The sequence below is a fragment of the Lynx rufus genome, unplaced genomic scaffold (assembly GCF_022079265.1).
Source record: "Lynx rufus isolate CCGP_SWC_20201006 ecotype Redwood Valley unplaced genomic scaffold, mLynRuf1.p SCAF_2, whole genome shotgun sequence".
Taxonomy (NCBI): domain Eukaryota; kingdom Metazoa; phylum Chordata; class Mammalia; order Carnivora; family Felidae; genus Lynx; species Lynx rufus.
In genome coordinates, this window is record NW_025814834.1 from 166945826 (window position 1) to 167398370 (window position 452545).

Genomic DNA, 452545 nt, shown 5'->3' on the forward strand with positions numbered 1-452545 from the left:
CACCAAGCCAAACCACAGCTTCATTTAGAAGATGAAGGTTTTCTAGATTGAAGCAAAATTAGATGGCATTTGCAACAACAAATAATGAATAAGTACATTCTATGCATTATCTCTACTTGACTATTTCAGGTAGAATTTAGTGATATTTCCTTAAGCCAAAGTTCCTACCAACTAGGAGAATGCCCAGTCTTTCAGAATTTAGCTGTTTTTTTTTTTTATTAGTAAGCTATTTAATTAATGTTTTGTAAGGTGAATACTCCTGTTTGTTCATTTTCTTCAATACATCACACAATGTATCTGGCCTAGATTATCAGCCAGAGAGCTATCTAATTAGTGTAGTGGCGAGAAATATTTCCTCCTGAAGAAATGAAAGATCTTGTTTGCACACTGAGGTGTTGTTAACTCTGCCCCATGCATCTCTTTGAAATAAAAGTTTTGGTCAAAAGTAAAAAAGGTGGTTGAAAAAACTGTCATGTTGAAATGATCTGAAGAATAAAAGAAAACTGCACAGTCGAAAAGAAAAATGCTTATGTTACCTTTTGTTATTGCCTTCTCATCAATGACACAGTGGCAGTTTAGAGAGAAGCAACAATAATGGTGATAATATAGTAGAATTATGGAAGAGCCTCAGAAAACACATAGAGGTCTGAGAGTTCTTGGATGCCTTCACATCGTTTTGATTTCCTTCTCATGTGAAGCAGATGAAATTAATAGATTGGGCTTTTGTTTATTATTCATTCTTTCTTCTAACAAACATTTGTTGAGGACCTACTATGTGGCAGGCACTGTTCTAAACATTACAGATTTATGGGGAAAGGGGAGCTTCAGTGGATCAGTTCGTTGAGTGTTCCACTCTTGATTTCAGCTCAAGTCATGATCCCAGAGTCATGGGATTGAGCCCCACATCAGGCTCCATGGTAAGCATGGAGGCTGCTTAAGATTTTCTATCTTTCTGTCTGTCTCTCTCTCTCTACCCACCCACCCCCCCCGCCCTTCTCCCCTGCTCAAACTCACGCTCAAACTCACGCTCTCTCTCTAAAACAAACAAACAAACAAACAAACAACACACCACAAGATTTATGGGGAAAGAAAACAGATAAAATTCCTGCCCTCCTGGATCTTACATTGTAGGAAGTGACAGTGAAGAGATTAATGTATGAAATATGTGGCATACTTGATTTTAGATGGTGGTGAGTGCTATAATGAAGGAAAAGTAGATGAGGAGAGTACGAATTATGAGGGAGGAGAGAGGGGTTGCCATTTTAGATGGAGTGACCAGGGAAGGCTTAAAGGTAGTGTGTTAGTAAGCAATGCAGTAGCCTTGGGGAAAAGCATTCCAGGAAGAAGGAATAGCAACAGCAAAGGCCCTGAAGTACTTACTAGGTGGTCAGTGGGACAGAGATAAACCAGATAGGGCCTCATAGGTCACCATAGTGACTTAGACTCCTGTTGTTTGTGGGATGGGAAGCTGTTGGCAGGTTTTGAACAGACGAGTGTTGTTTTAGCAGGAACATCTAGTTACATAAAGTTGTGCTTTCGAAGATGGGCCTTAGGAGACTTTTATAATAACCCAGGCAAGGGATAATGGTGGTTTGAACTAGGGTGATCAAGTTGAGTTGGTAAGAAGTGATTTAATTTCTGGATACATTTTGAAGGTAGGGTGAATAGGATTTCCTGATTAAGTGCACATGAAGTGTGAGAACAAAAACAAAGTCAAGAATAACACCTAGACTTGTGAGCATTGGAAAAATGGCAATGCTATTTACTGAGATGGGGATGTCTGTGAGAACAGAAGACTTAGGAGGTCATCTCTTATGGGAATTACAGGCCATGAGGACGTGCAAATGGATGTATCAGGTAGACATTTGAATGAGTCTGGAGTTTCATGTTTTCATGGAGTTTCATGGAGTCCGTGTTTTCATGACCTGTAGATAGTAATTAAAGCTGCAAGAATTGATGAGATCACGAAAGGAGAAACTAAGGCCTGAGCTGTCCAACATTTATGTGACAGAGACATTAGGGGATACCAGGAGAGGAGGCTGACAGTGAATGGTCAGAGAAAGAGGCCGTGGGCTTGTGGTGTTCTTGGAGGAAAGAAAGTGTTGCAGGAAGCAGAGAGGGTCAACTCATCAAGTCTTTTTTAGCAAGGTACACCAAGGTCAGTATCTCTGTCCTAGAAAATAGGAGGGGCGACAACACCTAAAACTCCAGTGATTGCCCAAGGTCACACAGTTGGCACGTGATAGATTTGAAATTCAAAAACCCTGATTGTTTGACCTTAACCTGAGTTTTTTTTTTTTTGAGTTTTTTTTTTTTTAACGTTTATTTATTTTCGAGATAGAGAGAGACAGAGCATGAATGGGGGAGGGTCAGAGAGAAGGAGACACAGAATCCGAAACAGGCTCCAGGCTCTGAGCTGTCAGCACAAGCCCGACGCGGGGCTCGAACTCACGGACAGCGAGATCATGACCTGAGCCGAAGTCGGCTGCCCAACCGACTGAGCCACCCAGGCGCCCCAACCCGAGTTCTTAAAGGGAAGATAAGAGAGTTCAGTCCACCTATTTGCAACAGCAGTTATATTTGTTGTACTCTGTGCTTTTTTTGCAATTTTTTTTGCTAAATGAGGATTTCCACTACTTAGTAAAACAAAACAAAACAAACAAAAACCAGCATGGAAAAAAAACCCGCAAGAGTTTTAAAGAGGGCTTTAAAAAATGAACATTTCATTGAAGTGATGAAGATAGGTTGAATCTATTATATATTGTGTTTCCAAAGCACTTCTTGGTTTGTCTTTTTTTTTTTTTTTTTGGATTACAATTGCTTCTGTGCATTGCTGTGGGCTTTAGCAAGCTCCCTCCTGTCCCTCATAGGGTTTTGCATAGGCTGCCTCTATTCAATCAAATGCAATCTCCAAAGTAGCACATTGAATGGAATGTGCAATGAATAATAAAATAGGAAAAATGAACCTGCAAATACATGGCAGCTGGCAGCTTCTTAAAATCCTAATCTCCTCATTTAATGAAATACAAGTGATTTTCAGTTTCGGCAACCAAGACAAAATAAACCTTCTTCATTGAATACCAAAGTAAAATGAGTGCCGAACTTCATTTAAGAAGACGTTTAGGATAAATATCACATCATTCAGTATCCAGTGAATATCGAATTTTGCATGTTTACTAGGAAGTCCTGAACATTGAAACAAAAGCAGAAGCAGGATAGGAATTCAGGGTCAGTGCTGCTTGCTAGGTGGACAAGACTGGTCCTGTACTACCTAGCAATGCACGCTTTGCAGCTTCTCTAGTGCTGTTTCCTTACCACCTTGTTACTCCACACACCTACCGACATTCCCCGCTCTTTCTCCTCTGGTGTATCTCAAATTCCCATTCTTGCTGCGTCCATTTAGGTGTCTGTATATCTATCCCTCCCCACAAATTCTCATGTGTGTGTAAAGATCTACACAAAAAGATTTATTACATGAATGGGTTTAATGGTAAAACAAAACAAAACAAAAAACTGGAAACAATATAAATCTCCATTAGCAGAATAGGAAAATATATTAAAACACACTTATTCTATGGAATACTATTCAACTGCTGAAAAGAATAAGATAAAGCTATATATAACACCCCATGAAGATTTCCAACATATATTACTGAGTGAAAATAGCAAGTCACAGAGCAATACCATATGTTAACCATTTAGGTTAAAAAAAATGGGAAAGAAAAACATTAACTTATTGAGTTACTACTTTAGATGAAGGGGTTGGGTCATGGGAAGCAGGGGTGTGAAGAGATACTGTCACTTTTCATTCCATTTACATTGGTATTAGATTTTTTAACGTGTTTTTTCATGAGTTACTGTGTAGCTTAAACATTAACTTTAAAAATGTCACTGTTGTATTCTTTCTCTCTCACTTGTAATAATGTTCTCAAGCAGGATATGAACAGAAAGAAAACAGTCAGGTTCATTGACTTCCGTATCTCACACTTGGGCTCCAGTGTTTGACTATGATTTCCTTCCTGTCCTCTGACAGAGTCACTAATTTTAGGTATGCCTTTATGGTTAGAAACAGCATTTTATTTTGCTTGAATTTTTAACCAATGATCACAGGAAAGAACTATGTTTCTAATATTTGTGTAGTATAGTTTTTTTTTTCTTTTCATGAAGCTAGGCTAGAATCCTTTTATCACCCCAAACAAAAATAGACCACTTAAGAATAAGTTCTTAATTTGTTGCTAAATGCTACTTATGAGAATTTGATAATAAGTTGTTTTCCTGCACATAAGCATAAGGGAAATGTGTCTTTACAAAATTGATGGAAATTCTGGATATAATGTAGAGAATTTATCCTAAATTAAGTTGAAAAGTGAAATTAGCAAAATGCCTAAGGAGTTTTAACATGAAACATTAATTGGGATTTAGTGGTGCTAATTTTAGCAGTGGGAAAGAGACATAATAACATTCTACCAAACCTTTGTTGGAGTTTCTTGTAATATTGCCTTATCTGTAGCTTCTAAGAACGTGGTACACAATCAGAATCCAATTATTTTATATTGGTTTCATGCTTTTACCCAAGAGAAATTCATAAATTGTTTTTAATCACTTCTTTTATTTTAAATCAATAGTGTCTACCAAGTGGATAACATTACGCATTAAAACATCACCTCCTGTCGTTGGTATAATTACTTTGTAAAGAGTAACACAATGTGACAATCTTTGGGTTTATAAAATCTCATTATGTCACAACACAATATTTTATTCTTAGTGATCACAAAAAAAGCATACACTTGAACAAAACCCAAACATTTATGATGAAGTAATTGGAAAGAACCAAGTTAATATTACATATGGTACTGCCTCTATTAGAATCTCTGAGAGAGAGCTCCTTTTTACTGCAGCTGTTGAGGAAGTAGGGAGGTTTGAGGGAGTTCTGGTTCCCTTCACCAGGGTTGGCAGTCATGTGGCCGGAGTTGGAGGATTTGGCACAACCCCAAGATACAAGCTTCTCAAGGAGGGCCAGGACCCGGTCGCCAGGTCTGGAAGAGACAATGTCGCCTCAGATTTTCATCCCACATGCATAGGCTGCTGCAGAGGAGATTCGGGGGCAGGGGGTGCAGGAATGATCTTCATCTTCTGTTTTAGCAGATTTGCTTTCACCTATTTTATATTTTGGGCTTCTGCAACAGATTTCATCTGGAGAAAGGGGATCAGTTGCTAAAGTGTATTTTTGAAAACCTCTGCTCTATGCCAAAGTCATGTGCTGCCTCTGTGTCAAAGGGAGGATGGCTTGAAATATAAGAAAAGAAAAAAAGGTGGGAAAACCCTCTGATGGAACCAGGAGGGCAAACAGCAACCCACACTATATGAGAACCACATGCTAAAACTCATAAGCCTTTTTATATCATCAATTTTATATCTAACTCTGGTAAAGACAAATTCCTAATTTAAAAAAAATGATAAAACACACATACACACATAAACCAAGAAAACACCCCCAAACTGTACTTCATCTGTAACCCCCCCTTTATTGTTTCTGTATAAGAAAAGGGAGGTAGGTAGGACACCTGTGTGGTTCAATCAGTTAAGTGTCCAGTTTCACCTCAAGTCATGCTCTTACAGCTCGTGGATTTGAGCCCCGAGTTGGGCTCTGTGCTGACAGCTCGGAGCCTGGAGCCTGCTTTAGATTCAGTGTCTCCCTCTCTCTCTCTGCCTCTCCCCTGGTCATTCTCTGTCTCTCTGTCTCTCTGTCTCTGTCTCTCTCTCTCTCTCAAATATAAATAAATATCAAAAGAAATAGAAAAGAAAAGGGAGGTAGGGTGTGAGGAGGATACGAGAACAGGGGAAATTGGATGTCCCTTAATCAGCTTTAGTATTGTCTGGAACTGGTGTTCCATCTTGCTTCAGCATCACTGAGGATTAATCTGCTTTATTTTGTATTTCTCTCCCCTTCTTCCCTTCCAATGGTATCTTGAGGGACTTTTTCTGCCTCTTTCTCTCTTCTTCCTCCTCCTTAACCCATACTAATAAGCATGGCATCTCCATTTAGGAAGCAACAACTTAACATTGTAGACTCAGAGAAAGAAAGTTGATAATAAGCCCAAGGGCTAGATGGAAAGATAAAAAGGTACACTTGCCCCCAAAAATCTACAGAAGATTCTGGCTAAGAAAGGGGAGGTGGTGGGGCTTTGGGTTAGGGGCAACTTGTACAAGAGACCAAAACTCCAGCCCTACTGTCATCCTCTTCCCCAAAAATGTAAGATCCTCAAAGGGCATATATTGTCTGCTTTTTTTCCCCCTAGAATATAAGCCCCAAGGATGCAGGGACTTGGCTTGTTTTGTTAACGTCTGTATTGGTCAAAGTGCCCTGCACGTTGTAGGGGCATTCGATACTTTAGTAAATACTTGTTGAATAAAAGCACCATTGGAAGAAAACCCTTGCTCACTTACCAAGGTTGCATTATGATAAAACCATTAAAATTTTCCTTGAGTTGGGGCAGTGGCAGGCACATTGCCTCCATCATAGGTATAGCCTCAGTTTTTAGTCTATTGGGACCAACAATGACTAAAGGCAAAGATGGAACTAGAAGTATCTTCTCTGTGCTGAATAGTGATGTGGGTGTGGAAAAGACACCCTGGAAAGAGAAAACAGCCTCCTTCACACTCCAGGGGACAAGAATTTCTAAAGGAGACACTCACTGAAATGGAAGCATACACAGATCAAATAATGCTGCAATCCTTTCAGCTTGACAAAAGCTTTTTTGGTGTGTGACCAATTACGATTATACTGAAATACACTATGAAAATACTCATCATATGTTAACAGATGTCTTTATCATATTGATAAACATCAGGGATTTGTCTCAGTCTTTTGTTATCTCTATCCCAAATACTACCTGCCTTTTTTCTTCATTATATTCTCCCTTCAAAGAAGAATAAAGGAAAGGCATATGGTCAGTTACAAGTCAAGAAATTTAATATTAGCATTTCATTAGTGGTTTAAAACATGCTCCTTTCAGAATATGTAAAGTACAACAAATATATACATATTTTAGGATAAACAGAAAATAAATTCATAGCAAGGGATAGGTTTTTTACAGTGTGAATAGTAATGTTCCATTTTGGAGCAAAATGGCTTTAATAAATGATACTAAATAGAATAAGAAAGATTGTCAATGCAAAAAAAGAAGTGAATTGTGACAAATTGCTTATATACTGGATATTAAATAGTTTTCATAGATAGAATGGCCATATGATTTATCATCCAAATGGGATGCTTCTAAGAGTGAAAGGGTACACTGGTCATAATTAGCACTGGGGCAACAGACCATGAATCAGAATAAACCAGGGTATGTGGTCATCTTCCTCATGGGGGCGCATAACCACAATAAAACTGCTTTTAGGTTTGTTTGTTTTTTTATTTTGAAAAGAAAAAAAGCTAAAAGAAAATGAAATAGGTTGTCCATGTGCTAAACACACAGTAGGTCCTTTTTTGATTAACTGTTCAAATTTGTTGTAATAAACTAATCTGAATAATAAAATATTACTGTTGAAACTGATTAGAAAAGAGAAATTCAGTGGGTAATCTACCCTATTTTCAAAGTATTCTGCTCATTAGAAAATTTTTTCCCTGGACCATAAAAATTAATCAGAATAGAGAAGTCTGCTGAGTACCATCTCTCAGCTGAAAATACACATCTCATATTTTAAGATCACCTATCTTTCAGTATTGACCTGGTTGTCAGATAAAGGTCATCTCTTGTCCCATACCTTATTGAGTGTAGCCATCAGAAGCACTGTATTGAGAGGATTCTGAGGTCACCTTAGGGCTTAGCAGAAAGGTGTGTGGTGCTCAGTTAGGATGTCTGCAGGAGATACAGATATGGGACGATGGCATGTTTGGCAAATATTGCCATCCCAGATTTGGTCAAATATCTGTTTTAACAATATTTTTCTGACATATATCTAATTATGTGGGGAACAAAGGCAAAAGAAAATAGTTAAATTTTCTTATAACACAGCCCATTGACAAGTCCTTGAGATAGGCAGAGTGACCTTCCTCTAGGAACTCAACAGCCTAGATGTTAATATTTTGCTAAGGGCAAAAGGCAATCTTAGCTTAACGTTATCCCGACTTCCAGGATCCTATGAGTTTACTTCAAACATACAGAAATTCCTTTGGAAACTTCCTTTATCTCCACCCCCCCCCCCCAGATATACATTAGCAGTCATCCTCCAGGCATATGGCCCACTAATATACATCTGAAGGGTCTCATGACCGAGATTTTACTAGACAGTAATAAATGACATTTTCCCAACAAGAGCTAGCTCCCTCAAGGTCTGGAAACCTTGCTTCCAAAATTCCTTAGAGACTTACCCTATCCCTAACCCCCTCCCAACTTGAAGGTATACAATCAGTCACCCGTCACAACTGCAGTGCAGCTCTTTCTGCCCACGGGTCCTGTCCCTGTGCTTTAATAAAACCACCTTTTTGCACCAAAGATGTCTCAGAATTCTTTCTTGACCGTTTGCTCTGAATCCCCAAATTTCAACATCATCTAATGCATAGTTGATCAGAAAAGAAATAATTACACCTTGCTGATATTACATCTGCTACTTCAGTTGTATCAGAGTGTAATTAATATACCAACTACACCACAGGACAATAATGCATCACTCTTAACTTGAATGAAGACAGCAGTTTCATGATGTCCTCACTTCATTGTTTTATAACCTGATTAGTCCAAAATCAAAATAAGGAAAGATCAAATCCCTACTACCTGAATGGAAAGTAGTAGAAACAATACAACAAACATGCTAATTAATTTCTTCTCTGTTTCTATTCTTGTTTCTGTCTTGTTGTTGGGGACTATGTTTTTATCTACTCAAGAAAATTTTAAGCCATAAAATGAAAATTAAACTTTCTTCTCCCTTGCAAACAAACATTAACATCTCAATTTTTAAGAAGTATTTTCAACATTTATTTCACTGCCACATATCTTCTATTATTTAACCTTCTTGTAATGGAGAGATCCGTTCTGTACCTTGCAATGAGGAAAATAAAAAGGATTTAGTTGATACTTTTTGAAGGTGTACCTAATATTGGTGCTTCTTTTGTGAGTATGAAGTATGTTCCATCTTTGGATCTTAATTCTCTAATTTTGAAAAATAGGGCAGAATTAAATTTATGTTGAGGAGATCCAACTTTAGATTGCAAGACAGCTTTCCCATATTAGCTTTGACTATGCAGCTCTACTTTTCCAAGAATGAAATGGTATTGAAGTGGTTTTCCAAAATATTTTGTGGAAAATAAGAATTAATGGATGGCAACTCCTCATTCATGATCCCCAAACAGGAGATGAATTCATCAGGCAACAGAGTCTGTTCTGGAATAGTTTCATTGGGTGAAACATTTTCCAAAAGCATGGTAGTTTCTCCCTCTACTGAGTTTTGCATGTCCAGAGGACTGCATTCTCCTTGATTCAGAATGAGGCTTAAGTCTTCAAGAAATAGTGTGTTGCTTAGCGAATTCATACTTGAGACAGGGAAAGCAAAATTAGGATATTTTTTAAACATGGCATTTTTCCCCAGGTCTACAGAATCAGCTGGTGGTTTGAGAGTTGAGGAAGCTGTTTCATCATTTTTGCTGAGATGGTTTGCCCCAGTGAGAAAAGTTGAAATCTGGGGTTTATACCCAGGGCTGAGGCCAGGAATATATACAACTGTAGTGTTGGTGAGTAGTGACTTTTGCAGGCCGTCTCTGGTCTCCAGGGATTCTGTATTCTTTTCCATCTTATAGTCTGTTGGTTTGTGTTCTTCTGGGAGAAAGATTTCTATCTCTGTAACCACTGGATCAACATATAGGACCTGTTCGCTGGAATTATTATCTGTAAATTCACTTTTTTCCTAGGAAGAAAGATTTTTTTGTTTAATTTTACAAAAGACATTTAAAGGGGCTAACTGGGTAATTAAATAAGAACTGGAATTCTCCTTTCCCTTGGCTTTGCTTTTCCCTTCCCCCTTCTGATATTGTTTCTCTTCCCATACAATTTCCTCCTTTTGTTATCCTCCTCAATTCCAGATCTTTATTAAATTCTCCCATGAGGAGACTGAAGGAAAGGAATAATAGAGATAATTGCTGTTTTAAGCTCATGTCTTGGCTTAAAATTTTTAAAGAGAATGATGTGTCTTGCATATTATTTCAGTGCCTTTTAAAGTTTGGAAGCTTAATGTGTTGGAATATTTCTTAATATCATGGAGCCTTACTACAAGAAAATATCTCATTGCTTAAATAAAAGAAAGGAAGGTAGAAGAATCCTGTTTTGTTTCTGATTTTTGAATAAAGTAGTAATAAATATTTTGTGCTGGGGTTATAAAGGGGTATAATTGTATAAAGCTATACAATTCAGACATGAACAGGTGGATTAGTGAAGAAGGTTTTTATTGATATAAAAGCCTGATGACTCTTCTGGGTAAGAAAATGACTTGAGGCCTTGCAGCTGATGGCTGACTTCCCAAGGCAAAAAACTCCCATCCAAAAAATATAGCCAGTTATAAAATTATAAAATTATAGCCAGTTGCTATGGACTGAAATGTTTGTGTCCCTCCAAAATTCATATGTTGAAGCCCTAATCTCCAGTGTGATGATATTAAGAGGTGAGACCTTTGGCAGGTAATTAGGTCATGAGGGTGGAACTCTCGTGAATATAATTAGTGCCCTTATAAGAAGATACATGAGACTGTGATCTCTCCTTCTGCCATGAGAGGATACAGCAAGATGCTGGCCATCTGTAAGGGAGCTCTCACCAGGAACTCAACCTACTAGTATCCTAATCTTGGACTTAACCAGCCTCCAGGACTGCAAGAAATAAATGTCTGTTGTTTAAGCCACCCAGTCTATGTTATTCTGTTATAGTAGTCTGAGCTGACCAAAATACCACCTTTTAGTCTTTCGGCAGAAAACAAAACTTCATCTGAAGGTTTGCTTCTAATACCAGGAGCCCAGAATGGGCAGGAAGTTTGGCAAAAAGGAAGACCTTGAACAAAGCAGCATGAAGTGTCATTCAAATTTTCTTCAGGCTCAACCTCCTTAGGGAGCTTACCAGGTTTGGGTTGGAAAGGGCAAATATGTAGTCAAAAGTCAGATGAAGTCAAAGAAACTAGACATGCTATAAGAAATGAAGAATACAAGGTAGCTGTGTTCCAAAGAAGGAGGCATTTTCTGCACTTCAGGCTAGCAACTGAGTGAAATGGGTGGGAGTCAGACCACAGTGAAGGACACAGAGGAGCAACAGTGTGGAAGACCATTCCAGAGTGAGGACGATAAAGGAAGAAGAGGATCTGACCACAACAAGGTCAAGGACAGTTCTCTGAGTCACAGAAAATCCCTAATTCCCTAGGGTAATAATTAGTGGGGGAACAAGATAGAACTACCAGGTGGAAAGAATATTAAGATTATAGTATTTATTGTCTGTAGTTTGGTGGATATATGCTTGTCCTTCAGTGACTTGTACTATGTACTTCATTATATGTGTGGGTTTAGTTGTTCTAAATCACCCCTTCACTATTAGTAGGTAACACTATAGCCTTCAAACTCAGCCACATGCAAACCCTTTCTCTCCTTCAAGTATACAGACACAGGAATCTCTCCTTCAGCCCAAAGTGAACCTTTTCACCTCATCCCTTTAGAACATCCCCTCCCCTCTTCTTTATAGTCTTGTTGGATCAATATTCCCTCTTTCTCTGTAGTAGTCCCTCTTAAGCCTAACTAATTTAGTATAAACACACTTCTGACTCATGTCCCTCTGAAGCTACTGTTGTTCATTCATTGTACGAGATGTGAGAGCTGACCATATGTCAGCATAGCCCCTTTCTCTACTTCCCTTTAGAAGAATGTCTTCATCTCAGCCTTCACTTCCTCACTTACTAATCACTTCTCAACTCACCAGTGACCTCCCTCTTGTCAAATTCCATGGACTCATTTCACTTTTTGTTATATATCCTCTAAAAAGTAGTCAGACCCATGGTTCCTTGCTTCTTGACACTTTGCTCACACCACATGATGCTCATTCTCTGACCCTCCTCCTCTGCCTCTCTCCTAGGACCTTGTCTATTCCAGTGGAAAAGCTCTTAGTGACTCCTCATTGTCTTTAGCAGTAGTTTTCAGTCCCTAACAGTGTTCTCAACCTCAGATGCATAGTGGAATCACTGTGGAAGCTTTTGACAATACTGATGCCTGGGTCTCCCCATGCCCTCCCTCCCCAGGAGATCTTGGAATGTGGCCCAGACATCAGGATTCCAATATGCCACCAAGGCTGAGAACTACTATCTTAAGGACATCTCTGGGGTTGGGTAAGGAGTTGATTAATGGGCTCATCAGAGCTCCAAACAAAGCCACTTTTATTTGTTTTATAAATTCTTGTTTTCCTCACATCTTTTGAACAAAAGGTTTCTAAGCTAAAATTAAATTTTTTAAACAAGTTTGAGCATCCTTGTCAACAGAATGAAGTCTGAGTTCTATGATCTGATCCTACTCACCATTCCTGCAGTACACCACCCACTCCTCACATCAAGCCTTTCAATAAAGCAACACTTCATTGAAACATGTGTTTCTCACCTCTGTGCTTTTGCTCATGCTGCCCTCTCTATTTTGAATGTTTTCTGTTTCTCCTAAGTGACTCCTTCTCATCTTTCGTATGCTTCCTCTATACCCCCATCATGTTTCGTTTCATTTCTGTCATTGTACTTATATCACTGCAAGGCCGTGCTTGGATGATGTGTCTGTCCCATTTACTGGGTTTGGAGCCCCTTAATGGTGAAACCGGGATGCCAAAAAATAGAAGGAGCACATATAGCAGAACCTTTCCCCTTCTCCAGAATCAGCAGCTCCTCCATAATTAGCATAGTCCCCTATTACCTCAGGGTCTTCCCAGCACACCCTTCTATTCTTTTTGAGATGGAAACTTGGCCTTGCCCCTGGGAGACCATCATATTTATTTTCCTCTCACATTTATTTTCTCAAATCCATTGAGCTTCAGCAGTAAAGCAGATCTCACCTGCTTCTCCAGGCTCATGTAAAACAGAAGCCCCTTTGTGTCTTTAAGCCTCATTTTGTTGAGTTTTTCTGCACTCCTCCTGTTGCTGAAGTCAGCCATCAGCTTTTGGCCATCACGTGACTGACACTTGGCCCACAAGCTTCCTCTTTACTTTTCTCTTTTGAATAGCATTGTTTCTTTCTTCCTTCTCTCTTTCCTTCCCTTAACTTTATTCCCTTATCTCTCTTAAGTATAATTTGAAATATGTATAATTCTGTTTTGACATGTGTTTATACAATTATGCTAAAATGTACACACATTTATTTATTTGAACAGAAATTCTACTCTAATTGTTGGATTACTCTTTTGGTCTTAGCCGCCACTTAGTTTTTATTTGATGGTGTTTGGTTACCTGTAGCATTTTTACGATACTACTGTTTTCTATATTAGGAATATCTTCATGAAGCCACTTTGGTATTAGCAATAAGATTCTTCTTTTAATTCTAGGAAACAAATATCACACATTAGAAGAAGCATTTTACTTTGGGATTGGTTCAGGCAATCACATAGGAGATGAGGAAATCAACTGGAATGGGAGGGGAATGCATAATAAAGATTAAACTTCCTGATGCAGATTTCCATCTCTTACTTTAGAAAGTTAAGTGGGAAGTTGCTTCAATGTCTTTTCAGATTTTCCTCCCCTCTCTATTGCTCTGCTTTTCTCTAATGAGGCAGAACATTTTGAAACACTCACACCAGATTCAAGGTAAGTGGGAGAGCCACCCTGAAGTAAAACTGTACGCACGTTAAATATGGCAAAGCAGTGGTGCCTAGGTGGCTCAGCCAGTTGAGTGTCTGACTCTTGGTTAAGTCTCAGGTCATGGTCTCACGGTGTCTGGGATTGAACCCTGTGTTGGGCTCTGCACTGGCAGGGCAGGGCCTGCTGGGGACTCTCTCTCTCTCCCTCTCTCTCTTCTCCTCCCCCACTCATGCTCTCCCTCTCTCTCTCTCTCCCTCTCTCTCTTTCTCTCAAAATAAACATTTGAAAAAAAAAAAAGGAAGAAAGAAAAAAAGAATCCAGGCACTGTAGATAAACTTGAGGGCACTGTGAGCAGGCTGTGTAGTGAAGGAGAAAACATGACTTGTGATATCAGCCGGTTCTGGGCTCCTGGGTTAGTGCTCAGTGACCTTGGGCTGACCACGTAACCTCTGGAAGCTTAAAGGAAATGATCTGTAAAATAGACCTTCGGGTTTCCAGCAGGGTCATTGTGAGGATTAAATCAATGACATGTGTAAAGAGTTTGGCATGGGTCGGTAATCATTAAACACTGCTCATTTTATTTTTGTCTTTCTCTGATTAAAAATGTTGATGGGTTTTCCTAGTAAATAACTTAATTGACTAGGTTTGGTATAAATTAGAAAACAGAAATTCTACGAAAACATACCCAGTTCGGAGAGATCTGTTAAATATCCCAATCAAAGAAAGAATCGACAACATGACAGCAAAGAAGATCATTCCCAATAAAAATCCAATGTCTTGTTGCCTGTTGTCTGAAAGGAGAGAAAAATAATTTTAGCTAAGCATTAGTGTCCGTGGGATGTCTGAATCATTGTTCTCTCTGTGCCAAGCAAAAGTCATTGATCTCAAAGGAAAAAAAGGAAGGGGAGAACAAAATTAACCTTTCCCTTAGGCTGTGTGTACAGTGACAGCCCTTCCAAACTGCACAATATCTTTTATTTGAGAAAATTGGGCTGCATGTATCTGGTACCAATGGGTTTCTAGAAGTGCATCTCTGGCAATTGTGGTCAGCATTAGACATTTTTCTGAGCTTGTGCATGCATATTTTATATAAAAGGGTTTAATGATGAATCTCATTTGTTTTGTCTGACACAAGTAAGAATTCCCAGTTGCTGGTAACAGAGTCTAAAGGTAGCCACAATCACAGCTGAGGTTTTTTGGGTTTTCTTTTTAAAATTTTGAGCAAGAAAGAAGTTAATGTGCAACTTGTCACCATTCTTCAAAATTTATTGTTCATGAGTTTTTTTTCTGCTGAGAAACAGAAACAACCTAAAACAATATATAAGAAATGCAAATTGATATATATCTTGCACTCATATTTTATTTTAAAAGCAATGCTTTCCTTACATTTTGAAGCTTAATTAATCACCCAAAATCCTTAAATAATTAATATGATATATTCAACACATGTTACCTACTAGGCTCATCACATTTTCTCCCTAGTACATGAAAAAAAATCCTATTTTCAATTTTCAAATACAGACTATAATTGAGACTTGTCTGCCACAGTGGAGTTTGTTCTGAGTGATGATGGGTTTTTGGCCTCCTTTCCACTCTCCTTCCCCACTTCCTCACTCCACTTGGCAAATATTTATCAGATACTTACCATGTGGCAGACACTTCACTGGCCCTGCCCTCGTTATTTTCCAGCTGCACCTGCCATACGCTTAGGGGTCTCCAGGCTATCTGGCCCCTGTCCTTAAACCAACTGGTGTTCAGGGGTTGGGCCAGTGTAGTTTAGCTTGCTCCAGAGCTAGGGGGATATGGTATTAATGTTTTCCTAGGACTAGAATTCTATTGCTGAAGATTTCACACAACTAATGGGAGGTAGTGGGTGCCACATACCCTTGGGGGTTAGTGCCTGGGAAAGACTAGAGAATCCCCTAATAACATGGGGCCAGGCAGCCAGGCATAGGGGTCTAAGGATAGAGCAGAGTGATCAAGAGACAACTGGAGATACCTGGGTTCAAATTGGACTCTGTCCTTACCAGCCCTGTAACCTCAGGGCATAATTATGAGCCTGCTGAAACTCAAATTTCTTCTTCTGGAAAATAGAGACTATAACACCTATCTTAATAGGGCCGCCATGAGCTCCTGACCTCCCCAGTTCCCACAGAACTATCAAGGGGCAGGCCTGGGGAGGCATCTGTAATTAAGGATATGTACTGAGCCAAAACACTTGGCTCATTGATTTGCATGTTTAAATTCAGAGTGGCCTCACCTTGCTTCATGTTTCTTTATAAGACTTAACTGCCACCTGACTCTTTTCTTCTTGTTGTTTTCCTCTTTGTTTTTCTCCTCAACTATCTAAAATGGAAGCTCCATGAAGACAGGGGCTTTGTTCATTTTTTTTCACTGCTGATTTCCCATCCAGTACAGTGCCTGGCACACAGTAGTTACTTAATGAATATTTGTGAAACAAATGAATGGAAGTCCAAAGACTGTCAATGTAACCTGCAAAAATTCTGGTACTATACCTGCCAGATTTCTTTTTTTTTTAATTTTTAAAAAATATTTATTCATTTGTTGAGAGACAGAGTGAGCAGGGGAGGGGCAGAGAGGGAGGGAGACACAGAGTCCAAAACAGGCTCCAGGCTCTGAGCTGTCAGCACAGAGTCCGACACGGGACTCAAACCCACCAACTGTGAGATCATGACCTGAGCCAAAGTCAGAGGCTTAACTGACTGAGCCACCCAGGTGCCCTTATTCCTGCCAGATTTCTATGCAGGGAGATAAGTGGTCTACCAGTGGTCAGTGGTGAAATAGTTATGCCTAAAGTTTTTTAATTTGAAATTTCTATTTAGAGTTATATTTGTCCATTACACATACCTGATGGCATAATTTTTTAATGCCTAAAACATTTAGGTAAGCTCATCAATGGAAAATATTGAATCACACTAACAAAACAGGAGCTAGTTTGTACAAAAGAAAGAGTACAGGCTTCAGGATTTGAAAAACAGGATTTGAATTTTGATCTGTCACTTATAGTGAACCTGGACAAGTTCCTCAGCCTCTCTGAGCTCCAGTTTTCTCATCTATAAAATAGATACATAACACTTACCTTACCTGGTTGTTTTGAAAACTGAACAAATGTATACAACTAACTACCACATGGTAGGCACTCAAATTACGTTGTTGTTGTTGGTTTTTTTTAGGAGTTTTGGGGTCTTGAGCCCCAGCACCTATTGAAATGAAAATGTATCCAACCCATAGCAGAAGCTGGCAGAGTCCACCTAAACCGTTGCTTAAATTCAGTTTTACCTGGATCTTTATTGATAATTTCCATACAGAAAGCTCATGGCATATCTTATTCTCAAGAAATTTATGCCTGGCACATGATTTTTCAGTTGAAGGGTTCAAATGAATGATTGGTAAAGACTACTCAAAAAACCTAAGTAGTATTTTCTTACCAGCAGTAACGTGTCCTTTAAAGATGGAAGCAATTAGAAGCCCAGAATTCTGAGGATCATGTTGGAATGATTTCAGTGTGACCTGGGGGACTTAAACAAAAAGAAAACAGAGTGAACTTCTTACATTTGCATTCAGGTTATTCAGTTTCTGAATTACCCATTTTCACTTGTTTGGAGATGATTAAAGTAAACTTTAATAGGCTTGTAAGTGGAATAAAAACAAAGGCTTTTCAGTATGTGTGTCTTTTTCCCTCCTTTTAATTTAATTGGTCAAATCCTAAACACTGAAAGGACAATGAAAACTAACTTGAGTTTATAAAACCTCAAGGTATATCCTCTAATTTCATGAGGCTTCTAGGCAAAAAATACCAAGGAGCTTTATTTAATTCACTGACAAAAACAAAAAACAAAAAACACAATAACTGGTCTCTCCTTGATTCCTTCCAAAGATGATGCAATAAATTTTAAGTTTCCTTAAGAGCCTCCAAGATGTGTCACTTTTGCCTTTGCACAATCTTTGAGATGCTGTTGGTGAACACTATCTTGGCTCCATATAAAAAGCTCATTTTTGATTAGCAGACACTTTGAGGTTATAACACAGGGGTGGAATGCTATTAATGACTTCCCTCTGCTCCTTTCCCACTGGCAAAGATCCTGGCCAGCCCTGTCTAGTCATAAAGACTGTCAGGTCACGGCTAATGAGAGCTTCTGACCAGGGTGTGGTGAACAGCCTTGGCAGCTAACCTGCTTTCAGTCTGGACTCAAAGGAGTCCTGGAGCTTTCTTACCCGGCTCCTTTCTCCTGACAATTAAAAGCTGCCAGAGGTGACTTCAAGGACACTATTCTGCTAACTGACAGAAGACATTCCTGAAAATGGTTCTAAGCCCTGGATTCCCAAGGGTGCCTCAAGCCCTATGTATTCAATTATTCTGATTTCAGTGTTCAAATTCTTCCTTTTGAGGAATTACTTGTGGGGCCTGGGAGAAATCACAACTTGAGGCAGGCTTAACTGCCACCGTGATATCACAGGCTTGTATAACAAGCTATGTGGCCCAGACAACTCTCTTTGAGAAAAAATATCATGGAGTTTCAATAAAAAGGTTCCTATGGTCTTTGGAAATTTTTGAAAAAGGTCAATCTGGGTGCAGGTACAGGCTCAGTAGTTTTCTAAGAACAATGGGTAGTGAATTCTAGAAGGTGAAAACATCAGAAGAGCCAAAAGTACTTTTCTGTGTTTTTATTCTGTCTTCTCTATAGCAAGAGGAAAATGTTGCAACAGTGAATTGTAACAAATCAGAAATTCTTTCTGGTTTCTCAGTGCTTCACTAAGTCTCTTTTGTTCCCAAGTATGTGGTTCCATCAGACTCCGAGGGAGAAAGGTTATGCCCCAGTGGTCACCAGCCAGGTTTATTTATCGAAACTAGTATTTTGTAGGCTATGTTCATTCCCAGGGAGCCCAAGCAGGACTCTGCATCTACATTATTTTGAAATTTTAAGACTAAAAATATTACTTTAAAATGTAACACAATTTTCAATTTGGCAAGATCACGGGTTTGTAGCATATGTTGCTAGATTATTTTTGTTTTCACTTACATTATTTTAAAAGTAGCATTTTTATTTAAAAGTAATATGTGGTGCTGTTGGCTTTTAATGCAGGTTAATTTAATTCTGCTGTATAAACTACAGGTAGTTATTTAGCAATGAAACTTCAGTTATTAATTTGTATCACATAAAAATAATGTTTATATCTAACTAGGGCTTTATTAGCCCTAATAGAATAAACACAATCACCCTTTAGGGCCTTTTTGTTATCAGAGTTGCGAATCAACCAGATGCATTCATTTAAATTAGATTAAAGTCATTTAAAATGACATTTAAAATAATTATCAGAGGGTAATTTCACAAGGAATCAAATATCTGAAGTGAGACGATTTATAAATAAGATTGTCAGAGAAGAAATCAAGCCAATGACAAAATGTTTAACCACAGGACTGAAATGAATGAAGCCATCCATACTAGACTATATTCTTCATGGTATACTGACACCAAGTGGCTGGGTCATTTCTTTTTAAATTGTACTTAATATTAATCAGTATGAGAGCAGTAACCTTAATAGAGAAAAAAAAGAGGAAGAATAAAAGAGAGAGAAAAATAACCATCCCTAATCCTATCCCCTTGATCCTTTTGCCAGTAGTATTTCAAGTATTTCAAATAATTTCCAGGCATTTAACACAGAAAAGGGTTCACAAACACAGAATGACGTACACACACACAGAACCTTTATAACTGAAAAACATTGTTTCTATCAGCTCTAATCATCAGCGTATTACCAAATGTGCTAGAAAAATCTCATGATATTTTCATTATTAATTTAATATCTGTGGTGCTAGGTCCATAATGAGACAATTCTGTCTCTGCTTGCTTTTCTCACCACACATACCTGGGTATACTCAGAAACTCACTTTATCTCTAATTTGGTAAGAGTTTTTATATAGCTTATACACACTGGTATTGGACTTTAGAATTAGTCTTGCTGAAGACTGTGTTTAAATGAAAATTAGAGGGAGTTTAGAGGAGTTTTAAGCAAAAAAATGTAGTTTCCTATTCTTGGAAAAGAACTTGAAGCACATAACTACATTCTGTGGCCCATCAGATGCTAGACTATTTGCATCAAATCTCAAAAGTTCTTGGTTTTAGTAATAATGTATTTTATCTGTTTCTGAGGGATGATGCGAAATCTGGGTCCTCAGTCTTTTCCCTCTATGTCTGCCTAGTGTGTTTAACTATTCTTTTTAAGTGATCACTCATTGAGTACTGATTATGCTCAAGGTAATGTACTAGACTTTACATGTTTTCTGTCATTTAATCCTTACAACAACCAAATCAGTTAGAAAATACTGTTGTCCTCGTTTTATGGATGAGGACACAGAGGCGTAGTAAAAAGGATAGATGACTTGCGCAAAGTCACCTAGGTAGAGGTCAAAGAGTGAAAATTCCCGTCCAGTCCTGACATGTGGTCTGTGCTGGTCACTGGCTCCGTTAATTAAGAACCTCACTTCTGCAGCAGGATGGCTCTGGGTGGGGCAGGTGAGTTGGTCCTGCAAATAGCTGCTCCTATGCTGAGACCTAGCCACTGCTCCTCCAGGGGCTGGCCACAGTGTATGAGAACTGCCTGGCCTTGTAGGACTCCATCCCATACCACAATGGGCTGTGGTTGGGCTGACCCACTTAGTACTGACCCTAGAATCTTCCATCCTACAGTAACTTCCATCTGAAAGCCAGCTATTTTCTTTGATTATACAAGCAAGGCATGCTAATTGTAGGGTGCTTGAAAAGTATAAAAGAGTATGGAGAAGAAAGTGCAATTTTATACTTGTTCACAAACTAGAAGCAATCACTTTTTTAATGTATTTGTTAACAGTCTTTTGTGTATATCTGTACTCTAGTGGAGATCATTCTCTTTATGATCTAAATATCGTGTCTTGTTTTTTCTTTTCTTTCAATATTGTGTCATGAATATTTCCTCATTTTATTAAAAACTGTTTAAAACTGTCATAGCAATTTAATATTTCATCATGTTTGTACGGTATTCAATCGTCCCCCTATTGAGAAACTGTATAGCTTGGTGGTTTCAAACACTGTCTTTGGATTCAGACAAAACTCAATTCAAATCCTGGCTCCAGGAGTTGCATGGCTCTGGGTAAGTTGCTGAACCCCTCTCTGACCAGTTTCTTCATTTGTAAAACTGGATAATAACATAGTACTTCACCCCTGAGGACTAATGGGATAGTTCATATCAAGTACTTGGTACTATGCTTTACACTAATTAAAACCTTAATAAGCATTAGCTATTGCTATTATTGGGCTTTGAGATTGTTTCAAAATTCTTACTATTATAATTAGTTTTTGGATAAATATCATTATACATAAATCTTTTTTCTATATCTCTGCTTATTTACTAAGTCTAGATTTCTATTAGTGGAATTACTAATAGATTAATAGTAATCGATGAATAAGTATGGACATTTATAAGTCTTCTTTATTTACTTTTGCCTTTGCCAATCATGGTGTCAAAGCCACACTACCCAACGCCTACATCTTAAAGGTTTTGACCAGAGCTGACACAGGGACGTTTATAGACTTTTTTTTTTTTTTTTCAGTAGGCTCTAGATACAAGAGGAGACCTATTAAAAGAGACCAAGGGTATGTTTTTCAAATGGTTTTTCTTAACATAAACATCTCCTTTTGTGTTCTCTCTTTCTAATCTCCTTCTTCTAACAATCTTAGATGTTCCATGGTGTTTATGTGCTGTCTTCCCAGGCCAGTTTAGTTCTAGGGTTGGAATTCAACATTATTGGGCTAAAGGTAAAGATTTGACAGTATTCCCAGTCAGTCGTCAAAGCAGAAGATGATGGCCAGACCTATTGAATAGGCACCAGAAGCCCAGGGCAGGGAAAGTGATATGTCAGAACAAACTCATTACCACATCTGGAAAAACAAGTCAAATGATGAATCATTTTATGAGTTACAATGTCATCCTTGTGTAGTAAGAATAGGAAGGTGTGCCTAGACGTATCCACAGGATTATCTTCATGCTTATATTCCTAAACTCTAAGTACTTGGTATGTAGAGGGAGGAGAAAGTGAGAAATATATGTATGGTGATCATATGGTTAAAGAAAAAGATGAAGAAGAGGAAAAAGTGAAAAGCAGCAGCCAACTCAGGGAATTTTCCTAAGTCACATAGAATACACAGAGCCGTGGATCTGATGTCAAAGTGTAACAAAACCTTATATGCAGGAATGGGCAGCTTCTGAGTCTTACTCAGTAGTTTAAGATTTTTCAAAAGTACCACTTTGCTCCCAAGCATAGCATGTGCCTATTCCTGAGTCTAAATAGTCTAGTAGACATTTACCACTTTTTATTTGCTCAGCACCAGGACATATTTCCTTGTGGGCATCCTAGAACAGGTAAGAAGCAGGAAAGGCTTCCCACTGTGGAAGCCTCAATGGAACAAAGATTCCCTCTCCCCATTGCCAGCAAGTAGCTATAAGCAGATGACCTAAACCTACCTGAACAGATGCTTTCCTCTCTCCACTGGCACACTACTCAGTTCCAGGAAATTATTTATAGCAGCAGCTGTATGCAAGGTCTGGTAACAGTAGCACCACGGGGAGTCCAGGCAGGGCAAAAGACAGGCAGTGTTAGTGACCACAGTGCCAGCTATGGGGTCCTCACCAGAGTCTTCCGGACTACAATTTTGGCTGTGGTTCTGGCTTCTGCTCTCCTTTGTATCCTACTTGTGACTGTTTGCCTACTGATTTCTAGCTATCTTTCTAATATTTCTGCTTGAGAGAATTTATTTGATAGCTTTTGCTGGCACCAAATCACAATGACTAGTAAAAATTGCAATAATAGGTGGTGGGGTAGCTAGGTGAGGAAATGTGGTAGGACAAATAGTGACCTCCCTACCCCCAAAAGTGTACATGTCCCAATCCCTGGAAACTTTGAATAGATTAATTTATATAGCAAAAGGGATTTGAGATGGGGAAATTATCCTACATTATAGCGATGGGTACAATGAAATCACAGGAGTCCTTGCAAGAAGGCAGTAGGGTCTGAAAAAGAGAAAGAGAAAGAGATTGGAAGATGCTATGCTTCTGGCTTTGAAGATGAAAGGTGGGGCCACAAGCCAACAAACGTAGGTGGCCTCTAAAGTCTGGAAAAGGCAATGAAACTAATTCTCTCCTAGAGCCTCCAGAAAGAACATAGCCTTGCTGATATCTTGACATTAGCCCCAGTGATACTGATTTTGGATTTTTCACCTCCAGAATTAAAAAATAATAAATGTGTATTGTTTTAAGCCACATAGTATTTGGCTAAAGTTTGTAATAACTTGTTTATTTTTAAAATTTTTTTTTCAACGTTTATTTATTTTTGGGACAGAGAGAGACAGAGCATGAACAGGGGAGGGGCAGAGAGAGAGGGAGACACAGAATCAGAAACAGGCTCCAGGCTCTGAGCCATCAGCCCAGAGCCCGACGCGGGGCTCGAACTCACGGACCGCGAGATCGTGACCTGGCTGAAGTTGGACGCTTGACCGACTGTGCCACCCAGGCGCCCCAATAATAACTTGTTTAAAGAGCAATAGGAAACTAATACTGAAGGTTATTACTTCCTCATAGAAAAGCATAATCTGTATTCTTTATTAGTGGATATTGTGAACCTCAGAGATTATAAAGCTCTTATACATTTTTTTTTTATTCTACAGAACTCTGGTTCTTTATTAGGGATAGGACATGAAGAAGATTAAATAAATCCATATTAAGAATCTAAACTGATTAGTATTTCAGGGAACACTGTCTGTTTAAACCCGTTTAGTAACCATGAATGTACACATTTATAATCCATCTCAGTATGAATGAATCAGAAACCCCTAAATACAAATAATGGAATTTTTGAAAAGTACAATTCTGTGTAGTAGCTTCTAATCTGTGTTCTATTTAATATCACTTATATTTAGTTCCATTGATGTAACATTTGTTTTCTTTTTTTCTCTTGTAGTCCCTAAAAATTCTGAAAAGTTAACGAGAATTTTTAAGGAGTCATTGGTAATGGAACAACCAATGCTGTTTTGTGAGAACAAAACACAATGTGATTTAATATCTTGCTCATACTTGCCTTCCTCTGGAGAATTGTCAAAAAAAAAAGAATATGATTTCTCTGGGAAACCTTCCTACTTCAGGTAGCAATTCAAGCAAGTTAATTAATCGTTATGAAATGTGACTGCCCTTCCCTCAGGCCTCTGACTTGTCATTAAAGGGATTATAGAGCCTATGCCTTTCCTTCATTGCAAAGAGATTGGTTTGCAGCAGAGTGGAACAACACTCTGGCTTAGCAGTCATCTTTTCACCTTTTTGTATATCAGTAGTATGGAATTTAGGGAACTGACTTTCACATTTTTAGTGTTGGTTTTCTACACTCACAAATTATCTTTTCTCCTTTGGGGCTCTTTCTGTACTGCTTAAAAACCCCAGGAATTTTTACAGTGACTTTGCAGGTTGGTGGTCTAGAAGCTTCAACTTCAGCAGCCCTCAGTGGTTCTCAGAGCCTCAGCTGAAGCCTCATATCCAGAGGCAGGGCAGGGGCTAGGCAGAGGCACAAGGATTCTACATCCTGTGCTTCTGGGGATCCTAGGCTGCCAAGGTGGGGCTAGGGTGCTAAGCAACTCATGAAGCGAAGCGGTGGTCAGGAAGAAGAAGCAGGGATGTCCAGATAGTACTGTAGATAATGTCCTGAAATTCTCATGTACCCACCCTTTTCTGACTCCCTCAAACCCCTATTACTAAGGCAATGGCTTGGGCAATTTGGTCTCCCCCTTCCTGTCCACATTTCCTGCCCACACCCTATGCCATTTTTCATGACACTTCTCCCTCTTAAAGGGTGTGTCTAACCTCTAGAGCAGTGGTTCTTACACTTTACTGCAGAAGTTTCACTTGGCTAGAGGCTCAGCAATTTGCATTATAAACTAGTACCCAAGCATTTCTAATGCAGATGGTCCACAGACTCCACTCAAGAAGCACTGTTTTCCAGACACTTTACTGGACCAGGCAGGACCAGCTGGAAAAACACATTATGAACTGCCCTGTAGTGGTCCTGTCTTTAACAGAGACACCTTTTCACCTATACTTTGTCTTCATCTCAGACTGCCCCATCCTATTCTTTATTCTCTTGGTTCCTGGAGTCCTATAGTTATATTTTCATTACCATAACCCAAACCTGCTTCCACATCTTGTATTCAGGCCAATATACAATTAGCTGATAGCATCAGTGGGTCCCTCCTTTCTCATGTATTTGCATTTTCATAACAAACATTACATTAAAAGTGAACTTTTGCTGGCATCCTTTTATTATTAGCTAATGTGTAGAGGAGGATTTGGTTAGGTGGCTGAGGGGAGGCTGACACAAGGCCCTCTTAGGTGTCTTAGGAAGGAAACTGGTAGAGTTACAGTGCTAGAAACTTACAGTATGTGTTCTGCCCTGGCTTTACTGTTCCCAGCTTCATAACATTTAACAAAACTGCTTAATCTCCCTGGGCCTCATTTCCTTCTTCTGTACGATTGGAATAATAATTTTATAGGGCTTTAGTGATAAGTAAAGGACAATTCATGTGTAAAATGCATACCACATACCCAACACATCCAATAAATGTTAGCTATTATTTATTTATATTATTTATATTTATATATTTTGTATATAATTTATGTATTATGTATAACATATATTTTATAATATATAATATAAATTATACTATATTATATATAATTTATATATTATATATTAGTATTTCATATTATTTGTATACATTATGTATACCAGGTAGAAAAATAAGAGTTTCTAATCTAGAGAAACTTCTCCTGTGTGTTTGGTAAAGTCTAATATTATATTCTGAGGTTGATTTTTTTTTTTTTTTTTTAGTATAAGACTTTTTTTCTATTAAAGTCCAAATACTCTAAGGAAGGAAAAGAGAATAAATCTAATAAATAATTTAACTCTTACATTAAATGGGTTTGTTTGGGGTTTTTTGGACTAGGTTTTTAAAGACCAAGAAAAGTGATACAGGAGGATGCTGGGGTCTGAAGGATAAGCCATATCCACTGCATGATCTGCAGTACTATCTAGGCATAATTTTGGAAACACATTGCTTTGAGATAAATCAATTCAGTGATATACACATGAGGAATTTAGAGAGTAAAACAGCAAATTTCTGCATGGAGGGATCATTATTGGCTGGGCTGTCTTTCTTCATAAATAAGTAAACCTTTAATTACTGGGAAAAATTGGCTGGCCAAAAAGCCTCATTATCAAACAAGTTGGTTAACTAAAGTATTATAGAAACTGTATCTTTTAATATTTTCGATTGTGAAGCAATTCAAACTTCAGTTGTGAGGTTTGATTCTTACAAGCAGATAAGATATTTATAGTGCTATGTAATTTATATTTTTATCATTGTTTTTATTGACTGTCTTTTCTAAAATTCAGAGATCTTTGTCTCCTTTCTTTACTGAGATTCTGCTAGTACATAGCAAGTGCCTGGTGCACAGTAGAGGCTAATTGAATATTTCATGAATCACTAAATGAATGTCCTTTCTTAGATATCTTTTTAAAAAACAATTAATATTAAAGATTTATTAAAAAGCAATTTGGCAACTTGCATCACGCATCTTAAAATGTGCTTAAGCTTAGATCCAATAAAATCTAAATACATAAGGAGAGTTTATATAAAAAGCTGTTCTAAGAAGTTTATTGACAATGGAAAAAATAAATAACCTAGAGATTGTTGCAATAGGGAAATGATTAAATGTATTATAGTGCATCCATACATTGTGTGGCTATTAAATAATTTCTTTTAACTCAACAAGGTAAACTAAGAAAATCACGATATGAAACAATATACCACAACACCAATTATTAAGAAAAATGACATAGAAGGACAGATATCATATGATTTCACTTATATAGAATATAAAAAAGAAAACAAATAAACAAACAAACAAAGCCTCTTAAATACAAAGAACTGGTGGTTGCCAGAGGGGAGGTGGGTGGGTGAAAGAGATAAAGGAATTAAGAGGTACAAACTTCCAGTTATAAAATAAATAAGTCATGGAGATGAAAAGTATAGCATAGGGAATATAGTATATAATATTGTAATAACATTGTGTGATGACAGATGGTGACTATACTTATTGTGGTGAACACTGAATCCTGTACAGAATTATTGAATCAGTGCTGCACTCCTAAAACTAATATATCATTGTATGTTAATTATACTTCAGTAATAAAACATATGTGCATAAGAAAAAACTGGTGTTAAATTCATTAAAATATAAACAGCAGTTATTCCTAGGTTGTATATTGCAATAAATTTGCATTGCTTTTGCAAACAAAAAAAAAAAAGAAATTTTCCAAAACATTTAATATTAGCACTTTCCTAACTCATATTCACTGTTTGTCATTTAATGTCTTGGAAGAAATTTGTACCAGAAGAAAAATTTATGGTTCCTCTGCTAACATATTAAATTGGATAGATGCAAGTTTTCAAGGATATTTAATTCTAAAAAGTAGTTTTGCCTTTTAAGTGCTCCCCCCCCCCCCCACTGCCCACTTAGGAAACCAAGACTTTACATCTATACTTATTGTAGGGTTGCTGTGGTTTCTGTTTTCTTCCATCTGATGTTTAAGACCTTTGCCTTTGAAGGAGAACATTTGTGGTTCTATACTTGTAGAATACTTTAGTAAGCTGCTCCTCCACTTTGATATAACTGGTTAAAGGAAGAAATTGATGAACTTCTGTTCTAGTTTAGGTGCTATCAGCCACTAGCAATGTGCTATTTAGCAAGTCATGCCTCAGTTTTCTCATTTGTAAAATGGTGCCAGTAGACTACTAAATATGGCTGGTGTAAAGATCAAACAAGCTTATACATAGTAGTACTTTGCAAATGGTAAGTAAATGTTAGTTATCAGTTTGAATAATCTTGCTAGACATTTCTAAATTTCATTAAAAAAATTGAGCTATCAACTAAATTCTGACTATTATAAGATGCCACCTAAAGTACTAAGAACTTTTAACAATATAAACGTAAGAAAGAAAATATTAAATTAATAACCAACTTTTTAAAAAGAATGGATACTCAAATTATCCCCTTGCATTGCAAATTATTCCCTTGGTAATGCATTTCTAAGATTTGGGCATTAGGGGGTGCCAAAAGAACTGTTTAGTCTGCCATTTCTCTCCCTCTGCTTATTTGGCAGCAATCAACATTTATAATGTCTGCCAAAGTGCTTTGAAAACATAAAACTCAGTTCCAACTCCTCTATTATAATAAAGATGGTATTAACAATCCTGTGATTATAATTAAGTGCTCTGAAAAGAAAAAATTCAGTCTGGGTATAAGCTACCTACAATAGGGAGACATCTTGAGGTTAATGGTGGTCATTATGGAGTATTAAGATAATTGTAATAGATTCACTTTGCTTACTATTGAAGCCTATTTGGCCAAGATTTTATTGAATGACATGTAATGGATAGAAAATTAAACTAATAATATTAAGAGCAGGAATATATCTAAAGATAAACAATAGGTCAGCTAGATCATGCTGAGAATTAAATAATCCCATGTTTAAGTATTTTAACTTTATGATTGCTTTGCATACAGTAGGTAATCAATATTTATTGATATGATTTGATTTGTGTCTCTCTTAAAATATATTTCATCAGAGTGGCCTAAAGAGTTTAATGTAACTCTTTTTTTTTTTTTTTTTTAAGTGTAGTTACCTTTTTTTTTCTCTAAATGTTTATTTATTTTGGAGACAGAGCAAGAGACAGAGTGCAAGCCGGGGAGGGGCACACAGAGGGTGACAGAATCTAAAGCAGGCTCCGGGCTCCGAGCTGTCAGCACAGAGCAAGACCTGGGGCTGGAACCCACGAACCGTGAGATCACGACCTGAGCCCAAGTTGGACACGTAACCGACTGAGCCACTCAGGTGCCCCAAGTGCAGTTGCCTTTTTAATTGGAAGTTTGTATCTCTTAATTTCCTTTACATATTTCACCGGCCCCTCTGGCAACCACCGATTTGCTTTTTGTATTTATGAGTATGTCTCTTTTTTTGTTGTTGATTTATTAGGTTCCACATATAGGTAAAATCATATGGTATTTCTTTTTCTCTGACTTACTTAATACTCCCTAAGTACATTCATGTTGTAGTGAGTGGTAAGATTTTGTGCTTTTTTATAGCTAATATTCTATTTTTCCTGAATAGGCAGATCCAAAAAAATATAGTGAAAGCTGATGTCCAAGAGCTTTCTGCCAAAGTTTTCTTTTAGGACTTTAATGGTTTCCTGTCTTACATTTAGGTCTTTAATCCATTTTTTCTTTTCAAATTTTTATTTAAATTCTAGTTAGTTAAAATATAGTGTAATATTTGTTTCAAGAGTAGAATTTAGTGACTCATCACTTACATATAATACCTAATGCTCCTTATAACAATTGTCCTCCTTAATATCGATCACCCATTTAGCCTATCCCCCACCCACCTCCCTCTGTCCACCCTTGGTTTGTCCTCTATTGTTAAGAGTCTCTTATAGTTTTTTTCCTTGTCTCTCCATTTTTTCCCCTTCCCGTACGTTCATCTGTTTTGTTTCTTAAATTCCACATATGACTGAAATCATATAGTATTTGTCTTTCTCTGACTTATTTCACTTAGCATAATACACTCTAGCTCCATTCATTTTGTTGCAAATGGCAAGATTTCATTCTTTTTGATGGCTGAGTAATATCTCACTGTGTGTATATGTATGTGGTGTGTGTATACACCAGATCTTTTTTTTTAATTTACTTGTTTATTTTTTAATTTACATCCAAGTTAGTTAGCATATAGTGCTATAACAATTTCAGAAGTAGATTCCAGTGATTCATCCCCTACGTATAATACCCAGTGCTCATCCCAACAAGTGTCCTCCCTAATGCCCTTACCCATTTAGCCCATCCCCCCTCCACAACCCCTCCAGCAACCCTCAGTTTGTTTTCTGTATTTAAGAGTCTCCTATGTTTTGTCTCCCTCCTTGTTTTTATATTATTTTTGCTTCCCTTCCCTTGTGTTTATCTGTTTTGTATCTTAAATTCCTCATATGGGTAAAGTCATATGATATTTGTCTTTCTCTGATTGGCTGATTTTGCTTAGCATAATACCCTCTAGACCCATCCATGTTGTTGCACATGGAAGACTTCATTCTTTCTGATCACTGAGTAATACTCCATTGTATATATATAACACATCTTCTTTATCCATTTATCCCTCAATGGACATTTGGGCTCTTTCCATACTTGGGCTATCGTTGATAGTGCTGCTATAAACATGGGGGTGCATGTGTCCCTTCGAAACAGCACACCTGTATCCTTGGATAAATACCTAGTAGTGCAATTGCTGGGCCATAGGGTAGTTCTATTTTTAACTTTTTGAGGAACTTCCATACCGTTTTCCAAAGTGGTTGCACCAGTTTGCATTCCCACCAACAGCGTAAGAAGTTTGTTTTTGTTGTTGTTGTTGTTTGAGTTTAACATAATTATTAATAATGTGTTTCAAAAAATGATCTTAGATCATTATATGCCTCAGGATGTCCCAGGCTGCTTATAAGAAATGCTGACTCTTGAGCACCCCCCCACCCCACACAGAGCCTCTGGGAGCAGGGACAGTGAACATGCATACTAGGTGGTTTTAATTGGCTTTTATGTCCAAGAATGTTTGAGAACCATTACCTAAATTACAGTCAGCTTTAACAAAATCAAAGCAAAATGACAATTTCAATGTCACCACCTGCCATACAATAGTTTTGTCAATTTGATACAAGTCAAGAAGAAAAAGTATAAATATATTTAAAAGAGACAGAGGTCAAAAGAAAAGCCTAAGAGATTAAATATATAAACACACTCACCTGTTTCAGTTGTTTTATGAAAAAAGGGTGAACTCCAGGACTGCCAGTACCTTTTACCTGTTTCTTGGCATCTCACTTGAAATATATACTTAGTGTTTGGTTCCAAGTAGAATTCTGACTGTTGCTCATATGTAAAATTGGTGTCAAATTCTTTAACCTAAAATGAATGAATAACAACAATGAAACAATACAGTGTGCTTTTAAAACAAATAATTATTCCATTTAGGCAGACATGTATGGAACACCTATTATGTTCCAGGCACGCTTCTAGGCCCTGGGAAAACAAAGAAGAATAGGGCACTTTATATAAAACATGACCATAAATAATCAAAGACATGAGGTCTAAACTTACAAATCATTTTCTGGGGCACTATGACCGCTATAAAACATAATGAAAAATGACCCCCCCTAACAACCTGGTTCAGCTGGGAGAGAGAAACCAAGGCATTTACATACCTTCAGTATGTTCTGATAAGTGGATTGACTGGAAAAAGTGAAGCATGATTGAAACGTAACCATAAAATGTGTCTACAAATGCATTTAGGCAATAACTAGGAGGAGAGTTACCAAACACTCATGAAAAAGGAAGTTGAAAATGTCAAGGTTTAAAAAAGAAAGAAAGAAAGAGAGAAAGAAAGCGAGCAAGCTACCAACCTTCCTAAGAGATTCTTCTATGAAAACCCAATCTTAACATAAATCTTTAAAACCTTTAATGTACTGAAAATGTAAAATTCATGAAAATATCTGCTTGGGATCTGTCATGCTTCATATAAAGTATCATTCAGAGTTTCTATAAGCTGTGTCTCTACTCTTGGCCCTTGGAATTTACTGCTGTGTAAATACGATTGGCGGAACATTTGGGGGTCTCCTGGGATCCAGGTAAGATTTTACTTGTAGCAAAAGTTTGACTTTCAAATGCACTCTGCTTCTATTTGTTTCTTGTGGAAGGGAGTTGTTATTCTCTAGTATGTCTCTTGCCATTACGTTTATAGATAAGTCCCTGTAAAGTAGAGAAATACACTAAAGCACAGCCAGAATTCTAAAATGGAAGAATTTTACAGAACTGTTAAGAGACTTGTTTCTGCCATGAGGCAGAGGCAAGCCAGGTGACTGCTTCGAGTCTTGTGAGCACAAGATGATGCCTCAAGATATTTTCATAGGCTAAAACAAACACTGAGAGAGGTAGACCTGAGTGCCTATGTAGAGGGTTTGATCTCAAGTGCAAGAAATAGGACTTTATTTCTTATAGCAGTTCATTTCTATTTAGGCCCTCAATTCTGAAAGTGGGGGGCATGCAAACTTGACCTCTATCAATGTAAGGTACCTCTTAGGGTTACATTAAATTTCTGGGAGCATTATTGGGTGGAGGGAAGGAGAGTCTCCAACCTATTCAGTTCTCTAATCCCCACTCCCTCCAACTCCCTACCTGGGACAAGGCCGTGGGTGAAGGGGCCCTTTTTGGTGACCGACCACTGTCTAAACTCTTTTGGTTCCTCTTCCTAATTCCCTCCTCCCTCCAACTTCCTTGTTTTGCTGCCCAGTTAATCTTTACCTAGTGTTTGGTGGGAGAGGGAGTGGGGTGATGATTGAGAAACTTAGTTCTGACTAATCACATGTTCTTCTAAGTCTTCTGCCTTATAGCGGCATTTACACTTTTTTTTTTAGAAATTGTTTGTTTAGTGCATACGCTGGCACACATTAGTGCATGTGAGCAAGGGAGGGGCAGAGAGAGAGGAAGAGAGAATCCCAGGCAGGCTACACACTGTCAGTGCAGAGTTCGATACAGGGCTCGAACTCACAACTGTGAGATCATGACCGGAGCTGAAATCAAAAGAGTCCCACACTCAACCCACTGAGCCATCCAGGTGCCCCACATTTACACTTTTGAAATTCAAGGTCAAGGGTTTGACCCTTTGCTATCTGTCTACTGTTCTATTAGCCTTCCCTGGAAAAGAATGAATGCTTGGTTTTAAGGGCTCCATGAGCTAAGAATGGTTTTTACATTTTTAAATGGTTATAAGAAAATCCAAAGAATATTTTGTTATGCATGGAAATTACATGAAATTCAAATTTCAGTGTCCAAAATTAAAGTTTTATCATGCCCATTCATTTGTATATTGTCTATGGCTGCTTTCACACTACAAATGCAAAGCTGAGTAGTTGGGTCAGAGACCTTATGGCCTGCAAAGCCTGAAATGTTTACTGTCTGGCCCTTGAATAAAAGTTTGCCACTTTCCATGCTGATAGTGCTCTTAAAAACATGGTGAATGTTTCTGACACCCACTGAATTTTTTGTAAGAAGCTTAGCAAGCACCAACCCCACAAAGTGGCACAGTACAAGAAGGGCAAGAATTCTCTGATGCCCAGGGGAAGCAGTGTTATGACAGGAAGTAAAGTGGCTATGCTCTGGTGGGCAGATAGAGCCGATTTTGGGGGAAAAGGCTAAAAACTACAAAGAAGGTTGTGCTGAGACTTGAATGTGTTGATCCCAACAGCAGATCTAAGACAATTCTGGCTATCAAGAGATGCAAGCATTTTGAACGAGGAGGGGATAATAAGAGAAAGGGACAAGTAATCCCGTCCTGTGTTTCACATTTTGTCTTATTATGAAGACAGTAAAATCTTGAGGTTATGTTAAAAAAATAACAATACCCTAGTCTAGCTTAATTAGAGAAATGAGTCACTATTAATCCATTTACTTGAACTTATAGCAAAGACCTCCCTGCCTTACTGTCACTATTGTTGGGCACCTACTAAAGGCAAACAATATTAATAGCTAATGTTTCAAAATGTTATCTACATGAATTACACATTGTAAAAATCAATGGAGGTACAAGAAATTATTATGGAACATCCTGCCTTCCAGGGGCTTGTAGTTAAAGGACAGGGAAATAGAGGTGTAAACAGGTAAATAGATATACAACATGGTAATGCTCCTGAGATAGAGTACACAAAAGTGGGCAAGGATTGCTGACGAAGGTTGTGAGCTCAATTTATAACACAAGTTTGAGGTGCCAAAGAGATAGTCCATGAAGATAACCAATAAATAGATAAATATTCTCTACATGGTGTTAGCCTTGTAGGATCACCTGAAGGATTGGCTAGTTCCCTTTGATACTTCATAGTCTAAATAACTTAGCTAAAAGGGGATGAAAAGCAACCTCAGTTCTCTAATTTTGATTTTTCAGGGGGTCTTCTTTTGCTCTACCAAACTTGTTGCATGGTTTTCCTGGAAGTTAAGATGAAAAGTAGCAACAGCCAGCATTTACTGAACTTGAACTCTATTCCAGGATCTAGGCTAGCTTCTTACACTGATCATCCCCACAACCATATGAGGTAGGGGCTTGTCTTATTCCTACTTTAGGTATGGGAATAATGAGGCACAGAGAAGATAAGGAACTTGCCCAAGGTTGCATAACTAGAGAGTGGCAGAACCAGGCTTTGAATTCTAGAGCCTGTGCTCTTAGTCACATGGCTTTCCTGCATAGCTGCCTGTCACTTTGAAATAAAGAACCTCCTGGGGCACCTGGGTGGCTCAGTTGGTTGAGTGTCCGACTTCAGCTCAGGTCATGATCTCACAGTCCATGAGTTTGAGCCCTTGCTCAAACTGACTGTGCTCAAACTGTGCTGACAGCTCAGACCCTGGAGCCTGCTTTGGATTCTGTGTCTCCCTCTCTCTCTGCCCCTCCCCTGCTCATGCTCTGTCTCTCTCTGTCTCAAAAATAAATAAAAACATTAAAAAAATTTTTTTAAAGAAATAAAGAACCTCCTTCAAGTAATATCTCCTGGAGGCAGAGGTGAGGTGGAAGATCAAATCTGTAGTCCTTTGTATCTCCTCCTCTTCTTGCCTCTGACTTCCTATCTCCCTACAAAGAGGCAAAGACACACTTTATGCATGATCCAGATAAATTGATGATGTAGCAAAAGTTGAGAATAAAAGCCTTATTCTGGCTCTTTCTGACTGGACTTGGGTCATCTGGATAGAAATGGTAATTCATCTTTTTCTGTGTGAGTGGTTATATTCAGAGGGAGCATGATAGAAGGGATAGGATACAGGCTTTGGATAGAAAGCTGTTCTTTCATTTTTCACATATTTTTTGGGTGCCCAAAGTGATATAGAGTCTGAAAGAGTCCTAGCAGTGTAAGTTTGAAAAACCTGGCTTGACGTCTTTCGAGTTCTACATCCTTATTTCTATAATGGAGCAGATATTTACCTAACCCAAAGGATGGTTATGAAGGTTATATGAGATAACAAATATTCTTTCAGCTCCTTCATTTCCGCCTGCTTCTGAGTTACCAAGTCTCACAATGGTAGAGTAGCACCAGCAGGGGGAGCAGAGAACAAGAATTTCAACCAGGAAACACTTGGTTTCTGAAAATCTATTCAGAGATATTGATGGTAGAATTACTTTCTATTTTCTAAACCTTCTTCTAGCCTATAATCTCTCCTAATTATGCCAAATAAAGGAGTTTTGTATTATCAGTATCATCCTATGACCAGGACACTAAACAAAGGACACCAGGTGTCCTATTGGAATAAAATCCTATTGACTCAAAATCTAAGACTAGTCTAAGGATTTCATTTGGGTTTTCAAATTTACCTAAATTCCACATTTGCAAAAGGATTGACTGTGGAGTTGTGTTTTGTTTGTATCCTGCTTGTCCCAGGCTTTAAGCATAGGGTTGCTATGTACACAAATGTCACAGTTATTTAGTCAACAAGTCCAGCAGGATCTTCACTTGGTAATTGACCAAACGATGCACAGATTCACATGTAAGTGTAATCTAAACAATTGTAAAGTTCAGATCACATTTCTGACTTAAATGAACAGGGGTAAATAAACAAGTTGGTGTCATGAATTTATTTTAGAGAACAGTCTTTAAAGCATGTCATAAAATCAGTATAGTTTTACCCTCATCTTCTTGACACTCTTTAAACACATTGCTCTACAGCAAAGCTGATGTTCAGGATAATGAAACAATAGGAGGCTTTGGAGTCATGCTAATCACCAAATACATATCATTTACTCCCTGACAGCAGATAAATTCATGCATGATACATAACTCTTAATTATGCAAAGCCAGAGACTCTATGCCTTAATTATTTTGACTAAATGAAGTTTGTTGTACTTGAAAATATGAAATGGCATTTCTTTTCAAATACACCAAAATTGGAACTTTTCCCTCAGTCATATTAGTGTTCTCCCATTGTTCAAATTACTGAGTTTTTATTATAATGTTCACAGGTGCTGTCATGTCATGTGATTTCATTAACGAACCTTGTACCTATGCCTCTCCTAAGTCAGTTGGTAACTTACCATTGGTATTTAAGGATGGTTAGTTTGTTTAGATATTCACTTTTTACCTTAGGCTCGCATAAGACTGAGGCCTATTGTAGTAACAAATCTTCCATTTAGAGTTGCATTTTTTCATTTAAAAGGAGACACCCATAAATCTGAAGTTTCTTTTTCAACAGTTGTTACCCTAGATGCTTATTAAATTTCAGCATGGAAACCTTACATTTTATATTCATCATCACTGATGTAAATTTTACTCTAGGAGGCACTGAATTACAAGGAGCCAAACAGATGCATCTCTCTTAGTTGGACATTTGTCTATTTAGCAACTTATAAAAGGTAAGAGGACATTTTCAGGAAACATGTCTCCATTCTGAAAGCATATGGTAACAAATATTAAAACTAGAGTGGTTTGAGGGTGCCAGTGGGTAGAACACATGACTCTTAATCTTGGGGCCATGAGTTCAAGCCCATATTGGGCATAGGGATTACTTTTAAAAAACCCAACAAACTATAGTGGTTTGAATATCAAACAGATAAAAACATGTAAAGTAGATCATCATAAGTCCATTGTGGGTTAGCTTTTCTTTCATTTACTTACATGCTAAAGCACAGTGAAAGTTAGCTTACCTTCCAAGTTTGGTTTGTTTTAGACTTGTATCTCATTTCACAGGAAACCTTTTCTATTGTTGTTTGACTATTCCAGTGAATCACGGTCTTGGGTACTGTCGTATTTATGTCCTCAGCCCTGGAAATGATGGATGCAGAAGGTATCACTAGAAAAAATAATAATAAATAAAAACCCAGCAGTTTAAAACTTGCCTAGGGAGAAACCATAATCTTTATATCCATATATAGACATGTTAAAACTCAAAGTACTAAAAAAACAATGTCATGATCTAATTAATAAGTAATGATATTTTTCTTTTTTAACCTATTATGTAAGAGAAAACTGCTGCTGTTAAATGAAATTCTATTTAACCTATTTCCCATTTCTTTTAAATGGCACTTTTGTAGTCCACCTTTCCTCCACCCCCTATTCCCTTATAATCCTAAACTAATGAAATTCCAAAGCCTGGCCTTATTAACAAAAAGAGTAAAAAAGAGATAAAGAAGGTATCTCTTTCTTCCTGCATCTATTTAGGGGAAAATGAAGTTTTGCATTCTAAATTTAGATAGGGGAATCTGATTTGATAAGACATTAAATTGATACCTTTCACAATAATATTTTTATTATCTTAATTAAATCTATTGCTAATTTATTTTGTTCTCTATTAAAATAAATCCATACTTGAAACTATGATTTGAACAAAGCAAGTCTCACAAGACTCTAAGACTTTACCAATTATTGTCATGTTCTGTGATAATAAATTCCAAAAGGAAACTGACATTCTGATGGATTATCTTACTTGTTGTTTTGTTGTACTAAGAGTAGTGGTGTAACTGGAAACTCTGTATTTCTAAACTGTATTAATTCTTATATGCTTGCTGTGTCTGAACAGAATAAAATCATTGATACTTCTCATTTCTCCTATATGCACAACAGAACAATGAAAACCTATGACTTTGTTAGACGAATTATTTAACAAAGAACTGAATAGCCTTGTATGTGTGTTTTTAAGGACCATTATTGTAGCTTAGTGCTCTCTATGATTAGTTTCCTTTTCATTTATCCTAGGCATATAAATTATTCTTTGGGAATATCACTGTTTTATTATTAATGACTTATTATCTAAAATTATATACCCAGATGTATGATTTATAGAGAAATATAAAAATTAAATATTTGATGTTTAGTAGGACAGTCTTATAATCCTTGGGCTAAAGCTAGCATAGGAAAGAAGTAGTAGCAAAAGGAGTCTAATTAAAGATTTTATCATCTGAATTTCACAGTTGATTTCCTTTTGCTAGTGTAAACTTCTTGTAATAAGTATCATTATTCACAGGTTCTGTAGTCAGGGAAATGATTCCCAGGGCTCTGAGACCACTTGGGACCATTTAAAGCACTCTCAGGCTAAATTACCCGCCCACTCTTATCTCCCATCTCTGAGTCTGGCCTGTCATTAGTTTAGTAGCACAAGCATTCGGAGACCCTTCTGCAGAAAGAAATACTCTGGGGAGGAAGAAAAAGTCTTTAGTCCTGTGAGAAATGTACATAGAACAGCAAGTCAGATTTAAGATAGTCTTAGTGATGCGGGGGCATAAGGCAAGCTGAGGGCAAAGCACAAGCTAACAACAACCCTCCCCCTCCCCCCAAGGTGGGATATGTATGATATTCCTCAGGCACTCTTGGCTGCCTAAGAACAAAGGAAAGGACAGCAAACAAGTGGTTAAATTGGTAGTCTCCATCAGTTTACAAATATCTTAGTAAATTACAAAAAGGCAATCTTATCACTAGCCTAATCTCCAGGAACTCCCTACCATTTTAATGATAATGCTTTGGTAGAGGGAAAAATAACCCTAGCTTGACAGTAGCTAGGCCTCCAGTCATCTGAGTCCTTAGCACATGGAAATCCCTTTTAGAAACTTCCTCATGACTTTATCTCACCCAACTCCACAGTATATAAGCAGTCACTCTTTACAACCCCAGTGCAGCTCTTTGTGTCCACAGGTCTCATCCCCGTGCTTTAATAAAGATCAACTTTTTGCAGCAAAGACGTCTTCAAGAATTTTTTCTTGGCCATCAGCTCCGAATCTCCACACTCCAAAACCCCATCATTAGCACAGGGCAGGTCAGTGTGATAGAGGGCTAAACCTTTAGGTTTGAATGATCTCATATTTTTTCAAATAAACCTGTTATATAATAAGTACTTGAATATGTACTTTGGTACACCACTCAAAGTTGAATGTGTGCTCTCATTGCTTAGGTTTCAAACATTCCCATCAGATCTTACATTTTTAAAAACTGTCAAATCCATCTACATGCCATGTGTTTAGTTTCAACTTATATTGAAATAACCAGATTTGTAGTTGTTTAGTATCTTTCCAACAACATATATTTACCTATACAAGAATTAATTTTCAGAATGGTTATTTTATTTTCGAAAAGGTAAAAAATTTACCTATGTGAGAATTAATGTTAAAATGGCAGCCAGGGAGTGCCTGGGTGGCTCAGTTGGTTAAGTGTCCAACTCTTGATTTCGGGGATCAAGCCCTGTGTCGGTCTCTGTGCTCACAGTGCAGAACCTGCTTGGGATTCTCTCTCCACCCCCCCTCTGCCCCTCCCCTGCTCATACACATTCTCTAAAAATAAATAAATAAATTTTAAAAAATGGCAGCCAGAAGGCACTGCACTTTCTGTACTGGCATTTATTTCTCTACAGGAGAAGCTGAAGTATCCCTCTCACATGTCACTTTGGCACAGTGTTACTGCACTATTAACTCTGCCTTTCAGCACAGCCTCCCTAACTTAATTAAAGCCCAACCCCATAGGTGTTATGTGAAAATTGTTCTCAGGAGAGCCCTCTGTCCTCAGTTTCATAGAAAGTTTCATTTATCTAACTTGCAGTGCCTCATTCTTAAAGTGTCACAAGTGAGTATAGCTCATCCATTAATTATCTGGTGGCTTTCTTGGGTGGAGCCTCCTACACATTCAACATGTATTTTCTACCTGATTTTTAAGAGTCTGTTTTGAGATTTCTTTTTTAAAGGGGGCAGAATAACAATCCCAAACAAGAGACTCCCTGGTTCACGGTGTGGGAATTCGATTTGGAGGTGGCTGCCAGATGCGATTTTCCCTTTATGGGAGGTGAGGCAGTGATTAACTACCGCAAGTCAGCGAGATGATATCTGGCTCTCCTCCTTACTAGTTATGTGAACTTGAGCAAATTGTTTTATCTCTTTCTTCATCTGTAAAATGGGCACAGTAGTACCATGTATGATTGTTTCCAGAATTAAGTGTGATTTGCATGTTAATTGTCTGGAACATTGTAGGCATTTAATAAATGGATGTGAAGATAGTAAGATCATCAGCTCACAGTGATAATAATAACTGTAATGCTACTGATAATAATTTAGTTCTAAAAAATGATATTGCCAAAATGATACAATACATGATAGCCTTTAAACATCATTAATCCACTGAGGGGAACCTGTTTTAAGAAAAGAGCATATTACAAAAAAAAGGGGGGGCATATTATGGCAGCCTATCTTAAACTATAAATTTACAAAAACGTGTACATCATGGTCAAGAGAACTATAACTCCACGAATATATAATACAGTGGAATACATCACCATCATCAGCAGTGTTTGTTTTCAAATCCAATATTCAGAGCATTAAGGACAGACTTTCAGACCAATCCTGTTAGTTGGGATAGTTAAGTTTAGTTGAGACAGGAGTTGAGAAGTTGATATATTAGTTCCAGTAAAAGACCCCCGTGATCCCCAAAGAATATCCATGTTGTACCCCAAGAGAAGATGTCACATCCCCCAGATCATTAATCAGCAGGAAAGTTGTCTGACACATAACAATGTGCATTTAAATGAAGACTGAAGATAGAAGTTGAGGATATTGGAATTAGAGCTCCCTAGCTCCATAGTCTCAAATTTTGATGCCGCCTAGCGTTGGTTCCCTCAAATAGAAACCATAATCTCTTCTACAAAATAGGGTTGTTATGAGGGTTAAATAAGGTAATTTATGTAAAAGTAGTTAGCACTGAAAAAAAGTGCTCCATAGATGTTAGCTTACTGAAAGCATCCTTAATAAAAACAGAAATAACTGGCATTAGGATGTCCAAATAGAGGGTGATTCACTTGGTGCTCTTTGGCTAAATTTTGACTTCAGGACTGGGATGTAGCTGTAAAAAGCTCAGGGTCAATTACTTTTTGGACTTTATCTTAAGGAAAATACAAAAAGCTACTTTGAAAATATTTATCCAAAAGGTTGTTCATGGCAGTAAAGTTTATAATGGTGAAAATTTGAAAACAACCTAAATCTCCAACAATAAGGGACTAAAGACATACATTAAAAATAATATCATAGATTAAATCAAGAGAATGTTTATTTTATATTATAAGTTTTAAAAAGCAAGGCCTAAAATATCTGAAGCAAAAAATGCTAACATTGTAAAATCTGGCTGGTAAATATAGAGATGTTTACATAATTCACCATTTTTTATGGTTTTTTTAAACTTAAAAAACCTATAACTTCCAAATAGTGTATACAGCAGAATTCTTTAGTATGTTGTACTCACAACATAAGACTCATCACAGTTTATTATAATCCTTGTTTCTTTCCATCTTCTTTGGTAGATTGTAAGATACATAAGGCAGTGGATACCTTGCTTATCTTATTCTCCCTAGCTCTTAAAACAATGCTTGAATATAAGAAGTTTTCAATAAATATGTGTAAAACCACATGCACCAATGTAGAAATAAGACTGGAAGGATATACAACAAAATGGTAGCAGTACTTATCTTTGTGTTGTGTTGGGTTGGTTCATTATGAGTAATTCTTGTTTTCCATATCATGATCTGCAGGAACTTCAGGGGAACACCTTTCACATCTCGACTTCATTTGACTAGGTCAACACAAATTAGCTGTTTATTCATAAAGACATACTACCTCTCATTCTTTACCTATATCATCCAGATTAATTTGCAGTTGTTTTGACTTCTCTGTGCCCAATGCATTTGCAGCTTGGACCCAAACCAAATATTTCTTGCCACCTTGCAATGAATCAGTGGAGATGTTAATATAACTTGACGAAAGATATTGTTGCTCTTCTTCTGTCTCTAAACTTAAAAAAAAAAGATTATGATAACTGGTTATGTTGGTTTGAATTAGTTACTCCTCAATTTTTTGATGCTACTTTTTTAGCCTGCTTTCAGAATACATTTACTTAAAAATCAATTAAAATTGATTTCATTTTGAAAAATTTTTAAAAATAGATTCAAGGCTACCCAGGGCCACACTGTGACTCTCATGGATATTAAGCCCTTTTGCCTTCATGGACCCATTCTTCCATCAAGAAAAAAAAAAGCATATATATGTGTGGATATGTGTATCTTTATAGAGATACATATATATGTTCATGTAGATTATGGTTTACAACTGTCAATATAAAAGCAAATATATTAACGTTACATATTAAAACATTTTCTTTGACCTAAGGTTTATTTTTTTTCTTCTGATATTAAATGAAATTAAACATTTTCATGGACTCCTGAAAGTATCATGAGCCCTGGGCACTGTGCCTACTGTGCCTTCTGCACAAGTCGACTCTGGACAGAGCTTGAAATAAATGAACACCCTCTAGGAGGGAGCATTGCATAGGAGATCAGTAATGGGGCTTTGAGTCAGACATTTCTACCAGATCTAGAGTAAGGGGTAAGAATGGCATGAAGGGTCAAGATAGGATTAAGATCTGGATGGGGTAGGGAAAGACCAGACTTCCAAGCAGAAAAAACCCCACCATGTTCCAAAACAAATAAATTAAATGGAAGACTTCCTGTGGATTTTGAAAACAGAACTGACTGGATCTGGTGGCCCATCACTTAACTATAAAGGAGGTCATTTGCTGCTAAAAGGGATGGAGAAGATAGAGGGTAGAACTGAATTTGGAGAGATAGAGGTTTTTTTGTTTTTTGTTTTTTTCAATTTTTATATGAGAGAAAGAGAGCAAGTGCAAGCAGGGGAGAGGGCAGAGGAGGGGAGAGAGAGAATCTTAAGCAGGCTCTACGCTCAGCATGGAGCCCAATGTGGGACTTAACCCCACAACCCTGGAATCATGACCTGAGCCCAAAATCAAGAGTTGGACGCTTAACCAAACTGAGCCACTCAGGTGCCCCAAGAGATAGGGCTACTGAATCATCACTTCAAATTATGTTTATCTAAGTTTTTATAATTGGATGTGTGACAATCTCTAATCAGCCAATTTAATAAAAAGTTAAATTTCACTAAGGTGAAATTTCAAATATTATTTGTTAAGGCTAAAATTCTAAATTTTATTAATCTTCACTGGCTTCTGTCAGCACGTTTGAGCCTCTTTTTTATATCTGTTAAAACTTTCCAGGGCTCCTAGCTGGTGCAGGTGGTAGAGCATGCCACTCTTAATCTGGGGGTCATGAGTTGGAGCTCCGTGTTGGGCAGACAGATTACTTAATCAGTTAAAAATTTCTACTCCACTATATTTTTAGGGGGTAAGTGGTGGCGGGAATACTGAGAAATGTTTATTCCTTTCTTTTCTTGTTTCTGTGAGGAGAGACTGTCCTTAAACCTCCCTGGTTCTATCTCATCCCTCCCTTGCTCACTCATCCCTCTTGAAGGTGAGCATGATTCTACTCATGAAGAACTGGCCACATGCATCTCAGTCCCTTCCTCTCTCTTGTTTTCCCTTGGGAGTCAGAAGACCACAGAAATGACCTTTATTGGTCTTCTCTGATAAGCTGTAAGATTTAGAGGAGTTGGTCTCCAAGTGGGGATGTGCAGCTGTCTAATACCAGCTGTGATTGAGGGCAAGAGCAGTAAGTCTGGGAAGACCAATGTTAGAAAGTTTACTATTGCTACATACCAAAACCATGCTCTCCATTAACAAGCTTCATTTGTAATAAATATTATAAAATATTTTAAACATTTAAAGTTATTTCAATATTTAAATATATATTTTAAAATATTTAAACACAACTATTATTATATTTCTATTTTCACCTGCTGGCTTTTTGGTTTCTCTCGGTTTAGAACTCATGAGGAAAATCTGCAGAGATAAACATTGAGCCACCTCAGACACTTACACACCATTATCTATAGCTGGATCTATTCATAACATGAAAGTGTTTTCACTAGACTTCACTAAGTTTACATTTATTGAACCCTGAACTACCAACTCCTTTTATGTCCTTTTCTTAAGCTTCTCAGTCATATTTTCTACATCTCTGGCAGCTACATCCAAGTTACCATTTCCACTTGTTCTTTAAGCCTTTTCTTGTGTCTTATGCCTTCAGTTTTCCCATGAAACTTTTCTTCTTTTTTTTTCTTTTTTCTTTTTTAGAGAAAGAGAGTGCAAGTGGGAGAGGGGTAGAGAGAGAGGGAGAAAGAATCCCAAGCAGGCTCCATGCCCAGCGCAGAGCCCATCCTGGGGCTCAATCTTACTACCATTAGATCATAACCTAAGCCAAAATCAAGAGTTGGAGGCTCAACTGACTGATCCACCCAGGCACCCTGAAACTACTCTTCTAAAATGGCATCCTTTCCAAGGTGAAGTCCTGGATCCTCTTTGTAGCCTCTGTCCCTCTTGATTACTTGTAATTCTTAACTTCCCTTGGCTACCTGGACTCTGTCTTCTGGGTGAGAGAGCCTACCTACATCTTTTTTCTTACACCTGCTTAGTGCCATCTCTTCTCCTCCAACCCTCCACTTGGATTGCTCTCCATACTCCTCTAACCCCACCACAGGGAGGGTCAACTCTTGACCCTCTTGGTGCTTGCCTTTTCCCTCAGCTCACTCACCTTGGTTTCTATTACTATTTCATGTGTACAGCTACTGAATATCTGCAGTCTCACTGGGAGATGCATTTGGATATCTGCCTAAGACAGAACTATAGCATATGTATAACTGAATTATCTTTCCATGCACATCAGCACTTTTTGCTGGTATCTTCATTGTTGTCAACAGCAGGTTGCCTTTCTGATGTCCTCAGTTTGCCATTTTTAACAACTTTTTCTCTGTTACCCTTCAACCAAAGAAGGTGAAGCATTTATTTAACTATTCCTTTCTTATTTAAAATGTTTATTTATTTTTGAGGGAGAAAGAGTGCACAAGCAGGAGAGGGGCGGTGGGGTGGGGTGGGGGGCTGACAGAGGATCCAAAGCAGACTCCTCGCTGACAGCAGAGAGCCCGATGTGGGGATCGAACTTACAAACTGAGAGATCATGAATTGAGGTGAAATCGGATGCTTAACCTACTGAGCCACCCAAGTGACCCAATTTTCTTATTTTATCTTTTGTTCCTGTTTTGATAGCTGTGGCCATGGTTTAGGCTTTATCTCTATTATCTGTTTGGTATTACTTGTAGATTCCTACATTAATTTTATTGCATTGTGGAACCTAACTTAATATAGATCTACTACTTTGGAGGGAAATAACCTTGGAATTTGAACACAGGTGAAAAGACAAGTATCCTATATTCTTAGATTTAACAAATAGAAATGCTTCACAAATTTGTCATCCTTGATTAGGGGTCATGTTCATCTTCTGTGCACTATTCCAGTTATAGTATTTGTGTTGCTGAGGCAAGCACTGCTTGGTTTCTTTAATACCATCAACTTTTTTCTGTCCTGGGAGGCTGACTTGATAGGATTTGTGGGGAAGGAAGAGTTTAAAACTCACAATCATTTCATCCCTACAGGCTGCACTTAATGTCCTATTACCATTGTGTGTCTATTCAACATCTCCCGAATTTCTCCCAGCCAAGATTATAACTTGCCAGCCACTATGATCTGTTAGAATCCAGAGTGGCATGCTTGCTGAGACACAGAACTCCAGGGAGGAAAAGAGGAACCAGCCTCACACTACCAAGCAATAAATACATTTATGAATCAAAATAATACAAAAATTATAGAATATCTATATTTTAAACCTATCACTACCAGAGCAGGATAATCTCAGCAGGCAGTCAAAGAATCTCTCTAAGGCTGACAGGGAAACATGGGTAGGGGTGACCGGTCTCCATAGCATGCAGGTGGCACCAACTACCCTAGTTCAGCCCAGGTTTTTAACCCTCAGTGCATGTTTTCCGGTGCTGCCTCTTTCCTCTCAGCAGCAGGGAAATCACTATGAATGCCACGAGAGGACAAGGACATGTCATAGTGATGAAAAGCAGAGGGCTTGGGTTTAAAAAAAAAAAATCTATAGGTTCAAATCCTGGCTCTGCCCCTTGATAAAATGTGGGAATCGAGCCAGTTACTTAACCTCTATGTACTTCAGTTTACTCATCTGTGCAATAGGAAGAATAACATCGTTATCATGAGTAAAATCAGATAAGTGAGTTGGTGAGATAAGGAAGCATGGAGCAGGTGGTTTCATGCATAATAAAGGGTTTATGAAACAGATAATTATTAATCAAAAGGTATTTGTGGCATGACTTACACATTCTAAAGAATACAAATGAAACCTTAAAAGTTGTTATATTTCAACAAGTGAAATTTCTTTTATATTACTTATAGCTGAAATCAAATCATTCCATTAAATTCAGAGGTGTTTACATAGTTCCCTTATATTTCTTCTGAAATAAGGCAGAATATAAATAAATTACAGAGAATTGCTTTTAAGGTATGCCAACCTCATGCTCAGTAAGAATTCAAATGTAAAAATAAGAAAATGGCAACTAAGGGTAAGTAGCAAGTAGGGCATCTTTGAATATTTTCCAGTCAGAGAAAACCACATGCATGTCCTTAATTGGTTTGCGGCTAATTCTTTTACCACAAAAATTGAGACCACAGTCAAAATGCAAATACATTCTTAAACCAACATGAACCATAGTTATTAGGTAATTTAATTCTGCTTAAAGTCTACCTTCCTATTAGCACCTAGACCATGAACACCATTTTAGATGAGGAATCTAGTAATAATGAGTGACTGACTATACTTTGGGACTATTTTTACATAAAACTTATATTACAAAGTTTCTTTTTAATTTCTTATTTCTATTTCTGTTTTTGGTGTGTTTTTATTACATAACAGATTCTTTGTTGAAGGGAGTCAGCATGATTTATGTTTCTCTGAAGTTTACTATGCACCTAGCCCTAGTTGTATTTCATAGATTTTCAATAAAAAACATTGCGAATTTATGGTGATAATGGTTAATAGCGTTTTCCATTTAGTTAACCACTCATTCAACAAATATTTAATTAATATCCACTATGTTCCAAGTATTACCTTGGACATTGGGACTACAACAATGAACAAAACAGATAAAGTCCTGACCTTCATGGAGCACACATTCTGGGGGAAATAAATGAATATATAATATGTCCTATGGTGATAAATGTTCAGAAGAAAAATAAAGCAAAAAAGGGTTAGGAAGTGCTAGATGCAGGAGTGGGGATTTTTTATTTTAAAAGAAGATGCGGAAGGCCTGTCTGAGAAGGTGATTTTCCTCCTCTCTGGAGGAAGAACTTTCTAGGGAAATACAAAGGCCGTAAGGCAGGATCATACTTGTCCAGTTCAAAAACAGCAAGGAGGTCAGTGAGGCTTGGTGTACGTAAAGGAGATAGAAAGGGATTAAAGATGAGATCCGAGAGTTCTGGAGGAGGGAGAGATATAGAAGGTACTGTAAGGTCACAAAGAGCCTCTGGAGGACTCTGGCTTTGAAATGGGAGGTTTTGAGCAGAGGAGTGACATGATCTGAGGTGCATGTGAAAAGGCTACTTGTGAATGACTCTAGGAGGGCAAAGGTGGAGGCTAGGGCACCAGTTAGGAAGTTCTTGTACTAAGTCAGATGAGGGATGATATGGCTTGGCCTGGGGTTGCAAACTGGGTAGTGAGAAGAAGTCAAATCCTATAGGTTTGGCTGATTAATTTTGTTAAGAGCATGGTAGGGAGTAATCTAGGACAACTCCAGTGATTTGGGCCCAAATAGAATGAAGAGGGAGTTGCCATTTACTGAGAAGGGGAATGCAAGTACGGAGAAAGGAAACTGGGAGTGTTTGGGTTTTGAAAATATTAGCTTTGAGATACCTTTTGGATGTCTAAGAGGAAGTGCTGAATAAGATATTAGATATATGGTAACTGCAGACAGGGGAGATATCTGGACTCAAACTAGATAAATTAGGGAGTTTTACACTATAAATTTGTGTTATATCTTTTAGGTAATGAGTGTAGATACAAATAATAGGAGATGCTAGGAATAAAACTCTGGGGGCTTGTTACTTCACTGGAAATGAAGACACATCAGCAAGAGACTGAGAGAAAGCATCCAGGAAGGTAGGAGTAAAATCAAAAGGGAGTAGTATCCTCCAAGCTAAAAGAAGGAGGCGAAAAGCTATTAAATGCTCCTCATAAGGAAGATAAGGACTGAGAATAAACCATTTGATTTGGCAATGGGGAAGTCACTAGTGACACTGTTAAGACCTGTCTCAGTGGAAAGTGAAAACTTGACTAAACTAGCTTAAAGAAAGTATGAGAGAGAAAGAGATAGAAAGTGCATACAACTCTTGGGGTGCCTGGGTGGCTCAGTTGGTTAAGCGGTCAACTCTTGGTTTTTGCTCAGGTCATGATCTTGTCATTCCATAGGTTCAAGCCTCGCATCAGGCTCTGTGCTGACAGTGGGGAACCTGCTTTGGATTCTCTCTCTGCCCCTCCTGCACTTTCTGTCTCAAAATAATAAATAAATAAACTTAAAAAAGAGTACAGACAACTCTTGAGAAGTTTGGCCATAAAGAGGAGCAGAAAAATAGAGTAGTGGAGGGGAAAGACCAAGGGAAAGTTATATTTTTCAAGAGGGCAGACGCTGCAAGCCGATGGAATGATCCAGTAAAGATAGAAAAGGTAAGATGCAGAAGAAAGAGAGGAACATTGTGGGAGCAGGAGGCAGGAGGGGTAAGATCTAGCCCAAGAGGTGGAGAGTTGGCCTCAGGGAAACAGTAGTTCATGCACAGTAGTAAAAAGGAAGACCAAGTATATGGATAGGGAGGTCAATGCGTCAGTAGATGGGGGAACTTATCATATTTCTCATTGCTTCTATTTTCTCAATGAAGTAGAAAGCAGGTCATTGACAGAGCACAAGGAGAGAGAAAACATTTTGGAGGCCAGAAATGAGACAAAAAGTAATGAAATAATTATCTGGCTTAGTGGAGCAGTGACTGGGCCAGTGAAATGTGGTAGGATACTGGGTAGCTGTCAGGGCCCAGTTGAGATTAGTGGTCATGAATATATAGTCATATCAGTCAGTAAGTTTGCATTTGTCCCCAGCCACAATTAGCTTTGCTAGTACAGATACAGAATTGGTGAGGAAATGGATTTAAAAATATGACTGCTTATTGAGTCCTAAAAGAATGACAGAAATGTAATATCACAGCCTTAAAAATATTTGGAATCGTACTTAAGACCTCTTTCTGGTTATTAAGAATATGCATATGGAGAAGAAGAGGTGGCAAAAACAGGCAGGCCTTATGAATTGACAGAATAAGCAATTGATCTTAGGGGGTCTACAATGATATCTTATCAAAAAATAATTGCCCTACTGGTCTTTCATAGTGCCTGAAAATTCCATCATTTGTGTTATTCTAGTGAGATCATGAGCTTGTCATGCACAGAGATGGTGCCTATCTACAAAAACTCTCTAGAGTTTAACATAGTAACAAGAAGAAGCAAAATGCTAAATAAATCTTTGCTAGATTGACTTGAGTGGAATAAAATGAGGGGCCATGATGAATTCTTTTTCATTCAACAAGTATTTATTGAGTAGAAGACATTGCAAGGACACTGCAAGAGTTTCCAAGATAAAGAAAGAACATATTTACATGAAGCTGTTGAGGGTAATAGACAATAGTAGGTAGACGTTTATTACCAGAGTTTCTTCTTTTTTGGTTTTTCCTACCACCACTTATTGATAAACAGCAAACCACAGCAGAGGAGGGTATATGAATGGAAGCCCGATGGCCCCTAGGCTGCCATACAGGGAATGTCACCTTTCTGCCACTAGTGGAACAAGTCCATGGGCTGAGGTGAAATGCCTCTTCTGTAAATGTTTTACTGGAATACAGAACCACATGAGTTGGAAGTGAAACCTTGCAAATGCTGATCTCTACCTACCCGCCAAAATGGAAAATACCCTAAAAACCCAGGATCTAGTATAACCTTTTTAAACTACCTCAACCACAAACTGATTATAAGTCAACTTTTTCCTGGGGGTGAGGGGGAAGGCAGTTTTGATAGAAAAATTAACTTTCTCTTCTGTATTTTTTTTTCAACTCATTGGTGTGTTTTTAATTGTGTTTTCCTGTTTGTGCTTATAGGAGCTCATTCTTTGATTTTGCTAGAGGAGAACATTCATTTTTATGCTAATCCTTCACATTTTTATGTTCTTTTTAAACTATGAAACAATTCTATTAATCTAGACTCAGCCAATTCAGAATTTGGGTTAGGTTTGTCTGTGTTTGGCTGTAATTTATTGTTGGTTTCAGAAAAGGCGAAAAAAGTTTTTCTAAAATGTAAGACTTTGTATTAGTATTATTTAACTTGACTGTGATGGGAGAATGCAGGAAATGTCGATGTCTACGTATCAGAATAACCACTCAGTGACTATCAACTGAGCAGTTACAATGTGCCAGGCCCCATTCTAGACTCAAGTGATGTAGCAGTGAACAAAATAAGCAAAAATTCTTGCCCATTTTGAGATTACATTTCCAGTTTGAATGAATGAGTGAGTTTCCTACTGACACATGCACAACAGCTAAAAAATTAGTCTTTCAGAGCACATTTAACAGCTTTTTTCTAGATATTCATCTGTCTAAAATGACTGTTATCTGAAAATGAGTAAAATTATTGTTTATAATACCTTGTAAATGATCATTTTTTAAGTTTATTTATTTATTTTGAGAGAGAGAGAGAGAAAGCCCATGAGTGTGTGCAAGTGCAAGTAGGGTAGAGGCAGAGAGGGAGAAAGAGAGAATCCCAAGCAGGCTCCACATTGTCAGCACAGAGCCCGGCTCAGTCTCACAAACCATGAAATCAGGACCTGAGCTGGAATCAAGTCAGACACTTAACTGACTGAGACACCCAGGCACCCCAATGATATTTTTTTTTAAGTTTATTTATTTACTTTGAGAGAAAGAGAGAGCAAGCAGGGGAGGGGCAGAGAGAGAATCTCAAGCAGACTCCATGTTGACAGCATGGAGCCTAATGTGGGGCTCAAACTCACAAACCGTGAGATCATGACCTGAGACAGATGCTTAACTGACTGAGCCAACCAGTGCCCAGCCCCTACCCCACCAATGACCATTTCTTAATGGACTTATGTTAATTAGTCTCCTCACCCAAATAAGTCAGGTTTTAATTTTAAAACAAATCAAGACTAGTATGTCAGCCTTGAGTGTCACCTTAATACTCTGCCTTTTTGTTGTTTCTAAGTGCTTCCTTTTTGCAAGTCTTTTTTTATAGTTTGTGTTCTTATAAATTTTGTAACACCCAGTACAGTATTGCTTATCCTCATTTCACAGGAAAGTAAGGCTCAGCCAAGCTAAATAACTTTTCTAAGATCACACAGCTAGCAATTATGGCAGACATTGTTAGATGACAGTACTAAATTCTATCAACAATGTCCTTCTCCTAGGTTCCCATCCAGATAGAGTAGACATGTAACTCAGTCGTGGCCAATGAGATCCAAGTGGAAGTCTATAGGTGGAGATGTTCTTTTTCCTTCACCTTCTTTTTCCTGCCTGGGATTTGGATGTGAAGCCTAGGGGTGCAGCTTCTGAGAGTAAAGCCTACACATTAAAACTTATAGAGGAAAAAGTTGGAAAAAGCCTTTGGGATATCATTGAAGTAATCATGCCAGCTCTGTCATACCTACCACTATGTCTTGATATAAATAAAGCCCCATATGTTTAAGTCACTGCAGTTAGATTTTCTGATATTTGCATCATAAAAGACACCTAACTGATAAATCTTAGAACTGGAAATCAAAAGTAAAACTCGAAAGCCCCTGTTCTTTCCAGTGGATAGCTCTAAAAGCATGATCTTTAATAAATCTATTTTTAGTATTTTCATGGCGACTTGAGTATTGAGAACAATCTCAATACTCATAATTACTAGGTATTTCTCACTTTGTAAGGTAGATGTGTTTCTCAGAAAAAGCCATGTGTAAATAATTTAAATATATATCACTGAATGCATTAATAGATTTTAAAAGAAATCTATAATAATCAAAATATTTGGAGAACATTTTTATGAGACTAACTAGGAAATTAGGTGGTGGTTGGCAAGTTTTTGTTCAACAAATATATCTTCTCAAATTGTGGTATGCGTGTTCCAATATAGTGCAATTTTATTCTCAAGAACCTGAGAGGGCAAGTAAGTGGGACTTAAATGAATTAAGCCATATCCACTAGGTTGGCAATAAGCAATACAAAAATAATAAGTGTTGACAAGAATGTGGAGAAATTGGAACCCTCATACACTCCCAGAATGAATGTAAAATAGTGCAGTTGTTTTAGAAAATAGTATGCAGTTCCTCAAAAGGTTAAACAGAGTTAACATATGACCTCTCAATTCTATTCCTAAGTGTATGCTCAAGAGAAATGAAAACTTAAGTCTACACACAATCTTGTACATGAATATCATGGAAGCATTACTCATAATAACCAAAAAGCAGGAATAACCCAAATGTCCATCAACCAATGAATAGATAAAGTCAATGTGATATATTCATATATGGAACATTATTTGGTCATAAAAAGGAATGAAGTACTTATACATGCTACACCACGGATGAATGTTGAAAGGCTTATGATAAGTGGAAGAGCCAGTCATGGAAAGACCACATATTGTATGACTCCTTTTATATGAAGTGTCCAAAGCAGGCAAATCCCCAGAGGATCCCTCGGGATGGGAAAGTTGAGGGAAATAGAGTGACTGCTAATGGATACGCGGTTTCCTTTTGGCATAAGAAAGTGTTCTGAAATTGGGGTGATGGTCACATAACTCTGTGAATATACTAAAATCATAGAATGCTTATGCTTTAAATAAGGTGACTCAGTGTTTCCATCATCCTTTTGATACATTGCCTCTGTCTAACCCCTGCTCAGAATGACAGGTGTGAGTGAGCGTCTTGCCTATGGCATGGAGCCCATTACTCCAGACTTAGCAATGTATTCGTAAAATCTGCCTGGTTTTTACATAGAATTTCTTGAATGAAGAAGTGCTGCTTTTTATGTTTTACTTAATTAAAATTATTCTGAGTATGTTACACGTGGAGAGAGAGAAGATTGGAAGATTATTCTGTTCTATTGTGATGAGACCTGGTTATCATCTCTCAAATATGCCCTGTGATCTGGTTCCGACACCACTTCAGCAGTGGTAGTCAGGCCAGCCCAAGTTCAAATCCCACCTCTCCCTCTCTGGAGCTGTGTGGCTCTGGACGCATTGCCTAACCCCACTGAGGCTCAGTTACTTTGTCTACAAAAACTGGAAAAATAATCATATTTACCTCACAAGGTTGTGTAAGATACTAAATGAAGTAGCACATATAAAGTTTTGACCCAGTATTTAGCAAATAGTAAAGGTCCCATAAATGCTTTTTATTTTATTTTTAAAAAAAATTTTTAATGTTTGTTCTTGAGAGAGAGAGAGAGAGAAAGAGAGAGAGAGAGCACAAGCAGGGGAGGGGCAGAGAGAGAGGGAGACACAGAATCTGAAGAAGGCTCTAGGCTCTGAGTTGTCAGCACAGAGCCTGATGCGGGGCTCAAACTTGTGAACCATGAGATCATGACCTGAGCTGAAGTTGGACGCTTAACTGACTGAGCCACCCAGGCGCTCCCCCAATAAATGCTTTTTAAAAAATAAGTAGTTTTTTTGAGAGTTACAAACAGACAAAAAAAGTTTACTTCAAATACACCACTGAAGGCATTCTTTAAAAAAAAGAATAAAATGGGAAACATGATGGGTGACTAACTTAACCCTGTTTGCCCATAACTTTTTAAAAATTAATTTCATTTTCATCTTTAACAATCGCAGAGGATTCAAAAACAGACTAGCATACATGGATATAGTTTAAATGTAACAAAGAAAGATTTCAGCTGTGTACATTGGGGAGGGGAAAGGGATTTTTTCATATCAACCTTTTCCTATTTTGCAATTTCTGAATAAGCATTCAAATTTAATTTAGTACGAAGTAGTACAACTTTTATGATCAACAATTTATCTTTAAGCATAAAAACTTAAGAGGTTTGGCTGCATAGTCACCTTGGCTCCCGAAATCTGGCTATTGGTAAGCATGTAACAGCTATTGTTAAGCATGTAACAGCTATTGTTAAGCATGTAACAAGAGCATTTCCTCAAAGCCCTCCTGGACTGCAGATAGAAAATTAGCACTTTCACTCAGTTATTACTTCAGTTTTAAAATTCAGAGTCCTGTGTTCTGGAGACTCCCTTAGTCTCCGGCAAACCAGAAAAGAGGGTTGGCCTGTACAGGCACCAAATTTAAGATTTGGGGATCATTATTAATAACTAGTAGCGTCCATGAATTTAGTGCTAATGGTGGACCTGGCTCTGTGCTGCACGCTTTAAAAGCCAAATTCCACTTAAATAATTAGAATAAACCTGTGCATTAGGCTCTGTTTTTTAGATCCATTTTAAAGATAAAGAAAGGCAATTTGGAGAGGTTGAGCAAGTTGCCTAAACCCTAGAATGAGGATAGAGCTGGGGTTGAAGCAAAGATCCTTTTAAAACTATTCTGTGCTATATCAGCATCAGGTCCCTGACCCCAGTTACGTACCAATGAATTAAAGGGCAGAAAGATTATAGAACGCATTGTCCCACAGAGTGAAAATATTAATGGCCCAAAAAGGGTTCAGGTAGCTTCACTGATGATAATTAGGGAATTGGGGATAATCAGCATACATTTAATGCTTAAGGCTCATTTTTTGGATCCCTGCTGGAGGCAGAACATTGGAATGGAATGGAATTGCTCATGTTAAACTGTTGAAGGAACCTACCTCTTCACATACACCACATACATTGTGTCTATGTAGGTGGGCTTCCCAGAATTCCAGGTACAAGTCATGTTGCCTGAATATTCATAAATGACACAGGTTACCTTGTCAGGAACATCTGGTGGATCTGCAACAAAATGTATCACTTAGGAGCCACCATACAAGCGTAAAGTTCTTTATAAAGTAGCTAGCTGATAAACTTCCCATTTTATTTAGGAAACCAGCCCAACTGGCATTCAATACTTCCCTCATTCCATCCCTACCACCTCACCTAACATCCTACTTTGCCATCAAACATTGCTACTCTCCTTTGTATACTATATTCTCCACTCTTCTGGGGATACTAATATGATCAAGTTTCTCCTATCAAAAAAAAATAATAATAATAACTCCTCAAGTTCTCTCTCCTCAGCTACCACTATCTCCTTTTTTTAACAGCTAAACTAAGGGTCCTATATTATACTGGTCTTTTACTTCATCTCCCATTTGCTCTCGAACCCCAGACAATCAAGATTCAGACCCACAATTCCACCAAAACCACTGTTGTGAAGGTCGTTAATGACTTTCTAATTAACAAATTCCGAAATATCTGTGCAATCACCATTGAACTTGACTTCAGCATTTGCTGTTTTGGTCCCTTTCCCCTTGAAACCTTTGCCTTTGGCTCTTGTGAAAGGATCCCAAAAAAGTGTTTTTTCTTTCACCCCATCAGACTGTTTCCTCTTCTGGCACCTATTCCACTACTCACTTTAAAAGTTTAGTGTTTATACATACAATGGACTATTACTCAGCCTCAAAAAGGAAGAGAACTCTGATACATGCTACAACATGGATGGAAGTAGATGGTTGCCAGGGTGGGGGATGGGAAAATGAGAGTTGCTTAATGGGCACAGAGTTTCAGTTTTGCAAGATGAAAATAGTTCTGGAAATGAATGGTAGTGATGGAAAATGATGGTGATTGCAGAACAGTGTGAATGTACTTCATGCCTCAGAACTATACACTTAAGAATAGTTAAAAAAGGGGCGCCTGGGTGGCGCAGTCGGTTAAGCGTCCGACTTCAGCCAGGTCACGATCTCCAGGTCCGTGAGTTCGAGCCCCGCGTCAGGCTCTGGGCTGATGGCTCAGAGCCTGGAGCCTGTTTCCGATTCTGTGTCTCCCTCTCTCTCTGCCCCTCCCCCGTTCATGCTCTATCTCTCTCTGTCCCAAAAATAAATAAACGTTGAAAAAAAAATTAAAAAAAAAAAGAATAGTTAAAAAATATATTTCATATTATGCATATTTTACCACAATAAAAAATGGTAAAATTTTTTATTGGGGGGCTCCTGGGTGGCTCAGTCTGTTGAGTGTCTGTCTATTGATTTCGGTTGAGGTCATGATCCCAGGGTTGTGGAATCAAGTACTATGTCAGGCTCTGTGCTGAGTGCTGAATCTGGAGGCTGCTTAAGTTTCTGTCTCTCTCCTGGAATGCCTGGGTGGCTCAGTGGGTTAAGCATCTGACTTTGGCTCAGGTCATGATCTTGCGGTTCATGTGTTTAAGACCCATATCAGGCTCTGTGCTGACAGTTCAGAGCCTGGAGCCTGCTTCCAAATCTGTGTCTCCCTCTCTCTCTGCCCCTCCCCCACTCACACTGTATCTCTCTCTATCAAAAATAAACACTTAAAAAAAAAAGATTCTGTCTCCCTCTGCCCATCTCACCCACTCATGTGCTCTTTCTCTAAAATAATTAAAATTTTTTTGGTATTCACAGAATTCTATTTCAACATTCTCTTTCTCCCTCCCTGCATCCCCTTTAGCTCTTTTTCTAAGTGACCATAATATTGAGAACATTGTTTAGTTTTTATCTGTTAGCTTCTTTACCTTTTGAGAACTGAAATCTTGCTCACTCCCAACCTCATCCCCACTCCACTCCTGCCTCAAGGGCTGTTACCTAGGCTTTACCTACAAGTGTATCCTTGACCTAGGCTGACTAAAGAGTATTTCCCTTTGGAATGAACACATGATTTAAGATGAACCAATCAGCATTCTCCAAGGGGCTTTTTGGAGAGCCATTGTAAGAAGTATTTTCTTACCCCTAGAAATTGCTGTCTCTGAGTAACATGTGAGCTATGAGCTGCTGGTGGCCATCTTGGATTTAAGAATGAAGACAACATAGGGGTGTCTGGGAGGCTCAGTCAGTTAAGTGACAGGCTCTTGATCTCACAGTTTGTGAATTCAAACCCGTGCATCAGGCTCTGCACTGACAGCACAGGGCCTGCTTAGGATTCTCTCTCTCTCCCTCTCTCTCTCTCTCCTTCCCTCCCTCCCTCCCTCTCAAAAATAAATAAAAATTAGGAGAAAAACAATCTTAAAAAAAAAAAAGAATTAAGACAACACGGGGGAAAAAACCCCATGAAGAGATAGGAAAAGATGAGAATTCCAATGACATTATTGGAGCCCTAATGGTCTCTGAAGTCTATGAAACCCCAACAACTATAGAATGACATCTGCAATTTTCAGTTACATCATCCAACAATAAATGACCAAGGTCAAGATCAAAAAAAGAAGTATGGAAATATGGAGTGTTTATCATATAGTCACTTTTCAGGTGTGGCTCTCTCGGCTTGTCCCTACACTCACAATACTGCTTGCAAAACTTGACTACTCAGCAAATGACAAGAAAAATGGAAGAATGGGGGCTCAGGAAGAATAAAAATATGGACATCTATGCACCTGAGGTTATAGCCAAATATTTATCTTACGTACAAATATATACTTACACTTCACCTGCACATCATCTACTAAGAATATTACTTGTAAAATCAAAAAATAAATATATGAAAAAGTTTTCCTCATTACAAATTGAAACAATAATAGATATCATTTAGACCTATAAAATTGGCAAGGATTTTGAAAAAATGGTAATCCACAGTGTTGGAATGGACTTCAGGGAAATCCTCTAACACTCCTGTTGGTGGGAGTACAAACTGGTACAATCTTTATGGAGAGCACTTTACATATTACTATCTTTAAAATCAAGAGCAATATCTTGCAACCCAGCAATTTTACATCTAGGAATGCATCCTTAATGAAATGTTCAAAGATACACAAAAATATTTGGCCAAGAGTGTGTCCCTCTTAAAGTATTGTCTATAATAATGAATAAGTTGGAGACAACCTAATACCCCAAAATAGGGTTAAATAAACTATAATAAACTCCTAAAATACATCCAAAAACAAAGTTGTAGAAGATAGTTTAAATATCTGGCCTCCGGAAAGCACTAGGAATATGTTTAATTAAGTAAATTCTGGCCATATGATAAAGTGAAAAATGCAGGCTGTGAAACACTGTAGTGAGAGAGACAGAAAGACATAGACAGAGAGAGAGGGGTTGGGAGAGGGAGACAGAGGAGGAGAGAGAGGGGGAGAGATGACAGAGAGACTGAAGCTTGAAAGATCTATTTCAAATTATTAAAGAGGGATTGCTAGTAGTGAAATTATGGAATTATAGAGATGATGGGTATTTCCTTTGTGCTGGTCTACATTTTTAAAAACTTTCTACATTGTATGCAATTTGATTTTACAATTAAAAAACTATTTCAAGCAGTAAGAACATACTAAAGTTCTTTAGAACATTTTGGTGAGTTGTAGCATTGAATTACAATGGGAACAAACTGGACTCCAAGTAGGGGAAAAGAAATTTTTTTATTTGAGTCATAAAGGGGGTAAATTTAAGTCATTTTGGACATGGATTGAGTTGTGGTCCTGCACTGATTACAGTGATTTGTGCTGAAGTTATTTTTCCCCCTGAGACATGAGCCAGAGAGTATCATTGATTTGGCCATCATAAAAAACAACGGTCAGTCTTTTGGGTTGTTATTCCACAGCATTCTATATGAAGTGAGTGCTCAGGTTTGTAAATGTCTAGTGGTTAATTAACTTTGCAAAATATCAAATAGTTTATATACACATATGCAAATAAACAGAATATTTGTTCATATGAAGCTATGTAAAGATGGGAGTATGATTATGGTTATGAGAATAAGATGGGGTTATTATTAATCTCATTGCCCCTTTATCCAATGTCAAGGGTAAAAACCCCCTCATTTAAGTATGAGGCTTATGTTTTTGCTTTTTCCTAGCAATCCCATCCCTCCCCTATTATTGGAGCACTTATTAATCACAGGCCGGATTTCTCGTGAATTCAGAGTCTAGCCAACGATCATTTTCTACTGAGAGTTTCTTAAAGGCAGAGTCCCTTTTCTTTGAATTTCTACCATTTAACATATTTTTGGCGCAGAGCAACCACTCAGTAAAGCTATCTCATAATTTGACTGGCTTGATTAATAAAATGATAATGAGAAGAATTTACAGTGAACAGAGGCACAATGCTTCTGGCAAAGATCACTCTGTAATTCCTTACCCAAGGAGAGCACAGGTCAGCCTAATTGTGCCTGTAATAATGGTACTAGATAGCAACGCTAAAGACAAATATTCAGGGACTTTTGTTGGATAAGAACTCTGCTTTCATCCCAATAAATAGAGATCAAAGATGGTTAAAATTTGGGGCACTCTTGATTTTGGCTCAGGTCATGACCTTATGGTTTGTGAGATCAAACCCCGAGTCAGGCTCCACTCTGACAGGGCTCTGTGCTGACAGCACGGAGCTTGCTTGGGATTCTCTCTATCCCTCTCTCTCTCTCTTCCTATCTACCCCTTCCCTGTTTGTTCTCTCTCTCAATATATAAATAATCTAAAAAAAAAAATGGTTAAAATTGAAGGAAGTCAAAGACATTTAAACTTTTAAATAAATGATTAAGTGGAAACAGACTGTTCCATGTATGTTTTTTTAATGTGGTATGTTTAAATGAATAAAGACATCTTACAGTATTTTATCTCATGATTGCTGTGAATCTGATAAACTTCCCGTAATATGTGTGCATTTAATCATAGATGAATTCTAGAAAGTGTTTAAAATTATGGCTAAAAATAGAAATTGTGATAATGTTTATATTTCACAAATTACATATTAAAGTACAGAAGCTTTTAAATATATTTGGATTTCTTTTCAGGAAAAGCACTGACTCATTTATTTTCTCTCTCTTTTATGACTTGTTTCTAGTCTAAAAAAATACATGTAATCATTTTGTTCAAAACAGTGATGGTAAGTTAACATAGTAAAGCTCACAGGACAAATACTCTGTGATCAAAGTAACCCAGTGAAAGCAATGTAATTTCTAGAGTACCACAAAAACCCTCAGAAACCTTTTTTGACCTACTTAAATAGGAAGTTTTGTTTGCTAAGAATGCAGAGCTCAAGAACCCAGGGGTTCTTGGGTCTAAGAGAGTAAATTCTTACCTGGCAGTTAAATTTCACACTCATAACCAGAGGTCTGTGTAAGAAGTTACAACTCACAAAGTAAATAAATGGAAAGAGTGATGTTCTTTTTAAGCAGCCAGCAGCAGAGAATCTAAATTCTTCTATGATGTTGTCCTAGAAGGGGGCACAGGCCATTCCCTGGCCCTAAACGTGGCCTGGTGGTTGTGTTTGGGGGCAGAGCTGTTGGGGGCAATATGTCACCCAAACTGGAGCCCACGGAAGGAAGCCACACTTCTTTTGTCTCCTTTCTTCCTCTGGCTCAAATTAAAAGCTAACCTTTCCCCATCACTGTGAAAATTGCTTATTTGCCCTCCAAAGAAATTGTATCTTCTCTCAACACCCCACCAACACCCCCAAACGATAAATAGTAAAATATTTAAGCATTAAGTGTTGTTTATGTTTCCTGAGGATGTGGACAAGCTAAGGTGCCCTCATATATCAGATAAGATGTCTGCCTGTGGCTTCAATTCCCATAATTTAGGGCATGTTTAGTGTGTTATCAATTTAAGGTGTGAGTTTGCTAGCTTTATTGTTTGACCCCAAAACTTAGTATTTTCCTTCCTCAGTTCACCTCTACTACCTTCCATAGCTCTTCTTTCTTTTGAAAATCGTGCAAGATCAGGTGCCCAGAGTTAAGTAGGACAATGGCCTTATTCAGAACAAGGAAGCCTCTTGTATCCTAGCTGTCCACTCTAGGTGCAAGTCGTGAACACCAGGTGGTCTTGCTCTTGCAAGTTAAAATCTGGAGATGAGGAAAAATAAAAACTCAGATTTGATTCTCAAAAGTGTGGGGAAGGGAGCATGACAAAGACTCCACACTGCACAATGGTGTTGCACTTTAAAATGTATAACATGCTTTTAAGTAGTTTCTTAAAATTTGCTGCTTACCACAGCCAGAATAATTAGCCTTATTTTACAGACATGGAATCAAGGCTCAGACTGGTTAACTTGCCCAAAGTCACACAGCTGGTAAGTATAGCAGGCACACAAAGCTAGTTTTGCAACTGCTTTTGTTTTGTAAATCTTAGTCTCAGAATTTTTTTATGGAATCTGCTTCAAGGTTGATGCTATTATTTTGGAAAGCAAATAACAAAAAACATAAGTGTAAAGCAGATGAAAAGAGCAATACTTAAAAATCTGAGGATGCTGCCCCTCATGTATGCTGTGTTTGGACAGGCTGGTGTTGAAAATTTGTTTTTTGAATACATCAGCAACATTGAAAGTTGCTGTAGAGTGTAGAAGTGTAGAGTAGAAGTGTAGAAGTGCTGTAGAAGTGTAGAGTTCAGACTGAAGATTCACATGTCTGTCTTCCCTTAAAGAGTCAAAGATTCAGGGGCACCTGGGTGGTTCAGTCGGGTAAGGGTCCTATTTCAGCTCAGGTCATGATCTCGCCATTCGTGAGTTCGAGCCCCACATCAGGCTCTGTGCTGACAGTTCAGAGCCTGGAGCCTGCCTCAAATTCTGTGTCTCCCTCTCTCTCTGCCCCTTCCCTGATCATGGTCTGTCTTTCTCTCTCAAAAATAAATAGACATTAAAAAAAAAAAGATTTAGGAAAACCAGATCCTTATAAATGATGGAGCTGGGCAGTGGCTATTTGCCAGTAGACCTCTATGTGCTTTTCTCTCTGCACGGATCCCACCAGCCTCCTTAACTCCTTTATTTCACTAACCTGGCCCCCGGAAACATTTCAGTTTGCAATTCTTATATTAAACTAGTACAAGAAGTAAACTATATTAATTAGCCTCTATTTTTAGATAAGATTTTAGACTAGTTAATTGTTAGATTAGCTTTCATTTGAATTTTGAATGCACCCCAACACTTACATCCAGAAGAAATGTCTTTTCCACATATCAATGTCTCTTGAAAATATCCAGGACATTCAGCAGTGCAGTACATAGAGGCATGTGGCTCCAGAAAGTTGTTATACCAAAGCCGAGCTGTTGTTTTATTAATTCTTGTGATTCGAAATCTTTCTTTGATGCCATTTTTATAAAAATAAAGTTTCTTTGGTTGGCAGTTCTTAATTTCTGCTTGGCAATATATAGAGACATTCATACCCATCTTAAAAACTGTGGCTGGTTCTACCCACATGTGGCCAGAGCAGTTTATATTTGTAATTCCTGGAAACAAATAGATAAAATAAAAAATTCCATGTAAAACATTAAAGCAAGAGAGTCAGATGAATATGCTGTTGCATTTAAATTTTATTCTTTTCCTATTAATTAAATGATTTCCATTGGAAAAAAGTTTAGGACCAACTGTATCTTTCCATTGATTAGTTTATTATAATGTACTTTTAGCAGGCTTCTGTGGACGCTCAGTAACAGGATACAAAACTGGAGTCTGCCTTTAAGCTACTCTGTCTAAAGAGCAAATATAATTAGCTCTCCTTATTTAAAGTAGAGAACTGACACATTATGAGGCTATGCCATTTTTCAAAGGTAAGATTAGAAATAACACCTGGCATTGCAGAATCCAAACCCCATTCTCTAGGCACTCCATCAATCTGTCATTCTTCTGTAGATAATGGCTACTTTTATCACAAAATTTTGAGTTTAATGAGTAAAACCATACTCTTATAATGACAAAAATCTATTGCTTGATAACCGCTTAAAATTCATCATTAATTTAATATATAGGAATAATATAGTAAAATGTCCAGGATGTATTTTGGTAAAAAGTAACTTGCAAAACAACACACTTAATAATAGGTTTAGTACCAGAAGTAAATAGAGTGAATGAGGAGAAATACACTAAGATTTTAACAATGATAATCTGTGTGTGTTAGTCTACTTTTTTCATTTTTACTTGCATATTTCTGTGTTTTAAAAATTATATAGTGAATGTATTACTTTTATAACCCCAAGCAATAATTAAAAGTCATTTTCATAAACTCAAATGACAGTGCAATGCAGTATCAGTTAAATTAAACTCACATCAAAGAAAATTTATTATTGTCTTTTTGTGGAAATACTTGCATTAAAACATCCTAGAATCTTACCAATCTTATCAAGGTAATTATTTGATTTTAAAAGGTCCTTAGCTATGGACTACAATGCTTAAAGAATTAACTTGCATAATATAAATGTAATTGAATATTTCCATTTACATAACGAACATTTAGGTATAAATTGGAAGTATTTAAATGTTAAAAATAGTGATAAAAATAATTCCATCACTATTAATGGGAAATTGAAGCCAAAGATAAGAAAAGGAAGTTTTAAGGAAACATCTGACTACTTTAAATAAGGTCAACAATTCAGGTTTAGACAAACTACATCTCCAGCACCTTAAAAAAATATGTGAATACTATCATGAAATTGCTGTGAGTAGTGTTTGAGAATACACAGAAAATGTAAAAAATATCAGAAGACTTCAGATTTGGACAAATGTTGGTTTTCAAAAACAGAATAAAGAATAGCCCCAGAAACTTTGGACCACCGAGCTTTGCTACATTCAGGAATGAATTAGTAAGTCCATGATTTTTCAGTACCTGAAAAAAAAAGTCTGTAATCAGTGAGAGTCAACATAGATTATGTAAGAATAAGTTATATGTTAATTTCTCTTTTTAATGGGGTTAGTAGATTGGTCAGAGGAATGTTAAACTTTATTATTATTATTTCAGCAGAGCTATTGAAAAGGGGAACATACCATGTTAATAGAAAATTTGGAAAAAATGTAGTCTGGATGATATTAAAACTATTCATAGATTGAACAAAATATATAAAATAATATCTAATGGACAGCTCTAGGGTCTCTAATGCCATGTCAGAGGAGCCTGACTTATTTCTCTACACTCTATTAATTACTTGAATGTATCAACAGAAGTCCTACTTATCGTCTGCATATTTCAATCTCCTAAATCTTGGATAGTGGTTGGCCTGATTCTGGCAGTGTCTGATATCCTACTGGAGGGGTTCTAGTTCTGATGACAAGGCTACCTCTATATCAATATATAGAGGTATATATCAATATATTCGTATAACTACCAATATAGTTGTGTTCCAGCCTACAGAAGACATTGTTGCTTTTGTCACTATTCTGAGTAATTTGCATGGTTTGCAAAGCTTCCTTCCAGGTCTAGAACCCTACCTTAGTGTTGCTTGTCTCCCACTAAATGAATTTCTACCCCCTGCCCAGGACACCAAGTCCCCAGTAAAAACTCTCAGATGTCAAGGCTATTATGCCTGAATTTCTGACAATCCCCTTCCTGGATTCTTCAAAGCTGCTTATGCTTGTATCTGTAATAATGCCAGATGTTTGTGTGAATTATAAGATAGGAATAATAATAGCCAATACCATTGCATGAAGTTGTGAGAAATAAAAGGCTTAGTTAGCCCAGTGCCTGACACATAGTGCCTGTCAACAAATAAATTGTGGAGTTGAATTAAATTCAAATGTTTGATGGATTATCGTATAACAATTGTAACAGTTCAAAGATAGAACACGCCAACTCAGAATAATATGCTTATTCATAGAAATGTGCACATATGAGTTAGAGGTTTGTTTATTAGGGAAAGGAATTCTGCCATTGGGGGGCGGTTGGACTCTTTTATTTCATTCCATATAATATTTATGTGCATATAGTTTTTCCCAATCTAATTTTTGGTTCTTCAGAGACCCTAGAATAGTGCCTTGAAAACAATAACCACTCAACATATTTTTAAATAAAAGAAAGCAATAGGTAGTAAAAATACTATACCTCCATGACACCAGTTGAAGAATATGTAAATAGCTATTACCACATCCCATTGAATTGTGACCTGATTCATGCCTGAAAGCAGGAAATAGCTCTTTGTTGCCCTCTAGAAAAAATATGAAAAAGTTTTAAATTATAATATTTTAATAAAATAACCATAATAAAGGTGTTACATTTTTCCCTAACAGTTATTATTGCCTTTGATGAGAACATTTCAATAGGAAGAAAAGAAAGGAGGAGGGAAGGAAAGAAGAAAAGAAGGGAAGGGAGAAAGGAAGGGAGGAGGGAAACAGGGCAAAGAAAAGTCAGTGGTATGTAAGGAGGTATGATACAGATGGAAAAGTAAAGTAAAAGAATGGTCTTTTATACCCTTCAAAAGTCACTATGATTTACCTTACTAGGATATTTTGACCCTTAATAAAATACACTTTCTTCTAATCTAGTCTCTCTCATCAGAAATCTCTGCTCTCACTCCTGGCCAGATTTCTATGCCTTAGAAGTTCCAGAAATATCAGTCTTTGATGAGTTAAACTTAGGAAAAGCCAAAAAGTTCAGAAGTTCCAGAAAAAGGCATTCAAAATGAAGAAAGATGAAGTGAGACAAAGGTATATGTGCTATCACCAATTAAATTTATATAAAATTCCTTTCCTCTGTATACAGCTCAAAAGACACACATTATATAAATTCCAAACAATATTGCCATTAGTTTATGACTAGTTGCATTATTTACTCAGTTACTTACATTTTTATTTAAATGTTGCTTTACATTATTATTTAATAACCAACATTATTCAGTTATATATATATATAATAAAACCTGAGCCTTTCATATAAGACAGCAAAACAAAATCATGACTCATCATATAGCATAAAATATCTGATAACATTCTTAAAACCTGGGGTCCCCATGACCCCCATGAATATAGGAACACCTTTCATAATTTGCTAGCAATATGAAGTCTTCTCTTTATAAATAATAAGCAAAACAAAATCTAAAATGTTCCTGGTTAGAAGTTAACTACTCACCCCAATAGAATATATACAACAATAATTGTTTAAAGTGATATAGTATCAGACAACATTTGAGTATAAACTTTCATCTGTAACCACTCTATAAAATATCGCAAGAACTTACAAGAAAAAACAACCGGAGCCCCTGGGTGGCTCAATCAGTTAAGTATCTGACTCTTGCTTTCAGCTCAAGTCATGATCTAGGATTGAGCCCCACATCGGTTCTTTGCTGACAGCAAGGAGCCTGCTTGGGGATTCTCTTTCTCCCTCTCTTTCTGCTTCTCCCCCATTCGTGTTCTCGTGTGTGCTCTCTTTCTCTCAAAAATAAGTAAACATTAAAAAAGAAAGAAAGAGGGTCACCTAAGTGGCTCAGTTGATTAGCGTCCGACTTCAGCTCAGTTCATGATCTCTCAGTTCGTGGGTTGGAGCCCCACGTAGGGCTCTGGTGCTGATAGCTCAGAATCTGGAGTCTGCTTCAGATTCTATGTCTCCCTTTCTCTCTGCCCCTCTCCAGCTCGTTCTCTCTCTCTCTCTCTTTCTCTCTCTCTCTCTCTCAAAAATAAATAAACATTAAAAATTTTTTTAAAGGAAAGAAAGAGAAAAACAACCTGTGCCATGTATTTCCATAGAAAATATAGCTGTTTTTAAGCATTTGGATGATCATGGTTTGTTTACCTTTCAACTTGTTTGAAGCACATAATTCCACTTCAGAGCCAGGCTGCTACCTTGTTGCCTGCATCATGTCCTCTTTCCCCACTGTCTGTCAATAATCACTTGAGATTTTTAGCAATGAGGCAAATGGAAATGTCAGCAAAGCCCTGACCTACATTTCAGACTCTTGAACTCAAACTGTCCAATTCAAAATGACTGGCTCTAATGTCACTATTTGGGAAAACCCAGATTACTGAAAGTGAACTGCTTTGTCAGTACTTTTTTTTCTCAGCTTAATTTAAAATGATCTGTCTCATCCAAGAAGTAGAACCCCTATACAGGTTCTATCTGTCAGAATCTTTGGCACCAAAAATACGATGCTTAGCTTTAATTTGCAATTAACATTGATATTTATTATAAACCAGTTTCTTAAGAAAGTTTAAATGCTACCATTGACCATTCATTTATTTAACAAACATTTTTGGGTATCTAATATGTGTCAGCCATTGTTCTGGGTATTAAGGATATGATGGTGATTAATTACTGAACAGCTCTTTTGTTGTATTGTTTAAAGTGATTAAATGGTAGACCAGTTGTTTTGAACTATCACAGGATTCTACAGGCAAATAAAAAATTACCAAATATTTGGTACATTTATAGAAGTCCTCACCAAGGGCTTTTCTTGGCGTGCTTTTTCGTTCCATGTCCTTGGTTGCTTCTACTTGAGTATCTTTTCACTCTGTGTATTCCTTTTTATTGTAAATGACAGTTAAGTTACTTGTTTCAATGAACTTCTTGAAGCCAGAAACTCCATCCTGCCTTTTAAATTTTTATATCTTTGGTACCTAGCATAATATAATACTCTGGGGAAACATTCAAAACATTTCTATGCTCAGATTTATTTTAGACAGTGAAGATTAGAATGTTTGTGGGTGAAGGCTGGGCATCAATATTTTTACACCTCCCTGCCATGTGATTAGTGATTATAATGAGCAGTCAGGGTTGAGAATTATTGGAATATAAGAATGAGTATCTTTGAAGGCCACACAAAAGAAAGGACTGTCAACTGGATGTCAATGATTAGGAACAATTTGCCAAGCTGTGAAGGAAAGGGTGTGGGAAAACATTTCACATACGAGAACAGAATGTGCAAGTAATAGAGATGTTTTGGGACAAGCTAGTTGAAGGGAATAGGATTTGAGCTAGAAAATTAAGGCCAGTGGCAGAATGTGATTACTGGGTTTTGTATTCCTGCTAAGTGGTTTAACCTTTGTCTTGAAGTCAGTCAGAGATAGCAAAGATTGGTAAGCAGAGAAATAACATAATCAGATTGGATTTTAAAAAGATAATTCTAGGGGCGCCTGGGTGGCTCAGTAGGTTAAGTGTCCCACTGCGGCTCAGGTATTAATCTTGTGGTTTGTGAGTTGGAGCCCCGTGACAGGCTCTCTGCTGACAGCTCAGAGCCTGGAGCCTTCTTCAGATTCTGTGACTCCCTGTCTCTCTGCCCCTCCCAGCTCGTGCTCCGTCTCTGTCTCTCAAAAAATAAACATTAAAAAAAATGTAAAAAAAAGGTAATTCTAATTATTGTGTGGAGCATTGAATGAAGATAAAGAGCCCATTTAAGTTATTGAAAATCAGAAGCTGGTGAGGGCACAAAGCAAAGCAATGGCAGCAAGAACTCAGAGGAAGAAACAGCATTGGGAGCTATGTGGAGGCAGATTGGACAAAATGGCAACCCCTGCAGTTGTGCAGTAAACAACACTTGTTGGGAGCTAAGAAATCAGGAGCATGAAGAATGACTCTCGTGGTGATTTTTGCTGACCCAGTAGATAAGGCCATTAACTGAGCACACAAAAGGAGTGATAGGGAAGTGATGAGTTTGATTCTGGTCATGATGATTTGGAGGAGCTTACAACATATTCAGAGAAAACTGTCTAGAGGCCATCGTAGACACTGGTAAACTTGGGAGGGAAGTTTGAGCTGAAGATCTAAATTTGGAAGATTTCAGCATGTCAGCAGTTTTAAAACTGAGATTAGAATAAGAAAACTTAGCACATCTAGAATCGTAAGGGAAGGGAGCAGGTGGACAGAACCAAGAAATCTTGACCAAAGGACAAGAAGAAGAGATACAAGGAGTGTGTGGCCAGTGTCCAATGGTCAGAGATTAAATATGATAAGAACTAAAAGGAAATGTTGGATTTGACAATAGTCAGTCTTCCCTGAGAAGAGTTTTAGAGAAGAAATGGAGGTAGAAAGGAGACTAAAATGAGTTAGAATAAAAAATAAAAAAGAGGATATTGGCTAATCTTTCAGGAATTTGGACAGTGAAGATGCTACTGATGGGGAGCTCTGTGCAAATGAAGATTTATTTATTGTTTTAAATGGGGATTGGTGGTGGTGCCTCTTCTTTGGTGAACAGTCCAGTCACATCTTTTATCCATTTCATTAGTTTGTTGTTTTTCTTATTATTGAGTTTTGAGAGTTCTTTATATGTTTGGAAACCAGTCCTTTATCACATATACATTGTACAAATATTTTGTCCTGGTCTGTCTCTTACCTTTTCATTTTCTTACCAATGTCATTTGAGAACAGAAACTTTTAATTTTGATTAAGTCTGATTCATTAATTATTTTATTTTCTTTTTTAAAAATATTTTTCTTTTTCTTTATTTCAGAGAGTGAGAGAGAGAATAAGTTGGGGGGGGTGAGAGAGAGAGAGAGAGAGAGAGAGAGAGAGAGAGAGAGAAGAATCTCAAGCAGGCTACACGCTTAGCAGGAAGCCCAACGTGGTGCTCAATCCCATGACCCTGGGGTCATGACCTGAGCTGAAATCAAGAGTTGGACCCTCAACTGACTGAGCCACCTGGGTGCTCCCCAATTAATTATTTTAATGTTCCATTTGTTTTTCCCTGCTTACATTTTCATCAACAGATTAATACATAATCTTATTGTATGTGTGTTTCCGTTTAAAGACACCTTACTTAATCTATATTGCTGATTCATTAACACTGAACTCAGGGCCAATAACATCATAACTCATGCCTGAACAAAGCTCACCAACACATGGAGTTTCTTTGTAATATACATTGCAACCTTCTTGTGCTCAGAAACACCAGACAGTGTTTAAAATTGGGAGCCATTTTAAACAGTGAAATCACAAATGGAAAGTACAAAATGGGAAAAAATGTGGCACTAAACAGATCTCCAAAAGGACACTTGTTTATAGTATGAGATTTGAAACAAGTTTCTTAGCTAGGGACTTGTACATTGGGTGACTCAAATTTTTCACCACTCTGCACATGTCTGCAAATTACTGACAAATGCTGCAAGTATTGATTTGGGGGTTACAAGTAAATTTTAGCTGGCAAATGAATTCCCAAATTTGGAATCAGGGAACGATGAAGATCAACTATATAAAATCCCATATGTAAGTGGTTTGACTTCATTTGCTAATCAGAAAGCATGAAGACCATTGTCTTGGCTTTTTCTCTACAGGCAGGGTTGCCATTTGGGGATACCAGGACACTTATAATTTACACTAATTTACACTTGTCCCAGGGTAATTATATATAACATTCCATTTTATTTTCAAAATTATTCCATTTTGGAAGATATATTATCACTCTCTTATAGGTATATAAGTAATAAACTTGGTTTGTTTCCTAAAAGTCACACTATTTTAAGTTTTCTCTGGTATTTGGTAAAAGTTTGGAACGTTTGTTGGCTGAGGGGAATGAAAAGAGTGATTGAGTATAAAATGCATATCCTGAAAACATACCATATTAAATTAGTAAGTATATTGTGAGTTAGCACATCATCAAGGCAAATACATCATAATGCAGCATTTTAGATTTTTTTCCAACTTAAAAAAAAATTCTCCCTAGGGAACTTAAAGGTAGAACAGAAGGAAACGGTTAGAACTATAGTGCTTACATAATTGTGCCTTTCTGTAAATTTACCTGCCTGTTGTGGATTGAAAATATCTCCATTTTCCCTGTCCATAGGCAACACACATTGTCATAAACTAACTGGCTACTAGAAGGAACTCCTCGAAGTAGATTAGTTAGGATCTCCCAGTTTAAGATGCATAGCTGGGTCAAGACCGGGAATTGCTATTGCCTACAACACTGGTCTACCCATTGGGGAGCAGGCTAGAGGGCTCTATCTTGCCTCAGGACCCAGATGCCATATGTGGGTGGGAATGAGCAGAACAAGGATTAAACTGTTGACCCCTGAAATGGGAACCTAGTGACTCTTGACTCTGAATAGAGATGGAAAACCTACCGCCTGTATATGGGGAAGTGATATAGCAGCCCCAGCGATTTGAATAGGCCTGGTTTAGGGCTGGTAATCTGGTTAGAGAAAGGGAGTAGGAAACTTGTCCTGAGTTTGTGCTTGCATAGAGGGTACACTGTTTTTCCTTAGATGACTGCATTTCTTTGTGGTAGCTTTAGTAGGGGTGAGTGACTGAATATTACAGTGTGTAAAGCTCCTGAGACATTCCCTTGGAGGTATGACTAAATATGCAAATCCCATTAGGTAGACTTGATTTGGGAGGCTTAAGATGTTGTATGGTGATCTCGCACTTCTGTACTAAAGGAATAAATCAATATTATGGAAGGGTGTGGAAAATGGTGGGTGGTTGGATGAGATGGTTTTTGAAGCAGCCCATAAGAGCCAGAGCATGTCCCCTGATATATGAGTATGCTCAGGGGAAGATGCTTTGTACATATCTACCCAATTCTTGATATGTAGGATGCAGTGGTACAGCCCAGTCCTCTCTACACCTGGGTGTAAAATAGGTGCCCCCATTTGAGAGGGCTTACTGTACTACAATAGGTAAAGGGTGAAAAGGATCCCTTCTCACTCCCCGACTGGGACAAGACACATATCCACCCTCCTTCCTGGGTAGGCACAAATGGAACCAAAATGACAGAAGACGGCCTTTAGAAAAACAACACAAAAAGGGGCAAGAGAGGATGGCTTTTTTTGTTTTTCCTAAAGCAAACCACAGCTTTGAAATAACTCCCCAATTCTTTGTAGAATAAAAGTCTAATTGTTTAACAGATGTTTGACTAGGGAAGTGGCTTCCTCCTCCCAATTTCTTCTTTAAAGAACCAAGAGAGAGGCAGCTGCATGGATGGGTGCCCGGAAATTGAGGATGAGAGCAGAAAAGCCCACTGTGATTGCAGATGGTCATATGCAGTGAGCCACCCTTCATGGCCTGAAGGTATTTCTGTATATACCATATTAAGGAGCTTGATCCCAGGATAAAGAACTCTTCTGTACTTTCCAGTATACTGTAGACTATATGAAGTGAAGACTTATTTTGCTAATTTATTGTGACATCCTGTCTTTCTGTTGTTATAGGCCCAATGAAGAGGCTGCATATTCTTGGGTGTCTTCTAGGTACCAGCATACACTGTACTTGAGGCTATGGCTACAGAGAAGACGTTAATAGCTTTCGAGGATCCTTAAGTGGGAAAGAGGACAGAATTTAAAAATTAAAATGCAAAAGAATAAATTTTTGCAAGCTTCAGGCCTGAACGCCAGCTCCTGTAGGATAAAGTTTACCTGATGTGAGTCAAGGACTCGGGCTCAATTTCTTGCCTGGTCCCTCAAGTTTGATCTCGCACCTTTGCCTCTGAACTTGATTTTATGGTATCAGCATAACTCTTTCAACTGCCTTTCCTGCCACCCCATCATCCTCCAATGGAAGTGTACCATACCACATCCACTTTGCTTCACCAGTGGGGTCCACCTCACTGTCTCAGCCTGCCCTACTTTTCAACACTCACAAGTCTGAGTAATTATGAAAAGTACAATTTTAGTTCTACAGTCTTTAAGAAGGTAACAGAAAATGTTATTCATTTCAGAAAGCTTGTAATAAAAAATATCGAACTTATTTTTCTAACTTCAAGGCCTTGAAGTTATGTTTTAATTATCTTGAGGGTAGTCTTACCTGGAAGAGCTCATTATTCACATATGCCAGATAAATGAGGTGTCATTTTATTAATTTTCTCAACCACTGAATTAATAACCCCATTATTCATAAAGAGATATGTAGACTCTTTGAAGAGAAATGAATACCATAAATCTTATGACTCATCCAGAGGATGGTACCTACCTGCAGCTGCCTGATTCTTCTCAGCATCAAGCACCTGATAGCACATTGAGCTGTGTTGGAGGAATGGGTGCTACAGGCTGAATCATTGCTATTTCCTGTGAGGTGTGCATTAAAGGTCATCTTTACCTTACTTCCTTATGAGTGTGTTAGAGACTTAAGAATGCTAAGAAGTGGAGATGATTTTAAAACTTTCAGTGCACATCTCAAGCTTTTAGATTGCATATATACTTTTAAGGGGGTCAATTTCCAGAGTCTCAATTTCCATTACGTACCCTTTCCTAAATTTGATTCCTCTGAGAATGAGCCTGGGTTCACAGTAGTCATCCTCTCATTTCATAAAGAACGGTATCCCTCCATGCCAAATCTCAGCATGCTGAATTACCCTGGGTATAAATAGCTGCAGTGAACCAAACAGATAAATGTAAATACTGGTTTCAGGGAGACCTCTATGGATAATTAGTCATGGGCTTTAAATACTTAAGGCTTCTCTAGCCTTTGCCTGTGAAGCTTACCAAAATACTTGTATTTCAGCTCATGTTGAGATACTCTGAATTTTAGCCAATTTGGGGATATTTGGATCTCTTTTGGAATAGTCTGACTACCAGGCATCAGAAGCAATATGGAGGACTTATGGTTATTTTCTTGAATGTAAATGAAATTTTTGATGGACTGTCATATTTTTTCTAGACACATTGGATAAAACTCATGGTTAAAGTTTTACTTGATTTTGTTCAGACTTAAGTACTTTATTCCATAAGGTAGTTCATGGCATATTTGTTCCTATTACAGCTTAGTTGAACTTACTTCACCATCTAAAATGTTTAATAATTTCTATTGTTTATTTAAAAAGAAATAAACTTACTTAGACTTATGTTTAACATTTTAGATGTTAATTAAAAATATACAAGTGGGTACATAATTTTAAAAGCTTCTTTTAAGAGTATTTAAGGAAAATATTTGGAAGACCACTGCACTAGAGCTCAACTATACAAGCCAATCAAAACCATGGTGGAAAAAATACATCAAAATCTCAATAGTGGTTTTTTTGATTATCAAATTATCAAGTTTTTTTTTCTTCCTTTTGCTTTTCTGTAACTCCCTGTTTTTAGGGTGAGTATATTATATATGATAATTTTAAAACATTGAAAAAATACTAAACACAATAAGGACAAGGAAAAGTTTAAATGAAGGGATATAAAGGGGAGTTTCCTTCCTAGTCAACTCTGAAATATGAGACAGTTGGAGGGAATTATTGATATGTCTGCTGATGTACATATTTAATTTATGCAAATTTAACTATAAGGGGCAGGAATGAGGATGGTTTTTCTTCCCGTAGAGGAAAAATCAATTCTTCTATACCTTAAGACTTGGACCTTAAGCCCTTAATGATTCAAGGAAAAGAAGACCAATGAAAAATGCAATAATAATAATAATAATTTTTTAAATTGAAGTAAAATTGACAAAATTATATATATTTCAGGTGTATAACATGATGATTTGTGTATATATATATATATATATATATATATATATATATGTGTGTGTGTGTGTATGTATTAAATGATTACCCAAATCAAGTTAACACATCCATAACCTCACATAGTTACTTTTTTTTTTTTTTTGGTGAGAACACTTCAGATCTACCCTCTTAGCAAATTTCAAGTGTATAGTACATTATTATTAACTTGAATCACCATGCTGTACATTAAATCCTCAGAACTTGTTTATCTTATAACTAAAAGTTTGCACCCTTTAACTAATATCTCCCCATTTCCTCCACCCCACGGTCCTTGGCAACTACCATTTTACTCTCTGTTTCTATGAGTTTGACTACTTTTTGGATTCCCCACATAAATGATACAATACAGTATTAGTCTTTCTTTTTCTGGCTTATTTCATTTAGCATAATGTTCTCTAGATTCATCCACGTGGCAAAGGACAGAATTTCCTTCTTTCTCATTGCTGAATAATATTCCAGTGTGTGTGTGGGTGCACACGTATGCATCATATCTTCTTTATTCACCTTGTCAGACACTTAGCTTGTTTCCATATCTTACCTATTGTATATAATGCTGCAATAAACATGGATGTGTAAGTATCTTTCCAAGATAGTGATTTCCTCTGGATATATACCCAGGAGTAGGATTGCTGGATTATGTTGTAGTTCAATTTTTAATTTTTGAGGATACTTCATAATGTTTTCCATAATGATTGCCCTATTTTACATTCCCACTAATGGTATATAAGGGATCCCTTTTCTCCAGATCCTTGCCAACATTTGTTATCTGTTGTCTTTTTATAAAAGCCTTTCTAATAGGTGTGAGGTGATATCTCATTTTGGGTTTGAGTTGCATTTCCTTGATGATTAGTGATGTTGAGTGCCTTTTCATGTACCTGCTGCCCATTTGTATATCTTTTCTGGAAGAATATCTATTCAGTTCCTCCAATTTTTAATCAGACTATTTGTTTTTCTGCTATTGAGTTGTAGGAGTTCCTTATATATTTTAGATACTAAGTCTTATCAAGTATATGGTTTGCAAATATTTTCTCCCATTCTATAGGTTGCCTTTCCATTTGTTGATTGTTTTCTTTGCTGTGCAGAAGCTTTTCTGCACAGTCTGATATAGCCCCACTTGCTTACTTTTGCTTTTGTTGCTTGCACTTTGGTATTATATCCAAAAAATCTTTGCCAAAATCAAGGTCAGGGAGCTGTTTCCCTGTTTTCTTTCAGGAATTTTAGAGTTTGGGGTCTTAAATTTAAGTCTTTAATTCATTTCAAGTTAGTTTTTGTGAATGTGCAAGATAGGGGTCCAATTTCATTCTTTTGCATGTAGATATCCAGTTTCCCCAGCACCATTTATTAGAGACTATTCTTTTCCCATTGTGTGTTCTTGGCACCTTTGTCAAAGATTAATATGTGCGTGAGTTTATTTCTGGGCTCTTTATTCTGTTCCATTGATCTGTATATCTGTTTTTATGCATGTACCATATAGTTTTGATTACTATAACTTTATAATATAGTTTGAAATCAGGAAGTGTGATGACCTCAGCTTTGTTCTTTCTCAAGATTGTTTTGCCTATGTGGTCCTCTGTGGTCCCATAAAAAGTTTATGATTGTTTTTTCTATTTCTGTGAAAAATGCCATTGGAAGTTTGATAGGGATTGCACTGATTCTGTAAATTGCTTCAGGCGGTATGGACATTTTCACAATATTAATTCTTCTAAGCCAAGAACACAGGATATCTTTCCATTTAGTTGAAACTTCTTCAATTTCTTTTATCAGTGTCTTCTAGTTTTTAGTGTACAGATCTTTCACCTTCTTGGTTAAATTCATTCCTAAGTATTTTATTTTCTTTGATGTTATTATAAATGGAATTATCTTTCTTAATTTCTCTTTTAGATACTTTACTACATAAAATGCAACTGATTTTTATATATTGATTTTGTACCCTAAAAGTGTACTGAATTTGTTAGTTCTAATTATTTTTTGGTGGCACTTTTAAGGTTTTCTATATATAATATCATGTCATCTGCAGAGACAACTTTACTTCTTCTTTTCCACTGTGGATACCTTTGATTTCTTTTTCTTGCCTAATTGATCTGACTTGTTGAATAGAAGTGACAAGAATGGGCATCCTTGTCTTGTTCCCGATCTTAGAGGAAAAGCTTTTCATTGTTGAAAATGATATTACCTGTGGGATTATTACATGTGGATAATATTATGTTGAGATACATTTATTCTGTACCTAATTTGTTGAGAGTTTTTATCATGAAAGAATGTTGAATTTTGTCAAATGCTTTTTCTACATATATTGAGATGATTATATGATTTTTATTCTTCATTCTGTATCACATTTATTAATTTGTGTGTGTTGAGAACCATTTTTGCATTCCAAGGACAAGCCCCACTTGATTATGGTGTATGGTTTTTTAATGTACAGTTTAATTCAGTTTGCTAGCTTTTTGTTGAGGATTTGTACATCTCTGTTCATTAGGGATATTGGCCTGTAATTTTCTCTTCTTGTGTCCTTGTCTGGCTTTGTTATCATGATAATGCTGCCTTCATAAAATGAATTTTTTCCACTTTTTTGGAAGAGTTTGAGAAAGATCAGCATTAATTCTTTAGAGGTTTGGTAGAATTCACAAGTGAAGCCATCTTGTTCTGGACTTCCCTTGGTTAGAAGATTTTAGATTACTGATTCAACCTCCTTGTTACTTATAGGTCGTTCATATTTTCTATTTCTTCATGATTTAGCCCTGGTAGGTTGTATGTTTCTAGGAACTTATCTGTTTTTTCTAGATTATTTAATTTGTTGGCATATAACTGTTCATAGTAGAATTTCATGATCCTTTGTATTTCTGCAGTATCAGTTAAAATGTTTCCTCTTTCATTTCTGATTTCATTTATTTGCATTTCTTTTTTATTTGTCTAGATAAAGGTTTGCCATTTTTGTTTATCTTTTTAAAAATCAGATCTTTGTTTCACTTTTGATCTTTTATATTGTTTTTCTGGTCTCTGCTTCATTTACTTCTGCTTTGATCTTTGTTATTTCTTTCCTTCTGCTAACTTTGTGTTTAGTTTGTGCTTCTCTTTATAGTTTCTTGAAATGTAAAGTTAGGTTGTTTACTTGTGATCTATTCTTTTTCTTAATATAGGTGCTTGTTGCTATAATAATAATTATTAACAATGAAACTTACTATCATTAATTATTATTATTATTAATGTTGGCTTTGATGGAAAATTTATATCATTTTAAAAAACATTAGAAGAAAAAAAGTTTTCCTTATCTGTTCACCACTGTCCATTGGTGGGAAAAATATTTATGAATTCTTTCATGATGTTCAAGATATTTTTAGAGAATTTTTCAGATAGAGAACAATGGAACTGAGTATGATCAAGGCACACATTCATCACTCTGTTTTGCAGAAGCACACCCCTCCTTCACTTGGCCTTTGCATATAATTCTTTTTTTTTTTTTTAACGTTTATGCATCTTTGAGAGACAGAGGGAGACAGAGTATGAGTGGGGAAGGGGCAGAGAAAGGGAGACACAGAATCAGAAGCAGGCTCCAGGCTCTAAGCTGTCAGCACAGAGCCTGACGCGGGGCTCAAACTCATGAACTGTGAGATCAAGACCTGAGCCGAAGTCGGACGTTCAACCGACTGAGCCACTCAGGTGCCCCAGCCTTTCCATATATTTCTAATGGAGGCTTGCATTGTAAGGATGACTTTAGGCTATTCAAATTAGCAAAGATATTGATAAGATATTTTAATGTTCAAATCCATTCATGAAAACAGTTTTGAAATTTAAAGTTTCCTCCAGTAAGATTTAGAGTCCTGTCAACTCAAATGAAAGAGTGAGGACCCAGCTACATGAAATCTAAGGATTTTCAGTGGTTTCATTGCCTCTGTTCATCTCCCTGAAAGGATAAATCTGACACTTAAGAGGACTTTGGATGATACAGTTAACATTTGAAAAGCATCATTTAAATACTTATCTTCAGTTTGCAAGTAGGTGCTCAAGGTTTTTTGTGTTTGTTTGCTTTGCTGGTGCATCCAAACAGTAACTAGATTATGCTTTCAGGGCAACCACTTTAATGCTCCAGTTATCAGCTTCTCAAAGTGACATTTCATTTTTTTTTTCTTTTTCAAGTTTTTATTTAAATTCTAGTTAGTTAAAATATATTGTAATATTGGTTTCAGGTGTAGAATTTAGTGATTCATCACTTACATATAATACTCAGTGCTCATCAAAATAAGTGCTCTCCTTAATACCCATCACTCATCTAGCCCATCCCCCACTCTCTTCCCTCCACCAACCCTCAATTTGTTCTCTATAGTTAAGAGTCCCTTAGGGTTTGTTTCCTTCCCATATGTTCATCTGTTTTGTTTTTTAAATTCCACACATAGAACTACCTAACAACCCAGCAATTGCACTACTAGGTATTTACCCAAAGCATACAAAAATACTGATTTGAAGGGGCACATGCACCCAATGTTTGTAGCATCATTATCAATAATAGCAAAATTATGGGAAGATCCCAAATGTCCATCAACTAATGAATGGATAAAGATGTGTGTGTGTATAAACACACACACACACACACACACACACACACACAATGGAATATTACTCAGCAACCAAAAAGAATGAAATCTTGTCATTCACAATGACATGGATGGATTAAAGTAACATTTCAATTTAGTGCTAAGAAGAATTCAAGAATGGGCTTGAAAATTCAGTATGTAATAAAACATACTAGTGAACAACATCATTGAGGTTATACATTCCATGAACAGTTCCAGGAGAAAATTCAGTCATGGAGATTCACAGCAATCATGGGCAGACCTGAAGCCCCCTTCTGTGATTCATGTAGTATTCAGATTACCACACTTCTACTTGCTTTAGCCTTATCCAAAAAAGTAATGTCCAGAAAAATCACAGTTCTGATATTCTGGTTTTATTTTTTCTAATACATATTAAAATAAACACATTGATATTAAGTGTAAATGGTTATCTGTGTACACTCTAAAATTACTCATTTATCACCAGAAATATACACACTGCATTAAAGAAACTTGTTATGTGTATCCCCTATAGCAAACTGAATTTTTTTAGAGAACCAAAAAACCTTTTTTTAAAACTGCTATACTTTGGCTAGCATATTTTCTCTGCCATTCTACCCATAGATATACTTTAAAATAACTGAATGAGAGTGTTTTTTATTAAACAATGTAAAATATACTGTGGAATCATTCTTGCCTTCTATATACATTGATAGGTATAATTCAAGGGAAAGAAAAATGATTCTTTATCATTTTGTTCTACACATATTTGTTCTGACTTTATATTCATTTGTTGAAGAGATATTTATTTTTTCATATGTTCCAGTAACTATTCTACTGAAAATAAAGCGGTAAACAAACAGAAAAGAAAATCTAGTCCTCATGGAGCTTACTTATATTCAAGTGTAAGGAGACAGGTAACAAGTAAAATAAATAAGAAAAGTATAGTTTTAGATGATGATAATGTTTGGTGAATTTAAGTAGGAAAGGCAGACAGAGGTCAATGTGCTCAAAGATCTTGCTGGAATGTATCATTTGAGCAAAGATCTAGTAGAAATGAGGGAGTTGCTGCAGAGGTAATTTGAAGAAGTGTGATTCAGGCAGAAAGAACAGTTGGGGACAGGGGAGGGGGGAGAAAAAAGAAGCTCTGGGGTGCTTTTGAGGGCCAGGAAGCAGGCCAGTGTGGGAGGAGCAAGGTAAGCAAGAGGGACAACAGTGAGAGATGAAAACAGAAGGAAATGAAGTCAGAGAAATAACTGCAGTGAGGGGGGATGGGCCATAGCATAAGGCTCCACAGGGCTCTGGGCTCTTCTGATGATTGAGATGAGAAGTCATTGGAGGGTTTTATGTAGCAGAATGATGATGATTTGACTCCAAGAAACAAGAAACAAGAAAAGAAAGCAAGAACAGAAGACCCAACCACAGGAAGGGAAATAGACATTGTATGTTTATGGGTTCTCATTATGAAGGTGCAGCTTGTAGGAAATGTGTATGGGTGTGTTTTTAAGTTATGTATGTTACAAAAAACAGGAAACAAATATTAAAATAAACAGTGCTGTAAGTATGGGAGAAAAAAGCAACTAGAAAGGTTGGGTAAAGCAGCCACTAATTGATATGAGGTAAAACTTGAAGAGGAAAATATTTTGCAGAGGAATGGGGAAGGGAATTAGGCATTTGTTTTGGGACATTACCAGTTTAGAGTCCCCATTTTGCATCCAGACAGAGATGGTCAGTGGGCAGTTGGTCACACCAGTCTAAAATTCAGAGAGAGAGACAGTTAAGATATAAGATTTTGAGTGTCATCTGCACATAGATGGAAGTTAAAGCCACTAACATGACGGAGATTACCAAGAAAGTAGATATAAACTAGAGATTGAAAAGGACTGTGCCCAGAATATTCCTATGCAAAGATATCAAGAAAAATAAACCAAGGCAAATTTTCTACCAAGTATCTGTAAGATGGTTACCAGAAAATTCATTTAGTTATGATTGGGAAAATAATTACCTGCCTATATCACAAAGAAAGCTAAAGAATCTTGAAGCTAAAATAGACCTTAACCTTAATAGGGATGATAACATTCAACATGTTGGCCTTTTGGCAACAACTATTTTGACCTTTAAAAAACCAGGTGATTGAGTCATTCATTAAATTCTAACTTAGGGTTTTAATTTCAGTCAAATGATGGGTAATGATTGACATGTGAACTTCCAGTATAAAGTAGGTAGATTAGAATAAATATGGGTTTACTCGTACAAAAAAAGGGATCTAGTTTTTAACTCCAGGGTTTGGGTGGGGAACCACTCAATTTCACAAATATTTATTCAGTGCCTATTATCACTTGAAAGGATAATTTGGAAAATATAGATAATGTAAATGAGTTGCTCTTTTCCTTCAGAAAGATTTAAACAGAATAATGGAGAATGAGATAAGTAAAATGTGATAAGAGACATAGTGAGGCAGAAACACCTTATGAAGGTTTGTGCTAAAGAAAGTGATTCTTCATTGGCTGCATTTTAGAAGTACCATAGAGGACACAGCATTTAAGATAGCCCCTAAAGTATGGGTAGAATTGGATATTGACAGGTAGAAGATACAGTATGAGCAAAGGCCTTCGGGTGGGAAAGCTCAGGAGTATGTTTCACTGGTGGGTGGTCATGTCCCCAGACTACTGTTATTGTCATCCTATTTCTTTAATTTTTTTCCTTCCAAAGTAGGTAAGCAGAGATTGCACAAATAATTATTAGCTTGACTCCATTAAGAAAATAAGTGTATATTTGCATACCTATGTTCATCGCAGCATTATTCACAATAGCCAATAGGTAGAATCAATCTAAGTGTCCATCAATGGATCAATGAATAAGAAAAATGTGGTATATACATGTAATGGGGGCATTTTTCAGCCTAAAAAGAAGGAAATTCTGTAAGGTGTTACAACTTGATTGAACTTTGAGGACATTATTCTAAATCAAATAAGCTGGTCCCAAAAAGACATACTGAATGATTCCACTTATATGCGATATCTAAGGTAGTTAAGCTTATAGAAACCAAAAGTAGAATGGTAGTGGCAGGGATAGAGAGGAGATGGAAAAGAGGAATCATTGTTCCATGTATGTAGCATTTCAGTTTCACAAGACAAAAATGTTCTAGAGATCTAGAACAATGTGCACATCCTTAACACTACTGCACTCTAATTTGTTAGGTACTACACTTAAAAATGGTTAAGATGGTAAATTTTATGTTATATGTTTTTTACCACAATAAAGAAAAACAAAAATGTTTATGTGCCGATACTCATTTGATTGTAATTAAACCCAACCAAATTAGCTTAGTGAAACAAAGGAGAATTTATTGGTTCAGAGAACCTAAGAAAGGGTAAGGAAGCAGCAGAGCCTTAACAAGAACTGCAACCAGAGACTCTAAACAGCCTCTAGGTGTCGCTCTCTGCCTCCTGACTCATTTCCTTTCTCATTACAAGTATGCTTTCTCTACCGGCTGATAACTCCCAAGGTTTACATCTTAGACTTTCTGCCACAGAAAGTGTGCCTGATGTTCTCCCTCCGAATTCAAAGCATTGAGAAGAACTCTAAGTAGCCCAGTCAGCCTCTGGACCAACTGTTGATAGGATATTGTAAGAAGATATTACAAGGAGTCAGATCTTATAATAACTTGGTAAGTCCTGTGGGAACCATATGATGGGGAGTGAATGGAGTAGGGTGACAGGTATATCAGCTAGCTATTATCACTTTAATGCTGTATAACAAACATCCCAAACTAGTGGTTTAAAACAACTGTCAATTATTTCTATGATGTGCAGATTGGCTGGTGCAGCTCTACTTCGGTCTGTGGTGACCATGGTATTCCACACATTGGTCAACCTCCCCGGGTACAGTAAGCTAGCCAGGGCTTGTGGAAGTCCTCTGAAGTTTAGACTCAGAACCATCTTAACACTTCTACCCCCACCCACAAGCCATCAGTCAATGTATATATCCCATGGCTAGACAATAAGGGCCGGGAAACACTTTCTGGCCAAAGTGAAGCTATAGTCAGAGTGGGATGCAGCAGATAGGGAAGGATGAGGCTGAATAATTCAATCCTCCATAGGGGGTAAATGTGAGAAACAGCTCTCAGAGAAAGATGGGATGTTGGGCAAACAATAGGTATCCAATATGGTGTTATTACATAGGTACAAATGTAGTAAAACCAAGTAGTAAATATTGTCAATCCCCAAATATTACAGAGCAATTGGAAGAGAAGTAGTCTCATAATGTAACAAGTACTGTACTAAGAATCTAACAGATAGAATCTCAAAGGAGAAACAATAAAAGCTGTATTTAACTGAGACAATGTCATTTTGTCAATAAACTCTCTTAGTTAAGCTCCAAAGAAAGTGTCCTTGAGGATTCCAAATTAGTATCTCTTTTTCCAATTGCTGCTTTTTTAGGAGTAGGTCATGCCCTCATTTAATCTCTTTGTCTATAAGAGAAAGACACTAACTAGCATGCTGCCTCCTTTTCTTTCCAGTATTGGGAAATCAAAGAGTTCACACTTATAAACACATTTAAAAAGGCAACTTATAGTACAAATTTTTACTTTCTCATTTAACAAAGTAAATCTTGGCTAATGAATTTAAGTAATTTGCCTTCTTTAGACACCTTTATACTTTACACATTTCATAATGGCCTTATTTATAAGAACCTTTATATTTTGCTGAGATATCTTTCTTCAGTTAATACTGATCAGTTGTTAAAAAAAAAGAATGATCCAATTTGCTAGAGTTAAATCTTTGTTCATGTTTTACTCTAAAATCAATAGAAAACTTTATTAAATCCAGAGCATAGTACTGTTCAGTAGTAAAGAATTTTCAAAGAGTTTCATTACTTCATCTCGTATTTTCTGGTTAGCAAAATTATAGAGACATTCTTTTTTTTTAAAACAAAAATTTCAAATTGGAGTTGCAAGAGAAAATAGTAAAGCTGAGTAAGTTTTAAAACTGTCATTTTATTCCAACAAAGCATATATTTTCCATAAAGTTTTCCCATTACAAAAAACTCCGAAAATCTAATTTCCTTTTATTGAACACTTGTTAACCATATTGGATCATCGCAACCACAAGTTACACAAGCACATTGATTTCTAATTATATAACTCTAAATATGTGCAACTTTAGCTCTTTTTACTTTAAGTCATTTTCTCCATTTTCCCATTATGAATGTAAGATCATTTAAAACAAAAAAAAAGATATTTTTACCATTTTGGCATGCTTGTATTTTCAATAGTCAGAATTTTTTTTACTATGCCTGATAGAAATCCAACCCAAATTACCTACATAAAAAAATGAGAATTAATGGCAAAATAATGGGGCATATTATAGAATTAATGGAATTTTTGTGAGGAGCAGGTCACTTCAGGTATCTCAAGGAGAGAAACTTCCAGCTTGACATGATCAGGACTCATTCTTTTTTATACCATTCATCTCTCATCTGCTTAATTCTTCTAGACTTTGTTCTTTCCAAGTATTGTCCACAGAGAGGCTCAGATTACAACCTTATTCTATACCTCAAGAATGAAGGAGTGTCTTCCTGAAACAAATCTCAAAGAAGGATTCTGATTGCCCTATCATTGGGTCATTACTCATCCTTTAGAATAATCCCTTTTCCTAGAGAAATGAAGTATCATTGACCAGAACATGTTTGTGTTCCTATCCCTGTGGGCTAGTATCCCTCTACTATAATTGAAAGTCCAACCACAGCTAATCAGAAAGAAGGAAGGGCAGTTTCTCTAAGCAGAAGGGTAGCTGTTAGTAAATGAAGTTGAGGTGAAGAGAGGTACTCTGCACTGATTAAATAAATAAACAAAAAACATTAAATGTCTTCAGTCTTAATTCCCTAGAATCTGGGCATGCTGAACCTCTTGGTTTCAGCCTTCTCTGGACATCTCTGGTGTCTGGTGACGCTCGTATCCTTGGATCTGTTTACATGATGGACCTTGGTGCCTCTTTGGAAATACTTCAATCCCAGGGAATGGCATTTCACGGCACAGAACTATGGCTTAAGGACAATGGCCAAGGTAAAGGAGGATAAATGATTATGAATGCAGCACAATTTCTGTCTATCAGTCAGATTGGTTTTTGGCCAAGCCCCCATAGATTCAAGCCTGAGTCCTAGGATGAAAGGGGTACACTTAAAATGTGAGTCAATCAGAAGAGCCGTTGTACAGTGATCTTTGTGGGACACTGAAGTACAAGAAGTCAGCAGCATTCATGACAGAACTTCTCTAGTGACCTGAGGCCACACCCCAGTGTAGACATCTACACTCTCAACATCAAGTACCAGCAGCATTAGCAAAGACATTGGCAGGCACTGATAACCAGTCTGGTGAGGCAAAGACTTGGAAGGCAGCAGAATTGTCACTTTTGTCATCATGTGCATAGAAGACATGATCACATTAAGCTAGAATAGGAGCAAAGCTGTTGACTGGGCTGAGAGGTTCTTCTGTCCCACATGATGTTGACGGGACATGTCGTCATCTTGGCTCAATGGGTCTGGAATATGAAAATGGGTCATGCATGGGGCTCATAGCTTGCACTGGCTAGCATTTGGGAAATCAGCTGGGACTGTTGACCAGAGTGCCTCAGTTTTCCTTCTTGTGTCTTCTCCATGGCTTGGGCTGCTGAAAGCATGTTTACTGGTTTCCAAAGGGGAGTCTCCAAAGCAAAGAAATTAGCAACTGTAGATATTTTAAGCCCATTCTTATAAATTGCACAGTGCTACTTTTTCCACATTCTGTTGACTAAGAGTGACCACAGGGCCAGTCCACTCAATATGGGAATGGTTTGCCTAAGATATGAGTACTGGGAGGCATGGTTCACTGGGGGCTGTTTCAGCAAACTGGCTACCTCAGCCAGAGAATGTAGTTTTGTGCCTTTTTAAATGATCCTGCTTTCCCTACAAGTTATGTGGCAAATATAATAGCTACAAATATTATTCACTCGTTTGTGTATTCATTAATTCATTCAACAGATATTCAGTTATCTAATATGTGCCAGTCCCTGTGCATGGTAATGAAGATATTAACATGAGTCTGACAGTGAAATGAATTCTGACATGGGAATAAAGAGCTACATGCAGTGCGTAAGGTCTAGAAAAGAGTGGGTCCTGGGAACACAGAAAAGAGGAGATGGAACAAAGTGTCAGGGAGGATTTCTTCCTAAAAGGCAACAACTAAGTTGAATTTCTAAAGATGCATAGGAGAGACATTACCAGGAGGAGCAGCATATTAGAAAAGCAGAATAAGGTACCTTTGAGAACCTGAATGGGATGAATATGAGCCTGAGGGGAGTGGCTAGTGAGGTAAGTGTTAATCAGGTTTTTCAAGCATCCTAGAGCCCATGCTGTGGAATTAGGATATTATCTGCTGGGGAATGGGAAACTATTTAAAAATTTCAAGTGAGAACAGGGAATTAATATAATATTATTTTAGAAGGGTCACTCTGGCTGCACAGTGGAATATGCATGGGAGATGGCTAAGGATGGGTGCAAGAAGATCGGTTACTTAGAGGCTGTCCCAGCTAGAGAGACAATGAGGACTTAGTCTCTGGCAGTGTGGAAAGAACAGAGAGGAAGAAGAATTAGGGAGGCCTGAGATTTGCTGATTGGTTGGATATGGAGTGTAAAGGAGAGGGAGGAATTTATTGGCATATTGCCTGTATCAGTCAGGACAGGCTAGGATACACTGTGCTCATAACAAATCCAGAAATTTCCAGAGCTTACCACAGAAGTTTTATCCTTAGTCATATGGAATCTCTTCCATCATGTAGCTATGCCATCTGGAATTCATGGCCTCTAAGGTTGCCATAGCTGAGGAACAGAGATCAAGAGGAACACCATTTTTTAAGTGCCATGGCCTGGAAGAAACATACATTACTTGCATTCACATTTCATTGGCCAGAACTAGATAGATGGCCCCAACCTAATTGCAAGGCAGGTGGGAAAATTGTTAGATACATATGGATATTTGGTGCTATTATCACTAACAGTGTGGATTAGTAATATGGGCTCTGAAAACATACTGCCTGAGTTTAAATCCCACTTCCTCTACTTACTAGCCATGTAGCTATGGACAAGTCTCTGTTCTTCATTTGTAAAATGATCTGAACAATAGCACTTACTTGTTTTGAGTATTAAAAAGGTGACACACATAAAAGACTCAGTGCCTGGGACAAGGTAGGAACTCAATTAGTAATATTATTATTCACATTAAAATGATTTTAATATGTCACTCTCAATGATGGGACCTCCAGTGGAGATGTTTAATAGGTAATCACAAAAATAAAACTAGAGCTTCAGAGAGAGTTGGGGCTGGGAATATAAGTCTAGGAATTGTCACTAAGTGGGAGGAGGTGAAACACTTTAGATATGGGTGAGATTGCTTAGGGGCGGTGACTAGGTTGAAGGAATATAGAAGTTTGAGGATAAAACCCTGGATAATACCAACATTTAAAAAATGAGGAGACAGTGGTGTGCCTAGGTGGCTCAGTTGGTTAAGTGTCTGACTTCGGCTAAGGTCATGATCTCACAGTTCGTGGGTTTGAGCCCTACATCAGGCTCTGTGTTGACAGCTCAGAGCCTGGAGCCTACTTTGGATTCTGTGTCTCCCTCTCTCTCTGCCCCTCAGCTGCTTGTATCATGTCTCTCTTTCTCTGTCAAAAATAAATAAACATTAAAATAATTTTTTTTTCAGTGAGGAGAGAAAGAAGAGCCCACAGTAGAAACAATCTAATCAATAGGAGGAAACCAAAAGGAAGTAGAAAAGGGTGTTTGAGAGCATATCAATCCTTTTATTTTTTTATTTTTTTGAGAGCTTATCAATCCTCTTAGCATTAATAATAATTTATCAATGTTTAATTTTACATTTAGTTCAAAGATAATGATGTTATTTTATACAAGCTTTTTAAAAAATGTTTATTTATTTTGAGAGAGAGAAAGAGAAGCAGAGGGAGCCAGATTCTGGGCTTGATCTCACAAACTTGTGAGATCATGATCTGAGCAGAAAACAAGAGTCAGATGCTTAACCGACTGAGCCAACCAGGTGCTCCTTATACAAGCTTATGATTAAGTGTACTTAATTTTTTTTTTCAACCTTTATTTATTTTTGGGACAGAGAGAGACAGAGCATGAACGGGGGAGGGGCAGAGAGAGAGGGAGACACAGATTCGGAAACAGGCTCCAGGCTCCGAGCCATCAGCCCAGAGCCTGACGTGGGGCTCAAACTCACGGACCGCGAGATTGTGACCTGGCTGAAGTCGGACGCTTAACTGACTGCGCCACCCAGGCGCCCCTGATTAAGTGTACTTAATAGAGTTTTTAATTTATCATTGTTAGGTAGTGTAAGAAGAAATATGAATATAACACAAGAAATGGATACAGAAAAATGGTTATCATTATCAGCATTTATAATAATTTTTGATCAGCATTTTGGTTAGGAAAACAGCTCCTCGCTTACTGAAAAGAAAGATATTTTTGTTTCTATAAAAAATGCCAATATAAAGAGAGACAAATCAGGCCTTAAGTAGCAGTAAAGAGTAAAGAGATATACAAAGTAAGAAAGTGGTTTAAGTATTAATTCAACAGTTTCACTGCACTGTAATAGTAATTTCATGACTATAATAGGTATAAAAATGGTCAGGGCTAGGGGGAGAAGGGAAGCACTCTTACAATATAGTAACAGTAGCTTAATCTCCAACTGGAAAAGGGCATCTTCTGGGGAAGTTGTTTTGGGGCCATTATTATGAGATATTCAGTGTCATTTCAAGACTTTGTTTCCCTTCCTTCCTCCCTTCCTCCCTTCCTCCCTTCCTCCCTTCCTCCCTTCCTTCCTTCCATCTAAACTTTGGTAAACTGCCACCAAGAGGTAGGAAGATGTATATAAGTAAGAGAATATAATTTTTCTCTTCATTTTATTCTATTGAATCTACTTATCTTCTGAAACTGTGTTTTATTTATAGAAGCTACACACATGCACAGACACACATGATATTATTTATTGGCCCCCATGGTCAATTCTGTTGATGTCCTGCCTATATATTCCTTCAGTCTACTCCTAAAGGTCACCTGCAGCTTCATGGAGAATTCCTTTATATTCCAAAGACATCTTATTTCAGTCATCTGTGGTCTCAAAAGTGAGCTCAGCCCATTTGTGGGCAGGGTGGAAGTGCCAGGGACATAATGACACAGAATAACCATCATTCAATGAGGGATGAGTGTTATAGATAAATACCCTAGCTTCCTCACCCATAGAAGGGACAATTCTGTTGTGTTCTACATCAATTCCAATAGCTCTCAGAGCTACCCAGGGGAACTGAGCCCCAGTTGCCAGCAGCAGTGACCTACTCATTAACATATTAAATTTTCTTCTTCCCTTGCTTTACTACCTCACCACACTTCCTGGGATTACTTGCTAAGTAAACTCCTTGTACTGAAATCTTTGTCTTTGCTTGGTCTGCTTTTGGGACAATGCAAATAAGATCGTAGAACCCTTTGTTTATTTATTTATTTTTTTTAATGTTTATGGTTTTTGAGAGACAGAGCGTGAGTGGGAGAGGAGCAGAGAGAGAGGGAGACACAGAATCTGAAGCAGACTCCAGGCTCTGAACTGTCAGCACAGAGCCTGATGCGGGGCTCGAGCCCACAAACTGTGAGATCATGACCTGAACTGAAGTTGGATGCTTAACCGGCTGAGCCACCCAGGCACCAACAGTAGAACACTTTGTAATGATCTTTATATTTTCATGATCTATTCACCTTTAATTTTACTTTTGAAGGAAAAATTCTTCCCAGCACTATATCCTAAGTTATGCTACTCATTTCAAACAATCTAAAGATTGCCTCTCTCTCAGCAGACTGTCAAATTTGTCTTGAGTCACAGACAGGATATTACACTACTTATTTACATGAAGCACATGTATAGCTTTTGATTTTGTTATGCTGGGGGGGGGGGTGGGGGAGAGGAGAAAGATCCTGGCTTTGAAAGGAAAATAAAAACATCCTCTCACTACCTAAGTAACTTTGTCAAATTACTTCATCTATCTCAGTGTCAGTTTTTTTGTCTATGAAATGGGGATAGTAATACCTTTTTCTTAAGCTTGTGGGGATAATTGAGCACAGTTCAATCAACAGTGATTTATTTCTGGGGAGCCTGGGTGGCTCAGTTAGTTAAGCCTCCAACTCTTGATTTCCGCTCAGGTCACCATCTCATGGTTCGTGGGTTTGAACCCCGCATGGGGATCCATGCTGACAGTGAGGAGCCTGCTTGTGATTCTCACTCTCTCCTCTCTCTCTGCCCCTCCCCTATTTGCATGTGCTCTCTCTCTCAAAATAAATATTAAACTTTTTTAAAAAGTGGTTACTTTTTAAATGTAATAACAGAAACAAAACATCTAGCAAAATACCTCACACATGTGTCTTTGCTCTTTCTCCCTGCCCTCTTTCTCTTAAAGTTTCACCTTCTTTCTCTAAATAGTACCAAAAAGAAAATAACAAAAGAGCTATCCAGGACATATTCTTATATGTACCATAAAACCTTCCATGATTATTAAAGAATTTATTTGCTCTTTAATCCCCTCCCCCACCTGTTCAATTCATTCTAACTTCTTTCTCCTTCTTCCCTTCCTCCTGCCTTCTCTATCAACACTCCCTTATCCACCTTTGCCTGGTTTGTCACTGGTCTATGAGGACTATAATAATATTTTTCTAATTTAGTTTTAGAGTATTTTTAAAAATATTTTAAAATAATAAGACAGATTTCTGAGAACTTTTTAAAAAAGTAACAGAATCCCTTGCAAAATTTCAAATAAAACATATAAATATTTCAAACTCACATTAAACTCTTTTCTGTCACTGTTCTAGAAGAGTTGAAAAGCTGATTTTGGAATTATAATAAGATTCCGAACACTAACTTAATCTAAGCAGGAATTTTATGTTCAATTCAGCATTAGAGACTCTATTTCAATTTAATTGGATGTATCCTCACTAGTTTTGAGCAATAAAAATATTTACATTTGATTTTGAGTCATAGGAATAACTAATCTATTATTTCCACTGTAGGATACAATCAAAACTTAGTAGTTTTGAAGTCAGAGCTAAAATGTCTTGCTCATTTCAGATTTTCCCTGCATTACGAACAAAACAGATTGCCTTATTGTATTTGTAAACTATCTTGGAGAGCAGGCCAATTGGAGAGGCTCCAGCTCTTATTCGCACAAAAGCATCTTGGCTCCTCCCTCAGGAAAAAGTGCCACAGCCTGGAACAGAGAACAGAAGCATTTTAAAGGTGATTGCTTGGAAATTATCAATTATCTTTCTTTTGTCTACTTTCAACTTTTCTATTTTCTATTGGTTTATCCTTTACTTTTAAAATCATTAAGTTATTATTGTTTTAATCTTTAGCTTCATGTACTTTTGTAAAAACTTTTTTGGGGGTGTTAAATGGAAAGACATTTTAAACTTTTTATTTTAAAAGGCTTTTGACTTTCCAAACCTCACAAGAAGGAAAGAAAACTTAAGGCCATACTGAAGCTTTTAAATAACTTTTTGGCTGCAAAAATAATACATATTTATATGTATTCTCTAGGTGTTAGTCTTTGTGCATTTAGGAAAAACAAGAGTAACAGCAGTAAAAAATTTCTAAGATACAATTTTACCGCCCCAAGGTAACCATCTTTTAGGATGTTTTATCACAGTTCTTTTTCTGTGAACAGAGACCCATATTTTATTTTGTCAAAAAGAAAATAATTCTATGTCTAAAGTCTTACAATATGTTTTTTTCAACTAACAATATCATAAATATTTCCCTAGATCATTAATATTCCTTTATATCACTTTTAATATGTGCATCATATGTAACATCAAATGGCTAGATAAGAATTTAGATGAGAAAATCTAAAAATAGGGGCGCCTGGGTGGCTCAGTCAGTTGAACATCCAACTTCCGCTCAGGTCATGATCTCACGGTTTGTGGGTTTGAGCCCCATGTAATGTAATGTTTGTGTTAACAGCATGGAGCCTGCTTTGGACACTGTCTCCCTCCCTCTCTGCCCCGCCTCTGCTTGCTCTCTGTCTTCCTCTCTTTCAAAAATAATAAAATAAAATGAAAGAAAGAAAGAAAGAAAGAAAGAAAGAAAGAAAGAAAGAGAAAGAAAGAAAAAGAAAGACAATTGAGAGGGAGTTAAGATGGTGGAGAAGTAGGGAGACCCGGATTTTCCTCGTCCCTCAGACACAGCTGTATTGAGGTCAGATCACTTGGAACATCCAGGAAATCAGTCTGCCGAGTACAGAAGGATAGTTGGAAGGAGACAGCTTGGCAGGATCGAGGTGTGTGTATGTGAATTGCGGGAGATAAAACGGCATAGGCACAAAGGGGAGGGAAACTTTTCTGTGGAGAAACAAAAGGGAGAGAGAGAGAGAGGTGTGAAAGTGCAGCATTGAATTAGGACAAGAGAAAACCTCTCTGGACCATGGACTGGGGAATGAGAAATATGGAGAGTGACAGTTTCTTTTTTGCAAACAGCCTTAGGGGCTGAAACTTGAGGTTCAGAAGTGTGTGACTTTCTCCAGAGCAAAACCGGGAGCCTTGGCTCATGCTCCTGGGAGGTGGGAGTCGGCCCCAGAGTGCATAGCTCAGTGTAGCAATCTCAGGGGTTCACTGGGAGAGAACAGTTCCCTTCCTCAAGTATTTTGGGAAGAGGCTTTATTGCCCTTCCAAGGACAAAAGACCCTGCAGGTGCCAACCAAAGGCCTTTTATCAGCAGGCCAGAGTGGCTCTATTCTGGAACAGGGGAGAGGAACCACACTCAGCTGGGTCCTTTAAGGTTTTGCATTTGACTCCCAGCTGAGTGCCTACAAAGATTGGGAGACTGTGGAGTAGAGCAAGCCGACTGCTCTCACTATTCTGTAAGGGCTGCCTGAACAGCATGGGTAGAGATACCCGGTCAGGGGGAAGAGATGTTCATTTTACCTTCAACACCAATGTGGTGGGACATCAGAGAGCAGCACAGTGGCCTCCAGTGGAGGCGGGACATGCTTACACAAAACCCTGCCACTCTGGACCTGGCAACTGCTTATCTACTGGAGAAAAACTGACACTAAGTGAACCAGATGGCCTCTCCTCCAAACCAGCACAGTCACCAGTCCCAGGCATCTACAGACAACTGTTTTTTTGTTTTGTATTTTATTTTAATTTATTTTATTTTTATTTTTACCCTTTTATTATTTCTCTTTTGGAATCAGGCTTATAGTGTCTGATTTGTTTTTGGTCAGTTCTTATTGTTCTTATTATATGTGTGTATATATATATATATATATATATATATATACATACACACACATTAAACAATCATATATATATATATATATATATATATAAAATAATTATGCATCTCGGGGCGCCTGGGTGGCTCAGTCAGTTGAGTGTCTGACTTCGGCTCAGGTCATCATCTCGCAGTCTGTGAGTTCGAGCCCCATGTTGGGCTCTGTGCTGACAGCTCAGAGCCTGGAGCCTGCTTCAGATTCTGTGTCTCCCTCTCTCTCTGCCCCTCCCCCGCTCATGCTCTGTCTCTCTCTCTCTCTGTCAAAAATAAATAAACATTAAAAAAAATTTTAAATAATTATATATCTAAATGTTTTATCAAGCATTTTTATTCTATTCTTTTTCCTCCTTTTCTCTTTCTTCTTTCTTTTCCTTTCTCTTTCTCTGGATTTAGACTTTACTTTTTTGATTCTCTGTTTCATCTTCTTTTTGCCCCCTTCATTTTTCTCTTTTTCTGGGATCAGGCTCCTGCCCCCCTCCCCCACTTTTCCTTTCCCCACCCCACACCGCCAGATTTACTTGAACAAACAAATCAAAGCATTCCTGGTAAAAGGTCCAAACACTCCACCACTACAAGCAAGGAGGAGCTTTGCAGAGGACTGACCAGTGGGACAGAGCAGCCAAAATGCAACAGCAGAGTGCATGCAACATACACTAAAAACACTTTCTGAAGTGACAGGACCTGGACAGTGTATGATCCCTTCTTAATATGAAAGTACTGGTAGGCTCAGGACACACAACAAGAATTTAAAACACCCAGGGGTGCCTGGGTGGCTCAGTTGATTGGGCATCCGGCCTTAGCTCAGGTCATGATCTCATGGTTCATGGGTTCAAGCCCTGCATCAGGATCTGTACTGACAGCCCAGAGCCTAGAGCCTGCTTCAGATCCTGTGTCTCCCTCTCTCTCTGCCCCTCCCCAACATGCACTCTGTCTCTTTTTTTAAAAAAATTAAAATATTCAAAAGACAGAAACTTAGACAAAATGACAAAACAGAGGAATTCTCCCCAAAAGAAAGTTCAAGAAGAAATCACAGCCAGAAAATTGTTCAAAACAGATACAAACAATATATGTTGAAAAAGAATTTAGGATAAGTCATAAGACTAATAGCTGAGCTTGAAAGAAGCATAAAAGACACCAGAGAAACTTTTGCTGCAGAGATCAAAGACCTCAAAACTAGTCACGATGAATTAAAAAATGCTATAACTGAGATGCAAAATAAACTAGATACAGTGACAGTGAGGATGGAATAAGCAGAGGAGAGAATAGGTGAAATAGAAGATAACATGGAAAATAATGAAGCTGAAAATAAGAGGGAAAGGAAATTACTAGGTCACAAGGGGAGAATTAGAGAACTGAGTGATCCCATGGAATGAAACAATATCCATATCATATGAATTCCAAAAGAGTGGGAGAAAGAGGCTGTAGATTTATTTGAGCAAATTATAGCTGAGAACTTCCCTCATCTGGGGAAGGAAACAGGCATCCAAGTCCAAGAGGCACAGAGAACTCCCTTCAAAATCAACAAACATAGGTCAAAACCATGACATATCATAGTGAAACTGGCAAAATACAAAGATAAACAGAGAATTCTGAAAGCAGCTAGGGACAAATGGGCCTTAACCTACAAGGGTAGACACATAAGGGTAGTAGCAGACCTGTCCACTGAAATGTAGCAGGCCAGAAGGGAGTGGCAGGAAATATTCAATGTGCTGAATGGGAAAAATATGCAACCAAGACTCCTTTATCCAGCAAGGCTGTCATTCAGAATAGAGAGACAAACGCTTTCCCAGACAAACAAAAACTAAAGGAGTTTGTGACCACTAAACCAGCCCTACAAGAGATCCTAAGGGGGACTCTGTGGGTGGAAAACAGCAAAGGCTGTGAAGAACCAGAGACATCACAACAAACATGAAATCTACAGTTAACACAATGGCACTGAATTCATATCTTTCAAGAATCACTCTGATGTAAATGGACTAAATGCCCCAATCAAAAGGTATAGAGTATCAGAATGGATAAGAAAATAAGACCTGGGGTGCCTGGGTGGCTCAGTCGGTTAAGCGTCCGACTTCAGCTCAGGTCATGATCTCACAGTCTGTGAGTTCAAGCCCCGCGTCAGGCTCTGTGCTGACAGCTCAGAGCCTGGAGCCTGCTTCAGATTCTGTGTCTCCCTCTCTCTCTGCCCCTCCCCTGCTCATGCTCTGTCTCTCTCTGTCTCAAAAATAAATAGAAAAACATCAAAAATTAAAACAAACAAACAAACAAACAAGACCCATCAATATGCTGCCTAAAAGAGACTAATTTTAAACTCAAGGACAACTGCAGATTGAAAGTGAGGGGATGGAGGACAATCTATCACATTAATGGACATCAAAAAAAGAAAGAAAAAAAGCTGGTGTAGTCATACTTATATCAACAAGCTAGATTTTATTTTATTTTTTTTACCTTACTCCCCCTGTTTTATTTATTTATTTTTTTTTTAATATATGAAATTTATTGTCTAATTGGTTTCCATACAACACCCAGTGCTCATCCCAAAAGGTGCCCTCCTCAATACCCATCACCCACCCTCCCCTCCCTCCCACCCCCCATCAACCCTCAGTTCGTTCTCAGTTTTTAAGAGTCTCTTATGAACAAGCTAGATTTTAAACCAAAGACTGTAACAAGGGATGAAGAAAGGCACTATATCATAATTAAGGGGTTTATCCATCAAGAAGAGCTAATATTTTTAAGTGTTTATGCCCCAATGTGTAAGCAACCAAATATGTAAGTCAATTAATCACAATCATAAATAAATGTATAGGTAACAATACCATGGTTATAGGGGACTTTAATACTCTACTTATAGCAATGGACAGATCATCTAGGCAGAAAATCAATAAGGAAACAATGGCTCTGAGTGACACATTGGACTGGATGGACTTAACAGATATATTCAGAACATTTCATCCTAAAGCAGCAAAACATACATTTTTCTTGAATGCACACAGAACATTCTCCAAAATAGATCACATCCTGAGTCATGAAACAGCTCTCAACAGGTAAGGAAAGATAGAGATCATACCATGCATATTTTTATATCACAAAGCTATGAAACTTGAAATCAACCACAAGAAAAAATCTGGAAAGCCCCCAAATGCATGGAGGTTAAAGAACATCCTACTAAAGAATGAATGGGTTAAAAAGGAAGTGAAAGAAAAATTTAAAAATACATGGAAGTAAATGAAAATGAAACATGACAGTCCAAATCCTTTAGGATGCAGCAAAGGCAATCCTAAGTGGAAAATACATTGCAATTCAGGCCTATCTCCAGAAACAAAAACAGGTCCCAAATACATAATCTAACCTTACACTTGAAGGACCTAGAAAAGGAGCAGTAAATAACACCCAAAGCCAGTAGAAAAAGGGATATGATAAAGATTAGAGCAGAAATAAACACGATAGAATCCAAAAAAAGATCAATGAACACATCAATGAAACTGAGAGCTGGTTTTTTGAAAGAATAAACAAAATTGATAACCCACTAGCCAGACTTCTCAAAAAGAAAAGAGAGAGGACCTAAATGGATAAAATCACAAATGAAAGAGGAATGATCACAGCTAACACCATGAAATACAAACAATTATAAGAGAATACTATGAAAAATTATATGCCAACAAATGGGACAATCCGGAAGAAATGGACAAATTCCTAGACATTCACACACTACCAAAACTCAAATGGGAAGAAATAGAAAATTTGAATAGACCCATAACCAGTAAAGAAATTGAATCAATTATCAAAATCTCCCAACAAATAAGAGTCCTGGGCCAGATGGCTCCCCAGGGGGATTCTACCAGACATTTAAAACAGAGTTAATACCCCTTGTTCTCAAACTATTCCAAAAAATTGAAATGGAAGGAAAGTCTCCAAACTCATTCTATGAAGCCAGCATTACCTTGATTCCAAAACCAGACAAAGACCCCACTAAGAAGAATTACAGGCCAACATCCCTGATGAACCTGGGTGCAAAAATTTTCAACAAGATACTAGCAAATTGAATTCAACTCTACATTTAAAGAATTACTCACCATGATCAAGTGGGCTTTACTCCTGGGCTGCAGGGCTGGTTTAAAATTCACAAATCAATCAATGTGATACACCATTTTAATGGAAGAAAGGATGAGAATGATATGATCCTGTCAATAGATGCAGAAAAAGCATTTGACAAAATACAGCATCCTTTCTTGATAAAAACCCTCAAGAAAGTTGGGATAGAAAGAACATACCTTAACATAATAAAATCCATATATGAAAGGCCCACAGCTAATATCATCCTCAATGGGGAAAAACTGAGAGCTTTCCCCCTGAGATCAGGAACAAGACAGGGATGTCCATTCTCACCATTCTTGTTCAACATAGTGTTGGAAGTCCTAGCCTCAGCAATCAGACAACAAAATGAAATAAAAGCATCCAAATTGGCCAATAAGAATCAAACTTTCACTTTTCTCAGATAACATAATACTCTACATGGAAAACCCAAGACTCCACCAAAAAACTAGTAGAGCTGATACAGGAATTCAGCAAAGTTGCAGCATATAAAATCAATGTACAGAAATTGGTTGCATTTCTATACACCAATAATGAAGCAGCAGAAAGAGATAAAAGGAATTGATCCCATTTATAATTGCACCAAGAACCGTAAAATACCTAGGAATAAACTTAACCAAAGAGGTAAAAGATCTGTATGCTGAAAACTATAGAAAGCTCATGAAAGAAATTGAAGAAGACACAAAGAAATGGAAAAACATTCCATGCTCATGGATTGGAAGAACAAATTCTGTTAAAGTGTCGATACTACCCAAAGCAATCTACACATTCAATGCAATCCTTTTCAAAATATCACCAGCATTCTTCACAGAGCTAGAACAAACAATCCTAAAATTTGCATAGAACCACAAAAGACCCCCAAATAGCTGAAGTAATGTTGAAAAAGAAAACCAAAGCTGGAAGCATCACAATCCCAGACTTCAAGCTGTATTACAAAGCTGTAATCATCAAGACAGTATGGTAGTGACACAAAAACAGACACAGAGATCAATGGAAGAGAATAGAGAACCCAGAAATGGACCCACAAATATATGGCCAATGAATCTTTGACAAAGCAGGAAAGAGAAACCAATGGAAAAAAGACAGTTTCTTAGCAAATGGTGCTGGGAGAACTGTACAGCAATATGCAGAAGAGTGCAAGTGGACCACTTTCTTACACCATACACAAAAATATATTCAAAATGGATGAAAGACCTAAATGTGTGACAGGAAACCCTTAAAATCCTACAGGATAAAAGAGGCAGCAACCTCTTTGACCTAGGCTGCAGCAACTTCCTGTTTGACATGTCTCTGAAGACAAGGGAAATAAAAGCAAACATGAACTGTTGGGACCTTCTGCACAGCAAAGGAAACAATCAACAAAACTAAAAGGCAACCAGTGGAATGGGAGAAGATATTTGCAAATGATATATCTGACAAACGGTTAATATCCAAAATCTATAAAGAACTTACCAAACTCAATACCCAGAAAAACAAATAACCCAGTAAAGAAACGGGCAGAAAACATGAACAGACATCTTTCGAAAGAAGACATCCAGATGGCTAACAAACACATGAAAAGATGCTCCACATCACTCATCATCAGGGAAATACAAATCAAAACCACAATGAAATACCACATTACACCAGTCAGAATGCCTAAAATGAACAACTCAGGAAACAACAGATATTGGCAAGGATGTGGATAAAGGGGAACCCTTCTGCACTGTTGGTGAGAATGCAAACTAGTGCAGCCACTCTGGAAAATAGTATGGAGGTTCCTCAAAAAGTTAAAAATAGAACTACCCTATGACCCAGAAATTGCACTACTAGGAATTTATTCAAAGGATACAAAAATGCTGATTTGAAGGGTCACATGCACCCCGATGTTTATAGCAGCACTATCAACAATAACCAAATTACGGAAAGAACCCAAATGTCCATCAACTGATGAATGGATTAAGATGTGGTATATAGGGGCGCCTGGGTGGCTCAGTTGGTTGAGCGTCCAACTTCAGCTCAGGTCATGACCTCACACTCCATGAGTTCGAGCCCCAAGTCAGGCTCTGTGCTGACAGCTCAGAGCCTGGAGCCCGCTTCAGATTCTGTGTCTCCCCCTCTCTCTGCCCCTCCCCTGCTCATGCTCTGTCTCTCTCTGCCTCAAAAATAAATAAAAACATTAAAAAAATTTTTAAAAAGATGTGGTATATATACACAGTGAAATACTACTTGGTGATGCAAAAGAATGAAATCTTGCCATTTGCAACAATGTGGATGTAACTGGAGGGTTTTATGCTAAATGAAATAAGTCAGTCAGAGAGATATATCATATGATTTCACTCATATGTGGAATTTGAGAAACTCAACATATGAACATAGGGGAAGGGAAGGAAAAATAAGATAAAAACAGAGAGGGAGGCAAACCATAAGAGACTCTTAACTACAAAGAACAAACTGAGGGTTGCTGGAGGGGGTGGTGGGTTAAATGCGTGACAGGCATTAAGGAGGGCACTTTTCAGGATGAGCACTGGGTGTCATACATAAAAGATGAATCACTGGGTTCTACTCCTGAAGCCAAGACTACGCTGTATGTTAACTAACTTGAAAGTAAATAAATAAATAAATAATCTAAAAATAGTAGTAAAGATCATAGATTTTGGAAATAAATACAACTGGGTTTGAATTCTGAATCTGCCACTTAATAGCTTTATGATTTTTTTTCCCTCCCCACCCCTACCCAGTAGGTTTATTATTTTGATCAAGAGGTTTAACATCTCTGAATCAAATTTTTAAATCTATAAAATAAAAACTGAATGAGACAATGTATGTGAAATTCAGTAGACCATTTGATAGACAATAAAGTTAAATGGGAATTCAGTAATTAAATAATAGATGCTAGTAATCTACTTTCAATTTTTCACACTTATAAAGTATATTGTTACATTTACATCATTATTTCTAATTCTTTGTGGATTTCTATGATTAATTCCCAAATATAAATTCTTGGAAGTGGAATTGTGGTTATATATTTTTTGAGGTAAATTGTAAAGTTACCATCCTGACAATTTACATTTGCACCAGCAGAGCCTAGGTATACATGTGTCTCTGTTCCTTTCTCCAACTTGCCAATACAAGGGAGAGAGTTATATTTTGTTGGTTTAATGAATACGCCTTTGATAAGTTTGTTGATATTAAAAATATAATTAATGGTTATTTGTAGGTATTATTTTGCAAATGAACAGTTTATATGCAACACGTATTTTTTCTCCCAGTATGGCGTTTGTCTTTTTTTCAAGATTTGTAAGATTTTTAAGATACTCTGTGTTTACACATGTTGGGCAGTTTTCCAAGTGCAATATATTTTAAATTTTTGTTATGATGTTTTTGACATGCAGAAGTTTTAAATATGAAGTCAGATCTGACAATCTTTTACTCTAAATATTATGTTTTTGCATGCATAGCAGGCAAAACATTTTAAGATGCTATACTAAGGGATGTGTTTAAAATTGTGGTCTTTAATAGGAGGAAAGGATTTACAGAGAAAAAGTCTAGGATTTAATAATTGAAATGCTTGAGAGTATGTATTTTCATATTACTATAAAATCTGGTGCAGGTAGCCATTTTCAATTATGTTGTGTGGACTTTGTGCGGATAGTGAGAAGGCTAAGGGGCACAGAAACCTAAAGGAAGTTTTGGGTTATCTGCCTTTTGCTAGGCACTATGCTTGGCACTTCAGATTGTTAAATCATTTAATTCTCAGATTGGCCCATGAGATCATTAATCTCCTAATTTTACCATTTCCATTTATTTGACAAATATTTGTTGAGCACAGTATCAGTTTTTAGACTTCCTCTTCTAGAAAGTGAAAAATAAATCCAAACTAATTTATGCACAAAGAGAATTTATTTAATCATGTAAGCTGACAAGGTCTAGCAATGGCTCGAGCGTCAGTGGTAGATTCACCCTGGGCTCAGCTGATACCACCAATATCCAATCTTTCAGTTTGTTTCCTTTGGATTGACTCCATTCTCAGGCTATTTGTGGTGGCCCCCAAAGCCCACAACAGATAGGAGAAGAGAAAGAATCTGCTTTCCTGGAGGTTCGATATCTCAGAATTGAACTTTCTGGGTCCCAATTGACTTCACCTGAGTCATATGTCCCTTCCTGAGCCAGTCACTGTGGTTAGAGAGTTGTGGCCAGTGGTCTCATTGGTGTTGCATAGATAAAGTGCTCCTCCCTTGGGACCACAGGGTTGAATAAGTTCTTCTAAAGTGCCTGTGCAGAGGGAGCAGCATAAACAAAGACACAGAGATAAGAAAAACCTGGAACATCTGAAAAACTTACATTAACTGATAAGGTTGTTACTTTGTGTACCACAGGTTGACTGAGACAAAGCTGGAAAGGAAATCAGAACTCAGTTCAACATAGACAAGACTCAGATGATATAAGGTTTCATATTCTATGTTGTATAATTTTGACTGTATTCTGAGGGCATTGTCAAGCCCAGGAAAGGAATGAAGGGAGGAAAAGAAAAACAGGAAAGAATTCTAGGGTACAATAATATTTGAGGAGTGAGCAGAGGAATAGAGGAAAGTAATAAGGAAATCAGCAGTAAGGCAGGAGAAGTAGGAGAGAGTGGGATCATTGAAGCCAAGGGATGAGAATGTTTCAAAAAACCAGAATTAGAAGTGTCAAATTCAGAACAAAGATCAAATAACAGGGTCTGAAAGATGTCTGTTGGGTTTGCAAATGAAAAAGATGGGATTAAGGGGTGATTAAGGGACCAAAGAGCTTACTATCTGGAAGGAAGAGACTAATGGACTAAAGGGATAAGAGATTGTGTGATCAGAGATCAGAGCTCAAGATTAAAGAGTTACAGTTTTAGAGGATAAAGAAGTAAAGATAGCTTTAATTTGGTAGGTTAATGAGTTTAGAGGCAAAACTTTTGCATTCATGGATTTAATATGGAAAGGAAGACTGACATTCCTAAATTGGTAGAAGTGGGAAATGACTGGAAATTTGTTAGTAAGTAGGTGTGGAGAGATGGTTGGCATGAATCTCATAAGAGGAGGCCTCTCCTAAGAAAGAGGAATAATAAAGATATAAAAGGGACAATAGGGAGGCTGAAGAATAGTGACATGTCTCTCAGACCTCATGGTTTTTGTGGGGCAAGAAAGGAAATGCTCCCTTCTCTAGAGAGGACAGAAGATGGGGATGGGGAATTTCAGGCTTTTCACCATTTCAAAATGGGTAAATAAAAATTTGGGTGCTTTCAAAACCAAATAGAGTGGGTGTGTAGGAAAGAATTTATAATAAAGAATCTTTTGCTCAAAGAAAATTCTGACCTTTGCCCTGGCTTCTAGGGGGTAATCTTTGAGTCCTAGGGGTGTTGTGCCTGATAGAATTTCTTTGTTTGCTTAGGGGCCTTGGGTCATACTGAATAGTCTAACAGTGTGATTTAGTGTGGAGGCCTGGCCACACCCATTTAGTCTTAAGGTGGGGGCTGGCCACTGCAGAAAGGTCAACAATGTGACTTAAGGTGGGTGCTTTGGGTCAAATGGAAACTGAGATTAACCATGCAGGGCAAGCAATCAGTCAAACATCCCTATATGATGAAGCCCCACTAAAAACTCTGGACACGAAGCTTAGGTAAGCTTCCCTGGTTGACAATACTTCATATGTATTGTCATATATCCATACTGGAAGAGTAACCTGTCCTGACTCCATAGGAGGAGACAACAGAAGCTCTGTATTTAGTCCTTCTCCTGAACTCTGTCCTATGCACTTTTTCCCTTGGCTGACTCTAATCTGTATAGTTTCCCTGTGTCCTGAATATAATAGCTTTCATGATCTCATTCAGTTGAATGAATTGAAAGAATCCATTTCAATTGTTTGATGTACATCTTACCAAATGTTTTCTATTAAAGAGAAAATATTTTGCATTATATTAATAGTTACTAATTGTATGATGCAGACATAATGTAAATTCTTTGAGTTTTATCATTTCTAAAACTGAAGATAATACCTTTCCCATAGATAGTAATTAAAGATTACAGATTAATAAGACAAAGAATGAAATGAGATATGTTATTAAAAATTTCTAGTGTAGTATCTCAAACATAGCATGCATCCCATAAATGTTAACTGAAATAATGGTAATGTTCTAAGAATTTTATATAAGATTCATGCTTTATAAATTTTATTGATCATAAACTGGTGAGTAGTTAACATTTCTGAATTCAATTCTTTATTTAAGAAGCTAATGTCACCTTTGTGCAAATTTGTGAGGTGAAAGCATTATAATAATCTTAGACAAATCTCCACAATCAACTAGATTCTAGTTACTGATTCCCTACAAATCATTATACTTGAATGTATAGGGTTTTATAATATGATAGAATTAAACCACTTTGTACTTTTTATTATTGTATTTGTCATATTTTAAATATGTGAAATAAGTTTATTCCGGTGTTTTCATGCATTGACTATAAAGAAAAATTTCTAGCCAAATTTTGATCACTATATAGCAACAAGCACATTTTTTTGCAAAATTTCTCCCATTGCCACTAGTATGGACTTGTGTTGTGATGTTAATGCTGTTTTTAAAAACTTTTTCTGTTTTGCTTTGCATGATAAAGTAAATTCCTTAAATGCTTACTAACATAACTCTTGACTGTTTAATTAATGTAGAAATGTTCCACCATTATTGATCAAATCAAGAATATTTTAAAGTTAGTCATTTTTTTTCCCCAAAACCAGACAAAGTACCCACTGAAAAGGAGAATTACAGGTCAGTATCCCTGATGAACATGGATGCAAAAATTCTCAACAAGTTACTAGCAAATCAAATTCAACAGTACATTAAAAGAATTAATCAAGTGGGATTTTTTCCTGGGCTGTAGGGTTGGTTCAATATTCACAAATCAAATCAATCAATGTGATATATCACATTTATAAAAGAAAGGGTAAGAACCATATGATACTGTCAATAGATGCAGGAAAAGCATTTGACAAAATATAACATCTTTCTTGATAAAAATCCTCAACTAAGTGGGGATAGATGGAACATACCTCAACATCATAAAGGCCATTTATGAAAGTCCCACAGCTAATATCATCCTCAATGGGGAAAAATTGAGAACCTTTCCCTTACAGTCAGAAACAAGTTAAGGGTGACCAGTTTTACCATCACTGTTTAATACAGTATTGTAAGTGTTAGTATCAGCAATCAGACAACAAAAAGAAATAAAAAGCATCCAAATGGGCAAGGAAGAAGTCAAACTTTCACTATCTGCAGACAACATGGTACTCTGTAGAAAACCCAAAAGACTCCACCAGAAAATTGCTAGAACTAATACATGAATTCAGCAATGTTGCAGGATATAAAACCAATGTGCAGAAATATGTTGCATTCTATATACCAATAATGAAGCGGCAGAAAAATAAATCAAGGAATTAATCCCATTTGTAATTGCACCAAAAACAATAAGATACCTAGGAATAAACCTAACTAAAGAGGTAAAAGATCTATTCTCTAAACATATAGACCACTTAATGAAAGATATTGAAGAGGATACAAAGAAATGGAAAAATACTCCATGCTCATGGATTGGAAGAACAAGCATTGTTAAACTATCTATACTACCCAAAGCAATCTACACACTAAATACAACCCCTATCAAAAAACCACCAGCATTTTTCATAGAGCTATGAAAAACAATCCTAAAATTTGTATGGAATCACAAAAGACCCCAAATAGCCAAAGCAATCCTGAAAAAGAAAAACAAAACTGGAGGCATTCCGATTCCAGATTTCAAGCTATATTACAAAGCTGTAGTCATCAAGACAGTATGGTACTAGCATAAAAATAGACACATAGATCAGTGGAACAGGATAGAAAATGCAGAAGTGGGCCCACATCTATATGTCAACTTATCTTTGACAAAGCAGGAAAGAATATCCAATGGAAAAAAGACCATCTCTTCAATTAACGGTGTTGGAAAAACAGGACAGCAACATGCAAAAGAATGAACCTGGACCACTTTCTTACACCATCCACAAAAATATATTCAAAATGGCTGAAAGACCTACATGTGAGACAGAAAACCATCAAAATCCTAGAGGAGAACATAGGCAGCAACCTCTTTGACCTAGGCCGCAGCAACTTCTTACTAGAGAGATCACTGAAGGTAGGGAAAACAAAAACAAACATGAACTGTTGGGACCTCATCAAGATAAAAAGCTTCTGTACAGCAAAGGAAATAATCAGCAAGACTAAAAGACAGCCTACAGAATGGGAGAAGATATTTTCAAGTGACATATCTGAAAAAGGGTTAGTATCCAAAAATCTATAAAATAATTATCAAACTTGACACCCCCCAAAAAATAACCCAGTTAAGAAATGGACAGAAGACATAAATAGACACTTTTCAAAGAAGTCATCCAGGTGGCTAATAGACACATGAGAAGATACTCAATATCACTCATCATCAGGGAAATCCAAGTCAAAACTATGATGAAATACCACTTCACACCTGTCAGAATGGCCAAAATTAACAACACAAGAAACAACAGGTGTTGGTGAGGATGCGGAGAAAGGGGAACCCTCTTGCACTGTTGGTGGGAATGCAAACTAGTGCAGCCACTCTGAAGAACAGTATGGAAACCAAAGTAAAAATAGAAAGTATAACTAGAACTACCCTATGATCTAGCAATTGCACTATTAAGTATTTACCCAAAGGATATAAAAATATAGATTCGATGGAGTACCATGTACCCCAATATTTATAGCAGCATTATCAACAATAGCCATACTACGGAGAGAGAGAGCCCAAATGTCCATTGAATGGATAAAGAAGATATGGTATATATATATGTATATGCATATATATATATATATATATATGTGTGTGTATATATATGTGTATATATATATACACACACACACACACACACACACACACACACACACACACATAATGGAATATTACTCACCCATCAAAAAGAAAGAAATCTTGCCATTTGCAATGCCATGGATGGAGCTAGGATGTATTATGCTAAGCGAACTAAGTCAATCAGAGAAAGACAAATACCATATGATTTCACTCATGTGTGGATTTTAAGAAACAAAACAGATGAACATATGAGAAGGGGGAGAAAAAAAGAGAAGAGAGGGAAAACAAACCACAAGGGAGTCTTAAAGATAGAGAACAAACTGAGAGTTGATGGAGGAGAGGTGAGTGGGGAATGGACTAAATGGGTGATGGACATTAAGGAGGGCACTTGTTGTGATGAGCACTGGGTGTTTATGTAAGTGATGATTCACTGAATTTTACTCCTGAAACCAATATTGCACCATATATTAACTAAAATTTAAATGAAAAAAAGGGGGAAAAAATAAAGTCATTTGTTTTAAAGTTATGATTCTATGGTATGTGTGTGTGAATGGTGTATGTATGGGGGTGGAGTGGTGGGGTGTCCAAACCTGCTATCCAACTTATAAAATACAAGGGTGAAGTGTGATCTTACTAATCACATGGGTAGTTTCTTGATTTTAGGAATAAGAATGTTTTGTTTTGTTTTTTAATGCCATAAGTAATGATAGCAGCCTTTCACAAATGTTCAAATACAGGCTGTTGACTTCACTCAGACCTGCAAGCTGTATGGAAGAAGTTTTAAGCTTCTTTTCAGAATTCTGTGTTTCCAGGAAAGTAAAAAAAGAAGAAACAAAAAAAGAAAAGAAAAGCCACTACTCCCAATCCTTTTATACTTGATCTTTTCTGTAACTTCTTTCTCCTTCTGATCTTTCAGCATAATTGTTTCTATCTCCGTGATATTTGGTGAGTCACTTTCACTTTTAGTGATGTAAGTATGTGGGTGAAACCTCTCTCTGGAGAGAGAAAGCTGACCTTTTCAAGGTATGGAGAGTTCTGGAAACTTTCCATGGACACAGGATGTTTTGTAATAGGGCTGGAGGTGACTGGGTGGGGAGAAAATGACTATCAGAACCAGAAGAGAAAGAAAGAAGAACAGGCAGAGGTATTGACAGACTGGAAATTAAAATTTGTGTAGTGATGGGAAATGAAATAGGAAAGACATAGTTTTATTAAATCTTAGGCTCTTTTTGTCCTCCCAGTTGGTGGAACTATCTCCAGCCGCGTCTGGTTGGGGAGAGAGATTGAGCAAATGTGCAAAGGGGCATGTATAAAGCAGGGCTGGTGGGTTGCTCCCACCAGGGTTTCTCAGGTGAGTCTGGGATGGAGGTGGGAGGCCAGTATGGGGCTCTTCCAGGTTTCTTGAAAACAACCTCTGTCTCTTCTATGCTTACTTTTAAGGATCTTCCTCTTCCCACCCCCCCCCTAGTTTTGACTTCCCTTTAGAAGAAAAGCATAGAGCCTTTGAGTTGGTGTGCTTATTTTCTAGCTGCCCACCCCCCCCCTCCACCAGAGCAGGCCAAGGGAGTAGAGTTGCCACCTGGAAGGTGACCCTGGGGAGGGGGTGAGAGGGAGTGGGATGGGGTGGGCGCAAGGTGTGAGCTGGCTTGAGGGGGCCTAATTGGTGCATTTCAAACTGGCCAGACAGAACCAACCTGGAATGGGCTGGTAGGAGTTGATCACTCTTGCAATAATTGTGGAATTTGGAGATTCCTCCAATTGTTATCTGATCGGTTGCTCACAATACTCCCCAGAGTCTATACATCATACTTTTAAAACTTCCTTGGTGTATTTCCTTTGAAGCTTCCTATCCATCCTCAAGTTGGTGACAGGCAAATTTTAGTAAAGTTTCAAAATGAAGAGTAAATTCTCTCTCCCTCTCTCATAACAAAAAGGAGACAAGAATAAACAATAAACATTAAATTTTTTGAAAAAACAAAAAGGAGACAAGAAAATGTGTGGTAATTAGATCTAAGCACATGGGCCAGGTTTAATAGTTAAATCTTCTGATAGTGAATTTTAAACTTAGTACTCATAATTTGTGGGCTGTATTAGTTTACCAGGGCTGCCATAACAAAATGCCACAGGGGTGCCTGGGTGGCTCAGTCATTAAGTGTCTGACTTTGGCTCAGGTCATAATCTTGCAGTTCCTGAGTTTGAGCCCTGCATCGGGCTCTGTGCTCAGAGCCTGGACCCTGCTTTGGATTCTGTATCTTCTCTCTCTGTCCCTCCCCCACTTGTGCATATGCGCTCTCTCTCTCTCTCTCTCTCTCTCTCTCTCTCTCAAAAATAAATAACCATTTAAAAAGTTTTTAAAATGTCACAGACTGGGAGGCTTAACCAACAGAAATTTATTTCTCATAGCTCTGGAGGCTGGAAGGTCAAGATCAAGGTGCCTACAGGGTTCGTTTCTTCTTGGGCCTCTTTCTTTGGCTTGGGAATGGCTGCCTTGATGTGTCCTCACATGGACTTTCCTCTGTACATGATGTCTGTGTCCTTATCTCTTCTTCTTACATGACACAAGTCAAATGGATTAAGTCCCAGTCTAATGACCCCATTTTTGCTTAGTTACCTCTTAAAATAAAGGCCCTGTTTCCAAAAACAGCCACATTCTGAGGTACTGGGAGATAGTGCTTCCACCTAGGAATTTTGGTGAGACATAATTCAGCCCATAATGTGGGCTATTTATTGATATTTTAGACTTAAAGAAAAGGATTTCCTGGTGTCCATACTTGGAATATGAGGTGGAGAAATTCAGACTGTTATTTCATTATTAAGTAAAATGTAATATTGAACAGTGAGTGCTTACTATGTGCTCAATACAGTGTTTAGTGAATGTGTAAGATAAAAGTGTAAGACAGAGGCCTTGTTTTCAAGGAGTAAATGTTTGAACTGATGAAACCAGATAATGGAAGTAAATTTTAATTTAAGCCTCCATTTTCTAAATAATTACTCAGTCCTGTCTTTGGTTGATGAGTTGGAGCCTCTTTTGGTTTTCTTGAGCTCTTCCTTTAATAGGAGACATTTGGAACTTGATGATGAAGACTGCTTAGCAGAGCCTATTATGTTGGTAGTTATTAAATTGGGGGTTTTTGTGTGTTTTCTTTTTGAATTTTTTTTAGTCCCAAAGGTGCTGTTAAAAATGAAGTAGTGCTCTTCAAAGTAACTTTTTAGTTTGATGTCATTATTCTTAGTGTGACTCAGCCTCTGATGTGCTTATAACATTGGCCCTACAACCTTGAAATTGTTCATTATGCAGCCAAGTCTTCACAGTGAGATCCGTGGGAGATTTACTGCAGGAGTGACTGGGAATTTCGTTCTGCCCTAGTTGGCAAGTTCTCTGTTTCATTGTGTTCTTTTGCAAAAACTGTCATTATTGAGCCAGTAATTAAGAACATAAATCCAAGTTTCCTTTGAAAATAATTTTACTGAATTTAGATTTGACAAGAGCCACATTTTATAACCATTTGCTCAACTTTGTGTTTCATCCTGCAGTAAATCATCCCGAATCAACATCATCTATTACAGGTAAACTGGGATTACTCCCCATAAAATGATATTGTCAGAGACATCTCCAAATTAAATTGGAGTTTTCAGATCTCAGGTGTAAAATTCTTTGCCTGGTGCTGAGATTCAGAAGTGGGTAAGCATTGTTTTAGATGAGTTTCAATACGTTGCGGAAGTGATCTGTCAAAGAGTGAATTTCTGTAGCGCAGTGTACCAAATTCTGTGGTGAAAGACAAAGTACTTATAGGAGCACATGTGAGGAAGAGACTATCACCAAGACAAGGCATGTGAGGATATCAAGGAAAGTTTCACCAAAGAGGTAGCTTTCATACTAGCATCTGATAAAGAATAGTCTTTTGACTGGAAGACATGAGGAGAGAACATTGCCAGGGAAAGGAAATGCATGAGGAAGAAACACGCTTGGGGAAAAGGCAGGATGTGTCCAGGGAATAGGAGTTGTAGAGTTTGGCAGAAGATCGGATGTGGTGGGAGATTAATTCCAAAGGTTGCTTGAGCCAAAGCCTGGACTGCCTTTTTTTGAAACATCTCATATGTCATCTAAAAAGAGCTTGCATGCTATTCTGCAGGTAATGGGGAGCTAGTTAAGGTTTGTGGAGCTGGACTTGGTCAACAATTCAGTATCATCAAAAATACAGTTCTTATGGAACTGTGAAAAATCAGTATTTGAGGGATGAAGAGGAAGATTGGGGCAGAAAAATTAGGGGCTGTATAGTGCAGTAATCACCTGGAAGGAAGAGTGAAATCTGAAGGCCTGGGAAAGACAATGACAGTGAAATAAAAGCAAGAATCAGAAAAGTCTTGTCCAGTTGGGATCAATGTTGCCTCATGGTTCATAAAATCTTGTGAGAGACTACTGACCTGTTCTACCCCCAAGATTCTGTGAGTTAGGCTTCTGTGACCACATAAGATCCCTACATTCCAGAAGAGAGCATTTCCTCACAAGTGTAAGTACATATGAGAACACTTCAGATGTCTCTGTATATATTTAAGAAGTGAGATCATCTCTCCCAACCCAGTTAATGTGTTGGTTGAAAGGGGGATGATTAGATCTATTTCCTTGAGTACAAACTAATTTTGCATTTTTGATGAGTCTCTAGTATGGAGACATAGTAATGTTTATCAGGGTTTTTCCCTAAATACTTACCATATTTTTAAGGCTTACACTTGTGCTTTACAGGAAAGTGAGCTTTAGTTTCTTCTCACTGAACTCAGAATAAGAATTTAATAGAAAATTGAGAACAAAACTATGAAAAAACTAGAGAAAGAAAGGAAACAAGATAAGCATATGATACAATACAGAAGATACTGAATTGCTGGATTGAAACAGAAGGTACAGAATTGCCAGATTAAAATTGAAGATACTGAATTGTTGAATAAAGTCTTGTTGTTTACCAAGACCCAAGGGGTTAGTGTAGGTAAAATTAAAGAAGTATACTGTGGAAGAAGCAAGCAGGCAATTAGACATATGGAGACCATTGGTGATTGCATGATGGCAGGTATGGCAGAAAAAAAATGAAATGGTATGGAGATGGAGAATATGGATTTTGCAGGATTTATAAGTATCTCACACATCTTATCCCTAATAGGTAAGTGCCTCATTACTTGTATCTACTTATTTTATTTACCAAACACTTATATGTCACTTATATTCATTCAATTGGACCTTGTAACAGTCCCATGAAGTAGGTATTTGCATTACTTCCATTTTACCAATTGGGCGACACAGAGAAGTTAAGCAATTAACCTACAGTCACACAGCTTATAAGTAGCAGAGCCAAGGATTCAAACCCAGGCAGTCTGACTCCAGAGTTTATGTTCTTAACCAAAATACTATGCTGCGTTTCTAAGCTTGAAGGTGGGAGAAAAAGTAATATTTTTTAATGCTATGGCTTGATCTAGAAGAACCTCAACAAGATTTGGACAATTATTTATGCAAACTCATAAATGTAAATGCTAGCTAAAACTGTCATAACATTTATAGTTGTCCATTTCCATTATGGCTGATGGCTAATTCATTCAGATTTTTAGGCAATAGGGATACAAAGATGAATTAGACATGGTTCCTGCTTTCAAGAAACACATAGCCTAAAGGAGGAATAAAATAAGGATATCAAATGGTTTAATAGAGAGTGATAAGTACTTGGATAGCAGTATATATAGGATATGATGTGAGCACAGACATTGGACATTTAAATCAGTGTACCAGAGAAGGCTTCCCTGCAGAGGTGTTATTTGTTTGGGTCTTGAAGGATGAATAGAACTTAGAAATATAGGAAATGGAAGAACAACATGGTAGATAGAGGAAACAGCAAGAGCCAAGCAACAAGTAAAAGAGGATACAACACATTGGAGGCATTGTTCATTAGGTGCCACAGTCCATTAGGACTGGGGTATCAAGTATACATTTGGAAGGAGCAGATGGGGTTAAAGACTTAGAGGCCAAACTATGATTCGCACATGATATATCAAGGAGCTTGACCCTTTGTCCTGAAAGCAGTAGGGATAGATTGAAGCTTTCATCAAGGAGGGGTGTGTGTGTGTGTGTGCGCGCGTGTGTGTGTGTTTGTGTGTGTGTGTGTTTTCTTGAGAAAATAAGTCAGACAAATGTGAAGGATAGAATGGAGGATAGGATGGATCAAATGTATAGACATATTTTGAAAACTATGGCAATAATCCAGGCATCAAATGATGGAACCCTAAACCGAGGCAGTAGCAATGTGAATGGATAAGAGAAGAAAAACTGAGAGGATATGTAGGATGTAGCATATACAAGATAAAGTGATTGTGTATGTTTAGGGAGGGGATAAGAAGTTTTCCAGAAGAGTGGTGACCAAATCCTGTTTTGGGGAATAGCTGCATTAGAATGGCTTTAAAAAACAGATTCTGCACCTTCAGCTCCATAAATTCTGACTTAGCAGGACTGGGGTGACAACTGGAAATCTGGATTCCTTGGAAGTTTCTGAATTCATTTGTCATTGAGAAGGATTGAGAACCATTACAATGCCTAAGTTTATGGGCTGGGTGCCTAAGAGATAACTAATGTGATAATAAAGGTTGGAAGAGACTTTTGACTGAAGAAGAGGAAAGGTGTGGACAAGTTTGCTTTTAGATTAATTTGGGTTACCTCTAGGAAATCTGGGTTGAGCTAGGAACATAGGTTTGGAACTCGAAAGAGAGATTTTTGTGTGAAAATAGATGGTGGTAGATGAAGCCAGGAGTTTGGGTGGTCATCCTGAAGAAAATATGGAATAATGAAAAAGATGGCCTGAGCCCTTAGAAACATTAGTATTTAAGGAGTGATCTGAGGAAGAAGGAATCTTCAGAGAGAGTAAGAAGATGTGACTGTTGTCATAGAAACCAAGGGAGGGCAGAATTTCCATAGAAAGGAGTGGCTAACATTAACAAGAGTTGTAGACATTCAAATAAGGTAAATAGGAGCAGAAAAGTGCCCACTTATTTATAAGATGGTGACCCTGGTGACCAGAGCAGATATAGTATAGAAGGAAGCCAAATGATAGTAAATTAAGAAGGAAAAGAGATGTAAGTATAGATGAGCATTTTAAGAAATTTGTCACTAAGGGAAGGTGAGAGAGAATAACAGCTAGTAGGATTAGGAGAAGAATTTTTTTTTTTTTTTAAACCAGAAGAGGTGTGAGCATGCTAAGGAGAAGCAACTGGTAAAGAAAAGGGAATGACAGATACTAGAGAGAGGCTACACCAATGGAAATAATTCTTTTAGGACAGAGGTAATAGAGTCTAGAGTACACTGGGAGGGGTTAACTTTGAAAAGGAGAGACAACAATTCCATTAAAATTAAAATACAAGTGAGATGGGAATGGACGCAGATAAGATTTTGGCATGAGAGAGAGAAGTTGAAGTTCTAACTTGATGGTCTCTGTTTTCTTAGTGATACAGGAGAGCCCATCTGCCTTGCCCAGGAAGGTAATATCTATCAGGTCCAACTTCCTCAGTAAATTTGATGGAGTACCTAGCACCATATCTCTCTTGTAATACAGTTAGGTAGCCAAATGAAGAAATGAACAAATAAATGTATGCCATTAAATGATAATATATACTCACAGAAATAGAATTCTTGAAGTAGAATATGTGCCCATAGAAAAAGAAGTATGAAGTGTGAAGCCAATATTCTGGAAATGAAATGAAAGTGCAAATGATTGAATCAAGAAAGGACTGAAACTCAGAAGGTCATATCGAGGAACATATGATGCAGAATTTAGCATTAAAGGATTAGTTTTTAGTTTATGCAAAGCAGTTGGGATACACTGTCATATTAGACCTGCCTGATACAGCTAAGCCCTTGGTACCCTTGGTATAATGATGAAAGTAAGCAAGTTAGTCTAAAGTGTTTCCTCACCTCCACTTTATCCCAGGGCGATTTAGCCATTAGAAACCCCTGGCACACTGCAAACTGAAAAAAAAGTATAGGCTTCAAAATATGAAAATAAAACTACAAAACTGAAATTAATAACATTCTTTCAACTTCATTAACTTCAAATTTAGTATTCATAAAACTGTCATTGACCCTTAAAAATAATTTGTTAATTAGATTTTCTCACTTCAAAACAAAAAAACTCATAGTTGGCTAAGCGTCCAACTTCGGCGCAGGTCATGATCTCACGGTTTGTCAGTTCAAGCCCCGCATTGGGCTCTGTGCTGACAGCTCAGAGCCTGGAGCCCGCTTCAGATTCTGTGTCTCCCTCTCTCTCTGCCCCTCCCCTACTCATGCTCTTTCTCTCTCTCTCTCTCAAAAATAATTAAACATTAAAAATACCTCATGATATGCACAGTGATTTGCCAGGAATCATATCATAGCTAAATAATTGACTAGCAAAATAATTTTAAATAAACAACATAATTCCTTCAAATTACAGCTGTGTGTGTGTGTATGTGTGTGTGTGTGTAAAATGTGATGATATGGTGCATCCTAAAATGTCTGTTGTGATGTTGAAGATGTGTGGAAAATGAGAGGTGTAGGACATCTTACTCTTTAAAAATACCTGCTTTCTGTTCCCTCTCACAAGGAAGCCGTGTGTCTCAGTTGTCCCTTGTGTCATTTATACCTTCCCCAAATTGGGAAACCCATTCACTTCAATATGCTGGTTCCTACAGTTAGGAAAGCCTTTCTTTCCCTGATTGAGAAATAGAAATCTTTTGTCTCCAATAAAAGAAATTTTGGAGAGAAATATGGGAGCCTTCTCCACCCCTTGAACTCATATTATGCGTAAGAAAAACACAGAAACTAAAATTCCTTTAGTTGCTTTTAGGATATATGAGAGGATTGGTTCCTGGATCACAAAAGACAACACATAGCATCCAGATAATCTAAAATGTCTGCCAAAATCTGTCCCTTACTCTTCAATAGGAGACCCAGAAAGTCCGAGGTACTCATAATTGTGCTAACACCCTTGCCTGCACATCCCGTCTCCAACTTGCAACTTCAAGTTATGATGTTTGTAACAAGGCAAACAATCTGCCTTGCAGCCCCATGGCTCAGAAGAGTCCAAGAGTAGAAAAGATAGTTAAGAGAAATCAAGTACTAAATAATGTGAGCTTTTGGCATAGAATCCTTAATCCTTGGCTTTTCATGTATTATTGTCTTTGTGTCTTTGTGAGATATTGATTGAATAATATGCAATATGGGAGAAATAGCGTAGACATTTTTGAGCCAGAAAGAACCTTAGTGTTGACATTGATGTGCCTTAGAAATATTGATGAATTCAGTACTTCCTATGAACCATACAACTTCTACATTTAAATGCCACTGGAACCCATTCAATTCACTGAGCAAAAATATAGTGGGAGCTTTGGGTTAATACTCTGATTCTTGCCTCTACTCAGCTCCTCCTAGTTATTTGTGTTGCATTGGAAAGGTATTTTGTGTCCTGATGTCTAACATTCAGGTCCCCAAGCCTAATATGGACTGCCTGACCCCAGATGTAATTTTCAGCAATATTAATTGACTAGAGAATATTTATTATTATGCCAGTAGGACCCAACCAGCTTGACAGCTGCTCCTTCTGTGTGACTGATCGCCTTCTAAGTGCTGTATTAACAGTCTTGGATCATTGACCAATTTAATTTGAATGCAATTAATTATACAAATGTGAGCTCTTCACATTTACTTTCATTAGAATTATATCACAACAAAAAGAAAATAGATATAAATCAAGCCACATGCCCTTGCTTCAAGTATGAGTCAATTCTGGTTCAACTTCCCTTTATCATACATTTAAAAATTCCTAAGGTTCACACACATCTGGGAGTTCTGATCATGTGACCTTTTTGTCTAAAAAACTTGGGTACCCCTACAGTTCCATGACCTATTCCATGATCTCTACAGTTCTATTTTGTACCCCAAACAGAAATGTAAATGTGGATCTCTTATGCCTAAATACTCAATTATATTGTTTTGGAGATTTTTTCTTTTTTCTCCTTTTTAAATAGGAATTTACTGACTGAAAATGGCAGAAAAAATCTTAGAGAAGTTAGATATTCTGGATGAGCAGGCAAAGATGCTCTTGGCCGGAAGAGCAAAGGTTTGTAAATAAAAGCTAAAATAAAATTTAATCATTAAAATGTTATTTCAAATGTGAATGATTATCTTTATTTTTTAGTTAATGATGCAGTAGTATGGAGTTGTAAACTAATTTGTAAAAAGCAAATCATTATATTCAAAAAGTCATCTAGGTAAGTGTATACTATAAGGAATTAATTAGATATACAAGGTAACTTCTGGATAGCTGCCACATTATATTAGGATATAATGTATCTAAGGTGATTAAGATAAAAAATCAAATAAGCAGTCAAATAGTAAATGTGACTACTCCTATAGTTCTCATTAATATGTTAAACATATAAAAAGTTATTTAATTGGTTTATTAAAAGGAAGAAAATATTTGGTATAGTTACCAAATTAAAAGTAAAGGTCATAAAAAATTAAATAACATGAGACTTTTATAAAATTCAATATAAAATGTTAATAAAGAATATAATTTTCAAAAACTAGATTTTTAGCACATATGAAGAATTTAATTTGGTTACACAAAGACTTGCAAAATAATTTAACAATGTGGATAAATGAGGCATGAAGAGCATAGAGTCTCAGAAATCAAGGAAGACAGCACAAAGAGGAACTCTGAAGTGACTGAACGTATTTGTGAACCTGAAAATGAAAACGTTAATGCTTGAATAATAACCTTTCTCTTTTTTTCATAACTGTCTCCTTTTATTAAAAAAAAAGAGAAATATTGGGAAAACCAATAAATTCTTTCTGTTATTGCTACCCAAATTTTGAAATAGCAAACCAGGAGTGACTTACTAATGCAACCATATTAGACTTAAGCACCCCAAAGTTCACTCCTTTTTAATTTTCTTGTTTAAAATGAAATGTATTTTAAAAAATATAATCAGAGATGAATCTTTGTAGTTTGTCCTGAAATTTCCTTTTATATGAATTTTAAGTTATGATTAGTAATAATAATTCTTACCTTTTTTACTAGGGTCTTCTTTTGTGTAAACCATTTCCATAAATATTCTCATTTTGTGTTACTATGCTAGTTCATGTGTTACTAATAGAGGATTTTCTGGAAATTCTTTTTAAGTATATACAATCAAATTTAAATTTTTTCTTATTTTTAATGTTATTTATTTATTATTTTTATTTTAGAGAGAGAGAGCATGAGCGGGGGTGGGGGCAGAGGGAGAGAGAGAGAGAGAGAGAGAGAGAGAATCTTAGGCAGGCTCCTTGCTGAGCATGGAGCCTAATGTGGGCTCAATCCCATGACCCTAGGAGCAGTTTTACATATATACATATTTATATATATAAATTATGCTTAAAGGAAATTACATAAAGAAAAATTGTCTTTGGCCTCCTCAACTGCTTCCTTGAGGCAAACAAAATTTAGCAATTTGGGTTTATCCGTCCACATCTTCTTTTGTGCTGTTACAAAGATATACAAATATTATCTATGTATGCATAAACCCATTTATCTTTACATATACTCACAATATAAATATACAGGTACACATACACATACATACACCTACATACATTTACGAAGGTGAATTGTCTCTATTTTCTTTTTTAACGACCAAAAAATGAGATGAAAATATATAAATCACTTTGGTAATTGCTTCTTTATTTTTTTAATTTTTATATTTTGAAATTAATATCAAGTCATAGGAAGTTGCAGAGGTACTACAGAGTCCCATGTCCCTTTCACCCAGTTGTCCCCAGTAGTGACATCTTATATGGGTAGTGTACAATATCAGAACCAGTATGAATCCCAACCCATATTAACATTGGCATATTACCATTAACCAGACTACAGATTTCATTTAGTTTTCACCATTTTTAAACCTGCCTTCATTTGTGTGTATAGGTTTATCAATTTTATCCCATAAGAGATTTGTGTAATCACTACCACAATCAAGATACAGCACGTACCCATCACCATGAAAGAACTCCCTCATGTTATTTTTCTGTATTTGTATCCATATCCGCACTTCATTCCCCATCTATCCCTGGCAATGGCTAATCTGTTCTCCAATCTTTAAAATTCAGTAATTTTGAGAATGTTATATAAATGGAACCATTCAGTGTGTGAAATTTTGAGATTGACTTTTCACTAAGCATAAAGCCCTTGAGGCCCTTTTAAGATTTTGCATGAATCAACAGCCTTATTATTATAAATAATATATAAATTTTGTTGCTGAGTAGTATGCCATTATATGAATACACAGAGTTTCAACCACTCACCCATTGAAGGACATTTGGGATTTTTTCAGTATTTTGCTTTTAAAAATAAAGCTGCTTTAAAAAAAAGATTAAAGAGAGCTGCTGTGAATATTTGTGTACAGGTTTTTGTGTGAGCGTAAGTTTCCATTTCTCTGGGGTAAATGCCCAAGAATGTAATTGTTGGTGCAATTTCCATCTCTTAAACACAACAAGGTCAAGGCCACGAGGTTTGATGTGAGTTCCCCCTCACTGCTTCTCAGCCAGGAAACTACCTTCAATAAGCAAGCTGAGCCATTGTGGGATTTACCTCATTTGTTTCCCTTTTCTCAGGGATTATGGTTCCCCCTCTGCCTGTTCTCTAATGCCTGATTACAGTTGTTTTCGTATGTTTTGTCTGGGTTTCTAGTTGTTTACAGCAGGAGGGCAATTCCTGTAGCGCTTAATCCTTTCCTGGCAGAAGCAGAAGTTCCTATCCTTTGACTTGCTGTCAAATTTTTCATCACTTTATTCCTCTGGGCAATGGTGAGAGAATTTTTTAGAAAAGATTTCTGGCTCCTTAACTAACTTGTTAGCTATATCCTTTTCCCTCTTCAGTCCATCTATATACATATTTGAACAAAGTCTTTTAATTGCTTTCTTCACTTCATTTCTGGCTTATGCAACTAGACAAATGTTGGAGTGATTCACCACGTGCATGGGGACAGCAAGAGCAGCAGGTTAGAGATCAACTTGCTCTCCTTCCAAAAACTCTATGTATCAGTGTTTTCTTTGTGTAATATATAGGTCACTCTTAAATTCTGAATTTTAGAATTAGGAGGGAGCCTTCATGATCATCTAGTCCAACATCCTATCATTTCATCAATAGAAAAAGAGTAGCTCAGGTCACACAGCAATGATATAAAAAATGTTGGTACACAGGCCCCCCAGCTTTTAATCTGTAATATTTTGCTATTAGTGACTGGCACATAAATTCTGTGTGAGTGCATAAAGTGAGACTAATTTCATCCTTTCCATACAGGATTTTTCCTATATGAAAAGTGCTCATTTTTTTTTTCAGTGTTGTACTTTGGATTTATTGCAGAAAAACAGACTTCAGAGTCAAGTAAAGAAAAAGACTTTGGTTACACCACTGACATTTGATTTTCAGGTTGAATTTGAAGAGGCTATTGCTCCATCCACATCTAAGAATGTATCCAGGAGCACAGAAGACAAGTCATTTGGTATTAAAAAACCAAAAAGGTAACCATCCTAATTACCTCAAACTTTCAGTTGGACGTTTTTTGTGTTTTTTTTTAATTTTTTTTTAACGCTTATTTATTTTTGAGACAGAGAGAGACAGAGCATGAACAGGGGAGGGGCAGAGAGAGAGGGAGACACAATCGGAAACAGGCTCCAGGCTCTGAGCCATCAGCCCAGAGCCCGATGAGGGGCTCGAACTCACGGACCGTGAGATCGTGACCTGAGCTGAAGTCGGAGGCTTAACCGACTGAGCCACCCAGGCGCCCCTCAGTTGGACGTTTTAAAGCATTACTGTAGATTTGTTTTAGATTATGTAATCTGTATTAAATGTAAGCTTTGTCAAACATAGGCATGTTTCATAGTGCTTATGAGTTACACCATACTCATTCAGCATTCTGAATAAATTAGTTTATAAAATATTTATTGTAGTTTATTATTATAGGTGTTATTAGATAGTAATTACAATTCTGGATTTTTAAAGAAAGACTTGTCTTGAATTCTATTACATTGCCCCAGATTAATGTCAGGATTTATTTCAAATTTTAGACCAATAGACTGCCAAAAGAAGTCCACCTAGAAAACCAAGTAAGGCAGTTTCTCTATGTACTTATAAGAGATAGCCTGAATATGTCATAGTTGGTCTTTCACTGGCATTGTGGACATGCATAATGCTATATAATTTTTCTAGGCATCAGAAATGTAGAGGAGAGCCCAGACAAAAGAAATAATAAGATGTAGAATCAATAGAACTTCTATCGTACCTTGATGGTAGTGTGGACACTGTTCTTACCTCATTTATTCTGTGTAAACACTCAGTGTGTTCAGTGCAGTTTTATAGATGAGAAGCCCATCTCGGTGGGGTTAGATAACTTGCCCAAGGTCACACAAGTAAGTGGCTCAAACTGGATTTAAACTCTAGCGGTTCGATTTCAGACTTGTGCTCTTTATCACTCATGCAACTGGATGAATGTTGGATGGCAAATTTATCACTACCCCATTCTGAATGTAGAATGGCTTGCAGCTTTCGGGCTTGGTTACTAACTGCATTATGACATTTTGTACTTAGGTAGAGAATATATGATGAAACACAGATTGGGGTAGAGAAGAGGATTACAGTGATAAGGTCTGAGTTTCATTTTGGATATATTAAGTTTTAGATGTTTGTGGGGCATTGAGGAGGGGGCATTCTTCTTCTAGGAAGCAACCCATTCTTGGCAGGAAGTCCTTTTTAGCTGTAACAGAATGATTGCTTAAGTAACAGAGCATAAGGCAGAACGTTTCTGTCCTGATATCAACAATGATATCCTGGTTATATGGGTTATATTGGATAAACTCAGTTCCTCTGTATCTGAAGATACAGTTCCTGGTCTTGTAAGTTTTGTTAATTATAATTCAGGAGGCCAGTCTCCACCAGTGCTCTTAAACCTCACTCCTACACTGAGTTGTGATGGCAGATACACTTCACACAGCTGATTCCTGTGAACACTAATGACAGAGATGCACTGCTCTAGCCCAGTGGGTCTCAAACATGGAGGGGCTCCTTAAAACACGGAGTGCTGGACTGCACCTGCAGAGTTTTTGATTTAATATTTTTGATTCAGTAGGTCTGGGTGGGGCCTGACAATTTGTACATCTAATAAGTTTCCAGGTAATGCTGGTGCTGCTGGTCCAGGGACCATCCTTTGAGTCTCTGCTCTAGCTTATGTCCTGCTGATCTAGCTGCCCAACACCAACATCTGTTCATTCCAGTTTTCTTCCATAGTTTGCTGAATATCATAGTGCCTCTCAGCCCGGTGCTGTGATCACCTAATTGATGTAAACCTTCCCAGGTTTATTTGTAGCTGTGCTTTGCCTTCAGACTAGTAGTTTTCAACCCACATGCACATTAGTATTACTTGGGGAGCTTTAAAATAATTGGATTCTACTTTAATTAGTTTGGAGTAGACCCCAGGCATTACTATTTTTAAGATTCCCCAAAAGATTCTTACATAAAACTAAGAATGAGAACTATTCAAATTCTTAGGGCTTTTTTTCTCAGTTACTCCCAGAGACATGTTTCCCATGTAACTATCAGTTCAGGATTTCAGCATTTTTCTGGGATAAATGGGAACCGATAAAATATTAAAGATATCTTTCAGCTAATCTGTGTATAGTCTCTAAGATTTCTCATTAAACACCAAATATACTCTTCTCTGCAACTTTTCATAAATGGACCTTTTACAAAAGAGTCATATTCATTTTAGCAAAATTCCCTTTTAAAAATTACCTGGAATAAAGATAAAGTGGGGCACCTGGGTGGCTCAGTTGTTTGTGTGCAACTCTTGGTGTCAGCTCAGGTTATGATCCTGAGATTCATGGGATCAAGCACCCAGTGCTGACAGTGCAAGACCTCTGTGCTGACAGTGCAAGACCGCCTTTGGATTCTCTCTCTCCCTCTCTCTCTGCCCCTCCCCCAGTGGTGAGTGAGCACTCTCTCTCTTTCTCTCTCTCCTTTAAAAAAAATAAAGGAAAGACAAAGTGATTTCTCTATTACTTAAGCATTTAGTGCTGCATTATCAGTTGAAAATGGCAATTTTACTACTTATAAAGTGGTAAGAAATAGAAAACAAGTTAGGAATAAGGAGGTTGATTAAGGGTATTTAAATTGTCACTGAAAGTTAGCTCAGTAAATAATTCAAAGCTACTGAAGTTACAAAAAATAATGTTTTTCTTTTTTTTAACGTTTATTTATTTATTTATTTTGAGAGAGAGAGCAAAAGCAGGGGAGGGGCAGAGAGAGAGGGAGAAAGAGAATCCCAAGCAGGATTCTCTCAGTGTGGAAGCTGATACAGGGTTCAAACTCAAAAATGGTGAGATCATGACCTGAGCCAAAATCAAGAGTTAGACAGTTAACTGACAGAGCCATTTAGGCTCCCCAAAAATATTTCCCTTTAGATTAATAGATTAATAGGGGCTATTCATTAGAAGAATTATTGTCCTAAAAATAAATCTATAATGAGACCTGTCAAAAGAATATTCCTTTTAGAAATAGTTTTATGACAATAGGATAAACTTGCATACAGAAAAGATAGTTAAATATTAATGAAGGATTCTCTTGCAGCCTATAGTGAAATTTAATTGGCCACATTCCTTCTTCCTTTAGTTCAATATGCATGTCTTATACTCTGTGTGACATTAGACTGGCACAGAGATTAAGAGGATGAGGTTTATAGGCCAGTTGCCAGGTTTGTATCTTAGCTTTACTTACTACTAATTGTGACCTTGGACAAGTTACATAACCTTTTGTGTCTCAATATCCTCATATTTACAGTGTGGATAATAATAGTATGTATTCCATAGGGTTGTTTTGCAAATTAAATGTATTGACATGTGTGAAGAGTTTAAAATTCCCCAACATACAATAGTCACTCAGAAAAAAAACAAAACAAAAACAAAACCCAGCAATAAAAATATAAACTGTATTAAACATAAGGGAAGGGAAGGAAAAATAAGATAAAAACAGAGAGGCAAGAGAACAAACCAAGGATTTCTGGAGGGGTATTGGGTGGGGGATGGGCAATTGTGATGAGCATTGGATGTTATATATTAATGATGAATCACTGGGTTCTACTCCCAAAACCAATACTGAAATAAATAAATAAACAAACAAACAAACAAATAAATAAATAAATAAATAAGCAAGCTGTATTTTTGAAATATGCAATCATATATTCTAATCATTAAAAATAAGATAGTAAATGAGATACACAAGCCATGTTTACATATGGCAATAATTTCTAAAATCTTAGGTAAAGTACGACTTATGGGTAAGTAGGGTAGGGTGGCCTGGGAACAGGAAGGATAGAGAAGAAAGAGGCTTTTATGTGAGTAGACGCAGAGATTCATGCCTCATTCCTGCTGCCCACACCATTTCTCAGTTATGTAAGCACAGGCTCCTTCAAGGCCCCAGGAGGATTCTGGGAAGGTAACAACGTCAACTCCAGCTCTCTATGGGGAGAGGTTCACTACTAGGCTGAACACTGCCTCTTCTCTGTACCTGGAAGAGGACTCCTTATTGTTGCTCATACCTAGAGGAGCCTGACATTCTAGAGCAGGGCCTCTTTACAGTAACTGCCCACTTGAGAGTTTTTGGAAAATATGCTGAGCCCTGCCTAGAGATCATGATTTAACTATGGGCAGGGGGGCGGGGGGGGGATGTCTGGACATTGGTGTTTTTTCAGAGCACCCTAGATGATTCTAGTATACATCTAAAAATTTAAGAAACATTTCTAGAGGCCTCTTCATTTGTCACTCCTTTAATCAAGAGACCCTCTTATGACAGCTTGTTTGCCACTGATACTCTGCAAAAGAATCTTATCTGTCACTGACTGATATTACCTGAGTCTCAAATAGCCTCACCTTTATATGTGCTGAGGGAACTCACACTCATTGAAATGAGAGGTTGAAGAGAAATCCCTCATTTAAGGGGACTCATATGAAGGAGGGAGATAAAGACAATCAAAACAAGTGACTCATTATGAGGTAGATAATGGAAGAAACAGAAGAAAACTTAGGAGAATATATATCTTAAGGACAGAAATAATCAGGGAAAAGGGATTTAAAAATATTTCTGGATCAAAAATTGAGTAGGAAAATAAAAATAGAATACAGTTAAAAACAGTATTGACAGTCTAGAAGGTCAAATAGAAGCAATATCTTATGAAAATACAAAAGAAAAAAGAAAATCAGATTGAAAAGAGATATATACTAAGATTTCAAGATATTCAACCTGGAAATATATACCTAATACATAAATCAGGAAAGTAAGAAACATAGTAAGGAAATAAATAAATATTAGGGAAAAATGACCTTTTTTTGAAGACAGACTTGAATTTTCAGATCAAAAGGGTTACCAACTGCTAGACTTACAGTAAAATTGTTTAAGTCCAAAGGCAGAAAAATAATGGTTAATTACAAAGGAAAGGAAGTCAAATGAGTTTTATATGTCTCATCTGCATCTCTGAGGCTAGAAAACAATAAACAATTTTAAACTTTTGAACAGAATGGCAATCCAGGAATCCTCTATTTAGATGAATCATCATTTATATACGAGAACAAAAGAGAAATTTTTGGATATGAAAAACTAGAAGGTAATCCACCTATATATTCTTTCTGAGACATTTACCTGGAGAAATATTTTATGCAAGTTAAAATCAAATATAATTAAAATAAAGATCCAAACCGGATGTCTTTATGACAAAAAATGTATTTAGAATTCTCCCATGGTACCAGAACAAAAGCTCTGGACCTTCGTTTCACAGTGGCTGTTCTGTAAAGACATAAAACATTCCAAAGCAGGGAAGTTATCCATAACAGATTCCTATTTGGGAAGAGGCAGCTTTTGAAGCAATCCCCATACTTCCATCTGAGCTGTGTCCTGCTCTTGGGTTTCTTCCCTTTATGCACCAGTGCCATTTCATATCCATTCCATGGATGTGCAGTAACCTTCCTTTAACTCCAGCCCATGCAGCACAAAATCAAGGCCTTTACCTATATTCCTTTAACTCAACTGCAACAGGGTATAATTTTACAGGGGATTTTTCTAAATATAAGACCCTAAAAGAGGGAATGAAGGTGGATGAATTAAAAAAATTACAAGCAGCTCAAAACCAATAGAACTTATAAAGAGAAGATTTATGATTTTATGCTAGTGAATTAAACCATCAAATTTATAATCCAAGTTTAATTCTTTATATTACATAAGAATCTAGTGCTAGGAACTCAATTTTTATTCTTAGGCTCTTAGCCTCCCATTTGTTCTTCCTGCTGCTGGGAAAAAAAATCTCCATGGATCTCTTATATTTCTGTACATCTTATGAGAAGAGGCACTGGTTACCTTGTTCCTAGCTTCTCAAGGATTTTTGTATAACAAATAGCCTTGAAAGAGGTAGTGCTTTTCTTTTAGCAAGAGCAGGTATGTTACTATTCATTATAAAAAATTTGGGTTCTGTAAGCTCAGGGTTCCACTCTTGTAACAACGCACTACGTGTGCAGAAGTCATCTGGCCCTCTGCTCGTTGCCCTGTGGAATAGAGGCTCAGAGAACTGATACAGAAAATGCTATTCCTATCATGGTGAGTAATAAACAGGCCTTTGTCTCTGACTCAGGAGTCTACTTCTTTGCGAGCATAGATCAAACTGTGGCAGCCTAACTCGTTAGCTTGTAAGTAATGTCAAATCTCAGACCTTTCACACCTACTTTTAGGGAAGAAGCTAGAATGACAGAAACTGTGACCACCCTCCTCCCCTTCCTTTGCAAAATGAGTGGTAAAATACATTAGGCTCATTATTCAATGAGTAGGAGAACACCCTTATCCAGGTCCCTGTGAGCTTAAAAGAACTCTATTTCTATACCCCATTTATCTATCCCATAAGTCTATCTGCTTCTGGGCATCAGGATTTATATTTTAGTTATTAGTCAACTAAATCCTTAAAATTAATCCATATAATAAAGTTTTTAAGAAATAAAACAATATGACAAGAGGCTATATAAACTAGAAAGGAAAGTCAAGGTCAGTTGTGGACAGAGTTTGTGTATAATCAATCTTATAAACCAACCCAGCGAAGGATAAAACAAATGAACTGAAATTTCACCTCTTCTTATGTCCCAAACATTTTGCTAAGCAACTTCTGAACTTTATTTTACGTATTTCTTATACTAACCCTATAAGATAGTTTTACTGCATTTGGCCTGTGAAAGACAAATTCAGAGGAAATCAGTATTCTGCAGAACTTCACGTAGAGTCAAGATGCAAAGTAAGGTCCAACTCCAAAGTCCACACTCTCTAGTTCACCATAAGGAAATCCATATCCAAACATCTCTATATAGTCTCTGTAGATGTATTTGAAAAATACTTTAGTAAGGTAAGGATAAAAAAAATTACTCCTTAACAAGACTATATAGCCAACTTCATCCTTAGGATGGAAGCCTTGACGCATTTCCATTTAAATTAGAACCAGAAGGATGCCCATTCTCACCAATAAACTGTACTATTCTAGAAGTGCTTGCCAGTGATATTAAACAAGAACATAATACAAAAATATAAATGTTTTGAAAGGAATAGATAAAATGTTTTATGAAGGTTAAATGAATGTTTACTGAAAAATCCAAAGAGAATACACTAAAATCTCATTGGAAATTATAAGATTATAAGAAAGTCTAGTCAAAATTTACCAGGAAAATTTGTACACTCAGCAGATGTTTATTACATATGTACTATGTATCAGTCCCTATTCTAGGTGCTAGGAATACGAGTGAACAAAATCCTCACTCAGTTTATGTTTTAGGATAAGGTGGGGAGACAGATAATAAACTAAATGAACAAATGAATATTTAATGTCAATCCATTAGTGATAAATACTATGAAGAAAATGATAGTAAATTAAAGGAATTAAGACTGATGGGGTTACTATTTTAAATAGAGAAAGGGGCAGGAAAAAACCTTTGTGGAGAGATGGAAATTGAGCAGAGTCTTACAAAATGCTCTCTTATAACTTAAGGGAGTAACCCTTGGTAATTACTGGGAAATATTACAGGCAGAAGGATGAGCAAGTACCAAGGTCCTCAAGTGGGAGCTTAAATTCCTTTCCTCAAACCAAACAGTTGGAAAATTCACTCTGCTTCCATGTAGAGGTGGGGCTTGGGGAGGTGCACAGAGAGGCCTGAAAGGACATTCAATCAAAGTTCCTCTACTTAGAAACATGAGAACTGGGGACAGTTTCTGTCTTAGAGTGAGGATTTTGAACTTTATTTGAGTCCAGTAGGAAACATTTGGAGGGAAATGGCAATCACATTTATATTTTACAGATGCCACCATGGTTGCATTAGGAATAGACTGTAGGGGATGAGTGATAGCAGAGAGAGCAGATAGAAGGTGAGAGACACATAGAAGTAGCTCAGATGGGAGATGAAGGTGTCTTGGACTAGGGTAGAAGTAACAAGAAATAAAGTAGTTTGATTTGGGACGTATTTCAAAGAAATATCCAGTGGGGTTTGCCAACAGATGGGAATGAGGAGTGAGAGAAAGAAATCAAAGATATTGTCAAGTTTTTGGCTTAAGCCTTTGGTTGAATGGAGATGGGGAAGCCTCAATGATTGGGAAGAAAGCAGAAGCAAAGATTTGGTTTTGAATGTGTTAAGTTTGAGATCCCTATGATATACCTAACTGCAGAAGTCATGTAGCAGTTGGATATATAAATCTGGAGCTCAGGGAAGAGTTTGAGGGCCTGGATTTATAAATCTTAGGGACATGAGCATATAGATAATACGTGAAGATGTGAGATTAGATATCAACTGAGGGTGAGTGTTGGAGGTCAGAAGACTGAGTCATGGATTACCCCAGCATTTAGAGGTCAGAAATATCATGAATTATGTAATACTATTAACTTTATTACATACTATCAGTAGTCAAAGAATTTAGTGGAGAAAATTTCCTGTATGGTAAATAAATGCTGTGATCCTATCTAGTATATTATTTTGGTATCTGAAGTGACCCTAACTCTGGGTCCCACCACTTTGACTCAGGTCTGACAATGTCTCCAATATCTCATTTAATGAATTTCCAGCATATTTTTTAAAGGGTTAATCAGCTTGTGAACTATAGTTTCCTAGAGTGCCCTCAATCCTATGACAACAGTAGCTTACTATCTGTCTCTACTTCAAGTGATTATCACGAATACTTTCATCTCTGGCTTAGTACCAACGTTTTACACTTTGTACTATAATAGTACTAATACAACAACATTCAATCTGCATTTCACCACATTTCTCAAAATTTATTTTTTAGATTAGTTTTGTAGATTTTTCTGATTACTTTAACTTAGATTAATTTTATTTTTTCTAGATATGTCTCCTTTAAAAATGAGCCTGAACCTACAAAGAGTGATTTTGAAACATTAAATTTAAGACCACACTTTGTACCAACAAATATAAAAAATCAAGAAAGCAAGTCAATAGGTAATGCTCTGCATACCATATTTACTTCTCCTTTAACTTATTAATGAGTGGTTTTGCTTGTATTATATACTTTATTATTTATTAATGTATATCTTAAAAGCTCTTGACCACTGGATGTCTCTGTGGAAAGAATTTTCTTGAAAGTATATGGTGTATAACTGCAGTGTGAAAGATTTCAGTGAACTATAAAGAATTTCCTAAGCAGTAGAGACGTTAAATATCAGAATGGACAATTTATGCAGTTCACAAATTAAGAATATATTTTTATGTTTATTTATTTTTCTTGAAAGGAAGCTTCTGAGTTTCCTTTCAGCTCTACCCTAAGAGTTTCCTTATTAAAAAAAAAAATCAATCAAGTATGGACATCTTGCTTAATAAAAACTTATTTACAGAAAGTGTAAAGGAACTTACTTTCTTAGAACATTAAGGAATCTGTAAGCTAGGAACAAGCACTTATAATATTGTAAGAAAGTTTAATAAAAATTTACCAGGAAAATTTGTGCACCCAACAGATATTTATTACACACATACTATGTGTCAGTCTCTACTCTAGGTGCTGGGAATACAAGAGTGAAAAAAATCTGCCCTCAATTTATGTTTTAGGATAAGGTGGGGAGACAGATAGTAAACTAAATGAACAAATGAATATTTAATGTAAACCCATTAAATTCTCCACATCTTCAGAGAATTTGAGTGTTTTGTGTTGCCTTTTTTTTTTCTTTCTCTGGAATTATCAAAAAACATTCGATTGCATCATTCTCATCGATCCCTTTGGGTAAGGCTCCTTGACTCCACATTGCCCCATACTGCCTCATTACTCTGATACTCTTCATCTGTCTCTACTTCCTCTTTTGTTCAAACTTCAGACAACTACAGTCTGGATTCCGCCTCCACCATCCTACTGAAGCTGCACTGATCAAGAATACCAATGATCTCCATTGCTAAATCCAAATAATATTTTCTGTTTTTATTTTCTTCCACATTTTAATAACAAGTATAGTTGGTCAATCATTCCTTCCTTCTTAAAATTTTCCTCTTAGGGGTTTGGGAACCCATATCTCTTGTTTTCCTGCTATTTTACTCCTCAGTCGCTCTTCTTAATTTATTTTCTCCATCATTAAAATACTGTACACCTTTTGGGATGAGCACTGGGTGTTGTATGGAAACTAATTTATTTGACAATAAATTTCATATAATAAAAAATAATAATAAAATAAAATACTGTACACCTGATCCTTAAACAACAGGGTGGTTAGGGGCACTGACTCTAGTGCACAGTCAAAAATCCACATATAACTTGTGATTCCCCTAAACTTAACAGCTATTAGCCTATTGTTGACCAGAAACCATTACAATAACATAAACACATATTTTGTATTTATATGTATTATATACTATATTATTATAATAAAGTAAGCTAAAGAAAAATGTTATTAAGAGAAAGAAAAGGATGAGAAAATACATTTACAGTATTTTACTATCAAAAGAATCCATATGTAAGTGGATTCATGCAGTTCAAACCTATGTTATTCAGGGATCAACCGTATATCACAACTTATCTGTTCTACTGTTGAAATTTTAAGCAGTGTCAAATTTTGCTTTATAGATTTTTAATATAGTTTAGGCCATGTTATCAGTTACATAAATATTTCGAATTATGTTTCTAGTGAATTGAACCCTTTTTCATTATAAAGTAATTGTCTTACTATTTAATATTGCTGTAGTTGCCCAGCTTTCTTTTGGCTACCATTGCATGGTATATCTTTTTCCATCATTTTATTACCTTCTTGTAACATTGTAATCTATATTTATCTCTCATAAACATCATACTATTAAATTAAAAATCTACTATCATACTCTTTGTCTTTGAAATGGAGCATTTAGTCCATTTATACTTAATGCAATTACTAATATCTTTGGATTTAATTTTGCCATTTTATTTTTTTGTTCTTTCATTTGCCCTGTTGATTTTATACTTCTTTTTCTGTCCTCTCATGTTTTCTTTAGAATTGAGTTTTTTAAGTTTCACTTTTCCCCTTTATCAATTTGAAAGTTACGTACTCTATTTCTATTCTTTAAATGATAACTCTAGAAATTACAACATGTAACTTTTCAAAATCTATTATTATCCTCATTCTGGACAATAAAAGAATTTTGGAACACTTAAATTATTTTACTGATGTCTGACTTTTATGTTATTGTTAAAATCCAAAGTCTTATTTAAATAGTATCTAAATCAGATATAGGTGAGACTCAAGGAATGATTCAGCCTGATGCAAATTTCCTCTCTACCTGTGAACCTCTAGAACCAAACAGTATATGTGCTTGCAAAATGCAAAGGTCAGACAGGCACAGGATAGGCATTCTTATTCCAAAATGGAGAAATAAAAGGAAACAAGGGGTGATAGGTCCTGAGCAAGTCTAAAATTTAGCAAGGTAAACTTCCTAAGATTTTAAGACTCAAGAATAATTCTCTCTGGCTGCATATTCTTCTGGAACCACTGGGGCAGAGGTCCTGCCTCTATAGCATGCCAGGTAGGGGTCATGACTCCAAGACTCTGGGATGCCCTACCCCAAAGGTGTTGAGTGGAGGCTCTTTGGCCTGTTGAAACTGAGACATTAGTAACCCCATTTGAAACTGAGGAGGCAGCTCTGATGATTTTTGAATTGCCTTCAGGGTCATTCTTTCCCTGTCTTGAAGAATAGCACATATTTGCAGTGAATAGCTCTGTGGTCCTATCCTGTAAAACCCAAGAAGTCCAACAGATTTCATTCATTTTTGTCTCATCTCCATCCCCTTCAGTTCAAACTGGCAGTGTCACTGTTGGGATATCTATTTAGGTGTGTGATTCACACCCATACCAATCTCCTTATCAAATAGTCATTCTACCACACCCTTAGTGTTCTTTTTCAAACATGGACATGCTGAAAATTTTCTTATTTTTTGAAAAATTTCCAAATCCTTAAGTTCTGATTTATTTTTGCTTAACAGTTCAGTCTTCCAATTCGTTTTTCTTTTTGAATTTTACTACAAGCAGTCAGGAGGAACCAAGCCACTCCTTCAATGCTTGCTTAGAAATTTGAGCTAAATATCCAGTTTCATTGCTCACAAGTTCTACCTTTCCCAAAACAGTAGAACACAAACACAGTTCAGCCAAGTTCCTTGTCACTTGATAACAAGGATAACCTTTTCTTCATTGTTCAATAATATGTGCCTAATTTCTATGAGACCTCATTGAGAATTGCTTTTACCATCCATAGATCTACCAACATTTCTGTACTTGATTATGTATTCTTTTTAAAAAAATTTTTAATGTTTATTTATTTTTGAGAGAGAGAGAAAGCAGAGTGTGAGCAGGGGCAGGGAGGGGCAGAGAGAGAGAAGGAGCCATAGAACTCAAAGCAGGCTCCAGGCTCTGAGCTGTCAGCACAGAGCCCGACACAGGGCTCAAACTCACAAACCGTGAGATCATGACCTGAGCTGAATTCAGACGCTCAACCGACTGAGCCACCCAGGTGCCCCTTTATGTATTCTTAAAGAAGGTAAAAGAATCTTAGGGAACTCGCACCAGAATCTCCTTTAAATTCCCTTCATGGAAATACTGGGTTTTTCTCCTATGCATCTCAAAGCTCTTCTAGCCTCTGGCCATTTCCCAGTTCCAAAGCCACTTCCCCATTTTTAGTTATTTGTTATAGCAGCACCTCACTTCTCAGTGCCAATTTCTCTATTAGTGAGTTCAGGCTGCTATAATAAACTACTATAGGTTGAGTGGTTTAAACAACAAATATTTATTTATCACAGTTCTGGAGGCTGGAAGTCTGAGATCAGGGTGCTAGTATGGTCAGGTTCTGGTTAGAGCCCTCTTCCTGGTTTGCAGACAGCTGTCCTCTTGCCTGATTCCTTACATGGTGGAGAGAGAGATTCTCTGTCATGTTTTTTCTTATAAGGACATTAATCCCATCATAGGGGTCTTCACTTTCATTACCTCATATAAACTTAAGTACGTCCCAAAGGCCTCACCTCCAGATATCATCACATTGAGGATTAGTGCTTCAACATATAAATTTTGGGGGGAACAGATTCACTCCATAGCAATGAACCTATCTAAAATATACCTCACTCTGTTGTTCTCTCTCACCAAAATCTATTTCTGTCACAGCATGTATCTTAATTTATAATTATTCACTTCTTTGTCTCTCTTGTTTATTATATTACCCACTAAAATGTATGTATCACTGGGCACAGGAATCACAATTACAGTGTCTAACACCAGTGCTGGCATGTAGTAGGTGATCAGTAAGTAACTGTTCGGGTGCCTGAGTGGCTTAGTTGGTTAAGTGTCCAACTTCAGCTCAGGTCATGATCTCACAGTTTGTGAGTTTGAGCCCCGTGTCGGGCTCTGTGCTGACAGCTTCGAGCTTTGGATTCTGTCTCCCTCTCTCTGCTCCTCCCCCACTCACACTCTCTCTCTGTCACTCAAAAATGAATAAACATTAAAAAAATTAAAAATAAATAAATAACTGTTGACTGAATGAATACCAGATACTATTAAATTCGTTACATCTATTATTTCATTTCCTCCTCACAGCATTCCTCTAAGATAGTACTATTATTTCCCCTTAACAGATCAGAAAACTAAGGCTCATGGAAGTTAAATAACTTATGTAAGGGTATATGACTTACAGACAAAAAAGTAGGCTTTGGTCCCAGGCTATCTAAATCCAAAGTCTGTATGCTTGACCTAACACCATACCTACCTTAAGAAAATCCATTAAAGGATAACCCAGGTTAATAAATAATTAGAGCTGAGATGGGGTTCAGGTTGAGGGGAATATTTCTCTTTTCAAAGGAATTAATGAAAAGATTCCTTTAATTATGATTCCATTTTGTTTAGAAATCCATTTTTTTCCAAGAACATACCACTTTGTTGTGTGTTCTGAGGTCATAGTTCTGACCTCCATAGTTTCTGATAAGTAGTCAGGAGTTAATAATCAAAAGTTATAAATTCTGTTAATGGAATTGGCTTTTTTTAAAATTTTTTATTACATTTCTTTATTTTTGAGAGGCAGAGAATGAGTGGGGGAGGGGCAGAGAAAGAGGGAGACACAGAATCCGAAGCAGGCTCTAGGCTCTGAGCTGTCGGCACAGAGCCTGACGTGGGGCTCAAACTCATGAACTGTGAGATCATGACCTGAGCCGAAGTTGGATGCTTAACTGACTGAGCCACCCAGGCACCCCTAATAGAATTGGCTTTTAAAGCAAATTACTCTAGAATATATTTAACTCTGAAAATGTAATGCATATGTAAGCACCTAAGTTTATCAAATTACATTTCTAAAGTTGACTAGAAGTAGAAAAAATATTTTATTGATAGTTAAATTAGAAGTAGCCTAATAGTATAGAAATATCATTTATGTTTCAATTTGTTTCTTTAGAGCCAATGAAAGAAAATCTGAATTCAAGATCTTTTAGACCTTTTCTTTATCTTAAGGATACAGCTGAGGTAGGTTTAGTTTGTGTACCTAACAATTACTTTGTAGAAATTCAGATTGGCACTAACAATTTTGTATATACTTCTATGAATCCCAAATTCACATTTATTTTAGGATTCAAAGTGTAAAATTTTAAAGTGATTTCATCTTTGATATTATGTAAAACTTTATGTGAAAGGATAATACAGAAAATAATATATTATTTGCTTGACAGTCCATATAGCAGAAATTACTTGAATATGATAAGGACTAACAGTTATCATAAAGTTAGTTAAAACAGGACATCATAAAAAAATACATGCATGACTTAAATATTTTATTTTAATTTAAAATACGAAAATATGCATCCATTTGTAATCTTTTGAGGTATAGCCAAGACCATTTCTTTTTAGCATACTATAGTTATTTATATAATTACAGTCACAATTACTATAAACAAGCTTGGGACCAGCAGTATTAATTCTTTTTTTAAATTGCAGCATAATTGTAGTATTGAAGTATAACACACATGTTACATTAGTTTTAGGTGTACAACATAGTGATTTGACAACAACATTGACTCTTGATAACCTTTTGAGCAGAGAGGTTCATGGGCATCCAGAAAAGTAGTTGACTAGCCATGAACACTGAGCATGCCTTGGCTATTGTTCATTAGGTTTTATCTAGGAAACTAGGGAGAGAAGTTAACCAGAGAATCAGCAAAGGAAAGTCATTTAAGAGAGTCTCTTAGATATTAATTTATTATTAACCCTGATTACTGCTAATATGGAAAATGAAGCATGAAGAAACACATACTTTGGACCATAATTAATGACATTATAATTTTTGTTGCATATTCCCCTTTTATAATTTTTAAGAAAATTTACAGGATCCACTGTCCAGAATATTAGTATTATCCTCAACTACATCTTTTATTTAGGTTCATGTTAAATAAATACCTTTCAAGAAATACATATTGTAGCAAGTTTACTCATAATAATAAATTTACTCGTATCTTATATAAAATATGCAACATTTTAATTTTTAAAAAATAAGTTAAAATATACATATGAATTTTTAAAAAATTAAATAATTCAGAAAGTCTAATAAGGATACAAAGCACTTCCATCCCATTCTTCTTGTTCTAATTTCCTCTTTTCAAAGGGAACCATATTTAACTTTTGGGGGGGGGTTTAATTCCCTTTATGATTAACTCCGTAATTTTAAAGAATGAGCTTCTACTACTACTTTTTTGCTTTTCAACTTTAAATATTATATAGTCAGTAAAATATATTTGAATTAGCTTATTTATATTGCTGTACATTTCATCTCTCCCCCTGTTTTTTTTCTTCTGGATCTTTTATAGTTACTTTTTTATTTCCTCAGTTGTTAACTTTTGTACCTATAAATAACATATCTAAATATGTTTTCTTTTATATTAACTTTAAGCACTACCTCCTGATTCCTCTGTTTGTAAAATGAAGAACTTAGCAGCCCTATCCTTTTCTCCCATTCTCCTTCACACCTTCTTCCCCAAGTCAGGTATATCTTTACTTTTGCATTGTTGACGTCAATGATTATATTCAGTCTTGCAACTCTGATTAAGCCCTCATGTTTGGTCTATAGGTTAATTCTAAAACTCAAGGCTATAAATAGTATCTATGTTATGATCACACTAAATATTCATTGTAATGAATGTGCAACAAAGTAATGTTGTAGGATTACAATTCTTCTCAATGGGTAAAATGTACAAGCAAAAGGCTTTCTTTTCTTATTCCCCACCAGTTACTCAAAAATAATGCCATGTGTTAGTTTGCCTCATATTGAAACCTTTACTGTCATGTATACACTTTTGTGTTTTTTTCTGAAGATTCAGTTTGCCTTTTTTTTTCTTGTGGGAGGATGATAATAATAGCAAACATCTATATAGTACTTACAGTACTTTTGTAGTATAAATATACATTATGTATATTTGTATATATGTATATATATATAAATTTACATCCCTAACAACCCAAGGAAGTACTATTTTTATTCCTATTTTATAGATAAGAAAAAAGAGGTACAAAGAAGATATAAGTAATTTGGCTGAGATCAAATTATAAATGGCAGAGCTAGGAAGAACCTAACAGTCTGATACATGCTCTATGCCTGTAAGATATGCAGTCTCTAAAAAAGAAATATACAGTTTTATCGTTATATGTGAATATAGTCAAGCTTTCTTACTCATTATCTCTATTGAGTAGAATCCATTCTAATCTTCTTGGAGGAATTGTTCAAGGATCCCAGTGACTTTTTGTTCTAAATTTGACCTGTTTTAAGCCTGTTCTGCAGTTGTCACTGGGTCATTCCATTCCTGGTTTAGTTGCCAGATTTTAGTACTCCATGTTTTGTTATTTCTTCTGGGATTTCATCTTTATTTTCCTATAATATGTCTTCAAGGAACATCCCTAGAAGTGGTTCATAGATGTCTGGGTGTATATTTATTTTTCCCATTATATGATTGATAATTTAGCTGAGTACAATTATATCTTAATTTCATTTTTTTTCCCTAAACTTTGATGACATTGCTAGACTGTCTTATGCCATTCAGTATTGTTAATGAAAGGTTCTCAGTCTTTTGTAAGTTGATTTTATTTAATTTTTCCCCTTGGAACTTTTAGGATCTTCTCTTTATCAATATTGTTTTCACATGTCTTGAGGATATGCCCAAGGGTGGTAATTTTCTTCAATTCATTCTGTTCAGTGTTCTGTGGACCCCACCCTAAAGCAAATGTCTTTCTTTAGATCTTAAAAAATATCTGTTATTTCTTTTCCAATTTCTTTCCACTATTTTCTGTGTTCTTTAATGGTCAGATATTAGATTTCTTGGGTTGATTCTCTATATTGCTATTCTCTACTTTTTGTTTCTGAAAATTTACCTTTTATTCTAGTCCTTTGATTGCATTTTGGTTCAGTAATGTTATTTTAAGTTTCTTTCTTGTCCTTAGTTGTTGTTGTTTTTCTTTTTGCAGACTCCTGTTACATGTGTTCTCAACATTTTCTGAGGATGTTAGAGTTCATTTCTTTTAATTTATTTTCTGTTTCTTGAATTATCTCTTTTTTTTTCTGGTGTCAGTATTCCTTTTGTTTAACATGATAGATATTTTTGAAGTTACTGATTTTTATCATACCTAATAAATCTTCATTTGTTCATATTTAAGAGTAAAGATATAAGTTAATTTTTCTATGAAACTGTCATTAATTTTATAAATAAGTATCTCTCCAGAGTGGAGAGTCAGCTGTTCCGTGTATACATCAGAGTTCTCAACCAGCTAGCTTTACTTTAGCATAAGAGGGCAGAGAGAAGGTAATTTGACTGGTAGCCTTTCTTCCAAATGCTAGCATGAAGAGAGTTTCACTCCAGAGAACCAAACATTAGCAGTAAGTTTATTAAGAGAAGGGCACTTATTTTAGCCTGAGATTAATTAAATACAATTTTCTATAACTGTATGTGGGAGAGGGTAACTGGGAAATGGAAGAGGTGGCAGTTGGTTCAGAAAGTCCAAAGAATTGCAGTTAACCTGTCTCTTTACAACTTTTGTTTTCATCCTCACCCTAAACATCTGCCAGCTCTATGCCTGGAGTTTCATCAGAAAAATGTAGTTATTTTAATACCTGCAAGATTTTACATATAATTGATAAATTCAACAGCCATCATTGATAAAACTACAAAAAATACTTGCTGTATGATAAAGAATATCAACATAATTTTGTTTTTAAAAAATTTAAAGTTTATTTACTTGTTTTGAGAGAGAGAGAGAGCAAGGTGGGCAAGGGGCAGAGAGGGGGAAAGAGAATCCCAAGCAGGCTCTGCACTGGCAGCTTGGAGCCTGATGCAGGGCTCGAACTCATGAACTGTGAGATCATGACCCAAGCCCAAACCAAGAGTTGGATGCTTAACTGACTGAGCCACCCAGGCACCCCCAGCATAATTTTAAAAATTATACCTTAAAATAGCCAACTTCATAATTAATGACAATACACTAGTCTATGGCATGGCAAGAGTGACCCTTATTGCCACTATTATTTATAGATGTTTAGGAAGTATTGAACAATGCAATAGGAAAAGACAATAGAGGTAGTAAAAACTCTGGAGAAATCTGATTTAGTATGGCTGAGTAAACCCTATTACACCCACTCTGTCTCAGACAATAAATGTAAACTCTAGACAAGATACTCAGAAAACACACACACACACACACACACACACACACACATGCGCGCGCGCACGCACACACACACATATTATCTGAAGACCCTAGAGAGTAAGTAACCAGAAGCATGTGACAACAAAAAGCATAGAAACTTGGAATAACTTACTTACACAGGGCTATTTTTATGACTTTTAGCTTGAAGGGTAGATGAAGCTGGCACTGCATGGGGCATCGAAACCTCCGATAGGAAACATGTTTTTCCTGGCCAGGAGAACTAGAGAGCAATGTTCAGGGCAGCCCAAGCTTCTGGAAAGTGAGTGGAGAGTAATAGAAAGAAGAAAGTCAAAGATGGCAGCCCCATCTTCCATGTATAAACCCTATCCAAGTATCTCATTGCCCCCTGAACCATGCATGTTTAGGGAGACTGCAAGCAGCCCAGCTAAGGATAAAACAAGTGGACTGAAATGTGAGCTGCTGCTCCAGAGACAGTTTGTATTTTGAACCCGACTAAGTTAATTGCTAAAATAAAAGCATCAATAATCTTTCTAGTGACATAATGGATTCACCAAAGTCTCTCTCCACATTAGAGCCAATCTGAGACCCTAACCTGGGAAAAGTTGGATCTTTTTTCCAGTTCTCTTATTGTACTCAGAGGTATTTTGCTATATCTACTCAATGAATGAGTCAAGTTTCTTTTTAAACTAAGAGGGCTTTTCCCCCCCTCAGTATTTGAATTTTAGATTTTCCCTGCATTTGGAGAAATAAATTTTATATGAGTATAATAGCTAAGCTTTAGAGGCAAAGAAAATAGAATTTAGTAAAAAGTGTGAACATAGTCCAAGTTTTAAATTTCTGTAGATTTGTTTCTTCCTCATAAAGTGGTACTAACATCCATCTTATAGGGTTTTGTTTTTGAGGATTAAATAAATACTATATTTGGAAGTATTTAAAGAACTAGATGGGGGTGGGGGGGGTGCCTGAGTGGCTCAGTAGGTTAAGCATCTGACTTTGGCTCAGGTCATGATCTTGTGGTCCATGAGTTCAAGCCCTGTGTTGGGCTCTTTGCTGCCAACTGGAGCCTGGAGTCTGCTTCAGATTCTGTGTCTCCCTCTCTTTGCCCCTCCCTCATGCGGACTCTGTCTGTCTCTCTCTCAAATATAAATTGACATTTAAAATAATTTAAAGAACTATACACCTGTTAGTTATTATAATTATATATTCCAAGTGTGAATAATCAGATTTAAATTATTTATCAATATACATAGAGAGAAATAATTTCTGAGATAGTTTTCCAGTTTTCCTAATGTTCAGGTAAAAAAAAAAATTCTAAGCCTTTGCATGATCTTATTCACAGAATAAACAAGAGCATAGAAGAACATTGGGTTCTACAACCATTTCTCCTATACCCACGATTCAATCTAAGGCTTATAAGAAGGAAAAAGACTCTGCTTTATTTGCAGGTATACACATTGTGTGTTTATATTGAAATTGCTGAAAATTAACTGTATCTAACTTTTAAAAGCATTAAGATGGAGCCTGTTTCCGGTTCTGTGTCTCCCTCTCTCTCTGCCCCTCCCCCGTTCATGCTCTGTCTCTCTCTGTCCCAAAAATAAATAAACGTTGAAAAAAAAAAAATAAAAGCATTAAGAAAATCTTTAAAGAATATCGTATCTGATCTTATCACCACATTATTTCCCTACTTAATAACTGAATAATATCTGTTACAAAAATGGTAAAATTTAGATTGCTTATTATGGTATAAAACATTTTTCTAGCCTCCTATTTTGTCTCTTTCTCCTTACTGATTCTAGTCACTGTGAACAGTCTGTTCCAAATACAGTGTAATACGATTCATTCTGGCCTCTATAACTCAGAACTGACTTTTCCACCTGATAGATCCTTACTCATCTTTAATATTTAGGAGACATACAGCTTTAATTAAAATAAAATCTGACTATATATTGTTTAAACAATAAAGATGTTTATATCTCAAATAAGAAGTCTATCAGTAAGGCAGTTCCAGGCATGGTTAATTCAGAGTCTTGATGAGATATACTTGGTCCCTCCATCTTTTCTCAAGTTTCTTAGTAAGTAGCCTGTCCTCCTAGTTTTGCTGTACAATATGGTGACTGCTATTCAAGATAACTTGTATAGCTAACAACATCCACTGAAAAAGAGAAAAGCTCTTTGGTTCCTTTGTAAAAATGAGGAAAATGCTCCTCAAAGCCCTCCAGCAGACCTTCCCTGGTGTCTCCTTACTAGAATAGCTTAATGCACCCATATTTTAACCAACAAATCATTATCAGCTTAGGTAAGTTTTTCCAGCTTTAAACATGGTGTATACATATATATTATATATAAACTATTTCACATATATTATATGATATATAGAGTGAGCAGAAGATTTAGCTTCATGGTGTCCTAATTGTCTTTTTCTCTGTTAGTTGAATTTGATTGCAGTATTTTAGTGTTTTGTACAGCTGTTACTAAGGACACAAGTAATACACTGTATGCTGTTCTATTTTGTTTTTTAAAATGTTGGTCAAAGTATGCTAAATTAAGTTAGTGTCTAAATTGATGGGTTATAGCTCACATTTTTAAAAGCACAGGCTTAGATCTTTTAAAGATTCACTCCCTTGGGTGAGGAAGGAGCCCAGCCTCCTGTGGAAGACATGGTTGTTTGGAGAAAGATAAATAAAATCAGAGCTCTGTCAGCATAAAAGGGAGAAAGGGGACTATTAAGTAGGCAATTCTCTGTTTACCACATAAGTCGCCTCTGAAGTGTTTCCTAACAGCAGGGCAGACTGTTCTACTCTTTCAGCAAAGCAAATTTCCCTTTATAAAATTTCTTGAGTCTCTCTACAGAAGAAAAATTACAGTTCTTTTATCAAAGTCCCAAATTAAGACTTCTGGGAAAGTTGGCAACATAAATACAAATTTATCCTGGCCAAAATGAATAACAAAAAGAAGAAAAATAGACAAGAAAAATTCATTAAATTGAAACTAAGACATTTTATCTCAAACTGAAAGGAAATCTGCTACATATTACAACATGAAGTAGTTTGAAAGAAGATTCCAGAAGTTGATTCACAATTCCATTTCCTAAGAGAAAGAAGAGTATTTAAAAAGCCAGTAGAAGATATTCTGAAAATTCTTCTTTTAATACCACTCCCTAGCCCCACCACCCAAATACTCAAAGAAAAGGGGTTTGTTACTAATGATGGGTCACAGAAAGATGGAAATTCCTCCCTTTTGGGATCCCTTTCCTCACTGCAAGTCAATAGCAGTCCAAGTCTGTGTTAGCAGTGTTTTTAGAGAAATGTGATGACCATACTTAGCCCTTTCTTTCTTTGGCTTCCTAGTATTGCTTCATATGGACTCAGGGGGAAAAACCTCCTAACTTGGAGGAGCAAGGTCTTGAAAGGGGAGTTGACAACAGAAGAGACAAGATGCAGTTTCCTAGGAACCATCTTTGCAAGTGTGAATAATAGCCACAAAGACAATTGTGTAAAGAAAAAAATATATGATCCCATAAAACACTCTAAGAACTTTGAGGCCTTTCTTTGACTAAATGTCTCCTCAACCTGAATTGCTTACCCCAAGAGAGAGGTAAAGGACTCTAACCCAAGTGGCACTTCACCAGATCACCCATCACCATCACCACCTCATTAGAGTCATGAAGAGGTTTCACAAAACATACAGTGCACAGGAACAAATTTCCCCATAATGTTTCAGGGCTCCGGCTCCCTCACCAGGCAGCTCAGGCAGCTGAATGCCTGAATTTACAAGGTAACAACATGTGGATTTGCCTGTCAATTTCTAAGGGGAGAATTTAACAGTATCCAGATAAGCAGGGAGAGTAGCCAAAGAAATTTACTTCTTTTATATTTGGACTAGGATCAAACCTGGATTTAAGTGTCCGGATTCAAAGGTGAGTAGGAAAAACAAGAACGTGGGGCTTATTAAATATCACATAGCAAATAAAGGAGATAATTTAAAGATAGCTATGGTCACGTTCTGACAGAAATTGTACCCCATGAAACAGGAGAAATTTAGAAAATAATATTTTTAGATGTTTAAGAGATTAAAGAACATAAGGGATTCTGTGAAATAAGATTTGAAGATATAAAAGATACATGTCAAAAATGAAATGATGCTGTGAGAGCTAAAAATATTTTTTAAGTTTATTTATTTATTTTGAGAGACAGAGAGAGAGAGAGAGAGAGAGAGAGAGGGAGAGTGGAGGAGGAACAGGGAGAGACAGAGAGTCCCAAGCAGGCTCTGAGCTGTCAGTGCACATACCTTGAGATTATGACCTGAGCCAAAATCAGTTTTGAGTCAGGCACATAACCGAATGGGCCACCCAGGCGCCTCAGAGATAAAAATATTTTTAAGGTAATGAGTAATGATAATGCAGAACCTAAAATTATATTAAAAGTTGTGAAGAGTAGAATAAACATTGGAGTAAACCAAATCAAAGATCTGAAGAGCAAGTTTAGGAAAATCACATAGAATGCAACATGAAGGGACAGAAGTATGACTGGATCAGACAAGATAGTATATTGAGGTATCCAACACCGAGATAAACAATGTGTTTGAAAAAGAGAACAGAACAAATTGAATGAACTTGCTGCAAAAGGGCATAGGAAAACTATCTTTAAATAATAGAAATAGTCAAAGTCTCAATTTTGTTGATGCTTACATAAGTGTGTATATATATTTATATATATATATTTATCAGAATTCATCAAACTATACATGTAAAATGCATGCATTTAATTGTATGCAAATCATACTTCAATAAAGTTAAGTTAAAAAGAAAGCAAAAGATTAACACTGCAAAAGTCAAAAACTCCAAAATAATCTATTATATCTGAAGTGATCTGAAAGAAAATTATTTAATAATAATCTAGAATAATCTGAGGAGGAAGATGGCAGAGAAGTAGGGGGACCAGGATTTCCCTTGTCCCTCAAACTTAGCTGTATTAAGGTCAGAACACTTGGAACACCCAGGAAATCTGTCTTCGGAGTGACAGAAAAATCTCCAGAGGTGGAGGGTGACAGCTTGGCGGGACAGAGGTACCTGTATGCGAATTGGGGGAGATAAAACAGAGTGGGCATGGAGGGCAGGGATCCCCTTCTGTGGCGAGACAAAAGGGAGAGAGAGAGAGAGAAACTGTGGATTGCGGTATTGTGTTGGAACAAGAGAAAAATCTCTCGGGACTGCGGACTGGGGAACGAGAAATATAATCGGTGCCAGTCTCTACTTTGCAAACAGCCTTAGGAGCTGAAAATGAGTTTTCAAAAGTGCGTGACTTTCTCCAGACTGAAGCTGCTGTAGTGGTGTGAGCATGCCTTGGGAGGAGAGAGGAGAGCTAGCCCCAGGGCACGGGAGCGACCTCAGGGGTGCACAGGGAGAGGACAGTGCCCTCCCTTGAGTACTGGGGGAAGAGTGTATATTGCCCCCCAAGGACAAAAGACCCTTCAGGCACCTGCCACATCTGTAGGGTAGATTGGTGCTACCCCAGAACCGGGTCTATGTAGTGTGGGATCCTTTAAAACATGGGGTTTTGAATCCCAGCTGAGTGACTAGGAGGCACGGGAGACTGTGGAGCAGGGCAATCCGCCTGGTTGAGGAGGAGAGATTGGGGTGCCGCTATTTTTCTCCCCATCACCAACAGGGTGGGGCTTCAGGGAGCAGTACAGCAGCCCCAGTGGAGGCGGGACCCACTTACACCAAACTCCACCCCTCTGAGCCTGGCAACTGTTTATCTAGTCGAGTGAGACTGACAAAGACAGAACCAGACGGCCTCTCCTCCAGACCAGCACAACCACCAGTCCCAGGCACCAACAGATAACTGTCCTGTGGTTTTGTGTTAGACTGTTGCTCCTTTTCTTTCTTTTTTCTTTCCTTCTCTTCTTTTTTTCTCTTCTTTTTCTTTACCCTTTTCTTTATTCCCCCTTTGGAATCAGGCTCAAAGTTTCTGATTTGATTTTTGGTCAATTCTTATTTTATATATAAAATATATATTCTTTCTGTGCTTTGTCTCTGTAATCAGGCATTTTTACTCTATTCTTTTCACACCTTTTCTATATTTCCTTTATTTTCCTTTCTCTCTCTCTCTCTGGATTAAGCCTTATAGTTTCTTTGATTCTCTCTGCTTGGTCTCTTTTTCACCCCTTTCATTTTTCTCTTTGTATGGGATCAGGTCCCTGGCCCTTTCCTTTCTTCCAGGGTTACTTCAATGAACAAATCAAAGCACGTCTGGTGGAAGGTCTAAACAATCTGCCACTATAAGTAAGAAGCAGCTTTGTAGAAGACTGACCAGTGGGATAGAGCAGCCAACAGAGTGCACGCAATATGCTACAAAAACACTTCCTGAAGTGCCAGGCCCTGGGCAGTGTATGACCCCATTATAATACAGTAGTTCTCACAGGTGCAGGACACATAACAAGCATTTAACACACGTAAAAGACAGAAACCTAGCCAAAATGACAGAACGGAAGAATTCTCCTCAAAAGAAATTCCAGGGAGAAATGACATCCAGAGAATTGCTCAAAACAGATATAAAAAATATATATGAAAAGGATAATAGTCATAAAACTAATAGCCAGGCTTGAAAAAAGTGTAGAAGACAGCAGAGAATCTAGTGCTTCATAGATCAAAAACCTAAGAACTAGTCACGATGAATTAAAACATGCTATAACTGAGATGCAAAATAAAGTAGATGCAGTGACAGAAAGGACGGAAGAGCAGAAGAGAGAATCAGAAGATAAAATTATGGAAAGTGATGAGGCTGAAAAAAAAGAGGGAAAGGAAATTATTAGACCATGAGGGGAGAATTAGAGACCCAAGGGAGTCAATGAAATGAATAGTATCCTTATCATAGGAGTTCCAGAAGAAAAAGAGGGAGAGAAAGGGGCAGGAGGTTTATTTGAACAAATTATAGCTGAGGAAACAGGCATCCAAGTCCAAGAGGCACAAAGAACTCCCTCCAAAGTCAACAAAAACAGGTCAACACCATGACATACCATAGTGAAACTGGCAAAATACAAAGAGAATTCTGAAAGCAGTTAGGGACAAACAGGCCTTAACCTACAAGGGTAGATACATAAGGGTAGTAGCAGACCTATCCACTGAAATTTGGCAGGCCAGAAGGGAGTGGCAGGAAATATTCAATGTGATGAATGGGAAAAATATACAGCCAAGAGTTCTTTATCCATCAAGGCTGTTGTTCAGAATAGAAGGAGAGATAAAGGTTTTCCCAGACAAAAATTAAAGGAGTTCATGACCACTAAACCAGCCCTGCAGGAGATTCTAAGGGGGACCCTGTAAGTGGAAAGCAGCAAAGACTACAAAGGACCAGAGACATCACCACAAGCAAGAAATCTACATATAACACAATGACACTAAATCCATATCTTTCAATAATCACTTTGATGTAAATGGACTAAATGCCCCAATCAAAAGATAGAGTATCAGAATGGATAAAAAAAAGCAAGAGCCATCTTTATGCTGCCTACAAGAGACTCATTTTAGACTGGATGACAACTGTGGATTGAAAGTGAGGGGATTGAGAACCATAGATCAGGCTAATGAACATCAAAAGAAAGGTGGAGTAGCTATACTTGTATCAGACAACCTAGATTTTAAACCAAAGATCGTAACAAGGGATGAAGAAAGGCACTATATCATAATTAAGGGGTCTATCCATCAAGAAGAGCTAACAATTTTAAATGTTTATGCTCCCAATGTGAGAGAACCCAAATATATAAATCAATTAATCACAAACATAAATAAATTTATAGATAACAATACCATGGTTGTAGGGGACTTTAATAGTCCACTTTTACAACAATGGACAGATCATGTAGGCAGAAAATCAATAAGGAAATAACGTCTTTGAATGACCCTTTGGACCAGATGGACTTACAGATATATTCAGAAATTTTCATCCTAAAGAAGCAGAATACACATATTTCTTAAGTGTACATGGAACAGTCTTTAAATAGATCACATACTGGGTCACAAAACAGCTTTCAACAGTTACAGAAAGATTGAGATTATGCTATGCATATTTTCAGATCACAAAGCTATGAAACTTGAAATCAACCATAAGAAGAAATTTGGAAAGCCCCAAAAACATGGAGGTTAAAGAACATCCTACTAAAGAATGAATGGGCCAACCAGGAAATTAAAGAAGAAATTTAAAAATACATGGAAGCAAATGAAAATGAAAACATGGCATTAAACCCTTTAGGATGCAGCAAAGGCAGTCCTAAGAAGAAAATACATTGTATTTTCCAGAAGCAAGAAAGGTCCCAAATACATAACCAAATCTCACACCTAAAGGAACTAGAAAGGCAGAAACAAAGAAACCCCAAACCCAGCAGAAGAGAAATAATAAAGATTAGAGCAGAAATAAAAAATATAGAATCCAAAAAAAAAAAAACCCAGTAGAACAGATCAATGAATCTAAGAGTTGATTTTTTAAAAAGACTAAACAAAATGATAAACCCCTAGCCAGACTTCTCAAAAATAAAAGAAAAAGGACCCAAATAGATAAAATCAGAAATGAAAGAGGAGAGATCACAACCACCGCCACAGGAATTCATATAATTATAAGAGAATACTGTGAAAAATTATATGCCAACAAACTGGACAATCTGTAAGAAATGGACAAACTCCTAGACACACACACTCTACCCAAACTCAAATGGGAAGAAATAGAAAATTTGAACAGACATAATCAGTGAAGAAATTGAATCGGTTACCAAAAATCTCCCAACAAACAAGAGTCCTGGGCCAGATGGCTTCCCAGGGGAATTCGACCAGACATTTAAAGAAGGGTAAATATGTCTTCTGTTCAAGCTGTTCCAAAAAAGTAGAAACGGAAGAAAAACTTCCAGACTCATTCTGTGAAGCCAGCAGAGCTCAGAGCAGAGCACAGAGAGTGATCTTCCTGAAGCATAAATCGAACTACTTTCTTATTCTGCTTAATACCTTCTAAATCACCTCTATTATAACCAGAATACTGTCTTAAGTTTTTGGTATGGCTTATGTAGCTCTCTATAATTTGGCTCCTGCTACCTGTCTCATCTTACTCCACTCTCCCCTTCATTCGCTACAATCCAACAACATTGGCCTTCAGCTCCTTTACCATTCCAAGCTGATTTCACACTGAGACCTTTACACTTGCTGTTTCCTCTGTCTAGTAGTCTGTTTGCCCAGCTCTTCACCTGGCTGCCTCTTCTTTCTCAGACTTCAACTCAAATATGCCCTCCTGAGAGAAGCCTCTATAGCCACCATAGGTGAAGTACCATGGGTATATGTTTTTATAATACTTACAAGTGGTTGAAATTGTTTTATGTATTTTTGTGTTTGTTTATTTGCTTGTTTGTTGACTATTTCCTTTCTCTAGAATAGAGCTTCTGTGGTAACCTGTTATGCTGAAATACTAATCCTTCAGCCTTCAAGAATGCAAGGGTTGGCCTTATGTCAGTCTGGCTACAAGTATACTCAAGTGTTTGTCCTCAGTGTACTGTATAAAAGAATATTAATTAGATACTAGGAAGATGGCGGCGTAGGAGGACGCTGGGCTCACCGCGCGTCCTGCTGATCACTTAGATTCCACCTACACCTGCCTAAATAACCCAGAAAACCGCCAGAGGATTAGCAGAACAGAGTCACCGGACCCAAGTGCAGACGAGAGGCCCACGGAAGAGGGTAGGAAGGGCGGCGAGGCGGTGCGCGCTCCACGGACTGGCGGGAGGGAGCCGGGGCGGAGGGGCGGCTCGCCAGCCAAGCAGAGCCCCCGAGTCCGGCTTGCAAAAGCGGAGGGGCCTGACGGACTGTGTTCCGACAGCAAGCGCGACTTAGCGTCTGGGAGGTCATAAGTTAACAGCTCTGCTCAGAAAGCGGGAAGGCTGGAGGACAAAGGGAGGGTGGGCTGCGGAGCCCCCGGACGACAGAGCTCAGTTTGGCGGGGAACAAAGGCGCTCTCCAGCGCCATCTCCCCCGCCCATCCCCCAGCCAAAATCCCAAAGGGAACCGGCTCCGGCCAGGGAAATTGCTCGCTCCGCGCGAACACCCAACTCTGTGCTTCTGCGGAGCCAAACCTCCGGCAGCGATCTGACTCCCTCCGGCTGCACAGGGCCCCTCCTGAAGTGGATCACCTAAGGAGAAGCGAGCTAAGCCTGCCCCCCCTGCCGCCGTGCACCTTGCCTTCCCACCCCAGCTAATACGCCAGATCCCCAGCATCACAAGCCTGGCAGTGTGCAAGTAGCCCAGACGGGCCACGCCACCCCACAGTGAATCCCGCCCCTAGGAGAGGGGAAGAGAAGGCACACACCAGTCTGACTGTGGCCCCAGCGGTGGGCTGGGGGCAGACATCAGGTCGGACTGCGGCCCCGCCCACCAACTTCAGTTATACACCACAGCACAGGGGAAGTGCCCTGCAGGCCCTCACCACACCAGGGACTATCCAAAATGACCAAGCGGAAGAATTCCCCCCAGAAGAATCTCCAGGAAATAACAACAGCTAATGAGCTGATCAAAAAGGATTTAAATAATATAACAGAAAGTGAATTTAGAATAATAGTCATAAAATTAATCGCTGGGCTGGAAAACAGCATACAGGACAGCAGAGAATCTCTTGCTACAGACATCAGGGGACTAATGAACAGTCACGAGGAGCTGAAAAACGCTTTAAAGGAAATGGAAAACAAAATGCAAACCGCCACAGCTCGGATGGAAGAGGCAGAGGAGAGAATAGGTGAACTAGAAGATAAAGTTATGGAAAAAGAGGAAGCTGAGAAAAAGAGAGATAAAAAAATCCAGGAGTATGAGGGGAAAATTAGAGAACTAAGTGATACACTAAAAAGAAATAATTTACGCATAATTGGTATCCCAGAGGAGGAAGAGAGAGGGAAAGGTGCTGAAGGGGTACTTGAAGAAATCATAGCTGAGAACTTCCCTGAACTGGGGAAGGAAAAAGGCATTGAAATCCAAGAGGCACAGAGAACTCCCTTCAGACGTAACTTGAATCGATCTTCTGCACGACATATCATAGTGAAACTGGCAAAATACAAGGATAAAGAGAAAATTCTGAAAGCAGCAAGGGGTAAACGTGCCCTCACATATAAAGGGAGACCTATAAGACTCGTGACTGATCTCTCTTTTGAAACTTGGCAGGCCAGAAAGAATTGGCACGAGATTTTCAGGGTGCTAGACAGCAAAAATATGCAGCCAAGAATCCTTTATCCAGCAAGTCTGTCATTTAGAATAGAAGGAGAGATAAAGGTCTTCCCAAACAAACAAAAACTGAAGGAATTTGTCACCACTAAACCAGCCCTACAAGAGATCCTAAGGGGGACCCTGTGAGACAAAGTACCAGAGACATCACTACAAGCATAAAACATACAGACATCACAATGACTCTAAACCCGTATCTTTCTATAATAACACTGAATGTAAATGGATTAAATGCGCCAACCAAAAGACATAGGGTATCAGAATGGATAAAAAAACAAGACCCATCTATTTGCTGTCTACAAGAGACTCATTTTAGACCTGAGGACACCTTTAGATTCAGAGTGAGGGGATGGAGAACTATTTATCATGCTACTGGAAGCCAGAAGAAAGCTGGAGTAGCCATACTTATATCAGACAAACTAGACTTTAAATTAAAGGCTGTAACAAGAGATGAAGAAGGACATTATATAATAGTTACAGGGTCTATCCATCAGGAAGAGCTAACAATTATAAATGTCTATGCGCCGAATACCGGAGCCCCCAAATATATAAAACAATTACTCATAAACATAAGCAACCTTATTGATAAGAATGTGGTAATTGCTGGGGACTTTAACACCCCACTTACAGAAATGGATAGATCATCTAGACACACGGTCAATAAAGAAATAAGGGCCCTGAATGAGACACTGGATCAGATGGACTTGACAGATATATTTAGAACTCTGCATCCCAAAGCAACAGAATATACTTTCTTCTCGAGTGCACATGGAACATTCTCCAAGATAGATCATATACTGGGTCACAAATCAGCCCTTCATAAGTTTACAAGAATTGAAATTATACCATGCATACTTTCAGACCACAATGCTATGAAGCTTGAAGTCAACCACAGGAAAAAGTCTGGAAAACCTCCAAAAGCATGGAGGTTAAAGAACACCCTACTCACGAATGAGTGGGTCAACCAGGCAATTAGAGAAGAAATCAAAAAATATATGGAAACAAACGAAAATGAAAATACAACAATCCAAACGCTTTGGGACGCAGCGAAGGCAGTCCTGAGAGGAAAATACATCGCAATCCAGGCCTATCTCAAGAAACAAGAAAAATCCCAAATACAAAATCTAACAGCACACCTAAAGGAAATAGAAGCAGAACAGCAAAGGCAGCCTAAACCCAGCAGAAGAAGAGAAATAATAAAGATCAGAGCAGAAATAAACAATATAGAATCTAAAAAAACTGTAGAGCAGATCAACGAAACCAAGAGTTGGTTTTTTGAAAAAATAAACAAAATTGACAAACCTCTAGCCAGGCTTCTCAAAAAGAAAAGGGAGATGACCCAAATAGATAAAATCATGAATGAAAATGGAATTATTACAACCAATCCCTCAGAGATACAAACAATTATCAGGGAATACTATGAAAAATTATATGCCAACAAATTGGACAACCTGGAAGAAATGGACAAATTCCTGAACACCCACACTCTTCCAAAACTCAATCAGGAGGAAATAGAAAGCTTGAACAGACCCATAACCAGCGAAGAAATTGAATCGGTTATCAAAAATCTCCCAACAAATAAGAGTCCAGGACCAGATGGCTTCCCAGGGGAGTTCTACCAGACGTTTAAAGCAGAGATAATACCTATCCTTCTCAAGCTATTCCAAGAAATAGAAAGGGAAGGAAAACTTCCAGACTCATTCTATGAAGCCAGTATTACTTTGATTCCTAAACCAGACAGAGACCCAGTAAAAAAAGAGAACTACAGGCCAATATCCCTGATGAATATGGATGCAAACATTCTCAATAAGATACTAGCAAATCGAATTCAACAGCATATAAAAAGAATTATTCACCATGATCAAGTGGGATTCATTCCTGGGATGCAGGGCTGGTTCAACATTCGCAAATCAATCAACGTGATACATCACATTAACAAAAAAAAAGAGAAGAACCATATGATCCTGTCAATCGATGCAGAAAAGGCCTTTGATAAAATCCAGCACCCTTTCTTAATAAAAACCCTTGAGAAAGTCGGGATAGAAGGAACATACTTAAAGATCATAAAAGCCATTTATGAAAAGCCCACAGCTAACATCATCCTCAACGGGGAAAAACTGAGAGCTTTTTCCCTGAGATCAGGAACACGACAGGGATGCCCACTCTCACCGTTGTTATTTAACATAGTGCTGGAAGTTCTAGCATCAGCAATCAGACAACAAAAGGAAATCAAAGGCATCAAAATTGGCAAAGATGAAGTCAAGCTTTCGCTTTTTGCAGATGACATGATATTATACATGGAAAATCCGATAGACTCCACCAAAAGTCTGCTAGAACTGATACATGAATTCAGCAAAGTTGCAGGATACAAAATCAATGTACAGAAATCAGTTGCATTCTTATACACTAACAATGAAGCAACAGAAAGACAAATAAAGAAACTGATCCCATTCACAATTGCACCAAAAAGCATAAAATACCTAGGAATAAATCTAACCAAAGATGTAAAGGATCTGTATGCTGAAAATTATAGAAAGCTTATGAAGGTAATTGAAGAAGATTTAAAGAAATGGAAAGACATTCCCTGCTCATGGATTGGAAAAATAAATATTGTCAAAATGTCAATACTACCCAAAGCTATCTACACATTCAATGCAATCCCAATCAAAATTGCACCAGCATTCTTCTCGAAACTAGAACAAGCAATCCTAAAATTCATATGGAACCACAAAAGGCCCCGAATAGCCAAAGGAATTTTGAAGAAGAAGACCAAAGCAGGAGGCATCACAATCCCAGACTTCAGCCTCTACTACAAAGCTGTCATCATCAAGACAGCATGGTATTGGCACAAAAACAGACACACAGACCAATGGAATAGAATAGAAACCCCAGAACTAGACCCACAAACATATGGCCAACTCATCTTTGACAAAGCAGGAAAGAACATCCAATGGAAAAAAGACAGCCTCTTTAACAAATGGTGCTGGGAGAACTGGACAGCAACATGCAGAAGGTTGAAACTAGACCACTTTCTCACACCATTTACAAAAATAAACTCAAAATGGATAAAGGACCTAAATGTGAGACAGGAAACCATCAGAACCTTAGAGGAGAAAGCAGGAAAAGACCTCTCTGACCTCAGCCGTAGCAATCTCTTACTCGACACATCCCCAAAGGCAAGGGAATTAAAAGCAAAAGTGAATTACTGGGACCTTATGAAGATAAAAAGCTTCTGCACAGCAAAGGAAACAACCAACAAAACTAAAAGACAACCAACGGAATGGGAAAAGATATTTGCAAATGACATATCGGACAAAGGGCTAGTATCTAAAATCTATAAAGAGCTCACCAAACTCCACACCCGAAAAACAAATAACCCAGTGAAGAAATGGGCAGAAAACATGAATAGACACTTCTCTAAAGAAGACATCCAGATGGCCAACAGGCACATGAAAAGATGTTCAGCGTCGCTCCTTATCAGGGAAATACAAATCAAAACCACACTCAGGTATCACCTCACGCCAGTCAGAGTGGCCAAAATGAACAAATCAGGAGACTATAGATGCTGGAGAGGATGTGGAGAAACGGGAACCCTCTTGCACTGTTGGTGGGAATGCAAATTGGTGCAGCCGCTCTGGAAAACAGTGTGGAGGTTCCTCAGAAAATTAAAAATAGACCTACCCTATGACCCAGCAATAGCACTGCTAGGAATCTACCCAAGGGATACAGGAGTACTGATGCATAGGGGCACTTGTACCCCAATGTTCATAGCAGCACTCTCAACAATAGCCAAATTATGGAAAGAGCCTAAATGTCCATCAACTGATGAATGGATAAAGAAATTGTGGTTTATATACACAATGGAATACTACGTGGCAATGAGAAAAAATGAAATATGGCCTTTTGTAGCAACGTGGATGGAACTGGAGAGTGTGATGCTAAGTGAAATAAGCCATACAGAGAAAGACAGATACCATATGGTTTCACTCTTATGTGGAACCTGAGAAACTCAACAGGAACCCATGGGGGAGGGGAAGGGAGAAAAAAAAAAGACGTTAGAGTGGGAGAGAGCCAAAGCATAAGAGACTGTTAAAAACTGAGAACAAACTGAGGGTTGATGGGGGGTGGGAGGGAGGGGCGGGTGGGTGATGGGTATTGAGGAGGGCACCTTTTGGGATGAGCACTGGGTGTTGTATGGAAACCAATTTGTCAATAAACTTCATAAAAAAAAAAAAAAAAAAAAAAGAATATTAATTAGTATGTTTGCCATGATGTGGAAAATGTTGGGAAGCACTGCACTAGAATACAAACTACTTCAGGACAAGAGAAAAGTTGAATTTACTGCTCACATCATATGTGTCTGGGAGCACTTCAAAGAAAGTAGGGAAATATTGAAGTGTCCACCAGGCATATTTGGAAGAGTTCAACCCTAGACACTTCCTTCCTGCTAGGTGGCAAGATCTGTTTGACCTGTGCTAACCAACTTCCCCATTTACCAACAGTGTTTAACCATCTGAGGCTTCCTACTGGCTAATAATGACTTACGTGTTAGAGAGATTTGAAAATTTGAGAATGTCTTTCTTCCACAAAAATCTCCAAGGCCAGGTTTATGTTTGATTTGCCTGAGCCAAATATTAGATCTTTGGCCGCAGTTGTTTCCAGTTCTATCTTGTTCACTTAAGAAATTCTTACTTGAGTAGCTAGTACAGATCAAGCACTATACTGGAAGCTTTCTATTGTTATTTTACACTGTAAAATATTTTATAGAAGGTATTTTCTAAATGCCATGATATATAAAAATCTTTTATAATTTCAGCTCAAACTGGAAAAAAACCTAGGGAATCATCTGATTTGGCTGGTCACTTAGAAGATGCTGTCAATAAAAGGTAATTTATTTTAACATTTTTCATATTTTATTGTGTTCAATGTTTTTAATAGGAAGAGTTATTTGTTTTATTTTTTACTGGACCGGAATGAATTTATTCTGGCTTATTATTACTTATAGTATGGGCCTATTTAGGCCCATACTATAATCCAGTGACTGGTCTAAGAGTGTGCTACTATTATACATTCATACCTTGAGCACATGCTCTATCTGCTTCAAGTTGACAGGCAAATGGAAAGAAGGACATTGGAAAATGAATGGAGACAATACATTGTGTTTTTGTTGTATAGACAAGATTAATTTTACTACAATATGGATTTAAGAAAAATAGCTTTGTAGTTTTGTATAAAGTTCTGATCTTTCCCAGATCCTCAGACTCTGAGTAAAATCATATTAATCCAGCATGTTTTAAACTTTGGAGCAATAATGTATAGCCTCTTTAAGTTTATCCCAGTCCTTCTCTTTCTTTCTTAAGATGGTTATCTGAGTATGTGAATGAGATGCTCACTGGACTTTGTGACATTGAGGAAAAGGTACTTGAGCAAGTATTTTGGTCAATGTCCTTGTACTGCTGGTCTCATTTCTAGGTGTTCTGTGGCTGCTGACATCTGTGGTTCATGAATATATGGTCTATTCTCTCTGAACTTGAATAGGCTCCACTCTCAACTCTCATTACTATGGTAGAACCCTCTGAGCCTCCATCATGACTTTCATCTGTCCTTAGACTGTCCATGCCTCACTTGTGCCAGGCCTTTGATGTGGGTTACCTCACCCCTGACACAGCAACCACTTTGGTAAGCCAAACTCAATGTCCTATGTCACATGTGAACCATAGGAAATATGGAATGAAAACTATATCCTCTTTCTGACTATAACCATACCATGCCATTGCATTCTGTTAGCAAAGTTGGGGCCACCCTATGTTGTCAGGAAGCTGCCTTGCAAAACACTTGTTTCCCAGAATCTCAACAAAGGATGTGGCAAATACCTCTTTATCTTTGGTATTCTTCTCAATCTACGTAAGATACATCTTCCCCACTCAAAAGCCAAAGAGGCATTTTGAGTGGGGTATATATATATATATATATATATATATATATATATATATATACTCTCCCCCCACTTTTGCTATTTCCCCCAAAAAGGCAGGAAGGAATACTCTTGCCAGATTGAAAGTGTGTGGCTGAGAGTTTGGGGAAGATGTTGTCAGTGACTTTCGGGGATCAGGGAGACAAGCAAGAACTGACAAACTAGAATCAACCCTAAAATCAATCATTATTTATGCTGAACTTGTGCTCATTTTCAGAAGAAAATCTCCCCCACAGATGGATGATTTTAGCACAAAAGAAAACAAAACCATCATAAATGACCAATTAAGTGAATATTGTTCAACAAGAAAGAAAAGCTTGCTCCCCTTGTGCTTTGAGGATGAATTAAAAAAGCCAAATGCCAAGATAATCAACATTAGTCCAGCAAAGACAGTAACTTCTCACATGGTAATAATACCTACTATTGTTCAAGAAATATGTGCATAAGTTCTACTTGCAGGAATCTTATATTCTAGTGACTAGAATCTTTGATAAATTATTTTTACTTCTCGGTTTTGCATTACAAAGTGACAACCACCCTTAGATTCTTAGTGCTCTTTTTAGAACTGCCAACCCAAAACTGGGGATGCCTTTGCATCAACTGAAAATTTTGTGTTTTTCTTTATGAAAAAGGCTTTGTCAAACTTTCTTGATTATAAAAGAAATATAAAACAGATTTTGTATTTTTTAAATAACTGCATTGCTTTTCACTTTTCTAACAATCTATTTTAGCTAACTGAATGAGAAAATACATACATTAAGGCTATTTGGTAGCTCACAGAGACTGTAGGAAGGCTGGAGAGACAATCTGGCCTGAGAGCTATCCAGTCAGGAGTCACCCATTTGTAACCCTAGACTGCTCCACCCAGACCCATGCTTTTGTTACACAGTTTATGACTCTGATGCTGGGCAGGAGATGCTATTTCTAAGACCCTTGCTATTGCTGCCTTTCAAAGCAGATACATGTGCTACATTCTCACTAGAGTCATTTTCAAATAGCCCACCTTTAGTGCTTGCTTTCTCTGAACTGAAGACTTATCTGAGGTGTATCTGATTGGCAGAGCCTGGGTCACATGCCTGTGCCCTAACCTCAAGGAAGGCTAATAAAGTTAGTTTCTGCCTCTATGTAAGAGTACAGGGATTTGTAAGGTGGAGAATTCCCAGAGGCATTGGACAGGACAAAAATAGAACAAATCCTCACTACTGTGGCTAAACAGGTATCACTGACATCCCAATGGATTGCAAAACCAGATCTTTCATTATCTTTTTAGTAATTATAAGCAATAATATACCTTTTCACTAAGTATACTGATGTACAATTAGATGATCTTGGTTTCTTATGTCTTGAGTAGTCTTTATAAAAGAAAGGTAGCAATCACTGACTTAAAGTTTGCAAAGTAAAAACTGATAATATGTATATTTGACCTGTTTCTTTGGAGTTAATCTTTTTGCCCTATAATGGAAATATGGGAAAGAGTTTAATAAGTAGCTCATTCATACAAATTTTGCTATTACTGTAACAAACATAGTCTATTTTTAAGTCAATCTATTACTTTGGCTATATTATTACACAAATATATATTGAGTGCTTTTTATATGCTAAGTATTGTGGTAAGGGTTGGAGTATCAGAATAAATATAATATTATAAAGATACTTTTAGATGCTTGGAATTATTTATAACGGTATGCAGACTTTAATTTTGGCTTAAATTTGGCTTATCACCTTTGACTCAATTCATTTTTTGGTATGCCTTTTATTTCTGGACATGGAAACCTAAGAAATGCCAGAGCAATGTCCCATCCCACCAACGATCCTATTTTTCCAATGACAACATCTCAGACATTTAAGGAATGTATTTATTTTGTCATATCTCACTTTATTTCAGAAAGGATTTTCATAGGCCAAAAGTTTAGATTTTACCCCTAACATCTTGACAGAATATTAAGAGAAGGAAGCGTACCACATATAAGCACATCGTTTTTGTGTGTTTCACTACCATTATTGTTCATATTAAAAATGTCTCTGTAGTCATTTTTAGTATACTTTACCATTTCATTTTCACGTTTAAAAACATATGTAGCCTTCTTGTCTCACTAGACTGATGACTAAGTACTCTTTTCTTTAATCCACAGGAACAAAATGACACAAATCCCATAATTTTCCATGAAACTGGATATGTGCAAATGTTACTTTTGACAAAAAATCGGCTTCCTCCCCATCGAATGGAAGATGAAAACATTTACCCACATATAAGAGCAGATTTTGTCTTAGAAAGAAATTGTGAAACCCTCAAATCTTTAATTAGGGATCAATTTATTATTCCTTCCAAACCTAAAAGGATAATGGCTACAGCATGGAAAAGAAATATACAAGCAATATCTGTTGATGTGGGCCATAGAGTTGTAGAGAGTAAGCTAAGGAAGAAAACTAGTAAGAAGACATTTGAAGACGTATCCTGGAGTAAATTCTATAATTTCTCACAGACTTTTTCCAGCCTAACAAAAAATTTTATGGGCTTCCTTGATAAAACTGTTACTCAAAAAATGAGTGCTAGACATGGCAACTTTGAAAGAATGTTTTCTACAGTAAAACCAATTAGCAAATTCAGTACCTTACCTGTCAAATATTGTTTAAAGCCTTTAAAAAATATACTCAAAGTCCATAAATTAAATAATGTAACACCCTTGGATGATTTGTTAAACTAGTCAAGTGAAAATTAGGCCCCTCAAAAAATATTGTTTTACAGCAATATTTATGTAACAAAAAGAAAATAATGAAGCTCCAAGATCATAGAAGAAATTGTTACCTATATAATATTCTTGTGGATGGTATAAAAAAGCAAAACATAGAAATTGCAATTATAAATCAACAGTCATCTGTTCAAGAAAAGCCAACATTTTTAGTAAACAAAAGGACAAAATTAGGAAATAATTATCCACAAGAGGGACTAATACATGAATTTTTATGAACTCAATTAGATTCCTCAATCATCAGCATTTCTACAGTAAAGTGTGATTTGGGACCAAGAATGGCATTCACTGTCTCTGGAAATTTGCTGTTGGAAGCCAAACAGCACCAATAACCTTGCTCAATAATTGAATATCAAATAAGACAAATGCACTATTAACTTGATGCATGTGGAATTAATCATATATCAACATTTTGGATAATCATTGGAAAATAGGATTACATTAGCAATTCATGCAATTAAAAAGACTTTGTCAAATTTAAAATAGCTTTTTGTTAGTAGACATTGAACTCATTGCTATACAATACCTTTTCAAGTATACTTTTGACTTTTTTTGGAATTGTTAAATAATTTAAAAGAATAACTTATTCACAATAAGCTAAAAATTTTTTGAAACCATGTCCTACTGTTTTCAAGAAGTTGTATTTCAAAATTTCATTTTTAATCCATTTGTTTAAACTTTTTTTTTTAAATCTGAACTGTTAGTACATGAGGAGAAGTAAGTTTAATTAGAAACATTTCCTTTAGAGGAAGGCTTTGGGGGTCTCTGGAAACTTTTAAAGGCAAGGACGTAAATATGTTCAAGGTTCCTGTTTCCACTTCAGACTGGAGGTTTTATTTACTGTGCTCCATCAATGTTCCTCTTGGGCACCTCTTCCCAAGTAGAGTCAGGTTTTGGCTCTAAAACAGAATGGCAAGGAGAGAAAATGGAGGTGGGGGAGGGGATGGGGAAGTACAAATGGAAACTCTGTAAATGAGGGAAGAGCAAGAGTGATGGATAAGGTGATGGGCTTTTATCTAAGGCAAGAGCTTTAAGATAGGGTGATGGGCTCAGGTATATAGGAGGTAGAGGAGATGCATACATGCATCCTGGCTCTTTACCTTTCTTCTGGTTACTAGAGGAGTAGCAACAGCAGCAGGTCAAAGTTTTGAAGTCATGTGTCTCTTTTCCAACAAATAAGGATTGATCCTCTTGTTCTCTTGGCTTGCTGTCATCCATTCTCTTCACTCCCCACTCCCGCCCCATCCTCGTTTTCCCTCCTCCCAGGCTCACTGCAAAGCAAAACAGTATCCCTAACTACCCTGCTGGCTCAGAAGATAAAACACAAACTTTTAAATCACTAACAATAAAAACAATAAGAAATAGAACACATACCTAGTAATAGCACAAGTAATGATGGTCGTTTTTTGTGATAGTCACTATAAGGTAATGAAATGTGGGCAGATATGACTAAACTTGAGCAAACAATGTAAACTGTCTGAGCCTTGAGTTACTGTATCCTTGCCTTGAGATGGGGGACAGTACCTTATTATAGTATTATTATTTTCAGTGTTAAAAAATTAATGTGGTGTGCCTTGAGCATAGTAAGCATTCATTAAAAATTCCCTTTCTATCTTCACCCTTTCCCCTGCTCTTAATATAACATCTCAAAAGATGTTCCCAAAAGTCTCTCACTCCAATCTTTTCTAAATTAAATGCTGGACCTAACTACAGTGTTTGAACTTGAGCCCAAAGTAGATGCAGATTAGAACTGAAGATTTTTATTTTAGTTGTTTTTGGAAGTTTCTGCTGGAACTTGTGAGCTTTATCTTTTAGGAAGAACTAAATCAACTTAACAATTCCATTTGGCTGAGAATTCTCCATTAAAACAACTGGACAGCTGGGAGCAGTGGATTCTGGGAAGGTAGTGACCTAAGCTCAGTACCTTTCTCTTCTACTCTCAGCTTCCATCTGTCATCTTCTAAGCCAGACAGCTGCTGAGATCGTCAAGCAGCGGGGTGCAAGGTTAGACATGGTTTCTATTCTGATGCTGAGATCTGACTATGGCCCTGGAGACCAGATTCTGAGTCACAAGGCAATGACGGAGGTTGTGCTGTGTCCTGAGACCAGCTGGCTGTTGGGATCTGTGGATTACCAGAGGGAAAGATTGCCTTTGGTCTAATAAAAGTGTTTCTGGTCTCACTGGTCCCAAGAGGCCAGGAAGGAAACACCAAGCCTGTGAGAACACTGGGAAGTCAGAGATCAGTGAATTTTCCCTCAGATGCTTCACCGGGGGATTGTGGTCTGCTTGCTTCTAAAGCACCATTCCATAATGGGTTAGACTTTACCTTCCACCACTCAACAGTACTGTAGTTACTAGACATGGCAATAAACAGACCTGCACTTCCCTGAGCCAACTAAGAAAAGTAGTAACTCATCTAAAGGGGCCCAGCAGCAGACAGTGGCCAGCCACGCAGGACTGTAACAGAAAAAGGGCAAAATTATGAAAATTGACAGAAATCTCATTTCAGGGATGAGGAGGAATAGGTAAACACAATAATTTTGTAGGATTAGCAATGAGAAAAATCATTAGAAAAAATAAAGTTGCTTCCTGTTTGCTAACCCTGCTAAGTCCAACTCTTTCAGTAACCAGCGATTAAATAAACAGAACACATAGAGCTGTTAGAGGAGACAAGGAACAATTTGATAAGAAAAATAATACAAACACTTAAGGAGATTCAAGTATAGCACACTATATGCACACACACACACACACACACACACACTTGCACACTCACTATACTATTTTCCTTAAGATATGGGTTGGATTTGTTATTACTTTCAAGCATAATCTTAATAGAAGAGTTAATGATTAATTGAATAGAATGTATAAGATTTCCAAATAAAAAGGGGAATGGGATTACTATGAAAAAACAAGGAAAAATTTAAAAAGAACCAATATACAATAAATCATAAAAATATTGAAATCAAGTCTCTGTCCTGATACTATATTTGAATAGGTTGAAATTTCCCATTAAAAGACAGGGACTCTCAGGCTGAGTTAAAAAAATAACACTTAAGTATATACTGTTTATAAGAAATATAGTTAAAGCAATAAAGAAATCTTGAAAATAAAGTAGTGAGGAAAGAGATACCAAGCCAATGAAACAAAAAGAAGTTGGAATGGAATTATTAATATCAGATAAACTAAAATTTAAGGTTAGAAACAATAACTAAGGACCTTATATGTTATGTAATAATGAAAATACAATATATTAAAACAGCATCTTTGGTGTACTTTGTATATGCCAAAGAAGAAAGTGGCTAGTTATATAAAGTAAAAACTACTGGAATTCCCAGGAGAATGTAATAAAAATAAAATTATAGTGGAAGACCTCAGTTCATCTGTTTCAGAGTTAAACAAGTAAAATAAAACAAAACAAAACCCCAAAAATATGGATGCAGAGTAATTATACAATCTAATTAATAAAGTTGATGTAATGGATATGGACCTCAGTTTCTCTGCAACAGAGAAAATAAATTTTGGGTTTTGTTCTTAGAAAATTGATTGTATTGTGGACTATGCAGAAATACCCAATATTTTTTAAAACTTTTTAAATGTTTATTTATTTTTGAGAAGGAGCGAGAGAGAGAGAGAGAGAGAGAGAGAGAGAGAGTGAGCATGAGTGGGGGAGGGGCAATGAGAGAGAGAAAAAGACACAGAATCTGAAATAGGCTCTGGGCTCCGAGCTGTCAGCACAGAGCCCGACATGGGGCTTAAACTCAGGAACCTCAAGATCATGACCTGAGCTGAAGTCAGACGCTTAACCAACTGAGCCACCCAGGCACCCCAAGAAATACCCAATGTTGTTAAAAATAAATATAGGGATTTAAAAAATCCAATAAAATTAAGAATAAACATAAGGAAAATTCTAAATTTATTTACTATTTGAAAATAAGGGATGAAGAAGCCAAAACTCAAATTATAAGGTAGAAAATGAAAAGGAAACCATTTCATTCCAAAGCCCGTGACATAACAACAAAAACTAGTTCAAAAGAAAATGTAAAGTTTTCATTTTTCTCCCTCTTCCACCCGCTCCTAGTTCTCTTTCTTCCTGGAAAGGATTTAGTAAAAAGGATCCCAAGGTTCTCATCTCAGGAAAATAGAAAAAGCATAAAATAATACATAAGAAATTATGAATAGGAAATTAACACAGAGAAACACTACAAATATTTAAGTAGAAATAAAAATGTAGTATAAAAGGATAAATAAAAGCAATAGTTGTTTTGTGTGTTTGTTTTTAAAATATACATGAAAGCTGGGGATTAAGATGCAGAGAATGGGTGGAGAATATGGAGCGGAGAATAGGTGTGTAGTACCACCTGGAACGTCTATTCACTAGCCTGATTTCCCCTGTATAAATTACCCTGAATAAAACTCTGTGTAAATGGAATGGAGTGCCTCACTTTGTTTTTTGGTATTAAAGGACTTAAGGGAAAGGAGAAAAAAGGAATATGAATGATAAAAGAAACAACCATAGATATAGAAAAGAGGAAAAGAATCATAATATTACATGCAAGCCAACAGATTTGAAAAATCCAGGAAAAAGTGGATGATCTCCTCTATCAAAAAGGACTTGATCAAAACTGACCCCAAGGAATGGATATTTGGAATAGACCAGTTTCCCAGAAAACAGTGACATTCACCAAAACCAGATTGAATTCGCAAGTCATTTTCCTTTATTATTGAAGCCAGTGTGGTAGGCAGAATTCCAAAGTTGTCTTCCCAAGATTCAGACCTCTCATTATTCAATCAAACACTAGTTTAGATGATGCTGTGAAAGGACTTTACATAAGGATTTAAGGTTACTAACCAGCTGACCTTAAAATATGGAGAATATTTTGAATTATCAGTGGGCCCAATGTAATCACATGATCCCTTAAAAGCAGAAGAATGCAGAAATCAGAAAGATGTGGCAGAAGAGAAGGTAAGAAGGATGGATTAGAAGTTGAGGTTGGAGACTTCATAAAGGCAAAAGTTTTGAACACTATTATTTACAACACTTTCGATTTGTTCACAGTTACTCACTTCCTCCATGACTTTGCTATGCTTCTGCATAATTGGAGTGTATTTCCCCACTCCATTGACTTGGGCTTGGTCATGTTACTTACTGTAACAAATAAAATGTGAGTACAGATGACTAGCATGATTTAACTTTGCTCCTGTCTTCCACCATCACAACAGCATGCCTCAGATAGTGGCCATTCTTTGAGCCTGGATGCCCATATAAGAAAAAATTTAGAGCTCAGACCAGCTGAGCAAAGCCCAGAAGAGCATCGGCCCACCCATGACTTTCATGTAACATGATCAAGAAATAATATTTTGATGTTGTAAGTCACTAAAATAATGGGGTTATTTCCACAACAAGAACAGACTAACGCAATGTAGGAATCTGACAATATTGACTTCATCTTTGGCCCTCCATCTTGTTCTCCCCTCTGGCACACAGAGGGCACCACTTTAGATAACTACCCTATGACCTCACCACCATGTTCCTTGCTCCATAAAAGCTAGGGGTTAAGATGTGGAGAGCAGGAAGCGAATATGGAGTGGAGAATAGCTGTGTAGTACCACTTGGATCATCTGTTCACTAACCTGATTGCCCCTGTCAATAAATTATCCTGAACAAAACTCTATATAAATGGTATGGAGTGGTTTGCTTTGTTTTTTGGTATTAAAGTGACTTTTTTTTTTAATTTTTTTTTTCAACGTTTATTTATTTTTGGGACAGAGAGAGACAGAGCACGAATGGGGGAGGGGCAGAGAGAGAGGGAGACACAGAATCGGAAACAGGCTCCAGGCTCTGAGCCATCAGCCCAGAGCCCGACGCGGGGCTCGAACTCACGGACCGCGAGATCGTGACCTGGCTGAAGTCGGACGCTTAACCGACTGCGCCACCCAGGCGCCCCTAAAGTGACTTTTTAAAAAAATGTTTTTAAAGTTTATTTTGAGAGAGAAAGAGCAAGAAGGGGAGGGGCAGAGAGAGAGAGAGAGAGAGAGAGAGAGAGAGAGAGAAAATCCCCAGAAGTCTCTGGCACTTACAAAACAGAGCCTGTCATGGGGCTCAATCGCATGAACCATGAGATCATGACCTAAGCCAAAATCGAGAGTCAGTTGCCTAACTGACTGAGCCACCCAGGCTCCCCAAATTCATTTTACCAGTTTTGGTGGGGGGGGGGGGGTTGTTTTTGTTTTTAAGTAGGCTTCATGCCCAGTGCAGAGCCCAACATGAGGCTTGAACTCAAGTCCCTGAGATCAAGACCCAAGCTGAGATCCAGAGTCAGATGTTTAACCAGCTCAGCCACAGAGACATCTGGTATTAAAGTGACATCTAAGTCTGCAGAGTACACAGGACTGACCCTCTTCTACCTTCTGACACACTGTTATTTTGGACTTTAATCTTTGAATTTATGACAAGAAATTTTATAGTGGGAGGGGGTTTAAATTCAGAATTGGGCATCTCTGTGTTGTTAGCATTTTATTAATGGAGTATGTTAATCTCATAACAGAACCTCTGATGAATCATGCTGGGCAATGGCCTGGCCATGATGTGAGAATGGAAATAAAACAGGAAATGAAATTTTTATTTTGATACATCATGGGCTTGGAGTTAATTAATATAATGATTGATGGGGGACACCTGGGTGACTCAGTCGGTTGAGTGTCCAACTTCGGCTCAGGTCATGATCTCGCGGTCTGTGAGTTCGAGCCCCGTGTCGGGCTCTGTGCTGACAGCCCAGAGCCTGGAGCCTGTTTCAGATTCTGTGTCTCCCTCTCTCTCTGCCCCTCCCCCGCTCATGCTCTGTCTCTCTCTCTCTGTCAAAAATAAATAAACATTTAAAAAACATATGTATATAATGACTGATGTATATTTTAGAGTCTTCTGGATGCAAAATTCACATAGTTGACCAGCATTCCTAGGAGAATTCAAAAAGATGCCATCTCATAAAGGTAAGAAGTAGAATTTCCATGATAACTGCAAATCTCCTCTCCACAGATCTGACTGACCATAAACTGAATGACTAAGTTCAACAGGTAAGGTAAAGTTAGAGAAGAATACTTATTTCCCTGCTCCTCATGTTTCCCTGTGGAGGTAGGAACTTCTCTATGGTAATACCTATGGTCTTCTGCCCCATCCATTACTCACTTTTCCCTGTTGAGAAGCGACATGCCTCATTAGGGGCGGCAGCAATTAGCCCATGTTTCTTGACTGGGTAAGACTAATCTATTAAAAGATGATAAGCACTAAGGAATTCTTTTCTTCCCTCTTTGCCCCAATTCAGAGGACACAGCAATAAATGCAGTGTGTCTGTTCTGCAGACTAAAATGTTCCATTGGGTAGGCAATCCCACACTTGGAAGCAGGGAGGGAGAAAACAGTCCTAAACAAGTCCACTTAGCACTCAAACCTAAGCAATTTTCTCCAAATAGCTCAAATTGTGTTATGACTGCTATCAATCTACCTGCTGCATTTATCTCTCTGTTGCTTTCAAATTCAAACTCCAGTGAGGAAGATGGGAGTTATTTTTTAGTCCCCTCCAATTCCAACATATATTTTCTGGTGTACTTTCCTGAAAGTTCTGTTGTCAAGGATATTGATTCCATCACATAACTTTGAGTGTGGATGTAGATGGAGTGGCAAGGAGAGAACTGGCAGGGCAATTGAAACTGTTTTCAAGCCATCAATATCCCCTTTCTTCCTGGCCACAATTTCCTGGAACTCAGAGTATAATACCCTGGGGCTCATGTATTTCCATGTCAACCACAGCTTCTGAAATACCAGTCTGGACTGAACTGAGGCTCCTGCTTGTTCCAGCATGGTGACTGGAAATGTAGCATTGGGCTATCTACCAACAAGAAATGCCTTCTTGGAGAATATATATTGTGCTTTAAATCTGAGATGGCATTGTCCCATCTTGGCCATACTGTAAGCACCACATTTGGAAACTTTCCCTTCTGTTACATAGAGTAACAGAGACTTAGCTTGCCCAATTTAAATCTCTACCTGATAACACAAGATATATATACTCTTACCAGGAGTCCATAGCCAGGTACTCACATCTTAAAAGAGCAGACCTAAAATTCTGCTAATTTTGACAGTACAAAATCTCTCCCTTAACTCCACTATTCTGTTACTAACCACGATGTTCCTTCCAGGTATCACCAACAAATCTCCCTTGACTACATATTTGTTAGTAAGGCAATAAACTTCTCCTGTTTTACTTTCTCTTTTCTGTCCCTATCCCCATGACTCCTACAAACACCACACACACACACACACACACACACACACACACACACACACACTATAGGTTTTGTATGCGTGAGAGAGAGACTGTGCAGTCTCCCTATTTAGAAAACCAGAGTCACATAATTATGCCTTCCTCCAGAGCAGAGAACTCCTTCATGGCTTTGGTGTTCACTGACTAGCATTGGCTTGAACACCTCTAGCAGACAATAAAGCCATTCCTCTCAAAATAGCCCATGACATTTTCAGGTCTTGCTAATTGTGTATCACCCAGGGACTTGACAGGAATCTCATGGTCAAAATTATCCACAAACTGGATAATTTGAGGAGAACTTAATAAGGTGCTGCTTACCAAGGTATCAGCTCAGTGTAAGGAAACTACAAGGGATAATGCAGAGCTCCAGAGCTAGTAACCACCCTAGGTCTACAGGCTGAAAGGAAGGGGTGAGGGGATAGAGGAAAGCAGACAGAGAGAGAAGCATGTGATACTAGCCCATGGTAACATCCCAGGGAGGAAGCCAGGGTAATAATAAATACCCTGGGACCTCACTTTCCTTTTGCCCTCTTGTGCCTATACCCCTTCCCATTGTCTAAAGTCAATCAAAAGTCTGCCATTAAGACAGGGCTGAGACTGGAGTGGAGTGACTAGAGCCAAGGTGTCTAGTGCTCAACATACAAGGAGACAAGGCCCTGTCAAGGCCATGCAAATGCAGCATCAGCACTGAGAGTGAGTGCCTCCTTAAATGTGGTGCCCTAGGTGCCTCTCTTGCCTCATCTAGTCTCAACCCTGGGTGAAGAGAGCCCACTGATGAAATCCATGGAAATCAACCTCCCAGGGCACAGAGCTGGGTTATGAGTCAACTTGAGAATCATTTGGAAGATATTGAGCACACACTGTTAGCAAGGTATTCATTATGGTAAGTTAAAAATCTGTGGCTTCCACTGAACCCACTTGATCCAGGATTACTTGACTAAGTTAGATTTCTTTTAGGTATAATTTCAAAAAGTTAAAAGGCATGACTCTCATAGAAATATAAAATCAACATATGCCAAGGATTTTATTCAACCCATTCATTAATGAGTAAAGAATAAGATGTTAAAACCAGTTCAAAGGAAAATGTGAAGACAGATTTACGTAGTCAAGTTAGCCGAAAGAATGTTAAAGTGAATATGCTAATAAATGCAAAACTGGTTAATATCTTACAGGGCAATAAATTTAAAGCTTTAGGGTTATCTTTTCTACTGGAGGGAAATCAATTACAGCTCAACATTTAAAATTTATCTGTGCTATACACAAGAATCATTTGCTTCGCAATTGATTTTCCACAAGACAGCTTTTCTATTAGAAAGCCAATCTAGGGTGCATACCCTTTTAAGAATTAATTAATACATTGAGAATCCATCTGACAATTCCCAGTATTCCACTAAAAGAATATCCAATAATCACCTTTCTTATTTCTAATATTGGATACTTTTGAAAAGCATTTCTCCTTCTGCCTGGAAGCCATTTGGATATCTAAAGATACAGACACATCTCATTTTACTCCAGGAGTCAGGTGCCCAGGATTAGACACAGGTGCAGTGTGAGCAGGAAAGTGTTTTGTTTCAGTTCCCCAAGGGAGAATCAAAACCAATCATTTTTAAAGCTGAGGGGATATTGTTAAATGTAAATCCCATTTACTGCCTCCTTCACTCTAAAGAAAAGCTTCATTATGTATGTTCTCTGCCCAGAAAAGAGGTAGGGCACTGCCTTTATAGCCATAGCTGTGGGAGGACAACAAGAAAGAGACAAAGAACTAGTCAGACAAGTAGCCACAATGTAGATTCCCAAGTGGCATTTAGTTTGTCAACATACTTAGTTAAAATTTAGTCAATAGTTAATTTGATCCCAACACTATACTTTCGTGTGAACTGCAATCAAAATATGGGCTCTCGGTGTCAGGTATGAATTATCCATCTTTAGTGGCAATGACTTATAACTGATGCCCCTAAAGACCATTGTATTCATTCTTTTGGTGTTTTGTTTTTCCCATCATCATCCTTACTATCTTGCTCTGTTCCAATTTGCTTGAGACCTCAGAGATAAAAAGGATCTTGAAAATCTTCTGGATGAGAGCTGTCCAGTACAATGTTCTATACTGATGGAAATATTCTATATTTGTGCTGTTCAATATAGTAACTGCTAGCCACCTGTGGCCATTATACACTTAAAATGTTTCCAGGGCAGGATTTCTCAAACTCAGAACTATTGACATTTGGGCTGGATAATTCTTAATTGCTGCCAAGATTGGTAAGAAAATTCAACCACCTTGCTGAGTTGGTCCACACACAGTCATCCTAATGAATGTCAACCTCATTCTCTCAGCTCTCAGAAATCTTTTAAACTCCTGTTGACTTCTCTTCACAAATTCATGGTGGCTGTTCCAAACTCTCCCACTCTGCTCAAAATCATGACTTCACTCTGCCCACCAGTTCCAAGAATAGGAGGAAAGCAGAATCAGCTGCAGCTGTAGTATGAGATTACTTCCTCATGTAATTCTGGAGTTTACTTAAATCTTCCAGTTCCCATGTGGGTGGCAGTACTGATCAGGTCTGAATTTCTCCATGCTATGAGAAATCCAAAGTGGGAATACCTGATTCCTTGGATATAAGAGAGACAGCTCAGTGTAGTGAAAACAGCATTGGATGGAGATACAAGAGGCCAGGTCTCTACAATCCGTTCTGTTATTAACTCATGGTTATTTGGGCAAGACCTTCAATCTGTCAAGTCTCAGATTACCCACCTTGAATACCAGGGAAAACCTTCAGTGATTTTTTCCCCAAGATTTTAGATAATCTTTTTAGATCTAGACCTTTTAGATTCTACTTTCTTTTTTACTCTTCATCTTCTAATAATAATAAAAAAAAAAGTTTATTGAGTACTTACTATGTACCGTCACTGTACTAGTTGCTGGAAATCTAACAGTGACTAGAATAGACTTGACTTATGCCCTGATGTAGTTTTATGGGGAAACTGGCTACATGTTCAATGCCCCACCCTGGGAAAACTCAACTCTAGGGAGAACAATCAATCCAAGCAATAAGGTTGTGTTGCTCTATTCTTATCTAACCCACAAGGCACTGGGAGGGCAAGACTATGCCTCCTCCAAAGTCATGATTTCTCCCATGCAGCGTGTTGATTGTTTAGTAGAACCAGGGATTTTATGCAAAATATTTAATAATGAGCTCAGTATAGGCATTGGCCAATGAAACTTATGGCTGAAGCAGGATGTCACTCCTAGACTTACTCCTTTGGTTGCTGATTTGTGGGGAGGTCTGGGGGATTCCAGAGGAGGGACTAGGGTGACCATGGCAGTAGGTCAAGTCCCAGAGAAACTAGGGAAGTTACTTTTTACCAGCATTTATAGAAATATATCTATATTCAAACTACATAGTGGCCATGCTGGTCAGACTGGTCAGAGGCTACTATGCAGTTAATATTCATTAACCCTAAGTAGAATTGAGGAGGCAACGTGGACACACAGCTATGTGACTTATCAACAGCATTGGCTTTTCCAGAGTCGTCAAGAGAAGACTGCAGTACCCCAACATTTTTTTAGAGATGCCTGCTTGGATGGACATATGTATGTAAACCTAAAAAGTTAACTTCAGCTTCCTCTTTTGACTCTACCCAAGTTTCCATCCAGAACCTTTCTGTCCTGGGCCATCTCATAGTTCTACCCATTCCTGAGTCCAGATATTTCTGAGTCTGGATAACCTCCTTGTATTGACATGTCATCTTAAATGTGGAGTTTAGGATTCTAGACTACCTTGTTTGTCCCAATGCATTTTCCTTCCAACAGAAATAATTCTAATGAGTTATTTTCTGCCAAGTATGGGGAAACCACATTATGTTTCTGTAATGAAATTATGCAATGAACTACTCCACTTCTGCTTTCTCCTTTTCCCCTCCCTCCCCTCCTTCCTTTCATTCCTGTCCCTCCCTTCCTCCCTTTCTTTTTTCTTTCCTTCCACTCTTTTAACATATGTTTATTGTATGCCTACAATATGGCTTTGATTCTAGTTACTGAGAATACAGCTCTGAACAAAAACAAAATCCTCCACTCTTATAGACCTGGGTTATGAAGTTCATGAAACTTAAGCTTCATGCCCCTCAATTGTATAAACTTTTTCTAAGGCTCCAAGAGAGGCCCTAGAAATATGTTTCTTTGCTTTATATATTTTATAAATTTTATAAAATTTGTAGAAGAGGGGCACCTGGTGGCTCAGTTGCTTGAGTATCTGACTCTTGGTTTAGGCTCAGGTCATGTCTCGCAGTTCTTGCGTTCCAGCCCCACATCAGGCTCTGCACTCTCAGTGCAGAGCTTGCTTCAGATCCTCTGTCTCTCTCTCTCTCTCTCTCTCTCTCTGCCCCTCCCTCACTGGTGAACTCTCTCTCTCTCTCTCTCTCTCTCTTAAAAATAAAAAACAAGCCCCAAAAATAAAATTTGTAGAAGATGTTTTAGCTGTAATTGGTGAAGAATGTTGTCTCTTTCCACCTCAATTTTTCCATCATCATGCTTCCCCTTGTATCAGATGACATTTGAATGGCAGAAAATACTTCGAGAATTCTTGTATGGAGAAATTGAGTGAGAAATATATGGTCTGGGTTTGGTAGGATATATATATAGGTGGTATGCATTCACTTTTGTATAAAGTTATTTAGCTGTTTTAATGTAGGAATGGGCTTCTAGAATACTTCTCCTGTCTACTATAGTACTTTATCTACCATGTGACACAAAGTTACATGTCCAGAGGACGTATCATGAAATAAAATGTGTCCTACAATGGCCAGTTCCAAAAGTTTGTGACTGAATGAGGAGAACCAAGATCTGAAACATACAGAGTTGGAAACTATCAATGAAACCTTTCTCTAATCATCAGACAAATAAAATTATTAGTAGGGAATTTGAGTCTCCTCAATACTTAGTCAAAACAAAAGTTCTCTCTTGTTGGCAAAAACTCAATAATGTGTATACTGTTAAAAAGGAGCTGTATATTTTTTCTGTTTAGGTGGAAATCATGCAAAATAGAACTTATCAGAATTTCTGGGTTTATAGGGTACATATTTGTAGCAGCACTACAATGAGTTTGGTGTTTTATTAATCAATAATAAAAACAAACTAGTTGGGGCTTCTAGGTGGCTCAGTTGGTTGAGAGTCCAGCTCTTGGTTTCAGCTCAGGTCATGATCTCATGGTTTGTGAGTTCGAGCCCCACATTCACCTCCATACTGACCGTGTGGAACGTGCTCGGGATTCTTTCTCCTCTCTCTGCCCCTCCCCCACTAGCGTGAGTGCATGCACACACTCTTTCAAAATAAATAAACATTTTTTTTAAATGGGCAAAGGAATTGAACAGACATTCTCCAAAGAAGACATACAAATGGCCAACATGCGAAAAGATGCTCAACATCAGGGAAATGCAGGTCAGAATCACAATGAGATATCACTTCACCTGTTGGGATGGTTATTATAAAAAACAAAACAAAAATAAAATAATGTGAGGATATGGAGAAATTGGGACCTGGTGCACTGTTGAAGCAAATGTAAAATGGTGCAGCCATTATAGAAAATAGTGTAGAGGTGCCTCAAAAAGTTAAAAATAGAACTACCATATGATCCAGCAATCCCACTTTTGAGTATTTATGCAAAATATTTTTTTCCAATTTTTTTCTACTTCCTTACGTGTAAAATTAGGTTATTGATTTGATTTTCAAAAATTTTTAAAGTGTTTATTTAGATTCCAGTTAGTTAACATACAGTGTAATATGAGTTTCAGGTATAAAATTTAGTGATTCAACACTTCCACACAGCACCCAGCGCTCATCATGACAAGTGCACTGCTTAATCCCCATCATCTATTTCACCCCTCCCCCTACCCACTGCCCTTCTGATAACCATTGGTTGTTGTCTATAGTTAAGAGCCTGTTTCCTGGCTTTCCTCTCTCTCTTCTTCCCCTTATGATCGTTTGTTTTGTTTCTTAAGTTCTACATATAAGTGAAATCATATGGTATTTGTCTTTCTCTGACTTATTTCACTTAGCATAATACTGTCTAGTTGCAACAACATGAGTTTATATAGAGAAGAATTAAAACAGAATTTCAAAGTGATATTTGCACTCTCATGTTCACTGCAACATTATTCACAATAGCCAATATATGGAATCAATCTAAATGTTCTTCAGTGGATGAATGGATAAAGAAAATGTGGTATATATCTACAATGGAATATTATTACATTACATTAATTACAGGAATTACATTAATCCTGTAGATAAATTTGGAGAGAATTAACATCTCAACAATATTGAATTTTCCAATCTATGAACACAGAATAGATCTTTATTTATTTAGCTCTTCTTTCATTTCCTTCTTCAGTGATGAGAAGACTACTTTGATAAGATGGCATTTAAGACCTGAATTAAGTGATATCATAAGCCATGAGGCTATCTGGAGGAACAGTATTCCAGGCAGAGTACAATGAGTACAAAGGTCCTTAGGTATAGTGTGCTTTGAATGTGCTAAGCAAGGAGGCCACTGTGACTGACTGAAGTGAGGTGGAGTGAGGGGGCAGAGAATGAAGTCACAAAGGTAACAAGAGGCCAGATCATGTAAGGCCATGTAGGTCATTGTAAGGTTTTGAACTTTATTTAGAGTAAGATGGGAAGTTGATTAAATAATTTTGAGCAGAGGTGTGACATTTGATTTATTTTTTTAGGTCACTTTGGGTGGTTTGGGGAGAAAAGACTAATAGGGAAAGGTGAGTCCAAGATAGAAGCAGAAAAACCATTACAGAAAAAAATTACAATATTTTAGCAAGCACATATGGTGACTTGGACTAGAATGCCAGTAGAAGTAATAAATGTTGGAATATGGATATATTTTAAAGATAGAGTTGATGGGATTTGCTAAGAGCTAGATGTGGGCAGCTAAAGAAAGAGAGGAGTCAAAGATGGCTGTGAGCTTTTGGGCCTAAACAATTGGAAGAATAGATTTTTCATCAGTTCAGTTGGGGAAGACTATACAAGGACATGTTTTGGAAGGGGTTTATCTGGCTTAAAAGGAGTAAGAAGGGGAAAAAGATTTTTTTCTAAAATCGTTATGCACCATTGAGTTTTAAGCACAGAATCTGAGAATTTGCAGCCTATGTTCTGAGTACATTTCAATAGCAACCACCTGCAGTAAACAACAGCCTATGCATTAAGGTCTGAACATTTATGGTAAGGAGAAGGCAATAGGTAGAAAGTAGGAAAAGAATATTTCAATTAGTAACTGAAGCGATTATGTCTCTTAAGAGGCATGCAGGAATGGGTGTTAATGAGTCTCTGGGTAGAAAAGACCTCACGGAAGATTCTCTATTTTATTTGAGACTTGAAGAAGTTAGCCAGCAGAGGGGAATGGGGTTTGTGGGGGATGGAAGATTAACCTATAATAAGTCAAATCATGAGCAGGTGCAAGGATCCAGAAATGAGAGGATATGTTTGAGGAATTAGAGAAAGTCAATCATAAGTATAGAGCAAGGAGAGCCAAAAGAAGAATAAGGCAGGAGATGGGTTTAATCCTAACAATTAGATCTGCAATTTTGTAAAATCACTGTGGCTGCTGGGTGACTCCTGTGTAGAGAGTGAATTGCAGGAGCACAGATGTTAGTTATCGAGCCTGAAGACTAAATAGGCTTGTATTCTAACTTGTAGTCTTGGTGAGGGATGATGATGACGGCAGCGGGTTTAAACTTCAGAGATATTTAAGAGCTTATCGATGGCCAAAGAGAAGAGAGAAGCCTTAAGAATGACTCATTACTGGGTTTCTAGGGTGAGCAGCTTGGTGGATGATGGTTCCTTTTACTAAGATGGGAGTGCCAGTTATTAAATTTTTGTCTCTCAGCTCCAAACCTTAGAGTAGGTCTGGACTATCTTTCTCTATTCCACTTTGTGAAGCTGGTGCTTGTGTCTTGCAAACCACATTCCTGTTTCGCCAGCTGGCTCTCCATCAGGCTCTGCCATTGGTGGTGCTAGGGAGACTGCAAAGCTGGAGGAGAAATGCCCCTTAGTGTCTGCTTCCTCTTAGCATTTCTGCAGCAATGATTCTTCCCCCCAGAAACAGCCAGCCCTTCCCATAGCAGCAGCTGAATGCAGTTGGCAGTTTTCCTGTCACTCGCAGAGCCGGTCTCAACATGCTCCCCACAGCCTACAGAGCCTCTGGATCCCAGGCTTATGGGGAGCCTCCTCTGAACTCAAAGATTCAGGTATCAAAGATTCCAGTTAAGCAGCATCTTTTCCTCAGAGGTCTGAGTTTAGCTATTGGTGTGTATGTGGGGGGAACCCTCTAATTTTCTAGGTCTTAATAATTCTAGTCTCTTCCCTTTATTCCCTCTGCCTTTCCTGCAGTAGCTATCTCCATGATACCTTAGAGGATTTTTTAAAAACCTTTTATTTTCATAGTTAGTATTTCTTTACATTAAATTCTCTTTAAGCAAATAACCAGCGTGGTTTCTGTCTCCTAACTGGACTCTGATTGGCACAGAAATTGTTGCTAGGAGTACTCCCAGGAAACAGACCCTAAACAGTGGGATTTGGCCATCATCTTGGTTTTGTGCTCGGCTTGAATGTAGTGCTGAGCTCCTTGCTAATAGGAAATGAATATTGGTAACCCATGTCATGCAGAAGTATCATTATTAATTAAGTCATCACCTGTAGTTGATTGGGATAAAGTGCCTAATGAAACAAGTCTATCTGCCGTGTTTGACTGTTAGAACAGTAACAATGACTATGGCAACTGGTGATAAATAGGTTCTTCTGAATACACTAAAGCACTTAGAGAAAGTACCAACCTTGAGTCCTCATACTCTCTGCTCAAGTCTCATCAAAGAGGTGGAGGGATTCCATGACAGCCTTAAAAGAATCTCTCATTTCCACAGGGCACTTGGTGGCTCAATCAGTTAAGCATCTGATTTCGGCTCAGGTCATGATCTCATGGTTCATGGGTTTGGGCCCTGCATCGGGCTCAGTGCTGACAGCTCAGAGTCTGGAGCCTGCTTCGGATTCTGTGTCTTCCTCTCTCTCTGTCCCTCCCCCACTTCTCTCTCTCAACAATAAATAAACTTTTAAAAAACAGAAAAAAAAGAATCTCTCATTTCTTATAGCTACAGGGCTGGCTGCTACTGCTAAAAATGAACAGATATTTAATTGTCCAGTTTACAGAATTTACAACATCAGTTGAATCTATACCCTTGCCAGGTCTCTGGTGTAGAAGTTAGGAAAGTGATAGGGAAGGAGAGGGACCCCAAAACGTGGATTGGGGATACATCTGGATGGACATAGGCCAAGGTGAGAATTTTGAAATCTCAAGTCACTTTGAACCTCTTCTGTCAGTGGAAGCAGCTTGTCCTCCTGTGTCTGAGGATATCAGCCTTTCTTTGCTTGAGAACTATCCACTATTCCCGTAACTAGGGTCAGATATCCGCATGCTCCAGGGGAACAAGTACAAAGTCCGACCCAGGAGGAAGCAGCTAATAAACCAAAAAAGCTGATTGCCAGATTTTCCTAACTTACATCAATATAAACCTGAGGAATATGTATAGAAATGGATTTTAAGGAAGATGGGATATAAAACTGGATTAAAATAAACTTAAAAGAAATACATGTTTAGACATAACAGATATACATGGCAACTGGTAAAATCCTTACATTGGCAATTTGACCCATGAAACAAGGACTATAATGGTAGAAAGGAAGCCTCTGGAACCTTTCCATCCTACTAGGACAGTAAACAAAACGAATAGCATATCTTCAAGGGAATTGCAGAGGTTAGCACCCATTACCAAAGACTTAGAAAGATGTATGAGTGGTGATACCTATCACATTCCCACATAAGTCACCTGTTTGTCCAATGCAGAAGGCAGATCTTGACAAATATCTGAGGATGGTCATAAACTTAATCAGGAGGTGACTTTTGTTGTAGTTAATATTCTACATATAGTATTTTTACTAAAGCAGATTAACACCATAGCTCCTTGCACCTAGTATTCAGCTAATTAATTGATATGGCAAATGCTTTTTTCTCTACATCTGTTCATAAGGACCAACTAGAAATAGTTTACTACTTATATAGCAGGGCCAGTAGTACATGATTACAGTTTTATCTCAGGGTTACATCAAATCTCCTACTTTGTGCCATAATATTGTCTATAGATATCTTGATCATCTAAATGTACAAAATCAACTGATTCAATATAGTGATTGAATTATGCTGATTGGACCTGATAAACAGGTAGTAGTGAATATATGGGATGGCTAAGTAAATAGCTGGATAGCAGCCAGTCGGGATTCATTACCTGATATAATAGGGGACAATGGAGGAGAAGCAGTTTGAGGGGGTTGAGGGGACAATGATCGGTTTAGTTTTATACATGTCAAGGGGCCTCAGAGTCATTCAAGTGAAGATGTTCAGGAGACGGTTGTATATACTAATCTGGAGTTCAAGAGAACCCATGTGATATAAATTTGGGAAGTGTTGGCAAAATGATAAATGGTAAGTGAATCCATTAAGTGGGATGAAATTATTAGTAAGAATGTATAGAATGAAAAGACCCAAGACGAAGCCCCGAGGAATGTGAAACTCTACTTAAAAAATCTAGATGAGGAAGAGCCAGTAAAGCAGAAAGAATGAGAAGGAATATCTAGAAAACTAGGAGGTGTTCCAGATGGTGTGGCATCAGAGAAGTAAAGGGAAGTGTGTGTGGTTAAAGGAGAGGAGAGGATCAGTAGTGCAAATGCTATAGAGTGGAGGAACAAGAGAAGGACTGCGTGTCTGCAGGGTTTACTTCCATGGAAGTCATTGATGACTTAGGGATGGACAGCTTCAGTGTGGTGGAGGCTGTAAAACTAGTTTCAGGTGGGTTGAAGAGTGATGGGGGAATGGTTATAAGAGGGTAGAGCCATGGTCAATCGGTGGATAGTGAGGCCAAGTTCACTGAGATAGGAGGATCAAAACAACTGATTTACAGTTGATTTGTATGAAGTTCAGTTGTAAACACCTTGAGTTCTAAATGCCTTTGTATTTTTAATGCCTACTTTGATGACTAGTATGGTATTTGTGAATGGGTCATGATTGACTATGACTAATAAATTGTCATTTCTTAATCCTAGTTATTCTTCATATGGTTGATAAATACTAAACTTGGTAATTGAAGGAGGAAATGGTATCGCCACACTTCTTATAAAAGCAAGTATGTTCATCTACCCCACTTGGGGCAGGACTATGTAGTGTAGGAGCACACTGCTAAATACACTGGGCCAAATCTGCACAGTCACTTAGAGCTGTAGGACTCAGGACATTCCTAAGACTCCTTCTTGGCCTTTGTTTTCCTATTTATAAGTTGTTTTGCCATACCTACTTCCTAGAGTAGCAAGGATGAAATAAAATAATAAATCACAATGATAGCACATGGCCAGGCTCATCATCAGTAATCAATAATTTCATATCTTCGACCCCAACATAGAGAAGTATGAGGCACTGCAGAGAAGCTCCGTTCCCCTTCCAAGCTTTTTAGTTCACAGAATTTTAAAGGCATTGTTTGAATAGGAAACACATATGACCCTTGCTTCCGGGCTAGAAAATAATCAGTGGTACAACACAGTAGGTCACTAGGATGATCTAAGCAGGCAGTGAAATAAGAAACTGGTGAATAGATGTGGGCACCAAAATATCCCACATAAATTCCAGTATAAGAAAAGCAAGTGAGCTTAGGGAAAGGGAGAAGTACAGGGAAAAGAAATAACGTGAGTTATGTTAACAAATAGTATACAGAATCAATTTTTCCTGGTGGAGAAACATGATTGGTAAAGCAATGTTTTGATAAAAAGACATGTTTTAATTATAAAGAAGATTTTTCTGCCAGTAGTTCCACCTAGCAAAATATAAAACATATCAAGGTACAATGTTGACATTTCCAAATATAGTAGACTTGTATATCAATGAAAATATTTAAATCAAGTCTTCCCAATCTTATACAATTTTAGATACTTCCACCGTTATTCAATTTTATAAATAATATATAAATCTCCCATATATAATTCTGTGATTAATATTACTGAGGTTAGAAAATAGGTCTAAGTAACTGAAATACCTAAAAGTACCAAAAAGTCTAAATACCTATAATAAAAACCCAGCTGGATTGTGCACATCTATCTTTATGGCCACCTGATACAAATGCTTGACTCCATTTGACTTCACAGCACTTTACTGAGGGTCTACAAAGCATTCCTGGTGTTGAGAAAATCCAGTATAGTTCTTGGCCTATCTATGGTAGGTCTTAAATATTTATTAATAAATAAATAACATAATCATGCTGAGAAAAACAATAGTAGTTTTTTGGATTAATACTTTTATGAGATTTACTTTCATTCATTGCAATTTTCATCAATTGCAATTGATTGATTGAAGAAATTTGTACCTGGCATTTCATCCCTCCACCAGGAAGCACTCAAACCATCTGGCCTTTTTCAGTGGTCTCTATCGCTGCCATCTGACTTTATAAGAGAGGGGTGCATTTTCATACAGTGCTAGCAGGAATATAAAATTGGTACAATCTCTTTGGAGATCCATTTGTTAATGCTGTTAAGAAACATAGCCTTTAATTAAACAATTCAACATCTAGAAACTTATACCTCTACAAAGTTGAATGGACAAGGATAATTAAGACTGCAGTGTTAATAACCAAAAAGCTGGCAACAACCTCAATGCCCATAGGAAAGGTTACATGAATGAATTATGATGCATCTATAATGGAATTTTCAGCAGCTGTTAAAAAGAATGAGGTAGAATTTATTTTTTTCTTTTTTAATATATGAAATTTATTGTCAAATTAGTTTCCATGCAACACCCAGTGCTCATCCAAAAAGATGCCCTCTTCAATATCCATCACCCACCCTGCCCTCCCTCCCATCCCCCATCAACCCTCAGTTTGTTCTCAGTTTTTAAGAGTCTCTTATGTTTTGGCTCTCTCCCACTCTAACCTCTTTTTTTTTTTCCTTCCCCTCCCCCATGGGTTTCTGTTAAGTTTCTCAGGATCCACCTAAGAGTGAACACATATGGTATCTGTCTTTCTCTGTATGGCTTATTTCACTTAACATAACACTCTCCACTTCCATCCACGTTGCTACAAAAGGCCATATTTCATTCTTTCTCATTGCCACGTAGTACTCCATTGTGTATATAAACCACAATTTTTTTATCCATTCATCAGTTGATGGACATTTAGGCTCTTTCCATAATTTGGCTATTGTTGAAAGTGCTGCTATAAACATTGGGGTACAAGTGCCCCTATACATCAGCACTCCTGTAGCCCTTGGGTCAATTCCTAGCAGTGCTACTGCTGGGTCATAGGGTAGGCCTACTTTTAATTTTTTGAGGAACCTCCACACTGTTTTCCAGAGTGGCTGCACCAATTTGCATTCCCACCAACAGTGCAAGAGGGTTCCCATTTCTCCACATCCTCTCCAGCATCTATAGTCTCCTGATTTGTTCATTTTGGCCACTCTCATGAGGTGATATCTCAGTGTGGTTTTGATTTGTATTTCCCTGATGAGGAGCGACATTGAGCATCTTTTCATGTGTCTGTTGGCCATCCGGACGTCTTCTTTAGAGAAGTGTCTATTCATGTTTTCTGCCCATTTCTTCACTGGATTATTTGTTTTTCGGGTGTGGAGTTTGGTGAGCTCTTTATAGATTTTGGATACTAGCCCTTTGTCTGATATGTCATTTGCAAATATCTTCCCATTCCGTCGGTTGCCTTTTAGTTTTGTTGGTTGTTTCCTTCGTTGTGCAGAAGCTTTTTATCTTCATGAGGTCCCAATAGTTCATTTTTGCTTTTAATTCCCTTGCCTTTGGGGATGTGTCAAGTAAGAAATTGTTACGGCTGAGGTCAGAGAGGTCTTTTCCTGCTTTCTCCTCTAGGGTTTTGATGGTTTTCTGTCTCACATTCAGGTCCTTTATCCATTTTGAGTTTATTTTTGTGAACGGTGTGAGAAAGTGGTCTAGTTTCAACCTTCTGCATGTTGTTGTCCAGTTCTCCCAGCACCATTTGTTAAAAAGACCGTCTTTTTTCCATTGGATATTCTTTCCTGCTTTGTCAAAGATTAGTTGGCCATACTTTTGTGGGTCTAGTTCTGGGGTTTCTATTCTATTCCATTGGTCTATGGGTCTGTTTTTGTGCCAATACCATGCTGTCTTGATGATTACAGCTTTGTAGTAGAGGCTAAAGTCTGGGATTGTGATGCCTCCTGCTTTGGTCTTCTTCAAAATTGCTTTGGCTATTCGGGGTAGAATTTCTTTACTAACACAGAAAGATCCTTAAAAATACTAAGTGAAAACAGAGTTTGCATAATAATAGTATTAATGATAATAATAGTAATTATTATTATAAACACTTGTGAAGTATGTACTATATTCTAAGTATTTTACCTTCGTTACACATTTCTCACCAAAACCCCATGAGGTGGGTGCTAAGTGAAATCCTCATTTTATGAATAAGGAAACTGAGCACAGTATTGTCAAGTAATTTGCCCAAGGTCACAAAATTAGTGTCAGAGACAGTGTCTGGCTTGAGGATCAGTGCTCTTACCTGGTTCTGTTCTATGTATGTTAAAAAATGTATTAAATATGCGTGTGTAAATATACACCTGTGTGTATGGATATGGGTGTGTATACATACATCCGTGTACATGTATGTATTCATATGTGAACAGAACATGGCACTTAATACAACCTCTAAACTGTTAGCAGTTGCTTTCTTTAAAGAGTGGGTAGGGGAGGAAGAGGGGAAGATACTTTTTATGTAATACAAGTCTATTTTGCTTGTTTGCTTTTGTTATGAGGAATATTATTTTTTAGTATTTCTTTCACAGAAGATAGTTCCCAAAATAAAACTTTCTAGTTATTTTTCTTCTGCTGCTAGCAATTAAGGAAGAAATCTGGCCATTTTTCCTTATTGTTAAAAAGTTATTCATTTAGCAAAAACATTTAAACGGTGCTAGGTATCCCATCTGTCCTTGTCCTTAGGGAGTTCACTGTCTACTGGAACAGACTGACATATAAACATGTAATTCCAGAGCCTCTATAATGGGGATGTACAAAGACGGGGTGCGAGGGGCACAAAAGGAGAGATATCAATTCTATGGAGGTAGTGGAGGGACAGTGTGAAGGAAGGTACCCAAAGAGGCAGTAATGTTTTGGCTAAATACTAAAGGAAAAGTAAGAGTTCCTCAGGAGACTGGGGAGAGGAGAGAGAGAGAAAGCAACCCAGATGGAAAGAATAATGGGAGCAAAGACACAGAAACAGGAACCCACATTTTTCTTCACGGAACTGGCCATAATTTAATTTAGTTGCAGCTTAGGGAGGGAAATGTGAGGAGTGCCTCTGGAGATGTGGGCAGAAACCACATCCCCTAAGTCCTTGTGGGCCATGTTAAGAACTTCATTCTGGGCACCAGTGTTTCAGAATATTCAAAAAACAAAGGAGTTCATAGAATAACTCAAAAGATATGGATCAAAAGATATACACAAAATGGAATATTATCCAGCATTTAAAAGGAAGGAAATTCTGACACATGCTACAAGTAGATAAACCTTGAAAGCATTATGCTAAGAGAAATATCAGACACAAAAGGACAAATACTGTATAATTCCACTTACAGGAGGTACTTAGAAGAGTCAGATTCATAAAGACAGAAAGAATAGTGGTCACTAGAGGTTGAGGTGAGGAGGAATGGGAAAGACTGTTTAGTGGTTACATAATTTCAGTTAGCGATGATGAAGAAGTTCTGGAGATGGGTAGTGGTGAGAGTTGCACAATAATGTGAATGTACTTAGTGCCACTGAATTGTACACCCAGTGGTAAAATGAATTTTATACTAAGCATATTTTACCATAACAATAAAACAGGTTGAGATGGTAAATTTTATGTGTATTTCATCACAATTTAAAAGTAAGGGTTAAAAGAAATAAAAAAGATAGATGAAATATATAGAAAAATAATTCAAAGTTCTTTTTCTGACATTAATATTAGATATGTCATTTCTTTGTTGAAGCTGATAATAATGATTTGTTTCAGTTATGTAATAATTGACTGCCACTTACTGAAAACTAGCTCTGCACTAGCTTAACATCCATAGAGATAGGGAGATGCCGGCCCAAAGAGGTCAACTAATTGGCACACAGCTAGTGACAGGGCATTTGTAGGAATCCCAGAATTGGAACGCACCTCCCAAACCCTTACTCTTGTCATCAACGCATAAGCTGATTGATTATCTTACTACTTTTTTGGATATGTCTACATTTTTCTTAAACAAATTTTCCTTTGATCTGCAAAGAAAGTATTGTTTGGTGTTTCTGAGTTCAGAAAATGTAAGAAGCCCGAGGGAATGCAGAATGAAACGCTTGGTGTTTACTTTTATCCACGTGTGATACTTTTGAAGGGCTTTGACCTTCTGCAGGAGAGACCAAAAGAACAAGGTCTAGACGCGCACACCTTGAGAATAAGTCAGCCAGCCACCTGTTACCGAGGGGAGGATGGTCCGTACTTTTGTTGCGGCTGTTATCTGGAGAATACGGCTTCCAGTCCCCCTGCCTCCAGCCTCCCCAGCTGTTAGGTACGCGGCCGCTGATAGACCCAGCGCAGGCTCGCGCGCAGGCGCCGGGCGGCCGCGGCGTTCGGTGAATTTGCTTTGCCGCCTGGCGCTCAGGTGTCCCCGAGTGGTTTCTCTTTGGCTTCCTTTCCTTCTTTGCCCGGGACTGAGGGTCGCCGCCGCCCCTTCTCCAGGCCCTCTCCAACCCCTACCCAGACCAATCCTGGCGCGGCCCCTACCCTCTGACCCCGCGTTGCACAATGCCCGAGCCCAGTCCCCAAGGGTGTGAAACCCAGCGTTCCTGCCCCTGGGCGGGGACGGGCGGCTACCGTGCGGGGAGCCGAGGCGGCGAGCGCGCAGCCGACACAGCCCGCAGACCAGGGCCCCGCGAGTCCCCCGGGAACTACAGCCACAGGCCCCCCGCGCCGCTCGGCCCTGCCGCCGGGCCCGCCCGCCGCTCCTCTCACAGGCCGCCGCCGCCGCAGCCATGGCGGAAGTTCATAGACGTCAGCATGCCCGGGTTAAAGGAGAAGCCCCCGCGAAATCCTCCACACACAGACATGAGGAGGAGTTGGGGATGGCGTCGGCCGAAACGCTGACGGTGTTCCTGAAGCTGCTGGCCGCCGGCTTTTACGGCGTGAGCTCCTTCCTGATCGTGGTGGTCAACAAAAGCGTGCTTACCAATTACAGGTAGGGCCGAGGCGGCGGCGGCGGCCGAGGCCGTGGGGAGGAGCGCGCGGCTGCGGCGGGGCGCCGGCTCCTTGGACTTAACGCTGCCAAAGTTGAAGCTGAACAAAGTTGGGCGGGCGCGCGGCCCGGGCGGCGGGGCCGGCTTGGCGCATGGGCCGGGGTGCGGGTCCCGCTCTGGGCGCGGGGCCCCGGACGGCCCGGCGCGCGTACCCGCCGCGGTGGGAAAGCGCCCGCCGTGCCTACTGTGCAGCGCCCAGGAGACCTTGCCCTGCGGAGTAACGGAGCGGAGTTGCTTCGTGACTTTTGGCTCCCGTTGCATGCCAGGCTGGGAGCAGAGTGAGGGATGCCTTCCCTTCCCGGCATCCTGGGCCGGGGTCCGGGGCTTCAGGGTTCCTCGAGTTTGCTGACAGCCTCTGGGGACGTGCGCATCCTCAAGCTCTTTTAAGATTCTGACGCTGTCACTGGGACCCTGAGGCAGAAGCAGCATTTTTGTTTTAAAGATGTGAAACCGTTGAAGACACCTATGTCTGTCTTCTTCACCGCTTGAAAAATCTGTTGGAGGCAGCTGACTGAAATTGTGGAATCGGACAAGATGAGACAAGTGGCCGCCCGAGGCTACAGAATCAGGGGTGTTGCCTGACAACCAGCAGGGATTTTTCTCAGATTTTCATTTGGATAAAAGGCAGATGTTGGTGTTTGTATCAAAATGCATTTAAATTGAATCGACAGAGCTACGTTTGGGTTTTCCTGACCCCGTATTTTTCTCTCTCTACCTTTTTTGTAGATTTCCCTCCTCACTATGTGTTGGACTTGGCCAGGTTAGTTGGAATCTTCAGCATTACGTGGTTTATGTCGTTCGAACTTCTGTGTGTGTCTTTATATGTAGAACAGTGAATCTGTGTTCTCTGTTTACAGATGGTGGCCACAGTGGCAGTTCTCTGGGTGGGAAAGGCGCTCAGAGTAGTCAAGTTTCCTGACCTTGACAGAAATGTACCTCGAAAGGTAAAATAGTAATAATAGCAATAATAATGATAATGATAATAATACTAGTGCTTTTTGCTGAAAAGAAGTCCCTATATATTTTTGTCAGTGCTCCGCCTATTTAAAAATTGCCCAGAGTGGGTATAGTGAAGGTAAGAATAAATTTAGTAATATGTGTTTTAAAAAGGCCTACACACTCTGTAAAATTAAGGGAAAAAAGCCCCCTGAGATCTTGTGTTGTTTTAATCGATGAACACTTATTGGGAGGACAGCTGTTTTGCATTTTCTACATCCATCTAATCCAGCCAGTGTATCCTGCATTCGTTGTTGTTTGGGTTTGTTTTCTTATTTTTCTGTCTGCCTATGCTTAACTCCATGTGAAGATGAAATGCCTTTCCTTTTTCTGCCATGGGCTAATCCATTATATTTTAAAGCAGGTGATGTTACTGTCTCCTATGCTTTGATCATATTCATATTTCTGTTTTCTTTTTCCTTCTCCATTCTTCCCTCTCTCTGCCACAATAGTGCTGTTTATCCAGGAATAATGTTTTTTGGGTGCTTCACGGGGGCCAAAAATGTGTGTGAGTTCTAATCTTATGTTTTAAGTGGAAAGATTTTGATCATATAAACAAAACTGTTTCTGTTTGAAAGGACCTTGTTTTAGCTATCTTTATTATTGAGTTTTGTTATCCCTTTTTAAATTTTCTAGACGTTTCCACTACCTCTACTATATTTTGGGAACCAAATCACGGGACTGTTCAGCACAAAGAAACTGAAGTATGGATAACTTTATTTTACTAGTGAGGTTAATATAATGTATTCTTAAAACTGTACTTGAATGTCAAATATTTAACACATTGTTTTTGATTTTGGAAGAAAATGAAAGGACCGGAAAGCTTCTGTTAGTAAATAATGAAGATTACACCAAAAAGATTTTAGTTTAAATTCTTTAAGTTTGAATAGAAAGAGTTTTATTTGCTTTGGGGTTTTTTTCCCTCCTCACTTTGCTAATAGAAGTCTTAAAATGTTATAAAATGCTGTGATAGGAGATTGTCATTATTTTTCCAGACCTATATAGTAGTGGAGAGTATATGATAGGCTTCTGGGGTTTCAATTCTTTAATACAATTTATAAATATCATATTTTAAGCAAATTCTGCAAGCAAAATCAGAGGGTGGTATGAGAACTTTTGTAGTGTTTCTTTTAACATGAAGTAGTTAAAATAACATCAGATGGAACTCTGATACAAATATTGTACCCATGGCCATATCACTGTAGAAGCAGCGTATTCACTTCTAGAAAAAAGCAGTAGTTCGCTGCTCTACAACAAAACTGTTTAATTATCCTCTAACCTCCCAATTCTTGGCTTCTCCACTTGAGGAGTATAGTATGTATTGGGTGTATGTGATACTAAAATTATACACATAGGGAAGCTGTTTAACAGAAATCCATGGTTTCAGTACTTCCACTTAAGGTAAACCTTTGGCATAGTAGATGATTGTAAAACAATGGGGAGATCTCTGAGGATGAGAGACAAAGCGTTTTTCATTTCTTCTTTCTCCAGACCCAAGAAACCTGACAGAATAACCATGATGATATCTCTGGGAGAGGGTTCATGGAAGTTAGATTTCTCATGGGTGGGGCATCCTTTTCCATCTCATTATCCACTTGGAAAGAAATGCAGACATGCTACAAAGTGCTGCTTCTATAGAATTTGCTCTTCTTCATCCATTGTCATCCATCTATCCATCTTCAGCCTATTTTTTATTGCCAGCTAAGTATAAGGCACTTTGGAGTGAGATGAGATATATTCAGAAATAATTATATCACAAGAGGATATGTGTTTGACTAGTGCAAGCAAAATGCTGTGGTAATTTAGAGGAAGACCAAAGTATTTCACAAAAGGACAATCAAGGAGTGTTTCATGTGGGTAGATTATCATAGATGCTTTTTGGAGGGTTGGACGTGTTCAGGGGGAGTGGAGTGGGTGGGAAGTAAGGTCAGTCTAGTAAAAAAGGAAGACTAACATGGTTACTTTTAAGGGTATTTGTATAAAAGTAGAGTGAGATAAAGTGGCTGTTATTAGTCTTTGATAATAGATACATGATCTCTACCATTTTTTATAGTTAGCTTGGTATTTCTCACTTCTAGTAGTTTTATGAAAGCAATTCTTTCAGCTTTCAAATAAGAATCCTAGAAAGAAATAAAGGTTTAATCACAGATTAATCAATATGGAATGGAATTAACCGGCATAATGGAAGGAAGAGATTAACATTATTTTAAGATATTTGGGGAGTCTTAGTTAAAAAAGTAAATTGTTAAACTTTATTTTACCTAATCATATTTTTTTCCTTTTTTTTTTTTTTTTTTTTTTTTTTTGCAGCTTGCCAATGTTTACAGTTCTGAGAAGGTTCTCCATCCTGTTTACAATGTTTGCTGAAGGAGTTTTACTCAAGTGAGCTAATTTCTAATATATGTAGTCTTTAACAAACTTTTAATTATCTTGAAAAGGGGCCCAGCATATGTGAAATAGTAAAATTATTTGTCTTGTTTCAACTTTATCTTTTGAGAAGTTTAAGCAACTTTCTTCCTTTGCTATAGGAATTGATAGTTTATGGGAGCAGTAGTTGGGAAGATTATGAATTGTAGTAGTTGGAATCTGTCTGAACATGAGATATACTTCTAAGAATTCCTGTACTTACTGTTGCCACTGGGTGAAGCTGGGTCAGAAACATCAGTATAGGTTTTAAATAGTGTTCATGTCTTGGCTACTTTTACCACAAGTGCGTGTGACCTTTTTCTACTTAAAGAAATTCTGATTTACAAAAATGCAAACTCAATAATGGTAAATATAAGAATCAAAATATGAATACACTTTTTTGTATAACTTTTTGCTTCATGTAAAGGGGTTCTTTGAAATATCCAATTTCTTGGAAGCATTTAAAATATGATTGTTTATAGCTTTTTTTAAAGAAAACACACACACACACACACACACACATATATATATATTTTTTTTTTTGCCTGTGTTGCAGATTGAGTCTTTGTGAATAACTAAAGGCACATGTATGTGTTTTTTAATTGTTTTATTTTGTAGGAAGACTTTTTCTTGGGGTATTAAGATGACCGTATTTGCAATGATTATTGGAGCCTTTGTAGCTGCCAGGTAAGAATGTATTAAGAACATATTGGAAATTATCAATAATTATTAATAATAATCAATTACCAGTAAAGAGATTTTTTTATAGGCTAAGTAAGAATCATGTCTTTGAAAACATCCAAAAGACTCTTCAGAGAGTTCAATCTTTTTGGCTGTATTAAGGTCAAGGCTGGCAAAATCTGATTCTTCTACTTATTGAGCACATACCATATGCCATGTTTGGCATTTTACACATATTACTTATGCATTCTTTACAACAACTCTGAAAGCTATGGGTATAATTTTCCTATTTTTAGTTGAAGAAACTGAAACCTGAGTTCAGTAACTTGGTCAAGGTTACACAGCTAGTAAATGGCAGAGCCGGAATTTGAATTTGTGCCTGACTCCAGAGCCTGTGTGCTTTTATAAATCATGTGGTATTCGTTTACTTTGCATAGTGCTAAAGAAAATAGTGTCTTAGAAAAGGCAGATGATAATGAATTATTTGCCTTGTGGAATAATAAAGAATAGAATTTCTTTATTTGTCCTCACTTAAGATATATCACAAATGCCATAACTTAGACATTCTGTTAAATTACTGAAGCTTTTTCCATTGTTCTTAAGTTTAAGTTTTAAAATGCAGGAAGAGGAGCACCTGGGTCACTCAGTCATTTCAGGTCATGATCTCATAGTTCTCTGCTCCTACCCTGTGTGCACATATGCTCTCTCTCTTTCTCAAAAATAAATTAATTTATTAATTAACTAATTAATATTTAAAATGTAGGGTGAAAATGTATGCCCAAAGACTCAGAAAATTAAAGTTATAGCTAGAGGCCTTCTACATTTTACTTAGCCCAAGGCATACGTACGTGGGGTTGCTAATGACACAAATTCTGCCCGGCATACATTTTCCATCTGGGAATTCAGTGCGCTTCTTGGATTAGCTCATTTACCTTCATCATCCCTGTGGTATAGGCAGGAGGAAATATTAAAGTCAGATTCTATTCTACCCTAAATTTCCAAGTGAAATTGCATTCCTTTTTTTTTTTTTTTTAAAGATAGAATAGTTACTAGAATTTTATTATATAGCTAACTATTTTTCCCTTTAGGTGATATTGCCTCCTTGAAGAAAAATTGTATATGAGCCTTTAACCTTTCTTTTTAGTGATGCCCTGCTAGTCTTTGAAGCATTTCCTTGAAGCTGGTGGGGCCCCAAACAGAGTCAAACAACAGGAGTTCCTCGGGGCCAACCCTGGCCTGCAGATTTGGACCAGCCTTATCTAATCAGAACCTTTTACTTGGGAAACAGATTGGGTGGAAGGGAGTCTGAAGTTAAAAGGCTGTCAGGCTGTTTGGAAAAGGGACTGTACATGGGCTAGTTCTGCCTAAAATAGCAGTGGCATAGAGCTCCTTAGAAGTCTCATTCCATGTACTAGTTAGCTATAAATATATACTAGTTTTGCACAATCACAGAATGTGGAATGTGGGGCCGCTATTTTAGCTAGGGTGCTAACATTTAATGAAGACATACTCTTCTTAGATTTTCAGTATTCTGTTCAGTTTACTAAGTTCTTATCTTGTGCCTGGTAGTCAACTAAATAATAGAAAATTTTAATTTCCCTAATCCAGCTAGTTATACCTGGTAGGCTTTTAAAGCAGTCATTTAAGTATTTGAGTTCCTACTATGTGCTTAGACACTATTGTAGCTTGATCTCAGAACTAGCTATAATCTATACCTCAGATATTCCACCCAGTGACCCAACCACTTGTACAGCCTGCCTTTTGTGTGAATGAATCCTTGGAAAAGTGACATGTTAACAGCTTCATCTTTTTGATTTCCTTGTCTTTGAAATTGAGTTCCAGTGTCTTCTTCCTGCTTCAGATGTATCATAATGGTGAATTTGGTTACTTGGTCTTGTCTGACTTTGATTTCAGAGCAGTGTTATATTAACTGATGTGATTGATTAATTACTAATGACTATGTTTAGGTGTTAGTATGTCTCATTTCTGAAGACTTCCCTATTGAGTATGAAATTGCAAACTATAACCAGGAATCAAGAAATACTAATAGCTGGTAAAATGCCTAATGTTCACTTACCTAGATAAGAATATGTTCTTCCATATATTGTACTTCAGACCTACTTAAAATTACATGCATGTTCTTTAAATGTAAGTTATTAAAGTGTTGCTTGTGTTTTACAGCTCTGACTTGGCATTTGACCTGGAAGGATATGTTTTCATTCTGATAAATGATGTCCTGACAGCAGCAAATGGCGCATATGTAAAACAGAAATTAGATTCAAAAGTAGGTAGCAATCTACATCTTTAAGAGATGTTTACTGTTGTTAGGAGTGGTAATGTCAATTTGTCAGGAAAAAAGCAGAAAATAAAGAAATACTTAGGAGAGAGGGGAAAGACCTAGGGATCTCTGAAGGTAAAATATCTGTATGTTGCTGCTCACGTAAAAAACTTTATTTTTCAGTTATTACAATTAGATTTTATTCTTATTCCTTTTCTGGAAAGGATTGGGTGAATATTGACTTTGGGAGAGGGAAATAATTAAGGGTGTTCATTGGAGAAAAGTGTCATAAATGTTCATGGCTGTGAACTGGACAAGAAGGAAATATCTGGAAGACCTTAAGCAGATTTGAGGAGTGAGTGTTGAAAGGAGCTGCAGAACAAGAATGGACTTTGCATATTTGTCCCACAAATAATGGGAAAGCATTTAGGGAGCATTAGTATCATTCTCTCTCAAGAGCAATGCTGGATTCCTTGGCCTAGATCTCGTACACATGAATGTTACATACCCAGCTCTTTTAACTTGCAGTATGCTTTAAAGATATTTTTTGTTGGTCTGTTACACACTTTGAATATATATATACTAAATTTTATTTTTAGGTCAAGCCATAAAGCAGAGAATTTGAGTCACATTGCTTTTACTACATTATGGTATAAGTTCACATTATTGTAAGAAGAAGCTATGTGGAACTCAGCTGTATACATCATAGGGTTGTTATTGAAGGAATTGCCCTTTTTATCATGATGTATCCCCTATAAGGACCCACATGAGATACTGTCACCATAGTTTTTTCTAAACAGTGGTACATTTTTTATCTCATATTTAAATCGTGTATTTCCCTACCCATGTTTTCTCTTCTAAGTCAGATGACCTTATCTGCTTAGTTTTTAGTCTTCCCTATTATATGTACAATATTTCTGAAACTCCTTCAGACCATTTTTTGGTGTTCAGATTGTAAGTACAAATGCCCTACCTAGTCAGTAGTAGTATTAGTGTCAGGTTTGTATTGTCTTGGCAGGGGGCTTTGCCTTCTTCAGAAAGAGCCATGGAATGAATATCCTAGTAGTTTTCATTATTCTCAGAGATTGTTTATTTTGAAGGTCTTTGAAGAATAGGGACAATGTGGATTGTTTCCAACAATTTTTTCTTAAGTATACCTTTTATGTCTTATTGTTCATTTATTTGTCTTGATGACTTTGTATGATGATTGTATTTTAGTGGAAGCTACTACTATTAAATAATTTTTATCTTTTTGAAATAAAGAAAAGGGAACAGTTAGAGATTTAGTTTTACTCTGTTTTTTTCTCAGCCCATTTGCTGCTTTGGAAAATATGTACCAGTAATAACATTCCATTTGTCCATCAGCCTCAGCTGTCTAAAACCGTACTGACTAATAGAATTTTCTGTGTTGATAGAAATATTCTCTATCTCTACTGTCCATTTTCTGTAGCTACCAGCCACATGTGGCTGTTGAGGTACAACTGAGGAACTGAATTAGTAGTTTAAATATAATTAAATTGAAATAGCTGCATATGGCTAGTAACTACTGTATTGGACAGCACAATCTAGAGTATATTCTAGAACCTGGACAAAAGCAAAGAGAGTTTCTGCTATTTCATTCCCATAAGAGTCCTTCATTTCCTCTCTTAAAAATGACTTAGGACTCATTTGTATTAGAACTTTTAAGCATATTGATCTGCTTTTCGTACCTCATAGATTGGGAGCAACATACTAGAAGATGGAATTCTAGTTAGAGGCAGAGAGGCAGTGGTATAAAAGGTCAGCTAACAACAAAAGAAAGAAACAGGAAAACTATAAAAGATAGAAGTACTCAAAAACAGGGTGATTAAACAGCATTAAGGAAATCACAACATCATATAAGGACCTAATACAGTAATGCATGTTTATGATGATGCCCTCAATTGAATTTTAGTCAATATACTATGTTTAAGAAGGCAGGGAAGAAGATATTCAAGACAATTAAAAAGAATTTGGTATTTGTCCGTTATCTGGATAGGGTGTGCGTGTGTGTGTGTGTGGCATCCTTACTTACCAGGTCACACTCATGTCTCTGGCTGACTGGGTATCTGTTGTTAAAGGTTGTTTGTTCTATGGCTTTTTTTTTTTTTTTCTGCCTTAGAAATGAGGCACATCTTTTCATTGATGCTTTTGGTGGCCATAGAAATCAGTTATATGGTTTATCTGAGAGGCAGTATGGCCACACTGAGATGCTGTTAATAAATCAGAAGTTTTATTACCTGTAATTTCAGGAATGCTTAAATCATGGTCCTTTGAGCATGAGTCACGTGACATTAAGATTTAGTGCTGCATTTCAGACCTGAATGCAACTATTGAGTTTAAAACATTTCTAACTTTAAAGAAATCACAAATAATACATATTAGAAATAGTAGAAAGTATAATAGAAGTAGTAGAAAATGTAGATAAGCAAGAGGAAGAAAAGATAAATCTCTCTTAATTCTACCATCAAGTGAGAAGCGCAGTTTTGGAGGATAAGAGTATGTGAGCATTTGCATGTGTATGTACATGTTTAACTGTGCAAAATTTTAAAACAGCAATAATATATAATGTTTTCTAGTCTGTTTTTCACTTAGTGCAGTTTCATGAACATGTTTACTTATCAGTATTATTTAACATTTTTAGTGGTCACATAATATTTCATTGTTTGGTTGTATCTAATCAACTGGTTTTCTGTTGTTGAGTATTTGTTTCCAGTTTTCCAAAGCTCCTTTTGAGAAGGTAGTTTGACTTTTTACATTGTTCAGTGATCTTTCATCACAGAAGTTAGGCAGATATCATGCCTCCATCCTCACTACTTCATCCCCATCTTGCCTTTACCCTCCTCCCCCCGCCCCAAACTCTGGCCTGCTTCTTCAGGTGACTGCTTCCAGCTGAATGTCTTAGAAGTGTGTGAATGAAAAGTGGACCCAGAGTTCTCATAGGCTCCCTGTGTTTGAAGGTGTATTGGCCCAGTAGCTGAGGGCACAGCAAATCATACTTTTGGGAGTTGTAGATAGAATAATCTTAATCTTCATTGTACTTCACACATCCATTTTCAGAAATACTTCACTGTCAAGTTATGTCTGTCTGTGTTGGTCTAGGTGTGAGTATGTGTGTCGGTATCTGCCCCCCTGTCTCTCTTAAATGGCATTTTGCTGTGGTTCTAAAAGCTCAAGACTGACTTGATGACTTTTGATTCAGGACTGTGTTTATATAGAGAGAGGTGTGTATATTCAAAATAAACTTTCCCCTGCTTGCTGTTTTGTGGTAGCCAGTTGAAGTTATTTTTATTTCCCTGGTTTTAAGCACTCAAAGGATTTATTTCAAATAAATTAAAAATGTTGTAGGTTTGATTTTTTTTCTTTTTTTCTTGCTTTTGAAAGCTTAGGTTATTTAACGTTTGCAAAACTTAATGACTTGGCTGATTTGCTGTCTATATTGTGGGGGAGGGTGTGTGTGTGTGTGATGGTAGTGGAATTCTATATAGAGTTTTGTATATCTGTCTTCTAGAACCAAATGAAACACCTAATTATTTACTATTCTAGGAGCTGGGAAAATATGGTCTGCTCTATTACAATGCACTGTTCATGATTCTGCCCACTCTGGCCATTGCATATTTTACAGGAGATGCGCAAAAGGTAGGAATTTCTAATTATGATTTAATGGCTTATGTTCTTGAATTTTATTATTATTTGTGGCCACAAGATACACTGTGGGGTTGTTAAAAAGTAATGTGCTTATTGAATGACCAAAAACAGAGTTTATTTTTTAGCTTGCTAATGTCATGCTAACCTTTTTTCTTGGCATGAGTATTGGATGGTACTAAAATGGCTCAAAATAGCTTTGACTGTTAACATAAAAATAGTGAATGCCAACTAGTGTCCTTCTTATGTGTCAGAAGGATAGAGGAAGGGAATTTTCACATTTCTACTAAACTACAAAATAAGAATAGAGGCAGACTATCCTTGAGAAACAAAAAATCCTAAACTAGTAGAATTCTTCAAATCTAAACAAAATATTTGGCATTTCTAAGAAGCTCTCTGTTTTGTTGTACAGTTGTCATGCTGGTTTAAATCCCACGCTGGGTTTTTTCCTTAGGAGATATTTAGCATTATGTGGTAACAGCTACCCACAGTAGAGTAGCAAAATAAATCCACACAAGAATATTTCTTTAAAACAAACCCCCTATTCATAGGAAAAAAATTGATACCATTTTGTTACAATTTACAAAATTTTGCAGACTAAATGGAAACCTAGAATTTTGCCAAGATTTCTATAACAAGATTTCTTTTAATGATTCCCCTGGCTAGTAGTTTCTTCAGAATAAATGTATTGGTTATTTACTCTAATGACGGTGACAAGTCTCACAAATCAGTGGGAGCCAAAATAAAGAAAAGGTTTTGAAAGTAGTTAGACTATTAAAAAATTGTTCTTCAGTCAAAGGTAGAAGACCTTATAAAGCTTATAAAGGCCCTTTGTTTTATTCATCAAGAATGCTTTTTAAAAAACAGCATAGATCATCTTGAACATGTATAAATGTTTTAATGAACTGTGACCTGGCTGCTAGCAGGCCTAAAAATGACTCCAAAGTAGGAAATGGAGCTGGTGATCTGACTAATAAAGAGTGCTGAAGAAGTATTTTGTGGCTATGGAAAAAGTGGGAAGAGAAACTAACATTTATTGAGTCCCTATTATGTGTTAGTTACTTTACATATGTAATACAATGCAGTCCCCAGAACAGTTCTAGAAAGTTTGAATTATCTCTGTTGTACCAATGTGGAAATAAGGGCTCAGAGAGACTAAGTAACTTGCCCAATGTTACACTGTTGGTGGATAGAGTTAGGGTTTAAACCCAGGCCTGAACTCCAAAGGCCATGGTCTTTCCGCAGTATTCTCTTTCCCTCTAGGAGACTTTGACAGAAATACCTCTTACACTTTAGCTTTGGGGCAAGAATGTAAGGTAAAGTAACCAGGCATGACAGCACAGATGGTTCCAAATCTTGAGGTCAGTCTGTACATGAGAAAGTTGGAAGAATTAATGTGGTTAGGTATTCTATAGACTTGGCAAAATGGAATTCTCATTAATTTGAGACTTTGACTAGTAGCTTGCAGTTACTTGAAAAAATTGACCAAAGGAGATATTTATTCATTCCAGAGTGATGATCATTTAAATAGAAGTTATTGGCCAGGTTGTAACATAATTCATGCATATTTGAAAGTTCATGCATATTTGAACAGTCAACTTGCAATGTTTCTTTTTAAAAATTTTTTTTTTTTTCAACGTTTATTTATTTTTGGGACAGAGAGAGACAGAGCATGAACGGGGGAGGGGCAGAGAGAGAAGGAGACACAGAATCGGAAACAGGCTCCAGGCTCTGAGCCATCAGCCCAGAGCCTGACGCGGGGCTCGAACTCACAGACCGCGAGATCGTGACCTGGCTGAAGTCGGACGCTTAACCGACTGCGCCACCCAGGCGCCCCACAACTTGCAATGTTTCTATATGATTGAGAATGTTTACTCATAGTGAAAAAAGTTGCTTTGCTAACTATATTAGAATGAAATTTAGAATTTCATCTTACTGTTTTTTTCTTTTTTATGCAAAGGAGTAGAATTTGAGTAATCTTTTTGTTATTTCCAACAAAAGTGCCAGGCAAAGGTCAAGAAAGGTTTATTTTGGAAGAAATGTTTTTTTAAGAATGACAGAGTTCACCTGAATACTTTCAAGTTAGGGTGATAAACTAATGGAAGCTGAATTTTATTGCTCTGTAATCACACCCTATCAGCGTTTTGTGTTTCACATAAATGTTTGTTTGTTCTCACTCTTACTATTAATTAATATTATTCTTTAAAAACATTTTTTTTAATGTTTGTTTATTTTTGAGAGAGAGAGAAAGAGTGTGAGTGGGAGAGGGGCAGAAAGAGAGAGAGACACACACAGAATCTGAAGCAGGCTCCAGGCTCTGAGCTGTCAGCACAGAGCCCAACGCGGGGCTTGAACCCCAAGCCATGAGATCATGACCTGAGCCGAAGTCGGATGTTTAACCAAATGAACCACCAAGGCGCCCCAATATTATTCTTATAATATGCTTACTGGGGTGTAGATGGACACACTGGCTGGCAGTCTTAGAATCTCCTGCTCTTTTTCTTAACATTCTCTCCTTCACATGTTCTCCATTTAACATTCTCAAATAGTTAAGTGTTACTGTGTGTCTCATGGTGTTAGGCTCAGGTGATAAGGAAAAAAGATGAATTAGGTGTTTTTCTTGCTTTTGAGGACCATACGGTTGTCTTGGGGAGTAGACCTGCCAACATCAGAGCAATAAACTGTTCTAGGTTCTGTGGGAGAAGTGTTTTGGGGGCATCTTGGGATGTAAAATGGAAATGGGTCAATTCTGTCTCCTTGTTGGGGACAAAGTGCCTCATGGAGCTTTGCCTACAAACAAAGTAAAAATATAAGTGACATGAGTAGTGAGTGTTCTTTTAGTAGGTTATGAATTACATTTGAAACTTAGGAAGTAAGAATTCTGTTTGACTCTATGCCTAAATTACTTGTATGCTTATGAGACAAGTCACTGCAATTTCATTTTAAGTTCAATTCAGATGAGTATGTCTGAGCATCTTCATTGGGAATATGTGAGAAATATGCCTTAGTCCTTGCTACACAAAGAAGACACTGGCATGCTACAGAGATGGAATAAGATCTGGCACTGAAGTGTGTGCTTCTCAGTCATACCATAAATATTTAGGTTAGGAAGAAATTGGTGTGGATTGAATATCAGGATTGGCTTTTTAGAAGACATGGGGCTTGGTTTTTTTACCCACTAAATGCAACAAATAAGGCTAACCTGTTCTGGGAGTTGCTGTTAGAGATATAACTTGGAGAGGTGGTTGAGGGGTTTGCTTTTATTCACCAGCGCAGAAACAATGTCCAGAAGCCACCCACAGACAACCTGACGCATCCAGGAGGCCCATAGTGTTCTGTAAGAGGTTGCAGTTTTATTTGCTCCATTGGAAGATTCAGTTTTATAGTAGTCAGTAGGCTGTACATCTGAAGTCCTGGCAAAAAGGTTTCATATTTCAGAGGGCATATGTAGCATGATTTCAGATAAGAGTTTTCTAGTAAGTTGGGTTCATTTTCAGTATGTATCTTTAGACTTGTGCTTTTCCTTCACGGTATACATAGACATTCATTTATGTGCGTGTTTTTTTTTTTTTTTTAAGAGTGGACACTTTTTTGTGGGCCAGCTTATTTTTTTTCTAAGTTTATTTATTTTGAGGGAAAGAGAGAGAGCAGGACAGAGAGAGAGAGAGAGAGAGAGAGAGAATGAATATCCCAAAAAGGCTCCGTGCCATCAGCACAGAACCCGATGCAGGGCTTGAACTCACTAAGTGTGAGATCATGACCTGAGATGAAATCAAAAGTCAGATGCTTAACCAGCTGAGCCACCCAGGTGCCTTGGAACAGTTTATCTTTATTTTTTTTTTATTTATTTTTTTTTAAATTTTTTTTCAACGTTTTTTATTTATTTTTGGGACAGAGAGAGACAGAGTATGAACGGGGGAGGGGCAGAGAGAGAGGGAGACACAGAATCGGAAACAGGCTCCAGGCTCCGAGCCATCAGCCCAGAGCCCGACACGGGGCTCGAACCCACGGACCGCGAGATCGTGACCTGGCTGAAGTCGGACGCTTAACCGACTGCGCCACCCAGGCGCCCCAAGGAACAGTTTATCTTTAAATAAAGCTGTTCCCATATTAACAATTTGAGGCTACTTCTGGCCTTTAGGAAGATTTTGCCTATAATGTATGATGCCTTGTACCTGACAGGATGCGTCCATGTAAATAATTTTCCTCAATTCTCATTATATACTTGTGAGGTAGGTTGTTACTTGATTTATAGAGGTTAAGAACATAATTAAGGTTCCACAGTGGCAGAGTTCAGAACTAGAATCTGTCTGACTCCAGAAAGATCTCTTACTGTTTGTCTGGCTACATCTCTCAGAGCCATTTCTGCCTCTCTGACTTATAGGTTTACCCCTGTTTGGGACTTCCATGCAGGGCTTTCTCACAGAACAAGCTATTGAATGTGAGAAATGCCTTCAGAGTAATATTGGAAGTGAAGTTTCTGAAGCTTGGCCTTATCATTACTTAATCTTTTACAAGCAATCATATTTCTTTCATTCAACAAATAGTTACTGAGTGTTTACTCAGGTGCTGTTCTAAATTAAAAAAAAAAAAAAAAAAAAAAAAAAAGGACCTGTCCCTGCTTAAAGGAGCTTGCAATGCAATGGGTGAGATCAACTAAACATAAATTGTATAATAAGAACTACAAGGAGAAATAGAACAAGGAGGAGAGTGATTGGGGAAGTGCTGCTTGGGATAAGGTGGTTAGAGAAAGCATCTTTCTCAGTTTCATTTGAGCAGGGATTGAACTGAATGGACTGAGGCCAGTTTGCGTGGCACTTTCGAAGGAGTCCTCTAGTTGGAGGTAAGAGCAGGTTCTACGTGCTGAGGTGGAAGTAGGAGGGCCTATAGCTTCTTTACAAGAAGCATTTTCTGAGTAAATGACTACCAGGAGAATCAAGGTGGGTCTTGAAAGATGTGGAGGAAGAGAAACAGAAGGTACATTCTGGGTGGAACAAACATCATGAGCACAGGCATAGCTGCAGGGACCAGCCTCTTCAGTATGCTCAGGCTTTGGCAGTCAAAGACATTGGAGGCCTTCGAAGAGACCTTAGAGAGCATCCAGTTCAAGCCTCTTCTTTCACTGTTGAGGAAGCTGGGGCCCAAAGAGGGCCTAGGACTAGAATCCTGATTTCCTGACTATTACTAGTACTCTCGCTTTTCCCCACCACGTCACACCCTTCCAAGTTGGGACAAGTGCTACATACAAGAATTTGAAATTTACTCTGCAGATATGACAAGTCCCTAAAAGTTTATGACATAAGGGATAGAATGGAGAGAATTTAGGGCAGAATGCAGAAGCAACATCCAGTTCTGTCCTTGACCACTGTCTGATTTTGGACAGGGCCCTTCTGCTCCCCTACCCTGCTTTGTGAAGTGTAAACTGAGTAGGTTGTATCAACTGAGTTGGTTAGTTCTCTAGGTAGGGCCCTTTCCTGGGCTGAGACAGAATTTCTGAGGAGCAGAAGGTATGCCAGTGTGGAGACTAGGCTGCTGTTCTGATGGTTGGCATGAGCCCAGCTGCTCCCTGACTCCTGAATACCAATGCTTATAAACTTGCTCTCATCCGTTGGACTCCTGGCTTTCTTGACCCAGAGCCATTTTGCATGGAAGCTTTGTATGTATTCTATGAAAAGACCAACAAGATAAATTGTTAAAACACAGTATAAAACTGAATATGGTATGCTACATTTTGAATAAGAAAAAGGGAAAATAGTATATATGCATTGTATTCACTTATTTAAGTAATGAAACTCTGGAAGAATATACATAAGACTAATAAAGTAACCACCAATTCGTGTGTGAGTGTGTGTGTGAGAACAGAATAAATATAGAACAGGAATGGGAGGGAGACTTCTCACTATTTATCTTTTTATATGTTTTTGATTGTAGAGCCATGTGAATGTATCTTAAATTACATTTTATAAAAGGAACAGCAAGAAAAGGATAAAGTTTTTCTATAAATAATGACTATCCTATGATGAATCCTAAAGTTTAAAATAACTGGGGGTGGTGGGACAAATTAATTTGTTCTCATTATTCAGGGTTGCAGACTGTTGACCCCAGCATGCAAATTAAAACAAGATCAGATCCAAATTATTTTTTTTTCAAAATCTCACTGTTAACTTTAGAAGGCAAAGGAAAGAAAAGTTCCCTGTGTTAGGACAGGAATCCAGTAAGAGGGCTCTGAAAGGTCAGCTCCCCAGGGAGGCAGGAGTTCTACAGAGCAGTTGATAGGGCTGACACAGTCTTTAAGCAAGAATTGAAGGCCAAGGAAGAAAAAACCTAAATTACCATAAAAATTGAAAGGCAGGATCCAATTGAACAACGTAACCTAGTGAGCACATAATGCAAATACTTGGAGGCTTTCTGAGAAACCAAACGTGTGTGTGAATGTGTTTGTGTGTGTGTGTAATTTTTTAAAAAAATTTATTCAGGTTCTCAAAGTCCTGGCTGTACCAGAAACCAAGGAACCAATATAGTCAACGTTTGGTTTTTTAAAACATGGCTTCGAATTTTAAAACATTCTCTTTCTTAAAAAACGATGTTTACAAAAGCCAGCTCACTGTTAATAAAAGATATCTAGTTAACATAGATAAAGGTAGATAAAGTATCAGTTGAATAATTGCTTTCCAAAGTGTCAGTTAGGATAGACTGTGTTTAAACTTGTTAGTTGTTGCCCCCAGAAGGGAATGTCTGCAGCACAAAGCCAGTGATTCACAGTCACAGGAGCTGGAGCCTGGCTTTCTGACAGCACACCCTGCTAGGTGTTCTCATGTAGGGAAGGAGGAACAGACCCCTTGCTGTAGATCTCACAAGGCTGGTACTGTAGGCACTGGTACATTGTATAATGTCTTCATTATACCACTGGTTAAAATTACATGGCTCAGATGAGTTTTACAGGAAAAGTGGAGGTGTCTCTTTTTGCTGACTAAATAATGAAGAATTTTAGGCTGTTGGTTTAGTCCAGAGTTATTAATCTTTTCTGGGTCACTCTAGACCATACAGGCTGATTTCTCAAACCCTGAATTATTCTTTCCACATACACATGTCCTTTCTGCTTTCTGGGCATTGGCATCCTCATACCAAACAAGTGGGTTGATCAGTTATTCTTCAGTTACGAATGACTAGATCTTTCTCTTTGCCATATATGTTGTTTGACTAACAAAGTAATGTTATTAACCATTGTTACCTTCGAGGATATGCCTTTTTTCAAATAAGAGTAAATGACCCTGTTAATAAGCTGGAATGTGTGGTTTTGCAGTTGTATGTAGATTTTATGTAGGTGGTAGAGCCTTGTGAGCAAAGGTAGTGAAGATATCTGGGTCCCAATTCCTTGTCTGAGCCAGGAGGAGGTGGAATAGAAGTGGTGGCAAGTAGTTACAGTAGTGCGGAGGATAGGGTGGGTAACCCAGGACCACTGGCTCCATGAACTTGTCTGGCTTTCCCAAGGTAGGGAGGGAACCTTGGAGATCATTTGCACTACTGATGTTATCTTCCACCTTAGTCAGTTCCCTAACAGTTTACTTTCTAGGATCACATGTTTCAGTTGTTTTCTCAGTAGATTTTTGGGGAAAGAAGTTTCAAAATACAATGGTGTCATTCATCAACTTTTCCTTATTTACCATGAAGCCTAAAACTGAGCAATTTGTTTATTTTTAGACCTTATAATAAAGGAGTATCAAAGCTTATAAGGTTTCAAAACATGTAAGAAAATATGTCATTTGTGCTTTGGATTTTATTTCAAATAAAGTTGGTGACTCTGCTTAGCAAATTTTCCTTGGAGTGAGAATGGTTATATCTAAGACTCAAGTGAACACTGAAATTATTACATGTTTCTTATTAGGGTAGGGGTGATGAATTGGTGCTTATGTTATCCTGTGTTCATTGTAGACATTGTCAAGTAGTCTTGACGATGCTTCCTTGCTAAAGCCCAGGAATAGCTCTGACTGTTCACCAAGGTAGTGGTTCAGACAGCCAGAATCAGTTGATTAGAGCTGGGAAAGAAGACAAAAACATCTGATTGTATCCCTAGACTTGGTTTTACTGATTATGTGATGTTAGTGCCTAATCTTACTCCTATACTCCCTTTCTTAATTTCCTTAACCTAAACAACTAGAGAACACATTTTTTTTATTAAACTTTTTTTTCAAATATTTTTATTTAACCGAAAGTCTCATCCAAACCAAATGCCTAATTTTCAGAAATGGTAGGTCCATATAACCCATTTGCCCATTGATTTATGCCACGTACTTTTTATGCCTGTGGTGTGTATTGGCTTGTGGTATTACATTGTACCACCAGCACCTGTAGAACCAGAGACTTCATTCAAAACAGAAGGAAAGCTAAGCATCTTTGTATGTGCAGTCTGTAATCACAGCCATTTGAAGATTGCAGGACTTGTGGAAGGGAGCCCATCGAGCTCTGTGTCACACAGTGACCAAGCAGGTCATTTTGTTCACAGTGGCTCTTTATTAGCTATCTTTGGAGACAGACATTTTATTTGGTTTTAAATGTCCCTCCCCCCATCCTTGATTAACAAAATATGTGTTCACTGTGCCTTCTGTATTTCCTGTCTTAGGGAGAAGACAAATATGCATGCAAATCTATCACTGAGAGATAACAGTGGTGATGGAAGTATGTGAATTTTGTGTAAAGTGTCTGCATTTAATTCTCTGAATTGATTTCTCACAAGAGGCAGATGGAGCAGACTGTTGTCTATATTTGTAATATAGGTAGAGGCTTAGGTTAAATGACTTTATGATGGACTCACAGAAAATTAATGGCAGATTTAGAATTTAAATGCCCACTTTTTGGCTCAGTGATCAATAACGATAACTATGTGAAGCTATCTAGAAGAAAAAACTCAGAACATGTTAGCTTGCCTTTGGTTTTTCTTGGTACTTAACTAACAGAACAGGCACTTAGTAGCTGGATGGTTTGGGGAAAGTTACTTAACATTTCTGGACCCGGAAGTATAATAAGCTCTTAATAAGCAGTAGCTTCAATTGTTTTTTTATGCTATCTTTATGATAGGGAGTAGACTCCATTCTACTATGGTAGTGTTTGGGTCATATTTATCCTACAGCTATACTTTCAAATGGCTGCTGCTTGTTCTGTTGTAGCCAAAGATCCATTCCTGTGGCAAAGCAGAGGAATGCAATAGGCTGCTTCTGCTGTAGAGTGGCTTTCTCCAGAGACAGGCCTAGTATTTAGGGAGGGAAAACAATCCTGTGAGAATTGTTTTTCAATTTTTGAATTCTATGTAAATTGAATCATGTTCATGGGATTTATTTTAATATTCTATAGATACAGTTATTAAGTTCCCAGAGGGGACTGTACAGTATGTATTTGGGGCATTTTTCCAAATAAAATGTAATGCTCAGTGTAGAAAAATTTGGGCTTGAGTGTATAGACTCGACCCTACCATGTATTAGCTATGTTACCTAAAGTAAGTTACTCCTCATCTTCTGGGGATAAGAAGGCTTGGCCTTTCTACCTCACAGGGTTACTTGGGGATCAAATGACATGAGGTATGCAGAAGCATTTTGTAAACTATAAAGCACTCCACAAATATAAGGTAGTACTTGTTTATTGTCACAATTTGTTCCTTCATTTATTAGCAAACCTGAACTAAATTGTCTTCAGCACAGTACCCGCAGGCCAACTGTGGGACCTGGCACATGACGGGGACTTAGTAGATTTAAAAATACAAAATGAAACCAGAAGAAATGTTTAGAGCTAAAGGAGGGAGGGAGCTCAGGTATATAGAGAGTTTTATTTGAAGCCTTTGCCAAATAACTGATTTCTTTCCACTCCTAGGTCACTGACAAAAAAAATTAAGGTGCACCTGCGTGGCTCAGTCGGTTAAGCATCCGACTTAGGCTCAGGCCATGATCTCACAGGCTGTGAGTTCGAGCCCCGCATCGGGCTCAGAGCCTGGAGCCTGCTTTGGATTCATGTATCTCCCGCTCTCTCTGCCCCACCCCTGCTCATGTTCTGTCTCTCTCTCCTTCAAAAATAAGCATTAAATTTTTTTTAATTAAAAAAAAATAGAAATGATGTTTACATATGAAAACTGACATCATTTATTGAATGAGATGGACCTCCTTCATATCATTGTATCCATAATTATCTTTAATTCTGATAACAACTCTACAAGATAGCCTTGTAGAGTTATTTCTCTTGTTATATGTGCAGAAACTAAGGTTCAGAGAATCCTCATGGTCCATCACACCAGCTTATTCTCTTAGTGACTTTGGAGTAAAAGAGTAGCTTATCTAGGAAAGGAGGATAATTTAGAGTTGAGGAAAGTTCTTAGGCCTGAGATTTCTTTCTTCTTTTCTTTTCCTTTCTTTTCTTTTCTTTTTTTTTTTTTCTTTTCAGAGAGAGAGAGGATACGTATGAGTGGGCAAGAGGGGCAAAGGGAGAGAGAGAGAAAATCAGAGAGAGAGAACTTCTGTGCTGACTGTGGAGCCTGATGCAGGGCTCACTTCCTCAACCCTGGGATCTTGACCTGAGCTGAAATCAAGAGTTGGACGCTCAACTGACTGAGCCAACCAGGTGCCCCAGACCTGATATTTCTTTTATGTGTTTCAGTTTGAAGTAAAGTCTCTCCTTATGAAGCTGATCTAACACTCATGTTAGAGTTGGAAGAAACCTTAATATGCACCCAGTTTAACTTCCCTCGCAGAAGCTAATGCTGGCATAATGAAACAGTGGTGAGGTGGTGCAAGATACTGGGCTTCGGAATCCTGGTGTGCTGCTTTTTTTAGGTACAATGGCTTCTGTACCAATAAACCTCCCAAAGATACTTCTTCCGTGCCCACCTGCTGGTTTTCTGGGTTATGCCTTTCTCTTCCAAAAAAGAGAAACTAAACTCGGTGCAAAAACAAACGAGTTATAGGCCAGTAAAATGACTTTTTCCATTTTAAGAAAATTTAAAATTATATAGATTTAATCTGAAACTTTAAATCTAGTAGCGTGTACAAGTAGTATGTGGGTGTATTAAATGTTTTCTTTTCCCATGATTTTTTTTTTTTTGAGAGAGAGAGCATGAGCAGGGGAGGGACAGAGAGGGGGAGACAGAGAGAGAGAGAGAGAAAGAAAGAGAAAGAAAGAAAAGAAAGAGAGAGAAAGAAAATCTCAAGCAGGCTCCATGCTCAGTGCAGAGCCTGATGTGGGGCGATGTCATGACCAGACCATGAGAGCATGACCTAAGCCAAAATCAAGAGTCAGACACTTAACCGACTGAGCTACCCAGGTGCTTAGATGTGTGGGTGTATTAACAAGTAAAGTCTAACTCATCTGCCAGTAGAAAATGATACTAAGCCAGAGATCATGGATGTTTAATCCACCTCAGCTATTTGTACCTAACACTTCTAAATGCTTGGGGCTAGGGAGAAGTGACATATGACATAGTTTCTGCTCTCAAGGAATTTATAGTCTTGCTGGTAGAGGCTGGTCTCCTGAGTCCTCCCAGCCTGTACTTTATTGTGTTTTAATGGTTTTTCATCAGAGAGGAGGGTGTGTTTACAGGTATGAAAGTGCATAGAATGAGACTATGTATGACTTCTTTCATTTATTCTTCATCATTTTACAGTTATGGAACATCTATTTGCTATCACTTTGTTAAGCACTGTGGATACAGAGATAAACCATGAAGGCATTCAAAGTGTCTGGATAGATGATCATGAATATACAAATAGTCACATACATACATGTACTTAGTCACGTACATGCAGTGTCAGTGATAAAAGTAGCACTTAGTGTTCTTGACAGTTTGGCAAGAAGGAGCCTGATATGAATGCAGGTTTTTGTGCAAAGCTTCCCAGTGGAGGCGTCATATGAGATAAGTTTATAATTCGAGTCAGTAATTGAATTTGGTCTTTTGCTTCTAGCCAGGATGGCATAACAGGGACAGGATTTACCTTTCTGCCTGAGCCTACTAGAATACCAAACATATATGAAAAATGTTTTTCAGACATTGGACAACAGGTGGTAAAGGATTGTGGAGAGAAAAAGGATGAGAAAAGAAGTACATAAAAAAAGACCCAAATGAAATTTTAAGGAAAAATATAATAACCTGAATTGAAAAATAAAGTAGAAGGTATTAAACAGCAGATTAGGCAGTACAGAAGAAAAGATCAGTGAATTAAAGAAATAGCAATAGAAACTATCCAAGATGAAACACATGGAGAAAAAAGGACTGGAAAACAAATGAACAGATTACTAGTGACGTGCAGGGTAATATCAAGAGATCTATAATATGTGTAACTGTAGTCCTGAAGAAGAGGGTGGGTAGAAAAACTTTTTGAAGAATTAATGGCAGATGTCTTTCCCAATTTGATGAAAACTAAATCTACACATACAAGAAGCTCAACACAAACTATAGTATAGTAAACACAAAGTATAGTAAATAAAAAGGAAACTATACCATAAAGAGGGACATTTCATAATGCTGAAAGAGTTAATATATCAAGTAGACATAACTGTCCTGCATATGAATGTGCTTAATGAGAAAGCCTCAAAATATCTGAAGCAAAAACTGATAAAAGAGAAAGGATAAGTACATTATTGACAATTATAGTTGGAGATTCTAACACTCCTCTTTCAGTAATTGATAAAACAACTAAACTGAAAGCCATTAAGGCTATAGAACACTTGAACAACACCATCAACTAATTTGACCTAATTGACATTTACAGAACATTCGACTCAAAAACAACAGAATATACATTCTTTTCAAGTGCACATGGAACATATACCAAGCTAAACTATATTCTGAGCCATAAAATGATTATTAATAGCTTTAAATAATTGAAATCATAGAAAGTCTGTTCCCTGGTCAGAACAGAATTAAACTAGAAATTAATAACATAAAGATATATGGAAAAATCTTCAAATGTTTGGAAATAAACACTTCTAAATAACACATGGATCAAAGAAAAAAATCATGAAGAAATAAAACATTTCAAACTGAATGAAAATTAAAACACAACATAGTAGGGGCACCTGGGTGGCTCAGTTGGTTAAGCATCTGACCTCGACTCAGGTCATGCATGATCTCATGGTTTGTGAGTTCGAGCGCTGCGCTGGGCTCTGTGCTGACAGCTTGGAGCCTGGAACCTGCTTCAGATTCTGTGTCTCCTTCTCTCTCTGGTCTTCCGCCACTCACAGTCTGTCTCTCTCAAAAATGAATAAACATTAAAAATTTTTAAGACATAACATAGGAAAACTTATGGGATGCTGCTAAAGTGGTGCTTAGAGGTGAATCCATAGAATTAAATGCATATATTAGAAAAGAAGAAAGGTCTAAAATCAGTGGCCTAAGCCTTTCCCTTTAGAAACTAGAAAAAAATAAGAGCAAATTAAACCCAAAGTAAATATAAGGAAGGTAAGAGCAGAAATCAGTGAAATAGAAAACAGAAAAGCAATAGAGAAAAATCAGTGAACCTAAAACCTGGAGGCCAATGAAAGTTCAGTAAAGTTGCTCAACCATAGCCAGTTGATCAGGGCAAAAAGTGAGAATGCACAAATTATCAATATAGGGAATGAAGGAGTGATATCATTACAGAGCTTGCATATACTAAAGGTATAATGGAATATTAGGAACAACATTATGCCATAAACTCAAAAACTAAGATGAAATGAACAAATTCTTTAAAAAGACAAACTACCAAAGCTCACTCAAGAAGAAGTAGATAACATGAATAGCCCTATTCTACTAAATAATTAAAAAGCTCTACTTAATTAAAATAATTAGAAGCTATTTAGCTTCTATTTATGAGGCTATTTAGCTCTATTTCTCTTAAAGAAACTGAATTTTGGTTAACCTTCCCAAAAGGACAACTCTAGGCCTTGAATTAATTAATTAAGGGGGCTTAATTAATTAATGGGGCTATTTAACTCTATTTCTATTAAGAAATTGAATTTTAGGGGCGCCTGGGTGGCGCAGTCGGCTAAGCGTCCGACTTCAGCCAGGTCACGATCTCGCGGTCCGTGAGTTCGAGCCCCGCGTCGGGCTCTGGGCTGATGGCTCAGAGCCTGGAGCCTGTTTCCGATTCTGTGTCTCCCTCTCTCTCTGCCCTCCCCCGTTCATGCTCTATCTCTCTCTGTCCCAAAAATAAATAAACGTTGAAAAAAAAAAAATTAAAAAAAAAAAAAAAAAAAAAAAAAAAAAAAAAGAAATTGAATTTTAGTTAAAAACTTTCCCAAAAGGAAAACTCTGGGCCTTGAATCTGGAACAGATTGTCTCTCACAGCCCTCAGAAGGAGCCATCCCTGCTGGCACCTTGATCTTGACTTCCAGCCTCCAGAGTGTGACACAAAAGTTTCTGTTGTTCAAGTCACTCAATTGGTGGAACTTTATTTATAGCAGCCCTAGTATAGACTTAAATGTAGAGTTAAAACTTAAAACTTGAAGAAAATATAGGACAAAATCTCTGTGAAAATCTCAGCTTCATAGGAAAGTCATAAAAAGCAAGAATTGTAAAAGATAAAATAAGTTAGACTACATCAAAATTAAATTTTTTTGTTTTTTAAGGCATCATTAAAGAAATAAAAAGGCAAGCCACAGACTGGGAGGATATATTTGCACAACCATGTATATAATATATAATAATCATATATAATATGTAATTTTTTAGAAAATACACAGTCATATATATGATAATCATATATATGCGTGATTTTTATATATATAAAAAATTAAGAACTTGTATCCAGAATATATGAAAAATAACAACTCAGTAATAAGACAAATAGATAAATTTGGGAGATTTGGACAGACATTTCACCAGAGAAGCAATACTGATGGCAAATAAACACATTAAAATATGCTCAGTCAGGGCACCTGACTGGCTCAGTCAGTAGAGCATGTGACTCTTGATCTTGGGGCTATGAGTGTGAGCCCACCATTGGGTACAGAGATTACTTTAAAATCTTTTTTAAAAAACTTAAAAAAAATAAAATATTCTCAACCTCATTAATCACTGGAGAGAAAAAATATGCTCCACTTCGTTAATCATTAGAAAAATGCAAGTTAATATTATAGTGAGATACTATTTACTTATAGTACAGTGGTCTCATACAGTTCCAAGTGCTGATGAGAAGGTAAAGCAATAGGAACTCTCATAGAGTGCTGGTGGGAGTACAAGATAGTATAGTTATTTCATCAGTTTCTTAGAAAGTTAAAGATACATTTACTGAAAGAACCAGCCAACCCATTTTCTAGATATCTACCTGAGAAAAATAAAAATGTCCACAGAGATTTGTATTCAAAGGTCCATTATAGCTTTATTAATAACAAGTCATGAAAACAACCTAAATATTTATTAACTGGTGACTAAACAGATTGTGGTATAGTCATAAGATGGAATACTAATCAGTAATAAAAATAAATGTAACAAAAATGATGCAACAGCATAAGTGATTCTCAAAAGCATTATGCCAAGTGAAAAGCCAGACATAAGAGTACATGCTGTGCAATCCCATTTGTAGGAAATTGTTGAAGAACAAAACTCTAGTAACTTACAATAGATCAGACGTCGCCATAAGTTATAATCAGAGGTTGTAAATTTGGGAGGGGATCACCACTTAAAAGTGGTTGATTTTATTTTTTGCATATTATGTCTCAACAAAGAAAGAACCTTGAACAAATTGAATGTCTACTGTTTGCCGTGTTAGGAATTTGCTTAGGTAGATGTGATGTGGGTCCTCCTGCAGGAAGCTGTAGACACTGTGTAGAAAGACTTGCAGTTTGGAGAGAAAGAGAGTCCTAGAGGGAAGTACTGCTGGGGCAGAGGAGAGAGTTCTTATCAGGAAGGCTCCATATAGTGGCTGCTTGCGTTTTAGTTGAAGTACAAGACCTTCCTCACATTACATTTTAGAAAGGAGGAAACCTTCTGAAACTGCTTTTTTGGTTCAGCTCCATATATGTCAAATTCTTAAACATCACTCTCTATCCCTTGAGTGATGAAGGGAAATGCATATGTGTGTGTGGTGGGAGCAACATAGGATTTTTTTTCCATGGGATTTTGATTAAAGAATAGGACAGCTGATTTTGAGGGCTTGCTCTACAATCTGATACTTTTCTTGTGTATTACAGGCAATGGATTTTGAAGGCTGGGCCGACACCCTCTTTCTTCTGCAGTTCACTCTCTCTTGTGTGATGGGGTAAGCCTTTGTTCCTTGTTAGCAGATAGTTTTCCTAGAGAAGTTTGTTCTGGGATCCTTTTGCTTCACTCCTCAGTATACTGTTCTGTGTCTTGAATGTATCAGCATAGGATAATTAAACTTCCAGATTCAGGTGGTTTCACAGCCCTTGGGAACGTGCCCTTAGAGGCTACTAAACTGATCCCAGAGTCATACTCAGAAGGATGGAGACAAGAAACGAATACTTACCAAATAACCTAGTATGTGATAAGCACCATTATATTTCAAAAGGCATTGTTTTATTTCTATATTAACCACAGGACACATGTTTCCATCCACCTACCTATGAGAAAGTAGGCTCAGAACTCAAGTAAATTGTCTAAATTTGCACAGTTAGCAGGTGGCAGTGGCAGCCTTTGAATTGGGGGCTGTCTGACTCTCTCCACCAGGTTATCTTCCTCTCAGAAGAGTGTATGTGGAAAATAAGAGGGTATCTGCTAATGTGCCTTTTCTCTTCACCTTTGTATTTCCCTAATGAATTTTTTCCTTGGTCAGTCAGTTTAGTTGGTGTTTATGACTAGATCTGGTACAGGCTAGGTACATGATGAGCAAGTGCTTCAAAATAAAATTGACATGGTGCATTGGTACTCCAGCTTGGAAGCCTTGTAAATCTGGCCGTTCCAACTGCTGGGGCACTTAGTTGTTAAGTGAACCTGTAGCCCCTCTTAAGGTAGTGCTGATTCGGGTTTCTTCCATCTTTAAGAATCTCTGTTGCCTCCTGGTCCAGGGGTCATATTGTCTCATGGGAGGTGCACACCTGACTCGTGGTCTGTGAGCTCAGCTTTCTATCTGGGTTAGGTGACTTAGTGGGAATATAATATAAAAAGAGTATTCAGGATTAGCAACGGTGGTTTCAAGGGTTTGGTGAGGGTAGCTGGGGAAAACACCTGGTCAACAAATGGACATGTGTTTCTTTTTAGTGAAATTTTTAAAATCTAAAGCTGCAGTACATGCAGGGGCGAGGTGGGGAAAGCTCATAGTGACTACAATGTGCTAGCATGGCCAACACTGTTTCTGTTGGCTAGAGATTGCTATAAAGTTAGCAACGGGCTCTTACACCTCTTCCTTCTTCATTCCAGGTTTATCTTGATGTATGCCACAGTACTCTGCACGCAGTATAATTCTGCTCTTACAACTACAATAGTTGGCTGTATTAAGGTGAGTTGAAAAAAATACTGTTAGCTTTTGGGTACCTGCCTTATTTGAAAGTTGTTACTCTAAGTCTCTCTGTGGTCTTAAGCCCCTATAATCCTTTTTTTTTCTGACAGAATGTCTTGGTTTGGCAGATTGTGGTGATGGTTTCTAAAATGATCTTTAAGAACTCAGGGGGGTATAATCTCCACTTTCAGGCAACTTGGCTCTGAGGAGTATGGGAAAAGAAGAATGTGTTATCTTAGTGTAGAGGAAGCGGAATTAGGCTTGTTTCAGACAGGGTAGGTAACTAGCTTGGTAGTGATAGGCTTGTCCCTGTAACCCCCATGAAAACTGTTCTGTTCTCTGCCTTACTCAGTTCTGGCTGTTAGAGGGAAAGGGTGCCTGCCAGAAATTAATCAAGGGATTTTTCCAGTGCATGAGCCAGACCTTAAATGGCCCACTTTTAAAAGCTGTGTCTGACATTTCCAGTGATGTCATTTCCTCCAGATCCCTTTTATTTGAGGGAGGCTCATTTGTCTTCAGCCAGGAGAGCCAAGTTGACTTGAATATTGAGCTGAAGTTAGTGGCTTGAAGCCTGAGGCCTGTTTCATCTGATTTTGTGCTTCTAGTGCTTTAATCTCCAAGACCACAGCATGCCAGATTTCCAAATGAATTAGCGGGGTAGGCTTGCTTTCTAAAAAAAGGTGTAAGACAGAGCTGGCCGGGGGGGGGGGGGGGATTGGGGATTAAGACCGAGAGGTAGGCCCTTGATCATTTGGGGAAAAGAATACTTGCCCTTGGGACTTCCTTTCTGATTCCCCATTTGTCAATAGTGAGGGAAGGGATTGCACAATAAAGTTTTCACTGCTCTGCTATGTTTCCCTTTATATCTCCATGGAGTGGTGTCCCCTTGCCCTCACTTTGGAAACTAGATTTGGGTTAAAATTTCAGAAGGTCTGTGACTTCAAATCATGGAATTGGGAGTGTTTGGTGTAATTAAAATTCTAAATTCAGCTATAACTAGTTAGTTGCGTGAATTCCCATGAAAGCCAGAGACCGTTCATCTGCATTCAAAGGCCTAGGCTGCTAAAATAGTTTTAGTCCCTCAAGTTAGCTCTCAGCTCTGTTTTGGTTTTGTAAAGTAAATGGTTCAAGAGCAAAGTGAATGCAGAATAAGAACAGCAAGAACCTGAGAGGCCAGTTGTTGTTACCAGTTTTTAGCCAAAAAGGACAGTGTAGGAAAGTCAGTGTTTCCTTTTTTTTTTTTTTTTTAAAGATTTTTAATGTCTATTTATTTTTGAGAGAGACAGAGACAGAATGTGAGTGGGTTAGGAGCAGAGAGAGAGGGAGACACAGAATCCGAAGCAGGCTCCAGGCTCTGAGCTGTCAGCACAGAGCCCAACGAGGGGCTCAAACTCACAAGCTGTGAGATCATGACCTGAGCCGAAGTCGGACGCTCAACCGACTGAGCCACCCAGGAGCCCCAGTCAGTGTTTCTTTTTAATAACGAACCTATTTGCTTAAGATTTCTTAGTGTATTTTCTTTTTATTTATCAGCATGGAGTACAAATATAATCACACTCTTATTAACATACAGTCCAGTACCTGTCTTTTGATATTTCCTCCTCCCCACACAACCCTATTAATTTACTCTGTCCCCAAGGGATCAGTTTTACTTCCAAAGTCTAGAGGGAGGGAAAAACTGGACTGTTGGATTAGTTTACAACCGCTGTTGGTCCTCGCTGCCTTGTATCACTGCTGAAGGATGTCTTCCATCTTCAGATGGGAGTGCGCTGCTGCCCTTGCTGGTTCAGAGCCTCATGGGCCACAGGGGAGTTTCTTTCATCAGCCTCCCAGTCACAGCCCTTTTAGCTCAGTCACTGCCCCAAGAGACTGTCAGTATTTCTTGTTTTTCTTAATCATGGTGGGAAGATTATGTAGGTTACTTAAAGTGGAAATTCCTGGGCCCACCTCATATATACTAAATCAGAGGCTCTAAAGTAGAACCTGGAAATCATCATTTTTAACAAGGTTTCCAGGTGATTCTCTGGTAGACTAAAGTTTGAAACTTGCTGTCTTAGTTTTCAGTTACTAGCATAGATTCTTCTGTGCTTGCTAGTAAGTTCTGCTTTGGGGGCATTGCTGTCTTTTCCTGGTTGATTTCGAGCAGCAAGGTTTGGATTCTGAGTCCTTTCCCTATCTGTAGCTCCCTGGGCAATCTATGCAAATTAACCTGCCTTCTCTCTAGGTCTCTGTTCCAAGTGAGATCCTGTTACACATTTTCTCAAGTTGCCTACTGACCTTATTTACTGTTACATGGTATTTATTTTTATTTTTTCCCCTCAAATAATAAGAAAAGCTGTTCTAAGGTAACTTGCTTAGACCTAGAAAAGGTTGACATAATTTTGAATGTTCTCTCAAAGGGCACTCCCATTATACAATTAATTTTGAGGTTTCTTTTTGGCCTTTTAAAAATGCTGTGGTAGTTCTGCTTCCATAGGCCCAATCTAGGAGAGCCCAGGTTCTAAAAATGTTTATGACATTTATCATTTACGACAGCTATAATAGTGGAGAGGGAGGCAGTGACTTGTGAATGTGAAAGAGAGAAGGTGAGGAAAGAATTGAATAATAGCTTGAACTTTGGGAAAGTTTATTTCACCTCTGTGGTTTGAAGATAATTGAAAGGAAGCTAGAGAAGCAGATGTTTACACCTAGGAGCTTAGGGAATCAGGAGAGGTAATTTTAGGTATGCTACTTTGAGACGACTTTTCATATGTGGTATTTTTTTGTAAGTTTATTTATTCATTTATTTTGAGAGAGAGAGAGAATATCCCAAGCAGGCTGCTTGCTGTCAGTGCAGAGCCCAGTGTGGGGCTTGATCCCATGAACCTCGAGGTTGTGATCTGAGCCAAAACCAAGAATTGGACACTTAACTGACTCAACTGAGACACCCAGGTGCCCATCGTGTGTTTTCTTAAGATACCAAAGAAGCTGCCTCTAAAAACAATGTTGATGTTGGTGAACTGCCTACCATCCCCTTTTTCCTTTTTAGAACAAGAGGGAGAGATGCTTACCTGTGAGGTTTTCCTGCTTTACTTTCCCCTCACAAGTCAATGGTTACCGCAATGGGAGGAAGAAGCATTCTTTTCTAAGATTACTAAATGTTCATTATTGTTTTCTACCCCTAGTGTTTCTCTATTTAGATTTATAATGTCAGCCTATAACATGGGACAGGGAAAGTGGATAATCTTGTGATAATTCATCAGTGAAAGCATTTAGCTTTTGGAGATTTAGATTGGGAAGAGGTTAATGTCATTGTTTCCTTATTAGTGGCCTTACTCATACTATGCTCATTTTAGGATTGGTGGGTTTTTCTGTTTATCTGATTTTATATTTTAAGGATAGGCATTTGGGCCATTGTGTGGATGAGTTTACATGAATATTGAAAAGCTCATTTAAACCTGTGTAACAGCATATTGCTGTTTTTCTTTGTAGAATATATTAATAACTTATATTGGAATGGTCTTTGGTGGAGATTATATTTTCACATGGACGAACTTCATTGGCTTAAATATCAGGTAAGTCAAAAATATTTAAATGTAACCACTTTGACAGGAGGGATTTGGACACTCAAATAGTATCACAGTAAGGGGCTATTTAACTGCAAATTGGTTTCTTTATTAAACATTTATGGAGCACCTACAGTGTATTATATATATTTAATGTCTTCACATAATGCTTTTTAAGAAATGGGGATAAAATGGTTCCATATTTTATGCACACACTATTTAAGGAATCTTTTCTGGAAGCTAAACTCCTTCTAGCCTTCAAAGAACAATCCTTTACTTATACTAGATGGTAGTACAGTGTTTTCAAGAAAATTCAGGGCTAAAGAATAGCAGCTCTGTTAGAATTGCTTTATATGTGTCTGACCTTAGACATATCACTGGATTCCTTTAGACTTTATCAGTGGTGAGGGTGACTTGTATGAAAGACCTTTTTCAGTTCCAGAATTGATTCCATGGCTTTAAATACTGTCTATGTGCTTGAAAATTCTCAAATTTGTATTTGGGCCAGACCTCTGTCTTCAACTCCAACTTCTATGTCTAACAGGCCACTTGACATCTCTAGCTAACATGTCCAAACCTGAAGTCCCTATTATTTTCTCCAAAGTGTGCTCCACCCATAGCCTCTGTATATCAGCTGATGCACACTCTGTCCTTCTAGCCTCTCAGTTCCAAAACCCTGGAGTCATTCTTGACCCTTCAGTCTTCTACCCAGTATCCAGTGTGTTCACAAATTCTCTTGGCTCTACCTTCAGAATAGATCCAGAAAACAGTCACTTCTCATCTGCATTGCTCCCAGCATCATCTAAGCCACCAATCTAGCATCTCTTGCCTAGTTTACTGCCTAGTCTTCTCCACTTGCATGGTTAACTCCTTTATGCCTGTAAGTTTTTGCTCAATTGTTACCTTCTCATGGAAGTCTACCCTGACCACCTTGTTTAAAACTACAGCCTGCTCTTCCCCTTCTGATGCTGTGTTTTAAACCCTCTTATTCTATTTTTCTATTTATCTTTTCCAGAGCTCTTAATCTCCTTTAATATACTATAAAATTTGCTTATTTATTGCCTATTTTCTGTCTCTCCTGTTAGAATGTAAGTTCCATGGGGGCAGGGATCTCTGCCTATGTAGTTCTCTCATTTCTCAAACTCCTAGAATGAATCCTGCTATTGCTTAATAAGTGTTTGATGAATCCTATGTGGATTGGTGAAAAAGCACTTTGGAAACTATAAAGCTCTCTAATAGAATATGGGAGTGTCATCTCTTTAATTTACAGCAAATTATATAACCTGTCTGGGCTCTTATTTCTTCAATATAAACAACTTTTGATAATACCTATTCTACCCTGTTCTACCTTCTTTATGAATCAACATGAAAATTTAATACTAATACTGGTAATAGGTTAGTAACTCCTTGTTACCCCTTCCCTGACATTTATTTGCCACTATAGTTATTTATCTTTTAAAGGAAAAGTCATTCATTATTTGTGGGGGTAGGATTTGGGGGTCGTGGTGGGTGTAATGTGTACTTGAGGATTGTATATTATGGAAGGAAGATGAGTAGTTCAGTCTTAGACCTTATTTGGAGTTATACTTCTGATGCTTCCTATCTGTGTGACTTTGAGTTGTTTATCTTTTCTGAGCTTCAGTTTTCTTAGGTGCTAGGGATGAAAATACCCATATCTCTTGGGACACCTGGGTGGCTCAGTTGGTTAAACAAACGACTCTTGATCTCAGCTCAGGTCTTGATCTCATGGTGGTGAGTTCAAGCCCCGCACTAGTCTCCATGCTGGGTGTGGAGCCTCCTTAGTTAAAAAAAAAAAAAAAGAAAAAGAAAAAGAAAGAAAATACCTCCTTAGACTTGTTAGAATGAGATAATCTAATATAAAGTACCTAACTCACTGCTTGACATCTGTGTTTAGTAAATACCAGTTTCTTTCATTAATATTCATGAGAAGGGGCCAGGATGTAAGAAACAACTTGTTGGAACAGTTCTGACTTGGAATGTGATCTGCGTTTCATTCACTTCTAAAAATTTGGATTAAAGAATCTTTTTAGCACTGTATAGACCTGAGTCAGAGATGCCTTGATTTTTGTTTTGTTAGCTTCAAATAAATAATCTTAACAACCAAAATGAAGTGAAAGCTTCTGTTTGCATTTTCAGATCTCTGCAGTTCAAATTGCTTTTGAGATGATAAAAGTATCTTATAAGAAAACTTAGGTATCTTTTTTTTTTCACATTGTAGGCTATTAAAAGTGTCTGAGTATGTTGGAATGTCTAACATTTGCCAATCTAAGGTAGATCAAAAGCAACATCTTGAAAATTCTTCCAGTAGAGTTTCTTTTTGTGTTGGGTAGTGCATTTTAGTTCTGGTTACACAGTACCATTTTGCTAGCAAGGATCTTTGGTAATGATAATCATGATGACTGTCATTGGTACTCTGGCCCTAGGTAGTATTTTTAATAATTTTTAATTGCTTTCACATTTTATTACAAATTTTACATATCCTATCTCTTCAGTCTCTTTTATCACAAGGCTAGGGAGAATAATTGATGTACTTAGCCAGCCAAATTAGTTGCAGAGTTGGAATTAAAACCCACGTGAATTTCTGTTCAAATGCTGTTTTTCATTATAGTGTGCTTTTTACCTTTTGTAGAGGAAAGCTCTACAAAACTACTAATTTTTTTCACTTTTTCTCTTTAAAATGAAAATTATAGTTTTATTATTTACTTTTTTTTTGAGTTCTTCTTGGAAAAGAACTGTGGACATGTCAAGCTGTGGACATTATTTTTTAAATGCAAAAACCAAACTTAAAGTGGCTGTCAGATTCACTTTGATCAAAATGGTGTCAGTCCATCTTTGGTGGACTGCACTTTGAAGGAAATCATTAATTGAACATATTCTTTTATTTTCCTGTGTGTGTGTGTATATGTGTGTGTGTGTGTGTGTGTGTGACTCATTTACTGTTTATTGAGTGCCATTAACCATTACATGATTTTTAATTTAAAAAAAGGTAGGGAATTCACACATTCTTGTAACCCATTTTCTTATTCCACATTTTAGCCAAAAATATTTCACAGAGAAGTTGAAAGAATTTTACAACATCATCATATATTTATTACCTGAATCATACAATGAAAATTCTACTATGCTTATGCTTTATTACATATCTATAATTGAACTATATTCTTCAAAGATTCTGTGATTAGACCCAGATACATTTAGCTTTCCTGTACCCTGCCTAGTTTCTTTGTTGTTTTAAGAAGAGTTTAAATAGCCTTCTCTGGTGTGATTCAAATGCAAGAAGCAGGAGGTTTGCACTGGTAGCTACTTATTAGGCTTCATCCAAATTGATTCTGGGATTTAGGCGGCACTTTTTTAAATAGGTCTCTGTTGAGAGCCTGCCTGTCTTCAACTCTCCTAAATGCTTTTTCTCCAGCAGCCACTTACTGAGTGCTCACCAAGCCCCAAAGGCAGCGGAGAAGGGAGGGAATGATTAGTGAAGGGTGGTGACAAGAGCCTGCTTCTGTACTTACTTTCCATCTGTTGGCTGGAGTTGGCCTGTGGGTTTGGCCTAATGTAGCCTTTCCAGATAATGACATCATCATCTTCATAACTGCCCAGGCTAGAATTCCTAGAGTCTCTGGGACTCATCTTTGTGATTTTTTTTTCTTCCATTTTAAAAAGTTGTTATATGATTTGAATACAGTGAAATTCACCCCTTTTAGTTTACAGTTCTGTGAGTTTTGATAAATGGATACAGCAGTCCTGTAACTACCACTACCACATTCAAGATATAAAACAATTGTATTGCCTCTAAAATCTCCCCATGTCCCTTTGCATTGAACCTCTCCCACTACCCTCAGTCTCTGACAAAGATCTGTTTTCATCTGTGTAGTATCCAGATTGTCATGGAAAGGTAGCTTTTGGTCTGACTTCTCTTCACATCAGATACTGCATTTGAGATTCTGTGTTGCACTCTGAGATTCTGTGTTGTTACATGTATCAGTAGTTTGTAACTTTTTATTGCTGAGTATATTCTGTTATGGATATATCACAGTTTTTTATCGATTGACCAACTGAAAGACTGAAAGACATTTGGGTAGTTTCCAATTTTTAACCATTCTGTATTAGCTGTTAAAATACTTGCTTAAAAGTTTGTTTGTGAACGTAAGTTTTCATTTCACTTGGGTAAATACCTAGGAGTGGAATTCCTGGTTTGTCTGGTAAGTGTTATGTTTCATTTCCTAAGAAATTGTCAAACTATTTTCAAAAATGTCTGTAACATTTTGCATATCCCTCAGCCATGTATGATGCACTATGCTGGTTGCTCCACATCCCAGCCCTTGGTATTCTAGACATTCTAATAGATCTGTAGTGGTTTCTCATTGTGGTTTTACGTGCTGTAGTGTGTAGTGATTCATGATGTTGAACATCTTTTCATGTGTTTATTTTCCATCTGTATATATTCTTTGGTAAAGTGGCTGTTCAGATATTTTGCCCATTAAAAAAAAATTTTTTTTTAACGTTTTACTTATTTTTGAGACAGGGAGAGACAGAGCATGAACAGGGGAGGGTCAGAGAGAGGGAGACACAGAATCTGAAACAGACTCCAGGCTCTGAGCAAGCTGTCAGCACAGAGCCCGATGCGGGGCTCGAACTCACGGACCGTGAGATCATGACCTGAGCCGAAGTCGGCCGCTTAACTGACTGAGCCACCCAGGCGCCCCTGTTTTACCCATTTTTTAAAAATTGGGTTGTTTTTTTGTTTTTTGAAGATTTTATTTTTAAGTAATTTCTGCACCCAACATGGGACTTGAACCTGCAACCTCAAGATCAAGAGTCATGAGCTCTACTGACTGAGCCAGCCAGGCACCCTTTGTTTTCTTAAATTTTCAGAGTTCTTTATTTATTATGGATACAAGTCTTTTATCAGATATGTGATGTACAAGTATTACTTCCCAGTCTGTGGCCTGTCTTTTCATTTTTCTAATACACTCTTTTGAAGAAGAAAATTTTTAAGGCTATTTTATCAGTTTTTCTTCTATGAGTTATGCTTTCAGTGTTAGGTATCTCAGAAATCTTTGCCTAACCCCAAGGTTACAAAGATTTTTCCTCTTATGTGTCCGAGAAGTTTTATACTGCTTTCGGTTTTACAATTAGGTATGTAGCTCACTTTTGGATTAATTTTTATATACTGTGTGAGGTCTAGATGAAAAGTTCTTTTTAGTGTGTGTGTGTGTGTGTGTGTGTGTGTGTGTGTGTGTTAATATAGATATCCAGTTCTAGTACCTTTTATTGCAAATGTTGTACTTTCTCTGTTGAATTGCCTAATTCTTTGTAACACTCTTTTGAAATTCTTTTATTATCACTATTTTATAAATGAAGAGGCTGAGGCCTACAGAGGTTAAGTTGAATGTATTCTGAAGTTATGCATTGAGTGTGTCTGTATGTGAGGCATTGTGTTCTAGAGAGACATGGTACATTCCCTTGTAGATCTGCCAAGGTCACATAATTAGTAAGACATGTCACAAGGATTTTAACCCAGATGGATTGGACTCCAGAGTCACCAAGTTCTCAGTCCTGAATGCATTTATCATTCAGAAAATGACTAAATAATTACAGTGTAGCCTAGTAAACCATATATGTGTCCATCACCATTTTAGATTTTCGGCTATTTGAGGGCAGAAATCACTTGTCTTATTTCCAGTTATGCCAGTATTTATCAGTGTCTGGCCCATAATAAGCATTCAGCTAGTACTAATAACAAAATACTGGCCAGTATTTAAAAAAAATTTTTTTTAAGTTTACTCATTATTGAGAGACAGAGGGAGACAGAGTATGAGCATGGGAGGGACAGAGAGAAGGGGAGACACAGAATCTGAAGCAGGCTCCAAGCTCTGGGCTGTCAGCACAGAGCCCAACGCAGCCCTCGAACTCATGAGCTGTGAGATCATGACCTGAGCCAAAGTCAGACGCTTAACCAACTGAGCCACCCAGGTGCCCGCTGGCCAGTATTTTTTATGTGTACTAGAACTGAGCATTGTCCTAACTACGCATACTTAGTCTCTATAACAGCTCTATGAGATAGATGCTGTGAATGTTCCATTTCACAGAGAGGCTAGAAACTTGCCCCATATTACCCACCTGGTAAGTTTTCAATCCATGATTTGCCTTCCAGGTCTTCATTCTTAACTATAGTCTATAAATAGTGGATACATGAATGGATTACTTTTATTTTCATATTCCTTCATGATATGCCATACATACTGGTTAAGTCAGCCTCCTTTAGTGTAATAAAACTCATTTTGTAGCTTCTGAGGCCACCCTAGGGTCTTCATAGTCCCTGGGACGGGACATGGTGAAGCTCAGAGTCTAGCCCCACAGTCATTCCTGGGGATTTTACTCCAGCTACCTCTGCCCAGCACCCGAATCTTCTATTCCCTCATTTTGAATTCCTTTGCTTGTTTCTTTAGAAGGATGATTGCTTCTCAATTTCAGACTGCTTCTCCTCCTGTATAATTTCATCTTAGTAGATTCTATTTTGGTTCCAGACTTCTCCTGAAGGACATGAGCTTTTCCTTTGCTTAGGGATTTTCTCACTTGGGGAGAGAGAAGGACATGTTTTGTGTCATCAGTTAGTTGCTGCTGATGTAATATCCACCAGGCTATTTGTAGAGTTATATAACTGGCATTTATGGCACTAGAATAATTTGGACTTTTGAATAGGATCTGGGGAGGTTGGCTAGCCCTTGGTTATATCATAATTCCTGACAGAAGAACACTGAAATGGAATATTGCAAAAAATCTGTGTTCTCTACCAGTACTGCCACTAGCTCTTTATAATTCACCTTTCACAGCTTTAGTTTTCTTGCTCTTGGTTTTTGAAATCAAGTTGTCTATCCTGATACTGTCACTAAACTTTTCCACAGTCCTTAGGAACTGTGCCACATGCTCTCGGTAGGCCTGAAGTTATTTTACAGGAGACTTATGACATTTGAAGGAACCTCCTCTAGGTGTGGAAAACACGTAAAATATGTTATCCTTTTAGTTCTGATGGGAGCCTCCACCTACATTTAAAATATTTTTAAGAGGCAGAAAAGAAAAAGGAGTATAGATATAGGGTAGAAAATGATGGATATGCTTAAGAGCACCTGGGTGGCTACGTTGTTAAGCATCTGACTTCAGGTGAGGTCATGATCTCATGGTTTGTGAATTTGAGTCCAACATTGGGTGAACTCGAGGCCTGCTTCAGGCGAGCAGGAGTCCCCACTTTGGGTAAGCACAAGCCCCACTTCGGGTGAGCCCCGCTTCTCTCTTTCTCTCTCTCTCTTTCCACCTTCTTCTCTCTCCCTCTTCCCCTCCTGGGATTCTCTCTCTCTTTCTTTGCCCCTTGCTCACTTGTGCCCTGTCTCTCTCTCAAAAAAAAAAAAAAAAAAAAAAAGATGGATATGCTTAAGTAGTTTGGACTCAGCCCCAAGTTGAGGAATAGTATGAAAGGGAAAAAAATTTTTTGGAATGGGGGCATTTCTCTTACATATTTGGAAAGAGCTAACAGTAAACAGTGAGAATAGATAGAAAACAAGTTTTTAGGCTTATATTCCTTTTTACTTTTCCATAACCTTTTTTAGTTCAGAGTCTTAAAAAAAAAAACTCTATGTGGGGCTTCCCTAGAATTCTAATGAAACAAATAATATCTATGTCAAGGCCCATGAGTTCCAAACAACATCACAACAGGATTTAAGAGCCTTTTTTCTAAATTTACTCCTGGGCAAATTCCTAAAACTCCTAGGCAGATGAATTGGTACATCCTGGCCAGACATCGGTGACTAAGGTACTTCTATTTTAAAGTATGTGCACAGGGGGCGCCTGGGTGGCGCAGTCGGTTAAGCGTCCGACTTCAGCCAGGTCACGATCTCGCGGTCCGTGAGTTCGAGCCCCGCGTCGGGCTCTGGGCTGATGGCTCAGAGCCTGGAGCCTGTTTCCGATTCTGTGTCTCCCTCTCTCTCTGCCCCTCCCCTGTTCATGCTCTGTCTCTCTCTGTCCTGAAAATAAATAAACGTTGAAAAAAAAAAAAAAATTTTAAAGTATGTGCACAGACCAATACTTATCCTTATGTAGAAAGGACATAAACATGCATCTGGAAAGGCAGCAGATAGGGGCTTAATGTTTGTTGAGTGCCTGGTATATGATGCCACCTTTACAGTGCCATCTCGTTTAATCATCTCCCAGTTCACATGATAATGCAATTGAGACTCAGGGAAAATAATTCGTCCAAGGGCACACAGCTGCCATAGTGAGAAGCAGAACTGAGATTCTCACCCTGATTTGACTATAAAAATCTTCCCTATGATTTAGCCATGTGAGGGACATGGGATAAGAGATTAAATGACCCCTCTTTGTTTTGAACATTCCGAAAGCTGCCTTGCTTACCTCCTGCCTTACCACTGATTTGTCTTTATTCTTCTGTCTTCTTTGGCAAGCAGAGTAAGAATCAGAATTATTGAACCCAGTCTATAGATATGTTAAAGAAAGTGATGACTTGGTGTTTGCAAAGCCATAGATTAATTTTTATCTTCATGGAATTTATAATCTAGCTGAGAAGATTTATTTCCTTATTAACAAATGTATGGTAGGTACCTACCAAACTTTGTTTTAGGCAATGGGGGTAGAGCTGTTATCAAAACTGTTTAACACTGTTGCCCTTCGTGGAGTTTTCCTTCTAGTAGAGGAGACAAAAAATGAATGATAATACAGTGAGTAAAATATTTGTTGGTGGTAAATGTTAATAACTGTGATGATAAATAGTAATGGAGAAAAGGCAAGGAAGGGGGATGAGGAGTACTGCAGAGAATAGGGTTACATTTTGTGTCAATACCTAAAAAAGGGAGGGGATGAGCCACATCAGTTTCTGGAGGGAAGAACAAGTAAAAAGACCCTGAAGTGGGAGTGTTGTGGTGTGTTCAGGGAACATGGGAGGCCAGTGTGATGGCAGTAGAGTGAATGAGATGAGATGAGCCATACAGGTAGTGGGGTGGAGTGATAGATTGAGGACTACTTTTAAGAGAGAGGAAGACAGAGGGTTTTGATTAAACGAATGACATGATCTGATTTAGTTTTAACAGAATTACTTTGCCCACTATGTTGAGATTAGGTGGAATGAGGAGGGAAAGTATGAAATGATTAACACCAATGCCTTTCATTCATGTAGGAATCATAAGGCATTTATAATAACATTTGGTATTTATATGGTCTTAATAACAGCCATGAGGAGACACTTCTGCACATTCTCATGGGAGCTTTCAGCAGCTGTCATCACACAAGTGTCACAGAGTAGCTGTTTAGACTGGTACCTCTCACAAAGGCTATGGTTGTCTGCCTGGAAGACTTAATAGAAGAAAAGACAGTTAGGTAAGGCCTTGAACCATAGGTAGGATTTGGAGAGATGGAAAACAGAAGTGTAGGTATTCCAGCCATTGAGTGCTGCATGAGCAAAACAAAGGCATGGAGCTGGAAATGCAGATGTTGGATGGGAGACTGGGAGGGTGGGCAGTAGGTACTCCATAAGAGGGATTTCACAAGGGTACTACTGGAAAAGTGGGCCAGCACTTGAGTGAGTGAGGAAGGAGGAATACCCAGCTTGGGAGATACTGTGAGAGTTACTACTGACCCACAGATAATAGGGGTTTGCTTACTCAATACAGTTAAGGCCTCTTTGGGATGACCAAAGACAAAGAGGCCTTACTATATGTAGGACTCCTTGATTTTCTGGGTGAACGGGTGTACAGCCATGAAGATGAGGAAAAGCAGCAACTGGCAAAATCTGGTTCTTCTTTTTGGCAGTATTCACTCCTGGTGTGCCTTGACATTTTGACTTTTATCCCTATTGGGTGTCTATTGTGTCCCAATGAGTGTTTTGAAATGATCTATTGTCCTGTTACATAATTTAAGTATAGAATTTAAATTATATAATTAACATGTAATTTTAGATAGCTTATTGTTACATAAATTATATAATTAAATTCTCACTTCAATCCTGTAAGAGTGGTATTCTGATCACCATTTCACAGATGGGCTCATTTCACAGAGCTGAGGCTCTGAGAGTTTAAGTAACTTGTCCCACATCACAGAGCTTTGTAACATTTATTCATTTTTGAGAGACAGAGCATGAGAGCGGCGAAGGGGCAGAGAGAGAGGGAGACACAGAATCTGAAGCAGGCTCCAGGCTCTGAGCTGTCAGCACAGAGCCTGATGCAGGGCTTGAATTTACAACCTGCGAGATCATGACCTGAGCCGAAGTCAGATGCTTAACCGACTGAGCCACCCAGGTGCCCCATCACAGAGCTTTGTAAATGTCATAGTCAACAATTATGTGGTTTTTATTCAATCCTGTGTCACCTCTGTGCTTCTCTCTGTTCAGATTGGAAAGCTCTGGAAGGTGATATATATACAGAGGCAACACAGCTCTGCTTTACTTGGCTGGTGAGAAAGATGAAAAAGGGCTCCCAGGAGCTGCTATGTGGGGAGTTGACATGGCTGTAGGAAGAATATACCCAGAGGTCCAGTTTCAATTATTTGGCAGGAATTACTATATGTTAGGAAATGTCAGTAAAAATCAAACTGCCTTGGCTCATAGGCTTGGGTATAAATTGACCTATTTTACATGTGGAATACAGAAGGCAGCATCTAGTCTGGGAGGCAGAGCTACATGGCTAAACACATGAGCAGATATGTCAGCCACAAAGGGAGATGGACATAGTCTGGACCTTAGGACTCTTGCTCTCTGGCCATGGAGTTGCTATATGGAAGGCATTTTTAGCATATATTTGTAGAGTGGATATCTAATTGTCTCAGGCTAGTAAATATGTCTGGAGCTGTAAGTCTAGAAGAGATAGATTGTGTTTGTGTGGCTTTGGAAGATCAGAAGTGGCCAGAGCAGAGGTGGCACTGTTCAGCACTTTTCCAGTCAGTCTTGCAGTATTCTAACTAGACCCTGTCTGTAGTGCATTGGAGCCTTGTCTTTTTCTTCTGTTTATCTCCTGGCTCTGTCACAGCATGTTGAGTGAATTAATGGTAGTGCTGTGATCTGAATGTTAGGCAAGTGGAAGATTGCTTGAGATTTAAAAAAGTGAATCTTTAGGATGGTCAAATATATAAATAACAAATCCAGAGTATCAGAGGTTGTCATATTTAATGTGAATATTTATGGAGCCAATAGATTGAGAAGTTTTTTGTGTAAAGTATTAGAAGATACTAATTCCAAACCATTTGGTAGTGATGTATCAAGATTCATATAGATTCACATCTGGCCTGTTTCCCTTTCTTTTTTCACCATCCTCTTCTTCCCCTCCTCCCAGCTTCCCCGCATTCCCAAAGTGCATCTCCCCTCTGAGTCTAGGAGTAGCAGAGCTGACAGGGAAAGAGCGAGTAGGGAATATATATTTTCTGATTGTTTACCATGTGCCAAGATTAGGGCCTGGTTCTTTATGCAAGTTATCTCACTTTATCTGCAAACAAGCCTAGAGAGATAGTATTACTCTTATTAATACAGAAATAGAATCTCAGATAAATTAATAAATTTGCCAAGGGGCACAAAGCTGGCAGTATATTCAAGATTTGAACCAAGACCTAACTCCACAAAGTCCATGTCTTTTCATTACACTAACTATGCTAGGGATATAGAGTCCAGGCCTCATCCTTAACGGTGATTCCATAGTATTCCAGGGTATTCTTTGTCTTCTTCAATCCTACACTGCTCCATTACTTCCATCCAGGTGAAATCAGCTTAATATAAAAATCAAATTGTGGGAGGGGGGATGGGCTAAATGAGTAAGGGGCATTAAGGAATCTACTGAAATCATTGCTTCGCTATATACTGACTAATTTGGATGTAAATTTTAAAAAATAAAAAATGAAGTTAAATCAATGAATCAATCAATCAATAAACTTGTTAGTATAAAAAGAAAAAAAAAGGAAAAAAAGATTGTCTTGACAGGAAAAATAAAGAAAGCATTGTTATATTGAGGTTGTCCTGGGAGGGGGAACCCAGATGACAGGATGTTGTGAGTTCAGATGGGGCTGGAGGCCGAGGGAAATTGCCTGTCATGTAGATGTGCATGTGAACCTCAGAGAATTTTAGCTTCAGTCAGGAAGGCTATAGTAAGCCATCTCCGTGGGTCCTAGCCCAGCTACCAAGGAAATCATCTACTTGATGCATTAGAAAACCTGAAACTCTCTAGAAGAGTCTGAGAGATCAAACTCTTAAAAAAAAAAAAAAAAAAAAAAGGAAAGAAAGAAAAGAAATGGAAAAACTACTAGATGAAGGAAAAGATGAAGCTCTATGAAACTGGCACAAAGATTGGGTTCGTGAGGGTCTGGAGTTTCTTTGGGCCATCACAGATACTCAGTTAAGCAGTTATTTACTGTATTGCTACAAAGTGTCAGGCCTGTGCAAGGGACTTTGTAGAGCTCAGAGTAAGGCTTTGGAAATATATAGGCTTATGGGAACAAAATAAGGACTGATATCTCTTCTATCAAGTGGAGCAGGGGCCATAAGGGAGGAAGCTGTTTCAGTGGAGAAAATCAGAGGGATACGGGTTTTATTCTGGTCCATTATTAGGATGCTTTGTGACCCTCAGCAAGTTATCTTATGACTCTGGAACTCAGTTTCTTCACCTGTAAAATGAACATCTTGCCAGGGATATTGTACTTTGTAGGAATATTGCCATGGCAGATGTATGTTAAATGCTTGACATGGAATAGACTTTAGTAAATGGTCACAATTTGATGATTAAGTGCTGTGACTGCCTGATCTTCCTTTCTTATTTGTAGGGAGCTAGCTAGGCATTTCTCACCCTGCTGCAACTGGTATGGTGCTGGAACCCCAGACCCCAGAGGAGAATAGAACTAATTTCAAATTAGTGGCAAGTTCATGAGTCAAGGGGTCAGGCAAAAGATGGGGGGCCCAACCCAGGACAGGCATGTCTGAAATCAGAGTCTAGGCCAGGCTGCCAGCTGGAGACCCAAAAGAGTCACAGGTGTCAGGCTTAGCAGAAGAACACATCAGAACAGTCTCTTGACATGCTCCTGAGTTCCTCTGGCTTACTTTCACTTAGTGACTGGGGCAGGAAGCTGTGTATCCCATGTGGGTTTGAAGTCCCTGCAGAGAATAGACAAGTATAATCAGTGTCCCTCATGTGTGAACCCTCGGTGGTCGGTGTGGTGGACAAGTGAGGGGTATGAGAAACCAACTCATGTCAAGGGCTCAGATGATAGGTTCTCCACTGTGAACTTGATTCTAGTCAGAAAGCAGGTCTGTGAATCCCCCAGGATCTACTTAATAATTGGGATGTTTTTCATTCTTACTAAAAATTACATTTCTTTGTTTTGAATAATTATTTTTGAAAATCCAGGAAATAGAAATAAAAAAGAAATCACCTCTGAGCTCACTCACCATCTTTCTAGACTTTTTTCTGATGCATATCGATGTACATATTCATGTTTTTGTAAATAAAATGGGATTAGACAATATTTAATGTTTTGTGAGATTATTTTTTCATTTAAGATGTCATTGCCTGTTTTCATATTATATGATTTTATGAGATACATAATATTCTATTGTGTGGATTTATATAATTCCCCCTTGGGACATTTACCCTTTATCTAATTTTTTGCTGTTACGAATTTTGTGGTAAACACTTTCTTGATAAGTCTCTGAAGATGTACACAATTCTTCCATGGAGTAGGTTGCTAGGTCAAAAGGATAAGCAGAATTGTAAGGTTTATGATTTCAACAAATTGCATTCCAGAAAGGTGGTGTAAAATTGGCACTCCTGTTGGCAGGTGTGTGCAAGCATTCATTTCCCCAGTGGATAATGCCATGATGAGGGAGCGTCTCTTACTTGGTAGATGAAGATTCCATATTATCTGTTGTAATTTTACGTGCTGTTGATATATGAAGGTAGCTACCACCCCCGTACCGGTCTCCCTTCCATGTGTCGTTCCTTCATTCCTCCCTGATGGTGGTTTTCTTTTTTGCAGCATTGCTGGGAGCCTGGTGTATTCCTACATCACTTTCTCTGAGGAACAGCTGAGCAAGCAGTCAGAGGCCAGTAACAAGCTGGACATTAAGGGGAAAGGAGCAGTATGACCCAGAGGATCGCTTCCACTACTTAGGCCCAAGCTTTTGATCAACTGAGAACACTGGCATTTCTTACACAGACACTCAGGTGTCTTGATTACAGAGAAAATACCATTCCTTTGCACTTGTACAATCTGAGGATTGATTGCTGCCTTTTAAAATTTTATGAGAGAAGCTTATAATTGACTCTATTTTAAATATGCCATGGAATTAATTTATATCAAACTGGAAAATGTACCGGGCTTTTTAATTTATTTCTTTTATGCTGACAATGAACCATCAGTGTTTTGAAAATATTTTATTCCATAGTTTGATATCCAGGTATCCCTTAGAGCTGCATCTATAAAGTGCTCCAACTGGAGCCTCCGCATTGAAATTGTTGCTGCATATTGAGGTAGCTCAGTCTTCCTTCTACTGGAAATGCAGCCAAGTATCTAAAGTTTCTCCTTTTAGAATTTTATTTCTTAAGGATTTTTCTTCATAAGGATATTATCCCTGCATTTGCTAAAGATGACAACTTTGGCACTAAAAAACTACAAGTGCCTTGAGGTTGTATTGGTTTCCATGTTGGCTCCCCTGGGAATTCATGGAATGAGCAGAGTGCATTCCTTGAAATTATGCTATTCCCTTTTTGTTGTGTAAGATGGGGATGATGAAGGGATAGAGGAAGGAGGCCATCTGTATGATTCATTCATTCAGCTCAAATGTACTGGGTATGCAATATGTACCTGGCGTTATGCTAAGTGCTGGGGGTGCACAGATGTTTTTGGAGGTAGTTGAATGATCTCACTCTTGCTATCATGACTGAGGGTTAAGAGAGAAAACTTAACTTTATGATCCATCCAGAAGATGCTGCGACTCTGAACAAGTCACAGAAAGTTTCTTCAGCTTTTAGAAACTGCGAATCCGTAAACGGGGTTAGAAGTACCTGCCTCTACCCACCCCACAATGGTTTGCTACCATATGCTACAGTGTGAGATGACATGTATGTGAAGAGCGGCATATTGTTTATTTATTTTTAAAAAAATTTTATTATTTTTTTAAACTCTGTACCCAACGTAGGGCTTCAACTCGTGACCCCAAGATCACGAGTCATATATATGAAGAGCAGCTATATTTTGTTGCAAACCATGCAGCTCAGCCTTCCTTCTCTGAGTGAGAATGGCAGGCAGGCAAGGTGGACGCTGTCTTTTTCCTGTGCTTCCCTCCTCTGGGTTTGGTTGCTACTCTGTTTACTCCTCTTTGAATTAATACAAGTAGGTCTTATATTTCTGAATGTATTGGTTTGAGGGGAAAGCCTTTTTAGAGGTTTCTGCATTGTCAAGGCTTAGTCTTTGTTCAGCGTGTTGCTGTTACAGCCATCACCATCCTTTCTCCTTAAATGGCGTGAGCATACCTGTGTCTTTGCATACTGTCACCTACATCCTGTGTCCCTTGGCTTACCTTATGAGCACGTCAGCTTCTCTTGAGACCTTTGCTGCATCCTGGGAGAGCAGCTGTGAATAGGCACTGCCTAAATTGCCTCTTTAGGCAGGCAGGGGATTCACTCACACAGCCCTGTGATTTGGTGCAGAGGCATCCACCGACTTCGCGTATGAGTGTCTGCACAGGCCAGTTGTGCAGTGTGCAAGAGGCTGGGTGCTTTTGCACTGGTGCACACTAACTTCTCTTTCATTAGGTTTGGAATCCATAGGGCTCTACTGATCTAAACAGTTGGTATTTGGGTGGCTTAACAGGAGGCCTGGAAGGTTTTGATTTCTTTTTATTTTTTAAAAAATTACATTGAGGTCATTTTCATATTCATGTGTTTCTTTTATTTGGGTTTGTTTTTACTAAAGCCTGATCAGTGGTATTGGGTCCCTAGAATTAACCTCACGGCCAACTTCCAGGCCAAAAGCTCCCAGGGCTCACTTTTTTCCAGGATCATCTGATCTGAGAAAATTCCACTGGGAGCATAGGATATTATCTTGTGTAAGATGATTTTTATTGTCTTTGTTTTATCAATGAGAAGACTCAGAGAGGGTAAGTGACTTGTTAATAAGTGAAAATTCATGTTTCTTCCATTGAGCCATGCTGCCATTTTCCTCTGAGGAAGTGAGGAAATGGAGATGGCTGGCTGAGTCAGCCAAGGAGGCAAGTGTTTGTTTGAATTTGGAGCCTAAGAGGAATAGGCTTTGCAAATTAGGGGCAGTGATGTGTCACTCTACATGCCAGAGCTTGTGTCTACCTTCCAGGCTGGGCTCGGTTGATAGATGTGGCCTGCCGCTGCCTGGTTTTGGCTGGGCACAGTGGAAAGGCCTTGTGAGAGCTAATTTTATTGATTCTCTTTCTTCTTCTGTCAAGTCACATGTAGGGAACTTTGATATTAGAAATCATTTGTGTTGTAGAATTTCCCGTCATGAAAGGCCTTTGGCTGTGTCTGTAGCTGTTGTGCTAGAATTCCAGCAAGGGTTGAACTGCTTCTTGGGGGTCAGGTTCCTTGAAGATCTGTCATCACTCCAGGTTTGAGAATATCATGTGTAATTACAGCCTCACTACATGCACATGACCTTAGGGCCCTCCACCTGTGCCGAACCTTCTGGCCAGACACAGTACAGCAATTCGCAGCTTCTGCCCTGTCAATGTTCTGATTCCCTCTTTGACTACCACCAACATGTCAAGATAAGAGAAAGTAGCCTGGGGAAGTTGGAGACTGAATAGACTGGCCAGCCGTTTTGGAGTTTTTCAGTTATGTGCAGACTTGGGTATAGTGCACTAGAAATTTACCTGGTATTCTCACATCACCCAGAGTGTCTGGATTTTGCCCCAAGGTTGATATCTTACAAGGCAAAAATTCTATGACCTATTAACTACCTCCTAGGAGAAAGAGAGGCACTTTAGAGTTAAATCCTTGATTTTCCCTTTGAGACAGATGAGCTGTGATGAGTTTTGAAAACCCAATTCTGTATGACTAGGGGCTCCTCTTCTTGAGGTAATGACAGCAGGGTCCTTTGTGGCCCATCTGCTTTTAGTCAGTGTCAGATTGATTGTGGTCTGGTTGACCCGACTGCATGTGGCCAACGTGTCAGGTGACTTTTAATTGCTTCATCTGGCTCTTGACTTTATAAGTCATTTGTGGGATCCAGTGTGGACATAGGCTTAAAATACCATGCATCTGCAAGTTTTCTGTAGTCCTGTTGTATCAAGAATCCATGGAAAGTTCAGGTCAGTAAAGCTGATACAGATTCTTCACCGAAAGAATAGTAGAGTTTCATATTTGACTGGTTTGGAATAGTGCCTAGGATTTTGGGCCTGCTTTCGTTATTATGGTTTCATCAGTGAGCAGAGATTTTTTGAGCATCTGTCTTATGCCAGGGCATTATGCCAAGCTCTGGGGAAACCACCCTGAACAGGACATAGTTCTTGCTCTCAAGGAATGTATAATTCTTTAGCCAGACCCATAGTGAAAGGAGATGAAAGCAGTCAGTGATTTGTAAGTTAAGAGCTGCCTGCAGTTACCACCACGGATTAGGGTGTACCACCCACCCATGCGCTGAAGCATTTTTTTTAATCTAAAAGGACTTTACAACTCAAACTACTAGCTCTGCGATAAGTGCCAGGCCATTAGAATTCGTGAATGGCCTGGGTTCCTCCTCCCTCTGCTTCGCATATTGTTTCTTGCCCCATAACTGTGTACTATAGGAGGTACCCCTTATCCGCGGTTTCCGTTTCTTCAGTTTCAGTCATCTGTGGCCAAGGAAGGTCTGGAAGCACGGGATCATCCTCCTGACAAATCTTCAGAAGGTCGGTAATAGCCGAATGCTAGTCACGATGCCGCGTCATTCCCCTCCACCTCCTCAGTAGGCATCGGATCACCTCACACTGTCACGAGGGCGAGCGCGGTACCATAAGATACTTTGAGAGAGGCCACTTTCACATAACTTTTATTACAGTATATTACCATTTTTCCATTTTATTATTAGTTGTTAATCTCCTACTGTGCCTAATTTATAAATTAAACTTTATCATAGGTATGTATGTGTAGGAAAAAACGTGTAGGGTTCGGTACTATCTGTGGTTTCAGGCATCCACTAGGGGTCTTGGAACATATCCCCTGTGAATAAGGGGGTACCTCTGTATTGGTTCCTCCTTATGAACAAGGCTATAATTGATTTTTCCCTCCTTGAGGGAAAAATGGTAATATTCACAGTAAGTGAGACAATGGATGCGAAACCACTGAGCACAATGCCCTAGTACGTGTTAGGCACTCAGCAAGTGTTATTACTGTCACTATTTCATGGTGAGGCTGGAAGCAAACTAGATTCTTAATCTGTGCTCCTTAAATGCTGGAGGCCTGGGCAATGTGTGTATTTCTTGAAAAATGTGACCCTTTATTTCATTGCCTCTAGAGTGCTTAAATAACAGTAGTCTTCCTTTTTTAAATACTTACTGGATATAATTGTGGCCGTTATGTGATGCCACATGTGATGTGATTCCACCTGTTTTTAAAAAGGAACAAAATTACTTCTATTTTGATGGTGAATTTCAAAACAGAAAAAAATATTTTTATCTTCACCTCAGAATGGTGATTCAGTTAAAACTTTCCCAATTGCTCCTCTGCAGGCCAGACCTGCCTTCTTCCTTGCTCCGCGCTGCCTGTGCATCCACGTTTATCTCAGTTGTTGGTGCTTATAGATCTTTGGCATCATCACCTGTCTTCTAGCTCTTACCTTTAAAGGGGTGCCACTTCGTGACGGGATGAAAACATATTCAATGGTGGGTTTTTTTAAGCTTTCTTTTTTGAGTTACTTTTAAAAAAAGAAATCTACTGGTTAGATTTTTTGTCTCACAGAAATGTTTTTAGAGATTATTTTGTTCATAAGTGTTTCTTTCTCATGCTGATGATCAACTGATTTTTTGTCTATAAATGTTGGCCTATCATAGTATTTTTTTCAATACAGATCCTATTTACCAAATGACCATTTTAGTGGTTTTAAAAGGTACTAAGGATTGAGATGTGTAAATCAGGTGACCTAAACATGAAAATTATGTGCCTAAATATTTTTGTAAAGGTGTCAAATAAATACTTTTTCCTGAACACATGTATTAAAATTCCTTTCTAAGTGCAAAGAGCCATTAAGTCTGCCCACATTCAAGAGGATGGCATCCAGTTAGTTGATTGAAACCTAGTAATAAAATAGTTTGCCATTGTGGTATATAATAGAAATCTATATTTGGTCTTTGTCCCTGTTCCTCCTGGCATATAGCTTCCAAGACTCTTGTACTTTATAAGTGCTATAAGAGTATCTTTTTTTGTTATATTTAGTTTTGTTCCCAGTTGTTGAAATAGTTCTGTAGCCATAAAGATGAAATGAATATCTTTTATTTTTCATAATGAGCCTCTTTTAACCAACTGCACCTGACTTTGTTAAGGACGGGTGGGGGCTGGTTGTGGGGGGAACCAACCATGGCAATTTGGGTTGTGAGCTTTTAGGCTCCTTGCCCTACCCGCCTAGGTGAAGGGGAGAGGGACTGGAGGTTAAATCAATTGCCAATGTCCAGTGATTTAATCATGTCAACATAGTGAAGGCTCCATAAAAATCCCTGAACTACGAGGTTTGGACAGCTTCCAGGTTGCTGAATGCATGGAGGTGCTGGGAGGGTGGTGCGTCTGGAGGGGACAGGGGTGGCCCACACCCTTGCCACACACCTCGCCCTATGTATGCCTCTCTTCCATCAGGCTGTTCCTGAGTTACGTCCTTTTGTAGGAAACCAGTAGTTTAGTAAATAAACGGTTTTCCTGAGTTCTGTGAACAACTCTAACAAAGTATTCAAACCTGAGGGGGAGGTCCTGGGAACCTTGATTTATAGCTGATTGGTCAGACATACAGGTTAACAACATGGACTTGTGATTTGCTTTGGAAAGGGGTGGGGGTGGTGACTGACGTATGGGACCGAGCCTGGGAGTCTTGTGGGGCTGCCAGCTCCAGAGCGAGTCAGAACTGGGTGGTAGTTAACCCAACTAGTGTTGCAGATTTGTTTGGTAAATAGTGAGTAGAGTATTGAGAGAAAACACAGGAAAAATTTTTGCTTTATAGCCACCCAAGTATTCTGTATGACTCACACATATGATTAAATATCTGTCTCTGGCACAGTTGTGGTAATTTCAAAAGAAAGAAATGCTAATCTTTCTACTTTTAAAATATTTCATCTGCTTAATCAGGAGTCTAAGCCTCTGAATAGCTTTACCGGGACATAACCCCAAAATAAAATATGCTCATCAAGAGAGGCATTTTGGTACAGGCAAGCTCAACTGAATTACGAGTACCTGAAGGCTTTAAAAAAGATTGTGACAAAATACCTATAGCATGAAATTTACCATCTTAACCATTTTTAAGTGTACAGTTCAGTAGTATTAAGTCTATTCACATTGTTGTGCAACCAGTCTCCTGAGTTTTTCATCTTGAAAAACTGAAATCCATGCCCATTAAACAGTTCCCCATTTCCCCCTTTGTTCCGGCCCTGGGAAACCACCATTCTACTTTCTGTCCATGAATTTGGCTACTGTAGAACACCTCATATAAGTGAAATCATACAGTATTTATTTGTCTTTTTGCTACTGGCTCATTTCACATAACATAATGTCCTTGAGGTCCATCCATATTGTGGCATGTTGTCATAGTTTCTTTCCTTTTTAAGGCTGAATAATATTCTATTGTGTGTATATAGCACATTTTTTTTATCCATTCATCCATTGATGGACATTGGGTTGCTTCCACTCTTGGCATTGTAAATAATACTGCAAAAAGTAGGTGTCTTAATCAGTTTTGACTGCTCTAAAAAATGACTGTAGAATGAGTGGCTTAAACAACAAACATATATTCTCACCTTGGAGAAGAAGCTGGAAAGTTCAAGATCAAAGTGCTTGCAGATCTTGCGTCTGGTAAGAGCCTGCTTCCTGGTTTGTGGAATATCCATCTTCTCTTATCCTCACATGGTGGAGAGCAGAGAGGAAGCTTTGTCTTGCCTCTTCTTATAGGGCACTAATCCTTTCGTGAGGGCTCCACCCTTACGACCTAATTACCTCCTGAAAGCCCCATCTCCAAATATCATCACGTTGGGGATTAGGGTTTTAACATAAGATTTTCGTTCAGATTCTGTGTCTCCCTCTCTTTCTACCCCTCCCCTGTTCATGCTCTGTCTCTCTCTGTCTCAAAAATAAATAAACGTTAAAAAAAAATTAAAAAAAAAAAGGGGGCGCCTGGGTGGCTTGGTCGGTTAAGTGTCCGACTTCGGCTCAGGTCATGATCTCACGGTCCATGAGTTCGAGCCCCGCGTCGGGCTTTGTGCTGACAGCTCAGAGCCTGGAGTCTGTTTCAGATTCTGTGTCTCCCTCTCTCTCTGCCCCTCCCCTGTTCATGCTCTGTCTCTCTCTGTCTCAAAAATAAACGTTAAAAAAAATTAATTTAAAAAAAGATTTTGGGGTAACACAGAATCTACAGTGATGTGTGCAAATATGTTTTCTTTTGAAATTACTGGGTCATACAGTAGTTCTATTGTTGTTATTATTTTTTTGAGGAACTCCCATACTGTTTTCTGTTGTTGCACATTTTACATTCCAACCAGTGTGCACAAGGGTCCCAATTTCTTCACATCCTTGGTAACGTTTACTTTGTTTTACTGAAAGTAGCCAGCCTAGTGTTTGTGAGGTGATCATATTGTGGTTTTGATTTGTATTTTCCTAATGATTAGTGGTGTTGAGTATCTTTTCATATGCGTGTTGGCCATTTATATGCAATTTTTTTTGGAGAAATGTCTACTCAAGTCCATTTTTTTAATTGGACTTTTTGTTGATTTGTCATTCTTTGTATATTCTAATTTCAACCCTTTATAAAATATATTATTTGCAAATATTTTCTTCTCCATAGGTTGCCTTTCATTCTTGTTGTATCCTTTGATGCAGTTTTAAATTTTGATGTAGTGCAGTTTATCTATTTTTACTTCTGTTGACTGTGCTTTGTCCATTGTCATGAAGCTTTTCCCCTGTTTTTTTCTTCAAGGAGTTTTGTAAAATTACGTCGTGCATTTAAGTCTTCTATCCATTTTTAGTTTTTGTATGTGGTAGAAAGTCAGGGTTTAATTCCATTCTTTTGCATGTTAGTATTTAGTTTTATTGACACCATTTGTTGAAGAGACTGCCCTTAAGGCAGGTTTTAAAAATCCTCTTAGAATTTGACTAATTTGTGAGTTATATGCTCTTTCATTCAGCCCCTTGCTGGTTTCTTGTCTCAATGTGGCTTCCCTGCACAGGGCTGTCATTATCGGAGACCGCCACAGAAGAGGCACTGCTGACAGGAGCAAAGCACAGGGCTGGTGCCTTCATGTATCCATAGCAGGTGAGCAGTTACTGGTTACTCCCAGGACTTCCCTACAGCTCTCATCGCATCAACCGTTCATCCCTCCATCAAGCTAGACCGAGCTCACTGGGGCTGGCACCCAGGCCCCCAGCAGAGGCCTGACACAACCATATTTAACAGATGAAGCTGAGTGAAGTAAATCGTTCCGTGTGGTTGTGAAACCCACATTCAGACCCCGGTCAGCTGGACTCAGGAGACTTTTGCTCTTCACCACCATGTTAGGTTCTTGTCTCGCTTTGTCTGCTTGTGATAGACTTGGTGGTACCAAGCTCATCATCACTATATTCCTGTCAAATGCCATTCTTCTTCCAGAATTCATACACCATGGATTTGAAGCTTAGGCATGAGCCGGTAGCTGGTTAAATCTGAGAAGCCAAAGCAGACAGGCCTTTCCAGTTGTGCTGATGGGGCCCTCTTGTGGCAGCGGCTGCCACTGGGGGAATAAATGATGGCAAGCAGTGTGCATGAGAAACAATTATTTACTGAGGGCCTACTGTGTTCCTTCATGGAGTCAGGCCTTTATCATGTCTTTTCATATTACAGTACTGTTGCACGAATAGTGGCTTAGGCAAAGCTCAGGGGTTTGTCCAGCTTCCCTCAGCTGATAAATTTAAATCTGGACTTTAATTCCTAAACCTTTTCTTCCCAAAGAATTCCAGATAACATCCTCTATTAGGAGAATGCAGAAGGAGGATTTCATCAAGAGTTGCCTCATCATGTGTGCTTATCCTTCAGGTAATTTTTTTCAATGAATATTTTTGAGGACAGTATCTACAAATGACGGAATCATGAAACTGAGGTAATTGTAAGAATGTGGGGGAGGAATATCATCCTAAGAATGGTAGGAAAAATTTCCTTGGAGAAATGGTATTTGAGCTGATTCCTGAAGGACACCTAGTATTGAACTGAGGAAATGTTGGAGGGGACAGCCCTCGAGCACTCCAGGGCCAGTGTATCTGCTTCTGTCTGAAATGCATCCCTGTTTAATGTCTTTCCAGCAAATGCCCTCCTCTCTGTGGGCCTTCCCTGACCAGCCTCTCTGAGATTGCACTCCACCATTGTCCGTATTTCCCTCCTGTGCTTTCTCTTGGCAGCATGTGTCTCTTTTGATGAGGTGTAAGCTTTATGAAGGCACAGATGTTGGTCTGTTTTGCTCACTGCAGTGTCCCTGGCACCTAGAAAGACTAGCGCTGGGCACACTGTGGGTACACATTCCCAAATGAATACCTCTAGACAAGAGTACCTGACTAATGGCTACATTTTTAAAGCATAGCAAGGCAGAAACATGGCCTCATCTTCCTTTTAGAAAGCTCACAGCAGCTGTAGTATTGGGATTGTAGGTCAGGGGTTGATAAGAGAGGGGCCAGGCAGATTCAAAGTGTGAATCTAAATGAATGCAGTCAATACATCGTTAGTGGTTGAGCTTGTGGTACCTACTTGCTTAAAGCTGTGCAAATTAGAACAAAACAAAAGGTTGCCAGGCAGATTTGGCCCACTGGCTACTGGTGTGCCTAAATCGAGGACCTGCTATAAACCAGATTTGCACTGTAATAGGATCACCAAGGATGCTGTGCAGATTACTGTTCGGGGGGTGGGGGGTGTCAGAGAAAGGCAGGACTGTACAGATAAATACATCAGCTGTAGAAGATTGTTGTGTCCTGGTGAGACATGATGGGGGCTGTAGTGTAGCTGTGAAAGCACAGAATAGAAACAGTATTTGAGTTATTTTAGGAGGTACAATTAACAGGTGATAATGAAATCTGTTTCTAATTTTTATAAGTAAGGCTATAGTGAATTTCTTTTGCCTAAGTCTATTCTATTCAAGGAGACCATCTGAACTTCAGGAGATCAAAGATGAACATTTTTAAGGTATTTAAGGTTTCCAAATGTTTTCCAAAAAGGTAGTTTTTTAAGTATAGCAAACTTTGGAATACTTGCTACGCAACAGTAAAAATAAATTTACTTAGCATTTGCTACATGCTGGCTAGGCATTTTTTCTTAGCACCTTACATATTGATACATTTTAGTCCCATAAGCAGTCCTTTAAAGTAAGTTTTACTGTTCTTATTTTAGAGGTGAGGAAAAAGAGGCAGAAAAAGGTTCCATTATTGACCAGTGGTAATTGTGAAAAAGTATTTGCTTTACAGAATGTAAATTTGCCTTTCTGTAAGGCCTACCTTTTGCTCTGTCTGCAGAGCCGGCTGGAACAAGCAGTACAGTGTAACGTTTGAGTGTGGAGGAAGTGTCAAATTACTTCTTTTAAATCAAATCAGAGGAGTCCCCATTTTACCACCTAGCAGGAAATTCAATGCCAGTCCTTCTCTAAGGTTAAACCAGATTCAAAGGAATTATATGGTGCCTTGAAAATAGAAGAAAGATCTTCTTGTCTTCAGCCCTTCATGGTCACCGCTAAACTCCTTGGTAACTGTCTCTGAGGTATTCTTTGAAGGCAGGTGGCATTGCAGATTCCAAATTTTGGCACGGTGTAAGTCTCAGTGCCTGAAGTCCAGCGTGACCTACACATGCAGCCTCCTCTGAGGTCTCGTAAAGAATGAACTCGCATTCCAACTATTCTCAGAGCCTACTGACCAGCTTTTTTTCCCAGCTTGAGGGAATTTCTCCTTTCCAGAACTTAGACTTGAGGGAGAAAAAGGGTAGAACAGGTTGTTTGTAGATAACATCCGCTTTCTGCCCTGCAACACACATCTTCTCTAAACACAAAGATCTAACTTAGGAACATAGTTGAATAAATGCAGATCATTGGAAAATACTAAGTCCGCTTCCCAAGACAGCTCAGTTTCCCCATTTGTAAAAATTTGTAATGCTGTGAGAATCGGTTTATAATGACTGTTTAGCACAGTGCATATAACAGTAATCACTCGTTAATGGCATCTGATAATACTTGCAATAGGCTTTAGATGCCAAATGAACCTTTTTCTTTGACCAACACGTGCTCCTTTTGAGGAATGCCTCTTCCCCAGCTGCTCAAGCCAAATTAACCTAAAAAGTGCTGTTGCCTTATGAGAGCCATTTGCCTAGCCACAATGATAGGTTGGCTAAAGGGTGGCTAATAACTCTCTGGGCCGTAGGGACTGACTGGTCAAGGGTTGAGCCCATTGCTCTAGCCATAAATACATAGACACTTAAACTATTAAGTACCATGAAGCAAAAGGACAGAGGAATCTGCCCTTGTCTAAGCAGCTCAGTCTGAGGTTGTCGGACATTTTTCCATTTGGGGCCTTAGGTTTTCCCCTTCCATAAACTGAGGACTGCAGGGAAGGCTCCAGAGGGGTCACGTCTGGACTTTGGTGGACTCTTCTCACCAGCTGCTTCATCTATAGGGTACTTGTTGGCTCTTTAGAAGGGCTTTGGTGAAGCTGCTGTGGATACCAGAATACACTGTTCGTGTATGTTTGGCTTCCTGTTCACGCGCCTCTTTGCCAGTTATGTAGCGAAGTGAATTGGGATCGACTGCCAAATGAATGCTAGCAAAATTTGAAGGCTACTACAGGTTTCCGATTCTGAAATCCAAGTTTTTTCTTGAGTTTGTTGCCAAACTCATTTGGCAGCAATATCGGACCTGAAATGTGTGTGAATATGAATACATTTTACGGTGGCCATTAAGTGTTTAACCATAGGTTCGAGACCTGGTTGTGGATATTCTTTAAAACGTAGCACCTCTCTAATATCTGAAAAATTCTGGTCACAAGAATTTTGGAAAAGGGACCGTACGCCTGTATTACTGCTGGATCTTCATCTAGTGCTCTCTAGAGAGGATTGATTTCCTTATGTGTGTATTTTTTTAATGTGTGATTTTTAAATCCCAAGAGCTCTGTGATACTGGCACAGTAAGTTTCACCTGTATTTTATAGTTGGGCAGTTGAGGTGTTTATGCTACTTTTAAATGCAAATGCCTGTCTACTAAACACCGGAGGGCAAATACAGACAGTGACGTAGTAGAGGCCACGAGGCAAAGCAGTTCATGAAGCTCATAATTCAGGCTATTTGGAAGCTCAGAACCACGTCCTCCGAATAAATTTCCATCAACCACAAACTATGTTCAAAGGGGACTACTGGTGTATTCATACTCAGAATGACTGGTACTACTCTTAGCTCACAGCCAGGTCTCTCATGTTCACTCAGCTGAAGCATAGCTAGCTGACAAGGGAGGAAAAAGTATTGAAAAGCCCCATTTTGGAGCAAGCTCTTTCACTAAATCTGGATTTTCTTTCTGGTCAGCAATTTACAGTGGCTCAGGTTAGTCTGATGCCACTCTCGCTGCTTGATCTCTTACAGTTCTGAGAGAAATCATTTCAGGGTCCCTATCTCCTCTTGTTCTCTTTATACAAAGTTTTAAGTGTATAGTCCTTAATCCAAAGTCCATCGTCTTTCAGAGAGAAAAGAGTAAAACCATGTATTTTACAACTACCTGAACTCTACAAGCAAGTTCTAGCTGGTGTGCAGAAAGACAGATTTAGCCAACTCTACAGTCAACCATTCATGTTAACGAGAATATTAGAAAGTGTATTTGTTTTATAACCAAGTCAAATGTGCATTAGGCCTCCCTCACTTTTCCCAAACTTTAGGAGGTCAGGAGACTCCCTACTCTTGTAGTAGTAGTACTCAGTGGACAGTGACAAAAGGGGGAAGTCCTGAATAATCCACAGCTGTTATGTTAGAGTTAAAAATAAGTGGTCTTTCCTAGCGGAACTGTATGTAGATTTACTGTTGCTTAATTTCTAACAGAAACATTAAGCTCAAGGACAATCTTAGCTAGAATTCTCTGGCACAGAGTCTGGTAAACTGTTTCCCTGAGATCATGCCTGTTTCTTCCTTTTGCATGCTCTGTGCTCAGCATACACTTCTACCACTACTAATGAATGCCTTCTCTCTGAAAAAGAAAACATGCTGCACGTTATCTGAAGCCACAAGCCAAGCCTTGTAGCTGGTACAAGTATAGGCCCAGATATTTGCCGGAGAAGACGATACAAGCAAACTTGTCACTGTTGACATTTAAATGTGAAGAAGCCTTTCCTATCAGTTGGCACAAAGGAGAACTGGGAGTTCAGCTCCATGGCAGTTTCCTCAATGTCCTTCACAGACTAGGTTGCCTTTAAGATGGTGTTCAGAGGTCTTCGAGCAAGCAAAATGACATTTTGAATATATCATACATCCTAAATAAGTCATAGGAGCTAGTATAAACACAAGTGAAAATAAAAAAAAAAAATGATCATGGTCAGAAAAGGAAAAACTCAGGTACTTACAGATGTCAAAAGATGTCAACTTGGTACCTAAGAGTACATAATAAATGAGGTTATGAAAAACTGCTATTATTAGAAAATGAGGCTAATCCATCAGCCCATGACTTGTAAGACTTTGCAAAGGATTAAACTTGATTATTGAAGAGTTGATTTTATGATTAAAAATTTTAAATAGTGGAATCATAGAATACAGAAAAAGTTATTTTTAAAAAGAACAAAAGGTTTACAATTTGGAAAATTCCTATTCTTCCCCATATGACTTTCCACACTGGCAATTTTCATGAATATGGATTACGTGTGGTAAACTTTTTATTTCTGTTTTGGCATTTAGTAGTGATACAGAGCCAGTTACACACCTCTAGAGTCATCAGCATACACCTTGCCTATGGAAACTCACCGACCCTCACTTATTAAAAATGCCCACTCTTAATTTTCCATTTAGAAAAAAGTAAATATTGTGACAGAAGTTTTTTGAAAAATATGTGATACGAACTGCACTACAAAAGATGGGGTAAATTTCTAATTACATAGTTTAGAGGAAGGTGGGTGAATAAAGGTCTGCAAACCAAAAGATCCCCTTGGAGGAAAAAAAAGACAAAAATTCATCATCTAAGATGAGGTCAAAGGGACCAGAAGCCACTCAAACACTAGTTCATGTGAGAGATCTAGGAGAAGGACGGCCAGAGATTATACATATTTTGCATTGTAAACAGTATGTATTATATACACTTAAAATCTGTAATTAAAACCTAGTGAATCAATCTAATGAAAATCATTCACACGGCATTATGTAGACAAGTATGTTTAAAAAAATATTTTAATAAGCATATTCAGAATGGCAGGGAATGGGAAAAGGGAATTATTTTACAGTGCAAAATTACTATGCATAAATTTAAAAACATCTAATTCATAATTTTAAATGCCTATTTAAATATTCAAATACATTTTAAAGCTCAACAGATTTATGTTGAACTGAGTTGCAGATTCTGAACTCCATTTGAAAACACATCATAAAACAGAATACCATTTCAAATGAAAATGATAGTGCTTTGCTGAGGGTGGGTATGGGGTGGGGGAAAACTATTAACAAAGTCTTCTTTTCCCAATGCAGTTTAAGAGTTCAAGAGTTATGAAATGTACTAAATCTTAAAGCAAATTAAATTCATGATATTACTAAAAATTTTAAAGTAGTGCAATGACTTATCAAGTTATAGTGGCTGCATTATGAAGAACAAAGTACTGTGAAATACCTGTATAAACACAAAATACAATTCATATTTCTTCATGAAAGGCTGAGCATTATGTATTATAGTAGTGGAATGTCTTTTTATTAGGTATACTTTAAAAAGGTAAGATTAAGAAAAGTAAAATTTCCTAACATGTATACATGTGCCATATTTGCAAACATGCCTGAGAATTTAATAAAAATGTTCCTGTAATTAGTTTCCAAGAACTTCACAAACCTGCAAACAAAATGCATCTTTAAAAAAAGGTGAAAACAGCGTCTCTAATATTGCAACAACTTAAAAAGTACAGCATCACTATTCATTTGAAACACGTCTATAGACCATCTTTGACAAAGAGCTAGGAGCTAGGATACTTTGGATTTGTGTAATAAAAACTGATTTAGAAAATGGATTGTGACCATCTGCTAAAGCTGCCATTCTGGATAAATTAAATGTTGTAGGGTAAAACAAAACAAAAACAAAAAGTTCAGGCTTCTCAACAGTTCCACCCAAAACTCTGATTTACTTGGATATGTATGTAGTAACAGTGAACGTACATTATATGAAGTCAAGTGTTGTCAAGTGGCTTTTTAACACTGTTTGGGGAAAAGAGTTGTTCACATTGGTGGAAGGAAGCAGTTCTGAACATATGTTAATAGTAATACTTCATGGGGGTAAGGCCTAAACCATAATTTCTCAGTGCAAACCTTTACTCAATTGTATTAAACAGTTGAGCCATTAAAAACAAGACCACAGAAGATTTATTTTAAAAAGGCATTGGCTCTTGAACTGATGGCTGAAAATGAATTGGTAGAAGCATTTGGGGTATGCCTGTGTGAAAAAAACAAGAATAGTTAATAATCTTTTATAAAAGTTTGGATATAGGTTGGTCTATCAGCTGTATAAAACTACATTTTTAACAAGAATTTTGCACTAAAAATAAAATGGCACTCTTGAAAGGCTTTGCAAATAGATGATCCTATTTGTAATCACACAGAGCAATGGTTATTCATCTTATCTTCATTTTGGAAATACACTCAACTTCATCACTTTTTCCACATAAAATCAATATTGTTATCTGCCAACTCCTTGTGTGTGCCAATATCTAAATATTGCTTGACCTTTTCCCCTGTTTAGTTAATGCAAAAATGGGAAATTTTATAATGCATATAAAAATAATCGAACAGGATTCTGGTCAGCATGATACATTTAAGCACTTAAGCTAACATTAAACTTTTGTCTTGCTTCAAAAATAATTTTGAAAATTATAGCAAACGCAAAACAAACTATGCAATCTAGGTATCATGCTTAATTTCAGAATTCTCAAACTATTTGTCCTTAAGTAGAAATTTGAAAAAACAAATTTTCACAATCCTTTATGAATGCTTTTACCACCTGTATAAGAAACATGACTTAGTTACTACACAAACACTTAAAAATTCATTAGAAAAACCTTAGCAAAATAAAATGAAAGCTGACAGACTCAGAATATCAATTCCTCTCATAAAAGTTTACCAACTGTACAAGTTAAGAAAATTATACAAGCTTTTGTATTAAGAAAGGACAGCTCAGTCAAGACATATGTACTGTAAAAATCTTTCAAAGGCTACAAAGAATCTGGAAAAATACAGAATGTATTTCTTAAGCCCAGATAAGAATATGGAAAGACATCATTGATGTCAACAATTTTACATATACAAACCTGACTTGGTTTATTTTTAAACTTCTATATATAAAAAATCATGCTAGCATAACTTTCAGGATTCATAAGGGTTTCCTTAATAATGACACTCAATTTGTATGGAGAGAAAATGTCTTAAAAAAAGAAGACATTTCAAGAAACTCAGAAAAACTGGTGTTCAACAGAAATCAGAACTTGGTTTTTTCTTCTCTGCCATCAAACTAAGCAAAAAGTACCGGTAGTGAGCTTTTAAGATTAACACATCAAATGAGAAGGTACAGATATTTCCATAGTTCATTCAAATTTACTAAACTATTTGTTATAGCCTTAACAGGGTCTTTACACTTTTAAAGTAAAAAGTCTACAAAGGGCAGAATTATGAAATCTTACTAAAATCAGGACTCATTTCAAATTTAACCAACTGCTTCAAGGAAATCAACTTTTTAAGGTAACCCATCAACCCTGAAAATTTTAGTCACACCAGATTTTACTCCAAAGAAAGTAAAATAAGTCTAAAATTTAGTCATCGGTGTTTTCAAGTTCTTCAAATTTTCCATGTGACACTGCTTCCTGGAAAAACTCAGAAGAACCTGGACTTTCTTTTCCACTGCTGTTTACCCTTCGCCTTTTGGCAGGTCTCTCACTTTTTTCATCAAAATCATTTTCATTTCTTGCAGTCATATGGGCAAGTTTTGGGTCAGTGGTAAGGTTATCTGTTTCATAACCATTAGTATCCACGTCTGCATGAAGTGGTTTCTTATTTCCACCTGTTGGTCCATTCACATGTAACCCTTCAGCTTTTATTTCTTCTTTGTTCAACATTTCACCTGGTCCATTAGATGACACCCCTACGTTGGAAGAAACATAAGTGAAACTGCTAGTATTAAAAAGCTAAATTTGTAAACTATTCAGAAACAGCTATTATGGAATAGCTTTTCATCAAGGATGAGAGATACCAAATCTATGTATATATACAGTCTGAATGCTGGCTCTATTTACTTAGTAACTGCGTAACCTTTGGCAAAAGTTATTTACGTTGTGTACCTCAGTTTCATCACATGTACAATGAGGGTAGTAAGAGATTTACCTTACAGGGTTGTTGTGAAGATTAAGTTATAAACATAAAGAAGTAATAGAATCTGGCATATATTAGAAGCATGTTGGTATAATGTGACCACAAATAAGCACTGGGTCCAGCAGTCTAATAAGATAAATTAAAGCAAAGATATGCACAAATTATTAGACTTAGCAAAATGGTTATAACTTTCTAATACTATGTAAAAAAAATTTTACATTCCTTAGAAGCTCGAGTTTTCTACTGCCGTATAAAATGACAAGACTTTTTCATTCTTAATGTAAATAAACCCATGGGTACTGTGTTTTAAAGGTAAAGATTACATATTTATCTAAATAGATTTAAATAATCTGCCACTATGTTAAAAAAGTAATGCTGGCACTGTCCAAACATACATTTGAAAATGATGAAAGCAAACACAAATGTCTCCATAGTAGGTAAGAGAAGAATAATTATTCTGATAAAAGTAACAGTGAAAAGGGCATGTTACAGTTGACTGCAAAATGGAGTAGACATTGTGGAGACAGACATTTAATGTAAAATACAGAATGCGCCACAGGAGAGAATTAACTTTTAATTATCTGACAAATATTCAGTATAAAGGATGAGCTTCAAATATTATATTTGGTCCAAGAAAATATTCTATTTCCCCAACTCAAAAGTGCACTCAACCCATACATGCATACGGGGATGTTATACACCATGATGCAGAAGGAACCATTCTGTTACAGTAAAGCACAAAGAGCTAAGTGACCACTGTGAGTAGGTAAAAAATGAGATTTCAAGACACTAAGCCCCTTACAAAAGAAAGAAAACTGAATTGGCGAAATCCATCCTTTCCTTGAAAACCTAGGAATCTTGATTGTGGGTATCTAGGTAAATGGCTTCTGGGCTACTGAATAACTTAATTTATATACACCTTCTTAGGTCAAACTGCATGTTTTCATCAAATGGTTAAAAAAGGGGGGAAAAAAAAAAGGAAAATTTATTTGGTGTTATGAGCAAACAGGGAAAGACCAAAGTAGTATAAACTATTTGCATCCCTGAGCTTCTATCCCCCAGTCCTAAGATCAGAGTTTTAGCTTTTTACTCTACCTCAGGATAGCATTAGACAACACGTCATCGAACCTTTTTAGACCAGGAAATGGCTGCCGGGCCCTCTTTTCTGTTTGTATGACTTGTTCTTAGGGGGAAGCAGTGAGGGAACAGAGAGGGGTCATTAAATGAACAAAATATATTTGCTCCAGCGGTGCCAGTGTGAGACCAAAGGTCAGAATAAGGGACAGTCTCTCACAGTGTTCCTCTTCTAGTTTCTGTCTTGAGGTCAACTCTCCCTGGCCCTCCCCTAAGACTGTTACATCAGAATACAGGTGTGCAGAGCTTGTCTCTAATTCACCCGTTTCCTCCTTAAGAGGAGTGGAAGGCTTGTCTTACTTAGGAAGACCATTTTAATTAAAGTAGAAGTCAAAATAATTTTCTGACTAGGTCTTACTAACACAGTGATCTTTGGTCCATTATACATTTTAAACAAGAACGTTACCTGAACCTTAAACAAAATGGAATGCCATTTACTTCTTTCTCACAGAGATAAATATAGGATAATATAAATATAAATATAAAAAAATAATATAAATATCCTATATTTATCTAGGTTTCTGTAGAGTACTCTACGTTTCTGTAGAGTATTAATGCAGAGCCTGACACCTGCTTTATCTTTTCTCATCCTTCAAGGATATTACACTAGCAAAGAAAAAACTATTCAAGCCCTTGTTATCTACTACTTTTCACCAAATGCTTTAAGCACTTTTCTGATAAAGTGTTATGGCTCTCAAAGTATTTCATAAATATCTATGTACTTCTGATGTGAAATGGTGCTGGAGTTGTGGTCTAAGAGTTAACAAGAGTGTTTCTATCCAAGCATCCCGACTAAGAAAATACATGCTACTCAAGAATAAATTTCTTAGAAGAAATGGTCACTATTGATAGTATATTCTTATTAAGCTTATGTATGTATGTTCATATTATGTATGTGCCATGGGTACTGACAATTATTATTTTTAACTTCTGCTTTGGAAGTTTAATCCAAACCAAAACTGAATTGCCCATGCTACTAAAGACAAGTGCCCTTCATTAGGAACAAACAGAAGAGTTTCTTTGGTTGCTTACCATTCTGATTACTATTGCTTATAGTGCCGTCTTCTTTCTCAGACTGGCTGTTACTACTGTTTGAGGCAGTTGGGGGAGGGGATGGTGCTCGACTAGAAGCAGCACTTTCACTTTCATCTAGAAGACGATCCATGTAATCCCTTAAAATAAAGTGAAATAATGAAACAATCACCTTCTTATATTTAAAAAAGCTGAAAACTAAAACTGAGGTTAAATTTAGAAGGCTTTATTAGCAAATATGTCCTAATTTTCACTTACATTCATTCCATTGCCTCATCTATCCCACCAGCATCTGAACATTTAAATGGAAAGCTCCTCTGGTTATGTTTGTTGGGAAAATGCATAAAGGCTTTTAAACTAGCAAATTTTAGAGACCTATAGGAAGTTTTAAAACTACAGGCAAGTGCTCAGAGTGGCCCAACTAAAATCAGAGGATCTGTAAGTGAAGAGACAAGGATGATGCCAATCAGAGGGAGTACAAAATAATTTCTGAACACAGATTGCAATTTTAAAGCTCCTCAAGACTCTGTGATGGCTACAGCAATACCTCAAAGCCAAATTAGGGCCTACCAATGAATCATTTCCCTGAACTTTCCTGGATATTTCGTATATTATCTTCCTGCTAAATCTGAGCTACAAAAAGCTCCCTAAATTCCTCGGCTTATGTGCTGCCTTTGTCTACCAATATATCATTAGAGGTGTGCTCACTTCTTCCCTAGGTCGTTCCTGAACTACATGGGATGGGAGAAGAGCTGTCTGTACTAAGTGACTTTGGGTTGGGGTTACAAGATCTGAGCTAAACACTCATCTCTGAAAGTTTAGTGTCTTTACCTATATAAAATCATGTATGTGTCTACCACACAGGGCTGTTGCAAAAGGTATGTGTAGGAAAGTGTTTTGTAAACTATGAAGTGCTATTAAGTCACCAGAATAAAGGTCTGCAAACTGTGGCCCATGGCAGGCCACAGGTTTTGTGAGTAATATTTGATGGAACACAGCCACACCCACTCATTTACATAGTATCTAAGACTGCTTTTGTACAAGAGCAGAGCTGGGTAGTTGCCAGAGAATTTAAGGCCTGCAAAGCCTAAAGTACTTACTCTGTAGCTCTTTACAGAGAAAGTGTGCTGATACCTGCACTTAACTAATTCCCTAAAGGCAGGAATTTTAGTCTTTTTGTCATCACTGTACCACCTGGCCTAAGTTGTGCATAGCACAGAGTAGAAGCTCAAAAAAAACTTAAAAGTCATTATTTAAAAAATTCCTCACAATAATTATAATAGGAATATTAAGACAAATCTTTAGAATTTCTGAGCAAGTAAGCATGTGGGTGAGAAGGCAACAGTGGAAAAGGCTTAGGCTTTTACTGGAAGTCTGTGTTAACAGTCCACCAAAGACTATTAACTGTAGTTATAACATCAAACTACATGATCAGACTGTCCCCTAGGTTATGGGGATATAATAAATATACGGATGTGAAGTTTCCAACAGTCTGAGGTACAAAACACATATCAAAGAAATGTATGTAACCATAAGCTAATCAACTTAACATTCTAGGCCTTATTTTCCCCTCTATAAATGGAGGGAAATAAATTTGATGGTCTTTAGGTCCCCTTCAGCTTAATGCCATTCATAATTCCAGAACAATTATGTAACGAACTGGAAGTACATAGAAACAGAAATGAGTATGAATGCCAAAGGGATTACAGAAGCTATGACTAAATAAGAACAGATGATACATGATGAGGACTTGTTGGAAATAAATTTGGTATGGTGGAAATGGATAATGGAGGATGTTAAAAGCCAAGCAAAGGAAGCCAGAGTTGACTGGATACCACAATGGTATTGTAGAAGAATTACTATTATTTCTTAAAGATTAATGGCATCCATAGTGCTTAAGGAAGAAGTCAGGTGGGCCATCCAGGAGGCTGGAGTAGCATTCAGATAATCAGAGTTATGCTGGGTTAAGTTTTTACTTAAAAAAAAAAATATTTGCAAGCCTGTTGCAATAAAATCTCTAATTTGCATATGGCTACCAAATCTTCCAGGTAGTGAGTAGAGAGAATCTGCAGTAGAATCTTGCAGAGGCGGTTTATAAGGCATGAAAGTGGCAAATGCACTTCATTTTGGTGAACAAATTGGAAGGTAAAAATGTCACAGAAAAATGAACAAATGACTTTCAGGATAACATGCTCTATGGATTTTGACTAAAAAGATGAAAAAACTCACATTTCTAATAATGTTTTGTGCACTCAAAGTGCAACTACTAACAGAAGAAGGTCCTGGAAGCAAACTAGAAAAGAATCTCCATGTTTACAGAAAACCACAATTTCTGCCCTTTGGGAAATAAGGTACGGTCTGGTCACAGCTTCTCATAGAAGATGTAACATAGCTAAAAGGGGTAAGTAGGAGTAAAAAATTACAGTTTGTTCAGTTAAAGAAAAAACAAAACCAAAAACTATGGAACACACAGAAGGGACATAACTAAAGCCTACAAAACCATAGTATTTTCGCCTACAGGGAAAACCACGTTTGTTCACTTCATACCATTACACCAGGGGGCACTGTAAAATCTTCAAGCATGAGAAAAGATGTGGTATGGGACTACTTTTAACTGTGGCTACTCCACCTACAGATACTTAACCCTAAGAGGAATCAAGGTTGTAGACAGAAGTATCTTCAAAAAGTTTCCAGAAGCTATGGCCAGATTGTTAATAAGAAACTACAATGTTTGGCGGCACATCCCTACCTAACCTGTTGAGCTTGACAGCACACACGACCAACTAAGCCAGCCCACAACACTTCCCTTGGTGATGCTTTCTGAAAGAGAAAACGGGATGAACCATGGGTCTGACCCAGCAAGGCAATTCTTATGTTCTTACTGCTGATGACGACAGATTGCCTGTAGTTCGTGTGTGAACAATATTTCTGAAATGGGTGAAAAAAATGAAAGATGTTACTATGCCTTTTCCCTACAGAATAGCTTGAAAATTGTGACTACTTTAAGATACACTCTGAAGCCTACATAGCTATATCTCGTTCTATGTCATTATACCTCAATACTACCAATAAATCATCAAGAAAAAAAATTAACTATAAATTTATAACATTAAGCAATTAAATTTGGAATACTCTTTATGGAATTCCACTCTAGGCATCGTGAGCTTTGAATAATGGGGGATGAGGCAGAGTCCAATGTCCCATGATGTCCAGGGGCAACCATACCCATTATTCCCTTTTAGATAATTTTGCTTTGGATTTTTAGAGTGTGTGATCCTCCAGGGAAGTGACCAGCAGAGACACCTGTAAATGAACATGACCAGAAGCAGTCCAGCCTAGAGTTTAAATAAAGCACAATCAAATATGCATATAAGCACATCTTTCAAAGGCAGTTATTTGGCCAGCCCTAAGAACTTTACTGGTGCACACTGACCAAATAAAATCACAACTGAGTATTATTTGTATTTTGTGAACAGCAGGAAATAATGAAGGATAGAATGGTGAAGTTAAATCCACCTGACCAATTCATCAGCATTTTAGAACAACTCACGTGAGATGAAGGGTTCATTCAATAATACTCTATGTACTTAAATTCCTAGAGGCAGCAGGACAGTTTTTTCCAAAGCTAGACTAAATAAGGCTCAGATTTTGGTGCACAGCGACTGATACAGACATATGACAGACGCACTTTGCATAAAGACTACATTCAATAACAACCCATACTCCCTGTATCACTGGGAGTAAGCTAAAGTTGGATGACTATTATATACTATTTCTGTTAGAGGAAAGGTTTCAGGAAATTGGGGAAAAGGGAAGTCATCATGCGCATGTTCTTTCCTCTTTAGAACACTTTGTAATAAAAATGAAAATGAAATATCAAAATGAAATCATTTAAAAAATGAAATTTGACCTGATTTATTTTCTCTGTCTTTTCCCTTTTATATCATCTATACCCAAACCTTATTTTGGTTTCTGGGATCAAAAATTGATTAGACAAGGAAAAATACTAATTTCCATTCTTTAATGAGCTTCTATGAGGCATTCAGCTCCACAGTTTTTGAAGAGTCTCTTTTCTGTTCTCACTGTGCTCACAGTATTAGATAAAAACTATGTGCTTATACTGAATGGAACAGAAGTTAACTAAAACATGCTTTAACAGCTATTCTGATCCGTTTTCTCTCCTGAAAACATACTCTAACATTTGCTTTGATGTATTTATTGTAAATGGATAATTTTAAACTAATGTAAACTCCTATCCTAGTGAAAAAGGAAGATTCTAAAAATCACAATTTTCTCAAGAAAAATCCAAAAGCAAAAATATATGACTCGACAGAAAAAAGTAAACTCACGTTACACCAGGATGAAGATTATATTTCTTTTTTCCAAATCGCGTTTGCTGAGCAAAGAAATCATAACGTTCAGATTTTTTCCACATATAATAGAATGCTACACATTCACCAACTGACCTTGTTCGAACCTATAAGAAACAAACACTTGTTTTTAAGAATCATCTCCTCCTTAAAGGAATTATTTCATGAAAAATATCTGAAGTGTGAAAAATTTAGCTGTACTTTAAGAAATATATAATACTGTACGTATAAAATACAACACTGCAGCAGCTTTGTTAAAACTATTCTTTATGAATCCCCATGGAGAGAAATAATACACTGTCAACAAATCTTCAGATATTTAGCATTATGCTTTTTAAAACCATCTTAATCTGGGGCACCTGGGTGGCTCAGTCGGTTAAGTGTCCAACTTTGGTGAGTTCAAACCCCGCTTCAGGCTCTGTGCTAATAGCTCAGAGCCTGAGGCCTGCTTCGGATTCTGTGTCTCTCTCTTTGCTCCTCCCTTGCTTTGCACTTTGCACCTCATTCTCTCTTGCTCAAAAATAAACATTTAAATAAATAAATACATAAATGCATCTTAATTTACTATACAAATAAATACTCCTCTATTGAAAATATCTGAAAGTGGCATTTAATTAAAATTAATGTTATGAACAGTATACTTTTACTCACAGAATACCTAGGGAGTCTACTTTTAAATTCCCATTTAAAAGATTCTCTTAGAGGTCTTACTGGTGATCCAGACTCAGTTATTTTACTTTCTAGAAAGGCTGAGAATATTCCATAATGAGTTGAAAGGTATAATAATGCCAATGCTAATTCTTTGTTTACTAAGTTACTCCAGTAACTGGTGCTGTATCTACCTATGCGACTGAATGGCTCTCCTTACATAAATGTTCAACACCAATGAGACTGGCAAATGATGTGGACAACATCCCCCTTTTCAATACTTAGCTTGCAAAGCTGGTAGGGCTGATGTATGTAATAAAGTACTGAGAGTTTAAAATAAAGAAAAAAGGTATCTGCATAAGTGCTGGAATGCAAGACCATATAGCCTGAACCCATAAATGTCTAATCTTGAAGTAAGTATCCTGTGGGACTGACTGCACCTAAAGTCAATTTGATGACATCCTCATTTCACTACCTGACATATTTTTCTTTCTTCCCCTATGCTTGCACTTTACAAGTTTGGCCCATGCTGCTCTAAGACTGAAAGCTATCAAGGTTTTTGTTTTTGTTTTTATCATCTTCTCAAGCTTTTTTTTTTTTTTTTTGCCTCCTTTAGAATCTTAATTCTATACAGACACCAGCCAAGTCGACTGTACTTTACTGAGAGCAAAATTGAAAAGGTATTTTGGGGCATGCAAAGTTAACAATATTATGAAAAATCTTCAATAAAGTAAGCCTACAAAGAACTTATGTTTAAGATCCAAACTTCAATTTCAGGAATAAAAACAAAGTCTTAATGTTTTCACTGGACCATTCTTCTCCTTAAAGAATTACTGTCCTCTTTTTTTGTTCACTAGAGTATATTAGGTATAGATAGGTCAGCTGACCTCTGGAACACAGAAATATCACCATCCCAAATACTTACAAAGAAATAAAGGTCTTATTTTCCATATGACATTAAAGGCTTTTTTGACTAGTAGTTTCCAGTCACCTAATAGGTTCTTATTTCTTAAAAAAGGGATTTCTGGAGGGTTGCTGCTGCTAGTTATTATTCCAGCTTACCATTCCAGGGGTCTCCTCCCATAGGTGATCCAGCATGGTTTGATCTGAATCTAGGCAGGAATGCTGGAAAACTCATACCCAAAATGTCCCTTTCAACCACAAAAACAATCTATTTTTTTTTTTACAATCCTAAACATACGTATCTACTCATTAGCATAATACATGCCTTTCACAGAATATGCCCTGTGCTGGAGGTAATCAGTTCATCTGGAAACAACATTAAGGAATATGATACATTTTTGACACCAATGCTACAACTCAAAGTATCTCTTATTAGTTTTATGTCTGAGGCCAAATACCAAAATGCAACAAGTTAATCAAGAGTAAACTAGTTAATGCACAACAAAATTAAGAAAAATAAACTCACAGGATTTATAAGCAACTATTTACAGAACATAAAATATACTATTAAATATGTAGTGAAACAAATTAAGTAGATACTACCCAATCACATTAAGAGGTATAAGAAGAACGTGGGGACAGACTATTTAGAACTCAGACTTAAATTAAGCCCATGTAAGCCCAGATACTTTCAACACCATCCTAGACAAGCCATCACACAAAACTTAGATGCTATCTTTAAGGAAACATGTAAAGCAAAGGTCCTTGTCATTTCTATTTGCTAAAAAATGTGCTAAAAAATTTCTAGGTATAAACCTAGAAATTCCTTAATTTCCTCCACTTAAACTATTGAGATTTTAATTTTGTGCATGCTAATTTCCCACAGAAACAATACAAGTAATTATGCAGTTCTTTTGGGTATACACGGACACTGTATTATTGATATTATCAATATGGAATGATAAATGGATCATATTACATACAATTGTCCAATTATAAAATTATAATGTATAATAAAGCTGATTTATTGAGATACTCTTCTAGAAAATTAAATCTTAATTAAAACCAAATTAAATATTAAGTATCTGATTTTAGACACTTGGGACTTAAACAAATGTAAAAAATATTTTAATTGTAAATAATGTCATGTTACAAATGTTTTAAAGTTTAAAAATTTAAAGACCCTCCTTTAAAACAATCTGTCCCAAGTTATGGAAAATAGTTTTAAACAATTCCATTATATATACACATCCTACACAAAAGTTGATTAACATATTTGTAAATCAGTCCAATTCTTAAAGTCATCTAACATCATGCACTGACAAGAGTCACTTAGTAAATGTATGCCAGAAAGTCTAGGCATGTTTATAATTCCCAAAAACTAACAGAGTAAAACATTCGTCAAAGAATGTTTAACATTAGAAAATAATTGATATAAGATGACCTGGGTTAACTAGCTTTTTATAAAAGAGAGAACATATATATCATTACTTACTTTATTAGCCTGAATCAAATGAAAATCTTTTCCATAGGCCTTTAGCCCTTGTTCAAAATTTCTACACTCTTCTTCTGTCCAAACAGATAATTCCTCTGACAAAAAGAGTAGGAAAACTGTTAAAGCAATATTCCCCCAAATAATGCACATGAACAGTTACAAATAAAAATGTAAGTTTCTAGTAACAATAAGGAAGTATTTTACTCCTGAGCTCTATTACCGATGACTGCAGAAGATAAAGTGACAAAGACTGTATTTAATAAAATTTTGGATGATTTGGTCCCTAATTCTCCAATTTCAACTTGGGCCACTTTCTCCTTTATGATCTAACTATACTACTACCTTTCAATTCCTTAAATTCACTATGTTCTTTCTAACTTTAGACTTTGTGGTGCTGTTTCCCTTTGTCTATACTTATTTCCTGCCTCATCCTTCTCACCTAATTCGCTTATATCCCAGCAAAAATACCACTTTGTTCTATAAGCTTTCCCTAACAAGCTTCACCATTCCCCAAATTAGGTCAAGTCCTACTGCAATAAATTTGAATTGAACCCTCTAATTCTTGGAAGAACGCATAACTGTTTTTCAGCTTCCCACCTAGGCTCTAAGCGCAATGAGAGCAGGGACTTCATGATGTCCTCAGAACTTGCCTTCCAATTTTTGTTGAATGAATGAATATCTTCCATTTGTTATGTGATAATATATAGTGTTCTTAGTGAAGCAGAGTGGGAGCCAGTTAGAATAAAAAAAAAAAAACCCAAAACCTGGACTGATTTTAATTATGGCTTCATTATTTATAAATTATGTTTACCTCAGCAAAGGTACTTCAATTCAGAGACCTTAGTCTCAACAGTTTGAAATTAAAGTAACTGTCACATTCCATAGCTCACAGGGCTATTAAACAAGATCAAAAAAGAAAATATTTATTAAAAATGCTTCAAGGGCACCTGGGTGGCTCAGCTGGTTAAGCATCCGACTCTTGACTTCAGCTAAGGTCATGATCTCAAGGTCTGTGTAACTGAGCCCTGTGTTGTGCTCTGTGCTGGCAGTGCAGAGCCTGCTTGGAATGTTCTCCTTCCTTCTCTCTCTGCCCCTCCCGCATGCGTGCATGCATGCATGCATGCTCTCTCTCTCTCTCAAAATCAATACATAGAAAGTATTTTTAACAATGCCCTGAAATTAAAAGACATTATGTGTTTTTTAATGGCCTTATTTTCCCATAAAGAACCAGACTTAATCCCATTTCCCATAATGCTTGTGTTAGACACAAGTTACGTGATATGTTACAAGTTATTTGTTATTCAGCAAATACTGAATTCAGAAAGATCAGTATTACTAAACCTAGGATATACCTATGTAGACTGAAGATCTTAAGTTCTAAATTTCTGCTAAGTCATGAAAACAAATAAAAATGTATTATTTACCTCTAGCCGCTTTTACATTAAATCTTAATCTTCTCAGTGCTTCTTCTGTGTCAAAATTGCATTTAACCAATTCATATAATGCCTAGAAAAATAAAAGGCTTCAATATGTGACCCAGAGTATGAATAATTCACGGCTACAATTTCTTACGAAAGTAAAAGCTTTTCCTGAATCCAGTGTGTGTGTTCATCATTTCTGAAGGACAAGTAATTCCAGTAAATACAACACAGAATTCTAAAGAAAACACTGAAGAAAAACAAATTCTGGGCACCTGGGTGGCTCAGTCAGTTGAGCATCCGACTTTGGCTCAGGTCACGATCTCACAGTTTGTGGGTTCTAGCCCCATGCTGGGCTCTGTGCTGACAGCTCAGAGCCTGGAGCCTGCTTCAGACTTTGCGTTTCTCCCTCTCTCTCTATCTCTCCCTCCCACCCCACTCACGCTCTCTCTCAAAAATAAACAAACATTAAAAAAGAAAAAAAAAAAAACAAATTCCATCCTGATTAATTAACACTTTTGAATACACTGAAAATGGTAAGCAAATACTCTAACTTGGCAGCCATAATATCTCAGAAATTTAAAAATGAAAAGAAACTATTTTATAAAAATCACAAATCCTTTCTTTTTGGCTTTTTGCAGCTCCTATTCTAATTTAAAATGAGAAAAGAAAAGCATTGATTTAAAAAAGGTAAAAAAAAAAAATTGCTGTCATTAGGTTCACTTGTAGGCAACTTGTCTACCATATCCCTAAAACATTATCCCAGATAGTATTCCTAAGTTGATGATATCCACAAGCTCTTAGGAATATCCAAAGGAACTCCAAAATTTTGAAAAAAAGTATATACAGGCAAAATGGTATCATTTTTATTTTAGCTGAAATTACACTAATGAAGTAACCTTAGCTATCGCTGATTCCCTATTGATGACATTATAGGAATTTTGGTGGATATCTTAATAAGAGTGAGTGTGACAGCATTTGCATCTATAGATGTAAATGGTTAATTTACTTGGGGAAAGTTGTAAGTTATTTCTCCTTTTAAACTGAAGAACACACGATGTTACATTAGTTTCAGGTGTACAACACAGTGATTGGACAACTGTACACATTGTGCTATGCTCACAAGTGTCCCCATATAGTATTATTGACTATATTCCCTATACTGTACCTTTCATCCCTGTGACTCATTTATCCCATAATGTAAGTTACTTCTTACTCATGTACCTGTTCATTGTCTTTTATGTGAGATCCTTCAGGAATTGCTTCTACACCTTTCTCATCACCTGTTCTTCTAGATGCATCCTTAAGAAATACAATCACTTTATCTTCTGGTAAGTACTCAGGGTCCCACAGGAGCTGATCATCATTTTCATATACTAAATTAGTAAAACATAGAAGTTAAAAATAAAATGCCAAATCTTGTTAAGAGTTTGTGTTAAAACACTAACATTAAACAAATAATTCACACTTATAAGCCAACATGTTGAGAATTGAGAGGTACAGCATGGTCCTAGGACTTGCCTAACTTCATTCTTGTTCTTGGATCATATTTTATGGCCTAAGTGATTTAAACAATTTTATAACTGTTTCATAGCCAAGCTAAGATGACTTAGCTTGAGTTTACTCAAGTCCAAGCTCTCTTGGTTTGAATAGCATCACCACCATTTACTACCTATATGACCTTGGGCAAGTTACTTCTCTTCTCTCTGCATCATCTGTGAAATGGGGATAACAACATTATCATATTGGGTTGTAAAGATTTAAAGTACTCTAAAACAATTCTGGCACATTATTAAGGTTCAATGGATGTTAGCTACAACTATTATTTTTGAAATGAGAGGTCTAAAAGAATGCTCACCAAATGTTAACACTGCTTATTTCTTGGTGGTAAGGTTTGGGGTAATTTTTTCTTTTATGTATTTTTCTATGAAGTTTGAAAATATAATGAACATAAATCATTTTCATAAAACAAGAGTCTTTCCGTTTTTAAAAAAAGCATTTCACTTTCATCAGAATTTCCATTATAGTAAGACTAAAGCCTAAATCTCATCACAATTTAAAAAGTGGAAGGAAAGGAGGAAAAACCTAAGATGAGAGCCCTGTGCAAATGTAACTGACAAGAAGATGGAACACAGACAAAAAAAAACAAGGAAGAATCAAAAGAGAAAAAGTAACAAATGTGACACCATCACTGCTAGGGGAAGAAAATGCTTCAAGGAGTGCTAGACTGGTTAAATGCTTTTCAATGAACAGTGTAACAACTGAAAAAGGTACAATGGGCTTACTAACAAGGAGGGTAATGTTTTAAGAGCCATTTCTGTGCAGAAATGGAAGCTGAGGCCCCACTAGAGAGGACTGAAGAGTAAATGGAAGGGAAAGAAATAAAGCAGGGACTCTTGAAAAAGTTTGGTTTTAAGAGAGGAGAGACAGGTACAGCCGGAGGGGAGGTAGAGCTGAAGAAAGTTTTTGGTTTTATTGGTTTTTAAACATAAGAGACAATCATTTAAATGCCAGTAGGAAGGAACCAGCTAAAGAAAAACTCTGTATTTAAGAGACAGAGGATAACCAACAGTGTCAAAGTTCCTTGTGTTATTTAACAAAAAAAAAAAAAAAAAAAAGGAATTAACAGCAGGGTGTCTGGGTGGCTCTGTTGGTTAAGCGTCCAACTTTGGCTCAGGTCATGATCTCACGGTTCGTGAGTTCGAGCCCCATGTCGGGCCCTGTGCTGAGAGTTCAGAGACTGGAGCCTGCTTCAGATTCTGTGTCTCCCTCCCTCTCTGCCCTTCTCCTGCTCGCTCTCTCTCAAAAATAAACATAAAAAAAAAATTTTTTTAAAGAAAGGAATTAACAGCTAATTAAGCATCTCCTATGTATGAGGCATTATGTTGGGTGTTTTCATACAAATTACCTTGTCTCACTCTGCACCTCCACTACACACATACACTTTAAAATATCGTTCTACTTTTCTGCTTCCCAAAATAGATACTCTTCTTTAAAGTACAAGGATAGGGGCGCCAGGGTGGCTCAGTCGGTTAAGCGGCCCACTTCGGCTCAGGTCATGATCTCACGGTCCGTGAGTTCAAGCCCCGAGTCGGGCTCTGTGCTGACAGCTCAGAGCCTGAAGCCTGTTTCGGATTCTGTGTCTCCCTCTCTCTCTGATCCTCCCCCATTCATGCTGTCTCTCCCTGTCTCAAAAATAAACGTTAAAAAAAAAATTAAAAAAAATAAAGTATAAGGATAATCTCTAGAAAATTTTCCTTAGTAAACCTCATTCCTTCTCTAGCCTGCTGGTATAATCTTAGTGAAACTCTAAATTGTAAATACAATAAAACTACCATCACAAAGTGAATCTGGATATACGACTACTGATTTTTGTTGTCTGCTTAGCCTCTGTTCACTGAAGCAGGAAGTGGGGAAGACTACAGTTTTCATGTTCCTGAGACTGATGGATGGAGGGTGGACAAGGCCTTACAAGAAGTCCTAAGAAAGATGGAAGGTGGTGCGTCCCTGAGTCCCCAGTGTTCTCCCACTTAAATACGCCCATAGTGGGCCTATGAAACAAGCACAGGTGACCTGAAAGATACTTCTGGAATCATTCTGTTAAGTTGCAAATTGCCACAGGATACAGAGATGTCCTGTCTAAGCTGAGTACACAAACATCACCAGATGGCGCCAAATGACAAGCCAGACCCCTAGAACTGTGACAAGACAGCTAGACAGGCTGACCCTGAGAATACAACACCTCATTTTATACAGTGACAACATACTAAAAAATAACCACAGATGAGAACAATCAGCATTTCCACAGAGAATAAATCACACTGTCTACTGGTTCCAGAAACAGACCAAATTATTTTCCACTTAAGTTTACACTCCAAATAAAATATGACTTTTGACCCTGATCTAAATAAAACAGGCAAAAACAGCTAACTTTTGTTAAATGTCTGCTGCAGAACAAAATGCCAAGAGTTCAGAAAATCAAAAATCCACCACTACGATAAAACACAGGATAAAATACAGAAGAGAAATAACATCTCTTGTTGTGTAAATCAACTACCAAGCCTAGATGTTAGAATTTTTAAAAAAGCAACCACAAATATATCCACTTTATATTATGGGAGATATAATTCACATGTGATTATAAGTAAACGAAAACATTCTGAAGGCAGGAACACACCTAGTATACTCAAGTTACCCAGGAAAGGGCTTATTATGGAATTTTAAGTAACAAATCAAGCTCAAATAAAATGGGTTGTCACAATAAGTTAACAAAGTTCAGTGTGTGTGGTGGTGGTTGGGAGGGTATGTAGAAAGTCCAGAAACCACCACCACAAATCTGGGAAATTAATCCCCCATGAATAAATTTATATTTATTCACTTTCAGTTTTCGTAAGAAGTGTTATTCTGTTTTTTAATGCCGAAGTAAAAATTCAATGTAATCAATGTATCATGAGGATGAAAATGCCAGCCCATAATCAGCTATGGTATAATGAGGTTTACCCCATGTTCTTAAAAGGACACACTGTGATTAATGACATAAATTTTAAGTTGTTTAGCTGAGCCTTTCCTATATGTACAGGCTAAATGAACTGCCTTTTCAACATTATCATCAACTAAGGATAATAATGCATGTGTACATTTTTTAGTAAGTAACTTCAGAATCAATAATATGTCAAATGTTCATTAGAAACAAAGATTCATGCAGTCTTTTGCTATTCACTGCTTCCAAACTCCTAGCCATCATTTCCTTACTCTAAAACTCATGTCATGCAAGCATGAAAATTAGACTGGGAAGTAGGTATCTTGGCTCCTTTCTCTTAACCCTTTTCCCCCTAAGTAGCCCAACTAATTCTAATCAACCTAGTCCAGGGTTCTCAATCTCAGCAGTACTGACACTTGGGCAGATAATTCTTAGTAGGGGGAGGCGGTGGCAGTCCTCTGTGTATGTTCCAAGGTGGTCAGCGGCATTCAATTCAGTCTTATCACAAAAGGTGCAGTGTTCATTCAGTTTAGTATATGGAAGAAACAATAAAATACGTAACTGAAAAATCATGCTTTTCATTTCTACAACACATCTTTGGGAATTAAATCCTTTCCATTTGAGTGAGGCTGACATCACACCCTGGAGCCCCAAGAACAAATAAATGAGCCAGGGCAAACCAGAAGAGTCACTCTTCTCTCTGGTCACAGTAATTACTTCTGGCTGAGTATGACTCAAACAAAGTTAACAGATTCTCTCTAGGACTTTTGCTGGAGCGAAGGTGGATACAGAAGTTTTCATCTGTGCTGGTTCTCTGGCTACAGGGACAGTGTAAAGCGTAAGCCAGGAGCTCCCAGCAGCCATCTTAGCCTGTCTTGTAATAAAGGAAAGAGGGAAAGGAGAGGGACAGCTGATATCAGAAGAACCCCCAAATCCAGTTTTATCTGAAGCCAGGCCACCCAGAACTTTCCAGTTAAGCAATCAGGTAAATTCTTTTTTGCTGAAGCTAACTGAAGAGGGTTTTTGCCAATTGTAAGTAAAACAGCATGAACTGATGGTTTCTGAAAATCTGAAAAATAAAACCTAAATGTAATGAGTAAGATTAATCATCCATTGAATACTAATGTCACTCACTGAGTACTTACAATGTATATGCTGTTAAGGCTACCTGTGAAAATATCCTTTGTAAATCCTCATGATAGGCTCTGTAAATAAATGCTCTTTTACAGCTATTTTATACTGAGGAGAAAAGGAAGTAAACATGTCCAAGGCCAAATGCCTACATACTGATCAAAGTTTACTGACTCCGTATTGGCTTTGTCAACGTTATTCTGCACCCACCTAATACCTCAGCCACCAAATGTTTACTAAGTGCCTATGTAACAGAATCATACCAGGTATTAAGGATGCAAAAAATAAACAAATGATTACAGTACACTGCACTGAGTAAACTGCTAATTTACATAAATTTAAGAAAATTGTAATAGTGTAGTTGAGATTATATAACAACAGATACAGGTTCAAAGAGGAATTTAACGTGACTGTAACAAATCTTGTTTATGTAACTGAAACAGAAGTGATAACTGAGGGGCACCTGGGTGGCTCAGCTGGTTAAGCTTGTCAACTCAGTTTCAGCTCAGGTCATGATCCCACAGTTTGTGAGATTCTCTATCTCTCTGCCCCTCCCTACTTGTGTGCGTGCTCTCTCTCAAAAATAAATACTCAGAAATTAGAAGAAAAAAAAAGAAATGATAGCTGATGAGGAATATATATGCTGCATGGAGTCTAGTAAAAAAGAAATCAGGTATCAGAGAGAAAAAAAATCATCAGTATCTCTCCAGGATACTCAGTAATAGGGTTTCCTTGTATCAATGAAAAAATTCTAATCCATTTATCAAATAATTCCTACAGTGAAGGTATCAAGGTATCAAAGTTTTGTGGCATTTTTTTTAATCAAAATCACTCCAACCAAATGTTCTCCCTCTTGAATGTGTGCTCACCAAGCCAATGAAAAATATCTTGCAAACTTTTTCCTAGAAGGAACAGAATGCACTAATCTTCAGTATCCCTTTAACAGTTTTTTCCTAACAATGCAATTTACCTAAGTTTCACATGAGTTTGGTTTGTGTGCACAGGGTACCCTAAGTGGTGACAAATTCTGGGTAATATGACATTAGTATGAATTACTAGAAATACAAAACTGAGGAAAGAACCTATACTACAGTGACCCCTCTAAAGCAGAATCCCCTTGCTAAATCTAGTCGGATCCTCACACCATCTACAATGCTTGAATTCTCATGGTGAGTAAAATGTGTAAATCGTATCTGTTCCGGGAAAAAATAATTATGCATAATTGCTTTCTAAAATTACAATAAAATTGAAAGCATCAAACCCAAATTTAAAACAACGAAAGTTAAAGATCATTTATTTTCTATATCGGACAATACAAACATGTTAAAACATAAAACATATTAAGAGCTAATTAAAACTACCTTTAAGCCCTAACACTAACCTGCCATATGTAAAACCAAAATATTTTCCTACCCACCTACAAAATACGAAATTTTCTGACAGACACTACTATTTTTCATAGTCAAAACTTAAAAAATAAATAAATTAGAACAAAGGTCTAACTTTCAGCTCTTTAGTTGGAGAAAGAACTCAATGGTGAACATGTGCTAATCATTATATAGTACATAAGCAAAGCATAACATTTAAAATTCAGTTACAAAAATAAATACAAATGTCAATGGTTCACTTATTTTTGCACACAACTCCAATGTATTCACAAAACTATGTATAGAATCTTACTATATAACAAAGTCACTCCATATTGTACTTTTAATGTTCCTGTATATTGCAGGAATTAACTTGAAAGTAAGTACAAGCTATTGCTGGTATGTTAAAACATTTTTGCTGTCACTAGAATTTACTGGCCTGTGGTGTTCTCTTAACTGCCTCTACCTACTGCTTGCCCTGAAAGCAGGTGCATTATAAAGGAAGTTTCTGGAGAGAACACTAAAAGGAAAACAAAGGTCTTCTGCAACTCCAAAAGGCTCTGCATATGTAAGCTGAAATGTGAAGACAACAACTGAAATAAAAGAAATGAACAAAGATTTCTAACACTGAGTGATGCCATACTATACATGAACTCATTAAAAACACACCCACAACATTCTTTCTGGAACTCACCCAAACTGAATAATCTAAAACAGACTTAAGACCTCAAGCATTTTATGTTACTGGAAGTTTAAGTACTTACGACTTGGAATTTTTATATAAAATGATAGAAAAAAATCATGTAAAATTTAAGTATACAAGTTGTTTTCCCAAATTATTTTACAAATAAACAAATATTAAAGTACTCAATTTTAGTGATATTAAAAGTTTCAAAGCTTACCATTAAGCTTTTTAGGTCATTATATACTTAAGTCTTTTTAAACCTAACAGCTTCCACTGACATAAAACAACCTATTATATTTAATTTATACAGGTTATAAAGGATTTATCCAGGGAAATTAAAATATGAAAAACAAAATTAAAAGTTGAGATGTTTTAAGTCACTCAGTATGAAAAGGCATTCAATTTTTTCTAAGAACAAAACTGGAAAAACAAACATTTTCTTCTTACAGAGATAATGAAGGGTCTTCTTTCATAAATCAATGGGGTAACAAACTGTCCTGGTCTCATTCCATTATAAAATAACAGTTCATCACTTCAAAAGCATAAATTCAAGCTATGTAACTTTACTAATTAACCCACCTTTTTCATTTTCTTTGTATCTACAAATGCCAACTGGAATCTCTGCTTGAAACATGGAGCCCACCATAATCTCCTATTTTAGAAATAACATAACACATTAGTAAGATCTAGTAACACAGATTTTATATCCATTTTCTAACTTTACCATCTTCCTAGGTAAACTGTTCATGGTTTCTCTGTCATAAAAGATACAACCAATTAACTACCTCAGAGGAGTATTGTGAGGATGAATGAGTTAATAATAAAGAGCTTGGGTATAATTGGATGAAAATATTAGTAATAATAATGGGGTGTAATGCAATATACACAGTGTATACAAACTACTTCAAAATATGGAGAAAAAGAAGTAAAAATGAGTTCTTATAATTCAAACTGCAAACACTCTGAAAAACAGAAAAGCAAATTCAGATATATTAAGGTATTTACACTGTAAACTATGGTCCCTGGATCAGCACCATCAGAGTCACTTGGGAAACTGTTAGATATGCAAATGCTCAGCTCTTACCTGAGCCCTACTAACTAGAAACTCTGGGGATGGGACCCAGCAAGCTGCTGTGCAGGTGATTCTGACATACACTCTTATCTGAGAACCACAGATTCAAGGTAAAGAAAAACGGGTTTGTATAAAGCTCTGTAGAGGTCAAATGGATGAAAGCCCACATGGATAAGCAGGTTAGTGACTGACTTTCACAAAACAATACAAAATGAAAAAAGTAACCTCCCCAAAACAAAATTAAATCTTACTTTAGGAAATTTAGTCATCAAATCTATGTAAAATCACAGGTTAGGGGAAGCTGGCTGTTCAGAAAGATAACTGGAGATCATCACCGATGAGATTACAAAACAGAGGGACCAAGATTATAGACCCTCCTTTATCTGGTGGCTAAATGTTAAGACTGAATCTACTGCATTTTCAAAATGAAGATGTAGGCAGAAAAGGTACAAGTTTCAGGTGACAGTTTACCAGTTTAAATAACAGTTGAAATAACTCTTAGGATTTGAAAAAATTCCTCTTATTGTCAACCCATTGATACCATGATCTCATTTTTTCTAGTATAACTTCAAAGACATACTCTATGCAATTAATTTTTTGCTAAACCTGCATAGGAAAACCAGTCAATTTTCTAAGAAGAATTCACATACAAGTTTTCTCTACTCTTACAGGTGAATTTTATGTCTTTGATTATAAAAAAAGAGTACCCTACTATCACTTCTTGGGCCTCTTTTAACTTTACTCATCAATGCTTACCAGAGAATAGACAGTCAAGTTATCAACCTTCCCTGTCTCGGGCACTTCTAAAAATATTAATGCCTGGATCCATTCCAGACCAACTAAATTGTAATCTCTGGAAAAAGGCCCTGGTAATCAGTATTTAAAAGTTCTCCAAATGATTCTAAACATGGAGCCACGTTTGAGAACTTCTGGACTAGTGTAAAAATAAGACGACCTCTTTTCCCTATTGAGTTCAGAACACGTTTTTACATGCTAATCTGTAGGGAAGGGAAATAGCACTTAGGAGCATTATGTACCAGGTACCTTATGTGTAATTTTCATTAAATCCTGTGTAATTTTCATTAAATTCTCACCAACTTCAACAAGGCTAAAATTTTTATTTCTGTATTTATGTGAGATGAAACTCAAAACAATTAAGTTCCTCAGGAATGCACTCTTAAGTTCTAGGGCTGTAACTTGGACTCAAATTTGATTTCAAAGCTGTCTCCTCTGTCCCAATTCCTAGAAAAATTTAGTGTCTTACAAGCCTTAGAAGATGATTCAGAATCTTGAAAATTTTTACTACAACAGTCTAAATCATTCTAAAATAAAACAGTCTGGATTTACTGTGGCCTGTTTTATTACGTAATTTCCTGAGGAAGAGAATACTGCCCCATGTTGTCCCTCTTTTAAGCTTTTGTTCCTTCACTAAAAAAAAAAAAATAATAATTCAACACTTACTCAAATACTCTACTGCACACTTCAGACATAAAAACAATTTAAGTTGGAGAAAAGAGATATAAATTTGAATATATGGTAGAAAGTAGTAGTTTAAGGTGACTTTCAAGGTTTTTAGTTTTCATAATTTCTGCATGGTGTAGGAGTCAGAAAAAACTGGATTGAAGAACATTTGCCCAAATAGGTCACATAAATAGTAAGTAACTTTTGTGATCCTTGTTTTCTGTCTTCAGCCCCATCTTTCATTCATCTTTCACTCAAATTAATACATACTGCACTGAGCTAAACTTCCCTTACCATTCTAACTCACAATGGTATCGCTGTCTTCTAAACAGCTCCTTGGAAACCCAGAAATGGACCAACTGTGGCTGAAGCCCACAATACCTGGGAGCCCACTCCAAGTTCATTTGAATACTTCATTCTTCCTAATAGAAACTCTTTAAGTATAAGATGTTCTCTTATTTTAATTACCAAGGTGTCAGCTCTTTAAGTCTGCTCCAAGCATCCCAAACCAAAAAACTTTAAACTTAAAAAAAGCAAACAAAAAAACAAAGCCACAAGAAGACTCAAAACTATTAACTAATTAAATAATTAAACAATCATGACTTAAAAAGTATAGCCAGTCCACTGATTTTGATGTTTAGAGCTATTCTGCTTCCAAAGAAATGATTGTTTATGCACTAAATTTAAAATCAGACCTAGGAAAAAGAACAGCAAAAAATGCTCAATGTAATTTTTAGCAGCAAAACACAGTGATATGTCTCAGTAAGAATGACATCATTTCGGGGCACCTGAGCTCGGTTGGTTGAGCATCCAGCACTTGATTTTGGCTCAGGTCATGATCTCACAGTTCAGAAGACTGTGCCCCATGTCTCTGTGTTGAAAGCTGCTTGGGATTCCCTCTGTCCCTCCCCCTGGCATGCACAGGCTCTCTCAAAATAAACATTAAAGGAAAAAAAAAAAAAAAGAGGGGTGCCTGGGTCGCTCGGTCAAATGGCCAACTTCGGCTCAGGTCATGATCTTGTGGTTTGCGAGTTTGAGCCCCGCCATCGGGCTCTGTACTGACAGCTCAGAGCCTGGAACCTCCTTTGGATCTGTGTCTCCCTCTCTCTCTGCCCCCTCCCCTGCTCGCTCTGTCTCAAAAAAAGAAACATTAGGAAAAAAAAAAAGAAAAACAAAAAAAGAAAGAATGGTATCATCCTTCTATATAAATGATTTGCTCTAATCAATTCTACATGATATTTTGACATATTTTCCTAGTAAGTTCAACTGCTTTGCAACAGCTTAAATTTAATTCTTCTACTTTACTGTAAAGTTAAGTTGTACAGTTATATAGTTTTATAATTAAAAACTTATGTCAATATATAATCTTTAGATTCACTTTAGAAATTAACTTATTATGGATAGCTATAGAGAAGCTCAAATGTGTCCCTTCATCCAACATACTCTGAATTGTAAATATCAACATTAATATGTGATGGAAAAACTTACAATTTAAATTATTTAACAAAAGCCACTTTAACAAAACCAAAGCCTCAACTGCTTTCCCAAGTTTAAAAAAACATTCACTTGTGATACTTTTTACAGTGCAACAAAAAACTAAATCGGCACTAGCTCGAAATTTCAATTTCTGTTCTTGGTTTGAGATGGAGTTGCTCAAAAAGAGTCCAATTCTTTCTATGCCATTATTTTATTTTGTAAAAAAAATAAGTATTCTTACTTTGATATATTAAAGGGAAATCTGAACATCTTCCAAACATTTAAAAAAGGGCTTACCTCAACTTTATCAATATATAGAGCTAGTAAAATAATAATTATACTTGTTTTTAATGTTAATTTACCTAAACTTGGGGAAAATATGGCTCTAACTACCTTTTTCCAGTCTTCTGATGGAATATAATCTTCATCTTCTTCAGATTCTTCTTCTACTTCGCTATCTAGAATAAATAAGACAATATTATAAAATGATTGTTTTTCCTGTCCATATCTGTATATCTAGCTGTATGTTATTTTTACATCTACCATCGAACATTTAAGTATGCCTGAAAGTATCTGCAGAATAGGGCCAAGATATTTCTAATCAAATAATACCCTATCAGTTTAAAACAGGAAAACAATCCACAAACCTAGGATAATTCCAATCTTAGAAAACCGCATCCTTAGACAATTATTTCCTACGAAAATTAAAAAAAAAAAGTTTAATTAGAGTCAAGATAATCTGTTCCTGAACCTAATTCTGGTTCTGGTGACAGAATTATAGGAGCTCAATTTCTTCCCTAATAAAACGAGAATTTGGATAAAACAAAAACAGTGGTTTCCAATCAGTGCTCCTTGAGATACTGAGAACTTTTTAGCAACACTCTGTGGGAGTGTGAAGGGAGGCTATGTATGAAGACCTCCATTCTCCTCAACCTCTGTTTTCTTGAGAGCAGGCAAGCTGCCGTTTGTTTACATTTGGAGTAAAATTGTATTTACATACTGGGATAGGAAATCTAAAACCTACTACATGTTTCAGCATCTTCTCAACTGTAAAATGGCATACAAAGTTCAAAAGGGTAAATTACATTCAGAAATTAAATCTTCCTATGGAAAAGCTAAGATAGGCAGTATATATACATAGCTTTCATGCATACATGCATCACAACTGAAATACCAGATCATGAAATAAATAGTTTTAGAATGCAGTCACTTAGCATCCCACTTTTAACCAAACTTTGGCAATTTATCTAAGAAGAAAAAGGAAAAACACCAGATTTTCACCAAACTTAAAACACAGTAATTTCATTAACCCATCTCTTTTTATAGTGATACACTTTCTTTTCAAGTGGACCAGATCTTTGATCAAAACTCACAGTAAATTTTTTTTTAATGTCTGAGTGTGAGAGGGCAGAGAGAGAAGGAGACACAGAATCTGAAGCAGGCTCCAGGCTCCAAGCTATCAGCACAGAGCCTGACGCAGGGCTTGAACCCACGAACTGCAAGATCATGACCTAAGCCAAAGTCAGTCGCTTAACTGACTGAGCCACCCAGACTCAGTGCGTAAAACTCACAATAAAATATTAGCAGCACTACATTCACTTGCAAACTAAGTATGTAACAGAAATCCTTCACACGAAGCAGTAGCCATGTTTAATCAGTTATTACATTACCACACATTTCATGACAGGTGGTTGTTCTTCGAGTGTTTTTCTGTCTTTTAAATAAAGTATAGAAATTTAGACCACAAGTCTGAACCAATAACACTAATGGTTGCCTTTTTCTTATCAAAGAGCTGTCACCTACAGTAATGATTCCTGCTTAGAATGAAATACCATGGAGCAAATGAAGCATGCAAATATTCAAGATACATACATTAAATGTCTCAACTACTGGTCATCTGTGGCTAGATTACAACTGTAGTAAAATTAGGAGATCTTCCGTATAAAACCTATTATCATTTCAAGAGTAAACCACTTCTTTAGAACTAGGAACCACTGATTAGAAAAAAGCAATATTTATGAATATAGGTAAAAAAGGCTAAAAGGCAAAGAAAGTAGAAAATTAACACCGAGGAAAATACCAGGAGAAATAAAAAAAGATGACCATGAAACAAACCAAATTCAAAGAAGCGTTGGGGGGGAAAAAAGGAACATGTTCAAAATCAAGTAGTACAGTGATGCAACAATTATTGCAATCTACTCACGGACAAAAAGGGCCCTAGCACTGCTAAACTAATAGCCTAGAACAAAACCTAACACTGTTCAGCGAGATTTCAGAGTAAATGAATTCAAACAGATGAGTGAACAAGAAATGGAATTTTCCATCATATATTAAATGGTAAAAATTATCCACACAGCAACCAGTGATACTTACTTGTATCAAAATATTTACATCGACGTGGCCGGATTATTTCTTGGGCATCTTGAGAAGCAACAGATTGTGACGGATCATCATTGGAAGACTGAGTTTCATCCTCTTGACCTGATGAGTCCTTTATATTCTCTTCCTGTAGAATAAAAAAATTAAATTTCTTTAAGATGTAAGGAAAACTGTTGCAGATGAAAGGTTACAGTATTCCAAATACAACTAGAAGACTAAAATAAATACACTAAATTCATCATGGTATTCTGGGTTGGATCCTGGAACAGAAAAAAGGACATTAGTGGAGAAACTGGCAAAATCTGAATCGTCTATAGTTTAATTAATTATAGTTTAATTAATTAATATGGTTAATAGTACCAGTGCCAATTTCTTACTTTTGACAATATACCATGGTTACATGAGATATAAACAGGGGAAGTCAGGTAAAAAGTATATAGGAACACTCTATACTATCTTTGAGCTTCTCTATAAATCAAATTATTTCAAAACAGAATAAGAAAACTGAATATAGAACTACCAATTAGCTTTTATTACTTAGAAACAGTGTTTTTTTTAAGTTAGTTCAAATTTACTTACAAGAGACACTGAAAAGAAATGCACAAAGACACAGATAAAACTATTACTTTCTCAGGAGTAGATTACAGGCAACTTCCAATATTAATAAATTACTACTGCAACAAGAATAAAGACTACAATCTTAAGAATTACTGTGTATAACCTTACTTTATTTTCCCCACTACAGCCACTGTTATCATCATTATCAGCATCTTCATCGTCTTCACCTTCTTCTTCCTCTTCCTCCTCCTCCTCATCTTCTTCAGGGAGTCGAATAGTACTATCATAACCATAAAGACTGAGAAGTTCATGAATTGGCATGTCTCCTTCCTAAATAGACCAAATAAAAAGTTAACTTCTGAATAAATGATTATTTCATTTTCCTGTAATTCACAGATCTACAGCCTTCATTCCACACAGAAAACTTTTAGACCTGTATCGAGAATTCTCAAATCATACAAGGTGAGCCAAAATAATTCTGAAGCCTAGGAAAATCCTAGTCTTTCAAGAATTTCTATAAGAGACTGATCAATTCTAATTGCTAACAATAACAAAAAAAAGTAACACTGGCTTAGAATTAGAACCATTCTTCTGTGCAATCAATAAATGTAGCTTGACAGTTAACACTATGTATAGATACTCACACTTAGGAGTACCATATACAATTTGGGAGTGGGAAAATTAAAAGAAACAATAAGAAACAATAAAACAAAAAGAAACAAACACATTAAAAGAAACAATAATGATAATATAAGAATAATACTGGATTACATTAGTCATACATTCTTTTCTAGGGTTGCCTATAATCATGTAAAATCATGTCATATGCAATCCTTACAATCTATTTTACAAAACTGTTACATTACCCCATCTCACAGATGAGAAACTCAGGCTCACAGATTAAGCAACTTCCCCCAAAATGATACAGGGTACAAATAGTAGAGCCAGAATTCAGGTCTAATTCCAAAAGCCTATACTCACTCTTCAGTACGTTAGAATACTGCTTCAGCCAGTAATACCCGTAAAAAACATACCTCCTGAGAGTGAAATGAAGAAATATCCATATGCAATGAAATGAAATCAAGTGTTCTATAGAAGGTACTCTAATAATCAGTAATCAAGTGATATAAAGTATCAGGGAAATAGGAGACTATTTTGACTATAAAAAGAAAATGTAAGGGTTTTTGGGTGGCTCAGTTAAGCGTGCGACTTTGGCTCAGGTCATGATCTCGCGGTTTGTGAGTTTGAGCCCCACGTCGGGCTCTGTGCTGACAGCTCGGGCCTGGAGCCTGCTTCAGATTCTGTGTCTCCCCCCCTCTGCCTCTCCCCTGCTCACACTCTGTGTCTCTCTGTCTCTCAATAATAAATAAACATTAAAAAAAAATGTAATCCAAATCACCTGAACATATTACACACACATTCACGCACACCCTCCTTCTACAACCCCCGCTCCACCTCTCTGAGAAAAATTTAATAGGCAGTTTTGAACCTACCAGAAGGGCAACCATGAAACAAAACATGCTTTGTATTTCTCCAGCAGTCTTGCAGCATTATTCATGGACAGAAAGAAGTTGCCCATGTGTTACATACATTGTTCCAATAGAGATGGATAAATCAGATTGGATGATATAACCTGATGACACTAAGTACTTAGATCATACATTTAACTCTCATCACTCAGAATTTGTGTGCAGGAAGCAACTACTGTTTATAATTTGAAAAATTTTCTTATAGAAAGAGGTAGGAAGAAAATTATTTTTAACACGGGTATTTCACATTGTAAATGGAGATTCTAGTTATATATTAGTTTGTGAATCTATCTCTAAAAGAGAAATCAATTCTGAGAGCCCTGGTGACCCCCAACAGCCACAACCTGAAAAGTGGTAACTGTAACAGGTAAGGTACTACCACTCCAGCTGAATGACTAGCTGGCATACTTAACTGGCATCTCCTATTGTGTTTCTCAAAGTGCAATAACACAAACAGTGCTTGAGGTGTTCAAGGATCTAATCCATGCAGAGATCCACGTACCATGGACCTGGTACAGGACACAGAAATTTGGAATTAGAAAATCAGGATTTAAGAACTAAAACAGAACTTCAAAATCAAGAAAGTAGAATAAAAGAAAGCTACAGAAAAGGTTGGTTGTATACACAGTAATAACAAACAGCCGCCCTAAAGTGTCTTCTATGTGCACATTTGTGATAAGTGCTTTGATTCCACTATCTTATTCTCTCTCTTCTGAACAAGAGCAAAGGAAGAGTATTATGCAATCTCAACAGATCTTTAAAAGCACCAGTGGGACAGTTTATTACCTTTATGTACAAGTAAGAAAACCAAGCAGAAAGAAACCTCATGCCCTGAGAGACTTTTCTATAATACCTAGACCTAATCCCAGCTCGTATTTTCCATAAACTCATTCTATACCACAAATTAGAAGGTCTGACAATGGCAGTCACTACTATGAACAAGAACGCACCAAAAAAGCTTCAGCGTTAAGTTTGCAACTAACATTTACACAGACCTTAAGAATTCATGAAGAGTTTGTTTCATCAATATCTCATCTTTAAAACTTCCCTAATATAGACTGCTACTACGTCTGATTTTTAAAAGTGAGTTAACTGATACTTTGAAAGAACATACAAAGTAGGTAGGTTATCAATCAAATGTCTGCGGGCTTTCTAGCTTTGGTTTCTTATATTCGAGGGCAATAGAATCACCTTGAGGGCTTATCAAAACAGAGTGCTGGGCCCCATCCAAGTTTCTACTATAGTAGGGCAGAGGTTGGGCCTGAGTATCTGCACTTATATGTGCACTTTATATGTGCCAGGTGATACTGATGCTCTTGGTATGAGACTACCTTGAGAACCACTTATCTTACAGTCTAAGATACCTGCAAATTTCCTTTCCAGTGAGAGGCAATAAAGTTTGATTATTATTGTTAATAAGGCTTATCACTAACATCTGTTAACCCAGGTCAGTTATATGTCAAAAGGATAGGTGACATACTAACTGCATGGAACAGTTTTTTTGTTTTGTTTTTTTGGGTTTTTTTTTTTAATTACTATCGGGAACGTGGAATGTCTCATTTCCATGGTTAGGTCAAGAATTTTTCCTCCTAGATAAGCATTTAAGAAGTATGATTCACTTGAGCTCTCTTCCAGCCATCCAAGATGCCAAAAGGAAAGAAGGCTAAAGGGAAGAAGGTGGCCCCAACCCCTGCTGTCATGAGGAAGCAAGAAGCCAAGAAGGTGGTCAACCTGCTGTTTGAGAAGAGGCTCAAGAGTTTTGGTATCGGACAGGGTACCTAGCCCAAAAGGAACCCCACCTGCTTTGTCAAATGGCCCCGCTACATCCAACTGCAGCAGCAAAGGGCTAGTCTCTATCAATGTCTGAAAGAGCCTCACGGGATTAACCAGTTCACCCATGTCTTGGACTGCCAAAGAGCTACTTAACTGCTTTAGCTGACCCATAAATACAGTCCAAAGATGAAGAAAGAGAAGAAAACAGAGACTGTTGACCCGGGCTGAGAAGAAAGCTGCTGACAAAGGGGATGTCCCCATTAAGAGGCTGTCTGTCCTTCCAGCAGGGGTTAATACTGTCACCAACTTAACAGAAACAAGAAGGCTCAGTTGGTAGTGATTGCACATGCTGTGGATCCCCCTGAGTTGGTTGTCGTCCTGACTGTCCTGCGTTGTGAGATGGGGATTCCCCACTGCATTATCAAGGGGAAGGCCAGGCTGGGCTACTTGGTCCACAGGAAGACCTGCACCACTGTCACCTTCACACAAGTTAACTTGGAAGACAAAGGAGCTCTGGCCAAGCTGGTGGAAGCCATCAGGACCAATTACCATGACAGATATGATGAGATCTGCGGTCACTGGGGAGGCAACATCCTAGATGCAAAGTCAAGTAGCTCACACTGCCAAGCTAGAAAAGACAAAGGCTAAACAACTGGCCACCAAGCTGGGCTAAATGTTGAGTCTTCTGTACATAAAAAGCAATAAAAAAGTTCCCTTTAAATAAAAAAAAAAAAAAGAAAAAAAAGAACTGTAACTCACTTTTCATTTCTCAAAGAAAAATTTAGCAACACTGCTAATATTGACTAAGCAGAGAATGGAGGAGAATTGAAAGTGGTTGGTCACAATACATTTGGAGACCTAACTGAATGCGAAGAAACAGAACTGACAGATAAAGAAAAGTCACTCAAGTCAGAGGAAATGACTATCGCACACGTACAGAAACAAAAATGAATACAAGGTTACCCTAATTAGAGCAGAAGGCATCTGTAGTAACTAAAATAAGTTCGATCTTGTATTTTTACCTTTCTCTAGTTTCACTTAGTTTCTAGTAGGAAGTGTTACACTCTACTTTTGACTGCATTTGAGAGTAACTGTTGAGCAGTGATTGACACTACAAGGGCTTAGGAAAGATTATACATGTAACAAAATGTTCCAGATGGACTTTGGCAGGGAAAGATTTAGTTTGCCAGAGACAGAGCTAGGTTGGAATCCACTGCTATTGTTCACATGTAGTATAATTAGAGCCTAAACTAGTTAAATTAGTGGATATGGTAGAGAAAAAACTCAAGAGACCTTGAAGAAATCAACAGGATTTAACCATTAGTAAAGAGTGATTAAGAGGTCTTGGTGACACTGAATCTCTGTTCTAGACACTCCTTATTCCCAGATACACATTCATATGACTTCTAAAACAGTTCTAAGAAATATTAAAAACAATAAATTAAAACCAATAAAGTTCTAATAAACTTCAAAGTTAATTTTAGCTGGGTTCTATCACGTGTAAACAAAATATCCTTGCCTATTCCACTGAGGAAATGCTTGCTTAATATTAACAATAAAGGATATAGCGGTTTTATGCTTTTGCTTAGGTATTGACTTTTAACTTAATTTCTTGTCACCTAATACCAAGTTAGTAAGCAACAAGTTAGTAAACAACAATCAAGACTGACTGAGGAATACAAGACAGAGTTTGACATTAGTATAAAAAATACCTTACTTCAACTAAGGTATAAAGTGAAGATCTTGCAGCAAACACTGAGCTACAAGTACTACAATAAAAACCAAAATCAATTTTGCTGAGGAATCCTCAGTTTCAAATTCAAGTAGCATTTATTATGTCCCTACTATGCACTAATGGATGTACGTAGCATTTAACAAGTACCCTGTAAGGATAATTTATTGTCTGCCCCACCCCCTCAAATCCTTTCTCTTTCTATTTCCATATTCATCTTCTTTCAGGAATGTTCTTTCCTCCATTCCAAGCATGTATTTTGATTGAGAGCTCACTTTCTGGACTACATAGCATCTGATCCAATTGGAATCACTGCATTCCTGGCCATAAGTTTGGAATGGGCACGTGACCCAAGCCTGGCCATAGTTTGTTTCCAGATTTGTACCAACAGCAGCTAAAAAAACATAGAGTATCTTAAGCAGTACATCTTGGAGACCTGGAAACTGACAGCAGATAAACAAAGTTGGTCTAAAAAGGATGCCACCATGTAGAACAGCAGAAACAGAAAATATCTTTTGGTGGCACTGAGTCCCTAAGGACTAGATATCTCCCTGCCCTTATTAAAATTACATGAGCCTTACGTTAAATTCCTTATTTTGTCTAAGTAAGTTCAAGATGGATGTCTATTATTTGCCTCCAAAAATACTGATATAAACAGTAATGATACCCTATAAAACAAATGTTCCTTGCCATTTGTCTCTGAAAAAAGACTAAAAGCTGAATAAAATGTGGCTGACTCAGCACATTATTATACTGGGGTCTGCCAGTCACCTGTTCCAGATAATCTCTCATTAACTTATATGGTCAAAGTCTATGTTCCATAAGGTACTAATAAGGGGCTTTCCTCAAGTTAAACTGAAACACCACAAGAAAGTAGTAGTGTCTTATTACTATCCATACAAATGTAGTATGTAAGTATAGAAATGGGAGAAACAAAGTGAAAGAAAAAATTATGGGTCAAGTAGAATGGAACGTCACAGTTTGGGGGTTACAAGTACCTTTGAGAATTTTATGAATGATAAAAACTACTAAGATTTATTGAGTGATTATCACATAGGACACTATGCTAAATGTTTTACGTATATCATCCTTGTAGTAACACTGCCGCTTAATGAAATTAAGTAACTTGTCCAGAGTCACACACCTGCAGTAGAGTTTTGAATCAGGAAGTCTGACTAAATGTTTCACAGTACCTTTACATATACATGCATATGTACTGCCTTCCTCAAAACCGAGAAATATAAGGAATAAGAAATATAAGGAAGGGGTGCCTGGGATGCTCAGTTGGTTAAGCGTCCGATTCTTCATTTCGGCTCAGGTCATGACCTAGCGGTTCATGGGACTGAGCCCCACGTTGGGTACTAACGCTGACAGAGTGGAGCCTGTGTGGGATTCTTTCTCTCTGCACCTCCCTTGCTTGCGTGCACAAGTGCGCGCTGTCTCTCTCTCTCTCTCAATAAATGAATGAATGAATGAATGAATGAAATATATGGAAGATATGGACATAGCACAAAATGAATAAAAATACAGGAACATGGACTATACTTGCATATTGTGCTTTAAGAAATAAGTTGAGGGGCGCCTGGGTGGCGCAGTCGGTTAAGCGTCCGACTTCAGCCAGGTCACGATCTCGCGGTCCATGAGTTCGAGCCCTGCGTCAGGCTCTGGGCTGATGGCTCAGAGCCTGGAGCCTGTTTCCGACTCTATGTCTCCCTCTCTCTCTGCCCCTCCCCCGTTCATGCTCTGTCTCTCTCTGTCCCAAAAAATAAATAAACATTGAAAAAAAAAAATTAAAAAAAAAAAAAAAAAAGAAATAAGTTGATTAAGCACGATAACAAAAAGAGGAGCAATCATGTCTGCATAACCTAAAAAGAGGCTAGCTGGAGGTGAAAAGAACAGATGTTTTCAAAAGACATTTTATCTATCTGCCATTTAACTTCAAAACAGTAAAGTTACCAAATAACTACAGCACTATTTTAAGGTTGGAGTGGTGTCCATCTGCCAGCCATAGAGGAGTGGGTCCCTCTCAGCCGCGTTGTTAGTCTTTTTAGAAATGACTGCAGGAGACAGCAGATATTGGCTATTCAAGGGTCATCTGTTGGATGGACACAGTACGCTTCTTATACTGTGTACCACAACCAATTTACCAGTAAATGCTACTGAAAGAAGAGGGGAAGGAGGAGGAAAGAGACTGATTTCCAGCCAGGATGGCATAAGGGACTACACATCCAGACTGGACTAGAGAGACCAGACCGTTCCTAAGGTAAACAACCTCTTGGGGTTGTTGGGGCTTCACTATAAGATAAACTATAAAGGGATGGAGGCAGTTAACTTTTCTTTAGAACTCCCACACTGGGGTTTCTTTTTATTCTATGTAATTCTTGTCATGTGTACACTTCACAAAACCCTCTCACATTTTAATCTTTATTTTCCAGTTCTGGAGATTCACCAGATGGTTATGTGTCTAGCACTTCAAAGTGAGTATTAAGTATAATATTGTTATAACATGATTTTTTTAAAAATACAGATAAATACGTAAAGATATAGCTGATCCTGATCCCCCTTCTCCCAAACAGACTGCTACATTTGTGCCATTCAAAACAAGACTTTGAATTTTAAGAGTACATTTGAAAAACAGAGTTAAGCCAGCCTGCATATTGCTACTCAAGCAAACAAAAGTATATTCACTACAGGAACGATTCTGATACCCCTTCTAAGATTACCACTATAAATTCTAACGTGTATATCTAATTCTATTAAAATATTCAAATGCTGAACTTACATAATTATTTTATATTAAGATTCATGCCTGTATTGAACTGTACAAATGTAACAACAAACATCAAAGCTTCTTCTATGAAAAGCTACTTTTCACTTAAAACTTTAGATTTCAAACTGAATGAACTTAAAACTACACGCCATGCAATTATTGACAATTCCTGAATGAATTGCTAGTCAAAATTCTGCCACAATTACATCAGAAGTCCATGTCACACAACCAACATGCCAGGTAAAAAATCACCTGATTCTTGACAGAACTATAATGTTTCATTTCTATAAAAGAATATCAGTAATCAGTGAGAAAATCTGGCTCATTTTTTAAATAAAAACAAAAACCAGTTTGGTTTGGTTCATACCTAAAAAGTTTATAACTTTAAGAAACACAACATATTGGCCCTAAACTAGCTTAGCTGCAGGTTACAGATGAAAGCATTGGTAATTATGCGCAACTTAAACCTAAATTTTAATTATTCTGGGAAAAGTTAGAAGCATCTGAAAAGATGTAAGACAGCCTGTTTGAGGAGAATGATAAAAGATTGGCTCCCCTTTCTCTTCCTTTCTATATCCTCTATAAAAAATTCTATTTTAAATTCTTTTTCCTAAGGAAGGGTCACCTGAAAGCAAATATGGGGAGGCTGTAAAAGACCAAAGGAGGCAGAATAAAGGAGAAATAGGAAACAACAACATGCCCAAACTTTTAGCAAAGCTCATTAGCAATTCTGTACTAATTAAATGTAATAGCCTGTTTTCAGAAACAGAAAAAAAAAAACAAAAACAACCAATAATCATTCTACCACACAACCTGTACTGATTATCTCCTCCTGAGTGACTACTTAATTATTTGAGCAATGTAGAGTGTGAGAAAATGGAATGTATAAGATTTTCCTCCTTTCAGGGTTATCCCATGGATGGGTTATTCAGAAATGAAAATATACCTAAAGTGATAGAAGTTTCTGTGAAATACAGGCAAATAACTGCCTTCCATTTAATGAATATATGAAGTGACTGCGATTGAGTCCTAAATCAACCATTTCCTTTGATGTTCACGTAGGTTCTAGATCATTCAAACAAACTATAACAGTCTTCTGAATGACTTTCTAGCCTCTTGTAAAGAACAGTTTTGACTCCAGGCTCAAGTGCTTTTTAACCCATTCTTGAAAAGCTTTTATAACAACTATACATCATGGTCACTAAGACCAATTGTTTTCTGGCTTAAAACAATAAAGCACTGAATTGCTTAGGCACTGTGGATTAAGCTAGTTTTAATTACTAAAAGATACAAAAGGGGACCATCTGACAAGATTTGACTAAATAGTAATAGAATTCCTTTTCTAGTTCTTTAAATGTGCAATATAAAAACTAAAACTCGGCAACACATATTACTATACAAGAATTAATTTTTCCAAAATATTATGTACTCTAAACGTGTAAAGGCTGACACTACATCTTACTTATTTTGTATGTTCTTTTCGTCATGGGGTGTAGCAGATCATATACACAATACATTTTAATAAGAGCATACCAGAGTGATTTATCCTTTCATCCAAAAAGTTTGACCACTCTTGCTAAGTATCAGGAAATACACTGGTGAATAAAACACTGTCCCTCCTCTCATGGAACTAAAGGGGGACACAGACAATAAATGAGACAAACATATAATTACAAATTGTGTTAGTTATAAAGAAAGCATTGAATGGGGTACAGTGGATTAAAAAAAAAGCTAACTGGGAACAGGTAAGGTCACTGTGAGAAGGCAACATTAAGCCCAGACTTAAGGGGTAAGGAACCAGCCTCAGAAAACACATACCGAGGAGTAGGAAAGAGCTGAAAGGCCTTGAAGCAGGAAGAAACAGCATATCTAAGAACAGAAGCACCTGGTGTGGCTATGTAACAGCATGACAGGGGCCTTGCTGGCCAGGTCAAGGAGTTTGGATTTTCTTCCCATGTAACAGGAAGACACTGCAGTTTTAAATAAAAGGCTGACACAACTGCATTAATACTTTGAAAATACCATCATGATTATTATAGAAATATACCGGATGAAAGAATGGTAAAAGAGGAGAATCCTCTTTTAAAAATGGAGAATCCAGTTAGGAAGCTATGGTAATAGGCTAGGCTAGAAATGATGGTGACCTGGGCAAGACAGTGGCAGCAGAGATAGAACAACAGTCAGATAAGAGGTATCTTTGTGGAAAGAAATGACAGGCTTATTCACGATTGAGTATTAGGAATGAAGGAAGAGGATTTCCTGATTTCTGATTTAGGCAATAAGGTAAAACAGTGCCATTTTTTATGTTGAAGATAGGGAAGGAACAGATGGAGGAAGTAGGAGATCAATCAACAGTTCTGCTTTGGACATTTAAAATGTAAAGATGTCTATGGAGATATCCAAGCAGAAATGTCAAGCAGGAGGTTAAACAAAATTGGGAATAGGGAATGTATTAATGCTAGAAAAATAGAGAATACTGACACTATGGGAATGGATTAGAACAGATCACCTAATTTAGTAATTTTCAAATTTGGTGTGTATATACCCCACAGAGATTCTAATTATATGCCTGGGGAGAGGCATAGAAACCCGCATTTCTTAAGTCTATGAGCAATTCTGAAGCAGCTGACTCTCATACTACATTCTGAGGCGCATTGATTTATAGACAGAAGAAAAATCCAGAACTGAGAATTAGGGAATTCTAAATTTAAATTCCAAATTCACCTTTGGTGAAGGAAAATGAGTCTGCAAAGGATACTGAATAGAAACAAACAGAAAAGAAAAACTGGACAGTAGGGTACTCCAGAATTCAAATAAAAGGAAGCCGTAACTGTTGAATATGGCTGAGAATAGAGAGAAAAATGATGAATAGAATAGTAAGATCATTGGTCATCTTGATAGGAGGGGACAGAAACCATCCAGAGTACTTTATGGAATAAATTGGAAATGAGAAACATGATGACCACTATTAAGAAATTCTGGCTCGGGGTGCCTGGGTGGCTCAGTCGGTTAAGCGTCAGACTTCGGCTCAGGTCATAATCTCATGGTTCATGGGTTAGAGCCCCGCGTCGGGCTCTGTGCTGATAGCTCAGAGCCTGGAGCCTGCTTCGGATTCTGTCTTCCTCTCTCTCTGCCCCTCCCCTGCTCGCACTCTGTCTCTTTCTGTCTCTCAAAAATAATAAACGTTAAATTTTTAAAAAAATTCTGGCTCTGAAAGGGTGCGAGTAAAAGGTCAGTAACTGGGAGAGGACAGAGGTATGTAAAAGGAAATTCAGCATACCGTTATAGCCTATTTTTGACCAGCCTATGTTTTACTCAAGTAATTCTATTCCACATAATAGCTATTCCTTTTTTAAAAAAATGCCTTTCATTTCAAACTTTAAATATCTCACCTACAACCACATAGAATTTTTCACTATCAATTATATGTAACACCACTCTTCCCCAAAAACAAAGGTAGAGAATGAAAATTTCAAATGTTTCCTCTATCTGCAAAAAAAGCTGTTAACTACTTCATCCTTTAGCTCTTACTGTTATTTACCCTTGCAAGATCCTCTATTTCAGAACTGAAGTTTGTTTCTCCTTCCATCATTTCTTCCTCTTCTAATGTTCGTTCATCATCAAAATCATGAACCAGCATGTCAGCTGATGGATCAAATTCATGGTCATCTGACGTTGCTGAACCTCCTGGTAAAGAATATTTTAAAAAGTTTGGTAAACCAAATGAAGTGTTATCTTATTAATATTCATTTAATGTGTATGTTATTTGAAGTTGGATACAGGTCAAACAAAAGTATCAGGGAAAAGCTATGCACATCGAGTACTAGTTTTCTAAAATTCTTACCCTTACTCATCACTCTGTCCCTGTAAAAAATACTCTTCTCTAAGGGATTATTTTTTGTCCTGTTTCACCTCTATATATTCACAGTTAAAATTGTAACTGGTGGGGTGGGAGAAGTGTAGCTTTAAAAAAAGTGTGTACAGCTCTTAAAAAGAGTACTGTCATCTAAACACAAAATTTCAGTTGTAAAGAATAATGGATCACATCAAGTAAGAATGGTAATTCATGTGGGAAATACCACAATTCTTAATCATCTGACTGATATTTAATAGACCCAATGAGTATGAGTCCTTATGGCCCATGAGAATACAGTCATGGGAGATATACAGTCATCTGAATACACAGTGTAATGAAAATACAGCTATATTAAAATATTATTCTATTAGCACTTCCACGGAAATATATTTCAACATGTAAGTAGCCGTCCTTAATTTATTTAGTTGATTTTGGTCTGAAATAATTCAGATAGAGAATATAAAACTGAAATTTATTAAAATGGCATACAGAACTCTTATGAACTCATTAAAAATAATCTAATAGCTAACTGATGTGTAAGCTAATCTATTTTTAGCCTGCTGGCTGGGGAATACTGCTGTACTCAATAGGGTCAAGCCTGTAATAGTAGATCGCAAATGCTCAGCATATACATTCTATAAACTACCCCACAATTGGCTATTGCCAAACCTGGACTTAAGTTTACAAATTCATTTTTTTATGAATAAACGAGTTATTTAACATTTAAAAAATCAATCAGCAATTTCTTTTATCAATTTAAACTGTTAAAAAGTTGTATTACTTAATAATAAAGGTTAAAACCATTAACTAGTAATATATTACATCAGTATGCTCTTCCTTCAGTCCAGTAAGAGAACCAGTAAGTAAAACAAAGCGTTAGAAGTTGACTTCTTGAAAAACAGACTATTAGGGATAAGGGGACACTCAAGGTTCAGGGTTCTTGTCATCTACCTCAATTTTCAGTGTAAATACCATATTCTGAGTGCTTACTGTGTGCCAAATACTATGGCTCAAGCACTTCACATACATTGTATCTCATTTAATCTTCAAACCCAAACTTGAACAAAACCAAAACTTGAGGCTGAGTTTAAGCAGCACGTTTAAACTCACAGAGCCAGTAGGCGGCAAGGACGGAATCTGAATCATGGGTCTGCTAATTCAGTGCCTGTGCTTTTACTGCATTCTAAGCTTCCTGCAAGCCACAGCCTCAGAGACATTAAGTATCCTGCCTCAAGGAATACTTGAAGAGAACCTATTTTTACTAAGATGACTGAACTGCAAGCCAGATCAGGTGGTGAAGCACTTAGAAGTCATCCTGCTCTTTGACGAACATAATACTAATATTAAATATAAAATAACTATTATTTCTAAACCAGGAACCACCTTATAGTACAAATTAAGTTAACAAACTATCAAAGTTTTAGAATGATTTATAAAATAAAAACATTTAGAAAAGTGTATTAATTTCTTTGGATAATTAAGAAAAGCATGGCATAGTTTTAATACAGCACCTTGGTACTGGCTGAGGGACTAGACACAAAAGTTCCATGAGAAAACAATTCGAGAGCCACTAATTTAGTTGTAGCTTTTTACTTAATAACAAAGGTTAAGACCATTAACTAGTAATATATTACATCAGTATGCTCTTCCTTCAGTCCAGTGAGAGAACCAGTAAGTAAAACAAAGCGTTAGAAGTTGACTTCTTGAAAAACAGACTATTAGGGATAAGTCCCTAATAGTCCCAATCATTATTCCTTCTTTTTGAGTTTTTAATGAAAAAACATTCCCAAAACTTGTCAGTTCACACAGCAACCTTCTAGGACACTTAGTCAATAATCATGTATTCCTACAAATCATGCTGTACTTTTCTTCTCTTTTGTAGGCAGGAAGATCCTAGAACAACCTCACACCACAACTTTGTACACTATTATCCTAATTCCTATTGAGTGCAAATATTGTAAAAAATAATTATGCTTAATTCCTAACTACGTATACTCTTTCACCAACTAAAACAAAAACAAAACAAACTCACATGAGTACACAGCACCAAGTTGAGTGCTATATTACTTACCTGAAGTCTCCCATTTTTTGTCATTACTTCCAAAGCCATTTATATTTAAAGCCTTGCCACTTTACTCTCTCATTACAAGAAATAACAAAGTGTGGGTGAACCTTTTTCCCCTTCTCACTCCAATCCTCTCCATACATATACCACACTGTTTTCTAACTTTCAATTTCACTTTTCTTGCCTTAATCTGACTTCTTGGTTTTACTTGACTTATTTTTGCCTTGTTGAGACCAATTAACCATTCTTTTCCTAGCCTACTAGGCTGTCTCCTTGAGGTAAAAATCCCCAAAATAAATTTAGGGGCAGGGAGTCTGGTGCTTTGTGTAAATAAATATTTTGCTTCAGAGTTAAGGCAAGTGTCAGCTTGGTAATAAAATTGTACCCTAATACAAAATTACTAAGGTATCTTACATCTTTTCAAAGATTCAAAAGATAAATTAAACATATCATGTGCATTCATTTAATAATTTTATTTCCTTCTCTTCCCTAAATCCCTACATCTAATGGCTACTAGTCTTACAGGTAAAGTCTTGTATTTTACCTGTACAGGTTTACACTGGGAAAGTCCAGAGACAAATTACTGAGCCTGGGTTATGTGACTCTTATTACTAATATCAATTCCAAAGTACAGATGTTACAAAGGACACAGCCTCTTACCAGTGGACCAAAAATTTTTTTACATAAAGCCTCTATTCCTAATTTTTTCCCACCAACTTTTGTTAACTGCCTACAATTAGTATTGTAAGGACAATAAATATTCCCTTGGGCAGAAACCTGATATTACAAACACTATCTACTTCAAAAGATCTTCCTTAGCCGGAAACCAAAAAAAATCAATCTATTTGTATAAGCATTCAGCAAGTAGTAAAGGCCATCGAAAACATTGTATTCTTCAAGTTCCGCTATTCTTGCAGTTCAGCCTAGGCCAATTCAAATGCAATGGAAACTGAGAAAGCCATTAGTATCACCTTTGAAGTAATTACTTTTTTTGTGCCTATGTATTACTTGATGAATTTCTCAAAAATTCATTGAAAAATATCTAAAACTCAGTCTATTTGCAATGTGACAACATGAACAGAAACAACCAGAACCCACTTTTTCAATGAAAAAGATGTCTGTGTTTGAAAGAAAAAAATATTGGGTACAATTCCATGTCCCAAAAAGGATACAAATAATCTGCTATTTATGAGGTCAGATTACTTCCAACCTCAACCATCCAGAACATATTTATAAACTAATAAGTTTAAAAAAATCCTTGAGTTTCAGAAATGTCACAACGCCTAATATACTTTACTTCCAAGTCTATTAGAAAGAATAAGACATTTGTAGCTAAATAAACACAAAAAAACTCACAGTCAACTGAGCACACTAGTCATTTGGAAGGGATCTGGAGGTATCCTAATCCAACTCTTACTTCATACATCGTACTACATAGAATACAACTATTTGTGTTCATGAAAAGAATCCTAAACCACTAAAAAAGGCATATATTAAGCATTTTTACAAACATTCTTTCTAAAATTTACAACATAGAAAGATTGCTTTAATAATCTGGAAAATTCAGTAATGTATCATACCTAAATATTCAATATATATACGATGTTTTCAAATAAAACATTACCCTGCCTCTGAGAACTCCCTTCCTGACTCTTTAACTATCTCGCACTGTTCCTTACACGAACTCCACTGTAGAAGACAGTCCTCTCTCTTGGTGAAGTTTCTGGACACCAAGGCAGACTGGGCTCTTTCCTGACTGCTATTTGGCTCCAACCAATTGTTGCTATAAAGGAATGCTGTACCCAGTGGTGCCAGAACCTCTGACTAATCATGAGAAGCCTAAATTCAGATTTTATATAAAATATTCTAGGTTTTTAAAATCACTAGAGTGGCCAAACAAAAAAACATTTGTGGCCCAGATATAGGTCAAAGATCACATGTTTGCGAGGCGCCTGGGTGGCTCAGTCGGTTAAGCATCCAACTTTGGTTCAGGTCATGATCTCACCATTCTGGAGTTTGACCCCCATGTCGGGCTCTGTGCTGACAGCTCAGACCCTGGAGCCTGTTTCAGATTCTGTGTCTGCCTCTTTCTCTATGCCCCTTCCCTGCTCAGACTCTGTCTCTCGCTCTCTCAAAAATAACAAACATTAGAAAGAAAAAAATTTAAAAGATCACGTTTGCAACCTCTATATGGTCTGTGGGTAAAATCGGATCCTACTCAATCTAAACATAACCTCCTTAATTTATAACACTGAATATTCATTTTTGAATGTTCTGCTTCTTTTTTTCTCCCTCACTAAATGCATTTTTTTCCTCAAAAACTTTGAGCTTCCTATACAAGCAAATATTTCTAAGTTAGTGACTCCTTTTGAAAAAACACACTTCATATTTACTTGAAATCGAATATCAATTAAAACCTATAAGAAATACACGTAGTAATTCATAAAAAAAGTGAACCTACAAGTAGTCATGAGGTTGAACTCACAGCAGCCTCACCTGTACTTTCATGGGCAGTCAAATATTTCATCCATTTCTTTTTCCCCAGAGAAAAGAAGCATTCAGAAGAAAAGCAAGTCAGATGACAGTCTAACTCCTCTAGGCTTTTTATAATAGGACAAATGTTAGTCAAACAGAAATTATAGAAAATACAGAAAATACTTACCTGGACTTGAAGACTCAACAGATGGCTGAGGAGGGGGAGAAAAGAAGAAATATTAGCATCTTTGTATAGTAAATCTGTGCAAAATTTACAGGAATTACTCAAGGACCAGTTTGACATCAAAGATCACAGTTAAGTTTTTACATCTGAATTATCTAAAACAAATTAAAACCTTCTATATAATCCTTTCTCTGACATTATATTTAAACATATAAAAATCCCAAACACTCCTGAATCTAGAAATGAAGACAATAATATGAAATTGATTCAGATTTTAAAGGCAAATATGGATCTCATAACATATGCAGCTTAAGAGATCTGATTTTAGATATTAGAACTTTCTGAAATATTTTCTCTTATCAATAAAGGGGAAATTACACACAAGATTCACTAACAAGCTGGCCTCTGGCTTAAAATACGTGAAAGAAGGGAGGCGAAAACACTTCAAGACCTTAATTTTAAATAAAAATTATGTTGTATAAAGTAGAAGGAAAAAGTAAAATGTTATTAAGCACCAAATAGTACATTAGGCTAACTTTACAACAAACAACATATTTTTAAATTATCACAGAATTAGTAACCTTTGAGCTAAAGTCTAGAAAGGTTAAGGTCTTTGATGAAAAAATCAAAAACATTCCCAATTATAACATGCTGCTTCTACTGTAGCATTCTACCCCTCATAAATTTAACTATAAGCATTTAGAAAATTTAAAGATAACACTGTTAGCAACTTATTTTGGTAATAACGACCACTTGACGGTTTGAGGCTATTATTTTATCTAAATTCAGTTAATTCAAAATTATAAACAAGTCATATACAAACATAAACTTCTGTAAATATATAACAAAAACTCAAGATGCTTCAAATGGCATGTGCTTCATAGTTAAAACCTTTCCTATTCATTCAGAGCTATTTCATGCCCATTAGAAGTCAGGCACGCTAGAAGCCCAAAATTATTAGCAAGGATAAGTTATTCCAGCACAGACAGTCCCTGACAATTATGGCTCAACTTACGATTTTTCAACTTTATGATAGTGCAAAAGGAATACCCGTTTAGTAGAAACCGAAGTTTGAATTCTGATCTTTTCCTGGGCTACCAACACGTGGTATGATACTATCTTGTGATACTGGGCAGTGGCAGCTAGTTGCAGCTCCCAGTCAGGCATGCGATCACGAGGGCAAACAACCAATACACTTATAACCATTGTGTACCCATACAACCTTTCTGTTGTTCACTTTCAGTCTAGTAGTCAATGAAGTACATGAGATATTCAATACATTGTTATAAAATAGGCTTTGTGTTAGACAATTCTGCCCAACTGCAGGCTAATGTAAGTGTTCTAACCATGCTTGAGGTAGGCTAGCCTAAGCTATGATGTTCATTCAGTAGGTTAAGTATATTAAATGCATTTTTGACTTAATATTTTCAACTTATGATAGGTTTATCAGGACATAACCCCATCATAAGGAAGATGTCTATTTTCCTTCTTTCTGGTAACTAATGCGGAAGGGAGCGGAGAAGAACAAAATAAAATGAGGAAAGCGACGAATTTTTCAAAAGCTAGGCATCTAAGACAAATTTCTTTTAAGGTGTTAAAATTCTATTTTGAAACTGTCCATAGTATGCTATTGTATTAAGTATGACATTCTCTATTGTACATGGTGACTTAGGTTCTTTTGAAGCACACTTCCCAAGGGTCCTATTTTTTTTCCCTTTTAATTCTTAAAATGGCTCTTGACTATAGCATCAACTTACTTTAATAAAAGACTGACAGTAGTCAGTATTATATATTTTCAAGTGTCACACCACTACCCTTACTTAAAAGTTGCTCTGCCACACAGAGTCAAACCAGTGCTACTTATTAATTCCATTCCTCTAACAGGAAGCTGAAAAGCAGGGTGATAGAGTAATGTAACTATAAAAAGGGTTTCTAGCTTGCTTAACATCTTATGGGCAGAGTAACACACTTCTAAGCTCAAAACGGATATAACCACCACACAAATTATTATACAGCAAATCAATATTTTAAAATATTAATCTACTTTTATGTCATGCAGTTATGCTTTGTTTCCCAAGTTTAAGCACAATTTCTGTCCAAGGCTACGGCAACGATGACTGTCTTTATCTGGTCCCAGGTTTGCCACTCACAAAGTAGCCTCACAGTGCTGTTTTTCCTTTTTAGTAAACTTCTGAAAATATTGCAGGGCAGAAACAAGAAAATCAGCATTTCTTTCAAATTAGGAGCTTAAGAGAAATGGCTCTTTGAGCATTTAGTTCTTTTTGAACACTCTAATAATTACTCCATTTAACAGTCTTCTGATAAAAAGGGGTTTCTGATTAAAAATGTCATTCTTCTTCTGAATAAAAGGTACATTTTCACAGATGTTAGGTATTGGCAATAACAAAGACACTGAGTTGTGAATGGCGTTTGCAGGTTTTAAAAGGCCTCAAAAAGCACTAACTGCCAATACCATACTGATTGTTGTGTTGTATTGGTAAAGTTATCTATCACTTTAAAGTTCTGAAAAAGGTCCCAAATATTTTCCGTTAATTAAGATACCAAATATTCAGAGGACTGGTATTATTTGTATGGTTAGCTGGCAGAAAGGAGAACACCCAGTATTCAAAGACAGCATTAATGACCATTTTACATCAGAAATACTGGAATGTTTCAAGAACTGTAATTTGACTGATGTGTACCTAGGTTAGGATAGGGAAGGGGAAGTAGGGAGATATGCCTCTAGACATACATTTTAGTATTCCATGTTCAAAATATAATTCCACTGTTTCCATTTGGGCTGGGTGAGAGTGAGATATTTCTTATAAGTTTATTATACTCAATTAATTTAAAAACTGACCTTTTAGAAAACTGGCATTTGAAAATTTTATACTATACATTACTTTTGTCCCAACTGCAGGCAAAAAAATTATTTTTCAAAGTAAAAGTTCACTATCATAATACAGGAAATTTAAGTACAGAATGTGAGCATTTTTTTATTCAGGTATTTAGAAGAGCAGAACCAGCTTACATTTATATAGTACTACATATTCTCAAATGCATAAAGTTACTTGATCATAACTACATACCTGGCAATAATACCCACTCTGCCAACATCATTTTATAGATTAGCAAACCCAGGGAGATAATGTGACTTGATCCATGGTAAGTGGTGAAGGTGGAACTGAAGTCTACAACCTGAATATTTCTATACCTTCCAAGGGAACAACTATATTAAAAATCTTTTCTCTTTACCTCTTTCCTTCCTCCCCCTTACTTTCTTTCTTTTTTGAATGTTTTTCATCTGTTCAAAGTATATTTAAAATGTGACTGCAAGTTATCATCTGTCATGTCAGACTATTATCTATGTCTATTTAGGAAGTGGTATCTTTAACAATATCTTCCAGAAAAACCTGCGACATCTACCATTAATGATGCACAAATTAGTACCTGTTTAAAACTAGAGCTGTAAAACAGGTATTCATTTGTAACTTTTTTTTGTATTTTTAGAAAAGGCACAAACTAGAAAATGCAAATAGTAAAGAAAATTTTTCATTAGAAGTGAAAATGTATTTATGATGCACTCATACATCATTGGTAGAAAAATACAAGTTGGTTTAACCCTTCCAGTGATCATTTTGCTAATATGAAATTATCCTACTGATAAGCCTAAGAAAGCATACCAAGATACATGTTTAACAGTCGTTACCATAAAGTGGTTCATAGCAAAATGTTGGGAAAAAATTTTCAAGTCTATCATTTAACTAGTTAGAAATGAAATACTGTTCTTCCAAGCAACAAAACACTATTAATCCATTAAAAAGAGACAAGTCTGTTTGTGGTGAATGAGGAAAAAAATGTAAAAAAATTTATTTATTTATTCATACATATATTAGGAGTTAAAAAAAAAAGTAGAGAAGGGGGTAACTTGGGCTGGAATATAAATGACATTTTTTTTTTTTCTCCAAAGTACACACAAAAAAAACCCTGTAACAATAGTTATCTCTAGGGAATGGGTTGGGGAGAGAAAGTCTTTTTCATTTTATACCCTTCTATACTATTGGAATTTTCTAACCACTTGTTAGTATTACTGTTTTTTTTTTTTTTTAAGAAAGTCAGTGGAGATTATCTTATGGAATTATGAGCAATTTTCATTTCCTTCCTCTACTTTTAGATTTTTAAGAAAACCTATTGCTAGCCACTTTTTTTTTTTTTTTTAACAAATGTATCATTTAGAAAAATAACCTAGTTTTCTTTTAGGTGCATACATAATTATCTGAGACAGAAACCATAACTAGACAGTCACACAGAGTATGAGTAGGCTAAATCAAATTAAAAAATGAACAGCTGACTTTTATATCTTCACCACATATATGATTTAGTTGATCAAATTGCTAATACTTGTAACAAATATTAAATGCCTCAGATATCTTCAAATGTGTCTCTAGAACACAGTAATCTAGAATATAACCATTTAAAAAAAAAGGTAAAAATGAAGTAATCAGATTCATATATTCCAGGCAATCAAAAGCATATTTTCAAATAAACATAACTGTCTGAACTAATTTCTCCCCTCAAACTAATTCCACCACCATTTCTTTGTTATCATCACCTACTTAACAATATAGACGCTGCTAACTAAATCAGAGGTTCTCAAGTGATGGGGATAGAAGCCAGGAAGGAGTTAGATGCCCCTCCTCCAGGTGGAGAAAGCAGGGGAACTGTGCTCACCATTTCTCTTCCTCCATACAAAACTAAGTCACTTAACTTTCCCCTGAAGAATTTGGGGGCATAAAAAAGATTAAGAAAGTCGTGTTGGTAAAACTAGCAAATTGACTACAGTAGTAATAACTCAGAGGATGAATTGCTATTATTAAGCACTAGGAATTCAGAAGCCTAGGTTCCACTCTTAATTGTGCCACAGCCTAACTGCACAACTTAGGACAAATTGCATCAACTCTGCTCAGTTTCATTTTCTCAAAGTAAGATTTAGATATCTTCTAGTTCAATTTCCTTTGAGATCTAAGTTCTTTACTTTTATTATAAACTGCTCAAAAGACCTAACACTACCAAGGAATACTTAGCTAAAGGGATGGGATATGTTTAACAGCCTCTTCTGAATTTTTTTTTAAAATCTAGGACCTTTAAAAAAAAATCTCAATTTGCAAAAAGCTTTTTTGGGGGTGCTACTTTATGAATTTCCTATCTACACAAACATAATTTAACAGTCATTCTTATAAGCCATAGAATAAGTCAAACAGAATGGGTCCCAGGTGATGACTGGTACTTGAACAGTTTTATCACTGCAATGAATTTTGAAACCATTTGCAAATCTTTTGAAACATACAGGGACTCAAGCTAACTTCAAGCAAGAAATTTCTATACAGGTGATTACTTTTCTATTTTTACTAATCAGTTTCTTATGGCAGTGTTTGTTTTCTTTTTTTTTTTTTTAATGTTTATTTTTAAGAGAGAGAGTGCAAGCAGTGGAGGGGCAAAGAGAGAGGGGGACAGAGGATCCAAAGTGGGTTTTGTGTGAGCCCAATGCGGGGCTCAAACTCACGAACCAAAGCAGAAGATCATGACCTGAGCCAAAGTTGGACACTCAACTGACGGAGCCACCCAGGCATGCCAGTGTTTTATTTCTGATTTGAAAAACTGATTACTCTCCTGTAGAAAAATTCTCTAAAAGTAATCGACTTTTATATATCCTCCAACCAACCTTTTCTACCTTATCAAGCACTTTATCACTCCTTCTGAATTAAACTTTATTAGATTCTCATACATTTATCCAGAGTCTTACTCTGGATAAATCCTAAATACACTCAAGTATAAACACTAAAAAGTTCATTACCACTATAGAGAATTATTTAAGGCCTAAATCTACTGCAGTGAAACAAGTTTTGTTTAGAACAGAAATTAACACCATCAAGAAGAATGGTCAAGATGATCCTATTTCCTTAAAAAATGAAATCCAAATACACTAAAACCCACTAAGCAAGGAGTGTGTTTTCAAGAGAAATAAATGAAGATGTGACAGTGAATAAGCAGATTATGTATCGGTTTTGAAAAGGTTTAAATACTTAAAACTAATATAGAAAAGTAGGTTCATTAAAATCTTCTTCTCTTTATATGATAGCAATATGACCTAGGTGAAAAGATAGATCTTACACTATGTTGTAGCTTTTTCCCCCCCCTGGAAAAGAAAAGTCCCATATGTGTTTACAAACCCTGAAATAACAGACAAATTGTTCATTCCCAAAGGTCCCTGTACCACATTCCTTATAAAACCCAAAGGATCAACTATTTCTTCCTCTTATTCTTTCTTTCTCATTGCCTTTGTAAAACTGCAACTACCCTGTAATTTCCTTCCTTTAAGTGTAACTAGGAGAACCTCCTTTTAGAAGGTTGATAAGTAATTTTAAGGGATAAAAAGCAATGAAAAATATTACTAAAAACCTATTAAGAAAAAGAGTATGTGCCATTTCTTCTAAGCACATTAAATATGTTTTTAATGTTAGCATGATTTGAGGAACCATTAAACACATACTTCCTACTTATAGACTGCCTAGGTGATCAGATCAAATATGAAAAAATTAGTATATTCTATTCACATCTAAATCAATTTGTATTCAAGAATTAAACACTTTTCTGGAAAAACAAGGTAAGGTCATTCTCCTATGTAGGAAATAACAACAACAACAACGAACCTAGAAGCATAATATTGACATTTTTCTCTGGAGACATGCTTCTTCAATAACCTGTTTTCCCCTCAGATTTATCAAATAAATGTATATTGTTGCTTTGCATTTTCTGTTATTTTACCAGTCAGCTTCAATGCTCAGGTCTACTGAACCAAAAGTGCAATAGCACATTTGATTTATTCTACCAGATGCTTTATACTGGCATCACAAAGAATGAATCTCCTGAGTGCCCATATAAAAATAAAAGCAAGCACTTCTCCATCTATGTTTTAAAAATAACTAATTTCTAAAATCATCCTAATTACTAAAATATTGAAATCAGAACAATACAAACTAATTTTACTTTTCACCTCTCCACCTGTTTAGGTATTTTGTAGGACACAGATGAATGAAGGTTTCCCCATTCTTCTAAATTCACTAAAAACAAAACTATCCAACACTAAAAGATGAATTTTTTTTTTAGAGATTTCAGGTCACTAAATAAATTCACTGAACACAAAGTTCAGGTTTACTCTTCTTGAAATTGAACCATCCATGCGTTCCTTACTGAACATGAGAAATCCATTCTCCAAGTAATGCAATTTTTAAGAAAACTAAAACTTGAAAATATTAGGAAATGATTAGTGACTCAAAATATTGCTTTTCCTCTCTTATGATACAACCATCTTTAATTTCTAAAACAAGAATATTAATATACTCCTATTTACATATTGAGTTTTCAGTGTGCTGGGCAATTAAAATTTCTGGGCGAAGCTTTCTAAACTTAAATTTCACTGTATTTTCAAAAACAAAGTTATTTTCCTTCAATAATAGCTTGCCTTAAAATAGGACTACAAAACTTAAAGCTTAAGTCATTGTGAGCAGCACCGTGAAGGAAGAAACCACATAACCTACCACAGTACACTGCTGCTTATCTAAGAGGCATTCACTGAAAGGGGGAATCCACTGAAGGCTATTTAACAAAATGTAGGTAAATCCAGCTACATACAACGCCTTCCCCAACTCACACATGAAAAAAAGAACACTTAAAAATCTTACCAGGACTAAAATTCCTTCAGCCCAGTGGAATGAATCCAGTCACATTTAAATGAAATACAAAGTACTAGGTTTTCTCCAACTCATGTGCCTTGAAATACAATTCTTTAACCACAAAGAACAAAAGAAATGGAAATCAATCTAAGATCTAAATTTAGTTTTAAATCAAAAGTATTAAATGTTTTTAAAAGATTACTAGCAGTGAAGACTCCTGCTACAGTGAATCTCCTCTTCCTTTAACAGCAAATACTCCACTACAAAAGTACAAAGCCAGTTTCCGTAAGGAAAGCAGAAGGGGCAACCTAAGAGCAATTCCACAAAACAGCTAACTTTCAGGTCCCTCCACTCAACAGGTATATGAAAAAGCGTCCAAATTAATATTTTTCCATAATCTATATTTCAGTATCCCACATTTAAAGTATTCACCTACACCACTGACTTCATACAGCAATTAATGAAGACAAATATTGGGGACTGGATGATAAGAAAATTTTTTTACCTATTCGTGAATTTGGGGATGTCTGAGCCCATGAAAACGGTAATTCACACAGAAGAAATGCCTTATCAATCATTTAGTGAGGCTCTCACTCAAAGTAGACTTAAAACTCCAAATACTATCACTTCCTGAACTCTAGGGGGTAAGGAATAACGAATTTTTCCGAGGGTAAGGGGGGAAAAAAAAGTATTAAAAAAATCAAATGTTTAAAGGTTTAAATCAGAAACAAAAATTCAAATCTCCAGAGGCGTTAACACTAAGTTTCAATGAATCATAACAGTGGTTATTTGCCACGATTTGAGGCCCCAAAATATAAAACAATTACCACCGAGGAAAGGGGGCTTTGGTCAACTCGTTTACTGGAAAAAAAGGGGGGGGGACCAACAAAAAAACCTCCCATAAAAGGGGGAAAAAAAGACAATAATAGATAGCCTTGATAGGAAAGGGCGGGGGGGGGGATGCCTGGAAAGTGAAGAGGGGGAAAGGTAGAAAGCAACTCTTCCGAAACATAAAGAGAAAAAAAGGTTCTACCTTCGGAAGGAATGGAACTGTTCCGTAGATTCAGGGGGATTCCCCCAACCTAAAGGGCCGGATCGCGAAAGGCTACGTTTATTTCTCCACGCTCATCTTAGCTCCATGAGAAAAATGAGAGTTGAAGGCCATTCTGCCTTACGTTTTCCCCATCAACACGGACTGGATGTCAGTAGCAAACGGGTGGGGGTGACACGGAAGGGCGCAACAGCATCTCGGTGAAGGAGGGAAGAAACTTCGCAAGAAGAGGAAGCAGCAGCTCCTCTCTCTTGGCCCCTAGCACCGGCCGGCGAAGTTGCGCCACCGGCGCCCCTGCCTGGAGGGCGCCCACTCGCCCTCGCCCCTCTCCGCACGCACTACCACGCAGCACTCGACCCTTCAAACTGCCCCCGAAGTCCAACTACGCCTCCGCTTCCTCCTACCCCCGAACCCATCCCAACTAAGTTCCAAGGAAAGCTCCCGCCCAGAGCGCGGCCTGTTCCGGACAACAGGTGGGCAGTGGCGCCAGCAGGGCTGGGCCTCTCCTAGCCAGGCCCACTCCACTCCTCCCCGGCCAGGGCCCGGGGCGCCCGGCTCCGGGACGGGGAGGGGGAGCTCGCTCCCTTACCTCCGCCATATTTGCCGTACTGACGGGTCACATCTCCGCGGCGGCCGCAGCTGGGTCACGGCCAGAACCCGGATGTGAGAGTCGGCAACGGGACTCCAGCCGCCGCCGCCGTCTCTACCGCTCCCGCCGCCGCTGCCTCGGCGGGAACGCGCAGGAGCCGCCCGAGCGCGCCCACCACACCCCACTCCGCCCCCTCGCGGCGCCCCGGCCGAGCTGGACTGGAGGGAAAAAGCCTGAGCGCGCGCAGGAGCAGAGGCGGGCGCGCGCGCGCGGCCCCGCGGAAGCCTTCCCCGGGAGGAGCGCGGAGGGGGCGGAGTCAAGGTGGGTGTGGGGGTAGGTGGGCTTCTCCGCGCGGGGCGCCTCCCCTGCCCTTAGCGGATCCGCGACTCCAGCTGAAGGAGAGGGCTCTAAGGGACCAGAGAGGTCAAGGGAAAGTGCCCAGAAAACCGTGTCCAGCATTCACATCGCAGGGGAAAAGATACGTTACATTCTACATGTAGGCCTTTTTCGAAGAGCATTTGCTGAAAACGGATGTTGCTGTGATGCAACAACGGCAAAGGCACAAAGTAGTGCGCTTTGAAAGCGGTTGTCTCTTGATAAGTATTTCTCTCTCCGTTGATTCCCGACGGGAAATGTAAAATCCCACATCCCCAAACCTTAGAGGTCAGAGATTAAGGGACTGTGGATAGGTAGTCTGCCATCCTCACATCTCATCTGCTTTTCCTCACACGCTTCCTGAGATGCCAGGAGCAACATAATTGTGCAATGTTTGAATTTTGCACAACTGGAGAAAATTTCAAAATGCGAAATACTGAAAAGCTGCTCTTTGATAGATATAAATAATCTCCGACTTGACTGCAGAGAGGGAAAACCTGCTTATTTGCAATGCCTGAAATGCCTACAGTTTGAAAGTTTATTTTAAAATACTGGCCTAGAACTGCCAATTGGCTTTGAAACCAATTCTAATGACTGCAGGGTCAATGACTGCAAAATAACAAACATGTTTCACTTCCATTACTAACGCAGATACTGGCTAATACAAAGGTGATATTAAAACATGCACTAACACATTTTACTAAACCAGGAGTTTAAGTCTTAATTTCAAAAAGCCCGTTTTCCCTCAAATGTTCAAGCGTTTTTAATGCAATTTCAAAAAATGATTGCCCATATCACCCAGTTCAGTATAAAAAGTCATTCCTTCCAAATGTGATGCCAGCACTATAATATACTGCATAAATGTGCACACACACAGTTTTTCTTTTATACTTCACTTACAGTGCAACATGGGCTGTTTGCTTAAATTTGTATTCCCTTAACAGTCTAGACTCTATTAACCAGTTTCCTTTTTCCAAAGATTCAACATTAACTTGAAATTCTTATGTCCAATAATAATTTGTGCATGAATAACTTGTGCATTTATAGGTATATGAAGCTGCTAAGCGAAAGGACATTACCTGGTAATTTGACAGGAAAAGAGTCCACAGACAGTCTGTAAACCAATTAAACATAAACATCTGATGCACATTTTCTACTGAAAGAAAAGCAAGGGAAAGAAGAGAAAGGAAAACTTTAAGGTTCCCAAATCTACAAACAATTTTTACTGTACAGTATTTTCATTTTATTTTTTTTAGAATACTTATACAAAAGTGTTTTTGAGGATTCCTTGGGGGAATAAATATTTTAGCACAGGTATACAGAAGTACACTACTGAATTACCTTAGTCCTTTGGACTCAAAATAAAAGTCATTTTTTGAAAAGTCAGTTTGTGTTTAAATAGTTTTCACTTTGAGACACTTGATGGAAACAGCTGAAGGCAAAGAACAACTGATGTGCACAGACCTGAGGTGGGTAAAGACAGAAATCAGGGGCCCAGAGGTAGAAACTCAGGCTTTATAATACCATGGGGATAAAGGAGTGTTTTCCATTTAAATACCAAAGTTAATATATGAAATTTAGCTGGTTCACAAAAAGAAAAATTTTTAAAAAGTGTTGTCAAAATGCAAAGTACAGGAATAACTTGCTTAAGTCCATTTAGTCTTTGATTCTTCAGTTCAACCTCAACAAAAAAATCCCAATTGTGATTAAAAAGCTGGGGATCATGGTCCCTTAAGCTACTGAAATTGTCAGGAAAATCTGAAATTGTCAGGAAAATCCCATCTAGGAGATATCTGAATGGATATCCCCCTCTTATTGATAAATGACTTTTAAGTTTATTAATAATGTGTATCATTTTTACTAATTATAAGTGGCATTATCGTTTAGGGGAAAAATTCCCTCTATATTTTTCTCCTTCCCTTTTTAAAAAAATGTGAATTCAGTGATTTTATTTATTTATTTTTTTTAGGTTCAGATATTCTAAAGATAAAAAGAAATGCCTGCAACATTATAAGTCATTTGTAACACATTACTCCTGAATTCAGCATGGTTTTACTCCCATTTTATTCTTGTGATACACTTATCTTTCAAAATTTTAGGAACCACCTTGAGGAAAGCAAAGTCTTTCTCAAAAACTCTTGCTTACCTCCTCAGTAACAAATATGTAAAAATTAACTTTTCATTAGCCACAGAATCTTAGTGTCTTTAGTCAATTTCTACCCTGTCCAGGTAGGAATCTCTCATTATGTCTCCCCACTACCAGGCTTTTCTGCCTATGCTAAAACACCTCCAATGACTGATGAAGACACTGCTCTTTTCAGACAAAGCTCTGTTTGGAACATTGTTTTATTAAACCAGAATCTATCTCCTAGTTACTTCCATCCATTTCCCTGAGTTTTTCAGCACTTCGGATTAATTCAACAGATGTCTTCTTTGTATTTAAGTGCAAGCAATCAATATTTATACTTGGAATAACAAAATATAAGTCTTCAATGCCTATTGATACTAGAAGAGCTAAAAACAAGACATGACAGAGTTAAAAGTATGAGAATATTCACTAATACCTATGAGCTGTTTAAAATCATTACAGTTTATATTACGTGTTAATGTGATGTCCAAAATGATAGCTCTGTTACATCATGTAGTAAAATGTTTAAAGTTAAACTAAAAAGTGTGGTTAATTCCAATTTTAGGTGAGGTTTGTGGCTAATGTCCCAAAACAAAAAAAAAATCTCTATACAAAGCCTGAATAAATGCCTCTTTAGCTCCCATTCCCCACCTACAAGCTTCATTATTTTCAGGCAAACTAACATTAACTTTCACCACGTTGAAACTTCTCAAAACTGTTATTATATTGGGAAATTATTTTTAAACAATTTACTGAATACTCCATTAAAAAGTTATTAAACATTTTTTATAGAAGTTATAATACACACACACACACACACACGGGAACCCTTCAGTTAGTATTCTCCTTTAACGAAAGCATTTTAAGGTCACAATTTTACTTCAACCAGTACCTTAAACTGACCAATAAATAAATGTCTCTGGCAATTTACATATACCTAAGAAATATAACCTGTTATTCAGTACCAATACCTGATGCAAATGTAAGTACTATATATCCATACTACATAAACAAAATGTTATGCAACTCAGGTACCTTTCAAAATGCTCCAAGAAAATATCTATAACAGTTTACTCTAGGGCTGTTTGAATGAAACAGATGAATGCAGCGCATTCAAAACGCTAACAACAAATTCTCTACCTAACAATTTTCAGAGTCCATGAGTCCCTTTTGAGATTATTTGGTAAACTATTTACTAAAATTTTTATTTAAAAGTGACAACCTACACATTATGTGCAGGTAAAAATTTATGGATAGCTACCAATTTGGTTGAAAATACACCTAAATATCAAAAAACTTAAAATGACATTTTAGATAAATTGAGAGTTTACCTTTACTTTAGTAGGCAGAATGCAGGTTACAAAGCAGTAATGCATTACATTCGGAAGCCCCACAGCTATGCAAGAATCAGCATCATCTTTTTGTTAGTTTGGTTTTTATTATTAACCCCACCTCAAAACACTTACATAGCCTTTTGGTTCTTCAAAGGACAGTCTTGTTTTTTTTCACAATTTTTACATAGAGTTTTACCGGGCGACCCCTTTTATCAGATTATCACAAACTGATTTTTTTCTTAATAGTCCTAATATTGTCGACATGTTATTTTTACCTCACCCAAACTCTGGAAATTATTGGCCCATCATCAGTTCTCAAACACTGGAATATACAGGAAGAGTAATGTAATATTTATATTACTTGAGGGAGTTTGGATTTTCCCTCCCTTAATATCCAAGTGTGCCCCTGCCTACCAGCATCACATCCGTCTTGTCTGCATTGAACCTCAACCAGTTGGTTCTTAACCACGTCCGAAACTCAGCCAGGCACTGGGAGAATCGAGCCACCACACCATCTGGATCAAAGGAAAGAGAGCCTCAGTAGTAATGAGACCAGAGATGATGATACCGCAAGCTCACCATGTCTCTAATTCTCAACCTCTCATTTTTAAAAAGATGGCCAAGAATTAGGACAAGGATCCCATGACAATTTTAGGAAAACATTAATGGGCCTTGGGTCATGCCATTTGTAAAGAAATAAAAGCGACCCAATAAATAGGTCGCCTCATTCCATCCATGATTGAAGAAAGAAGGTTCGTTCAGTCAACTCCACGTCATCTGGGCTAAGCGGCCCCAGTAGACGGGTGAGTCTGTAACTGCACAAGCTTTTCTGCAAAATTAAGAGTTTTAGCGTTGGAGGAAGCTTTAAGGATAACTGGGGCCCAGAGAGGGGTAGTGACTCGCCCAAGGTCACACAGCAAACGAGGACCAGAAATGGGCTCCCAGCCAGGGATCTTTCCAAGAAAAGCTGTAAAAACAAGGCCATTTCAAGGAGGGGGAGGCATCTGTCCCCAGGGATCTTCCCATCGGGCAGGAGAACCTCGTTCTTTCATATTAATGCCCTCTTCAGTCTTCCTGCCCTCCCTCATTCCCTTCAAAAAGGGCGGCTTGCCCAGGACCCTGCTCACCACGGGGACTGCAGTGCGAGCAGAAGCCTCCCAAGGGAGGGCTGGGACCGAACCCGGATCTACAGGGGAAAAGAGGCGGAGCCACAGGGGGATGGTCAGCTTAGCCCCACCCCGACCGAATTCGGGAGCCGACAGGAGAAAGGGGCGGAAGCGAACTGCGCGAGACGAACTCACACCGCAGCGGATTCCCAGCGCACCGCGGCCGCCGGGGAAGATCCGCGCCGCCGCCACCGCCAAAGCAAAAGACCGGGCTAGGAGGGGGTGCGCTGTGGCGGACAGCTGCGCATGCGCCCACAGGGGCGACGCACTCGGGGAGGGGAAGCGGGCCGGGCGCGTTCTCTCTCAGCCCCTCCCCGGAAGTTAAGGGTCTTCCGGGCGGTACTCTACGGTGGGGGAGGGGAGGGAGAGAAAGGGGACCGAGGACACTTTAGGAGCCCCTCATCCCAATCAGGACTAGGAGAGGAGAGATGGTTTATGGAGGCTGCACTTACAGCCGCTGCCGCTGCTGCCGCCGCCACCTTCACTGCTGCCGCCACCGCCTGAAGAAGCCCCATCCATCCGCCTGCAGCCGGGGAGACTCAGAACCTGGGAGGGGCCTGGGGCCCGGGCCGCCCGCCTCCTTTTTCTAGTCGTCGTCCGGGGCTTCCTCTTGCTCCACCAACCCTCTGCCCTCCCCTCCGCCTCCGCCCTCCTCCTCGGTCTCCAGCCGCCAGCCAACCGCGCGGCCGCTTGTTGAGCCAGGGTTCCTCCGTCTCCATGACGCCCGGCAAACATTCCCGAGCCTCAGCCAGAGCCGCTAACGCCGAGGGTTGGGGTACAGGGACTCCAGAAGCAGCCAGGGAAGGGGTGGCCCACCACTCCACAGCCTGTCGCAACCATGCCTATCTCTCCAGCAAACAGCCGCAAGCAACAGAACCTCTGGTTGTAAGTTCCGGCGCTAATCTTCCTGGGTCTCGGAGGAAGCCCCTTTAGATCCAGTCTCTTAGTGCGTCTGGGTTCAGTCATCCCTCGAAGCTCTCATACCGCAGTGTCGCTTTCCGTGGCCTAGTACAGCCTTTTTGAACCCCCTACTGCTGTGCTTGCTCTACGGGAAAGACCTACTTTGTTTAGAACCGCTCCTCCTCCTAGCATTCCTGGGGTGGTTTTTCCGGTCTGCCGGGTCAAGCTTGTTGCCCCCATTCAATCCTCAGCTTCAGTGAGCCAGAGGACTGAACTTTACTAATGCTCTGTCGTCGAAGTTTTTTCCTGCGTCCTCATGCTATCGTGCTTTTAAAACCCATTCCTGCTAATGTTCTGCCATTTCTGCAACACTTGAACGAGAGGTTGGAGAAGAGCACACAACTCTGTGGACTTGTTTCGCTTACAACTTCAAATGGTTCTTTAGTGCTGCCCAGCAATTGCACTAAAGTTTTCTGATTCATCCATTCTCCCACACTTCCGGACCACTTTTGTTCTCTTCTCAGACCTTCAGCATCTCTCCTCCAATCTCCACTAGCTCAGCTAATCTTTAATAGAACTTGTTGAAAGTTCTTGGGGGAGATCTTTACATTCTCTCCAGAATATGGTTCTCAGGGTCTTTTTTCCATTCCACCACAACACCAAAATAGTTTGCGTGAAGGTCAGCAATAGGCGTGCATCCAAATGCAATGGCCATTCTTAACCCTCCTACTTCTCAAGTTTTGAATCACTTCGTTTGGTTTCTTGGACACCAGCCCTCCCTAGTTCTCTCTTTGGTTTATGGCTACTTGTTTTCAAATTACTTTGCTGGTGGTAACTTTTCTTCTTTTCATATCTAAATACTGGAGTGTTGCTGGGGTCAGTTTTTAAACACCTTTTTTTCACTATTGCGTTATGCCTTTAAAAATCACCTGTATACTAATGACTCACAAGTTTATATTTCTAGCCAGCACCTCTTCCAAAATCCAGACTTTAAAAAAATAAATGTCTGCACTTAGAAGTTAATAGGCATCTCCAAATTTATATGCAAAACTAATCCCCCCTCAACCCCTTATATATTTTGCAGTCTTTGACATTTCAGTAAATGAGAGTTTCCACTCTTCCAATTACACAATAAACAACCTTGGAGTTTCCCTTGACTTCATTAATGCCCCACTCCATCAGCAGATTCTATCATTTCTACCTGCAAAATAAATCGAGACTACCTCCCTAATGTAAGTCCCTATCACATCACAGTAACCACCTAAATGGTCTTCTAATACCCCAAACTTAGCAATCACTGTGGCTCTTCTCAAAACCCTCCAGTTTTTCTATGAGTAAAAAGCTCATGTCATTACAGACCCACAGGATCTCACCTTGGACCCTTTCCTTTGGCTCATTGTTTCACAACAATGTAAGGCACATTATTTTCCCATTTTAAGGCTTATGCATTTGCTGTTCTTTGGTATATTGCACCCCCAGTTAGTCTCATGACTCACATTTCCTTCACGTGTCACCTTAACAAAAATCCTTCTCAGGGCGCCTGGATGGCTCAGTCAGTTAAGCGTCTGACTTTTGATTTCAGCTCAGGTCATGATCTCATGGTTCATGGGTTCCAGCCACAAGAGGTTTCTCTCTCGCTCTCTCTCCCCTTCTCCCTCCCCCACTTATGTGCACGTTCTGTCTCTCAAAACTAAAACTTTTTTTTTAATCCACCCGTCATAAAATAATAATATTTCTAATTACCAATATATCCAGTTCCTCAACCTTGGGTAAACTTATCCATAAAACTTATCCCTCCTTGGTATATGATACACTTTTTCATTATTCTGTCTTCACCCAAATTGTCGAACTCCATGGAACAGGCATTTTTGTTTTGTTCACTGCTATTGCCTTCAATGAAGAAGGCACTCAATAAGTATTTGCTGACTGAACCTAATATTGGTTACTGCTCATCCTGTCTGATTTTTGTTTTACTTGTAGGTATAGAAATCTGAAAGTAAAATTGTGTTGAATTCATGTGATTTTTTTAAAAAAAGTCTTGTAACTCTCATAGTAGCTGAGAGGATTAGAAAAATTCTCTTGGAGGGGCGCCTGGGTGGCGCAGTCGGTTAAGCGTCCGACTTCAGCCAGGTCACGATCTCGCGGTCCATGAGTTCGAGCCCCGCGTCGGGCTCTGGGCTGATGGCTCAGAGGCTGGAGCCTGTTTCCGACTCTGTGTCTCCCTCTCTCTCTGCCCCTCCCCCGTTCATGCTCTGTCTCTCTCTGTCCCAAAAATAAATAAACATTGAAAAAAAAAATTTTAAGAAAAATTCTCTTGGAAATTTCTTACATAATGACAAATTTGTAGGAAATTACCTATTAAGGAAAGAATCAGGTGGGAGATGGGAAGTAGTATAATCTTCATTTTTTGAGATAGCCAGGTTACCCAATTAAAGCAAAATTTCATAGACTTTAAAGTTTACAACCATTGGTTTGACCAGTAACCAATGTTATTTCTCATCTTTCTCCTTTTAGGACTTAATCCTGAACTTGAAAAGAATCTCATAAAACATGTATTTACCAATTTTCCATTTTCTCATTCCAGTTTTTCCTATATTAGATCTTTTCTATTAGCTTAGGAATATGAGCAATCTCCTTTCATGGTAAAAACAACCACTCTTTCTTCAATGCTTTTATCCCACTTCTCTGCCTAGTTCCTCCATTCTCCTTTCTTACATGTTCATTCATTTCCTTTTGATTCTTTCTTAGAGTTTTCATGTTATCCACTTTTTCTATTAGAGTCCTCAGCATATTTTTTTAAGTTTATTTATTTATTTTGACAGAGAGAGAATCCCAAGCAGGCTCCACGCTGTCAGCATAGAGCTCGTTGTGGGGCTCAATCCCACAAACTGTGAGATCATTACCTGAGCCAAAATCAAGAGTTGGACCCTTAACCGACTGAGCTACCCAAGTGCCCCTAGAGTCCTTAGCATATTAATCATAATTATTTTAAATTCCTATTCTTGACAATTCTGAAATGTCTGCCATATCTTAGTCTGGCTGTAATGCTTGCTTTGTTTTTTCAGACTGTTCTTTGTCCCTTTGATATGCTTTGTAATTTTTTGTTGAAAACGAACATGTTGGGGCGCCTGGGTGGCGCAGTCGGTTGAGCGTCCGACTTCAGCCAGGTCACGATCTCGCGGTCCATGAGTTCGAGCCCCGCGTCAGGCTCTGGGCTGATGGCTCAGAGCCTGGAGCCTGTTTCCGATTCTGTGTCTCCCTCTCTCTCTGCCCCTCCCCCGTTCATGCTCTGTCTCTCTCTGTCCCAAAAATAAATTAAAAAAAAAAAAAAAAAAAAAAAAGAAAACGAACATGTTGCATCAGGTAATATGAACTGAGGAAAATAAGCCTTTAATGTGAGATTTTGTGTCTATCTGACTGGAAATTGGGCTGTGTGGTGGGTTTTTGAGGCTTCAATTTCCTCTGGTGTCCTTGTTTTTGTCTCCTGTATTTTTTAGGCTTCCCTAGAGACTCCTTCATAGAGTCTGAGCCTTGCATTTCTTCCCATTCCAGTCCCCTGTTACTGTACAGGTGACCTCTTGGTGTGGTGATAAGATGTTGGGGGGAGAGGAAGTGTTCTATAATCCCATGATTAGTCTTAGTCTTTTAGTGGGCGTTTGTCCCTTCACTGTGACCTTCATAAGTGTTTCTCAGATTTTTTTTCCTTAGGTGGAACAAGAAGTCTAGAGGGTCTTGGAGTTGTGTATTTCCTTCCCCCCACATTGGTTAGGCTCTGATAAAATAGTTTTCCTTGAGGGCAGGCCTTTGTTAAGGAAAACTGAACATTCTGAGTATATTTTAGAATAGTTATGCCCTATCTCCCTGCTGAAATTATCAGGGAGTTTTTCTCTGATCATCCCAAGAGCCCGATGAGTCTCATGGTGGGCCTCCGTGTGAGGCTGGGCCCTCAGGAATTTTTACCTTTCAAATTAGTCTACACTCAGTCTCCAGCAATTAGTCAGTTATCCTTTAAGTTTTCCTACCATTTGCTGGCCCTAGTTGCAAAGTTTCTACTCTCAGTAAATTGTGATTCTCTGTTTTCTCCTGCCTGTCCAACTTTCAGGCCAGTGGTTTGCCTATAAACTAAATGATGGATCTGAAAAACCTGTTGATTTTCAGTTTGCTAAGCTTTTTTCTTGTTATAAAAATAAGATTGATGACTTTTGTGGTCTTTACATGTTGGACCAGAACATCTATGTTCACTTTTCAACCCTTGCAATCTGTTGTCTCCATTTCTGTACAGAAACTATTCAAAGGTCAATAATGAGTTATCTAAAGGTTTCAAAAGTCACCAAATTCAATGGGCTTTCTTAACTTCTACCTCTCTGCAGCATCTGACAGTATTGATATTCCTCAATAAATTTAAGTTATCCCTGAACTTTACTAATTCAAATACCTCTTTTCTGATTTCTTTTACTATCTCCAGTTTCTCCCCTTGGTTCTATTACCTTCTTTTTATGCCTTTAGGTTTTTATTTTGGGACTCAGTTCATTTCTTATCATCTCCATACAGAGATTCTCAAATCTGAATCTCCAGCTTTCACTTCTATTCCTTAAAATTCACTTTACTCTTGCATTTTTAACTGCTACCAGACAGCTCCATCAAGATATCACTGATATCTAATATGAACATGTCTACAATTTAACTTCTTATTGTGTTTTAGAAGTGAAGAGTAATTTAGGGGCACCTGGGTGATTCAGTCGGTTAAGTATCTGACTTCAGCTTAGGTCATGATCTTGCAGTCTGTGATTTTGAGCCCTGCATTGGGCTCTGTGCTGACAGCTCAGAGCCTGGAGCCTGCTTCAGATTCTGTGTCTCCCTCTCTCTCTGCCCCTCCCCCCCTCACACTCTATCTCTCTGTGGCTCAAAAATAATAAATAAATATTAAAAAAAAAAGTGAAGACTAATTTAATCATCACCTTAACTCAATGAGATAGGTACTATTATTAACCTTAATTTACAAATAAACAGATTAATAGCCTCTGAATTATTGGATGAGTTTGAGCATTTAAATTGACCTTTGAGGGGCGCCTGGGTGGCTCAGTCGGTTGAGCGTCCGACTTCGGCTCAGGTCATGATCTCACGGTCCATGAGTTCGAGCCCCACGTCGGGCTCTGTGCTGACCGCTCAGAGCCTGGAGCCTGTTTCTGATTCTGGGTCTCCCTCTCTCTCTGACCCTCCCCCGTTCATGTTCTGTCTCTCTCTGTCTCAAAAATAAATAAACATTAAAAAAAAATTTAAATTGACCTTTGAGTTTTAGTTTTCTTGTTTGTAAAACAAGACATGACTATTAAATATCTTACAAGTTATTATAAGAATTGAACTAGAGAATATAGATGGAAGTTCTTTGAAATTTAAAATTTAAGTAGTATTGTTATTATCTGTTACCAATTCTGATCAGTTCTGTACCTGCTGTCTTTTTTTTTTTTTTTTCAACGTTTATTTATTTTTGGGACAGAGAGAGACAGAGCATGAACGGGGGAGGGGCAGAGGGAGAGGGAGACACAGAATCGGAAACAGGCTCCAGGCTCTGAGCCATCAGCCCAGAGCCCGACGCGGGGCTCGAACTCATGGACCGCGAGATCGTGACCTGGCTGAAGTCGGACGCTTAACCGACTGCGCCACCCAGGCGCCCCAGTATCTGCTGTCTTTTAAGGGTGCCTGAGTTATGTTTTAATCAGGTATGTAAGACACTTTGACAGGGAAATAACTATTATGAGGGGAGAAATTTTTTTAAATACTCATGGATCCCTAGAAACAGGATATATGGCATGCCATGCCACACAGGGGACCACATGGGAAAGCACAAGAGCCGGTCTGGAGGTAGAACAAGCAAGAAGAAATATGGGCACGAACCTTTATTGTGGTTTCTGTGGGAAGAACAGACAAAGCAGAATAAGCAGGTTTACAATGAGCTCATTTAAATAATTTCAGAAGGCTCTGGTTATAGGGACTATCTCTAATTGTCTGATTCCTGTCCCAAGGGTGATTAGGGCAGGTGGATAGTGGCCCAGAGAATGAGATCTCCGTGACAGCCTGATAAAGGTTGTTAAGGGTTTAGGCTCTGGATTGGTTGGTTTGTATAAGCGTGCTTATAAGTGAGCCCTTACTGTGTATAGGCATCCATTAGCCTTGGGAGGGGCATTCCCTCCAGGATGAACAAGTTCTTAGATGTCAAAGCATCAAAATGCAAAGATAAAAAGACATGCTTAATACATGGTATATGTTGTATTTGTTTTATTTCTACATCTGCCACCTGTGTTAAACCTTGATTGCTTCTCACTTGGACTATTCCCATAGCATCTTAACTAATGATCTTACTTCTAGTATGTGCTGCATAGAGCTAAATTTTTCTGAAGCATAGTTTAAGTCACTTTACTCTTATGCTTAAAAACCTTCGAAGACACTCTCTTGCTTGTGTAAAAAATTCCAGACTTAGCCTGGCTGTTTTACTTTTATAAAGGTTAACTTTGTTTTCCTTCATGTATTTAATTGAATCATTTAAGATTCCCTGTATATACCACATGCTTTTCTACCTTCATCGTTCACAAAGATTTTTCCTCAGGGTGCATTTTTCATCTTGCTCCAATGCCTTTGTCCCCCTTCACCTCCACCCGCACCAAACACAAACACACATTTATATGCACACCCCAAATATGTCTTTGGAATCCCACTTAACAATTCATGACCTAACTTAGATGTCACTCATAATTTCTCTGTTCAAACCTCTCAGCCAAAGTCATCTTAATAAACTCTCATTTCATCTTCTGTGTACTTCTTTTGAGGCAAATACAATTTTGTACTTGATTATAATCATATACATGTTTTATTTCTTTTATTAGGCTATAAGTTCCTTAGGGTCTATATCTGATTCATATTGTATCTTTGCCAGTGTTTAGCACAGGGCCTTATGTATAGCAAGTGTTCTATAAATAACTGGAATGAATGGAAGAAATTTATTTGGTTTAGGTTGGAATTACCATCGTTTCAAGAATGAAATCCTGTCATTTGCAGCAACGTGGATAGAACTGGAGGGTATTATGCTAAGTGAAATAAGTCAGAGAAAGATACATATCATATGTTTTTACTAATGTGGAACTTGAGAAAGTTAACAGAAGACCATGGGAGAAGAGAAGGAGAAAAAAGTTACAGAAAGGGAGGGAGGCAAACCATGAGACTCTTAAATACAGAGAACAAACAGGGTTGATGGGGTGGGGGAGGAGGGCGGGAAAGGGGAAAATGGGTGATGGCTATTGATGAGGGCACTTGAGATGAGCACTGGGTGTTGTATGGTTGTATGTAAGCGATGAATCATGGGAATCTACCCCCAAAACCAAGAGCACACTGTATACATTATATGTTAGCCAACTTGACAATAAATTATATTAAAAAAAAATTACCATCATCCCATTAAACTAAGAAGGGGCTAAAACAGAAACTTTTTCACAAGCCACACCTACTTTTCTTTTTGTGGTTATTTCATAGATTTGTGTATATGTAGTATGTTTTTAATGTCATTTGCCTCTGTTTACATGGAAGTGATCATCAGGAGTTCTTTCTACAGATACCAATTGAATGCCTTACATTTTTCAGTTATTGCCCTACATAATGGAGTTACAGGAGTCAAAACAAACTAGGTCCCTGCTTCAGGAAACTCCAGAATGTGCAGCTGTACATGACCACTTGTATTATGACTCTATTTTCAGGTGTAGTGGCTTTCAAAGTGGTTACCTCTTCCCGAAATCTCAAAGTGGTTATCTTCTCTAATTTGCCTCTATTGAAATATCTATTTTCTAATGTAGTTAGAGACATACCACAGATTTTTTTAAGTGTTTATTTTTCAGAGAGAGAGAGAAAGTACGCATGTGCGTGCAAGCAGGGGATGCGTAGAGCGAGAGAGGGGGACAGAGGATCCAATGCAGGATCCATGCTGATAGCAGAATGCCAGATGTGGGGCTTGACCTCACAAACCATGAGACCATGACCTGAGGTGAAGTTGGACCCTTAAACCAACTGAGCCACCCAGGTGCCCCATACCATAAATTTCTAACATAATTGGCTACAGGTACTTCTTTTAATTTCTTTCAAAAAGTGGTCTGTATTTTCTGATTGCCTATCAGGCAGAGTGCTAATAGCTGGACCTGAAATTGTGGACATGATAAACATGGTTCCTTCCCATAAAACTTAGAATGTGGAGATTTGGGGGGTCACTGATAATGCTCTCATAAGATCCCAGTGACTACCTAATTGATAGATATAACATCATTCACTAATTCCTTTCTATTGGGGTCCTATGGGGAATAAAAGAGGAAGAACCGATTTATGAGTAAGTGTGATATTTCATTATGCATCTATTCAGTTTGAGATGTCTTATAGATATTTAGCTAGAGCCACCCAGTAGGCTGGTAAACATCTGAGTATGAAGATTGAATGTTTTGAGTTAGATATAATGATTTATTCAACAAATATTTATTAAGCAGCTACTGTGTGTTGAGTACTATTGTAGGCATTAGGGATATAGCACGGAACAAAACAGACCCAAATTAAAAAAAAAATTTTTTTTTAATTTTTTATATGAAATTTATTGTCAAATTGTTTTCCATACAACACCGAGTGCTCATCCCAAAAGGTGCCCTCCTCAATGCCCATCATCCACTTTCCCCTCCCTCCCACCCCCCATCAACCCTCAGTTTAGTCTCAGTTTTTAAGAGTCTCTTATGGTTTGGCTCTCTCCCTGTCTAACTTTTTTTTTCCTTCCCTTCCCCCTCCCCCATGATCTTCTGTTAAGTTTCACAGGATCCACGTAAGAGTGAAAACATATGGTATCTGTCTTTCTCTGTATGACTTATTTCACTTAGCATAACACTCTCCAGTTCCATCCACATTGCTACAAAAGGCCATATTTCATTCTTTCTCATTGCCAAGTAGTATTCCATTGTGTATATAAACCACAATTTATCCATTCATAGGCTCTTCCCATAATTTGGCTATTGTTGAAAGTGCTGCTATAAACGTTGGGGTACAAGTGCCCCTATGCATCAGTACTCCTGTAGCCCTTGGGTAAATTCCTAGCAGTGTTATTGCTGGGTCATAGGGTAGATCTATTTTTAACTTTTTGAGGAACCTCCACACTGTTTTCCAGAGTGGCTGCACCAGTTTGCATTCCCACCAACAGTACAAGAGGGTTCCCATTTCTCCACATCCTCGCCAGCATCTATAGTCTCCTGATTTGTTCATTTTAGCCACTCTGACTGGCGTGAGGTGGTATCTCAGTGTGGTTTTGATTTGTATTTCCCTGAAGAGGAGTGACATTGAGCATCTTTTCATGTGCCTGTTGGCCATCCGGATGTCTTCGTTAGAGAAGTGTCTATTCATGTTTTCTGCCCATTTCTTCACTGGGTTATTTGTTTTTCGGGTGTGGAGTTTGGTGAGTTCTTTATAGATTTTGGATACTAGCCCTTCATCTGATATGTCATTTGCAAATATCTTTTCCCATTCCATTGGTTGCCTTTTACTTTTGTTGGTTGTTTCCTTTGCTGTGCAGAAGCTTTTTATTTTCATGAGGTCCCAATAGTTCATTTTTGCTTTTAATTCCCTTGCCTTTGGAGATGTGTCAAGTAAAAAATTGCTGTGGCTGAGGTCAGAGAGGTTTTCTCCTGCTTTCTCCTCTAGGGTTTTGATGGTTTCCTGTCTCACATTCAGGTCCTTTATCCATTTTGAGTTTATTTTTGTGAATGGTGTAAGAAAGTGGTCTAGTTTCATTCTTCTGCATGTTGCTGCCCAGTTCTCCCAGCACCATTTGTTAAAGAGACCGTCTTTTTTCCATTGGATATTCTTTCCTGCTTTGTCAAAGATTAGTTGGCCATACTTTTATGGGTCCAATTCTGGAGTCTCTATTCTATTCCATTGGTCTATGTGTCTGTTTTTGTGCCAATACCATGCCCATGCTGTCTTGATGATTACAGCTTTGTAGTAGAGGCTAAAGTCTGGGATTGTGATGCCTCCCACTTTGGTCTTCTTCAATATTACTTTGGCTATTCGGGGTCTCTTGTGGTTCCCTACAAATTTTAGGATTGCTTGTTCTAGCTTCGAGAAGAATGCTGGTGCCATTTTTATTTTTTTTTAAATCTTTATTTATTTTTGAGAGAGAGAGAGAGACAGAGCACAAGCAGAGGAGGAACACAGAGAGAGGGAGACACAGAATCTGAAGCAGGCTCCAGGCTCTGAGCTGTCAGCACAGAGCCCAACACGGGGCTTGAACTCATGAACTGTGAGATCATGATCTGAGTCAAAGTCAGATGCTTAGCCAACTGAGCCATCCAGGTGCCCCTGAAGAAACCCAAATTTTGACCCCCATGGAACTTAAATTCTATGGAGTGGGGAGACAGCTAATTCATAAGATACATAAGTAAAAGATGCATTATGTTGTATAAGTCCTATGGAGAAAAATAAAGCAAGGGGATATGAAATATTTAAGAGGAGGAGTATTTGACATTTTAGATAGAGGAGCCAGGGAAGGTCACACTAAGAAGGTGATTTTAAGTAAAGACCTTCGAAGAAAGGATGCTAAACATGTTTATTTATTGGGAAAAGCATTTCAGGTAAAGAGGATAGCAAGGACAAAGGCTCTGACAAGGAAATACGCCTGCCAATATCAAGGATGCCATTGTGACTAGAGTAAAGTATATAAGGGAGAGAATATTGAACATAAAGTCAGAGACCTAACTGGATGCACGTAGGACTTTTTAGGTCATAGTGAGGACTTAGGCTTTTACTCTGAATGAAATGGTAAATAAATGGAGGGTTTTAAGCAGAGCAGTGACATGATCTAATTTGTGTTTTAAGGGATCACTCTGGTTGCCATGTGGCGAATGGACTTCAAGGGACTGATGTTAAGCAAGAAGATGAGTTAGAAGGCTACTGCAACAATCCAAGAGAGATAGGATAGTTATTTGTACCAGGATGGTGGCAACAAGGAAGATAACAAAATGGTTGGATTTGGGATATATTTTGAAGTTTTTTCACCTGAGCAACTGAAAGAATCACATTATCTTTGACAAAAAGGGAGGGAGACTGCAAGAGAAGTAGGTTTGTTGGACAGGGTGAGGACGACATTGTCAGAAGCTCAATTTTGGACATGCTAATTTTGAGTCTGAGATGTCAAGTAAGGAGATGGGTATATAGGTCTAGGGTTCAGAGGATATAGGTACAGTTAGAGATATATATTTGGGAGTCATTATCATATAGATGGTTTATAAATCATGCATTGGATGAGTTCACCTAGGCTATGAGTATAGACAGAAATAGGAAGAGCCCAAGGATGAACACTGCAGAAAAAGTAGAAGGAAAACCAGATAAGGAAAGTGTCCTGCAATCCAAGTTAAAAAAAAAAAAAAAAAGTCAAAGAACAAAGAAGGAGCAGTGTAAATTCTGCTGGAAAGTAAGATGAGAACATTGGCATTAATATTGTGGAAGTGACTGGACCTCGGTAAGCGTTCTTTTGGTGGAATGATAAGGGCTAAAACCTGACTGGATCAGGTTCAAGAGAGTATAAACGGAGGGATATTAGAAACAAAAAGTATAGGGGTGCCTGGGTGGGTCAGTCAGTTGAGCTTCCCACTCTTGATCTCAGCTTGGGACATGGTCCCAGGGTTGTGGGATCAAGCCCTGCATCAGGCTCTGCACAGAGTGTGGAGGCTGCTTACGATTCTCTCTCCTTCTGCCCCTCTCCCCTACTCACACGTGCTCTGTGTCTCTCTCTCTCAAATAAATGAATACATTAATTAATTAATTACTTTCTTAAAAAAAGAGAAGCAATAAGTACAAATTGTTCTTTCAAAGGAGTTGCTATAATTAAAGGAAAGATGAATGAATGGTAACTGGAGAGGTAGATGGAATCAAGAGAAATTTTTTAAGATAAGAAAAGAATAGCATGTTTACATGCTGAAAGGAATAATCCAATAGACTGAGAAAAGTTTATGATGCGTGAGAGAATTACTAGAGCAATGTCCTTGAATAGGCAGGAAGAAATGGAATTTAGCACAGGAGTAGAGAAATTGACCTAAGCTGGAATCATAGGTAATTTGTCCAGAGTAGGAAGAGAAAAATAGGGAATGTAGACATAGATATAGACAGGTGCATAGTTGTGACCGTGGCAATATTTGAAAGTTACCTGATTAGCTCATTTTTCTCATTTAATAAGCTGAAAGTAAAAATGGGAGAGGAAATGTTGATATTCAAGGAGAGAGAAGTATGAAATAGTGACCTCAGAAGGTGTACTGAAAAGTGAACCAAAAAAAGATGCAGTATGATTGCTGGCACATTAAGGGCACACTTTATTTTTTTTCCATCTGGAAGTACTTTATTTTTTTTATTTTATTGTTTTTAATTTACATCCAAATTAGTTAGCAGATAGTGGAACAATGATTTCAGGAGTAGATTCCTTAATGCTCCTTACCCATTTAGCCCATCCCCCCTCCCACAACCCCTCCAGTAACCCTCTGTTTGTTCTCCGTATTTAAGAGTCTATTTTGTCCCCCTCCCTGTTTTTCTGTTATTTTTGTTTCCCTTCCCTTATGTTCATCTGTCTTGTCTCTTAAAGTCCTCGTATAAGTGAAGTCATATGATACTTGTCTTTCTCTGGCTAATTTTACTTAGCATAATACCCTCCAGTTCCATCCACGTAGTTGCAAATGGCAAGATTTCATTCTTTTTAATCGCCAAGTAATACTTATATTAATATAAGCAATTAATATAATTGCTGGGTCGTAGGGTAGTTCTATTTTTAGTTTTTTGAGGAACCGCCATACTGTTTTCCAGAGTGGCTGCTCCAGCTTGCATTCCCACCAACAATGCAAAAGAGACCCTCTTTCTCTGCATCCTTGCCAACATCTGTTGTTGCCTAGTTGTTAATGTTAGCCATTCTGACAGGTGTGAGGTGATATCTCATTGTGGTTTTTATTTGTATTTCCCTGATGGGTGATATTGAGCATTTTTTCACATGTCAGTTGGCCATCTGTATGTCTTCTTTGGAGAAGTGTCTATTCATGTCTTCTGCCCATTTCTTCATTCGATTATTTGTTTTTTGGGTGTTGAGTTTGATAAGTTCTTTATAGATTTTGGATACTAACTCTTTATCTGATATGTCGTTTGCAAATATCTTCTCCCATTCTGCCGGTTGCCTTTTAGTTTTGCTGATTGTTTCCTTCGCTGTGCAGAAGATTTTATTTTGATGAGGTCCCAGGGGTTCACTTTTGCTTTTGTTTCCCTTGCCTCTGGAGATGTGTTAAGTAAGAAGTTGCTGTGGCTGGGGATGCAGGGCTGGTTCAATATTTGCAAATCAATCAACGTGATACATCACATTAATAAAAGAAAAGATAAGAACCATATGATCCTGTCAATCGATGCAGAAAAGGCCTTTGACAAAATCCAGCACCCTTTCTTAATAAAAACCCTTGAGAAAGTCGGGATAGAAGGAACATACTTAAAGATCATAAAAGCCATTTATGAAAAGCCCACAGCTAACATCATCCTCAATGGGGAAAAACTGAGAGCTTTTCCCCTGAGATCAGGAACACAACAGGGATGCCCACTCTCACCGCTGTTGTTTAACATAGTGTTGGAAGTTCTAGCATCAGCAATCAGACAACAAAAGGAAATCAAAGGCATCAAAATTGGCAAAGATGAAGTCAAACTTTCGCTTTTTGCAGATGACATGATATTATACATGGAAAATCCGATAGACTCCACCACAAGTCTGCTAGAACTGATACATGAATTCAGCAAAGTTGCAGGATACAAAATCAATGTACAGAAATCAGTTGCATTCTTATACACTAACAATGAAGCAACAGAAAGACAAATAAAGAAACTGATCCCATTCACAATTGCACCAAGAAGCATAAAATACCTAGGAATAAATCTAACCAAAGATGTAAAGGATCTGTATGCTGAAAACTATAGAAAGCTTATGAAGGAAATTGAAGAAGATATAAAGAAATGGAAAGACATTCTCTGCTCATGGATTGGAAGAATAAATATTGTCAAAATGTCAATACTACCCAAAGCTATCTACACATTCAATGCAATCCCAATCAAAATAGCACCAGCATTCTTCTCGAAACTAGAACAAGCAATTCTAAAATTCATATGGAGCCACAAAAGGCCCCGAATAGCCAAAGTAATTTTGAAGAAGAAGACCAAAGCAGGAGGCATCACAATCCCAGACTTTAGCCTCTACTACAAAGCTGTAATCATCAAGACAGCATGGTATTGGCACAAAAACAGACCCATAGACCAATGGAATAGAATAGAAACCCCAGAACTAGACCCACAAAAGTATGGCCAACTAATCTTTGACAAAGCAGGAAAGAACATCCAATGGAAAAAAGACAGTCTCTTTAACAAATGGTGCTGGGAGAACTGGACAGCAACATGCAGAAGGTTGAAACTAGACCACTTTCTCACACCATTCACAAACATAAACTAAAAATGGATAAAGGACCTGAATGTGAGACAGGAAACCATCAAAACCCTAGAGGAGAAAGCAGGAAAAGACCTCTCTGACCTCAGCCGTAGCAATCTCTTACTCGACACATCCCCAAAGGCAAGGGAATTAAAAGCAAAAATGAATTACTGGGACCTCATGAAGATAAAAAGCTTCTGCACAGCAAAGGAAACAACCAACAAAGTAAAAGGCAACCAATGGAATGGGAAAAGATATTTGCAAATGACATATCAGACAAAGGGCTAGTATCCAAAATCTATAAACAGCTCACCAAACTCCACACCCGAAAAACAAATAACCCAGTGAAGAAATGGGCAGAAAACAAGAATAGACACTTCTCTAACGAAGACATCCGGATGGCCAACAGGCACATGAAAAGATGCTCAACGTCGCTCCTTATCAGGGAAATACAAATCAAAACCACACTCAGATATCACCTCACGCCAGTCAGAGTGGCCAAAATGAACAAATCAGGAGATGCTGGAGAGGATGTGGAGAAACGGGAACCCTCTTGCACTGTTGGTGGGAATGCAAATTGGTGCAGCCACTCTGGAAAACAGTGTGGAGGTTCCTCAGAAAATTAAAAATAGACCTACCCTATGACCCAGCAATAGCACTGCTAGGAATTTACCCAAGGGATACAGGAGTACGGATGCATAGGGGCACTTGTACCCCAATGTTTATAGCAGCACTCTCAACAATAGCCAAATTATGGAAAGAGCCTAAATGTCCATCAACTGATGAATGGATAAAGAAATTGTGGTTTATATACACAATGGAATACTACGTGGCAATGAGAAAAAATGAAATATGGCCTTTTGTAGCAACGTGGATGGAACTGGAGAGTGTGATGCTAAGTGCAATAAGCCATACAGAGAAAGACAGATACCATATGGTTTCACTCTTATGTGGATCCTGAGAAACGTAACAGAAACCCATGGAGGAGGGGAAGGGGAAAAAAAAAAAAAAAAGAGGTTAGAGTGGGAGAGAGCCAAAGCATAAGAGACTCTTAAAAACAGAACAAACTGAGGGTTGATGGGGGGTGGGAGGGAGGGGAGGGTGGATGATGGGTATTGAGGAGGGCACCTTTTGGGATGATCACTGGGTGTTGTATGGAAACTAATTTGACAATAAATTTCATATATTGAAAAAAAACAATAAAAATAAAGTACTTTCAAAAGAAAAAAAAAGTTGTTGCGGCTGAGATCAAAGAGGTTTTTGCCTGCTTTCTCCTCGAGGATTTTGATGGCTCCCTGTCTTACATTTAGGTCTTTCATCCATTTTGAGTTTATTTTTGTGTGTGGTGTAAGAAAGTGGTCCAGATTCATTCTTCTGCATGTTGCTGTCCAGTTTTCTCAGCACCACTTGCTGAAGAGACTGTCTTTATTCTGTTGGATATTCTTTCCTGATTTGTCAAAGATTAGTCGGCCATACGTTTGTGGGTCCATTTCTGGGTTCTCTATTCTGTTCCATTGATCTGAGTGTCTGTTCTTGTGCCAGTACCATACTGTCTTGATGATTACAGCTTTGTAGTATAGCTTGAAGTCCAGGATTGTGATGCCTCCTGCTTTGGTTTTCTTTTTCAAGATTGCTTTGGGTATTCGGGGTCTTTTCTGGTTCCATACAAATTTTAGGATTATTTGTTCTAGCTCTGTGAAGAATTCTGGTGTTATTTTGATAGGGATTGCATTGAATATGTAGCTTGCTTTGGGTAGTATTGACATTTTAACAATATTTGTTCTTCCTATCCAGGATCATGTAATCTTTTTCCATTTTTTTGTGTCTTCTTCAATTTCTTTCATAAGCTTTCTATAGTTTTCAGTGTATAGATTTTTCACTTCTTTCATTAGATTTATTCCTAGGTATTTTATGGTTTTTTTGTGCAACTGTAAATGGGATCGACTCCTTGATTTCTCTTTCCGTTGTTTCATTGTTGGTGAATAGAATGCACCGATTTCTGTGCATTGATTTTATATCTGGCAACTTTGCTGAATTCATGATTCAGTTCTAGCAGTTTTTTGGTGGAATCTTTTGGGTTTTCCATATAGAGTATCATGTCATCTGCGAAGAGTGAAAGTTTGACCTCCTCCTGGCGGATTTGGATGCCTTTTATTTCTTTGTGTTGTCTGATTGCAGAGGCTAAGACTTCCAATACTATGTTGAACAACAGTGGCAGGAGTGGACATCCCTGTCTTGTTCCTGACCTTAGGGGGAAAGCTCTGTTTTTCCCCATTGAGGATGATATTAACGGTGGGTTTTTCATATATGACTTTTACAATCTTGAGGTATGATCCTTCTATCCCTACTTTCTTGAAGGTTTTTATCAAGAAAGCATGCTGTATTTTGTCAAATACTTTCTCTGCATCTATTGAGAGGATCATATGGTTCTTGTCCTTTCTTTTATTGATGTGATGAATCATGTTAATTGTTTTGTGGATATTGAGCTAGCCCTGCATCCCAGGTATAAATCCCACTTGGTCGTGGTGAATAATTTTTTTAATGTATTGTTGGATTGGTTGGCTAATATCTTATTGAGGATTTTTGCATCCATGTTTGTCAGGGAAATTGGTCTATAGTTCTTTTTTTTAGTGGGGTCTCTGTCTGGTTTTGGAATCGAGGTAATCCTGGCCTTGAAAGAGTTTGGAAGTTTTCCTTCCATTTCTATTTTTTGGAACAGCTTCAAGAGAATAGGTGTTAACTCTTCCTTAAATGTTTGGTAGAATTCCCCTGGAAAGCCATCTGGCCCTGGACTCTTGGTTTTTGGGAGATTTTTAATTACTAATTCAATTTCTTTACTGGTTATGGGTTTGTTCAAATTTTCTATTTCTTCCTGTTTCAGTTTTGGTAATGTATATGTTTCTAGGAATTTGTCAATTTCTTTCAGATTGCCAATTTTATTGGCATGTAATTGCTCATAATATTCTCTTATTATTGTTTTTATTTCTGTGTTGCTTGTGATCTCTCCGCTTTCATTCTTGATTTTATTTATTTGGGTCCTTTCCTTTTTCTTTTTGATCAAACTGGCTAGTGGTTTAGCTATTTTTAATTCTTTCAAAGAACCAGCTTCTGGTTTCATTGATCTGTTCTACTGGGTTTTTTGTGTTTGTTTGTTTCAAAAGCATTAATTTCTGCTCTAATCTTTATTATTTCCTGTCTTCTGCTGGTTTTGGGTTTTATTTGCTGTTCTTTTTCCAGCTCTTTAAGGCGTAAGGTTAGGTTGTGTATCTGAGAGCTTTCTTTCTTCTTTAGGAAGCCCTGGATTGATATGTACTTTCCTCTTATGACTGTCTTTGCTGCGTCCCAGAGGTTTTGGGTTGTGGTGTTATCATTTTCATTGGCTTCCATATACTTTTTAATTTTAAGGACACACTTTAAAGCAAAAATCCATAAAGTGAGACCTGGCATCATGGTTGGATGTTTTTTTCTCCAGCTTCTTTTAGCTGTACAGGTTGAATTAAAACATAGTGTATTAAAGAAAATTAGAAGTATAGTAAGGTCAATAGATCAGGAAGTGATTGCCATTGAAAAAAATAGTGTATTACTCATAGTTTCCAAGAGGAGAGGGCAGGCAATGCTACAGGGGGCTACATTGGGAAGCAGTGTGGTTAGCCACCAGGCAGAGAGAAAGGGAGAAACTGTGGGCCCATCTCTATTGTGCTTTTGGTGGGAAGGTAGAGGTGAGACATGGTGAACAGGCTTAAGCTGGACTAGTTTGAATCATTTCAGTGGGATCTGGAACCTAGGGACCATCCCAAGTTGTCTGGTACCTGGCTATAGGGTGATTAGGGAAGATATATAGTGGCCCATAGTGTGAGAGCCTGATAAGAGAGATGGTTGGGGATAGACTAGTTCGCATTGGAAAATTGTACCCCTGGGAGGGAAAGGAGTGACAAGGAGTCGGGAAACCAAGGCACAGTAACTTGAGCATATCAGTTTGTCCAGAACAAGACATATTGGGCCTATACATTTATGGCAAATGATAAAACATCAGGTTTACCCGAAGCTAGAAACATGGTTGATACACAGGTGCAAGGCTCAACATAAGAAGATGATTGGAATGGATCATAGTTTTGGTTTTGCCAGCAAATACAGTGAATTTAAAAAAGGAAAAGGAAAAGGAAGATGAGAATGTAAGTAAAGATTATAATACAGTCATACCTCATTTTATTGCACTTCACTGTATGGCACTTTGTTGATACTGTGTACTTTACAGATTGAAGGTTTCTGGCAACCCTGTGTTGAGCTTGTCTTATTGGCGCCATTTGTCAAACAACATTTGCTCACTTTTTGGCACTGTGTCACATTTCAGTAATTCTTACAATATTTCAAACTTTTTTATTATTGTATTTCTTATCATGAACTGTATCCATGATTATTACTCACTGAAAGCTCAGATGACAGTTAACATTTTTTAGCAATAAAGTATTTTTTTTATTTTTCAATGTTTATTTTTTTTTTGAGAGAGAGCGAGAGACAGAGTGCAAGCAGGGTAGGGGCAAAGAGAGAGGGAGACACAGAATCTGAAGCAGGCTCCAAGCTCTGAGCTGTCAGCACAGAGCCTGACGTGGGGCTCGAACTCACAAACCATGAGATCATGACAAGAGCCGAAGTCAGAAGCTTAAATGACTGAGCCACCCAGGCGCCCCTGCAATAAAGTATTTTTTAATTAAGATATGTATGTTGTGTTCTTAGACATAATGGTATTGCACATTTAATAGACTATAGTGTAAACATAACTTTTATATGCACTAGGAAACAAAAAAAAAATCATTTTACTCACTTTATTGTGATACTTGCTTTATTGTGGTAGCCTGGAACTGAACCTGCAATATCTCCGAGGTATGTCAATAATTAACTATGGCTTATATTTATTAACTGTAAGCTCAGGAGAGAAGAGATTGCATGAGAGGGATGGGGAAGGGAGTAAACATGGTAGATAGAATCAAGGACTCTAAGGTGACAATGGAGTTGAAGGGAGTTGAATAGAGTTGTTTGAATTTGGGTATTCAGAGGGCATATAAGCTGGAAAAAAAGGAAGTGATAGTTGACCTTGCCCTTAGCAATGGGATGACCATGTATGACCATTGGAATAAATAGCTGACATAGCAAGGAGGGCTAGATCATGTATGTGAGAAGGCTTCAAGTTATTAAGAGGCCATAACATTAAAAGGATTACCTTCATGGATATTGAAATACTCAAGAATTATGCCAGAAGTAATATTTGAGAGAGAGTCAGTAATTTAGGATATAAAATCTTCAGGGGATGGAAGAAAGGAGGTAGTACTGGTAATGATAGACTTCCATAAGGAAGTGGAATAGAAGTAGTCATTGAAACTATGGATGTTGGTAAATTTACTCAGGGATAGTGTGTGTGTGTGTGTGTGTGTGTGTGTGTGTGTGTGTGTGTAGAGAGAGAGAGAGAGAACAAACTAATAACTGGGGTTTGAGCTTAAGTGTAATCTTTAAAAGAGGAAACTAATAAAGGAGAAATAAAATGGGAGGACTAGCTTTTGTAAGGATAGGGCAAAAGGTCAAAGAGAAAGAAAATCCAAGTTGAATATAATGGTAAAAGAGTTATTCAATTAGTGAGTTGTAGATTCTGGATTAAATAGAGAGAGATGAGAAACCTAAAAGGTACAAATTAGTCCAAAATGGAAGGGTCAGGTGGTTAGAGGTCCCAAGGAGGTTGAAAAATAAGAGACAGTGATGTCCCAGAAGAGGGAAGAGTTAACTGTCAGATGCTACAAAGATAAGTACTGAAAAGAGTCCCTTGGATTTGACAAGTTGAAGCACTAGGGGATCATAATGAAAGTAATTTCTATGCGGTAGGCGAGGAGAGGTGGAACTAGATTGCAGTGAATTTTGGAGCCAATAAGGAATAAGGAAGTAGACAGTATTATTTACTAATATTTGAAGAGTTAGACTATGAAAGGAAGTGTAGATAAAGTAACAGAGGAAGACACAGCTAAAGGAAGGATTTTTTTAGTTGGGGGGATGAATGGAGGATAATTATATGTTCAAGGGGAAAAGAGGAAATAATATGTAGTGGATAAGGAATTATTGATGTACAATAGTCCCTGAGAAAGTAGTAACAGACAGATTTCAGAGCACAAGAAGAAAGATTAGCCTTAGATAAGAATGGCAACTCTTTTACTAAAAGAAGAAAGAAAGAAAGATGCGTTTAGGTGAGTTTGTAGGATATGGAAGAAGAATATAAGACAATGGAGAAATAATTTAAGGAGCTTTTAACCAGATTGTTTGTTCTTATTTTCTTAGAGATGTTGAAGATAAAGTCATTTAGACATTGGAGGAGGGAGGATAGAGTAAAATACTTTAAGACAATATAAATTTGAAATATTGCATGAATTCATTGCAGGAATTCATTTATTTAAAAAATACTTCTTTAGAGACCATGATATCCTGAGTACTGTCGTAGGTTCTAGGAATATAACAATTAACAAGACAAAGATCTTACCCTGAAGATGCTAACATTCTAGCAAGGGAGTGGACAACAACAAAGTGGCAAGTAGTAATAAATGCTATGAAGAAAAATAAAATATGAAAAGTGGATTGATGATTGTCGTTTAAAAATATTTCATTCTTGTCTGATCTTTTATGATATGAAAAGTAAAATTATTGTTTAAAATGTTTTCTTTGGAAACCTGTTTCCTTTTTATAATCTGAGGGAAGATCATCTTTGTTTTATAGAAGAAATCCGTAGTACAGAGTACTAGAACAAAGGAATGATAAGGTAGGTTTTTGTGTTAAGGAATTTGCAGAGTATAGAAAAGTGAAATCATATCTTTTTTTTTTCTCCAGGAGACATTTTGATTTTATCTTCTCTTCTTATTAAAAATTATTATGTAATTGTTCAGGCAGAAACACAATATTCTTCCCAGGTTTTACTCCTCATGCTTCATTCTGCCTATGCAGCTGCCCTATACACTCACTTATGCTTCCTATGTGCCAGAGACTTCCTAACTATAATATACAAATTAATCCATTTAATCCTCATAATAATCTGTGAATAAGGTACTGTTAATATCCCCATATTACAGATAAGGAAACTGAGACCAGAAAAATCACTGTAGACTTTGGATCAGACTACCTAGGTTCAGATTTCAACTCTCATAGGAATAGTTCCCTTTAAGTCTCTCTGATTTTACATAAAATGATATTTATAACAACCTCTTAAGGATTATGAGAAAAAAAAGTGATACAATGCATGTAAACATTCTAGAACTATGCTTATACATATTGAACTCTCAAGTAGCTATTATTCTTTCTTGTACCTATGTTCAGATTGTTTCCATGTTTCTAAATGAAAGTCTGATTTTTATTGTTGGTTAATTTTCCTTCAATCATGAATCCTTCGTGTTATGTTATCTTTTCTTGATATAGGAGCACTGGCCCACAGCCAAAGAAGTCTATTAGCTTTATCAGCACAGTAAAAGGGACCCAAACAAAAGGATATAGTGGTGCAAACCAAAGCAGAATGGCTCTGTCAAAAACCTTGACAATTGCACCTGAGATAAAAGCAGAAAAAATGAGTATTTCCACCCCAAGGACAGTGATACAGGTAATATTCTTTAGAATTCTGAGTTTATTTGAAAATGGCATCATAAAGAACTTGACTGAAATGTTAAAAGTAGAAAATATCCTGCTTTGAAGTAATGAACTCACTTCTAATATTGATACATTGATTTTGTTAGAGTCTTTGCCACATGACATATCTTACAGTGTAACATTGGCTGTTGGCTTCTATAATTCATTACTGGTAATAGAAACATTAGGGTGGAGTGAGGAAAGTCTACTCATGACCTTAAGAACTAGTTGATTATAGTGTTAATAATAGCTAACCTGGCTATAATATAGGTAGTAAAGCTAACATCCATTCTTCTTGGTAATATAAATTATTACCAAGCAAATATAAATTATCACAAATTGGTTATCTCATTAGAAAATGTTTAATTAAAAGGCACTTGGGTGGCTTAGTTGGTTAAGCCTAGGACTTCAGCTCAGGTCATGATCTCATGGTTCATAAGTTTGAGCCCCATGTCAGGCTCTGTGCTGACAGCTCAGGGCCTGGAGCCTCCTTTGGATCCTGGATCCTCCCTCTCTGCCCTTCCCCTGCTCATGCCCTGGCGCACGCTCTCTCTCTCTCTCTCTCTGTTTCTCGCCCTCAAAAATGCATAAATGTTAAAAAAAAAAATAAGAAAACATTTAACTAAGAATTGAATTTTTAAAACTTTTAATCAAAGTATAATATATATACAGAAAAGTATGTAATATATAAATCTGAATGGGCTAGGCAATGACTTTTTTAGATATGACCGAAAAACACAGTCCATTAAAGATAAAATTGGTAAATTGAACTCTATCAAAATTAAAGCTTCTGATCTTTGAAAGAATGCTAAAAGGATGGAAAAAGAAACCATACAGTGGGAAAAATTATTTATAAAGCAAACATCTGATAAAGTACTTATAACCAAAATATATAAACAATTCTCAAAACAATATTAAGACAACTTCATATTTAAAATGAACAAAACATTTGAGCAAATACTTCAACAAAGTACATATACAGATAGCAAATGAGCACATCAAATGACAATCTGCATTAGTCATTAGGAAATGCAGATTGAAACTATGAGATACTGTTGTACACCTATTAGAATAGCTAAAATTAAAAGACTGATCATACCAAATGTGGGCAAGTATGTGGAGGAACAATTCTCATACACTGCTAGTAGGAATGAAAAATGAAAAACCATTTGGCACTTTATTCAATGCTAAATATATACCTACTATATCATCCAGCCATTCCACATCTAGGTATCTACTCAAGAGAAAAGAAAGTATCAGTTTATATAAAAACTATACACAAATGTTTATAGCAGCTTTGCTTATAATAGCCACACAATGGAAATAAGCTTATATAATTTTAACAAATGGGTACTATATTATCTCAGGCTGTCATAACAAAGTATTATAGACTGGATGGCTTATAAACAAAGAAATTTATGTCTCACAGTTCTGGGGCTGGAAGCCCAAGATTAGAACGCCAGCATGGTTGGGTTCTAGTGAGGACCTTCTTCCAGGTTGCAGACTGCTAAATTTTCAAGTTATCCTCAGTATATTCTCAGCGTATTACATGGTGGAAAGTGATTTAGCTAGTTCTGGCCTCTTTTCAGAAGGGTACTAATCCCATTCATGAGGTCTCAACCTTCATGACCTAATTACCTTTCAGAGGTTCTACCTTCCAATACCATCACATTGGGATTAGGAGACCAATATGAATTTGGGGTGTATACAAACATTAAGTCCATAACAATGATATATTATTATATATACATTATATGTGTTATGTGTATATTATACATACATATATACAATACATACATATTATATGGTATTACGATACGTAAAAGCCCATCTCAGGGGCTCAGATCATGACCAGGGCTGAAATCAAGTCAGATACTTAACCAACTGAGCCACACAGGTGCCCCAAAATAAATAAATAAACATTTTTTTAAAAAGTACTTAGAGCTAATAAATTCAGCAAGTTGTAGGATGGAAAATTAACACACAAAAATTAGTCATGTGTCTATACACTATCAATGAATAATCCAAAAAAATTAAGAAAAAAGATTTCCATTTACAGCATATCAAAAATAATAAAAATACTTAGGAATAAACTTAACTAAGAAAGTGAAAAATGTACACTGATAACTACAAAAATTGCTGAAGTAAATGAAAGGAGATGATAAATGGGAAAACATCCCTTGTTTATACATTGGAATATTTCTTAAGATGTCAATACCACCCAAAACAAGATACAGATTCAATGCAATCCCTCTCAAATCCTCAATGATATTTTTTTGTGGAATTAAAAAATCTATTTTAAAACTCATATGGAATATTATGAGACCCCGAATTGCCAAAACAATCTTAAAACAGAACCACAAAGTTGGAGGTCTCACACCTCCTGATTTCAAAACTTACTATGAAACTGTAGTAATCAATGTAGCGTAGTACTAGCATAAAGACAGACACATAAACCAATAGAAAACAACAGAGGACCCTACAAATATGTTCAAATGACTTTCAGCAAGGATGCCAATTCTGTGCAATGGGGAAAGGACAGTCTTTTCAACAAAGATGTTAGGAAAATTAGATATCTACATGCAAAAGAATGATGTAGGACTCTTATATACAAAAATAACTCAAAACGTATCAAACTCTTATAGCTACAACACTAAAATTCTTAGAAGAAAGCATAGGGAAAAACTTTTTGACACTGGTTTGGCAATGATTTCTTAGATAGAATACCAAAAGCATATACAGCAAAAGAAAAAAATGGATATAATGAACTCCATCAAACATTAGAAACCTTTGCATCATAGGACACAACACAATGAAAAGCAACCTATGGGATGAGGAAAATATATTTGAAAATCTGATAAGGGGTTAATATTCAGAATATACAAAGGACTCCTACAACTCAACAACAAACAAATAAGTGGCCCAATTAAAAAATAGACAAAGTACTTGATACTTTTCAAAAGAAGATCCACAAATAGCCAACAGCACTTGAAAAAATGCTCAATATCACTAATCATTAGGAAACTGCAGATCAAAACCACAATAAGATATCACCTAAGGCTCATTACAATGGCTAAAAAAAAAAAAAAAAATGGAAAAGAACAAATGTTGGTGAATATACTGAGAATTTGGAAACTTTGTGCACTGTTGACAGAAATGTGTAATGGTGTAGTTGCTATGGAAAACAGTGTGGTGATTCCTCAAAAAATTAAAAATAGACCTATCAGGAGCACCTGGTAGCTCAGTAGGTTGAGCATCTGACTCTTGATTTTAACTTAGGTCATGATCCCAAGGTTGTGGGATTGAGCCTATATCAGGCTCTGTGCTGAGTCTGGAGTCTGCTTGAGATGTTCTCTCTCCTCCTTCTAGTTCCTCCCTCCCTCTCAAAAAATTAGAAAATAAAAATACCAATAAATAAAATATATATATATATATAGAATTACCATATGATCCAGTAATTCCACTTCTTGGTCTATATCCAAAAGAATTGAAAGTAGAAGCTTGAACAGATACTTGTACACCTATATTCATAGCAGCATTATTCGCAATAGCTAAAAGGTGGAAGCAACCCAAGTTTCCATCAGCAGATGATGAATAAACAAAATTTGATACACACACACACACACACACACACACACACACACACACACTGGAAAATTTTTAGCTTCAAAAAGAAATGAAATTCCAACACATGCTAGGGTATAGATGATCCTTGAATATATTATGTTAATTGAAATAAGCCAGTAACAAAGGGGCAGATACTGTGTGATTCCTCTTATATGAGATACCTAGAGTAGTCAAATTCAGAGGCAGAAAGAATGATAAGACTACTGGGAGGAACATTTTCAATATCAAACATTGACCTCAGAAAATAGTCCCTGAAAGCAGCCACAATTTGATTGGATTAGAGAATTTGTGCCCCAGGGCATTGAAAACAATAGAACAGTCAGCTGGCAGTTAGTGAAGTTTAACAGCTGAGTGTGGACAGGGTGAGAGTAGTAGAAAGGGGGCTCCTGGGTGGCTCAGTCTGTTGGGAATTTGACTCTTGATTTTGGCTCAGGTTATGACCCCAGGGTCCTGGAATTGAGCCCTGTGTCATGCTCTTTGCTGAACATGGAGCTTTCTTGATATTCTCTCTCTCTCTCTCTCTCTCTCTCTCTCTCTCTCTCACAACCCTCCCTCCCTCCTCCCTTCCCCCTTTGTCCCTCTCCCCTTCCTCTAAAAATAAAAAATAAATCTTTAAAAAAAGAAGTATAGTAGAGAGCCCTAATAGTACCTTTGTCACTCCAGGATGGTTTGGGGCATACCCAAAGCTATTTGTCCCTGAGAAGCACAATTAACATTGTGTGGGGGTAAGTGTTGGGGTTGGGGGGGGGGCATACTAGTCCTTCAGCTGCATTAGCAAAGTACCACAAACTATATGACTTAAAACAATAGAAATTCATTGTCTCATAGTTCTGGAGGACAGAAATCTGAAATCAACGTGTTAGCATGAACATGCACTCTCTGAATACGATAAGAACGGATCTGTTTCCCTTCTAGCTCTGGTAGTCATAGAAATTTCTTGGTTTGTAGATCTATCACTCCAATCCTCTGTCTTCATATTGTGTTCTCCCCGTGTGTTTTCATAATGTCTTACCTCTATGTATATCTGTGTCAAAATTTTCCCTTTTTATAAAGACATCAGTCATACTGGATTAGGGCTTACCCTAATGATCTCATCTTAACTTGCTTAAGTCTGCAAAAACCCTATTTTCACAATCTGAGGTACTGGGGGTTAAGACTTCAACATGTCTTTGTGGGGCGACACAGTTCAACCCATTATGGGGAAATAAATCGCACTAAAATAATCCAGGTAATCACTAAACAAATGAACAAGCAAATAGCAATAACAAGTTTTAGAAAGGAAGGAGATATCAGTACCTAGAGAAAAATATGACCCATATTTAAGAAAAAAATACAGGCAATTGAAACTGTGGGAAGAACCAGATGTCAGATTTAACAAAAAGAGATTTAAAAGAAATCACTATTGGGGCGCCTGGGTGGCGCAGTCGGTTAAGCGTCCGACTTCAGCCAGGTCACGATCTCACGGTCCGTGAGTTCGAGCCCCGCGTCAGGCTCTGGGCTGATGGCTCGGAGCCTGGAGCCTGTTTCCGATTCTGTGTCTCCCTCTCTCTCTGCCCCTCCCCCGTTCATGCTCTGTCTCTCTCTGTCCCAAAAATAAATAAACGTTGAAAAAAAAAAAAAAAAAGAAATCACTATAAATGTCTTCATAGAACCAAAGAAACCATGAATAAAGAAGTAAAAGAAGGTCTGATGACCATCACATCCAATAGAAAATATCAATAAAGAGGCTCAACCTCACTGATCAACAGGGAAATACAAATAAAAACTACAATGAGATATCACCTCACACCTGTCAGAATGGCTAAAATCAACACCAAAAGAAACAACTCTTTTTGGCAAGGATGTGGAGAAAGGGCAACCCTCTTGCACTGTTGGTAGGAATGCAAACTGGTATAGCCACTCTAGAAAACAGTATGGAGATTCCTCAAAAAGTTAAAAATAGAACTACCCTACGATCCAGCAATTGCACTGCTAGGTATTTACCCAAAGAACACAAAAATACTAATTCAGAGGGATACATGTACCCAGATGTTTATAGCAGCATTATCTACAATAGCTAAATTATGGAAAAGCCCAAGTGTCCATTGATTGATGAATGGATAAGGAAGATGTGAGGTATATGTGTGTGTGTGTGTATAAATATATTCATATATATATGAATTCATATGTATTCATATTCATATATGAATTCATATGAATTCATATATATATGAATATTACTCAGCCGTAAAAAAAAAAAATAATGAAATCTTGCCATTTGCAATGACATGGTTGGAGCTAGAGAGTATTATGCTAAGTGAAATAAGTCCAGTCAGAGAAAGACAAATAGCATATGATTTCACCTGTGAAATTTATGAAACAAAACAAATGACTAAAGGAAGAAAAAAAAGAGAGGGGGGCAAACCAAGAAAGAGTCTCTGAACTGGAAAACAAACTGATGGTTATCAGAGGGGAGGTGGGTGGGGGAGAGGTTAAATAGGTGATGGTGATTAAGGAGTGTGCTTGTAATGAGCACCAGGTATTGTATGGAAGTATTGAATCACTATATTGCACACCTAAAGCTAATATTACACTGTATGTTAACTAACTGGAATTTAAGTAACTTTTTAAAACTGTTGTATATTCAAAAGTTCCTAAGAAAATTGATTTTAAAAGTTCTCATCATAACAAAAAAATTTTTTGTAACTATGTGAAGTGATGGATGTTAAGTAAACTTATTATTGTAATCATTTTGCAATATACGTATATCAAATCATGTTGTACCCTAAAACGATTCTATCTTATGTAACAATTATATCTCAATTAAAAATAAATAAATAAACTAAAATACTGTTTCTGGGTTGCACCAAAAAGGAATTATAAAAAGAACCAAATGGAAATTCTGGAGTTGAGAAAAAAGTACATTAATCAAAATTTTAAAAATTCACTAGAGGAACTAAATAATAGATTTTAACTGTCAGAAGGAAGAATAGAGATTATGCAATAGAGATTATGCAAGCCAAAAACAGAGTGGAAAAAAGAATGAAGAAAAATGAATGGATCCTCTAAGAGGATAATACCAACCAAAAGCAACAGAATTCAGATTCTTCTCAAATACACATGGAACATTTTCCAGTTTAGCCCCTATGTTAGGCCACAGAATGAGTCTTAATTAATTGAAAAGAAATGAAATCATATCAAGCATCTTTTCCAGCCACAGTATTAGAAAACTAGACGTTAATTACACAAAGAAAACTGGAAAGTTCAACAATATGTGGAGACTAAACAACTTGCTACTGAATAACTAATGGGTCATAGAAGAAATCAAAAGATACCATGAGATGGGTGAAAGTGGAAATATACCAACATTTGTGGGATGCAGCAAAAGCAGGTCTAAGAAGGAAGTTCATAGAGATAAATACCTACTTCACAAAACAAAAAGAGTCTCAACTTAATTTTACACCTCAAAGAACTAGAAAAAGAACGAATGAAGCCCAAAGTTAACAGAAGGAAAGAATTAACCTATGAGAGCAGAAATGAATGAAACAGAGATGAAAAGAAAATAGAGAAGGTCAATGAAACTAAATGCTGTTTTTTTGAAAAGATAAAAAAATTGACAAATGTTTAACTGTATCCACCAAGAAAAAAAAGAGAGGAAATTCAAATAAAATTAGGTTCAATGAATAAAATCAGAATGAAAAAGATGTTGCAACTGATACCACAGAAATACTAAAGATCGTAAGATAATATTATGAATAAATATATGCCAACAAATTGGACAACCTAGAAGAAATGCATAAGTCTCTAGAAATAAACAACCTATCAAGACTGAAATATAATGAAATAGAAAATCTGGACAGTCCAATTACTACTAACAAGATTGAATTGGCAATCAAAAATCCCCAACAAACAAAAGTCTAGGATCAGACAGCTTCACTGGTGAATTATACCAAACATTCAAAGAATTAATATCAGTCCTTCTCAAACTTTTCCAAAAAGTGGAAGGAGAGAAAACTCTTCCAAACTATATGAGGCCAGTATTACCCCAATATCAAAACCAAATGACACCACAAGAAAAGAAAAACACCAATATCCCTGATGTTTTAGATACAAAACCCTAAACAAAATATTGGCAAACCAAATTCAACATATATATGTTAAAAGGATTATAGATCATGTTCAAGTAGGATTTATTCCATGGTTGCAAGGATGGTTTAACTTAACTCTCACAAATCAGTCAATGTGATATGCCACATCAATGAAATAAAGGATAAAAATCATATGATCATCTCAATAGATGCAGAAAAAGCATTTGACAAAATTCAACATCCATTTATGATAAAAACTCTACAAATCAGGAATAGAGGGAATGTATCTCAACATAATTAGACTGTATATATACTCAATGGTAAAAAGCTGAAAACTTTTTCTCTAAGATCAAGAAAACAATAAGGATGCTCACTCTTGCCACTTTTATTCAACATATTCTGGAGGTCCTACCCAGAGTAATTAGTCAAGAAAAAGAAATAAAAGGTATCCAAGTTAGGAAGGAAGAAGTAAAACTGTTACTGTTTATAGATGACGTGATATTATATATAGAAAATCCTAAAGACTCCACCAGAAACTATTAGATTAGTAAATAAATTCAGTAAATTCACAGGATATAAAATTAACATACAGAAATCTGTTGCTTTTCTACACGTTAATATCCAGTGCTCAGAGAGAGAAATTAAGAAAACAATCTTACAATTGCATCTAAAAGAAATACCTAGAAATAGGGGCGCCAGGGTGGCTCAGTCAGCAAGCGTTTGACTTTGGCTCAGGTCATGATCTCATGGTTCAGTTCGTGGATTCGAGCCCTGCGTCGGGCTGTGTGCTGACAGCTCAGAGCCTGGAGCTTGCTTGCTTCAGATTCTGTGTCTCCCTCTCTCTTTGCCCCTCCCCCGCTCATGCTCGCTCGCTCGCTCTCTCTCTCTCTCTCTCTCTCTCTGAAAAATAAACATGAAAAAAATTAAATACCTAGAAATAAATTTAATAGAGGTAAAAGATCTGTATATTGAACACTACAAGACAGTAATGAAAGAAATTAAAGAAGATACAAATGCATGGAAAAATATTCCATGCTTATGAATTGGAAGAATCAATATTGTTAAAATGTCTACACTATCCAAAACAGTCCACAGATTCAGTGCAATTGCTATCAAAATTTCAATGGCATTTTTCACAGAATAGAATAATCTTAAATTTTGTATGAAGCAACAAAGACCCTGAATAGCTAAAGCAGTCTTAGAAAAAAGCTGGAGACATCACCCTCTCTGATTTCAAAGTATATTACACAGCTATAGTAATTAAAACAGTATGGTATTTGCACATGAACACATAGATCAAAAACAGATACATAGATCAATGGAACTGAATAGAGAGCCCAGAAATAAACCCACACATATATGACTAATTAATTTACAATCAAAGAGCTAAGTATACACTGGGGGAAAAAACAGTATCTTCAATAAGTAGAGTTAGGAAAACTGGAAAGCCAGAATGAATCTGGACCATTATTTATACCATACACAAAAATTAACTCAAAATGGATTAAAAACTTGAATGTAAGACCTGTATTTCAGTATGTGTTAAATTTCATAATTGAAAAGATTAAGAATTAGGCAAAAACAAACAGAAGTATGTAAAAATTGGGAAATGTTTATTAATAAAATATTGAATGAATAATAGTGATTTTTTTTAATTTATAGATTAAAATTAAATATACAAAAATATTAACAATCTGCATGAATTCTCTCTACCTTTCTGAATTTCCCTGATATTAATTAATATACATTGCTTATATATAACGTATATTACTCATACGTACTCATTACTCATACTCATTTACTCAATAAAAACTTTTATTCAATTTTTCATGTTTATTTTAACCTAGAAACATACTTATTTTTTTTCCTACCACTTTTTTTGTTTTCTAGGGCCTATTTATTCAGAACCCTCCACCATTTTTTTTTTTTTTTTTTTTTTACCTATTTCATTTTAAATAATGATTTTCCACAGGTAATTGATGCACATGGAGTTGATGTCACTCCCCGACCTCTTTACCATCCAGATCCACATACAGGTACAGCAAAGCCAAATAAACTACTGACATCACAAGAAGGATCATTTGCAGCAGAATTTATATCTTCTTATAGCCTTTATCAGAATACATTAAATCCTAGTATGTTAGGGCACTTTACAAGGTAGAGTATACAATTCTATTGTTCTTTTTATATCACATGTGCTGTCTTTTCATTTAAGTTGTATGTATGTAACTTAGATGTCAGTTGTCTTCGGTCTCCCACCTGCACTCTGTGTGAGTGTGCCATCTCTATGTTCCCCTCATGTTTTACTTAGGTGTAGAGGTTTGCATGTCTTAAGAGTTCTCCAATACTTGGGGCACCTGGGTGACTCAGTTGGTTAAGCGTCTGACTTCATGATCTCATGATCTCATGGTTTCTGAGTGCGAACACTGCCTCAGGCTCTGTGCTGACGGCTCAGAGCCTGGAGCCTGCTTCAGATCCTGTGTCTCCTTCTCTCTCTGCCCACTACCCCCCACCCCCACTTGTGCCCTGTCTCTCAAAAATAAATAAATGTAAAAAAAAATTAAAGAATAAGAATAAAAAAGAGTTCTCCAACACTCACACCAAACATTTCTGAGAAAATATATGGGTTTTATACAAGTTTTCTTGAGGAACCAAAAGATGAGGCTAATCACATACCTACAGACGTATTTCTTCTGTTTCTTTTATGCTACAACTTATGGGAAGAAGCAGCTCCGCTCCCCCCAATATCCCATGTAAATCCATGTTCTCCTAGGGTTTGATTTATCTTTTGTTTCATAATTTTTTTGTAAATGAAATGTTATGCATGTGTTATGTAGACACTTTATGTAAGCGAAGTGAAATTTTATTAATGTTTATGGTAGAGAAGTTCAGAATGTTTGCAATAATTAAACAGTATGTCCTAAAATAATCTAAAGATTATGGGGAAATATTTGAGTGTGTAATTTTCCATTTGACCAATTAAAAGTTCCAGAAGTTAACTAAGCACGTTTTAGGAGAAAATATGCTGCTCTAGAGTCTGACTCAAAATTTGCATGCAGTAGCCATAGGAGTGCTCTGTAAAACAAAGAATATTCCAGTAAACTGTATCTACCCTTTAAAAAAAATTTTACTTACCTATTTTTGAGAGAGAGAGAGCACAAGTAGGGGAAGAGAAGAGCAGAGAGAGAGAGACAGAGGAAAACACAGAATACAAAGTAGGTTCCAGGCTCCAAGCTGTTAACACAGAGCCAAACTCAGGGCTCAAACTTACGAACTGTGAGATTGATGACCTGAGCCGAAGTCGGATGCTTAACCGACTGTGCCACCCAGGCGCCCCCACTGTACCTACCTTTTTGAGGACAAGTTGTACCTATAAGTAGAAAGGGGAGAAAAGTATATAATATCACGAAATTATGTTGTTTACATGTTTAAAGAAATTATTTTTGTATTCTTCAATGTATTGATTTCCCAACCAGTACATAGATTTTCTCTTAATTAAATCTTGAGAGGGCCTTTATAAAATTGAATAAATCACATTTAAGATGGGATTTGAGTGAAGAGCAGAAAATTGGTGAAAAATGAAAGGAAGAATGTTCTAGGCTGAGACTCTAAAGTAAGAGAGTGCCAAAAGATTGAGGAACTTAAAAAGGGGGTAGGATGGGGGAAATGTGATAAATGAAGATGGAGAGACTGGATAGGTAAGCTGTATTTTAGCTTTTTATTCTAAATATATTGGGAATCCATCACAGGACTTTGGACATAGGTTTGACATGTTTTATCCCTAAATTATATTTATGATGACTTTTTTTTAATAACGACTTTTTACTTAAGGAATATTACAAATCAGCTTGATGTTTAAAGAAGTAGTTTACTTTTATCAATTTTTCTCATACGATTATAGGATATTTGATTTCTCAATATGATAATGTTTTTGTTCATGTATTCAATTACCCATAAGAACATCTAAATAAATGAATAATTTTGTTTTTCATTATTAAAGGTCAGTTTTAGGAAGCAGCATAGTTTCTAAGTCAAGTGTATCTACTACTGAATCAATAGCAGAAGACCTAGAAGAACCATCCTATAAACAAGAAAAATTGACTAGTTTTACAGGTAATGAAAATGTGATCATTTATTTCAGTATCAGTCCCTTACTTCTTTAGCAAATATACTTATTATTTGTCAGATACTTGAGATAAAAGAACTCTGGTAATGATTTCTAGATGCTGGCCAGAGGGGTAGCTACGTGAGAATTACCAGAGTAGTATCAATGTTCCCAAGGTGAGAATCTTGTACCACCAGCCTCAGGAATCATAGATCCTGTTTGAGAAGTGCTTTGCTTCTAGGGCACCTGGGTGGCTCAGTCAGTTAAGCCTCTGACTTTGGCTCAGGTCATGATCTCATAGTTGAAGAGTTTGAGCCCCACATCGGGCTCTGTGCTGACCACAGAGCCTGTAGCCTAGAGCCTGCTTCAAATCTCTGCCCCTCCCTGCTTGCACTCTATCTCTCTCTCTCTCTGAAATAGACATTAAAAAAATTTTTTTAGGAGTGCTTTGCTTCTAACTCAGGAGATGTCATTCTGTTACACTGTGATCAGTGCCATAATAGGACATATGCAGAGTGTGATGGGAGCACTTTGAATGGAAAGATTAACACCTTTGAGGTGGGAAAAAAGAAAAGAATTAACAGAGAACATTATTGACTTTTGACTTGAGTTTTTAAAGATGATTAGTAATTTATCAGGAGAACAAATAGGGGTGGCTTCTTCCAAGCAGAACATAAAACATGAGGTAAAGGATTATGCAAGTAAAGGTAAAAAAAATGAGGAAATAATGGATGATCAAAAGTGCTGGGTGAAGTGGGTACCTACTTGAGGAACGCTTGCCTTGGAGTGCAGTAAGAATGTCTCTTCTGCTAAGATGATAATGAAGGATTAATGAAAATATTCATAAGGTTGGAAAAGTGCTTCATAGACTCTTTGGTGTTAAGATATGTAACAGGAATACTTCTGACACAAGTAATGCCCAACTACCATTGGCTTAAATAATCATTTATTTTTCTCACATTAAAAGAACTTAAAAGGTAGATAGCTTTTGGATTGGATCTTGTGGCTTAACTGTGAGACTCTAGATTGGCGACTCTGCTGTTCTCTTTCCTTAAGCCTTTTCTTCTTCTTTCTTGCTTCATGGTCTCAAAATATCTGCCCCAGCTCTGGATATTATATGCACATTAAAGGCAGAAAGGAGAAAGGCAATAGCTCCAGCCATATCACTTTTATTTATCAGGAAAGTAAAAGTTTCCCCAGGAAAGTCTTCTTTCCTATGTATTTCTACTGTTATCTCATTGGCCAGAACTCTGTCACATGGTGACCCCTAGCTTCAAGAGAGGCTAGGAAACTAAACACTTGATTTTCTTAATGGAAAGAGGCAAGGGAAGGGGGAAAGCCTTACCAATGAAAACTTGGCAATCAGCAGTGTCTGCTGCAGGAGGGAAGATCATCCTCTCAGAGATAGACAAGGAGCATTGGATTATTATTGTAATCTTCCCCAGACTCAGAGGGATTGACTCCTTCTGAAGGGATTGAATACATCTCACAATATGGTCTGTTCTTTGACCACATAAAAGCCACCTGCAATATATGACCCATCATATTTTGGTAAAATGATAATTAAAATAGCAATTAGTAAATGATTTTTATTAAATCGTGTATTTTAGATTTACGAGTTGTGAGGGCAACACCTGGAAAAATTGTAACAAAAGAAGACCTAGAAAAGACTATAGAGATAATACTCACAGAGACGGAAACACTAAGATTTTTTAACCTACCGACAGTCATGGTTTCTGTAGAATCTGAAGAAGCTATGAAAGTAAGGTATGTATGGCTCAATTGTCTATATTGCTTCTGTAATTTAATGCTAAGTCAGAGGTTCCTATCCTTGTTTCTGTTTTGGGGCATTCCTGGATAAAGACTGGTGGCATGTGTGCTTGGTGAAGTTCTATATAAAGTTATATATGTGCCTTATGAAATGATATGAAAAGTGTTTGTGGGGTTTTTTTTGAAAACTATTTATGTTGTATGTACTTTTTTCTAGAGGAAGAACCCATAGGTTTACCATACTCTTTAAGAAATGGGTACACTACTAAGTCAAATAATAAAAGAAATAAAGGAAGCTTCCAAGTCTCAATAAAGGTTTTAATGATATTTTTTTTCTTTTATGCATATGTAAGTTATTTCCAGTTTAAAAGAAAGGACTGGGGTGCCTGGGTGGCTTAGTAGGTTAAGCGATTGACTCTTGATTTTGGCTCAGGTCATGATCTCATAGTTCGTGGGATCAAGCCCAGCATGGGGCTCTGTGCTGACAGTGTGGAGCCTGCTGGGGATTCTGTCTCCCTCTCTCTCTGCCCCTTCCCCAGTTATGCTCTCCCTCTCTCTCTCCCTCAAAATAAATAAATAAAACATTTTATAAAAATAAAAATAAAAAAATAAAAAGAAAGGCCTGACATTTTTATATTCAAAACTTAAGTAAAAATATGTTATTGGAAAATAACTGAATTTACTATATTAGAGCAGATTTTCCATTGCTCCTTATTAATGAATTCAAATAGATCATTAGTTTTTGCCTCATTTATTTTGCCTCATTAAGGATTGTTATGCCTTTTTGGGAGAATTTGGGAGAATTGACCCCTTTATCATTATGTAATGCCCCTCTATAATGCCCCTCTGATAATTTGCCTTGCTCTGAAGTCTGCTCTGTCTGAAATTAATTTAGCTACTGTAAACAGATTTTTGGGGTGCCTGGGTGGTTCTGTCAGTTGGGTGTCCGACTTTTGATTTCAGCTTGTGTTGTTGATCCCAGGTGCTGGGCCTGGAGCCTGCTTGAGATTCTCTCTCTCTTTATTCCTCTGCCCCTCTCCTGTGCTCACGCTCTCTCTTTCAAAAATAAAAAAATATATATACATTATTAATATAGTTATTCAGATTATTTAGATTCAAATATAATTTGAATATGATTCAAAGTACTAAAAATCTATCATTAAAATATTTTTAGGATATTATTCTTACCCAAATATAAAATATTCTAGAATTATTTGGACTATAAAATATAGTACAAGTAGATCCTGAATAACACACATTGAAATTCTTAAGACATAAGGGAAAGCTCTTAACACCAGAAAAAGGAAAGGAGCAAATAACAAATAGATAGATAAGTGATCTGAAATCAGAGATGGAGAGATGCTAGAAGCAAACGTTAAAATTAACACACAGATCTAGAGTCCAGCAGGTCTTGGACCCCCACAAATTAAGAGAACTAAAAGAGACATTTTTGTATTAAGCAAAATCCTTAAAAGGATTTCAGTTATCTCAAGTGATCCCAGGTTTCAAAGCTAATATCATAAGCAAACATGAATTTTCTCGGGAGGAAAGCATATCCCATTTAGATTCAAGATTCCCTCAGATTGAGTTTGGTAAAAAATACACCAAACCAATAAAAAAGTACTACGAATGAGAATTAAAAGAAATAACAGACCAGAGATCTACACCCTGAGGACTATGGATAATGAGATATTAGGACTCTATTATGAGATATAGAATATAAAATATATGTGAAATATTTAAATAAAAGATAGTGTTAACCCTCACTAACATCAAGAAACTATCAAAATGATGACTCATATTTGCAAAAACATCTAAAAAGAACTTTAAAATAAAGTATATTTATATAATTGTTGAAGTAAAACAGAAAACATTGAATTTAAACAAGACATAATCAAACAGATTTAATAAATTGAAACATAGATCTGGATAAATTCTACAAAATAAACCTTGGAAAGAAAAAATGTGATATAAAGTATGAAAGAGAAGTTAAAAAAAGAAATTGACAATAGAATAAAGGTCTAAAATGCACCTGGTTTGTTCCAAAATATCAAAATACGAAGAATGGAGGAGATGAACTATTCGAAGAGAGTGGGTAAGGATGTTCCCAAGCTATTAAGACACCATTTTACAGAAATGAATAAATAAAAAGAAATCCACAAAAAAGAAATGCACTTGGTGCATTATATTGATACTCCAGAATACCAAATACTAAACAAAGATTTTACTTTTTATTTTTTTTATCAGTGTTTATTTATTTTGAGATGGAGAGAGAGCAAGTGGGGGAGAGGCAGAGAAAGAGAGAGGGGGACAGAGGATCCAAAGTGGGTTCCCTGCTGACGGCAGAGATCCCGATGCAGGTCTCCAAACCTGCAAACCATAAGATCATGACCTGAGCTAAAGTTGGATGCTTAACTGACTGAGCCACCCAGGCACCCCCAAAAGAAGATTTTAAAAACAGAAGGAAAAAAGAAAAAAAAATCATCTACAGAGAAATAATTAAACCAACAGCATTACTAGGGACAAAGAAGATCACTTTATAATGATAGGAAGGTATAATAATTTTAATCTTGAATACTCCTAATAAAATAACCTCAACGTATCTGAAGCAAAAATTAGAAACTTGTTAAGTATAAGTAGGTGTGTTAAACTTGCTTCTCTTAATTACTGTATGTCAACCAGATATAAAATTCACATAGATATAGAAAATTTGAACCAAAGACATAATTTAATGATCACATATAAAACTCTGCATTCAATAGAGAATACACACTCTTCAAGCACACACCAATTATTTTTAAAAATCATTCATGCACAAGACCATGAAACAAGGTTTCAAAAATTCCAAAGAAATAGTATCATACAAACTCAATTCTCTGACCACAAATAGAAGTAAGTTAAAAATTAATAACATAAATCTCAATTAAAACACAGACACACATTCAGATACACATTTGGAGGTTAAAAAGCACATTTTCTAAATTCCTTATGAACCAAAGAAGAAATCATAATTGGAATTTAAGAAATACTCAGAAGTAAATAATTATTAAAATAGCACATACCTACAGGATGGCACAAATGTAGTACTCTGAAGGAAATTTATAGCTTTCAGTGTTTATAGCAGAGTTCATAAAAACTGTGTGAAGATAGTGCCAGCATGTCGTTGGGCACTGAAAGTAGTAATGATGCTGGGAGGTATAGTAAGTAGAGTCTTTTGGAGGTAGTTTAGTGCAGTCTTTTCTTTTCTTTGTCATGTTTATTTTTGAGAGAGAGGGACAGAGCACACGTGGGGGGAGGGGCAGAGAGAGAAGGAGACACAGAATCTGAAACAGGCTCCAAGCTCTGGACTGTCAGCACAGGGCCCGACGGGGGCTCAAACTCATGAACCACGAGATCGTGACCTGAGCTGAAGTTGGATGCTAACCGACTGAGCCACCCAGGCGCTCCAAGTGCAGTCTTTTCCTAAGGAGTTTTTTGAACTCTCACTTCACATTTGGTGAAATCCACATTAAAGAAAGTAATTTTAAAGAGAAGGCATAATATAAAGAGATAATATCCATGGCAATAATTTTTATTAATGAGTTGAATATACTTTATTTTTTATAGGCGGAGAAACAAGAATTATGAGACCCTTTGTAGAAATAGATTAGGCAATGATTTATATGCTGAAAGGATGATGCAGACTATTAATGGAGCACCAAAGAATAAAGATGTTCAGTGTGACAAAATTGTAAAAGAAGACAAAGGTAATTTATATTTCATTCTGTTTGATAAAGTACGTATTTTAATATACATTCTTTGAGTCTGTCAGTTAACAAATAAATGTTGAAATATATGAAGTAAAGATAGAAATACTTTGGTCAAATCACAATAGCAGCTAGGTCCTGTAATCTATAGCTTTTAGAACTTGACAAATAATGAGTAATAAATATAAATATAGATGATTTAGATAACATAATTATAATTTTGATATTTATAGAAACTCTATTATAGAATTTTGTACTCTTCAAATGTTTATGAAACATTTAGAGAAACTGATTGCTTAGCCATAACTAATAACATTTAAAATGTGCCAGACACTATTCTAGGCCTTCCACATTTATTAACTGGTTTAATTCTCACAACAACACAATGAGGTAGGTACTATTGTTACTCTCCGTTTTTGGAGGCAGAAACAAGCAAAGAGAAGTTAGCTAACTTGACCAACTTCACTCAGCTAGTATGGCATACAGTAGTACCCTCAGACAGTCTGGTTCTAGAACCTGTGCTCTGTACTACACTTACTGTCTCTCAATGTTCATAAATTCATAGCCCTGCATAGCCAAAAATTCTGTGAGGTAGGGCCAGAAAGGTAATTAGGTAAAAGTTATTAATTTTAATGGCTTTTGTTATTCAGCAAAATTATAAGCTAGTTCTTTGAAAAGATTAAAATAAAACTTCTAAGCAAATGCTAAGTCAAGCCAAGGGTAACTTATAATTAGTAGGAAAGTTTTGTGGCATTCTTACTCACTCTTGCCCTACTCCCCTTCTCAGTGTGGTGATGGTCTTAAAGGCAACAGCCTGCCTTCCCAGTTTGAGACCCTGGCCTCTGGTTCCAGAGAAGCAGAGCAGACCTTACTCTCAAAGGATTTGGCTTCTTTGTTTTAACCTGCCTGGGAATACCTGAAGGACTGACCCAGAGCACTTGTTTTTGTTTTGTTTTGTTTTGTTTTGTTTTGTTTTGTTTTGTTTTGTTTTTTAACTCAGGACACACAGGTGGTAAAGCAGCTGTGCATATTGCATTCTCAACAAATATTGCAAAGTAAATGAACAACTCATCTCTCTTAGAGGCAAAAGAATACAATGGAGTCAAACAAGAAACACACTGTAAGCCTGAGAGAAAAAGCTAGGGAGGGAGATCTTTGGGAAATTAAGATATTAAAAAAGGCTTGTATATATAGGGAAATTTAGAAAGTCATGTGCATGCCTAGGACAAGATGCAAGCTCAGGAAAGACTTGAAAAGATCCTAAGCTTTCCCCTCTGGCTGATCTCAGGCTTAGTACAGGCAGGAAGTGAAGGCTAAGGCATAGATGTAAACAGCCTGGTTAAGCATTAAAGGAATACCTTAACATTGACCCACTCTACAAAGACCCAGAGAGGTTTTTTATCCTTTGTTTGTCTGTTTCTTTTCTTTTTCTTTTCTGTCTTGTTTTTTTCTGATGGACTGGTCGGGGAGGGTGGAGGAATTCAGGTATTCAAGGAGATCTCTGTCATGACACTTGCTGACCAAAAGCTTCTGCGATGATACATGACAAAGAATACAGACTTTATAAAAATAGTTTAGAAACATCACTAAGCAAACAAACAACGAGTACTCACAGCAAACTACAAAAACAAACTCCAAGGAGCAAGAAGAATCTGATTTCCAGAGTTACCACATTATTATATTCAAAGTGTTCAGTTCTCAAAAAAAATTACAAAGGATAGGAAGAAATAAGAAAATATGGCCCATTTGAAGAATAAATTAACTGAAACTCTCCCTGTGGAAGTACAGACATTGTATTTATTAGCCAAAGACTTAAGATCAATTGTATCAAACGTTCTGATAAAGCTAAAGGAAACTATGGGCAAAGAGCTAAAGCAAACAAGAATGGTGTATGGAAAAAAAAAGAATATGAATAAAGGGACAGGAATTATAAAAAGAAACCAAACATAAATTCTGGAGATTAAAAGTACAATAACTGAAATGGAAATACTAGAGTTATCCGTGGCAGATTTGAGCAGGCAGAAGAAAGAATCTGCAATTCTTTTTTTTTTGAACGTTTATTTATTTTTCGGACAGAGAGAGACAGAGCATGAACGGGGGAGGGGCAGAGAGAGAGGGAGACACAGAATCGGAAACAGGCTCCAGGCTCTGAGCCATCAGCCCAGAGCCCGACGTGGGGCTAGAACTCATGGACCGCGAGATCGTGACCTGGCTGAAGTCGGACGCTTAACCGACTGTGCCACCCAGGCGCCCCAAGAGTCTGCAATTCTTAAAGACATGTCAATTGAAATGATCTAGTCTGAGGAGAAGAAAGAAAAAAGAATAAAGAAAACTGAACACAGCCTGAAGGACATATGGGGCTCCACCAAGCATACCAATATACACAGAAAGGGAATTTCAGAATGATAGGAGAAAAAAGAGATAAGGGGAACACAAAATATTTGAAGAAATAATGGCCAAAAAACTTCCCAAATTTGATAAAAGTCATGAATCTGCGTATCTGAGAAACTCAGCAAACTCCCAAAAAGATAAACAAAGAGATCCACATTCAGACACATTATAATTAAGTGTTGAAAGAGAATCTTGAAAACAGCAAAAAAAAAAAAAAAAAAAAAAAGACTCTTTTCATGTACAAGGGATCCTCAATAAGATTACACCCAATTTCTCAGAAACCATGGAGTTCAGAAGTCAGTGGGATGCCATACTTAAAGAGATGAAAGAGAAAACTGTCAACCAAGAATTCTATATCCTTCAAATAATCCTCATGAGGGAGAAATTAAATAATTAAGATTAAATACTTTCCCATGAAGGAGACAATAAGACATTCCCAGATAACAAAAGCCAAGACAATTTAGCATTAGTAGAATTGCCTTATAAGAAATGCTAAAGGGACTCCTTCAAGCAGAAATGAAAGGACACCAGACAATAACTTGAAGTGATATGAAGAAATGAAGAGCACTGGAAAGGTAACTACATAGGTAAATACAAAAGTCAGCATTATAATTTTGGTTTGTATCTCCACTATTTTTGCAATATAATTTAAAATAAATCCATAAAACAATAATTATAAAACTATACAAATGGACACACAGTATATAAAGATGTAATTTGTGACAACATCAACACAAAGTGGGTGTGATGGAGCTGTATAGGAGTTCTTGTATACTATTGAAGTAAGGTAGGATTAATTCAAAATAGATGGTTAAAATTTTAAGAAATTAATTGTAATCTGCAAGGCAACCACCAAGAAAATAACTAAAAAATTACAAAAAAGAAAATTAGATAGGAATCAAAGCAGAACACCATTAAAAAATCAAGTAAACACAAAAGAAGGCAGTAATGAAAGAATTGAGGAACAAACACATAAGACATAAAGAAGACAAAAATGGAAGAAATCCTTCCTGAATAGTAATTGTTTTAAATAAGTAGATTAAATTCTCCAATTAAAAGGCAGATATTGGTAGGATGGGTTAAAAAACAAAAACTAAACATGATCCAAGTATATGCTGTCTAATAAGAGACTCACTTTAGAGCCACAGACAAAAATATGTAAGGTGAAAGGATGTAAATAGCAACCAAAAAAAGCTGAGAGGGCTTTACTAATATCAGACATAGTAGACTTTATATAACATTATTACAGGAGCCAAGCAGCATTATATACTGATAAAAAATTCAATCCATAAACAAGATATAACAATTATAAACCCATATGTACTCAACAAGAGAGCCTCCAACTATATGAAGCAAAAATTGATAGGATTGAAGGGAGAAAATAGGAAGTTCTACAATAAGAGTTGGGACTTTATTACCCCACTTTCAATAATGGGCAGAACAACCAGAGAGATTATCAATGAGAAAGAAAATAGAGGACTTGAATAATAATATAAACTAGGCATAACAGACATATACACCATCCCCAAACATCAGAAAACACATTTTTTTTCTCAAGTTCATATGGAAAACTCTCCAAGATACACCATTATGTTAGGTAATAAACAAGAGGTAATAAAAATTTTTAAGTCAATATCTTTTCTGGCCACACTTAATGACATTAAAACCCTATAACAAAAGGAAAACTGGGAGATTTAAAAATATTTAGAAATTAAACAACACACTTTTAAATGATTTTTTTAATGTTTATTTTTGAGAGAGAAGGGGGGGGGAGAGGAGAGGGGCAGAGAGAGAGGAAGACACAGAATCTGAAGCAGGCCCCAAGCTCTAAGCTCTCAGCACAGAGCCGGACGCGGGGCTCAAACTCACAAATCACAAGATCGTGACCTGAACCGAAGTGGGACACTTAACCAACCGAGCCATCCAGGCACCCCAAACAACACACTTTTAAGCAACCAGTGCATCAGAGATGAAAGCACAAGGGAAATTAGAAAATATTTTGAGATGAGATGAATGAAAATGAAAATAAAACATAACAAAACTTATATAGTGAAAGTAGTGCTTAGAGAGAAATTTACAGCCGCAGATACATTTAAAAAAGAAAATCCCCACCTGAAACTAATGTAACATTATGTGTCAACTATACTTCAATAAAAAAAATAATAAAAATCTCAAATCAATAATCTAACTTTACACATTCAGAATGAGATAAGATAAAACTAAACCAAAAGCCAGCATAAGGAAGGAAATACTAAAGATTAGAGTGGACATAGAGAAAAACTAATGAAACTAAAAGTTGGTACTTTGAAAAGATCAACAAAACTGACAAACCTTTAGTTAGATTGACTAAAGAAAAATAAGAGAAGATTCAAATTACTAAAATGAAAAGTGGAAGTGAGGACATTACAGAAATAAAATAGATTATTAAAAAAAGTGAACATTTGTATGCCAATAAATTAAATAGCTAAATGAAATGGACACATTCCTAGAAATCCTTCCCTGCCCAGACATGTTCTGTTTTACCCTGACTGCTGCAGAGAAGACATGATGAACAGAAAATATAGAACATCCCACTTACCTAACCGTACTTTCATTGGATATTAGATGCCCAGCTTGTCAGGTGCCCTCTGAAGATTAAGTTCTGTGTTTCCAAGGACACATTCATGATCTCACCATGTGATTTCTTCATAAGTGGCTCTTGTAAACTCTCAGGGAAGCTGAAGTCAGAATGTGACCCAGACTGTTCTGATGATCTTCTCCTGAGAGTCCTCCTTTAGTAGTCCTCCTCTAATAGTAGTGATTTTGTTCTCTTTTTATTCATCTGTGATAGTGTTTGCTATTCAGTTTTTAAAACTAGAGTATATATTGTGTAGGTATACATATATCAGAGAGCCTTACCTGAGGTTTTCTAAGAAGAAACCTCTGCAGAAAGAATCTGAGTGCACATAGTTTATTTTGGAGGTAATCCTAAGAAACACTGGTAGGGGAGTAAGTGAAACAAGAAAGGGTAGGCAGCCAACAAAGGTTATGTGATCTAACAAATTACCTCTTTGGGTAATGAGTTCAATACTGCTAGAGAATCTGGGAGCCAGAGTTATCTTATCATGCTCCAACTTTCTAAATCATTGTTTGAAGGCTGATGGGCTTGTTAGTTCCTTGGTACTTCTGGCCTGATTTGTGCACATCAAAGTGGCCCTAGTGGCCAAAGATGGCCCCAAGCAAAACAATATAGGTGCTGGCAGTTGGAGATTGGCCAGTAAGAGGTAATGCATAACAGATACGGGCAGGACACTAGCAGCATCTACCACAGGAGAGAAACCTTTTAAAGCAAAGCAAGAGTATGACCATTCCAAAGGTTAGGAAAAGTGGATGTGCTTCTGTTTGAGGTAGCTAGAAGGAGGTGGGCTATGATAGAAGAGTGTCTAGGAGGCTTCTAATCACCTGGAGATGTTCTATTTCTTATCCTGGCTGGTGAGTACATGGTAGTAATTCTTTACACATATAAGTGTTATACACTCTTCTATGAATGATAGTATTTCATAGAAAAGTTTAATTAAAAATAATGAGAGTCCATATTCAAAAATTTCAGTGCAGACCAATTAAATATTAAAGTCTTATGGATCAGTAAAAAAAGAATATGTCTTCCTTGCCTGATTTGGGATGAAATTGAAAGAGATTCAGGAGTCAGAGAGATGGAAGTCAAATATTAGCTTTATTACTGATAAAGTTAATTGAAAAAATGTAGTCTTAAATCTGCAGCTAAGTGGAATTGGCATTTGTTCCTTTCAGAATAGATCTTACCAGTAGTAATTAGCACAGCTAGACCAGCACAGACCTTCTTTTTTAGGGGTGAGACCAGACCAGGAAGCATGCTTTCTGCCATTGAACAGACCTAACAAAAGAATCTGGAAGTGGCTAAGCACAATGCCTTCTAAACTGTCCTATAGGATTAGTCACTTTTCTCCGCAGTGAGCGAATGAGGGTTATAGTGAGGTCAAGGTGTTAATTTAGCTGAAGTTCCCTCTGTAAAGATTCACAGAGAGTGAGGGAAAAGTTTCCACCTGACAGTATACATATAGTAGTTTATTATAAAAGTGGCATTTCGAATAAATAGATAATTCAATAAGTGTATAATTCAATAAATCTTTGCAGATTTCATAAAACCAGCTTGTTTTCTATGGATATTATACTACAATAATGTCTTTTATAAAAACATGTGTAGGGGCTCTTGGGTGGCTCAGTCGGTTGAGTATCCCATTCTTCATTTTGGCTCAGGTCATGATCCTGGAGTCGTGGGATTGAGACCCAGGTCAGGCTCTGCACTGAATATGGAGCCTGCTTAAGATTCTTTCTTTCCCTCTGCCCCTCTCCACCCACTTGCACATGCATTCTCTCTCTAAAAAAAAAATTTTTTAAAGCATGGTAAGAGCTCATTTCTATTATAAAAAATACACATATCTATTTGTTCATATGTGACTCTGGAAGGACATAGACCAAAATGTTAGCAGTTATTATCTTTGGGTGATGGAAATATAAGTCATATTTTTCTTTTCTTTTTTCACAGTAAGCATATCTTTTTACTCAGCTAAAATATAAAATTATTTTTCTGCAAATGTTATATGGCTAATTGCTATTCTTCTATAGTCTGAGTTAAACTAATAGAGAGAAACAATATTTTAAAATGGGTAAAAACTGTTTCGACATATTCTGGACTCAGAAACGCTCAAAACACAGATATAGTTGGGAATGCTTTTTTTCTGATATTAGTTAAAACTTTCTTTAGTATAAAAAACAGTATAAAATTGGGAAGTCACAATCATGCTTTTTTTCTTTTTCTTCAAGAAACAGACTCTTAACTGTAGAGAGCAAACTGATTGTTATCAGAGGGGAGTTGGGTAGGGGGATGGGTTAAGTAGGTGATTAAGGTTGGGGATTAAAGAATGCACCTTTTGTGATGAGCACAAGGTGTTGCAGGGAAGTGTTGAATTACTAAATTGTATACCTGAAGCTAATATTACACTGTATGTTAACTATCTTGAGTTTAAATAAAAACTTAAACAAACAAAAAAAACATTATTTATTGTTTTATTTTGTACATGTTATTATGGCATGTGGTTTGAGATTTTTTTATTTCTCAGGTTAATTTATTCAAATGTACAAATGTCATGATGGTACCCAAACTAAAATTACCCATGTTATTTGTTATTCTCAAAGAAGAAAAAACTTTAAATCACCCTAACATTTTATATTGCTCATGTAATTTATAACATGTACCTTTATTTATGTAGCAATTATTAGTGATCACATAACAGTATATTCCTATTTACTCAAATTACTAAACTTTCAGTTAAAGGAAGAAAAAAGTTTAAGTAGTTCAACATAGAAAGACACAATTACCTCCTATGGTATTTTACTTTATGAACATGGAAATTGTACCCTTTTCAATTAGCGAAATAAGCTAGGTATTCTGTGTATAACTTTGTTAAATACAACTAGGTTTAATAAAATAGAAATGTTACTATGAAATGTGAGTTAATATTCTTGCTGATTGAAAACATTTTGAAATACCAGAGCTCCTTCATTTTGTATCATGAACATAAAAGTTTTAACAATGAGGTGGTTGCATTTATTATATCCAGATCTTGTTTTGATTTTTAGGGAAAATACTTCTTTAGTAAATCACTGGACTTTAAAAATTTAGCAAGTTTAGCCTTAGGAATATGGTCACTGATAAAATAATTGCTACATGAGCCTTTCTTTGTTATATCAATAATGAAAGGGGTTGGAATTCTTTTTTTTATTTGGAGATAAATAATATTGCCAATTTTTGCTTGGAGACTGTTGTTATATTTGCTCAAATGAACAAATATAATGTAAACACAAATTTTTGAAAGAGAAGATAATAACCCTGCTACCTTACAAATTTCTTGAGAACAGAATCTACATTTTCCCAGCAAGTATAATCTTTTCACATTAAGTATATAGGAGATGTTATGTGCTAAAAATGAGATTATATTATTATAAATTAAAAGTTCTACAGAATATAAACATATTAACCAGAAGTGAAAGAATGCTAAATGCTTATTATGACACGGTTGTCCAGGTCCATATTAAGCAAGACCTATAGCGACAGACTGATGGGATTCTGCTGCATCAGCTTGGGATGGAAGGGAGAAAGGAGAGGGTATCAAAAAGGATGGTGAGGATAACTTGGAGTTATCATTAAAACATGGAGAGATTTTTCTATAACTAGTTGTGTATAACCTAAACTATTAGAACTTGGTTGAAACTAATTTTTACCTATCTCTTTACTTAGGTATAATGTCCACTGCTTGGGATTTGCATGATTCTTATATTGCTATGGAGCTTTCATCTTTACCAGCAAAACAATCTATCCTTGATTCATGTGGTAAAGCAAATGTACCTTCTAAAGATCGAGAGCAAAGAGTGCCAGGGAGTACTACAGAAAAAGGTAAGGTTTCATTTATTTCAGTTTTTTTTTTTTTTAATGGGATGTGTCGCGAATGTGTATGTCATCTTTGCACAAGATGCTAGTCTTCTCTGTATCATTCTAACATTACTGTACGTGCTGCCTCAGCAAGAACTATCTCAGTTTTTAAAAAGTGACGTTTTCACACGTCATTGTAAGTAAATTCTTTCTTGGCAGTCACAATACTTCATTTCTGGTGAAACGTGAAAAATACAACTTTTATTCAGAAATAGCATTGTTAGTCTTTCACATCATCTTGGACTCTGAACTGAAAAATTTAATTTTTCTTGGATACCTGTCAAGAGCTTCAAAGAATCTATCTTTCTCTGTTGCTTACTCGCTCTTAAGCTCTCTTTCATATATGTTATGACATATGTTAAATATGTCACCAATATTCTTTTGGTTTTTAAAATTATATTTAAATTATATAGTCATGTAGACTATAGCCATGTTTAACTGAAAGTTGTTTACAATGAAGACCAGTTTATTTTCCCAGAGAACAATGAAGGGGAAGAATGAATTATTAGCACTAAAGAAACATTGTTTGTTGCTTAAATGTTAATGTCCATATAGTAGTTTTGCTTTTAGAAGCTAAAATTTTTCCTACGAAAAATTGCTAAGAAAAACATCAATATTAAGCTGAAAAATTACATTGGGACTTCAAAATTGGATATACGTACTCCACCTCTATTAAGGCCATTGACACTCAAAAAAAGTGTAAGTGGAAGGTCCTAAAAGAAAAATGTCTCAATTTGTGGGTCTTTTATTTCTTGTGTATATGGGTGTGTTTTAAAAAGCAAAAAGGAATAATAGAACCATATTCAAGAACTATAATACAAAATAAAAGTATACTCTAGTTTAGCATTATGGCCAATTAAGGGGATAGGGGAGACCATAAGTAGGAAAAGGGAAAAAATAAAAAATAGAAAAAGATAGGCAGCAGAGGTAAATGATCGGATTTATTGAGTGTGTAAAGGAGAGTCAGATAAAAACTCGTAGCATTATTAGATCACCTCTAAAGTCCCTTTTGCCTCTGAGATTTTATAATGCAAATACACAGAAAAAAAGTTAAATATGGCCCATATTTGGTTTAAGAAGTGTTTCTATTCTATTTAAACTTTGAATGTACAGGTTGTATGTTAGCCATTACGTTTGAGGGAAAAAGGGCCATGATTTTCATTTTTGAATGTGTAAGACCCTAGCTCAGTTCACAAGGAGAAATTATTTTCTCTCATGGGCTCTTTAAAAAAAAATTTTTTTTAATGTTTATTTATTTTTGAGAGAGAGAGAGAGAGACAGAGCATGAGCAGAAGAGGGGCAGAGAGAGAGGGAGACACAGAATCTGAAGCAGGTTCCAGGCTCTGAGCTGTCAGCACAGAGCCCCAATGTGGGGCTCGAACTCATGGACTGCCAGATCATGACCTGAGCTGAAGTCAGACGCTTAACTGACCAATCCACCAAGGCGCCCCATTTTTTTTTTTTAAGAGAGCTTTAGATTTTGAAAACGTAATAGACATTTGAAGCACAGGTTTAGAGTTAGAGAAAAATTGAGTAGAGAGTACTGAGAGATCCTTCTAATTTCTTCCTTCATCCCTCCCCCAGCCCTTGGTGCAGTTTCCCCTATTCCTAACATCTGGCAATAGTGTGGTATGTTTGTTACAATTGATGAATCAATATTGATACCTTATTATTAACTGAAATCCATAATTTACATCAAGGTTCACTCCTTGTGTTGTACAGTTCTATGAGTTTTGTCAAATGCAATATGTATCGGTCATTACAGTTTCATATACAATAGTTTCATTGACCTAAATATCCCCTGTGCTCCATCTAGTCATCATTCCTTCTCCATTCCTCTGACCATCGCTGATCTTTTTATTTTGTCTATAGTTTTGTCTTTTCCAAAATGTCATATAGTTGCAATCATACAATATGTAGCTTTTTCACACTAGCTTCTTTCACTAAACAATATGCATTTAAGGTTCCTGTGTGCCGACTCATGACTTGACAGCTCATTTATTTTTCACTAGAAAATGTTAAATTATATGGATGTACCACAATATGTTTATTTATTGATTGAAGGATTTCTTTGTTGCTTCTAGTTTTTGGTGACTGTGAACAAAGCTGCTATGAAAATTCCTGTGTAGGTTTTTGTGTGGACATAACTTTTCACCTCATTTGGGTAAATACCTAGGAGTACGGTTGCTGGGTCATATAGTAAGGGTATGCTTAAGACTCTTAAGAAACTATGAAACTGTTTTCTAAAGCGGTTGTACCATTTTGTATTACCACCAGCAACGCAAGTGAATGCTTCTGTTGCTCCTCATTCTATCAGTATTTGATAGTTTACTTTAAAAAAATTTTTTTTAAATGTTTATTTATTTTTGAGAGAGAGAGAGAGAGAGAGAATGAACAGGGGAGGGGCAGAGAGAGGGAGACACAGAATCGGAAGCAGGCTCCAGGCTCTGAGCTATCAGCACAGAGCCCGATGTGGGGCTCAAACCCATGAACCATAAGATCATGACCTGAGCCAAAGTTGGACACTTCACCGACTGAGCCACCCAGGTGCCCCTGATACTATTTATTTTTAAAACTTTTTAGCTGTTCTAATAGATGTGTAGTGGTATCTCATTATTGTTTCTTTTAATGTTTATTTATTTATTTTGAGAGAGAGAGAGAGAGAGAGCATACCAGTAGAGGAGAGGCAGAGAGAGAGGGAGAGAGAGAATCCCAAGCAGGCACTGTACTAATAGTGCAGAGCCTAACATGGGGCTCAGTCTCACTAATGGTGGGATCATAACATGAGCGAAAATCAAGAGTCAGAGACTTAACTGACTGAGCCACCTGGGCGCCCCATCTCATTATTGCTTTAATTTGCAATTCCCTAATGACATGTGATGTTGAACAGTTTTTCATATATTTATTGGTAGATTTATATCTTCTTTGGTGAAGGGTCTAATTGAATTTTATGTTATTTTTTAAATGGGACTGTTTCTTATTGTTGTACTTTATGAATTATGATAAATTAAGTCCTTTATCAGGTAAGTATTTTGCAAAATTTTCTCCCATTTTGAGGCTTGTCTCTTCATTTTCTTGATCCTTCATATTTAATCCTTTAATTTAATAAAGTTCAATTTAACATTTTTTTTTCTGTTTCAAATTGTGCTTTTGGTATTGTATCCAAAGATTTATCACCAAACCCAAGGTCACCTGGGTTTTCTATGTTGTCTCAGAAAAATGTATAGTTTTGTATTTTATTTTGTTTTATTTATTTTTTTTAACGTTTATTTATTTTTGAGACAGAGAGAGACAGAGCATGAATGGGGGAGGGTCAGAGAGAGAGGGAGACACAGAATCCGAAACAGGCTCCAGGCTCTGAGCGGTCAGCACAGAGCCCGACCCGGGGCTCCAACTCACGGACCACGAGATCATGACCTGAGCTGAAGTCGGACGCCCAACCGACTGAGCCACCCAGGCGCCCCTAGTTTTGTATTTTATATTGAGGTTCATTTCAGTTAATTTTTGTGAAAGGCATAAATTCTGTGTTTACATTTTTTAAACATATGGATGACCAATTGTTCATTTGTTGAAGACTCCCTTGAATTTTCTTGCTCCTTTGTCAAATATCTGTTGAATGTATTTGTGTGGGTCTGTTTCTGAGCTCTATTCTGTTACACTGATCAATTTATCTATTCTTTCACCAATATCCCATTGTCTTGATTAACTGTAGTTCTATAGTAATTCTTTTTTTTTTTTTATATGAAATTTATTGACAAATTGGTTTCCATACAACACCCAGTGCTCATCCCAAAAGGTGCCCTCCTCAATACCCATCACCCACCCTCCCCTCCCTCCCACCCCCCATCAACCCTCAGTTTGTTCTCAGTTTTTAACAGTCTCTTATGCTTTGGCTCTCTCCCACTCTAACGTCCTTTTTTTTTTTTTTTTTCCTTCCCCTCCCCCATGGGTTCCTGTTAAGTTTCTCAGGATCCACATAAGAGTGAAACCATATGGTATCTGTCTTTCACTGTATGGCTTATTTCACTTAGCATCACACTCTCCAGTTCCATCCACGTTGCTACAAAAGGCCATATTTCATTTTTTCTCATTGCCACATAGTATTCCATTGTGTATATAAACCACAATTTCTTTATCCATTCATCAGTTGATGGGCATTTAGGCTCTTTCCATAATTTGGCTATTGTTGAGAGTGCTGCTATGAACATTGGGGTACAAGTGCCCCTATGCATCAGTACTCCTGTATCCCTTGGGTAAATAGGAATTCTTAAAATTGGGTAGTGTCAGTCTTATTCTTCTTCAGCATCGTGTTAGCTATTCTTGTTCTTTTGCCTCTCCATAAAAACTTGAGAATCAGTTTGTCAATGTCAATAAAATAACTTGGTGGGATTTTTTGACTGGGATTGCACTGAAGCTATAGATCAAATTATAAAACATTGGCATTTTAACAATATGGAGACTTCCTATCCTTGAAAATTTGTTTGGATCTTCTTTGATTTCTTTCATCAGAGTTTTGTAATTTCCTCATGTAGATCTTGTATGTATTTTGTTAGATTTATAACTTAAGCATTTAACTTTTTAGTGCCAACATAAATAGTATTATGGTTTTTATTTCAATTTTCTTTTTTGTAAGTTTATTGATTGAGAGAGAGAGAGAGAGAGAGAGAGAGCATGTAAGAGGGGCAGAGAGAGAGGGGGAGAGAGAGAATCCCAGGCAGACTCCACACTGTCAGCACAGAGGCTGATGTGGGGCTTGAATTCATGAAGTGTGAGATCATGACCTGAGCTGAAACCAAGAGTCAGACACTTAACTGGCTGAGCCACCCAAGTGCCCCTATTTCAGTTCTCAGTTGTTCATCACTGGTTTATAGGTAAGCCATTGATTTTTGTATATTAATGGTGTTTACTGCAACCTTGCTCTAATTTTTATTATAATTGGAAAATTTTATATTTTTTCACAATTTATGGGGATTTTCTACACATTCATGTCATCTACGAAGTGTTTTTTTCCTTTCAAATTTGTATAATTTTTATTTCTCTTCCCTGACTTATTGTAGGACTAGGACTTCTAGTATGATGTTGGATAAAGGTGATGATAAGGAATATCCTAGCCTTGTTTCTTACCTTAGTGGGGAAATTTTTGGGTTTTCACCATTAAATATGATGTTCGTTGTAGGTTTTTCATAGGTTTTTTAAAAATCAAGTTGAGGAAATTCACATCTGTTCTTATTCTCCTGGGTTTTTTTTTTAATCATAAATGACTGTTGAATTTGTCAAAAGATTTTTCTGAATCAAATGTGATTTTTCTTCTTTAGCTTGTGGATCTGGTGAATTATATTGATTGGTTTTTAAGTGTTGCACTAGCTTTGCATACCTGCCCCACTTTGTCGTATAAGTCTTCTTGTACACTATTAGATTTGATTTGCTAATATTTTGTTGGAGGATCTTTGTGTTGCTTTCATAAACAATATTTTTCTGTAATTCTCCTTTTCTTGTAATGTTTTCATCTGGTATTCATATTAGAGTAATGTCAGTCTAACAAAATGAATTGGGAAGTGTTCTCTCTACTTATTTTCTGATTGTATAAACATCCTTAAATGTTTGATATAATTCACCAGTAAAACCATCTGGGCCTGATGCTTTCTATTTAGAAAAGTTATTAATTGTCTATTCAATTTCTTTACAGATAGAGGCCTATTCAGATTACCTATTTCTCTTTGTGTGAGTTTTGGCAGTTTATGTCTTTCAAGGAATTGCTCCGTTTCATCTAAGTTATCAAATCTGTGGACATAAGAGTTATTCACAGTATTTATTATTCTTTTGGGCTATGGGATCAGTAGTGATGACACCTTTGGTGTTGCTCATACTGACCATTTAGATGTTTTAGCCTGGCTGATGATTATGAATTTTATTGATATTTTCAAAGAAACAACTTTTAATTTCATTGATTGTTTCTGATGATTTCCTGTTTTCAATTTTATTGATTTATGCTTTAATATATATATTAATATATATTTATTACATATTTAATATATATCATATATTATATATTTTATATATATATTTGTTTCCTGCTTACTTTAGGCTTATGTTGCTCTCCTTACTCTAGTGCCCTGAGATGGAAGCTTAGATTACTAATTTTTAGATTTTCTTCTTTTTAGTATATGCATTCAATGCTATAAATTTCCCTCAAGCATTCTTTTTGCTGCATTTCACAAGTTTTGATAAGTTTTAGTTTTATTTTAATTTAGTTCAAATATTTAAAAAATTTAAAATTTTATTTGGAACTTCTTCTTTGACCTATTTTTTATTTATATATGTTTTTTAAATTTCCAAATATTTTGGGATTATCCAGCTATCCTTCTGTTATTAAATTCTAGTTTAATTCCACTGTTGTCTGAGAGCACATTTTTTATTATTTCTATTCTTTTAAATTTGTTTAGGTGTGCTTTGCGCCCCAGAATGTGTTCTATCTTCATGAGCATTCCAAGTGAACTTGAGAATAGTGTGTATTCTGTTTAAAAAGTGTTAAAAGTTTCCAATTATAATAGTGGATGTGTCTAATTCTCCTTGCAATTTTATTAGTTTTTGCCTTACAGATTTGTAGTCTTGATTTTTTGCTGCATAAATGATTAGGCTTGCTGTGTCTTCTTGGAGAATTGATTTCTTTATTATTGTGCAATGCTTCACTTTATTGCTGATAATTTTCCTTGTTCTACAGTCTAATTTGTCTGAAATTAAATATAGCTACTCTGTCTTCTTTTGATAGTATTAACATATCTTTTTAATTCTATCTTTTTAATCTATCTGTGTCTTTACATTTAAATTGGGCTTGTAGACAATATTTAAAAAAATTTTTTAATGTTTATTTATTTTAGAGAGAGAGCATGAGCAGGGGAGGGGCTGAAAGAGAAGAATAGAGATTGAGAATCTACACTGATAATGCAAGGCCCAACAGGGGGCTCGAACCCATTAACCATGAGGTCATGACCTGAGCCGAAATCAAGAGCTGGATGCTTAACCAACTGGGCCACCCAGGCATCCCAATAGACAATATTTTTTTTTAAATGTGAACTTTATTATTATTTAGGCATGGTAAGGCCAACAGATCAGGACACTGTTGCCATTGAAATGATAGCTTGTTATATTCACAAATCTCAAGAGGAAGGAACATTCTACACTGTGAGCTACACAGAGAAGTACCAGAGTTGGTCAGGAGGCAGAAAGAATGAAGGGGAAATGTGGCCAAGAGTCTTTGTTGTGGTTTCTGTTAGTAGAATGAGAGAACCCAATCTAATCATATGGCTACTTAAAAGTAGAGACCTTTCTGTGCTGTGGTCATGGAGAGATGTAATGACAGAAGATCAGAGAGATGCAGTGATGTTGTCTTTCAAGATGGAGGAAGGGTTTTGGGTGGCTTGTAGAAGCTGAAAAAGATAAGTCTCTCTAGAGCCTCCAGAAAGAAACATAACCCTCTTAACTTTTTGGTTGTATCCCAGTGAGACCTGGGTCAGACCTCTAACTGACTGAACTCTTAAAATAATAAATTTGTGTGATTTTAACCTACTAAGTTTTGGGTAGTTTGTTGTAGCATCAATAAAAAATTAACACAATCGTATGGTATTTCTACAAAACAGTAATCCAGTCAGACCTTCATCTGAAGACTAATAATCTTGTTTAAATTTGAAGAACAAGGTATAGAGATATAAATTACCTATGAGGTTATCATTGCTTATCTTCTGATAAACAGTGCATTTTTGAATGGTTAAGAATTCCAAAATGAAATAATATATATATATTTTTCATGTGCTTGGTAGATAAAAGATATTCAACAAATGTTTATTGAAGTTGTTGAATATTGGAGGAAAACAAACAGTAATGACAAAATGTCATTTTAAAATCCTTTGCATGAATCATCTAATACTACTTAAATTATTTTATCTTTGCATCATGTTTGTATTTTACAGATAGTGAAGCTAGTTCTTTAATGGATATAGAAAATGTAATTTTGACTAAAGTCCATGATGATGAAGTAGACCACTCAGAGACAATATTGAAATCTGACAAGTTTCATCAGGATTTATTTTTTATGGAACGAGTTCTAATGGAAAATATATTTCAACCAAAACTTGCAGCTTATCGTCAGCTTCCTATTTTAAAAGGTATTTTTAAAAATCACATTTAGACAAGCTCAAATAATCAAAAAAAATGAATGACGTTATCATTTTTAAATGTAACCTCCAGACTGGATCATCACTTATCAAAAGACATATTTATATACCTTTTAGCATTAAACATCCAAATAACAGTAGAATTCAAACTACAGAGCGCACAAAAAAGAGGTCACCCCTTAGATTAAAATCTACAAAAGCTTCCATGGCTCTTTTCTCTTCCTTGCCCTTGTACTGAATTGTTTTCTCATATTTAACCCCCTTTCCATTGCCATTGACACTTTCCAGGTTCTGGTGCTTATTACCTATCCCTAATTTTATTACAGGGGCATTCTTCCTGTTCTTATTGCTACAAATCCCATCTCATATGTTCACAGAATATTTTGAAAGATTTTAGAGATGAATTCAACCCTTCAATTTTTGAATGAAGAAGATGAAGAGTACAGAAACTTTCTAAGTTTAGAGTCTGTGACAAAGCTAGGCATTCAACCAAGGCCTGATCTCATTCCAATTCTCTTTCCACTTTACTATCCTGGTGTGCTGATGTATCCCATACACAAGTTTGAACATGGCATTTAACTCTTAAAAAACCTTCAGTATCTTCCCATTTTGTAGAATAAATTACAAACCCTAAGATTTCCCTTGTGCTATTTTTCAGTTAAACCTTACACCCCATAAACAGGTATTAACCTGACTTTTCTCACCAGAGATTGACTGTTTTGGTATATCATATAAGTGGGTTCATATGGTAAGTACGGTTGACCCTTGAACAAGGCAGGGCTTAGGGGTGATGACCCTGGCACAGTCGAAACTCCAAGTATAACTTTTGATTCCCCCCAAATTAACTACAAATAAACTACTATTGACCAGAAGCCTTACTTATAGCATAAAGTCAATTAACACACATTTTTATATTATATGTATTATGTACTATATTCTTACAATAAAATAAGCTAGAGAAAAGAAAATATTAAAAGAATTCATAAGGAAAAGAAAATGCATTTACAGTTTTGTACATATGTTGGCCTGGGGCAGAGGCAGGGGCTTCAGTCCTGGCCCCAGAATGACAAAATGTGGTTTTCACTAAATAAAGTTGAAATGTTAGAACTGCTTTGGTACACTATAGAGAAAGGTATCCAAAGGCTTTGGGACATTGGAATGTTAGGGTGGATTTATCATGATGACCTGCTTATTCACTATAGAAGTATCCGGATAATACACCTTTTAGCACAATTGTGAAAAATAAATTGGCTGGGTGCCCCAATATCCTTGAAGAATTCTTTGCTCACTTTTCTCTGTAGGTCAGAAATTGTAGTGGGAACTACTGCTAGTCAACTGAGATCCTTAAACAATTAGATTCTGAGTGGCAGGGGATAAGTGGCAGCAGTTAATCACCAATGAAAAGGTGGGCATGGTTACTGTAGGGCAAAGAGCAGTAATCAGAACAGTCTGACTCACAGAGATCCGTGGCATTGGCTAGCTGATCATCATGTCCTTAGAAGAGAAATAGGTAGGTGCTGTATTGGTTTGCTAGCACTGCCATAACAAAATACCACAAACTGGGTGGCTTGAACAACAGAAATTTACTTCCCCATAGTTCTGGAGACTGGAAGTCTGAGCTGAAGGTGTCAGTACAGTTGGGGTTTCCTCTGAGGCCTCTCTTTTAGGCTTGCAGATGACTACCTTCTTGCGGTCTCGTCACTAGGTTTTTTTATCTGTGCTTGTGCCTTCCCTGTGTCTCTCGGTGTATCTAAATGTCCTCTTATTATAAGGATAGCAGTCATATTTGATTAGGACCCAGAATAGTGGCCTTGTTTTAACTTAATCACCTCTTTAAAGCCTTTGTCTACAAACCCATTACATTCTAAGGTACTTGGGATTAGGCCTTCCAATATATGAATTTTGGGGAGATAAATCAGCCCATAAAATGTAGTCTCCTCCTAAATTCTTACTTAATCTGTATAAACAGAAGAGTCTTTTCTTTACAAAAGAAAAGCCATAGCCCTTTAAGCAATTTCTAGGCTTGAGTCAATTTGCAGACCCAGAACTCCTTGGATAAAGGGGAGGCTGTGTCTCTTTGAGAAAATATTTCACTACACTACCAAAAATGTAAACTGTTAAAATTTCTCTCAGCCTTCCTCAGAGGGGACCTACAGCCTTTTCCAAGAGTGACTGTGTAGTGGGGAACAAGAAATAATCATAAATTTCAGGGATTACTGGACACTAGCTCTGGACAGATACTAACTTCATGAGTCCCAAAACATCACTATGGTTTGTTAGCCGGAAAGGACTTATAGGAGTCAGGTGACCAATGGAATTTTAGCTCAGGTCCATCTCACAGTGGGTCCAGTGGGTAACTTAACTCATCTTGTAGTTATTTCCGCTGTTCCAGAATGTATACTTTGGAATAGAAATATTTAGCAACTGGCAGAAGCCCTACACTTGATCCTTGACCTATGTAATGGAGGCTATTCTGGTAGGAAATGGATAAGTAGAAGCCACTAGAGCTTCCGCTACCTATGAAAATAGTAAACCAAAGCAATACTATGTTTCTGGAGGGATTGTAGAGATTAATGCTACCATCGAGGGCTTGAAAGATGCAGAAGTATTCACTCCCATCACCTCCCCCATTCAGCTCATCTGTTTGGCTTGCATAGAAAACGCAGGATCTTGGGGAATAATGGTTGATTATTGTAAACTTAACCAGGTGGTGACTCCAATTGCAGTTGCTGTTCCAGATGTTTCCTTGGCAGTGCAAATTAACACACCACCTGGTACCTGGTATGTGACTATTGACACAGAAAATGCTTTCTTTTTTCTTCAGTACCTGTTGATAAAACCCACTGGAAGCCATTTGCTTTCAGCTGGCCAGGCCAGCAATACACCCTCACTGTCCTATAGGGGTATATCAGCTCTTTAGTTTTATGTCCTAATTTAGTCTTCAGGGAATTTTTCCTTCAACAAGATATCACACTGGTCCATTACATTGATGACATTATGCTGATTAGACCTGGTGAATAAGAAGTAGACTTATTAGTAAGACATTTGCATCCCAGAGGGTGAGAAATAAATCTGCTAAAAAAATTTTTTTAATTGTTTAAAGTTTATTTATTTTTGAGAGGGAGAGAGCAGGAGCGGGAGAGGGGCAAAGAGGGAGTGAGATACAGAATCTGAAGCAGGCTCCAGACTGAGCTGTCAACACAGAGCCTGATGCGGGGCTCAAACTCATGGACTGCGAGATCATGGCCTGAGCCGAAATCGGACGCTTGACCGACTGAGCCTCCCAGGCACCTCTGATAAAATTTCAGGGGCTTTCCACCTCAGTGAAATTTCCAAAGGTTAAGGATAAGTTGTTTCTTCTGGCCACTCTTATAACCAAAAAAGGTACCATGCCTAGTAGACCTCTTTGTTCTTTGGCGACAACATATTCCTCATTTGGATGTGCTACTTTGGCTTATTCACTAAGTGATCTGAAAAAAATGCTAGCTTTGAGTAAGCCCAGGAGAGCAGAAGATTCTACAAGAGGCCCAGGTAGTCATTCAGAATGCCCTGTCACTTGGGCCATATCATCCAGCAGATCCAGTGGTGCTTTAAGTGTCTCAGAGGGAGAGATGCTGTTTGGGCCCTTTGGAAGGCTCTTGTAGGAATGGAGGACGATAATCTCTTCATTTGATTTAATTTTAGAACCAGAACCTGAAAAACCTGAAGACTTTCAAGAAGGTGAAAAACTTGAAAAGGCAGAGGAAGAGGGTCAGAAGGAAGAGGAAGAAGAAATAGAAATAAGTACAGGACAATCAACAATACCAGCCAATTTAGAACGACTTTGGTCCTTTTCCTGTGACTTAACCAAAGGCCTTAATGTGAGCAGCCTTGCCTGGAATAGAACAAATCCTGTAAGTTATTGAACATTTTAACAATTCTGTCTTTAGTATATAAGGGTGACTGTCAAGTACTAGTTGTTTGTTTTCTCAGACATTAGGCAAGGGATTTTATTTGACAAAAAGTGGAGTTTTTAACATACCTCTACAACAAGTTCATGTTTCAAAAAGTAGAAAATGATAATAGTTACAAAATAATTTTTTCTCCTTTAGTATGAAATGTCATCATTTTAATTTTAGGAGATGTACTTGGGACACAGTATTCTCTGAATCCATAACAGATATTGAAAAGTGAACCAGAAGATAACATCTAATTGATTTATTTTCAGATATATCAAGCTCATGTACCCAAATTAATATTCTTCTTAAAGTAATCATATTCAGAAATATATACTTAATCTAGTGACCCTGAAAATATACAAGATAATTTTGAGATTTCTTAAAATATTATTACTACCAGTAATAGCAAATACTTTTTTAATTATTTTTTAATTTTTTATTATTTTTTTTATGAGGTTTATTGTCAAATTGGTTTCCATACAACACCCAGTGCTCATCCCAAAAGGTGCTCTCCTCAATACCCATCACCCACCCTCGCCTCCCTCCCACCCCTCATCAACCCTCAGTTTGTTCTCAGTTTTTAACAGTCTCTTATGCTTTGGCTCTCTTCCACTCAAACCTCTTTTTTTTTTTTTTTTCCTTCCCCTCCCCCATGGGTTTCTGTTAAGTTTCTCAGGATCCACATAAGAGTGAAACCATATGGTATCTTTCTTTCTCTGTATGGATTATTTCACTTAGCATAACACTCTCCAGTTCCATCCATGTTGCTCCAAAGGGCCATATTTCATTCTTTCTCATTGCCACGTAGTACTCCATTGTGTATATAAACCACAATTTTTTTATCCATTCATCAGTGAATGGACATTTAGGCTCTTTCCATAATTTGGCTATTGTTGAGAGTGCTTAACAGCAAATACTTAAATAGTACTTACTATGTACCAGGCGATACTGTAAGCATTTTACTTGTATTAACACGGTAACTCTGAGTTAGGTACTATTTTCCCCATTATGTTGATAAGAAAACTGAAGTACAAAAAGGATAAATAACTTGCCCAAAGTTACACATCTCTTAAATTCCCAGAGTAACACAACTCTAGTAAGTGAAACAGCTAGAATTCAAACTCTAACATCTGAATCCAGAGTTCTTGCTCTTAATTACTGCACTGCCAAAAATCATCTTGAGCCAAATTATATGAATCATCAAGTTGGAGAATGGTATGTTTGCTTTAAAAGAGAGATGATTATAGAGTAACGAGACTTATTTTCTCCTTGAGTTTATAAACTGCTTCTGAAGACATGATTCTCAATTAGGGATTCTAAAACCCTTTTGTGTAATAACAATACCTTTGGAATAAATATTTAGTGTATTTTTAAAGTGGTCAAAACGAATTTGTATATTAAGATTGTATTGTATAATGTAAGTTTAAGAATTAGCCTTTTTATTTTACTGCCACACCTTATAAGGTGCTATGTGCAAATATGCTAGTGTTTTCAAAAAAACAAAGTCTATCATCATTCTTATAGAAACCTAAGTAATGTGTTATTTAAATTATGTATGTTATTTTTTTTTTTAATTTTTTTTTTCAACGTTTATTTATTTTTGGGACAGAGAGAGACAGAGCATGAACGGGGGAGGGGCAGAGAGAGAGGGAGACACAGAATCGGAAACAGGCTCCAGGCTCTGAGCCATCAGCCCAGAGCCTGACGTGGGGCTCGAACTCACGGACCGCGAGATCGTGACCTGGCTGAAGTCGGACGCTTAACCGACTGCGCCACCCAGGCGCCCCTGTATGTTATTTTTAATAAAATAAAATACTTTTAGTACGGATTGGTTTTTATAAACTATATTTGGAAACCCCATGTAAGGTAAGTGATACTCAATAAATCAATAATAAATGTGTAATAAATAGTAAATAATAAATATAAATAATAAATAATAAATAATAAAATAAATAAATAAAAATAGTAAATAATAAATAATAAATAATAAAGACAGGTGAATCATTTTTAGAAACTGAATATACCAGCATTTTAAAAGTTAATATATTGTTATTGAGATTAAACTTAAATAATTGTTAACAAAGCTAAAAAAATATGACAAATGGCATCTATTATATTTATTGATTCATTCTACAAATACTTATTGAACATTGACTATGCCAGGAACTCTAATAAAGCACTAGAGAAACAGTAGTAATGTAGTCACACATAGACCCTGCCTATATAATAGTTCTCTCTGTGTTTTAATAAGGAAAATAAATAGTATTGTGGGAATACATAAGAGAGGCTCATGAATGCTTTTTAGTGGAAAGTGGTGCCTATGCTGAGTCTTGAAGTGATGAATAGAAGTTTGTTCATGTCAGTGTAAAAGGAATAGTGGTGAAGAGTGGTTTAAGGCAGAGGAAATTATAAAGAGGTGATGTTGGCTTGAAAGTAGAGTTATGGCAAAAATATATAATATATTTTTGATAAAGGTATTCTGATTACAAAGAAGAGGTTGGGTTTGGTCAATCATTAAACTTTTGTCTTTATGCACTTGTATAAGCATATCTTGAAATGCTTTATTAAACAGTTTGGGGTGCCATGACAAGATACCGTCGACTGGCTGGATTAGAAATCAGAAATTTATTTGCTGGAGGCCAGGAAGTTTAGGATCATTGTGCTGGCTGATTTCATTACTGGTGAAGGCTCTCTTCCTATCTTGCAGATGGCCACCTTCTTGCTGCATTCTCACATGGTGGAGAGAGAGAGCTCTGGTGTCTCTTCCTCTTTTTATGAGGCCACCAATCCTATTGGATTAACATTATGACCCTCATGATCTCATTTAATCTTCATTACCTCCTAAAAGCCCTTTCTTCAAATATAATCACATTGGGGATTAGGACTTCAACACATGAATTTTAGGGGAGGAGACACAATTCAGTTCATGGCACTTTGTCTTTATATTTGAAATAATTAGGTCATTCTCAGAAACCCATAATGTAGTAATATAATCTTGGAAGATTAACTCAATATATAAAAGAACTTTTCAGCAATTGGTTCTTTTTAGTTATTCATCAGTCTGAAAATATGATTATTATTTTGCTTAGGAAGATGGAGGTGTAAAGTAAAAATAAATAGTATACTGGTATTTTTTCTCAATAGAAGTGTCTTTCTATTTTTAACACAGTTCATTAAAATGTATCTTTATATATTTTCCAATGTTTTTATGCTACCCTCTCTTATTTTAAACATATTTTTCTGATTTTCAGGACCTTTTGGCTGTTGGCTATGGGCACTTTGGATTTAGAGAGCAAAAAAGAGGATTGGCTTGCTGCTGGTCAATAAAGAATCCTATGGTAACCCCAGTAGGAATAAAGACATTTTTAGTTAATTAAATATTGACATAATTCTCATAAAGTAGATAGTTGTGTGTGATAATTAAAGTAAAAAAATTATCGAGGAAGACTTTATTTTCTTTGGTTTAAATCTATAAGTATTAAAATTTATTCTTGTTGATATTAGGTGAAGTAAATTCATTTAATAAATATTTATTGAGCATTTACTATGTGCTACTAGATCTTATGATCCAGAGTTGAACCATTATTTTTTATCAGAAAGAAGAGCAAATTTGTGAGTGAAAATCCTTTGAAAATTATATGTTTCAGCTAATACTGAATTGTTTCTTAATGTATAAATATCTCATCACCTTGTAAGATAGATTTCTGCTGGCTTGAATACATACAAAATGGATGAATATGAATGACCATGTTATTAGCAAGAATTTTTCAAGGAGAATAATAAGAATCAGTCATGGTATTTTTTTGTTAAACAGTTTTAGTCAGTCTGTTATTTTGCAGCTTTACATTTACTTTTAATTCATAACTGAATTGTGAAGTGGAAAACTTAGAAAAGGATCAGGAAAGCAAAATAAAAAATGATTGGAGTTTTATAAATAATCCCAGTCTATTAGGAAGCTGGGTTTATGTAGAATTAAAAAAAAAGGAAGGAAGAAGCAATTTTAAACATGTGGAAGTATTGATATAGGATCCATCATTGGTAAGTTGTCTTCTTTTCCATACAGACTGTTAGAAGCAAGAAAGGATTTAGATTAGACTTTAAGCAAAGCAAAACAATAAAACTCTTCACAGAGTTGTCAAAAAGACTACTGTACAGAGTTTTTTTTTGTGGCTTCTTCTTTCCACCGTTCAGAAGTGTCTAGATAATGCAAGCCTATGAAACAGATACTGGAAGATAGGAACATTGCTAGATAATTTGATTGGAGCCCATTATTTGTTTCTTAAAGAAAGTAAATCTATGATGATCATGCAAATCCTACTGAAAGAACACCAATATGATAATTATTGGAGAAGGCCATGCTGTATTTCTTAAAATTATTGAGTCCTGAGGATTCATCAAAGGAAAGGGAATGACTAATTGACATTTTGTTTTCATCTATACTAGAAGTTAGGAAGAGAAGAGTAACTTAATGTAGACTAGCCCTTCTTACATTTCCACTGCCCCCAGACTTGTCTTAAGTCACCATTATTATACCCTATCTTCCTGTGGCCTGCAAAACCCAGTTTAAAATGTAATACAATTATTTTTTTATTCAGTGGCCAGAACGTATTTATCAGAGTCCATATGGAGTTACTGCTGTGGATTTCTCCATTGGAGCACCTAATCTTTTAGCAGTTGGCTATCACAATGGTACCATTGCAATTTATAATGTACAGAGCAACAGTAATGTTCCTGTTCTGGATAGTAGGTGAGAAACCAAGAATCAGATAAACATATAATATGGGCTTTTTTTAGGGAGAAGTAAAAATTTAATCTAATGTTATCTAATTTTGAGTGAATGTTTATGTTTTGAGAGTGATACCATTATTTTTCACTTAATAATTCCTCTCTAGCTGAAATTCTCTGTCCTAAAATCTGTATGTTCTCTGCCCACCTCACCAACCTTCCTTGACAGTTTGTTTATTCTTAAAAAAATTTTTTTTAATGTTTGTTTATTTTTGAGACAATGCGAGAGACAGAGTGCAAGCAGCGGAGGGGCAGACAGAGGGAGACACAGAATCCAAAGCAGGTTCCAGGCTCCGAGCTGTCAGCCCAGAGCCTGACGCGGGGCTTGTACTCATGAACCGTGAGATCATAACCTGAGCCGAAGTCGGACGCTTAACCGACTGAGCCACTCAGGTGCCCCTACAGTTTGTTTATTCTTTTAAAAGAAAATCAAAAATTTCCCCAGCTTCATTGAGGTACAATTGACAAATAAAAATTGTATATATTTAGGTTCTACAATGTGATTTTTAAAAGGGGTACAATGTAATTATTTAATATGTATACACTGTGAAATGATTACCACAATAAAATTGATTAATATGTGGTGAGGACATTTTGGATCTATTCTCTTAGCAGATTTTGAGTATATAGTACAGTATTGTTAACTATGAACATCATGCTATATATTAGATCTTTAGAACTTGTTCATCTTCTAAGTTTGTACCCTTTATTGCTTTGGCACCACCTCCTCCAAGAATCCTTCCCATTCCTTTCTTTTGTGCGTTTGTCTAGTTATCATAGCACTCATCATGCTGTATATGTATTATTTATATATATATATCTTTCTGAAGAGGCTGTAAGCAACTCGAAGTCAAGGATTAAGTCTTGCCTGTTTATCCTCAGCATGTCACATAATATTGAGAATGTAACAGGATTATAGTATGAATAAGAATAAGTCAATCAGTGAATGAGTCATACTGAGAAAATAAAAAAAGTTAAAAGTGAAAGATATTGAGTATTGTTAGGTTTTTATAATAGAACAGATACCAATGGGGCAAAAATGAAGTAGTATATTTATATTAATGTTTGAATAAACTTAGAGCTGAAAATAGGCATCAAAGCAAGGTCTGTAAGCTTAAATTTGAAATTATCTGCGTAGTTTTATAAGCATGGGCCTTTGTGCTTGTTTTACCAAATAATCGAAGTTATCTATGATTTTAAAAAGATTCACAACCATTGCTTTGGGAGGTTTGCATAAAAAAATCAAGGACTAGGAACAGAGGAACCTATTATCCTGACAGGAAAACAATCACTAATCTGAGAAGTGATTTTAATTCTTCAGAGAAATGTTAAATCAGCCATAGAGAGAATCAAGCCAATGGGCAAGCCTGAAATATAGAAAGGTAATTGTTTACTTAAATAAGACTTAAATAATTTATCTACTTAAGCTATGAAAAAAATCCTTATAAAGATGAAGATACTTATTTTCAAAGTGTCCAAAATAAATTAACACAACTTATCTAGGAAAAAGTAAATGAATAGAGTAAGGGAAAGTATATTTTGAAAAGAAAGAAAATATTTGCTTTTGTATTTCTTTTATGGCATTAATATAATTAAAAGTAGTAAAAGTTTCCTTTTATAAGAAATGAAAAAAAACAAAAATATTAGGTGACAAAATGATTGTTTTCCCTGTTTTTCAAAATACTTTTACTAAAGTGAAAGTGAACAATAGGGGCATCATTCCATAAGTAGGTCACAGTGCTCCAGGGAGCTGTCCTTATGACTTATACTCCTGTGCTTTTAAAAATTATGACAATGATTCTATATTTAGTGCTTTTCCCTGTTTTAGTGAATCACCTCAAAAACATTTGGGACCTGTATGGCAACTACAGTGGATAGAACAAGATCGAGGGACAACAGGGGATGACAAAAGAGAAATACTAGTTTCTATATCAGCAGATGGAAGAATCTCCAAATGGGTTATACGGAAAGGACTGGACTGTCATGGTAAAAAGAATGTATACAAATACACATACATATCAAATTACCTTTCTCTTATTATGTGCTGACTTAAAATCCTAGTGAGCCATGAGTAAGAGGTGACAAATTTTAGTTTGGCTACATAAGAAAAAATATTGTACTTGCTCATTGTTTTTCTCATTGGTATTTGCTAGTTTTAAGTTAATCACATGCAAAAGATGGCAGAACTCATACTATTATTTGTAGGAGGGACATACATTATTATACAATACTTTTTCGTGTATTAAATAAGATATATGTTTTCTTCTTTAAATAAAGATTTGATGCGTTTGAAGCGAACTACTTCTAGCAGCAGCAAAAAAGGAGGGGAAAAAGAAAAGAAAGGTGAAGCTCTGATATCTCGACAGGCCCCTGGAATGTGTTTTGCTTTTCATCCTAAGGTAAATTATTCCAATCCATTATTCACTATTGCAAATGACAACTTCCAATAATTGAAATGTAGTAAGACATAAAGCAAGACAAAGGTTTAGCATGTTAATCAATATAGTGCCTCGTAGGTAAAAATAAAACAAACATAGACATAGCTGCCAAACTAAGGTGGAGAGGCACATTCCAGTTGGCTGTACTGTGTCTTTATCTGCTTTCTAGAGGAAAGGTCTGTATTTCTGAGAAACTGTGGAAGGATTCTCTTTACAACTTCAAGTTTAACTTGAGTGCTTTATCATTTTGATAGAAACCAAATATACCATACAGTCCACTATTTCAATGTGAGTGGTGACTCTCATGATGATGAGGATTAGGAAGAATAGTTAAGTTCATGGTTATCAGGAAGAGAATCAAATCAAAGCAGGGTTAATGAAATTCTACTTTTTCTAATTATTTTTATCTGGAAGTACTTTGGAATCAGAAAACTCAGCAACTATGACAAACAAGGAAGCATATCCTATATATTTTTCCTCACATGTAACATGATCATCTTTTTTGTGACACCATCATCTACCTAATTATGCAAACCAAAATTTGAGCTTCTACTTTGTTCTACCCTATCAACCAAATGCTATTTAAGTATTATTGTCCTTTTAGTCCAAGCCTACTACTGCTAATGTAGTTCAGGCCTTTACTGCATTTCATGTTTTCCACAGCTGTTGTATTCCAACTGCCTTCACTCTCAAATTCTTGTAATCCACATTTCACCTTGATTCTAGAACAGTGCTTCTCAATGTGGGCAGGGAGGGGAATATTTTATCACCAGGGTATATTTCACAATGTCTTGAGATATTTTTGGTTGTTGCAGCTATAGGAGGTGGGACGTGGGAAGGAATGCTATTGGCATCTAGTAGGCAGAGGCCAGGGATACTGCTAAACATCCTACAGTGCACAAGACAACTTTTGCCCTCCTCTGCACAGAAGAAGGGGGAGAAGGGGAAGAGGAAGAAAAGGGGTACTGGGGGAAAAAAAAGGAGAGGGGGAAGGGGCAGGAGAAAGGGAAGAAGAAGGGGAAAGAAAAGAAGGAGAAGGGGAAGGGGAGGGGAAGGGACTGGCCCAAAATATCAATGGTGCTGGGTTGAGAAATCCTAGTTTGTTATCCTAGAAATGTCCTTGGTGTGAGGAATTTGAGATGATCATATAGTGTGTAAATAAAGAGTTTACTTCTTTTCTAATCTGGTTACCTTTTCTTTCCTGTTTGTACTGGCTTGAACTTCCAGCACAATAATGAATGGAGGTGGTGAAAACAAACATCCCTCTCTTGTTTCTGGTCTTAGGGAAAAAGTATTCAGTCCTTTTACTATTAAGTATGATGTAAGCTGAGATTTTTTTGTAGATACAATTAATCACATTGAGGAGATCCCATTACTTTACTGTTTGTTGAGAGTTTTATCAGGAATAGATGCTAGGTTTTTGTCAAATGCTTTTTCTACATCTATTGAGATGATATATAGTTTTTCTTTTTAAGTTTGTTAATATGGTGAATAACATTGGTTTTTAAATGTTTATTTCTAAAATAAATTCCATCTGATTGTAATTTATACTTTTAATCTACTGTTGGATTTGATAGGCTTAAATTTTGTTTAGCAGTTTTCATCTTTGCTTATAAGGGATATCTATCTACAGTTTTCTTTTCTTGTCATGTCTTTGTCTGGTTTTGATATTAGGGTAATCCTATAGAATGAGTTGAAAAATATTCCCTCTTTACTTTTTTGAAAGAATATGTATACAATTAGTATTATTTCTTCATTATGTGTTTGATGGGATTAATAAACTATCTGGGCCTGGAATTTCTTTTAGGAAGGTTTTTAACTTGTAACTAGAAATGCAAATTTTTACTAGATATAGGATTATTATTATTATTATCATCTATTTCTTCTTGAGTGCATTTTGATAATTTGTGTCTTTTAAGGAATTTATTTCATCTAAGTTATTAAACTTAGTGGCATCATAATAATTCCTTAGTATTCTTTAATAGATATTAAAATATGTAGTGATGTCACCTCTGTAATTGCTACTGTTGGTAATTTGTGTTTCTTTTTTTCTTTAGTCTGGCTAGAAGTTTATCAATGCTATTGATCTCAAAGAACCAGCTTTTGATTTCTCTGAATTTCACGATTGTTTTTCTGTTTTCTATAAAACTGATTTCCATTTTGATCTTTATTTTCTTTCTTCTGCTTCGGTTTTATTTGCTCCTCCTTTTCTGGCTTCTTAAGGTGGAATCTGGGATCATTTATTTATGACTTTTCTTCTTTTGATGGAGGCATTTTTGCTATAACTTTTTCTCTAAGTACTGCTTTGGCAGCATCCCACAAATTCTAATATGTTGTATTTTCATTTTCATTCCATTCAGAATACTTTCTAATTTCTCTGATTTCTTTTTTGATTGATGGACTACTTAGTAGCATGTTATTTAGTTTTTAAATATTTGGGGTTTTTCAAGGATCTTTCTGTTTATTGATTTCTAATTTAATTCCATCATGATCAGAGAACAAACTTTTAATAAAAATTAATAAACTGAACGCTTTTAAATTTATTGAAGCCCAGAATGTGACATTTACACATAAATGTTCCCTGTGCACTTGAGAAAAATGTGCATTCTGCTCTTGTTGGGTGGAGTGTTCTATGAATGACAATCAGGTTAGGTTGGTTGAAGGTGTTCTCCAAGTTGACTATATCCTTGCTGATTTTCTGCCTACCTCTTCCATCAATTATTAACAGAGAGGCATTGAAGTGTCTGGGCATAATTATGGATTTGTCTTTTTTTTTTTAACTGTAATTCTATCAGGTTTTGCTTTATGTAGCTTGAAGCTTTGTCTTAAGGATACAAATGTTTAGGATTGTTATGTTCTCTTGATTATTCAACTCTCTTATCATTTTAAAGTGGTTCATAACTGGTAATATTATTAACACTGAAATAATCTTAGCCCGATATTAATGTAACCACCTCAGCATTCTTTTAACCAGTGTTAACATGGTTTATTTTTTCTTTTTATTAAGTTTTTATTTAAATTCCAGTTAGTCAACATAGTTTCAGGTATAGAATTTAGTGATTCAACACTTACATACAACACCTGGTGCTAATTACAAGTGCCCTCCTTAATAGCCATCACCTATTTAACCCATCCCCCTACCCATCTCTTCTCTGGAAACCATCAGTTTGTTCTCTATAGTTACGAGTCTGTTTCTTGGTTTTTCTCTCTCTTCCCCAGCCATGTTTGTTTGTTGTGTTTATTAAATCATTTTCCATCCTTTTACATTTAACCTACTTGTATCTCTGTATTTAAAGTACATTTCTTGTTGGTAGCATATAGTTGGGTCTTGCTTTTTTATCCATCTTATAATTTCTGCCTTTTAATTGTGATATTTAGACCATTTACATTTAGTTTTATTTTGATATGGTTTGGTTTGAGTCTGTCATTTTGCTTCACTAGTTTATTGGTGATGGTGGGGTGGTGGTATAACATGTCTGGCCTCCTTGCCTGCAGGCCGGACTCTAAAGGGCTATCTCAACTCCAGAGCTTCTTGGAGGTTGGGCTGAGCCTTCTGTTGCAACTGCATCATAGTCAACTTAAATCTCTGCCCATTATTGTTTCTTTCAAAGAAATTATTCCTGAGAGAACTTCCCAATAAATCTGTTGCATGGAAATCTCAGAGTTTATATACTGACAAGAATAACTCTAGACAGTGACCTTGAAGATCTCTACAGAAAGATAAACGACATATAAATGGTGTTGGGATAATCATTGTTCATATAAAAATGGAATTAGATACCTACCCCTTCATAAACAAAAAACTTTTAGAAGAAAATATAGGAAAACTTTGCTATTACCTCAAAATAGGAAAAATTTCTTAAAGCACAAAAAAATGCTAAGTATATAAAAAAGTTATAATACTAACTACATCAAAATGAGAACTTCTGTTTATCAAAAGACACTAAAAAAGTAAAAGGTAAGCCATACACTTGGAGAAGATATTTGCAACATATGTAATAGACAAAGCATATATAATAGGATATACAAAGAACTTTTATATAAATCAATATGAAAATATTATGGGTAAAATAGTTAAGAGACATGAACAGAAGAGGAAATACAAATGGCCAGTAAACATAAAATGTGCTCAACCTTGTTAATATTCACATAAATGAATTCATATTCATATAAATTCATATACCATTAGGTATAATTTTATACCTAATACAATGGCAAAACTTAAGATTTCTAATGTAACCAACCATTGAGGAGAATATGGATCAAAGGGAACTTCTATATACTGCTGAATGGAAATTGGTTATGCTAGTTTGGGGAAAAATTATACTTTATTGTGTTGTTTAAACTGCTTATATTCCATGATTTTGTAGTTGCATTCTTAAGTAGTGGTACATGCTAGAACAGTGTGTCTCAAATTTTAATGTACATACACATTATTTAGGGATCTTGTTAAAATGCAGATTCTGATTCAGTAGGTCTGCGGTGGGATCTGAGAGTTGACATCTCTAAAATGCTCCAAGATGATACTGACTCCACATACCCAGGACATAGAGCCTGACTTTCAGACCTTTAGACTATGACTTCACAGTAGGAAATACACTTAAAATCTCTATTTAGTACCTACATATGGAGTTACAAATGCTTAAGACTCCATTTAGTTCAATCTTTCATATCCAGCAAAAATCATTTCTTCAGCATTATATACATAAATATTATAAAACGATGATAGAAAGTAAAAGACAACAGACAACTATTATCAAGATAGTTTTTCTAGTTTTGGTTCTTGAATTCGTTTTAATAGATCTTGAGAGATCTGATTTTCTTTACTTTTTGAAGTTAATTTATTTTTGAGAGAGAGAGAGAGAGAGTAGGGGAGGGACAGAAAGAGAGGGAGACAGAGGATCTGAAGCGGGCTCTGCACTGACAGCAGAAAGCCCAATGCAGGGCTCGAACTTATGAACTGTGAGATCATGACCCGAACCAAAGTTGCACCCTTAACCAACTGAGCCACCCAGGTGCCCCGAGGGATCTGATTTTCTATTTAGCACCTTTACTAATATATCACAAGCCAATATATTTTAATTTTTTGTGTTGTAGGATACAAATATCTATTTGGCTGGCACCGAAGAAGGTCATATTCACAAATGTTCTTGTTCGTATAATGAACAATACCTAGAAACCTACAGAGGACATAAGGTTAGTTTAATTATAGTAGGTATGGAAAATTTATCTTTTAATATTTCTGAAAAAAATAGTATTTTTATACACACTACTTTTCACATGCCCTAAATTTACAACTTCAGAGTTAATAGTACGAATTGAATTAAGTACTGTCTTGTATGGAAATCATCAATAACATGTGGGACATTTTGTTTGGCTTCCAGGTGTTCTTGATTTTTTTTCTTGCAAGTTATGGAAGTCACAATTTTTATTTGTTTCTGAAAGACTTTGCTTATGATAACATGCTGATTCCAAAGTAAAATTGTCTCTGGCATATACTTATTTTCTGTATCTTTTGTTCCATTTATGTTTTCTTCATTTTCTCCCTTATTTCTGTTTTTTAAAGTAATCCTTACACTTTTTAAAGTAAATAAGTATAATATGTATTAATATTTAGTTAGTATTGTAACAACTATATTTTTATGTTTCTGTATGGCATTATTTAGGGAAGATTCAATTTATGACCTTACTCTGAGCTAAAATAACACACAACAATGCATGGTACCTAAATCTTCTAGAAATCTTAGCATTTTTAATTTGTTGGTCAAGTTTAAAGTATGAGATGTTAACTATTATTTATTTACCTATATATTTTAATTTGTTTTTCTAATTCTAGGGTCCAGTGTATAAAATAGCATGGAATCCATTTTGTCATGATGTGTTCTTAAGCTGTTCTGCAGATTGGGGTGTTATTATATGGCAACAGGAGAATCCCAAGCCATTTTTGAGTTTTTATCCAACTACTTATGTTGTTTATGATGTTGCCTGGTCTCCAAAATCAGCCTATATATTTGCAGCCGCGAACGAGAGCAGAGTAGAGATTTGGCACCTTCACATCAGCACGTAAGTGTTAATGTTTTTCCTGGTGATATTTTTCATAGAAGCAGTTCAAACAAAATGATACCTGATAGTTTTGGTATTGGTTAGAGAGAATTGTGGTTACTTTAAAACAAGTAATAATTTACACTGTGAGAGTCCTTTATGAATAAAAGATATAGGCTAGGATGCTATATTCATTTTAATTATGCGGTATATAGTTTTAAAAATATTTAAATGAAAATAGGTTACCTTACTCATATCAAACTTTTACAGGAAGATATACGATATCATAGCTGCCTTGAATTCTTTTTCATTGCCTTGTTTTAGAAGAATGCAGAGAGGCAACTAACTGTGTTTAACTAAAGATTGTTTGCAATAAGACAAAGAAAGGGAACAAAATAATTATTTTTTATAATACTTATTCTCTTACCTTGTTTTAAAATATATTCAAATAACCATTCATTTAATTAAAAATTTTAATTTAAGGTGTGACGCCAAAGTTACTAGAGGGTCATCTAGACCCATGTTTTCTTTTTAAAATGGAAATTCATACAATGCAGGAATAAAGTGTTTAATGATTCTATTTCCTCAGTTGGAAAATACTGTAGATTTTTATGTTAGTTATTAGCAGAAGCATCAGGGCAATATATTTTTGCTTAAAATAAGTGATATAAAATTCAGTTGGTTTATTCTTTTTTAAAAAAAAAGCTTATTTATTTTGAGAGAGGGAGTGTGTGTAAGCAGAAGAGGAGTGGAGAAAGGGAGAACGAGAATCCAAGCATGCTCCACGCCATCAGTGCAGAGCCTGATGTGGGGCTTGACCTCACAAACCTTGCAGTCATGACCTGTCAGATACTTAACCAACTGAGCCACCCAGGTTCCCCTCAACGGGTTTATTCTTAATGACAATTTTTTTATCCTAGAACTTAATCATATAGTAACTCTAAAATTTTGTCATGGCTTATACTATAAAATAGTTTGAATCCGAAACCAAAGATTATATCACAAAGCAATTTATTTTTGAGTATGAGATGACTAATGTATAAAATGACTACTTAACTCATCCCACCCCTGATTTTAATTTTTTGGTAAAACGATCACTCATCCCACCTCTGATTTTAATTTTTTTTTTTTTTTTTTGGTAAAACTGTAGATCTCAGGACATTTCTTTTTTGTGTGTGTGTTTATTTAGTTTTTGAGAGAGAGAGAGAGCACGCACGCACACACACATGATTGGGGGAGGGGCAGAGAGAGAGAGAGGGAGACACAGAATCTGAAGCAGGCTCCAGGTTCTGAGCTGTCAGCACAGAGCCCGATGCGGGGCTTGAACTCACAGACGGTGAGATCATAACCTGAGCTGAAGTCGGACACTCAACTGACTGAGCCACCCAGGCACCCCAAGGACATTTCTTAAGAAGTATGCAAGTTGCTGCCTTTGGTTTTTTTGTTTTTTGTTTTAGTTTATTTATTTATTTTTGAGAGAGAGAGACAGAGCACAAGTGGGGAAAGGACAGAGAGAGAGAGAGACAGAATCTGAAGCAGGCTCTGAGTTGTCAGTGCAGGTCTCAAACCCACGAACAGCAAAACCATGACCTGAGCCAAACTTGGACACTTAACCCACTGAGCCACCCAGGTGCCCCTGGTTCTGTTGTTTTTTAAGGGTATCAGTGGATTGCTTTGGATGACGGGGAATTTAAAAAGTTCTTGTTCAAAATATTCTTTTATATTCCAGAGGTTCATTTGGGTCAAAATATCCTTCTATTAAAAGACATTTATTACTTAAGAAGTTGTATTACTCAGGGTTCTCCAGAGAAACAGTAGCAATAAAAAGAGAGAAAGAGATTTACTTTAAGCAATTGGCTCACATGATTGTGGGGCCTGGCAAGTGCCAAGTCTGAACTATAGGCTGGCGGGCTAGAATTTCCATCAGGAAATTCCATCTTGCAATTCCGTCAGTCCATCTTGCAATCTTGAGTCTGAAGGCAGTCTGGAAGCAGGATTTTATTCTACTTTGGGGAACTCAGTCTTTTCTCTTAAGGTCTTCAACACATTGGATAAGGTCTGCCTACATTATGGAGCATAATGTGCTTTATTCAGATTCTACTCATCTGCATGTTTATCACAACTAAACAAAATACCTTCACAGCAAAGTGTAGACTGGTGTTTGACCTTATAAACAACTGAGTACCATAGACTAGCCAAGTAAATACATAAAGTTAACCAGCACAGGAGTTTAAATTTATGAGTTCGCATCTTTTTTTTTTAAGCTTATTTATTTATTTTGGAGAGAGAGAGAGAGCATGAACAGGGGAGAGATGGAGAGAGGAGAGAGAGACAATCTTAAGTAGGCTCCACACTCAGCATGCAGCCTGACACAGGGCTTGATCCCACAACCATGAGACCATGACCTGAGCCAAAAGCAAGAGTCGGATGCTCAACTGACTGAGCCATTCAGGTGCCCCATGAGTTCACATCTTAATTGTGACTTGCTTGAATTTATTTAGTCGAAATTTGTTCACTAAAGAAGTGAAAGTTTTGACTGAATAAGGAGTAGAGAAACAGTTATTTTGACTTTGGAAATTTACTTAAAAAGTTTATTTTTGTTTTATTTTTGTCACATGAAATCACAAAAAAAATCTCAGACTTTTCTTAATCTGTATATAAGAATATGTTAACAACAAATACATTTACAAATAAAATATTTTATTACAGTTTGGATCCTCTGATTGTGCATGTTGCTAACCCCGGAATCAAGTTCACAACTGTCCTCTTTGCCAAACAAACAGATTGCCTTCTGGTGGGTGACAGTGATGGACATGTTGGTGTGTATGAACTGAGAAATATGCCTGCTGCTTTGGATTCTGGCCGGGTAAGACTCAAAAATCAAAATTATATGTCATTTAATAATTTTAGTTATAATTTTGTGTCATACAAGGAATTTACGTTTCTTAGATATCTTAAGTGTGGTGCAATGGAAAGAACATAAATCCCAGGAGTTGTTACCTACTAGCATGGTATCTACTAGGCTTATTTTCTTTGAGCCTCATGTTTTTTCTCTGTAATATGAACACAATAATGTTGTAGCATAATAATTATAAATGTTATATGGAATAACTTAAAATTGTGCTTAATATACTGTTGGGATTTAATAATTGTTGAATATAGCTGAAGAAGTTTACTGCAAATATTCAAAGACTTTTACAAGAAATTATAATATTTTAGATATTATCCAATGTTCGCAAAATAGGCATTTGTTTTTGTTTCTGTAATGTTATCCTATTCCCTTACTCTGATATTCAAAACTAAAAGGCAACTGATGGAAAGGGAGAAGATATTTGCATATGACATATTGGTTAAAGGGTTAGTATCCAAAATCTATACAGAACTTATCAAACTCAACACCCACAAAACAAATAATCCACTGAAGAAATGGGCAGAAGACATGAACAGACACTTCTCCAAAGAAGACATCCAGATGGCTAACAGACACATGAAAAGATCCTCAACATCACTCATCATCAGGGAAATATAAATCAAAACCACAATGAGATACCACCTCACACCTGTCAGAATGGCTAAAATTAACAACTCAGGAAAAAACAGATGTTGATGAGGATGTGGAGAAAAGGGAAAACATTTGCACTGCTGGTGGGAATGCAAACTGGTGCACTCTGGAAAACAGTATGTTGGTTCCTCAAAAAATTCAAAATAAAACTACCCTACGACCCAGCAATTGAACTACTAGGTATTTATCCAGAGGATACCAAAATATTGATTTGAAGGGACACATGCACCCCAATGTTTATAGCAGCACTATCAATAATAACCAAAGTATGGAAAGAATCCAAATGTGCATCGACTGATGAATGAATAAAAAAGATATGGTATGCACACACACACACACACACACACACACACACACACACACACTGGAATATTAGAGATGAAAAAGAACGAAATCTTGCCATTTGCAACAATGTGGATAGAATTAGAGTGTATTATGCTAAGTAAAAGAAGTCAGAGAAAAGACAAATAATGATTTCACTCATATGTAGAATTTAAGAAACAAAACAGATAAACATAGGGAAAAGGAAGGAAAAATAAAAGAGAGGGAAGCAAACAATAGAGACTTTTAAATACAGAGAACAAACTGAGGGTTGCTAGATGGGGGTGGGCTAAATGGGTTATGGGCATTAAGGAGGGAACTTGTTGGGATGAGCAGTAGGTGTTATATGTAAGTGATGAATCACTAAATTCTACTCCTGAAATCATTATTACACTATATGTTAACTAGCTTGGATTTAAATTTTTAAAAAACGGAAAAAAATTAAAGAAAAAAGAAAAAAAAATATGAAAACTTTGTTGTAAAACTTTGACAAGCAATCAGTATCATTACATTATTATTATCACTACCTATTATTTTTAAGGTAGCTTTTCAATTTTTTATTTTTAATGTTTAAATATTATTTTATGGAGTAATCTGGTATATATTACCATGAATATGATAAACAAGTTAAAATATTAAAATATGCATGAATCAATAAGGAAAAAACACTTCGGGCACCTGGGTGGCTCAGTCAGTTAAGCGTTTGACTTCAGCTCAGGTCATGACTTGCAGACTGTGAGTTCAAGCCCTGCGTCAGGTTCTGTGCTGACAGCTCCAAACCTGGAGCCTGCTTGGGATTCTGTGTCTCCCTCTCTCTGCCCCTCCCTTGCTCATGCCTCTGTGTCTCTCTGTCTCTCAAAAGTAAATAAATGTTAAAAAAATAAAAATAAAGGGGCACCTGGGTGGCTCAATTGGTTGAGCATCCGACTTCAGCTCAGGTCATGATCTCACAATTCGTGGGTTCAAGCCCTGCATCAGGCTCTGCACTGACAGCTCAGAGCCTGGAGCCTGCTTCAGATTCTGTGTCTCCCCCTCTCTCTCTCTCTGCCCCTTCCCCACTCATGCCTTCTCTGTTTCTGTCTCTCAAAAATAAATAAACATTAAAAAAATAAATAAAAATCAAAAAAATAAGGCAAAAACACTAAGACTACAATAGAAGACTGGGTAATGGTCAGGAACAGTTCATTCACAAAAAAAAAAAAACGACTAGTAAATATATTTTAAAATTAAACCTCATTGATAAATGAAGATATAAAAATGTATTACCTTAAAATGTGATCACATTCGGGGCGCCTGGGTGGCACAGTCGGTTAAGCGTCCGACTTAAGCCAGGTCACGATCTCGCGGTCCGGGAGTTCGAGCCCCGCGTCAGGCTCTGGGCTGATGGCTCAGAGCCTGGAGCCTGTTTCCGATTCTGTGTCTCCCTCTCTCTCTGCTCCTCCCCCGTTCATGCTCTGTCTCTCTCTGTCCCAAAAATAAATAAACGTTGAAGAAAAAAAAAATGTGATCACATTCTCATATACGAAATTAACAGTTTTTTTTTTTTATATTTAATAGGTGTACTCAGTACTAGCAAACATTTGATAAGACAGTTTTTCTCTTATACAGAAAAATGTTGGAATAGAATTTGGTATAACTTCTTTGGAAGCAATTTGGCAATCTGAACCAAGACTGTCATGCTTCTGGAATTCTATTCTATAGAAATATCATAAAGGCAATCAAATAAATTAATTATAACATAATTTGTAATGGGATAACAAAAGAAAAAGAAAGAAAAAGAAAATAATCTAAATATGCAACTAGATGAAATGTGGCCAGGAAGGTCAGCAGTGTTGATTATATTTGGGTCACATACTGTAGCAAGTGGAGTTTTATCCCAACTATATAGACTGTAAATGTTAGATAGATAGATAGATTAGACAGACAGACAGATAGATGCTTGCTTAGGACTTTGTACTTGTCATTTCTCCTATCTAACATCCAGAGTTTGATCTTCTCGGTACTTCAAGTTTTTGCTCAAATATCAGTCACTATCTGCGTGAAATCTTCCTGGATACCTTATTTAAAATTGAATCTCTACTCTCACCTACACTTCTTATCTCGTACTTTTCCATGACTTATTTTTCGTAATATTTATCTTTGAATATACCATATTCTTTATTGATTTATTTTGTTAATTGCCTTCTCCCACAGGTAGGACATAAGCCACATGTAAATAGTGAATTTTGTCTCGTCTGTTCGTAAAAACATAAAGTTTCTTTTTCTAAAATGCATGTTTCCTTACATCATAATTTTAGTCTATTCTGAGAAGTGCAACATTAATGGCTTATTTTTTCATGATGTAAACATTTTAATATTTTTAATTTCTCTCATATTCACTGAGTATATAATACCTTTTAGGGTACTGAGATGTTTATGCCCACACTTGTTTATGATACACAGCTCAACAGCCAGAAGGAACTAGAGAATTCTATTCTTTATTCAAGTCTTTCAAAAACATTAAAATGGATCAAAATATATAGTTAATAGTAATCTTTTTCTTCTTTACTTATCCCTCAAATCCTAAATGTAGCATCAAGGCCTAAATCCATTGCTTTCTATCCCTGTAATTCCATCAGTTCCATCCCACAAAAGCTCTAAGAACTCATCCACAAATTCTAAATTGGGGCAGTGGGGAGAAGGAGTTGCATTATTTAAAAATCTTTGTTGGTGTGTATTGGGTTGGTGGTAGCAAAGAAACATGAGCATTAGCATGTTGATTCTTTTTATCACATATGTCTATAGTACCTGTTAAAGATGACAATAATTCATCAATATAAACTATAATATTTTGTATACATGTCTTTCTTACTAGTTTGAGCTACTTGGAAACTTGTATATTTAAGTGTTAGCACAGGGCTAGCACATGATAGGTACTAAGCAAATATTGAAAAATGAACAAACACACTTAGACACAAAAGACACATGGTTTCTAAGAAAGGAACAATATATGCACACAAATATAATCAAGTCATAAAGACCAAAATAACAAAGAAACTCCTATAAAAGCACAGAGTAGGAAAATTGACTTTTGAAAGGAGAATGGGAAGAAAGAAAGGAAAACATAGGTGAATACTTTGGGGAAGACTTTCACACAGGAGATTAAATTTTAACTGTGTTTTGAAGGATTAGAAATTTTCTTTGCAGGGGCACCTGGATAGCTCAGTTGGTTAACTGACCGACTCATGGTTTCGGTTCAGGTGATGATCTCGTGAGATCCAGCCCTGCATCAGGATCTGTGTTGACAGCATGGAACCTGCTTGAGATTCTCTCTTTCCTTCTGTGTCTGGCCCTCCCCTGCTCGTGGTCTCTCTCTCAAAATAAATAAATAAACTTTAAAAAAATGGAAATTTTCCTTGCAGATAAGCGAGTAGAGCTGTTATTTCAGAGTGAGGGAAAGGCCTGAGCAAAGATACAGAATTAGAAAGGTCCATGACATTTTGAGGAAATGGTGAGTAGACTTTTTTGACTGGTAAAGAGATTGCTTGAGAGAAAAGTGGCAAAAGGGCCTGTTGGGTCATTTGCCATGATCCGGAATTTGATCCTTATTTTCTAGAAAATAGAAAGCCATTCCCTATCTCACATTTTGTACAATGGTGAATTCCAAATGAATTAAAGATTGAAAAATAAAACAAACCACTAGAAGAAAATGTAGGATGATGTCTTAATGATCTAAAGACAAAGACAGATTTTAAAAAGACCAAAAAAAATCTCCTAATTTTTTTCATGTTTTTCCTGTTTCCTTATCTGGGTATAATTTTGGTACCAGAATCAAAGGTTGTTAGAAACATTAAAATAGTTAATAGGTACAAAGTGGTTAGAACTAGTACTGGGACATAGTAAGTTCTCAATAAACCTCAAATATTTTTTCTATGACTATTATGTCAAAATTAACACTTTTTGTTCAGAATTCCATATGCTAAGTTAAAAGAAACAGATTAGAAGAAAAAATTTCTAAGATTATAAAAGACATAATGTCCAGTATGTATAAATAACCCCTATTAAACAATAAGAGCAATTCAATGTTTTGAATGGGCAAATGTATAAAATACTAAATAATAGGAGAAAAACTGGAATATTAATTCTCTCTAGAAATGGAGAAATATACAATTGAAATTATACAAGATATCAGTTCAAATTGATTGGATTTACAAAAATGAAAATATTAGCCAGGATTAAATATTAGCAAAGTTGTAGGGAAATAGGAGCTCTTATGCAAGGGTCATGGGAATATGAATTAGCATAGCCTCTTTTTTTAATGTTTTATTAATTTTTTTTTTGAGAGAGAGACACAGAGTGCGAGAGGTGGGAGACACAGAGAGAGAGGAAGACACAGAATCTGAAGCAGGCTCCAGGCTCTGAGCTGTCAGCACAAAGCCCGATGCAGGGCTCAAACTCAGGAACTGCGAGATCATGACCTGAACCAAAGTTGGACACTTAACTGACTGAGCCACCCAGGTGCCCCTAGCATAGCCTCTTTGGAGAGAGATTCAGTAAAACTTAGAATTCAAATACCATACAAGGCAGTGATACCATAGAGAATGTCTTGCACATGTTTATTTGGACACATGTATAAGGTATCAATGTGAGTTCTTTCTTCCTTTTTTCCTTTGTCTTTAATGTTTCTTTTGTACGTGGAGATGATTATTCAGTCAACTTTTGCTTAAAATGTTCACATTCAAATGTGCTATAAAGTTTTTTAAAAATCTTAGTTTACCTGAAGTTTTCCTGAAGTTCTTACATTTAGATAATACATTTTATTATTCTGTTTATAAGTCTAGCAGATTTTTTAATATGAAATTTATTGTCAAATTGGTTTCAAGTCTAGCAAATTTTAATACACACTTTCAATAAGCTTTTGTAACAAATTTCTTTAAATCCTCTAAATTTACTTTATAAATTTAATATAGTGTTTTAAGTACTCCAGTCATCTTATGGACAAACAAATCTGATACTTAAGGAATTCTTATTAATTTAATAAATTTTAAATGTTGAATATGATGAATCTTAAATTTTCCTAAATGTTCCAATGCTTTTTATAAATGAATAGTATTTCAATCTATGATTACAAGTCTAAATCAATTACCCAATTACACATTTAAATTAGAATCACAAATTTATTTGCTAGACAATCTAATAATAGCGAATACTCTTACATAGAATGAATATTTAAAATACCAAATATATACAAGTTCCTTAATACAAAAATATTAAAATTATCAGTTTGATTTGCTGCATTATTTCTATACACAATTATTCTTCTTCTCAGGGTAAAAATAGGTTTTCCAATAAAGAAAGAAATAAAGCATCCCAAGTAGTTTTGGAGATGATTTTCTCAACTGGCTGACATGCATATTGACTATGGACATTTAAGGAGATGTTTCTAACTACTTTGGTGCCAGGCTGAGCCCTGCTTTAGAGTTGATTTGTCCATGCCCTCCATATGGAATGGTCTCAGAGCCCATGTCTCCTGAAGTCTACTTACCTATTACCCATGTCCTCTATCTTCTCATGGAAGTCTGCAACCCTGAATGTGCTGCTGCATCACTTTATTGATTTCAAGTTATTTATTTACTGTGTCATTAACTCTAAGTTACTATACTTTTCCTATCTGGTAAGATTACAGTCTTTATAGATGTTTAAATGTTATGTTTGGATTCTATATATCTCCCAGGGTTTTGTTTAATTTGTTAGTAGTGGTCTGAAAGACATGTTCATAACAGCCTTGTTTCTATAGTGATAAATTGAAGACAACCTAAATGATCATCAGTGAAACACTAGATAAATAAAATATGGCACATTCACATGAGTCACTGTAATACAGAAGTTTAAATAATATGTATTTAAAAGTCTCAATATGACAAATTTTGAATAAATCTTTAAAAATGTGTTGAGTGATAAAAGTAAACTGGAGAAAGATAAGTACAGTATGTTATGATTTATGTAAGATTATTTAAACACAAGTATAAAAGCTGTGTTCTTAGTGGATGTATTTATAGTTAGTAAAAGTATGGAATATAGATTGGAATATAGAAGAAAAAGATTTCATTTTGGTGTTTGATTTGAATTGATGAGAGACATCTTTTTCCTTTTCAGGTTTTTAAATTTAAATTCCAGTTAGTTAAATACACTGTAATATTAGTTTCAGGTGTAGAATTTAGTGATTCAGCACATCCCTACAACACCTGGTGCTCATCACAAGTTCGCTCCTTAATCCCCATCGCCTATTTAACCCATCCCCACTCATCTCCCCTCTGGTAACCATCAGTTTGTTCTTCATAATTAAGAGTCTGTTTCTTGGTTTGCCTCTCTCTTATTTTCCTCTGTGCTTGTTTTGTTTCTTAAATTCCACATATGAGTGAAATCATATGGTATTTGTTTTTCTCTGACTGACTTATTTCACTTAGCATAATCCTGTCTAGCTCTATCCATATTGTTACAAATGGCAAGATTTTCTTCTTTTTTATGCAAACTTGTGCAGCCACTCTGGAAAACAGTATGGAGGTTCACTCAGAAATGAACCCTACGATCCAACAATTGCACTACTAGGTATTTACCCAAAGAAAACAAAAATTTGAAGGGATACATGCACCCCAATGTTTATAGCAGCATTATCTACAATAGCCCAATTATAGAAACAGCCCAAATGTCCATTGACTGATGAATGGATAAAGAAGATGTGGTGTATACACACACACACACACACACATACACACACATTAGAGACATCTTTTATTTTGAGCAGTATGCTCTGCAAGCAGAAGGCTAAGTTGAGAGTCTGAACATTTTTGACAAACATTTGTGTGTGTGTGTGTGTGTGTGTGTGTGTGTGTGTGTGTGTTAATGATTTCAGTGCTGGTGAGCAAAATTTTCTTGTAAGAAATATATTCTATACATTAACAAATAAATACAGTTTTCTAATACAAATATGTCTTTCATGCTTTTGGTCATGATATTTTAAAACTTCAGTGTTATTCTTCTAGGAGATTCAAGAAAAACCTATTAATCAGATTTTATGTTACTTACAGACAAACTCAAGCTTACCTGATACACCTCTTCCTGAACTTTTCAGAGAATTATAATGACATAGTAATTTGAAGTCTCAAAGTAATTAATGTCAAACCATTATTTCCTATTAAGATATCTTATCAAGTAACATTATGTCCTATAATTTCTCCATTAATTTTAACCAAGAGTGAATTAAAATTTTGGAAGGCTTATGTTTGCATTCTATAGGAAAGGTGTACACCAAATTTATAATAAAGACTGCCTCTGAGAAGTGAAGGATGCAGGAATAGAAGAATTAGGGATAGGTACCCAGGGGACTTCAACAGGGATACGTGTTTTACAAAGGCAAAGTACCAGATAACACTTGCACCAAGTGTGCTGGAGCAGGGCCCATTGGAGAAAACCCATGGAGATATTCCAAGGACCATGGTATACGTATAGAACCATGACTCCCGCTCACCTCCACATTGTTCAGCACCCACTGTGGCCTTACACAGCAAGAGAAGAACTTTGATCCTAGGGCTGTGCATTAAGTTAAATAATTTCTGAAACTCTGGCAGCCCCCTGATGTGTCCAAGGACCAGAATATTATTGTGATATGACACAGTAGGACATTGGCTCCTGCCCTGTCCTACCAACCAGGGTATGTGGTTTAGGGTAATATCAGCCTGATGCCTGGTGTAAACAGGGGTATAGGGTCCAAGCTTTGCAATGGTAACTTTGTGATGTAGCCAGCTGCCAACGGGACTTACCACCACCTTAGCATTATTGTTTGTTGAAGGACCACCTCCACTCCTGGTGTGATGTGGTTGGTTGCTGGGGGCCTCAGTCTTGTGTCGAACAGAATTATAGTTTAAGTACTTGGCAGAAGCTAATTCCAGTGGGACATTGCACAAAGTGACTTTTTTTTTTTTTTTCTGGAGGCAGCCTATGGAGAATCACTCCTGGATACTATTTCTATTCTTATGTTTCAGTATATAAATGTTTGCCATCTCTTTTTCTGTACTTTGGGTATTTACATATAGACTCTTCATTCATTCAACAAACATCTACTGAGTATGGACTATGTGACTGGGTCTGTTTTGGGTGCTAAGAATTTAACAGTGAATAAATTAGAGTAGTGATCTGCTGTGTTAGCCCAAGTGAAAGACTGAAGTAGAAAGAGACGGATTTGAGAAGCAGCTTGGCAACTGATTTTGTGTCAGGACCTGAAGAATGGGGAATGTCATCCTTAGTATAGGCTAAAAGACAGGACTGACTTATGTAATATGATCTAAGGTGTTTATAACTATTTAGAGTTTTGTAAAACTCTTTTATATACATTAGTTCATTCAACTCTTGAAATAATTTTTAGAAGTGGTTGTTGATATTTCTATTATCCATTCAAGGAAACTAAGATTCCCAGATATTAGTGACTTTTTTAAGATCCCTTTACTGTGAAAGGTGAGAAAATTCTGGTCTTCTGCTTCCAACCCCCAACTTTTCACAATATCTTTGTATTCTATTCTATTCTATTCTATTATTTGTTGTTTCAAGTTGTTTTTAAATATTATTTTCACCTAAGCTGAAGGAATTACACGACTTTATTTTTCTTAAGTTAATTTACTTATTTTGAGAGAAGCAGGTAAGGGGCAGAGAGACAGGGAGAGACAGAATCCCAAGCAGGCTCCATGCCATCAGCTCAGAGCCCAGTGTGGGCCTCGAACTCAGGAACTATGAGATCATGACCTGAGTCAACATCAAGGGTCAGATGCTTAACCAACTGAGCCACCCAGCGCCCCTATTGTTTCAAGTTTTTATTTAAATTCCAGGTGGTTAACATAGAGTGTAATATTAGTTTTATGTGTAGAATTTAATTCACAGTATCTTTCTTAAAAACTCACCTACCGGGGCGCCTGGGTGGCTCAGTCGGTTGGACGGCCGACTTCGGCTCAGGTCATGATCTCGCGGTCCGTGAGTTCGAGCCCCACGTCGGGCTCTGTGCTGACAGCTCAGAGCCTGGAGCGTGTTTCAGATTCTGTGTCTCCCTCTCTCTAACCCTCCCCCGTTCATGCTCTGTCTCTCTCCGTCTCAAAAATAAATAAACGTTAAAAAAAAAATTAAAAAAAAAAACCTACCATCTTTGGTTTCATCCTCTTACAGATTATTATTTTACCCCTTTAGTGTAAGATTGTTATTATTAAATTAAATACAAAATCCACATTGGAATTCAGGTCTTCAGCTGTCTCTAAATCAAGCACTATAGGTCAGGAAAGAGTTTAAGATATCATTAAGATCACAAGCTATTTTACAGATGAGAAAACTGAGGTTTACATATTAAGGCTACACAGGAGCTGCCAAAATTGTCGCTTAACTAAATCCTTATTGTTTATCAAACTTCTTTAAAAGAGTCCTCCATTGGAAAAAGTAGGTTTATACTAGGAAGTAACCGTTACTATTTAAACTTAACTTGGTTTGTTTCCTTTTTACGATCTTATTGGATGCTCTTTATATGTATCGCTAACTTATAAATTTCAAATAGCATTTTAAAGACTCCTTTACCTCTTAATTTATATTTTATTGCATTGTAATTGTTTGGCTTTTTCTTTTCAGGGAGATGTAATAGATATTTTGATTGGATCCAAGTCAAAACAACCAGGATAATTCATCATTACTAATACCTTCTCTTGTTGCTGTTTAAAGAAAAAGAAACAGTGTTTAATATCCAATAGTCCAATTTGTATGCAGTAAGCTGGGATTTTGATGTTAGAAAATGATATTTGATGTATAACTTACATTTCAACTTAACATAAACTTAATAAACTTTTATTTCAGAGATATGTGATCTAGGCTTACTTGTAAGAGTTTTTTTTTGGGATTTTCTTAATGTTTTTAGTCATATTCCAAGTACATATAACCACATATGTGTACTTACAAAATCTCCAAATAGGTTAGAAAATTATTCCATTGGAAGCAAAACTTTGAAATTATTAGAATTACTTAAACCAAAATCTTTACAAGATGAAGTTTCATAGAATTTCAGGTCTGCTTTCCAAGATCTGTTTTCTAAAGTTTATGAATTATGCATGTGTTAGTGTTAGGAGAATACTGGATTTTCACACCCAACTTCATTTACGTTATATTTTTTGTGTTTTCACACCCAACTTTAAATCAGAATTTTATCCTCTTCGATTTGCGAGCGGAAGCTATTGAACTTTGTTCGACTATCTGACAAGCAAACAACATGACAGCAAATGTCAAAATTGCATCGTTTAGCCAGCAGGCATCACACTCCCAATTCAGTGAGAAGAGTTACTCTGGGACACATCAGGGCACCCTCCTCTGCATGCCCCAAATTGGCTCTGGGTTTTAAGCCCAGACTTAAGTGGGCCCAGAGAGAAAATAGAGAGTCCTTGATCTATAGTTGGCATCAGAATGTTATCTTATGAAGGGTTCTAGAGCTAGCTTGTAGAAATAGGAGAGTGGGAAGTAACAACTCCTCCAAACAGATTGCTAACAGCCTATTCCGTGCTGTTTGCTAGAACAAGTCCTGCATTTTGTTAACCGAGGCCACAGGACAGTATGGCCTGTTTTATAAAGCATTCTAAGTGGAGAGGAGAGGCATCTGAAACTCACTAAAATCTCTGAAAAAAAAAAATGTGTATAAAACTAAGAATGGAGTCTGTGCAACCGTAGAAACTGCCTTTTTTAAGTATCCACTTCTTTGCACCTTCTATTTCTTTGGAGCCATCCTTTACATAAAAGCAAGGTAATTATTGGGTGGAGTGAGAGCTTAGGTCAGGTAATAACAATAATAAGTTTCCTGCTGATGTAAACCATTGTGGTTCTTCTCTTTGTCCTTCTGAAAAGTTGGACTTCCCATAACACTCTGTACCAAAATAAAAACTTGATTCAACTGAAAAAATATGTTTCTTTGTGTTATATATTTTTGACCTTTCAAACATTTTCGCATATTCTACCTTTGTTGCTCATCAAGCCTAAAAGAAAACTACTTTATTATCCTTAGACCCTAGGGAGCCAATCCGAAGCACTGAACCTATTTCATTCTACCCTTCTCATTCCTGAGCTTATAGACTCTCCCATACTTTTAGATTAGCAACCCAATTGACAGAGACTGATAATAACTTTATGTGTGTGTTGTTTGTTTCTGCCAGCTGGGTGGAATGATGACTTAGAGCTAGAAACTGAATTTCAGAATATACATTTCTTGGTCACTGAGTTTCTGAATTGAGTTTCAGACCTGCTGTGCTAAATATTGGTGTGATTATTTGCTTGGTGTCTGCCCACCCCCACCCCCACCGCCCCCAGACTGTGAGCTCTTTGATGGTAGGGACTGTGTGCTTTGTTCACCCCTGTATCTTGAACACCTTGAACACTACCTTCACAGAGGAGTTATTGCAACAAATATTTGCTGAGTGAATGAGTGATCAAGTTAATGGGAGAAATGTTGGCTTCATGCATACCCCATATTAAAACATGATCTAATATTTTAAGTGTGATTTCCTTAGTATCCTGCAAAATTATCTTAACATCACCAAGGGTAAAGTATTTTTAACAGTGGAAAACATAGAACACACAATCAAATGGAACATACAATCAGCTTCGCAAATCAGCTAAACATAGGTCATCATTTTCTTTGTTCTCTAACAATGTAAAATCATTTCCTCCCTCACGACAAAAAGTAAAAACAAATCTACGATCACTTTCTTTAGGTGAACATTGCTGCTGCTTTTGAGATTGTGTTCCACTGACTGGTGGAGTTTACCTCCAACGTAAAGCACTTAACACGATGCCTGGCACAAAGTAGGTAGTTCTCATTCTGATTATCCCAAACGCATCCCTACTTCTTGGTCTGAGAACTTCTTTGCCCTTTGCAGCTGGCTAAGTCCTTGCCAAGGCCCCACTCCTGCAAAAGCTACACACTGCTAATGACCTCATTTGTTTCTTTATACATTTGGGCTTTGTGTCTGGTTTGTTCATGATTTACTACAATGTTCAAGTCTACCCTCAAATCCACAGAACATTTACTAGGCTATTAGCCTTCATTTGCTTAGGTTGGCATACTCAGTGGGTGATAAAACTAAAAGGCTAACAGTTTACATGAAACTAATTCCTGGGTTAAATAGAAAGCAGAACATGTCCATCACGTGGAACATATAAAACATGGTTATGAATCCTCAAAATAAGCACTGCCTTTTCTAAAGTGATGAAATATTTGTGTAGCATCCAGAACAACTCATGAAAAAATGTACTCTCACCATGTCTGTATTTCTCTGAATACTCAACTATTGACAGATAGAGTCCTATTATACCAGAAAGGAAAAAGTATTCCGGGATATTTTAGGGATCTTACATCATACCTCACTGACAACTTTATTGAGTTTTTCAAGTTATTATATATATTTAAATTATTTATTGAGTTTTTAAAGTATATTTATTTATTTTGAAAGAGAGAGAAAGAACGAGACAGAGTGCACAAGGAGGGGAAGGGCAGAGAGAGAGCGAGAGAGAAAATCCTAAGCAAGCTCCGTGCTGCCAGCGTGGAGCCCAATGAGGGGCTGAAACTCATGAGCTGTGACATCATGACCTGAACCGAGATCAAGAGTCAAACGCTTAATTGACTGAGACACCCAGGCACCCCTATTTATTGAGTTTTTAAGTAAATTTCTAAAAGCCCCAAGTAACGACAAAAATAGCTTCTTTGTCCATATAAAATTAAGCCTCAAATATCAATGTTTTCTAAGATTATTAAAAACATTTTTAGCTGCTTCTTTAAATTCCTACTGACAGAACACTTGAAAATTACTAAAGTGAGTAGTAAAGTTTTATCCATAAAGTTATGCAAAAACTTATCTAGATGAATATTTCAATACCCATTCTACAGATATTTGTGAGTAGAAGTTAACTGGTTTTAAAGAGGGGGGAAAGGGGTTTCTGGTGAAGAAAACAGCAGATGCAAAGGCCTGGAGAGACAGAGCATGTACTTTCCACAAATGGTAAGGTTTTCAGTAGAGCTGGACCTTTGAGGGACACTGGCCACCTCATAAAAGGCCTTGTAGGCTATGTTAAGAAAATTTGGACTTTTTTTTTAATTTTTTTTTTAACATTTATTTATTTTTGAGAGAGCATGAACAGGAGAGGGTCAGAGAAAGAGGGAGACACAGAATCTGAAACAGGCTCCAGGCTCTGAGCTATCAGCACAGAGCCCGACGCGGGGCTCAAACCCACGGACCACGAGATCATGACCTGAATCGAAGTCGGCCGCCCAACCGACTGAGCCACCCAGGTGCCCCAGAAAATTTGGATTTCTTCTTGAGGAAAACGGAAAGCCATTGAAGAGTTTTCAAAGTGGGTAAGAAAATAAGCACGTTTAGAAAGATCATTTTGGAAGCAGTGTAAACCATGGCTTGATGAAAGATATGGAGCCAATTGAAAGACTGTTGCAGTCTCTAAATCAAAGTTGAGATCACGGCAGAGGGGATAAAGAGGAATGAGTGGATCACAGAGAAAGTCAGAAGTAGAATCTGTGAGTCTTGATGACTTAATGGATGTGTATGCACAAAAGAGGTTTTAGGCAAGGAACAGAGGGAGAATGAGGAGTTAGGAATGACTCCCAAGAATAGCTGGATGAACGTGGTACCTCACAATGAAAACACCCTCTAGAAGCAAGAAGTATGAATAAAAATCAATCAGCATTTGCTAACAAATTTGTAGAGTGATTTTATAATCATCATTATCATAAAATAACTGTATGTGTTACACTTTATAATTTATCAGTGCTATAATTAACATTGCTTCATTCGATCCTGTGATATTTTTCCATGTTACAAATTAGAAAATCAAATTACAGTTTAAATTACCTTCTCAAGCTCTCTTAGCTGGAAGCTACAGTACCAGTATTAAAACTCTCGTATTCTAACATCAAGGCCACTATGACACAGTATAACATTTGGTAGAATTATAGTTCTTGTCATTACTATGAATGATCAATCTATTGAAAGTTCCTTTTGTGCTAGAGACTCTGACAGTACTCTGCATAATTTAATCCTGACAACCACCCTAATAAATTCAGCATTATTATCTCTATTTTACAAGTGAAGAAACAGATTCAGAAACATTGAGTATTTAAGGTCACATAGATATTAAATGGCAGAACTGAAATCTGATTTTTCAAATCTGAATGCCACAGACAGTACTTACAACTCATGCCAACCTGCTCTAACACCATGTATTAGACGTTCTTGTGACCATAGTTCCTCGATAAGCAATTTATAGATGAAACATACGTTTACTCAATCCATTGGTTGTTAATTTGGATTTTTGGTTCATGTTAATTGTGGATCTTCATATTACCAATCATATTGAACACATGGTAATTAATTCCAGCTGTTAAGTCCAGATAACTGATCTTACTTTGCTTTGGTCTAAAAACTTGGATCATATAAACATTCTCTACATCTATAAGAATGTAAATAACCTTAAGGTAATTATACCAGTGAGAATAAATCAGATTACGTTGCCACAGCCAATAATTGCCAAATCTCAGCGGCTTTAAATGGTGAGAATTTACTTCTCGTGTACATTACATGTTCATTACGGGTGAGCAGGTGGTCTCATTTTATATTTTTTTGACCAGAGACCAGGTTCCATCAAGAATGATGTCGGTCATCAAGGTGGAAGAGAGGGAGGACTGGGGAATCATGCACCAATCTTTAAATGCCAGGTAAAAGTAGCATATGTTACTTCCAATCACCTTTTATTTGCCAAAGTATGTCACATGGCCACATCCAATTTTAAAGAACAGGGAAATAGAATCCCACCATGTGCCTGAGAGGAAGAGAACTGGAAATATATCTCCCTTAGAAATTCACAACTATTCCAAATATTAGTCAACTTCATGGTGAAAGATGTTCTGGGGTTGAATAAGTTTGGGAAATATTGAATTCAACAAATTAAAGAAGTTTCCTAACTATAAGTCTTCCCTGAGCCTGTATATATAACATGCATCATTAATCTACAGAAAAAGGGACCATTACTATAGGATTTTTTTCCCCAAAGACCATCTTCAAAGACTCATGTCCTAAAGACAATACTTTCAGAAATAGTACTCTAAGGTTCTGCTTTTAGAATGTATTTGTGGAAAGAGGAGAGGAATGAAGAAGGAGAGGAAAGAATGAAGGAAGGAAAGAAAAAGACCAGAGCAGTGCAAATTTTTGGATAGTTTTGAGATCAAGAGTTATACATAAAAGCCTTCCATAGTAGCTAGTTGCAGCCAAAAAATGCATTTCTAATCTCTTGCATACCACATTAATTTACTGAGCATCTGTTAAACATCATATATTATCCTACATAAAGCATGTAATATAATGCAGATTAGTATCTCCTCACAGATGAAGAAACTAACTCAGAGAAGACAATTACATATTTAAAGCCACACAGATAGTAAACTGAGCTGCAGACTAGATGAGAAGGAAAAGTCATATCAACCTCCAAACAGAAAGGATTAAATGCTCTAGTCAGAGGTACAAGAAGCAAACTCTTTTTGGTCAAAAGATGGAAAGATTCATTTTCATTTTGGTTATCTTCTCTGGTTGTACCTTGAGCTATGTGCAAGGAGTGATATTTGAAGGCCTGAATGAAGAGCTTTGAATGCCAGGCTGTTTGGATTTTATTCTCCAGGTAATGCTGAGCCATAGAAAGGTTTTGGGTCAGGAGTAAAGGAATCAGATAATCATAAGAAGACTTAGCATTTCAAGTTCAAGGGAGCCCTAAGTAATTCAGTCCAACTCTCTCGATTCACAAATGGCAAAAGTAAAGCCCTCAAAATGGAAACGCCACAACTAGGGCTTTCATTATTGGCATTAGCTTTTTATCTGGGAACGCCACCTGATTAGTTTGCCTCCCTTTGGTCTCAGGCTGAGCTCAGGTCCCACTGGCCTTGCATTTGCATCCCAAATTAACGTAAACCCTGATGAGGTCTTAACAGCTGGCAGAAGAGACTATTTTGAGCCCAGGGGGATAAAGTGGGGATGGTAGCAGAATTCAGAGGTACCTGAGTGCATCTGACATCCAGGATAGGGATCATCCCTTGGCTGAATATTTCTCTCCTGGGTTGTACAGAAGCCCAGCCCATAGCTACTGATCACAAGTTTATTGCAGAGCTATGTTACACTTGGCATTATCAAGATGGGCAGTATAAGTCTCCAAAGAAGGGAAGAAGTTGGTAATAAATGGCTAAATAATTGCTGATGTTGTGGGTGTGCTAGACTTGGTCATGCAGATGCCCCTCTGGAGTTGATAAATGGCAGATTCACCTGCCATATTGACCTATGAAAAGATAAGGGAGCTCTGTCTGATGTCAAAACCATTCCTGCACATTATGTGCCTTTCTTAGCAAAATGACTCTCCTCCTACCTCCCAGTTGTGTGAGCCAGAGACCTAAGTACCATTTTTGGCCTCCTTATCCCTGATATCTAATTTGTACCAAGCCCTCCTATTTTTTGAATACTGCCATCTGCCCCATCCTTTCCGCAATGACTTTAGTTGAGAGCACATCATATCTCATCTAAATTATTGCCAAAGCCTTTTTTGTTTGTTTCTCCTCCCTCAAATCTTGCTCCCCTTAATCCACTCTCCCTACTGCAGCCAGAGAGATTGAGAAAGCAACAGTTCTTTGAAGTAATATATCTATTTTTCAGAGTCAGAAATGCTTTCAATCAGAGCATTGATTTTCTTATTCCGTTTTCTGGCTTCCCTGCAGAAAAATGGTAATGCCACAAGAAGTATGGGTGATATGATCTTGATCACTGGCTGAACGGATTTTTTTTCCAACCAGAGATCACACAAGAGGAATCAATTTAAAAGATTAGTTTTCAATTTGCTAAAAAGTGAGTCAACAACTCTTTAAGATCTCAAACTCCAGCTTTTCTAGTTTAGGTAAGAGCTTTGCCAGAATGAGCACTTTCAGAAAGTTTGCAAGAGAAGTTTCATTATTTAGCTCATTGGAAGTTTATTCAGGTTTCTGTTATAAAAAATATGTATTGATTAATGCATGCCTAAGTCATGGGGTGAAGGATAACAAGGAAGATTCTAGTCAGAGAACTTCCCCTGTATTCTAAAGGAAAGTTATGTTTTCTAGTCCATCCCAATGGTGAGGGAAGAAGATAAATGTTTATATTGTCAAGCAGGACATGCGTTATCTCATTAGTTTTAAGAAGCAGTTATTGGGGCACCTGGGTGGCTCAGTTGATTAAGCGTCTGACTTCAGCTCAGGTCATGATCTCGCAGTCCATGAGTTCAAGCCCTGCGTTGGGCTCTGTGCTGACAGCTCAGAGCCTGGAGCCTGTTTCAGATTCTGTGTCTCCTTCTCTCTGACCCTCCCCTGTTCATGCTCTGTCTCTCTGTGTCTCAAAAATAAATAAATGTTAAAAAAAGAAATTAAAAAAAAGAAGCAGTTACTATCACAATTTTACAGAGAAGAATTCTTGGAGAGGTTAAATATTTTGGTTAAGATTCTAGATCATCTAAGTGGGATACGAAGATTCAAATTCAAAACACAAGAATGCAAATTTTTAAAATTTTTTTTAAATGTTTATTTTTGAGAGACAGAGTGAGAGGGGAAGAGGGGCAGAGAGAGAGAGGGAGACAGAATCTGAATCAGGCTTCAGGCTCAGAGCTGTCAGCACGGAGCCCAATGCAGGGCTTGAACTCAGGAACTGTGAGATCATGACCTGAGCCAAAGTCAGAAGCTTAACTGGCTGACCCATCCAGGTGCCCCAAACACAAATTCTTAAGTTAGTTTTCTCATGGCTTTGAGAAGGTATTGCTTTCGATACTGAAAAACTCTTACAAGATAGGTTTTCGCACTCTAAAGATATGCTTATCAAAGTTTAAAGGGTTTAAAACTTGCCCCATGTCACTTAGTAAGTGACAAGGCTGACATTGAAAGTCCGACTTGGCTACTTCCAAAGCTTGTGTTTTTCCAGATGTCTTCCAAGAGAGCATCCTGTTTATTGTCTCATGGATGCCGCTAATGGTAAGTGATGGCGTTCAGAAGTGACTGAATAACTAGCAATAATCATAAAGGCACATTATCAAAACTTCACAGTGTAACCTATGTGCTTTGCAAATATTGTTAAAACGAGATTCTGACCAATAAAATGTCAGGAAAGCTAGTATAAATTGGACAAGTGTGAAGGTAGTTCAAAACTTGATTTGGCAATATTCACCACGTCAGATTCTTATTCAGCAAGACGAAGGGCTCCATTTTGACTTTTGTTTCTATTTTCTGTCCTTCTTGCCATCTCAGAAGTGACGCTTGAGGAGTCTATAGAAGCTCTGTGGACTAGAGTACATAAAAGCAGTCATCTATACCTGTGCTGGCCCCAGGTAGAGAAGGCACCCGGAAGGAATCCCTCAAAGTCAAGGTAACATTAACTCATGTGACTTCTTCATTTATTTTTTTTCCCCAAGCTTGTTTTAGTATGTCTCTAATTACTGCTAAGCCACTTCTACATCAGTTTCAGGGGTTAATTATCAAAATAAATTGAATTTGGCTTGGGAAAGACATGAGCTTGCTACCTTTCAGACAGTAAAGACCTTGTTTTCTTTAGTCTCCAGCTTGAAGTCATTTGATTGCATAACTACTTTGATGATCTCAACATCTATGGCAGGTGCTATGGGGAATAGAAGCATGTGATGCTAAGGGACATGTTGAAGTAGCATGGATAATTTCATACATGGACAATTACAGAATATAATAAGTTGGAATTAAGGCAGGTGCTAAATAAGGACGCAAGGAAGGAATCTGTTATTGAGCACTTACTAAGTGCCAGATAGTTTCATGTACAACATTTCATTCAGTCTGATGATAGCATCCTGTGAAGTAATATTGCCACAATTTACCATTTTACCGGGAACAAAGTTGTTCACCCAGCTGGTAGGTAGTGTGGCTAGGGGGCAAACCAAGTCTATCTGGCTTCAAGAGCTGAGGTCTTTGTTTATACTGTGTCTCAGATGGGAAAAAGAAGATGGTGAACTGCTGTAATAAATGATAGAGGCAGTGGTGTTTGATGGAGGCCCTAAAGGACGTATAGGATTTGGGGAGTTATGGCAAGTGGGGTGAAGTGAAATTCTAGTGGGAATTCTAGTAGGAATTGTTTGCTCAGAATGTTGAGGTGGGAATGAACCTAACTAACATGTTTCAGGAATACTGAGGGGACTGATTTCACTGCTTTTCTTCATTAAAAAAAAATGTTTATTCATTTACTTTGAGAGAGAGAGAGCGCGCGCATCCATGCGCGCCCGTGCGAGTGGGAGAGGGGCTGAGATTGGGAGAGAGAGAATCCCAAGCAGGCTCTGCATTGTCAACGCAGAGCCCACGGTGAGGCTTGATCTCACCAACTGTGAGATTATGACCTGGGCTGAAATCCAGAGTCAGACGCTTAACGGACCAAGCCACCTAGGCACCCCTCTTCATTTTTCAATTCAAGATGTTTAACTGGAATTCTTTCTGCTAATCCCATATTAAAGTAGGAGGTAGAATTTATTTAAGGTTCTATTTTAATAATTAACTGTTGGTTATGTCTTACAATAAAAAGTTAAAACAGGAAAATGTGATCACATAATAAATGTCATAACCACATATATGAATGTAAAAGTGTCAATGCAGTTGCAAATGACTTTGGTAAACGAAAATATTTTAGAAAATGACCCACGGTTTTTATATTTTGTTGGGCTAATTTCTTGAAAAATTATGAACTCATCACTCCCACATTGAGTGGGAGTTACATAGTTACTAGATGTTAGCAGATATAAGTGCTTTTAATCTCAAGAGAGTAAACCTAATTTACCAGATTTAGCATAATTTATCCATCTCTGGATTAGCAAGCCAAAATGCACTAGAAAGAATGCATTTGGAATATCTATGAAACACATCGGGCAATTGAACGGATGTTTGTGCAAGGCTCTGTTTTAACACCACTGACATCAGAATACAGTTTATTTAATCTTTCACAGAGTACTTTTCAGAGTATTTTCTCATATATTATTTATTCAATCCATTACTGGCTTATTAATCAGCATTCATTCATGTAAGTTTTCTTGGAGCTTGCCAGTGTGCTAAGGTGCTGATAAATAAATTGGAATGTAGTTAAATTGAGGGAGGACTTTGGGAACAACACCCTAATAACAGTGGGAACCACTTTTGGTTTTCAGACATAGAGGTTTAAATCTCTCCACTTCCTTCCTTACTGATCAACTTTGCAGGGCATACACAAGGGTTATTTTTGTTTGTGTGTTTTTTATTTATAGCATGTAACGAATACCTTGGAGGCTGCTGGTCATGGAGCAGTGGTAGCCAGTACAACAGAAGGTGAACTTGGACTTGGCTCCTCATTGGCTGCAGGATACAGGTTGTTGTCACTCCTTCTCTCCGCTCTGATGTTTCCTCTCCTGCAGATCCAGGAAGGTGGAGATGACTAAGTTCTCCCCAGAATGTCTAATCTTTCTGAAGCCAGACCAACATTTAAAGAAAATGATGTGCAGGACTCAATTTCCTTTAAAAACACCCAATGCACGTCCCCAAGTGCAGAACTTGGCTACAACCTTCCTTCTTTGTCGAGACTCTCTTCCGTACAGCTGAGAGAAGAAACTACTTCTAACTTCCAGATGAGCACGAATGAAGTTTTGGAGGAAAGCCTGGTGCAACACTTTCCGCAGGTGGAGTCCTCAGGAGAGAAGAGACTTCAGGATGAACAGCTGGCCAAAGGCTTTGGGGCTCAAAGAAGCTTTGGGGCTCTTGTCAGGACAAGACTTACAGACATTGTGCTGCACTGATGGCTTTTCCGTGACTGATTTGCACGCTCTTTGTTAAGACAAGAGCAGATGCGCAATGAAGGTAGAGCTTTGAGCATCGCTTAATCACGGTGTTTTACTGCTCAGTACAACACTTGCATTGTGTTATGAAAATAATAGCTTTGGGCTAGGCAATCTTTCTTTCCTAATAGTTGTGGATCAATAGTTAAAACCACAATGAAGTGTACTTTCTCTCTTTGCCAAAGTGAATGCACTGTTCTTTTCAAATTTTAACTAATCTTTTGAAATTTTAAATGCTGTGCAAAATTGCAGTTAAAATGCCATAAACCAAGCTCACTGTGATTTTCTTCTTGTAAAAAATTTTAAAATAACTTTAAAACAGTAAGCAGATTATGCTGGTGGTAGGAAAATGTTAAAAAATAAGCATAAAAAGAAAATAAAAATCAACTCTTACCTCATCATCCAGAAATAACTATCCACTCTTAACTTTTGGGTTGCTGTATATTATTAACTGAGAATTTAAACATTGTTTCATGGTCAAGTATAAGAATCTAAACAAAGTACTTTTTCTCAAAACATCTTTAAGTGTTCAGTAAATGTTTCCTAATATGCAGCCCTTCTACTTGAGGATAGCTGGAGACATATGTGTATCAGTTAGATCTCCCTAAAACCCAGAGAATATTTGAGTAATGAGCTCCTTCCTATAGTCTGGGCTGCTTTGGTTTTGCCTTCCTACTGCTGAGATAAAAGGACATTGTGTTGGGGCACCTGGGTGGCTCAGTCGGTTGAACCTGCGACTTCCGCTCAGGTCATCAGGTCATGATCTGACACTCGGTGAGTTGGAGCCTTGCATCAAGCTCGCTGCTGTCAGCTCAGAGCCTTGAACCTGCTTAGGATTCTGTGTGTCTCTTTCTCTCTCTCTGCCCCCCTCCTTGTGTTCTCTCTCTCTCAAAAGATAAATAAAAATAAACATTTTTTTAAAAAAGGACATTGTATTCTCCTTCTAGAAATTAAGAAACTGAGACCTGTATAGCCAAATCTCGTGACACAATTGGATGTTTTTACAGACAGACAAAGTAAGGAAATCACGAAACTATGTTTTCATTTCTAACTCTGACATTCAACTCCCCACTGGTTTGTAACAATACACTCTCTGTTCATCTGTGGTGCTGGTCTTATTACTACTACAGTCTGTATTTGAAATCTATCTACTACATTCTGGGCACTTAAACTGTCAAAGCCTTGTGCATGGCATTTAAACATTTTAACACATTTGTTGCAGGAAACCTATGAGTGTGGACAGTACATTTCATCACCATTTTGCAGATAAAGAAACTAAAGCTCAGTGGAATCAGGTAAACATGTCCTAAGTCACAGGCAGCTAAGGAGGGTGGTGTTACTGGATTCAAACTTAGGCTGCTTAGCACGAAGGCAGTCACATCAAACTGTACTGGTGGTCAATGTATTCTTCACCACCAGGAACTCCCCGGGTGTTTTTGTTCGTTTGGTTTTTGGGTTTGCGATTTGTGTGTGTGTGTGTGTGTGTGTGTGTGTGTCACTGGAAGAATGTCCATTGATGAAGTGGTGAAAATCATATTAAGTCTCAGTCTTTGAATACATGCCTTTTCAATACGGGTGGGTGTGAAATGGGGAGACTGCATGAAGTGCTTTTGCAGCATACTGGAGTGTGATGGTGATCTCATGGTAAAGCACTTACCTGATTGAATTGTGAACTTAAACTAGCTGCTTTTCCCGTGAAGCATCTTTTTTTTTTTCTTTAAGAAAGACTGAAAAACTGTAGTTATTCAGATATGGTATTTGAAATTTAAAAAATGTGAAAATGAACAAAATGAGCCTCACTTCAAGAAAAACAATTGACAATATTTATTACTGATGATAAAATTCAAGCTTCCAAGCAATTTTAAAATACTTTTATCCTCTACCATGGGCACCAGTGGTGATATTAATGAATTTTACTTTTTGATATCGTGTAGTGAAATGTGTTAACATTTGGGAAATCTGCATAACTCAGTGAACCAATATTTTCCAAATGATGGATGCATGATATTACAAAATCATGAGTGGGGAAAAGACCCATTTAATGTGCAAAATAAAGATTTTAATCTAACGGTACAAAAATTCATTGATGTGATTTCAGATTCTACATTGCAACTAACCTTTAATAAACAGCTACTTGTCAAGTTTTGGTATAATATTAAAAAAGAATATCAAAATGATCTAAAAAGATAATTTCATTAAATAAAATTGAAATCATCTTAAATTAATGAAACAAAATAGTCTTTTAAAATAACCTTCCCTTTTTCAACTAAATATCTGGATTTTCTGTGAGGCTGGACTTTTCTTTTCATATATTCAATCAACATAACACACAGTAACAGACTGAATGCAGAAGCTGATAATGAGAATTGTGCTGTATTTTATAAAGGCAGTCCTTAGAGACTTGTAAAAATATAAAACAGGGTCATTCTTCAACATATGTATTTTGTTTTGTGAAAATAGATATTTTTCATAAAATGTTATTGTGTTAATATGTGGTAGGTTTATTATTTTTAAATGCGTTAATAAATATTTTTAAGTTTCTGTTTTAAATGCCAGTATGATAAATCTGGATAAATTCAACCCACATAAACAAAAGCCCTTTGAAGTTCTTAATAATTTTTAAGAGTATAAAGAGTTCTGAGACCAAAAAGTTTGAGTTCCTATTCTAGAACATATATGTTTTTAGATTTCATCAATAGATATTCAAGTTGTTTGCAGTAGTTGCCATTATAAATAAAGATGAAGTAAACAGCCTTGTTTATGTACCCTTACATACTGACACTTTTACTTTAATGGGATAGCTTATCAAGTTGCTAAGAAAAAAGGCATGTTTATTTTTTCAGGATATTTGTAGTAGTTACTATTTATTTGATATATACTTATAGTTATTTAAAATGTATCTATATAATTTAAGTACATGGAGAAACAAAAAAGAAAAATGAGACCTACTCTCTTCACTTAAATAAATCCCATAGTCAGGATGGGTGAAAAATATATGTATCAAGTTAGGAAATGCAAATAATCCAGAGAAGTGTGAAATAAAACAAAACTTCATTGCCTTCCATTTGGTTCTAAAGTAATAGTATAACCCTTATGAAGAGTTTCTTATAATTTCTGCCAGAAAAGAAATGTTTATATTGAATTTATATAGTATAGCTACAAATACAGTTAGCTAGCTTGCTCTATATCTGTGTCTATCTCTCATCTATCTACCTACCTATCTGCCTATTTATCTATAGCAGAGATTTTTAACTGTCCTCCAAAATTTCTCCTCTTCCTTTTGGTCACACAGCTAGACATCTCAGTCTCCTTTGCAGGTATATGTGGTCACGTGACTAATTTTGGCCAATTAAATGTGAGTAGTAGTGATATGTGCCACTCCAAGACTAGCCCTTAAAATCATTCATACTATTCCTCAACTTAGCAAGTAATAGCCTTTGAGTTATTTTATGTATTTACATTTAAAAATTTTTTCGTTTTATTTTTCATTTTTTTTGAGAAGGTGTGCAAGCAGGGGAAAGGGAGAGAGAGAATCCACCCAGCATGGAGCCCCACATGGAGCCCCACCTGAGTTGAAATCAAGAGTCAGGCGCTTAACCAAATGAACCACCCAGGCACCCAGTTGTTTGATGTTTGATTCTTTTTTTTTTTTTTACAGGAATTAACCTACTCTAATACAATACCTACTGGGTTTATCATACTATTTAAAAAAGATTTTTTAATGTTTATTTACTTTTGAGAGAGACACAAAGCGCAAGCAGGGGAGGGGCAGAGAGAGAGAGGGAGACACAGAATCTGAAGCAGGCTCCAGGCTCTGGGCTGTCAGCACAGAGCCCGACACAGGGCTAGAACCCACAAACCGTGAGATCATGACCTGACCCTTAACTAAGCCACCCAGGTGCCCCTATCATACTATTTTACACAGAAAGTGACTACCATACTACTTGCATCCTGTTGTTGTATGTAATATATCTTGGAGATATTTCAGTAACATTTTGGTATGTGTATTTTAAATTTAAAAACATATATGAAGAGGGCCACGTGGGTGGTTCAGTCAGTTAAGCGTCCAACTTCGGCTCAGGTCATGATCTCGCAGTTTGTGGGTTCCAGCCCCGCATCAGGCTCTGTGCTGACAGTTCAGAGCCTGGAGCCTGCTTTGGATTCTGTGTCTCCCTCTCTCTCTCTGTTCCTCCCCCACTCACACTCTGTCTCTATCTCTATTTCTCAAAAATAAATATTAAAAAAATTAAAAAAAACATATACCAAGAGATTACCATTTAAAAAGTTTGTATTAATCCATATTCCTACAAGAAATTCGTGTGAGTACATATTTCTCTATATTCTCACCTATTCATAGTGTTACTGCACTTGCTAAAAATTTGCAATTCTTAAAGGTGAAATACTGAATATCATTTTTTACTTTATTGGCATTATCATGGCTATGGTCACCGTTGGATTTATTGGACATTTGTATTTTCTCTTCTGTAAATTAGTCTGTTTCTGTGCTTTGCCCATTTTTAAATGTATTTATGATAGCTTTCTTGTTACTTTTCAAAGTTCTTTAATATTAAGGATACTAACTTTTTGAATGTCATCTGAGAAAAATACGTTCCCCCTCTTTGGTATGTCTTGACTTCAGTTAGTCTTTTGTCAATATCTGTCTTTTATAGTTTCTGTATTTTCTGCTTTGCTTAGGAATATCCCCCTTAGTGCGAGGTTGTAAAACAATTCTACTATGTTTTATTCTGATAATTTTGTTTTATATCTTTTGCATTTAAATTTAACCCACATTAGGGGTGCCTGGGTGGCTCAGTTGGTTAGGCGTCCTGCTTGTTATAGGCTCAGGTCATGATCTCATGGTTGGTGAGTTTGAGCCCCTGGTTGGCTCCATGCTAATAGCACAGAGCTTGCTTGGGATTCTCTCTCTCTCTCTCTCTCTCTCTCTCTCTCTGCCCCTCCCTCGCAAACGCACAAGTGCTCTCTCTCTCAAAATAAATAAATACGTTTTAAAAAAGTAAATTTAATCCACATTACACTTATTTTTGTATAGAGTGTTTAATTTTCATTTTCTTCCAAAGGGACAGAACATTTTTCCTGCATTATTTATTAAATGAACCATCTTTTGCCCATGGAAATTTCATGTCACTTTAGTCATATGTTTTTTTCATTACATTTGGAACTATTATAGGGCCTTTCTTGTGTTCACTTCTCTACTTATTGTGAACTAGCCACATACTACTTTGATTTCAGTAATTTTATGGGAAATTTTAATATCTTTTAAGAAAAGCTGTCCATCATTATAGATTCGGTTTCTGGGGGGAATTTTTATGGCTATTATGAAACATAGATTCTTCCATATGGATTTTATAATTATGTTATTTTGTTCCCCAAAAACTTTATTGGAATTACAATTTGAATTGCATTGCATTTATACTAATGAAGGAAATATCATATTCTATGATATTAAGAATTCCTATCCAAAATATGTTTCTATAATAATATAGCATTTTATTCCTTTTAATAACTTTTTGTAATGTTAATTATGTACATCTTGCACCTTTTTATATTACCTTTTTATTTGCCACTTTTATTTGCCACTGTGAATGAGAAATTTCCCCCATGCTCGTTTCTAAATCTTACTGTGGTACAAAGAAAAATCTTGATTTTTGTACATTCATCTTTTCTCCAGAGCCTTCTCCAGTTATTTTATTAAATTTAATGGCTGCTTTGCTAGTTTATCTTGGGCTTTCTAGGTATACAATATTATCATCTGGTAATAAAAAGGTAATTTTATCTCTTCCAATATTTATTGCTTCATATTCTTCATGCAGCAATGCTTTATTGAGATTAATGCCAGGCATTGTTGTGGATTCTATGGCTACAACTGTGAATAAAACAGATGAATAAAGTGTATATTCTAGTGGAAGGCAGACGTAAACAATAGAAATATTAAATAATGACTGATGCTGAGGAGAAAAGAAAGTATGGGAGGGGGATAGGAAGGTTTGGTGGTGGAGTGGATTTGAGACAAGGTGGCTAGGGAGAGCCTTACAGGGAGGGGAACCACTCAAGAATTCTCAACAACAGTGATGATAGTAAGCATCTCTTTCATGTTCCTAATTTTAATGGAAATGGCTTTAACATTTCAGTACTCAGTATGATGTTTGCTGTTTAAAATATTTTTAAAAATAAATAGTAAAGCAATAGTCTTTACATTATATATGTATATATATTATTGGCCATCTTAAGAGTGTTATTCTATTATATATTGCTTAAGAATTTATTTTGTTATAAGCAGCTTCTCGATTTTATCAAATACCTATTTAACTTCATCATATATTTTTCTCTTTTGTTAAAATGAAGAATTACTTTGATAGTCTTATGTTGAGATTTCTCTGCATCCTCAGAATAAATCTGATTATGGTGTAATCTTTACTTTGATATGTTGTATATCAGAAGAACTGAATGTGTTTTTTTTATTTATTTGTGGCTTTTGTTAATTCAATCTGATAAGAAAATGAAGCAAATTCATGTTTAATGAGTGACATGATATACTTGATTATATTCCATATAATCTAGTATTTATTTTAATATTTTTGTTTGCATTTCTCACTTATTAATTTAGAAATGTTATTGTCTTTTTCTATGTCATTGCCGGTTACTTTCCACTTTCTGCTAGATATATTAAAATCTCAACTTCCTTATTATGATTCTAATTCTCTTCCTCCACTAAGATGAACCCTTTAGAACAAAGGTGGTCAAACTATGGCCCATGGGTCAAATATCCCCTATCATCTGATTTTGTATGGCTTACATACTAGAAGGGTTTTTACTTTGAAAATAGTTGGAAAAAAAGTCAAAAGAAGAGTAACTTCATGATACATGAGAAATGTAGAAAATTAAACTTTCAGTTACACAAAGTTTTATTGGAACACAGCACACTTACATGGTTATTTACTGTCCATGGCTGCGTTTGTGTTCCATGGCAGCGTTAAGTAGTCAAGTGGGAGACCATATGGTCTACAAAGCTGAAAATATTTACTATCTGGCCCCTTATTGTTTTCTGACCTATGCTTAAGGACATTTCCTAATTGTCTAATTTTCTCAGGTTGACCCAACTCTCTAGAGTGAGTCCTTAGAAGACTTTTATTTATGTTTTTGAACAAGGATGCAAGTAAGCAACTTAGCTGTATTTTTAATTTTTTAGCTCTCCTACCAAAGTTCTTGTTATAGAATAAATTTTCTTTAAAAAATATAAAGATAATGTATTTTTATAATTAACTAACAACATACAGTTTATTTTTCTCTGAAATGAAATAACGGCTAAGCTTAATATTTCTCATATGAACTTTAAAAATGATTTCCAGCACCCCCTGCACAAATCAGGCTGGATATTCTGTTCTTTTGGTATTTAGATGATCCACCCTCATGGTTTGTGGGAAGCAACAATTTTCCTTTTATGACTACAAATGTAAAGTGAAACTTAGTGTTTCCCATACTGGTTATACTGGTTCCTTGCCTTGCTAAGTAGGGAAATAGCCTAGTGGGTGGGTGGAGAACCACAAGTTTCAAGTTGTGTCCTGCACTAGGGGGAAGAAAAAGTTGTGTACTGTAGTTAAACTGTGATGAAAGCTACCGAGGAGAAATTACAGGAAACTTTAATCAGATACTTAACATATTTAAGCCTCAATAAACCTTATAGTTGTGTTCTAGTATGTGTTCACGCATGTGAAGAAGGGAAGAGAACATATGAGATCAAATGGACACTAAGACAGGAAAAAACAAGTAGCAATAAGCAAAAACATTAAAAGAAACCAAGTACTGAAGTGGAGGCAAGACATCTGATTGGAAGCAGTATAAAAATAGAGGTTAGCAAAAAGAGGTTAATTTGGAGATAAATAGGGTTTCATAATAAATGTGGACTTGAGGAAAAATTACTTGTCAAAGATCTAGCAATAGATGATTAAAACTTTGAACAGAAAGAAAAAACATCAGGTAATCTACGGTATGACATTATGGGGTGAACCGAAATTGCTAAAACATATGCTCAATTCTTTAGGAAAACAGGATCTGTAGGAAGAAATTGGATGTCCACAATAAAGGTCTATGATAGGCCAGACATTTTATGGATACTTTTCTTCTAAGTCTTCAAGGCAAGAACATGAGCAGTGGTCATTGGCCACAAATCAATAAGTAGTGATCATTATTATAATCATTTCTACCTTTGAAAAAACTGAGGCTCAGGGCACTGGCCACTTTGCCCAAAGTCACACAAGCTAAAAAAGGCTGGAAGCAAAAATGACTATTTGTCAAGTCTGTGCTTAAATAACAAAATAACAAAAAAAAACCCGAGCCTCCAAACAAAAACAACTATACCACATTGCTGCTGAAAAGAAATGAATTCAGAACAGAGCTGAGGTGGAATGTGGCCAGAGTAATGTGTGGCCAATTTGGCCTGGAGAACCAGTTCCGCTGTTAGTGAAAGCATCATGGCGGTGAGGATGGGAACAGACTGCAGGAGGGAAAAGCAGAGTAGCAGAGAAAATCAGAAGTGGTGGGTGTATGCCACTTCCTTAAGAACTGAGAGAGCAAAAAAGCATAGTAAGTTATCCGTAACTATTTGAGTTTTCTTAATGTGTTTTTTGATAATATCTAGAAAGACAGGGCAAATAATGGTCCCAACAAGGCAAGTGTTCATTTTCTAAAATGCTAGATTTAAAAATTCTAATTTCTCAACTGTTGTTTTTTAAATAACCCTCTATACTGGATAATTCCCAACAGTTTAAAAAAATCAGTGAGCTGGGCAGCGCTTAATTTCCCAGCGTGTAATCTATTGGACTCTGTTGCAAGGGTCTCCTATTATATTTTCTTTAAAGTCATCCTATTAACAATGACAACAGACAACAGCACTGACACTTCCACTCAATATGCTGATGTGTTTTTGAGAAAACCTTTTATTTTTTATGATGTCTGACAACAGAGATGGATCATTTAGATTTTTTTAAAAGTAGAAAAAGAAAGAAAGGCATCATTTAATTTCGGTGTTGGGGGAAATTTTCCCTGCTGATTCTGGGGGGAGGGTTTCCTGCTGACATTCCCAGAGTTAACTGAATTTTCAGTAATTTGCTATTAGTACTCACTATACTTGCTGCTGCTAATGAATATTTCATAAAGCAGGAGGAAGATGTTAGGTTTCAATCTGGATGACTGCCAAGTCTAAACCTCTCACCTTGATGTAGCTCAGCCCCAGTCCCACTTTTTCAGCTGCCTCAGGCTTTTTCCATCCGAACGTCCCATTATTAACTTAAATTCAACAAGTACAAAATCAAGGTTAGCATTTTAGTTCTCAAATTCTTCCTTGCTGACTTCTTTATTTTTGCTCACAGGACCATCGGTTTAGTTGCCCAGATTCAAACTTTCAACTCCAATCACCGAGTTACTATTGATTGAGGACTTCCCATCTGTTAAGCACTTAGCAAACATGTATTTTCGCTCGTTTTTAGCAAGCTAAAACAAGCTCGTTTTAGGCTGCACCTCCAAGCTTTTCCCTTAGAGTCAGTGTTCAGCCTCCTGGGGCCGGCTCTTAGGCTGTCAGCTCCCCACCGCCTGCCTCACTCCAAACTCTGTGAGGCAGATCCTGACTGGTGTTATCATTGCTTTGCTTTGAGGTGGGGAAGTTTCGGCTTAAGTCAGGTTAGTAGTCATTTATTCAAGGTTACTTAACTAGTGACTAGAACAGCAGGACTCAGACCTGAGACTGCAAACGGCTAGAGCTGTTTTATTGTGTTGCCTTAGAACCACTTCTGACTCCTCTTTCCCCTTTGCCTGGTCATGAAGACTTTGCCCTCTGCCCCTCTGCCCTTTGTTCTTAAAAGGTTCCGGACAACTGTCCTCTCCTTTCCATTTCACACTGTTCAGCCTCTCACTACCTCTCCCTTCTTCTAAGTAGTCTTCCTGCTCTTTACTGACACATTCGTCTTCCTAAAGAATCACTCCATATACACCATGAGCTGAATGAAAAGCCTTCGATGACTACCCACGGCCTGAGTGTGGCTTTCTTGCCCAGACATTAATGTTACTATCCATGGACCCTTCCAGTGTTAGTTATAACCACTTATCTTCATCAATACTGTGGGTTTTTTGTTTTGTTTTGTTTTGTTTTGTTTTTATCCAGTCTAGACTTCTTCCTGTATTCTGAACTCCTCTGTCTATTGAACTTCTACTTAGCAACTTCATAATCTAGGTAAGTGCTACTTCCTTTATGAAGCCTTCCCTGATACCCTTAAACAGATAAAGATATTCTGGACTTTTCTTATGAAAACATATTCTAGCCTGTTCTGTGGTCACTTCCCAGTTCCTCTAGAGTCGAACTGTGTGTTTCTATTATCTCTGTTGTTGGTGGTTAGGTGGCACAGTACAATCAGTGCATGTGATTCCTGCCTGAAAAATTAAGATGTGTTCAATTTTATTGATAGGTGCTGTCAGGATATGTGGTCCATAGACTCAAGATGTTTTCAGTCTAGTAAGGAAAACAAAACTATTATTCACAAATTAGCTAGAGAATAATCAGGAGCCCAACTATGAGAGATAAATGAAGAGAGAGAACAGGAAGGAAGGAATGGATGGAGAAGGATTTAGAAAAAAGGCAAGACCCAAGTCTGATGCTGAAAAGTAAAGAGAGTTGCTTTAAGTGGGGGACGGGGCATTCTGGGTAGGGAAAAGCAGGAGTGAAGGCTCCACGGTAGGGGTACAGATCTGGGAAGAAGGATGTCACTTTCAGAACACCTATAGGAAAGGCAAAATACTAGGAAAGTTCAGGGTGTTTCAAAGTGAAACAATTTCCTCAAATTTACAGTGTCATTTCTTTAAAATAAAGTTTTAGGGGTGCCTGGGTGGTTCAGTCAGCTGAACATCCCACTCTTGATTCAGCTCAGGCCATGATCCCAGGGTTCTGGGATGGAGCCCCATGTCAGGCTCCATTTTGAGCATGGAGCCTGCTTAAGGTTCTCTCTCTCTGCCCCTCTCCCTGGCTCGTGCTGTCTCTCTCTCAAAAAAAAAAAAAAAAAAGGTAAGGTATACAATGTGTTGACCTGATACGTTTATATTTCACAATATGATTACCACCACGGTGTTAGCTAATACCTCCCTCAAAACTTTCTATCATAAAGCTTTCTATGATAACCAGTATTCTTCCAAGTTAGTTGCAATTAGCCAGTTTTTACTGTATATTCTTATGCTACCATATAATTGCTAGAATTCATCATTGACTGTCTGAATTACAGTACATGGCAGTATGCGGGTAAACTGCTTCCTTTTTTGCTTTTTAACTACCATCATGTTTTAAGGTTTTGATTCCTAACACAGCCTAGGACAGATGGTAAGAAATTATCTCATGGATGAGACTTCAGAACTCTAAAAAAAATAAAGCCATTTTTGTAATGGACTTTCTATGTCCTAAAGAATTTTCTTCATTCCAATTTACTCATGCAAAATTGCAGTATGATTGCCCCTGCTATCATTCCAAGAGGGGAGATGTTCACAAATGTGTAAAGAAAATATTCAGTCCATTTACTTACTGTACTTATGATCTAATCCATATTCAAAACTGGCCTAGGGAGGTTGACAAATATTGGTTGTAGTGAATTATTACATAGTCCTATTCCCACTAAGGCCCTAACAGAAAAAATAATGAAAATTCACCAATTCATAATGAAAAGTTACCTTAAAAGCCAGAACAAGCAGAAGGAAAGGGATTTCAAAAGTTACATTTTTTTCTTTTTTTTAGTACAGGTTGTTTTTGAGAAAAATAAGACATCAATACATTTTAAAAGTATAAAGCATTAACTGTTTTCTCATCTGTTAAATTCTTTTTGATATGAATTACACATCATTTTTTCCTTAGAACTATAGCGTTGCTAATTTTCTCCACATGTGTACAATTTGTCTTTGACCTTTAACAAATGTCCTCTGGGCAGTTCACTTACCATCCAGGAACAACGCCTCAGCATCATTTCATATGCACACAAAGGGTTGAAAGCTCCGTAAAAATAAATGATCCATGATACAAGCCACATTAACCAGCAGAATAATAAGCTATTTCAGCCCTGTAAATTTTAATACCATCCATTCAAACCTGCACTGGGTCACTTTAGCATTAAATTCATAGGAACAAAATAGTAAATACACATGTTTTATTTGTTAAGCTACCAGCTATATATTTTGTGTAAAAGTTTGTTAGCCCAGGAAAATCAATTCAAAGGCACATCAGGCAGTGTATATTTAAAAGCAGTGTCTCTTTCCAATACATGATTTTAAGTGTTACAGATACATTTACTATTAAACATCATGTATATTTAATACGACGAGGTCTACTTCAGTGCTCTAAAAAGCCTTTGTTCACTTTACAGTTTCCATTATTGAAGAGCCAACATTCAGCTCTCCCACAATTTTGTAAAGTGCAGGCAACCCACAAGAGCTTCCAATTTTAGCGAGCAGCCCTGTGGGACAACAGTAATTGTTATGAAATCATTAATTCTACCTCAGCAGTTTCAACTGTCAGGTACATGTAACAATAATTGCAGTTAATGAATGCTGCTCAATTTATTAAGTACAAAATGAAAACCAGTATTCTTTTACATGCAGCATTGAGACACATTAACATTTATCATTTGTGTATACCATGTTGAATATTCTTCTGTCGTTTATTGGTCAGGGTATACAGCCATATTTTTTAGACTTGTCTTCATTAAAAAACAATGCAGGAAATTTCAACTGTCTATTTAAAGAGTAATTAAAGTAATTAGTACCAAAGTAATATTAAAAAAGAATCCATGTCTATGAAAAATGATCCAGTGGAACCAAAACTTAGTTCTTCTTTTGGATAAACAAGAGTTTTTCTTGCACCACACTTCCCTCCCTCAGTTCTTAGCAGAGCATGAAAAAGTCCAAAAATGCCAGTTGTTTGAAATATTACTGTTGTTTTCTCAAACTTTTGAGCAGTGAAGCTTTTGTGTACATAGATACAGCTTATTTTGTGATTTAAAAAAGTAAGAACTACATTTCTTATTTTCAATCACTCAAAGTAAACAGCATAGACACTTGCAAGCGCAAAGAGAGAAGAATTTCTGAAAACATAAGATGAAAAGGTATCACTTTTAGGATCCCAGAGGCATCTGCTTCCGATAAAAATGTTCTGACTATTCAGTTGTCCAATGTGAACAATCACAATTAGCTTATACCGTGGAATCATCAGGTCCTTGACCTGGGCTTTAATAACCTAGAAATTAAAAGAACAACAAAAAAAAAAGGTCCTCCCTTAGCCACATTGAAACTTAGACGTCTTAATCTTTGTCAAAAATCTGGTGGATTTAAGAAAGTCCCATGATGTATTGTAGATATTTTCAGTAATTGTTGTGGAAACTTAACTATGATTTTCTTCAAGCACTGTTCTCATGAGATAGGACATTTAGAGACAAAATTATAGCACCAGCAATATATCTACATTTTCTAAGTCTCATGGAAAAATTGTAATTCAGAGAACAGGATTTAAAGGATTTATTACGTTCTTTGAAAATCTATGTTAAGATGGCTTCTTTTCAAAGAATATTGGCATTAGAGTTCTACCACCGTGTTTATGTCCAATTAAGGGATCATACATCTGGAGTCTCCTGTAATATGACTATTCATGGATGTTTATTAAAGAGTTTGTTTTAAAGAAGAAACTAAAGAAAACCTAATGGAGGGCAACCACTTTAGTTGATAAAAACAGAAATGTATTTAAAGGTTGCAGCATCTGTATTTGACGGCACTCAAAACAATTACCTTGAAGAAGAGAAAATGATCATTAAAATATTGTATCTTTGAAAATAAAAATTTTAATAAATGGGGCAGTTGTATCCATTTTTTAAACAAAATACATGCAAAAATGATGCACATAATGGTTGTTTTAAGGCAAAGGCTTTTTACACACACATACACACACACATACACACACATATGCGGAATATAACCTAAGAAATATTTTCATAAGATATACATAAGCATTTTTACTGCTACTGCAAATTAATTGCCTTCATCAAAAAGTAGGGTGTTGTCCTTTTAGCAATATTCTAATTAAAGTTAACACTTCAGGCAAATCACATATATACCTCAGAAATTGTTTTAGTCATCTGTCTACAGAGCTCTGGCTCATACTGTTCTTCTTGTAGATACTTAGTTAACACATCTTTCAAAATGTGATTGACAATGACCACAGGAAAATGTTTGGTAGGACCTGAAAATACAGATGAAATTTCTTGAGTAATTTCAAATGACATCGTCCCCCCCCCCCCCCAGTAGGCTAATCAAAAGAGTACTGGATCATGCGGAGACCTTTAATCTTCTGAGTGGCCTCTATTTCAGGAAAAAAGTGGTCCTAATTAGGTTTCCAGTCAGGTTCTCTGGCAGAGGACCAGAAGACAACACACTCTTACCAAAGTGTGTGCCACACATTTACCAGACTACCTGAAGAGTGTACTCAATACCACCGAGGTTTGATATTGAAACTATCCTCCTCGCCAGTGCCAGCTCCCACAATTAATGACTTATTTTAAAGTCTCAACATCTTTCTAACTGACCCCCACCCCCCAGCTCTTATATCTCCCCCTCCAATCTATGTATACCACACTACAACTGGAGGGGTCACTCTAAAACCCAGATCTGACCATGATATTTCCCTTAGCAAAGTCTAAGGTCTAGCACCTACAGCCCCTTCATTCTCCATCACAGCTCTCTATGTCAATGCCTTCAGCCTCATGGACTTCATCTGTCTTGTATGGGATGCTTGTGTACATTCTTAAAAAGAAGAGCATCTTCCTCATCTTGTTCATCTGAGAAATATCCACTCATGCTTCAAGGCCAGCTCAAGTGGTTTTCTTCTCCAGAAAGCCTTCCTCCCCTCCTCAGGTAAAAAAAATCATCCCTTTCTTCTCTGTACTCCCAATGCTCTGGGTCCCCACTGATCCTAATCTACCTGATAATAGCTCAAGCATTTCTGCCTTTCTCGCCAGTGAAACGGTAAGCTAGATCATATGTTATCCTCCTCAGAGTCTAATACAATGCTAAAGGCGTACAAAATGTTTAATGTATGATTTCTGAATTTAACTACAAGTAAACATTGTATAGGTAATAATCATAGTACAGATAACTACTTTTATTGAACTTTTTCTACATGTCATGTACTGTGATAAGTATATATTTATTACCTTATATAATCTTCCAATAAATCATTCAGGTGACCCCTACTGTTATCTCCATTTCACAGATGGTAATGCAGAGGTTTAAATACAATGAGTAACTTGCCCAGAATCACACAGTGGCAGAGCTGGGATGTACTTATTTTATCTGACTCGAGAGCTTATATTCTTTTGTTTAAGTTTCTTTTATTCATTTTGAGAGAGAGAGGGAATGGAGGAAGGGGAGAGAGAGAGGGAGAGAGAGGGAGAGAGAGAGAATCCCAAGCAAGCTCTGCACTGTCAGAGCAGAGCCCAACGCAGAGCTCAAACTCAGAAACTGCAAGATCGTGACCTGAGCCGAAATTAAGAGTCAGACGCTTAACTGACTGAGCCACCCAGCCGCCCCTAGAGAGCTTATATTCTTAATGACATTTAGTCCACATTCACAGCAAAGGCCTCAGACAGACTTTCTTTATCCTGTATCCCAGCAATCTTCCCTGTACGTCCTGGGAATATTAACCTCATCATCCCTCTGTCATTGTACAACATGTACATGTGCCCAGAGCCTGGTGTAGAGTGGCTCAATCATTATCTGCTGTACTGATATGGATAAAGGAATGAGGTCAATAATTAAATTCAGTTGTATTTTAATAGTCATCAATATGTCTTAAGTGTATTTATTTATTTATTTGGCTCCCACTTGGGGCCTGAACTCATGACCCTGAGATCAAGACCTGAGCTGAAATCAAGCGTTGGATGCTTAACCGACTGAGCCACCGAGGTGCCCTGTGTTTTTTTTCTTTTTTTAATTTTTTTTTTCAACGTTTATTTATTTTTGGGACAGAGAGAGACAGAGCATGAACGGGGGGGGGGGCAGAGAGAGAGGGAGACACAGAATCGGAAGCAGGCTCCAGGCTCTGAGCCATCAGCCCAGAGCCTGACGCGGGGCTCGAACTCACGGACCGCGAGATCGTGACCTGGCTGAAGTCGGATGCTTAACCGACTGCGCCACCCAGGCGCCCCTGTAAGTGTTTATTTTTAATGACGGTATCAGGGTCTAAAGAAATATATAGCACACTAAAATAAGGACAATTCCAGGAGTATTTAATGAAGAGACTCCTTAGGAAATTCTGAGCAGGATGTCAGAACAAAGGACAGTGCAGTATCCCTTGCTAGTGAAACTGAGGGTATTATCCTCAACCCACCCCAGTCTTAGGAATCTGAGAAGGGAACTCTTGATCCCAGAAGAGGCACACGGAGAGGGCTCCCTGGAGAGCAGCTATGCCTTTCCATTGGTGGATACAAACAGCCTGAGATGAACTCACAGTAGGCCATGGGGAATTAAACATTCTAGCTCACACTCCTCCCTCCCTCCTACTTCCTGCTGAAGTTTCCCATTGGCCAAACTTAACTGGAAGGTTACAGCCCATGCCTATTGTTGAGTTAGGTCAGCCTCCTGAGGCTCAATAAGTTGTATCTTTATTTTGATGATTATATAGGAATTGTTCAATTAAATCAGCATGGAGAATGGATCTGGATAGGTAAAAGGGAGACACATCTGATACAATGAGTATAATTAACCCCAATATTTAGTCAGCAGGAATCTATCTTCTACAGGACAGAGACAAGCAGTTGTAAACACAGAGGCATATAGTTTGTAACTTCAGGTTGGTCCTGAGTGTTCCTACTTCATGGGGTCAGAGATAGGGCACCAACCCCGGTGGGCAAGTTCCTAAATACCTACAAGCCTCCGGGTTGTCTTCCTACGGATCTCTTATTTTATTTTTTTTAATTAAAAAAAATTTTAATGTTTATTTACTTTTGAGAGAGAGAGAGAGAGACAGAGAGAGAGAACATGAGCAGGGGAGGGGCAGAGAGAGAGGGAGACACAGAATCTGAAGCAGACTCCAGGCTCTGAGCTGTCAGCACAGAGCCCGATGCAGGTCTTGAACTCACGAACGGCAAGATCATGACCTGAGCCGAAGTCAGAGGCTTAAGAACTGAGCCATCCAGGTGCCCCCTTCCTGTGGATCTTTTAGATTTCCACTTGCATTCTATAGAGAAATGAGTCTAAATTTGAGGGTGATTTTCCCCTTTCTATTTAAGAAATTTTAAAAAATGATACTAGTGGCTTGGACTAAATTAAATAGATTATGTACATTCGAGATATACCTTTCTGTTTTTCACTCCCTCCTACCAAGCACACATATTGTATGTACCTTAACCTACATAATTCACACAGAACTTAATTTGGCTGCATATTACAGTAACTTGTACACATTGTTCCCTTCAGCAAATAAATTCCCTCAATGCAGATATTTGTCTGTCTAGTACTCCTCCCTGTCATTTGGGAACAGCATCTCCCCTCCTGGGAAGATGAGAGCTTTCCAATTCTAACCAAGATGTTTCTTTAGGATCTACCATGACCTCCTTTGAGCTGAAGTTCAGGTTATGGTTGATTGGCTCAGGAATGGCACTTGTCCTAAGCCAGGCCAATTAGAATCCTTTCTCAGAATTTTGATTTTAAACTTGAAATAGGGGGTAAAAAGTCAGCCTCTTTCTGGTGATAAAAGTTATGACATGTGATCCTTAGGTACTATGGAAGGCCATGATTCTCATCATGGAGAGGAAGCCAGGCCATAGTGAGAGGAGGAGGCCCACACCTAGTTAGTTCTGGGAAGACAGAATCCTGGTGGCACTTGAGTCTCTGTTTCCGGCTCTTACTGTCCAACTGTACCAATGTCCCTTCTGCATTTGGCTTTGTTTTCCTTGTTTTAACATCTCATTAACCAGATTCTATTTTGAAAATATTTGCAGATATCATCATGTACTTTTTTTCTCACTTGTTCTGTGACCTCTTCCTTCCTGTGCAGCCAGAATCATCTTTTGCCTTGCTTAGGCTGGGATGCTGAGATGCAAAGAGAGAGAAAGAGTGGATGTTTAATTTTTGACTTCCCAAATAAGCTCCTGAATCTACTTTCAGAGTCAACTAATGGGAATGGCAAAGCTTTTATTCTTTTTCTTTACTTTATTTTTCTTTCTTTTTTTTTTTGAGTGATTATTTTTTTAGGAGGAAAAAGCAAATGTTTTAATGTTTTTAAATTTTTTTTTTTTCAACGTTTATTTATTTTTGGGACAGAGAGAGACAGAGCATGAACGGGGGAGGGGCAGAGAGAGAGGGAGACACAGAATCGGAAACAGGCTCCAGGCTCCGAGCCATCAGCCCAGAGCCCGACGCGGGGCTCGAACTCACGGACCGCGAGATCATGACCTGGCTGAAGTCGGACGCTTAACCGACTGCGCCACCCAGGCGCCCCTGTTTTAATGTTTTTAAAAATAAAAAAGCAAAGACCTGAAGAAGGGTTGGGATGAAAAAAAAAGAAAGGAAAGGAAAAGGAAAAGGAAAAAGAAAAGGACGAAAGGAAAGGAAGGAAGGAAAGAAAGAAAGAAAGAAAGAAAAAGAAAGAAAGAAAGAAAAAGAAAAAGAAAAAGACTTGTCACAAAAATAGAATTAAGATAGAATAGATACAAATTTGGTTATTTAATATGTGTGTCAGCTTCTCCAAGTTGAGATAATAATAAGAATCACCACATACTGTTTTTTGTTATGATTAAATGAAGTAAAATATTTAAAATGCTTAGAAAAGTGCCTGCCATGCACAACCCCCCCTCCCCACTATGTATTTATTATTGTTAGTGTGGTTGTTACGGTTGCTACCTCATTTTGAGGAAGGAGATGGGGATTGTTCTTGCTGAGAAGGCACCAAGATCAGCGAGGGTGCAAGTAGGGAGGCAGTAAGACCTCCACAATTAGGAAGGACCCTAAGGGGTGGAGTGAAGTCAGGGTGGAGAGCTTGACAGTTTCTGTCCATGAGAGCATCTGATGACAGGGCCTGATTATCCCATGGATGCTCGGCTCCAGTGATGTCTCCCTCTCTCTCCATCTTCAGGTTCTACTTTTCATTATGTTGACTACCTTCTCAGGCAGGCTGTCTCAGTGTGGCAGCAAAGATAGCCACCCATAGGTCTTGTCTGACCTGCTTACAGTGTTTTTAATTTCTTTTTTAATGTTTATTTATTTTTGAGAGAGAGAGAGAGCTGGGGAGGGGCAGAGAGAGAGGGAGACACAGAATCCAAAGCAAGGTCCAGGCTCTGAGCTGTCAACACAGAGCCCAAATGCGGGGCTCGAATCCATGAGCTGTGAGATCGTGACCTGAGCCGAAGTTGGATGCTCAACTGACTGAGCCACCCAGGCGCCCCTACAGTCAGTGTTTTTAAAGAATCAGATACTTCTTTAACCATTGCTCCAGAAAAAAGTCCTGTGAAGAACTCATTCCATAATTCATATGCAATTAGATTACAGGTCACAGAAGGCCTTTCTTCTTAGTGATTTAAGTAAAGCCCTAGGTTCAGTTGCTTTGAGAAACAAGAAGGCAATGAATAAAGAAGCAATTTAAATGCATTCCTCCACTTAATTCTCACAACATCCCCATAAGGTGTGGACTATTATCCTTTTTTACAGGTAAAGAAACTAAGATTTTGAGGATGGTGAATTCCTTGCTCAAACATCATTTAGGAATTGGCAAGATTAGTATTCAAATTCAGACACAGTGGATCCACATCTTGTATTTTTTTCTATACTCATGTTTTATCAATTAAATAATGAGAAAATGTAAATGGTGTTTTATTACAAGAAATATATTTTGATTTTTCCATTCCCTTTTTGCTTTCATTAATTATACTTATGTTTCATCTCATTCTGGCTATAATTACTCCCTCAAGGGAAGATAAACACACTAAACATTTAAAATATGTTTAGATGAGGGGCGCCTGGGTGGCTCAGTCGGTTAAGCCTCTGACTTTACCTCAGGTCATGATCTCACAGTTTGTGAGTTCAAGCCCTACATTGGGCTCTGTGCTGACAGCTCAGAGCTTGGAGTCTGCTTTGGATTCTGTTTCTGTCTCTCTGCCTCTCCCCCACTCACGTGTGTGTGCTCTCTCTTTCTCTCTCAAATATAAATAAATATTTTTAAAAACTTATAAAAAAATAAAATAGATGATACAAATATTGTTGGATGGAATGAGAAAAATTAGACACAACAATGCTGGTGATTGACAGTTCCCCCCCCCCACTCTTTTGGGAAGTATTGCATTGTAGATATGAGGAAATCTTTACCAGAGGTCCAAAGAGTACCTTTCAGATGCAAAATAAACCCAGAAACAAGTAGAAGTGGAAATACATTTTTGTTTGAATATGAACAAGATGGTTAGTTGAATGCTTAAGAAATAGATTGTCAAACATAAAAGACTTTAATCACAAAGGAATAATTCACATGACTTTTTGTAAGAAAATATGGGAAATACTTTATACTAAGATATTTCTTTTCTTTTTCTTTTTTTAAATATACTAAGGTGTTTCTAATATTACTTTTCTAACTTGGTTCAACTCTCAGTACATCTAAAATACGTAAGATTATTTACTCTATTTGAGAATATAAGTTATGAAAACATATCCTTATGAAGAAGAAACAAAGGGCTTCATATTTTAACTCCTTTATCTTGTCAAAATCTGATTCAAAACCCTTTCAACATGCAGAACCCAAAGTGCTAGGCATTGAACAGTTAAGATCTCTTAGTTATAAGTGGAGGAAAGCCTGACCCAAACATAGTTCATTTAATGAAAAGTCTAAAAGCAGATAGCTGGATTTAGGACTCTAGTAATGACATTGGGATTTGATTCTCTCATGCTCTCAGGAGTCATATGTTGGGGACAAGATGGCAAAAGCTGCCATACCCCTACCTCTTTCAGGTTTCAGAATCTAATCTGCTTCTTCAACAGCCCAAACAACACTTTCTGAGCTGAATCCCAAAGGCTTAGATTGGCTTGACCAATCAAAGGGTCATATGCTATCTCAGAATCAGTCACTACTGTATCTCTAAAGCTAGTGTCAGCTTCAGCAGAATGTTACGGACCCAAAGTATAATGATGGCAGTGGTGAGGCTTCCCCAAAGGAAACTGGGTAAGGTTACCAGAAGGGATGGCAGGAATACTAGTTGTCTACCCCAGGCACTGTGAAAATACCAGTAGACTGACTAATTATGGAGCCTTGTAATCCACATAGTCTTGGGGATTACCCTAGAAAACTGGCTACAAGGCCTAATGAAATGCACTGATGGTCTGTAATTTTCCTGAAGTTAACTGGCTGCAGATAGAATCACTGTGGCCCAGAGAGTCCTTCTTTTGGTCACTGGTAAGTCTCTATGGAATCTCTATATAGCAGTAATTATATAAAGTGGGCAGATAATAGTGGGCAGGTACACATTTAGAGAAAACAAGCTGGTCTATGAGAAAACATGAATAGGAAAATGTATTCACTGTGGACTGCGTCTGAGAGTATGGGGGCAGGTGCAAAGATCTTTGTTTTCAAAGACCCAAAACCTCAGTGGAAAGGGATAAACACCTCTGTCAATGGGGGACCAGGAATCATTTGCTTCTGCTTTGAAGGCTTTTTTCTCCACTTATCAACAACATTGGTTGGGTTGCTGGGTAAAACTTGAATGCATATCTCTTTCACTTAACTCAAGTATATATAAAATAACTCCACAGGATAACCCAGAAACGCCCAGAAATGAACTTCTTAATTCAGTAATACACAAGACACATCAGCGCTGCCCAGTGAATTGCTTGGTATTTAGGAAACACTGATAAAGAAAATTAAGCAATGGGTGTTGGTCCCATTTTGCAGAGGAAGAAATTACAACACATCAAATCACTTAATTAAGACCCCTTATATTGTGCTAATAATGAAGATGATGCCATGTTATCAGATATTATTTTAAGTAAATAATGAGATTATAAGTTTAAAATAGGAATGAGTGTAAAATAACACACCTAGTTGATAGGTGTTTTCCATCTGAACTGTAAGGCGAGAAGCAACATCCCGCTGGCTAGGTTCATCCATATAAGACACAGTACTCATGGAGCTAAAAGCAAGGAAGAAAACAAATTTCAATAGTTAATAATAATAATAATAATAACAACAACAAAACACATTGTTGCTTTCAGCAAAAATGTTACCAAGGTAAAGCTTCCCTAAGAACATTTCAAGCAAGTCACAGGCAAATATCCCGGTGACACATTTAAGGTCAAAAACATTTCAGAGATGGAAACATTAACGCATAGAGAAGTTACTTGGAGCAGGTCTCAATATAGCGGTTGAAGCCCAGTGCAGTCCAGTGAAGCCCAAGGCATCTGACTACTCACAAAGTATTCATGGACTGGTCTGTGTGGTAATGGAGTACCTGTTTCAAAAGCCATTTCAATGGCATGTCTACCACAATGCAGAGACTCTCTCCTCAAAGTGGCCAAAATTAACAAAAGGGACTGAGGAATACAGGAGGAAGCTTAAAATGTTGGGAAACAACTATATATATACATGGGATAATATACTTTATAAAAGTTTAGTAATATGTACCACACAAAATCCCTTTAGTAGAAAAAAGAAAAACAAGAAACTCACCCACATGGTGAGAGAAACCACAATTCACCCAAACTATTGTAAATCATAAGCATCAACCACCCTTTTCAACATTAAGAAAGGGTTTTGGCTTGGTTACCAAGGCAATATAAGCTTATCCAGGTGCTGAACTGGAGACCCAAGCAAAGAGGAGTCCCTAATGTCCCTCCAGCACCACTTAATTTAGCTTAGTTCAGAGAAAATCCAGTTGTCACTAATGGCAGTCTCAGATCTACCCCCAATTCTCTCCACCTGTGAAAATGGAAGTTAAAACAGATGTCTCTTCAAAGGAGATACTACAATAGTGTGTGTGTGTGTGTGTGTGTGTGTGTGTGTGTGTGCGCGCGCGCGCGCGGTTATGTGTGTTTTCAGAGTGACCAGTTTTCTAAGCAGACTATGTTTTTGCCTTAATTAAATGACAGATATTTGTTTTTAATCTTTTGGGGTTTTTTTTCTCTGCAAGAAGACTAAAATACTTAGTTCTCAGCTGTTTGGAATTAGTAAACTCTTTGCAAATGGTATTTAAAAAATGTTTTTAATGTTTTTATTATTTATTTTTGAGACAGAGACAGAGCATGAGCAGGGGAGGGGCAGAGAGAGAGGGAGACACAGAATCCAAAGTAGGCTCCAGGCTCTGAGCCGTGAGCATGGACTGTGAGATCATGACCTGAGCTGAAGTCGGACACTCAACCGACTGAGCCACCCAGGCGCCCCTTTTTTAAAAAAAATTTTAAAATGTTTTTGTTATTTATTTTTGAGTCAGAGTACAAATGATATTTTAAGAAAATCACAGATAATCTATTTAAAAATCCTTTAATACAATTTATGCAATAAATTAAGGTTTACTCACCCATCCCGAGAAAACAATGCAAGTAATTATGGCTGTGTTTTCATGATAGATTTCTGGATTAGCGATTTAGTTCTCATTCTTGTAACACCTGCTTTCCTCAGTTTTCTGCTGCCCTTTGAAGTAGCAACCAACCTGCTTGGCCACATTGTCTGCAGGTGTTGTGGGCAGTACCCACAGAAGCTGATTGCTTCTGCTCAGAAAACCCCATGTTGCAAAAGCCCCCTGATTCTAAGATAAAGCAGCCTGTCCCATTATTATATGTGCTAGTTTTCACTTTGCAAATCATTTTCCATCAATTATCTTGTTTTACCTTCACAACTGCCTTTAAGTTAGTCAAAGAGCTCTTATTCTACCCATTTCAGAGATAAAGGGCAAGGCAAAGGGCTTAATGCCATAGATACAGAAAAGGCAGACTTAGGTTTCAAATATCCTATTTGAGTCCCAGTGACAAAGTCTCACATATGATCATATCAGACAGAATGAAAATAGGGGGAGGGACTACTTGAAATAATTAATGACTGCATTTGAAACTTGCATAAATATACAGCAAGTGTTAATAAAAACCCAATTTCTTTTCTACTAACACCATATTAAAAACTCACAGAAAGAGAGGTAGTGTTGGTTCAAAATTTAAATTCACGTGTTAGAAGTCTCAGACAAAAAAAAGCAAATAAGGATTTTTACAAAGAGTCTTCACTATTGCTTTGCTCCTAGTTATGGAAAAATTGACAATCAGTGCAATACTATTTATCAGTATGAAATTGGAAAGTGTCGTAAGGGCAATTTAAAAAACCCACTGGCTGAAGATAGGTGTGCAAGCAGAAGGTTTTGGAGACTGGCTTTTTAAATCTTACCAAAGGTGATTTCATTTCGTGCCTTCTTCATTTCCACAGTAATCATGTAAATGGTAAAAAGTTCAAAACATAAAAAAGTATAAAGATTAAAGTAAAATTACACAAAAAATTACTAACCCCAGTGGTTCTCTAACAACTGTTAACATTACAAAAATCTCTTCTGACATGACTTTGCATATGGGAGCATATGATAGATGCTTGGCTTTTTTTTTTTCCGCTCAAAATGTATCATGGATAACTTTCTATGCTGACAAATAGTAATATACATCAATATTTTAAATATCATGACAGTACTTAATATATGAACATGCTGCATTTTATTTACCCATTTGTTCTCCTGGCCATCTAGGCTGTTTCTACAAACATATTTGTTTTCTTTAAACCACTATTTTTTTGAAAAATCATTATTATAAGAAGCATTAGATATACTGATACAAATTGTTAAAAATTTTTTTAATGTTTATTCATTTTTGAGAGAGAGAGAGAGAAAGAGACAGAGCATAAGTGGGGGAGAGGCAGAGAGAGAGGGAGACACAGAATCTGAAGCAGGCTCCAGGCTCTGAGCTGTCAGCACAGAGCCCAACACACAGCTCGAACCCATGAACCGTGAGATCATGGCCAGAGCCAAAGTCTGATGCTTAATCAACTGAGCCACCCAGGAGCCCCTATACTGATATAAATTCTAACTGATATAGAGTTTGCTCCTTAAAAGTAGGATGTTGCAAGTACTAGAGGACCAAACTTGGAGTTAGTTTTGGGGAGGAGATAGGACTTTGGGGAGTGAGGTTTCAAATATTTTATTGTAACCTGGCATTCTTTCTCATGCAGAAGGAAAATATTTGGTTTGTTGGTTGCTTTTTGTACCTTGGAAGGTTGACCAGGTATCCACTAAAATTGTAACTTCATGGAAAATTACAGAAAAATTTTACTTGTTACTTAAAAAAAGCCTCTGTATATGGTATTTTTTGAAACTGAGATCTGCTTGTTCCTACATTAAAATGAGATGAGTTGGAAAAAGGAAGAGAGAAAAGAAAAGAATGAGCTGAACAGAAAAAAAAATTTATTCCTTGAAAAAAAGACAGAAGGAAGAGATAAAGTATATAAAATTCTTGCAATAGGGGTAACTAACACTAAACCAGAATGTGGGTTTAATAAGTTTTTGGAAATAAAAGAGATTCTATATTTGAGAATGGCAAATGACCAGTATCAGTTCAGAATACTGACTTGGAAAATATGTAGTACATATTTTCTATTGATAAACAGCTTTACTCAAGCCCTTTGAAATTTTTAAAGACAAAAATGCGAGGTGCTAAAAAATTTTTTATAATTTTAATTGCCAGTGCTGTATACACAGCACAAGACATTTATTGGGTATATGTCACAATATTACAATCAGATGTGTTTCTGTTGTCCATGACCAGACTTTCCCTACTTTGTAATAATAATCCTTCCAGATAGATACATGATCTCATTGCAAAGGGAAGACTATAGTTGATTTTATTTTGTGAATGTGAAAAATGCTTTTGCTGTCTATGTGTTTCATCAGCTTGTTGCCATTTATGGAGGAAAAGGACTCAATTGGCAAAATGTATCCAATAGAGTTGTCAAGTTATAGGAAAGAAGGTAGATTAAAAGTAAATGCAGGAAAACTGAAAGTCTGGCAGAAACTACTGGTGAAAACATGGAACAAATCAAGTAATGTTATTCTAGGAGAAGAGTAACAATTTGTAAAGTTTCAGTAATACTTGGAATCATATATACTACTGCTGAGGACAGATGTGGCATTAACCTGGATGCAGAAATAGCTGCATGAAATTGGTCCACAAAAACACAAGGAACCCTCCTATATTGTACTTGATTGACATTGGAAACATCCATGCCAAGCCAACAGTCTGTGTTCTGATTATGCAGAAAAGAGGCAAAACGAAAATTAGCTAAGAAGTTGGAATATATTTACTGTTTCATGAAATTCAGTTTTCCTGAAAACATCTTACAAAGGTACTTGCTACTCACTCCTTGAATTACACAGAATAAATACAAAGCATGTATTGAAGAGACTGAAGTAATTTCAATTAAGTCTCATCAAAATCAATACTATGTAATTATTATTAAGAATTAATTTCCAGACATTTTCACTGCCATTATTACTTAGATGTTTTGAAGCTGCAGGAAGAGATAATATGTGAATGTATAACTGGTCTTGGAGCCATTAATTTAGTAGATTAAAAATGTCAGAATATCATCTCTCTCTTCTATTTGTAACCGTGAAATAGCTGGAACTACCATATTTTGAACGGTATTGTTTAGGCATGATTTTGTTTTTGTTGTTTTTCCTCCCCCTAAACCTGTTATTAAAGTTATGTGCTGCCTCCCAGTGGAGATATTTCAGAACGCACAGAGAAAAAGAAGGCTTCCGGTATACATTATTTCAGGGTATACAATTTGGACATTTGTTCTTTTGTTTGTTTTTTTTTTCCTCATTCTTTCAAGAAATATTTATTGCTCACAGTGGGCAGGCTGGCAACACAAAGAAAAATCCTATTCCCTGTGCTCAAGAAACAAGATATTGAAAACAAGATGAAATATGTATAAAGGCTCACTTGGTTGGGAACTTTCTGCCTCAAAATGTCTAAAGGATGTTTTTATGAATGTTATGTTTAAGAGAAAAAGCATACCAACTCTTCCCCTATCAGTAGAAGGTGGAAGTTGTCTGGTAAGGTAATTTAATTTTGTGGTCAGTTTATAGAAAGTTTGCTGGATTTTTATGTACCTTTGAGATATTTTATTCACATTATTGGCCCCATCTTACTAGCCAAAGGAAGGTTATAATAGAAAGAAAGGTCAAGATTTTCATAATTTTGAAATTTTAAAATTTCATAATTTTCATACATTTTAATAAGTGAAAGAGGAGAGAAATGGTATGTGTTCTTGTAGGATACATTTTTTAAGAGTAGGAATGATCCTGAAGGACAAAAAATAAACCACACAACCTGTGAAACGTCAAGCTCTGATGTGATTGAAGATAATCCGGAAAAGGTGTCTGACAAAATAGAATAATTTTGAGTGTGTGGACAGAAAATCAGAGTGTCTGAGGCCCACTAAACTAATGCTTACTCAAGAGAAGGTGAGGTTAAAGTCAAAGACAGCTGATGAAAATTCTGTTGCAGCTCCTGGATGAATGGATAGATTTAAAGTCACATTACCCTTGGCAATCATCACTCAGGTGAGGCTGAGGGTTTGGGTGCCATGGTTACTGCTACAGTACTATGGAGATCATGAAGGAGGACTGTGGTCTATCTCAACAGATTTTCAACACAAATTAAAGTATTATTTATTTATTTTTCTCTTAAGGTTTGTTTGATTATTTATTTAGAGAGCATGAGTGGGAGTGGCAGAGAGCGAGGCAGACAGAGGATCTGAAGCGGGCTCCACACTGACAGCAGTGAGCACCATGTGGGGCTTGAACTCATGAACCTGTGAAATCATGACCTGAGCCGAAGTCAGCTGCTCAATCGACTAATCCAACTAGGCACCCCTTTTCCTTCCTTCCTTCCTTCCTTCCTTCCTTCCTTCCTTCCTTCCTTCCCTCCTTCCTTTTCTTTCTTTCTTTCTTTCTTTCTTTCTTTCTTTCTTTCTTTCTTTCTTTTTTTCTACAAATGCACAATGGAATGTTTCAGTAAGGAGGTAAACGCATGACTTGTTTTAAAAATTTGAAAATTTAAGAATTTTTATTTGCTGTAAATGTATCTTATGTCTACAAGATGAAAGTCCTTAGTCACCTAAACACATATGTGGATCTGTGAGCCTAATCTATCTGTGAGCAAAAGAACCTGCTTGTTCAGGAATTAGTATACTGCAACAATTGTTCATTCAAATGTTAAAAAAAAATATTTATTGAGTTGGTGTTATGTTCCAGGCACTATTCTAGGTTCTTAGGATACAAAAATGAAACACATGAACAAGATCTCTGCCCTCATGGAACTTAGTGAGAAGGGACAGAGAGTAGAGAATAAAATACAAAACTAGTAAATGATGTACTATGTTAGAAAGTGATAAAAGCTACAGGGGAACGAAAAAAAATGCTTAGTTAAGGGGCCTTGAAAGTAGACGGAAGAGAGGGTGCTGTTTGCAGTTTTAAATAGAACAGTCAAGATAGGCTTCCATTAGCAAAGGATTGAAGGAGGTGAGGAAAGGAGCCGGGTGGATATCTGGGGGAAGTGTGTCAGGGAGAGAGAAAAGTATATGCACAGGGTTTGAGACAGGAGGCTGCCTGGTATTTCTGAAGAAGTGCATAAAGGTCAGAGTAGCTGAAGTGGAGGGAGCAAGCAGGAGGGTGGAAAACGAGGTTACAAAGGTTTAGGCAGCTAGATCATGTAGAGCTTTGTGCACCATTGTAAAACCATGGCTTTTACTCTGATCAAGCGGGAGCCTATAGAGAGTTTTGAGCAGAGGAACAGCAAGATCCACTTTATATTTTACAATGATCACTCCAACTGCTATTTTGAGAATAGGCTGTAGGCTGGCATGTGTAAAAACAGGGAGGCCAGTCAGGAAGCTTGTATAGTAATCCAAGTGAGAGATGACTGTAACTTCTATGGACTAAACTGTGTCTCTCCAAAATTCATATGTGGAAGACTTAATAGCCCCCCCCCCCCCCCGCCTCCCCATGTGCCTGTATTGGAGATACTGCCTTTAAGGAGGTTATTAAGGTTAAGTGAGGTCATAAGGGCTCTGGGTCAAAAATATTAGAGTTCTTACATAAGAGGAAGAGACACCAGGGTTCTCTCTCCACCATGTGAAGAAGCAGAGAAAAGGTATCCCTCTACAAGCCAGGAAGAGGTCAGTCACAAGAACCTGACCATGCTAGCATCCGAAGTTCAGACTTGCAGGCTCCAGAACTGTGAAAAAAAATCCTATTGTTTAAGCTGCCTGATCCATGGTATTTTGTTATGGCAGCTTGAGCCGACTAACACAGTGACTCAGACTGAGATGGTAGTGGTGGGGGGTAGTGGTCAGTAGTTGGGTTCTGTATATATCTTCAAAGTTGATTCAACAGAATTTCCTGTGAATGGGAAGGGGGACATTTAGATAAAGAATTAAGTTGTGAGGATGCTGAGTTTGAGGCGGTTACCATGTACTAACGTGAAAGGTCAATAGGCAGTTAGATATATGAGCCTGGGGTTTGGGACACACGTTAAGGGCTGGAGATATAAATTTGGGCATATAGCACCATGTCTCAGTGACTATCCTGGAGGAGATTCCTGGGGGGATAACTGCAGAATAAGAGAAGAGGGCAAAGGACTGCTCTCTGAGGCATCCAACGTTAAGAAACTTAGAAGAAGTGCAGGGAGCAGGAAGACTGACAAGGTGGCCCCATCAGGTAGAAAGAAAACAGGAGAGTGTGTGTTCTGAAGCCAAGTGAAGAAAATTTTCCAGGGGAAAGGAATGATCAGTGGACAGCCTCAAATATTGAGAGGTCAAGTAAGATGAGGACTGACCACTGACTGGATCAGTAACGTGAGAGTCATTATGATCTTGACAAAAGCACTACTACAAGCCCAGGGACAGCCTGTTTTGTTCACCGTGGTATCTTTAGCACCTAGCACAATGCCATGACCCAGGTACCAAGAATGTGTTTAATGAATACACGAAATGACTCTGTGGTCATTATTATTCTCATTTTATAGGTGATATATTAAGACTCAAAGAATATTAAATAGTAGCTGGTTAAGCAGATCTGGGACTCAAACACAGGCCTCATTTGATTCCAAAGTTCTATGTGATAATAATAGTTAATACTCGTTCTGTTTTTAGATGTGCCAAGAACCATTCTAGGTGTTTCCATATATTGTTTTAAATTCTCACCACACCCCAAAGCAACAATTACCATTTTTAACCCATTTTATAGAAGAAGAAGCTGAGGAAAAGAGGGTTTAATAACTTATGCAAGACCAGCACCTTAAGTGTTCAAGCTGGAACTTGACCCCACCCAGTCTGTGTAGAACAGATCTCTGAGCCACTCCATTTTCCTCTGTGGTTATGCTGCTACTATTCCACTCACTCCTTTAGAAATACTGCACTAGTTAGCCAGGGATGCCATGACAAAGCCTCACAGACTAGGTGCTTGAACCACAGGAATTTATCATCTCAGTTCTGGAGACTGGAGGTCTGAGAACAAGGCGTTAGCTGGACTGGTTCCTTCTAAAGGCCATGGAAGGAAGGGTCTATTCCAGGCTTCTGTCCTTGGCTTGTAGATAGTGGTCTTCACATCTTCTCCCCCTACATGTATCTGTGTCCAAATTTTCTTTTCATAGAAGGATACCAGTCATATTGGATTACAACATATCCTAATGAACACATTTAAATTTAACTACCTCTTTTGGGGCGTCTGGGTGGCTCAGTCAGTTAAGCGTCCAACTTTGGTTCAGGTCATGATCTTGTGATTCATGAGTTTGAGCCCCGCATCGGGTTCTGTGCTGACAGCTCGGAGCCTGGAGCCTGCTTCAGATTCTGTGTCTCCCTCTCTCTCTGCCCCTCCCCTGTTTGTGCTCCATCTCTCTCTCTCTCTCTCTCTCTCAAAAATAAACATTAAAAAAATAAATTTAACTACTTCTTTAAAGACGCAGTTACCAAATAAGGTCACATTTGAAGCACTGGAGATGAGGACTTCAACATATGTGTTCGGCAGGGATCGGGCAGTTGGTGTGGAGAGCACACAATTCAGCCCATATAACAAATACAAACACTGTCATGTTGTCTCTAAATTCTAAGGTCACAGAACTACAGATTCTTTGCCCTGTCATCTGGGAGTTGTGATAATTTGGCAAGTCACTTTACCACGCCAAGTGTCGGTCTCCTCAAAGTATGGGAGAATAAGGTATGCACATACTTATTTTTTCTCAATTCTGTTAGTTTTATTTGCTGAACGGATATTTGTTTTTATTCTTATTTGCCCAGCAAATACCAACATTTGGTTATCAGTCTCCCTTCTTATATTTTGCAATTCAGATGGATGCAAATGGTATCTTGTTTTAATTTGCATTTTTCTCATGCTAAGGGAGTTTGAGCATCTCTTTATATTCTGTTTTTTGAGTGTCTCTTCATATTCTGCTTAGCCATTTGGGCTTAGCTTCTGCAAACTGCTACTTATCTCCTCTATTTTTTTATTGTCAATGTGCATGATTTAAAAAAAAAACATGCTGGCCTATTAACTATGTCTATTATATTTTTTATTGAACAGATATACTAAGTTTTATTGTAGTTATGTTTATCAAGTTGTTTTTTTATAGTTTTGTTTTTTCATTTTGGAATCTTATTTAAGAAATCTTTTCCTACCCACAGAACACAAAGATATTCTCCTATACTTTCTTCTTTTCACTTTCTAGATTTCCACATTTCAGTCTTCCATGTAGAATCCACTATGTAAATGGTATAAGGGAAGAATCCACCTCATTTTCCTTCCTCTACTGAGCCAGCTTTCTCCCAACACAATCTATCAAAAAATCCATAATTTCCTCACTGCTCATACATGATGCTTCCATATATTTATGGGTCTATTTCTGAATTCTCTATGTGTTCCATTGGTCTGTTTCTCTGTTCATGCACCTATCTCTCTATTCCTGCATTTATTATCATTTTTACTTACTACAACTTTGTGGTGTATCTTAATACTGGATCACATTCCCAGGGCAGTTTTGACAAAGGTGCCAGTGAAGGATTATGTACAAAGATGTTCCACATGGCATGTGAAAGCCAACCGGGACGCTCATCCATAGAGGAATGGGTACAAACATATGTGATGGATACATATTAAGAACTACTATGCTGCAGTAAGAAGCAAAGAGCTACCACAGTTACATGAGTAAATTTAAAAAATAAAATGTTGAATGACATGTATGAAATTTAGAAAACAAAATGAGGTTTATAGCGCAACACCATTTATGTAAGTCAAAATCTTTGGTAAGTGCTTGTTTTGTATTTTTGTTTTGTATAAGGTGGTCAGTCAGGTGTGGCACAAAAGGAGACAGAGGAAAACACAGTTTACTATACTCACAGGTCCTAGAGACCAGAGACATGCCGTGCCGTGCCACCAGAGTGTCAAGATGCAGAGGACAGAAGCAGGGAAGAGACAGGGCTAGAGCCTTTATTGGGGTTTCAGAGGGAAAGGCAAAACTGGGCATGGAAAGCAGTTCAAGACTGGCTAGTCTGAATAATTTCGATGGGCTCTAAGCTATAGAAGGATCCCTAGTTGCCTGGTACTTGGCTCTAGGCTGATTAAGGCAGAGGAATACTGAATGCTGGATGTCAGGGGTCAGATAGAGGGGAGCTGGCTCTGGGTTGAATAGTTCGCATGTATGTCTAAGGCATGTTCCCTGCTGAGACCTTGGCTATCTTTAAGAATTGGTTAGACCTGAGAAGGGCAGTGTCTCCCCAGTCAGAAAGGTTTTTTAAAATGTCAAAACATCATGGGGTGCCTGGGTGGCTCAGTCTGTTAAGCGTCCAACTCTTGATTTCTGCTCAGGTCATGATCTCACGGTTCGTGGGCTCAAGCCACTTGTTGGGCTCTAAACTGACAGTGCAAGCCTTCTTGGAGTTCTCTCTGTCTCTTCTCTCTCTCTCTGCCCTTTCCCTGCTCTCTCTTTCTCTCTCTCAAAATAAATATTTAAATGTCAAAACATCATAATACACAGAAATTAAATACATATATATATATATAATACAATACTTAGATATGTATATTTTTGTAGCATATGTAGTGATGTGTGTACTATGGGTGCCTTTTTAGAGTTGAGAATGAAGTGTGGATGGGGAAGAAGGGGGACAATCAGGTAAACACCAGGGGTCTCGCCCACATTGGTGATGACAATGTGCTATGGAATGAGGAATATTTTCAACTCAACTCTGCTCCTGAGAGAAATAAGATAATAAATGAGATAACTGGAGATCATAAAAGTATCTTCTCTAGTTAACCCACAGGATTTTCATGAGAATCATATGGGTATTTTATGTGAGGCAGTTTAATAATCTATCAAGTACAATGTAATATTAGTTTTTATTGTGGTTTAATTTAGGAATATGAACACTTCTGTTTTCTCAAGCTTCTCTCTCTTTGGAGGGGGAGAGCTATATCTCATTCAGGTCTTTTGGGGGGCTTTAACTTTATTTAGATGGCAACAGCACTTACCAAAATCAGGAAACCGGTCGGGCAACATCATTTTTAACTGCACATAAGCAACTCACAGTAGTATAGGTGGAAATTGTAGAATAAATTCATCACACTTAAAATTACTTGTTCACCACCTATCCCACCAGATTGTAAACTCCACAAGAGCCAGGATTATTGCTGGCTCCAGGATTATTGGGCTCACTATGCTGGGTTCACCACCCAGCATAGTGCCTAGAATGTACTCATTTGTCAATAAATATTCATTTCCAGTGAAGTAATCAATGCAGCATTTTCCATTTTTCAGAAAAACAAATTACCTGGTGGCCTTTCAGTTTACTTGAAAAATGACCTTCTCCAGAGTAGAACCCTACAGTTGGTTACCGTTATATGCCTAACATGTGGCACAATAATTGGCACGGAGTAGAAGCCCAGTAAACCTTGAATAAATGAATAAGTGGAAGGACATAGTGTGGCCTAATGGGTGTTAGATGCCACCAGTGGGTTTAAGCAGAGAGCTGTGACAGTCATACTCAAAGTCCTTGTAACATGACATCACTGTAATTTTGGTTTGAGACAAAAGAAAGACTTTTTAGTCCCCAGCTTTAGGCTGACCTACTAGTCCAACTACCGGCCTCAGAGAAAATAATCCTGGCTATCATGTCACATTATCCTGGGAAAGTAACTTAACCTCAGGCTTCTGTTTCCATTTTAAGAACACGAGAGTTGCCCATCTGTTCAAATACTGTTTGAAGACTGCCAAAGGCTGAACTTCTAACAAGAAAGATGTCATTGTCAATACCTGCTCTTAACCACGGATGGGAAACAGAAGGTTCAGGTGAATGAATAGAAGAGTTTCATTAATGTAAGTTACACATAGAGAGCCAATTTTCAGAGAATGAGAATACCTGCCTGTACACAAAAGCCCATTTTGCCACTTGCTAATTCCGTAGCTTTGGAACCTCAACATTTCTAAGCACCTGTTGCTTCATTTGTAAAATGGGGATGATAATAACATTTATCTTATGAAGCAGGGTTGGCTAACAGTCCTGTAAAATGCCATTTAACAAATATTTTGGCTCCGTGGGTCTGATGGTATCTATCACAACTACTCCACTCTATAGTGTGAAAGCAGCCAGAGACAACACCTACGTGGAGAGGCGTGGCTGTGTTCCAATAAAAGTTTATTTGTGGATACTGAAATTTGCACTTTTAATAATTTTCACATGATAAAAAATATTATTAATTTTTTTTCAATCATGTATAAACCATACTTCGCTGGGGAACCATACAAAACCAAGTGGTAGGTTGGACCTGGTGCTTGGGCCATAGTTTGTCACCTACTGCTGCAGAGATTCTGTGAGACTTAAACGTTAGCTATTTATCAGCCTCATTACTATTTATTATTTAAATGAGAAAACGAACAAGATTCAAAATTACAGGTGCAGTATGATGTCAACTATATAGGTATACAAAGAAGTTGTGCCAACATGCTAGCAGTTATGATGTTGGGAGAGTAAGAGTCAGCTTAAGATGTTTCTTCTTTTAAAAATAAAACAGGGATGTTTGTGTGGCTCAGTTAGCTAAGCATCTGACTATTGATTTAGGCTCAGGTCATGGTCTCGTGGTTCATGGGATTGAGGCCTGCACTGGGCTCTGTGCTGACAGTGCGAGGCCTGCTTGGAATTCTCTCCCTCTCTCTCTCTCTTTGCCCCTCCCCTGCTCTCTCTCTCTCTCTCTCTCTCTCTCTCTCTCAAAAATAAATAAATATTAGAAGAATAAAAATAAAACATAAAAATTGCATTACAAAGAAACATAATTTAAGTAAAAAGATCCAGCCCTAAAAACAGTTAACAATCCCCAAAGGCAAGGGAATTAAAAGCAAAAATGAACTACTGGGACCTTATGAAGATAAAAAGCTTCTGCACAGCAAAGGAAACAGCCAACAAAACTAAAAGGCAACCAACGGAATGGGAAAAGATATTTGTAAATGACGTGTCAGACAAAGGGCTAGTATCCAAAATCTATAAAGAGCTCACCAAACTCCACACCTGAAAAACAAATAACCCAGTGAAGAAATGGGCAGAAAACATGAATAGACACTTCTCTAAAGAAGACATCCGGATGGCCAACAGGCACATGAAAAGATTCTCAACGTCGCTCCTCATCAGGGAAATACAAATCAAAACCACACTCAGATATCACCTCACGCCGGTCAGAGTGGCCAAAATCAACAAATCAGGAGACTATAGATGCTGCAGAGGATGTGGAGAAACGGGAACCCTCTTGCACTGTTGGTGGGAATGCAAATTGGTGCAGCCACTCTGGAAAACAGTGTGGAGGTTCCTCAGAAAATTAAAAATAGACCTACCCTATGACCCAGCAATAGCACTGCTAGGAATTTGCCCAAGGGATACAGGAGTACTGATGCATAGGGGCACTTGTACCCCAATGTTTATAGCAGCACTGTCAACAATAGCCAAATTATGGAAAGAGCCTAAATGTCCATCAACCGATGAATGGAGAAAGAAATTGTGGTTTATATACACAATGGAGTACTACGTGGTAATGAGAAAGAAGGAAATATGGCCCTTTGTAGCAACATGGATGGAACTGGAGAGTGTGATGCTAAGTGAAATAAGTCATACAGAGAAAGACAGATACCATATGTTTTCACTCTTATGTGGATTCTGAGAAACTTAACAGAAACCCATGGGGGAGGGGAAGGAAAAAAAAAAGAGGTTAGAGTGGGAGAGAGCCAAAACATAAGAGACTCTTAAAGCTGAGAACAAACTGAAGGTTGATGGGGGGTGGGAGGGAGGGGAGGGTGGGTGATGGGTATTGAGGAGGGCACCTTTTGGGATGAGCACTAGGTGTTGTATGGAAACCAATTTGACAATAAATTTCATATATTGAAAAAAAAATAAAATAAATGGATTAAAAAAAACAAAAACCAATAATTATAGTGAACATAAATTCAATCTTCCTTTCACAATTCAGAAGGCACTTCAGATATCCATTATGCCCAAAGATCAATAGTAAGAATTAGTTACTACTGTAAAAGACTGTAGACAGAGAAACCAAGAATGGGAGGCTGAATCTATACTGATCTTACATCACACCCAAGAAGCAGCTTTCCAAGTAGGTCTACTTCCTACTCTTCTTTGCCCTCCTTATCAGTGTGTTTACTGCTATAAAGGCAAATAAGTCCATAATCTAACAAGAGCAACAGACAAGAAAACAGCCAAATCCAGTAGCATGTAGAAGAGAAAAGCAACAGGAGCAGAAAGGAAGAACATCCAACTCAACCCAATCACTGGAAGTGGAAGTGGTTGTAGTTGAGTCGTTAGAGAGAGCTTCCTGGAAAGATGAAGGTGGAGCTAACTCCTCGAGGAGGAGGAGAAGGAAGCCAGAGTGTAAGAAGAGCATTTCAGACAAGGGCACCCCATGGGAAAGCAACATGTGGCAATGGCTGGAGGCAAGACAGAGCACTGAAGGATTATAAATGTGGAAGTTGAGTATGACTGGAGAGTAGGATGCAAGCAGGATAGTGGAGAACACAGTGCTTGCAAGCAGGCAAGGGTCTGTGGATCCTATATACCTTACTCATGATTTAGGACTGTACCCTAGTCATTAAATCATTTCTTGACCTGTAAGCCTCAGTTATTTGATGGTAAAATGGTGAGAATAAGATCTACCTGGTGGGATTAATGCTGGGGAGATTAAATGAGGTAATGTACATAAAAAATGAGCATATTTCAGGGTAGGCTTTATACTATTGAAATCAGTTTAATCAAAAATTGTTTTTAAATAACTTTCAAATGAAAGGTATGTGCTTTCCCATAAAACTGCAAATTCAAAACAACGTCTTCATTTGATAGCCACTGAGCTTTCGAATTTTTCTAGTACGTGAAGACTCATTTTGTAAAGGAAAATCACTTGCAGTCTGGTCTCAGTGAGTAAATAGGAGTTAGAGCACAGGATGCAGCCTCCCAAATGGCCTCTGCATTTGCAAAGGTATTTGGAAGCTGGTCATTTGACTTTTAAGGAAAAAGTATTAAAGTAGAGGATCCTTCCTGAATGTTTTGAGAGTTCAAATTTCTAACTTTGAAATACATCAATAAAATTATCAATTAAATGATAGCTAGTGAAAAATCTACCCTAATGTGTTGGTAATATGATTTCTGTATTTTTGTTACTTTTGATTTGTATTTATATTTCATCAATTAAAAAAGAATGCTCTCTCTCTAGGGGCACCTGGGTGGCTTGGTCAGTTAAGCAATGGGCTCTTGATTTTGACTCAGGTCATGATCTCAGTGTTTGTGAGCTCCAGTCCTTTGTGGGGCTCTGTGCTGACAGCTCGGAGTGTGGAGCCTGCTTGGAATTCTCTCACCTTCTCTCTCTCCCCCTCCCCCACTCATGTGCAGGGTTCCCCCCCCCCAATAAATAAATAAATAAACTTAGAAAAGAGTGCTCCCTAATTATTTAAATTTGGCCATGTTCTGATTCTATATGACTTTCTAATTTTCCTTGAAAGGGAAGATGTAAATGAAAAAGATGCAAATAGGAATGACAGTTTAGTCTTCAGATAAGAGCAGGTTTTTTTCTTAAATTGCAAACATGATTTATGTTAGACTATTATAAATATTTTCTTTTTTTTTTTAAGGCTTATTTATTTTTGAGAGTGAGAGAGTGGGGTTGGAGCAGAGAGAGAGAGGGAGACACAGAATCCGAAGCAGGCTCCAGACTCCGAGCTGTCAGCACAGAGCCCGACGCAGGGCTTGAACTCACAAGCCGTGAGATCATGACCTGAGCCAAAGTTGAATGTTCAACTGACTGAGCCACCCAGGTGCCCTATATTATAAATATTTTCTTGAAAAAAGTTGAATTTAAGCTAACAGTTATTTTAAAATAATTTTATAAAGAACTCTTACACTAACCATAAGAGATTCTTAAAGATAGAGAACAAACTGAGGGCTATGAAGGGAAGCGGGTGGGGAAGGGCTAGATGGGTGATGGCTAGATGGCATTAAGGAGGGCACTTGTTTATGATGAGCCCTGGGTGTTGTATGTAAGTGATGAATCACTGAATTCTATTTCTCAAACCAATATTGCACTCTATAGTAACTAACTAGAACGTAAATACAAATTTGAAAAGAACAAAAACCTCTTACACTTAAATTGGGACTAGCAGCCAAAAGGGCTTAGGGTCAGAAGCAAAAGTTGTTGAAGTTAATTTTTCCCCCAGCTTTACTTCTGACATTAGGTGAGATTGCTACTCCATTACATCTCCTATCTGTGAAAAAGGCTGTATTTGTAATCCACAAACATCAGGGTTGGAAAGCAGACTTTTAAATAAGTACATTAATACACTCTGAAAGTGGAAAGATTTGATTTCAGAATTATAATGCAAATCTATTCCAGGTTTTCTGGTTTCTGCTCCACAGAACACACCAGCTCTTGCTGCCCAAACCATGGGGGTTTCTATACCACATCCTCCAATCCCACAGAAATCGTTAAGAAAGAAAGTCTATTATATAAATTCATTGACCTCTGCGTCAGATAACTTGCTTTGTTTTCTTCCCAATGGCAGTCAAAAAGAAATGCCATGCAAGTATTAAAAATTAATTAATCTTTTTAAGAAAGCAAATGCAATATGCATCAAGAGCCAAAAAAATGTACTTATTACCCTTTGACCCACTAATCATACTTCTGGAAAGAAAACAAGCAGAAACTTATTAAATAGTGAAAAAGAAAAAAAAATGGAAACAGACCTAAAATGCCCAAGAATTGGGGCATGGCTAACTAGCCCAGAATTATAAACAGACAAAGTATTATGCAGCCATTTAAAGGGAAACTATTGAAAATACATCACGAAATTTGTATAAAACAATGATAAATGCATCATATATACATATATATACCCTATATAGAGAGAGATTGTAAAATGCAAAATCTATTCATTGATATGATATTGAGGAGAAGAATTTAAGAGACATGTAAGATGCAGCTTATCCACATCACATATGGCATTTCTTTTGAGTAGATGACTTTTTTGGGGTGCTCCTTGAAATAGTAAAAAGATGCTGCCAGAATCAACATATCACTTAGATTTTCTCACTCTCGTTTTCTTTCTTTTGTAAAATATAGCCCCAAAAGGTGACCTGAATGTTGTTCTTGCCCATTTTCTCCCTTTTTATGTCCCAGAGGAATTTGTTTCTTCTGATAAGCATTATGAATCGGTTTACTCAATAATCAAACTTAGGTTATTAGACATTCAGTTACTCACTTTTTGGTGCACCTGTGAAGTTCTTTCTGCCAGAATTCTCGACCACTTAGAGAAGACATACTTCCCCTTTTCTTCACAGAATGAGCCATTCTGTCTTTAGCAATGTCTGACATCATCATATCCTATGGAAAGCAACCTTTGTAAAATAGCAGATGGAAGATCCGAAAACATTTTAGTTAGTATAACACAGAAACTCATTCTAGATTAAAAAACACAGAATAGGGGCGCCTGGGTGGCTCAGTCGGTTAAGCATCCGACTTTGGCTCAGGTCATGATCTCGTGGTCCGTGAGTTCGAGTCCCTCATCAGGCTCTGTGCTGACAGCTCAGAGCCTGGAACCTGTTTCAGATTCTGTGTCTCCCTCTCTCTCTGACCCTCCCCCATTCATGCTGTCTCTCCCTGTCTCAAAAATAAACATTAAAAAAAATTTGAAAAACTACAAAAAACACAAAATAGTCTTCTACAATTTTTGAATGGCGATGTGCACTTTCCTTGAGAGTAATGAGTACATGTTGTTATTCTGATCAGTATAATTGGAAATATGATAACTCCTCTAACTTTTATCTATGCAATAGTATAATTCACATAAGTATATATTAAGCTTCAGCTAAATGCTTAATAGCAGAAGAGGTTAAGTCACTGAGAAATGATAGCCTTGTGTGGAAGAAAGATATTCCATGTCAGAAAGCAATATTTTTTATTGCCTCCCCCCCAAATTAATCCTGATAAAAGTTGGCTAATTAATAGGTGTTGCTGTTGCTAGTACTTTAAAAATTAAAATTGTCTTCCCCAAAGGGTATTTTTTTCAAGCCAAAGAGATTTACTTTGTAAACAGCACACAGAACTTAACCTTAAGCAAAGTATTTTATTAGAAAACCTACTTCCTTTTCTCAAATGCTTGTCAAAAAGCTGCCAGTAGGAATGGATTCCCAGAATTTAGACTGTAGGTCTACTGCTCTATTGCCTACATAGAAATTTATAGTCATTTTAAATTATTTTATAATCTGTAAATCTGAGAGCCCGAATAAGGAGACACTGTCCTAGACACTAAAAAGAACTAAAACAGAGTCCCTGCTTTCAAGGAGCTGGCAGTTGAATGGGTAGGGCAGACAAGTATACAATCTAAAAACCTCAGCGTGATCAGTGGCAGAGTAGAGTGGCAAAGGGCACACAGATTTGGCAGAGGTATTGTGTGCTGGAAGGGAGGCAGTGAGGGGTGTGTGTGTGATTGTGTGCCTGTGTGAATGTGTGCATGAGCGTGAGCATCCCTCTGTGAGTGTGTGCCTGTGCATGTGTCTGTGGGTGTGTGCCTGTGTGGGCATGAGTGTGTGAGGCTGTGTGTATGAGTATCGGTGTACATGGGTGTAAGTGTGTGCCTGTGTGTACCCGTGTGTGCCCCTGTGTGTATGACCTATTGATTATCTGTGCACCCAAGTGAGTGTGTGCCTGTGTGTCTGTGTGTGAGCCTTTGTGTGCTCTGTGTCTGTGTACTGACTGTGGGTGTGCGTCTTGTGTGTGTGTGGTGTGTGAGTGTGGGCATCTGTGTATGCTTGTGTGTATAAGTGTGTGTATGTCTGTGTATATGAGTATGAGTGCCTACATGTGCCTATGCGTGTGGTAGGGCACACTGAACCTCATGAAGCGGGTCATTCAGGTTCTGATCCGAAGTGACACAGATAGACCTTGGTCTGCTCACTCGTTTCCAGAGTTGGAATCTAGAGGTCCCCAGGGGTGTGGCCGCCCAGTGTTGCCGGGCCTCAGGAAGACTGCAGAGGACTCATTGCTCTCACGGAGCAAACCAAGCTGACCAGCTCTGTACTAGGCATCACCCTAAAGCTCAGACATGCAGGAGGTCCGAAGGGGGAGGGGGATGGATGGGGTGGGGACGAAAGGCCAAGACTTACTTCCAGTGATTTGGGGCCACTTTCTCCCATTTGTCGTGGGGAGGAGGAGTAGGCTTCAGGGAGGCCAAGGCCAGCGCAGACAGGCCATTTCTTACCACAGGGCCCTCCCTCCTCGGCAACCCTCCCACCTGCTGTATCTTCTCCGCTTCCACCCCCAGGCGCGCGGAGAGTGAGCGCTTACCCACAGCAGCGCAGGAGCCGCGGCTCCGCCAGGGGCCTCCTGGACCTCCCTCTCCTCCACTGCGGGAGCCTGCGGCGCACGGCGAGGCTGCCGCCGCCCGCGTCTCCCTCCGCCTGCGGCCGTCTGCGGCCGTGTGCGGCCGCCCGCGCACTCCCCGTGTGCTCCGCGCCCGGTCTCCAGGGTGACTTCCTCAAACAGACTCCTCTGCACGCCGGGGAGGGGCATAGTAGCTGCGTGGTCCTCTGAGCTGCCCTAAGGATTAAGGATCTCATCGTCTCTGCCCAGCGGAGGACGCCCTGAGCCCGTTTGTGCCCCGGGGTAGCTGTGAGCTGGAGGGAACCGGTTCATCCTACGGCGAGGTCCTCTGGGACCCAAGCAGCAGCCCACGGAGCCCTCATCCAGGTCCCTTTTCCCTGAACGCCAGGGGCAGGAGTGCGGTTTCCTGGGGCAGGAAATCTGAGGCACAAAGAGAAAGTAGAGCCCCCCTTCGCTTTCCCAGATCCCTGAGGCTCCAAGGTACAGATACGCCATCAGAGGGATAATTTGTTGAGAGCTAATATTTACCAGATACTTGGAAAACGACTTCCGTTTTATTTAGTTGTCCCAACAACTCTGTCAAGGGAAGGTTGTTAACCTTTTACAGATAGAGAAAATTGAGATTCTGAGATCTTAAATAACATGTTCAGGGCAGTGCAGCGTATGGATTTATCTCCTGTGCCTTGCAAATACGGCTCCTTCACTTTCCTTAACAATTCTCTTCCCAACCTCTTAAAGTTTAAGAAGCTTTGAAATGGAGGCTGTTTGGGCTTGAGGACCCACCTGCCGTATCTAATAGGCCCTTCGTCCTTAATTTCCTTAATAATTAACTACTGGCTCCTTCCCTCAACCCAAAGCAAACAAACCAAACTCTTGAAAGAACCTTACATAGTACACAATCACTGGAGATAGAAATAAAATAATGCCTCTAAGTCACTAGCTTGGCACATGTCCCTTGATTGAGTGCTCAGTGCAGTCAGCATTAGCTTACAATAGCAATACACTGGGATAACCGTAGAGGCAGAGAAAGATCAGTAAAGTGTTCTGGTTCCATCCCAATCCCTATTCATAGACAAATAAGAACAGGAAAGGATTGTTTATTGAGTGTCTACTATGTAGTAGGCAGGAACTATTAGGTGACTGATAAAGATTATCTCATTTAAACTGTTCATTAGCTCCATGATAAAGGGACATTAACTCCATTTTTTTTTTTTTTTTTTTAAGATTAGAATGAAGAATCATTGAGTAGCATGCTCAAGCTTGTAGTTAAATCACGGAGCTGGATTTGTCCAACTCTAAAGCTTTTGCACTGTGCCAAACCTTTCGCCCGCTTTGCCCACCCTAAACATGCGACAGCACTTTCCAGAAATATGATAAAATTTTAAGCGGCTGCTGATAAAAGAGGTTCACAACTCAACTTATTTTTAGAGTTTTCATTTATTTTTCAGAAAAAAAAATCACATGTAAATAACAACTTACTCAGATATTTCATCTTGATCTCATGTATAATTAAACTTTGTTCTGAAACGGGAACCCTTGTTGCAGTAATGTGTCATGATAAATAATTGCATATTCAGGATTTGTGAAATGGGTGATCGGGAAAATTATGACAGAAAAAACATTTGTAAAAATCATTATTTACAAAAAAAATGATATCCACACCTTTTCTAACTCATAAGGCAAGTAACGTTAAAATGTTCTCATGATTATCTTCAAGAAATCAGTACTACACATTCACGTCACCATTGCTCAACAGCGAGCTTTGCTGCAGCCAGCCCTTGCTTCTTTTGCTGTTTCTCTTCTTGAGCACAGCGCAGAAGCAGTAAAGCTTTCATCATAGACAAAGCAGTAACGGCTATGGGAATAAAAGTACTCTCTGTTGAATTACAACACGTAGGAAAAAGAGCCAGGCATCAACTTTTTAACAAGATTTAAAAAATATACTTGAGTATTTTAATCCACAATGTCTTTTATAAATATTTTATGCTCAAGGAATTTTGTGAAATTATATACTCCGTACAGGTCATAAAGAAATTCAGCTTACTGTTGCTATAAAGATCATGGGGGGAATTCTAAATAAAGGCTACCACCAACTGAAATTCAAGTATATACGAACAGCATTTTCCTTAAGAAAGACAACTGACTGAATTTTATTACATTTAGAAACACAGGAAAATTTCTCTGACATTCTTTTCCTAATCTCTCTTATTGTTAAAGTAAAAAAAAAATGGATGACACTTAGTAGGCATGAACATTAAAATCTGATCATTTCATTCATAGATTTTTTTTTCCTACGGAAAGTGAAAAATTAAAAAAAAATTGTATATTGAAACCCAACAATATTCAAACAGTTAAAAAAAAAAGCCAGCTCTATAAATGACTGCTTAGCCTGTAGTGAAGCTCTACTCATAGATAAGATTAGCATATCATCATACCAACACTTGGCTTTTTCCAGAAAATGTATTCAACAGCAATTTTCCAACTCTCTTAAATTGAGAGAGAAACAGACAGATCAGACAGGAGCCAATCTCTTTCATGCACATCCATTTAACAAAGCAAGAATTCAAGACTGACCTGCAAAACCAACACAGCTATAAGAATTATCATCCTATCACCTCTCACAAGGAAAAGAAACAATCTGGCTTTGGACCTTGGGACAGTGATCCCAGCGATAGTTATTTGGTGTATTATTTAAAATAGTTTAAAGTAATCATGTATGTATGAATAACACTAAGCATTAGTTTTGCCAAAAAAAGACAAAAGGTGGAGAAAATGTCAATGAAGTAATATACAGCTGAACAAATGAGATGGAATTAACATTCACATGATACACTCATTTGATGGAATATTTTAAAATGATAAATGGCTTGTCATCTATCAAGCTGATTCACAAACTCTGAATGAATTAAAAATTGAGCTATATTTAGAGAAGTGTAAAGTGATTTCAGCTTTATTCTGAATCGGTTTGTCCAGGAATTTTTTTAAAGGAATTTTGCTGATTTTGAGTAAAAACAATTGATTTGCAAAATAAAGCATAGCAAAAAAAACTGTAAAATGCTTATTAATAGAGTGTCCAGTTCTGCAAAATCCTTGCTAAATAATGTATCCCTCTCATTTAAAAAAAATGTTTTTACATAGTTTCTAACAAGATTATGTAAAAATGCTGTCAGTGTTGAGATATCATGATTCAATTTCTTAAAGCTGTTTAATAAAATATTATCAAAGGTTGTCCATTAGCAGTAATTCCACTCTGTAAAGAATTTGGATTGTTTTCAACAGATGGCAGCCTGATGTGCTGGTCATTAGTACAGACCTTAAACATGATACTTAAAAAATTAATATACTAAAACAACTTCATTGTTTTATTTTGAATATTTTAGGGGATAAAGTTAAATTCACTAAGATATACTAATGAAACTTAAAATAAATACTAATTGATTTGAAATGGTAGGGATTTTTCAAAGACCCAGAAGCATCCTTTCAAAACATTCCTGGTTGTATTATTTGCAGTCCTTGAAGGATATGTTAGCTGGTGTTAAAAAGAAAACTTTTCTCAAGTTTCTTCAAGGTGTGTTTGGGAAAAAAAAAAAGTGTTTTTGTGATTTAATAACTTTCTTAAGCTTCGTTAAAACACTGACCTTTATTATCAATGTCCGAGGGGTGGGGACTATGGCATAGGATCATGTATTCGCAGGCCACTGTGAACATTTGTCAGAACCAGTAGACCGGGACACAATTTGGAAAATACTGGAATATAGGTGAATGCAGTAGAAGTTTCCATTACTTATTTTTCTTTCAGTTTCAAGTGACACATAAAAATATATTTGCTTCTCATTGAAACATCTGTTCTTATAAGCTTAAAGATGTATTTAGAACAAGCAATCTACTATCCTAGGGATAGAAGGAGACAATCAAAAATACTATAAGTCAAAGGAAAAATAACTTTAGAAGTTATACGTGGAGAATAAATTATTATACTTATGGTGAATGTCAATAAGGAGGTGCCTTTCTCTCACAAGAATACTCGTTGACGATAGAAATCAGATATTAAACATGAGGGATAATGAAGAGGTATGACCATGATCACCTTAATAGACCCGAAAATTTGACATTCCTTCAAGAAGAATATTTCAGTTTGAATTAGATATTAAAATTGCAACTCTAGCCTACAGAAGACGACAGAACATCAAAGCAATGACATAAAGAAAAGCTAGTGGGTTTTTGTTTGTTGTTGTTTGTTTTTTAATATTTGGAGATTTAAATATAGGACTCCTACCTCATTTTTCCTCCATACACTCCATGCACAAAATATAATGTAATGGCGTCCATGTTTAATTCATGAGTGAGGGAATGGCATTTAGATGCTGTTTGCTAAATGGGAAAAAAACCCACAAAAGAAGCAGGAAAATCCAATAAAGCCTCAAGACAGAAGTGCACATAGTAAAAGGTAGTGGGGAGGGGGGGATCATCAGAACACTCTTTAATCAATGTAACATAGATTAATTTGTCCATTTGTATCAACAATTTAATTTGACTTATTTCAAGGAAACATCATTTTTACTTATATTAACTTTTGAAGCAATATTTAGAGATCACCCATTTTTTGATATCATAACAAAATTATACTTGCATTGAAAAAAATTGCTGGTCAAAAAACCATGTAGCAAAATGAATATATTTAAACTGAATGGGATTTTGCTGAATGCACAATCTAAGGACAAAGAAGGCTTAAAAAAATAGCAAACTCCACAACTCATCTTCTTAGATATCTGCACATTTTACTGTGTCATTCAAATTTAATTGACAGCGTGGTTATTTCGGAAAAAAAAATAAAGGAAAAATAAAAATGATTGGTGCAACTCCTATAGAATGACACCAGTCCATGCTTATACAGCATCCAGTTCAAAGACCTACAAAATAAATAGGGTCAACTCACAAGTTACATATCTGTCTGAGTGTCTCTTGCAAGGAGGAAGACATTTATTAGGACTTTGTATTTGCAATGAGTGAGAACTTGCGGTCTCCCTACAGTTTCTCTTACTCTTTTAAGACATTGATGAAAAGGACAGAAATATGAAAATGAGAGAATGAATTTCAAGCCACTTTGACACAGAGATAGCATAACAGGAGAACTCTAAGCAACTCTAGAAAAAGCCCTGAATCTTTTTTTTTTTTAAGATTGGAGAAAGTTAAATGGACTGAATGAAAAAATAAGCTCACTAGAAAAGTGGTATTTGACTTACAGTTAATGCCTAAAATCTGATAAAATGTCATAACTAAGAAGGACCTCAGAGACCTATTAGGGCAGTGATTCTCAAAATTTGGGTGCTTGTCAAAATACATATTACTAAATAGTATCCCTAGAGATTTATTCTTTCAATGTAAACTTATTGATGTGCTACTATCTTCTAAGCTCTGGGGATGTGGTGGTGACTGAGCCAACATCATTGTCCTTTAAATGAATGTTAATGCAAACAGTCCAAAAGTCATAATTTGAGAAACATACTCTTTTCCAACAATTTTGCTATTAGAATTACCCATATTTTGATACTAATTTTTCATAGCACCTTTTAACCTTGGGATGCAAATGGAATATGTAGAATTTATTTCCCAGAATGAACAAGCAAAACTGGCCAGCGGCTTCCTCTGCAGTCAAGATAACTGGGTTACTTCCAGCTTCTGTGTCACTTTGGGCAAATTAATTAATCTAAGCCTCAATGTCATCATTTGTAAAATAGGAATTAAAAAGAGTACCTACAACATTTGGGTTGATATAAGGATTAAATGAGCTAATATCTATATTGACTGGTATATGGTAAGCACTCCAGTAAGTATAAATTTTTATTATACATCAGTCAATCACTGTGATTGTACAAGTTTTCTTATGAACCCCCCCCCAAGTGGATCCATCTGAGTCTAGTAGAATCATGGAACTTCAGAAGCGGGAAAAATTTTATAGATTGTTGATACGTTATGATGGTGTTTAAATAGTGTTGGTTGGGGGGGCACAGATTTAAACTGCTGAAGGAACTCATTCATGGCTTTGAACTGTTTTGTCTAACAGAATTCCATGTGCAACTTTAGTAGAAAAAAGTCCTGCTGTTAAGAAAAGCTTGAAAATCACTGGCAATCCCAATCCTTCATTCTAAGGATGAGAAACTGAGAAGGGTAGTGATTTGTCCAACATCACACAGCAGGAGTTAGTGGTAGAGTTAATGTAGTTACCAGGCTTCTTTAAAGAAGATTTAGAAATGACAATGTGTAAAATTATTGCCTCAAACACTTTGCAGATTAAGATTGAGTAAAAATACATAAAAACAAAAATAAAGCATCTCTATTTACTGAAAACCATTTGAAATGTTGACATTCTTTCTCTATAGGTTAAATATGTTCCCAAATACCATACAGTGACTTTTCAGTTTGGCTGTAAGTGTAGAGAAGAACAGAGCTCTAAAAATAATTAAAAATTTAATTCTTAGGAATTATAAATTCCAACTATGGTAAAATTCAGACTAATTCTTAATAAGAATTTATTTTAAAAATATCAAGAAAATATGGAATTTATTTTAAAAAGAAAAACATACTTTCCATGTTGTCAAAATAAAGCAATATCATTCATACTTTCTATCTTGTTAGAACAGAAACTTTTAAAATCATAAATCTCAGGAAATGGTGTTCTGGTTAATGAGAACTCTTGCTTTTTATTTTAACCCCTGGTATTGAAAATATTACTATATACTTGCCCATTTTGTTTAATTTTAGGAATTGATAATGAACCTGACTTAATGTTGTTGTTGTTTTTTTTCAATAGCAGAGACTCTTGCATTGTCTAGGATTATTTTTCCTAATGTGAATTCCTATTGTACAGTACTATAGATACAGGTATAACAGGTATAAACTATAAGTTTGAAAAAAAGCCCACCAGAATCTAAATCCCTGATATGAGTTTATTGTGTTATTCTTTGACCTATTTTCTGAAAGGAGAAGGGATGTATTCTCTAATGAGGTTCTGGTTATTGAAAGTTTAATAATTATGAAGCCAATGACTTCCATTCTGTTTCACAAAGCCTAATTAAGGGATCATAAGAGATCTCCATAGTTTCAAATTTAGTTCCTGGAAACATTTGAATAATGTTAGAAATTATTGTAATCTATGTTTTAAATTATATTTTTTACAATATCAACAAAATTACTCTGAAAAAAAAACCCTTGTGCTTAATTACTAATTCACGCTAGAACTATATAAAATAAAATATAAAGAGCAAGACATAAGAACCAGTAATATTTACACATTTTTAATATGCTTTGTACTAATAATATTCAATATGTTTTCTCATGAATTCCTTAAAAACGCATTTTTATATTTGTATGTTGGATAATTCTCAATTATCTTACCTACAACTATCTGCTTATTCTCCATTGGTTTCAGTGTTTGAAGTTTTCCCTATGTTTTATGGGAGTGAAAAGTTTGCATTTTCTATTTTGGTTTCAAAATCAAATTGAGTATCTTTACTTAAAATGAGTATATTAACAATTTGTTCAAAAAACTTCAATACCAGACTATTTGGGGAGCCAACTGAGAGTGTTTGGATAGTAGGAATTCTTCTGAGGTGAAACAGACCTTTTTGAACATTCTCTTGGTACCAAGCACTGATTGAGAAGTACAAATATTAATTTAAAAAGTTCCACTATAAACAATTGCCAGTCACAATCTCTTTTTAAAAGTAAGACTTACAAAATTTAATTTGATTCTAAAATTTAAAGGGCTAACGATTCTTTGTCAAATATAAGTGAATGTAAAACTTAACAACTAATAATAAATATAACAGCTTAATAATTACAGTTATTTAACAGTGTAACTTACAATAAGAATTGGTTCATGTTTAAAGAAAGCTCTATGACTTAAAGGGAGTTTTATATTTTCAGATGGTAGAGGAGGGAGGTTTTACAACTGTGACCCACCCCTGAAGAAGTGCTTCTCCATTCTGAATCCCCCCAGTGTGAGGCCAGACTGAGTAATTACAGTTTTAATCACACCTTGCAACAATGAAATCATGACATAAATTTTTGATAACTCTCTTCCTGGTTCCCTAAGAGTGGCAACGATTTATAGTTACATATGATGAATCTTAGCCAAAAGGAAATTTATTGTACACAATG

The 452545-nt window shown here is 37.2% G+C and overlaps 7 protein-coding genes, 1 non-coding gene and 2 pseudogenes across 12 annotated transcripts; 6 read left to right on the forward strand and 4 right to left on the reverse strand.

Annotated features, from left to right (window-relative positions):
- Nucleotides 1-8024: 8024 nt before the first annotated feature.
- On the reverse strand, nucleotides 8025-64834 carry IL23R (interleukin 23 receptor). Its single transcript, XM_047085305.1, has 10 exons — nucleotides 64738-64834; nucleotides 61859-62155; nucleotides 54681-54804; nucleotides 41608-41768; nucleotides 36659-36804; nucleotides 30732-30888; nucleotides 17241-17330; nucleotides 14477-14582; nucleotides 13444-13534; nucleotides 8025-9903 (listed from the first exon to the last, which is right to left on the reverse strand). Exons 1-10 carry the CDS (start codon nucleotides 64805-64807, stop codon nucleotides 9250-9252), a joined length of 1896 nt encoding a protein of 631 aa, XP_046941261.1. The 5' UTR covers nucleotides 64808-64834; the 3' UTR covers nucleotides 8025-9249.
- Nucleotides 32992-33341, forward strand: LOC124515753 (60S ribosomal protein L36a-like; annotated as a pseudogene).
- Nucleotides 45163-45265, reverse strand: LOC124516791 (U6 spliceosomal RNA). Its single transcript, XR_006963183.1, has one exon. It is a non-coding gene; the product is annotated as a U6 spliceosomal RNA (small nuclear RNA).
- Nucleotides 64835-115961: 51127 nt separating the features above from the next.
- On the forward strand, nucleotides 115962-158575 carry CUNH1orf141 (chromosome unknown C1orf141 homolog). Its single transcript, XM_047084935.1, has 6 exons — nucleotides 115962-116036; nucleotides 119319-119476; nucleotides 128358-128470; nucleotides 154209-154278; nucleotides 155587-155773; nucleotides 157499-158575. Exons 1-6 carry the CDS (start codon nucleotides 115962-115964, stop codon nucleotides 158069-158071), a joined length of 1176 nt encoding a protein of 391 aa, XP_046940891.1. The 3' UTR covers nucleotides 158072-158575.
- A 24770-nt stretch (nucleotides 158576-183345) lies between these two features.
- SLC35D1 (solute carrier family 35 member D1) lies at nucleotides 183346-239658 on the forward strand. 2 transcript variants are annotated; one of them, XM_047082706.1, is made up of 13 exons: nucleotides 183346-183757; nucleotides 184542-184575; nucleotides 184673-184759; nucleotides 185448-185515; nucleotides 187122-187193; nucleotides 187836-187904; nucleotides 190080-190182; nucleotides 193741-193833; nucleotides 209986-210053; nucleotides 211172-211250; nucleotides 214722-214804; nucleotides 237219-237304; nucleotides 237977-239658. In XM_047082706.1, exons 1-13 carry the CDS (start codon nucleotides 183555-183557, stop codon nucleotides 238075-238077), a joined length of 1146 nt encoding a protein of 381 aa, XP_046938662.1. In that variant the 5' UTR covers nucleotides 183346-183554; the 3' UTR covers nucleotides 238078-239658. The 2 variants fall into 2 exon arrangements, with proteins under 2 accessions (XP_046938662.1, XP_046938663.1); XM_047082707.1 differs by lacking the exons at nucleotides 237219-237304; nucleotides 237977-239658 and adding an exon at nucleotides 228830-234006 and having other exon boundaries at nucleotides 183354-183757.
- Nucleotides 239659-243385: 3727 nt separating this feature from the next.
- On the reverse strand, nucleotides 243386-303479 carry MIER1 (MIER1 transcriptional regulator). Of its 4 annotated transcripts, XM_047082705.1 has the most exons (16): nucleotides 303390-303479; nucleotides 302186-302286; nucleotides 299389-299462; nucleotides 288565-288589; nucleotides 288399-288435; nucleotides 283523-283668; nucleotides 272346-272507; nucleotides 271614-271746; nucleotides 269634-269698; nucleotides 265811-265883; nucleotides 258793-258944; nucleotides 257575-257656; nucleotides 256151-256245; nucleotides 253084-253211; nucleotides 248735-248874; nucleotides 243386-246341 (listed from the first exon to the last, which is right to left on the reverse strand). In XM_047082705.1, exons 1-16 carry the CDS (start codon nucleotides 303454-303456, stop codon nucleotides 246013-246015), a joined length of 1809 nt encoding a protein of 602 aa, XP_046938661.1. In that variant the 5' UTR covers nucleotides 303457-303479; the 3' UTR covers nucleotides 243386-246012. The 4 variants fall into 4 exon arrangements, with proteins under 4 accessions (XP_046938661.1, XP_046938658.1, XP_046938659.1 ...); XM_047082702.1 differs by lacking the exons at nucleotides 288399-288435; nucleotides 299389-299462 and having other exon boundaries at nucleotides 303390-303477; XM_047082703.1 differs by lacking the exons at nucleotides 288399-288435; nucleotides 302186-302286; nucleotides 303390-303479 and having other exon boundaries at nucleotides 299389-299463.
- LOC124514619 (60S ribosomal protein L7a-like) lies at nucleotides 272577-276227 on the forward strand (annotated as a pseudogene).
- On the forward strand, nucleotides 303319-391329 carry DNAI4 (dynein axonemal intermediate chain 4). The gene is given in 18 exon segments (XM_047082701.1): nucleotides 303319-303713; nucleotides 303715-303822; nucleotides 325784-325961; nucleotides 335654-335838; nucleotides 337682-337794; nucleotides 339397-339553; nucleotides 343163-343302; nucleotides 352010-352165; nucleotides 360169-360363; nucleotides 364057-364265; nucleotides 367562-367648; nucleotides 368906-369057; nucleotides 370924-371081; nucleotides 371373-371494; nucleotides 376631-376729; nucleotides 377370-377596; nucleotides 380285-380441; nucleotides 391098-391329. Coding segments are annotated over 18 exon segments (2553 nt in total). The 5' UTR covers nucleotides 303319-303654; the 3' UTR covers nucleotides 391149-391329.
- A 3487-nt stretch (nucleotides 391330-394816) lies between these two features.
- On the forward strand, nucleotides 394817-403080 carry INSL5 (insulin like 5). The gene is given in 5 exon segments (XM_047084619.1): nucleotides 394817-394857; nucleotides 396142-396228; nucleotides 399814-399931; nucleotides 401817-402265; nucleotides 402267-403080. Coding segments are annotated over 2 exon segments (378 nt in total). The 5' UTR covers nucleotides 394817-394857; nucleotides 396142-396228; nucleotides 399814-399931; nucleotides 401817-401999; the 3' UTR covers nucleotides 402379-403080.
- Nucleotides 403081-415452: 12372 nt separating this feature from the next.
- DYNLT5 (dynein light chain Tctex-type family member 5) lies at nucleotides 415453-442384 on the reverse strand. The gene is made up of 4 exons (XM_047082741.1): nucleotides 442266-442384; nucleotides 424485-424576; nucleotides 416528-416652; nucleotides 415453-415656 (listed from the first exon to the last, which is right to left on the reverse strand). Exons 1-4 carry the CDS (start codon nucleotides 442382-442384, stop codon nucleotides 415453-415455), a joined length of 540 nt encoding a protein of 179 aa, XP_046938697.1.
- Nucleotides 442385-452545: the final 10161 nt, after the last annotated feature.

Bases quoted from the DNA above. Each gene is read 5' to 3' on its own strand.
- MIER1 (XM_047082705.1), bottom strand. From the start codon at position 303,456: ATGGATGGGGCTTCTTCAGGCGGTGGCGGCAGCAGTGAAGGTGGCGGC. The intron at 302,287-303,389 runs GTAAGTGCAGCC...CCTTTGATCCAG, and splicing joins CGGCAGCAGCGGCAGCGGCT to ATGGTGTGGTGGCTCGATTC. The intron at 288,590-299,388 runs GTAATGTCCTTT...CCCCCTCCTCAG, and splicing joins TTTTCCTGTCAAATTACCAG to CCATCTGTTGAGTCTTCAAG.
- SLC35D1 (XM_047082706.1), top strand. From the start codon at position 183,555: ATGGCGGAAGTTCATAGACGTCAGCATGCCCGGGTTAAAGGAGAAGCC. The intron at 190,183-193,740 runs GTAGGTAGCAAT...TTACTATTCTAG, and splicing joins AACAGAAATTAGATTCAAAA to GAGCTGGGAAAATATGGTCT. The intron at 210,054-211,171 runs GTAAGCCTTTGT...TCTTCATTCCAG, and splicing joins ACTCTCTCTTGTGTGATGGG to GTTTATCTTGATGTATGCCA.
- IL23R (XM_047085305.1), bottom strand. From the start codon at position 64,807: ATGAATCAGGTCACAATTCAATGGGATGTGGTAATAGCTATTTACATA. The intron at 62,156-64,737 runs GTATAGTATTTT...ATTTGTTTCCAG, and splicing joins CTTCAACTGGTGTCATGGAG to GAATTACAAATATAAACTGC. The intron at 9,904-13,443 runs GTAACCAAACAC...CTTTCTTCCTAG, and splicing joins GTATCGTAAAAATGCTACAG to GAAAAAAGTGAATTTACAGA.
- DYNLT5 (XM_047082741.1), bottom strand. From the start codon at position 442,384: ATGATGATGTCAGACATTGCTAAAGACAGAATGGCTCATTCTGTGAAG. The intron at 416,653-424,484 runs GTGTGTTATTTT...CTGTATTTTCAG, and splicing joins GGAAAACACCTATCAACTAG to GTCCTACCAAACATTTTCCT. The intron at 415,657-416,527 runs GTATATATGTGA...TTTAATTTCTAG, and splicing joins TGACTAAAACAATTTCTGAG to GTTATTAAAGCCCAGGTCAA.
- CUNH1orf141 (XM_047084935.1), top strand. From the start codon at position 115,962: ATGGCAGAAAAAATCTTAGAGAAGTTAGATATTCTGGATGAGCAGGCA. The intron at 116,037-119,318 runs GTTTGTAAATAA...GATTTATTGCAG, and splicing joins TCTTGGCCGGAAGAGCAAAG to AAAAACAGACTTCAGAGTCA. The intron at 155,774-157,498 runs GTAATAATACCT...TTTAATCCACAG, and splicing joins AGACAGTAACTTCTCACATG to GAACAAAATGACACAAATCC.